Genomic DNA, 487,587 nt, shown 5'->3' with positions numbered 1-487,587 from the left:
ATACAGGCAGTTTTACGGTAGTATGACCTGTGCGGATGCACTGAGTAGTACCCTGGAGGGGCTGCCCAAATGGAGTGTGAGAGGCGGGGAGGGTGGCCTGAATGTTAGCGTCACACAAGGTGCCGGTGAAGCCCAAAGTCTGCCACTGGTTGAATAACCACATTGAAACATTTCCTATGGCTTCCATGTTTCAGCTCAACCTCAGGAGTGAGCCATGAGGGTCAATTAAGATATCATCAACCAAGTCTAAGGATGACGATTTGGCCTTCTCTGAGGTGCTTCTCTGCAAGATATGGTAAAGCGTGTTACACAAGTAAACACTTGGAGGGTATGATAAAGAGAGCATTCCAAGAGAGACTTGGGATGCTATGAAGATGCTGCAAAAGTGGGCAGGTGATTATTGCACGCCTTAAGCTAATGCTGAATACCCAAGAGTGTACAACTGGACTGCTGAATCCTAACTGGGTGTACTGAAAAGATGCTGGATGAGACCCAGACCAATAGTACCTGCAAAAAGCAGGGGGGGGGGAGGTGCGTTATTAAAAGCAGCTTTCCCTTTGAACATCTCTTTGTTCAAAGTGCATCTGAAAGCCACTGGTTCCTAAGGAGTGAGCTTTAATGCAAGGATTTTGATGTTAATCCATGGATCAGATGTGTGTGTGGATAATCGCATTGTTGGACAGTCCTTTCTGCCTGTTGGCCGTTAGCCAACGACCCCCTCCTCCGCCTGACGGAAATGTGCCCCGTGGGAGCGTTGGGACATCAGAACCACGAGTTATAGGCCCGTCCCAGGGCGAAGCAGGTTTGGAGGGAGGGGGTGCCCGAGAAACCATCGACGGGGTTGGCGAGGAGGCGTTCAGACTGGGCTGCAAACAGCAGCTCTGTAGCCTGACCATAGGAAAGGCGTGCGGGCAGGCAGCCCCTTTTATTTCCTCCCTCGCAGCTGATTCCCCTCTCTCCCGCCACCAGACTGTGAAAAGGCTCGGAATTCAGCCTGAGGAAAACCCCAAGTCCCCACATTTCTAATTTCCCGCGCGCTTTAAAGGGCGATACGAGCCCCACGGCAGGCAGGCAGAGCTGGGACGGGGGTTTCCTGGGGACACTGCAGCTCCTCGAAAGGCTTCTCTCGGCTGCGCCCAATCCTCCTCGGAGAGGATTTCCCCCCGGTCCCATGCGCTGGTTTGGGGGAGCCCTCCGGCTGCTCCCTCTCCCGCCGCGCAGGAGCGATGCCTCTCCCTGGCTCTCCCTCCGCGCAGGCTGAGGGAGGGAGGGAGGGGCGCATGTGACCCGTCTCTGCTGGGAGGCCAAACTCGGCGAGGCAGAGTCGCGCGGAGGCGCCCAGGCAGCGCGGCCGGCTGCGAGGAGGGGCGCCAGGCAGCAGCAGCAGCAGGAGGCGCGGCGGCGGCGGCGAGCTCGCTCTCCTTTCCCGGCTCCTGCTGGTCTCTCGTCTTCCTCCGGGGAAGAGCATCGGCCGGGGCAGCTGGCTTCCGGCAGAGGAAGGTGGGGGGAGGAGGGCGAGCGGGGCGGCTGCGGCTGCTGCTGCTGCGCCTTGAGCGGGGCGAGGCGAGCCCCATTGCCCCAGTGCGAGGCACCGGCTGCCTGGCCAAAGGGGAGCCAGCCAGCCAGCCAGCCAGCGAGCAAGCGCGCCGCTCCCGCCTCCCCCGGCGGCCAAGCAGCCAAACTATTTCGCATCCAGCATCTGCCCGGGCGTTGCTTCGCCCTCTCCCTCGGCGTGGCTTCGGAGGCGCTTCCCTCCAGCCCCTCGCCCTTTGGCTTTGCTTTTAATTGGACAGCCGACGAGTCTCCTCTTTTCTTCTTAAAAAGAAAGACTCCAGCCTAATCTCAAGCAATCGCCTTAAGGCAATTGCGGGGAGTGGGGGGGGGGTCGACTGGACCCGGCCTCCTTCGGGCTCCCCTCGTCCCCGCTCCCTCCCGTCCTCGCGCAGGAAGAGCGGCAGGGCTTCTTTTGTCTCCGAAATCATTTTAAGACTCTGCCCCCTGGATTTCTCCACTGGATCGCTCGGCGGGAAGTCCCGGCTCGGAGGAGTTTGCGAGGAAGGGAGGAGGGTCTGCGAGGAGGACGCGTGTGTGGCGGGGACACTCCCAGAGAAAGGGCTCTGGTTTTGTTTTGTTTTGTTTTGTTTTGTTTGGGGAAAGGATCGCCGTCGGCTCTGAAGCCGGCCGCCCCTCCTCCCTTGGAGATCGGCTCAGGCTTAGCAAAGAAAGGGAGAGTTACTCGGTGGGGATCACACACACGCACGCTAAAGCATCCCCCCTCTCTCCCCCCCCCCCGCGCTTTTGGGCGACTTTGGTACTTAGTGGTCGGCTCTGATTTCGGTTTCGCTTGTTCACACTCCCGCCCGCCCGCCCGCCCGCGGGGAAACGCACTCACGCCCTTTTACGCCCTACTTTCCTCGTTATTATGCCGTTGGACTAAGATCGCCTTTTGGCTTCACAGGCTGGAAAAACAAAAAGGCGGCGGCGACAGTCGGGACTGGGATACGTCGGCGCCTCTCCTGCCCGGCTCAATGAAATCGGATCGGAATAAAAAGTGACTTTCCTCCACCCCGGATTTAAAGGGAAGGAAGGGGGAGGGAGGCGCGCGAATCTTTCCTCCTGAGCGCTGCTGCTGCTGCCGCCGCCTCTTTTTTCGTTCCCCGAAGCGGCGCCCCGAGAGTCCGGCGGGAGTTCGGAGCAGCGAGCGCGCAGCCCGCGAGGCGCTATGGCGAAGCTGGGGGGAGCCCAGGTGGCGGCGGCGGCGGGGGTGCTGCTACTTTTGCAGTGCTTGGCGGACCGGCTGCAGCTCATCGGCGCCCTCAAGTCGAGGCAGAGTCACGGTAAGGAAGGGAGAGGAGAGGAGGCTGGCCTGGACGGGCTGGGGGCGCGTGCGTCTGCGCGCGCGCTGGTGGGCAGAATTAAGCAAAGTGGCAAAGTTCACCGTCGCGCTTGAAGTTTTGCACGGACGACCACCTCCTTGCGCTTTGCAGCACTGGGGGGCTGGCTCTTCCTCATCCAGGCGAAGTGATAAATCTAGATTTGCCAGGACTAAGTAGGGTTAAATATCTTTGGCGTGAGAGGATCCCCCTTACTGAGGCGAGCACCCATTTCTCCGAGCCCTAAGATTTAGTTTTAGGAGGCTTTGAAACATGTGCAGAGTTTCTTTTTCTTGCCTTTCTTGCAACCAGTTTCCACCTATTGGGCCAAAATCCCCCCCCCCATGGCTTCTGGAACAAATGATGTTCCAGGCATGACTGAGAGTCTGACTAATTGACATCCATTATCATCAATTGGCAGATCATCAGATTCTTAATCTCAGGGTTGTTGGTTTGAGCCCGATTTTGGATTAGCTGACCCTTGTGGTCCCTTTCAACTTGATGACTCTATGATTCTATCATAGCCCTTCCCAGCCATGTAGGCTGGCATGGTGTGTTTGGATTCAGCTGGATCATTTCACTGCACTTGCCACTGTTTGTACAGCGTACCTTGCTTGCTCCTCCTCCTGGCACATGCTTGCCTGAGTGATGGAATTTAGTATTCTCCCCCAAGGGTGTAATGTGGAGGGCAGACGTTGTGGGTTTGTGTGTCAAGAATCCTTCCCTTAGATGAGGGGTGTGGGATGGTAAGGTCTTCAGGGCACCTTCTCTGTGTGATTTTAATGATGTGTCAGATTAATCCGGTTCCTCCAAACTCTTAATAAAAAGCTGTTTGCCATGCCCGCTAAAAATGTCAGGGCTGGTGCAACTTCTGCCACCGTTCTGGAATGAGGTGAGACATAGACACCTGTTGAATTCCTGTCTGCTTGAGGAGTTCTTAGGCACATAGCTCAGGGTCAGCTGCTGGCAGACTTTGCAGTGAGGTAGAGGAAAATCTCAACGGACTCCAAAGAGGAGTACAGAATCTTCTTCCTTGTGGATTGAGTGGATTCCACCTGTTTCCGTGGGAGCAGGTAACCTGTCCTGGCTGCAGACCTTTGCTTCCTGGTCCAGCAGCAAGTGCCTTGGCATCTTCACCTGTAAACCAGCCTGCCTATCCAGAATGGGCAATCCGATCTCTCCTTGTGCATGGGGTTGCTGAATTCTGTGTGCCTCTAATCTATTCATGAAAGTAGAAGTTCAGCTGATGAAGTTTTGCCCACCTTGTGTGCTTGGGACAGCCACATTCATTCTATCTTCTCCTTGCCATACAGCTACTACAGGCACATGGAAACCTTGCAAAAAAAAAAAAAATCCTTTCATCAAGAATGTAGAATGTGAAGTGTTAACATTTGTGCACTTACAAAGCAGCTTTACCATTTCATTGGGACTCTCCCATCTCCATATGTGATAAAAACAGAGGCCCCAGTAGGCTTCCTTTGCCTTCTTTTATCTGTGCATTGGATGGTGGGGGAGAGTGGATTCCAAAGCCTCTGTTTCTCCCTCCTCTACTAAGCTCCACACTTTTATTTAAGTGCTAATCTGTTCTTTTCTGCCCTTCTTCATGTGAGAAGATGGTTTGTGCTCAAAGCAGCAGCCAGCATCTATTCCTTCCGTTCTGTTTCCTGTTCTTACAAGGGTGCAAACAAAAAATTTATTGGCTGGTGTGAATATGTAATGATGATGGTGTTGCTTTTCCTTAAGGAGTGAACCCAGGTTTCACATTCTTCTCAGATATAGCAATATTGTTTCCTGTCCTTTCATTTCCTGCTGTTAAGCTGGTAGGGAAATGGGGGAGGGGGGAGGTCTGCAAGAGGGCTAGATCAAAGGCTTTGTGCTGTTAAGGTTTGTTCACCCAGTTAGGGGAGGTGGTGTGCATTCTATGGGATAATGCCCCCCCTCAGTATTTTCCACAAATCCAGTGCATGTTTACTCAGCAGCAAATCTCACTGAGTTCAGTGGGACTTACTCTGAAGTGTTTGTAGGTTTGTAGCATTAGTCTGTCACAGGAAAAAAAACCCACAAAGGGCATTGTGGCATATTGAAATATAATAATTTATGGTGGCATAAGTTTTTGTGGAGTTGCACTCAGTGTTAGATGCATTTGGCAGGTTGCACCTATGAGTGTGTGCACACACACACCAGTATGCAGAGAGGAAAAGCACCGTAGAAGCAAAAGGGCATGAAATCCAAAAAGTCCAGAATGCCCGTGGCATATCAGAATAGTGACTATTCATAGCAAGCCTGGGTTTTGGTCAAGACCTGAATGAGAATAGAATCAAATTTTCCAATAAGGTCTTTTCCCACCATATTGCACTGGCATCTCCAACTGGAAGGATTTTTTTGGTGGATGAAGAAGGGTGAGTTTTCTCAACATTGCTGCTTCGGATTTCAAATCTGGGTCCATTTATCTTTAGAGGCTGATCTGTAGACACCAGAAGGCTGTCACTGTTGATGAGTGATGTTGTGTGGAATATTGGAGGGTGTGCAAGTGAATGAGCTCCTGATGGCATGGCGGATGTTGTTGCTGCTATAATTATGTGGCCTTTTTATGTGGCATCTGTTAACATCGACAGCTAGGTGCTCAGGTTGTTTTACCTTAAGAATCATTATGCAGAATTGTTACACTGTGTTCATCCGAACGTACACAGAGTGCATACTGAACCTTAAAATCGGGCCAAACTGTGAGAGTGCACATATCCTACCCCTTTACCTAAGGCTAATCTGAAATAACCACCATATCTCGATTGTACACAATTATTACCGCTGTTTAAGAGTTGCACAGCGCAGCAGCCATAAGTGGGGCTGAGGGGAATCAATCTTGATTGTGAGTACAAAGCAGTGATTAAAGCGTATTAGGGCTTACATAATTTTAAAGTGCTTCTGAATACTGCTTTCCATCAGATTGTCTTAAAGAATCCCTCTTTGCTCCTTCAGAGTGTTTGCCTTCTGCAAGCTAATATTTGCCCGAAGACAGCTTGCTAAGGGCCCAGAGGATGGTCTGTGGGCACATGATGATGCTGTCACATTGTTAAAGCGAAGCTGGTCTCAGCCAGGGCAATATCTGAATGGGGGTTGTCAGGGAGCCTCATGAACTTACACGCACAGAGAGAGTAATGAATGAGTGAGAGGATCTGAGCAATGGAATAAGATGCCTGGTCACTGGTGACAATTTAGAATTTCATCTGCGATCTGAACTGAGGCAGCCTGACCCCTGTTCTTCATGTGCTGGTAACCTCCACATCAGATCACTGCCATGTGCTAGAGCACATGGATGCCCCTGAAGTTGACTGGGAGCTGAAGCCTGTCCAAAAGGCAGCGGCTGGGGTTCTCACTGGGGCAGAATACAGCCATTATGTAGTGCTGGCTGCTTCTGAAACACCTGCAGTGGTTGCCAGTTAGCTACCTAGGTATGTTGAAGGTGCTAGTGCTTGTGTACATAGCTTTATACAGCTCAGGACCATGTACCTAAAAGATCATCTCACCCCTTATATATTCAGTGAGTCATTGCATCAGGCAGGGTCTCCTCCAGATTCCATCTTTTCAGGAAGTCTGTTAAACATCATGTTGGAACAGGAGTTTTAGTGTGGCAGGACCTAAGTGTCGGTACTTCCTGCTGCTGAAGACCTTTCTTTTCCAAGAAGTCTTTGAAGTGGAGATTTGGATCTCACTCTTTATTTGTATTGGCTTAGAAATCATATTTATGTTTGACTATTGATGCTTCATGGGAAGCGATTCATAAATGAAAATTTAAAAACACATGAATACCTATGAAGGATGGTTGCCATTGATATTTCCAGTATGGAGGTTGCGGAGGCTGGAGGTTCATGAGCTGGGCAAGGCCACCTGGTAGATCCATTTCCTGGGATTTAAAGCCATCTCTCCTCTGACCAGTGTCTTGCCACCCGTGGCATCGTCTATGTGTCTTTCACTGTAACCTCTTTCTCTTCTAACGCCACACTGAGTTCACACCAGAAAACCTGTCTCTGTTGGAAAGCAGTTTGAAGAACAGCTGCCAGTCAGAGTAGTCACTAGTCTAGATGGACAGATAGTCTGACATGTATGGCAGCTGCCTTTAAAATCAGTGTCTTTGGCTGGAAGACAATAGAGAATGCAGCCAAATCAATTATAATGAATCAACACGTGTTCCCTGTGTCAGATTCCTTCATCACAGTCTTTCCTGTTACTTCCCTTTTAACAAATTAACATCAGACTAAGCTCTGTGAACTAACAATACATAAGATATAACCAGGCAAGAACTCCCATTTGCTAGGTGAGTAGATGTTATGGAATAATTGACACCTGTAAAAAGCAGACTAATGAGCCTGAAAAACCTTGGTGGCCCTGTGCCAGATCTGGCAGCCCAAAGATACCATAGAAGGCCTGGGGGAGGGAGAAGGAGGTTGACAGGTAAACTTGGGAATTGTTAAATGACAAGTCAATATACTGAGTGCTATACTGAGTACTAGGAGAAAATATAGAAGTCACATGTTGTCTTTATGAAGATATGATAATATGATGAACTGAAGTGGTGGTGATCATTAAGTGGTGCGCTTTAGCACTTAATGGGGCATCTGTGGCGGCATCTATGACGGTACAGATGTTATTGGACTCCAGCTCCCATCAGCCCCAACCAGCATGGCTAATGGTCAGGAATGGTGGGAACTGGAGTCCCAACAACATATGGAGAATCACAGGTTTCCCATCCCAGCTTCAGCACTTGATAATAAAGGTTCTCCTATGATGGCTGATCAGTGATAATAACCAATCAATCAATTTAAGAGAACACAGTTATTCTGCATCAGATATGGTCATTTAGCTTTTATAATTGTAAATGTAATAAGTTTAATAATATCTACCACCATAGCGGCACAGACTGACTTACTAATACCACTGATATTTATTCATTTAAGCGCTATTGATTTCTTCATACTGTGGCCTTAATAGGTTAAGTAAAAAATATTTAAGCAGCAAAGGTTTAGACTGCTTCTTGATTGCCTATCAAGATGGAGCCCCTATTCCCACAGAAATCAATTTCAAATCTTGCATTTTCTCCAGCGGCGCAGGATTGTCTCTCTAGACCCCTGTAGCTCTGAGACTCCAAATGTTGTGCCAGCCAGCATATCACTGCACAACGTAACATTGTGATTCAATAACACCTGAACAGCAGGGCGATGTGCCAGGAGCAAGGCTTTACAGATAGTAGGTTCTGCCTTCCACAGAAGCACATGGGTTTTTCCATCCAGAAAAATTGTAATCTTAAGGGTGGCATGCATATTTATACCTGTGTGTTCACCAAGGAATGAATGGGGGAAAGCCACAGTGGTAAAGTACATGCTTTACATGCAAGTGGTCCCAGGTTCATTTGCTAATACAGGATGCAGAGCCAGGAAGAAAGATCTGTCTATGGCTTTAGATCCGCTGTAACCAATGTGATATATTTCAGATGTTGCTGGACTACAGTTCTGATCTTTGACCCTGTTGCCTGGGATTGATGGGAGATGGTCCCACAACAACTGGAGAGCACCACGTTGCTTTTGAGAAAATCTGGCAGGAGTAGCCAACACCGTGCCCTCCAGGTGTTGTTGGACTCCAGCTCCCATCAACCGTAGGCAGCATGTCTAATGGTCAGGGATGATGGGAATTGTAGTCCAACATTACTCCTGAAGTAGGCAGTACTAGGTCAGGCAGGCCAATGACTTGACTTGCCATAAGGCACGTTCATATGTTCAATATTCAGTTCCCCATTGATTTACTTTTAGTTTGAAATGTATACATTGGCCACAATCCAGCCTAGCATTAGGAGCGCTTAAGCCCATTAAAATGAATGGATTTGAGTGTACCTAACTCGGGGGGGGGGCATTATAAACACAGACTAATCTCTCAAATCTATATCCTGTTTTTGGACCCTTCCCCCATGCCATTTTGGGTATTATTTGGGAGGCTTTCATGTGGCTGTAGAGTTGTGAAGAAGGCGTCAACAGCCTGCAGCATTCAAATTTGGTTTGGAAAGCAAAAGCTTTGTAATTGTGCCAGGAACAAATGAAAGAAATTGGGGGTGGGGTCATGATGGTAGAATGCAACCTGACTGGATGCTGTCAGGCTCTCTGGTAAAATCCTGGAAATTGCAGGGCCAGGACTCTGGCTTCGGCTGGTTGAGATTAACACTCCCCAAACCTTGGGGTATGTTGCTCTGATGTCACAAAATTTTATGCCTGAAATGTCAGAGTCTGTGAAGGTTTTGTGACACCAGGTCAACATCATGACCCTGTCATTTTCTTAATTTGTTTGTGGCTGCATTTCCACGTAACACTAAAGTGAGGTTGAACGCTATGTGGGCAACGCACAACGAACCCAAGCAATGAGTCAGGATGGTGTGCTGCTTCCCTGGTGGAGATTAGGAATGCTAATTTTAAGTGTTGTATGATCCAGAAGTCCTGGCTTGCAATGAATTCCGGTTAGTTAAAGAAGTCAGCTTCATAACCCCTGGTTGTCCAGGATTCTTTGTTCACGTGAAACAAGTCGTCATTCTTTGAAACAGGAAGGGAAGTGTGTGAGCCCAACACTTGGGCTGGGGTTGCTATAGCTTGTCCATGTAGCACGAAACTATGGATTTATGTTACATGATAATTGCTGCTAGCGATTTTGAATAGAACCATAGAATTGTAGAGTTGGAAGGGACCCCAAGAATGATGTAGTCCAATCCCTTGCAATGCAGGAATCTCGACACATGGTCCCCCTTTCAATCTGAAACCATACCGAACCCTGCTCAGCTTTGCAAATGTGCTAACAGTGAGGAACAATGGTTAAGCACCCTCTTTCACCTCTGCTCTCTGCTTTAAATCCCACTCCTTTCAAACCATCTTTTTAACACACACACACCCAAAATTATCGGGGCATTTTTATATGCATTAGTGTATATCATATAATGTAGTTTGTTTCTTATATAACTGTGCCATGGTTTTCTGTAGTTTTTCTTCTTCAGAGAGACAAAAAATTTTGTTCTTCAGCCTTAGCTGTTATTAGCCTTTCTGTGTTGTGTTTGTAATACACAATGAATCTTCCTTGTAGATCAAGCTGTGAACTGTTAGCATTACTAACCAGGATCTGATTGCGAAATCTCTGTGAATAAATTCATCTTGCTAACATTTACCCACTAGAGGGCAGAACTGCTGCCTTTGCTCCGGTTTCAGGAGGCATAAGTAGTCTCAAAGCCACTTTGCGATCCCCTCTGCGCACTAGAACATTATTAGCTTGCTTTGCCAAGCTAATCAGTTCATAAGATTTTCCATGTTAAGGTTTATCATGGATGCTTTTGCCATGGCAGCTGCAGGAACTGAGAGGCAGAAGTTGGGCCACCAAAAGGTTTCGCTTTACCTGCTTTGCACCAGCGAGACTAAACACTGAGCAAGTTAAACTGGATGAAGTGAATGTTTGTTTGGAAGCGAAGCCAGCAATTAAGACTCCCAGTTGTTCTGAGGACTTGGGGAAAATGCTGAAGTTTTTCCAGAAAGAGAGCTTTAAGAATGCTCTAGCTGTGTGTGCAGTGCCTTAACAAACCACACATGTGCCAGGGTGTGAACCATATATCGTGACCCCACCACCACCACACTGAGGTTTTTATCTATTAAAGCTACAGATTTACAATTGTAATTAAATAAGAAAAGGCACAGTCCGTGGTGCCTGGTAACATTTTGACTTGGTAGGGCTGCAACTTTTTCCTTGCTGTTTTCATCACAATAAGATCTGTACATCACTCATTTAGGAAGGGGTGGCATTATGCATGTGCAGAGCGCTACTGTTTCTTCACCAAAGAAAGCCAATTATTTTCTATACATCTATGGACAGGGGAAAAGCTCCCATGTAAGAGGGCCTAACCGTGACTTTCAGACAATATTGACTCTGTACCTCTTGTTTAGCAATTAAGCCATACCACATGACACCTGTTTTTGAATTCTAGTTCTGATTACACCTTCACATCCACTGTAAAAAAACAAACAAACAAACCCCACCACACGGAAACTTTTAAAATGTGACAAATATTTGCTTCCAGTTCTGTGCAGTTTTCTCCCACTTCGTTGTCCAAAACACTTTCCCCCTCTAAATTATAGGAGCAAAGTATTCCAAGCAACAGACAAAAATGATTATTTCATTTGATCCAGGGCACATCAGCACCACTCTGTTTTGAAAATGTGAAGTAATAGCCTCTGTTTCTGCGCAGAGTACACCATACCAGGGGAATCACAATCAGCCTCTTATTGATGAGTTCAGGAAGGATATCTTCCAGGTTTGGGGAAGGATATGGAGTCAGTCAATACGATATCCAGGCAGGCATAGAGCCCAAAAAAGTTCATTGTAGAAATTCACTGACAAGCTCACAAACAAGCATCCAGGAAATAATAGCAACAACATTTCCCTCCATCTTGCATTAAATATGTGCACTGTCTCTCTTCCCCCCTTTGCCCTGCCACAAAACAAATACTAAATTAAACGAAAAAAGCTCCTCAAACAGAAACATTCCCTTAAACGCACAGTGACTTGGAACGTAATCCCTGCATAAATGGAAACACTCTGCTCTGCTCTGTTCTGCTTCACCCTGCCCCTGTTCCACCCTTTTAGGGACATCTTTTATAAAGTTTCTGGGTCACTTACAGGTTCAACAGTGTGTGTGTGTGTGTGTGTGTGTGTTTGATCGCTCACATATTGGTCACACCTAAAATGGGGGTTGCCTGTATGTCATTAACCTTTTTTAAAAAACAACAACAACACCTAAATAAATGTGAAACTTCTCTTTGAATGTGTGAGATTCATGCCATTATATTTATTTTAACTACACTCAATCAGTGGCATTCATTCTTGTATTCCAGACCTTGCGCCTGCTGTTAGGATAATGCTCTTGTCACCCTAGATAAGCTACTGTGTGTGTTTCGTTCCAAAAAAAGGGAAGGTAGCCAATTGTTTTGTCTCAATAATGTATGCTAGAATTGTGCTATAATTTATAGACACTAAAATCAGAATGGTTCCAAGAAAGGCTGTTTTGACAGTGAGCAGAATAATTCAGCCATGAGATAACTGCTAGACAGACTTGAATAATTCCACTGAACGCATTCCTTGCTTGGCTGTGTAGACTCATGTCATTGGAGTTTAGGATGATGTTTGCTGTTTTGAAACTGATGAACAGAAGTCAAAGAAAGAAAAGATTTAACAGCACAATCCCAGACGTGCCTACTCAAAAATAAGTCTCAGTTGGGTTTATTCCCAGGAAACAGTATAGGATTGTACCAAAGCATAGGAATCCAATGTTTACATGAAACAATTTTATTTTAACATTAGATCTGTAGGGATTGGACTTTATTTTGGGAAGGTGTATGCTGTAAAAATATGTGCAGTTTATAATATAAAGCAGGGATGTGGCCAGTTTCTGCATTTTCTGAGTCACTCTACTCCAAGCAAGTGAACTGGAGGTTGGGGCAGAAGTGTATCTTGCCAAATACACCCAGCCCATCATGGATAGCTGTGCTCCTTAATAAAGCTACTGCCATTCAGTATTTAGGGTTTCCCAGCTATAGAGCTCAGAGACACAGTGGCTGCATTCACACACAATGCAAAACCATGGTTTAGTGTTACAAGGATGATGCTCTGTGTGAGCCCTGGGCTCATGTATTTCCTCATCTTCTCCAGTGCAGCTGTGAAGAAACTGAAAATTTCCACTTCTGCTTTTGCTTAACCAGTTTATTGTTAAGTCTAAAACAAGCTAGCTTCATAAACCAGTTTTTGAAGTTGCCTTGTTTTAGAGTAAACCATAGTTAAGACTTATCACAGTTTGGCCGGACATGCTTAGTCAGAACGGAAGCAAAAGCTTCTGAAAGCTCATGAGCCTTAAGGTTTGTATAGGCTTGTCCTTGTAATTCTGAAGAACGATTTAGCATTATGTGCATGTGGAGTTACTGTATCTGAATATATATGCTCTATAGCTGCGAAACCCTGAATACTGAATGGTTACACTTGTGATGAGCTGAGTTTATTTGGTAAGATGTGTCTCTGGTCTAGAGTTCTCTGTGCTCTGTCTGGAGAACAGAATGATCAACAGAATGCAGCCTGTGCTACATATTTTGTGTGTATGTTTTGCATACACAATTCAAAAGAGGTGTAACATTATAGTGTGGAAATACCTGCTTCTAAGAACTTTAATTTCTCTCTCCTTTTACTTATGAACAAAACTGGACACATCTTTTTACCTGCATTAAAATTTGAATAGACCTGCTAGAAGCCAATAAAAATTCTCCAGAACCCAGATCTGGATATGATCCATGCTATGTCAGTTAGTCCTTTCTCGTATATAGTAAGACCCGCTCAGTTTTGTTGTGTTGCCTTTTGAGGTGATACATTATTTTTTGTAAACAAAATATGGTTGCTATGGTTTAATTTAAGCTGGTGCTGATACAGATCTTATACTTTATATCTTTATGTGTGCATAATACACATACACATGAGAAACACCAACACGTTTCTGCTATAGTAATCCCACTTTTTGAAAGCAGTCTTTTAAGTTTGTGAGTAGCAACTTTTTAACCTGAAAGCATTTGTAGTGTGTTGGTGCTTAGGAATCTGAACATCATTTTATGCCTAGAGAGGCCAATTATCAGTGAAAAATGAATATTTTGGTTTGGGTTGAGCAATCACTGTTTTTGAGGGCAGCCTAGATGACAATAATCTGACAGGAATGTTCACACAACTTTGCCATTCTATTTGTACTGCTGCTCGTTCAGTTTATATGTAACTTAAATCTGAACACATAGGTTTCCTCCATTTGGTATTCAGTATGGCAGCTTGGATGCTAATACAGTGGTGCCTCGCAAGACGAAAAGAATCCGTTCCGCGATTCTCTTCGTCTAGCGGTTTTTTCTTGCGAAGCAAGCCCATTGACAGCTTAGCGGATTAGCGCTATTAGCGGTCTAGCGGCTTTTAGCGATCAGCTGAGAGGTGGCTTATCAGCGGATCAGCTGTTAAGCGGCTTAGCGCTTAGGAAAAGGGCAAAAAAAGCGGAAAAAAACCCACGGGAACTCGCAATATTTTTTCGTCTTGCGAAGCAACCCCATACAGAAATTCGTTTAGCGAAGCACCTCCAAAACGGAAAACCCTTTCGTCTAGCGGGTTTTCCGTCTTGCGAGGCGTTCGTCTTGCGGGGCACCACTGTAAAATCCTCTAGTATATAGGTATGTAGTTGCCCAGACATCTGTTCCTTTGTTTCCAGGTAGCCCATTGCCAGGAAACCCTTGCTAATTACTGCTTATATATATCCTTTACTTATAATTCATCACTGTGTAGTACAGGATTCGGTTCACTGATTTCTCAGATCGATAGTATTCTGCTGCCACCTTTATTTTATTCTCTCCTCTAAAAAAATAATTTTTGTTTGTTTGTAACTCTCTTGTAAAATTTACGGTTGAAGCTTTACAATTTGTTTATGAGGCTATCAGTCATGCAGATCTCGAATGGACAAGTTGACATGTAGAACTCTTTTCAATTCTGCCATACCTCAGTCGGGAAATGGTGATTAGGCAGATATTTGTGGCGTCTGTTAACATGCAGGAATTTCAAATTAAACTGGGCCTGCTTCTTGACAGGGTCAAGGTGTTAGCAGTTGAAATAAGTGTGTGTGTGTTTCATGCTTGAATCAAATATTTGTTGATACTTATTAGGCTGGAACCTCTTTGAGGATAGCACTGTTGCTGTGGGTTAAACCACAGAGCCTAGGGCTTGCCGATCAGAAGGTCGGCAGTTCGAATCCCCATGATGGGTGAGCTCCCGTTGCTCGGTCCCTGCTCCTGCCAACCTAGCAGTTTGAAAGCATGTCAAAGTGCAAGTAGATAAATAGGTACCGCTCCGGTGGGAAGGTAAACGGAATTTCTGTGCACTGCTCTGGTTCGCCAGAAGCGGCTTAGTCATTGTAGCCACATGACTCGGAAGCTGTACGCCGGCTCCCTCGGCCAATAAAGCGAGATGAGCACTGCAACCCCAGAGTCGTCTGCTACTGGACCTAATGGTCAGGGGTCCCTTTACCTTTACCTATTGCTGCCCATCCCTTGCTTAACTATGGCTACCTCCACTGTCACGGCAGGATGCTTGGCATCACAAGTGGGGAGACTGTTTGAGGCATTTCCCAGGCGTCTGATTGGCTACTGTGAGAACAGGATGCTAAACTAGATTGGCCTTTGGCTCTTATGCTATTAAATGAAAGACAGCTGCAACCTAGAAGCAGACCTTTTTCTGACTGGAAAAATTAGAGGAGTGTCAAACCAGAAGGTATATAGGGAATGGAAAATATTCAAAGAATATCTAAAATCGTACTGTACGAACAATAAGATACTTGCAGAAATAGAGTGATACTGGTAAGCAAGAAATACATAAAATATTATATTGGATTATATATATATATACACACACAAAACAAAAAAATATGAATCTGTGCAAAGAATATAGATAATATAAGTAGTATAATAAGAATTATTGGAAGTTATATATTTTAATTTGTCATGTAAGTGTAATATATCGTAATTGTTTATGTTTGTTTCTTTAAATTTTCTTTCTTTATTGTTTTTATTCATTTGTAGTGTTTTGTATGTTATTTAATTCATGTTTATTTGTTTATGTGAAAAATTAATAAAGATTTTCTAACAAAAAACAACAACTTAGAAGCAGACCTGGGACAGGGGCAGTCAGGTACACTTGTCCCAGTCCTCAGAGGGTAAGCCAGGAGCCTGCTGGAGTTACACTGTCTTGCCAAGAGTTTATAACTTTATTTTAACAAGACTTCCACCCCAGGCCTCAGACAAGCTCTGGATGGGCCTGCTTAGAAGAGAACTGTTTTCATAAGGGTTGGGGTTTTTTTGGAAGCCATTAATAATATCCCTTTGTCAGATTGATGTTAAAGCATCCCTGCATCACAAAGCACCTTTAATACTGCTGAAGGCAACATGACTGCTTGTGAAGAGCTTTTCAAAACGCTTGTTGGTTTTTATTTTATTTTCCCTTTGAAATGTCGCTGCTTCGTACACATAAGTTTGTCACAAGATGATGGGAGTGAAGAGCTTGTCTCTTTCTAAGCGGCAAAGCCTGGCTCCCTGACACATTTCTTATTCAAGTTTGCTACTTAGTTAATGTGGGATCCATTAGGGAACTAAATTAAGAGAGCAGGCTGCCAGATTGCAGCTGCCATAAACATAATAGATTAATAGTTTGTTTGCAGTTCAAAAATTTATGGACTGGAAGCCCAGCATCCGACTTACTGTAGTATACAGCCTGACCAGGGCAATATATTAGTAGCTCAGACTCAGACATACAGTGGCTGTGTTCAGGTAATTGTGGATTGGCTGAACAAGCTGAGAGATGAATAAGACAACATTTGCACCGTACATTTAAGGCACTTCAACAGTCAAGATTCCTCAAATTATTGTGGGAGCTGCAGTTTTTAAGGATGATCAGAGTTATTCCCCTCACGAAGCTACATTTCCCAGAGTTCCCTGGGAAGGATTGAGTGCTAAACCACTCGGAGAACGGTCACTTTATGCTGGGAATATGGGGCCTCTTAACCTATCTCAGCACTGTTAACAAGTGACAGTTCCTAGGCCTTTTGGCGGGAAACCATGACTGGTAAAGTGGTATAATGATGCTTTAAGTTAAGGGGCTTTTTCCCCAGGTGGGTGCCATTGCCATTACGACAGAACAAGTGAGGCGTTCCTGGGGAGTTCCAGTACTTATTTTTCTAGTAAAATAGCAGTTTAAATGTGTAGTGTGGATGTGCCCTAAGTCTTTTCCACCTGGATGGAGTCCTTTTTCTCTTCCCGCTGCATGAGTCTCGATAATAAGCCATCCATATTTCATCCAACTAGGGTAACTATGGTTACCAGCTTCAGAACAAGCCCAGGATATTAAACCATGGTTTGAAGTTGGTTTAATATCCTGCCTTGTTCCGAAGCTGTGATAACCATAGTTTCCTGGTTTGGCTGAAATATGAAACTCTTAACTAATTAGAGTCTTTCTGGTTTAATCATAGCTTGTTCAAAGGTAGAAGCAAAAGGGGTGTTAACATGGACTAAAGACTAATATGCGTCTTGTCTTATTAAGCAGATACGATAATCTGTTCAGTGTCAGTGTATCAGTCGTAGTATCTTACTGATTTTTTCAAGAAAGAAAAATAAGACCTAGCCATCAAAAGGGAAGGGGGAAATACAAAAACAAAGTTATTCGGATTTAATCACATTTGAGAATAAGAAGACCAACCGAATAATAACCAGGGTTATATTAAAAATATATATAATAATTATTGATAAATTCTTCAGGTTTAAATCCTTTTCTATTACATAATAGATATATTAATACATGATTGTATGCCACCTTTCCACAGTTAAAGCCGTGCTCAATGCAGCTTACAACATTAAAAAAAACATAACTACAAATACAACAAAAGTAGTCATAAACAATAAATAAAACATCCAAAAGTACACAACCAAATTAAAAATTTATACATAAATCATAATAAGGTCTAAAATAAAGATACTAAAAATCAATATCAATACAGTGGTACCTCGGGTTGCATACGCTTCAGGTTACATACACTTCAGGTTACAGACTCCGGTAACCCAGAAATAATGCTTCAGGTTAATAATTTTGCTTCAGGATGAGACCAGAAATCGTGCTCCGGCGGCGCAGCAGCAGCAGGAGGCCCCATTAGCTAAAGTGGTGCTTCAGGTTAAGAACAGTTTCAGGTTAAGAACGGACCTCCGGAACGAATTAAGTACTTAACCCGAGGTACCACTGTAACAGCAACAACCACCCCAGCAAAAATCCCTAAGCAATACCCCAGTCTAAGAGTCTATTCAGCAGCCTCAGCTTTTGTAGCTGGAGTCAATCAGGGCCCCACCCTCCCAGGCCAGGTGGAAAAAAAGCCTGTAAGGCAGGGAGCAGGTCTTCCAGTGTTTCATTACCTGTTATTTCCTGGAACACTTCCCCAATATTTTCTCACCCTTCTATTGTTGAATAATATCTGACTTATAAGAAAAATCTAATAGCTTCATCATGCCGCAGTTCACTTGTCCAAACCCTGCATTCATTGGTTAATCTTAACTGTAGTTTGTAGAAACAAAAAATATGTATATTGCATACTTTGAAGTAACTTGTTTCAAACAACCCCTTTTTAAGATTAACCACAGTTTGCTGGGTTTGGATGAAATGACAATCTCTAGTTAGTTAAAAAAACGGAAACGACAGTTTCTGATCTCCTTCTCGAGGACATGGGAGGGGGAAGTGTGTGAGCCTGAGACTTGATGCCGTTTGTTCCCAACACAATAAACTATGATTCATGGCAATGTCTGAATGAAATAATTAGGACCAGCCATAGATGTATTCCTGCACTTTTCCTTTTCTTAAAGACGGCAGTTCTTTTCAGATCCCCTTTTCATAATTGCTTAGAGTTGATGTCATTTTCATCAAGATTACATATATTTTGGACAGCATGCTCTTGCAGTAATTCAAGTTCCGAACCCTTCTCATAATAGCCTAGATCTGATGTCTCTTGTCTCCATTTTCATCAAGATTACATACATTTTAAACAGCAGGCCCTTGTAATACTTCATGTTCACAACATATTATTCAGATTACGTTAACAACGTATTATTAATACTATGAGATCCTTGAATTTCAGTTTTCAGCTTTCTTATTTGCAGCTGTTGGGAAAAGAGAGAGGTGGTTATGCCTATCTTATCTCTTACCTAATTAAATATATTAAGTTGTTCATCATTTTTAAAATTCTATAAAATAAATGATCTTGCCAGCTATAAAACCATGATTCTTCTAGTCACTTTGAAGTCTTTATCATAAAAGATGGTTATTAGCAGAGATATTAGGGTGAGGAAAATCCCTATATTCATTCCAGACAGATAAAACTGGGCTGGGGGTTTGGCCCTATTCTGGTTTTGCAAACATATCCAGCTAGTTAACAGCCTATCTCCAGTGTCTAACAAGCCTGATCACCGTGCAGTCCCTAGTAATTTACTGCTTCTTCCATTTCCTCCTTCTTTGTACCTCACGACTTTCCCAGACTCCTTCTCAATGGGCCATTGGTCTGTCTTGGTGTCAGGAGGTTTACTATGCTCTCAAGAGCATCATTTGAGATGAAGCCTCTGACATAACCCATAGGTGGGGAAGGTGTGGTCCTCCAGATGTTGTTGGACTCTCAGCCCCAGATGGCATGGCAGTAACCAGGGGTGATAAGAGCTGTGGTCCAGCAACATCTATAGGGCTGCTGGTTCTCCAACCCCGACATGCTGTTATCAAAGACAAAAGGCTCCAGCAAAAATGACTTTTAGTACTAAAGACAAGCCTGAGACTTGTGCCAGCTTATGAGACTAACAGATTCATCGCCACATGAGTCCCACCGGACTAGAGCCCACTTTTGTGTATCTGACAAAGTCCACAGAAACCTTCTCTGTCCCAATAAATCTGTTCTGCTCTTTAAGTTGCCACGGGACTATTGGTTGTTTTTGCCGCACAAGACTTAGCGTGGCTGCTCCTTGGTAATTTTATTAAGGGTTTACTCCATTTGTATTCATAGCCTTCCACTCCACAGGAAACTTAAACATGATTAATTTGAAAGCACAAGGCTATGCTACAGTCTTCAGTAATGGCTGTGTTTAAAAAAGTTCATGGAACACACTTCTAATAAGTACAGTGCCATTACATTTATGCAATATAATGCTAGAATTTATTCTGCCTTTTTTTTTTACAATACTTATTCTTCTTTAGTTGTTCACAATGGGACACATTCAATAAATAAAGTGTAAAGGCACTGTTGTCACATGCCTCAGCTGAGCAGCAAGAAGACTAATTTGAATATTCTTCCTCTGAATAATTATTATTGTAGCTTGTTTCTTCCTTTCAAGTTAAGGCCATAATTTATGGGAGCTGAATTTTCAGGATATTGCCTCTAATTCTGCAAGTTGTAATTTGCCTCTCAGCTTCTAAGATTGCTTTGCCTGTGAAGGCAATAGCAAAGTCAGGGGCACAGGTTGTTCGTTGGTGTAAATCAGCATGGCTTTATAAAGGCCTGACTCATCCTTTGTGGGTCGACTATGGTCTAGATATAACAATTACAGGTGTGTCTTGCATTACTTAGTATTGTTGAACAGGGGCAACAAGCATCAGATGCTATTTTTCTAGATACTCCTCAGGCATAGGTAAAGGTACCCCTGACCGTTAGGTCCAGTTGCGGATGACTCTGGGGTTGCGTGCTCATCTCTCTCTATAGGCCGAGGGAGCCGTTGTTTATCTGCAGACAGCTTCCAGGTCATGTGGCCAGCATGACTAAGCCACTTCTGGTGAACCAGAGCAGCACACGGAAACGGTGTTTACCTTCCCACTGGAGCTGTACCTATTTATCTACTTGCACTTTGACGTGCTTTCGAACTGCTAGGTGGGCAGGAGCAGGGACCGAACAACGGGAGCTCACCCCATCACGGGGATTCGAACCACCGACCTTCTGATTGACAAGCCCTAGGCTCTGTGGTTTAGACCACAGCGCCACCCATACCTGGATGGTAAAACAGCAAATGCAGTTCATTGTAAACAAGTGTAAATTGATGCATCTTGGGGCAAAAACAAGCAAACTTAATTCCATGTATACACTCATAGGGCCTGAGGTGGTGGCGACTTATCAGGAATGAGACCTTGTGGTCATAGTGGATAGGTTAATGAAGATGTTGACCCAGTGTGGGGGCAAATTCCAATGCTAGAGATCCTTAGGAAAGGAAAGGAAAATAAATTGCTGGTATCATAATGTCATTAAACAAATCTTTGGTGTGGGTGCATTTAGAATGTTGGGTATAGTTCTGGGTGCCACACTTCTAAAAGGATACTGTTGAGTTGAAAAAGGTTCAGAAGAGGAATGAAGTAGCTCCCCTATGAGGAAAGGTAACTGTATTTAGTTTAAAGGGGGGAAATTATCTTTCTCTGTTCTAATGCCAGAGCTGTGATGTTTACCTTTGCTTTATCAGCATGCCACACCCCTTATGCCAGTGGTAGAGCCTTGCATGCAGAAGGTCCCAGGTCCAGTCACTAGCATCTCCAGGTAGGAATGGGAATTGTTCCCTTTCTAAAGCCACCACTGGTCCTGCTAGCTAGGGATCTTGGGAGTTGTAGGTCAAAAACATCTGGAGGGCTGAGTTTGAGTAAGCCTGCTATGGAGAGTGTAAGGAGATACAAACAGGAAAGAAAATAGCAAGTACAGTGGTACCTCGGGTTACATACGCTTCAGGTTACACACTCCGCTAACCGAGAAATAGTGCTTCAGGTTAAGAACTTTGCTTCAGGATAAGAACAGAAATCGGGCTCCGGCGGCACGGCAGCAGCAGGAGGCCCCATTAGCTAAAGTGGTGCTTCAAGTTAAGAACAGTTTCAGGTTAAGAACGGCCCTCCGAAAGCAATTAAGTACTTAACTCGAGGCACCAATGTACTTTGTTAGATGAACTAGTTAGATCTGACTACGATTAAGACATTTTCCTATGTTCCCCTTTCCTCGAATCTTCAAGTCTTCCTGCATGCTGTATTGCTAATTAATATAGCAATTAAGGAAGACGGTATAACAACCAGCTTCAGTTTTATGTTTTGGCTCAGCTCAATATTTAACCCTATATTTGACTCCGTTCTTGGAGGAGAATCCCACTTACGGCATTCTAGATCTAAACTCACTGTTCCTGCTTTTGTAAAGCTGCCATCCAAACTTCAGCGGGGGGGGGGGGACGGGACGGGACACACTGCTTCACCTCCAGTTCTGCAGCTTGTGCTGGCTGGGGTGTTATGCCAGGGTAGGCAAATCGCTGCACTAGCTCATGTGATGGTGGTGAGACTGGCCCAGGATCCAGTGGACTCCAGTCCAGCACAGACTCTCCCTTTGAAAGCTGCAATACAGCTACTTGTACATTCGTTTGGTGGAACAGGGAGCTCCATGTGGGGCAGTTGTGATTCTGCAGGCAGGGTCCAGAAGGACACCTCAACTCAACCCCCTTTCCCAGCCCAGAGCAAAAGGGGGGTTTGGATTATTCTGTGTCTGTGTCTGAACAGGGTGATAAGATGCGAAGAAAATAGTCCCCCCCCCCTATTATTCCCTTTGAGTAATTTTTGTTCAGTGCTAGCAAGAAAGGCCCGTTGAAACAATAATTATTAGTCTTTATTATTCATTTCTCAGTAAAGAAGATTTATTGGGAGTTGGCAATTGGGAGTTTCTTTCTCTCTTTCCACTTGAGCATCAAAAGGAAAGTTTATATTTGCTCCTCACTGTATTCCTTTTCTTATCACTGGCTGTTATGTAATATTTGTTGGAAGAAGAATGAAAAGACTCATTGTCTTAAATTATCAGCTGGGATGTCGTCTCAGAATTCTTGAGTCTTTTGTGTCCTTTTTAATTGCCAAGCACCTGCTTCTGCTTGCAAGAAAAGTGGTATCTTGACTTTCCAAGGGGTATAATTTCCTGAGGATACTCATACAATCTTATAAAACCTGTTTTATATTGAAGCAGGAATTGAGAGTGAGAAGGAATAATGATGCATAATAACAGGGCTAGGGTCAGGGCTTTTGTGGCCTCTGGGAGTTTTCTATATGTTTACAGCTCTACTGTGGAAGTAGTGGTTTAGCCTGAAGGTCCAGCAAAGTATCTTATGTCATTCTGGTTTTCTTAAGATTTGCAAGCGGAGGCAGCAGTGGGGAATTGGTTAAAGTTCCATATAACAAGAAATCATATATCTCTTCTGCTGGGGATTGTGAAATGCAAACGGCTCCCTCTGTAAACGTGCATCTGTCTGCAATTGTGGGTACCCTGTTAGATCATTTATCTGTGTTTGCCAAAGCAAATCCTTGACTGTTCTCTTGCTTTCCCATGAAATACGTAGCATTTCTCTCCCTTTTCCTTCCACAGAAACATATGATGTTACTAAGAGCCTTGATGCCCACCTACTAGGGGATGTAGTAGAAAGTGCTGGGACACGGGTGGCACTGTGGGTTAAACCACAGAGCCTAGGGCTTGCTGATCAGAAGGTTGGCGGTTTGAATCCCCGCGGTGGGGTGAGCTCCCATTGCTCAGTCCCTGCTCCTGACAACCTAGCAGTTCGAAAGCACATCAAAGTGCAAGTAGATAAATAGGTACTGCTCCGGTGGGAAGGTAAACGGCGTTTCTGTGTGCTGCTCTGGTTCGCCAGAAGCGGCTTAGTCATGCTGGCCACATGACCCGGAAGCTGTATGCCGGCTCCCTTGGCCAGTAAAGTGAGATGAGTGCCGCAACCCCAGAGTCGGTCACGACTGGACCTAATGGTCAGGGGTCCCTTTACCTTTTACCTTTACTGAACAATGTGTTTTCCTGTGGCTTAAAAAAAAATCTATCTGAAAGGCATTGCCTGAGCAATAATGAGCATTTAGTAGAATAGAATGGACATTTGTTTGTAAAAGAGTTTTTATTTACTCACTCACTTATTTGATTAGTATACTGCCCTCCATCTGAAGATCACATGGTGGTTCACAACATAAAACTTTTAAGACTTTAAAACAATGCAGTTTGTATTGGTTGGGATCCAAAGAGCTACTTAGGCTCCTGTGAGGGCTCTGCTAACCCAGTGAGATTTTGTTTGGCTTGATCTGATGCTCCAAAAACACAACAGCACAAACCTTCAGTCCACCTCACTCAGTATTGTCCACACTGACTAGCAATGTCTCTCAAGGAGTCTTTCCCAGCCCTATCTGGAGATGCCAGGCATTTTTGAACCTAGGCATTTTTGCATGCCAAGAGGATGCTCCACCACTGAACTGCATCCCTTCTTTTAAAAGAAAGAGCAAGATAAGCAGGCGGTGATGTGAGCATTATGCTTTGTATCGCTAGAGCTGTGTGCCAGAAGAGGGATGCCTCTTCCGCTTGCTTGCTGCTTTATGAGTTCAATCACTCTTTGCTTACTCCTTCCTATCCACCAGCTCTTTCAGGAGCTGCTTCTAATCATCATGCCTTGCTTGTTTTGCATGCCGCGGAGGCCTCTGGACATTTCTACGCAGTGCCCAGAGTCTTGCCATGTTGCCTTTGCTTTCACCTTCTATTTGCCTGCCGCCCCTGTCCCGTAATGCATCCTGACAGGTTACACCGCCCTTGTCTATTCCTTGCTCTCTGCGAGATCTTACATGTCTGCACTGCTGGCTGTTGCACAGCGATATTTGCTTCGTGGCGTAACAGCATTTCATCCCCATCCTTTCTCCACACTCTCACCTTTTACAATACCTTGGCTTTGTGGCATTTCTCAGTATTACAGTTTCTGCAGGTATGCAGTCACACACACACATTTCGGCAACTGTTAACAAGACACATTGAAAAAGAGAGGCTTTTTTTTTTGCAGTGAGTGACTTTGGGAAGCTAGTTTTGAGCAGTCTCTGGAAAGGCAGCCGGTAAATGCTGTAAATAAAAGAGATGGTAGCTTTGGTTCCTATCTCTGCTACAGGCTACCCATGTAACAGACAAGCAGATTCTGTAGTTTCTACTCTTAGTCAATAAAAAGTGGCCTTATCTAGCCTCCTTATAATCGGCTGGGGAGCTGCCCCTTCGCCCCAAGTGTTCCGGCTGCTTGCTCTGGTGGAACTGTGTAATTTGCTGTTCATCTAGGGGGTAAGCCACTGAGTGACAAAAGCTTTGCCTGCCTACAACTCCCAATGCTATATGTGCCTTTGCTTGAGACTACAAGCTGCCATAGCTATGAATATGTGATGCTGTTTTGCACTGTCGGGTAGCTGGTTCATCTGGCCCGCTATCTCCAGCTGCCAGTGAATTCCCGGGGTCTTGGCCAGCAAGTCTTTCCCAGCCATACTGCCTGATACCATTTGGCTGGGTTGGATTGGGGCAGCAGGGATCAGGGATTTCACCTGGGAGAACCTGGAGCCTTTCCAAAGCCTTGGATGAAATCCAGCATAGAGCAAATGGCCACTACTCAGATGAAGGGGATTATCTCTCCTTTCTTTCCTGCTGCAGCCCCTGTGCACCCACAAAATCATCTCCAGAGACTTGGGAGAGCTTCTAGAGCAGAGTTTCTCAAACTTGGGTCTCCAGCTGTTGTTGCACAAATCCCTTCATGCCTTGCTAGCAGGACCAGTGGTTGAGGATGATGGGAGATGTAGTCCAACAACAGCTGGAGACCCAAGTTTGATAAACACTGCTCTAGAACATATTTTGGAGGTGTGCAGGGGGAAGGAGTAGGGAGAAGAGAAATCAGAACTCTCATTGTGGAAGCAGATTTCCATGGTATAGCCTTAGCCCCTGAGTTTCCATGAATGGGAGGACTATTCTTCTTTGGTACACTTGTGCTCTATGACGAGGGGAGATGAAAAATATATCCTGGACTAGAAAGCCTCAGTGCTCTTCTCTTTTCCCCTTGGCTGAAGAAACATGGTTGGTGTCCTTTGACTACCGAGTCTCTCCCATCAGCAGAGAGACAGAGAAATCATGCTAGGCGGCTAAAGGTCATTTCCAGGTGACTTTTGACCACCATTCATCCTGATTAGTTTGCACAAACTTTGTGAGGAAGTTATATGATGTCCGCTGTTGAGCATTCATTCTGATTTGTTGGTGGAGAGGTTTTATGGTGCTGCGTCAAACAATTGTTATGTCACATTTTTCAGTGTATTTCTGATCACTTTCCTTTTTGCAAGAAGTTCAATTTTTGTGGGGGAAGTGGGTTTGTTGTGCAAGAGCACCTGTGAAATAGTGACAGTCTGGAAGTGGCCAAAACGAAATACTTGCTCTTGAGAGGGCTGCGACAAACTCTGGTTAAGTAGGAACACCTCTGTTTTTGTAGTAGGAAGAGCTGCTGCTAAACCAAGTCTTGTATAGCCTTGTCCTTTGGGTATACCCACCGTGTTATGTTCTCCAGCTTGACCAGGACTTGGTTATATAATCTTAGTCCCCAAACATAGCCAGTGGGCTGGAACCAGGGATTGGTGAATCTGTCAGTTTCGATTTCTCTCTGTTTCTGATTTTTCTACCCTTAATTTCAGCTCTCCACATTTCCACATTTGTTTGCTCTTCATTTTTTAAAAAATGTCCTAATGAAATCTCATCAGCATTTTAGTGAATTTTCCCTAATACAGTTTGTATGCAATTTTGCCCACTATCACATCTTTGCAAAACAGTTTAATATAATGCATTTTTGCATGTTATTTTCACTAATGTGTGCATTTTTACATACCCTTCACTCTAGTATATGAATTTTTTTGTACAAATTATTCGGTTGGAGAACTACACTGCAAAGTTCAGAGAAGTGCAAATTTTGAGGGATGGCTGCATTCCAGTTTGCATATGGTTTGGGAAAGTGCAAATTACCGTATTTTTCGCCCCATAGGACACACTTTTCCCCCTCCAAAAATGAAGGGGAAATGTGTGTGCGTCCTATGGGGCGAATGCAGGCTTTCGCTGAAGCCTGGAGAGCGAGGGGCATCGGTGCGACCAACCCCTCTCGCTCTCCAGGCTTCAGGAAGCTATCCGCAAGCCTTGCAAGCCCGGCGGAAGTTGCCACGGGCTCACAAGGCTTGCGGGCAGCAGCCTGCAGCCCCGGCGAGTGTCCACAAGCCTTGCGCGCCCGGCGGGAGGTCCTGCCGGGTGCGCGAGGCTTGGGGCGGCAGCCTGCCGCCCCAAGCACGGGCAGCCCTCCGGAGGGCTCCCCGTGCTTCGGGCGAGCGTCCGCAAGCCTTGCATGCCCGGTGGGAGGTCCTGCCGGGCGCGCGAGGCTTGGGGCGGCAGCCTGCTGCCCGAAGCACGGGGAGCCCTCTGGAGGGCTCCCCGTGCATCGGGCGAGTGTCCGCAAACCTTGCGCGCCCGGCGGGAGGTCTCGCCGGGCGCGCGAGGCTTGGGGCGGCAGCCTGCAGCCTGAAGCACGTGGAGCCCTCCGGAGGGTGCCCCGTGCTTTGGGCAGGTGTGCGCAAGGCTTGGGGTGGCAGCCACGGCTGGGGGGGGGAATAAATTTTTTTTATTCATTCCCCCCCCAAAAAAAACGCAAGCTCCGGGGACACCTGGGAGGCGCAGTGCGTCTTCCCGCTGTCCCCGGACCTGGTCTGAAGGCGGGTGGTGGGGAGAAGAGCGCTTCTCCCCGCTGCCGGCCCCACAAGCGCCTGGGGGGGAAATAAAAATTTTTTCCTTTATTTCCCCCCCAAAAAACTTGGTGCGTCCTATGGGGCAAAAAATACGGTAGGTAGGTTTGCCTTTAAATGAGAAGTGAACAGAATTTCTACCCCTTCCCTAGCTATACACCCTAAAGCATTCCTAGTTAGGAATACAAGTTCACAAACAGTGTAATCGTATTCAAGCCTATTCAGTAGTAAGTACCATTGAGTTCAATGCAACTTACTCCTTGGTAAGTGTCTATGCCTAAACTACTTAGTTACAGTTTGACTTCAGTTGAGTCTTTTGATCATCAAGTAGGTCCTATGCACAGCAATGTAGTTTTCCTATATGAGAAAAAGCAGCCAGAAATGCACTGTAGAATCTGAATGGAATCAAAATGCAGTTGGGAGGGGGGGGGCCTGGAAATAAAATGCATCAAACTGAAATAAAGCCAGAAAAGAGAACAGCAAATTGACCCTAACTGCTAATAGTTAAATTAATAACGAGCTGACTACCAATGAAAAGATTGGCTCAGACTTCAAATAAAGTGACCTTCAAACTGAAGATATGGAATAAATAGTAGCTCTGTCACTGTGCCAGGTTGGGGTGATGGGAAGTGTAGATCTCTTATTTATTTATTTTTGAAATTTATCTAGAAGTGGATATGCACTCTTCAGTTAAAAAAAATTCCCAAGATACCAGATGATCATAAAAACAACAGAGGCAGCAGAACGATAAAACCCATACAAATCATGGCAGCAGAACAAAGTACGTAAAGCCAGAGTTTTAAAAGAACTTGGAAAATAAAAAGGGTTTCATCAGATGGTGCTAAAAACTCATAAAAACAGATGGTAGGCAGTCTCCCTGGAGAGGGTATTCCTGTGTTGGGATGCCACAGCTGAGAAGGCTCTTTTGTAGACGCCTGGCTAGCCTCAGATGTGGGGATGCCTAGAAGATAGACTTTGAAGATGTTCTTAATACGGCAGCAGGTTTGTAGAAAAGGAGATTGTCCTTCCAAGTACCTAGGTCCAAAGTCACATTACCAACACATTCAGTTTTGCTTGGAAATGGACTGGCAACCGGTGATGCTGTTTAAGAACCAGTAAGATGTTGTTTGCACTGACTTGGTCCCAGTTTGTAGCAGCTGTAGTTTGGTCTACTTGAGGTTTCTGGGTGTAGTATCCAAAGGCAGCTCCACATATATTACATTGTTGTAGTCTAATCTGCAGTTTCGCATTAGGGAAATGAATAATCCTGCCAATCTCTTTCCAGGAGAGGCTTTAGTTGGTACATGAATGCCTGGTACATGGGTCTGGGCCTCCGGGGTCAGTACTGCCCAGCCTTCTGCGATTCACTTTTCACTGGTTTTTAGAATACAGTGGTACCTCGTGTTACATACTTAATCCATTCTGGAGGTCCGTTCGTAACAGGAAACCGCTCCTAACATTAGGCGCGCTTTCTCTAATGGCGGCTCCCGCTGCTGCCACACCACCGGAGCGCAACTTCCGCTCGCAGCCTGGGACAAAGGTTGCAACAAGGGGCATCTACTTTTGGGTTAGCGGAGCGCATAACCAGCAGCATTCGTAAGGGGGACAGTACATAACACGAGGTACCACTGTATATGCTTTAGTAACTGCTTAAGCTTTTGGAACATGTCCACCTTTATTCCTCCTATATTTTCTGCTGCATCTTGTTAGAAACCTGGGGCTTTAATCCCCCCCCCCCAAAAGAAGACAACGTTAAGACTGTAATTATCTCTGGATGTTGTATCTTTCTTCGTAAGTATGTTTTCATGGTCCTTGATATGAACCTTTTCCAGGGAGATTACAGCTTTATACTAATGGAGAAACCTTGCATTTTTCTACAGATTTTTAAACAAGCTCTTGCTCTTCTGCCTTCTGCATTAGTTTGAGATGAAGGCACTAGGCAATAATGTTCACCTCCAGTCGATGAACGGTCTCACCTGCTGATTTCAGCAACTTGGAATTGCTGTTAATTGCACAGCAGCCGGCCAAGTAGTGTTAGTTGGGTAAGCTGGCAAGCATCACTCCCTGCTCGAGCAAGCAGCCAGGTAGTTTCTCATCTCACTCATGACTCCACCATCACCTGTTTCTGCTGTTACCCTGTAGACATGTTGCTATGAGCCACACAGGGTGGGGAGGGAGGGAGCTGCTGACAAAAGCAAATGAGACCATGTAAAAATGGTGGTTTTTCACTCATCATTAAGCAGATAAATCTTTAAGCTATTCAATCTTAACAGATTAGCTTGTCATGCTTTACAGGTCTGTCTAGGATGCTTTGCTGATTGTTGTATATAATATATTATTGATTTTTATATTCTGTCTTAAATAAGCTGCCTCAAATTCTTGTAAAATGAATTATTGAATGAGGGAAGAAAGGCAGCAGTCCTGCAGATGTTTACCTGAGAGGAAGCCCCATTGAACACATGGGTACCATATGAATAAATGTTCATACATGGCTGCAATCCTGTGTGCACTTACTTTGGAGTAAGCTCCTTGGAACTAAGTAGTGCCTACTTCCAGGTAAACTGTATGGCTGCATTCCTATGCAGTAGGGTGTTCAATGACCATTGAACATGAAGTTGGATACAATAAAGGGATGATTTTGTTTCTATTTTAATAAGACTGGCACTTCTTGGACCAATATGCAAACTGAAACACTATTATTTGTTGAAATTTGCACTCCTCTGAATTTTGTAATGCAGTTTTCCAACTGAATCATAGAGATGTGGAGTTGGAATGGACCCCAAGGGTCATCTAGTCCAAACCCCTGCATTGCAGAAATCTCAACACAAAGTCTCCCATCCAACTTGAAACCATACTGGACTCTGCTTAGCTTTGCAAATATGCTAGCAGTTTTATTGCAGCACCACTTGCAAAACAAAGCTGTAGGCATTAGGGGAAAGTGTGCATAAAGATGCAGCTGTTAGTGAAAATAACAAACACATACTTTTGTATATGAGTGGGAATGGCTTGCAAAAGTGTGCCTATAGTCCGAAATGCATACAAAAATGTGTATATTAGGAGAAACACAATAAATGTTGCATTTTTATGAGGATTTTCTTTTAATTAAGAAGAAATTTGCAAATTGCTGCAGAAACAGGGGGAATTGAGGAAAAAAACAGAGAAATGGAGAGAAACTAAAATGGACAGATTTGTCCATCCTCAATATAGTATCTCAGTACTTCTAACAACTGCTGATATTCTCACCATTTCACAGATGGAGAGCAGAGGCTAAGAGAGAGTGGATTCATGGCCAAAGTGAGACCTGAACACAGAATGTCCCTGTCCAGGATCTCAGCCACTTGCCCAGCTCTCATTATTGTTCCTTCTCCAGTTCTTTGAATGTTGATGAATTCCCTCCTCCCTCACCTGCTATGGTTTGGGGATTCCATTGAAACAAGAGGTGGTGTTAGATTGTTCTAGGGCCTCTGATGCGTCTGACGTCCTTTTTGATCAATGGCCTCTAAGTCCTATCAGCTTTATTTTGACGGCAGCTCTTGAGCCTCTTTAATAAACACCATTGTGCCTTGCTTTCAAAGAGGGAGAGAGAAAAGGTGCAAGCAGGAAACTATTGATTTCACGGCCGGCTTGCATTATTGAGCTCAACAGTGGATGAACAGAAGGAATCTACTAGGGAAAGCTAATCCTCTGTTCTCTGCAAACATTTCCCATAGTTTAGCGAGCAGCAGATATGACAGCGTGCCCGTTTTGAAATGGTGCATTGTCGGTTCACGCATTTCCAGATGCCAAAGCTTTGACATGCGGGCGGTTTTGATCAGATTACTTCTGCTTCTGCAATGCAAAGCTAAAGTCTATTGTACTGGGATTGCAGACAGCACTGCGGTGCCTTGCTGTGTGTAGGGCAGTATATTGCTCGATTTGGAGGATGAAAGTGGCGATTGAGGTGTGTCCCGTTTTTCATCCAGCGAGAGTAAAAAGATTTGACCAACGTCTTTAAACAATGCAAACCTTGCTCTTTTGTTGAAGAATTAAATGCTCTACATCATATGATTAACCTTCCTTTCAAGCAGCATGCAGTTGGCTCCAAAGCCGCCAGCATATGAAATCGCTTGCACTCATTTTATGTGTAAAAATGAAAGAAGGAAGGATCATATTTTAATAATTTATTAGAAGCATTGCAATTTTAGCGAATGCAGACAAGAGCCACAAAAGTTCAGATTGAATGCGTAGATTTGGTCTATTCCTTTTGAATAGGTTATACCCCTCAATTTCTAGATTCCATTCATTAGTCTCATCCCACAAGGTTTCAGTAATGCCTATTAGCTTATATATGTCATCCAGAATTAAGAGGTCAAATTCTTCTTGCTTATTCCCCATACTTTGTGCATTAGTATAAAGGCAACTGAAACCACGAGTCATTCCTCCACTAACAGCTGTCTCCAGCCCCCATTTCTTCCTTCCCTGGGGAGTGACGTGAATTGTTATGTGCACTGTATCTTCCACTGCCACCTGGGTGTGTTCTGAGGTCTGCAACTGCTGTTCTGGCTCCTCTGGCCAAGAATTAGTGTCTGAGGTGAGGACATGGAATCGATTTTGCAGCTCCACAGACACAACATGGCTGCTGACAGTCCTGCTTCTTTGTGTCATGTTCCTTGAGGGGTTCGTCCTACATTGGTCAATCTTCCTCCCTGCTAAGGGGCACCCCACCTGCATCTCTACTCCAGGGCTGTCCACTCTGGTCAAGCAAGAATGTCTTCATCTTGCCCGATGGCACAAAGTGTGGATAGGCAGGCCTCAAGTTGCTATACCTTCTCTTCCAGCAAGGCAGCCAGCTAGCACTGCCTGCAGGTCTTGTTGTCCAGGTTCTCAGTCATGAAGACAAACATGGCATAGGTGTTGCAGGTCACTGCAGAAGCTTCCTCACCTTCCACATCCCTTGGTCCTACGTACATCATAAGACAGCTTTACAGGCAATCCGCCACACTCCTTCCCTAACCAGCCTCACAACGCTGGTGTTTATGGCCCTGAGAGCTTCACCTGCTGGATTTTTTCCTGTAGTCATTTCAGCCTTCATTGTATGGGGGGCGGGGCTGTTGTCCAGGTGGAGCTGCTGCCTTTGCTCCCTATGGCCTGTGTTCAGGTGCCATGTTAAGATGGCAGCACCCATGAGGGGCAGTGCTCTGTTGTTGATTGCAGGAAGGGTTCTCTGACTATGTTAGAAGGCGGCAGAATAAGAAGCTGGTCTGTGGTCATGGCTCTCGGGTAACAGATGCTGATTCTGGCTGGGGCTAGATGCTTGGACTGCCATGTTTTTCTGTTTCCTCAGTTAGGTTCAGCTTCAGCCCGTCTTACTGCAATCCTATATCCAATTTAGCTTACATGGGAGCAAGCCCCATTAATCATAGTCTTATTTCTGAGTAAACACATACGTGATTGTACTGCATGTCAACTGCCTGGGCTTTATCTTTGCAGAGTTTTGCATGTGTGTGTGTGTGTGTGTGTGTGTGTTTTTAACATCCACCCACACGTTATGTAGTGGCATTTAGTAGTTAGTAGAAATATCCTCTGAGACAGGTACTCCCTAGGAGTTGATTTCTCCTGGTTTCTACGGAAAAAATGAAGGGCAACAGAACACAAGAAAGGACGCGCTGGAGCAGGCTTCCTCAAACTCGGTCCTCCAGATGTTTTGAGACTACAGTTCCCACCATCCCTGACCACTGGTCCTGCTAGCTAGGGATCATGGGAGTTGTAGGCCAAAAACATCTGGAGGACTGAGTTTGAGGAAGCCTGCTCTGGAGAGTCTAAGGGGATACAAACAGTCAGGAAAGAAAATAGCAAGTACAGTGGTACCTCGGGTTACATACGCTTCAGGTTACAGACTCCGCTAACCCAGAAATAGTACCTTGGGTTAAGAACTTTGCTTCAGGATGAGAACAGAAATTGTGTAGCGGCAGCGGGAGTCCCCATTAGCTAAAGTGGAACCTCAGGTTAAGAACAGTTTCAGGTTAAGAACAGACCTCCGGAACGAATTAAGTACGTAACTAGAGGTACCACTGTAGTAGCTGTTTATGACTTCAGGGATTCCTGTCACCTGGTGGGACAAGTGACTCACTCATCACAACTCTGACTTCACTTATTGGCTGAAGAGTGGCCAGTTTTGCTGGGCATGGCATGCTTTGCTTTGTTGCTTTTCCCTTGGGAAATTGCTTCTTTTTTTATTTTGAAGGCAAGCTCAGAATCTGGTGGCAGAGATCTGGCCCCTGGCCCTGAGGTCTTGGATCCTTGGCCTAGCCTGCCCTTTGCTGCCAGTCATGACAGTTATAAGCAAAAAAGCTGCCAAAACAAAAAGGTGGAAGTTAATTGCCCAGAGAAGCAGCCACCACTTTCTGCTTCAAATAAAGAACATGTACCGAAAAAGATGGCTTAGTGCAGGCATGTTCAAAGTCCGTTTCAGGGGCCTAATCCGGCCCACCAGTTGGTTTAATCTGGCCCCTGTGGCAGTTTATTTCTTGAGGTAAAATCCTAAAAAAAAAAAAAAAAAAACCCTCAACAACTGCAACCCTTAAAAAAGCTCTTTGGTTGGCCTTCACAGCCCTTCACTTCATTAAATCTGGCCCTCTTTGAAAAAAGCTTCATGCCAATGATTAAATTAGCAGCTCCATGGAGCAAAGACTCTGGCTCCTGCACTCCTCATCTGGTGCTGCTGTGCTACTCACAAGTAAGCCATGCTTTGGCTTACTGTTATGTTATGTTTGGCTTACTGTTATGTTCAGACCTGGACTTGTGATTTGTCTCCCCTAGACAAACCACGAATGGTAAACCAAGAACAATCTTTGGTTACAGCTTGTGTTGTTTTGTGTGCTTTTTTGAAAATGCACACAAAGAAGGGGGGGGGAATGTTCAAACGTGAAGGTACAGAAGGAGAAGAGCTTGGAACTGAAGGCTTGGAACTGAAAGCAGGGTGGCCATTTCATGTTGAGGGCAGTAACGGGGAGTGGAATTCACAGCTGGGTGCAAAAAAAGGCAGTGCCTTTTAATAGCACAGTGATAAAGAATGCCTTTTAAAATTAGTAAATCTCCTTTGAACAGTCATTTAGCTGGGCGAAGATTTGCCAGCTTAAAATACCGTATTTTTCGCATTATAAGGCGCACCAGACCATAAGACGCACCTAGTTTTGGGAGGAGGAAAACAAGAAAAAAAATATTCTGAATCTCAGAAGCCAGAACAGCAAGAGGGATCGCTGTGCGGCGAAAGCAGCGATCCCTCTTGCTGTTCTGGCTTCTGGGATAGCTGCTCAGCCTGCATTCGCTCCATAAGACGCACACACATTTCCCCTTACTTTTTAGGAGGGAAAAAGTGAGTCTTATAGAGCAAAAAATACGGTATTTGTTCAGAATGTTTCATTTCAGATCTAACAGAACTACCTTGCAAGTGACCTTTAGCCAAGGCATAATAAAGCAGGAATTGAAATCACAGTGGCATCTGTACTGAAAAACTCTATTTCAGCCAGTTTTAGAAAAGAGTGGTAATCAGAATAATTTAGGTGTTGGGTACATTTCAGGAAAGCCATTTATATAACTACTATCCTGAGCTGGCCACCTCACTTTGGGGTTGCTGTTTCTCATCATAATTTATTAGGGAAGGGAGGAGAATACACATATAGACTGTTAATAGTTGTTTTTTTAAAACTGCTGTATTGAGAGGCAAGAAGAAAAGCAGAAAAAGTTTAGCTGCGTCTCAAGGGAGAGCTGTGCAAAATATCTTGTGGCCCTTGGAAGCAGGGAATGGCAAACCTGTGGCCCTCCAGATGTTGCTGGACCTCCCATTGGCCCCAGACAGCATGACAGATGGTGAAGGATGATGGGAGCCAGAGTCCCACAACATCTTAGAGTCTAATGAATTTCCAATAGCATAAGCTTTCATGGATTAGAGCTCACTTTGTCAGATAGATATAGATATAGATACTGAATTCAGTCTCCATTGCAATTTTTGTAAATGTCACTCCAGCTGCTTTGACCATTGTTTCAAGCATAATCTTGTCTGTCATTCAGAGGTTTCTGAAATATTAAGCGGTATATGAATGATTTTGAATAAAGTTTTGCTAGAAATAAGTCTCGGGCGTGGCTTACTGCCAGATTGTGACCTTAGTAGTTTGTGTGTGTGTGTGTTTGCAATTTCCTTTTAAACCGCTCTTATAGTCCCTTCGGGGCCCGAAGAGCAGGATATGTAATTAATGAAATAAATAGTTCCAATTCTCATGGGCATCGTGGATAGGTAATGCAAAGCACTGGCAAGCCAAAAGCAATGCATTATGCAAGCTAGAAAATGTTAAGATGATTAATATTTTATTTAAATCAGTGCTTAGTATGAATGGTGGCATACCATAGCTAGCTGTTTTGGCCCTCGACTGCTATCTGGCAAAGAGACAGATATGGATGACTGTGACATCTCTCTCTAGGTCACCTGTCCTCCCCCTCCCCCCCCCCCCGTGCTGAAATTTAATTTCCTATAAAACTAAGGGTTTGTAATTCTGCAGTGCATATAGATTTTTTTGGTTTAATTCTGAAGGACATATTGACTCCCTGTCCTTAAACAGTTCAGTCTCTCATTCATGCAGCTGCAGTGTGTCTTGCTAGAATTTCCCTCATTTTTGGAAAAGCTGTATGCATTTAAAAATAATAATAGTTAATAGTCATCCTAGAGTACAGTGGTACCTCGGGTTAAGTACTTAATTCGTTCCGGAGGTACGTTCTTAACCTGAAACTGTTCTTAACCTGAAGCACTACTTTAGCTAATGGGGCCTCCTGCTGCTGCCGCGCCACCGGAGCACGATTTCTGTTCTTATCCTGAAGCAAAGGTCTTAACCCGCGGTACTATTTCTGGGTTAGCGGAGTCTGTAACCTGAAGCGTATGTAACCTGAAGCATATGTAACCCGAGGTACCACTGTACTTGTAGTTGCATTCCACCTACACCCTCCCTATCCTGCTTGATTCTTTCTTTTTTTTGGCCAAGGAATTTGGCTAACCAAAAAAAAAAAAAAAAAAAAAAAAATCCTGAATACAGGGTTAGAGATTTAGAGGGGGGGGTGTTGCGGGCATTATTTGTGTAAATGTGTTAGTCTGCTTTTAAAAAGCACATGTTTAACAGATGGCTTTATTTAGTGGAATACAAATGTCAAGTAGAAGATGTAAGGGAAATTATTTTAACTGATATAACAATGAAAGGCCAGTAGAGACTGACATCCTAGCAGGATTGAACGCAGTAAATAAAAGGGACATCTTAGTTTCACAGAGGGTCTAACAGTACTTATTTTAATAAGGGAACAGTGCCGGCTCTCCCATTAGGCATAGTGAGGTAGCTGAATTTAGTATCATGAAGGCGCAGCAAATTGTCATTTATTTTAATAATTGCATCTTTACTCCATGGAAGCAGCACTTGCGAGATTATCTGCCTCAGTGCCAAGATAACTTGGCCAGCCTTGGACACTGTGTACCTTGACTTGGCGTGTGTGGGACAGGAGAGGGAAACCATTTGCTGTTTTTCCTCAGGCCAGCCCCAAAGCACTTACTTTTGAGTGGACATGTACAGGATTGTGCTGCATTTAACTATTATGTTTAAATCCTGCTCTTTCTCCAAGTTGCTCAAGGGATCATATGTGGTTCTCACCTTTCAATTCTCAAAACAATTCTGTAAGGTAGGTTAGGCTGAAAGGTCGTAACAGGCCCATGATCATCCAGTGAGCCTGTGTCTGGGTAGGGAATTGGACCTGAGTCTCTCCAGTCCTTGTCAGACAATATGCAAAATATTTAAATATAATTACCTCTTGCTAATGGTCCTAGAAGGCCAGCAAAGGGGAAAGAGTAGAAAAAAATATTTCAAGGAGATTGGGGGGGAGGGGGGCAGATGATTGAATAATAAACCAAAAATTATTGAATGGGTTTTTAGCCATGATAAAAACAGAATGAATTATTTTCCACATCTTTTCCCAGGAACTAGAGATAAGAATTACTAATAAAAGGGTTTTTTGTTTGTTTGTTTGTTTGTTTGTTTGTTTTTGTTTTTTGCCAAGGCAGATATTTGTGCTGAAGCTGTTCTGACAAAAACATCTGCACACATTCCAGTGCGAAACTCTCCTTAGTTTGGGGAATTGTCACTGAAACAGCTGCCACCTGACATTGCAGCGCTGTGGAGCTGGTATCAGTTTTGCCAAAAAAATAAAATAAAAAAAAAATCCCCCTCTTCATGCTGTTGGAATACAGACAGCTGGTCTGCTTAGATGATGACATTTAGTGCTGTTGGGAGATGAAATATCAGGCTGGGCACTATACTTGGGTCTGAACATTGCAGCCCCATCTTAATTGGTCCTCCAGGGCACGGGTGCAAGCAGCATGGCATCAGCAAAATGCTCTGTTGCTATCTTGGCCAGGAAGGTATTGTTAGTAAGATGTGTGCACTGGCTGAACCTTAGAGCTTGACAGCTCAAGGAGATTTTTAAAAAAACCTTTTTATTAGATTTTCTTCTCTTTCCCCCTTTTTCTCTTTAAATACAAAAAAGCTTCATCATTGCTATTCTCTTTTAAAAATGGCACTTTTTCACCTAGAGTAGGCTAAGAACCTGCCTCCTTCCCAGACCTTATATATTAATTGTTCAGTTAATTACAGTGGTACCTCGGGTTATGAACTTAATTCGTTCTGGAGGTCCGTTCTTAACCCGAAACCGTTCTTAACCTGAGGCGCGCTTTCTCTAACGGGGCCTCCTGCTGCCACTGCGTCACCAGCGCGCGATTTCCATTCTCATTCTGGGGCAAAGTTCTCAACCCGAGGTACTACTTCCGGGTTAGCGGAGTTTGTAACCCGAGGTACCACTGTAATTTATTTGTGACTGTTGCCTTGAAAGTCGGTAACTGAGAAGGACTGTTGCTCAGCAGCAGAGCACATGCATTATGTTCAAAAGGTCCCAGATGCAATCATTGGCGAAAGGCAGTAGGGCTAGGAATGCCTTCTCCCTGAAACCCTGGTGAGCTGCCAGCCAGTGTCAACAATACTGAGCCCAGATGGGCCAATGGTCTGCTTCAATATAAGGATTCTGTAACTGGGGCTACTGAAGGATTTGGGCTTCAGCAAAATGGTTGCAATGACTTTTCCAAAACAGCTGTTATATAAGGACAATTCTAGCTGTTTTTCAGAGACAAAATTTTTAAGTATACAGTGGTACCTCGGGTTAAGTACTTATTTCGTTCTGGAGGTCTGTTCTTAACCTGAAACTGTTCTTAACCTGAAGCACCACTTTAGCTAATGGGGCCTCCCAAAGCACCGTCAGAGCATGATTTCTGATCTCACCCTGAAGCAAAGTTCTTAACCCGAGGTACTATTTCTGGGTTAGCGGAGTCTGTAACCTGAAGTGTATGTAACCTGAAGCGTATGTAACCCGAGGTACCACTGTACAGTGTATCATGAGAAACTACAAAACCTTACTTATGAGATGTACACCCAGCTCTTTGACGAATGGGTGTCTTAATGATGGTTTCCTGTAATGAACACTGTTTTTCTGAGGAATAGGGGCATTTGCATGCCTAAGCAGAAAGAAACATCAATAAAGCCATACCTCTTGCTGACATGTGCTGCAGTGCATAGAGCAAAGGTCGCTTGCAGACAACCTGTTTATTGTGTGTCCAAAAGTTTGCAGGCAAGTTAGATGATGTCAGCTATTTATTGAGCAATTGCTCTAATTTGTTCACATGGAAGTTAGACAACATTGTATCAATCAAATGTTATCCCACACTTTCCAGTGCATTTCCTCATCACTTCATCACTTTCCTTATTGCAAAAAGTCAGATTTTTATGGGGGGGGGGAGCGGGTTTGTTTCACAGGAGTGTTAGATCAGCTGTAATTACACAACCAGAAATTGCTGGTATGTGATTGAATCCCACCTGAAAATAGCAATAGTCTGGAGGCACTCAAAGTTTGGATGCTAATGGAGATACTATTTTGTCCCATGATTTGCACAAGCAACAGGTTTACTTGAGGCTGTGATCTTGTTTATGTTTACTTGGGAATAAAACCCATTTAACTTAATAGAACTTAGTTCAGAGTGGGAATGCACTGCACATACATACATAATTTTATTTGTGTGCCACCTTTCAGAACCCTGCTCAAGGCAGCTTACAATATGAAAAAATGCATAATTCAAAACATAACCAAGTAGCCATAAGCAACAAACAAAACATCAAAAAGTATACAGCCAAATCAAACTGTTTCCACATGAATCATGTTGTTGTTGTTTAGTTGTTTAGTCGTGTCTGACTCTTTGTGACCCTATGGACCAGAGTACGCCAGGCACTCCTGTCTTCCACTGCCTCCCGCAGTTTGGTTAAACTCATGCTGGTAGCTTCAAGAACACTGTCCAACCATCTCGTCCTCTGTTGTCCCCTTCTCCTTGTGCCCTCCATCTTTCCAACATTAGGGTCTTTTCCAGGGAGTCTTCTCTTCTCATGAGGTGGCCAAAGTATTGGAGCCTCAGCTTCAGGATCTGTGCTTCCAGTGAGCACTCAGGGCTGATTTCCTTATTGTAACTCGCTCTACGTGGGGCTGCCCTTGAGACTGACTCAGAAACTCCAGCTGGTGCAGAATGCTGCAGCAAGACTCCTTACGGGGTCCTCGCTGCGAGATCACATTCACCCGGTGCTATACCAGCTGCACTGGCTCCCGGTGGAGTACAGGATCAGGTTTAAGGTGCTGGTTTTAACCTTTAAAGCCCTATACGGCCTAGGACCCTCGTACCTACGGGACCGCCTCTCCTGGTATGTCCCACAGAGAAACTTACAGTCTTCAAATAAAAACATATTGAAGGTCCCAGGCCACAGAGAGGTTAGGCTGGCCTCAACTAGAGCCATCGGCTGTGGTTCCGATCTGGTGGAACACTCTGGCACAAGAGACTAGGGCCCTGCGGGACTTGACATCTTTCCGCAGGGCCTGCAGGACAGAGCTGTTCCACCAGGCCTTTGGCCAGGGCACAGCCTGACTCACTCCTTCAGCAATCTTCGCGGAGCTCTGGCCCAATGGTTGCCATTGGTTTGATTTGAATTAATTTTATAATGAATGATTTTAGAGTGTTGTGTTGTACTGTTGTACTGTTTTACTGTTGTTAGCCGCCCTGAGCCCGGCTTCGGCTGGGGAGGGCGGGATATAAATAAAATTTATTATTATTATTATTATTATTATTATTATTATTATTATTAAGAATGGATAGGTTTGATCTTCTTGCAGTCCATGGGACTCTCAAGAGTCTCCTCCAGCACCATAATTCAAAAGCGTCCATTCTTCAGCGATCAGCCTTCTTTATGGTCCAGCTCTCACTTCCACACATCACTACTGGGAAAACATAGCTTTAACTATAAGGACCTTTGTTGGCAAGGTGATGTCTCTGCTTTTTAAGATGCTGTCTAGGTTTGTCATTGCTTTTCTCCCAAGAAGCAGGCGTCTTTTAATTTCATGACTGCTGTCACCATCTGCAGTGATCATGGAGCCCAAGAAAGTAAAATCTCTCACTGCCTCCATTTCTTCCCCTTCTATTTGCCAGGAGGTGATGGGACCAGTGGCCATGATCTTCGTTTTTTTGATGTTGAGCTTCAGACCATATTTTGCGCTCTCCTCTTTCACCCTCATTAGAAGGTTCTTTAATTCCTCCTCACTTTCTGCCATCGAGGTTGTGTCATCTGCATATCTGAGGTTGTTGATATGAATCATAATAAGATCTAAAATAAAGATACAATATATATATATTTAAAGCAACAATTCCCCCCCCTCCAGCTGCCCCAAGCAATACCCCAGCCCAGGAGTCTAGTCAGCTGCCTCTTCTTTTTTAGCTGGAATCAGTCAGGGCTCCATACTCCCAGGCCAGATGGAAAATTACCTGCAAGGCAGGGAGCAAGTTTTCCAGTACTCACATCGCAAGAGGACTTCTAGAATAAATGATGTGTTTGGTTCTGTGAACATTGACTGACATGAGAACAACATGTGGATGTTTCCACACAGTTACCTTAATAAAATACTGGGTTTTCTTGTACATGGCCATGGACTGAATAGCTCAGTTGGTTAGAGAATGGTGCTGATAATGCCAGGGTTGCAGGTTCGATCCCCGGATGGGACAGCTGCCTATTCCTGCATTTCAGGGGGTTGGACCAGATGATCTGCAGGGTCCCTTCCAACTCTACAATTCTGTGATTCTATGTACACCAGAAGGCAGATAATATTGCTAAGTGGTGCGCCTTTTGTCCATCACCACACCCGGCACACTGTAGGATAGACAGCTCAAACTGTGCCTGGGAACAGCTCTGGCATAATCTCATGTTTGATTTTGGATTAAGTTCTTACCTCTCATTTGAAAGGTTCTCAAGTCAGTAATGAAGAGTTAATACCATCTAATTCAAATGTTCAGTGAGTTAGCATGCAAATATACACTTATGTAGTTCAAGTCATTCACTTGAAACGTGAGCATTAATTCTCACCCAGCAGTGTTAAAAACAAGCTTTTCCGACAAGGTTAAACTTTAAAAGGGTTGGGCCCTTGATGAAGCAAACTGACAAGGTGCTGATCACTGTTATTTTTATGAGAAGAGACTGGAATGTACAGACAGACTTTTCAAAGACTGAACAATCCCTCTTTGGGGTATTACTAGAGGATCAGAGTTCTAAATCGCGCAGGAGGCGCTCCCTGCTTCAGAAGCACCAGCCAGGGGAACCACATTTCAAGAGGAAAAGGCATGTTAAAAAGATAAGATCTCTGCTGGATAAGGCCAAACACCCATCTGGTCCAGCATCCTGTTCTCACAGTGGCCAACCAGGTGCTGGAGGGAAGAAGCTGAAAAACAGGACCTGAGTGCAACAGCACTCACCACTCTCAAAGGACCTGTTGATGGCATTTTACCATTGCACTGTGGAGAGTGTATTAACTTATGATCTCTGTGTGTGGTTTGGGAGCTGCATGGCCAGGGAAAAAACAATGCCGTCCAGGGTTGTAAAGACTGCAGAGAGAATAATTGGGTGCACTCTTCCCACCTTAGATCAAATCTATGCTGTCGGGTGCTGTAAGAAAGCTGCAGAGATAGCGCAGGATAGGACACACCCTGGAAACGATCTCTTTTAGCTTCTGCCTTCTGGAAGAAGGTATGGGGTTATAAGGACCAGGACTAGCCACCCGAGAAACAGTTTCTATGCAAATGCAATTCTGGTTCTAAAAGCAGCATAAGGAGTCTCTATAGTATATTGTATTTTAAAATGGGGTTTCAGAGTTTTTAGGGTTTTTTGAATGTTTTTGCAATTTCATTGTTCTGTATGGGACAATGACGATAAAGATATGGTATATCGTATACTTCCCATTTGAAACCCCGATAGCTGCTGCCAGCCAGTGTATATAGTACTAAGTTAGATGGCCCATTGGTCTGACCCACTGGCCCATTCCTGCATTGCAGGGGGCTGGACTCGTGGCCCCGTCCAACTCTACAATTCTATGATTTTACGACTTTGTATAAGGCAGCTACCTATGTTCCAATGCAAGCTGTTCCTCCTGGGAGATCTAAATCTCCAGAGTCAAATCTTGTTACAAATTGACTTTCAGTTGACGCAAGGGCTTCTGTTGTATTAGAGTAGTGCATCCTTTACAGTATAAGCATTTTAGTTTGGTAATGTGTTAGACCATCTTTCAAAGCCTGTTCCCCACCCCCAGTGTTTGTTGAAAGGCTCTTCAAGAAGATGCCTTCTCTTCACCTCAGGATAGGAAACTAATGTAGCATAAATGGTTGTTAACCACAACTTTTTTTGATAGAGAGGAGGCAAAATTATTTTAATTGTGAAACTTTGCTGGTTTCCAAGCTTCTCTCGGAATTCAGATTATTATTATGTGGCATATTTATCAGTCTCCCCCAGCTTTCTGCAGAAATTGCTAAGAACGCCATATGCTAAATTCACTTCTGTTTGCTTACACTGACTGCTAATTGTGGAAGCTAATTTAATATAATTGTTTAGTAATCACTGACAGCTTTAGCACAAACGAGTTGATCACAGTCCAAGATTGCTCGGTGTTGGAGGTTGGACAATCTGTGTTATTTCTTTTTTTGAGGCCCTGATTACATGTAAAATGTGAAGTAGTAAAGAACAGCATTTTGGGGCATGTGCAGATCATGTATAATAGTAGAGAAAAGACTCTGGGCACAGGCATGTGAGATTAGGAAGTAACTCTCCTAAAGAGGTAAAGGCTTCAGCCTTGGCATGTTTCCCTTTAAACACCAGGGTAAATCAGAAGTTTCCAATTTATAATTGGTCTGTTTGTGAGTTAGGATGTGAAACTTACTAGGACTTAGTGGCCTGGGTTGGATGCCATGCTAAACCATAATTTAGTGTGATGAAAATGAGCTGCAGTGTTCCCACTCCCTCTTGCTATGCTGGTGTGGCATAAAGGAATTGGAAGCATTCACTTTCATTTAACTCCTTTAACCATGGTTTGTCATGTTATCCGAACTAGACCAACCGTGGTTAATGTTAAAAGTATTATGTTTTTTATACAAGCCAAATACAAACCTTATTTATTTGTTTATTTCGTTTGTATACTGTCCTTCATCTGAAGACGAAGGGCAGTTCACAACATAAAAATACAAAATGAGAACACAAAATACATAATAAGACAAACCAGTTAAAACCCAATAACCCCCTTCCTACAAACACATTTAAAAAGCTATAGAATGTTAATCAGCCAACGTTATAGAGGAATGTTTTCTCCCGGCACCTAAATATATATGTTATGAAGGTGCCAGATTTAAAGGCGTCAAGATGAGAGGGAAAGGGGGGAGGGTGTTGAGTAATAATCTAGCTCTTTAGTTGTGACAGGATATATTTAAGGTACCACAGACACATTAATTTTTTTAATGAAATTTCAGTATACAAATATCTGACAACATTTTACAAGTGGTTTACAACCATTGTAATGCAGTAAAAGCTACATAATAATTAAAACCGATCACTAGCTAAATATCACAGAAAATGTTTTCCTTAGTTGTCTGCATAAACCTGGAAGCAAATAAAAGTTTTCTGCAAATGTCTAAGGTCGAAATAGTAGTCACCTGATGAATCTCTGTTGGGAGAGCATTCTGCAGGACTGGTCCAATAAGATATAGATGCATTAGAATATCCATTGAAACACAGCTATGCTTGTGCAATTATGGCTGTAGTCCAAGCTGATCTTACTGCTGCCTGCAAGGATCTCAGTTTCTCAGCTGAACTTTGCTCTGAGGTCCAACACTGATCACCTACCGGGGAAAGAGCAGAGGGGTGGTGCTCCGACTTTCCCCCCTCCCCAATAGGAGATCATCACTAGTGGAACTGAGAGCTCAGTCATCTGCCTAGCAGTGCATAGGAGCATCATTACTGTGTTGCTTTAACAGATCCATTCAGGATACAGTGGGACCTCGATTCTCAAACGCCTCCATTGACGAACAATTCAGAACCCGAATGCCGAAAACCCAGAAGTAATTGCTTCCGTTTTTGAACGCGCCTTGGAAGCTGAACTGCTTCCGCTGTGTGTTTTTCCATTTTTTTAATGGATTTTGCCGACCGCCCATTGATCCTGTTTTCAAACATTTTGGAAGTTGAACAGTCTTCCAGAACAGATTACGTTCGAAAACCGAAGTTCCACTGTATTTATATTTTAAAGTTCTACACATTGTAAACAGATTAGAATCCTGTTTTTGCATTAAGGGTTATAGAAAATAACAACAACAAGAGCAGCAATAATAAATGTGATCTCTCGTGTTGGCATGCACCCATGTAGCAGCTTTGCAGGATAGGGTTTTTCTACTGACTTATTTATCATTAATACTTAAAATATTGTTATTTTGATTTGGTATTTCTAGAGCGCATGGGTTGTTGATCACTGAAAATCTGCAAGAAGAAAGCTTTTGGGTGGAGCTCTAGTCAGGAGGCAGGATAGAGAGTTAATTCTAATCAGTGAAAATTCACTCTCCAACTTAAATATGCTGAAGGGGAAGAGTTTAGACAAACAAAATGCTTTCTCGGCATGCCTTGCATAGGTGTGATGTGCCCTCTCTGCTTCTGTATGCAGCACATGGAATCTAATTGAATGAGCAATGTGATGCTGTCGCTAATGTCTTGATCAAGTGTTGCCAAAATCTGAGAAAGAACAAACAACGAGAATGGGATGATTCATGCAGTTTGTGGGTTTTCCTTCATTTTGTAAGACTGTGACTTCAATGAATTAAAGGATCAAGCATTTGTTTTTGTTGTTTTTGTGAGAGACAATGAAGTAATGCAGCTGCTTAATTGGGAGGAAACATCTGTAAGTTTGGGGGAGGGGAAAAGAACCATTGGTTGTTGTTTAGAGTTTACTTAAACCGACACTAGGGAGCCTATTGCATTCCAGGTGCTGTTGTCCAACTCTCATCAGCTCCAGCAAACATGGCCAGTGTTCAGGAAAAGTGGGAGCTGTAATCCTATCTAAAAGCTACAGGTTCTCTCCCCACACACATAGACACTCCCCCAACATATAGTTTGTCAATGCAACTGGAGGTTCTAATCTGTTTCATAACTGGTTTCAAATGGTCTGCACGAGGATTGTCAAAGAAATGGTCAACAGCTGCAATTCTGCTCCAGTTGCTCTCAAAACAATGTGCTCTCTGTGGGGCTGCCCTTAAGGTTTGTCTGGAAGCTTCAGCTGGTGCAAAATGTGGCAGTTTGACTGCTCAGTGGGGCAGGATATTGTCAGCCTGTTACCCCACTGCTGAAAGAATTGCACTGTTCTGCCAAATAGCTACTGGAATAAGTTCAAAGTGCTAATTTTGGTGTATGAAGCCCTATACATTTTGGAACCAGGATATTTGAAAGATCATCTCACCCCTTCTATATGCAATTGATCACTGTGCTCTGCAAGATCCTGATACCATCTTGTTAGGAGGTCATTCCACACCATGTAGGTACTGGGCCTTTAGTGCTGTAGCACCTACCTTTCAAAATTCCCTCCCCATGAATATTAGACAGGTGATGGTTCTGTTGATTTTTCAGCACCTACTGGAGACCTTTGACTTCCAGCAAGACTTTTAAGTGGAGCTCTTTTGTTGTTCTATCACTTGTTGTTTGCCATCCTGGATTCCTTAGGGAGGAATATAAATTTAATGATAAATTAGTAGAAGAAGAGAAAACATCTGGAGGTGAGAAGATGCATTCCTTTCCACCAAGATCAGTGGATTGTCCCCAAGCTATGTAGCAATGCTCCTGTCAGATTATTTCTCCTTTTAGGATGATCTGGCTCCCCAAGAAACATCCCAGACTAAAAGCTGAGGAAAATCTGGGATGCTCCAGGGAGACAGGGAAGGATCCTTTCCCGCAGAAAAGGAGCTGGGCCTCTGATGCAGAACAACCACCAGCAGCTCAAGAGGCAGACTGAGACCCTCACAGTCAGGAGTGCTTGGTGGCAGAAGAGTAAAGGGCTACTCAGGAGTCAGGCTTTCCTCGGGAGGAATACTCTCCACAGAAGCCTCTTAAGTGGCCGCAGCTGGGCTCAGGGTAGGGTTCGGGTAGCTCTAGCTTAAAAGCCTCGAGTAAGGCTGGGTGAGCTTGTTGGAGCAGTGTTTTGCTACCAGCATGTTGTATGGACCTGATCTTAACCTTTTGCTTATCAGGAGCCAAAATTTAGACTGCCCTTTTTGGAGCCACTGCTTGTCTGGAGTGTGACCTTGGAGGTTGCTGCTGTCTGTGTCCACAGTAGCCTTGCTTATCTGGAAGATCCCCTGCTAAGGTAAAAAAAAGGTAAATGACCCCTGGACAGTTAGGTCCAGTCAAAGGTGACTATGGGGTTGCAGCGCTCATCACTTTTCAGGCTGAGGGATCTGTCATTTGTCTGCAGACAGCTTTACAGGTTATGTGGCCAGCATGACTAAACCGCTTCTGGTGCAACAGGACACCGTGAGGAATGCCAAAGTGCATGGAAATGCCGTTTACCTTCCTGCCTCACCCGTACCTATTTATCTACTTGCACTGGTGTGCTTTTGAACTGCTAGGTTGGTAGAAGCTGGGACAGAGCAACGGGAGCTCACACCATCCCATGGATTCAAACCACTGACCTTCTGATTGGCAAACCCAAGAGGCTCAGTGGTTTAGGCCACAGCACCATCCACATTCCTATGGTCCCCTGCTAGGGCAGGTTGGTATATGTTTCTTCATGGTGAGTGCGACTCCATCCAAAATGGGTCATATCCTCAATTTCTGACCTTGAGAACTGCCTATTCATGGTACCTCTGTCTTTTTGGAATACATCTGTAGTTTATTGGCCCTTATCCAGTCCATCACTGCCTCTAGACAGTGGCACAGCACATCTACAAAATGCATTGCTATGGATTGAACCTAGGGCCTTCTGCATGCAAAGCTTCTGTCTCTTCCTATCCCGTTTCTCTCCAGTCTCTAGGTAGCTCCTAATGCTCCCATATTTGTGACGGAATTGCAGGTGTTTACAATACTGCTATTACAGGCTAAATCTTCTAATCCTCATGCTTTATTAGATCCTCTTTGGAATCAATAGATTTTCCTGGCTAAATCTTAAATACTATAGTGTTACACTTAACTCACACATAATTAGAAGCTGCAGTGATTATCTTATTGCCGTAATAAATATTTATATCTTTGTTGTTGTTGTTGAATAGGCTACAGTCTGCTGCTGTAGAACATTTAGCATTTTCCTGGCTCTTCTCATTGACATCTCTGTCTCTTTTTAGCCTTAAGTTTCTTCTTGTCTCCAGTAAGGAAAGTGCTCTGTGTTGAACAATTAAGCCATCAGAGGTTATTGTCTGTTTACAATTGACTCTAAACTCAGCCTTGTGTCAGAGGCATATGCTCAGTAAATGTTTAGGTCACCCATGCATCATGTGTGAAAGTGTGACTTTCCATCTGTAAATCATAATTTGCTAAAATGAATGTGTTGGAAAACAGTCTGTTCTGTTTTCATCTCCATGCCTCCGCGAGACCTTTTCCTGCATATGCATTTCTGTCACTCACCCCCAGTCCTTGGCTCATTGATTTAAATGAGGCATACCTCTTCGAGCAAGGTTTAATTACGTGAGAAAGAAGGATTGCTACCTTGCGCCCTAAATTGAGATCATAAATGGTAGGCATTAAGAACGTACTGCCAAAATGCTCGACGATGCTGTTCACCCCAGCTGCAAAATAACTCCGTTCCAAATTATTGAAGGCTGTGTGATATTTCCTCTCACTTGATTTACCTATATTGGCATAGCGGTTTGCTAGACACTTTACTGAAAGTGATACTCAATCTTCAGTCAAATAGACAGAAGCACTCCCATAAATTGAAGTGATGGCCTAAAAATCCTAATCGATAATGAGAATCCCAAACAGCTCTTGATTTTTACTGGCCACTTCTTTAGTGTCTTGTTACCGCATTCTTCTGCTGTCTCATAGCTGTACAAACAAAACTGGGAGGTTTTAAAAAAGCAAAACATGCAGCCTTAGTGTTGGATATTCTTCAGAAGCTGCTGGAGCTCCTTAAACTCTGGCTATATTCACACCATACATTTAAAGTACTGTGATACCACTTTAGACAGTCATGGTTTCCTCAAAAGAATGTTAAGAACTGTGGTTTAAGAGTACTAAGAGTTGTTAAGAGATCTCCAGTACCCTCACAGAGCTGTAACTTTAAAATGCCCACTTGCCCACAGTGCTTCCATCTCGCCAATATTCAAGCTCCACTTACATTCCCTCATTCGTCCTAACTCTGTGTCTGGGCATCAGTCTGGTGCCCACACAGTCTCACCTGATTCATATGATATGGAAAAAGAGAGCTTGAGTGTCATCAGCATACTGGTGTCACCTAGCCTCAAAACTTGTAATGACCATTCCCAGCAGCTTCATACAGATATTAAGTACAGTTGGGGATAAATTAGTATTCTGCAGCATCCCATAGCATAACTAGACAGCTCAGTCCCATAGCCAGGCCTGAACCAAGACTGGAAAGGATCTAAACAATCTGCCTCAACCAAGAATGCTTGCAGCTTTGTCATCATGACTCCCTCCACCACCTTCATTAAGAAGGGAATATGACTGACTGGTCAGTAGTTATTCCAATCCGATACAGTGGTACCTCAGGTTACATATGCTTCAGGTTACATACGCTTCAGGTTACAGACTCCGCTAACCCAGAAATAGTACCTTGGGTTAAGAACTTTGCTTCAGGATGAGAACAGAAATTGTGCTCTAGTGGTGCGGCGGCAGCAGGAGGCCCCATTAGCTAAAGTGGTGCTTCAGGTTAAGAACAGTTTCAGGTTAAGAACGGACCTCCGGAACGAGGTACCACCTGAGGTACCACTGTACTTGTCTCAAATAGGTTGTGAACCACTGGTTTAAAATATTCTCATTCACACATTTAGCTTTAATAGGTCCCTGCAGTCAAACACTTGGGGTGGTATTCAATTAAGTTATCTCAAAGTAGACCCACTGAAATTAATGATCAGTACTAAATTAGGCTGGTTAATTTCGGTGTGTCCACTGAAACTTAGTTGAATACCATCCTTGGGAAGTTATCTTTCTTTTGATATTTTTTTCTGGCTGTATATTTTATTTCATATTTGCCTGTTTTGCCCTGGCCAGACAGAAAATACTGGAGTTTCTTGAATCCTTTTTGTTATTGATTCCCCACCCCCTCCCCATCTCTCCTCCACATAAGAAAAAGAGAGAGAAACATTTCTCTTTAAAACACTTGAGATAAAAGATGGCTTTGGGAAGCACCGTCTGTCGTGCAGTTTGTGCTAGCTGCGGGAAGTGACCATTTATCACAGTAAAATGGCATTGCTTTGCAGACTGCAGATGGGGGGCCTGTGAGGGCATCAAGGGTCAGGTTAGGTACAATCAATGGCTCAGGTTTTTAAGAGTATCTATTTATGTCTTAGATTATTATAATTTTTTTTTCCATTTTCACATTTGAACTCTGTGCTTTCAAAAAAAAGGCAGTATTGTTCAAAAAAAGAGAGAGTAAATAATGAAGAAGGAAGCACCAGCATTCATTTTACCCTTCTGGGTTTATCTTGGGTTTACCTTAGGTCAGACAATTTATTTTAGAAGTTGCAAGCTGTTGATAGGCTAGTAATCATCTTGTCCTTTTAAACATTTATCTCGTCCAGTAGGTGTTCACATAATGATAGGTAGCTGCAGAAGTGGCTGGGGAAACATTTCCTCCTGGTAGGTCTTCACAATTTTTGGAGCCTTAAGAAAAGGCTGTAAAAATAAATCAGTGCAGAAATACACACTCTTGTATACCAATAACGCTGACCTTTCATAGCTATGGATAATCCTGTGGCCTTAGACAAGAATTCACCTCCGTAGCCATCTCCTATTATTTCACCCGCACAGTGGCATAAAATGGGCCAAGTGCCTGGAAGTAACGCACTGCTTGTCCAATTTCTTTCCCTCGCTCTTTAAAAAATAAAATTAAATTAATGATAGAGAGCAGTGAACTTGCAGAGGTGAAACGGAGTTGAAGAGAATCAGGTACAACGGAGGACTTTTGAAGTGTGGAGCAAAAAACAAAACAAAACCCAACAACAACAGGAAACAACTCAAGTATTAGGCAGTTGTTTTGCAGAGTGAGAGAGTAGAGGATTTAATAAAGAATGCTTTCGTGATAGAGTAAGCTGCAGGCACTGAAGAAGAGTCTGCAATTCTCATGGAAATTGGGTGCACACAGAGGGCTGGCATATAGTAGGGCGTGTGGGTCAGCGTCTAGTTAAGGAGGGATGAGGAAGGGAGATCGGGGCAAAGGCGGTCCAGTTTCCCTCCAGAGAGTCGGGCCAGTTTCCCTCCAACAACTGCAAGACCTCTGGTCTAACCAAACAGGGCATGTGCCATTTTAGGACTATAATAGCTTCTGAGGCGGAAGAAGTTGTGAGAGGAATAAGGCAGCATTAGTTCAACCTGGCGCATGTTGTTTTCATGTTTAATTGCTTAATTAGCCTTTACCGTACATTCTACTGGCAAAGCTCTTGCATCACTCTCTGTACGCGGCAAGTTCTGCCAGGGCTGCACTGTGCCTTTTCCCAGACTAAGCAAAATTCATTAATGTGTCCACCCAAGTAAATAAAACGATCCTTTGTACCGTTTGTTGTTTTGGCTCCGCTCGTAGTTTTCTCTATTGTTTGGTGACCTTTGTGAAGTTAACAGCTTTGCAAATGGGGAGAGGAAAGAGCGGCAGATGATGGATTGGGTTTATTGTGATGCTGTGGGTGCCAAGTACGCTTTAAAAAAAATAAGAGTATTGGAAAATGATACCAATCAATCCAATGTTTAGCAGAGAATAGTAGATTTCCATTTTTCAAGCCCGAGTTCTTGATTTGCTGGTTATTGATCTCTGCCGGGTACTGGAGCATACTCCTTGGCACTTGCCGTATTAACAAGCAATTGAACTGCCAGTTTTTCATGAAGAGCAGCTTTAACACTTTGCTGGGGTTTAAGAAATTATGTAGCCATTTATTAAAACCTTTCTTGGTGAGTCAGCCTAAATCCTTTGTATAGGAACAGTTAATTATGTGCATGTCATGGTGTCATTTATGTTTATATCCAGTCCCTCAAATAACTTTGGCATACAAACTGATTTTTAATTTTTGGCCCTTGCTTTTTTAGGATATCAGGAGTAGATTGGTCTGCTTGTTTCCATCTGCCATTTTTATGGATTATTGCAAATGAGTGACAACCACCAACACATCAGCTGCCATGGTTTTTCCTGTGTCTTGGTGGTCTTAAGAACGAATGCACATGTTCCTGTTCCCAGCAAGACACCAAATTGAAGTTTGGCTGTGATGAGTAAAGAAAATGAGAGCGAGTGAGAAGTTCATTTAAAAAAAAAAAAGGTGTTGCCAACTGGTTTGGGTGAGGCATTTGAGGGAAAGTAAAGCTTGTTAGCTGTGGTGACTCTTGCGTTTTATTCTTTTGGCTCGGATTTCCTCAAGCTGTGTAATGCCAAGTGCACTAAGCCACTGAGCAAAATGGAAACTAGTCTTATTGAACAGAAATGTCTTCTTTGGCTACAAGCTCTGGGATTGTTGCTGGCTATACTAAGCAAGCAGAGTCCCTCTCTTTTTGGCAAGACTTCCTCTTCCCAAACATTAGAGGGCAACTGGATCAGCTGATATTCTAAGGAAAGCCACTGCCTCCTGAAGAAAAAACATCAATGAGATTGAAAAAAAGTCCTGGAGGTTCTTCATTTTTATTATTATTCATATTTAACTCAGGCCCATCCACAGCCTGTTATCCAAGGTTTTCCTACAACAAAGAGCAATGCAGTTGTGCATGTAAACTTACATCACATCAGATCATGGCTTCACCTAGCTCAGAATTGTTTACATTGACTTGCAGCAGCTCTCTAGGAGTTTGGACAGGGTCCTCTTGCAAACCTACCTGGAGATTGAAACCAGGGAAGAAGAAGAAGAAGAGTTTGGATTTGATATCCCGTCTTTCACTCCCTTTAAGGAGTCTCAAAGCGGCTAACATTCTCCTTTCCCTTCCTCCCCCACAACAAACACTCTGTGAGGTGAGTGGGGCTGAGAGACTTCAAAGAAGTGTGACTGGCCCAAGGTCACCCAGCAGCTGCATGTGGAGGAGCGGGGTATTGAACCCGGTTCCCCAGATTACGAGACTACCGCTCTTAACCACTACACCACACTGGCTTTCAAAGGAGACACTCTGCCCCTGAGCCACAGTCCTTCCACATAGAAAAATGCAACAGTTGAGTTCTCCCATTTCTTGCTCACCTGGTGTGGTGTCTGAATGGTGAGCTATAGCATGGAATAGTCTCTACTCCAGGCACAGGCAAACTTGGCCCTCCAGATGTTTTGGGGCTACAACTCCGATCATCCCCAGCTAACAGGACCAGTGGTCAGGGATGATGGGAGTTGTAGTCCCAAAACATCTGGACTACATCTATTCCTCCTCTCTCCAGCAGTGGGTAGTATCTCGTGTGCCCCAGTATTTTGCCTCATCACAGCCGAGAGATGAGGTCAGGGAACAGTCCCATTCGAAAGGGCACATCTCACATGCCCACCTTGGAAGTGACGTTTGGAAAGCCCCCCTCCACCCCCATCCTTTCTGCTCTGGGTTGAGTGTGGTTGGAAGAAGACAGGAGGATGGGCATGCATCACAAGAGGGACACTACTTGTTTATCCTTGTCTTTCTTATACTGATCTCAGGGTGGCGGCCATGATCTCCCCTATTTTATCTTCACAGCAACCTTGCAAGTCAGGTAGGTTCTGAGAGAGTCACAGAAACAGAGAGATAAGCTAGTTAGTTGCCTTTGGCTCACCAATGTTAAAACATTTGTAATTCTTTTGGTGGCACTGATGGTGCCATCCAGTAGTATCTTGTGACCAGGCAGTAGAATACTGATTATGGTAATTCATGTAAATACGGCTGTTTTAAAGGCATAGTGACTGCTCCAGTTATATTTGTACAAGGTTTAATATAATTTGAAAGCGTGGTTAATGTGGAAGGAAACATTGTGTTTGTTTTGTGTATAGAACGCAGCTGCGATCGAGTTGCACTTAGTTCTAATAAATAATGCTTGCATTCAGGGAGTCACTGAAATGACAGACATCTTCTTGCCTTTGCTGTTTCCATCGCTTGAGGTTTGGCTGGTCTGCCCATCGTAGTGAATGCTGTAGTTGAAGCTTGGTTCGTTCCTGTGGTGTTGGAAGACTTGAGTCTGTTTTTATCCCTAACAGATTTTGTGCTGACCTTCATCACTGTGAAACGCAGTAATAATCCAGCTTTTGATGTGACTGACAAACACAATCATATCTCGCCAGTCATGCTTTTTTGATAGGCTTTCATAGAGTTTGGTGTGGAGGATTTACTTTTACTATATAGCCTGTAGAAGCTTTTGCTGTGACAAGCATGATGCCCAGGTGGTTGTGTGATTTAAAAAAAATATAAAAAAATCACAAGGCAGTTCACATTATCCTTAATCCTTGTGCTGTTCTGTATATATAAGGATTATGATTTTTTTTTCTGGGGTGGGAGGCACACACAAAAGTATTTGGTATTGTTAAAACCCAATGCAGCTATAACAAGTAAATGCATTTATAAGCCAGAACAATCAATTCACTTCAGTCGCCAGTGCACACTTGATATTCCCAGCATGAGAGCAAAGGGAAATGGAGCTACATTTTCCATTTTCAGCTCTCTCTTTCTATACGTACATTTTGTAAAAAAAAAAAGAGTTAGCAGGGCTTATTGTGATGACTGGTAATATGCCAGTGGAAATTTGCAGCTATTGTATCTTTTTTCTGTTGTGGCTCAGTTTTTCTTTATACGGCTTCAGCTTCACTGGTTTTCTGAATGGACGGCATGTTTCATGGAAGAGCATCACTGAACACACAACCTCAGCCCAAATTATAGTTTAGAATTCATAAACAGAGCACGACTGGCCCAGGGTCAGCATGGAGTGAATGAATGAAAATCAAAACATGGTCCAAGCATTCCTACCTTACATTGATGGGGCAGGATCTGTTGGCACACAGTGGCGTAGCGTGGGGGGTGCAGGGGGGGCCGGCCGCACTGGGCGCAACATCTGGGGGTTAGGGAAATCCATGGGTTAGGGGGCGCAAATCCACGGGTTAGGGGGCGCAAATCCATGGGTTAGGGGGCGCAAATTACTTGCCTTGCCCCGGGTGCTGATAACCCACGCTACGCCACTGTTGGCACAGCAACTGCCTCATCATCTGCCTGGCTGTCTTACTGTGGGAGGTGATGGGCAGCCGAAATAAATAGATAGATAGATAGATAGATAGATAGATAGATAGATAGAGGAAAGAATAGGAGAGCAACTGTAGATTTGTCTATCAACAGAACCTGGCAAGTAAACTGAACAAGAATGCAAGTTAGCCTGGTCACAGTCTTCCCTAATGTACTGCATTTTTCATATAGGTAATATATATTTATAAATCTATAAATACCTAGACTTTTAGACTATAAAATTTTATAAATACCTCTCTCTCTTTTTTTTAGTGAGGCATGGAGTTTCTCCCAACATCATCAAACTCAAAGCAGACCCATGAAATTAATGAACATACCTCACTTGGGTCTATTCATTTCAATGGATGTACTCCCAGTATAATTTCATTGAGTGCAGCCCATTTCCCTGGTTTTGGTGCCGTGTAACTAGCCACCCTAGATGGATATCAGGATTATTGTTTCTATGCAGTTGCTAACTTACAAACCAGAAACTCTTGTCCAACACTGATTCTGGCTCACAAAGTTATAGCTGCATATATCACCACTGGAAATCTAGCTATTTTCTGGTAGTGTTCTGCCTCCTTGAAAATAGCCTTTTACTGGCACCTGACATTTTCCTCAGGGTGAATTGTGTGCTGCCTTTAATTGAAAGACACATGTTATTTAATGGGTTCATGGTTAATTCTGGGATGGAGGTGTGAGCTGCTTTTGTTGGTGTCAATATTTGACTTATTTAATCATGGACTTCAGCAGGAACATGAATAAACATTAAGTGTTTGTGAGAGCTGAAACAAGCTGTCAGGCTGCAATCAGGGAAGAGCATAGGAAGGCTGTAAAGCTAATACAGTTGAGATATACCTCTGGCTGCTTAGTTCTGAAGACTACACAGACTATATTCTCTGGAATTCCACAGCTAAATTACATACAGGTATTAACATAATTGCAAAATGTGATGGGCAGTGTGACAAACCACCTAGGTTTGCCAGTCTGATCTGAGGGAACATTCTTCCCTAACTCCAAATATGAGTTCTTGGTATGAGCTTTCGTGTGCATGCACACTTCTTAGTTGGTCTTTAAGGTGCTACTGACTTAGTTGGTCTTTAAGGTGCTACTGGAAGGAATTTGTTTTGTTTTGACTATGGCAGACCAACACGGCTACCTATCTGTATCCAAATATGAGGACATGGAAAAAGGGCAGAAGCCACAGATATTTTCCAAACAAAAGCTTAATATGTCTAGATTAATAACCTATATTCATTGTATTTATTTTTCCATTTATGGGTTTTAAGACAGAATACTCAAATCCTCCCGTTTCAAGCATTTTTAAAACCCCTCCCTCCCTCTTTCCACTTCCTCCCCCTCCCAAAATGAAGCAAGAGATACTCCTAACATTAATAATAAGTCCTGCACTGTAGGTTTGGAAGCAACTCTCTCTGTCTTCAGGCTGATTCACATAGGTTTACATCACTACATTGTCCCGGGTCATGGCTAGAAAAAAAACTTCAAGGAGGGAAGGATTGGCAGAGTACACTTCTGGCTACATCTCATTACGCCATGTTGAATCCATCTCTGGTATAGTCTCTGCCTTTCAGGAGGGCCTTTGGGGGGACTATACTGGGGTGGGAAGTTGGAGAAACCCAGTAAGTGTGGTATATGGAAATTTGTACCCTGGCGTATTTTGATGGCTCACACAGAACCACCTGTGAAGTTCATGGGCCTTTGGCAGATCCATGAGACCGTTAGTATCTTTTTATAGGGCTACACATGTGGCCATATTCATGGAATTGTGGGTGTCCTTTTAATCACAAAACCTATTGTTGGCACCTCCCTGTGATTCTTGAGCCAAAATATGCCTGCAGGTGATCTCATGGGAGCTGCAAAATGTACAGAGTGGGCCAGGATCCCTCAGAACTGGGCAGACCAATTGATTTAAAGGTTTGGCTGCCATGCATAATTTCAGCTGTGCAAATTGTAAATTGATGATGCACACCGTTCAGAACTCCTATTGTTCTAGGTGCATTTTGCGACAGGGAATTTCATCAGGGTGAGCAGTTTCGGAGCTCTGGGAGCAGCGCTGTGCCTAAGATTTCAGATTAAAACTGCAGAGTGGAAGGAAAGGAGGATCTTTTCCTGCCTCCCCACTTCCAGCCACTCTCTGAAGACTGGAGAAGAGACCCTCTTAAGAATATTAGGGGGTGGGGTGGGCAGGGGAAGCATGGCTTTGTTTTTTGCAGTCTTCAGATGAGGACTAGACCATGTGAAAAATGAATATAAGATTTTAGCTGCAGTTCATTTATTTTCAGCTTTGTATTCTTGTAATAAAAAAGTGTGCCTAGACATTTCTCTGTTGTTCCTATAACCTAGGTTTAAGGTGCCATTTAGCTCCTGGCTTTCATATCTCAGCTTCTAACACTGATAATGCAGTTACTGAGTGAGTTATGTACATGTTTGTACATGCACACAGATAGTATAACACTGATACAACTGTCTACCAGTGCTGAGTCCTGTTCTCTAGTTACACATTATTTCAAAAAAATTGGAAAATTACCTTTAATTCTGTTAACTTGATGTCTGACTTTGACCTTAAAGATACAAAAGCTTCTTTTTTTAAAAAAATTCACTAGCCAAAGAAATGTATGTAACCTAATTAGCTACATGGATTCTTCAATAACTTGTCTCAACCTTTCTTTCTCCAGAAGCTGTTTCATGGTTGTTGTTTTTTCATAGTGAAAGGGAGGCAGGAGAAATGGTGCTGCTGGTTGTGTTGTTGTTTTTTTGGAGAGCAAGTTCAGCTGTCTTGTACGGACTCTTCAGAACGTTCTGATTGCTGGCCTGATGAGGTCATCAAGTGTTTATATGGTTCTGCTCTGTTTAGAGCATAAAGGCTGTCAACTGCCATTCTTGCCTTGGAGCTATAGAGCTTCCTTTTAGATAATGCACAGCGAAGCTTTGTAGATAAAAGCTAAGACATTGAACATGGCATGCACATCTGTCTGAAGGTAGCTTAGTAACAGATGGGAAGTACTAGAAACAAAGGACTTGAGAATGTATGTTGATAAATTAAGGTAGCCAACATGGCACCCTCCAGATGATGTTGGCCTACAACCCCCATCAGCCCCAGCCAGCTTGGCCAATGATGAGAAATGATGGGAGCCTTTAGTCCAACAACGTCTGGAGGGTGCCACATTGGCTACCCCTGAACTGAGGGATCATTTGAGACTTACTTGTATACAGTGTTATGCATTTGTGATCCAAGAGCTGTCTCCCTTATTGGTTTTCCCCCTGCATGAGCAGTACTAATTATCTTTGGATTTGTGCTATTCTGAAGGCAGCAACAAGGTCATAAGAGGACAGAGTTCTGTGTCCATGTGGCCTGTCCTGCCTAATGTCTTCTGGTGCTGTGGAGGACGCTGTCCTGCTGCCAGTGCTGAAGTTGCCAGTCTGGTTGGCTTCAGTAGATGGAATGAGTCTGGGTGGCATCTTGCTTTTGACGGCAAGCGGCAAAACAAATTGAGCCAGCCCTGTGTGTCTTCTACAGTTCTTTAGTATGTGCTAGATGGTAGGAATGGAGTTGAGTTTTAAGTTAATAATTCTTTCTGCCAACTTAGCAAAAACCCAAGTCGTTTCCATCAACATATGTGGTCCATCAAATATTAATAAGACATGGTCCATCATGGGATACGTACAGGGAAAGAACTCATGTAATAAAATGAGATAGCAACTGTAAAGTTTTAGGAAAGTGGGGGAAACCAAAGTATGAAAGGGTGAACAAAACAGTGTCAACAATGTACTATGTTGCTATAGGTGAAAGAGCAGTGCAGATCCTGTTGGCTAGTCCTTAATATTTAGGAAATTTGAGTTTCAGCACAATTCTGTGCATTCCTTTAATGTTAGAATTGACAAGCTTCACTGGCAAATCTGTTGTGTGACCCACCTTGGATCAGACCGTGATCCACCACTTGAAGATCAGTGGTCTACTGCAACCTGCTACACAGAATAACAGGCTGCAGCAGACAGGAAGGGAAATTGACAAAATTTTCATCTCAGAAGTGCTTTAGACATACTAATGTTCTCTTTGAATCCCAGCCATATTAATAACTTTTGTAAAGATGATCTAGATATATAAGTAGCACAGTGCCATAGTTCCGAATTTCATTATCAGGACATCACTTCTGTGACAGTCTCAGTCTCTTTTTCTGTTCTAAGTTTATAATCCTTTCCATTTTAATCCTTGGCTTTTTATTTCATTCAGCCTGCTTCTTGCTGTCAAATGTTGCTGGACTTAGTCAGAACAAAGCACACTTGAACAGTTCCAGGCAAGTTTGCTTAGCACCCATCATCATCTGTCCCTCGGTACACTCAAATCTCTGCCTGGGTTTTGTATGCTGGCAAAAATCACTGTTTATCTTTTTTGCTGAAGGTTTGTGTTGATTTTGTTTTCAAAAGTAAATGTATGAGAGAGGGAGGGAAAACTAGGTAAAGAAAAGGTAGCGCAGTAAAAGAGGAGATGCTTCAAAAAGAGTGGTGGCTAGGAAATATGTGGACAACATTTTAAAAACTAAATTGCCAGTTGCACAAATGTCAATCTCTGCTTAATGTCCCAATCCAATCAAGAAGGATCACTGCCTTGTTACCCTACATGGATTTATTCAATTATCCTCTAGCAGCTGAAGAGTTAAAGCACTCCTTCAGCTGCTACACCATTTCTTGGCTGTATGAGCAGCTGTAGTAAAATTGCAAAGGGCGTTCTCATACATCATGTCAGAACAGAGTTCCGAGTCTACTGGGCAGCAAGAGGGAATTGGCTGGATCTTTCAACATTTCAATAAATTGGACAAATAGTCTGATCTGGTGTGGGGCATCTTCCTGTGTTCTTAAATACAAATATTTTTGTGGCGTATTTTTGATGGAAAATATGTCCTTTGTCTTTGTGTGATAAGATTTCCTAAAACTATATGTATTTAATGCACCTTCTGAAAAGCCAGTTTGCTAAGAGACTGTGCCTTTTCACTGGTAGAGCTACACAGTGAATTTGGGGAAAATAATTATTAGATCTGTTTCCAAAGTTCTTTCAAGGGGTTGCACTGCTTGACAACAGGCTTTAATGCTAATGGTGCTAATGTTGCCTGCCTAACATGATTTTAAACACACAGTTTTGCATGTAGATGCTTGTTAAAACAAGAATGTGGACTTCTGACAGCAATTATCTCAACCATCCAGCCGCATCAGTAGCCTAATGTAAAAACCACTTCAAATCAGGCAGGTCCAACCAGGGAAGTGACAGCAGTTTTGAAAGCTAATAAATTATTTAAAGAATAAAGCAATTAACAAATTGTACTAATTTGAGGGAATCTACTTAAAGAGGATTCTGGGGGGTTTTCTTGCACCAAACTCTCTTGCATTTTCACTAAAAGCATAAATAAAATGTTAAAAAATACGGTTGACTAAACATGTAATTCTTGAGATGAGAGGCAGTGAGATTTTGAGAGCCTTCCCACAACTCCACACTTTCAACCCTGCCTTCTTAATGTTGGAATGGGGAACCTGTAGCCCTCCAGTTGTTGCTAAAATGTAACTCCCATCACCTCTAACTATTGGCCATTCTGCCTGGGGCTGATTGGAATTGAAATATAATAATATCTGAAGGGAACTCTGCCAGACTCTGCATGCACACACACAGTAACTTCATAAATTGCAGTTGGCTTAATGAAGTATCATTATGCAGCTGGATTTTTTTTCCCTTTAAAAGCTTCCCTTGTCTCCAGCCTTTCAGCTGCAGTGATAAAGTTGCTATCAAGCTTGGTCTGTAAATTTTGAATGTTCTTTTTAGGCTGCAATTCTAAACACTTACAAGCAAGTCAGCTCCTCTGAGCACAGAGGGACTTACTTCTGCATCAGCTTTCACTATGAATGTGAACATCCGTTTTGCCTTTTATACATCTCAACACACGCCATACCTCTTCCAAAAAGGAGCATTAGAACCAGGGCTGGATTTAGGTTTGATGAGGTCCTAAGCTACTGAAGGTAATGGTGTCTTTTAGATGTCCAGCTGTCCTTTGTCAACAACAAATTGTCACTGTTTTTTGTGTTGTGCAATATGGTAATTTATGGACTTAATATGTATCTAAAACCATTTTATTTGTTTTTTATCTTATACTTTGGAAATGTACATCCAATTTCCCCCCCTTTAAATTTTGTTGGGGCCCCCAAGAGAGTGGGGCCCTAAGCTATAGCTTGTTTAGCTTATATGAAAATCTGGCACTGATTAGAACGTATGGAGTCACTACAGCAAACATCATCATCATCATCATCATCATTATTATTATTATATTTATTCATTCATTCATTCATTCATTCAACTAATACACCACCCTATACCCGGAGGTCTCAGGGCAGTTCACAAGAAGACCACAACATAGAAAAACAAACCAAAAGCAATAAACGCCCCCCTCTCAAAAATGCAACATTCAAAAAGGGTGTTGGATGTCAATAAGATCAACCAAAGGCCTGGTTAAAAAGGCACACATGTTATGCAAGGGGTATAGAAAGTTGCACAATCCCGAATCCTTTGAAAGATATCAGGAAGGCATCAGGTTTGGTTTATTGTAGAGGGCTCAAAATATTTGGCAACTTCATAGTTTTGAAACATAAATATATCTGAAGTTATTTCTCCAGAGGGAATATTGGAATCTGAAATGGTTAAGATGGGGGTAGCCTGTGCAGAAGTGTGGAGTCAGCCCTCAGCACTGTTGCACCACGGAGAAGAGAAGAGCAATATAAGAGCGGCTACATCTGGATAGCTGAGAATGCCTGGCTCTTCTGAGACCTAGAGTGGAATTATTTGATATTCCACTGATGGGTAATTTGATGGTTTTATGACCAAGTTGTAAACCTCTTTGATATAGTGGAATAGGCGAATTGGGTCATCTTGAAGAAAAGAATAGTCCAAAATTGAGTAAGACTATGTAAGAATTCATCCCTTGCTCATGCTTAGGTGAAGAAAAGTATTTTTGGGGTGTGTGGAAATTTTTACAATGGTGGTTTTATTAGCTTAAAAGGTTTTTGTGGGGTTGGATTCTTACTGTTTTCCCCCAAACGTTGCCATTGTTGGGATTTCCATGGCAAACGTAATATATCTCATTGTTCAGACACAGTGCACTGTTCTCAGAAACTCCCTTATGAGAAACTCCCTTAGTTTTTCATATATTATCAGGCTCGGGAAGACAGCTAATAGAATTGGTGCAGAAGTATTTGGTATTATTCCCTTTCTGGTATGGGAAGTGGAGTGTGAGGATAGATACACTTGCTGGAGGAAAGCAGAGGCTGGGCTAGGTCTTTGATCGTGATAGGGATTTTGGAAGTAAAAGGGAGATGGTAAAAATGCCATGGTGAGCTCCTGCTCTATCATTCAATCCGAAGACTGTTGGGTCCGGGAGCAGAAACTGCTAATGTGCCAGCAGTTTAGAATCCACAGAAATATAAGGTTTAACATGGTTTCTCCTCGTTGGAAGCTGCACCCCAACTGAGAATTAAGCTCTTGTCTTTATACTACATGGTTATATGCCCATGTTTATTGGAAAAGTTAGGGGGACTTGAGTGGGGTTTTCTGGTCAGCTGAAGCATACAAACATAAGAGTAGCCTGCTGGTCAATGGCCCATCTAATCCAGTATCCTGTTCTCACAGTGGCCAACCAGATGTCTGTGGGAAACAGCACAAGAGTAACTCTCCCTTCCCATGGCTCCTAGTAACTGGTGTTTGGGAGACTTGCTACCTCCAGCTGTGTAGGTAGAGCAATAGTAGTCACTGATAGCCTTCTCCACCACGAAGCATTTTTATTGCACAGATTAGTCTTCATGAGGAAGGAGGTTTTCATATTCCTCATTTTCCTTTTACCTGTTAATTTGCTTTGTGAGGACTATACAACTAGCCGTGGCACTTTATTGTCTGCAGCAATGTATTGACAGTAAATTATATTTTAGGTATGGCAGAAGTGATTTGCTATTTAACAGTAGTGCTGGCAGATGAATTCTTTTTTCTTCTTCTTCTGATGCTGCTTCTGTTGACCTAATGAGCAGCTATTACCAAAGACTGACTAAATTAAGCAATTGCTTTCATGGTTTAAGGTTATGAAAAATAAAAGCTATGTTTGGAGGGGATTCGCAGTACCCATTATATGTCATAATAGGACTTGCTTCGGTTGTATTTTATTACTGAATAATATTCTTGTTGCCAAGGTATGTGTAGCTATTCTCGGTTAAAAAACCACAACATTCAAAAGCATAAAAACTTTAATATTAGAGCCTGATCTAAATGTTTGGTGACAAATATGGGTAAGAGAACCAAGATTTTTTGAGAACCTGCTCTCTCTCTGTGTGTTCATGTGTTTAACCTTTAGCCCTCTTGCAACACCCCCCCTCCAGTGTTTCCCTGTTACTTTCTGACCCAAAGCATAGGACATCTCGTATGGGTCTGGCTGAATGGGAAATCGGCTTAGAGAAAAATGGAAGCGTTAATCAAATTCCTACCTGGCCCTTCTCCTCTCTAAATATCCCACTTACACTGTGTGCAGTAAAACACATGCTGTCTGTCTGGCCAGGGCTCTGTGCCCTGTGTTGGGCACTAAACACAGGTGGCAGGGAAGCTTATCCATGTAGACTTCCCTTGATCACACAGGGCTCCAGGATTCAGAGAAACCTATACATGCAGATGTGTGAGTAGACATGTATAGGATTGCTCTGTCCATCTCCATAAACAATGCATAGTGTTGATACAGGTGTACCTTCCAGACACACCTTTATGAAGCCAATGAATGACCTTCTGCCGGGGCCATTTCATGTGGTTATTAGCCACACGAGGCTAGTCATGAACAATAGCATGTTGCATGCTGCTTTCTCTAGAGCAGGGTTTGGGAATCTCAGGTCCAGAGAGAAATGTGCCTCTGTAAGCCTGTCTGGCTCTCCCTAGGCCATACCCCAGGACCCTGCTCTGTGCCCCACACCAGTCATTTTGCCGGACTGGAATGTGTCCTTGAATTGTAATAATGTCCCTTGCTCGCCCGGATGGAGGGATGTGGGTGAGTGCAGATGTCTCTGACTTTGCATGACTGGTGTGCAGTCTATCCTACAAAGATAAGAACCAACATCCATTGATCTGTCCTTTTTTCACTCTGCCTCCTTCACTACCACCACTGGCGAAGGTTTCTCATGAGAGAATGCAGGGGGGAGGGGCCAAACCTCTATGCAACAGAAATCAGAACCCTCCCCTCTCCAAAATTGAAGGTTTGTTCAAAAAATGCACATCTGAAAAAGGTCTCGGGTCTATGTTTTATATTTATTCCAAGACGGGGGGGGGGGGCAGGGGCGGGGAGGGAATCCTGTAAAATGGGCATTCTGTTTTCAACCTGTTTGCTACTTTCTATTTACTCATGTACTTATATGTCCCAAACTCTAAGAACCTGCATACATTTACAGAAAGCCCCAAGACCATAAATTGAGTAAAATTAGAAGCTTGTGTGCTCTTGCATTCATATCGTTTCAAAACACTTCGAGTGGAGGACCACAGGTGCTACATCAGGATATACAGTTTGACAAAAGTTGCTATGGAAAAAGTTGCCTAGTACATCACAATGACTGACTCTTATCTGCAGGAATATAAATTGCCTATAGCAGTCAGGCTGATATAAAAATATGTTTTTGTTATGAACCAGGCAAGTTTGCAATTTCCCCCCACCTTTTGGCTATGTTATCTTGCCGAAGCACATGCCATTTTCTTTTAAAAGTTATGAAAGGGATGCTTGAGATTTCAGCCTTTTAGAAACTGTAATACATATATTAAAATAACGGGAGAACAGTGGTGTGTACTGTTTTGGAGTTTGTCATTTCCTACAACTTGTGCCTTTGTTGATCATTCTCCCTCCCCACAAAAAGTAACAGTAATTTATTAAGCTCGTATACTTTCAGTTGGAATTGATGTATTGTTTTTACTGCTTAATGTGGAGGCAGTAACCATGGATGACAAGGCTTGCATTTCCCCCCAGCCCCCAACCCTTTTCTCTTCACTCAAAGAACAGTTACTTCCTTTCCTTTGCTCTGCATGGCTGAATACAGGTCATGGTGAAATGCTCCCTTCTTTTTATTAGTCTTTTCTGACAGGCCGTACTATGGGGCGGGCAGGAACAGGTCCTACTACTCTCTATAACTCTCTGACACCTCAGAATGTCTACTTAAGAGTGCCAGAATTTAGATAACCATTCTGAAGCAGTGGGTAAGGATTGGGGTGACAGTAGTTTGTCCTTCCTTCCTTTAGTGCCATTACTATTACTATTACGCTTTTTCTAGAAAAAGAGGTGCCAGAACTCACCATGAACGCCTCCCTTGTTCCCATAGAATGGCAATGGCGCCCATCTGAGAGGTGCAGGAACTGAGTTCCTGTGAGTTCCGAATGAAAAAAAGCCCTGACAATTATGCATAATTTCTTCAGCGTGTTTTCTGTTCCTTGACTGTTTTTGTTTCTTTTTTATTATTTGTCTTAGAATGAAAAACCAGAATTTCTTGCCTGCTTGAAATTCCTGGCAAGTGGGATTGATTGTTAATCCACTCTGGAGCTGTGGCTCTGTCAGCACTTTTAACAAACCACAGTTCCCCAGGTTCTCTGGGGAAGCTGTGGCCATTTAAAGTGGTATGGAACTGCTTGCAGTACAGTGGTACCTCGGGTTACATACTGTCAGGGGTTCAGGGAGAGAGGCGCAGATGAGGGAGGAGACAGAGAGCGAGGGGGAAGGATTCCAGGGTGACGAGGAAGAGGACGACAATGACCCAAGATTGTCCATGAGTCCGTCCAGTGAATCGGAGGAGTCCCAAAAGGGAGCCCCTCTGGTCAAGCCAAGGGGAGCTAGAGGGGGAAGCAGTCAGGAGCAGGGAAACGAAGGGGGAACCCCCAGTGGGAGTTGGAGATCGGGACCGGCTGCTCCGCTGGAACGGAGTGAAGGGGGTGGAGTGACCAGTGTGTCAGAAGGAGCAGAACAGGAAGCAGAGAGGGGAAGGAGATCAGGGCAAGACGTCCTGCCGGAAGGGGAGGAAAGTAGTATCGAGAGCAGTGTAACTGTCGAAGGGAAGGTCAGGAGCAACGTACGCGCACCAAGTTCAAAATGGGAGGCGCGCGGAAGTGAAGAGAGTCCTGGGGAGGAGCCTGGTCCCAAAGCCCGAAGTAGGGGGGAGGAGGCGCCAGAGGATTCAGCCTCTGGGGAGTCCCGAAGGGAGAGAACACAGTGGGGCAGAAAGACCCTGCGGAAAAGGAAAGAGAGGAAGAGGTGGACCAGTACAAGCCTCTTAAACTGGTGTAGAGGCGGGACTGACTCAGAGGAGACTTCAGCGGTCTAAGCGTAACAGACGTAGAGTCACGGAGCTCGGATGTGAAGCTAAGAATGTTCTTCAATAAAAGCTTTTGTACATAAGCCGGACTGGACTTTGGTCTCTTGTGAGCTGGGACCACGGGTGACTCTGACACATACGCTTCAGGTTATAGAGTCTGCTAACCCAGAAATAGTGCTTCAGGTTAAGAACTTTGCTTCAGGATGAGAACAGAAATCATGCTCCGGCGGCACGGCGGCAGCAGGAGGCCCCATTAGCTAAAGTGGTGCTTCAGGTTAAGAACAGTTTCAGGTTAAGTACGGACCTCCGGAACGAATTAAGTACTTAACGCGAGGTACCACTGTATAGTACAGATGGGCCCCTTGTCACAGGTATATTTCTGTTTAAAATATAGTAATTATTTCCAGATTTGTATTTATACATAGAAATTAGCATATGCAAATTTTGTGCTACTATGTATCTCCAGTTGTCCTCTCTTTGCTCATACATTTTTCCTTTGATGATGCCTAAGTGGTCTTCCTGGGAAGATGGTGATTAGAGAGGGGTGAGTAGGGAGACTAAATATGCTACAGCAATTAGTTGTGGATAATGGACATCTTGTGAGTCTTTACACAAGAGGAAGGATGCCGGCCTCTTTATTTCCTGTCTCTTTCCGAAACATTTCCCCAGAAAAATGGAAGTATAAGCCTCCCTTTTGTGGAATTTCCTCCCATTCCAAATAAGCTTGGAGTGGACCATTGTGAGTTTCAGGCATCACTTAAAGACCATTTATTTACACAGGCCTTTACATAATTTATTGCTGTCTTAATCTGCTGTGATGTATCTAGGTTGCATTCGGACAGCACAACATGTGCAATGATGTCTGCTGCTGTGTTACACCACAGCCACTGGTGTGAATTAAATTTAGCATGACATAGAGGTACAATGGTGCCATAACACAACAGATAATGCAGTGTAAAAGGAGCATTAGAATCTGCCACAGAAACACTAGCATTATAACCAGGGAAACCAACACAATAACCCCACATCAGAATGCACTCATGGTGTTGTACAGTACTTAAGAGTGGGATATAAATGTTTTAAATAAATAAATGGAAATTGGGAAGGCGGGGGTGAGAACTACATAAACTGGATTTCCATGTGGAATTTTTACCTTCCGCTTTACTTCAGGCTGAGGTGAGTGAATGCCTTTGCCTCCTCCATCTGCTCCATATGAAGAAAAGGTGGTTGGCCAAATAAGTTTTCCAGGTGTTAAATCTTTCTTAACATTAAAAAGAAGACATAAGTCAATCTAAGGACCTGCACCATTTAAAGAACTAATCAGATAAGCCACATGCTGGAATTGTTTAATTTAATAGAAAATAAATAAATACAAACATACAGAAAATGAGATAAGCAAAATCAGATTTTGGGCTGAGATGTCTTGGAAGCCTTGCCGATTAAGCTTTGTAGATTAAGTTTTGTAGATGTGCAAATGTGAAAAGTAAAAATGTACTCTACAGCAAAGCAGTAGGGAATCAGAAAGCATATAGAGCTGATAGCCTGTATCTCTTTGTGCCCAGACAAGGATCACACATTAGGGCATGCTTTCTTCCAAATGTTGTTTGTTTTAAAACATTTTTGAAAATATGAGGGATGGCAGCATATGTATCAAAGCCATTCCCTGTTTATATTAAATCATCCTGAGTCACATGGGATTTCCTTTGCAGAGGATGGAAGACTATGTAAACTCTCCTGCCAATAGCAAAGCAATTTGCTTGGAATTTCACTTTCATTGATTTTATTGCTTGCAAACTGGATTCTAAAAACTGATCTTGGCAGACAAAAAAGCAGGCACAAATCCATCTGCAAAGGCTGAGTGAAATTTTCAGTTGCATGGTGATTTTTGCCCTGGGTTTTGGGATAACGGCTCAGTGCCATTGGCTTTGCATGCAGGAGGTCCAGGCTCAGTCCCTGGGACCTCCAAGTAGAACTGGGTAATACTCCCGCCTGAAACCCTAGAGAGTGGCTTCCAGTCAGTGTAGACAACAGTGAGCTAGATGGGCCAAGTGTCTTGCTTATTCACAGAAAGCTGCCTTATACTGAGTAAGTTAATCAAATCTTGATGTGTCCCCCAGGGTTGAATGTTGGGACTTGCAGCTACTTTAATGGTTCACCTCTATGCATGTCTACTTATAAGTAAGTTCCATTGTGTGTAGAGGATAGCAGCAACACGCAGCAACACTACCCTGCCTGGGGTGGTGGGAGCCGTGGAGCACCACTGCATCTGAAGCTCTACTGGCTTCCGCTAGACAAGATGGAAAGTGTGTGTATGGGGGCGTAGTTTTACTCCTTCCTCGTTTCCTTCCTTTTTGCTGCACCAGCTCCAGGCTGGCAAAGCAATCTGTGCCACTCACCTGGCAATGGGCCACCATAGAGTTCAGCAGACCTCAGACCAGCTCATCACCTGTTCAGTCAATCCCAGAAACGGCAGTAGATTAACAGTAACTCATTGTCTAAAAGTGACCATGCAACAACTCACTGCTGTAGATTTTACTGTGCTTCAGCTCCTGCAGCTAAGCTGGTGCCAAATGTATTGCTTTCCTTTCCTTTGGACCACATCAGCGAGAGCACATCAGTCTTGTCATCTGGGCAGCCCAGGACCTCTATACATGCTGCCCAGGCTTGCACTCTGTGAAAGTCACTTTGGTGCTGCTAATGCAGAAGTTTGATACACTCCATTGTCTCTTGAGACAGATGGACGCCAACAACAATCCTGGTTCTAGTTTCACTTTCCATGCCAATCCACTGTCTACTCAGCCTCACATCTCCCACTGCACCTGTTTCAGAAAGTGCTGTTTCAGAGCCCTGTGCCAGTTTTGGCTAGTGGGATGAGTGCTGGTGATAGTTCCCCTGCCTGCTTGAGTGGCCTCTGCCACACACCAGGGGCACTGCTCTCCACCAGTGGAGAGGGGCCTACACGTCATCCTAAACTTCACCCCAGCTATTGACATCGGAGGGCTAGGATTGTTTCCATAGGATACTTAAAATGGTTTAAGATATTGAATATACGTGGTCTGCTATTATGTTGACAAGTAGTAATGTCCGCCTGCCTTTTTTGTTAGTACAAGAGGGAAAATGTCTGTGTTTGAAGAATTAAGCAGATGCACACACGGTCACGCTCTGGAGCTCTGTCAGAGGAATTTGTGCATCAGCACAACATGCTGCTTGGGCATAAATGAGAATGAATGGTGTGTGTTTTCCTATACACAGTGAAAATATTTGCTGTAGTCCTGCTGATACTCTTGCTCATTAGTCTGGAGTTTATTTTTAAAGGGTAGACAGCCAAATGTCAGGGCAAAGTGCTTTGACCCAGTCTTCTCCAGAGCATGCTTATTTTCAGTGTGAAGTACCTTTTTGGGAGAGTGAACATTCAATCATACTATAAGGCCAACCTTCCCCATTCTGGCACCCTCCAGATGATTTAGATTCAATTTCCCAGCAGCCCCAGCTAGCAGTCAGAGATGATGGGAGTTTGCAGCCCACCATCAGGAGGGCCATGGATTGAGCAAAGCTGATAAACAGGGGTCAGCAACCTTTTTCACCCGTGGGCCAGCCCACCGTCCCTCAGATCATGTGGTGGGCTGGACTATATTTTTTTTGGGGGGGGGGATGAATGAATTCCTATGCCCCACAAATAACCCAGAGATGCATTTTAAATAAAAGCACACATTCTACTCATGTAAAAACACCATGCTGATTCCCGGACTGACCGTGGGCAAGATTGAGAAGGCGATTGGGCTGTATCTGGCCCACAGGCCTTAGGTTGCCTACCCCTGTGATAAAATATCCCACTTACAGTTTGGTCAAGTACAATCCTGTTCATGTCTGCTTGGAAGAAAATCCCATTAGATGCTTATAGAGGATAGCAGCTTTACCACCCAATCAGCTATTTGTGAAAAGTGGGCCTCAATATTTGCCAGACAATGACAGCAATGGCAGCGTCAGCAAATATAAGTATCGCCTGAGGCTGTGAGAGACAGCTGCACCAGCCACCTAATATCCAATTGCTTCACAATTCCCGGCCAGGAAAGTCAGCTGTAGAATGGCACTTGTTGAAACATTGGAGAATTAGGGGAAGAAATTTCATATACAAATTTTGCCCCACACTGTTAATGATTGTCCTATTGCCTGTTTTATTCTTTTTCAAATATATTGTACAGGCATAGGCAAACTCGGCCCTCCAGATGTTTTGGGACTATAACTCCCATCATCCCTAGCTAACAGGACCACTGGTCAGGGATGATGGGAGTTGTAGTCCCAAAACATCTGGAGGGCCGAGTTTGCCTATGCCTGATTTATTGTATGTAAGCTGCATCAAGAACTTTGGTTGGTAGACAGAGTATAAATGCTTAAAAAGAAATTAAATGAAACCATTCATTGCTGAAACGCATTCGCCTATTAGCGTAAATCATATTTTGTGTCTTAAAGCTGTAATTTATATACTTGTGAACCCCCCAAAACTGGGATGGGGAGCACCCATATTTGTTTGTTGCTCAGTTAAGTGTAGATGTTTAGAAAACATCTTATATGAAATGGGTCTTAAAAGGAGGCCTTTTCACCACACATCTGCAAGACCATGGTGAATGGAGCAGACAGTGTACTCCCCAAAGGGGGAGCATGAAAAAAGTTGAGGGTCAGAGCTGATTCTGAGGAGTGAGATGGAACCATCTGTGGGTAGTAAGATAAGTTAATTTTAAAAATTACCTTTCATTTTGTGAAGCAGGCTTATTTATTGCTTACACTCACCCCTGTGGTTATTTTATGACACAGCTGGGGGAACATCTGCAGAAGTCTCCAAATAACAAAGACAAAATTACCGAAGTCACTTGATGCTTTGAAGTCTCAGTCAGCAAACTTATTTGTTACTATTACCCTAAGACTTGTGCATGGTTCTTAAGAAAAATGTACCCATGCAGCTGGCAGGATTAATTACTGTGGGGATATCTGAAAGCAAAAGGATTGTGTTTTATTAATCAGAAGGTGATTTTTATTCATTTGCTTCAAATTTGGGTTATTGCGTGTTTGTGAGAGGGTGAGCAATAACATGTAAGGTGGTCAGGTTAAAAAGAGGACAGGACTCTTGTACATTTCTTGGTGGTGTGGAGGGGGAATTGTAGCAGGTGCATAGTTTATGGCAAGGTAATAGAGCTGTGATATCTATTAGCCACTGATATCCTTAGCCTCCGTGAATTTGTCTAATCCCCTTTTAAAGATGGTGCCTAACACTGCATCTTGAATTTAGTGAATTCGGTAGTTTTAACTATGCTGTGTATGAAGAAGTACCATATTTTTTGCTCTATAAGACTCACTTTTTCCCTCCTAAAAAGTAAGGGGAAATGTGTGTGCGTCTTATGGAGCGAATGCAGGCTGCGCAGCTATCACAGAAGCCAGAACAGCAAGAGGGATTGCTGCTTTCACTGCGCAGCGATCCCTCTTGCTGTTCTGGCTTCTGAGATTCAGAATATTTTTTTTCTTGTTTTCCTCCTCCAAAAACTAGGTGCATCTTGTGGTCTGGTGCGTCTTATAGAGCGAAAAATACGGTACTTCCTTTAGGCTGCCCTGTATCTCCTGACAATGTAGGTTGCATATCAACGTTGCAATTCAATTCCCTAAAAGTTACACTGTGGTTCTCTTATGTTTAAAGCAGTAATGTGAGAACTGTGCATCTTTTTGTAGAAATCTTTTTTTAATGTGTTCTTGTGTGTATTTGGGGGAGTAGATACACTGGCCAAGATCACTTGCGTGTTCAGACCCACCTCCCCCCTAAATAAAGACACATATGACTCAAATTTTAGTTTTGGTCTTTGGCAGAATTTAGGCCACAACATTATTGATTACAGAAAGTGAGTGGTTGCATAGGCTCTGGTTCGACTAGCTCCCTGCACCCTTGCAGACAGTGATGACCCAGGGCACCAGCATAGGTCAGCCAAGGGTGAATACCTGGGTAGGTGAAAAGCTGGGAACAGACTATGTTCACCCCCCAGATGCTCCCCTGGACTCAGGCACAGGCACAACCCCCTCTCGGGGGTTGACCAAACCAGTTGAGTCCCTGGATTCCTTTAATGGAATACCCTTCACATAGGGATGGCAAGACCATTCTCTCACCCCATCACCTGAACCAGAGCCTATCCGCAACCTTACAAGTTGTGATGATTTGCTACACAGCAGGCGAAACCCAAATGGCAACAGCCAATCAGCCAAGTGGGGAAAATTCCTGCCGTGCCCCTGTCCCAACGACAGACAACACACAACGGCATAGCAAGGTCAAGCGCAAAGCCCTAAAAGTAGGGAGAGGTGGGCGGGTGTTCCGAATGCACGAGCCGAAAGAGGAAGCTTTGGGTCAGAGTAAACCCAACATCACGGGTGCTGTGGCTCTCCAGTCTTACCCACCCACAACACAGGTACCCACAACACAGGAGGTCAGTCTCCAGGTCTCACCGCAACACGTGCCCGCTTTTAGGGAGGACACGATTTATGAAATCATAGTACCTTGAAGAACCCTACTTTAACTCATGAAGTCAAGCAAATCTGTGAACGTGCAACCTTATTCTGGGGCTCTGATCTTAACAGCTTGAATTTAGTACTCAGGATCTATCAGAGCTCAAGTCTATTCTGCTTTGCATGTAATTTATATGCTCTTCATTCCCTATTTCTCCTTAGCTGAAATGGACCATATTTCCCTGCTCCCCGCCCCCAAGGGATTTCAGCTGACAGAGTGACATCTTGAACTACAGTAATGCTTTACTCTTTCATATGTATTTAACTCTATCAAACAGTCTCTCCAGGGAATGAAATTATTTGATGACTGGTTCATTTGGAGGAGAAAGCAGTACTAAAGGTAATTTGTATTCCTGTGGAAGGGAGAGGCTTTTATAATACATCACCCAATTTGAGGTGCTTTTATTTTTGGAACTGAGCCTTTGTATTTTCTACTTGCAACTTGCCGGACTCTCCCCATTTTCTTGCCTTCAAAACTGTCCAGCCACACTCAATATTTGGGTGGCGGTTCTGAGCAGGCAAGTCAAAGGCCACCGTTACAATCAATTTGGTAAGAAAGTGAAGAGGCTGATAGTGTAATCTAAGCAAAGGTTTCAGTGTCATCATTATAGTTGGTTTGGAAAAATAAATAAATTAAAGCTTGCTTGCATTTTCCTGGCAAGCTTACATTTCCCATGGCTGCTTCTATTGTTTTTTTTAAAAAAATAAAGATACCCAATATAAGGGTCTGACCTACATAGAAAAGCCCTTGCTTCAGATTTCAGCAGTCCTTTGATTATAAAATCACACAAAAATGTTTGGATGGACAAAACTGTTCGAATGGAGAAAGCAAGAAACATCTCCCTTGTTCTAATAAATTAATGAATGCCGATGTGAGGTACATTTGCCTTTGAAAAGAGTGCTGGGTTTTGTTGTTTTTATGCTTTTACTTTGCTAAATTAGACTGGAAGAAAGTCAGTGAAAGAAGTAGCTGCAAACAGGCAGTGAACAGTTTGTGACAATGTCAGTTCTCGTATGGGACAGATCACAAAATTACATGCTTGATATATTCCAATAAGTCACTTTGTTTGATCTAGAATAGATTTCCCAATGTGCCATAGTTTAATTACAGTCTTTTAAGCAGCAACCCTTGCAATACCTAAGAATAAGTCTCACTGAACTCAAGGGGACTAACTTGTGAGAAAATATGTTTAGGGCTGCATTATTAGATACCTTTCCCTTCTTAATAAAAGCAAAACACCAACACTCTGAACACAGGACATTTGAATTTTTGGCTCCTGCATCTCCCATACAATGTAGTTGGGATTTTTTTTTTTGTTTCTGCAGATTAGCAAAATAGACGGTATAAAATGAGATATATATTTATGCTGATTTATCAGTAATTGCAGTTGTTGGCTTGACTTGAAAAAGTTTAATCTCAGTTACTAACATTAATCTTGTTATGTTTCTAACCTGTGATCTCTCCAGTATGTTGTATTTAGTGTTCTGTGTTTTTGTGGAAGGTACTTCCATCCGATCTGCTGCTTAACTTTGTAACCATTTCCAAATTATCTCATAATAGCTTCTTAGTTGGTATATTAAATGACATGGCAAGTTTAAATTGCATTCCAGTGATAAAAGTCACTTTTCATTATTTTATGTGGCCCAATCCTGTGTGTAGTGGCAAATGCTCACAATTAACATGTTACAGGTTGGCAGCCAATCTTTTCATACTTTCGTAATGCTTTGTGAATAGACCTTGGGAAACAATTAAAAGAAGAAGAAGAAAAATGATTGACTTCAGAATATGTATTCTGGATCCCACATCCTCACACTAAAATTATAGAGCAGTTTGTTCCCTGCCCTATCCAGTTGTAAAGATATTTTTTCAGATTGTTTACTTTTAGCTACATGACAAATTAACAATTTAGGATCAAAATATTTTAGTTTCTCAATGTCTGCTCCATCAGCTGATGCTCCCAGAAGACACTTCCCACCCATCAGTGTTGAGGTAATGAATACTTTTGACACAGCAGTTGATTTTTATAGCCTAAGAAAGTATTATAGGAAGTCTTTCTGCAAAAATTCAGCTGCAGTGGAAACCCTGTGTATGCCAGAGACGTTAGGAACTTTTACAGGGAGTCCAAGTTGACCCAGGGGGAGTTAGTTGCTCCTGTTAGATTTCACCCTGAGCTGAGAGAGTGACCTAGATTTACACTTTATTTCCATTGCAAATTGTAGGGCAGGGGAACCAAATGTGATTATTTGGATTACCATTCCCATCATCCCTGACCATTGGATGTGCTGGCAATTGTAGTCCAACTGGAGGCTACCACATTGGCTATGCATGCTATTGGGGTGGTAAACAAGATCTGTAAGAGCTTGTTTGCCATTGGTAACCTCATTAACGAATCCCAGGGCTCCCTGGAAAACTACTGGTCTACCCTAAGGACTGACTGCATCACTGATTTTCCTTGCTACTGTGCATACAGTAGAAAGTATAACAAATTCACTCCTCATCTGTTTGGCTATACCAGTCTAAGATGCTTTCAGTTCCTTTGAAAAGGTTTTAAGTTTTGAAGAACTTTTGCTGTGAAGCTTTGTTGTTGCAGACAGAGCGGTTAGATACCTATCAGGGACACATTTCCATTCTTGTCCAGAATTGTAACCATCCAGTGTCATTCTCATCAGTCATTGTGTGACTGTTGATTGGATTTAATTTTTTAAACGAGCGGTTGTGTTTTGCCATGTCAATTAGGAATGTTGGCAATTAGGAATGACACACCAGCTGTTATCCTTGCTGATAGACAGAACCAAATTGTTGGCAGTAATATGATGTTTATGGTTGAATTATCATTTCCGTCTGAATGTGGCCCTCTAGATTATTCCATATTGCTGAGCAGGAATAGTGCAAGCACACTCTTCCTAATATTATGCTCATGCTCATCCCCTAGATCAGCCTTAACCAACAGGGTGCCCTCCAGATGTTTTGGTCTATAGCTCCAGTCATCCCTGACCATTGCCCATGTTGGCTGGGGCTGATGTGCGTTGGAGGGCACAAGGCTGGGAAAGTCTATCCTAGAACATAAGATGGATTTCCATTGCTATCTTATTGCCTTTCCTAAATGCATCTCTCTCTCTCTGGAATTCATGTCCAGTGTATTAATAAGAACACAGAGAAGTGTGTTTCTTGTAGTCTTTTGCTTTTTGATGTAGAATAAAGGGAAATGAAGCCATTATCTTCTCTCTCTCTCTCTCCCCACTTCTTTGAAATGTGACAGCGAATGTTCTGGTATAAAGCGATGTTCATCAAAGGCTTGCCAGTTGTATTCAGATTTCATTTAGCACTGGAAAGAAAGTGAAGATTGATACTCCCTTTTCTTTTTGGCTGCTGAAATGCATGGTCAATTAGTGTTTGACGCCTGACTCAAGCTATCACGGGCAAAGTGACTGGAAGACACGATGACAAGTCCAGACTGAATAAAATTAGATGGAAACATTTTTAAATAAGGGTATTACTAATAAATGATTTTTTTTAGTGTGTGTGTGTGTGCGCGTGTGTGGAGGGATTGTCTTCGGTTTGACTTTCACAGAGGCAACTTCTGTAGATTGCCTTAGGCCAGCAGAAGTGAATCTGGATCAGGAAAGGGAGGGGAAAGAGGATCCTCTTGAAGGGACTCCTTCTTCCCTTAGTTCATCACTGAGCCTGGTCCAGCATCAAAGCTATTATTCACAATTGCTATATCCAGGACTGAGCTACCTCTGACCCATAGGCTTTATTTGCCCCAGCGTGGTTCGCAGTGTGGCCTGCAAGGCTGCTTCCTTCAAATCATGCCTGCCTGCTCCACACCTAATGTCACATCTTAGTTTGGGGCAGGTGGAGCTGCAGCTTCCAACAGACAATTGGGAACCTTCAAGTGCACCCCTGGTTATTTCTTGGCAAGGGAGGCTTGCTGTCAGCGATGGTCAGCAGTGACAGCAGGTCCACTAGAATAGGCTGCAGCATTAAACCTTTTAGGGATAAAGTCATCAGAAATAAAATAAAAATGTCAGAGCACTTTTCATGTACGCAACAACTGCAGCCAGGACTCTGGTAGCACGGAATTGGAAAAGTGAAAAGATTCCTCCAGTAACCGAATGGCAGGTCCAAATGATTGAAAATTCACAGTTGGCTAGGATGATAGAGAGAATTAGAGGAAACCCGACTCAGAAGGTACATAAAGAATGGAAAATATGTAAAGAATATTTGAAAAATTATTGTAATAACAAAAATCTTCTGGTAGATCTCGACTGATTCTTGTAAGAAGTAGGTGATAAACAATTAAGCATTCTGGGTAACAACTAGGAAAACAAAACAATAGTATGACGCTGTGTGTAAAATAATCAAAATAAGCAACGGTACAATGGGTTTAATCAGAAGTCAATTTTATTTCTTCCTAATCTTTTCTTTTTTCCTTTCCCCCCTTTATTCCTTTCCTTTTTGTTCTGTAAATTAGTTAATGGTGATGTATACAATGTATAGTTGTGTATAGTTGTGTTCTGTAGTATACTGTGGAGTGATGTGGTTTATTGTGTAATTAAATGTTGTTTGTCAAATAAAGTTTAATACTAATAAAATAGAATAGGCTGCAGCATTGCCAACCCCTGCCGACAGGGCTGGCCCACCCATGAGGCAAGATGAGGCAACCACTTCGGGTGGCAGGATCCACAGGAGCTGCAGACCTGGCCTCCAAGGAATGAATCGCCTGCTGCTGCTGTCGCGGTGGCAGCAGTAGCTGCGGCGCTCTCCTTGGAGGCTGGATCTGCTTCATCCTCAGCAGCCTCTCCCCCCACCCCCAGTGCCTCTTGGTGAATAGGAGGTGCTGCTGGTCTCCTCTGAGCTCAAGGGAGGAAATGGCAGGGGCTGCCCACTGGGTTGTCCTGGGCACTGTACCCCTCCCGCTGGCAATGGCCTTTGATTCCCACTTCAACTGTTGGGTAAGGTTGATTTGATTCCCTCCCTTGTTCTTGGTGTAGATTTTCACTTTCCCCTTCTTCCCTGGTGGGAGGATGCCATTTTGTCATTTGCCTCAGGTGCCAAAATGTCTTTGACCTGCTGTGCTTGCCAAAAGCAGTGCTTGAAGTCAGTGGCTATCAGCTGACAGGCAATGACTTCAAGCCAGCTGGGATTGGGAACTCTGAGATGCCTGGACACGAGAGCACCGGTCTCTCTCTCTTTCTCTCTCTGTGTGTGAAGATCTGAGCAAAAAGTAGGAATCACACAGAAGGGAGATTACATTGGATATTATTCATCACCATTCCATCGAGTCTAAATATTAAAGTTTTGAACTATTCCCAAGTGAGTGAATAGACCTGCTGATAACTTAGAGAGAACAAAACCTATCTAGAAGGGAGGTAACCCTTGACTTCAAGCCAAGCGCCACCCAGGTTCTGCTGACAGATGTTAATATAATTACTCCCTGTGGTCTGCTGATATGTTACTTCTCATAATTTTGGAGAGTCATATCCCCTCCACCCTATTCTTTTCATGGACTCTCTAGATTTCTAGTGGGAGAGAGAGAGAGAGAGAGAGAGAGAGATACACCACAGGTAAGCCTGTGGTTATGTTTTAGAAGTTGCCCTGCTGTAGCCGATCTGAAATCAAGGACTGAATAATTATAAAGTATTTGGGGTTGCATTGTCACTTGTCGCTATTGATGTCCTTGTGGCGTCAGTTCGAAAGTCCTTGCAGGGCATGTGGAGTTCACATTCTGAGACCTCCAATTCAGGATTTGTTAACTGCTAAGAATGGTTTCATAGTCTTTTGAAGTCAGTGCAAATTTGGTTCCTGCCAGATGGCTTCCCATAGTTGATAGCTTAATTGACATAAAGTCAGGCTTTTGGTTTGCCCATGAAGAAGACAACTGGAAAGACTTTATTTGCCAGTCACCTCCCCCATCCCCCCCGCCCCAGTTTTGGTCAAAAGTTTAGTCTTCAAAAAGTCCTTTATTGCTGTTCTTGTTCAAAATTACACTTGTGGGTGGGAAACAGAGATTTTCTTTGAAAATGTTGTTTATGTTAGTTCTAGCATCCTGGAGTAGAAAACTAGAGCATGCTGTATGACCTTTCGACTTTTCCCTACAAGTCAAACCAATGGAATTTTGTACAGCTAGTTTTTGGGAAAGAAAAAGAATGAGAAAGGGAATAAGAAATGGAACAGATTGTCATGTGATTTACAGAAAACACTGGCAAGCCTTGTCTTTTAATGTCCTCAATGAATCAGTAAACAGCTGTTGATCTTTTATTTATATACTGCTCGCCTGTAGTAACGCCTCTAAGTGGTTTTTCAAGAAATATGCCCCCAGAATGCTCTGAAAAAGAAGAACCCTTCCATGAAGGAGCTGCAGTTTGTAACATCCACAAGTTGTTGTTGTTGTTTTCATAGAGCACATACATTATGCTAATTAATTCTTGTCCATCCATTCTGTTCTGGTGAATGAACATTTCTTTCTCAGTGATGATTGCACTGGATTCATAATAGCGTGGGTCTGTCATCTGCACTTCCAATAAAAATGTTAATGCACTGATTGGAAGCCAGTAGCCTCCATCTTTTGTTTATTAATAGTGTTTGTAGGTTTAGATTAGCTGCTAAGGGTTTAGCAAATTGCTTGCTTTTGGTCAGGACAGTGCTTGTTTTATGAATGTAATGTTATTGATGATTTTATGCTGTTCATTGCCAGTATATTCTTTTCTTACGTTGGTGGTATATATAAATATACCAAATAAATAAAACCACTCTCAATCCTGACCACGTTCCCTTCCAGACAGATATGGTAATTTTCCTGAATTCATGAAGTATGAGGGAAAAATATTCAGTGGGTGGCTGAATACCATTTTATAGATTGTAAGCTCATGCATTTTGGGGCTTACCATCATTCATATACACAGACAGATATATATGGCAGGTGACAGCAAAAACTGCAAAATATTTAGCAGGGACAATTAGAATAAGATCTATTATTTGATTAACTTTCTAACATTACTCGGTTTTGGCTTTTTTAATCAAAAGAAAGGCTATTGGCTCACGTGTTTTATCTGTGGCTATCTATCATCTATATCTATATCTATCTATCTATCTATCTATCATCTATCTATCATTTATCTATGTAGAAATGCAAATTAGTATATGCTGCATATGCCAGAGTAATTGCATTCTGCATTTTTGGATTAGTCTGTATTCTTAGGCCACATTCACACCATATATTTAAACTGCTGTGAAACAACTTTAAACAGTTACATCTTCTCCCAAATAATCTTGGGATCTGTAGGTTGTTAAGGGTGCTGAGAGTTTTTAGGAAACGCCTATTCCCCTCCCAGAGCTACAGCTTCTGGAGTTGTTTAACTACTCAATCTTTCTTTACAGGGAGCTCTTAGAATTGTAGCGAATCAATTAAATGCCACACCTGACCCCCATTGTCCATGGTTTCTACCTTAGTATTAAGTTGGCCATTGTTTGGGAAAGTGCTTCTTTCATAGTGTGGAACCTAAGCATGTAATTCATTCTATACTCTTCCAGAAGAGTATATTAAACACATATTTACAACTCATTAGAGGCAATACATTAAAACACATGCCTAAGGTTAAGTAGGTACCCAATTTAGTATGTGCCATAGTCCATGAAATTTGATTTCAGTTTAATAGTACATAATGGTAAGTTAGTTCCCTTCAGTATAGCACAATTCTGGACCAAAGGTGATGTCATTTTAATATATAGCAAGCCCCCAAGGGGATAGATCCTATTTGCTTGATAATCTAATTATCATTTTTCCCCACAGTTGACTGCTGTGTTTGATGGATGCTATGTAATAATGTTGTTGATTGACAGAGTCAGAATTAGTTTCAAAATTAAGATGCACACTCTCTTCTGGCTGAAATAAATCTGGCAGTACATTTGAGACCTCAACAAATACACTGAAATTATATTCAAAGTATTATTTTCTGTGGACTGAAGTAACATTTTAATCATACGTCTGCCTTAGACTGGTAAGCATAAAGAATATTAAATAGTTTTAGTGTGGATATTCACTGGATATCCTCCTTTGTTTAAGCCAGGGATGGGAAACCTTGGCCCTCTAGGTCAGGCATCCCCAAACTCGGCCCTCCAGATGTTTTGGGGCTACAACTCCCATCATCCCTAGCTAACAGGACCAGTGGTCCGGGATGATGGGAATTGTAGTCCCAAAACATCTGGAGGGCCGAGTTTGGGGATGCCTGCTCTAGGTGTTGTTTGGCTATATAGTGGGGGGGGGGAGAGCTGGGGGGGAATTCACACCTGGTAACCAATATTCCCCTTTGCTTTCAGATAGTAGATTAGTCTAAAAAGCCTGGGACACAGATTTTCACAGCCCTCTGGCAGCAATGGTGGCTCATTTACCTGAAGTAATGTATTTAGCATTAACTCTAGAAGTGTATACTCTATTCTGACCAAACTAAGCCTCCTGATGTATATTGTGCTTGAGGAGGTTTCATTTGGTCAGAATCGAGTGGGGTTTAAATCAACCTTACCCAGTGGTTGAAGTGGGAATCAAAGGCTGTCATGGGAGTGGGGAGCACTCTAAATCACACTGGGTGGGTGGAGACCCCAGGAGACCAGAGGGAAGCCTCCGACATTTCCTCCCCAGGGATAGGAAGAGACCAGAAGCACATCTTTTTCCCAATAAGCCACTATAGAGGTGCAGTTAGGCGATGGCTGCCTAGGAGGTGGCAGATCTGTCCTCCAAGGAGCATGCCATGACTGTCGTTGCCACTGTGGCGGCAGCAGCAGCAGCAGCAGCCGCCGCCGCAGCCGCCGCCGCCAATGCATTCCTTGGAGGCTGGATATGCTGCCTCTGGGGCAGTCTCCTCACCTTGCCTCATAGGTGAGCCGGCCCTGGATAGCACTCCTTGAAAGGAATTGAGTTATGGAGAATGTTCCCCTTCGTTGAGTGGGTGAAGTTGGTCAAGCTAAAGAGGAAAAACTTGTCCTGAAGTTACTTTATTTCATACAATTTATGCACTGCTTGACTGTAAACCAACAACTACCGCAGTTTTCAGAGACACTCAGGGGTAGCAGATGTCCATTCAAACGTAGCAGAAATTGGGGTTTTGACCCACAGTATGCAATTTAGCACACACGTTGGCTCTGTTCCAAGGTTACCTATTCCAAACCTGGTTCTTTTTTCTGGGGAGAAATATATGAGAGAAGGTGTTCAGAGACGGCTCTTTCTGCATGCATCGGTACTGGAAGTGGTGTAGATGTTTGTGTTTCTATGAGTATGGATTGGTTGGTTGAACATGGAAGCTGTGCCAAACAGATGGCACACCCTCACACCATGCCAATAAGCTCTGAAAGCGCAAGACTGCCAGTCCTGAAATTGAAAACAGGTGGTTGCAAAATTTCCTCTTGGAGAACTGGCATCTGTATGTAATCAGTTACTGTAAGAGTCTTGGCCAAGCACAAATTAGCTTCATTACCAACTACAGATTCAGTATCTAAAGGAGATGACAGGGCTGTATTTAATTAGGATTTTATTAGACAGGACTAAAATAACTTATCATTTTTAAACTCTGATTTGTCCTTTTCTATGTTTTAGCAAGATCCATGATCCAGTTTTGTGATCATTTTTTGTCTTAACAAAGCACTTTTCATTATCGTTTTATCACTTTGAGTAGGGCTCCAAAGATAACATAGACATACCCCATGGAATTATTGACTCCCCTCCCTGCCTTTGAACAGCAGACTCCCAGGCTGTATCACAATCTGTTTCCCAAGTATGACTTTCAAAAGTGGTTGAGCATGTGGCATGCTGGGCTATGACTTTAAAAATGCCTGCCTGAGTCACCCTTGGCCATGTAGAATTAGTTGCATGGTTCTGTGGGTCTCAGCCTTGCTTCTGTAGACTGGTGGACTGTAATTCTTTCCAGAGTTTTTACTATTTTCTTCTGACCTGTTGTGCAACACCTTCACTCAAGAACATCAAATGCACTTGCTTTACAGTGGTACCTCGGGTTAAGTACTTAATTCGTTCCGGAGGTCCGTTCTTAACCTGAAACTGTTCTTAACCTGAAGCACCACTTTAGCTAATGGGGCCTCCTGCTGCCGCCGCGCCGCCGGAGCACGATTTCTGTTCTCAGCCTGAAGCAAAGTTCTTAACCCGAGGTACTATTTCTGGGTTAGCGGAGTCTGTAACCTGAAGCGTATGTAACCTGAGGTACTACTGTACTGTCTTGAAAATGAATGCCACAGCATGCAAGTAGTACAGACTAACCAGTAAACAGCCCTTGCTGTGGCATTTTATACAAATAAGATGAGCCTGGTTTATCTCCATTTCTGATCATTCTGCAATATTTGCTGCAAAGTCCGCTGTCCATGGCATTGATTGACAGGGAGCAGGCTGTGCTTAACCTTGGAAGGTTGTTGACTGGTTTTTTCCTGCTGCCCTCCCAGGAGTGGCGTATAGTGTTTTACAAATAATCTCCCTGTGTGTTTTCTGTATCTCATGAACATATTGCCATTCATTTGGCATTTGGTTAATTATTTTTAGAGCACAATCTAAAAACAACTCTGGAGATGAAGTTCTGAAGGAACTCTCTAGTGTATTGTCCATGTTAGTTTAAAACATTTTGTTTTCTAACTTAGTAAGTAAATAAAATGTTTTTTTAGCTAGCCAGTGAGTCATCCAAGTATGGGTGGAGGGGCTCATACGCAGTCTCATGCCTACAGCTAAAGATACTGCCAAAAGATTTGTTCATAACAATAGGAAGAGATGTTTTTGCCTGTTAGGCAGCAGAGCTGTTCTAGTAGCTTCTAGTTCTACTTCTGCATACGAGTTCTTCCTCTCACTTGGAATGCACGCTGGTCCAGACCCAACACCTATCCTATGAGACCCCAGCTCGCTGACTGACATGACACCACAGAAAGATGGTTAGATCCAGACCACAGGACCCCTTCATAAACTTAGTTATTACCACCTCTGTTTCCCCCCTTAAATGTTATTAAAAATATTAAAAACAGTTACCAAACACAAAGTGTTGTCTTCCACCAAAAATACGTGTGAAGTTTTCTATATAGTCAGCCACATGGCATCAAAACAAACTTGGAAAATATTTTGCATTACAAATTCAGCTCACATTCACAGGGAATACTTCAATCTAAATGTCAAAATATCTTTTTCATAGTAGTTACTGTGGCTGAAACTGCTGTACTATTGTTAATAAACGATATAAATCGAGACCATATGGAGTCACACCCATCTCTCTTTGTTATTCATCTAATTGTCCTCCAATTAAGTTAAGTTAAGTGTTCCAGAAGTGCTATATCCCACACATATTGGGTCCATGTTTCTGTGATGAGAGGGGTGGGGGTTTTTCAGTTTGGAAGCAACTATTTGTCTTGCTATTGTCATAAGAAAGAACACCAACTCTTTATGTTTGACATTGGAATTGATAAAAAAAAATGGAAGCAACTATTTGTCTTGCTATTGTCATAAGAAAGAACACCAACTCTTTATGTTTGACATTGGAATTGATAAAAAAAAATCCATTGACAATCTCATATTATAATCTCTTTAAAAGAAAAATACTATACGAGCTCAGGTCTCCCAATCAGATGTACTCATGCTTAGCATTAGCAACACTGATGAAAATGAAGTTGTTTTGTCTGTCTGAATTTATTATTCTCCCTTCACCATCCCAGGGTGGGCCACAACAATTTAAAATTGAAAAGAGTTTGAAACTTATGAGTCATAGGAATAGGGTTGAGTTATTTGCACATTACACTAAGCACAGTTACAAACTGTCTCTACACATGTACAACTGAGCATACAGTTTTGCACATCTCATTTCTTGTGCATTCAGATTATACATTTGTTGAGCATTACATGTTAATGTACAGTACATACAAATGTACACCACAGCTGTTTGTGTACACAGATTGTATACTCATTGAATGTGATGTGTGAACATCCCTTTTAGTATATCTCATGAAATGTATCAGATTTCTAACGTCTCTAAGGTACCAAAACACTATTTGTTGTTTTTGCTTAAATATTGAGTATTCTCAGTTGTTACCACTTTTAGTACTATGCACTATTTAGGGCATCTTCCAACAGCTTAAAATCACAATACCATAATGTCATAAAATACAATAAAAGTATTTGAAATATAATAATAACATGCTGAAGATACAGCAAAGAGAGATAAAAGATGACCTTTTACAACAGATACCTAGGAGGCAAAATGGAATAAAAATGCTAGAATAAAAATGTCTTTACCAGTTGAAGGAAGACAGCCAAAGTGCCTTATATATCAGGATGTTCCCTCTGACCTTTGGTTTATGCAAACAGAAACAATTTATACTTGTATTTTCTCCCAGTCCGTGCACATTTTCTTATGAAATATGCTTTCTCTCTAAGATTTTTTCTCTCCACAGGATTAAATGGGAAGAAGGGTTTATCTGTACATGGAATGAAAAGTAACTAAACAGATGTTTAAAATAGCTCTGGGATATCGCTTAAGCAGCATGTAATAAGAAAGCAGATTGCATATGGAAGCCTGCCCTTGGCGTATACCCTGGTGGGGATGGAATTGTGACAGTGTTGTTTCTAGGCTGCTAATTTCCGAGTGGGAGGAAGTGGCGATCCTTTGGTTGACCACCAATGGAAAGAGAGTGAGTGGGCATTAGCACTCTGGTCAAACCCAGTGTTGTTGGCAGCGTTCATGTCCTTGGAAGTGGTCGGTGGTTTTTGAAGCCATGCACTGTCTTAAGCAGGAAAACCTTGGAGGAGCTGTTATGTGCAGACTCAGAGAAAGAAGGCATTGGAGCAAAACGATCCTGAATTTAATAAAACTGGCAGCTGAAGGGAGATTTATTCCCTTCGTCTATTACTGTCATCAGCTTGACACAGTTCCATGCAGCACCGTTGTGGAAGTTATCAGGTTTTGCCGTACCGAGCTTCTGTATGTCAGTTTAAAAGTATGGCGTGAGTCTACCAGAGAGCAGGCAAGAGACATTTTTGTCAGCCGAGCTCACTCTGCTCCTGGGTCTAAGGGCTGACAGAGCAAAAGAAAAATGCAGTGGCATAGTCAAGTAGGCCAGAGGGCACTAGAAGGAAGTTGCTGTTGCTGCTGCTATTTCTTACCTCCCTCTTACAGACCACACATACATATGTACACTCCCTCCCCCCCTTCACACTGACTACATGTGTACATCTCTCCCTCTCTCACAAACATGCAGGAATTTTCCTAGGGCATTTTTGGGGGACGGGGGTCCTGCCCAGGTGAAACACTAAAAGAGCAGAGCAGGCAAATTTATCACCCCAAAACTGGGAAGAATGGTGCCTGTACGATTTGCCTCATGTCTCAGGTTCTAAAAATGCAATTATTATTTTTTAATGAACGCTTAGAATCTGGGAGTTATGATGTATCCTGGGGGCACTGAAGAAGGTTTTTGTGGGTGCCATGGTGCTCATGGGCACCCGATTGATGATCCATGTTGTAAGGTTTCTCAGAGCAGCAGACTGGATGTCAAAAAAATAAATAAAAACCATTGTGGAAGTGAACAACTTTTTCAAAATTCTGTTTTAGACGGATATTCCCACCTGTGTGGAAGATTTTTATGGTGTTTCCTCAAGTTCATTTTATGGTGTTTCCTCAAGTTCATTGCTTAGTAGCCCAAGCTATATGTGCTGCCTAGAACAGGGATTGTTTAAAGTTGGCAAGAGGAGATTCTAGTGGGAAATCTTAGAACTCCTGAGGGTAGTTCTGCTTGCTTTGGTGTGGGTGTTGTACTTATTCCGTTGGATCAGATTTGGAACTTGGAACCAGATAACCTTAGTAGCCAGAAGTCTCTTTCATCAGCTAAAGTTGTGGTATAGGTCCCAACCCTTTTTGGAACAGACAGGATTCACAGTACTTCTGCCCGCTTCTGTAACCTCAAAGATTGAAGGCTGCAATCAAGCTGGTTCAGAAGGTACCCTAGGGAAGTAACAATATATTCAGCCAGCTCTGTAGCAACTGGGCTTCCTGCGTGCATTTTTCTGGGTGCTGGTGGTCGTCCCACCACCAACCCCCTGGCTCTGACCTTCTTCCCTTGGGGGTTCCCAGCTGGTTCCTTCCACCACTCCCCTGCATCCAACCAGTCCATGGCACTGTTTCTCTCCGTTTCAATGCTTGCGCTGCCATCATTTTTCTGATCTACCCATTGTATGAAATGAACAATGCTTTTGAGCAGGCCCTCTTTTGCCATTTCTCTGAGGTGCTGGAATAATAGTAATTATTATCATTGTCATCTTTGATTTATTAATCTCCTTCTAAACCAGCATCTCAAGGCAATTTACATGTAATTCAAAGCAGTTTAAACAACACACACACATAGCAGATACATTTCAAACAAGACTAAAACCCTAACAGTGGACACCCATGGTAAAGACCTATTAATCCAGCTGGAAAAGCCTGTTGGAACAAAAGTGTATTCATTTTCCCCCCTGGAAAGTGCAGATAGTGGCAGCCTTTCGTTGTTCATCAGGAATGCTGTTCCATAGAACATGGGAATCGTCTTATCGACACCAGATCCTCCACATACCCTTTTGAAAGGTCTGCAACCACTTTATTGTGTCTTACATCAACTGCCTTGAGCCTTAGGAAAGTGGAATGTAAATATTTTACACAGGGCAACAACCATTAACCAATTAATTTGTTATAATTGGTTAAAAACATTTCTGTTTGACCGTAACGTATTGGGCAGCAAAATCTCCACCCCACCCCTTCATTTTTATAAAAACTGTAGATTGTAAGAACCATCTTAAAAGAAGGATTTGCCTTTTATCTCACAGGTTTTAGACTGCAGCTAAAATTATGCACACACATACATCATCTAAAAACTAGTGAATCAGTCAATCAATTGACAAGCAACCATGAGCTCCTATCCTTGGCTGTTGGGTTAGGATGCAGCAGAGGTAGTTCTCCACTACTGACCACAAATGGAGGTGCTCTGCTACCATGGATTCCTCTGGTGCCCCTGTGGGTGGCACTGCTGCTCTTAGTAGCCCACAAACTGGGCATTATGAGAGCAGAATGAGGTTTGTGATGGATCCAAATCCCACCCCATTTCCTTACCCTCCAAGTGTCTCAGAAAAACCGGGACATCCCATTTCCCCCCACCCTGTGGGAGTGCAGCAGCCATTTTGGTAACCATGACCTTGTGCGATTTGACACCAAGTTCTTGCCCCGAAAACAAGTGTCCCTTCAGGGCTGCAATCTCAAACAGCACTCCATAATGCACATTTTTGGGTGCTGTGAGAGCCTGTGTCTTGTGGGGCACATGGTCTCATGTGTCCATGATCTCATGTTGGTGGGAAGACGTGTGTCCCAGTTTTGGGACTCAACATGTTGGAGGATATGTGTTTCCTAAAGAGAAAAATCTGCTTTGAGTTAGCATGCCCCCAAATATAAAACCTGCCCCCCACTACCACCAAGGGCAGTGAAGAATCTGTCACCCTCTGGCCTCTCGCCCCAGTTAGGACCAGTCTCAAACTGACAGGATTAGCATTTATTTAGTCAGGTGACAGTCCTGGGTCAAGTTTGTGACCCATGAATTTAAGTCAGAAGGTTACACGTATCCTTCTAAAATCGATTTTGACCTACCAATTAAATGCAGCCTTGCAAATAAGTTCACAGAAGTTAGTCTTTTAACTAGCCTTCTTACCTACCTACGGGTGTGTTGGTGATAGGCAGAACAAAGATGACTGGGGGAAAAAACCCCTAAAAGAGCCAACCCTCTTTTTGATTCACAAATGCTTATCTGCGGGGGTTGCCTGGAGGCCATTATCTCTCCCCACAATCAATTAGGCGGCTGTCTTGTTTACAGGCCTGAATTAAGTGTGATTTCTAAAGTTGTTCTCCATTCTGCAGTAGGTAGAATGTAATAAGGCTCAGTGTATTTCCACAGCACTCGACAAATCAGATTATTCCAGAATACATTCTTTACCACAAGATGTAAAGGGTTTCTTTCCAAACCTGACGGTGGCTTCTGTGGTTGAAGATGGGCTGTCAGCCAGTCTGTGGGTTGAAGCCTTGGCAAAAAAAGGACTCTGTTAAGCAAAAGATTGCCAGGCTGTTTAAACATTTCTTGGTCTTTATAGCTGGCTGATGTTTTACCTTAACTGAAGCTGGAGGTGATGATGAAAGATGTCTGTTGGCCATGTTCTTGTTTTGGCAGGGATGGAAATTATCTGTTGGGTCAACGTTGCTATATGCTTGTTAGAAATGCAAACTTTGGTGGAAAGAATTAGGGGTAAAACAAACCCCAACAGGCTAATTTTATCCCCCTTCCAAGAAGATGGGCCACTTCCCCTCCGATATGTTTTTCCTCCCAAATTACTATGCATGATGCACAATAATGGCTAATTCACTTTGACTGTGACAAATAAGAAGGAAACTCCAAAGTTTCCTTTCCATCTCACTGTTTAAGGATACCCTGTTTAGGGTGATATCTAATGTTGGTCAGTGGACCCAAGGCCACTGATAACAATCAGTCTACTCTGAGTACGGCTAACATAGCATCCATAGTTTTTAATTCCAGACAACCACTGTTTATGTTTCCTACTGATCTTTCTCCTTTGATTTCAGACTATGGGACAAATATCAAATGAAAAATAATAAGCAGCCATCTTCTGATAGAGGAGATTGCTAGCAGCTTCTTGTGAACCATTTAGATGGTTGTTAATAATATAAAACTGGGCCACTGTTTATATTTGGACAATGTGCATCAAGAAGGAAGGAGCTATAGTGCAGTGGGAGAGAACACAATTTGCATTCGGAATATCCCAAGGTCAATATCTGGAATCACCATGTAGGTTTGACCCACCCCCCCACCCCCCGCAAACAGCCCTACATGATCTGCCATGCCTAACATGAACCACCAGCACGCTCTGGCAACCTACCATGATACTGAAAGCTTCCTGCTCTTAATGCCTGCCTGTTGTTGGAGCAACAACAAAGGAAGGAAGGCCACAGGAGACAGCTAATTTGGATATGTTTGGCTTGATGGACCACATTATTGTGACCATGTGCTGTATCCATTAGTGTTACTAGCTCAGTTGGTACAGCAATGAGACTCTTAATCTCAGGGTTGTGGGTTCAAGCCCTATGTTGAGCAAAAAGATTTTTGCATTGCAGGGGGTTAGACTACTAGATGATCCTTGTGGTCCCTACCAACTCTACAATTCTGAGATTCTGTGAAAGGATAGACATAATTGACTTAGTCCTTTAATTTCAATGGGTCTCCTCTGAGCAGAACTTCGTTGGCTACAACCACACATCATTATCACCTAAAGAAGCAGAAAAAGAATTCCTGGTATAATGACAACGGGAGAAAAATGCATGATAATATGAAGATCTGTTCCATGATGAGAATGAATCTTTGCCTTATATTTCAAGATGTTCCTGCCTAGTTGTGGGGAAATAATCACTGTCATTCCCTTGCTTTTAATTATAGCACCTATGTAAAATGTCTTAATTAACGGCAGCAGGAATTTAAAGTTAGACATCTGTCACTTCACTTAACAAAGTGAAGTGCTCTTGCATATAAAAGACTGCTACTGTTCTAAGACCAAGCCAAAAAATAAAGTTCCCTCTCCTGCTGGGTGGCATGGTTTTGTGACAACCTTGAGAAACCTCAAGTGGGCTGGTTTCCAAGCAGGGGAAGAACCGACACGCCTGTATTATAGATGAGGCTCTCTTAAACATTGGTGCTTGATCTTGCGGAAGTATTTATAATCCAGTAATTGACTGGAAAAAATCCCTCTAAGTGTATGTCCAATGTGTTTAAATAAGGTGGAGTTAGCATTCTCTGGAAACCCCTCAAGAGCAGAATGAGAATTTGCATTTAAATGGAGGATTAGTTGGTTCCACTTTCTCTTAAATGGTAAATGATTCTAAAAACTAAGGTTCGGGAAGCAGTCAGTTGATATTATTTGAGCAGTCAGCTGGCTGGCTGTTAGTTATCTCTTATTTTCTAAAATGTAAACTGCCACTGTGATAAATGTGGATGAAGCAATTTTGTTTTAACAGTTGGAAAGAAGGTTATTAGAAACATTGTTTTTTAAAAGGCTGTGACTCACATGATCATTGTGAAAACACTGAGCTATAGGATAGAGTTCCAGTGCTTTATTGGTAGGCATATTATTTGTAGGAGTGAATGATTCGTACTTGACAAAGTTTGCAGTTCCATTGGACTCTGTAGAACTTAACTTCTGTGTAAACATGCATAGGATTAAGCTCAGGAGCAACTGGATGTGTGTCATACAGATTGACAGTCCTTCCCAAAGGAGACTGATGTGGGACACTAGTCATTGTGGCTCCCTCTCTACATATCCTGTTCTGCCCACTTGATAATGGGTAGACCCTAACCCTTAAGTCCTGTGTGAGTGTCTGGAGGTGGTTGGAGGATGGATGGTGGCTAACAGATTGAGGTTGAATCCTGACAAGACAGAAGTACTGTTTGGGGGGGACAGGGTGCAGGCGGGTGTGGAGGACTCCCTGGTCCTGAATGGGGTAACTGTGCCCCTGAAGGACCAGGTGCATAGCCTGGGACTCGCAGCTGTCCATGCAGGTGCAGGTCAATTCTGTGTCCAGGGCAGCTGTCTACCAGCTCCATCTGGTACACAGGCTGAGACCCTACCTGCCCGCGGACTGTCTCGCCAGAGTGGTGCATGCTCTAGTTATCTCCCACTTGGACTACTGCAATGTACTCTACATGGGGCTACCTTTGAAGGTGACCTGGAAACTACAACTAATCCAGAATGCGGTAGCTAGACTGGTGACTGGGAGGGGCCGCCAAGACCATATAACACCAGTCCTGAAAGACCTACATTGGCTCCCAGTACATTTCCCAGCACAATTCCAAGTGTTAGGGCTGACCTTTAAAGCCCTAAATGGCCTCAGCCCAGTATACCTGAAGGAGTGTCTCCACCCCCATCATTCAGCCCAGACACTGAGGTCCAGTGCGGTGGGCCTTCTGGCAGTTTCTTCATTGCAAGAACTGCAATGATGGGTGGAAGGCCCTCCCATCAGATGTCAAGGAAATAAGCAACTATCTGACTTTTAGAAGACATCTGAAGGCAGCCCTGTTTAAAGAAGTTTTTAATGTTTGATGTTTTATCATGTTTTTAATATTCTGTTGGGAGCTGCCCAGAGTGGCTGGGGAAACCTGGCCAGACGGGCGGGGTATAAATAATAAATTATTATTATTATTATTATTATTATTATTATTATTATTATTAAGCATTATGAGGATCTTCCCCTGTATTTTAAGATAAGATGGGAAGATTTTGGGCAGTGTCTTGTGGTATCTCAGAAGGGTAGCAATGAGGATTTCTAAAGAAAGAGGTCTACCTGTGATTAGTAGAAGTGGAATAATAAATAATTCAAAATTAGAAAACGCATGCAAATTATTATCACTAATAAGAAGTTAGCTTAATTTGTTTGTAGACACACACACACACACACACACATTATTTGCACGGGTGTGTGTTAATGTGCACATGTGGGTCATTTCAGACATAACATCAAACACTGGCTTGCTGCTATATGAATGGATCCCTGAACTTGTACACCCATTCCTCCTTTAGCACACCTGATTTCCTCTCTCATTTCTGCTTTAGCTGCCAGCTATAATTTGCTGTTGCATTCAGATCTTGCAACCTATGGTTTGCATAAGCCATAGCTTGCTGTATTCTGATTTATATGGTTTGCCACTAAAGCTGCAGTCCTAACCTGGGAGTAAGCCCTAGTAAATTAAATAGGACTTCATTGTGGTTAAGATTGCAGCCTTGATCAGAAGTGAGGGGGGAAATTATAATATAATCATAATAATTTATTCTTTATACCCCACCCATCTGGCTGGGTTTCCCCAGCCACTCTGGCCAGCTGTTATTAGAGAGTGAAAAGGGAGGAGCGAAGGGGAGGAGGCTGTGCTCCAGCACAGGGCTAGTTCATGAAATGGCATTTTGTCTGGATCCACCTCTCAGGGGCGCCGACTTATAAAAAATATTGGGGGGGCGGGGGCCCATACCGACTTATAAAAAATATTGGGGGGGCCCAAGACCTCCAAACCGCTGCTGCTGGGGGAACGAAAGGGGCGAGCCCCGGGCTGCCCCGACCTTAAGTGAACCTGTGAGGGCCCGCCCTTTGCGGTGAATATTAATGAGCTAGGGGGAATCTCCGCTTCTCGCGGGGCTAACGCCAGCCCCGCGAGATTGTTGATGGGTCGAGAGCCCGCAACCCCACCCCCTCTCTAGATCGGGAGTGGCTTTGTTTTAACTCATTACTGAATGTATTTTAAAAGGTAACTATCGTCAAACAAGGAAAATAAAAAATACCAACATAATTTTGTGATTTTACAAAGCATAATATAACTAATAATTTTCTTAAATTATTGGGGGGGGCAGAGCCCCCCCCAAACGAATTTTTGAGGGGGCTCGGGCCCCCTCAGGCCCCATGGAGTCGGCGCCTATGCCACCTCTTAAGACTCCATTAAAATTATTTACATGGGTTCTCTTCCCGGCCTCTGCATACATTGGTGGATGCCCTATCCCTGTTTCGCTCCCCCCTTCTGCCCCCATTTGACCTTCCAGATCCTAAAGGACCCATGTGTCGGTGATCACGCATCTATTGTCACTACCTGTGTATCCTTGAGTCTGTCTCTTTTCTAAAGAACAGCTTATTTTGTTTTGTTTTGTTTTTCCACAAGAGGAGCTTAATAGCCCATAAGGAAAAGGCCTGCCAGTTGTCCAGTTTATTCAGGATTTCATTTTGCCATGAGCATTTTCTTTTGTTTAAGAAAACACTTTGCAAAGTTAAAAATCTGCGCTATCCCTTGAAGCTATATGGTAGGTTTCTGTACATTACCAGTTTTATTACACTCTTCCAATGTGTCTCCAAGCACTAGTTGCAAAGGGCAGCCCATTTAAAAACAAGAATAGCTGCCCAAGAGCAAATAGGCAGTTTACACTTCTAGGAATTAAGCAAACAGTCTGCTGATATTTTTTCTTCTGACAGCTAAATGCTTGTATTTGTGTTTTTATTTTTTTCAGTATATCACAGTGACATCCGCCAGTCATTCCTTCAGGCTGTCCTCCTAACCCATGGGTAGGCAAACTAAGGCCCGGGGGCCCAATCCGCCCCAATTGCCTTCTAAATCTGGCCTGAGGATGGTCCGGGAATCAGTGTGTTTTTACATGAGTAGAATGTGCCCTTTTATTTAAAATGCATCTCTGGGTTATTTGTGGGGCGTAGGAATTTGTTCATCCCCCCCAAAAAAATATAGTCCGGCCCCCCACAAGGTCTGAGGGACAGTGGACCGGCCCCCTGCTGAAAACGATTGCTGACACCTAGTGACCACTAGTTGATGCAGGCCCTCAGCGCACCATGCACAGTCCAGTGGAGTTGCATGCATGTTGTAGCTTGCAATAAATGTGTGATTTATTCCTTGCACATTGTAATTCTGCGGCCAGAGTTCAGTGGCAGAACAAATGTTTTGCATGCAAAAGGACGTTTAATCCCCAGAATCTCCAGTGGTAAGAAAGGCTAAGGCCAGAGGTGACAGGAAAGTCTGAGACTCTGGAAAGCTGTTGTCAATCAGACTCGACAGTACCAGGCTGGACTCTCCTAAAAACAGAGAGTCACAAAGATTGGGACTTCTGAGCTTAGAGAAAAGGCAAGCAAGTAATGTGAGGGATGTGGCATATAAAGGTAAAGGGACCCCTGACGATTAGGTCCAGTCGTGACCGACTCTGGGGTTGCGGCACTCATCTCGCTTTATTGGCCGAGGGAGCCGGCGTACAGCTTCAGGGTCATGTGGCCAGCATGACTAAGCCACTTCTGCCGAACCAGAGCAGCGCCTGCAAACGCCGTTTACCTCCCCGCCGGAGCGGTACCTATTTATCTACTTGCGCTGGTGTGCTTTCGAACTGCTAGGTTGGCAGGAGCAGGGACCGATCAGCAGGAGCTCACCCCGTCGCGGGGATTTGAACCGCCGACCTTCTGATCGGCAAGTCCTAGGCTCTGTGGTTTAACCCACAGCACCACCCGCGTCCCTGGGATGTGGCATAGGTGTATATAATCAAGGAAGGTGTGGAGAAAGTAGATAAGGAGAAGCTTCTCCCTCTCTCATAATACAAGAACCCTGGTGAGAGATTCAGACAGATAAAATGAAGTCCTTCCTCATGCAGCATATAGATGTAAATGATGAGATTTGCCACCACAAATTGCAGTGATGAGCTGTTTAAAAAAGGAGATGGTTATGTACTACCTATTAATCATTATTATTAACCTGTGGGATAGCTCAGATTGGAAAGCACAAGACTCTTAGGGTTCTGGGTTTGAGACCCACACCTGCATCACAGGGGGTTGGACTAGATAACCCCTCCAACTCTACAATTCTATGGGTCTAGGATTAATTAATTATCATCTGAATTTTAGTGGATACATCTTTGCATTGTTTCAATCCCATATAGCTTAACTACTTTTTAACGATAACCCTTCGTATGTTCTTAGCTATGTGTGCTTTGTCTGTATTTTTTTTTATTTCTGTGAGCTTATAGAGTCCCGGTGTTGGGGGAAAGGCAGGGTATAAGTACGTATAAGTATAGATAATGTCTGCCGTATCAGAGGCTTCATGGATTTTAATCCCAGCTGCTGGGGAGCATGAGTGGGAAACATATAATCCTGCTTGTGGGCTTCCCATGTTGCACTCCAGTTCCCATCAGCCCCAGACAGGCAGGGTGAGGGTTGAAGCCCAACACCTGGAGGGCACCATGTTGGCTGCCCCTGCCATAGGCAAGTGGTTGGCCACTGTGGACATGGACTGCTGGACTAGATAGGTCTTTGACCTAACCCAGCAGGTGGCTTATTATATGGTTGGGTGGAACAATGGCCCAACTCAGCATTAAGCAACTTCATAGATTTGGATATAGAACACTTTCCTCCCTGTGCCTGGCTTCTATATTCATTTAGGGGAAATGTCACTTGAAAGAGATGGCTTGTGGAATATTATGGACTACATTTGACATAGATGCGGAACCTGCTTGGCATTGATTTAAAATTTTATTGTCCCACACTTGTTTCGTTTGTTACTGTTATTGTTCTATTCATTTTACTTTTATGTGCCTTAAACTTGATGTAAAAACTTAGTAATAATAATAATGAATTATTTTTAAAAAAAGAAAAGGGGCCTCAGGGGGTACATGAATGTGACATTACTGACCAGGAAAGTACTTCTGATAGTAGCAGCATGCAAACTGTAGACTGTGTTATGTAGTGATTGGTTCAATGCGTAGCTGTGCAAAGGAATAAGCTGTTGGCATATGATTCTGAGACATGATTTTCACGATGTTTCCTACGTGGAGTTCCTTTCCACATAAAACCGCCACCACAAGACTGCTTGAGGCAACCATTTCAATTCCCATTGAAAACATCGGTCCACAGACATTTGACTGTTCACAGTTACTGGGATTGACCATGCGGAGAGAGAGATATGCTAGGAAAACAGCCCTTGAGACAATATGCTTTCTAGTGGGAATGAAGTACAGCTTTTCCCCAGCTCTATTCCCCCAAAAGTTCCACTGCTGGTTTTTCTAACATGTACAGCTCCATTTGCATAGTGAGCTCAATCAGTTAAGAGTATACATGAGAAAGCCTGTTTTCTCCACACACATAACCCCTGAAATGGTTTTAAGGGCTTAATTCTATTTGATTCAAAATTTAAGCTGTATGCAGTATTAGGTGCAGGCTCTGGGATGGATAGCCCTGAAAAACAAATTAAGAATCTGTTTTCAGCTTAATTGGTTAAAATAGAATCTGCTTTTCTTCTACTTTCACAGTTGAGCATGTTTTCTATTTTGTTTTTTGGTTTCTCAGGAAGCAACTTAGCACAAATGCCTCTGTATCAGAATAAGGCCTAGTTGGTAGCTATTCTTTTTTCTTTTTTCTAATTGCGATTTCTTCCCACCCTCTCTGCTCAAGTATTCTTTTGAGACCTGCCTGAGTTGAGTGAATTATAAGACACACACATTTCTGGTGTAGTGCTTCTCTCATTGATTGCACTGACTGGAGAGTGCTGGGTTGATCAACAGCAGCCACAAGTGGCCCTGAATGCAGCCAACAAACCATTCATTAATTCTGACTGATCTCAGCGTAGTAAGAGCTTGTCAAGACTGCCAGTTCCCCTTCCCCTCATGCCGCTTTCCTCCGAGGTAGGGCTCCAATCTTAAATTTAAATTCAACATAAGCGGGGAATAAAATTGCCAGCCTAATCACTTTAGCATCTAATTTTATGCAAACCTCAAGGACAACTGCTAAAATCATTAGAGCAAAACGCAGGCTTAATTATGTGTTCATTATAAACCCCCTTGCTGCTAATCTCGCTCCTTCCAAAACAGTGCTGTGAGATCTTTGCTGGGGGAGAGCTTCATGCAAGGTTTCGTCTTGTGTGGCAGTGAGTGAAGGGATTATAAACAACAAAAGCCTTGTGCAGCAGGCACTATGCTTCTCAATCACGAAATACGGAGTGTTATTGCAGCACTGCCTCTGTCCACATAAATTGCAAAGCAAGCTGCTGCTAATCAGTGCTACCTTCTCTTATGATGGAACTATTTGTCAGATGCCCTTACAATATCTGGCTGTTTTCCAGCTGAATTGAATGACATTGCAGTGCTAATTGAGTGCAAACTCTGAGATCTTCGGTGATAACAGTCCAAGTCCCTTATAAAATTTCCTGTGAGTCTAACGTCTTTCTATCCTCAGAGGTCATTAGCTGCATTCAGCTATTGCTCTGAAGAAACAGAGAAAGTTAATACTGTGGCAGGGGGAAGATAGGATGTGCAAAATATTTTCCTTTATTTACATGGCTGTATCCATTTTCCCACAAACCGGCATTATTGTTTGGGACGCCTGCAAACAAAAGCAGATACAGTTGTTTCTACAGGGTAGATCCAAATCACTATGCATCAAACTTGAATATTATTATGTGCAGCAGGCTTATCTGTACAGTGGTACCTCTGGTTACGAACTTAATTCGTTCCAGAGGTCCGTTCTTAACCTGAAACCGTTCTTAACCTGAGGTACCACTTTAGCTAATGGGGCCTCCCGCTTCTGTTGCGCCATCGCCACACGATTTCTGTTCTCATCCTGAGGTAAAGTTCTTGGAGTCTGTAACCCGAAGTGTTTGTAACCCGAGGTACCACTGCACATTGCTTTCTCCATGTTAAGCCACAAACCTCATTCTAAGGGGGCCAGTGCAGATAGAAATCATCACTGTGATTCACATGGGCCCTTGGCTGAACTGTGCATTGCCTTGCACATTCATTTTGCAAGTCCCTCAGTAACAAGTATCTATTTTGTCCTGTTTTTGTTTTGTTTTAGATATACAGTGGTACCTCTGGTTGCGGACACGATCCGTTCCGGGGTGCCATTCGCACCCCAAAAAGTCCATAACCAGAGTGGTGCTTCTGTGCATGTGCAAAGCACGATAGAGTGCTTCTGCACATGCGCAAACCGTGCAGAACGCTTCTGCGCATGTGTGAACCATGCAGAATGTTTCTCTGTGTGTGTGCGCGTGCGTGGCAAAACCCAGAAGTAAACACTTCCAGGTTGGCCGGGTTCTTAACCCGAAAAAACGCAACATGAAGCGTTCTCAAGAAGAGGTATAACTGTATATTATTATTATTATTATTATTATTATCATTATTATTTATATGCCGTCCATCTAACTGGATTGCCCCAGCCACTCTGGGCAGCTTCCAACAAATCAAAAACATTAAGCACATAAAAACATCAAACATAAAAAACTTCCCCATACTTATCCATCTGCTGGGTTTTTTTTAACTACTATTTCCTGTTTTTACTGTACATCGCCTTGAGATGATTGTGTAAAAGGCAATAAATAAATTGATGATGATAATTCCAAACCAGCTACCTGTTCAGTAAAGTTTTAAGGTGCAGTTTTTGCTGCAGGACCAGAGAGATATGGATGCTCATAGAATTCCCAGGCTAAGCTGCACTTAAAATTTTAAAAAATGTTTCAAGCTTTGCCATCCCCCCCCCCACTGCACCACCAAGCCTGCTGGTTGTGCAAATTGATGGTACCATCTGGGCTATGTAGGCAGAAAACACAGGGAATGATGGGGGCGTTTAAAAATGTGGAAGTGGTTGAAGGTGAACTTGAGACCAGAAACAGCTTGGGCACAGTTTCACATAGACTATGAAAAGGTTTTCAAGGAGCTAGAAGAAAACTTAGAAAGTATCTTATCTGGTGATCAAGAATCTTGAAAATTTTAATGCGTGATTCTAAAATGCCACCAGCATCATGAACTAAATAAGTGTTGTGTTTATATGCATCTAAAGACATTTTAGCTATTATAAGTAAAAATCTTTTTTTTTTAATACCCATACCTTCAAATCATTCCTCCCCTAATGTGAATTTATCATAGAGTCATGCTATTAGGACAAAGATTTGGAAAGGCATATGCACTCATCTGATCAAGGTTATCTATCACTGATTTTTTTTAATTAAACTGCTGCTGCCTATAATGAATGTATTCAGAAAACTGACCTCCGAAAGGCAGTGTTCAGTTATGAATTGGCCCAAAGAACAGTTCTTATTAAGGTTTTTACTAGCAAATTAGTGTCAACTGTAGCAGCAGAATAGAGCTATAGATAGGTAACTTCAAAATAAAACATACTGTGCATGTTTGTAAGCAAGAAGGCAAAGTTGGACGTATCAGAAATCTCTCACTGCTTGAAAACTAAAGAAGTATTGCTTTACTTTCTCCTGTTTTTCCCCCAAACTATACAATAGTAAGAATATTGTCTAGTTAACATGCCATATTTCTGCAGCTTGTCATATAAAGAAGCATTGAGGTTTCTGTCTGAAAAGTGTTGTTAATAAAATGCATTTTATATATATTTTAATAAAATGGAACAAGAGTGAGGTATCAGTTGTCTCAGTGAGGCCCCAAAGTTTTCTGAAATTCAAAAAAAACCCCAAAACATTTTGTTGCAAGATCCACTCGTAAATAATACATATCAAAAGAATGTTGCTGTATTATTATTTTTTCTATCTTGCTTTAACTCTTTCCCCCAACAAAAATCTCTTTGTCAATAGGTGCATTTTATGAAATGGTTCCAAGCTTTCCTCGAGTGGAGGAGAACATCCGCGTGGATTCCTACAGATACAGCCACAGATGGAAACGGCATTCAGAGTTCCTCAAGTCAGTTGACACCAACAGAGCCAGTGTGGGGCAGGACTCTTCAGAACCTGGGGGCTTCACAGATCTGCTGCTTGATGACACACACGACAACACTACCCAGATTGAGGTAGGGAGCTATTTATCTCCGTTCTGTTGCCTTAAGATACCTGCATGGTGAGGAGGGGATATGAAAACTTGTCACCATATAGGGATTGTTAGGGGCTAGGGAGCAGGGGCTCCTCAGGTTCAGGGGCTGAATGTGTCTCTCCAGGCCACACTTCTCACCAGAGTGGAATGCGCCCTTGAATACATAGAGAGGAGTGTGTGAGTTTGTAGAAACTGGCCTACTGTCAGAGGTTGTAATGTTTACATTATTTGCACTGTCCACTTTTGCCTCTGGCTCTGTCCAACACTGGCATGTGGCCCCCAGAAGGAAATGTGGCCCTGGGCTGAAAAAGGTTCCCTGCTGTGTAACGATGCTGCACACACACACATACACACGTTAACAAGCTTTGTGCCCAAAGCTTTTTGTGTTAGATCCAGTTTCCTTCCCACTATTGCTTTTTTCTTAAAGGCTTCGCTGCACGATAATGAAACTTGCTAATGCCTCCAATGTCTGGGTGGCTTCTATTCTAAATCCTTATTGTAACAACCATAGTAGTCCACTATTGATATACGAGCAGGTCCTTAATGGATAACCACAGTAGAGGTAGCTGTGTGCTTGTGCCTGTTCTGAATAACCATCATTTCTCCCAATGCTTTATGCTCATCAAAAGCCCCACACAATGGCAATGATCTTAGTTGCTCTTCTTTTTCACATTTTGCTGTTTATGTTTTGGATTATAGTCTCTTATTTATATTGAATGATATTCCTACGAAGTGAGATTACATTTAAAAAAAAATCAGACATTTTTCTCCAGTATAATGCAATGTACTTTGATATAGTGCCAAAATATAGCTAGATTTACATTGTTAGTATCTCCTCACCCATTTCCTTCGGTTACAGTTTTTTTAAAAAAAATGGCGTCCCTCCTTCCTCTGCATGCTCCGATTCCCCCTCTGACAACCCATTTCATTGTGAACTGTCATTTGGTTATACATGCAAACTGAGCAAATAATGGCTTGTGAAATCTATCATTTGTTTCTAAATCAGCTTGGTTTGAAGGCAACCATAGTTTGTCTGGATGTAATGGCACACTATGGTTTACCAGAAATTAGGGCCAGCTCACTGGGCTCTCATGACAGGCCAATATTGATGTTATGCTAAAGCATTGTTTAGCTTTCTGTGGAAGAGTGCAGGGAGCCCTGGGACTCCTCCTTCTCTCTCTCCCACTAGCACATGTGAGAGGAGACCAGAATATTATGTCCTTAACCAGATTTCCCTGGGAATCCCAGTTAGATAAAAACTCTATATAATTTAAACAAGACAGGATCAAACTCTAGTAAGATCCTGAAGTGTTCACCAACTAGAACTTAAACTAACCAAAGTACCCCCCCCTCCAAGTTTTGGGTGTAGTGGGGAAACTCTGGTTAGATTAAAACAAGAAATAGAGGAGTTTGCTCATTTTCTTTGCTGCATGCCGGAGGCATAGATGATATGGGGGAATGCACAAGCCTGATGCTAGCTGCAGCTCATTGATGTGATGCTAAGCCATGGTTTACCATTATGTTCAGACCACTGCCCTGAGTTATAATTGCTGCAAGAATTAAATGACCTACATACTAGGTATAAATTTCAAAGGCAGGGATTTCATTTCTTGAAAAAGGATTTGCTGCTTGAACTGTGCTCATAACACTGCTATAGTTATCATGATGTATATAGAAAAACAACCACAATAAACGCTCTTGATATATCTGACTACGCTTGCTTAGATGTCACACTAAGCCAATTTAGCTCAGCAATGCATAGCGTAGTGATGAAAGGGACAGGGGAAGAGCAAAGCAGCTCCATGCTCTTCTCTTGGGAGTCAACACACAGGAAGTTGCCATATACTGATTCAAGGCTTTGATCTACTTAGCTCAGTATTGTGCACTGACCAGCAGCAGCTCTTCAGGGTTTCAGGAAAAGGACTTCCTGTCCCAGACTCCCAGCCCTACCTGGATTGAACCTGGGAACTTCTGTATGCAAAGCAGATGCTCTGCCACAGACCAGACTGGTCCCACACTTACCATGTCATATGAACCAGGTAATTACTTAGAATGGATTGCCCTTACAGCATCTCTGGAACTGCAAATTTTGTGGTTGGGGAGTTTGGAATGTAATTTCTCTTGTAAGTAGGGATGGACACTGGCGTTCACTGTTCAATTCTTTTCTGTCCTATTTCTGCTGTAATTTGTGGTTTATTTATTTTTTAACCACTTGTGTGAATAGCAAACTGAAACCATTTTTCTTTCTCAAAACACACATTTTAAAATGCATATATATATCAGGAAGTGTGAAGCCAGAGGGTAGCCTTAGTCTGGGATGCGAGGATCCGTTGGTTCATAATGGAATTCTCAAATATCAGATTAATCAACCATCCCTATTAGTTAAGTGTAATCTCAAAATTGACAGCCGGGCTAGAAATATTAAAACAAGAGTGTATGTGTCTGTTTCTCTTTGAAGCAGACACTTCCTCCCATCCATTCCCACCTGGAACACAATTGAGTTAGAGATCACACCTTTGAGGCAATTAAGCCATGTCACTTTACAGTTTAGAAATTAAGCTCTGGAAGGAGCAGACAGCAATCAGTGGGGGGCATCTTCTTTCTTTAAAACTTTGGAGTTAATTGCACATGAAAGCAGCTTCTAATTCCACCCCTTCCAGCCCTCTTCAAAACTGCAAACAGCTCAGATTACCTTCACAGTTCAATTCACACTCAACAATGACTCAGTTACAGGATTCTTTTTTTTAAAAAAAGAGAGAGAGAGATAAAACAGCTGACTTTGCCAACACAGGGGTGTCATTTAGGAGTGATTATGGAGGATACGGACTCAGTGCTGTGCTGAGCAGGGCAGGAGTGAATTAATATTTTCAAAACAAAAAGTTTAAGGCATATGAACAGAAGCTGTTTCATGCATGGATTATTTCTTCTGGCTTCTCCCCCAACCTCTGCAAGTGTGCAGCTGCATGAAATGGCTTCTGCGCATGTGCAGCTATTTGCACGTGGAAGCCGTTAATCACACTTCCATTGAACACTGGGAGGTCCCATTCTCTGCACATCCAATATGCAGTGGTACCTTGGAACTCAAACGGCTTGGCTCCCGAACAAATCGACTCCCGAACACCACAAACCCAGAAGTGAGTGTGAACTTTTTTTGGATGCCGAACATCCAATGCGGCTTCTGCAGCTTCTGATTGAGTGCAGGAAGCTCCTGCAGCCAATCGAAAGCCGTGCCTTGGTTTTCGAACCATTTCAGAGTCAAACGGACTCCCAGAACGGATTAAAATGAGAACCAAGGTACCACTGTACGTACACACAAGCCATTTCAGGCAGCTTCAAGTCACACTTGCTTGGGACATCTGTTAAGGCAAGTAGACGTGACTTAAAGCCCTCTGCAGAGCATGGGAAGGTTGGGGTTGGACTTACACAGGAAAGTTGTGGGGAGGATGCAACTAAGTTACATAGGCAAGTAAGTTGTGAATGAATACAAAAACTCTAATGCCCAGGCTCTACCACCCTCCTATTTACAAGCCAAAAGAGCATACAAACAGACTTTAAAGCTGGCCAAACGCGAGTGGTACCAAAAGCGTTGGCGAGCCTTGATTGCGGCCTCTAGATCCCGCAGACCACAGATATTTTGGGCTCTGATAAACAAAAGAGGAAGGAAGTACCCACTGGCGATTATCCCTGCGCCCACATGGGAACAATTCTTGAGTAAATATTTCTCTTTGGCAGAGGAATCCAACTCACCCACGGAATTCCGAGCCGACCATCTACCTTTGTGGCCCTCTACCGACCCAGAACTGATAATGGACTTGATACTAGATCTGAAAACGGGCAAAGCCCCTGGGCCGGATCTAGTCCCTGCTGAGGCTATTGTTGCGCAACCGAGGTGGTGGGCTGAAATTCTGGCCAAAGTCTTTGATGCAATTAATTCTACGGGGCTTATCCCTAGGTCATGGAAGGAGGCCGTGATCGTACCAGTCCATAAAAAGGGTCCCCCTGCTGACCCAGAGAACTATCGGAACATCAGCCTTTTGTCTATCATCGGGAAAATCTATGCAAAATTTTTGCTGTCTAAGCTGTCCCATTGGGCATACGACTCAAATTTGATTGGCCATGAACAAGCGGGCTTTAGGAACAATTATTCGACCACTGACCATATGGTAATTATGTATCATCTTGCCAGAAAATATTCTGCCCCGAGTCGGGGGCGCCTATGTGTCGCTTTCATAGACTTAAAGGCCGCCTTCGACAGTATCCCAAAAAACTGTCTATGGAAGAAATTAGAGAGATGGGGCATAGATAGAAGGCTGTTATGGCTTATAACCCAATTACACCACGGGTCGTCGGCTAGAGTGAGACTCACCGGCGGGAAACCTATCCAATGAGGTCCCAATAAATAGAGGAGTGCGCCAAGGCTGCATTTTGGCCCCACTCCTCTTTAACTTGTTTATTAGCGACATGAAGCTCTTTCTGAGTGAGTCTCAAGCCAACATTCATGCCCCCCGCCTAGCTGATTTTCGCTGCCCTCTGCTCCTATATGCTGACGATGCAGCGATCCTTTCCTACTCTAGAGTCGGTTTATGCAGAGCTCTAAAGATTTTTGCGGCTTATTGCAAACTCAACCATCTGACAATTAATCATGGAAAATCTAAAGTACTGGTCTTTACCAGGTCTCGGAAAACTTACAGCTGGAAGTTAGATGGAGTCCAATTAGAACAGGTTTTCAAATTTAAATACCTGGGAGTCTTTTTTCACTACAACCTAAGCTGGAAGCCACAGATACAGTATTTACTGAACAAAGGGAAAACAATACTTTACACTCTACTCCAATTTTTTGCGGTCGACGGAGCCTCCCACATCCCTTCTGCATTGAAGGTGTATGTGCTGGACCCGGGGGAAAGGTACCGTGAGCGTAGTCTGAGTCCACACGAAGAGGGGCGAGGTCCGAGGCGGAGAGCCGGGCGGGGAACAGGAACGCTGGAACAGGAGGCCGAGCAGGGAACAGGAACACCGGATGGTCAGGAACAGGAGGCCGAGCAGGGAACAGGAGCACCGGATTGTCAGGAACAGGAGGCCAAGCAGGGATCAGGAACACAGGAAGGTCCAAAGCCAACAACGACGTTGCTCCCGCAACCTGGGACCGGGCTGACTGGGCTTTTATCCTCTTCTAAGGCCAGGGGCGGTCCCGGCCCCCAGGAGCCCCGCCTCCTCTGGCCTTAAGGCGAGCCCTCCTCCTGGGAGCAACCAGTTCCCTTCGCCTCTCTGCCCTAAGCCTCTGCAGATCAGGAGAGGCCAAAGGGTTACTGGGCCCTGGAGGAGGCTCACCTGTAGCCACTGAGTCCTCAAGCCCCTCTGGGGCCTGAAGGGTTTCACCTGGGGCCAGCTCCTGGTGCTCTGCCACAGGTGCAGGCTCTTCAGCATCTAGGCCTTGCCCCAGTTCAGCCAGCCCTGGAGGCGGGGACTCCTGTGCAGGCTGGGATTCCTCTGGTTCATCCTCTGAATCGGAATCCCAGGCCATCACACCATCCCCCCTCCCAGGCCCCCCCCTCAACCGAGGGTCCGGACCCGGCTTGCCGGGGTACGTCGCATGGAACTCTCGGAGGCAGGCAGGTGCGTGGACGTTGGCCGCTGGTTCCCAGGAACGGTCCTCCGGTCCGTACCCCTTCCAGTCAATGAGATACTGCAGCTTTCCCCTGCGGTATCGGGAGTCCCGGATGCGTTCCACCTCGTACTCAGGCTCTCCCTGAACCAACACTGGCTGCGGTCGGGGACGGTTCGGGTGGAACTCGTCGGGTGGGGCCACTGGACTCAGAAGGGACCTGTGGAAGACCGGGTGAACCTTCAGGGTTGCGGGTAACCGGAGACGGAATGCCACAGGAGAGACTTGGTCCACGATAGGGAACGGGCCGGTGAATCGGGCGTCCAACTTCCGTGAAGGTCGAGAGGGGTGGAGGTGGCGAGTGGAGAGCCAAACCAGGTCACCGACGCGAAGTTCCGGCCCCACCTGGCGGTGGCGGTCGGCCTGGGCTTTGTACGCTTCCTTGGCCTGGTGCAGTTGCTCCACCAAAAGCTGTTGCTGGGACTGGAGCTCTTGAAGCCACTCCGTCACCGCCGGGACCGCGGATGCCGGCAGCACATCTGGAAACAGCCGTGGATGATAACCGTAACTGGCCTGGAACGGGGTCTGCTGGGTGGACGCATTCACCGCGTTGTTGTAGGCGAACTCCGCCAATGCCAGGTGGTCGACCCAGTCATCCTGCTGGTAGCTGCAGTAACACCGGAGGTACTGCTCCAGCACCGCGTTCGCCCGTTCCGTCTGGCCATCGGTCTGTGGGTGGTAGGCTGACGAGAGGCAGACCTCTGTCCCGAGGGTCTGGTGTAATGCTCGCCAGAACCGGGATGTGAACTGAACGCCCCGGTCGGACACCACGCGCTCAGGTAGGCCATGCAGGCGGAAGACATGCTGAAGGTACAGCTGAGCGGTTTCCTTGGCTGTGGGTACAGATGGGCAGGGGGCGCAGTGCACCATCTTGGTGAAATGGTCGGAGAAAACTAGGAGGCAGGTACAACCACGAGACAGGGGTAAGTCCACTACAAAGTCCAACGAAACCGTGTGCCAAGGGCGCGGTGGAACTGGCAATGGCTGAAGTAGGCCGGGGGGTCGCCCGGTAGGGCCCTTGGCGCGCCGGCAGACATCACAACCAGCAACGTATCGAGCCACGTCAGCCTTCAGGCGGGGCCACCAAAACTCACCACTGACCAGATGGGTGGTCCGATACCGTCCAAAGTGCCCCGCTGCTGGGGCATCATGGGCCATCCGGAGAACCTCCAGCCGCAGTGGCCCTGGCGGGATGTACAGACGACCGTGGTGCAGCAGAAGGCCCTGATGCAGGACCAGCCCCGGATACTGTGGGCTGGACCCTTCAGCCAGCTCCTGGAGTCGTTCCTGGGCCCAAGCGTCGACCCGCTGCTGTTTCCGCACCCGAGCCTGCAGTGGCTCCGCCTCCTGGGTGGCCAGGAATGCAACTGGAGGTAGGATCGTGGTGGGTTCTGCTTGCTGTACCGTGTCTGAGTTGTCTTCAGGTTTCCGGGACAGGGCATCCGCCTTCTGGTTCTGAGAGCTAGGGATGTAGCGGATCCGGAACTGGAACCGGGAAAAGAACAACGCCCACCGGATCTGTCTTTGGTTCAGCTTGCGGGTGGTCTGGAGGTACTCCAGGTTCCGGTGGTCGGTTCTCACCTCCACCGGATGTCGTGCCCCCTCAAGATGGTGGCGCCAGACCTCAAAGGCCACCTTGATGGCCAGTAGTTCCCGCTCCCACACAGTATAGTTACGCTCCGCTGGTAGGAGCTGGCGGGAATAGAAGGCACAGGGTAAGAGTGGCGCTTCAGGTCCATTCTGTTGAGACAAGACGGCACCGAGAGCCGTACTGGAGGCGTCGGTCTCCACCACAAAGGGTCGAGAGGGGTCAGGATGTTGTAAGATTGGCGCCCTCTGGAAACAGGCCTTCAACCATTGAAACGCCTCCTCTGCCTCCTTGTCCCAGGAAAACGGCGTCTTTGGGCGCAGTAGCCGGGTCAACGGGGTGGTGCGATGAGCATAATCTGCGATGAAGGTCCGGTAGTAGTTGGCGAACCCCAGGAAACGCTGTAGGTCCTTGCGGTTCCGGGGTGCCGCCCATTCTCGAACCGCTGCCACCTTCCCAGGGTCCATCTGCACCCCATCTGGAGAGAGCCGGTGTCCAAGGAAGTCCACAGTCCGCTGATGGAACTCGCACTTGCTGAGCTTTGCGTACAAACGGTGCTCACGCAAGCGCTGCAGCACGGTCCGGACATGTCCCTCATGGTGAGCCAGGTCACGGGAGTAAACCAGTATGTCATCCAAGTACACCACCACGTACTTGTCTAACAAGTCCTGGAACACGTGGTTGATGTAGCGTTGGAACACAGCAGGCGCGTTGCACAAACCGAAAGGCATAACCAAGTATTCGAACTGCCCGTACCGGGTCCCAAATGCTGTCTTCCACTCATCCCCGGCTCGGATCCGAATCAAGTTGTAGGCCCCCCGGAGGTCCAGCTTGGTGAACACCTGTGCCCCTTGCACCCGCTCCAGCAACTCTGAGATAAGGGGCAAGGGGTACCGGTCTGGGATGGTAATTTTGTTCAGGGCTCGGTAATCATGGCAAGGGCGAAGTTCCCCACATTTCTTCTTAACAAAGAGCACTGGTGCCGCGGTAGGCGAGGTGGAAGGCCTAATGAACCCACGCTCCAGGTTCTTGCGCAAGAAGTCCTGCAAAGCCTCGCGCTCTGGCTCTGTTAGAGAATATAAGCGACTCACTGGTAAGGGTGCTCCGGGCTGGAGGTCTATGCCGCAGTCAAAAGGTCGATGCGGCGGCAGCTGGTCTGCCCCCCGTTCCTCGAACACGTCCTGGTAGTCCTGGTACACGGCTGGGAGCGTGGGTGCTGCCTCCTCCGTGGGCGCGGCCGCCAGCGTCTCGGATTGAGCATGGGAACATGGGTCTGGGAAGTGCACAGTCCGTTTGACCCAGTCAATCTGAACGTTGTGAGCTTCCAGCCAGTCCATCCCAAGCACGAGGGGGAACCGGGGCATAGAGGCAATGTCCAAAGTTCGCAACTCCCGGTGCTGCTGGAGACACAGGACCAGGGGCTGGGTCTCCTGAGTAACGGCTCCTGAACGTAGAAGCCGTCCGTCAATTGCTTCCACCTGGACCGGTTCTGGCTTGTTCCGAAGTGGCACCTGATGATGGGCAGCAAAAGCAGCGTCCATATAAGAACGGGTTGCTCCTGAATCCACCAAAGCATGGGTAAGAATCCAGGGCCCACCTGGAGGGTATAAACGTACCGGAACCATAAGATGTTGCAAGTCCATTGGTGCGGGCCCATTCTGCGCTGTTTGGGACCCCCAGTAGCTAGGGCCATCAGCTACTGGGGGTTGGCGGTTTCCCTGCGGCTGGCGTTTCTCAGGGCAGGACCGAGCGTAGTGTCCACTTCCGCCACAGTAGAGACATAGATTCCCCTCCCGACGCCGCACCTTCTCTGCGGGGGAAAGGCGTGGCCGCACTGCCCCGAGCTGCATAGGCTCCTCCGATAACTCAGTTGTGACCATGGGGCTGCCGGAAGAAACTGGTGCCGAGAACTGGAGGTGTTGTCGGCCCCGGGCCTGGCGACGATCCTCCAGCCGGTCGTCTATCTGTAGACTCCGTTGAATGAGAGTGTCTAGCGTGGTGGGGCGTTCCATTGTGGCCAGCTGGTCCAGTATCTCGTCCGAAAGCCCTTCGAGATACTGGTCCCGCAATGCCGAGTCGTTCCAGGTCAAGTCCTGTGCCAACAGCCGAAACTCCGTGGTATATGCGGCCACCGTGGACTCGCCCTGTTTCAACTGCCGAATCGCCCGGTTGGCTTGACTCCCTTTCTGGGGGTTGCCGAACGCGGCCTCCAAAAGATTGCAAAACCCCGTATAGTCTGCCAGCAAGGGGGAGTCTTGCCTGAGTAGCGGCAACGCCCACTTGGCCGCCTGGTCCTTTAACAAACTAATCAAAAAGTGCACCTTGGTGCGGTCGTCAGGGAAGTTCCGGGCTCGCCCCTGAATATACAGCTTGGCTTGGGCGAGGAACATGGGAAAGCTGGCCGGGGCTCCATCAAATTTCTCGGGCAAAGCCACTGGGTACTTGCCAGGAGCCGGGGCGTCGGCCCCAGGAGCCGGTAGGGCTTCCAAGCGCTGCTGAAGTGCCGTAACCGCGTCGCTGAGCTGCTGCACGGTGTGAGTCAAGGCCTGGTTCTTCTGGGCCAAAGCCACCAGCGCAGCCACCTGGTCAGCCATGGCCTCTGGCTCTTCCCGAACGCACCCCAACGAAGGGGGAGTGCGGGTGTGGCGGGAGCAAACTGTGCTGGACCCGGGGGAAAGGTACCGTGAGCGTAGTCTGAGTCCACACGAAGAGGGGCGAGGTCCGAGGCGGAGAGCCGGGCGGGGAACAGGAACGCTGGAACAGGAGGCCGAGCAGGGAACAGGAACACCGGATGGTCAGGAACAGGAGGCCGAGCAGGGAACAGGAGCACCGGATTGTCAGGAACAGGAGGCCAAGCAGGGATCAGGAACACAGGAAGGTCCAAAGCCAACAACGACGTTGCTCCCGCAACCTGGGACCGGGCTGACTGGGCTTTTATCCTCTTCTAAGGCCAGGGGCGGTCCCGGCCCCCAGGAGCCCCGCCTCCTCTGGCCTTAAGGCGAGCACTCCTCCTGGGAGCAACCAGTTCCCTTCGCCTCTCTGCCCTAAGCCTCTGCAGATCAGGAGAGGCCGAAGGGTTACTGGGCCCTGGAGGAGGCTCACCTGTAGCCACTGAGTCCTCAAGCCCCTCTGGGGCCTGAAGGGTTTCACCTGGGGCCAGCTCCTGGTGCTCTGCCACAGGTGCAGGCTCTTCAGCATCTAGGCCTTGCCCCAGTTCAGCCAGCCCTGGAGGCGGGGACTCCTGTGCAGGCTGGGATTCCTCTGGTTCATCCTCTGAATCGGAATCCCAGGCCATCACAGTGTACCACGCAAAAGTGGTTTCCACCCTCTGTTATGCTGCCCCGCTCTGGGCCCCAGGGTCCAATTTAACATTGCTGGGGACATTGCAGAATCAGTTTCTCCGTCGCCTCCTGAAACTCCCTATGTGTGTGAGCAATGCAGCCATACATCTGGAGCTAAGGATTGCATCATTGGAGACTGTCATCTGGAAGCGAGTCTTTGGCTATTGGCTGTCCAGCTGGCATAGGCTTCCCGACCATTACCTCTTTCAGTGCCTCTGGCGGGATGACTTTGTTAATCCGTGGGTAGGGAAAATCCATGCCAAACTTCTGAGCATCGGAATTTCCCCAGCGGACTCCTTAAAGATGAACCTACGCTCGGCCAAAAGCCTTATCGAGCAAAGATTAGCAGACATTGAAAATCAACACAACCTCTCCAGGGGTGGGGGTGTCTGCTCCCCCAGGTATCATGGAATAACCCCACCACTTGGCCTTCCATCATACATGTCATCTCTTTCATCTGTACCACACCGACTTGCATTTATTCGTGCAAGGTTCAATGTTTTTCCATCGAACCTGCTGAGCCACAGATTTTCCAAGGGTTTGGTGTCTCCGCTATGTGAGTGTGACGGGAAAACAGTTGAATCTCTTCCACATATAATGTTCAACTGTCCCTTACATAGCATAGCCAGGACTAAATTCCTGGGTCCTGCTTTACTGCGCTTGGTTGGCAGGCCTGTTGAGTCACATGCCGCACTGCTTTTGCAGGATACAGATCCTTCTGTAACTCTGCAGGTGGCGAGATTCCTGAATGCGGTTATCTCACACACAAAAACCACCAAAAAACAACATCAACAACAAAAACTAATCGGACAGTTATGATGAGAGTGCAGGACGGATCTCGTCTCCAGTTCTCCTTTTTCTGTGAACCGTCCCGTGGATCTTTCCGGGCCCCAAGCTGTTATTTGTCACTGCTCAATGACCCACCCTTGCATCGTGGTGTTCCCCTTCTGTTGTTAGATGTATTGGTTTTTATGTTTCTGTGCTTTTATGTTTGTACATATTTTATGGGCTAATAGCCGTAAATAAATTATTATTATTATACATAGGCAAGTAAGTTGTGCACTTTCAAATATTGCAGAATTTTGGGGGTGGGGGTTGTTCCCTCCGCCAGTACCAAGATTAAGCGTTGGAATTATCTGTGGACAGTATCATTTTCCTTGTGGTAGCTTACTTTTCAATAATTAAAATGGAATGGAAATGGAATCTACTCCAGAGCATAGTATGTTGCTTGCTTTGAATAAAATTTCTACGTGGATGCTGAGACCAGTTGGTAATTGAAAGCAAAGGTTTTTCCTGTTGTTCCTAAGGGACTGCAGAAAAACAAATTTGCCATATTCTTCTTAGGAAACTATTCTGTTATGCTGAAGAGTCCCAGGTGCTGTATTAAATTGTTTTCATTCAAGCTTTTCAAGAGTTTATTCCAGAAAATTACCTTGCCATTAAACAGGGAATACAATTTATTCTATGCATAATCAAATCCTCTGTGTTCAGGCAGCAAGAAGGGGTGTGTGTGTGTGTGTGTGTGTTTGTGTATGTGTATGTAGAAGGAGGAGAACAATTTTTGTCTCCCTAACGCAGAGTTAAAAGAAGAGTTGAAGCTTTTTCAAAGCGTGTTGATTTTTTAATATGTTAATCACAATCAAATGTAAATCACATGCATTTCTGTTATATCCTTCACCTTCCCTTTTCTTTTAAGGTGCTTTTAATAAAGAAAAATGGGAAAGTGAATTTTTTTTACCATTCATAAATCAAAAAAGAAGCTTGGCATTTGGATCTGAAACCAGAATTCTTATGGGATTGTAATTCATTTACATCTATATATACCATCCAGCTGGTTTTTTGTTCACCTCGTGATGTCATATGTTCCTAGGCAGCTGATGAACTAATATATCACTGTCTTATTTTCTTCTAGGCCTCTTCCCCCCTACTTCCCAATTACATTTGTTAAGTTAGTATTGACAAATATGCTTGGTAGGTAGGAGGTCTGGGTTAGCTGGTCTAATTTTCTTTATAGCGAACTTTGCAGCGGATTAAGATAGCAAAAGGTCTAACAGGAACTAGCTTGTAATAATGGTCACAAATATTCTGATCATGAAGGAATTTTTGAAATTAACTAAGGAGTATTTGAGGGGACGCGGGTGGCGCTGTGGGTAAAACCTCAGTGCCTAGGACTTGCCGATCGCATGGTCGGCGGTTCGAATCCCCGCGGCGGGGTGAGCTCCCGTCATTCGGTCCCATTCGGTGCACTCATCTCACTCCCGGCCTATAGAGTGAGATGAGTGCACAACCCTAGAGTCTGGCAAGACTGGCCCGTATGGGCAGGGGTACCTTTACCTTTACCTTTACCTTCAGGAGTATTTGTGCAGTAAGACACACTGATCATTTTAAGGAGTAAGCTCAGCAGCACTCAGTTGGGCATTAGGAAAAACCTCTTGACAGAGCAGTTTGACTGTGATGCAAACTATCTTGGGGTGTGCGTGTACTCATTTATTTCACTTGCTGGAGACCTTCAGGCAGAAGCTGGGCATCTGTTCAGGATGCTCCAACTCTGGATTTCCTGCTATGATTTTAGTAAGGCAAACACCTCCTTGGATGCCTTGCATCAAGCAGTGTTTTAATATTTATTTAAAATATTTATATACCAGTTGATTGTAAAAACACACACGCACAAAAAAACACCCAGAAAAACTTAGCAGCAGTGTACAATGAATATGAAAGCCCAGCTACTCCTGAAAAACTCCATTTCTGCAATCATTCTAGGCCTTCTCTGTCTTCTCTGAGGGAAACGAATCTATTTTCTTGATATGTTGCCTCTCCCTGGGAGAGATGGCTGGGCATTCTTCTTCCTCAGAACTCTTTTGCTCTGTCCCAGCAGATTAGGCCTCTCAGCCTTTCTTGTCCTCCACAGGCTGGGAAGGCCTAGTCCCTGGGTCCAGGGGCGCAGGAAGGGGGCGGGGGGCAGTCTTCCCCAGGTGTCATCCCTGGGGGTATGTGTGACAAAATCCCCTGGGTGGATCGCCGCACTGCCCTGCTGGGTGCCAATTGCCTCAGTGGGACCAATTGCCGCGCTGATCGCCCCCTGGGTGGCTCGCTCCGCCCCCCGGGTGCACGGCATGTGTGCCGCTCCAGATACCTGAGCGGCTAGCTCTGCTGCTGCCTGAGTCTCCTGTCTGGGCACATCTGGGGCAGGGGGCTTCATCAAGCAGACTCTGCTGCACATCCTCCTCCTTTTCCAAGTTCTTCTCTGGTGCTCCCTGCTCCCAGACCCTCCAACACTTCTCCGATGAAAATAGAGGCGTCGCCTCCAACATTTCTCCAATGAGAATAGGGACGTCCTAAGGAAAAGTGGGACATTCCAGAATCAAATCAGAAACCAGGATGGTTTCTGTAAATCTGGGACTGTCCCTGGAAAATAGGGGCACTTGGAGGGTCTGCACTCCTGCTCTGAATCTGAAGGCTCAGGAGGAACCAGGACAGACTCTGAGCCAGACATACAGTAAAGTCTTTTCATCCAGCTCATTGCCCTGACTGTCCAGGTGGCTGGTGGCCTGCTGCTTCCCCCAACTATGCATGTTTCCCTTTTGCCACATGTCCATCCATTTATTCAACCGCATCCTTCCTCACTTCTTCAGGACACCCACCTGTGCTACTGCCCCTGTTCACTTCTGATGCTTAGGGCGGATGGATGTATGAACCGATGTGTGTGTGTGTGTGTGTGTGTGTCTGCACACTACTGGCATGTCCCTGCTTCCCCCTCAAACGTTGCCTTCAAGTGAATGCAGCCCTTGATGGAAAAACCTGCCCCCATGATAAAGTGACAAGAACCCCTTTATAGAATTCCAGTCTCTGTTGTTTTCTTTAATTCCTCCCCCTTCCTAAATAGGTGTCCATGCTCTTCCCCTGTTGCAGCCAGAATTAGAATGAAGCAACTCCTCTTGGAAACAGTAGAATCGCTTGTTAGAGTGCCGAAACTTAGCTTATAGGTGAAATGATGGAGGTGGGTTTCCTTTCTGACTCGCTCAGACCAAGCAGCCTTGTTGCTTTCATGGTACACTGCAGCACCACACAGCTATTTAGGGGGGTGGGACAGATTATAAGGGAAAATCAGAAGTGGTTATCTGGGCAGAAATTAATCCTTCAGGTTCTCGCTTGAAGGTTAAGGAAAGTTCTGAGAGATTCAAAGTTTAAATAGATCCCACTGATAAAAGGAATTGCAAAAGTAGCAGTTTGTACCTCCAGTTTAAAATATTTATTTTTCTGCAAGAGATCTTCAGCCTGCTCATATGAGGTATCTTGCTGACACGCAATTGCATATCATGGGCCGGGACGACCCTTCTTTGTACCTTTTTCAGGCCTCACTAGGGATCTTCTCTTGGTTTCAGGGGCTGAGAGAAGGGTGTGGTCCAAACTGGTAGGCAAGGGGTGCCAAACTTTCTGAGCCAGTGAGCAAATTTGGTATTTTGAGAGAGTTCTGTAGGTGCCAGTCATAAAATGGCTGCCATGCAGACATTGAAGAGCATGAAATGGCTTCATGGGGCACTCAAAGGCTATCAGAGTCTTTAGAATCAGGAAGCCTGGATAGAAACCGGATCTGTCCATAGCTGTCAAGGTTTCCCTTTTTCAAAGGGAAATTCCCTTATTCCGAATAGGATTTCTCACAGCTATGGATCTGTCTAAATCATGTTTTTGCAATGACTTCAGCAAGATGTGTCCATGTTGATCGCTAACTCAAAAAATGGGTCAGCATGGCTTGAGTTTCCTAAGATAAATATGTTTTTCTAAGTTGGATGAATATTTCTACAACTAGTTTGCCAGGTAAATAACAAGCATCATAACCTCCGGAGACTGCTGTGTTAGGTTTGATGCTGCTATCAGTGAATTATGTGGACTCTTTAAGGAAGATAATAAACAGAGACATGGCTGAAAGCCCAGTTTAAGGGGGCGAAAATGGAGAAAATGGAGTCTGAAATATGTGCTTGTCGTGGCTAAACAGAATTAGCTAAATGTTGTGAACAGTTTGAGAAGCACCTCTTGTCAGCTAATGCATTTCATGTGCTGTATGATTGGAAGGGAATGTAAACTCCATTTTTTGGGACCTTTTCAAATCTGACATACTGCACTTCTATCCCTGCACAATACATGAACTTATTTTGAAAGGGTCATGGACTAGTACCTTGTATTTATAAGCAGAGTCCCAGACACAGCTGTGTCACAAAACTGGTGCTGTTAAGACTTTTTCACACTTCATGTTTTTACTGCCTATGTTATTTACTACATTTGTATCCTGCCCTGCCTGCCCCAGTAAATGTGAAATGTGAATAACTATTGGTAAATAATGGCAACGAAACTAAAGCCTGCCATTTATTAAAGGCTCTTAGTGATTCTTGAAATGTACCACTAAATGTCAGAAGGGATTGAGTCACAAGACATATATTTGACATTTACACCCACGCCATGGTAAATATAAGAACAGGGATGTGGTTTGGTCATTTCCCAAGCCTAATGGACTAAATTTGACATTTTTTTGGTAAAGGTCCTCATTCTTTGACTTCTCCTCATCATAACCTGAGAGGTTATGAACAGTTGGTAGAGTTTGGTTGACTGCTCTCCTGCTTGACCCAAAAATGGTTGGGGTTTTAAATGGTTTTAAAATGTTCAATCTGAAGACTGGAAATAGTTCTGAAAACCATCCATCATGACTGTCGCCTCCTCCCCTTTCCTAAGTATTTTGAGGAAGATGTAGGGGCAGAAGTGGTAGGAATTCTCATGAGTGCAATGCTAAAAATTTCTTCTTAGTTTTTTTTAAAATAAAAAAAACACATTCACCATCCATTTATGAGAAAAGAAATTGCATTCAAAAATTAATTCAAAGGGGAGAAAAAGATTCATTGAAATTCTCAGGGATGGAGTGCCTTGCTTTTGTCACACTTAGTTTCCTTTCAGTGTGGCCAAGGGGTATTTGTGAGTATCATACTTCCTTTCATCCTGCAAAACCATCTCCCTGGTGGTCTGAACTTTGCAGTCTTTCTGTGTACTTGCATTTCCTGAAAAGCTCATGCTGGCTTCAGCTCCTGTAAGCATGGGAAGGTGAGGAGGCTGCCTACAGTGTGCCTGAGAGCTGCCCATTGTTCTTGCTGCTTAAGTGAATTCTTTTTTTTACTTTTGAAGAAGTCAGTGCAGAAAGATTTAAGATAAAAGGAAGATTTTACCTTAAAAACAAAATCAGCAACCACAGTGATCTCAAGCACTCAGTAGCTAGACTCCCTGCCTTCCTGTGCTTCAATTAAAAAAGCTTCAAGGAAGCTGTCCTGGGGTAACTTCTCCCTTGGAGCTTTTTCAGATCAGGGAGCACAGGCAGTTGGGGAGCTTGCAATCATTCCAAAAAGATATTTGGACCCCTGGGGGGTTGAAAATGGACGACCTGTTGTTTACCCCTTGTTGCACGTCACCCCAATTTCTAAGTAATGTGAGATTCCAGGTGTTAAGTTGTGGGTGAACATATCAGACGACACAGCGATTCTTCAAACATCTCTTGGTTATTCACAGCCAGAACAGAACTGAACTGAAGGGTTCAGCCAGCCTGCTTATATAGAGCTCCAGAACAATGTAATTGTAACAACTTTCTGTAACTATCCAATCACTGAACGTCACTTTCGATCCCTTATTTGCATATGTGGACCTGAACTATCTACAGTATCCCCCTGCTGGCCCAGGGTGAGAACTTCAGTACATAACACCAGGGGTTTTAGGAGCTTGCCCAGGATTCAGTTTCCTTGATATGTGAGACAGCGGAGAGTGTGGTGTCTTTATGATAGATGGTTTATTTACACATATATACCATCTGAGTCTATGTTAAAGAGGCTCACAACATCAGCACCCCAGAAGGTATTGCTTCTCCCATAGGCACAGCCTGGGATTCCAGCAGAAGTCAAGCATGGCTCTCACTCTCTGGCTTCTGCCTGATCCTTGGCCACTTCTCTAACACACCTCAACTCTTGTCCTTCTCACTACCAGCGAGGTGAGGGAGGAGGGAGTCCACCCATTTGTACTCTGGCACAAAGCAACTTCTTTCAGATCCATACTTAGGGCCATTACCAAAAAGCTGGCCTGGCTACTTCAACAATGGAATCCCCCAAGCTCACAATATATTTGAAATGGCATCCATGTATCCATAAACTGGTTACGGTCATGGGCCTGTGATGTTGGATTAGTTTCTGTCTTACTGTAATTACCCAGTCACTGAGTGTAAAAAGCTTGTTTCCAGTGCTGAGCAGTGCTACCATTTGGGCCACTGCTAGCTGATTAAAACTTTGATTAAACTTGTCTCCAAAGACAATAAGCTAGCGCTTTATCTAATGGGAGCCCTAGCTTTTATCAACTTTCTGTCAGACAAATGCATTCCAAGAAGTGAATGATTCAGAGTTTCCACTGCAAGTCCTGATAAGCCTCTGATACACGTTCAAGGAATTTGGCACAGGGGGGTAGCTGTGAAGGCAGGGTTCCTTGTGCTGGCCTTGAGTAAAGCCTTGATCAATGAAAAGGACTGTTGCTACTAATAATCAGGATTTCTCTTCTGCTTTTCACCCTGCTTCAGAGATTACTGACAGACTGCCATTTATCTAAGGTCACGTGCGAGATCTGACTGCTTGTTCCTTAAATCCACTAGGAGACACTTTGCTTTTTCTCATAACTTGCCAGAGGTGTAGCTGCAAGAGGGCAAAGCAAAGAGTACAGATTCCACCCACGACACTTTATGCAATTGGTTATTAAAAGAAAAACCTTTGTGTGTTAAATTTGGCATGTAAAATCTCCAGTATGCAGGTCAAACTGGATCTGGCAGGGATCCTTATTTAGCCTGCAAAGCAGTTTTTCCTGGACCCACCTCCACTTGCCTCCCATGTCTGCCATTATATATGACGTCAGGTGTGGGGCAGATAAATCAATGGTTGTTACTTGTGCCCCCTATATAACATCATTGCTGAATGTGCATCGCTAAGTAATATTTTATATATTTACTTTGATTGCTTTGTTGTATGCAACTGCTAAAGATACAATATATGAGAATTATGGTAGTGTGTGTGTGTGTGTGTGTGTGTGTGTGTGTGTGTAAAAAAGTAGCTGCAAAGGAACATTTGAGAGCCTTAGAGTGTGCTTTAGTTGGAGCAACCGAGTGGAGCTGCTTCCGCGGAAAGCAGCTTTTGCAGTCAGTGCTGACCAGCTGATCAGCGTTGACTGCAAACCTCATTGGGACCAGTTGCACTTGGGAAACTCTGGACTGCAGCCAAGCACTGTCAAAAACAAAGTCCTCAGTAAGCACTGATCAGCTGATTGGCACTGATTGCAAGCCCCTTTTGCCAGGGATCTTCTTTTGCAAGCTGGTTTGAATTCAAGCTGGGCTGCAGATGAAGAAAAGAAAGAAACAAGTGTGCTCTCCTGATCCTTTCGCTTTGAAGTTGGGTCACCAGGTATCATAGGAAAGTCAGGTGATTGGCAGGTGAGCTGCCTTGCCCACCTGCCAAAGTGGTCAGCGAGAGGTGAGGGAGCTGAGGATCTGCACCCTATTCCCCCACACCTGTGTTAAAATATATTTTTTGTGTGTATTAATTGTTGTATGCCCAAGTCAATTTTTTGAACTTCTCCGTGGATTTCCCAAGACTTTAAATTCTGCCTGGAATGTAGCAGGGAAATGGCCTTTATTTGTGTGGTATTAGGTTAAGAACCAAATCTCATTTATCAGAAGCTTCTTTTTTGTGTTAATGTAGAAAGAAGCCTGTTATTTATCTTAATTAGTCTCAGGCTTGGAAGCCAGGATTAGTGCCGCTTTTCTCTTAAGAAGTGTCATGGGGCACTTTAATTACTGCCTATGCTTTTATGTCCTGTCTGCAGGATATCAAGTTCAGCAATGCAGAGTCTCAGAACACGAGGCTTGTGCACTGGATTAGTATTTACTTATACAAAAAAAGGACACAGCTGAAACACTGCTTGCCATTCTTCAGGGACCACCCTCATTTCACATTGCTTTTTTTAAGGCTAGGTTAGGGCCAGTTTAAGTGCCTGACTTAGATTTAGGCCCAGGTTACCCTGAATTCTGTCCATGATGAAGTAACTGTGTGTGGCTTTTGCCATGTGTTCAGATCACAACTGTGCTCTTCCTTGCAATCTTTCAAGAGCGGATTTGTTGGTGCATTGAGCCACAGTCTGAACCTCTGGTCAAAACCCCCTAATACTACGTTGACAGGGACAAAAGCATTCCACGTCAGAGTGCAACAGAATACACCCTCCATTGTGGGCACACATGGGCCTACAATTTCCCCCTGCTCGGTACAGATAACAAATGATATATGGGACTCAAGTATAAAATCAACAGAAATAGCCTCTATGGATCTAAGACAGACTTCTTCAACAGAAAATATTATTCAGAGTCCACTGGACAGCAGGAAAACTATACCAGAAGAAAATAACAAGCGCAGACAATTGCTGGAGATGTGGAAGTAAGAATGTGAACTTAATACATATGTTGATTAACTGTCCAATGATAAGATCATTTTGGTGCGAGGTGAGGACATTTATAGCAAGAGTAATAAAAAGAAATTGTTACTTAGGGGAACTGAATTTAATTCTAAATTATATTCCGGAAACGTGGGAGATTTCAAGGGGTAAAAAAAAAAAAAAGGTGTACCGTGCTATATTAGAAGCAAAAAGAACTAATATTTAAGCGATAAGGCGGATAGTGGTGGGAAGTAGAGGGAGCAGAGAGAGGTGGGGAAATATTGTTTAAAAATATGTAGTCATAGGCATGTCAGTGTATCCAAATCTGAATTGTCAAATTTTGTTACTACTGTTATTATGGTTTTTGTTGTATGTGTCTTTTGCGGTTGATGTTTGTATCGAAAAATTGATTAAATAAATTAAAAAACAATTTCCCCCTACTTGTTTCAGTCACCTAGATTTGTAAGCCAAGCTTTAGTTCAACTGAAAAGCCGGTAACACATCAGGCTTGCATGCTTATTAGCAAGTGCTTATGCAATATTTCCTCTCTGAATGCCAGCAAATGCTTCTCCCAGTTCTTTTGTTTGTGTGGCTCTTCAGCTTTGCATACTGTAATGTAGGTAAGTGCTGTATTCTTTCCAGAAAGAGGTCAACAGTTTCACTCAGTTGCACAGTTCTTTGCTCTTCAACTCTCCTGCTGGAAACTTATTTAAAATAGCAAGGGCAGCAAAACCTTGGTGCATGAGCTAAACATAGCTGAGCTCTCGGGCAGCTCAAAAAAATGAATAGAAGTTAATAACTAAGTACCTAGTGAGAATGTGCTCTAAGAATACAGTGAAGTCTTTTTCTTTCATCCTTCCAGCTGCAGGTTGCAGGACAGAAAGTGTGTGTGTGTGTGTGTGTGTGTGTGTGTGTGTGTGTGTGTACACACACCAAAATTGTGCAAACATATAAGAAGCTTCATTTCTAATTCCTTTTGGTGAATGTGGTCGCTGACATGAGTCGATAACAAACTGGGCATTGAAGCCAGATTGCTTAGTTTTTCATTTCAAAGAATTTATTTATTCTACTCTCTTGCTGGTGCAGTTTGACAGCAAACATTTTTCACTGTAGTCAGTTGCAAACATTTTTAATACAAAAATTCCGCTTCCTGCTTGGAAAAGATATTTCCTGCAATTAACATTGCTAAGACTAGGTGTTATTATTTGCGGGGAGGGTATAACCAACCCTTTATTAGGATATAAGAAGGAAAAAATGTGGTCTTCATAGGTGGAAGAATGCCTAATAAAAGAGTAAGATATTTCAAGCTGAGATTCACTCTTAGAATATTGTGCCAGTTCTTCAATATGGTGCTTCCAGGTAGCCTGATGTACATGCTAAAGACTTGAGCACCCTAGGTATATTCCATTTTCTAGTACTTCTGTAAAGCCTTTACTGCGGAAGACCAACAGAGCTAGGACTAAAAGGACAAAAAGAGACCAGGCTTTAAAGAGCTAAAATTGTACTTTGTGTTTTTCCCGGAAACCCAACTATGAACCAATGAACCTTCTTGAGCACTGTTAAGGCCTGGTGGGCCTAATTAGACTAAAGACTCAGAGATTCCCCACCCCTGGAGTGGACAGTACTAATGGTCTTCTTTTGTTCCTGTGTTTGCCTGTCTCAACAGTTTATAACAATTTCCATTCTATTTTGCTGAGTACCATTTCATCCATAAACCTCACTTTTCTCTAAATAGACACAGAACAACCCCACTTGTCCACACCTTTTGCGTAATAAATGTACAGAGGTCTCCCCTCAGTAGCGCTGGTGAAGCAAAGGTTGATGGCTGGGGGTCAGAGAGGGAGGCCAGATCTTAGCAGTAAACAATGGCCAAAGCTGTCCACTGCAGCAGCACTATGTTCACATTTAGCTGCTTTAAAAAAGCAGCAAAGGCACATTCCCCCCGCCCACTGTGTTTCAAGCCACATTTACGTGGGGTTGTTCACATCAGAGACGGAGCAGAGATAATCTGCATGACCTTTTTTGTTGCCACGGCAACCCTGACCCTGGAACACCTTTTCATTAAGGTGTTACGTTGCGCATGTGCGCTTCTCTGCCATGTGCATCAGCAGTCTCAAATGTGCACACCATTCTGAAGTACAAAGTGAACACTGTTTTCTAATCAGATTGAAGCTGGCGTGTGAAAAATCTCATCAAACTAACTTTTGTCTAATAACTACAAGAGAGAGATGGATTGTGGCTAATGTTGTGTGAATATGGCTTCAAAAACCAGCCATGGGAGTACAGTCATACCTTGGAAGCACTTTGGCTCCTGAATGAATCGGCTCCAGAACAATCAAAACCTGGAAATGAGTGTTCCGGTTTTCGAACAATTTTCGGAAGCCGAACATCCGGCGTGGCTTCCGATTGGCTGCAGGATGCTCCTGCAGCCAATCGGAAGCCGTGCTTTGGTTTTTGAACTGTTCCAGGAGTTGAATGGACTCCTGGAACACATTCTGTTCAAGAACCAATGTACAACTGTATTCTGGATATGGAGTTAGGTGGTAATGTGGACATACCCTAAGGCTACACTTAGCCCACTGCACAACATTGGACTCTGCAGGGAATGTGTGGCAGCACAGATTGCTGAAGGGTTTTAGCTCAACTCTGTTGTGTAAACACGAAGAGGGCTCCATGTACTTTGAGTTTGCTACTACTTTAGAAGAGTTGCTAATGAGATCCAGGAGGATTATAAATCAAATCCAGATAAAATGAGTTTCTGTTATTTTTATTTTTGCGCAAAATATAACCTATATTCTAAGATGGCAATTCTTCATATGGAGAAAAATCCCTGTTAAACTGGTGTATCCACCAGTGAATGTCAGATAAGGAGCTCTGGACATCATAAAGCTGTCAGAGTTGTTTATAGATTTTACCCCTGATGGAGAACAGATGCTTAGTGATCTCCCCCAAGCTGTTTTCCTCTTTCCCTTGTAACTGCTGGTGATTTAGCTGCCTTGTGATGAGGATGCTTTCTAGGGTCCTGGTTTGGTATTACATAGCGTATAGTTGATTTGTGTGTGAGAGAGACTTCCCTCCCAATTATTGAAGCTTCTCATCCGCCAGTGAAATTCCAGCAAAAACTTCTCCATGCCAGGTAAGGCTGAAATAAAGCTGGTGTTGGATGGGATGTATCTAAGCAAAAGGAGTGATAGGGAGGGAAAGACCTCTGCCAAGACCATGAAGGACCACTGCCAGGCAGAGTAGACTATGGTCCGATTCAGGATGCCAGGCAACTTTGCATGAGAATATGCACTAGGTCAAAGGCAGCATAGTTGTTAGGTCTACCATTGTGTAGCATAGGTGTTGTAGCTGCCTGTTCCTGTGACTGTAATTCATTTTAACTGTTTTTAATTCTGAATTTTACATTCTTACAACCTGCCTTGGGACTTGCTGGTGAAGGCTGGGTAATAAATTTGATGATGATGATGATGATATTTATAGTAAGGTTGGCCAATGAGGTACTGCACAGATGTTGTTGGACTCCTGACTCCTGTTGAGCCCAGCCAGCATAGCCAATGATCAAGGGCTGATGGGAACTGAACACCTCGTTTGATATCCTATATACCAGAAAATAAAAAAATAAAAATGTATTGACATAATAATTTAAAACCTGACATTAAAGGATAAGGTACTTTCTGTAATCCTTTGGTCATCCAGATGTTGCTGAATGAAAACTCCCATATGCCCTAGCAACCGTGAACAATGGGCCAGGGATTATGGGAATTGTAGTTCAGCAAACATTCCTTGCACCTACAGTAGCAGGGGAGCTAAAAATGCTCTAACTGGAGAGCGCCACATTGGCTATTCCTAGTCTATACAGTAATACCTCAGGTTACATACGCTTCAGGTTACACACTCCGCTAGCCCAGAAATAGTGCTTCAGGTTAAGAACTTTGCTTCAGGATGAGAACAGAAATTGTGCTCCGGCGGTGTGGCAGCAGCAGGAGGCCCCATTAGCTAAAGTGGTGCTTCAGGTTAAGAACGGACCTCCAGAAAGAATTAAGTACTTAACCTGAGGTACCACTGTATCAGCCTTTCTGCAGCTTTGGGTCTCCAGATGTTGGCAGGATTAATAAAAGCTGCATGTTGAATGTGTTGCAGGAGTTGCAACTGCGAGCTTACACCAGACCCCTAAATTCAAGGGGTTCTATGGTGCCAGCATCTGCAGACATGTTTGCCTATTTGAAAGCACGTGAACAACACATGCTACCTGTTTGCTGCCTTCCCGTCTTTTTTGGAATAACCGCTTAAGTAAAAAAAATGACTACGTGTTTACCTATTTTCCCCAGGCATCCTTGAAACTTAGGCAATTCTTAAGGAATTCCTTTGTTTCTCTGGAAAGATATCAGTTGTGTCTGTGGCGTTCACAGTTGGCAGAGCTAGGGACTGTGCTCTCATTGCTCTCCCTGTTATCTACTGTCTGGGTATCCCACAATTCAGACTGAGCTATGCACATGGACATAAAGCCCCTGGGGCAGTGCTTCTCACATGTAACTCACCTGAAGTGGAAGAGCTTGCCAAATGGAATGGGACTGCAAAAGTCACTGTGTTTTTAATGTGGGACTGTATGATAGGAGAAGACTTCTGAGACAGGACCTCTGCTACTCTCCAAGGTGTTTCTTTTAAATCTGCTCTCTTCTTGGATTTGATTCTGCTGCTTCTGGAAAAGAGTTGCTCTTTGCCCCATTCCCAAGGCCAAGACAACCAGAACCTGAGTAGACGTTGGTCATGGGGCAAGGGAGGCCACCCCTTTTTTCATGCAGGGTGACGTGCATGAGGATTCGAAAGGGTAGGGCTTGTAGAAGAAGAAGAAGAAGAGTTTGGATTTGATATCCCGCCTTTCACTCCCTTTAAGGAGTCTCAAAGCGGCTAACATTCTCCTTTCCCTTCCTCCCCCACAACAAACACTCTGTGAGGTGAGTGGGGCTGAGAGACTTCAAAGAAGTGTGACTGGCCCAAGGTCACCCAGCAGCTGCATGTGGAGGAGCAGAGACGCGAACCCAGTTCCCCAGATTAGGAGACTACCGCTCTTAACCACTACACCACACTGGCTCTGATCCCTATCCACACAGGTTCAGGGAAGGTGATATGCGAATATGGCTGAATAACATGGTTTGCATTCTCAGAAGGGGCAGGTTTAACATGGAGAGCTTCTGCCCAGGAACCAAGACACAGATTTTCTCTTACCTCATGTCTGAACATAACCTCTTGAAGTTCTAGATGCTGGGAAAACAATAGATCAGTCAAATAAATAGGCAGACTAGGCAGGGTGAATTAGAAAAACAATATTAAATCATTTATTATATTGCCTTTGTGATCTGATTGTGAGGAGCACAGAGAAACAAGAAGCTGTGGTTGCAGCAGTTCTTGCATTTAAAGCCCTGCATGAGTTGCAGTGGTGCAGCTAGGCACTTTGCATGCAATGTGTATTTCTTCAAAATGTGGCAAGCCAACCCTGCTGTGTTTAGGGGCCCTTCAGCTCTTGCTGCTGAGTGGTGTCCTGGACATCTGTCCCAAAGGCCTGACAGGAATGCACCTTTAATGACTTAGGACCAGGATATCAGAGCATCACCTCCACATCGCCCTGCCCATTCATTATCTGAGGCATTTCTCTCATCAGCAGTGAGGCAGGTGGCAACTGAGGAGAGAGCCTTCTCAGTGTTGGCACCCCATTTATGGAGTTCTCTTCCTGAGGAAGCTTACCTGGTGCCTCCTCTGATAAATTTTCAGTACCAGGCAAAAGCAATTTCTTCTTTGTTCAACTGTTTAATAATTATGCTGTGCTTGTTTTTAATGCTCCCTGTTTATTCATGATTTTACATTTTTGTTTAGTATATTATATTTGTTTTAGTTTTACTGTGCGAACCACCCTGAGGGTGTTTATATGGGAAGTATGGCCCAGGGAAGTTGTGCATTGTGCAGCATGCACAGCAATAAGATAAGCATATAGGCTGTAGGAAGGAGCATGTGATGGCAGTGAATGAAGAGGGCAGGAGATACAGGAGAGGGGGCTTGTTATTTGTGCCCAGTGAACCTGGGATGAAAGGCGTGTTGGAACTCTGAGAAAAGTTATTGTATGGTACCAGATAGAGATAGGGAAACAAACTTGTTTATTATGCAAGGGCTCAGCAAACCCTCATCCAAGTTTTTCCCATATACATTCCGAACATTTGACTGACAATCTAATATAACACTTAAATTATATAAGGCACAGTTAAAAGCTGAAATGGCTACTGCATTAAGGATGCTACTCAGTGTCTTCTTGCATGGAAGCTGCATCATGCTCTGATTCCCCCATTTTCACCCCATATACAAAGTGATTTTGAGTGAACTCCCAGCCCTGATTGATATTTTAGAGTAAATGTATTCACAGGCTCTTTGCTTAGGTGCTAAACTTAGCTCCTTGTTTAGGAGGCAGAACTGAACAGGAAGAAGGAAAGGAGGGGAAGCAGACCCACATAGATATCTGCTGTCTCCTCTCCCAAGAGAGCAGTGGATCTCCGCTGCAGCACTCCTTATGATTTCATTCATCTTGACCAAAGCCACCTGGTACTATATTTGTATTTCCTAGCTTTGAGCTCCCCCACCCCTCCTTGAACTGTAAGAAATGGTAGAGAGTGAAGACTATCCCAATGTCATTCTTAGGAGGTTTCTTAGTAGCTGCTTCTTTCAGCAATAACATGAAGCAGAAGTGGGTGGGAAACTATATTACTTAAGAGGGTTGGTGCTCTGTTACAGAAGGTCGGCCCCAAGTGCTGTTCAACCTACTCATTTGAACCAACAGTGATATGCATATGGACCAACACAGTTTCCAGGAACATGGTGCACATCAAGTATTCTGATTCAAGATGCATTGGCTTCTACTGTCAAGACAGTGGGTGAAACTGCCCACACCTCTAACCTTGAGAGCTGAGGCCATTTCACCCAGGCTCACAGGCTGGGTCAATGCAGCTTGTTTGCACCACTCAGCTGGGGGTAGGGAAGCCCCCGCCCAGCTGAAACAGCCCCGGTCCTCTTGCTGCTCGCATTCAGAGCATCAGGACTCCTTTAACTGCTTGCTGCAGGGAGAGGCAACTGCGCTCCCCTCAGCTGAGCAGTTTCACAGAGCCCCCACTGCTGCCAGCTTGCGGGAGCCAGTGCCAGGCTGGGGGCTCCCTTTAACTGCTTGACTAAGGCATGGGCAGCTGCATACTCCTCAGCTGAGCAGTTTAAAGATGCAGAAGGAGGATCAAGCTGTATTGGTGCCTTGCCGACACAGCTTGTTTCTCCCTTTCCATTGTATGAGGGCAGAGTGGGTGGCAGTTTCAGTCAGCAATATATTGCTGGTGAAACCGCCATTGTTCCTGAGTCCCTCTGCTAGCAGTGCCCGCTGGAGGAAGGAACTCTTGTGACTCCCTCCAGCAGAGGCTGCTAGCAGAGGGACTCTGGAACAATGGCGGTTTCACCAGCGATATACCACTGAGTGAAACCGACATCGTGATCTGCTACTTTTACCGGTCCTGGGCGATATACCAATATATCACCCAGGCATAATACACACTGCCTTTTTTGTGTATAAGACACTCTATAAGATAACCCCTATTTTTTAAACCCCAATTAAGAAATCAGGCCAGAGCCTGAGCCACCCGCACCAAAGCCCAGGCCGCCTGAGCCAGAGCCCATACTCAAACCTGAGCCCAGGCCATTCACACCAGAGCCGAAACCCGAACCCCCTTATACCATCTGTGTATAAGATGACCCCCCCCCAATTTTTGACAATTTTTTTAAAGCAAAAAAATCTTATGTATGGAAAAATATGGTGTGTGTGTGTGTGTGTGTGTGTCTAACCCCCTGCACATAGAAGACTAGAATGTCAGCTTCTCTCTGACCTGCTAGTTTCCCCTGTGAGAGGCTGGATGATTTGAATGACAGTTCAGCCTACTATTTGTAGCAGGATTTAAAAAAAAAACCCCATCACCAATGTGTTACAGAGAAGTAAATGCCAGGGGCCAAAGCATGTGCTGTGTCAGAGGCTCCTTCAGCTCATAGGAAAGATTTCATGTAAAATACCTTAGATGGCTAACCAGGCTACATAAAGCAAGGCAAATGTTTTCCTATCTGGTGTGGAGAGGCAGATATTGTTATGTGATTCGCTAATCCTCTGTGGAAGTATGTTCTGCAAGGGAGAATTTGTTGACAAACCAAAATGAGTGTTTTATAAATAAATCTGAGCTTCTTTAATATCTACTTTTGGCTGCCTAGCAGCATCCCAAGGACCACGTGCTTGAACTTACCCCAGGAAATGAGATAAAAGCCAAGGTTAAAAACCAGCACTTTTTTTTACACGAGGCCAAAGCACACAAAGTCACAATGAGCTTGCTCTTACACTTCAAATCTTTCAGAGAAGCTTGGGAGTGGGACAGTTATGGAGAATCAAGACTGGAAAGGGTCAGGGTGCAGACAGGGGTTAGGGAAACAGAGAGTGAATTGGAGAGGCCCTAAACTAGTACTTTTGATTTATTTATTTCCACTATGATTTAGTTGCTTTTCAGGGCTAAACCCTTCAAAGTAATATACTGTACAAAGAGAAATAAAAAAAGAACTGCAGGCAGAGTGTGAAGCACTGAATGGATACAGACATATATGTGCAAAGAGATAATGACTTAAATCACTAGAATTCTCTTTTAGTAAAATAATACATATTTAAGGCCTTCTTGAATGCCAGATGAATCAGCCAAATGGTTGTTAACAGGACAAATCTCCACAACGGTGGGGCCACCACTGAGAAGGCCCTGTCTCACATGCTCACTAATCCTAAACATTTCCATCAGCTATATTATGAGGGAGAAACCTCGTGAATGGTCCAGAATCACTGATTTGTTGCATTCATTCTTGCAATTTGGTTTATGCCTACTTCATATGTGATGGAGATGATGGTGGGGTAGTTGCAGAAAAACCTCCCCTGTGGCTCACTTGGCTCTGGTGCCCTGGCATCATGCAGGATACAACTGTTTTTCTCATGTCCACCTTAGTGGGCCAGTTGTGGGTGGGGAGCCACACTGGGATGGGAAAGAATGATATGATCCATGTCAGCCCATATCACTGGGACTTCATATGATACTGAGGCAACATAGAACTGTATAGCAGGCAAGCAGTTTTGGTGGTTATCACACTACCTGAATACTTTTTGACTTGGAGTTTAAGTTACTGAGAAGTTGCCTCCCCTTCTCTAGACATTCTTCCGATCCTGGCCTCTCTCCAAGTAAGTTGTTCACGTTGCTGACAACGAAGTAGTTTAAAATAGAAAAGTTATGGTAATAGTAGGAAGTCTTAGGCGTCCACTACCCAGGAATTATGAACAAATCAATCCCTGGCATGTCAAGTTAAAAGGATCTTATCAAGCAAGGCTGAGAGGGTAGATGGCACTGAAGCCATATTGGGCATGAGGGAACTGTGGCTATTCATCATCTCTAACCATTGGCCATGCTGCCCACAGCCGATGGGGATTTAAAATCCAACACCTGGAGGGCCACACATTCTCTTTAACTTAGTTCAGCACAAGGCATCTTAATGTGCTCATATGAGCAGGTCTCAAGTGCTGTATTGGCCCGAATATAAGCCGCACCTGAATATAAGCTGCACCTTTAAAATTTGAGGGGGGGAGAAAAATATATAAGCTGCTCCCTTCCTCGCTGCTCCTGGGGCGGGGGGGAGCTGTGCTGCATTGCCGGTGGCCTTTCCCCTTCCTCGCTCTCCCTTCCCAGCCTTGGGAGAGACGACGGGGACTGTGTGCGGGGCAGGCACCCCTTCTGGTGCTGTTTGCCCCATGCTCCTGGCTGCATACTGTAAGGTCACAAATATAAGCCGCACTTTAACTTTTCACGGTTGGAATTTGGGGGGAAAGTGAGGCTTATATTCCAGGCCAGTACGGTATTACTGAAAGCTGGGCTTTAGTTAATTTTGTCTAATAGTTCATGCTGTTATAACCCTGGTTCCAGCAACTGATTCAAATACAGTTTAGATAACTTAATCCAAAGTAACTTTTGAGCTTATCAAGAATTAAGAATTAAGTTCATAGTCCAGATGGAAATAGCCATCCTAGTTTATGCATCAATAAATAAGGAAGTTAATAACAACTTTCTGTTTTGTTTCACTGATTTCTTGGCTGGAGAACTACCAAGCAATTGGATGCATTTGAGAGCAATTAAGCAGTTATTTTGTAATAACTTTGGTGTAGCAGCTTATCTAATACCCTGCCATATGCTGGGCATCTTAAATCTGTCAAGGAAGACCACAGAGTCATCTGGAATTCCTCCCATTACCCTATCAGCTTCTATTCCTGGATGTGTATCCATCCATTTGCCTGACAGTAGGTACCTCTAAATTCAGTGAGACTGACTTGTCAATAGACATGCCTAGGGTTCTGCTATAAGTGGGACTTGCTCCCAGGTAAGTGTGCTTTACAAATCTACTAAGAAGTAAGCCCAGCTGAGTTCCATGAGACTTTCTCCTAGGTAAGTGTGGATGGGACTGCACCCTTAATCTTCACGTATGCCAATTTTCAAGTAAGCCAGTTTTGCTCATTTTAAAATTCTGTTCCAAGCAACGCCGCATTTTCTCACATGGCAAAAGCTTTTGTATGAAAGAAACTATTAGCATCTCAAAAGTTACCTCACTTTCATTCCTCAAACAGCTTTGCAGCTTTCTTACTGCCAAGATGCTTGTAATGGCTTAATTCACTGCAATTCTTTTAAACCTGAGCACATAGCAAATGAACATCTTTGCAATTTCCTTACTGCCAAGATCCTAGCAGGGACTTAATTTTCTGTATATTCAGAGTCTCCGTGATCAAGTGACAGCAAGTGAACTTTCTGGCATAATCAACAATCTGAAGAATGTACAGCATAAAGATTAGCTGAAATCCATCTTTCTCTTGTGCCAGGAACTCATGCTGCAGCTGTCTAAACTGAAGCCAGAGAAAGTGGGAATTTCAGTCTTAGTTTTGGATGGATAGTGCAAATCCTTACAAAGGGATAACAAGGTAGCCAATATGGTACCCTCCAGATGTTGATCTGGATCATACCCGACCATTGGCCCTGATGGTTAAGGCTGAGTCCAGCAACATATCAAGGAGACCACATTGGCTATCCCTGGCATAGACCTCTTATATAAACTATTATTGTCTGTCTTTAGTGTTTTCCTCTTCTGTCTGTGTGTTTGTAGTCTATCTTGAGCTCTTCATGCTAAGGATACTTTTCTGTGGCGCTTTGTGCAGCTTCGATGCTGTGGTCCTACTCTGCTGACAAAGCTGCAAATATTGTCAGCTCTTACCATATTTCCGTCACATTCACTGTTGGGAAAAAGGAATCAGACGTAGAATTCATTTTATGTTTGTGGACCATCACACAGCACTCTTGCTTAAAACAGTGTGAAATTAATTTTAGACGTACAATAGAAGAGAAGCCACCATGAAAAATGAAGCAGAAGTGTTTCATATTCTCTGAAAACCCTGGTGGCACAGCTGTTTATGAAGCATATGTAAAAGTTAGGATTGTCATTACAGTGCAGCTTTTTGCATTGGGAAGAGACCATTCAATAATATCCAACAATTATAAGCATGATGGTTTCATTTTGTGTGGTGGTTGGTTCCTCTATGGCAGTGGTGAGGAACCTTTGGCCCTCCAGATGTTGCTGAACTACAACTGCTATCAGCCCCAGCAAGCATGGCCAATGGCGAGGGATGATGGGGGTTGTAGTTCAGTATCATCTGGAGGGCCAAAGGTTCCCCACCCCTCCTCTATGGCATAGACCAGTGTTTCCCAACCTAGGGCCTCCAGCTGTTTTTGAACTACAATTCCCATCATCCCTGACCACTGGTCTTGCTAGCTAGGGATGATGGGAGTTGTAGTCCAAAAACAGCTGGAGGCCCAAGGTTGGGAAACACTGGCATAGACACTAGGCACTGCAGGCAAAGCAAGCACAGGTTTACATTCTGTATTTAGACAAGACTCCATGCTGGCCACATGACCCGGAAGCTGTACGCCGGCTCTCTCAGCCGATAAAGCGAGATGAGCGCCGCAACCCCAGGGGTCCCTTTACCTTTACCTTTACCTTTACCTTTACCTTTACCTTTACCTTTACCTTTACCTTTACCTTTACTGTTGTAGCTGGGGTGATCAGGGAAGGAGAAAAAAGGCTAATAATTTCTAAAGGGTGGTTCATGGGATGCTTACAAAGTATAGCACTATTCATTTGATTACTTGTGACCTTTGCAGTAAAGACCGAATATTTTGTCCTCTCCCTGCCCTAGTACAGTGGTACCTCGGGTTACATACGCTTCAGGTTACATACGCTTCAGGTTACAGACTCCGCTAACCCAGAAATAGTGCTTCAGGTTAAGAACTTTGCTTCAGGATGAGAACAGAAATCGTGCTCCGGCGACACGGCAGCAGGAGGAGGCCCCATTAGCTAAAATGGTGCTTCAGGTTAAGAACAGTTTCAGGTTAAGAACGGACCTCCGGAACGAATTAAGTACTTAACCCGAGGTACCACTGTATGTTCTGTATGTGTGGGATCAGCAACAAAATGTGGCAGCGTGAAGGGCTTCCTCTTTAGGCTTCGAGCCACTCTGTTCCGCCTCTGCCCTCCCTCAGTTCCCTCCTCACTTAGAAAGCATTTCACGGCCACTGAGCATCTCAGTCCTCATTGGGTACCTGCATATGTATTTTAATAATCTAGCAAAGCGAAACCCAGAGAAGTAATGATGGATACAGTTCAACCATAGAGTACAGGCTTAACTCAACAGACTTCAGTTCTTTAGAGGAAGGCTAGTGGATGATAATGGTTAGATTGATAATCAGTATTAACAGTACAAAGAAGCACTTGATAAGCTGTGGGTTCAGGCTTGCAACTATCTGAACTAAAACTGAGTTCAGAAACCACACCAGCAGAGACTCTCCAAAACAACTTCCCTGTTCGATTAAACCAATTGAATATGTTCCCCCTCAAGCCAGAAATATCTCCTTTCTCTCTGCATGAAGGGGAAGCCCTGTCCTACTGCTTTGACTCAGAGGACTTATCCTGTTTTTCTCCAAACGGGAGCTCAAATGTCCACTAGAAAGCAATTGGCTATTTAAAAAACCCTATTTTGACAGCTTTTTTTATTACTTAAAGTGGAGGTCTCCTCCCACCCCTTCCAAACACAGCGCTATCTTGTAGTACTTCTGAATATTTGATTCTGCTCAAGACCTTTTACCCTGTACTTAGCTGCTTTACAAGATCTGCAGCACTGCATACCTATCTCTCAGAGGGCAATTTGAAATAAATCTTTACAGTATGTCAGCTTCGCTTCTTCAAGATGTCTATAAATCTAGCCATGGCAGACGGTATTACGGTATAGGAATGCCATGCTGAGACATACTAAATCCACCAGTGGAAATGATAAGATTGTTTTCCAACAAAATAGAAACCGGTTTATGGAAACTTTATTATATAAAGTAGCCATTTAAGAGTTGCATGCTTCAGTGGTAGTAGAAATTCACAGCAACGCCTCTCCTACCATTAAATGCTACATTCTGCAAACATTAAAATGAGACCATTTATTACAGTATGATTGATTCATCTTCCCCTTGTCAAGAGATTAGCACCCATGAATAGAAAGATTGGGATTTGGGGTAATTTGAACAGAGATGCGAGAGGGCTCTGGATGAGGACCTGTGATGCATCTATAGACTTCCTCTTTTCTGCAATAACCTAACAGGTGGAAGATGTAAAGGGAATAAGAGTGATGAGCTGAATGAGGGCTTACGATACGATACGGTAATCTTTATTGTCATTGTCCCATACAGAACAACGAAATTGAAAAAATCTACATCAGACATTCAAAAACCCACAAGCCTGCTATCCCAGCTCTCCCAGCCTGGTTAGCCCCTAAAAACTCTGATACCCTATAATTGAATACAATATACTCACATAAAGACTACCTTACACTGTGTTTAAAACGAAAATCGCATTTGGATAGAAACTGTTTCTCAGGCAGCTAGTCCTAGTCTTTATGACCCTGTACCTTCTTCCAGAAGGCAGAAGCTGGAAGAGATCATTTCCGGGGTGTGCACTATCCTGCACTATCTCTGCAGCTTTCTTATGGCACCTAGAAGCATAGATTTGATCCAAGGTGGGAAGAGTGCACCCAATTATTCCCTTCGCAGTCTTTACAACCCTGGACAGCATTGTTTTTTCCCCTGACCGTGCAGTATGTTGAATCCCAATAAGACAGAGGTTCTCATATCCAGGAATTGGGTATATGGCATGTTCTAGATGGGGTTGCAGTCCCCTTGAGACAATGGCATTGTTCCTAAATGCACTGAGGCTCAAGTGGCCTCCGTGGCAAGGAGTACCTTTACCAGCTACAGATGTTCTAGGACAGGAATATTGTTACCATAGTAACTCATGTACTGGTGACATCCTGGCTAGATTATTGTACCGTATTTTTCGCCCCATAGGGCGCACCAGCCCACAGAACGCACCTAGTTTTTTTGGGGGGAAATAAAGGGGGGGAAATTATTTTCCCCCCCAGGCGCGGGGGGGAAAGTGCGTCCTATAGGGCGAAAAATACGGTAATTCTCTGTATGTGGGGCTGCCCTTAAAGATGTTCTGGAAGCATCAAGTAAAGCATCAAGATACACAAACAAAATATTTTAAGAGCCAATGTTCATTCCTCTTTCCTTCATATGGTTCCCCCCCCTTACTTAAAATGTTAGGTGTTCAGAAATTATTTCTTGTGGAAGTGTCAGAAATGAAGCTTCTCCTATTACATTTATTAAGCAGTTCTCATTCCTTTGGCTCTAATGATATATTAATTGGAACTGACTCTGATTGTTATTGAGTAGCTGTTTATCAGCTATTATACACGCAACCTATATTGTTGAGCTAGAGGCTATAATTAAATATTTGATTTGCTGGTTGTTAAAAGAAAAGCATGGATTGAGGTCCCATTTCAAGAGTGCATTTAACTTAATGTCTGCATCCTGCACACTGCAGTTGTGAGTTCTAAAGCTTATATATGGAATAATTTCTGATTCCTTATTATAAATTTTTAAAAGGTAGGTAACAGCTGTACATTTCTTTTACTACAATCCACGGGCACTCAGTATGATTAATTATGATTTATTTATTTTATTTATTAATTAAAATTATATACTGCCCTTCATCATAAGGTCTCAGGGCAGTTCACAGAATAAAATACAAGATAAAAACACAATTAAAGCAGGATTGTGGGTAACCCAATCAAAGGAAGAAGTAGGTGTCTGTTGATTTCCCCCTAGAGTTATTTGTTTGTTTTTATAATAAGGGGTGAAACTAGACTTTATACTGTTAAGTTGTGGGTGAACATATCAGACGACACAGCGATTCTTCAAACAGCTCTTGTTTATTCACAGGCCAGAACAGAACTGAGCTGAAGGGTTCAGCCAACCTACTTATATAGAGCTCAACTACAAGGCAACAGTAACAACTTTCTGTAACTATTCAATCACTGAACGTCACTTTCAATTCCTTATTTGCATATGTGGACCTGAGTGAAAACTATCTAAAGTATCCCCTTGCTGGCCCAGGGTGAGAACTTCAGTACATAACATATATAGACGGACATGAGTTGCTTTAGAGATTAGTTAGCCTTTGTTTGCTTTGCTTCCACCGTTTGAGGAATGCTTGGCGTCATTTTTACAATGCTCAGGTGAGATCTTGCATCTCTTAACAATTCTTAACCATAACTGCAGCTTTTTTTAAAAAAAAAAACAAGGATTCAGAAAGAACATGTTTCGTTTTACAGCTTATGTTCTGCTTCTGTGAAGCTGCTTGGGATGGTGTCACAGCTGTTTGTCTTGGAGGAACAGTCAACCCTGGTGATCATTGAGTAGGCAAGCCAGAAGGTACAGCAGGAGAGACATTAGCATGGAGAGACAAATATGTTGATGAGCAAGAATCTGAAGCAACTTGACCTCCACTCTGTGGGCAAGTTGCTCAGACTCAGGAGTCAGGATAAAGTCTGAGGATATATAGGACCAAATGAAATCCCACTTACCCCTCCTTTTATTTATTTGTTTATAAAAATGTGAACAGGCCATTACCTGGCAACCACTGAACCAGCAAATTGAAGAACTTTGTTCTAGCCAGCTGCATTTGTGGTACCCAATGGATTCCAGGACAATGGCTCCTTTTTCTGGTGGACTGCCATGGCAGCACCAAAGGTAAAATTACCATCTCTGGCATGGGCTGATCTGGACTTCCTGTTATGCTATACTTTCCAGGCACAGATCTGCTCTTCAAAGCTAAATGTCTGAGCAGTTTTTTATTTGTTCCCGTGTTTTCCCTGGGAAAACTCATGGTGTACTGCTGAATCGGAACAAACACGTGATCCACGAAAAACCTGATTGCCATTTGCTCCGATTCAGTAATAAAACATGGGTTTTCCTGGGGAAAGTGCCAGGACAAAAAAAGGAGCTCTTACACAGAGCTTTTGAAACCTGGACCTGTGTTGCAAAACATGGTGCAAAAGAAAGTCTGAATGAGCCTAAGTCTCCTGGTGCTGTCTATTCCTGAGATCCACGATTCCTTACATGTTCCTTGTTTTTATTACTTTGCTGTTTTTTCAAGAAAGCATTTAATGTATTTTTTTAAAAAGTTTCCTCTTAACATTTTTACTAGTTTAGGGATCAAAGCAAGCCTTTGCTAAGTGCCTTTTTCATGTTGCTGTCTGCGTTCTGTCTATGTAACTTCTGAACTGTGTTGGATACATATCTCAAATGTATGTGCAGTAAACTTTGTGGAATTAACCAAACCCATGTGTCCCCTAGGCACATTTCTGACTGTTCCCAAGTAATAACATTGCACATCTTTTGATTGCTCTTCTATAAGCTTCTTAAGCGGAACTATCTGGGAATGTAGTGTGATAATGGCCCCAAGGCTCTTCATCTTAGAAGCAGGAGCACAAGTTGTCTATCAGAGCAATAATGCTAACATCCCTGACATGGATTCAGGCTAGTTGCACTTGCCTGGGACATAGCAGTGTTACAGAATCTGAAGTCACCTGGATGTGCACATATCAAAAAGGAAACAAGTACAAGCATAACAAAACTTTCCCCATATTTTCTGCCCAAGTTTCCCTTCGGACTTTACAGCGGCGATGTGACAATTTTATTTTTTAAAATTTCAAAATGTTTATTCGGCTTTACGCCCATCATATTTTTTTTTAAAAGGGATTGTATCTCCTGCTGGTCATGTTCAAGGGGGGTAAGATTTTTTTAAAAAACAACAACAAACAAACCCAAAATCATTTTAAAACATATGACTTGGTCCAAATTAAATCCACCAACCAAGAACACTTTAGCACACATATTAGCTAGGTCGGGATGGCATGGGGATGAGGGACCAACTCCCTTCTCTTGCGGGGGCCCAATTAGTGCCATTGCCTTCCATTAAGAGTTTGGGTGTAATCCTTGACGCCTCCCTTTCCATGGAGGCGCAGGTTACAGCAACAGCCAAGGCGACATTTTTCCACCTTTGCCGCATCAAGCAGTTGGTCCCTTACCTTTCCCGCCCTGACTTGGCCACAGTGATCCATGCGACGGTCATCTCCAGGCTTGACTACTGTAATTCGCTCTACGCAGGGCTGCCCTTGAAGCTGTCCCAGAAACTCCAGCGGGTACAGAATGCTGCAGCGAGGCTCCTCACGGGGTCTCTGCCATGGGAGCATATTCACCCAGTGCTTTTCAAGCTGCACTGGCTCCCGCTGGAGTACAGGGTCAGATTTAAGGTGCTGCTTTTGACCTTTAAAGCCCTTCACGGCCTAGGACCCTCGTACCTGCGGGACCGCCTCTCCCGGTATGCCCCACGGAGAGCCTCAAGGTCCATAAATAGCAACACCCTAGTGGTCCCAGGCCCTAAGGAAGTTAGATTGGCTTCAACCAGAGCCAGGGCCTTTTCAACTCTGGCTCCGGCCTGGTGGAACACTCTGCCTCATGAGACCAGGGCCCTGCAGGATCTGATTTCTTTCCGCAGGGCCTGTAAGACAGAGTTGTTCCGCCTGGCCTTTGGCTTGGAGCCAATTTGATTCCCTCCCTCCCTCCCCCCCCTCTCTCTCTCTCTCTCTCTCTTTTTTTTCTTTTCCTTCTCCTCCTGCGATGAGGCTACATTTTAATATTTTAATGTTCCATTATTTTAATGTTGTATTTTATTTTTGTTTTTAAGTTGTAATCATTCTTCTTGTTTTTATTATTGTTTGTAAGCCGCTCTGAGCCCGGCCTTGGCTGGGGAGGGCGGGGTATAAATATAAATAAATAAAATAAATAAAAATAAATATTCACAATAGCCCCATGGAGTTGACCTTTGAATTGGATTTGTAAGTGGATCAGCAACCAATCCAAGGAGTTTTGTATCAGAATTTTAAGTTCTGTCTTTCTGGTTTCACTCAGTGTTATGGCAGCTGCATTTTGCACCAGCTGAATTTTCTGAACAATCTTAAAGTGGTCCAATCTGGATGAAGGTAAGGCATGTATGACTGTGGCCAAATCTGATCTATCCAAAAAGAGGTGCACTCTTGGCTGTCTCCTGAGCAGCCAAGAGAACTTCTGCAGATCTGCTCAACTAACAATCTGCTATCCATGTGTAGAGACCCACTTGTGTGGGATTGCAAAGGCAAGGAAGAGACCTCAACTTGATGAGCCACAAGTTGTGCATTCATCTGATGTCTAAGGATGATGTAAGATCAGAAGCTGCTCAGAGTGGGCACACGGTGAACAACGTGTCAGTTGTGCATTAGAGGCCCACGTAGCCCAAGCAAATGACTTTTCAGTGTAAATTTTTTTAAAAGCCATACCTGAAGGGTAAAGCAATATTGATTTTCAAACAGTGGGCACCAATGTTTCATAATGGTCACTAATAAATTACAAGTGTTTTTCCCCAGATAAGCAAAATTTATTATCTGCGTCTCTTGAGATGTGTGTGCTAGAGTTAAGTCCTTGAAAAGCTTCAAAAATCTCATTATCAAGCTATCAAGTTTGCGAATATGAAATACTACATAGGGGAGTTTAGTGCTGTGGATTCGCATAGCTGTGCATGATCTTGCATGAGTCTCCATTGTCATTTCCATTGGCCTCAGATAAAAATGGATTATACTTTCTACCTTTGGTATGAGATGAGTGATGGGATGGGATGCGAAAATCAGAGGCATATCAGTTAGATGGTGCCTGTCAAAAGAGCTAGTAAACAATCTTTTTTACTTGTGATAGTATAAGTCGGAGGAATCACACCAGTTCTGAGAATGTTGGCAATTTGTTCTGCATATAGCATTGCAGTTTTGCATCTATGAAATGATTAACTAATTTTGATGAGATTAAGCGGCTTTGTCCTTTTGGCTCCACATAAACCAGATCTCCATTTTTGCTTTCATTTGCCTCCAGTTTCAGCTTTTAGCAACAAACCACAAAGCTGCTTTTAAAAAATATTTAGAGAATGCAAAAAGAGGAAACTTACTTAAAAGCCATTAATTACTAGAAACTACTGAGCTGTACTGTGACACGGGGGGCGCTGTGGGTTAAACCACAGAGTCTCTTGGGCTTGCTGATCAAAAGGTTGGTGGTTCAAATCCCTGCAATGGGGTGAGTGCCCATTGCTCGGTCCCAGCTCCTGCCAACTAGCAGTTTGAAAGCACGAAGTGCAAGTAGATAAATAGGTGGGAAGGTAAACGGCGTTTCCGTGCGCTGCTCTGGTTCACCAGAAGCGGCTTGGTCATGCTGGCAACATGACCCGGAAGCTGTCTGCGGACAAACACCAGCTCCCTCGGCCTATAGAGCGAGATGAGCGCCGCAACCCCAGAGTCATCTGCAACTGGACCTAATGGTCAGGGTGCCCTTTACCTTTAGCTTACTGTGCTGAATAAATATATGAAAGTACCACATGTGTGTGGCTGTTTTCATACGCTTCAGGTTACAGACTCTGCTAACCCAGAAATAGTACCTCAGGTTAAGAACTTTGCTTCAGGATGACAACAGAAATCATGCAGCGGCAACGGAAGAGGAGACCCCATTTGCTAAAGTGGTGTCTCAGGTTAAGAACAGTTTCAGGTTAAGAATGGACCTTTGAAACGAATTAAGTTCTTAACCTGAGGTACCACTGTACACTTTTGACCCCCCCCTCCAGCCTCTTCTCTTTTCTTGGCATGCAGCAGTTAAACTTGAAAGTCTTCAATTGACCATAGTTCCAAATTTCATCTAAACTAAGAAACGATTGTTATCTGGAACAAACTAGGGGTCAGCTGTACCAGGGGTCTCCCTGGAGGAGAAGCAGGACCCCCCTCAGCAGATCTCCAACTGCCAGTCACCTGAAGAGCCAGTGGAGCTGGACATCCCTGCCCTGGACTGGAGCTCCACATGTAAGTGGTCTGGGTTCCTGGCCAACACTCAGAGCACCACTCCTCCCCAAGGCTTACAGGAGGAGAGGAGATGGCATGTCATACAGGAGCTTCAGGGCCACCACAAAAAAGCTTGGTCACTAACACATGAAGCTACTTGGGGAAGCTGTTGCCAAAACATTTATTGGTCATTGCTGCATCAGAGGGCAGAATTATTTCTGCATTTGCAGCAGTTGCTTGTCTGAGATCTTGGGATGCAAAAATTCCATTTGTAAAATGAAATTTATCACAAGCTGAGTTGATGCTCTGCTTTCCTGTTTTAGTATTCACATAATAAAATGTGCTGGTTTCCCCCCTCTTTTTTTCTTCAGTCACCGTAATTTATGGGACAAGGAAATAAAACTTTACCAGTTTCTGCAGGAAATGAATAAATCTTGCATTTCTAAACAGTTTTTTAAAAAACAACCCTCTGGAAATTGAGTCGTTTTAAATCTGTGTTTGGCTTTTTTCTTCTTCTTCCAGGAGGATATGGATCACAATTATTATACTTCAAGGACATATGGCCCATTTGATTCTACCAGCCGAGATCTGTGGGTGAACATTGACAAAATGGAGAAAGATAAAGTGAAAATTCATGGGATCCTCTCCAACACACACCGACAAGCTGCAGTAAGGCATTTGATATGCATTGCTATTTAATCTTATGTTGTTGTTGACATCTTGGCTTCCTCTGTGATACACAGCAGGCCATTGAAAGAAACGGGAACTCAAACCTGCAATGGCTGGCTGTGTTCTCCCCCTCTACTGTCAGAGGCAGTCTGCTTCTGAATACAGTTACTGGAAACCGCAGGAGGAGAATGTTGTTGTCCTCAGGCCCTGTCTGCAGGCCTCCCATTGGCATCTGGCTGGCAGCTGTGAAAAAGGGAAACTGGGCAGGATGGGCAATTGGCCTAATCTAGCAAACTCTTCTTAGGTCCCTATATTACATTAGAGGTGACAGTATTGCTAGACCATTGCTATACCAGAAGGGATTGAGAGGCTGGGAATTACTTTTCAATATGCGAAATCATAATCGTAACCATAACAGTTGTGATATTGTGCCAGGGAAGAAGGCTAGTTTACAGGCAAAATAGATTTGGTGGCTTGCAAAGGATTTAATGATTGTTAAGCTTTTTGCTTTTAACGCTTGTGGGATTTCTAAAGTTGGAATGGCCTTCTTTTTTTAAAAGATATATCCCCACTTGGTGGTTGGTTATTGGTTTTTTGTTTTACCACTGGCATAAACACAATATAATGTGTGTAGAATAATTGTTAGTCCAGGGTGTTCACCTCTGAACCTATAGCTCAGATCTGTAAGTGGTTCTATGGTGTGTGTTTTTTGTGGGTTTCCCCACATTACTTTAAAATGCCCGGCATATGTGCTTGTAGGATTATATTTCCCTCAGAAAACCTTACCCCAGTGTCAATGAGCATTAAATCTCTCAACAGACCTGCAGCAGTATTATAAAATGCCTTGGGAGGGAAAATATATGTAATCTTGGTGTCATTCAAGTCAGTGGCTGTTTTGCCATCGAGTTCACTTGACAGGCGAATTATCTTACAAATTGACTAGCTTAACTGCCATATTTAGAACTAAAATGTAGCAGCCCTGTATTTACCCTTTAGATTTGTATGAGGAGCCGTGGTACCTGAGTTTCTGAGAACTATTAGATCCTTGTCAAAATATTGTTGTTTTTCAGCTGTTGATTCTTGTCAAATGATAACAGAGGTGGCAGGTATAATTCCATTTCCACATCAAAGATCTGTGTTGGTTAATTCTGATCACGCACTCCTTGTAGCGAGAATGCTAAACTAAGCCGCTACCTTACAAGTATAATTGGATGCTGTAAGACTTCCAAAATGGTATTCCCACAGCTGACCTGAGCACTGGAAGCTCCTGAAAGAAAAGAATCAGTACTGACCTTAAAGGGGATGTAAATTCCGTAGCAAAAATGACAACTCCATTGTCGTGTGATGGAATGGATTTTTGCTCTATTGGTCTGAAGACCAATCGGATGGAATTCTGACAACGGGGGGGGGGGGGAGTCAAAGTAAATAGCTTTAAGGGATAGTTCGTGAAGTCTTAAAAATGCAGAAGAAAGTATTTGCAGTTGAGAGGACGAGCGGAAAAGAAATAAGGGAGTTAGAAGAATTCTGCTCTCCATTGGGTTGTGTCATATCATTTCCCAGGACCAATAAACTCACCAACCAGGTGACAGGCTGAGAGAAGAGCAGTAGATGGAAGAGAATCTCTGTAGGATTCAAGAGGAGAGGGAGGTAATAAACCCTCCAGATTTAGACTGACACAACATAATTTATAGAAGCTCTCTTTTTCCAGCCAAACTGAAAAGAATAGCTAATAAATGGATGGAGCAAAGTGGAAATGCTGGAGTCTGGCAGTTTCCTGAGTTAAGAATGGACCTAATACAGCACAGTATCAGTTATATGAGATTTCTAGACATGGTTGTGTGTTTAATAAAAAGCAAGCTCTGCTACAAATAAGGATGCTTAATGGTATGGCTATTCTGCCAACACATCTTTTCTTGAGCACTCTTGGAAAGCGAATTGGGAAAGAGATGAAGAGCAAGATGAAAAAGCAATGACGTTTTCGTCAAAGGAATTGCAACCATTTTTGCAGGCCTGCCTCTCTTTTCCAAGCCAAAACCATGCAGCCCAGCATACTTGACCCAAAGTTAAATAATACTGAATTCAGATGAGTTGTGGGAACAATTAAGTTGCAAGGATTGTTCCAATGATTTGCATTTTGAAGGCCTTTGTGAGGACTGTAAAGCTAAACATGAGCTAGAGCAGCCTAAAAATAAGAAACCAATGTGATGAGGATGAGGGAGTATGACAAGAACTTGTGAATTAGCAGGCACAATCTGAGAGTGCTGTTGTGACTCATCGGTATATAATACATATGCATAGAGAATTCGTTCTGTTGAAGTGAGAGATTATAGGGACATAAATTATGGCGTATATTATATTGGAGTTTGCTGATGCAGCCAAAAGCTTGTATGAATACAGAGGTGCTGTTCTGACTCACGATCAGAGGATTTGGGCACTCGTGATCTTCTTTACATGAGCCTGCATGTTTGCTTGTTGGCACTAAGCCATGGCTTGGCTTAGCGTTGCGTGCGAATGGTATAAATGTGTTTGTTTTCCTCATTTTAATGAGAAACGTTAGTAATTATATTAACTCTTTACCTGTAAATTAAAAGGCCATTGATTGTTGTAGCTGTCCAATTAAGTTGCTGGGACCCTGCCGGATCAAGCCAGTGACCCATTGAGCTGAGTTTCCTATTCTCACAAGCAGGACCTGAATGTAACAGTGTTCTCTCCACATGTGATTTCCAGCAACTGGTTTTCAGAGGCATACTCCCTTAGACAGTGGAGGTAGAATACGGCCATTGTGGTGTTGACTTGTAGCTTCTGAAGAAACCAGTATATACTCATGAAGAAGCTGTGTGTGTGTGTGTGTGTGTGTGTGTCATCAAGCTCACAGCCACATGTGTTGCTTTAAAAATTCTTGGTGAAAACTTTAAGAGACAGTTGCCCAGGCAGGAATTCAAACTCAGGAGAACGTCTGACATAATTCTGCCTTTTGAGAACCTTGCAAGCAAAAGGCAACACAAGAGTCACTTCCCTCCCCTTTTCAATATTTTCATGGTATGAATTACCAAGAGATTGGTTAGTAATCTATCACATCGATACACTTGATGTGTATAATTCGATCCCCTTTTGCATCTCAGCACCTTTGCATGAATGGTCTTGTAGCTCTATGCATTCTTAGAGTAATAGTTTTATAATGCCAAACTCTCCAAACAGATCCTGGATCCAAGCTTCCTAACACAATTAATGTGACTCTTTCCCAGTAAGAGGCTGTGCAATCAGATATGCGCTTAATGTCACCTTGGCAATCCACTCAGCGTACAAGCATGTCGCTTAGCAAATCCTTCCATTCAAACTAAAAAGAAAAAGAAGAAATTCCAGTATCCTGATTATGGTTAAATCAAGATTTTAATCTTGTACCTGCAGGTGCAAGAAGAAAAATGTGGCTTCTAGTTGGACTTGACACCACTTCACTTTTTTATGCTTTCTTCCAACTTCCCAAGATAATAAATTTGGAGAAAGTGTGTGGGGGGGGGGAGGAAACATAAAACTGTTAGAGTGTTAAAAAATCTAAGGGCTGTCTTGTTCAGAGCTTGCCTGAAATGTCTTCTCTGCCCTTGTAAAGAGATGAATCTCCATCATTAGCCAGTAAATGACAATTTTTGCATCATACAAAGATTAAGTGATAAAAATAAAAACGGCTTCTTAAGGCTTATTCCTTATAGTTTACAAGGAAAAGGGGGTCTAAATTTGTTAAACGCTCATTCATCAGATGCTTTCTAAATTGAGAAGGCTGAATTAATATAGGAAAATGTGAATGATGCTTAATCTCCTAAACCAAACTGAATCTAGGATATTAATGAGTTAGAATATTGTTTTCTGAAATGATGACCAGAAAAAAATCCCTGCAAATTCCACTTTTTAAAAATACATTTGCAATAAGCTATCTATAAATGTTCCATTCTTGCTGAATTCGGGATTTTTAAATATATTTTCCCATGGGAAACTTGGTTATTTTGTATTCTGGTTTCGTTTGTTTGTTTTGCCACCTTGGCTGCCTCAGAGGATGAGAGGTGCAATGAAGGTACTGTAGGATTATCTATTTTATTGGAACAAGTTCAGTTAGTGAGATACAGAGACCTTTATGATTCAGTACACTTGAGGCAGAATTAAAAAGCACAAGACAACAAGGCTTTATAGGCAAAACGTGATCTATGTGTGTGATGTTTAGGAGAGCAAAGCAAGAACTGTCCCTCTTTCTGCTAATAAAGAGTCTGCTTTTTTGTTCAAGGTTGGACAGGGAAGGGGAAGAGAGGGAGTTGCCATAAGAGGATCTAATCTCAAAGAATAGTTGCGGTTACCCAAGTATTTGGATTAGTTCGTGGCCTTGTGAAAATATGCAGGAGGCATATAAATATACAAAAGCACAGGTACTGTAGCACAATGCCTATATTAGGACCAACTGAAATGGCACAAAGGGCTGAGCAAGTTTTCCGTCTTACCAGAACCCTTATTCATACTGGATTGTTAAACTAATCAGCAACAAAATCTGGAGGGGTCAGGGAGAGAGACCCAGTTCAAACAACACCAAACCACAGTTCTAAGTTATTAAAAGAGCCTGCTTGGGCCTTGGGCTACAGCACACCCCCTCTATTCTGGCACAGCTGGCAGAAAGAGATTGGAAGCAGGGGCATAGGAAGGGGGAGCGGTGGGGGCGGATCGCCCCGGGTGCCCTCACTGAGGGTGGTGACATACGGCGCGCTGCCCGCCCGCAACTCCCAAGCCTACCCTGAGCTGTTGGGGTAAGGGGGGAGCTGCGCCACTTTGCCAGCGGCATTCCCCACCTTCCTGCTTTGTTTTGACAGCTTGGGGGAGGCTTGGGAGTTGCGGGCGGGCATCACGCCGAATGTCCGCCATGGGTGGCTCACTCTGCCCCTGGCTACAGGGAGGTGCGCTGTTCCTGTGGCACCTGAGTGGCTATCCCGTGCCTGGGAGGGCACCCTCTGCGCCACGCCCACCCCCTCAGGAGTGCACCCACCCTTGGCAGCGCGGTCATATGCTCCGCCACTGATTGGAAGCATCTGCTATAAGCTAATAATAGGTTGCCATTACATCTGAATTGGACTGAAGTGTTTTTAGTTTGAACTGTGGTTTACTGAAACACGTCAAAAGCAAAACATGGTTTCTGATCCTGGTTTGTTTGAATAAACTGTAGTTTAAACTAACTGCAGTTCCAATGTGGTGATAAACTACAGCTTGCTGAAATGAAGAAGTTGTTGCTTCCAGTCTCTTTGTGGTTGAGCCAGAGAAAGGGGAGGGTGAGTATTTTTCCCCCCAGTAACTATGGCTCATTATAAACTGTGGCTTATTATCATGTTATGTCCAAATGAAGGCATGATGTCGGTGGATATGACGATATAGGTTGCATCTGCAGCTTATAACAGTTTTAAGAAAGAAGGGAAATGTGTTTTGTAGACATAGACTACAATCCTATGCACATTGCTTTGAGAAAACAAAATAACATACATACTTCAAGTAAATAAGCATAGGATTGCACTCACAACTGGTTTAAATTGTGCCTGTGGCAAAAAAAAAAAAGGCATCAGGTTGTAGGAAGGCATGCTGGGGTGAAAGAACAATCCCTACTCTCCTTTTGAAAATAGTTACAGTGCTCATATATCTCTGTAGGACATACTGGAACACACAGGTCCTTGTAAGTCAGAGAGCAGAAGTAAAGAAATGTAGAGTTTAAAGAAGGCCTTGCAGAAGAAGTAAACTTTGAAGGGCAGCTGAAAGATCTAAGAGGTATCAAGAGTGTGTGTTCTGGGACTTCATAGCAGAACAGAATAAGTGGACTATAATAAGGAAGGAAAAAACAGAAAGATAAAGTGAAGAGCATTGAAGTGAAAATATTGGCTTTATTTTTGCTGGTAAGTAAGGAAAGAGATCTGAGGATGTCCATGGAGACTTTTTATAACTGAACTTTAAAAAGAGCAGTTGAGCTTTCCCCAACATTTTGAATTTTGGCCACCCCCACCCCCAAACTGAGGCTATCAAATTAAACCTGAATATGTGAAGAGCGTTTTCCAAGGAACCATGTTACACGCTAATTTAGGCTGTGATCCTGAGTTGGCTTTTTACAAAGTCAACTCAATTTAACTCGGCAAGGCTTACTTCTGAGTAAACATGCTTAGAATTGCAGTGCATATAAGCCCATGTAGTCTTTCTCCCCCAACTGCTATGTGAAAAGTGTGTGGAGTCGTGGCCATTACTTTTTCTAGTAATAGCTCACTTTGAGTATTATTCCCTCTCATTGCTGTATTGTAGGAAAAGTTGTCGGGCTTTATTGTAGGAAAAATTGTCAGCAATCAAGCTGGGAGACGAGCAGATCCATGGTTCTGGATTTTGCACACCAGTGGTAGTGGCTGGTGTTGTGTGGCAATGCCATACAGCTGCTGTTTGACAATGGCATTGCTACAGATTACCAGCAAGGAGCTGGGTGACAGCAAGGTTAGGACTGTGTAGACACACTTGCAGAGTCAGTCTGGCACCTGCACTGCTGTGTCCACACAGTACTGGTCTCACTGTCCTTCCTGCCTCCCTGCCCCAGACCCATCCAGGTAAACTGTAGCAATGGTAGTGTTGGGAACTTTGCCGCACTGCACCAGCTGCTATTGCAAACCACTGGATGAAATAAAACTGGGGAAAGTGTGATTAGTAGGAAAAGGAAATGACTAAAGCAAAATATAAGGGAGCAACTCTGTGATGGGGAGAATAGATTGTAGGCTGTTGGATGCCCTCTCCATGGTCAGAAAAAGTGGCCCGCATTCAGAGGTGGAGGTCAGTAGCTGGAAACCTTCCCAACACCATGGTAGGAAGGGCTTCCGCCCTTGCTGATCCACCTTCAGCAATGAGAGCAGTAAGAGAAAAGGAGTGTGTGCTTCAGGAACAGAAAGAGGGAAACTACAGCAGCCCTGGAGCTGGCATATTTACTGGGACCAGTGGGAGGGAAATTGTTTGTTCAGTTTACATCCCACCTATACTCCAAGGAGCTCAAGGTTTCGTACATAATTCTTTCTCTTCTCCCTGCCATATGAGGTAGGTTTGGCTGAGGAACTGTGACTGGTCCAAGGTCACCTAGTGAGTTTCATGGTGGAGTGGGACTAAAACTCTGGTCTCCCAGGTCCTAGTCTGACACTCTAACTGGAACACACAACACTGGGAAGGAAGGAAGGAAGGAAGGAAGGAAGGAAGGAAGGAAGGAAGGAATCCATCTTTTGTTTGGTTTCTCCACCAGAGGACCCCCCCCCCAAACTCCATAGGATTGTACATTAAATATGGTCAGAATACCTACAGACCAGAAGAATTGCTTGCTAAAGGTGTAAAGGGAACTGCTGTACTGCCAGTAACATGGATTCATGTCTTATTTTCCTTTTTTCTGCCCACTTTGCCACCAATCCTGACATGATTTACATCACTTTTTATTTTGCTTTAATCCTACCAAGACTGCTCTGGGACCAGATAAGCCCTCAAATTGGCTTTTCCAATGGTAATATTCCATGTTACTTGTTAAATACTGATAAGCAGTGAAAAGATATAAAATAACCAGATTGGAGAATATATTTCAATTAGTATAAATCTTGTATCTTGGAAGTTCCTCCTGCAACCCCCTCCTTGGGATGATCTGTTTATAAAATGGAATTAGATCTTCCAGTTCTAAACAAGATATGTGTAAATAAACCCTATCAAATTCTGGCTTCTAATGAAAAAGAAGAAGAAATCTAATTTGAAGCTGCTGTAAATATTCAGTGATTAATTTCATACCAAATAAGTCATTAAAAATACCTGATAGATGGAGAAACTAATCCTTTCTGGAGAGATGGGGAAAACCAATTAAATCTGAGGTAATATGAAAGTTAAAATGAGACAGACATAAGCTTAGTTAGAAAAAAAAATTTTTTGAAAGATTTTTAAACATGGCCAATTGCTTGGAGTGAATGGAATGTGCAACGTTATTTGGAAGAAGCAGAGGAGCTGTCTTATACTGAGTCAGATCATTGGTCCATTGAGCCCTACACTGTGTTGTCTATATTTACTTGCGACAGCTGTCCAGGATTTCAGACCCAGGATCTCCCAACCCTACCTGGAGATGCCAGGGATTGAACCGGGAACTGGGTGCATTCTCTGCCACTGAGCTACAGCCCTTCCGCTCTGTCCTGTTACCCCTTTTTGTGCTATTCCAATGTGATCCGGAAATGAAGATTATTTTTATTTGAAATTTGCAAAACAACATCATCACTTCCCAGATATTTGACAGGTGCTGCCAGTTTTTTTAATTTCATTTTTAACTTTAATGCCACCAATGTGCATGGTGAGCTAACCTAGACTGTTGCCCCCACCACAAGTCTAATGAAGTCAAATTTAGCCAATTGAAGTATAATAAAATCTCTCACCCGCAGCACTCAGGACAGCGGTTCTCAACCTGTGGGTCCCCAGATGTTGTTGGACTACAACTCCCATCATCTCTGAGCTCTGGCCTTGCTAGCAAGGGGTGATTAAAGTTGTAGTTCAACAACATCTGGGGACCCACAGGTTGAGGAAGGCTGACTCAGGAGCTGCTGAACTCCTCCTTCTACCTCTCTTGCTCACCCACCCGTGAGTCTTCAACCATCTATTGGGAGCCATGAGAAAAGTATATTTACCAGTACAACTAATTTGCTGCCATAGGAGGCCCAAGAGAAAGGCTTTCCATGAGAAACTATATTTCCCAGTGCTTCTGGCACCTGACTTGCTATCATAGCAGCACCAATGGGAGAACCTACCTTCCTTCCTTCCTTCCTTCCTTCCTTCCTTCCTTCCTTCCTTCTCCTGCCGCCAGTGTTGCAGCAGTGGCAACAAGGTAAGCAGTGCAGTTGAGCATGAGTTGGAGACTCATAGGAAGGGAAAAGCTTCTGAGTTCTTCTCCCAGTTAGAATCTAGGCCAGTTTGGGAGACATTAATAGCAAATTATGAAGCCTGGCAATATAGTGGCAAAATGCTGCTGCTTCTACAGTGCTACAGTTGAAGAGAATGGCCTCCTTGTGCTCTTTCCCAAGAAGAATATACCATACCAGCAGAAAGAGAGAGCATGGCTGCAAAGTGTGCCTTTGTGCCTGGCATAGGACACTGGCAACAGAAGTGTGTCCAAAGCTCGGCTTCTGAAAAGCTGCCCCCTGCTGCTTTCCTTCCATAAAGCTGTGAGCTATTCCACAGCTGATGCTTCTTCTAGGCAGCCTCTTCACTGCTTTCCTCTGCACAATTCAGCAGCCATGCTGGTGGCAACACACAGGCTATGTAATGACAGTGTCCATTGCAGCCAACTCCTTCCTATGTGTGTCGGTGGGATTTACTGACAAGACAAGCCCTCTTCAGGCATAGTACATGGTCCAAAATGCAGTGAAAGGGGCTATGCATTTAGCCCAACCCCTAAAGCCATTCGGCTTCTCCTGCCCCTCTGTGTTGACCAGGGCTTCTGATGTGGGAGGTTTTCTATATGCGTGATTTAGAACTCTTGGCAATTAGGGTTCCCTACATGCTCCCTATATTAGTTTCCAAGCTTTATCTGGTATGCAGAATTGTTTCCACTTTTGATTCCAAATTGAGGATGGCATAAGGCTACTGTAAAAAAAAAAAAAAAAAACACCCTTACGGCAAAAGCAGCAGTGAATGGGTTTAAAGTGAATGGGGTCTCTACTATTCCTTACATTATTGATTTTCTTTTCTGGTGTTGTTCCTTGCAGAGAGTGAATCTATCGTTCGATTTTCCATTTTATGGCCATTTCCTACGTGAAATTACTGTGGCAACTGGGGGTAAGTGGCTTTCTACCCGTTTCACTTTTGAATAATCTGACAAGAGTTTCAGATGTTTTAAAGCAGGTTTCTTGAGAGAGAGAGAGAGAGAGAGAGAGAGAGAGAATGAGAGAATTACGGTAGAGCTTGAAATATCCAAAATTGGGTAGGCCAGATCACCAGTTCATTCAAATTCACCCTGTCCTCTGTGTCAGCAAACTGGTATAAATAGTGCTTACCATGGATCAAAAATTTTTATTAACATTTTAAATAAATGTCTTCTCTCTACACCTTTCCTGACCCCTCACTATTAGATGCATGGTGGGAGAGAGGGAAAGGGAGTTGCTGACCTATAAAGGCCGTGTGGTCATATCACACACTTCATTTTTCACCATTTCATGATTTGCAACTACTGTATATAGATGATTGTTAACATGTTGAAAACTGCCTTGAGAGGTTTAACCCTAAAAGGCGTATAAATATATTAAAGTGAATAAATTTAATTATAGGAAGACTTTGACCTCTTCATTCACTTTTACATATGAACAACAATCCATCAAGCCACTTAGAAATGCATCAGTTACACTGCTAATTGGCTAAGAGTTTGCTGTGAATGGTTGATCAATTGACAAGTGTTTCAGTTCTGAAATGGCTGCTGCGTAGGGTCAAAGTAGACATGGAACTAAGCACAGAACTTGCATTTATTTATTTATTTTTAAAGAAACTATTAATTGTAGGTGCAGGATGACAGTTTTCATTGGGTTCTATGCATGAGGGAGGAGATTACCCATTTGCTCCCCTGCTGCAGCTAAAGAAAATCCTCCTAGGGCTTAGAGACAGGAGGGAGGTTATGCACTTGCTAGTAAGATTCTTTTAATGACACAGCAGCATGTGATTTGCTTTGAACCATGTCTAGTTTGCCCCATAGAAGACTGTGTTTTGTGTAGGCTGCTACGGCTTTTCTGCCGCTTCTGCAATGAGAATTGCTCTTCTACCATTAAAATAAAAGTTGCACAAACAACTCCTTGTTACCAAAGCAGGACACCCACCTGTACGGAAAGATACGTGGGGTGCCATTATGTATGGCCATCTTTGAAAAGGAATAGGGGAGGGGAGAGGATTTCAAATCTGAGCTTTGTCATTTAGCTCTTTTAAAATGGAGGAGTAGAGAGGGAAAAGAGGTGTTTCTGTAACAGAAAGGGAATGGCTAACAACAGACCTAGGAAGGGATAATGCTGGGGTTGTGTGCTTTTAATTCATGGCAAGGTTAGTAATGGAGGGAAGAGGTTGATGTATGGGGCGGGGGGGGGGGAAGGATGGCATAGATACTTAGGAATGAAAGAGATAAAAGTGTCTGGCACTCCTTCGCTCAACCAGACACGCAAACTCTCGAGATGATGAGATAGGTAGGCATCACCAACCAAATATAGAAAAAGAAATATCCTGTATTATTCTACTGTTTGTCCAAGAAAAAAGAAGAAACCTTTCTCAACCTTTCTCAATGTTCTGAGGGCATCCTATGCAATCCCCAGCATGTGTTCACGGAGATTACTTCCTGCACTTTCTCACTTGTGCAAACCATAGTTTGTTGTTACATCAGAATTGAGTAAATGATGGTTCGCCTCTAAACCAGCATTGGAATCTCTCTTAGAGCATAATTTCCAATTGTGCTCTGGAGGCAAACCATAGCCCTATTAACTAACAAACACACACCCCTCAATGCAATTGCTATCGCATGCAAAGGTAAAGGTAAAAGACCCCTGGATGGTTAAGTCCAATCAAAGACAACTATGGGGTGTAGCGCTCATCTCACCTCAGGCCGAGCGAGCCAGTGTTTTTCCACAGACAGCTTTCCAGGTCATTTGGTCAGCATGACTAAACTACTTCTGGTGCAGCAGAACACTGTGACAGAAGCCAGAGTGCATGGAAACACCATTCACCTTCCTGCGGAAGCGGTACCTATTTATCTACTTGCACTGGTGTGCTTTCTAACTGCTAGGTTGGCAGAAGCTGGGACAGAGCAATGGGAGCTCACTCTGTCGCACGGATTCAAACCGCCAACCTTCTGATCGGCAAGCCCAAGAAGCTCAGTGGTTTAGACCACAGCGTTCCCTATTTGTATGCAGAACAGGAAGAAGGACTGCATGTCCCCATTGCTCTTCCTGCAGACCCCTCATGTTGGAGGTCAAATGTCTGCAGCAGGGAGCCTGCTCTGCTGGAAGATCAGGGTTCTTAATTGTGTGGGGAGCCTACCCACAGAGAGCAGATTCTCCACTGCAGACATTCAGTCTCAGTCATGTGGGAGGCTGTGGGGATATGGGAAAAGGTAGTAATGATGGGCTCTCTCCTCTTTTCCCCTGCTCTCCCATCAGGCAATGGTATTCATTTTGGGGGAGTGGAGGAGAGAACAAGTGACTATGGTTTATGTTTTGTGAAACACACACATAAAGGAAAACTGTGCTTTTAGTGCAGGCATGTCCAAAGTCCGTTTCGGGGGACTAATCCGGCCCACCGGTTGAATTAATCTGGCCCACGTGGCAGTATATGTCCTGGGATAAAATTCCAAAAAAAGCTCAGCAACTTTAATCCTAAAAAAAGGTCAGCAACTTCATGTTCACTTCATCAAATCTGGCCCTCTTTGAAAAAAAGTTTGGGAACCCCTGCTTTAGTGAATCAATAAGGGATGATGATGATTTAGTCACTTTACTCATAAAAATGACCCAAAATGACGTGGCATGCCGGGGAGTAAAAGAGGGAACATTCAAATCTGAGGCATCACAACGGTTTTGTCAGTGGCTATGTGTGACAGTGTGAACCAAGCCATTACTTGTTTTTTGACGACTTCAAATTTTTATTATGTCAACAAAGAGTTTGTTGCTTCTCCTTTAAGGGGCTCAAATGATGCATTCTCCTTAAATATCACAGTGCTAAATTGCAAGGAGCTCCATCATATCTATAACAGATCAAGAAAGCCAAATCTTGTTTTTTACCATCCATACAACATTTGCATTTCACTACCAAGCAGTCTTGAATGATGATTTTTGACCCTCAATTAATATGAGAGAGAGAGAAAAAGAGAGAGAAACTCACATGGGTTGGCTTGAGCAATTAGCATATCCTTTCCCTCAGTCCATGTTTTACCAAGGTTACTTGATTCATGTCTGTGAGGTAAATCAGTTTGCACTGCCATTATTAGTATAATTAATCAAATCCTGTTCTTCTAGAGGTGGATATCTGTCATGGGGGAATTCCTGTGTATGCTAATTCTGGTACCTAGGAAACCACGAGAGGCCTTCCAGCTCTCTGATGATAGAAAGTCTTCCTGACAGAACATTTCAGATGTTTTCATTTAGGAGAGAAGAATATAGCATTGGCAATGGGCTTAGAAGTCAGGTGTGGGATTGGGTTGTCAGAGTAGCGGCAAAGATAATGAAAAGCAGCAAGAATATAGGGCAGTGTATAGCGTGTTCGGGACGTGGGTGGCGCTGTGGGTTAAACCACAGAGCCTAGGACTTGCCGATCAGAAGGTCGGCGGTTCGAATCCCTGCAACAGGGTGAGCTCCCGTTGCTCGGTCCCAGCTTCTGCCAACCTAGCGGTTCGAAAGCACGTCAAAGTGCAAGTAGATAAATAGGTACCACTTCCGCAGGAAGGTGAATGGTGTTTCCGTGCGCTGCTCTGGTTTCCCAGAAGCAGCTTAGTCATGCTGGCCACATGACCCGGAAGCTGTACACCGGCTCCCTCGGCCAATAAAGCAAGATGAGCGCTGCAACCCCAGAGTCGGTCACGACTGGACCTGATGGTCAGGGGTCCCTTTTCCTTTACCTTTATAGCGTGTTCACATGCCCCCCTCTCAATAACACTTTTTAAAGCTAAATTGGACCATCAAATCTAATCTTGCATTAAACAGGAGTAGCACTTTTCAAATGTAAGAGGCTAGTGAACCTAAGCAATTGTTTTGGAGAAGGTGTGTCTGAATATTGTCTTATGACAGGGACCTGTGGTTCTCCAGTAGTTGTAGGACTCCAGTACCCATCAGCCCCAGACATTATGGTAAATGGTCAGGAACGATGGGATCCTTCCCCAAACTGGTACCCTCTGGAAGTTTCGGCCTAAAACTCTCATCAGCTGCATGCTGGTTGGGGCTGAAGGGTATGTAGTTCAAACCATCTGAAGGGTACCAGGTTGGGGAAGTCTGGTTTAAAATGTGTACAGGGCAATTCTTTATCTGAAGATGTGGGGTTTTCACTTATTTTTATTTTTATTCTTGTTCTTTCTATACCTGTAGATCTCAAAGCGGTTCACAACATAAAATTGCAACATAAATGACATAAACTGCACAATAAAAACCAAAAACAAAGGCAACCCAGTAATCCCCCTTCCCACAACACATTTTAAAGGGTGTTAGATGTCATTAAGCCAAAGGCCTGCTTAAAGAAAAGTTTTCTCCTGGCACCTAAAGATATATAATGAAGGCGCCAGACAAACCTCCCTGAGGAGGGCGTTCCACAAACAGGGAGCCATTGCAGAAAAGGCCTGTTCTCATGTTGCCACCCTCTGGACCTCATGTGGAAGAGACACGAAGAAGGCCCTCAGAGAATGATCTCAGGGTCTTGGTAGGTTCATATGGAGGTAAACAGTCCTTGAGCTATTGTGGTCCTGAACCTTTTTAAGGCTACCTCTAAAAATTAATTGATTCACTCTTCTTATGTTTACATATGAGAGGAAAAAACAAAAGAAATGAGCCTAATCTTTCATTTTAGTGTTTGCATGTATATATCACAACAGGGATAATCTTAGAAGATGCTTGTCCTATTTTCTCTCTCACAGGAGGAAATTCTTACAACAATATGGATTTTGCAAGTTGCAGTTTATATTATTATTATTATTATTATTATTATTAAAATGCCAGATTAATTGAGGGCACCTTTTGAGTTGATCAAAATGTTTTAGTCATCTGATTAATCACTTCAGTGTTGTAGTCGTAACTCTTTGATTAGATCCCGCAAATTGTTTTGAAACACCTTGCCTAATGTATTCTCCTGCCTGCCTGATAAAGGAAAGAAGTGTTATGATATTGGCAAACCGTGGGTGGCATTTTTCTGTCATATGGGCTGAGAGTACCTCTTATGGGGGAAAAGCACTAGGATGGCTGGACATAATCAACAAACATTTGCAAGATTGAAATGAACTGTCAGGAAGAATAAAGGGCTTTCCCACTTTCTATTTCATTATTAACCATTTTGCAGTCATCTTAGATCTTAAAGGTCATTTGCACTTAACAGAAACTCTCTTCACTTATTACCTACTTTGGAAACAGAATGAAGGCTGGCCTTTCAGCAAAGGCAGATTTGTCGCCACACACCCCTGCAGCTGCCTCCAAGGATTATATTTAGATGCCTACATTATTGCTGTTTTCTCAACAAACACATCTGCAGCATTATTAGGTTAGGAAAAAGAGGTTGGGGATGGACTGCCAATATCCTGATGCAAAATGTAGCTCGTGACTTTAAGGGGGGGTACTGTATCCTTTCCCCCTTCTCCCTTTGCCAAATAGCTTCTTTTGGTATTCCTGCTCATCGCTTGTTTGTTTGTTTGTTTATAAATTTGTTTATTTATTTGATACTTTTTTTACATTTATATCCCACCTGTCATCCAGGAAACTCAAGGTGACTTGTAATTAAAAACAACCAAAAGCTAGAGCTATTATTATTATTATTATTATTATTATTATTATTATTATTATTAGTTTGAAATCTCTTTACATTATTCAAATTATTTTGACATCACCTCTGGGAGGACAGACTTAACTCCATATTGAGATGGAGAGATGGCTTGCCTTAGCGAGACTGTTGTGCAGTTTGAACTGTGGATTCCTCAAAACCAAGCTGGATATTTCCATAGGACAGTGGTACCTCAGGTTACATACGCTTCAGGTTACAGACTCTGCTAACCCAGAAATAGTGCTTCAGGTTAAGAACTTTGCTTCAGGATGAGAACAGAAATTGTGCTCCGGCGGCACGGCAGCAGTGGGAGGCCCCATTAGCTAAAGTGGTGCTTCAGGTTAAGAACAGTTTCAGGTTAAGAACGGACCTTCGGAACGAATTAAGTACTTACTTTACTTTATCAAACCTTTATTAGGCATTATGCAAATAAAACCATAAAAGAGAGAATAACATATAAAAACCTTGAAATGTATATAAAAAAGGCAGCAGATGGCTACATACATATATATATATATACATATAAAATCGGTGGTTTTCCTTGTTAACCTGCTCCTTGGAGGACTGCTGCCAAAAACTCAGCTACCCCCGCCGTTACCCTTTGGTCAGCGTCGGATAGGTAAAGTCCCACACATTTACCTTGCTGGGGTTCCAGACCACCCGAAAGAGGGGACAGCACGCGTTGACGGATCGTACTGTGCAATGGGCAATGAAAGAGAATATGCTCTACAGTGTCCGGGACATTCATAGAGCATCTGCAGAATCTCTTGTTTCTAGGAACGTTTTGATATCTTCCCCTGACAAATGCTGAGGGAAAAACATTTAAACGGGCCAGCATAAAAGCCCTACGTTGGGCTGGGATTATTAATTTAGTGACGTAATTGGCTCTACTATCTAAGATATTTAAATCATAGAATGTGGGGGAGCAAATTTTGTTTACAGCTGCCATAATATTTTGTCTCTCGACATCCTTTAGTCTAGTTAGGATATTATGAAAAATGTACTGCTCATTAGAATTGTACAGGGGCTCCAGCTCGATGCCTAAAGATTCAATCTTTTTTTCGAGGTGCTGATACCATCTTGATTTATAGGAGTCTTTGAGCAAATCAGCGAGCAGACTTGATGGAGGGCAGCGAAAGTGGCAGCATAACCAGTACTTTATTGAGGTGGACCATGCCCAATATTCCAGTGTGTGTATGCCTATTTCTGCACACATTGTTTCATATTTGATCACAGCTGGGAGTCCAAGAATACGTCTCAAAAAGCTGGAATGAATTTTTTTTAAATCACTGTTATATGCTTGGACCCATAGCGGGATTCCATAAAGTAACTGGGATTGCACTTTTGTTTGAAATATCTGAGTGGCCGCAGGAATAAATTGATTACCTATCTGATAGTAAAAACGGGCAACTGCTGATGAGGTGCACTTTGCCTGTTTTATGGCATTTGTGCGATGGGTTACCCACTCTAGATTGCTCTGGAATAAGATTCCCAGATACCTATGGGTTTTCACTTGTTGGATTTCTTGCCCTCTCATTTTCCATTTCTCTAATTTCCAACCATTCGAGAAGACCAAAATTTTTGTCTTCTCATAATTTATAGAGAGTTTGTTACATTCGCAGTAAAGGATCAGTGAGGATATAAGACGTTTCAGACCCAGGCTCGTTAATGATAGTAGGACAGCATCGTCTGCGTATAATGAGAGAGGAACTGGCTTCTGATTAAGTTTAGGGGCATGTGATTCTATTTTTTGAAGGTAGTCTGGCAAGTCTGATAGGAATAAGTTAAATAGAAAGGGGGCAAGAATACACCCTTGTTTTACCCCTTTCGAGTTTGGGATATCTGATGAAAGGTGACCTTTGGTGTTAAGTTTGACTTGACAGGTATTAGAAGAGTGTAGATTTTGCATTAGAATCAATAAGCGCTGATCAATTTTTAATTCTGCGAGTTTCCTCCACAACTTTGGGCGGTCAATTGAGTCGAATGCACCACGAAAATCTACAAAAGCAGCGTATATCTTAGATTGCCTTTGGGATCTGTATTTTTCAACCAGATGCATGAGTGTAAGACAGTGGTCTAGTGTAGAGCAACCTTTGGAGAAACCTATTTGTTCTTTCCCTGGGAGGTTTAGATTTTTCATCCAGGTAAGGAGTTTAGATAAGAGGTGCTTAGCGTAGATTTTCCCTATCACTGATAGTAGGCTTATCGGTCTATAATTCCTTGGTTCTTTTGGGTCGCCATTTTTAAAGATTGGAATAATTATTGATCTTAACCATATCTCAGGTATGATCCCGTATTTATCTATAAGAGTAAACAGTTGAGCTAAGGGTTCTGCCCACCAATCTATATAGGTCTTAAATAATTCTATTGGTAGACCGTCTGGCCCTGGAGATTTCCCCGATTTAAAATTTTTAACTATCTCTCTAATTTCCTCTTCCTCTACCCTTGGCCACTCCTGGAGTTTATTTATTTAGAATTAAGTACTTAACCCGAGGTACCACTGTAGAGCTGCAGCAAAGCGTTCTTTGAAAATGTTCTCTTCAGCTCTGTTTATAATGCTCAGGCTGTGAGTGCCATGGCTTATGTAGCCTAAACACCACTGTTCACACATAAGAAGGGATGTATTAGCAATGGGGGGTGGGGGGGTAACTGAAAGTATGCAGAAATACCAGACTTTTTTTAAAAAAAAGAAAAGTAATAAAAGGGGAGGGACTCAAAACGAAAAATGTACCAGTGAGCATGGAATGCTGACTGTGAATGGAAATACAGGGAGGGGAAATCAAACCGAGTGGTTGCCATAATGAACAACAGCATTCTGTGCTGCCACATTTTGTTGCAGGAATGCCTCTTATAATTCGTGGATTTCAAGACATCATGCTTTACTGAAATTCAGAAAGGGGTTTCCATTCCAGTTACTGTAAATAATTGTATGCTGACTACAGCTTTAAAAAGCATTGGAGCCTATCCCGGTCATCAGTTCTGAAAAATCCAAAAGATAGTTCATGAAGTCATTCGTCTGTCTCCTGCTCAAGTTTAAGGGCTGAACTGGAAGCACCAGCCTAAATCCCTGTTTTGTGGGAAGACAAAGCAGGCTCTAGATGAGTAGCTTCTCGATAATAAACCCCACGAGGAAGCAAATCAAAGATAGTCCCTTTGTTGGGAAGTGAGCAGAGAGATTCTTAAGGAGATAGTGAGTGGGAGGTTCTCATTATACTGGCTACGAAAGATCCGAAAGATCCGTGGAAAACCCCTTAACCTTTTAAAGCCCTCAAGGAATGTCTTTAGTTTCGGAGGGCAATAAATACAAAAGAGGTTTTGGCACTGCCCTCCCCCAGTCCATTACCCAAATGTGATGGGTCTGTAGCATCGCCTACACTCCATATGTTTTGTGAGGTTTCCATAGTAACGCAGCTGAAAATTGACAAACGAGACCCCGTCTGATCAAAACAGTGTCTTGCCCGGCAGGTAAAGATTAAAGCAGATTTTTTAAGAAAACAAACACCCCTCCCAGCATAACCGTTATCAACGTTCTGCAGATACTTTGTGTAATGCAGCCACTGAACTAACTTTATAAATAACACAAACGGAAACCTCCAGCATGTCTCTATACGCTTCTTCATGCTCTGGTTTCCCCAGCTGTACAATTTAGCTGAAATTGCTGTGCCCTGCAATGATGATAACCTGTGTATAGTCTGTGCTCATAGACTATGAAAACTTTGTACCAATGTAACCCAAATTCCATTGCAAAAAAGGCTGAAGTTTGCAGCTTGCCTAAACCTGGAATCCTATGCACCTGTGTCTGGTCCACTGAACAGGCAATAAGAATTTCTTATGCATAAGCATCTACAGTTCTCAGCCAGCATTTGCTGTAATTAAACAATTCTGCACTGATTTGCTGGCATTTGCATAATTCTGGCCCGGCTAGTCCTGGACAAGAGCTGTGCACTAGTATTATGCAGCCCCCTTGGGAAGTTTGCTAAATACTCCAGCTTTTCAGATGCCACCAGGTGTTTCCCCACATACTTCCGAGGCTGCAATCCTATTTTTTTTAATTAAAAAAAAATGCTGGAAAGTACCCCTCTTTGAGCACAGTGGGACACACTTCTGGGGGAAGAAAGAGGAAGAAAGCTGAGTTTCTCAGGATGGTTGGTTTTGCACCCAGGAGCCATATTCATAGTTGTGGAATTGCAGACTGTTCAAAATTCCTTTCATAGCAGAAGGACAAAAAAAATATGAATGTGGCACAACTAAGTTTATAACTGCTAACCACTACAGTAGGGAAACTGGCGCTCTAGAGGATGTTAGACTACAACTCCCATCATTCTCCCATTAGCCATGCTGGCTGAGGTTGGTGGAAGTTGGAGTCCAGTAACATTCAGAGAGCCACAAGTTCCCTTTCCCTGCCATACAGTGTCCCACAAAGCAAATCCTTCCATGTTTCCACACCTATGCACTTTCCCCTATTGCTTCCCCCATTATAGAGATGTTGGGGAATGGAAGTTTCTTTCTGCTTCTATTCTCCCTTTTTTTAATGCATGCAGCAGTCCTAGGGCATAGACTGATGGCACCTGATTAAGAAATCTTGCCAGACTTAAAGGTAAAGGTACCCCTGCCCGTCAGGGCCAGTCGTGACCGACTCTAGGGTTGCACGCTCATCTCGCTCAAGAGGCTGGGAGCCGGCGCTGTCCAAAGACACTTCCGGGTCACGTGGCCAGCGTGATGAAGCTGCATCTGGCGAGCCAGCACCAGCGCCGCACACGGAAACACCATTTACCTTCCCGCTAGAAAGCAGTCCCTATTTATCTACTTGCACTTAGGGGTGCTTTCGAACTGCTAGGTGGGCAGGAGCTGGGACTGAACGACGGGAGCTCACCCCGTTGTGCGGGGATTTGAACCGCCGATCTTTTGATCAGCAAGTCCTAGGCACTGTGGTTTAACCCACAGCGCCACCCGCGGTCCCGACTTAAGTCCCTTGCCAGACTTAAGCAGGTCTAAATCTTATCAGTGCATGGAGGTGCATGTCTGGGGATCTTGACTATTTTTACACACTAGCAACACATCCTCTAGAATTCTATCCATGATATTTTATCTGCACTATGGGAATGAAATTCAGGAACCAAAAAGTCGAATTGAAAAATACGACTTTCGAGCCATCTGGCCCCAAAATGGCAACTAGACATTCCCTTTTGGCGATTATAACCCTGGGTTAAGAAACCATTTGGCACCTAGCTTACGTATCCAAGTTTCTAACACTGATCCCCAGCCAGTACATGCCCAGCATTAGGCAAAAGGATGCAGGGGATGGCTTGGCCCATTATTTGTGTTAGCATCTGGGGGGTAGGGTTGACCCACACATTCATGCACAGTAAGTTCCATTATGTGAGACCATAGTTCAGTGATGAGAACAGACCTAATTACCTTATATCAAGTCAGACAGCTGTCCCCTTTTGCTCAGAAAGGTAACCATCAGAACACAATCTTCAGTGTGGATATATTGGGCAGTAGCATATATAGACATCTGCCTAATACTGAGTTAAATCATTCATCCATGTAGTTCGGTACTGTCTACACCAAAAGTGGCTAACTCCCAGTTCAGGGGCCTGATCTAGGCTCCCAAACACATTTTTCTGGCCCCAGAAAAATTGCACCAATTTTAGCTGTGGTTGCAATGAAACCTGCATTTGCCTTCGTTACTAAGCCAAACCATGGCTTAACTCCAGGTAGCGTAGCCACAGCAGGACTGGGCAGGAGTGAAGTGGCTGCAATTTTCACTCTGGTTGACCCACCGGATTGCACATTCTTGCTTGGCCAAGGTTTGGCTTTGCGTTACGTACGAATAAGTCCTGTAAATGGATATATGGTAGGCTTTTTTCACTCACTCAGAGGCTTTGCTTCATTCTCTAAAAAAGAGGAAGGAGAAAAGATGGAGCCTGGACCTCGATGACTGTTTGGTTGTAGAAAAACTGACTCCGTAGCTCAAAGCCACGCAGTATCTCTTTTCTGTGGATATTTGCTGGATTTCGTTTTGAAGAAAAACACACTGCTTTATTGAAAAGGCCTGCTTTGTACCTTGTTCTGAATAAAACTGGGAAGCTTCAGGTTTGTTAATTTGTTTTTGTTGTTGTTGTTGTTTTTTCAGAAATGTTCACATCTGGGGTCTTGTTTGCTGAGATACGAGTGCCCACTTGTGTAGAAACAGCAGAGGTTTCTGAACATTAAATTAAAATAACAGAGAAGGTAATATCAGAATAGCACACACATTCCCTAATTAACTTGTGGGCATGACTGAGAAAATAACATGTCACACTGTGTGAAGTTCAGTTTTAAACAAACTAAAGCCACAGGAGAAGCTTAATTAGAAGAGGAACTCCTTTAAATGCCTAGTGAAAGCCAGCAAACACTGAATGAGCGGGAGGAGAGAGAGAAGAAAAGAGAGGAGACCTTTTTAGAAGAGAACGTATTTGTGTATTTATTTATATAAAATGCACAATTTATTTTAGAAGAGAACTAAATTATTTAATTTGTTTATCAAATTTGTATCCCAGCCCTCCTCTATGGAATTCATTTTATCTTGAGATAAAGTTGTCCTTTTTATATGTTTTTCATGCATTCATTCATTGTGCGTAGTTTGGGGCTGCGGCATTGCATTAGCGGTTTCCACCCCTAATCACTGTAAGATCTTAAAAGAGTACTGGGACACGAGTGGCGCTGTGGTCTAAACCACTGAGCCTCTTGGGCTTGCTGGTTGTAAGGTCAGCAGTTCAAATCCCTGCGACGGGGTGAGCTTCCATTGCTCTGTCCCAGCTTCTGTCAACCTAGCAGTTTGAAAGCATACCAGTGCAAGCAGATAAATAGGTACCACTACGGCGGGAAGTGGTGTTTCCGTGCGCTCTGATTTCCGTCATGGTGTCACATTGCCCCAGATGTGGTTTAGTCATGCTGGTCACATGACCTGGAAAGCTTCCTCAGCCTGAAAGCGAGATGAGCGCAGTACCCCATAGTCACCTTTGACTGGACTTTATCATCCGGGGTCCTTTACCTTTACTCTAGTTCTATCATTTGATTGTAGCTGTGGCAGCAGGATCAGAGATTTATTTTTATTTATGTATTAAATTTATATACCGCCCTTCATCAAAAGATCACCAAGTGCTGGTTCACAAGATAAAAACACAAATAAAACATTAAAACAGAAACAATAAAACAACCCCCCCCCCAAAAAAAAACACATTTAAAAGGCTGTAGAATATTAATCAGCCAAAGGCCTGGTTGAAGAGGAACGTTTTTGCCTGGCGCCTAAGCATATATAAGGAAGGTGATTGGATGAGCCTTCCTGGGGAGAGCATTCCACAAACGGGGAGCCACTGCAGAAAAGGCCCATTCTCGTGTTGCCCCCCCTCTGGACCTTACAGGCAGGAGACACATGAAGAAGCGCCTCAGAGGATGAATGCCGAGTCCAGCTTGGTTTATATGGGGAGACATAGGTCTTGAGTGTAAAAATGTGTGACTTCGTAAATGGATACAGTGGTACCTTGGTTTATGAACTTAATCTGTTCCTGAATCCATTCTTAAACTGAGGCGCACTTTCCCTAATGAGGCCTCCTGCCGCCTGTGCCCTTCCACCATTCGGTTTCCGTTCTTAGACCGAGGTAAAGTTCCCAAACTGGAACACTACTTCCAGTTTTACAGAGTTCGTAAACCGAAGTGTTCGTAAACAGGACTGTTCTTAAACTGAGGTACCACTGTATTATTATTTTTAGATAGGAAAATATCAGTATATGACATAAGCAAACAGTATTCCTAAACTAAGTGGTAGAACACGAGACTCTTAATTTGAAGGTTGTGGGTTTGACCCCCACTTTGGGCAAAAACTTCCTGCATTGCAGGGGGGTTGATTGGATGACCTTCAGGGTCCCTTCCAAAGCTGTGTTTCTATTCTATGATTCTATTCTGTCACTCAGTGCTACTCTGGATGCTGCATCTCCAATTCCCTAACTTTGAATGTCATTGGGATTCAAGCTGTTTTATGGTCAAGGACCTGTCAGAACCTTTGTTGCAACATCTGGGAAGAATTTGGAGCATTAATTAAAATGGGCTTTGCTGTGAATACCATTTCCAAATCAGCAGGCATCCCAGTGTCATTTACAGTTAATTCTGCAGCATTTATCCTGTACATTTTTAGAAAGTAGTGGAATAGGTAAATTCTGCAATGTAACCATTTTGTTGTTACTTGCTGGTAGTAGTAGAAGTCTTCTTTTCTCTTCTTCTTCTCTTTGGTGATCACTCATAGCTGAGTAAGATTGTCTTCCATAAACATGGTTTTAACAATGAGTGTAAGTGACTGTGGAGGCCAATTCTGGATCCACATGTCCTTCCACAGTGGAGACATTGGTTTCCAGGCGGGAGTTGATCACGGTGTGGATTTGCCAAGCGTGCCTTCCTCTTAGCATGTTTCTCCCTTGCGTCCTGAGTTCGAGTGTCTTCAAAGTCCATGACACCTTTGGTAAAGGCTGTTCTCCAACTGGAGTGATCGCAGGCCAGTGTTTCTCGGTTGTCAGTGTTTATACTACATTTTTAAAAGATTTGCCTTGAGACAGTCTTTAAACCTCTTTTGTTGACTACCAGCATTACGCTTTCCACTTTTAAGTTTGGAATAGAGCAGTTGCTTTGGAAGAAGATCATCAGGCATCTGCACAACATGACCAGTCCAACAAAGTTGATGTTGTAGAAGTAATAATTGCTGATGTTGATGATGCTTGGTTTGTTGTTGTTTTTTAAAGCCCTAATAGAATCCTTACAAAATACCCATTTACTCAGCAGAAAGTTTCACTGAGTTCAATGGTATTTACTCCTAAGGAGATGCATTGCAGCCAAGAGAGAAGCGGCGCAGGGAGAGGAGCTGGGGCTCGTAAGAGGCAAGAGAAGGAGGGACCAGTCTCGCTCCCTTTCCCAATCAGTAGCGGACCTTGGTGCCTAAAATTTCAGTTGCACCCGGTGATGCCCAAATCTGGTGCATGCCTCTGCTTCTTGCCTTCATAATAATGGTGGCACCTGTTGCGCCGCCCCAGAAACCCTGCACTCAGTGCCACAGCACCAGTCACATTCCCCTTGTCCCTGCTTGCAAAAACCAGGATTTGCGGGACATAGTGAGAAACCACGATTGATTCACAGATTCCATGGCAGTCCCGGTGGAATTGGGGCAGTTGGCGGGAATGGAGTAGACAACAACAACAAAAGTAAATACAGACACCTGAGGTTTAAGATCTTATTTACTTCTGGGTAAACTAGAAAAGGCTTCCATATTAGTAGGAAATCTTCAGGATTAGCATTGGCTCATTGTTGATTGATTTCTTGTGAGTGCATGCTCATATTGTGGAGCTGATGCTCATAACCATTGATTCACTGAAAGAATATAGATGTACACACGTATGTATGTATGTATGTGCAGGTTTTAAAAAAAAGATTTTCCAATCTGACATCTAGTTTTGTTTTCCGCTTTAGTTTTCATATACTTGTTTTGAATTAAGGCTTTTGAATTCATTGATCATTTCCAGCAGATATGTGAAAAGTACTCATCTTACCACTGGCTTCCCTGCTCAGAGTATCTTCTGATTTATGAATGTGATCGATGAATCGATCTATTTATTGTCTGTGTGTCAGTTCTGAATGCGTCCATTCATAAAAACCCATCCTTTTTTATATCAATGAGTGAGCTGAATTTGTACCAAAATTCATAATTAAATGTGTAGTTTATCACAAAACATGTAATTAAATAACATATTTTAACTCAATGTACACATTTCTAAATGTATTTTATCCTATAATTTTGTGATTTATTACAGTACTTTCCTCCCCAGCCATATCTCAATATTCAGAGTGTGTGAAATTCAAAGGATAATTATGTTCCAATCCATGTATTCATTTATAAAATGCAAATTAGATCATTTCCCTTAAAAATGCAGTTTGAACAAAATTCCCTTCCATGCCTGCTTATTAATGTTTTTTTCTGGGTTTAAGTACTGTCCACTAAGGACAGGTACAGCATCTGTAAGTTTTGCCCCTTGTAGACCTAATTGAAGCTTTAGTAAAGTAATTTAAATTGGAGACAAGGCACAAGAGGGCTAAACAATTCCTTCACCACTTCCCAGAGCGGCTTCCTCCATAAAATTAGCAACCCACGCAGCTGCTTTGAAATAAAAATATAAACCCACATAGACTCCCCCTTCCTTGTCACGTCTAGTTGAACCCTAATAACCTTGAAAACTGTCTCCTTAACATTATCATCTAAAAAAGTGAAGTCTCTTATGTCCAAACATTTTTCCATACAGAAAATAGAATGCTTTCACCTGTGGCCTGAAATGTTGTGGTGAGAGGACTTAAGGGTTTGGGAAATCATTGCAGAACAGCCAGGGCATATAAATGTAGGTAGCTTGCCATTTCATTCCTAGTGAGCAATTGGGTACTACAATACCCCCGACACACTTTCCTTTCTATCTCCACAGACAAAAGAGCTAGAGGCTTGATTTCAAAATGAACATTCACTTCCACCATATATGCCCCCCAATACTGTCAAGTAACTTGGGCTATCCTTAGCTTTATACCAGGCAGAATTATCCATCTAACCAAGTATTGTCTACTCTGATAAACAGAGTCTAAGGCAGAGGTTTTTTCCATCACCTGCTACCTGAACTTTTTTGTATGTAGAGATGCTGAGGAATGAACCTGGAACCTTCTGCATACAAATCATGTGCTTTGCTGCTCATCTATCACCTCCCTCAAATCAACAAACTTGTTTATAAATAAATAAACCCAGTAGGTTTCTACATAGTTGAGATTAAATATTTGCTTCTGAATTCCAAGAATGCAACAAGTTCTCAACAGATGTCAAATACCTTATTCGTTTGGACCAAGCAACCCTAATTCAAGGGCCTTCAGGTTTACGGCAGTTGTTAAAGAGAGGGGAGCAGATGCTCCCATATCAGGCATGGCCAAACTTGGCCCTCCTGTTTTGGGACTACAATTCCCATCATCCCTAACCACTGGTCCTATTAGCTAGGGATGATGGGAGTTGTAGTCCCAAAACAGCTGGAGGGCCAAGTTTGGCCATGCCTGCCATAGATGCTTAGGACTGTAAATGTCATCATGACCCACCCTTTAAACCAGGCCAAATATTGATTTAATGGCTTGAAAGGGAGACAGGATACAACAGGCTTCCTCAGCCTCGGCCCTCCAGATGTTTTTGGTCTACAACTCCCATGATCCCTAACTAGCAGGACCAGTGGTCACGGATGATGGGAATTGTAGTCTCAAAACATCTGGAGGGTCAAGTTTGAGGAAGCCTCGGTTAGAATCAGTTAACGGATTAGAGTAGGAGAGAAGAAGCCACAATTCCCAGCTTACCGCATCACCATGTCAGCCAGTTGCTGGTTCTTCAGCTTGGACTGGGCCTCTCCTTTCCTCTCCTCCCTGAAGCCATTAGAAGGAACTGCCTTGTGAGCTGGAGAGGAAGAAGCAGACAGGTGAAGCAATCTGTCATTATCACTACCCCATTAAACAGGCCATTTCAAGATGGCATGCACTTTCTACTGTTCTCTTCTAAGCTATTATTCTTATTAATCTTGTGTGAGCTGCCCTGTGGGGGACTTTGCTGCATAAGGAGTAGTGTAAAAAGGCATTAACTTACTAAAAGAGAAAAAGCAACTTGTCCATACATGAAGGTCTTCGGATGAGGCCTTTTTCCAAGTTCTCTCTGTGGGAGAGGAGCCTTATGCATCCACGATGCAGAATACCTTTTTAGTGGTGGTGCCACAGCTTTGAAATAACCTCTCAAAGGAAGCAAAAGGTAAAGGGACCCCTGACCATTAGGGGTTGCAGCGCTCATCTCGCTTTATTGGCCGAGGGAGCCAGCGTACAGTTTCCAGGTCATGTGGCCAGCATGACTAAGCCGCTTCTGGCGAACCAGAGCAACGCACGGAAACGCCGTTTACCTTCCCGCCGGAGCGGTACCTATTTATCTACTTGCACTTTGATGTGCTTTCGAACTGCTAGGTTGGCAGGAGCAGGGACCAACCAACGGGAGCTCACCCCGTTGCGGGGATTTGAACCACCGACCTTCTGATCTGCAAGTCCTAGGCTCTGTGGTTTAACCCACAGTGCCACCCGCGGCCCCTCAAAGGAAGTAAGGCTGTATTATTTTCAGTACCAGGTTAAAGTGTTTCTTTTTCATGTTTCCATTTTTTTAAAAAAAAACTATTAAACTGTCTTAGTTTATTGAATAGTTTTGGTTTATTATTTCTCCAATATTGTTACTATATTATACATTGAGGGGTGGTTTTTTTGTATTTGAATGAATATTTTCTTGCGTCAGCCATCGGCCATAGCAATAAAACAACAATACAATATACAAAGAATAGAAATAAAAAGTCAATTATATAAAATACATTTTGGGGTTTTGAATCTATAGTCAAATGGTGGATCTTACTCTGATTGCCCCAGCTAAAAACCTTGCAACCTTTGCTGTCACCTGCTCATCTTGCTTGATCTGCCAAGAGAAAGGACACTATGGCAGTGGTTGGGCGACCCAGAATGGACAATAAAAGAGGGGTGATAATCTCATTCCTCAAGTCTTTATAAAGAGTACAAGCCAAAAGGGCATGCGCCACCGATTCGGGACTGCCATCTCCACAGGGACATAAGCGTTTTTCATGTGGAATCTGTTGGAATCGTCCCTCAAGTACAGCCGAGGGCAATACATTCAGTCTTGCGAGAGTAAAAGTGCGTCTATATTTTAGAATGGTATTTGGTATTGTATTGATATTAGATTTTCATGCACACCACCTCGGAACTGATGCTTTGGATGAAGTCTCAGTTTAGAAATTTTCAAAATAACATAATGGCAGTGTTAGGCTGCACCGTGGCAGATCAGTGAATAGATTCTGAGGTGCGCGCTCATCCCTGAAAAGCTTTCTGTGTTCATTAAAGTAAGCCAATCTTAGTGTGTACATTGATTTGTGTTCCCCGTTGAAAAAAAGGGGGCATGAATCTTTGAACTTCCAACTGGGTGCATCGAGTAGCTGTGGCACTGAATATATGTAATGGTGCAAATGTTTTGGGCTGGTGTATAAAGCGCACGCAAGGGATGCGGGTGGCGCTGTGGGTTAAACCACAGAGCCTAGGACTTGCCGATCAGAAGGTCAGTGGTTCGAATCCCTATGACGCGGTGAGCTCCCATTGCTCGGTCCCTGCTCCTGCCAACCTAGCAGTTCGAAAACACGTCAAAGTGCAAGTAGATAAATAGGTACTGCTCCAATGGGAAGGTAAACAGCGTTTCCGTGCACAGCTCTGGTTCGCCAGAAGCGGCTTAGTCATGTTGGCCTTATGACCCGGAAGCTGTATGCCGGTTCCCTCAGCCAATAAAGCGAGATGAGCGCTGCAACCCCAGAGTTGGCCACGACTGGACCTAATGGTCAGGGGTCCCTTTACCTTTTTTATAAAGCCACAGCCAGCCCTACCGAAAGGCATAGTAAGGCAGCCTATTCTGGGCATCATATTGTTTTCTTTTTCTTTTATATCGATGCATTTTAACTCCCAAGGAAGCGGCACTTGTGCGGTTCTCTGCCTCAGGTGCCCAAGTAACTTGGCGAGTCTTGGGTAGTGTGTGCCTTCAAAGTTGGCGAGAGGAGATCCACTTGCTGTTCTGCCTCAGGAGCTACAAAATGTCAGCCCTGATAGAGCAATCTTTTGATACACAGACCAATTCCAATTTCAAAAGGCTGAATGAAGCAGGCTTTAAGGGGGGCGGGGGAAGAAGTGGCAAGAAGCAACAACTAAAGAAAGAGCAATAAACATAAATAGAGAGAAGAAAAATCTCTTATTGAGAGAAATCTGTTGCTGGTGTGCTGTGAGCAGTAAGCAGTTTCTCAGCACTAATAGTGAGCATTAAAGAGAGGCAGTGTGATGGACTAAACATTTTTCTCCTTGATGGTTTTGTGAGGGAAGAGCAAACACCACATATCTTCTGAACGATACCATTCTGTTTATGCCCTCATGTGTCCCTTCTCTCATTTCCCAGCCTGCACTGTCTTTTTCTCTGTTCACTTAGCTAGGTGTCGTCATGTTTTTAAAAAAGACACACTTCCAGTGTCAGTCACACTGTGGGCCAGCCACACACTGACAAACAGGCTAAATGTTGAAGGCTTTTGGTGGCTGACTTTACAAAACGAGAATGGAGAGTTATGGCCTGAACTTTTATTGATTTTCATTTAAGTACAGTGCACAGAAGATTATGTTATGGGCTCTGTAATTCCAAGCAAGAAAGCTTTTTTCTCCTCTTTTTCCACTCTGTGAAAATAGATAAGGAGGAGACCTAGGGAAGATGCATCTTAAGCCATCAGAAATGCTTCATCTCTGCTAAGTTGCTTTGAGAAAAATAAGCCACTGAAAAGTTTGGGGAGGGGGCGGCATGAGTTGTAGTGTCTGTCACTATTGGCAACTGTGTAATTTTGTTTTGTAGGCCATTTGCTAATTTTGATAGAATTATTTTCAAAGATAGAAAGCAACATGGAACGGTCAGGCTCCAGAGTGAGAAATGAGAATACAATAGGAAAGGAGAAAGTGGTTTTAAAATATAAGGGGCCTCTGACAATTTATATTTCCTGACACAAAAATTGTAGATAAGGGGGGTGATGGCTGGGAGGCCTCTTGTACAACAGCAGCCACCAGAATAACATTTTCTGTAAACGGAGGTTTAGAAAAACATGGTGTGTGTAGCTTTTTTTTCTTTCTGGGAGGGAAGCAGTATCATAATAGTTCTAAGGTAGCAGCTTTTCATACTGAGGGCTCCTGTGCTTGAAATGACACATTCTCTCTCTCTCTCTCTCTCTCTCTCTCTCTCTCTCTGTTTTGCATGCTTCATGAGTTTAATTTTCTAGGAATGCTTTGGAAAGGGAAAGAGCGCCACATAAAAAAAGAACTTGACTACTCTGCAGTTTGTACAAAATTGCAGGTAAAGCTGTGTCAGAGACATTTTTAAATCTTCTGGCAGAAGAGTTTTCCCTCTCATAGACCAGTTAAATCCAAAGAATCTTTTTATAGCAAGGCAGCTGTTTCTACATGCTGATTTGCATGCCTCTAAGACACATTGCCATGTATGTTGCATACAGGGACGTGGGTGGTGCTGTGGTCTAAACCACAGAGCCTAGGGCCTGCTGATCAGAAGGTCGGCAGTTCGAATCCCCGTGACACTGTGAGCTCCCGTTGCTCGGTCCCTGCTCCTGCCAACCTAGCAGTTCGAAAGCACGTCAAAGCGCAAGTAGATAAATAGGTACCACTGCGGCGGGAAGGTAAACGGCGTTTCCGTGTGCTGCTCTGGTTCGCCAGAAGAGGCTTAGTCATGCTGGCCACATGACCCGGAAGCTGTATGCCGGCTTCCTTGGCCAGTAAAGCGAGATGAGCACTGCAACCCCAGAGTCATCCGCAACTGGACTTAACGGTCAGGGGTCCCTTTACCTTTACTAAGAGACATTGTCAGGTATGTTGCATACAGGCACTCCAGAAGTGTCTTAAGGTGCGAATGGGGCTCAGAAATGTCCAATGTTAAATATTAAATTGAAAAAGAATCTCAGCTGTACTGAAGACACCATCCATGAGTATCATAGAACAGCAGAAGAACTAGAAACTCGCTGTCGAGGGCTCAGCCTCTTCACTCTCAACCTCAACTTTGTCGCCTCTTTCCTTAGCTCTCAGCTCAGCTTGGCTCCTTCCTCCACTGCTAAGCTCTGCTCCAAAGCCAAGTAACTGCATTCCGTTGCTGCGTCACACAGCTGCATCTCTCCCTCACCTCTATCAATTAGCCTTAATTGTAACAGCAAATGGGTTAGAATCATAGGGCTGGAGGGGACCCCAAAGGACATCAAGTCCACCCCCTGCATTGCAGGAACCCCAGCTAAAGCATCCTTGACAGGTGGCCATCCAAACTCAGCTTAAAAACCTCCAAGGAAGGAGAGTCTAGAACCTTCCGAGGGAGACTGTTCCACTGTCAGTTTGTCTGATTATCATCCCAATGGAAGTCAGTCCCTCCCCCCGCTTCAATCTTAGGCTGACATTAGCCCCCTCTACCCTCTTCATTTTGGGGTCTCTGGTTTCAAAGCATCACAAGGGACACAGAGTGTATGCAAAATGAAAACTCTTTTACTTGAATAGAATCACCACTGTCTGTATTGTTTGCATTTACATTACCTTACTCCCTACAATTCCTCCCACCCTCAATGTGTATATATACCTCCCAAGTACATATTTCATTTCATGCACCTGATGGACTCTACTCAATAAAAGCTTATGCCTTAATAAATGTGTTAGTCTTTAAGGTGCCACAAGACACCTTGCTGCATAGGCCTTGTTTATTTTTGACTGCCATTGATTGCAACTGGGCATGTAAGCAGAGTTGATGTAGTTATGGTCCAGGATATAAATTGCCTCCAGATCACTTTAAAATAGGAATCCCTGCCCCTCACACTTCTACAATAGATTTCCACAGTGAAAAACACTTATGTAATGTGTTTTAGGCAAGTGTAGTTAGATGTTAATCCTAATGGTTGTCCCAGCTTAGAATTTGATGCCCAATATCTTGGATCTCCATATAATGTCCACATGCAGGTGTTGTTTCAAAACTTAAAATGCTCAGTTTTGGAGAGGGTTAAACTGTATAGCTAAAAAGTAGCAACAAAGTTCAATAAATATCACCCTCAAAAAATATAATTCCATCATACCATCATTTTATTTGTATGCCGCTTTTCCATGGTTAGACATGCTCAAGGCGGCTTGCAACATAGAATCATAGAACTGTGGAGCTGGAAGGGATCTGGAGAGTCATCTAGACCAACACCCTGCAATGCAGGACTCTCAGCATGTCGTCTCCCATCCAATTTGAATCCATACCAGACCCTGCTTAGCTTTGCAACTGTGCTAGCAGTTTTATTGCTGCACCACCACATAACAAAAGTAGTCCTAAGCAATAAATAAAACATCAAAACTACACAACCAAACCGAGCCATTTCCACATGAATCATAGTAAGATCTAAAATAAAGTTGCAAAAAAAATTTAATATTAAAAACAGCCAAAAAAAAGCCAAAAAAAATTCCCTAAACAATACCCCATCCCAAGTGTCTGTTCAGCCCCCAGCTTTTGCAGTTAGGTCCCTGCACTCCTAGGCCAGGTGAAAAATGGCCTTGGAAGTCAAGAAAGCAGGTCTTCCAAGACCCACAGCTAATATTTTCCAGTCTATGTACCCATAAGGCTTCAATAAGGTGTGGAATATATATGGTCATAGCAACAGAATAAATGCAAAGTTGTTCCTGCCTTTATTTGAAATGAAAAGCTTAGTAGGTGAAAAGAGGGAAGGCTGGTCTATGTGCAGCCCTCAGCCATGCTCAGCTTCCCTTCCCAGCTCAGCTTAGACTTCTCTGCCAGTATACTCCACTTAACTTCATTAGGGCAACGAATTTGAGTTGGTTGTTATGTGTTGAAGCAATGAGCTCCTCTGTTGCTGAGTCACCATGAGGTCATAGAAGTCTGGGGAACAAGTGAGGAGGGATGGGCATGCCAAAGGTATGGCATCCAGAACGCCTTATGGTGGAACAGTGCACATGTTTCTTAATTGTGGTTAAGTTACTGGAAGCAGCAGTGGAATGAAACATTCCCTTTCCATAGTGAATTCATGCTTCTGCTGCTTCTTCTAAAAAGTTTAGGTTTAACCAGACTTTCCACAAGATTACTGTTAGCTTCAAAATCTGTTGAAAAAATCCTGGTTGGGAAAGAAGGATTTCTGCATCTGAATATAAAGAAGAGCTTTGCAAAATCATATGAAATGTCTAGTACAGCATTTTAATCCTACTATGGTCAACCAGCAAGCAGGACAGGAGTGCAATGGCCTTCTCCCACTTGCCTTTCCCAGAAATACATTAAGAGCACACACTCTCTGATCCTTGAATTCATTTGTAGCTATCATGACCATTCTGGGCCTTGTCCTCCATCAATGGGTGTACAATCGCCTAGCCTGCTGTTGATCTTTTAACTGTGGTTAACTGATCAGCTCTTACGATGTGAGTTCCCAAGCCTAAGAAGGCTCTCGGATTCTTCACGAAACAAATGTTTTCTTTGCATGGAAAGCAAATGGGGTTTTGCGGCAAATGTGCCATAACTACATGCCACAATTACCCTGTGTCAAGTCTAGCCATAAGTACATTGTAACCTGCACTCTGACTGGGGAAGTGGAAACAGCCCTGCACGCACCCTCTAATTTCACAGTGCTCCCTTGGAAGGCAACACGGATGCTTTGCCACTGCTTGTAACTTACCATATGATTACACTGCCCACATTTGGCACGGGAATAAGGAGAGTCACGTGGTACTTGAAGGCCATGAAGCATTGCTGGAACTTCTTCCTCTATCTCTCGTGGAAGGCTTTCCCCAGTCAATTTCTGCTTTTGCTACTAATTGAAGTTTCATCTGTAGAACTAAATGCAATCTCTTTCCAATGTTCCTTCTGGTTATTGCACAATTGCCGTATTTTTTGCACCATAGGGTGCACTGGACCATAGGACGCACCCAGTTTTTAGGTGGGGAAATCAAGAAAAAAAATCTTTCCCCCCCCCCCCCCAGCCCCAAAGAGCAGCGTACAGGCTGCGCACAACCTCTCCCTGCCGGAGGGGTTGCGCGCAGCTATGGAAGAAGCGAAGGCAGCGAGCGGGATGGATCCTGCTCGCTGTTTTGGCTTCCCCTTTAGCCCCATGTGGCCTCTCCTTGCCGGGAGATGCTGCACAGGGCTTTCCTGGCTTTACTGGGAGGTGGGGTGATTCCCTCACCTCTCGCAAAAGCCCGCAGAAGCCGCGCAACCCCTTTAAAGAGATCACGGCTTCTCCTGGCTTTTCTGGGAGGTGGGAGAAGGGACTGATGCGGCCAGTCAGTCCCTTCTCCCTCCTGTGGAAAAGCCCGCAAGAGCGCACGGAGCTTGTGTGCGGATCTTGGGGGCTTTTCCCGCCTGCCTCCTCCCTGCATTCGCTCCATAGGACGCACACACATTTTCCCTTGCTTTTTAGGAGGGAAAAAGTGCGTCCTATGGTGCAAAAAATACGGTACATGTGAAATCCTGCATGCTTACTCAATGGAGCTTGCTCCCGGGTTAGTGTTAGTGCATGGATGACAGTATACAAGTGTGCTCTTAGTTGCATTCTGATCATGGTTGTAGATGGATTAACACCCGTTTGCCATCTGTCCTGCTGTTTGCCCAAAATGGCCTTCAGGTAGCTTAAAGCAGTACACTGAACATGTATGTGATAAACCATCACGATAAACGTCTTGAATGCTTATTAAACCATTTGTTCTTCTATACACTCCTACCATACTGGGTTGTAGACATACAAATCCGGTCTTCCTACTTGCTTCTTAGCCCACAGGGGATTTGACTGATATTTATTCAACCAAGTTGTCTGTCTAGCAGGGCTAACAAGTAGTAATGTTAAAAGCGTCAGGGGATTCACAAACTGCAAACTGACCCCGTCAGATAAATGCCAGAAAAGGGAGGCTGCATGTAAGGTTGCCTAAATTATCAAATAGCACAGGGACCTTGTGACAACTGTGAAGGATTTGAGACACCAACTAGTTCAAATACTGAATCCTGACATTTAACTTACAAGCCAACTTGTCATTGCTAACCACATACCCTTGGCACTCGTTACTGCCTTTGCTGCTATATGGAGAAAATAAAAGATTTATTTATTCCCATAATGGAGAGATGAAAATGACTTTACATATTGTACTTTCTGCATATCATTTTATTTAATAAGAATAAATGGGTTTCCCCTTTCTTTTTAAAGTGTTTTAAACAGCTAGTGAGCTCAATTAGCTCTACGTTAAAGAAGAAAACAAGAAAGTATCTTGTGGCATCTTAATGACTAACGCATTTATTGTGGCATCCGCTTTCATAGACAAGATGCATAGACGAGAAGTGGACATTTAGCTGCCTGAGGCAAAGGGAGGACAGTGCCTTGTCCTCATTATGTACCCTGAAACTTTAATTTTACTTCACTAATGGTAGAAGAACACCGTCCTCCACTGTACCTGAGAGCAACAAACGAACTAAAGGGGCAGGACAGACTATGTAACACATACTGTTCTGTTCTCCTACACAGTGGCACCGTTGGAATATCTGATGATACTTGACAACAATCAAATAATAGGTTGACAATTGATCAGTTGATTGATTTGCTACTGAGCAAGGTACAGGGTTCTTGGGTTAATGACCAAACCCTAAGCAAGTTGGGCCCCAAAGCCCTTCTGGGCTATCTGATCCCTTATACTCCACCTCAGTTACTGAGATCCTCTGTTGGGCCACTTCTGGTGGTTCCCCACCCTCCTGTGGTTTGGTTTGGTTTAGTGTGGTAGGAGCTGTTCCTGCCCTCTTTCAGACATCTTCTGAGAACTGCACTATTTAGACAGTCCTTCACAGTATGATTCCCCTCCCCCCTTGAGCCAACCAGTATTTACTGACATTTTATCAATGTCTTTAATTATGTTCTGTAGATATTTATAGACCATTTTATTGTATGTTATATACTGCAAACAGGGTAGATAAAAATCAATGTGGTTTTTTTAAAAAAAAAACACAGGTTTTTTTCATTTAAATCATATTTTTTATTTAAATTTGATTTTTTTTATTTAAATCGATTTTTCTGATTTAAATTGGATTTTTAAAATAAAATGCTTTTGGAGAAAATGCTTTCTAAGGATAGTTTTATGTTTAAGTTACATTATAGTCCACCAGGAAATAAGGATTTATTTTTAAGTTTTTCATGTGTGCTGAAAATCAGTCTAAGTTGTTTTTTTATTTAAAAAAATGTTTAACCACGTCAGTTAACAAACATGGATACATCTGCTATGATGTTATTGTTTTAGTTAAATAAATAGTTTAAATTGTTATTAAGGAAATGATTATTTTTCTCCTTCCAATAAAGTACAACAGAAAAGTTGTCCAAATATAAACAGTTAACTTATTAAACCTCACAATAATTTCATAATTATCTGTCTATGTATTTCTAATAGTATAACCAAATCATTAATTTTTTATATAACTGTAAAAACTACTCTGAAAAATTATTATTCCAAAAATGAAACCTTCATCTGGTTGGAAATATTAAGATTATACCAGCAAGAATGCCTTTCTGTAAAATAATAAAATGGTTTAAATCAAGTCTTACTTGATTTGATTTAAATCAAATCCACACTGACTGCAATGCACCTTGATATGTTCCATGAAAGTGTGCAAATAAATAAATAACAAATAGGCTGCTAGTTGGCTGGCTGGCATACTGACCCTTTATATCTATGTGGCCTGTGTGTGCTTTTTCCTCAGAGGCATCCTTCTCAAAAGAGGGGGGAAAATGAATATAGACTCTAGTATTATAGCGCAATGCAAAGACTAAGTGCTTAAGGGTTGCTCCATCACAAGTGGTGACTGTATGCTGGCGTTGCAAGGATGTTCTGTGGGCATTGCTCGCCAGGCACAAAGGTTTATAAATGGAGTGCTAGTCAGCTGAAAGAAAGCAAAAGGAATCTCTAGCCTGTCCAGAAATAAAGCAATATAAGAGAGCGTGGGAGACTTTGCTTCACTCCTTCCCCGATCTTGAGTGCGAGGCCCAAGCTCATTATTAGAGTGCGAGGCCCAAGCTCATTATTCTCTTACTTAAACACTCTTATATTGTCTTAGGGGTGTGGAATCATTTCTGTCTTTTTGTTTCCCCAACTCACTAATCTTAGTGTAATTATAACGGCGATGGCACTCCTCCAGGGCTACATTGTCGAGCACAAAATTGCAGTCCTTCCGTAGGAGTGAAGTCAAAATTCCTTACTGAAGCAACAACGAAATAATAAATACACCAACTATATAAAAGTAATAATTACATTGTTTGCTTCTAGCATTACAAAATCTTGATTTTGATCATCTAGAGTAAAGTATGTGAGAATAACATTTTGTCTAAATACTTGTTTTCTGTTCTTGATCGGGAACCCTTCAAACTAAGCACTGGTAAAACGTTTCTTGCCTTTGCTTAATGAATATGTGCAGTGTGATTCCCAGTGAATGTTATTCCCCTGGTGCTCCCTTTTGCTCATTTCCCTATTACTCTTAAAAGTCTCGGCTGAGTTCTTCTGTGATACCCGCTCCAGGACAAAAAAAAAAAAAGCCACATTCTCAGCAGGTTAACTGTGTCTAGTGCTACTGGATGGATGGAGAAGGAATTATTGAAGGGGAAAGGCAATGTGATTTAGGGAGAATAAGAATTAGGCCGAATGAGGCACCCTACTAATGTAACATGGTCTTGCGCTGAACTTGCAGCAAATTCATCAGCGCAGACTCAAGCTGGCAAACCACCCATATGAGTAAGGCTGCTATTGAGTTCTAACCTTTTAAAGAGTTCTGTCCACAAAAACACCATTGTTCTTTAGAATGACTGGGTGAATGTCTGACAATGAATATAACAGGGAAAACTACAGTCTTGCAATGTGACATAAATGGTGCAGATTATTTTAAGGCTCCCATTTATCAACATAGTAGTTAATTTTCAGATTAAAAAGTTTGTGGTGGGCTTTTTTTATACTGTAGTTTGAAATCTCTAGACTGGAAGTTTAATCTAAGTAGTTAAACTTGTGTTACTGTGCCTGTCTGCTCTTAACCACAGACGTTTCACAGGAGATTGAGCATTGTGGTTTAAAACCAAATATATATGTTATCTCGATACCCAGACTTTGTATGCATTCCCTCCTCCTTTGCTACACTGTGTGGATTCCAGTCAGGTTTAGACATAAAATAAGCATGCTGAAATTCAAGCTGTACCATTATTTGGTCATAAATGTCTACTGAACTGTAATTTTAATGATACCATTTTAAATATATTTCATCTGCATCTTCCTTTTAAAAACATTACAATGAGCCTTTCAAAATCCATTTTGAATTCTATGCATCTTACTAATGTTTATGTATTTAAGCTTTGATTTTGTTATGAAGTGCGCATTTGACATTTCAGCTTCAATTTTTATACTTGGCTGTATCCCTAATTGTGGAATTTTATCAGCATTGCTCAAAATACTATTGAACATATAATTTGCATGCTATACATTAATACAGTATTATTGTACGTAATGTGTAGCATTTCAACAAGAATTGCATGATGCCATTGATTCAATACTGTATCAGGATGCTATATAACTTGAATGAAGAAGTAATGTGGGTTTATGCCAGGAGAAGTGTATTAAGCCAATTTAGCTGATAAGTATAAAAAAACATATGAGATCAAAAATGAAATTCTATACAAATTTGTTTTGTGCTTATTCACACATCACAAGGCAGCTTTAAGCTACCTCCTTAGAAATAAATCCTACAGAAGTGAACAGGTGGCTGATTTCATGCCATTAGTCATCAAGAAAACGTCCTCTCGGTATCAGGGAAACCTGTAATCATATACTTGGTTTAAAAACATGGCATAGAAAGTAATCTTCACAGTTTTGTGACATGAGAAGTTCGCTGAAATCAGCAGCAAGTCACCTGGGGCACAACTTGGTTCCTTGGTTTCTGGTAGTTTTTCAGTTGATTTCCACCAAACAGTGCGTTTGTTCTGGATCAGCAGGATCAGTAGTTGGTTTAACTGGCTGGCTGTAATTCTTTGCAAAAAGCAAAATGCAGTTTACTGTGCTGAGAGCTGGTTTAAGCTAAACTTATGTTGCTTTAAGATGAGTGCCTCCTGCCCTATGTATTTGCTTCTGCTGCACACGCAATTCCTGCTAAATCTGAGGGTTGGTAAATAAACAACTCAGAAGGACATAATAAATATTCAAAACTGCTTCAATTCAAAGCATTCCAGAAGGTGGTTTCATCACTTCTTACCACTTCGAAATGGTTGAGTGCAAAACAGTATATTCCATTAGAAAAGATCAACATAATATAATTGCGATGTTAACAGTAGTTGTTGAGACTAAACAGTTCCTTCACCTGCTGCTGTAGGTGGGCACCCATCCTTGGAAAGCAGTCTAGCAACTATAGGAAACAGGAAGCTGCCTTGTATGTAGCCAGGCCATTGGTCTGTTGAGCTCAGTATTAGTTGTACTGAATGACGGCAGCTGTCCAGGGTGACATTCCCAGCCCCACCTGGAGATGCCGAGGACTCAACCTGTGAACTTCTGCATGCAAAGCAGATACTCTAGCACTTTGTTATGGTCCTTCCTCATAAGTTTGATTCTCCTGGGATAGCTCAGTCAGCAGAGCATGAGACTCTTAAATCTCAGGGTCATGGGTTTGAGCCTCACATTGGGCAAAGGATTCATGCATTGCAGGGATTTTGGACTAGATCAGAGGTTTTCAACCTTTTTGAGTCCACAGCTCCCGTGACCAACTACCGTATTTTTCGCTCCAAAAGACGCACCAGACCATAAGGCGCACCTAGTTTTGGGAGGAGGAAAACAAGAAAAAATTATTCTGAATCCCAGAAGCCAGAACAGCAAGAGGGATCTGGCTTCTGGGATACTGTGTGGCTGTTCTGGCTTCTGGCTTTTGTTCCTCCTCCAGCTTCCAGGACAGGCGTGCCGCTGAAGAGGCGCTGCGCAGTTCTCTCTCTCTCTGCGTAGCACCTCTCCTTCCCTTCTGTTCCTCCTCTGGCTTCGCAGGACAGGCGCTGCTCAGAGAGGGAGAGCTGCGCAGCACCCCTTCAGCGAAGTGGGAGGAGGAACAGAAGGGGCTCTGTTCCTCCTCCCGCTTCGCTGAAGGGGCTCTGTGCAGCTCTACCTCTCTGCTCAGCGCCATTCGCTCCATAAGACACACTCACATTTCCCCTTACTTTTTAGGAGGAAAAAAGTGCATCTAATGGAGCGAAAAATACGGTACATTCTTTCTGCAGCACCCCTGTGGGGCTCAGGAGCCCAGTTACGGCACCGCTTGCCTGCAGAGCTGGCAGCCTCTCGCTCTTTTTTGAACACTCCCCCTTGTGGAGTGTTCCCTCAGCCTCTTCTGCCCTCCCCTCTCCTTGGGAGTCCTGCTGCTGCCGTCCCTGCGCTCTGAGCTGCCCCACCCCCCACCCCAAAGAGAGATGCCTCCCAAAGGACCATTTGCCTGTGGAGCTTATAGCTAGGGCTGCTGCAATAAACAGCTGTGCAAGCGTTTGGGAGGCAGAGATGCAAGAGGGCATCAAAGGAGGGAGGGAAGGAAAGAGGGACAGAGGCCAGTGTTAGCCCTAACCATCATTCAAGGCACCCCAGGGTGCCATGGCACACTGGTTGAAAACCACTTAACTAGGTAACTGTTGTGGTCCCTTCCAACTCTACAGTTGTCAGGCAGCTGCAAGCAACTCCCACAGCCAGTTGCCCAGGAACGTACAAAGACAAGGAAAAGTTTCTTACCATCTGTTTTTTATTCAATATTTACAGAGAGGCTTTGGAACACAGCCTCTTGGATAATGCTGTTGTCCTGAATGAATCTCCACCTTGCTTCTCTCCCACTTCATCATTCGTCTTCATCGTCATCACCTCCTTTACGGGTGCCGCTTAATGCCCTCTGTCTTTGAGCTCTTTGCTCTCCTACTTTTAAGGCTCACCGGGTTCTGGGAGATGGTGGGTCTGGAATGCTTTCTAGTGACAACGTGTCAGCCAGCTGCTGCTCCGGCTCTGTCTGTTCCTCCTCTCCCATTATTTCCCAACTTTCCCCCTCATCTTCCTCTGAGCTGTGACCTACCTCAAACCCCTGTTGTAATTATGTACTGCCTTCTTCTTCTCCTCTGCCCAGTCCCTGACAACAGTTCCGTGATTCTAACTATTCTATGATTCCTGTATATTTGTCCTTTGGTGCAGCAGAACAGCATGCTGGCAATAGCAATAGTATACCCTTCATGTGCAGTTTCACCAATAAAGAGGAGGAAGATTTTAAAATTTACACCCCACTGCTCTGCTTTCAAGGCAGCTCCTCTCTATTATGGAAAAATAGTGCAGGAAACGCCTACATAAAATTCCCCCTGTTTTTCTTTCTTTTCAATCCATTTATGTGTTGGTCCTTTAGAGAACATCCTCTGTTATAACTCATCCCTTTTGTGTGGTGACACACATTCTGCTGGTTATCTGATCATGGAGGAGCCAAAACAAAATTACATAGGTTGTGTACCACAACATAAGTGTGCAATCTTGTCATTTTAGTAGGCCCCATTTACCCCTTCCTCTCCCCCAAAAAGGTCAAGCCTTAAATGTAACAAGTTGGGTTATATTTACCAACTTTTAAACTTCATTGAATTTACTTTCCCCCCTTTTTATCCCTAATGCTTATACAAGTATTAGCCAGAAAGTGGTAGTGGAAATGCCAGTTTTGCAAGAATTGGGGGTGGGGGGAGTGAGGGTTTTATAAATCTCTGGCTTGGCTCTGAGATGTTTGTCAATCAGGTACAGGCAGAGCTGATCTCAGACTGCAGTAGTCTCAGGCTATCCTGTACCTGCTTATGGGTTTGACTGCTCCCTTGCTTGGCTATCTGTGTTCTTTACAGTAGAAATGTTAGCATCAGTGGTATCTATTTATTTCCAGACTGCTGGCCCTCACAGACCATGATCTAGGACAAATCCTAGATTGAGGTATTCTGGACTCAAGTTGTTAATGGCCTTATAAAAATCGAACAAGAACCTTGAATCTGGCTGGCCTGATAGAGTGCAAGGCAGTGCACGCTTTTGAGAACTGGAGTTACCGGTATGTGTTCAAATAGTTGTGGAGGTATGAGGGGCAGTAGGACCTCTGATGCACTTCCTAATATGGTAGAGGTCTGTCTTTGGCAAACAGCTTGAGTCAAGCAAACAGCTTGCTCAGCTTCAGCATGTTAGCGGTTGGAGGAGATGGTAGTTTGCTATGCTGAGCCCCTGTGAAAGCAGAAGAAGGTTCTTGTGGACCTCAGCTCCAGAGATGTTGTAGGTCTGGTATCTGATAAAACTAGTAAGATATTCCATTGGCTGTAATTTAGAATTATCTAATTAATAGGCCAGGTCAGAATATTTCAGCCACTTAGTGTCCTGGTGCGATTCATTTTGGATAGAAATGTGCTTGCTTATTTATTTATTTATTTATTTATTTGTTAAAATTTATATCCCTCCTTTCCTCCCAAAGGGCCTTCACACTTTCTTGGTTTAAGTAATAACTGGAAAGATGATAAAATTTGAAGAGACTAGAAGGTTTGAGTGCATCTCTTATATCCTGTTTTTGCTGACTAATGCATTTTCAGAGGAAAGCTGAGAGGAAAGCTGTAAGATTTAGTGATTTTCTAAGCAATATTGTTGTTGTCTCCAAATGCCCTAGGACGAGAGGAGGAAGTGACCTCAAATCTCTTAAAAGGCTCTCTGTGCACTTATCGGCCTACTCTATATGCTGCTGCAACCTGTCCAATAACATCAAATCGGCTTCCATGCTCAAAGAGCCATGCAAGCTTTGCCCAGATGAAGACTCTGTCATACAAAACCTTTCATTGTGCTGTCATCACTGACAGACAATTGCTTTTCCAGCTAATTAAGCACCAACCTTTGTGTTAGCCAGAGCTTTTAACATATGGTTCTACCAAGCACTATCTAAATTATATTAAGTAAATTAGTCTTTTTTTGACAAACATCTGATTTCCCTAGGTAGGCTTGAAATATGACTCTGAGGCTGTGGAGCCTTACCAACTTAGGCTTTCACAGTATTAAGTCAATGCAAAAACTCCTATACATTTTAAATAAGGTCATTTTTTCAACCCAGCAATTCCTAGACAACCTAATCAACCTTGAGCAGAACAAGGAGACCTCACAACTACCTTTTTTTAAAAAAAGTAACAACACCCTGCTTTTCTCTTCACTCAAAAGAAAGCAACTATATAAACATGTCATTATTCTATTTGTTAAAACACAAATTAACAAAACTAAGCAGCAAAGCAAAGAGCAGCCTTTGAAATTGGTACATTAGGCAGCGACAGAATCAAATGCTTGTTCAGAAAAGGAATTTTTGAGTTGCCATTGGAACACAAGTAAAAGGGGAAAGAGAACTTAAATTTCCTAGAGCAGGAAGGCAATGCGCCACCAGAGGAAAAGCCACCAACTCTGCCTCAGAAGGCAATGGCACATGTCAGAGGGCTGCAACAGCCAACCTTACTAGACAGGCAGATTCACAAGAGAGAAGAAAGGTTCTTCAAGCAATGCACTCATGCTTCAGTACACTAGCCCAGAGGTGCAAGGATATTGCTTTTCAGAAACGGACAAAATAAAAACAATGCAGGGAATCCGGGGAGATGGGTAACAGTTTGGTTTTTTTACAGCATAAGCTTTCATTGATTAGAGTCCACTTCATCAAATGCATGCAAGTGAGGAGAGGACAAGTGTGTGAAGGAATGAGCAGGCCCCAAAACTGAGGTTGCTAATGATTTGGCTGGGATACAGAGACCAGGTACACTGAGCAGCTTGGGTACACCAAGTAAGATTTCTAAATGTCCACCACCACCACCATGATTGACTTCCATGCCATTATCACAAACTGCCTCCCCTCAGTTTCAAAAGAAGTTAGGACCATGAGAAGATGCCTTACACCAGGCCACACCATTGGTCCCTCCGGCTCAGTATTGTCAACATGGATTGGAAGCAGCTTTCCAGGGTTGCAGCCAGTAGTCCTTACCAGCACTCTCTGGGTTTACTGGAGATGGATTTTTTTACATTCAAAGCATGTACTCTACCACTGAACTATGGCCCTTCCCTATGACTTCATGTTTTATTTGACATGTATTGTGAGGGGCTGCTGAGATACTTGGATCTGTCTTGGGCAAGCAGAACAACTCATGTGTTATTTGGATCCGAATCATCGAATGTAAGAATTACTATAGAATCCTGTATCATTGGGTGCGTGCATTTTGTTCGGTTTTATTATGTTGCAGAATGAGGGACAGTACTTTATATCATGCTATGTAATAAAAATAAAAGCAGTAGTAGTCGTTATTTATTAGTTAGAATCATCATCATTATTATTTATTGAATATAATTTATTACATTTATAACCTACTCTTCCTCTCAAATGACCCCAGGGCAGCAAACACATGATAAAACAGTAAAAAAACCAAACACAAAAAACAAATGCACTTGTATCAGCAAGTCATCCCTAATCAGTCTGTGCTTTTCATAATTTTTTCTTTCCTGGTCTAAAGGCTTTCTGTAAAGCTATACGATACCATTTTAAATCCCCTCTTTAATAACTTTCCATGCTGTAACTTGATTAATTTACTCAGGCAGTTGAGAAGACAGTGTCTTATGTTTCAAGCTGTAGAGTCTTTCCGGAAATGCCAAACCCCTCCCACAAAGGAAAGATTAAGTAGTTCAGGAAACTGTAGGTTTAGAACATTCTTGCTGGGCCACAATGAATCAACAGAGAGCAAATGTAACCATCAGAAAACTGGGTCATAGACAGTATAAGCCAGCTCTTGCCAAATGTCTGTGCAAGCCTATTCAAAAATATGCTTGGTTTACATTTGCGATTTACTCAGGGTATTAGTGAAAATGATAAAATATCCTGTTCAGCGGGAGACCATTCAAGCTTTGAATCTGTGGGATGCTTTGAACTTACCCAGTGTTTCTTTCCAAGTTGTACTGAAGCATGACTAGAGTTGACGTTTGATCCCAGAAATGCTTCCTGGCTTGCAGTTATCCATCTTGTTACTTTCCCTTTCTTTTTATTTCTTCCTGTAACTTTGGAGCAGGGGTGGCAGCAATCCACAGTGCAACATTTACTGAGAGAGCAGAAAATGTATTACCTAGTGAATCTAGCTGCAGCATTGGTCAGATGCGGCTGTGCTGCTTTAGACCGGGGCAGGGGGACTGATCTTCCCTAGTTGTTGATGAGCTCCAACTCCCATCACTTCCAGCAGCATGGCCAGTGGTCAGTGACGATGGGAGCTGTAGTCCAACAGCATCGGGGAGGTAGGGCTACACATTCCCCATCCCTGCTTTCAATGAAACAGAGAATGCAGTCTTACAACAGGTGTAGATTGCACTATGTATACTTTGTGCCCACCAACTTGAACAGGTGGATGGGACAAGGCACCTGTCAATCGAGTGACATCATTATGATCATAGCTGTCAACTTACAGATTTGAAAATAAGGGAGCAGCAGCCCCGAAATAAGGGATCAGCAGCCAAAATAAGGGATCAACAATTACTTTGATAAAATACATATTTTGTTGCATGCAAATGGCTTTAGATACCCTTTAGGTCCATAAATTTGTTGTTTAGTCATTTAGTCGTGTCCGACTCTTCATGACCCCATGGACCAGAGCACGCCAGGCACTCCTGTCTTCCACCGCCTCCCGCAGTTTGGTCAGGCTCATGTTTGTAGCTTCGAGAACACTGTCCAACCATCTTGTCCTCTGTCGTCCCCTTCTCCTTGTGCCCTCCATCTTTCCCAACATCAGGGTCTTTTCCAGGGAGTCTTCTCTTCTCATGAGGTGGCCAAAGTATTAGAGCCTCAGCTTCAGGATCTGTCCTTCCAGTGAGCACTCAGGGCTGATTTCCTTAAGAATGGAGAGGTTTGATCTTCTTGCAGTCCATGGGACTCTCAAGAGTCTCCTCCAGCACCATAATTCAAAAGCATCAATTCTTCGGCGATCAGCCTTCTTTATGGTCCAGCTCTCACTTCCATACATCACTACTGGGAAAACCATGGCTTTAACTATACAGACCTTTGTTGGCAAGGTGATGCTGTCTAGGTTTGCCATCGCCTTTCTCCCAAGGAGCAGGCGTCTTTTAATTTTGTGACTGCTGTCACCATCGGCAGTGATCATGGAGGTCCATAAATTACCATATAGCATATATTCAACACACAAAAGCAGCAACAATTTGTTGTTGACAAAGGACAGCTGACATAGAAAGGGCCCCATTACCTTCAGTAGCTTATTTAAGGGACATCATCAATAAGGGACTGCAGCGGGACATGGTGCTGGGATAAGGGACTGTCCCGCCAAATAAGGGGTGCTTGACAGCTATGATTATGATATCAAACAGCTGATAGGTGGGTTTTTCCATCCACTTGTGAAAAGTTCTTGCACAGCATTTCAGCCAGCTGGTGCTTAGGAACTGCAACACAAGGGGCTTGCTCAACACCAAGTACACAAAAGCTCTTAAGAGAAATTCTGCATCTCTGCACAATTCAAGATTTGACAGTGAGCTAGAATTTAAAGCAGAAGAGGGCAAATGCTTTATGAGCTTGACGATGGAATAATTAGCAAACATACACACACAAATAAATAAATACTGTGCGCTTTACAGAGTTAAATTAGCCCCATGGAACATCGTGAGCAAGCATGCATGGAATTGCAGTGTAAGAGACAGAACTATAAACCAGAAAGACTCTTCGTCTTCCACATAATGTTAGCAACAGGCTTTATGTTCTCCCCACCTCTCAAAAGTGGCCTGAAGATCCCAGCTGATGAACAATGGCCTGAATTATTTCCCTATCAATATGGCCCCTGACTTTTGTTCCTCATGGGAATCTATTCTTCTCTTGGCCTTTATGGTGTTTTTTTTCTGTATTCTTTTGCCGTTCTTTGATTCATTATTAAAACCTGGTGATGAGATTAATTTTCCTTCAGTAACTCTTTGAAGCTCTGGCAGCACCTAATTAACTCTGGCGTGTATTAACTTTTCAGCTGTGGCTGACATGATTCTGCTCTTTTGTTTCTTTATTATAGGTTTTATATATACAGGGGAAGTTGTGCATCGAATGCTAACAGCTACGCAATACATCGCACCTTTGATGGCCAACTTTGACCCTAGTGTGTCAAGAAACTCGACTGTCAGATACTTTGATAATGGTAAGTATTAATCCTTCTGCCAGATTATCCTTTAGCTCTGCTTTTTTTGTCCTTTGTAGGAAAATAAACACTGAAGACGGTTTGTAATTTTTAGCTCTCAGAAGTTTGATTCATCTGGCTAGCCATCCATCTGAGTCAAATACCATGGTTTAAAATGTTATTGGTAGATTGTGTTGGCAAACATTATCCAATATTATAATCCATCCAAGCTGCTAAAGTCCTAAATCTTACTTTAGTCATGAATCTCAATTAACTTCATCAGCTGGAAAAGACAACCCTCTAGTCTTCCAAAAGTATATGCTCCCTCTGGTACCATCAGTACATTAAATAGGAACCATTTTGCATTCTTAGAGTCGTTTTTCACCCAGAGGTAGAGCATGGCTGAGGTTAATAACCCTCATCAAGATGGTGTGCAAAGTGCTCCTATATAATAATCTAATAAGCCTTACTTTACCTACAGCTCCCAAAGGTCAAATACCTGGTACAGAATTTTATGTGATAGAATGCTGTCCTTAGCTTATTAATCTGGGTTGTTGATGATTTTTCTAACTTTGGGGGCCAGCCTTGCACTGCCCTTTCCCAAGTACCTTCTCAAGCCCTTTAAACCACCTTCTATCCATGGATTAAGATCCTGGCTAATTCCGATCCTGATAACTTGAGTTTCCCAGTTTGGGCATAATGGCGAAACTAGGTTAATTAGCTCAGGAAGGTTGAATCACAGTATACCAGGAAAAGAGGAGCCAAGAGGCAGCACAGTGGTGGAACGCATACATACAAGGTTGGTGAAAATCTTGCCTGAATCACTCCAAAGTTGAAGCCCCACTACCCAAAATGCCCATCTCTACCAAATCCCCCCACAATGAATCCTCATGGGGAACACTGGTCAAGATAAGGATCGAGTTGGCTATTGGAGGAGGCACTTGGGGCCTGAGTCATTTCAGGTTTTATAAGTTATTACCCTAGGCCTCTGTAATTCTTAGCAAGCCAATGCAGTGCTTTTAGGATTGCTGTTATATTCTCCCATCTTGCTGCCCCAGCTAATGACATGCCAACAGCATTCTAAACTTGCTGAAGCTTCCAGATAGTTTTCATGGGCAGCCCCATGTAATCTGAGTGCAAAGTCATCAGAGCATGAATTGCTGATACCTGCTTATCTTGGTCCAACAACAGCCATAGTCAGTGAACCAACTGGAGCTGGAAATAGGCCATCTTCGACAGCGAGGCCTCCTGAGTCTCTAGTGGCAACATCATGTCAAGGAATGTACTCTCAGGTTTCGTTACCAGGAAATGAATATATATCTATCTCTTGTCAAATCACCAAATAGGCTATATAATTTTGTGGACCGATATATGCACATATTGCATATGCATAATAACCAAATATTTGCGAGACGAAATGAATATTTGTATGGAAGAATTGCTTTTAAATAAAATAGAAGCAACCCGATCAATATTCAGAAAGTAAATTGCAAACATGTCTGTCTGTTTCACACCATCCAGTGATGCGCTATGCAGTGAAATAATTTATGCAGCAAGATTGTGAAAGTTCCATTTGAAGATAACATAATGAACATGCTTCAATTTCCCCCCTTAAATGACTTGCTTTTTTTATTTCCGCCAAAGTGCTGGTAAGAAACAAGAATAAATTACAGCGTGTTGTTGTTGAACTATTATTGTGATGCTTTAAGATACTCTCCATGGTGCATTGAGCTTGAATCACACTGACCCATTCTGGGTTGTTGTTGGGTCACTCTGACAAGGAAAACTTGTTGAGATGTGAATCAAAGCATATGCTGTGAGGGAATGAGTCAGTTCAGAGTCCAAAAGGCATTTTTTTGTAAGCAAATGCCTGAAATAAACTTTGAGATATTTACTAAAGAGGAGTTGCATTCAGCTATTCTTTACTCAGAGTAGACCTGTTGAAATTAAATACCTTGGGAATATTTTAGTTTAGAGAAAAAGTGAGTAAGAGGTGACATGATAGAAGATTATAAAATTATGCATGGCACAGAGAAAGTGAATAGAAAGAAGTTTTCTCCCTCTTTCGTAACACTAGAACATGTCGACATCCAACAGTGCTGAATGTTGGAAGTTTGGGTACAGATAAAAGAAAATACTTATTCATATAGCACATCATTAAACTATGGAACTCACTCCTACAGGAGGCACCAACTTGGTTGGCTTTAAAAGAGGGTTGGGTGGCTATCTTCTGCCTCCAGTCAGAGGCAGTAATGCTCCTGAACACCAGTTGCTGGAAACCACAGGAGGGCAGAGTACTCTTGTGCTTCAGTTCTGCTGGCAGGTTTCTCGCAGGTATCAGGGTGGCTACTGTGAGAACAGGATGCTGGACTACATGGGCTACTGGCCTGACCCGACAGGCTTTTCTTACATTTAATGGCCATGACTAACTTAGGTCCAGTAATTTCAAGTGGTCTACTCTGAGTGAGAGTTGATTGAATACAACCCAAAGCCTTTTGTATTCAGGACGATATCAGGATTTGCCCCGCTTTTACTGTATTAAAAGAGGTAATCCATCATGATCAGGCCAGATTCTTGCCAAGGCAACAAATGAAAGACATTATTAGGAATATAATTTATATAATAGAATATTTAAAAGTGAGGAATGAAAAATAAGCAGCCTTAATGTTTTTAGATGCAGAGAAAGCATTTGATAATGTCTCCTGGGATTTTATGTTTAAAGTTTTAGAGTACATGAGCTGTGGAGACACTTTTATAAGAGGAGTCAAGGCAATATATACCGAACAGTCAGCAAAACTGATAGTAAATGATGTGTTGACTGAGAATTGTAAAATAACTAAAGGAACAAGACAAGGCTTCCCATTGTCACCCTTGTTTATATTTTTTTAAAAAGGATTTGCCCCACTTTTGTAGGGCATACTAGTTACCTGGGAATACATTTTCAAGCTGCTGATCCAACAAAAAGACACAACAGGAATTTTATATTCAAGAATGCAAAAACTGGGGCTTTCCAGCACATGGTAAGCCACAATCCCAGGGCTTTGCTCAGCACGGCAAGATGGTTTGACTGACAATTAGCTACGAGCCTAATTCAAAGTGCTGGTTTTGACCTATAAAGCCTGAAGCGGCTCAGGACCACAGTACCTCAAGGAACGCCTCTCCCCATATAAACCAACCTGAATTCTGCAGTCATCACCTGAGGCCCTTCTTTGTGCCTCCTTCATGAGAGGTCCAGAGGGTAGCAACACGAGAACAGGCCTTTTCGGCAGTAGCTCCCTGCTTGTGGAATGCTCTCCCTAGGGAGGTTCAGCTGGTGCCTTCACATTATTTTTAGGCTCCAGGTGAAAAGGTTCCTCTTCAACCAGGCCTTTGTTTTTGTTTTAACTATTTGTTTGTGTTTTATTTTGTATTTTTATCTTGTGAACAACCCTGAGATGAAGGGCAGCCCTGAGATATGAAGGGCAGTGTATAAATCTTAACAACAGGCTGCATCCAGCTTGGTAGGTCAAAAGGATTATAGTTTGGTCCATGGGGATTCAACAAAACAATGTGCGTAAAGAATAGTGGGACATGTGCAACTAAGATGCTCAACACCATTATTAATATGGGCATCATCCATAAATTCATGGTGATTCTATTTAGCCGGTGTAGTTAATGTTTACCACCAATGATGTATATTATTTAATACCCTTCCACTCTGAAATCTTGCAGTAGATAAGAAAAGATAATCTTATGCATAATAAATGGATGGAGTGAAAATGGAATGCTTTAAATATTAACATTTCTGTGTCAGCATTTTGGTAAACATCCTTAAGTTTTATAGGCAGTGAGTTATGAGCTAAATAGCACAATGAAAAACCTATGATGAAAGAAAGCTAGCAGTTTTGATTTAGAGGAAACAATATTTTAAACAATTACACACAGAGAGTTTTAAAAAATAATAAAATATGTAGCATCATTGTTTCACTCAGACCTGACCTGTTGTGGCTTCGAAGTCTGATTTTTTTTTTTCTAAGGACTAGCTTGAATTTTTTGGTAGGCCAGCATCAATGTATAGGTACTAGCCCAGGCAGCCCATAATAAGTATATCATGTTCTTAGGTACCAGAGTATCAATCCTGACCACTTGTGTGCATCTTCATTCATTCTTGTATCACCTTGCTGCCAAAGCTCTCAGGGAGGTTTGCAGTGGAAAACAATGTCTTACAAACTATGATAGAAGAGGAAGAAGGAACAGGGAGGGATGAGAAAAATAAGGAGAGGTGAAGCCAAATGGCAGTTGATCCCAATGGAGGAAGGCTTGGGCTGGCCCATCACCTCTCCTCAGATTCAGGCAGGTGGCACAGCTGTGGATGGAGGCAGTTCTGAATCTGGCATTTATTATCCCAATAGTATAATAGTTCAGCCCTACAAACCCTACAACATTAGTCACAGATCTAAAGGAAATATAATGCCTCTTCACAAAGTTGCAGTATTAATTAAACTCTGTAATTTGCTGTTGCAAGATAAGGGGTAGCCACTGGCTTCAATTGCATTGCACATGCCGCGTGAAAAAGACTGTTTTTTCTTGCTGCTCAGTTCCTGTTTTCACTGTCTTGGGCTCTCTGACATTGAAAACACCCCCTTTTAACATGTTCACATTTCATTGGATGCCAGGATTCTGCACCCACCTTACCTTCTGTTTTCCGCTGAGGCGGTGGCTGATGTTTGGAGGTATATTTGAACACCCCTCAGTCAAATTATCTTCTCTTCTGTAGGCTAAGCATGTCTGAACAATAGATAAAGCTCTATCCACTGTAAGGCCTATTTAGCAATAGTAATAGTTGTGATAATATTGCTATAAAGTTACATTTTGTATGGTATCAGATGCTGTTGAATGGCTACCCTATAATTTACGGTGACATTTTCCTCTCCTCTTCGCGACTTTGGTCTTGACAGGTACTGCATTGGTTGTCCAGTGGGATCACGTACATCTACAGGATAATTACAATCTGGGCAGTTTCACATTTCAAGCAACACTTCTCAACGATGGGCGTATCATATTTGGCTATAAAGAGGTGAGTTCAAGCACCGAAATGATTTACTAAATTTAAAATCCTGCTCCGTTCAAGCAGCTGAAATATTTAAAAAGCGACAGCCCCAATGCTCTGCCATCTTAACACAGAAGACTTTTTTCTGTGCCAAGACTAGATGCTACCGTTCAAAGGATGCTCTTTGCCCATCTAAGAGATTGCTGTCAGGAACAGTCAGGGTCATCCCAGGAGAGAGGGAGGACTAGGCAAAACCACACGGTGCCTCCCTTGCCCCCCAGTAACATTTTTACACAGACCAAATCTGCCTCCAGGACTAATCCAGGAAATGAAGAAGCTATAGCAGAAAACATTGGGAGGTATGGTGCAGTGTTAAGAGGTTTTAGTGAGGAATTATTCTCCCCACAAGAAAGAAAAAGGAACAAAGAGTGTGCAGAAAATTAGTTTGACTGTTAACTGAATATAGAGTGCAGATATAATGCCATTTGTTTAAGATTACTTGCAATGATTTTTTTTAATTTAGAGCAAATAAACATTACTGAGCTAGTTGAATTCAGGATTTGGGTGTCACAAATCCTCCTTTTTGAATGCAGTTGCACCCCCTCCTCCCACACCAGCCCTTTCCTGGAGCTGCAAAGGGGCTTCTGGGTATCTGTGCAGCCTCTGCCCAGGCACCGGGCGAGTTGACATCGCATTAAGGCACCAGGCTGATTTCATGATGAAAGCTTAGAGGAGAGTTTGGATGGTGTTAGAGCAATCTAATGGGTGTAAATAGTACTCAGCTCACAAGGGAGTTCCTTTGTGTGCAATATGGCATCAGAGAAGATTACTGCAGCTTCTTCTAAGATACGGCATGAGGGAAACCGGCAGTCCCATTTTATGGAATAAATATTGCGTACCAACTTGCCCTGATATTTCACTGCTTGCATCCCTAGGCCCTTTAATGTGACAGTTTAGCTATCTTTTTAGTTAAATATACCGTATTGGCCTGAATATAAGCCTCACTTTTTTTCTCAAATTCCAACTGTGAAAAGTTAAAGTGCGGCTTATATTCGCGACCTTAACGGTATGCAGCCAGGAGTGCGGGGCAAACAGTGCCAGGAGCAGCGCCCGCCCCGCGCATAGTCCCCCATCCTCTCCCCCAAGGCTGGGAAGGGAGAGAGCAAGGAAAGGGAAAGGCCGCCTGTGACGCAGCGTGGCTCCCCCCCACCCCCAAGTATGTAGCCAGGAGCAGCGAGGAAGGGAGCGGCTTATATTCAGGTATTTTTTTCTTTTCCTCCCTCCAATTTTAAAGGTGCGGCTTGTATTCAGGTGCGGCTTATATTCGGGCCAATACGGTAATAGCTCTGTGTGCTCTCCCATACGATTTGGATTTGGTTTGGAAGGTTCAAGCCTCTTACAAGCTTAGCACCCATGGAAATAAGAGGTGAGGTCCTGTCTTGCCCAATGCAAGGTGGTACTTTTAATGAGATTCAGAAGCAATACAAACACAAGTGAGTGAAAGGTTAAAGATTTTATTCTAAACAACAAGCATTATATACGTTACCAAGCAAGCACTTGGATCTGCCACTAGGAATTTCTCAAGAAGTGGCGAAGTGACATCTTGGTAGCCTTTGTTTGCACAGCCCTTCGATCAGTCCATGCACAAGCTTCTCAGAACTATGCCAAAAAACCATCCAATTTATAGATAGCTAACTTGTTAGACCACGTGCCTTGCCCGACTAGCTAGTGCAGATTATTAATTAGCTAGACCCCTCTTCCAATACTGCACATTCCTCCAAACAATGTCTACCATCAAAGAAGGTCAGAAGGTTACCTGTTAAGTTGTGGGTGAACATATCAGACGACACAGCGATTCTTCAAACAGCTCTTGTTTATTTACAGGCCAGAACAGAACAGAACAGAACTGAAGGGTTCAGGCAGCCTGCTTATATAGAGCTCCAGTACAACGTAACTGTAACAATTTTCTAAAACTATCCAATCACTGAACATCACTTTCGATCCCTTATTTGCATAACTATCTACAGTATCCCCCTGCTGGCCCAGGGTGAGAACTTCAGTACATAACATTACCCATCACTGTCGCTTCTTCCTTCCACCAGATTATACATTAAAGGCTGCTCTCAGCCATCAAAGAACTTTAACAAGAGATAGAGAAGGGAAGTAAACAGAGGCAGAAAGAGATGACCAAGTTAGATCACTAAACTCCTTAAAATACAAATATCTTCTGGATAGATTGCCCATACAGGTCCTCTTGTGGAAGGGGGAGTTACTGGTTTGCTTTGCTTTTGTTTATTGTATATTTTGTGTCTTCATTTTGTATTTTCATGTTGTGAACCGCCCTGTGATCTTTGAATGAAGGGCGGTATACAAATTTAATAAATATTTTTTAAAAAATCTGATGTGGTTGGATAGAGCTGCCCTCCAGACACCAGTGCTGTGGCAGCTTACCAGGATGGGCCAGGGCGGTGGCCAGGTCAGGATTGTATGGATGCACCAGTTGGAAAAGCCAGGTTGGCTCCGCCTGTGTGTCTGGGCAGCCCTGACCCTGCCACCACCCCACCCCAGGCCTGCCCAGGTAAGCTGCAGTGATGGGAGATCAGTTCTGGCTTGCCCTGTCAGCTGCTACTGATTTGCACCTGCCAGCCAACTCTAGTAATGTCTCAGCTGGCACTGAAAAAACATTCTCCTGGGGATGGTTTCTATGACTCTCTTGTGCAGTAGGAAGTTTTGATTCAACCAATAAATATTAACATGAAAACAAATCATTTCTCTTGTCAGCTTGTCCGTTGCCTATCATCAGATGCTGCCCTAGCCTTTTCATCACAGTGTAATGATTTTCTTGTCAACTGTTCACAGCATCAACATAAATAGTAGATCCAGTTTTTTAAAAGGAAAATTAAGCACTGATTCACCCTTAAAAATACAAGGCACAGTGTCAGGACCTGCTAGAGCTGTTGTTCTCAAACTTTAGTTCTGGGTGCTTCTGCCCCATGTGGTGGGTTATCAAAACCGCAGCTTGGAAATATCTTGCTGATACTCTAGCTAGTGAAGAACATGTTGTTTGTGAAATAATATCAGGCTGTGGATTGGCCCTGCCTACCAAGGCTTGTCATTAAGCTGACCTAGACCAGAAGGACTTCTTGGGATGTCTGGGCAGCAAGGTGTTTTTGGCTCTGGTTTGGCTTTGTGTGGGCCTTAGCTGTGACACCTGGTTTAATCCTTCCAGTTCTGATTCCTCAACTCAGCTCCTGCCTTCTGGGTCCCAGCACTCAGCTGCCCTCTAGCAGTAGTCTCTGGGTCATTCTTGATACCCTTTGTATTTTCCTCACTCCTACTTTACTCATGGGACTTTCCTGCTATCAATTGCACTTCTCAGTCGGCAGCCCTTGCCAAAACAGCAGCATGACCTAATGGTTTGGACAGGGCTCTTTGATCTTTCTTCCTCTGCAACACCTATGGTTCACAGTAAAGTTTCTCAGGAGGCAGACATGAGCACTGTGTATATTCTGGGGAACAAAAATGAGCAGTGAAATGGGGCCAGGCCGTTGCAGGCCAACCAGAGTTTGTAACAAACCATAGTTGGTTTGATCCTGATTTCACTATGGTTTTGACAAACAACATTTTCTTGTTTCTGGATTAAATGGAAACAGTGGCCTGTGGAAATATTGTTAACCATGATTAACTATTGCGCCGCTGGAGGTGAAATTCCTGGACAATGCACAAGGCAAACCACAGTCAAAAGCATTTGCATAGAATGTTTTCATTAATCAAGTATGATCTTGGGCCGACCACTGCCTCTCAGCCTAACCTACCTCACAGGGTTGTTGTGAGAATAAATGGGGAGTGGGAAAACCACATTGAACTTCTTGGAAGAAAGGTGGGATATAAATGTAATGATAAATAAATAAATAAACAAACAAACCAGGTTCAAACCATATCCTAGTTTGTTAACTAGCAAAGTTCTGCATATCCAGATGAAACAAGAAACTGTTTTGTTACAAACTGTGACCAGAAGGTTTAAATCAGGTCCCATTTTGTGCAAAGAAGAGAGGAAGAAGGGGAAGCACATGAGCCCAAAGTTCATGAAAGCATGTTGTGATGCTTGAATGTCACTATTGTCTCTTAGCAGATAAATCATCATGGGATCTAGCCATTTCTGGCTACTTTCCAGCATCACATACCTTTGTTCATATAGCCGAAGAAACTCTTCACATTCTATCCCAGAACTATTTTCTGTTTCCTTCCTCACCCACAATGCATTCTGCAAAGGCAGCAAATGTTACAACTTCTGTAATGGCTCCTTGGTGATTATATGACTGGAGGCTCATTACTGCCTAAATGAGCAGGCAAGAGTTGTCGCCTTAGGAAAATTCAGAAAAAAATACACCAAATAATGTAGAGATATTTCAGTGGTGGTTTATTATGTGTGGAAGACTTTCAGTACTGAACATTAGCACTGCTTACAAGCATTATTTTGTTCCCGCTTATGCAAAGATTAAATGATTGCTTTCTGCAATAGACACCACAGCTCTTTAAAACAAAACTATTCTTAGATTCACTATATTAGTCCACTTCCCTCTCTTAGCCAAAATGGGTTATCACTTTTAGTGCTTACAAAAGTTAACAGAGTTTCTATGAAATATTCAGTAATAGAAACGGATTTCATTTCCCAATGTAATATAGTTTCTGTGTGGCTCTGTGTGCAGAATTGTATTAGGTGTTAGCAAAACAGCATTAAGAGGAGCCTGTTTACACAATAAGCAAGCTAAACTGTTTGAGGAAAAAATATTCATTGTACTTCAAGGTTTTGCGAGTTTCTTCCCTGCAGTGAATTGACAATGAAGCCTATAATTGGCTGGCACAAAGTAAATTTACTTTCTCCTCGTTGATTACTGAAAGGTAGGCTAGAAATTGTAATTGCTAAAGTACTTATGAGGGATTGATTAACAAGTCCATCAAAACTGGAGTACTAAACCAGAGCCAAATCTCATAGTGCACTTCAGTATTATTTTCGTCAGCTCCCATCCAGCTGTCCCTTTCATTAAAAGGAAAAATAAAAGGCCTAAAGGTGCTGTACAGAGAATCTAGATAATGTGAAGACAATTCAAAGCTGTGCTGGTGAGTAGAAATGCCATTACAGGTTGGCATCACTGGGCAACTGCCTATTGGTGGGGGTTCAGATGCAACAGACTGCATTGCTCTGACTCTGTTTAGCATTTCATTCTATCAATTAGATTGTAGGGTACAGGTAGAAGAGAGCATTTTATATATAGGTATGCTATGGCATTTGTCTATTTTTGTCTTGCAGATTCCTGTCTCAGTGACACAGATCAGTTCAACCAACCACCCTGTGAAGGTGGGCCTGTCAGATGCCTTTGTGGTTGTCCACAGGATCCAGCAAATTCCCAGTATGTTTTTAAAATGCATGCCAATGAATGTTACGTAAACCTGTGTGTGTGTTTGAAGGGGAGGGGATGATTGAGTGGAAAAGAAATTTAAAGAGATCGAAAATAGGTTTTAACTAAACAGAAAACAAAATGCTTATGAAGTCTCAGTTTGTTAATTTAAATATAATTTCATTTTGGTTTACAACTCCCACAGTTGTTCATTGCTTTATTGTTTGTCTTGAGCCGATAAAGCCAGATGTGGCTGTTAGCCCAAAGGGGGAGATGGTATAATTCTGTATTCCATGGGATACTCCTTCATCTTTTCCAGAATAGTAATTGTATGGTTGTGGTTTTGTTGTTGTTTCTTATTTTGCTTTGGAAGATGCAAAGAAATTGGACATAAGATGCCTTTCTAAGCTGGCTGAAATAAATTAAACAATATTTATCAGAACAGCGTGCAGTAGCAAGTGTGGTTCCCTCCTGATGTTGTCAGACTACAGTTACCATCATCCTTCATACTAGCTGAGGCTCATGGGGCTGCAAAACCTAGATGGCACCATGCTGGCTACCACTGGAATAGATTTGCTTTGAAGAAAATTCCATACATTGTTTTCACTGTCTTGGAATTTCCTATGGGCAGTTTCTTCATTCTTTGAAGGGAGATTAAGGAGCCTATACCCGGCTGGTCACGTAAATTTGTTGAAATTAACTAATCCCAGCTACTCACGTAATTGTAACTGTTCAGCAGTACAGATTCCCCTTTCATTAAGACAGCACAGTTTAGAGCAAATATAGGATACCTTCATTAAAAACCAAGGAAAACGTCTCACCGTGTGTTAGTAATACTTTGGGCACCATCTTCTTTGCTTTGGCTCTCCGGTTTAGCTTTCAAGGTTAAAATTAGTATTCACTCTTCCTTTTGTTGGCAGACTAATGATTACAGACCATCCCTTTCCAGAGTCCTTGCTGCGTATCACAGCACAGACCATTAGAATCAACACTGTGATGGCACTTCCATGCTTAGCACTATCGTGGCCCTGATGTGTCAACCTGGTGTAGGAGAATATGCCTTACCTAAGGAATAATATCCCTTTCTAGAAAGCTGTTTCTAGAAGGTCTTACGTGTTGCAGAGGGACCTTGAACAGAGGCATAGGAGGCTGGGCAGCCAGGAGCCCCACAGCTTCAGGATTTGGAAACAAAAGTACTGGCAGCTATTTGAGAATTCTTCTTTGTAAAGGGTGGGGACATAGCTGTCAAGCGTCCCTTATTTGGTAGGACAGTCCCTTATCCTAGCGCCATGTCCCGCTGCTGTCCCTTACTGATGATGTCCCTTAAATTTCCTGGGTTCCAAAGGAAGCAGCTCCTTTCCCTCCCTCCCTCCCTCCCTCCCTGCCAGCCTGGGAGGAGGGAGGCTCCAACTGTGTTGCTTGGCCACATTGCTCACCCAATAAGGAGTTTAAGAACAACTGGGGGGTGGAGCTTGCATGCCTGGTGCTGATCAAATCGGCTGTGTTGCTGGGGACTCGCCTTTGCTCAGCGCTTCCCAGCAGAGAGGTGACGGTGGTTTTCCTTGCTGTATCCCCTTTGCCGGGTTGCTGCGCTGTGGGAACCACCACTTGAGGCTTTGTCTGGCTGCTGGCTAGGCTTTCTGCCTTTGGCTCAGAGGGGCTCAGAAGTTGAACATACCTGTGCCCGGAAAATCCCTTATTTTGTTTGCTGATCCTTTATTTTCGAGGCTGCTGGTCCATTATTTTCAAATCTGTAAGTTGACAGCTATGGGTGGGGATCCCACTTTGTATTAAAAAAAGATTGTTTCTTTTGGCTCCTTTGGTATGTAATATTCAAGAAAAGGCTCATTCATCGCCATCCTGCAAAGCAGATACATATTTTTGAAACTGCAGGCAATATACCACTCTCCTGACAAAATAAATCAAGTTGGGCCACAGAGAGCCTATGTCAGCTTTTCCTTAAGTGTGCATGTTCTTGCATTCTTGTCTTTTCAAAGATGCTAAACGGGCCATAAATCAACCCAGTCAATTATTGCAAAAGGGAGATGTGAGAAAGTTTTCCTTAGCCTGTTTGATGGTTCTGTTGGACTATTTGTTTCTTTCAGGAGGCTTAGAGATATATAAGCATTGTTCTATATCTCCTTACACCTAAATACATAAAGGACTGAATCCCAGGGTGGGCAAAAAATAAAATCACAAGCTCTTTACAATCAGATAAAAAGGAATAGATAAAAACACAGGAGAAACCTTAACATTTCAATGTATATAAAAGCCATAGAACCTTACTTCTTCATGTAAACACTACAAGCCTACAGATGCCCAAACAAATGGTGCCAAAATGATAAAAAAGCATAGGCACCATATGTGATTCCAAGGGAGGGCATTCTACAGACAGGGCATCACCACAGAGAATGGGTCTCTCTCTTTATTAGCATGCCTGTGCCCTAAAATTAGCAGGAAAGGCCCTACCCTACTTTTAAAGTAGAGTTGTACTTTTTTTTCTCTTGGTTTTACGATTTTATCTTTTGTATACCACTTTGAGGTTTTTTACATTTGAGTGGTGTGTGGATTTTATGAAATAAATAAATTAACAAACTGAGCATTCTACCACTGGGAGGCACACATTATGCAGTGATGCAGGAAAGGGCCATTTCTCCCAGTCCTCCATTCCTGCATCTGCCATACCCATTTTTTGCCAGTTTCCCCATCCTTTCTTCTTACCCACTTCTAGAAGTCCAACCCTTCCCTCTGGCCCTCTGGGGCAACTTTTTGTGAGCCAAATGCCATGGGGAGAAATCCCAAGACCATTCACACAACTCTCGTATCTTTAATGAAAATAATTATTGGGATGAGGCATAGCAAAACACGTATTGGCACAGAGATTGCTATGATTCTATTGCAGATATAGTATAGAATTGGATGGATGGATGGATGGATGGATGGATGGATGGAAACAGTTGCACAACAGATGTACACAAATCATAAATTAGCAAAATAATTTTTAGACCAGTACATAATTCTGCACAGTCCTGATTAATAATAATTGGCCTGAAGCCCAGATATAGAGTAGATAAAAGACAATTTGCCCTGTGGTAACTTACTGAGCGATGGCAACCATCACAAGAATAAAGCTGCAATTCCATACACACTTGCCTGGGACTAAGTCCCATTGGGCTTATTTGGATATTTCTGAATAGACATGGATGGAATTTCTCTAATATCAAGCCACATGGCAAGGAAATTTTACCATAACTCAGCAACCACTAACACTGGACAGGGGTGGGGTAGGGTGGGACTCTGGGCAACGTGGTCACAGGTACCACCACTGTTTTCGGCATTGGGGATTGAACCATTGGCCTTTAAGTGTCCTTAAATTTGTATTTGTTGCACTCTGTCAAGAACTCACATGGGCTATGATAGATGGGGAATTTTTATAACAGTGATCCTTGGGGCACAGGGCATATTCACACTGGCATATAAATTAACCTGCAGGAAGTTGCCTGATAGCAATCTCTAAAGAAAATCTTCACTGTCAAGACAGTCGTTTTCTGCAGGAGCACAGCCACTGACTAAAGTTAAGTTAGGACCATGGATCCCCACCTGTTAGATTTCACTGTATGCATTCGAGGGCGGAGGGATTTAGCACTTCTCCTGCCTTTAATAGTCCAGATTGTGTGAACAAAGGGGCAGTGAAGGTGTGCTAAGGGGTAATTAATCTGTGTTAAGTGATCTTGAGCATAGACAGTATAAATATTGATCTAGCCTACAGGATTTTTCCATAGATGGCTAAACATTGAGACAGTTTATCGCCTCGGTTGTAAGAAAGAATCAATTCAAATGATTGTCTTAGAAATAAATCATTCACTCGTATAGTTATCCTCTTAAAATTGAGATAGATAAGAATATAACAAACTTTTAATCTCTTTGATAATGACTCACAGAAATCAATGACTTTGGATTCAGTGCAGTCATTGGTTTCTCCTACAAAACTCAAGACATTCAGTGATGAGTGTCACTCAGAAATCTTTAAATGTATGATATAGCCATATAACAAAAAACAGACCCAATGCACTCCCCTGGGCTCTGAGTGAAGAAAACAGATACACTGTGAACACACACTAATATACTTGAGCAGAGCTTTGGAAAACTCAAAGAGGAGTACAGGGAAGGGGGTCCAGTGGGTTGTTCTGGAGGAACAGATCTTTAGGATTGGAGCCTAAAATAGATTAAGTAACTAAAGTCTTCCATCTTGTTCAACCCTCTTCAACTACCTGTAACCTACCCCCTCCAAAAACCTCTGAAGGGTGTGGCGTTTAATGAAAAATGTTGAATGAGGTGGCACAGAAGCTGCTGGGGGTAAGGAGGCAACAGAAAGCTTTCTTCCTATCAACTTCCTTAAGTTAAGCAACTTCCTTGTTTCCTGTCCCATATTGTTCAGGAGGACTGCTGAATCTCCAGAGAGGCTTTCTGGGGGCAGAGGGAAGGAGGGTACAGGAAAGATTTCTTCTGTGAAGTTCAACTTACCTTCAAGACCAACTGGGAGAAGTTCTCTACTCCTCCTACAACCCATCCAACATTGCTCAAGAAGTTTTCTTATGTGAAAAGGGAAGAAGCTGCATAAAACTCTGAACTTCCTTAATGCAGGTCAGATTGGGGGCAGCTCTTCCCTCTCCCTGTAGCCCATTCCACATTGTTCAGGTGGGTCCCCAGACTTCCAGCCTGGGTTTATGGGGATGTGGGGAATAGGAAGGGAGAGCACACTTTCCTTCCATGATCTTCCTTCAGTTAACCTATATATAGATAGGAGAAAGAGGGCTTGGTAGCACATTCCTCATCTGTGCTGTGACCTTGCCTTCTCAATTTAGGTGTCAGGCATTGAAAGCAGTGGCTGTAGTGCAGGTTCAAGTCCTTCAGTCTTGTTCTTCCTGACTCTCTAGCTTCCTGATCCTCCCTCTATGGTTTCTTCTTCTTCATTCACTGACTGGAGAAAGTTGCAGGGTGCCAACTCAGTCAAGATCATCAGACGCGAGCATCGTCTAGCCCAGCATCTAGCTGTGCATTCCCTTTGTTTGGCTTCTCCAGGCAGAGAAGGGGAAGGTAAAAGTATTGGGCAAGTGACAGAGAGGCATAGTGGGGGAGAAGGAAGGTTAAAGGACGTGGGTCTGCTTTGACAGGTCAGTAGGAAATATGAGTTTGTAGTGATGTGCTTGCGCCAGGAGTCCCCTTTTTGCATTACATCTATGTCTCCTGGATCCTGGCCTCTGAGATGATGTTCCAGTAGGATGCTCACAGTAATCACTACACTGTAAGATTTATTGTGCCATATTTGTAATGCTCAGCCTCAAGTCACATCTCCTCCTCCTCAAGTGTTCATCCATTAAAAAGCAGCTTTTAATATTGTGTTTGATGAGGTGTCATGGGGATTTGGTTTAGAATACAAAAGATGGTTCTAGTCAGGCTCATTTTTAGCACCTGGCTTCCTTGAATACTCTGTTTGGGTCTCAGAGCCTCAGCGGGGCCCAGCAGTGCTGACGCCTGCTCTTGAGCCACAGTCATGCCACACATTTAAAATGCTATGATACCACTTCAAACAAAATTCTTCCTCCAAAGAATTCTGGAGGTTGTAGCTTGTTAAGGGCATCGACCTATGTGTCTGTGTTCTCTGTGCCTATGATTCTGAGTTCTCTGTGAAGAGGTTGTTGATGGTTATCAGTGAAACTAACAAGCAAAAATGCATTATATCAGAAAAAAGTGCTTTGGCGGAAAATGTGTGTATTTGGCAAAACTGAATGCAAAACTGTATACAGTGGTACCTCGGGTTACATACGCTTCAGGTTACATACGCTCCAGGTTACACACTCCACTAACCCAGAAATAGTGCTTCAGGTTAAGAACTTTGCTTCAGGATGAGAACATAAATAGCACAGCAGCAGGAGGCCCCATTAGCTAAAGTGGTGCTTCAGGTTATGAACAGTTTCAGGTTAAGAACAGACCTCCAGAACAAATTAAGTTTTTAACCCGAGGTACCACTGTATTAGGAGAAAGTCACAGTAAAATGCTGGTCAATATCCATGAGGCCTTTTTAAAATGCAAACTGATACAGAAATATAGGAAGTGAATTTAAGATTAGAAAAAGGAGAAGCTGAAATGGACACATTCACTCTTCCCAAATTCCTGTATATGTCTACTCGGATTTCAGCCTTACACTATTAGAGCCAGTCACCTTAGCAGTTCAGCTGTGGGCATTTTTCTTTCTTTTCCCTTCTGATGAGAGGTGTTGTCACAAAGGCCTAATAGCTTCCTACAATCCCTTTCTCATACTGTTCCTGAGGAGCACATTCAGAATTTGCCAGCTTATGCCAAGCCAGTGTGCCCTGAGTTAACCTTTGCTAATGACAGAACACTGAAAGGTTCAGCTGAAGTGCCAATACCATCATTTTTATTTAGGTATTCATTGGCTTGCTTTTTTGGACTGAAGGACCCGACTTCTTTGGGGGAAACAAATTAAAGCCGCTGGCGCTGGCAGGAGTTCATTTCAAACACATCCCTGCAATGCTCTGTGTTGGCAGGTGCATCATACGGGCGAGTCACTGTGGGGGAATAAATCTTTCCCGCTTGGCAACAAAGGTTCTCAGATCCAGCCCAAATTAGCTTAGCCTCGACACACATGTTCTAGCCCAGTGCATTTGGAGCGCCAGACAGGTATCAGACCTTCCAGGATAGATATCTAGCCCAGAATCTTCCTAGTAATTCATTCAGACTGGCTGGGTGGCAGTAATTTATTCACTTAATAGGATGTTAGGTTCACATCTGAGGGAAAGAGAGAGAAGCGGGGGGAGAGAAGCCTTTCATCAAGAGGGTTTGAAAGAATTGGCCCTAAACTAAATAACACGCTGATTTAATTGGCAATGATGGTGCTCAGCCATGATAAGAAGTTAAGTAGAATAATTTGTGGATTTGTTTCTGTGCCACATCCTGCCAGTATGTGCCTATGAAACAAGATAAGAACAAAAGCACCCTCCACTGTGCTCTGGGTATAGGGAGCCTTGCCAGTATATAACAGAAATTACTGCTGCTAAACAGACAGTACTGGCTGCTTTGTTGAACTCACTGGGTTGTAGCCACGCTAAGGCAGGGTCCCATCAATGTAAGGATTGCCACTTATGTGACCGGAATACTTCATTTCTCCTCCCCCGATTGACCCTTAAGTCTGTTCTAGAGGTTCCCCCAGCCCTCCAGAGCAGATTTGGGGAGGGCACAAGACAAAGAGAGGGGGGGAATCCCGCTACGCTAACGGCAATCCTTTCATTGACATGACAGATTAGTAGAATACCACTCACTGCTCCATCTTGCTTGCTGGTAAGCGAGGAATCGTATCTGCTGATTGATTTTCATTGTTATCCTCTGAGAAACTCGGAGCAATGGACATGGTTTTGCCACTAACCTCATTTTTATCATTGCAACAACCCTGTGAGGTAGACTAAGCTGAGAGGGGAATGCAGCCAAGGTTAGGTAAAGGTAAAGGGACCCCTGACCATTAGGTCCAGTCGTGTCCGACTCTGGGGTTGCGGTGCTCATCTGGTTTTATTGGCTGAGGGAGCTGGCGTACAGCTTCCGGGTCATGTGGCCAGCATGACTAAGCTGCTTCTGGCGAACCAGAGCAGCACACGGAAACACCGTTTACCTTCCCGCTGGAGCGGTACCTATTAATCTACTTGCAGTTTGACGTGCTTTCAAACTGCTAGGTTGGCACTCGCTGGGACCAAACGACGGGAGCTCGCCCCATCGCAGGGATTCGAACCACTGACCTTCTGATCGGCAAGTCCTAGGCTCTGTGGTTTAACCCACAGCCCCACCTGCGTCCCACAGCCAAGGTTACAGGCCCTTTAAATACTGTGTGGGGAATGTTTTTTCTGCAAATGGTTTCTGTCTGTCTGGGTTTCAGTACCCCAGTGGAAGTAAGGTGGAAGTATGAGACCTCAAGGTGGGGAAAATGGGGTAGGAAGGCTCCTCTTTCATAGCTCTAAAAGAAAAGAAGGTCCCAAATGGTAACATGTCAAGGACCCCCTAATCACTTGGCACCTGCTTCATATGCAGAAGGTCCCAGGTTGACTCTCCAGAAGAGACCCCTGCCTGTAACCCTGGAGAGCTACTGCTGGTCAGTGCAGGCAATTCTGACCTTAATGGACTTAGGGCAGATACATACCATACATTTAAATCACATTTCCACCCCACACAGAGAATACTGGGAACTATAGTTTCCTCATCAACCCCACCAGTGCCATTAAACAAACTACAGTTCCCAGAATTCTTTGGAGGAAAGTCGAGTGCTTTAAATGTGTGTTGGGTATGCTTTACATGTAGGGTGTGGGCCTGCCTTCTATCTGAGGCAGCTGCCTGTACTCCTTACATTCCCTGTTTTTCAGCTGCTCATGCCAAGGTATTGGGAAAGTGAAAAGAAAACGTGGAGAAGCCGGAGGAAGAGGAAGCCTTCCTCTTTGGGAGATGGATTAATCCTTTTCATGATTATAAGGATTCTGCTTACCAGCTCCTTTTGGGATATGAGTGAAGCACTGTCCTTTGATCAAAATCCTTTTCCAGGAGGGTGGGTCTTTGTTTTGATCCCTTTGTCTCCCTCAGTGAGAAAGGGGTCAATGATGTTGATCTGGATTTCTTGATCCTGCAGATTGGTTGATTCTGTCTTTCCGGTTCATTATCCAACTAAGAGTTGCTTCTTCATGCTGGGCTTCTCTGTGAGATCTAATAATCCATATCTGCTCTGATTCTGCTCTCTTCTCCAATTCTGGTTGATGCTCAGTGTGGTGCGGAGGCCCCACCATTAATTACCTTTCTCCTACCTCTTGCATTATAATCACCCATTCGTCTAGTCATAGGCAATTTGTTTCCTGGCCTGCCTATAAATTGTGCCTTCTCTCCCCCACCCCACCCCCATGAATATGAATTTAATTGCATTCAGTAGAAGTTTGTAAGAACTCGGGAGTCCAGAGTAAAAGGTCATCATAGTTTCTCAGTGTTATAGTATGAAAATGCAAGCTTGTCTTGTAGTAATACAGGCCTGAACATGATTATAATAATAAAATAATGAATAGGAAAGCTAGAATTAGATGCTGATTTTTTATCATCTTTTTGCTTATAAATAATATTTGCAGAAGCCTTTCAAAGCAATCAATTCATGGCTTGGAAATTAGCATTCTGCCTTGAGGAGAAGTTCTGGCTTCAGTTCTATACCAGCTGAAACTATAATCCTGTCCAAAATTATTTCTGAGATAATGTGGGATGATACAATGAAAACATGTTGATGCGTGATTCTTTTTCTGGCCTCCATTTACTGTATTTTTCGCTCCACAGGACGCACCTAGTTTTTAGAGGGGGAAATCAAGGGAAAAAATATTATTCCCCCCAGTCCCAAAGAGCAAGGGACAGGCTGCGTGCAGCCTGTCCGCTTCTCCCAGAGCTTCTCGGGGCTGCGGGGGAAGCCTGGGTTCCCCCCCCCCAGCCCCAAAGAGCAAAGAAGCCAAGACAGCGAGCGGGATCCATAGCCGCTCAACCTCTCCAGCCAGGAGCTAAACCTCTCCAGCGCAGCTAAAGAAGAAGACAAGGCAGTGAGCGCGATCCATCCCACTCACTGCCTTGGCTTCATCTTTAGCCTTAAGCAGCATCTTTAGCCTTGCGCAACGGGATGGATCGTGCCCGCTGTCCACCGGGGCTGGACTAGATGACTCTTGGGGTTCCCTTCCAACCCTGCAATTCTATGACCTTGGAAGGTGTTGGGGGTCTCCACCACTGGAGGCTTTTAAGCAGCAGTTGGGGTACCATCTGCCTGGCGTTCTTTAGCTGTAATTCCTACATTGTGAGGGGGCTGGGCTAGATGACCCTCGGGTGGCCCTCTCAACTCTATACAGTCCTACACGTCTGCGGCAGGAGATCCACAGCCACTTCACACAATGCCCACTGCCAATTTTCAGTGGAGAGACATGTGGCTTCAGTGTCTAGGTAGGTACCCCCCTACCTGCCACTCTTCCCCCACCCCACTTAAGCCGAGGGAATTCCTGCCAGAGAAGCTCCCAGGTGAGGCAAGGGTTAAGATCTACCTCTGGTAAATGGCTTTCCCTTTTCTCTTCTTCTTCTGTGCTATTTCCTTCTTTTGTGTTTTGTTTAATCTGTTTTTATTGTATACTAAAATAAAAGCTGCAAAGTTTCCTTTTTTATAATATCCCCCCCCCCAACTAAAATGTTAATCTAGATAAAAACACTGATCCAGAGGAAAAGAAGGGGGTGGAGAAAGGACGAAAAAAGAAAAAGAGGTAGAGATAGAGATATTTTTTAAAAGTTGGCTTCTTTAGCCTTGCTCAGCCTCCCGCGACTGCAGAGGCGCGCAAGGCTAAGGAGGAAGCCCGGGCAGCGAGGGGATGGATCGCGCTCGCTGCCCGGGCTTCCTCTTTAGCCTTGCGCAGCCTCCCCGTGGCTGGAGAGATTGCGCAAGGCTTTTCTAGAGGAGGGAGAAGGGACTGACTGACCCCATCAGTCCCTTCTCCCTCCTGGGGAAAAGCCCGCAAGAGCCGCACGAAGCTTGTGTGTGGCTCTTGGGGGCTTTTCCTGCCTGCCTCCCCCCCTGCATTCGCTCCATAGGACGCACAGACTTTTCCCCTTAGTTTTTAAGACGGAAAAACTGCGTCCTATGGTGCGAAAAATACGGTAAACTTTTCGATGAACTCTCCCAAGTTTCAGAGAAAGTTTTGCATCACAAAGGAGGACATTGTAAACAAAACTGAGTGATAAACTGCTATTATATTTTACCAGTGATACCTAATTATTTTGAGGATATTTTTTTTATCCCACTTGTCTGTCAGCAGTAATCAAATAGGCTTACAAGTTGGCTTACAAATGACATGTCTGAAATAACTGGATGAAATAGCAGCGCACAAACAAAAGAAATGCACCAGGAGCATTGAAATAAATCATATTATACTCAGCAACAAAATGCCTGTGAAAACAATTGAGTCTTGACTGCCCTGCAAAAAAATCATCCAACAATCTTCAAAAATCATCCAGAGCCAGCTGGATAAGACCTGCTGTAGTCTGGGCACCATGACAGAAAAGACTGCTTACCATTTTTGGTGGCAAGGAGCAGTTGTGACCCAGCATGCCCGCAGGCAAGCCGGAACAGGGCAAAAACTTCCTGCACAGCCAGCTGGCAACGTCAACCAGCTCAACCAGCTGCGGGGAGTGGTGGGACACCTTGTCACTTTGAATTTGAATCAGCCAATCATGGCCAGGTTGCTGGGCAGAATTTTGGGGACGGACCTGGGTCAAGCCTGTCTTCACTCAGGTCCACCTCCAAACCATTTAAACCGGCTGAGCTTGCTTCCTGCAGCGCAAGTCAGCAACAAACACGTTCAACTTCTGAATTTAAAGTTGTTGTTTCCTTCCTGGTAGATGTCCGTAGAAGAACGATATATGAGTACCACAGAGTGGAGCTTCAAATGTCAAAGGTTACCAATCTGTCAGCTGTTGAGATGATTCCTCTACCCAGTAAGTACAGACCAACAAGCACATGATATATGTCATTCTTAAAGACAGTCTATTAGTTTTAAAATTCTTTAGAGACATCTTCCCTCTTAGCGTAAGATGGCCTGGTTCACATGTCACTTTAAATGATAGTTAACTATGGCTTAAAGCTGAATGTACAGCACGTTGACGCAGACAGGGAAAATTGCTGCTTCTCTGCTCCTGTTGCTGCCATGCTACTAGGAGCTAAACCTCTTTGATTCTCCATCACTCCTGCTGTGCTGGGAGCTAAGCCATGGCTTGGCTTACTGTTACATCTGCATCCGAGCTCATGGTTTGTCTCCTCAAACAAACCATGAGTGAGTGGTAAGCCCAAAAGAAACCTCATTGCTGTTTGAAGAGCAACAAACCACGAGCCTGACAGTAAGCCAGACTGTGGCTTAGCACCCAGTAGCACAACACAGCAGGAGTGGCAGAAGATGAAGCAGCCATGATTTTCTTCCTGGTCATCCACACACTGCAGTGTTATTGTTTTGTTGCATTTGTACTTTTCAATATTAATTCCTTTGTTTATTGTATATTTACTTTAAATAAGGAAAATATAAATACATGAGAGAGACATCAGGGCACACACCAGAACAAAAGAAAATGTGAAGAACTACATTTCAAAGGCCAGACATACCTAACTGGTTACTCTCTAGATAATACCAGTATATCCCAACATCCAATATCTGGCAATTGTATATTGATCACCGAGTGATCATGGGTGCATAATAAGCCCTGCAAAGGAAGTAGTGACAAATGCTTATTTTGTATCTCATCCACACACACACTTTAAAGAAAGCTTGGAATGTAAATTGCTAGACAAACCATCAGTAGAAACTGGAGTCAGCTCCCATCCCCCTCTTAATCCAATTACAGCTCTTACACAGTTTCCTACCCCAGCTTATTACGTCTATATGACAAAAACATTAGCTATACGCCGCAAAATGTAAGACCTCAAAAGGAAAGAGACATAAAGAAATAATTGAATGCTTTCATGGCAAAAGGCGAATTTAGGAGCTGGGCAAGAAATGAAGATTTGCAGAAATGGTAGTATAGTTACAGACAGGATTAAAATTGAATCTCAGAGATCAATATTTCATAGGTGGTGCCTATTTCCATAGTGTGTCATAGTAGCCTGTTTCTAATGACAGATGGTTAGAACTCACTTATTCACCAATTATTTTAAGGAGAATACATTATTTTAGTCCTTAGAAAACTATTGGTGGTAGGAAATATTTGCAGGGTGAAGTTGTTATCTGCCTGGGTCTTTTCTTGTTGCAGCCTGCCTCCAGTTTAACAGCTGTGGGCCATGTGTCACGGCTCAGATTGGCTTCAACTGCAGCTGGTGCAATAAACTCCAAAGGTAAGAAAAGCTAGTTAATTCTGGCCTTTGATATACAATGGCACTGATAATGAATCCATTTTTCTCTTGCCCTATATAATGCATAGAGATTCTTTTAATTGGGCTGATTTATTTCCTACTGACAACTGAAGTGATGGTTTTGACCTTTCAATTTGCGATATATAAAGTAATAAGGTTCCTTCCTCAGAATCCCTGTAGGACCAGCCAGCATACGCCACACTTGGGGAGAAAGGTTCATTCAGTAAACATTGACCTCCAGGGCAATGTACCCTTTACCATAGGCTTCTAAACTGTGGTTTAGAAGACCAGGAACGTGTTGCTAAGTCAAAAGACAAAATAGACTGGAACAGCCTTAAAGGTCCTTGGACTTTTCTTAATATTCAGGATATTTCCAGATGGGCCACATTTTTGCTTGAGTTAAATTGTTGCATAGTTGTTGCAAGAAATTGAAAATCTTTTGCTAGGTCCTCTCTCTTTGCTGATCTGCCTACATATTTTGTTGCAGGGGGGATGCATTCCTGATTAGTGTGCTTTTTCTGATAGTAACTGTTGTGTGAAATGCAGTTCCTTGAGATCTGTGGCTAACTGACAGGTGTATGCTGGTGAGGAGCACCACAACTCTGGTTTCTGCCCCCTACTCGACATTATCTGCACCATGTTGTGCCTCTATCTCATTTCCATTTTCTTTTCTCAAGGGAGCTTACTCCCAGGAAACTATGCACAGGATTGTATTCATTCATGCTTACCCTAATAAACTGAGCAGTACGCTATGAACTGCTGCTCTTGGGTGGGTGGGTTCATGTGTATATGCATATCTGTGTTAAATAATGGCTCAACACTGTTGCCTGCATATTTAGACTCTCTTTGAGAGTGTTCCTATGCCTATCCTTGGGGGGAAAGGCTGTGGTGATTGTCATGATGAGCTCCTGCACTTCAAAATTTACCACTGGGTGAAACCTTTGAAGAAAGGCTGTCACTGATTCCCCTCCTCAAACAAATGCATCATGTGGGAACAATATATTGTCCCACTGTTACAGAACCAAACACTAGTATACTGTTAACAATAGACTTGTTCATATGTTTTACAGAAGTGGGTACAAATGTTTTTGTAAAAGAGTCTACACTTGGTAGTTTCTACAGCTCAGGTGTGGGTACGCAGACTGTAAATTTTTGAGTGTTACATGTGAGTAACTGCACATGTGCACGCTACAACTATTTCTGTAGACAGGTATACAGATTGTACATTCATTTCGGTCATCGGGAAAGACTGACATTGAATGTTTCACTGTTTCATCCAGTATGGCAGCAGTAGGGACAATTTGTAAGTCACAAAATAGCTGGAATATAAAGAGCACAATCATTCTACACAGTCTTAGCTTTTAAAATGTTCCCCAGCTGCTGACCTTGGTTAGCTTGAATGAATTCAACAGAAACTCCTGTTATGCAAGCCTGGCTGTATTAGTGCTGCGTTTTTGCTTTAGGTTTTGTTGTGCTTTTAGCCCAAGAAATTAGATTCAGAAATTCTTGTCGTTAGTGAAAGGAAAATGTACAAAGAAAACAAGACTTTTAGATTTTCTGGGGCTTGCAGAAACCTAATGAGGGTCTGGGAGAGAACAGATAAAGGGTCACTGACATTGAAAGGTTGCATATGTTCTTTGGAATTCTGAGTGTTTCTTCTTGGGATGAGTTGTTTCATTCAGTTTTCCCCTTTGAGATCAGTTAACTAATTTGTCAATTAGTTTTGGCAACAATATTTGACATATATTATACATATTATACCTAAATAAAACATCTTCATAGAAGAAGATTATGACCCAGAGCCAAACAGACCTGCATGTAACAAAAGCAGCAGTATTGTATTAGGCTTCCCCCATCACTTTTGAAATCTAACTTACCCCATGTTCTGACTGTGTTATAGTGGGTGCTCCTGGTTCCCCCCCCCCCCCATTTTTGCAGCATTCTCACAACTTCATTGACATCAAAATGCCAGGGAATATTCCAATGTAATCCCTATTCATGCTTCATGAAGAAAATCCACTAAATCAAACAAAAGCACAGTTGCCAATGAGCTGTTTTTGGATATCCCAATGGCCTGTTACCAAATTTAGCCCTTGCCTGGAAGCACTCGGTGCATATCTCCCCATAAACCAAACCATTTGCGTTGTGTGTAACAATAGCTTCCTTACAAGCCTAATCCTTGTTACCAGAATCTGAGTGCGCATGATTTGGGTTGGTCAGCAAAGGAAGTTCAAAACGTGCTAAGATTTTGTAAGATGTAGCTATCTTTGTTAATGTTGTAGCTTCTGGTCCATATGCACTCAGGCACACCGTTCTGTCTTTTCCAGCGCAGTTCCCAATATAGCTTCTCCCTCCAGTGCCCAAGACTGCAGATGTCTGAAATAATCTGTGAGCATTTGGGGAAGGAACCAGGTTTCCCTAGGAAGGGTCAACAGCTTGGATCCTGAGTTCCCATGAGCTCTTAGGATGTTTCCTCTAGAGGAGGGGTGAGGAACCTTTTTGGCCCAGCAGGCCAGATCCTTATCTCCCCACCTGGCTATCCCTGGAGCTGTTGATCACTTGTAGACCGAATGGCTGGAGGGCCTCACAAGTAGACCCCTAAAATTCTAGATCCCAACCTCTTCCCCCACATCCCCACAATGCATTATGCAATGGTTTGGTGATTATCATTTCTGATTTGATCTGAAAACTAGCTAGAAAGAATTCACTAGCCACAATGCTTTTCCTACTGCCACTTTGACTGATAAAAGGAAGAACTAGCAGAGATGTTGGGGTGTATGTGTCTCTGTATTTCATGGTGGCAGCGGCGGGTGGGGGAGAAGTTTTGCTTTTTAAAAACAGCTAAAACCCCACAAAATTATCTCCTGTGTTTTTAGAGCATGCTGCGTGTTGTAAATGATTGCCTTTGGTAAAGTATGTCATTGTCCCGTTGCTTCCAATAAAGAAAAGTGTGCCAGGGTGGGGGTGGCCTACTCACAAATCCCTATGGGTAAGAATGGAAATGCCTCTAAATTGATTACTGCTGTTTCATTGCATTTGTCCATTTCCTCATTCACAGTATTACTGCTTTTATGAACTGTAATTTCCATCAAATAACATGGTCTTGGAGTTTTAGCTCCTGTTGTGGAAAAATGGTACCTTTTGCATCAAAATAGAACATTTATTTGAAAACCAAAGAGCCCTTTCCAACATCACAAATTAGTGTTTAGCATCAAACCAGCATGGGGTGGGGGGAGTTTGGCGGCAGTTTGTGATGGTACATTGTATTAGAATAAAATAAAAACCAGCATACCTGCTCATCCGAGTTTAGACCAGGGCCTGAGTTCATTCTGAGAAGATCAGGAGTCTAAGAGAGGTGTAACAGTTGGGTATTGCAATTAAGCAGCATGAGATGAGATTGTAATAAGGCAACAATGTGGTTGCCAGTGTGGTGTAGTGGTTAAGAGCGGTAGTCTCGTAATCTGGGGAACCGGGTTCGCGTCTCCACTCCTCCACATGCAGCTGCTGGGTGACCTTGGGCCAGTCACACTTCTTTGAAGTCTCTCAGCCTCACTCAACTCACAGAGTGTTTGTTGTGGGGGAGGAAGGGAAAGGAGAATGTTAGCTGCTTTGAGACTCCTTAAAGGGAGTGAAAGGCGGGATATCAAATCCAAACTCTTCTTCTTCTTCTTCAACAATCACAGCTAGAAATGTGACCACAAGCAGTGTGTGGTAATGCTCCAGTCCCGTAATCTGCACTGGCATGACACCTCCACACATGCATTTCTTTGTGCATCTAGACTAGCTCTAAGAGTTTAGCTACATGGTTCACAAAGTAGAGTGGAGCAACCACCTTACCCTGCCATCTCTGAGAATTGGATTTTAATTTTTTTTAAAAGATTACAAGGAAGTAGCATTTTTCTTTCTCCCAAGATGCCAGAGAGGCAGTTATCAGAGCAGGTATTCTAACAACTCAGGTTAGAGTAGGGTTCAGGTTAACGTCAACAGCAATGCATATATACTTACCTGCTATCATATAACAGGTTAAATGAGAACAGATGGACATTAGCAGATTACCAAAGAAATGCTACTTGGAACAGCCAAAATGCAGTGACAGAAATAGCCAATGGTCTTCATGGAACCATAAACTACAGCTTTTGGAACTGGATCTGCACCTTTTTAAAAAAAGGTGTATCCAATACATGTGCAGCAAACCATTAAAAAATAAATTAAGTGATTATTATATTGAACAGGACGTAGAACCCATCCAGACATTGGACATGTTTTCAACATCTTAAAGAGAGACACATTTTGAAAAGTCGTTTCCTTGACTTTACCTTCCATGACTTACTGCAAAGTGCCTTTATGGCTTGAAAATCCATAAATTATGAAAAATCTAAAATTTTAGTCTTCGAAAGAAGATTCTCCCAGTCTAAATGGGTGCTGGATGGCCATAACCTTGAACAGGTAAAATACTTCAGTTACCTAGGGCTCACATTCCATCATACAGGATCTTGGAAGCACCATTGGCAAACCTCCCTTCAAATGGCGGAGATTACAAAGCTAGCCATATATAGATTCTTCTTCACAAAGGGTGGCAAATATGTTCCAGCAGCCTTAAGGGTTTTCAACGCAAAGCCTGTTTCCCAACTCCTGTATGCAGCAAATGTCTGGCATAATGGGGACCTGCCAAAGCTAGATGGCTTTCAGGCAAAATTTCTACGATCTCTGCTGCAGGTACCTAACTGCGTCCCCAACTCCGTACTTCTGTTGGAAGCTGGTGAATGCCCAATTTCAGCTAGAGCGTGGTGGGCTTCCCTAAAACATTGGCTCAGGATTTCAGTGTTTAATCTAGGGAAGGGTCTGTACCAAGATTTGACCAATGAGGAATTTGTCAGCAAATGGCAGAAAACCATGGCTAAAAAGGCCACCTCTATTGGTCTCCCCCCCCCCCCCAAACTGTATTACCTGGGTTATGAAGGTGCCCAAAAGGTTTTAAAGCAAAGATTATGGGACAATGCACACAGTGACTTGTGATCTCGATCACACGCAGTCTGTAGTCCACTGGCAGCAGAAGTTCAATATGGGTATGTCTTTGAGTTAACATCTTACATCAAAAACCTGACAGTACCTAACTATCGAAGGCTTTTCACCAAAGCCAGACTAAATGTCTTCCCCTCTGCAGTGCTGGATGGTAGGTTGAGAGGAGTTCCCTACCAGGACAGACTTTGCTCGTGTGCTCAAGACATTGATTCCATAAACCATATTTTGTTGCATTGTGCGAAGTATGAGCAGGCCAGGGCTGAACTGATACTACCCTTGCTGGTGCCTTTCCCGGGAAAATCAGAGGCTCACTATGTCAGGTTCCTACTGGAAGACCGGACAAAAGCTAGAACGTTGGCAGTGGCAAAGTTTTTATCGGTGGTTGCAAGAACAAATGAGCCCTATATTCTAAACAAAATGCTTGATTAACCTGGAGGTAGGCTGTATGAACTGGGTATTGATTTGTAATGTTTTGTTGGGTCTCTGGACCGTAATAAAGATTGCTGCTGCTTGAAAATTTCATCCTGTGCCATTTACTTACCAATAGAACAAAGATGTTTCCAGGTCTGCCATTGTTTCTGTTTCTTCCTCACCCACCTCTAAATTGCACCTCTGTTTGGACTGCAAACTGTGGAAGATTTAGGCATTATCTTTTGCATTGTCCCATATATATGACCTGCTCTTTTCCTATGAATATTTTCTTCAAGTTCCTTACAGCTAAGGAAAGGGCAAAAGAATAAAAATTAAAACTCCCATTTGACCTTTTTTTAAAAAAAAAAAATCAGGAACAGAAGCCCATAACTTATGACGAAAATAAAATTCCCACTGTGCAATAAGGACAAACACTTAACATGTGAAGTATCCAGTTTTGCTGTAGTGGCACAAAACCTGAAATGTGCTTTTGCAGAGGAAAATGAGCTTCCTTGTGAGAGGCACCTCTTATCCTTAGTTGTATAAAACTTTTATTGACTGGATGTCTGCGTGTTTTGTCACGATAATTGTAATGACCTTTAGTAAACTGATTGCCTGATTTTCTAACACAAAAATGTGAAAGCTGTGGCCCTCCAGACAATATTGGACTCCATCACCCCAGCCAGCATCATTAGTGGTCAGGAACAGCCAATGGGCAGGGAGGTGGAGTCCAGCAACATCTGGACGGCCAGAGGTTCCTTATCCCTGTTACAGTGGTACCTCGGGTTAAGTACTTAATTCGTTCTGGAGGTCAGTTCTTAACCTGAAACTGCTCTTAACCTGAAGCACCACTTTAGCTAATGGGGCCTCCCACTGCCGCCGCATCGCCGGAGCACGATTTCTGTTCTCATCCTGAAGCAAAGTTCTTAACCAAAGGTACTATTTCTGAGTTAGCGGAGTCTGTAACCTGAAGCATATGTAACCTGAAGCATATGCAACCCGAGATACCACTGTATAAAACTGCACACAGGATCTTATCATGAAAAAAAAATGCCTTATATTGCTATATGTGAGGATCTGAAGTTGCTAATGGTTCTCTGCCACTTCTATTTTCCTATTTTGGTCTTCATTGTTTCTGTCTACATACAATTTGGAAGGGTTTTGCTTTGACTCTAGATGTCTCATCAAACACTTCTCGTTGATGTGATTGGATGCCCTAATTTGCTGCCCTAATTTTCTTAGGTTTAGCCAAGCATGTATACAGAAGTACTAACTGATATACCATTGCTGAGCATCCATAACAGCAAAAGCGTTTATGGGCAGACTTGATTAAAGGGCAAGCAATGTGTCCCCTGCTTGCTCATACTAATGAAATAATTAGTTTTCTCGAAAATAAAGGTAATTGCCCAAGAAAGAAAGAAATTAAGTTTAAGTTTATAAACAGACACTAAGCTAATGTGGACTTGAATGTAAATGGCAGTAGCACAGGTGATGCTTTGTAAAGTTATTATATTGAAGTTTACTGGGGCATAAAACTGTAGGGTCATAGGTAGATACTTAGGTAGATACTTACCTAATACAAAATCACCTATTATTTGAAAATGCAGTATTGATATTATGACAATTGTGTAGGACAGTGGAGCTAATCTGGATCTGGATCACAGAGATCCATCAGGCATATTTCGTAGGAGCACAATAAACCTTCCTGTGATAAGGAAACTTTTCTGATTGTTTGAGAGAGCTTTCCCTGCCTTCTTTAGAGTGGGTGTGTATGGCTACACATACAGATATGCTGTGTATGGAACTGTTGATACGAGAGAGTGCAAGCTTTCAGTTTACCCTGAACATTATAGTAGGCTCACATGATTGGCATCAGCTGTATTTATGGATTGCTTGCATTTAGATGATACCAAATATCTTTGAAGCAGGGCTGCACTTTTAGCTCAGGTCTTCTTCCTTAATTTTAAATTCATTTATTTTCACTGACTGTTCCCATAGGTACCACAATTTGAAACTGTGATATCAAAAAGTTCCTCTTCCCCCACAAAAAAGTCATTAAAAAGGGGGGAGAGTGACCACACTTATAGGTTTTCTGCTGTGGTTCCGAAGGATTATTGTGGCCCCCACCACAGCAAAATTTCCCCCTTTTTAAATGGCCACACACCAACTTTGACATGCAGCCCCTCAGCTGCTGATCATGGACCTATGCAGTCCTTGGCTTGAAGAGGGTTAGCCAACCCTGGTTTAGGTCTCATAAGGTCCTTATGGCCCGATGCAAAGTTGTAGCAAACACTTTGAAAGCAGGAAATTTTCCAGCTATCTTCTATATATTTAAGTATTTGGAGGTACATGTTTACATACATTCATAAACCTTTCTGTCTATGACTGAATATATTTATGTGTCTCCATGTGGAAGTGCTTCCCAAGTTGGATGCAGCCTGGAGACCAGCATAAACACTGTGTGGGAAACTAGCTATGCGCGGCCTCCCTGATTGTAATAGCACACGACTTCCTCTGAGGGAGACTGGTCCGGTTGCATCTGGTCATTCCCATGGTGCTTCTGCGCTTTTGTTTTGCAGAGTTTCTCCCACGCTGATTTGTACTTGGACAGAGATAGCTAAAGGCACATGTGCTATATTCCTGTGACTGTGATTTGTCTTAACTGTTTTTAATATTGAATTTTAAATTGTTGCAACCCGTCCGGGGACATGCTGCTGAAGGGCGGGTAATAAATTTAACAACAACTGCTACGGATCTGTCATGCAAGGTGGATAGGTGCACTAAGCAGGCAACTTGCCAATGAAATATGCAAACATGCTCCCTCCTACATATTTTTAAATGAAATGGGGAAACATTTACATGCAGGCTAATGGTGGACAGATCAGTCTGTATTTTATCATAATACGTGCATTTCTAAACACGTTTTATCATAAAATACACATCCGTTTACACATTCACCTTTAAGCAGAGAACAGTATCACAAAATTCAGAGAAGTGCATCATCCGAAGGATAATCTTGTTCCAAACCATTTGGAACAAGGTGAGAATTAGGTTGCTTCACTTAATAACACAGAGCAAACGAAATTCTCCTCCAGTGCTAAAATGGGTGCATTTTAGATTCCAGTAACAACACAAACTACGAAAGGTTACATGAAAAGCCACCCTAGATATTTTTTGTTGCTGACTCCTCCAATGCACGCATTATATAATAGCAGTAATTAAACCATTTGCTTCCCACCTCTAGGTGTAATGAGTGCTAATGGGTATTCCTAATGAGAAAACTGATGAGCCCCTACTCTTCTATAATTCATCAGTAATCAGCATTTGACTGTTTTTGCTGTGTGTTCACTTTAATTTGACTTTGCATTCATCTAAAGACAAATGTAACCCAGAGGGGAAGGAAAAAAACTCCAGTATGCCTTAAACTTAGAGCCCACACCATCCAAGCTCAATGAACAAACACCATCTGTCGTAGAACCTTCAAGGCTTTCCTTAGCTTTTTTCTTGTCTGTGTTGATTAAATCAGTCTAAGAGTTTTACTGCGTTCATCTGCCTATGTCAATCGGCCTTTCCGATTTGTCTAGGCTTTCCACATCTGGAATAGGAGGGCAGCCATTCAATATGGATCTGCTAATGCTCTTGCCAGCAGCAAGCATGGGCTTTTTTTATTCTGGTGAGCACCTTTATGGTGCCTGTCCCAGCCCCAAGTAAGTGGTCAGTGGGAGGATCTTCCCTAGTCTCATGATCTCTGAGAACTTCCAAAGCTCAGAGCTTGTTGCAATGGCTATATGTGTCCTCCAAGACCAGGGGCACCACGCTTCTGAATACCAGCCACTATCAATCAATCAATCAATCAATCAAACCTTTATTGCATTAGCATACAGCCATAGCAGGATAAAAAGATAAAATAAAAATAAAAATGCTAGAGACAAACAACCAAACAAAATTCAAAGCGATATTACTGCGAATGTATATAAAGCATATAATGGCCCCAAAATAGGCTCGGGACATTAGGTTTAAAAGGTAATAAAAGAATTAAGACAGGTCCAGGTCTAGGACACAATACCCCGTCAGAGTAGCCCTGAGTTTCAAGGCCTGCACTATAAAGATTGCCACCCCACGTGTAACTTGGGGATTTGCGTCCACAAGAAGCGATTTCAAACAGTCTTCCTTAGATGTGATGGTGGACGGGATCAAGAGGAGGAGCTTAGTTCTTATTAGCTCATAAATAGGGCAGTAGAAAAAGAAATGTATGAAGTCCTCTACTTCATTCATGGTGCATGGACATAGACGCTGAGTAATAGGGGTCTTAGAGTAAATCCCTTGCAGGAAGGCCGTGGGTATAGAATGGAAACGGGCCATGGTAAACGCTCTTCTCAAATTGGGCTCCGTCAGGTCTATCAAGTAGTTGGCAAGTGATCTTACCACTTTCACTTTAGGGAGCCACATGGAGAGGCGAGCTGTGGTGGACTGTGCCCGGTCCATGGCCTCGTCTCTAGTAAGAATCCAGGCCCGGATTTTATGTTGATCCCAAGCTGACAGCGTGTCCAGATCTGGGAGTAGCGTGCAGTAGTAGTCTCCATGGCCTTGGACCATTTATTGCTGTGAGAACAAGTTAAAAAGGCTTGCCTGGCTAAAAGGGAACCTGGGGCATTGATTAATTTACAATAAAAACTAATAATTCTAATGTGGGCTCTCGCAACAATGGAGGGGAGGCCCAGTTCTGTTCTTAACTGTGCAGCAACCGAGCCCTTGGGGAGACCCAGTACCTTTCGTGCAAATGAGTTTTGTAGAATCTCGAGCCCTTGTAGTGTTTTTAAATTCCACCCCCAGATTTCAACCCCATACAGTAGCATCGGGAGGACTTTGCTGATAAATGCTTTTCTGATTGGTGGAACCAACTGGCCGCCTTTTGCATAGAAGAATTTCTCCAAAGCTTTGATGGTTCTACGGGCAGCCAGGATGGACATATTTAGGTGAGCTGACCAGCTAAGCCCATACTGAAAAGTGATACCCAAATACTTGAATGCTGAACAATATTCAATAGAGTGGCCCTCACAATTCCAGAATGGCTTCCGAGTTTTCGTGCCAAAAGTAAGAATTTTGGTTTTGGCGAAATTGATTTTGAGGGAGTTGGTATCACAATATGTCATGAGCCCTCTGAGCATGTTGTTTAAGCCCTGCTTGGTTAAAGACAGTATCACCATGTCGTCCGCGTAGAGTAATATGGGGATCTTGAGCTGTTGTAAAGAGGGGGCAGATTGGTTTAGGGCCTTCATGGTTGTAACGATGTCATTGATGTAGAAATTAAATAGAAAAGGGGCCAAGAGGCAGCCCTGTTTGACCCCTTTATTCAGAGGGAAAGAATCAGAAAGGGCTCCCAGAGGGCCAAATTTTACTCTGGCCGATATATCATTGTGAATTTCCATAAGAAGGTGGAGGAGCCTCTTATCTATGTTGGTGTAACTAAGCTTCTGCCATAGCCTATCTCTAGGGATGGAGTCGAAAGCGGAGGTCAGGTCCACAAAAGCCGTGTGTAGTTTGCAGTTGAACCTGTTTAGGTATTTATCAATCAGGGTAAATAGAACAAGACATTGGCCAGATGTACTATGACCTTTACGGAAGCCAGCCTGTTCCGGGTGGAATAGCTTTGTTTCTTCTGCCCACTCGATTAATTTCTCTAGCAAGAATCTAGAATAAACCTTGTATGAGATATCCAGCAGGCTGATAGGTCGATAGTTACGCGGATCTTGTGGGTCCCCTTTTTTATGTATTGGGATGACTATGCTCTGTTTCCAGTTAGATGGGATCTTAAGAGTAGCATTAATAGTGGTAAAGAGAGATGCTAAAATAGGGGCCCACCACGTCTGGTTCGATAGAAATACCTCCGGTGGTATCATATCCTTCCCCGGGGATTTATCCCCTGAAAGCATGCTGATTAGTTGTAAACATCTCTCTGGGGAAACTGGTTCCCAGGTGGGCAAGGCAGATGCTGGTGGAATAGAGACTACGTTTACTGCTGGATCTGGGGCAGAATACAGCTGAGCAAAGTGAGAGTGCCAACTGGCTGCTGTGATGTTATTAACGATGAATGAGTGGGGTCTTAAACCTGCATTAATTAAGTTCCAGAATTTCTTGTCGTCACGGGTTTTAATGGCCACTGACAGCACCGTCCAGCGTTCTTTCGCAAAGAGCAATTTCTTATGTTGAAGCAGCTTCTTGTAGTATGAACGGAATTGGGCTACCTCCCTGATTTTGCTCTGGGTGCTGTCTGAATTCAAATCAGACTGAAGAGATCTAAGCCAACTTCTGCACTGTTTGCATTCTTGGTCGAACCAAGTTTGATTCTTCCAGGTTGGAATCGCATGGGGAGGTTTCGTGAGAGAAGGAAGCAAGTAGGCTAGAATTTGCTGAAAAGTTGAGAAATGATTCACATTCATTGTTAACAGCTGAGCTTTCAAGGCTAGGATCTCAGGGGAATTTAGGAGGACTTTTATGTCTTTCTCCAGATAGGTATCCCACTTCTTACGTCCGGGGGCTAAGATCAGTGGGTCCTGAAGGTGGAGTGAGCTGGGAAGCCCCAGCTGTGTGTGGAGGAAGGAGATGGCGATTGGGAGGTTCTATTAAACACATTGAAACAATATGCCTTATCATTAAGTGCCGAGGAGGACCAGATGTAGTCTATAACGCTTGCCCCTCTCGGTCCTAGAAAAGTATAGAATCCCCCGGACCAGTCTTTGGGTGTGCCTTGCAAGCTGCGGAGCCCGCAGTTTATGGTAAACTCCAGTAGTATGATGCCAGCCCTATTGATGGTCTTATCATGTGAATTCATGTGAATTCCACGTAGGAAACCACTCCTCTTCAATGAATAATTGCGACTTATGGGTGAATGAGCTTATATCTGCTCCGATTCTGGCATTAAAGTCCCCCATTATAAATACCAGCCACTAAAGAACAGCAGCAAGAGAAGGCTCTTGTACTCATGTCCTTCCCATAGATATCTGGGAAACAAGATGCTAGCCTAGACAGACCTTTGGCCTTATCTAGAAGAATTCGTCTGTTCCAACCCTAAATCTGGTGGCAACTACAAACGTAGCCAGCCCATCAATATAGTGTGTATTCTTATGAATGAGGATTAGATGGATTTATATCCTGAAAGATGGGATATAAATGATTGATGGTCAGAGTCAGACTTGAGGTCGTCATAGAATGTGAACACTCACTAATAATATCCTTTAAACAAAATTAGCAACAGACAATTTTTTCTGGATCCACTTAGTTCCCATGAAAATTAATAGATGTTGAGTTAAATCCTGATGAATTGGTTCCATTGATTTCAGATTTGCAAGGCTTGTTGAGGGCAGTAACTCATATTCACATTGAATTAGACACCGCTGTTGGTAAATGGCCTGGAAGCAATATGCAGATGACACCAAGCTCTTGTTTCTCCAGGTGAAGGTGTGCAAGTGCTGGATTGGTGTCTGGAGACAGTAATGGGCTGGATCAGGGTAAGATAGAGGCTCAGATGGTAGACAGATCCCTGTCGAGGATTTGGAGCTATGGTCTGTGCTAGATGGGTTTGCCCTCACCTGAAGGAACAGATTTGTCGCTTGGTGATACTTCCTGATTCTGCACTATATACCGTATTTTTCGCACCATAGGACGCACCGGACAATAGGACGCACCTTGTTTTAGAGGGGAGAGAACAAGAAAAAAAATCTCCCCCTCTCTGCCCAGCGCCCCCTCAGCGAAGTGGCAGGACGTGCTGCGCAGAGAGGGGGAAAATTTCCCCCCTCTTGTTTTCCCGCTCTAAAACAAGGTGCCGTTTAAGGTGCGTTCAGGCGGCTACCTTGGAAGCCTGGAGAGCGAGAGGGGTCGGTGCGCAACGACCCCTCTCGCTCTCCAGGCTTCAGGTTCCTTTCGACCTGCTCTTTGGGGCTGGCGGGGGGAAGCCCACCACCAGCCCCAAAGAGCAGGTCAGGGAGCAGCGGAAAGGCGCAGCGGAGAGGCTGCTGCCATAGTCATGCGTCACTTCTCCAGCTGGGAGAGAGTAAGCGGGGCTTCTTTAGCCCCATGCAGCTCTCCCGGCTGGAGAGGTGATGCGTGGCTATAGAGGCTCCTGCCATAGCCGCGCGTCACCTCTCCAGCCGGGAGAGGGTCACGGGGCTATGGCGTCTTCGCTCCATAGGACGCACACACATTTCCCCTTCATTTTTGAAGGGGGAAAAGTGCGTCCTATAGAACGAAAAATATGGTACTCAGGTGACCTCAGTAGCAAGGAATGTGCCAGCTACAGCCATTACTGGAATGGAATAGTTTAGCAACAAGTACCATGCCCTGGTAACCTCATGTTCAGATTATTATAATGTGCTGTACATGAGGAAATCTGTAAAGACTGTCTGGAAGCTACACCTAGCTTGGAGCACCGCCACCAGGGGTGCGAGTGGTTGTTTTATTTGGGATCATATAAGACCAATATTGCACACTGTTCACTGCCTATATGCTACCAGGCACAATTCAAAATTTTCTTGTCCAGTTAAAAATCCCTGAATTATTTGGGCTCCATGTACTTGAAGGAGAACCTCTCCCATTATCTGCTGACCTGTGCCTTAAGATCTTCTGAGGAGACCTTCCTTGCAATCCCACTGCCAAGGATACCATATAGGGAGGTGGTGTGGAGACGGGCCTTCTCAGTTGTAGGGCCCCTTCAGCACAACTCTGAAAGGTTGACTCACTCCTTACTGAATTTTAGGTAGGGTGTGAAGACACACCTTTTTAATCTGGCCTACAGGACAGAGTGATGCTATCTACTTTTTAGTGTCTTCACGTTTACAATGTTGAACACTAGCATTTTTAGAAATTATATTTTATTTGATACCCGTTATCATCAGTTCGATTTTGCTAGTATTATCGTTTCAGCTCATTTACCTAGGATTACCTTGAAATCAATGGGACCAGCTTCTGAGCAGACATGCATACTGTCAGGGAACTGCCATCGGAGAGACAGGTGGTGGACAGGCTACAGGAGAATAGGAGAGAATCTGCAGTAGAAGAGGGAACCAGCAGGGGGAGTGCAGGAGTCACAGCGGAGGGGAGGCTCTGGGATGCTTCCAGTGAGAGTAGTGGAGAGGTAACGGGACCCCCGTTGGGAACGCCCACCCTTCGCCGGAAACTGTCACGCAGAGAGTCTCGAAAGCGCATGTCTGTCAAAGAGCTTTTATGTTGGCGTAAATTCCGTAGACGCCCACTGTCAGATTCTACCAGCGACTGACGGAGTCATGCTTTGGGGGCTCCGTTAGTGCATCGGTTTGGATGACCAGCCAAACCCCAGAGGGATCAAGCTTTTACGCACAAGCAGCTCACTATCCCATCACAGCAATCTGACAGTCTTTGAAAGCAGCTTGCGCAAGCAGAAGGCATCATGAGCGAACCATCCGGAACCGGAGGAGCAGGAGCGGGAGCTGGCGCAGATCCAAGCCTGGAACAAAGGTACAGGGCGTTGGAGGTCCAGCTGGCACTGCAAACGGCGAGGCTCGAGGAGAGGAGGGCTCAAGATGCAGATAAGGGGAAGACCACCCCACTTGCCAGACGGGTGCCTGGACTGGTGCAGAAATTTGGGGGGGATCCCCGGAACTATCAAGCCTTTAGGACAGAGATGCAATATGCTCTCAATCTACTGTTTGATGACTTCCCCGACGAGAACTCTAGAGTGGCGTACGTGATTGGCCATCTAGAGGGAGGGGCGAGGGACTGGGTTCGGCCCCTGATGGCAGCCAATAATGAAATCTTAAAGGACACAATGAAGTTTTTCCGCGCCATGGACTTGATGTTTTCCAGCGAGATCGAGCAGGGAGTGGTGCGCAGGCAGTTAATGGCGTGTAAACAGGGGAGCCGATCTGTACGTGAGTACTGGACTGAGTTCACCATGCTGATTCATAGACTTGGGTGGGACCTTGCTAGTGAACCTATTCAAATGCTGTTTGAAGAAGGTCTCTCTCCGGCAGTGAAAGATGAACTTTCCCGGGCGCCTAGGGCGGAGTCTATGGATCAGCTGACTAAATCAGTGCTGTCCATAGGAGCACGCCAGGAGGCTAGAGCTATGGAAAAGCGGGAAGGAAAGGGGGAACGTTGGAAGGACTTCCGCATTCCAGAGATTCCGGAGCAGCCTTTCCCGCCAGCAGAGCCGATGGAACTTGGAACAGCGCGCGCGCGCGCAGTTTCAAACACCAGTGAAGGGCGGAAGAAGGAGGGAAAGAGCGGCAAGAGATGCTATCTCTGCCAACAGCCAGGTCACTTTGCCAGAGTCTGTCCGCAAAGGAAGGAATGGCAAGGGATGGCGGGAACTGTTGGGGGGAAGGAGGAAGAAGAAATCACGGAGCCAGTAAAAGCCAACGCCTGGTTGCCAACATCAGGGCACAGCAGCCAGGCCAGGGAGTAATGAATGTGCCCACGCCGGAACCTCCAAGACCAGCGCTTGTGATAGAGGTGTTGCTGGAACTGGCAAACGGACACCCACTGAAGATAAAGGCGCTATTGGATTCAGGTAGCTCATGTAATTTCATGAGCAAAGAGTTTGCAGCTGCACACCAAATACAGACTATCCCATTGAGTAAGCCTTTGCAGGTTACCACGATTGATGGGAGGGAGCTGTTGGGAGGAGAAGTGAGCCAACAGACTGTACCAATGATAATGAGGGTGGCACGACACACCGAACTGATAGCGTTTAACGTAGCCACCTTGGGAGGAGCTCCTATTATCTTGGGTATGAGCTGGCTGGCGCTACACGATCCGCTAGTAGGCTGGCATCAGAGAGTGGTTTCCTTTGGATCAGCACATTGCCTAGAACACTGCAAGGAGGGAGAGGCTCAGGCAGGCGCCAGGGGCACTCTAGCAGGGATGGAACTGATGGACAAAGGGAGGGTGCCACCACAATACGCTGACTTGCTTGACGTATTCAGCGAAAAAGAAGCAGATAAACTGCCCCCGCACAGACCCTTTGATTGTCAAATTACCTTACTCCCAGGAGCACAATTGCCAGTGGGCAAGCTGTATGCAATGTCAGACAGTGAGATGCAGGAGTTAAGGGAGTTCATTGACAAGAATCTCAAGCGAGGTTTCATCAGAGAGTCACGAGCGGTGGGGGGCAGCCCAGTGTTCTTTGTGGACAAAAAAAACACGGGCAAGCCCAGGCTTGTATGTGATTTCAGGGCCCTAAATGCAGTGTCAGAACCAGTGACTTTCCCTATGCCCAGAATTGATGACATTCTAACACGGGTGAGAAAAGGGAAAATTTTTACCAAGCTGGACCTTAGGGGGGCATATAACTTGATACGTGTGAGAAAGGGGGATGAGTGGAAGACCACTATGTTCACCCCCTTGGGGGCCTTTGAGTACACCGTTATGCCTTTCGGATTACAAGGGGGCTCCGCCTGTTTTCAATCATTCATGAATCACGTCCTGGGGCCACTGCTCTACAAGAACTGCGTAGCGTTCTTAGATGACGTTCTGGTGTACTCAGACAATGAGGAGCAGCATGTGCGAGATGTAAGAGAGGTACTGAGCAAGCTGCGAGAAAACCGGCTGTGGGTGAAACTGGAGAAGTGTCAGTTTCATACCAAGGAGGTGGAATTCCTGGGGTACCGGTTGTCTGACAAGGGATTGGCCATGGATCCCAGCAAGGTTCAAGCGGTACTGGAATGGAAAACACCAAAGACCAAGAAGGACGTGCAAAGGTTCCTGGGCTTCGGAAACTTCTATAGGAAGTTCATCAAAAACTTTGCCCATTTAACAGCGCCCATCACGGATTGTCTTAGTAGCAAAAAGAAATTTGTTTGGACGGGAGAAGCGCAACAAGCGTTCGAACGCTTAAAGCAGGCGTTTGCGTCGGAAGAGCAACTCTTGCACGTGGATCTACAACAACCAATGAGAGTGGAGACTGACGCGTCAGACCGAGCGGTGGGGGCCGTTCTTCTCCAGCCGGGAAAAGATACGTCTGAATGGAGACCGTGTGCATTCTTCTCGCGGAAGTTGAACAAATCAGAGAGGAACTACACAGTGTACGACCGAGAACTGCTCGCCATTCATGAAGCATTCCGGAAATGGCGGCACTTGCTGATTGGGGCGCAGCACAAGGTTCAAGTCCGAACTGACCACAAAAATCTGGAATACTGGAGAACAGCCCGAGTGCTGAACCAGAGACAAGTGAGATGGGCCCAGGAGTTCTCCAAATTCCACTTTGAGATTCGTTACGTGCCCGGCTCCGAGAACGTGAGGGCGGACGCTCTTTCCAGGAAACCTGAGTACTTAGAGGGGGAGGGAGCGCCTGAGGCAAGGCATGTAATCCCTGAAGACCGCTGGGTGTGTGGGGCGGCATTGGTGGGGCAGAGGGAACTGATAGAGGGTACGGAGAACGATGAATACGCCCAAGAGAAACTCAGAGAGCTCCGGAGGACAGAGGAGAACACAGGGGGGTTCGAAGAAAAGAACGGGGCGTTGTATTACAAAGGGGCACTGTACATACCCGACGGGGAACTGAGGGGCAGAGTACTCAAGCAGTTGCATGACAGCCCCACAGCGGGACATTTTGGACAGCACAAAACCATGTGGTTGGTTACCAGGGAGTTTTGGTGGCCCAAGGTGAGGGAGGACGTACGGGAATATGTCAGGGGTTGCGACAGGTGCCAGCGAGCGAAAGGAGAGAGGGTGGCGCCAGCGGGGCTATTACAACCCTTACCCACGCCCGAAAGGCCATGGGAGGCAGTATCCATAGATTTTATGACGGACCTGCCAAAATCCAAAGGCAAAACAGCTGTCATGGTGGTGGTAGATCAATTAACCAAGATGTGTCATTTTATAGCTTGTTCACATGCAGTCACAGCGGAGGAAACCGCCAAGTTGTTTGTAGAACATATTTTCAAGTTGCATGGCGCCCCCTTGAGGGTGGTCAGCGACAGAGGGAAACAATTTACTTCCAGGTTCTGGAGGAAACTTATGAGCTTACTGCACGTAGAACTCAATTTCTCAACTGCCCGGCACCCAGAAACCAATGGGCAAGCGGAAAGGGCAAATGGGGTTTTACAACAATACCTGAGGTGTTATGTAAAAGACAGAGAAAATGATTGGGTGGATAAGTTACCTCTAGCAGAATTTGCCTACAACAACGCGGAGAACGTGTCCACAGGGATGAGTCCCTTCCTGGCAAATTATGGGTGTCACCCCCGGGCATTCCCAGGAGAGGGAGGGGAGAGGTGGAGCGTGCCGGCGGCGGAATATTTTTTTGAAGAGATGGAGGCGATCCACCGTCAGCTTCAACTTAACTTAGAGAAAGCCAAGGAAGAATATAAGAAGCAAGCAGACAGAAATAGGAGGGAAGGTGAAACTATAAGGGTGGGGGACCGGGTGTGGTTGTCCACCCAAGGGCTACCGTTCAAGGGCGGGAGTAAGAAATTGAGGCCCAAAAGATTGGGACCCTTTGAGGTCATACAGCAGGTCAACCCAGTGGCATTCAAACTCAGGCTGCCCAGTCACATGAAATTACACCCAGTATTTCACAGGTCATTACTGTCGCCGTACCGAGAGGGACGCGAGTGGGGGGAGCGTGAGAGAGAGGCCACCCAAACGCCCGTGATAGAAGAGAGAGAGCGCGACATGAACGTGGCAGGAATCATTGATTCCAGGTGGAAGGGGAATCAGGTGGAATATCTGGTAGAATGGGAGGGGGAAGCAGAGTCGGAAAACACTTGGGTACCAGCAGAGGTAGTCAATGACGAGGTTTTAATAGAAACATTTCATCAGCGTTTCCCAAGAAAACCGCAACCCGTGGCTCGATTTAGAAGGGAACACTTTGGGACCACCGATGAGGAAGGAGAGTTTGAAGGGTTCCCAGAGTCAGGGGTGGGTGAAGAAGCCGACTCCGACGAAGAAGAGGAAGACGGGGAGAGAGACGGTACGCCGTGGCTGGAAGTGTTAGAATCCTCGGACGACGAGGAGAGTTCCTTCAGGGGCTTTCCGCCCTCACCGCCAGTGGGAGAGGAGGCGGGAGGGGGTGAAGGGGGCCCTGGGGGGGAGGTGGATGTCAGGGAACTGCCATCGGAGAGACAGGTGGTGGACAGGCTACAGGAGAATAGGAGAGAATCTGCAGTAGAAGAGGGAACCAGCAGGGGGAGTGCAGGAGTCACAGCGGAGGGGAGGCTCTGGGATGCTTCCAGTGAGAGTAGTGGAGAGGTAACGGGACCCCCGTTGGGAACGCCCACCCTTCGCCGGAAACTGTCACGCAGAGAGTCTCGAAAGCGCATGTCTGTCAAAGAGCTTTTATGTTGGCGTAAATTCCGTAGACGCCCACTGTCAGATTCTACCAGCGACTGACGGAGTCATGCTTTGGGGGCTCCGTTAGTGCATCGGTTTGGATGACCAGCCAAACCCCAGAGGGATCAAGCTTTTACGCACAAGCAGCTCACTATCCCATCACACATACCATTGAGAACAGTTCCCAGACTTTTTATTTTTATTTTATTGGAAAACACCGATGTCCTAGATCTGGAAGGGTTTGACAATGCTTTTGGGTGGCATGCATACTTGTGGTATGACAAGGTTAAACAAGGTATGACAATAAAACCGCAAAAATATGTACAGGCCTCAGCATACCCTGAAATCTGTTCACATATTGTTGCAAACTAACAAATTCTGAGACAGTACATGCCACTTATCAGCCTTTAGTCTCTCTCCTGGTCTAAAGTCAACAGTTCTGCTTAGAATCTTTTTGTTTCTCTGTTGCTGACAGAGCATGGCTGTTATAAAGAGATGGCCCTGGGGGTCCAAGCCGTGGGTCTCCTGCCCCACTACTGACCCTTTTTGTAAGTTGTTTCTGGCTGTGTTGTCTAAATGAGGGTTGCCACATTTTTCCTGCCCTTTTGCCCTTGACAGCTCTTTGGTGGGCAGGAAACATTCTCAAATGAAACATGCTGAATCCATCCCATTATGCAGAAACTTCTAGAGATGCTGGTAGTTTTTGACCTCTCTCTTTTCACCATTATAAAAGGAGAATATTTTTATTTAGAAAAACAACTTTCAGGTAGCATAGTAAATAAACACTCAGCCTTATTTTTCAGTGCCAAAAATAGGGACAAATGACCCCCTAGGAGACCTCAAGATGTTTACTGCTTCTTTCTGTCTCTTACATTCACTACCCTGGAATAAATCTGCTCTGTTCCCTGTGGTTCCCTATCAAGAGCCACTAGCCAAATCAAACCATCACCATTATGTCTGTAAACATCTCTTAACGTCCCACTGCAACTCCTAACATCACATTTCTGTGTTCCATATAAACAAGAGAAGCAGAGAATCCTCAGGTTTCCCCCCCCCCCTCCCCTTCAAATAAGGCCCTTGTTCCCCTGTCCTCAAATGTGGTCTGTTAATTGCTTCTCCAGGAGCAGACTTGGGTCATCCTTTGAGAATGAAGTTGTTATAAAACGGCTGTGTTGACAGATGGTACAAATGGCATAACTAATCAAATCTACCATGGTGTTTTCATGGCAATGGGGAATTATCGCTGTGCCAGTAAATGAAAGGCTTATTAAATGTTGTGTTCTAAGCAGGAAATACATTGTAATGATAGCTTACAGAGTCGTAATTTGGGGATGCAACAATGATTATATGCTCTGTGACGGATGAGTCTCTGACATATGCCTTGGAAACATTTTGCAGATAGCTTCACTTGGAGCCAAAACTATCACTTCTGATAATGCAGCTTTTCTGTAAGGCTTTTTAGGTTCACCAGTGCCTCAGCAGAAAGTGTCAAATAAGCAGTGCCCTTAGGTCTTTCAAGTTCCTTAGGGCAGAGTAATCCAGATAACTTGCTTGTTCCACATGTTTTGGTCAAGAATTATTTCAGTTCCTCTCATGCAGTGTAGGCAGGCAGTTAATAGACAGAGATTTCCTGCTTTAGTAGTGCAGAAAGCTGCCTTGATCTGTGCAATGGGACTTAACTTCCTGGTAAGTGTGGATAAGATTGCATGCTAAACCGTGGTCTAACACTGTGTGTACACATCTCTGCGCACCGCCTCTCCCTTCCTCTCTCCTGCCCCTAGTGCAGGACTTCTGCCTAGTTTAGTTTCATATTCATCAAAGACTCTCAAGCTGAGTGTTAAGGTGTGAGCCAGTTTTTGTGGCTTATAACAAGCCATGGTTGATGAAACAAAATAAATGAATGTGTTTTGCTTTTGTTATTTTTTAAAAGATTGCAAGCGTTGAATAATTTCTGTCAATATAGCGCTGGGTTGATTTCTATAGTTGAGCAACATCTCATGTGTAAGTTGAGCTTGATTACGCCACACCTTCTTGCTTAATAAGTTACATAGTTGCAGCACTTTCCTATTCAAGATCTCAAGCCCACCTTAAAACAATTAATGACAATTCTTGCGCTGTTGGATGCTCCCTGGGAATAATTAAAGCATAATTCTACCAGCTGCTTTGAAAATGCACTCCTTGTATATCATACACTATAATTTGGTGTCAACCTCATTAATTTTCAGTTAATTAGGGTAAAAGTTTATGGGCATCCCACGTCTTTGCAATAAAAAAAATGAAAAGTTCAAGGAAAGAATTTCTTCACAAGTTGCTTTTGAGACTGTTTTGGATGGGTTCTTGCCTAAAACCTGGCATGCACTGATCAGACATTTAAGGATTCCTTGATATCTCTGATCGCCTAGTATGAAGAAACAGAGCCGTATTGCTTGGTACAGTGTGTTCTTTGTAGTATGGCTTTATACAAAATGAAGGGAAAATGCTGGACAGAATAAATTAAATTGGCTTAAATTCACAGGCTTGAAATCAAACCTTAATCTCCTGCTGTATAGTAAAATGAAACAATTAACTATCCATAGCAAAAAGACACTGACATGTCAAATTGTCTAATCGTGAAAATTAGTTCCTTATAGGGAGAGTTAATCATTTTGACTTGGAATATCATCCTAAATGAAGTGAATACTCTGTTGATCATAAAGGTTTAACAGTAAAGGACTTACTTTCCCTTGCCTCTCTCCCCCCCCCCCTTCCCTCTTTATCCAACCAATCTATTTTTCATTTGCATCCGGATCGCTTTAATCCCTTACCATCGTTTAAAGATGTTCCAGTGGATTTGATCGTCATCGGCAAGACTGGGTAGATGGTGGATGCCCTGAAGAGGTAATGTTTTGACATCCCATATTTAATAAATATCTTTTGTGAACAGCTGGGGCGGTAAGTAAATAAACAAACAAACCTGAGATTATGGTCCTGATCCAGAGATACAACTTTCCCCTGCTAACCAATGTTGAAAGGAGAATTTGGGGGATCAGCTTCTCCCTGGAGATAATCAAGGTTTACAGCTGAACATCTGCTCCATCGCTATTGCCATGAGCACCTGATGCTGGTTACAAGTGTGCCTCTCCCTCACATTCCCTAACAGCATCTTTTGGGCATGGATTCTGAATCCCAGAGTATTCTCCATGCATAACGACCTTGTCATTTTGGAACACATGCTAGAATAGCTGTTAATGACATTTAAAGATGATGAGTAGGTGTTGGGTTTTTTTTAAGATTTAGCAATGTTTCCTTTTATTAGTTATTCATGGTATGGGAAAAGATGAGATGTGCTATAAATGCTGGACAGTAACAAAATGAGTGGCTTAGTACCAAAGCACTAGCTTGCCAATTGTTTTGTAGATACTGATGGTCTTGTATGTCAGGTCACGCTGGAGACTAGCTCTGGATTATGTTTGGAAGGCCTAGGTCTCAGCTTTAGAGTGTTAAGAAAAATCTAGGTCTGAGGCTGGTCAGTCACCCAGCTCGTCGAGCAGAGCCCGTGGGTCCCTGCGGAATAAAGGAAGGAGTCCAGCCACCAACCGGAGGAAATAGATGTAGCCCAAAGTTTATTGTGCAACAGGTTCAAAGAGGAATTTTGAATCACGAGGATGGGGTGACAAGGACTTTTAAAAGTTTCTATCTTATCCCAGCATACAGTTCATTAAGCATCATAACTACATCATTGCTACATTAGAAAAGGGGAGGGTTATACACGATTAACATAGGAGGGATGTGTTGGGGCAACAGGCGGATACAGGATATGTACAGTCTAAGCACCTACTATAAAGGGACAATAGAACTTCGGTTTGCATAGTCTTCCACCTGGGCGAGTCCTGAGGAGTGCCTTTGCTCAGTGATTGATACCTATGAGTACCTTCCTGTGAGTATGTGACCTCTCGCTTGAGGGATTATGGTGAGGACCGAGTGGCCAATGAAGCAAATTGGCACTGGAATGAAGGAAACTAGCAAAGGAGTTGATTTTATATGATTTTTAAAGCTAGGTAACTTCCCTGAGCTGTCAAGTCAAAAGGATACATTTATGCATAATATTTGTAATCTTTAACAACTTTAAAGATATGCGCCCCCCCCAATTTCCGTAACAAGAGCATGTGAAGTAATGATAAACAAATAGGGGTAGCCAGCATGGGACCCTACTATCAGCCCCAGCCAACAATGTTCAGGGATGAAGGGAATTGTGTAGTGCAACAGCCACTAATGTATGTGGCCCTTCCACGACAAATCAGCATTCCCAGCATAGCAGAGAATCTGAGCATGCCCAGAGATCCTTCCCTCCTCCAACTTGGTCACTGCAATTCATCCTCACCCATCTTACAGATTTCTGCACTTCCCCTCTCCCCCTTTTTTTTTTAATCAAGGCAGAGAGTATTCTGTCTTGATTTTTATTTTATTTTTACGTCTTGATTTAAGGTTTCCATTTTCACTCACTCCAGTCTGACATTTTGTGCTTGCTTTAGATGTCTGTAGATCAGAGACAAATGGCCTTCATTGAGAACCAATTTTCTCCTTTCTTGTTTGTGTTCCCCCCTCCCCCCCTCCCGGCTCTGTAGTCTAAAGATAAGATTTGTGAGAAGAATGTAGACACGACGCAAATGCCTCCTCATACCACTACTGCTATCCAGCAGACAACAATGAGATTCAGAGTTTTAACCACTACCAAAGGAGCCACGACATCCCATCTGCCAACTAGCCTACCCACAGAAGGTAACTTAAACTGGAAGGGGCTTTCTGTTGTGCTAAGCCTCCTAGGGCGGAAACTGTTGTGTTTGCAGAGTCCGGAGCACAGCGGAAGGATGAGGAGTACGTGCCACATACTTTTCTTTTACTTTATTTACACTTCAATGCTGAGAGCTTACAAACAAGCATCTTGCCTCTGCGTGAGCAGAGAGGCATCCTCTCTCCTCTGAAGCACGGAGAGAACTGAGAAAAACAGGAAACCAGTGTACGTCACATCCAGTCTCCTTTCCCGTGGGAAAACCCAACAGCACAGACTGTGGAATGTAAACACCTGTCTCGTGACAAGCACTTCGCTGCACAGTGAAGAAAGCAGAAACCAACATCCTCCCCCTTTCTGTGAACATCACTGGGCAGCGTGTTCGTACAATATCTGTACAAACCCAACTTCTGCACATAGGTACAGTGTTGATCCCTTGATACAATCTTGGACAATACATCAGCAGGAATTTCATTACCTGGCATATAGGACATCGTTACGAGTCCCTTCTGAATACGTTCCCTAGCATGTTGCAACTTCAATTGCAAGTGCTTCGTGCTTTGCTTACAACCTTCAGAATTCAGCAAAGCCAAACATGCTTTGTTGTCCTGGTAAACCTGGATTGGACATTTGACAGGAATTTTCATGTCTTTGCACAATTGTAACAACCATTCACAATCTTTAAGTGAATAAGACAGTGCATTCAGTTCAGCTTCACAAGTACTTAAGCTAACTGTTGTTTGCTTCTTGCATGACCAATCAAATAGACCCTGATTGTACATATAGCAAACTCCAGACGTACTTTTCCTGTCTGTAGTGTCACTTCCAAAACTTGCATCTGCAAATATTTCAAGACCACCAGACTTCTGATTGTTAAATCTCAGTCTATAATGCATAGTGCCTTTCAAATAGCGCGCTATGCATTTCAGAGCTTTCCAATCCTTAACAGTAGGATTGTTGACTTGTCTGCTTAGCAAATTACAGCTAACAGCAATGTCTGGTCTTGAACATCTGGCAATGAAGTTTAGCTTGCCTAGCACACTTCTGTACAGTGTAGTGTCAGAAAATGCTTCTTCAGTGTCATCTACCTGATAACCTGTTGTCATCGGTGTCTACAGGGTTAGCATCCATCAGGTATAGTTTGCCTAACACATCAGCAATTTTCCGTGACTGGTGTACTAGAATGTTACCATCTTGATCTCTCTCTATTTCCAGAGATAGGTAGTTGCTTACCTCACCAAGATCTTTCATGTCAAAGTGCTCTTTCAGTTGAGCTAGGGCGTTATTGTACATTGTGACATCTTTCCAAAAGAATAAAATATCATCAACATAAAACAGACAATACAGTTTCTTTTGCCCCTCCTCTTTGACAAATACACATGGATCAGCTTTCCCTTGCTGAAAACCTAGAGAAAACAATACTTCAGTGAGTTTTGTGTGCCAACACCGTGCACTTTGTTTGAGACCATAAAGGGACTTCTTCAGAGCACAAACAAATCCCTGTTTTACCTGTACGCCATCAGGTGGAAGCATATAAAGTGATTCACCTAGAGATCCGTACAGAAAAGCTGTATTCACATCGTGGTGACTAATGTGTAGATTCTCCTCTGCAGCTAGCTTGAGCATAAGCCTGATGCTCTCATACCTCACTGTGGGTGAGTAGGTCTCGTGATAGTCTTCACCTGGTACCTGCGCAAAACCTCTGGCTACCAATCTGGCTTTGTGTCTGACTATCTTGCCATTTTGATCAGTCTTCGCTTTGAAGACCCATTTGCTTCCAAGCAGTTTCATTCCTGGAACTACTGGAACTAGCTCCCATGTTTTGTTCCTTTCTAAGGAATCAAGCTCAGCCTTCATGGCATTTAACCATGGCTCAGCTTCCTTTGAATCCAAATCCTGGATTTCTTGGAAACTTGAAGGTTCAAATACCTTCTTGGAGCTTTTAACAGCTGTTACTGCTATCTTAGCAAACTCATCAGCAAATCTCTTTGGAGGTCTGCCTTTTGTGGCTCTTTGTGACCTGCGAATTAGCCGTAGGTCTTCAACACTCTCCTCTTCCTTCTTAGGAGAAAAATGACCTATTGTGAACAATGGTTCCTCCAGTTCTTGATCAGAGCTTTCAGAGGGTCGCATAGAGGCTTTCGCACTCTTGAAATCCTCTGAATCACCTGATTCAGCTTCAGACTCAGAATCAGAACCTTCATCAGTGGGTGTGGGTTGTTGCGGCTGCTTTTGACTATCCTCAGTCTCATCACTGTCATCAGGATAACATTGGAAAATTCCCACATTCTCCCCCCACTTGGCATTGTACTCAACACTTCTTGTGAGCTTAATTGTCTTAGAGTCAGTCATCATTCTCCTGTAAGAACCTTTCTGATAACCTAGAAAGATACCATGCAATCCACGCTTGTCTAACTTGGAGCTTTGTGGTGTGTGAACCCACATGTCAGAACCAAAAATTTTCATGTGTTTGATGTATGGCTTCTTGCCAAACATCTTTTCATACGGGGTACAACCAATCGCTGAAGATAACCTGCGATTATAACTGTAAGTGAAACACGAGAGAGCTTCGGCCCAATAACTCTCTGGAAGATTTGCATCATGTAGCAAGGTTTTTAACCCTTGAAGCAATGTTTGATTTGCCCTCCCGCAAAGTCCATTCTGCCATGGCGAGCGAGGACTAGACAAATCGTGTTGAATTCCTTTCTCAGTCAGAAAAGCTTCAAACTGCTGAGAAGTGAATTTCCCCCCGCGATCACTGAAAAGAATCTTTACCTTCTTACCATGCACATTTTCCAACCAAGCACAGAATTCCTTGAACCTTGGAAAAGCCTCTGATTTCTGCTTAAGATTGTACACATAAATATACCTGGAAAATGCATCAATGAGAACCATGAAGTACCTGTTTCCACCCAAAGAGGGCGCTAGTGGTCCAACCAAATCAGCATGAACAATTTGGTATGGTTCTGTAGCTTGCCTACTAGACACCTTACCTTTCGCAGCCATTTTCACCTTGTTTGCTGCGCATGCCTTGCACTTCATATGGTACCTGCAGGGTTTAATAGTCATACCTTCAACCAAAGCAGGCATTTTAGATACTGCCTCAAAATGCAAATGACCAAATTTCCGGTGAAAATCATGAATACATTCTGCATGCAAACTTTTGTTAGAACCTGCAATGCAACAAGTTTCATCCTGCACATCATCATCAAAATACAAAACATACAAACGATCAACATATTCAGCATGCAATACATAATCATTTTTCTTTGTGATGATGCACTTTTTGTTCTTAAAGGAAACGTCAATTTTCCGTTCATTCAGCTGTCCAACACTGAGTAGATTATGTTTGGCATCTGGTACGTAAAGCACATCTTTTATTGATAAGTCCAAACTGTGAAGAACAACAGTTCCGTAGCCTTTACTGGGGATTGTGTGGTCATCCGCCTGGTGAATCGTACCTTCCTGCGGTGTAAAAGACACGAACAGTCGCTTATCGTTGCACATGTGGTGGGTCGCTGCTGAATCAACCACGAAGAAAGATCTAGACGTCTTCTGGACCTTTGCAACCTTTGGAGCGAAGCGTGAGACCATTGCCTTGTGCTGCGTTGTCCTGGACACCGGACCTTTGCCTCTGCTTTGGCCTTTTCCACGCGATGAGCTTTCGCTGCGCTGCTCTGTCTTGGCCCTGGGATATTTGCATTCCCTCTTCATATGGCCTAGACGTCCACACGAGTAGCATTTCACTGCCTTCAAAGCTTTGGCGCCATCTGGTGGTTCCACTGCACTCTGGGATGACGTCTGTGAAGACTCCCCCTTACCCATGCAGCTATCACCCTGGCGGTCTGCTTCATTCTGAATCATGGCAGTATCACAGGCTACTCTGAGCTGAGCATGTGGCTGATTGGCATCAGATTCCCCACTTGCATCAGCCAGCCTTCTGCAGCTAGCCATCATGACTCTGGCATTAGCCTTCTGCGTCATCTCTGCTGCCTTAAATCAAGCTGCTTTATACAAGCTGCGTCTCTGCTGCTTCAAGCCTCATTCTAAAGGCAAATTCAAAAATGCACTTTCGGTTTTCCAGCGTCCCAAGCCTTTGCCTTAGAGCCTGGCAAACGGCCTTTTAAAAGTTCAAAGTCCAGCCATAAAGCCATTAATTAGGAGCTGGCAGGCTGCCCGGAGCATGAGCAACATACCTCTCATCAATCATCCTGACGCGCAGAGATATCCGTCCCTCTGTTCCTCTGCATTCTTTGCCGGCACTCCGAAGTCCATCCGTCACTTTGACTGCGTTGTTCTGGGCCCGATAACCAAAAATGTTGTGTTTGCAGAGTCCGGAGCACAGCGGAAGGATGAGGAGTACGTGCCACATACTTTTCTTTTACTTTATTTACACTTCAATGCTGAGAGCTTACAAACAAGCATCTTGCCTCTGCGTGAGCAGAGAGGCATCCTCTCTCCTCTGAAGCACGGAGAGAACTGAGAAAAACAGGAAACCAGTGTACGTCACATCCAGTCTCCTTTCCCGTGGGAAAACCCAACAGCACAGACTGTGGAATGTAAACACCTGTCTCGTGACAAGCACTTCGCTGCACAGTGAAGAAAGCAGAAACCAACAGAAACCTCACATGACATCAGCACATTGGGGGAAAGCAATCCTTGCGTAATGATTCTGATCCAAAGATACTACAAACCAAGGGAGGGCCAGTGGCTGAATGCAGACCTCCTGGCCTCTCTCTCTGACCCATGGAATGCTTCATGAGCCACACCCTGTACCCACCACGAGGGGTTCTGTACTCAAACTCTGATCAACCCTCATGCTTGCCTGAACAGAGGCTAGACAGAGTTGTGTGAGAGTGGAAGGAAAGCACCCTACTGTACAAAGGTAACATTAACATTCTGGCATCACGCAGGGCATGTCATTTTAGGGGGTCAGGGTGAAAGTTAACTTTTGCACATTTCTTCAGCGAGAGATCTTAAAAATACCTTTTTTGCTGTGAGGAATTCAAAGCTGCTATTATTTTTTGTGATTGGACAACATTTAGCTTTGTAAATATATTTTGATGAAGAAGCACATAAACTACTTTTGGAAAAACAAAAGAATTTTACTTTTACCTTCTGAAAATGACAGGTAATGCTAAAATAACAACAACTTTCCATGCAATTCTGCACACAGTTCACTTACCAGGCAAAACTAAATTACATTAATTTAATCAAAATAACTTTTGAATTCCCAAGTCGTGTTACAAGTTCTTAGCACCCCTCATTTGGGGAATTTGAAACTGGACAGCACAACACCAGCTCCTCTTGATGTTAAGAATCTTTAGTTGCTTCAAAAAACTGGAGAATGCTAAATTACTGTATATTTGTAGTACAGAAATGCTCTTAAATTACTGATGTGCACAGCCTACTGTGAATGTGGGACCGAAAAGAATACCAAAGGTAAACCGGAAATAATAAGAATCACAAGTAAAGCATTATATCAGATTTTTATGCAAAGTTCTGTGTTCTAATAGCTTTGATTTTCTTTTTCTAGATGATACCAAGATAGCGTTACACCTAAAAGATAATGGAGGTAAGAGCAGCTAATCTTTGTGTTCAAATAATGTCAGCTACATTCCATGGAACCACGTTAATCTGTCTCAGAGAAACCTTGTCCTGAACCCACAGGAGAAGTCACTTGCCTTATTATTATTATTATATTTTATTTTTTGGTACCACAATACTATGGAAGACATTCTAGGAGAGTACACAGTACGTTATTATGTTATTGACATTATTAAATGCATAATTCATTTCCCCAATTAGTCAAACATACTTGACACTGGTTTATTGATTTATGGAGTATATGCCCTGCTTTGCCTAACTAGGAAAACAAAGGTAGATGTAGGAAAATACATTCTAATAGAGAAAAGAATAGACTAATTTTGTCAGTCATGCCTCCATGACTTAGTTTTGGTTGAGGCCAGGGATGGGGACTACCATTAATCCCAGGCCGCATAGCCAGTGATCAGGGGTGGTGGGATTTACGAGTCCTTCAACACCTGGATGGTCTCATCCCTGGCCTAAGCTCAGATCTGATGAACTCATAAAGGTTCCAGAATTCTGTCTACCACAGTTACCCTTTCTTCTGTCTGGTTCCTTAAAAGAGCACTATCTCTTAAGAATCTCCTTCCCACCCAAGGTATCTTGTTAATGCATTTCACATCCTTGCACACTCCCAAAAGTTAAGTGCTCATTCCCTGTGTTCATATGGTCACAGAGGTTGCTGTAGCTTCTATTCTCTTCTTACTGTTCAAGCATGTGCCTCTGATGTTCCTAGTGCAAAACACATTTCACTTGCAAACTACTTCTGTGCCCAGGACCTGTCAGCTTAGGCAGGCAAAGAGGACTACATTGCTCAACTCCTGACACTATAGAGGAAATTTGGGACAGAATAATAACATGGATCAGCCAGCAACAACCCTCCCATCCCTATTGATGGACTGTAGCTCTTCATCAGTCAACCACAATTAATTCTGTGTTTCAGAATGTCAAGGATGCTTTAGGAGTCAGTAATTCCCCCCCCCAACTCATTCTTTCATTTCCTTTTCATTTCATTGTTTATTTTTTAAGTCCCGTTGTTTATGTTCTGCTAGTAACCATGCTTCGGAAGCTCCCCCCCCCCTTTCCCTTTTCTGAAGACAGAGCAAATCAGCCCTTAATTGCTTCTCATCTGCGCTTCATTCTAGCACATTTCACAGCAAAGGTCAGAGTGTTCAGCACTCAGTGTGTTCTGATTGTGGCTTTCCAGGTTTAAAGAAGAGTTGCTGCGTGCAATTTATAATACTGGAAATCAGTCATGTGTTGTTGTTGTTGTGTTAACAGAAAACAGCAATAGATCTTTTCCTGTTATGGACTTCCTTTTCCCCAAAGGAAGAAATCAAAGCAAAAGCAAACCAATATATAGTGATGACATATGAGATCAGATTTCTGAGTATTTCCATGGCCTTAGCTTTTGCTAGAAGCGTGTGGGCAAAAGGGCTGGTTTGCTTGCCTCCAGTGACGACCTGTAAAACTCTGCATTATGCAGCATGGAATTTCAAGTCTGTGGATGGCTGACTTCTCGTGATTATTGTAATCATGCAACTCAGCTTAGAAGCGCTTGATTCCCTCCCGCCCCGGTCAGTCTTTACTCAGCTTGTTTACGACCTGAGTTTTCTCTGAATGTCTGTGGGGCACTTCTGCATGGAAAGTCTTGTAAAAGCGGTAGTTATGTAGAGAGCTTTGCTTATGCTGTTGCTTTCTTCCCAGTACTGCTTGAAACAAACAAACAAAATGGGGAGGAAGAACTAAATGCTAACTGCTACCTTTTAAATTGGGGGCTCTGCTCATGGCACATCCTCAATTATGCACTGCTTTTTATCCTAGCTCTCAGATTAGGCTGATAAAACTTCTCTAGCTGTGCTTTGTTAGCCTTTCAGGCAGACAATCTCAAGACAGACAAATAAAAAGCCATCAGCTTTCCCAAAATAAGATCCTCTATTAAACTCTTATCGAATTGGAGAAGCGAGTTATATCTGATCAATGAGGCTGTGTCGTTACTTGGGCTCCGTTGGGGCGCCACGGTCAATACTTGATTAGAAACAACCAAAGGATTCTTAATAATCCTGCCATTCCTTTCACACTGTAACACTTATGGCCATAATTTATCACATGGTGACTTAATTACATTTTAAATCTTACTGCCGGCTTAGGTCAAACTATTCTGACCTTTTTATTTTATTTTATATTTATGGGGAAGTCACCTGTAATTAAAAGCATTAAACCCCCGTGGGAACGCTGAATGGTTTCTCCTTGTAAATTCCCCATTGCTTTTTTTGGCTTCTCCTTTCGAAATACAGTTTATCCAGATGTGTGTTGTCTTTTTAAGGTACAGTCTGTCTCGCTATATGTCCTCCAGCTCAGCTTTTTTGGAATATTGTAAATGTTGATTGGTAGAGGCAGCAAAGCAGTTCTGTCTGGGTCTGCCCTAAGAAGGGGTGAGGGAGAAATTCAGTTTGTCTTTTAATGCAAATCTATTTAGTTTACACTTCCAGAAGCAATACGTGAACTGAGAAACAAGCTATCCTCTGAAATTCACACTTCTCTGAATTTTGCAATGCAGTTCTCCAGCCCCAAAAATATGTGGAACAAAATTGCACATATATGGGGACAATGTGGATTAAGATGCACGTATATGTGAAAACAACATTAGGATACATCACTTTCAGAAATGTGTGTGTTAGGCAAAACTGCATACAAAAATGTGTATGTTAGAAGAGGTGCACTTTTAAAATGCTGTTGAATTTTTGTGAGGACTTATTTTTAATTGCAAAAAAATGTGGAAATCTGGTGAACTGAATTTAAGCTTGGAAGAAGGAGAAACCAAAACTGACAGATTGGTCCACCCCTGCTGAAAATTAAGTCCTATCTTGGAAGATTTTTCAACCTCTTGATCCATTTAGAGCTTCTGTCCCAACTTTTAAAAAGTGAAATTTCAAGCTAGAACAGGTTGTGCTAAAGTTTAGCAATAGTTTCTCTTATCTGCAATACTTTGAAAGCGTCTGTTGCTCCCCCTGAAAATGTAAAGCCTTGAAAATTATTGTCAGAAAAGTAGTGTCAGTAATTCCAGAATGTTGGTTTAGTAACTCTGCTGCACCACATTGCCCACTACTGCTTCCTGGTCTCATTGCTATCTTCTCATGTTGTTCACCCTTCCTTCTGGCATCATCCCAGATCCCTGCTTTTCTTTTTTTTAAAAAAAATAATATAATATTTATTAAGAGTTTAAAAATTACAAAAAGAAAAAAAAAGAATTAAACAAATCAATATAATACAATGCAAAAACAAAAACACTACATAGAACATTGAATTAACAAAACAAAACAAGAACAATTAAAAACACTTCCAATATTTTCAAACTTAGCTTTCATTCACTTGTTTCATTGACTTCCTCATGCCTCCCCTTTTGTATTCCACTTCAATTAACTGTTTCAGCAATTCCTTTTCATCTTCCTCTGTTTTCTGTCCTGTAATTAATCTTAACATATTCTAACCTTGTTTTTTTTCCCTTTTAATACATTAACAATCTATCTGTACCTAGTAACATTTCTGCCAAAGCCATATAACTTCATTCCACCATTTTTCTAAAGCTCATTAATTTTACAATATTTCTGTAAATAATCTTTAAATTTTTTCCAATCTTCTTCCACTGACTCTTCTCCCTGGTCATTTCCGCCAATTCCATATAGTCCATCAGCTTCATCTGCCATTCTTCCCGGGTGGGTAAAGCTTGTGTCTTCCAATACTTCGCGATGAGAATTCTTGCTGCTGTTGTTGCGTACATAAAGAAAGTTCTGTCGTTCTTTAGCACCAATTGGCCGACCATGCCCAGGAGAAAGGCCTCTGGTTTCTTCAGAAAGGTATATTTAAATACCTTTTTCATTTCATTATAAATCATCTCCCAGAATGTCTTAATCCTTGGGCATGTCCACCAAAGGTGAAAGAATGAACCTTCAGTCTCGTTACATTTCCAGCATTTATTATCGGGCAAACGGTAAATTTTTGCAAGCTTGACTGGTGTCATGTACCACCTGTAAATCATTTTCATTAAGTTTTCTCTTAGGGTATTACATGCCATAAATTTCATACCTGTGGTCCATAACTGTTCCCAGTCAGCCATCATAGTGTTATGTCCAACATCTTGTGCCCATTTAATCATATCAGATTTCACCATTTCATCCTGAGTGTTCCATTTCAACAGCAAGTTATACATTCTTGACAAATTCTTAATTTTGGGATCTAACAATTCTGTTTCCAATTTTGATTTTTCCACCTGGAAGCCAACCTTTTTGTCCAAATTATACGCCTCCATTATTTGATAATAATGGAGCCAATCTCGCACTTTGTTTTTTAATTTTTCAAAGCTCTGCAGTTTTACTCTGTCTCCATCTTGTTCCAAAATTTCCCAATATTTCGACCATTTGGCCTCCATATTGAGTTTTTTTCTGTGCCTTCGCTTCCATTGGTGACAACCATCTTGGGGTTTTATTTTCTAACAAATCCTTGTATCTTATCCAAACATTAAACAGTGCTTTTCTAACAATATGGTTTTTAAACGCTTTATGTGCTTTTACCTTATCATACCACAAATATGCATGCCAACCAAATACATTGTTAAAAACTTTTAAATCCAGCACATCAGTGTTTTCAAGAAGCAGCCATTCTTTCAGCCAGCAAAAAGCAGCTGATTCATAGTAAAGTTTAAGGTCTGGCAGGGCAAATCCACCTCTTTCTTTAGCATCAGTTAATATCTTAAATTTTATTCAAGGCTTTTTGCCCTGCCAGACAAATGTAGAAATATCTCTCTGCCACTTCTTGAAACAGTCCATCTTGTCTATAATTTGCAATGTTTGAAACAAGAACAACATCCTTGGCAATACATTCATTTTTATCGCAGCAATTCGACCTAGCAATGATAGCTTCAAATTTGACCATATTTCTAAATCCTTTTTTCACTTCAATACAACATTTTTCATAGTTATCCTTAAACAGATTCACATTCTTGGCAGTCATGTTAACCCCTAAATATTTCACTTTCTTGACCAATGTTAATCCTGTCTCCTCCTGAAACTTCTCTCTCCCAGATCCTCTGCTTTTCCTCCTTTTGTTCATTTCATCAGTCTACGGATTGCTGATTCTTAACTGCACCCGCTTCTGTATTCCAAAACGCTTTTCTGGCACCAGATTCCTTTATCTCAAAGAAGTGTTAATTACTGGACCTATATTCATATGAACAACAAGATTATTTCTTCTGAAAATGCTATATACCCTTTTGAAATCAGACTCCGTAATCAGCTGCATCTGTAGGAGAATTACCAAAACCTTCCGTCGTAATCAGGTCTGTGCACAAGCAACCCATTTGCATGCACTTCTGAACCAAGAGACAATCAAAGCCAAGCACAAGAGGAAAAGGAAGAGGAGAGCCCTCGATAGATAATTGAATGGTTCAAAATCCAGCCCCAACCCTCCTGAAAAGTGTAGTGGTAAATGTTTTTACGTATTATTACATTTGGATGCCACCTTTCCTTCAATGAGCTCAAGGTTCTCCTCCTCACGCTACCCTCACAATTCTGCAAGGTAGGCTAGACCAAGAGATGGAGACTGGCTCAGGGAGCCTCATGGCTGAGTGGGGATTTGAACTAGGCCCTCCCACGTCCTGGTCCAGGAACCTAACCACTATACCATACTGGCTCTCCAGTACATTGCATGACTGTTGAATGAACATCCATCACTTTTTGGCTCATCTCAACCATTTTTCACTGCTAGTGCTATCAGCAGTCTTGGTAACTGCTAAAAATAACATAAACTTGTAAGTCAATATCTCTATGTATACATATGTGTGTGTGCACGCGCACGCGCTGTAAAATTGCTTAGTTTACTCTCGAGCATTTTCTGTTTTGATATGGCTAGGTTTCAGTGCTTTTTCATGGTGAGGTTCTCGGGGAAGTGGTGCTATTTGTTTCAAGGAATGATGAGCTGGGTGTTTACTCCTTCTTTCTCTCTTAACAAAGGGCTTGTTTAAATTCTCTGCCGGAAGAGAAAAGTGCTGAAGTCATTCATCCTGGGAAAGCAGCCTCCCAGATTAATAATCTTTACTTTGAGGAAATTTAATCTAGTCACTCTGATAAATTGCTTTCACTTCAGCTTGTTTCATGGGGTTTTGGACTTTGCTCAAAAGTGTGTTGGTATAAAATGCCTGGATTTGCTCCAGATTTTTCCCAGCCACCCCTCCCCCCCGCGCTTCACTAAGCACCGTTTTTTACTGCAGCCTTTGCTGCTGAAAGTGTTCAGAGTAGTGCAGAAATTAAGCAAAGAGATTATTCAAATCACTACGGTTTGTTTCCTTAAGTGATGGGAATGTAACTTTTTTTCCTCCATGCTGGATGCCAAAATCTTATTTTGCTTTGAAAAGCAGTTATATAAATGGCAAGGTGGGAAATGACTGCCATTGAATTTAAACTTGTTTTTGCATCAGAACAGCCTCCAGGATTGAGAATATGCAGAACGCCAGCAGAAGATCTCTGTTGCATTCAAAAGTCTGCATATGCAGGTCAAATAAAAGATGTCTCCTTGATCAGTTTACTCTTTTAGAATTTGTAATCCCAAAAGGAATTGAGATGTGGTCTGCAAATAACATAGTTCTGCAGCAATTATTTTGATTTCAGAGAGAATTATTCTAGGGTTAAAGATCTGAGGATTGCAATTTAATTTTCATTTGGTTCATAGAAGGAGAATTCTTTGGATAGTACTTTGTTGCTTTTTGATCTTGCCTTGTAGGCTAATGCTCAGTGATATCCATGCAACATTACTGCTGCATTTGGGGGGGCTGGGATCTTATAATGGAGAAGAGAGAGAGAGACTCAGAATGATAGTGGATTCATTTCATTCATTCTACAACTGATTTCAGAATGTCCACAGGATGCAATCTGGGTTATAACTGTGGAGCCTGTTGGTGTTTTCTGCCATCTAAATACAGATAGGTAGCCGTGTTGGTCTGCCATAGTCAAAACAAAACAAATTCCTTCCAGTAGCACCTTAAAGACCAACTAAGTCAGTTCTTGGTATGAGCTTTCGTGTGCATGCACACTTCTTGAAGAAGTGTGCATGCACACGAAAGCTCATACCAAGAACTGACTTAGTTGGTCTTTAAGGTGCTACTGGAAGGAATTTGTTTTGTTCTGCCATCTAAAGTAAGAGCAGGGGACTGAAGTGGTTTTTGAATTACAATTTTCCCGTGCAAATTTGGGTTATTTCCATAAGAAAACACCCTAGTTTGCATCATAAAAAATGTGATGCCCTGGAGAGTGATCTAATTAAGCATGTTTATTTTACTTGTATGAAGTAAACAAATGTCAAAACTTGGAAACTGCCAACCTTGCATCATAATGTGTTTGCAATGGGCATCCATTCATTGTCACTAATAAACTTTTGAAATGGAAAATCTTCCTTGGAAAAATAAAGCACTAGGAAATTTTCAGCCCCACATTACAGGCAGAAGGGAAATCCATTACTGGATACCCTGCTTGTTTGTCTTTTTAAAGTTAAAAGCAGAAGGGGGTAGAAATAGATCCTGATTGCATCACTGAGGGATCCGGTGGGTGGGTGTGGACCTTTTCTCCCAATGCTGTTTTCCTGATCTAACCCTCTCCTCCAAACTGTAATTTCATCCTTAGTGGGGGAAATACAAGTACATAGAAATAGCAGCTTCCAGTGGGGGGACAATTTAGATTGCAAAATAGTACAAAGAAAAAGATTTTATAATTCTTCTCTGGAGTCTCATAACTGCACTGACTCTATTAGCTTTAGCATCCTGTTTACTTTGGTCTTCAGGTAGAATTATTTCATTTTCTTGCTACCGGAGATCCTTCAACTGCAGTTGCTAGTAGCTGAATCTGGAAAGTTGTCCAGACCTTCCTTTCCCTGTGTATGTAATAAAAAGGCAAGTTACCTGTTTATAGAGTTCCTGATCATGTTGTTTTGTATCAGATGTTGCCAATAATGTATATCAACCTTGTGTTGTTATTGTTGTTATTACATATTTATTAATGCCCCATCTATTTCCCTGACATGGACTCAAGGTAGCTTACAAATAAAAATAAGAACAGCTAAAAACATAGAAGATTTTTTTTAAAAAAATGAACATGGAATGAGAGAGAGAGAAAAAAAATCTATTAAAACAATACAAATAATTACAGCAAAAACAGCATAGCATCAGCGCTTTCATCAAAAGCAGTCAGAGACTTAAGTGCACTCTCTTGTGGTCACCTTAATTGGAAATGAACTTTGCAGAGATGGTGAGGAGAGGAGCGTCAAGAAGCCAAGCAGGGTTCCATTGTCCTGGCAACATCAGATAAGCCTTGGTTAACATAATACATTATTTTCACCCGCAAAAGGTTCTGAGGTTGCTTCTTCCTTCCCTTCTTTTCTACTACTTTGTAAGGAAACTTACAAAGGGACGCAGGTGGTGCTGTGGGTTAAACCACAGAGCCTAGGACTTGTCAATCAGAAGGTCAGCGGTTCGAATCCCCATGACGGGGTGAGCTCCCGTTGCTTGGCCCCTGCTCCTGCCAACCTAGCAGTTCGAAAGCACGTCAAAGTGCAAGTAGATAAATAGGTACCGCTCCGGCGGGAAGGTAAACGGCGTTTCCATGCGCTGCTCTGGTTCGCCAGAAGCGACTTAGTCATGCTGGCCAGATGACCCGGAAGCTGTACGCCGGCTCCCTCGGCCAATAAAGCAAGATGAGCGCCGCAACCTCAGAGTCGGCCACGACTGGACCTAATGGTCAGGGGTCCTTTTACCTTTACCTTTTTAAGGAAACTGTCTGGTGCCATCTCTGCCAGCGAAAAGTTTTTCGAAGTTGACAACCTTTTTCATTGTCTGTGCAAACAGAGTAAAAATGATTTCCCTTTTACATTTTAACCTTGAGGTTACAACTTATGGGACTTCAGTTATGCAGATCATTTGTTTGTATACCGTTTGACACTTAAAAATTACACACATACACGTACCTCACGTTCCTTTTGCATTTGGCATGCTGATCCCTTTGTCCAATATACATGGAGCGCTTCATAAGCGGAGGCTGGCAAAAATACTGACAAGATGTTGGCGTATGTATTGTCTGGAAGTGACAGAATTCTCATTTTCAAACCTGGATGCTAAACACTGTATGAATATCAAATGGATAGGATTAGTTTTTATGGTTCTTACTCTCTTAGCTTGTGGTTTTGTTGAAATCCAACATTATCTAAGATGTCTGTGGCCTGAACCTCTTTTTAATAGAGCTTTGCTTGTATCTACTGTGAAGAAGTTTAACTCACACATACTGGTGCCACAGGAAGATTTGGACTGCAAATTGTGAACTCTTCGAAAATACGTCGGTATCCTTGTTGGGGACCATTTAGTAGCTCCTTATTGGTGGGAATCAGAAATATACCACAAATGGACTGCTTCCATACCACATTATTAAGATCTTTATGGTGACAGGCTAGTGTTGCTGCCTCAGGCCCCTCATTTCTGGTGGTGACCTGTCAGTGGATGTTACTCCACTGACAGCAAAAAAATATTACTAACAAAACTTTTAGAGACCATTCTCTTGCAAAAGAATCCCAGAGCATTTCCCAACATACTATAAAACAACATAATAACAACAGCAACAACCCAATTAAATCAATCAATTTATCCATCAGTTATAGAATCATCTAAGAGATTAGCCGTAAGCAGGTGCAGGTAGGCAGGGGCTAGGGTATTGTTGTTGATTATTATTATTTTGTATCTTTATTTTGTATCTAGTGATTTATGTGGAAATCGTTCAGTTTGGTTGTGTACTTTTTGATGTTTAGCTTATTTTTTATGACTACTTTTGTTATGCTTGTAGGTACGTAATTTTTTAATATGTTGTAAGCTGCTTTGAGCTTGTTTTTGACCTTTGAAAGACAGCATGTGAATGAAATGATTGATTCAACAGATCCCAAAACTTCAAATAGCAGAAATTAAATACAGGAGCCCACCATGCTTTTTTGGCAGTTGCCCTTCTAAAACAAGGAAATATGACACTTGTCTTGAGAACTTCATTTGGGAAGCGAAAGTAAAAAAAAATCAGTCCTCCAGTTTGGAAAACCAAAGGCAATTCTGCTGACAAACTCTGCTGTGGTCATGCCTACTGTGTAGCCTATTCTCAAATAAAGCCATGGCCCCAAGCAAGACTCTGGAAAGCAAGTGTCAGTCAAGAGCAGCCAGCATGGAGTGGCATTGTTGTGCATGTGGCCTCCGGGCAGCAACGTCACCGTAGCTTACCAGGTGGGAGAAGAACACCCGGATGGGTGAACCAGATTTGTTCCATTAGTGCAGCACCAACCTCGCTTCCCACTTTCTTCTCAATAATCTGCAACATCATCAATGCCATGAAGCCAGGTGCATGCGACCACCCTTCCCTGCCAGCTCTTCCTGGTGCCAGTGCAATGTTTAAAAATGTTTTAAGGGCATGCTCTGAATGCAATAGACATAAGCTTGAAAACCCATGTATCGTTCATGTATGCTCACCAGGGAGCCACAGTTGCATACAGCTCCCAGCTGAGTAGTGGCCAATATAACCCCTTCCAGGGACCATAGGATTCCACTCCTGGGTTTGAATGATATTCATTCAGAACTCCAGACCCCTTCTGATGACTATTATTTATCTGACAGTGTTGGTCAAATGCCATGCAGTATTTTATTTATGGCAAAACAGGCTATTCTACCCAGTATTAAGCTTTCAGTATCCCATTAGATGTCCAGAGCATCCAAAACCACAATTGTTCTTTGCCACCGGCAGCCAGACGCCGAGAAACTAGCTAAATGTACTAAACTTCATGGCATCAGTTTTAAACAGAGTTCTGGTTGGCTAGCTTTTGGAAGATTGTTTTGCTGTCGATGGTACTTGTTCTGATTTTGTCCCTTTCTCAACTGTCAACGTATTACGTATTACAACATGGAACGTGTTGCCACGTTCAGCAGCATTTTTATATGGTACTTAGGCTCTGTTCCGATCAAAATATTTGAGGACCATTTAATGCCCATCTGCTCCACTGTAGCACAGAAGTTTGGGAGATGATGCTCTGCACTTGCCCAATTTTATTGACTTTTCCTCAGAAAGATTTGCGATAGCTCGTAACTTGGAAGCTTGCAAGATGTGATGATGACCTGCAGCATTCAATTAATTTATGTCTGTAGGCAGTGGTGCATACATTAGTGGGAAAACAAAATGTAGATTCATTATGTGGCTTAATTTGGAAACGCTGGGATGCCTACATTTCGTGTGCAAAGAAGGAAAGCCCTGCTGGACCAGGCCAAAGGCCCCTTTGGTTCAGCATCCTCTTCATACAGGGGCCAACCAGAAGCCTATGGGATGCCCACTAGCAGGACCAAAGGCAGGACCAGATTCCCAGCAACTGGCATTCAGAGGCACACTGCCTCCAGCAGTGAAAATACAACATAGCCATCTGGCTAGTAGCCATTGAATTTGACTTATTCTCCATGAATTTGTCTAATCCTCTTTTAAAGCTATCCAAGTTGGTGACCATTGCTATCTCTTGCAGGACCACTGTGTAAATAAGTGCTTTCGTTTGTCTGCCCTACGCTTTCCATATCTAGCTTCCTTGGAAGGCCCCAAGTTCTACATCTTGATCATGTCCCATTCCTGCCTCCCGCCTTACTCATCTTCTTTCCCTAAACTATATTAATGTTGTTTATTGAGCTAGATATAAAGAGAGCATTTGGAAATTGTCCATTTTCATTGGCAATATATGAGTATGTAGCTCACAGGAAAAGAGGCGCCTCAGTTTCCTAGGGTAAAACCTTGTATTTATGGGAAAGAGGGAAACAAAATGAAATGTTGGGTTGGAGTTTTATGGTGTTCTTTCTTCTTTTTTACAGCCTCAACAGATGACAGTGCAGCAGAGAGAAAAAGCGGGACTCTTCACGCAGGTTTAATTGTTGGGATTTTCATACTGGTCCTGATTGTTGCAGCGGCAATACTTGTGACAGTTTATATGTACCACCATCCAACGTCAGCAGCCAGTCTCTTCTTTATTGAGGTGAGATGTGTTTGTCATACTAGATCACCAAATCTTCCACCTATAACCTGGTCAGAGGCTGGTCTGCTTCCTGTATGCTGAAACTCTGAAGTGTTCTCAGAGTCCTGATAAGCACTGGCTTTTGTCTTTTCCTGTCATGTTGCTATTGTTCTTCTTTGACTTACAATGCTTGGCCTTTAGCTGGGCAGTATGATAACAGGCAGGGAGTGTATCTCAAGCCAGTTTAACTGCAGTGAACTTGAGCATGACCTTTTCCCCAAAACGACGTGTTAAGTGACAGATCTGACTTGTTTGCTGAATAAATTTCTGAGGTCAAGTAGTCTGTCTCCAACCCTGTCTCTGAATCATCTTTGCAATAGTTGACCATATTAATGTGCCTGTGCCATCATGATACACTAGTTAATATCAGTATAACACATGCCATTATCAATAATGGTGGAAATAATTCATCTTAACTCAGTGTTCCTTTGTTGCATATTTTCTGTGTCTTACGAAAAGAAAACCCTGAAGTATCACTGTTTCTATAGGAAAGTAGACAGTAGCCTTGTTCCAGACACAGCTGTGGGCAACAACATGATGTGTATGACTGCTGGTTTCTGTAGGAGGTCAGAGCCGCTTATGTGTGGCTTCCTGGCAGAGTTTCTTGCAGGCAACTCACAGAGTCCAGCCTGCTTAGCTTCAGCAATAGGGCTGTGTCCTGAGTCTTCAGATCGTTGTCTTTTGCAGAGGCACCATCCAGTGTATGTGGAAGCACATCTAGGTATAGAAGGGAAGATTTATCTACTTCATTCCTTTGCTGTTTGAATGCGCATGCGAGTGTCTAAGGCTAAGCAGATGGCCACCTGTGCGGATATGCTATGCAATTCAGTGGATTTGCCAATCCGTATGTTGGTCACTCATTTAATGCTTGCCTATGCAAGCAAAAGTTATGCATCCACCGCACAGCTGCATGCAAGGAACAGGTATGAAGAGAAAAGCCTTTTCATCTGGACAAGCTGCTGAATTGGAGTGAAGATTCTCGTACCACGAAAACTTCCGGCGGAGCGCGGAACCAGGTACAGGCGAGGGTTTTTCCTGCGGAGGAAGCCCAAGCTTTTTCGCCAGATTTTGGGGGGTTTAAGGGCGCAAAAGCCCCCCCTTTAACCCTCTGGTGGGTGTCCAGAGGTCCAGGAACCCGGCAGTGCCAAGCAACGGTTCGCGGCGTCGTCAGGTAGCCTCAACGAGGCGAAGAGAACGACGGTGCGGGCGGTAGGCAGTCGGGCGACCATTACAGCGGCGTTCCCGGGCGATTTAGCAAAGCCCCGAACCTGTTGGGTATAGCGCTCCGCTCTCAAATTGAAGAACCTCGGACTCATTCATGAGTGGACACAATAAATAATTAACAACAAGGAAGTTTCCGAGTCCTAAGAGAGAAAGTTTGAGTTCAGCGGCGTTTTTGACTTCATTGGAAAAGGCACAGAGTTACGAGCAGAGCCTAAAGAGAAAGTAAGTTACCACCAACGGATACTGTTACTGTCTCCTCTGAGTTATAAATAGACAAATTAGAAAGAACCCCCCTAAAGGGGGAACGTTACGAGGAGCAGGAATAACTGTGAATGACTGGAAAACCAGTCAGCGGGGGTTTGTTTAATTGAAGTAAAGATAGAACTGTTGTTAAGATTTCCCGGAAGAGTAAGACAGCGAGAAAAGCTCGGACGCCATCTTCGAGAGGGGAGAAAAGGAGAAGCGCCGCCCAGCTATCAGAAAGAAAGCGACCTAGTGCTTTAGCCGCTTTAAATTATAGTGTTAAAGTAGCTAAAAAGTATCAAAAGAGAAGGACACTGGCGGCTTATTAAAGTGGTTTAAAGTGACATTGTTTTTGGTCCCCGTCGGTAGCTACGCTCTGAGCGCCTACTTTAGATAAATCAGCTTGAGAAAGCAGAAAATAAACGGACCAGACAGCCACCTATTTAGGTGTGCCCCAGCTATCTACAACGATTTATACGACCCCAACTTCAAAGGAAATTACTGCGACCCCCCTGTATAACTCTGCGGGCTACGGACATCATCCGGGCTTTGGACTTTAGGAAACCTCAGTGGCGCCCCCTGGCGGTTGTGGAACTTTTACCACTTATTGTGATCACTGCATTCAGACCGAAGAGACTAAGGTATTAAAAATTTGATTTCTGGATGTTGATTTTCGGTCTGACATAGCTTAAACTGCACAAACAATCCGAAGGAAGGAACATTATAAACTAGTGCTCTGGACAATCAAAGGGTAAACTTCCACTTCCGAGGTTTGGGGGGGGAAGAGATAATAACGAAGTTATTTTGTGGAGAGGAATTGCGGATGAAGTGACGAAAAGTCTCTCTACTGACAGTTAGGAATTGGTGTATCTATCGGTATCCAGGAATTGATGTTTTGTGTTCAATGACTCTATCTTAGTTATAGGTATTGGGTACCTGTTTACTCGAGTTTCTATGTATATTGTTACTACTAAATCTGCATACATTGTTTTATAACTTTGAATAGATTAATCGAATTGTGGTCAGGGCCCCGGAGAATACTGCTGAGTGAGAAAGAAGCATAAAACAAAGAAAGAACTATAAAAGAGAGATAGAAAGGACAGACAGGTACGAGACTGTGGTGTATAAAGAAAACTTATATAAAGAATATTGAAAATGTCATATAACCAGAAAAAAGGGGCGGAGGGAAGTACTCCAATAGAAAGGAAATCTTCAAAACAGGAAACAGAGTTCAGAATAGAAATACTAAGGATGTTTGCAGAAATAAAGCAAAGTGAGAAGAACTTAGAAACGAAACTAGAGCAAGTAGATAATAAAATAGGGAAAATGGACAAAAAGATTGAAGAGACAGTAAGTGAGCTAAAAGGACAGATTAAGGAGGTGTCAAAAAGAGTGGATGAGGGGTTTAAAAAGACAAAGTATGAATTGAAGGAAATGAAACGGGAAGAAGAAAAAATGAAAGATGAGATAGTAGAGCTCCGCAAAACACAAGAAGAGCTAAAAGACTCGATAGCGATGAATGAACTAAAACAAAGAGAAGTGAACCTAAGAATGAGACAGATCCCAGAATTACAAAACGAAAATATAAGAGAAAAAATAATAAAAGAACTAACACAATGGATGGGGCTACCAGAGGAGGAGATAGCAGGAACAATACAAAATGTATACAGATTGAAATCTAAAGCAAGTAGAGTTAAGAAACAACCAGGTGATTGTTTAGTTACATTCAAAGATAAGGAGATGAGGAACCTGATCTTGCAAAGGAATAGAGAGAAGAGACTGTATATAGATGGAAATTATATAATTATATTTAAAGATATACCGATCAGACTTTTGAAACGGAGAGAGACATATAAACCACTGGTGCAGTTGTTAAAGAAAAACAGAATCGATTTTCGTTGGGAATTTCCGGAGGGTGTCTCATTCTTCTATAAAGGAATTAAAAGAAAATTGACAAATCCCGAGGAAATAGGAAAATTTACAAGGAGATACAAAGAACTTCAACAAGGGGAGGAGGAACTGAAAGGTGCCGAAGGAGGAGAAAATCTGAGAGCGGATTTACTGCCGGGTGAAGAAGAGAAACGAAGGGAAAGAAAACAGGAAGAAGAGGAAGAGGAAGAAGACGAAGAAGAAGAAGAACTAGGAAACCCTTAAGTTAAAAAAAAAAAAAAAAAAAAAAAAAAAAAAAACTTAAATTAAATAAAAATGTCATTAAAACTCTGTAGTTGGAACGTAAACGGGATGAATGATAAGAAAAAACGGAATGGAATTGAACGCATTTTAAAGAAAAAGAACTTAGACGTAATATGTTTGCAGGAAACACATATTGCAAAGAAACACAGGAAAATGCTGATTAATAAGAGACTAGGGAATGAATTCATTTCCTCGGATAAAAAGAAAAAAAGAGGCGTGGTACTATACATTAAAAATGGAATTGAGGCACAACAACTATTTAAAGATGAAGAGGGGAGATCAATTGCAGTGCGAATAAACTGGCAGGGAGAAATACTGATTCTAGTAGGGATATATGCCCCTAATGGTAACAAAACAGAATTCTTTAGTTCCCTGGAAGGGAAGCTATTTGACTATATAGACCAGAAAATTATCCTAATGGGAGACCTAAACGATGTCGTTTCAATTGATATGGACAGATTAAGAAAATCAAAGAATAGAGAAGGTAAATTACCCAAGACTTTTTTCACAATGACCAAAAACTGCAATCTTATCGATATCTGGAGACTGAAGCATCCTCTAGAGAAACAATTTACATACCACTCAGAACCGAACCAATCATTCTCAAGAATAGATCAAATCTGGGTATCGAATGAATTATCACCAAGAATTAAAACGATAGAAATCCAGGCTAAAGTTATCTCAGATCATAATCGAATCGAAATGGAAATGAAAGGATTAGATGAACGTACTTTTAGGTGGAGATTAGATGACAGTCTATGGGATGATCAAAATTTTGTCGTAAGAATTAGGAAAAAATTAGAGGAGTACTTCATAGATAATATGGGTAAAGGGGTTAAAACAAGCATGGTCTGGGACGCCAGTAAGGCGGTAATGAGGGGCCTACTTATCCAACAAAATGTCTGGAAAAAAAAGAATAAGGAAAAGAGATTAAATGAGATCATGAGACAGATTACAGAGAACGAGCAGAAATTAATCCAAAAGCCGAATAATGAAAGGGTAAAACAAGAGATAAAATACCTGCAAACACAAGTCGCAATTATAATAAATAAGGAGATTGAATGGAACATCAGAAGGCTAAGACAGAAGAGCTTTGAATTTGCCAACAAGTCAGGTAAATGGCTAGCGTGGCAAGTCAAAAAAAGAAAAGAACAAAACACAATTAACAAAATAGTAGTAAATGGAGAAGAAACAACCAATCCGAAAGAAATCAGAAAAGGCTTTTCAGACTTCTTTGAACATCTGTACAGTCATAAGGAAAAGAATAATAGGAAAAAGATAGAAAGATATTTAAACGAAAAGATGGTAAAGAAAATATCGACAGAGGAAAAAGAACACCTAAATGCCCCAATATCTAGATTAGAAATAGAAGAAGTGATCAAGGACCTGAAAAGAGGGAAAGCTCCAGGCCCAGACGGGTTTACATCGAGTTATTATAAAGAAATGAAAGATATCTTGACTACGCCACTGATGGAAGTAATGAATAACATCTTAAAAGAAAGAGAAATGCCCGGGTCGTGGAAAGAGGCCCTCATTACAATTATTCCCAAACAAGATACGGATTTGACCTCAGTTAAGAATTATAGACCCATTTCCCTACTGAACATAGATTATAAGATCTTCGCCGGAATTCTAGCCAAAAGACTTAAAAAGATATTAATAAGGATGATACACGAAGATCAGTCAGGCTTCCTCCCGGGAAGGTCAATAAGAAACAACACTAGAAACATAATCAATCTTATTGAATTCTTATCTGATAGGTGTGACAAACCTGCGAGTTTAATATTCATAGACGCGGAGAAAGCCTTCGATAATGTAAACTGGGATTTTATGCTTAAAAATTTAGAAAGTATGGATATGGGCCGAGAATTCTTAAATGGTATAGGGGCAATCTACACAGAGCAGAAGGCGAAATTAATAGTTAATGGAGTCATTACGGAAGACATAAAAATTAGTAAAGGAACCCGTCAGGGCTGTCCACTTTCTCCGTTACTCTTTATAACAGTTCTGGAAGTACTACTAAATGTAATAAGAGAAAGTAAAAAAATCAAGGGGGTAACATTAGGTGCAAATGAATATAAAATCAAAGCGTATGCGGATGATGTGGTTATCACGGTGGAAGAACCTTTAGAGAGTATAAAAGCTTTTCTGGTCGAGACAGAGGAATTCGGTAAACTTGCAGGCTTTAAATTGAACAAGAATAAGACAAAAATGATTGTAAAAAACATGGATCAGGATAAGGCTATAATAATACAACAATCAACCGGAATCGAAGTTGTCAAAAAGATAAAATACTTAGGGATTTGGATTACCAACAAAAATATTGACTTATATCAAAATAATTACGTTCCGGTTTGGAACAAAATCAAAAAAGATTTAGAGATTTGGGCCAGACTGAAATTATCGTTTTGGGGTAGAATATCCATGGTGAAGATGATGCTGTTACCTAAACTGCTGTTTCTATTTCAAACAATCCCCATTTTAAAGGGAACAAAGATTTTTAAAGATTGGCAAAGAACTATCTCAAGATATGTCTGGGAAGGGAGGAAGCCCAGAATTAAATATAAGTTGTTAACGGACGCTAAAGAAAGAGGGGGCTTCGCCCTCCCAGACATGAGACTTTACTACGAAGCGACATGCCTTTGTTGGATAAAAGACTGGGTGAGGCTGGAAAATGGAGGGTTGTTAGATTTGGAAGGCTATAACAACAAATTCGGGTGGCATGCGTACCTGTGGAAGGACAAAAAGAGGGTTCATAAGGGGTTTACCAGTCATATTTTTAAGGGTCCACTAATAGAGGTCTGGGACAGATATAAAAACATATTGGAGCCAAAAACACCACACTGGCTCTCCCTACAAGAGTTAATGAGTGTTAAAAAAGTCAATATGGAAGAAAAGTGGGGGAAGCTTGAAGATATGGTTATAAAGGAAGGGGGAAAGTGGAAAGTAAAACCTTACGATCAGATAAAATCATTTACTCAGGGTTGGCTTCACTACTTTCAGATAAACGAACTTTTTAAGTTGGAGATGAAAGAAAGGGGATATGAGGAAAAAGAATCTACATTTCAAAAGGAGATAGTAAGCAGTGAAGTTAAGAATCTTTCCAGAATGTATAAAATACTACTAGAGTGGCATACGAAGGACGAGGAGGTGAAATCAGTGATGGTGGAATGGGCAAGAGATCTTGGGCGCAATATACTAATGGAAGACTGGGAAAGACTCTGGAAAGTTAATATAAAATTCACGGCTTGTATGTTACTTAAGGAAAATGTGATGAAGATGCAATACAGGTGGTACATTACTCCCGTGAAACTGGGTAAGATGTTTAAAGTAGATAACAAATGCTGGAAATGCAAACAAAAGGAGGGGACATTCTACCATCAATGGTGGGAGTGTAAAAAGGTTAAAAATTTCTGGGAAGAAATATATAATGAATTAAAAAAGATGTTAGGCTACACCTTTGTGAAAAAACCAGAGGCCTTCCTACTTTGTATCATTGGAAAGGACATTAGGAAAAAGGATCATAAACTCTTCCAATATGCGGTTACGGCAGCTAGAATTGTGATAGCTCAGAGATGGAAACAGGAAGAAATCCCAACGGTGGTAGATTGGAGAACAAAACTAACAGAATATGCCGAGTTAGATAAATTAACTGGGAAAATAAGATATTTAAAAGATCAGACGTTTATTGAAGATTGGGGAAAATTTGTAAGATACCTGGAAAATAAATGTTTAGTAAACACAACGTTAGTGGGGTTTAAAGAGGCTGTGTGAAAGACCAACAAGTATTGTTTAAGCTCAAATAATATTTAAAGGAGGTACAAATGGCAATATAAAAGAGGAAATGTGATATGAAGATTCAAATGCGAATGAATGTCAATACCGCTGAAGGAAGTTCAAACTGTACAAGAAAGGATAAACTTCGAATACATTGTATATATAACTGAATTTAATAAAGCTTTTTTTTGAAAAAAAAAAAAAAAAAAAAAAAAAAAAAAGAAGATTCTCGTACCACACAGCATTGCTCTCAATGTTGCTATACTCTACTCGTGTGGGTAAAGTGGTTGTGCCTCACTGGGTTCAACTGAAGGTAGAAATAATTCACATAAGCAACACAATCCACCTCCACAGCAACTGGGCCATTCTGCATGCTGATCGTCATCAATGCAATTTCATCATGGGAATGCCAACATCATTGCTAGGCGGATGGATGGATGGATGAATCAACAAATCAAATGCCAAATGATTTCAATATGAGCATTAATCTACAACCCTAGACTCAAATGAGACTACTTTTGAGTAGACATGTCTCGTTGGAATCTTCACAGCTCTTTCACCAGTCTGTAGAGCCCTCTTCCTTTAAAGGGGGGAGTGGCTTCATGACCAGCAACAGTGACAGAACTGTGGGGTTGTTGATGGAGGTGGGGAAAGAAGACTCAGTAGTTCCCAAAAATGAAAATGAAACTTGTTTGCTTGCTTGCTTGATTAGCCCTAATACTATCATTTTCCCTTTAATAAATATTGTAATGTAGCAAGTTACCACAAGGACTTGTTTAGTAAATTGGTAGTAAAATTGCAAGTAATCTAGCGAAGGCACCTCATAATTTACATTTCTCTGCATGCAGCAAATAACAAAAAAAGATGTTTAATGTAATGGAGACACCCCCCATGATAAACTGTTATGTTTCTGGTTTGGTAAGCTCTCAGCATGCAGAATAGTTCCCGGCACCCTTTCTGTGTGCATTGGTGGACAAAACAACATGTTTCTGAAATGATCTCCACCGCAGATATTATGAGCTTACTGTGGAATAAACTCATGGAAGGAAATGCATATAAAGAGATTATTTAGAATCTCAGCAAACTAACACTGAATCAGAGCGCATACACAGCGCTCGTAATTGCTGTAACTGAATTCTCATAGTAGGTAAAATGTACAGCATTATTGGTGTACATAAAAAATTATATAGCTCCTTATAAGGCATAACAATATGCTTCTCAGTTTCATCAGGAGCCATGGGGGAAATAGTCATTAAATGCCAATATACCCATATTCCTTTGCTTGCGCAATATGTGGAAATCATTAAACCCCAGTGAGCACATCTGTTCAGTTATTCTATCACCAATCTTCTCCTTCATCACTTATCCCCTAATCTTTATCTCCCTGTGGCATGTGCATAACAGATCTCTCCCACTACTTACTTGCTCACAGCATCCAGAACTTTCTTTTTTTTTACAGTCCCAGGGGGTTGCTGTGCACGCATACAAAATCACATAACACTCCCCCTCCCATTGCTTTTAGTAACACTTTCACCATAAATAAATAACTTAAATGACTGTTTTCATTGTTTGGAAGACAAGGGTGTTCTGCAGCCATGCTTGCCATGTGCATTCTGTGGCTGCAGTCCTATGTTCACTTACCTGAGAGTCTCATTGCACAAGTCCCCCAAGTACTCAGTGAGGGCTAACGTCTGAATAGACTATGGGATATCTTTGTTAAATGTTAGAAGGCTATCCAGGAGAGCTTCTTAATTAGATTGGTGTTCTCTGCCCAGTTGGTGTGTTTGCTGTTGTGCTTATAGTATTCATTTGAGTACATGGCAAAGAGAGAAGCCGGCTGGTTTGTTTTTCCAAAGGCTAATAACAAATAGCTCATTTCTGTTTTAAGGACATCTGGACACTTAAGCAATAAGCTGATCTCGTTGGAAAATTCAGTTTAGTTCAGTTCAACAAGCTTTGTTTTGTTTTTTTTAAGATTCTGCCCCTCCCAATATTCTTTATTCTTTATCATACCTAGCTAACAGGACCAGTGGTCAGGGATGATGGGAGTTGTAGTCGCAAAACAGCTGGAGACCCAAGTTTGGCCTACACTGATGGTAGAGCTGGGGACAGCTTCTGCTAGAGTCTGACTGCCTTTGTTTTTCTTGTCCACTCTTCTAGCGTCGCCCCAGCAGATGGCCTGCAATGAAATTTCGGAGAGGCTCTGGACACCCTGCTTATGCCGAAGTGGAACCTGTGGGTGAAAAGGAAGGCTTCATTGTGTCAGAGCAGTGCTAGGATTTCTAAGGCAGATCACCAGTACTGGCCTACAGGTGTGAGACATTTACTCTGCCTCTGACGAAAGAAATGGAAATCTAAGCTGCTGTAAACCCAAGAGAGAGACAAAATGGAGTTCTGGATAAACTTTCTCCGAGGAAAAGTGTCTAGGATACCCGATTACCCTTTCAGAGATATTTTTTGCCCCCCTCACAGCAAATCACCATGCCATGTTTCAGTAGCACCCTTCAGAAACACGTACAGTAGGAGAATGATGAACACAATTGCCATGCTCTCTAGATATCGGAGATGTAGAGTGATTCGGGATATAAAGCTTTAGTTCAGAACAGTGCTTCCCTTCTGGATCCAGTGCAGTGACGGTGTTTCTATTCCAGCTGTTACCGGTGGGTTATCCTTTCAGCCCCAGAGGCAATGCTCCTCATTTGACAAGGCTGCTGGTGAGATCAATCTGATGCAGATAACATAGCAAAGCAGTTTTCTGCAGTTCATGAGTAATGTAATTTTCATTTCTAAAAATAAAATTAGAAAAAACCACCCAAGTCCAGAAACATGATATACATCTGAAAACAACAAGAGTCCTTCTTGTATTCTGTAGGCTTATATCCCATGAACTGTGATTATTATTGTTTTGCTCACAACTATATTTCTATAGTTGACAAAGCATTAGAGAGTTGTCAGGGGGGTTTTCTAAAAAAAGCTGTAAGGTTTTTCACTATGGTGAAATTGGGCTGTCCTGCTGGAATATACAGAGAAATTGGACTAATATTCAGTTTTGATCTTCACAAAAGTGAGACGGAGTCAGCACTGCCAGGTACGCTCGCTTGGGAGTAAGTCGATTAGGAGTGGTCACGCCTAGTATTTAGCTGATAGTTTCAGGGATAATGTTTATGCTCCTGAAATGTGGATTGAAACAAAAGTGGTAGATGTGTTTGGCTGATGCCAGAGGGGAAACAGCCTTGAAACACAAAAAGAAATTATTACCATTTTTAACTCTTACCATTCTGTCACAGGTCACTTGAGAACAGTGCTGTTGGTTCCACCGCACCCCTCCCCAAGACAAACATTAAATGTGTTGCAATCCCTGCAGATTCATGTAGAAGTATTGTTTAATGCACATAGTAGCAGCATACATACATACATACATGCATATATATATATAAATACATATATATATATATAAATCTATTTTTTTTATAGCTAACACAAGGCAGGCTCTTGTGACTGTTAAGAGTGCTTTTTTGCCATCCGGACGATGGAAATATATTGCATTGCTGCATATTTCCACTGAGTTGTAAAATAATCCTTAATATTAAAATAAGATTTTATGTTGTATAGGGAAAGTGGTTCATTTATCTGCAGTGCTATAACTTTGCCTGCCTCTGGAAGCCACGGTTTCTTAAACAACAAAACCCTTTCCTTCCCTGACTGGGAAAGATAATATTTTTTTAAAGAAAACTCCCAGTGAAATATTCCTTTGGATGGAAAGGGGGCAATATATATTGAGCTACTAAAATGTCTATTCAAGTTTTGTATGGACATTATTGCATTGTGAAACCCATTCATTAATTTCACCTTCCATATGAACAGCAGCACTTGAATCATAGTAGTTTCAGGTTGTTCAGATACCTTTTCAGGTCGCACCTTTATAACACAGTTCTTTACATTTTCACATCAATACTTGTATGGTTCTGGTTTTTTTAAAGGGGGGGAAACAAAACCTCCATGATTTTTACTTGTTATTTCCTTCAGTAAATAATACAATACTGTATTTTCTGTATTCATTATTTCCTCTGTTGGATTCATTTTGCTGCGTGTCCACTAGTCGTCCAGAAGAAGATGGGACATTTCTGAAAGTAGTGGTTTAACTACAAAACTGTTAAAAAGCCAGTCATTTTCCTTTCCTGGACTTTTCCATTTCCTGGTAACAAACCAGAACTCATTCTGTACAGGGACCAGCGGCGTAGCGTGGGTTATCAGCACCCGGGGCAAGGCAAGTAATTTGCGCCCCCCAACCCGGGGCAAGGCAAATAATTTGCGCCCCCTAACCCGGGGCAAGGCAAGTACAGTAATTTACTCTCCCAAGCAGCAGCAGCAGCGAGGCTTCTCTCCTTAATTGATTCCCCCTCCACACCGCGTCGTTTCCTGGCTGCTCCCCCCCCTTCCCCTCTCTCTCCTCCTCGCTCTGCTTGCCTTGCCCTGCCCTGCCTGAGGGCACCCTGAGGAGACTCCGCTCTCCTTTTTGACCAGGCGAGGTGGGAAAAAGGGGGGAAAGTCTCTTCCCGCCCCCTCGCCAGACTCCCTGCTCCGCTCGGCTCACTACCCAGGCGGCCAGTGGAAAGAGAGACGCAATTACCTCTCCCTCGGCTTCGCCAAGCTGTCAAAGCCCGGCAGCAGCGGCAACGGCAGCAGCAGGCGCAGCCAGACCCCCGCGAGCCAGCCAGCCCGCCCGCCCGCCCGGCTTCCTCTCCTTTTTTTGCCAGCGGCAGAAGGCTTTGCTCTCCCCCTTCTGCGACCTCCTCACCAAGCCGAGCGAGCGCGGGCTCCCTAACCAGTGGATTTTAGTAGGGGCAGAGAGCTGCTAGTGCGAGTGCGCCCCTGCCCAAGTTGCGCCCGGTGCGGCCGGCACCCCTGGCACCCCCCACGCTACGCCACTGACAGGGACCTCCCATTCTTCCCGTGACAGGTCTGGGTGGACGGCTGTATTGTAGAGAAGGAAACAAGAAGTTTATTCACCTGAGGGCCAAGAAGATTACTGGTGAGGAAACTTTTCCAGTCCAAGAGCCGCATTCCCTTCTGAGCAACCTTCCAGGGGCCAGTGATAGACAGGGCATGGGGCAAAGGAGCACAGAGCAAGACATGTAAACACACCTCTCAGTATCCTCCAGTTAAACAAACTAGAGGCATTAGTAGCATTATTATTATTTTATTAAATTTGTATGCCACCCTTCACCTGTAGATCTCAGGGCTCTTCACAACATAAAAATACAAGATAAAAAAAACACAAAATACATAACAAGAAGAAACCAATAGCACACCCCTCCCACAACATATTTAAAAGGGTATTGGATGTGAAGCAGCCCAAGGTCTGGTTGAAGGATGTTTTCACCTGGCACCTAAAGATGAATAATGAAAGTGCCAGGCGAGCCTCTCTGGGGAGAGCATTCCACAAATGGAGCCACTGCAGAAAAGGCCCGTTCTTATGTTGCCACCCTCTGGACCTCTTGTGGAAGTGGCACATGAAGATGGGCCTCAGATGATGAACACAGGGTCCAGGTAGGTTCTTATGTTGTGAGGCAGTCCTTGAGGTATTGCAGTCCTGAGGCATTTAAGGTTTTTTTGGTCAAAACCAGCACTTTGAATTGAGCCCAGATACTGATTGGCAGCCAGTGCAGTCGGGCCAGGATTGGCGTTATATGCTCAAACTGTCTTGCCCTGGTGAGCAACCTGGCCACTGAATTCTGCACCAGCTCAAGTTTCCGAACTGTCTTCAGAGGCAGCCCCATGCATTGCAGTAATCTAACCTAGAGGTTACCAGAGCATAGACAACAGAAGTTAGGCTGTCCCTGTCCAGATAAACCTGCCACAGCTAATGGAAGGCACTTTGCACCACTGAGGCCATGTGAGCCTCAGGCAGCAGCGGTGGATCCAGAAGCGTCCCCAAGCTACGTACCCAGTCCTTCAGAAGGAATGTAACCCCATCAAAAGCAGGCAACCTCCCATTCATCTGGTCTAGGGAACCACCCAGTAACAGTGCCTCAGTCTTATCTGGACTGAGCTTCAGTTTGTTGGTTCTCATCCAGTCAAGTTATCAGATTTCAAGGGCATCTGGTAGACTTCCATCTTGGTATCAGCCATTAGCATCACATTCTCCCATATCCTTTTGGAGAGCCAAACCATTGGTGTAGCTGCCTTGCCAATTTGCTTGTCCTGCTCATTGTTTATGGAGAGGTTGCTGGTTATGATGGAACCCAGGTAGACAAAGTTATCTACCACCTCAAGCGTGTGATCACTAATGCTGATGTGTGGAGTGCTGGTGACATTCTGACCGAAGATGTTGGTCTTTGTCAGGCTGGTGGTGAGTGTGAAGTCCCTGCAGGCGTGTGCAAAATGGTTGATGAATCTGTAGAGCTTCCTCAGAGAGTGCTGTCAAGGCTGCGTCACCTGCAAGCAACATCTCATGGACAAGAACCCGCCATGCTTTTGCCATGGTATGGAGACACATGGTCCAGATGCTGTTGAACTCCCATCAGCTTGGATGAAGATAAATGAGAATAGGAGCTGGAATCCAATCACATCAGGAGGGGCAAAGGTTCTCTCTCTTACACCCACTGAATACCTTCCATCACTGGTATAAGAGAATAGTGATAAAGGAAGTCAGGGAAACACACTCTTGTCGAATGCAGCAATGCAAGGAGTAAATAATATTTCAAATTATGCAATCACACAGCCTGCTCTTTTCAATAGCTGGTAATGTTCTGTAATAACAAATGTACTAATAAGATATGGGGAGATGCATTTTGTCTTTAGTCCCAGAAACTCAGCAGTTGTACTGCTAATTAATGGTGTAGCAAATGAGGCTGACATTCTTCAGCCACCCTATCTTATCTTGTGGAGCCTGCAAAGGCCATGGAGTCATTGCAGCTGCCCAAGGGATTCTGATTTTGCTTCAGGGCATCTTTGATTGCCACAGGCTGTTAATTCAGGTGGCAGGCACCACATGTAGAATCCTGGAAAATGCTCATTCTTACGGATCACAAATACCAGACAGCAAATTATGAATCACCAATAAAAATGGGCCTAGTGTAACAATTACTGAATGTTCGCTTGCTGTTAGTTTCACGCATGAATGGATGCACAGCATATTTTGCTCATGGTGCCAAGCTTGATACTTGTACCACTTACTAAATTCATGTCACTCCAGAGCCCCGTTATGGCCATTGTGGCACAGTGTTAATCCTTCTCAACAGATGCGTTCCACAACGCTGCTCTTAATTCGTCTAGTTTAAGGACCTCTGGTGGTAAGAAAGAGTCACATGAGAGTGAACATCTTGGGCACGGACTATCTTGTGTTGCTTTCAAATGCTTCTATTCCTCTCTGTGGGATGTTCACAGGAGAACTCTGTGGTTTGTGCCTTTGGGCCATAACTGAATAAACCACATGTAGATAATTTTACAATGTTGTATGCCACTGACGTGAATGGGGAAATGCCTGTGTCATTTGGCAGCAGACAGTGGGACGGGGCAGGCAGCCTAGGTACGCTTATCTGCTTGTTAGAAAACCAAAAATCTGAAATAATACAAAAGATATATACAGCAATTTAAATGAAATAAAAATGATGTTGTTATCAGGTTCAATCTTTAGTTATTACTAAAAAAAAAAAAAAGCACCAGTGTCTAGGCTTTATGGTAATAACCAGTATGTGAGAATTGGGGCAATTCATTAATTACATTGCATTGTAGAAAATACATGGAGAGCAGTTTCTGGGTGTCATGAACTGGCAGGACAACAGGGAAGAGGAAGAGGATCCCAGCCAAGAATGTAGCCAGGACTGGGACACACTGGGGCAAGCTGGGGATGGGGAAGGAGAGGTTGGTGTTGGAAGTACTCACAGGGTGACGGAGGATGACAAGGGGATGGGGGTTAATGCACAAGAATCAGAACAGCAGGACCCAGAGGGGCCCCTGTCTCCACAAACACAGTGGGCTCTGAGGGAGCAGCCGAAGGGGAACTCCAGGAGGCTGAGGCAGGCAAGCACCCACAGCCCAGTTCCCTAGCTGGCCAGGTGGGTTCACTAGCTCTGGGAGGAGGCGTGTGATTCCTCAGCTGGAGTTGGCTTGAAACAGGTGAGGGTCACCTGGCTCATCAAGCCCAGGTGCTGCTACCAGCATGCAAACTACTAAAGGGCAGCAGAGCTGAGGTGCTGTTTCTGCCCAACTGCCCATATAGATGGACCTCAGCTTGGGTGCTCCAGGGTCTCTGTGGGACTCTGCTTCCTTTTGACACTCGGATTGACCCTGGACTGGGGACTTGACATACTGGCTTGCCACCAGGTAGGCCAAGGGTTCTTGGATCCATTTACTTTGGCCAATAGGCATATTCATGTGACCATGTAGTACTGATATCTATAGGGAAATGCCATTCATGCCTCCTTTGATTCACTATGACAAATTCTGCCTTTTCCTGTGAAGCAAGAATGGCATGGAGCTAACTGTCATCTATACTTCCCATGTTTTTAATTTGATTGGATTGAAAATGATACAAATATGATTCTTTACTCCAACGTCTGTGGTTAAGTGTCAGTATTGCCAAAGAATCCTGCTACTATAATTGGAAGCACAAATTTGGACTGTGAGACAAATCCAGAATTAAATGTTTCGTAAGTGTTCTCCTTAGTTTTTAATGGTGATCATTCTGATCCAGCAATGATGTTGCACATACTGTTATGGCCCAGCGGCTTGGTTGTTTGGTGTGTGTTTGTGTCTGTTTAACTGGGTATGCTTAGCCTGGAGAAGAGGTCATTATGAGGAAATGTGAGAGAGCCATCTTCAAATATTTAAAAGGCTGTCAGAGAGATGGTGTAACAAATTGGCTTGCTGTTGCTGGGGAGGGTCAAATCCAAACCAACGGATTCAAATGAGAATAAAAAGGAGGTAGACTGAATGTTAGGAATAACTTTCTGATGGTGTGAGCTGTTTGACAGTGGAAAAGACTGCTCAGAGTTACCCACACCTGTTTTAGATGCCATTTTCTCTACATTTGAACCTGTCTTTTCTCTTGGAGTCTCTTGTATATTGCTGGGGTTTTTTGTTTTTTTAATTATTGCATTCGCATGTTGTATGAACAGTTTTAGTCATTCTGTCCTGGGATCATCTGATGATGGGCGGTTAAGAAATATTTCAGTAAATAAAATTTCTGCTTGCACAATCGTAACAGCGGTGAGGTCTGCTGTGCAGAAAGAGCAAGCTACATTCCTTTGGCAACTGTGTAGGGACCAGCTGCTCTTTAGTGAAAGGTTTACATGAAAAGATTAATTTGTACCAAAATATTTATTTGGGTTTCCAGTATCCTTAGATGCTTAGCAGACTGGTGCTTTTAGGATGATGACTATAGTGTTTCTGACATTAGCCAAGTGGTCTTTTAAAATGCTCGGCAGATTGGTGGATGTAATAAGGCACATTAAAATCCAGATGAAGCAAAAAAATCCAAAAAACCTCAGTACGTCAGCAGATAAAATGCGAATGCAGCTTTGTCAGTGGCGTAGATAGGAATCATCTTATGTAACGAGATGACATGCCTTTTTTCCATGGGATAATTGTTCGTGGCGTGATTACGAATTAAACCCTTGACAGGGAGGGATGGAGGGACATTCTTGACATGAAAACATGGCTAGAATAAAACAAACCAGCCAATGAAATCAGCTGTGTAATGCTGTGCAGTTTTACAAGTGATCAATAGCATTAATACAAAAGTTATGAACTTGCAGCCCACAGGTTTGATCAGGCTGAAGAACATAAGATGAGGTTGCTGAATCAGGCCCATGGCACATCTCATTCTCACTGTAGCCACAGAATGATCTGCGAAGAACAAAAGATGGGATCCCCCTGTCTCCAATCACAGTGCAGGGATGGGGAGGAGCATGTGTCTCGCATGACATGTGGCAACTGCATGTAGTCTGTATGTGGTATATGTGTGTGTCCCCCAAGATATGCTTTGTACCTGCTTTTTGTATATAACACCCCCGATATGATTTAAAGCCCTAACGGCCTCGGCCCAGTATACCTGAAGGAGCGTCACCTCCCCCATCGTTCAACCCAGACACTGAGGTCCAGCTCCAAGGTCCTTCTGGTGGTTCCCTCCCTGCGAGAAGCAAAGTTACAGGGAACCAGGCAGAGGGCCTTCTTGATAGTGGCACCCGCCCTGTGGAACGCCCTCCCATCACATGTCAAGGAAACAAACAACTACTTGACTTCTAGAAGACATCTGAAGGCAGCCCTGTTTAGGGAAGTTTTTAATGACTGATGTTTTAATGCAGGCGCCCCCAAACTCAGCCCTCCAGATGTTTTGGAACTACAACTCCCATCATCTCTAGCTAACAGGACCAGTGGTCTGGGATGATGGGAGTTGTAGTCCCAGAACATCTGGAGGGCCGAGTTTGGGGGTGCCTGTTTTAATGTATTTTTAATCTTTTGTAAGAAGCCACCCAGAGTGGCTGGGGAAACCCAGCCAGATGGGCGGGGTATAAATAAAAATTATTAATATTATTTGTCAGTGTTTGGGGGGGGGAGGTTCTGACCTCCTTTTTACTCCTTTGTCTAGTCCTCAGACCTTAGTTGGCACAAAAGAGTCTTTGAGAAAGAGTATTCTTGCAGAGTATTGCTGCTTTTATTCTTAAAAAGTCTTCTTCAACCACGACAACAGCTTTTACACACACCAAACACAACAAGCTTTCTACCATCCAACCATCCCACACCCAACACTAACATTGACCACTCTATATATACAGGTACAATTTGGTGAAAGGTTGCATGAGTCATTGTCGGCCACTGATTCATGCTGACTTAGTTCTTTTAGCATTAAAGAAACAGCGGCCAATTTTTAGCCGTGACATCATCATCGTTATTATTATTATTATTATTATTATTATTATTATTATTATTATTATTATTATTCTGCATAAGCATTCACTCTTACTGGGTAACTAAAAGTGGGTATAACCTTTTTCCATTTTGGCAGAAGCAAATGAAATTCATAGGCACAAAATCCACCGCAGAGGCCTGCCAAATTGTAGGTCCAGGTTTGTTTGTTTTTAATGAGGGAAGTAAAGGGGATTCATTTTCCTGCATAATCCATATACAGGCAATACCTTTTTTATTAGGCCAACTAGAATTCCAGAATCTATTCAGAGGTGGCTGAGTGCTGTATATTCTTGCCTGCTGATTTAAAATATATATTAAAAAATCAGCAGCTTTACCCCATCCAGTTCAGCTTTCATGAGGCTTGTTTGCGTTTTGAGGAGATGTCCTCCAGTAAGCATTAAAAGGTGGGTCTATCTTTAATAATGTCTCTAGTGTGTTGAAGGAGTTTCAGATGATTTTTTTTTTTTTACCCCTCCAAGCAGAGCAGTGGATGACTTCTGTAAAAGTTAAGTGAAGGTTTTTTTAACTCTTAAAAAGTCTCTTCACTGCTCTGCTTTAACAAAATGCTTAAAAGGAAATAATCCAGAGTTCTTCAGTGCTCCACAGGAGCTGTTGGCTAGCCTCACATCATGCAGAGCCCATTAACCTAACATTGAGGAAGAAAGAGGTACAGCAAAGTAGAGAACACAGAAAACAAAATGGCAGAGCAACATGAGGCTTTGTATAGGGTTGCCATATTTCAAAAGGTGAAAATCCGGACACAAAAGCTTTCTTTAACAAAGTTGTTGAGCTTTTTTGGGGGGGGGCAAACTCACCAAAAAGTGAAGTTTTAAAGCTATTTTTAAGGAAATTCACCAAAATCTACACTTCCAACACAGACATTTCAGCAATTTCCATCCGGATACTGTTTCCGACTGCCGTATTCCAGATTCATGGCAGCCCTAGCGTTGTGGGGCCCTGATCTGACTTTGTTGGCATCACAGTTTGACTTGGGGAGGTGTAGAATCACTCTCATTCACCCTATTATTTGGATCCAGCACTGAGTCCTTGGTATATGTGTGCGCTGTTGGGGGGGCACATAGGTATATGTGCCAAAGCCACCACTGATATTATTTAAGGAATTTACATCCTGCCCTTCCTTCCCAAGGAGCCCAGGGCTGCAACCAAATCTACAATTTAAAACAAAAACCATTTAGAAACAGTTAAAAACTAAAAGCAGGTACAGTTTAAAACAATACTCCATCCAGACAGGGTTTTTTCCCCCAGAGGGAACTCACCAGAACTCAGTTCCGGCATCTCTTAGGTGAGTTCTGGCACCTCTCCTGTGGGGGCCATTCTCATTATAACAGAACAAGGGAAGCGTTGCTGGTGAGTTCTGGCACCTCTTTTTCTAGAAAAATAGCACTATATCCAGTAATCTTGGGGTTGAACAGGAATAGTGTTCTTCAGCCACGAAATACCTAGGTAAACAAGAATGTTTTCAAATTCCTCCTGAAACTTAAGGATGGAGACAGATGCACCTCATTAGGGAAATAATTCCACAGCCAGGGAGTCACCACTGAACAGGCCCTGCCGTAGGTCACCCCCCCCCCACATGCCCAACTGGGCAGCCTTCAGTGGTGGCACCAACAACATGACCTCACCTCCCAGTCGGGGCCTGAAGAATGGGTGGCCTTCAGATGGGTGGCTTATCATTAATGCGATTCTTGGGCTAGAAAGGGTTAGCCACACCTGCCCTAATAAATGGAAGAAATTCTACTGAGTATTCACACACTCCATTTCCTTACTGAATATATAAGGTTACTTGTGGGCCAGCCCCATTCATCCTTCTAAAGTCTAGCACAGGCTTCCTCAACCTCGGCCCTCCAGATGTTTTGAGACTACAATTCCCATCACCCCTGACCACTGGTCCTGCTAGACAGAGATCATGGGAGTCGTAGGCCAAAAACATCTGGAGGACCAAGGTTGAGGAAACTTGATCTAGCACTTTTTCAGGGCAAGAGTGCACAAGATCACAGCACCCAAAATGGCCACCAAGATGTCTTGAGGAAAAAATGTGGTGTCCCATTTTTTTCCGGGGCACTTGGAAGGTATGCACCCCACTAGAGTCAGATTTAGGGGTGCTCAACCGGTTGGGTTGCACTGGGTGGATAGCATCAGGAGTGCCACAGCTATGATTTAGAATAAAGTGTGACAGGAGCCAAATTCTGGCATCGCACTGGGCGCTGCTGAAATTTGAGGCCCCAAGATCCACCACTGACTCCACCCTTCAAATGCATTCCAGATGGACAAAAGCTCAATACCACACAGCATGTTATTGTGTGCCACAAAACAAAGTGACAACCACCAGTTCTTAACATTTATTAGACAAATTGGTGGTAGTGATTTCTCTAGAACAAAACCCAGAAGAGTGGTCAAAAATACCGCACCAGTAGTAATAATTAATAATAATAATAATAATAATAATAATAATAATAATAATAATATTATCATTTATACCCCACTCATCTGGCTGGGTTTCCCCAGCCACTCTGGGTGGCTCCCAGCAGAATTAAAAGCACAATAAAACATCAAACATAAAAAAGCCTCCCTAAACAGGGCTGCCTTCAGATGTCTTCTAAAAGTCAGCTGTTTACAGTGGTACCTCGGGTTAAGTACTTAATTTGTTCCAGAGGTCCGTTCTTAACCTGAAGCACCACTTTAGCTAATGGGGCCTCCTGCTGCTGCCACACCGCCGGAGCCCGATTTCTGTTCTTATCCTGAAGCAAAGTTCTTAACCTGAAGCACTATTTCTGTGTTAGTGGAGTTTGTAACCTGAAGCGTATGCAACCCGAGGTACCACTGTATTTCCTTGACATCTGATGGGAGGGCATTCCACAGGGCGGGCGCTACTACCGAGAAGTCCCTCTGCCTCATAACGTGGAGATAGCAAGCACAGTAGCCTTGGATAAATCCTGAAAACGGATGCCAGGACACATCCTAGCATGGACACTAGGGATGTTAGAAGGCATTGTTTTCACTTTTGTCCTATATTCCCCCCCCCCCATGCAACAGTGTTTTCATTCTGCCGTCGTTCCTCTTCTGCCAAAAACCACATTTGTCCTACTCTTTGCTGTGTTGAAATTATGTAACTTACATAATGTAAATAATTATTTTCATTGGGTACATTGTCATGTTATTCAACCCTATTGATTTCAATGCAAAAAAATGCAATGTGGATGTGGGGAGAAGAGGGACAGAATTAATTATGTATTGTTTGTGGGCAGACAGCAGCAACAACCACCACCACCACAACAGCAGTGAATGCCAATTGTATTTGCTGGTTTGATTCCCGTTCTCAACGTGGAATGAATAAACAAATATTGGCAATTTCTGCTCCTATTCCTGTTTTCATCTGAATTATCTCTAGCGGGCACGTGCATCAATAATGCTGAATAATAAAATGAGCTGCGCTATCTAAGATCATTCATTTTCATCTTTCTCTGTTAAGAGCAAATTCAGGTGGTGAACGCAGATAGGATTGGAGCTCAAAATGAGGCCACTGGGAAACAAGAAGGCGATGTGGCAGCATGTTTTGGGGAAAACTCAAGTTTGCAAAGTACACGCCAATTTAGCATTTAATGGGGCCACACACAGCAACAGCAAACATCTTATAAGGACTGAGCATGCTCAGTAAGCATAGACTGTTGAGTGTTGGTTGGGAAAGAAAAACAGGGAGGACTATGAATCTTGAAAGAAACACTCCTGTTAGGGGTGATAATGACAGGAGCCCAGGATTCCTGTAGCCCTGACTGGACAGATCCTTGCTCTGATGTGAGCTGGGAGAACAGGGCTGCCATGGCCTTATCTCTTGTGTTATTGGGGAGACTATCACATTATTGGTCTGTGACTTCAAAGGCAACTCTAAATCATTGTTGGGGGAGCAAATGTCTTTGGAAGCGAAGTTGACGTGCCTGCTTTAAGCTGTGTTTGTGTTTGTAACAAGGGGTGTCAGTTCCATTTGCGATAGCAGAGCTAGCAGACAGATGAGTCATCAGCGGCACTGATTTTTGATGGGCCATCCCAAATGGGCAGAGAAAAGTAACTACACTGGCAGTCAGAGCTCATTATTGAGACAGATGGTGAAAGAGGCACGTCTAAAACTAAATTCAAATACAAAACAAGGGCTTCCAGAACACCAAACATCCTCTCTCTCTCTCGAGAGCCCGAAGACTAAATGAAGAGAAGGAATTCATTCAATCTATTTCAATATGTCGGTGGCCAGTGCACGGTTTCTTTTGGGGGGGTGGAACACAAGAGCAGTTTATTTCAATCAGTAAAGGTGATATTTGTACAGAGATGCTTCGGTTTATGGGTGAGAAGCAGTTTTACTGCACCATCCCAAGCAGCTGAAGAACCACTGAAGTGTGGCATAGGAATATAGGAAGAAGCTTCCTTATAAGAAGCTCAGTATTGTCTACAATGACTTGGATAGGCTCTTCAGGGTTTCAGAGAGAGCCCTACCTGGACATGTCAGGGGTTGAATCTTGGACCTTCAGATGCTCTGCCACTGAGCTATGGCACTCCCCCCCCCCCCCCCGGTAGATGGACTAGTACCATTGAGGGCTCCTTGAATCACATGGAAGCAGAAAGACTGGGAATGGCAACAGCCATTCGATTATAGATCACAAGCAAAATTCCTGGTACCCATTCACTTCCATGGGAGGAAGTAAAGAGACTGCAATCAGGTACTTGGCTGAAGGGAGCAGGGAATCTTCCTGTTGACTCCAGAGATTTGTGGCACTGGTGAAGTAAATATAATTATGGTATACCCCCAATACTACCAAGGCTAAAGGCTCTTAATTGCTTCAATAGAACTGCCTTCAGATTGTCTGGATTTTAACAAATTGGTCTCCGGTTGTTGTTTTAAAAAACTGTTCAGATTGTCTAGATGTTATCAGAGACCAATTTGTTACACACAGGGAGAAACTTCACTTAGGAAATAAGAATGTAAAGATCTAATTCCAGGTATTCTTCTTGTTCCCTATCTACAGAGTTTTAAGTGTATGCGTGTGTGAGTGCATGCGTGCTATCAGTCTTACGCATGGAAGGAGCATAACATTCTGTGCCTTGATGGAGGAGCTACAGTGTCCATTCATCTTTTTAAAAATGCACTCGTTTTATCTAAGAGTGTACATCCATTTCATAATGAATGGAAAGTTGAAATGAATGTGGCCCATTCATTTTATTCAGTATTATTAAAGAAATAAATGCCGGTGTTCTGAAATGGTTCCCAGCATCATTTATTAATTTGTCTCTCATTTAGAACTCGGTGCCATTTTAACATTCATTTCCCCTTGGAACCAGCATAGGTCAAGTTAGAGGTGTGGAGAAAGGGGGCAAGGAGAGATTGCCGCTGTAAGATGTCCAACATATATCTTTCCACATATACTGTAACTGTCCAGTTACAGTGATGGTGGGATGCCCTTGTTATTTTCTGAAAGGGAGACAAATACTTGGTCCTGGGGGTTGCCTGTTTTTTACTATGAGCTATTTCTCCTTGGAGAGTGTGTGTCTGCAGGTCCTTCTGTTGTTATGCCTTTTCTCTTTCTGCAAAAACAGACCCCTTTCCATTACCTCTTGCAGTTCCTTAAAGTATTTTGAATCCATTCGACACTATATTACACTCTATTTCCCATTCACTTATGCTTAGCGAGTCGTTAGTAGTTCTCTTTATGAAGCGTTTAGGCAGTAGTTAGGCTGTCCATCCCTGTGTCTTTGCTGATGAAATGGAAACATTTTCTCTGTACGGCTGAAATTTTGCATGCCAGATTCTTTGGAGCGGGTAGTCAAATGTTATGGCATTTAGGTAGAAAACACAGTTACAGGCAGGGCATCAGAAAAGCAGGTGGGTTTCCTCTTCAAAGCAATGGGAAATGAAAACAAAGTAGAATAACAAAAATATTTGTGATTTTAATTACTGAATATCTAAACTAATGAGCTTTTAATAATGATTATAATAGCTAAACAAGCAAATAATTGCAGGCCCCTAATTTTGCCTAAACCCAGAGTATGCACATTTGCTTAAACAAAACTGCTACAACATCCAAAATAAAATAAATATTTCCCTTTCTAAGGACAAATTAATGAGTTCCTCTATGCACAGTCATTGTGCTCCAAGGAGAGAGGACTGTTAAACTCCCTTGATTCCAGGGTGCTGTAATGGTTTCAGTGTTGGAGTCCAGGGTTCAAATTGCCATTCAGCCATGAAGCTCACTGGGTAACCTTGGGCCAGCCACCAGGTGGTATATAAATAAACAACTGGTTCAGCCCAAGTGGCCAGGAAATTCCACACTGGCCTGATTCACACAGCACCACCTTGGCTTTGGAAGACCACATGAAGCAGGTGATCCTTTCCTAGAGAGGACCTCATAGCTGGTCCTTTTGGCTGCCGTGCTGCACTTTCCTAGCACTCAAGGTTGGTGAGGAGAAAGCTTAACCACGAGTCCTGGTTTACACAACCCATTCAAGCTTAGCTTGGCACAGCAGCTGGGAGCCAACATATCTGTGCAGTCTTCTGAAGCCAAGGTGTGGCTCAGTGTGCTGTGTGAACTTGGTTGTTATTTTCCTTCTAGAAACATCAACCCATGCTAACAGAAAAGCTACATTCTCCTTACATATTACAGAAAGATACACACACCAGAGGCTCTGATGTACATCTGGAGTTCCCATGTGAGCATCAGCTCTTCAATTAATTTTGGGACCGGTTTTGTGCTTGCATCTCTGTTGTGCACTTGGAGCTGCCCAAACACTGCAGCGGACTGGAAGGTCCCTGCAGAAGGCTCTATGCCTGACTTCCACTTATACCTTAGATCTGATCCTGCATTTCTCCCACCAACAAAGGCAATAAATGTATTCAAGCATTAGGGTAAGTTAGCTCTCTTTTCTTCCTGTGGAAAAGAAAAACGCTTGAAGGATTTCGCATCATCGGAAATGGTTATTAATATGTATTGAGACATAAATACACTTTCCGCTTCTCCCATCTTAAAACAAAACTATCTGAGGAGCATTTTGGCACAGAAGGCAGCCAGTGTTTGTCCTGTTGAAAATCCCTCTCTCGACACTGAAGTCATGCTTTTTTGTCACTTTGCCTCTTTTCCCCCTCTTCAATACCCCCGAGTAGCAATTAAGCTACACTGCCACTAAATCTCAAAATATATCTGCTTTAGCAGCAACTCCCTGTGCCTTTGGAAGAGACCAGAATGTGAATCTCTGCACCTGCTGAGTTGTGTCTGGAATCTTGTACTGTAGATATATTGATCTGCAGGCACCTGTGGGATCTTTGATGCTAATTATGTGATTATAATGTTAGCCACAAAATGCCCCATTAGCGAGTGCAAGTCCACAATGGTTCCAAGAAAAGGACAAGGCGACTTGCTAATGTTTTCAGCTGCAGCTCCTAAAACCATGTCATCCTAGGTCCAATGAGTTACCTGCAGCAAGGTCTTAGAGGATGGATCTGGACTGTCTTCATTAATTTGCCACCATCAGGTGTGGAGAAGAGTACTGTCTCGTCACCAGGGTTAAAGTAAGCTTTGGCAGCCAGTCTACTTGGAATAAGAGGAACAATATTTCAGCTAGTCCTGATGAACACCAAAAATCTACTCCATCCTATAAATTTATACAACAGGGCCATCTGCACCAACACTTTGAGACCACTAGTATGCATTAAGTACCTATGTATTATTCCATTATCTAGGGATGTAAAGAGAGTGCTGTGAACTGCTGCACTGAGTCTCATCTGCATGTTGGGGGAGTCAACTCATTATGAAAGTTAGCCCTAGAGTAAGGTTACCAGAAGTCCCCGTTTCCCGGGGACAGTCCCCAGATTTACAAATCAGTCCCCTGACAAAATCCATCTATTTAATAGGAAGTTGAAAAGTGTCCCCGGATTCATTGAAAAAAATCTGGTAACCTTACCCTAGAGGTTTTCAACCTTTTTGAGTCCATGGCTCCCTTAACCAATTACATTCTTTTTGCGGCATCCCTGTGCCCAGTTACCATATTTTTCTGTGTATTGGACGAGGTTTTTTGACTCAAAAATCACGTCAAAAAACTGGGGTCGTCCAATACACGGAAAGTGGCATTGGTTGGTGGGAGCATGGCTTCCCCCGATGTCACAGTGAGCGGGGAGCAATCTGGGGGTGTTTCCTGCCTGCAGCTGCATGGGGGGGGGGAGAAGCTACGCGCTGCCAGCCAGCTTGTTGGTGGGAGCACAACTTCCCCCCGATGCCGCTGTGCGCAGCTGGCACTCCTTGGGTCATTTTCCCCATGTGGCAGCATCGGAAGAGGTTGTGCTCCCAAAAACCAGATGGCTGGCAGGAACGGAAATTCACCCGATGCCGCTGCACATGGGAAATGATCTAGGGAGTGTTTCCTGCCTGCAGCTCCGTGGGGGGAGAGGCTCAACAACTTTGGGCCATCTCCCCTCATTTTCTTAAAATTGAGTCCCCCCAAATAGGGGGGGTCTTATACAAGGGGATGTCTTATAGACTGAAAAGTACGGTATGTCACCCATTGCCTGCAGAGCTGGCAGCCTCTCACCCTTTTTCCAAACATCCTCTTTTGTGGAATGTTCCCTCAGCCTCCTCTCCCCTCTCCTTGGGAGTCCTCCAGGCAGCTGCTGCTGCAGCAGCCCCTGGTATCTGAGCTGCCCCCCACTGTTCCAAAGAGAGGTGCCTCCCAGAAGCACCATTTGCCTGTGGAGCTTATAGCCAGGGCTGCTGCAATAAACAGCTATGCAAGCCTTTGGGAGGCAGACGTGAGAGGGCATCAGAGGAGGGAGGGAAGGAAAGAGACACAGAGGCCAGTGTGACCCCTGACCTCTTGGAACTTTGAAGTGTCAGGCATAGCTCTAATGGCTTTAGCCCAAACGTAGCAGAGTTTTCCTGCACAGCGAAGAAGCTGGTTGAGGTGGAAATGACTAGTCAGCTAGACTCAGAATAACTATTTACAGGATTTATTAAAAGGAAAAAGAAACCAGCAGAGTTTCTGCATACAAAACAAAGTAAAATAAATCCTTTCACACACTCTCTCTCAACCTTACACAGCACTCCTACTCCTAACACACCACACCCCAAACGTACTAGCATTCCTAGATAACAGAGTTGAGTGCTGGTCGTTAACCAATCGGAGTGAGTAGTTTCTAGGTCAAGCAGACCTTGGCTTTCTGCCAAGAGCAAATTGACACTGCCTTGAGTTAATTGTGTGAAGCCAGAATCTGCAAGTTTTCATGAGAATCAATTAACAGAAACTGAACACCCCCTCACAGATTCTGCTGGACAATTAACATCAAATAACACCTATGTAGGAGATTGTTTTTCCAGCAAACCTAAACCCTTGCACATTTGCTTGTTCTTTATCTTTGCCAATGGTTTAGTTAATACATCTGCTACATTTTCTTCACTTGGTACATAAGTACATGTGATTATATTGTCATGTACACAGCAACGTACATTTTGGTATTTTACAGAGATATGTTTGGAACGTGATTTGAAACCCTCTGTTTTACTTAAGGTTATACAAGCCTGATTATCAATGTAAACTCGTACTGGTTCTCCACAATTTACATTTAAATCTGCTAACAAATGCTTGAAATAAATCACCTCGTTGCACAATTCACTCAATGCGGCATACTCAGATTCTGTTGATGACACACTTACAACGTCTTGCTTGCGTGACCGCCAGCTGATTAAAGCTCCACCGACCATTATGACTAGTCCTGTGACAGATTTTCTATCTGGCAAATTTCCCCAGTCACTATCACAGAAGCAACTCAACATTTCATCCTCTGAAGAATTTAATTGTAACATATAGCCAATTGTCTGTTTGAGGTATCTCAGAACTTGTTTTACCCCTTTCCAGGCATTTAGTGTGGGTTTTGAGACCAATCTACTCAATATGCCTACTGCATAGCTAATATCAGGTCTGGACCATTGTGCTAGATACAATAAACTTCCAATTGCAGAATGATATATATCAGGATGTTCAAATTCAGGACTCTCATCTATATGAAGTGTTTTTATGAAACCTGGATCCATAGGCACCACTGCCCCTTTGCAATCCTGCATCCTGTATGTAGTCAGTAGTTGTTTAACTTTGTTCTGCTGACTAATTAGGCAGCTGCCATCTTGGGCCCAGCACACTTCCAACCCTAGATATGTCCTAACCGGGCCTAAGTCCTTCATTTTGAACTTGCTGGACAATTGCTTGGCAAACCTTTTAGTTTGTTTATCTGTTTTGCAAGCATACAATACATCATCTACATAAATCAGACAAAACTCTTGATCACTGCCTGTACCACGTACATAAACACAATTGTCAGCTGTACTCTGCTTGAAACCAAATGACACTAAGGCCTCATGGAAACATTTGTTCCAAGATCTTGCCGCCTGTTTGAGACCATATAAAGCTTTGTTTAATTTCAACACTCTATTGGAACCTGTCTCATAACCAGGCGGTTCGGCTAGATACAGGTCTTCTGATATTGATGCATGTAAATATGCAGTCTGGATATCAAAATGGTTTAACAGGAGTTTTCTCTTTGCTCCAAGCGTTAGAATCAGCCTTACACTGTCCCCCTTAGCAGTAGGGGAAAAAGTCTCGTCATAATCTTTTCCAGGCCTCTGAGAGTATCCTTGAGCCACTAAACGAGCTTTGTATTTGTACTTTCCTGTCACCAGAGGTTTAAGTTTGTACACCCACCTGCAGCCTACAATCTTTGCCCCCTCAGGCGCTGCTACTGGTGTAAAGACCTTGTGCTCATTCAGAGAGGACATCTCTTCTTCCATTGCCTGTTTCCAGAGCTCTGCCTCCTCTTTTGGTAACTTTAACACCTCCTGAAAACTCTTGGGCTCTGCAATTACACTAAACACGTTTGCAGTATCTGGAGAAAAACGCACCGGAGGCACTCCTTTGTTTTGTCTTTTAGATCTTCTGGGAGAAAATTTTTCTTCTGACCCACTTTCCTCCTCAGAACTACGACCTCTCTTTTGTTGCTTAGCAACTGGTCTCTGGCTAATTCCACTTTCTTGAGAGCTCTTATCTGAACTTTCCTCCCCCTCAGACTCTGATTCTCTATGTTTACCTTCAGAGTCATGAAGCTCCTGGGAAGGTTCAAACCAAACCTCAGTATTGGCATGTAGTCTCTCCCAGCCACTATGTTCACAAAAACTGGCATTCCTGGAGATCACAATGCCATTTGTCCCTTCAGCAAAGCGGAAACCTTTTCCCAGCTCCTGGTAACCCACAAACACTAACTGTTTGGTCTTAGGATCTCCCTTCTTTCTCATTTGTTTTGGAATTAGTACCCAGGCTTTTGATCCAAACACATGCAAATGGTCAATTTTGGGTTTTTTCTGAAACAATTTAAAGTACGGGGTTGTACCTATTGTTTGATGAAAGAGCCTATTTTGGAGATAACACGCGGTGAGCATGCTCTCCCCCCAATAAGACATGGGCAAATCAGCATCATCAAGCATGGCAAACATCATATTTTGTAAAGATCTGTGTTTTCGCTCTGCAACGCCATTCTCCTCTGGGGAAAAAGCATTCGTTTTTCTATGCCCAATGCCACGCTTTTGTAACCAATCTCTAAAAGCATTTGACATAAATTCGCCGCCTCTGTCCGTCTGAATCCTTCTGAGTTTAATGGACAGAAATCTTTCCACAGATGCCACCCAGCCTTTAAACTTAGTGAACACGTCAACCTTATTCTTCATGGGAAAAACCCAAGAGTAACGCGTGGCGTCATCCACAATTGTTAATGAAAAACGCGATCCACCCCTGCTTACAGGAAATGGACCAATTACGTCCATGTGAACCAGCTGTAGCGGTGACTCACTAACTCTGTCACTTCTGGGGTAAGAGACTCTGTGGGTTTTAACCTTTTTACAGACATTACAATCAAGGTACTTGTTACAACTCTTTAAATTACCCCCATCAGCCAATTCAGACATTTTTAGTACACTTTTCCAGCAAGCATGCCCCATTTTCCTATGCAATAAGTGCACACAGTTGTCATGTATAGCTTTGTTATTCACTGCAGGCTGAGATTTACTGACTACTGCTGCAACTTGAGATCCTGCTTTAAGCCAAAACAAGCCTCCCTCTGACTTAGCAGTGCCTAAAATCTCACCAGCCTTCTTAATAATGCAACTGTCTCCTTCAAAATACACTTTAAACCCAGCTTTTAGCAAACAATCTACAGACATCAGATTGCTCCTTAATGAAGGCACACAAAGTACATTTTGCAGGCATTCACGAAAACAAGGAACAAAAACTGCACCCCCCGAAATCACTTCGGAAGTACTTCCGTCTGCTAGGGCTACCTGGCTGCGCTGTGCTGAGTTCTTGGAAACAAACAATTCATCTGAATTTACGATGTGCCGAGACGCGCCCGAATCGACCACCCAGACAGTTTGTTTCTCATCAGCAATCTTGACCTCGGCGGTCACCAGCTGAGCCGACTGTTTTCGTTTGAAGAATTTCTTTTTACGCTGCTGCTGCTGCTGATGATGATCTCGTCTCTGCCCTTGCACCGGCCACTGAGACTTGACCAACTCTGGACATTGTCGTTTTAGATGCGCCGAAGACCCACATCGGAAACAACGGCTAACAGCAAACGCTGACTCCTCACCGGTACGCTGCTCTTGCTTCAACTCTGGCACGGCATGAGAACTCCTTTCAAACCGCCCGCCTGTAGAAGCCTCTGCAGCAAACGACCTTTCTTGCCTCTTCTGCCATTCTTCAATCAAACGCCCAGTAACGTAACTGACTGATAAATCATGCTCCTGTATGCCTTCTAGAGACAAAACTAAATTATCCCAGCTTTCCGGGAGAGAACTCAAAATAATAGCCACCTTCTCCTGCTGGTCTAACGCACAGTCTCTTTCCTGTAGAGCAGCAAACTTTAACTGTAAACTGTGTAGGTGTTCCTGCATTGTAACCCCAGGCTGTAACATTGCCTTGTACAATGCCTTGCGAATGAACAGCTTGGAAACTGCTGTCTCACGCACATGGAGTTCTTTAAGTGCTAGCCACACACCTCTAGCTGTCTTGATTCCCCTCACATACGGCAACTGGGAATCTTCCAGCCCCAAAACAATTGTGGCCCTTGCTCTTTGGTCTTTATCGAGGTCTTCATCATCAGGCTTCGCAGGAAACTTACTCACCACTTGCCAGAGACGATCCCTCTGCAGCACTGCCTGCATGCGTTCCGACCACAGCAAGTAATTGGAGTCATTCAGACGCTCAAAAGCCATCTGAACTGGTTGAGAGGCCATCTTGAGAGCGATGTCCCTGGAACCCGGAACCAGCTACTCACGACCACCGAGAGAGAGAACAGGAACCACAGCAACCCAGCACTCACACGCTGCAACTGTTGTCCTTGTGTCCACTGCGTCACCAGCTCACAACAGTCAGGAACCAGCCAGTGTCCATCTGCTGCACCAACAGGAACAACAACTTCTGGAACTACTGGAACCAACACCGTTGACGCTGACACCACCACAACTCAGGCTGGCAGCACAATACCCATAACCTCTTGGAACTTTGAAGTGTCAGGCATAGCTCTAATGGCTTTAGCCCAAACGTAGCAGAGTTTTCCTGCACAGCGAAGAAGCTGGTTGAGGTGGAAATGACTAGTCAGCTAGACTCAGAATAACTATTTACAGGATTTATTAAAAGGAAAAAGAAACCAGCAGAGTTTCTGCATACAAAACAAAGTAAAATAAATCCTTTCACACACTCTCTCTCAACCTTACACAGCACTCCTACTCCTAACACACCACACCCCAAACGTACTAGCATTCCTAGATAACAGAGTTGAGTGCTGGTCGTTAACCAATCGGAGTGAGTAGTTTCTAGGTCAAGCAGACCTTGGCTTTCTGCCAAGAGCAAATTGACACTGCCTTGAGTTAATTGTGTGAAGCCAGAATCTGCAAGTTTTCATGAGAATCAATTAACAGAAACTGAACATGACCACCATTCAAGGCACCCCAGGGTGCTATGGCACACTGGTTGAAAACCTGGAGCTAGTGTGATTCCACTGACTTTGGTGGCTACTTTGTTATTAATCTTATTGAATTGTTGGTTATTATGATCTCTCTCCAAGGACAATCCAAGAGAAGGAAGGCTATTCTAATAAAATCAGGTATGAAGGACTGCCAGGGACCACCTCACTGCCCCCTGAACTTTGCATCCCTCCTGTGTGGATGCAGGATTAGGTCTCTGGTCAGCAGGTCTTCCTGGTGAATGCCTGGGAGATAAGCCAGATGTGGAATATCTGGGGAGAGACTCAACTGTTGGCTGTGAGGCCACAGAGTACTTTACTGGACTTCCAATTGAGCCAAAGTTGAACAAAGAGAAGGTGCTGGAAAGGAATTTGAAGGGCAAGTAGCCTAGCTACAGTAAAGTGTCAGCTTCAGCCTATGCCCAACAGGTATCTTAACAAGGAACTTCTGGAGGATATTCAAGGGGGGATGAGTGTGTGATGTAACACTTTGCCCCTAATAAACGACAGCAAACTGAAGAATCCAATGGTTGTGGTTATTTGTGTGCAGCAAGAGAGGGACCAGGGGTATGAACACTGGGCCTTTTGATGTATCCCTGCCTATGAAAATCCAAGATGGGGGAGGAGGGGGAAAGGCAGCCATGAAGAAATGAGTAATCAAGAGTTCTTCTTAATGCATATTTTGCAGGAAAATAACGATCCTAAAATTAGTTTTGCACCTGTTTTCCAGAGACCTAAAAAAAGAGCACATTTTCTTTCATCACCTTTGAGAAACTGCTTTCGTGCTCTTGATGTATCGCTGAACTTGTTTCTGACTTGTGTTTCATTTTGCACTGCATCCCCAGCTCACCTACTTGGCTTTTAGCAATATTTCCCCCAATACAAATGCATCCGTTTCTAACCTTTCCTTTTCCATGTTTCCCTATTGGGAAATGAGGCCTTGTTAGAAAGATCTGAAAGACTTCTAAGGGGAATAAGGCGCTTGTAAAGAAGATGTGACACAGTGAACGAGAAGATGCTGGAAAAGCTACTGAAATCTGAGGTTACTTGCATTCTTCTTTTTATCATATCAGAAAATGGCTAAAACTGTTCACCACATCAAACGATACTTGCATTCAGGATGTACTAAAAACTCATCCGTATTTCTTAAAAATCCTCCAGCATTTTTTGGCCCACCTTTAAAGCAGCTAGTTAGAATATACTTGTCAGTTTCGCTGCTCTAAGCATCAGCCTTCGATTTTTATGAAACTTCTTGCTGGGAGCATTAAGTACACCTGCACTGACAACACTCATCAAATCTAGTCCTCTGTGTGAAGTTGATATTTGACAGTGGATTGCCTTTCAAGATTGGTTATCTGTCTGTCTCCTATTGTGAACATGACACTACCATATTGGATCAGAACATCGAGTTAGCAAACTCCTATACTTCTGCATCTTTGCTGTGTTAGAGAAAGTATAGAAGAACCAAAGCAATCGGGACATAAATATTTAACATACTTTATTTAAACTTTTACCAAATGCAAAAAAAAATACAAAACAGAAAATAGAAGTTTCAAAGTATCTAGGTATGTTAGTAGGGCTGGGTGGATTCCCAGGTGAGAGCCAGGACCTGGGAAAAGTGGGAAAAGATGTCAAGAGACAGCTACAGGAGAAGCCAGAACCTAGCAAGGAGGGGTGGTGTGTCCCATTTCACTGCTTGAGACAAAACAGGAAGTGTTGCTCTGCCCTGCCAACGCTCCCACCACCTCCTACCTGCTTCTGCTGCCGCATCCACCATTTGTGGAGAAGTGATGCCACCATCAGTTCTGATTTCAGCCAATTTGGGATGAGATCTCCCAAACAGACATGACTGTGCCCCAAATTGGCACCAATGGTGGCACAGCTTCTTCATTGATGGCAGAGGGCAGAGGTGGTGGGACAAGTGGGGCATATGCGGAGTGCCTCCTGTGGGGCTTCTTCCAACTGAGGCAGTGGCCTCACCCTGCTTAAAGGCTGGGCGGGCTCTGCTAGTGAGGCTATAATGGCTACAAGAGCAAGAATGCAGTAGGGACAGGAAGTTTGAAGAGCTTGGAGGTTGAAAAATGGTCTATGCTCCCAGGAGTGGGGCACCTGGAGGAGAAGCACTGAAGACAAAGGAGCAAGCACGGTTAGGGATGGACTAATATGTCAGCTTCAATTTCTCATTTTTCTAGTGTTAGGTTTTCTACATTTCCACATCATATTTGTGATTAGAGGAAAATAAAGTCCTGATGAAAATTCACCAGCATTTTAGGGCCATCGTCTCCTGATATAGACATGTGTGGTTGCAATTTTGCTTAGTGTATTTATTATTATTATTATTATTATTATTATTATTATTATGCAAAGCAATTCCCCCATATTATGCTTTTTAGTTATTTTCACTAATATATGCATTTTTACACATAGTTTAACCTTGTACATGCATTCCATGACTGAAGAATTGTATTGCAAAATTCAGAAACTGCAAATTTAGAAAAATGGCTGTGTTTTAGTTCACATTCTGTTACATAAAGGACAAATTAGATTGGCTTGCCTTTAAATGAAAATTGAATCAAATTTCAGCTCACTCCCACGATGACAGTTTTTGCTTAAGGCATTCCCAATAAGCAAGCTATTTTTAAAACTGCATTTTTAGCATTAAAGGAGCTCAGTCAGTCATTGCATTTTACTCAACATTCATACCTGGAAATATATGAACTGTAGCTGTATAAATAATTAGGAAATAACATCTGACAACAAACATCTTCATTGAGAAGAGTAAGTCCAGAATGCAAAGAAATGCCATTGTTCTTGGCTTCCATATGGGAAACTTGACATTTAACAATAGAAGTAGTTTAGGGTAGTTAAAAGCTACTCTTAAGTAATGGGCACAATCTTAAACCTTAAGACTTTTTTAAAACCTGCATTCAGGTTAAAAATGAAAAGAGCACATTCTAGGCAAAGGTAAGAACTGTAAAATCAGATTATTGTTGAAATGAGTGAGATATTAACATTAGACACATTTACATAGAAGTAAGTTCTATTGAGTTAAAGAAGTCTTACCCCAAGGCAAATACGCATAGGGTTGCAACCTTTAAGTTATTTATTTGGATGGAATATTTCCAGTGTTTTGGAATACTCATTTCCCTTTCTTATACCGTGTCCATCATAGAATTGAAGAGTTGGGAGGGTCATCTAGTCCAACCCCTTGCCAATGCAGGAATCTCAACTACGGTAAATCATATGTGACAGACAGCCATCCAACCAACCAACCAACCAACCTCTGTTTAAAAATCTCCAAGAAAGAATGGTCCACCACGTCATGTGGGGATCTGTTTCACTGTCAAATGTACAAGAATCTCCTTTCTTGTAACTTGAATCCATTGGTTTCAGTCCCAGTTCCTGGAGCAAGAGAAATCAAGCTTGCTCCATCCTCCTGGGACAGTCCTTTAGATACCTGGAGATATTTGAAGGTGGCTATCATATCTCCTCTCAGTCTCTTCTTTACCAGGCTAAAGATACCCAGTTCCCTCAACCGTTCCTCCTAAGGCTTGGTTTCTAGACCTCTGATCATCTTGATTGCCCTTCTCTGCACACATTCCAGCTTGTGCATATCCTTCTTAAATTGTGGTGCCCAGAACTAGACACAGTACTCCAGGTGTGGTCTGACCAATGTATAATAGAGTAGGACTATTACTTCCCTTGATCGGGAAACTATACTTCTGTTGATACAGCCTAGCAATAGCCTTTTTTTGCTGCTGCACCACAATGTTAACTCATGTTAAGCTTGTGGTCTACTAAGACCCCTAGATTAATATCACATGTACTATTGGCAAGTCAGGTGTCCAGTGGCTTCTTTCTGCCTTACATTTGTCCCTATTGAAATTCATTTTCTTAGGTTTGGCCCTGTTCTCCAATCTGTTAAGATAGGGTTGCCATATTTCAAAATAGTAAAAAAAACCAACCCTGTGATTTTTCAATTGACTTCCCTAAGATCAAGGACAAACAGCCACTTTTTGGACACCCCCCCCCCGGACGTCAATTCCACCTTTGAAATCCTGGTAATGTATGGCAGCCCTAGTTAAGATCATTTTGAATTCCAATTCTGTCTTCAGCATTAGCTTCCCCATTCCAGTTTAGTGTCATCTGCAAATTTGATGAGCGTCTACTCAGTACCTTCATCCAAATTGTTTATAAAGATGTTGAACAACAACAAGCCCAGGACAGAATCCTGGGACACATTGTCACTTTTTTCCAGGATGATGAGGAACCGTTAGTAAGCACTCTTTGGGTTTGGTCAGTCAACTAGCTACAAATCCTCCTGCCAGTTATCTCATCCAGTCCACATTTTACCAGCTTCCCTGCAAGAATATCATGGGGGAATTTGTCAAAAGGCTTACTGAAATCAAGATGTACTACATCCACAGCATTCCCCTGATCTACCAAGTTTATAACTATAAAAAGTGATATTCGTCTAGCATGAACTCTTTTTAAGAAACCCATGCTTGGTCTTAGCATCCTTTTCTAAGTGATCACAGACTGATTGTTTAATTATTTGTTCTAGGACCTTTCCTAGTATTGATGTCAAACTCACCAATCAGTAGTTACCTGGACCTTCTTTTTTCCACTTTTTGAAGGTGGGGACAACATTTCTAGATCACTTCTTTAGAGAATTTCTAAGAGTATAATTACTATCTTTTTTTCCTTGTATGACTACCGAAATTCATTCTCTCTCTCTCTCTCTCACACACACCCACCCACACCCACACCCACACCCACACCCACACCCACACCCACACCCACACCCACACCCACACCCACATGAAGGTAATTGAGGATCCTTACAATGGCACTACTCACTGTGTCCTGGGGGGGCAGTGTTGCCTCTTTCTTGCTGGGAAAGGAGCCCAAGCTGTTCAGGGTGGAGTCAGCTACAATGGCTTCATACCACCCAGCCAATGAGAGGGCAGTGTATGATGTAGCTTTAAAGGCCCCACAGCTTCCCCAAGCCATCACTTTGAAAAAGAAGCAACAACGCACTCATCTCCTATCCAGCTCTTTCTGCAACATGGGACTAGCTGGGATTTGGATATATTTTTGCCACCTTTGCTTATTGGTTTCAGGAAAGGTACTATTTCATCTATGGCACTGCCATAAGTTTAGGGTAACAATTTTGGCTTTGGGAGCCAAGTATGTTAGGATACTAATTCATTTTTGCTAAAAAAGCTTTATACTCCTTGCTAAAGTCTTTATTAAACTTTTAGTGAATATTTCACTGATACATTTATTATAAGTTCCCTACTTTGAAAAAGGAACAACTTTTATTCCCAATCACAAATAAAATATTACTGCTTGTTTTGATGTGAGTTGAGCTAAGTTCTTTTCTAGCTATAAAAATGTATAGTTCATTCCTAAGAGTTACAGCCTGCAATTTCACATTTCTGCTCAAGAGTTATTGCTTGCAATCCATACAGATGTGAAAAATGAATTTTCATGCCTCCTATGAATATGGAAATCAGTCAATCAAGAGTGCGTTTCCAACCCTTTTTGAAGTATATTTAGGCACTATAATTACTTGTTTGTATTTGTTTTGAAGTTGATCATTTTCACGGCAACTCCTAAAATTATGCAAGTTATTATGAGATATAATACAAGAGCTGCCTTTTATCAAATGCATATTTATCAGAAGTGTACTGTGATGGTTTGTTGTTTGTTTTTTTTAATAAAAAAGCCTGTTTCCTGTAATACAGACATATTTAACTACGTATTTTCTTTAGATGAGCTTCTGCTTCCAATGGGAAAAACCACACACATTGAGTTTATGTATCTATATTTATCTGTGATCAGATTCTGCCTTATGCATGTACACAGTGCATCATATATTTATCTTTTATGAGATTTTATGCTTTAAAATACTTACATTTCTTCTAGTAGTGCAGTTAGGGCATGTTATAGACACTGAATTTAATGCTTTTAAGGGGCGGCATCTCTCTTTAGATGGTAAGGTATATTACAAACAACAAGTCCACCTCCACCAGCACATCCCAGGGAGAGTTACAGCATTCCAAAATTCAACATTATAAAACAGTTAAAATAAATCACACAGGAACAGGGTGCACCTCAAAAATACTTATCTCAGGTGTCAAAGCCAACGCAAAAAGGTGTTTCTTCAGCATACAATGAAAGCTATATAAAGAAGGTACCAGATGCCCCACTGTGGAAAGGGAATTCCACAACCAAGCAGCTGCCGCAGAGAGTACCCTCTCCTGGTTCACCAGCATCCTGAACCTCTCAGGGTGGTGGAACTGCCAAGAGCAGGCTTCCTCAAACTTGGCCCTCCAGATGTTTTTGGCTTACAACTCCCATGATCCCTAGCTAGCAGGACCAGTGATCAGGGATGATGGGAATTGTAGTCTCAAAACATCTGGAGGGCCGAGTTTGAGGAAGCCTGGCCAAGAGGGTCTCCTTTGTTGATCTTAACACCTGAGAAGAACTGTAAGGAAAGAGGCATTTTATCTGATATTTGAGGCCCAAGTCATTTAGCGTTCTAAACACTAAGGTGAGTACCTTGAATTGAGCCTGGAAACAAACTGATAACTGATGCAGCTGTTTTAAAATAGGGGTCATATGAGTACTAAATGGAACCCAGCCATTAATCTGCCTGTAGCATTTTTGATCCAGTTAAGCTCCCGATTTGTCTCCAAGGGCAGCCCCATGTAGAGTACACTGCAGTAATCCAACCTGGAAGTTACCAGAGCATGGAGTACCATGGCTAAGTCATCTCTGTCCAAAAAAGGGCACTAGCTGGGGAACCAGCTGAAACTGGAGCTGCAAATAAGCATCCCTCGCCACAGAGGCTGCCTGACCCTCCAGCAGTAAGCCATCTCCTCTGTTTTGGGTCCTTCCTGCTAGCTCTGCTGAATTGGGCTGTCAACTTTTGCACCTACGTCCTGCCCTGATAGCACCACTGATTTTCCCAACTATCCACCATGCAATAAACTATAAATATCCTTTGCATCTTTAAAAGACAAAAAATGGAATGCAGTTATCGAATGAACACGGTGCTCTGGTATTTGGCCTCCTGCTCTTGCCAAATTTCTTTGCTGTGTATTTGTAGTACTGGCCAGCTGTTTGTTCACTTCTTGGGTTCTTCAGGTTCTGGCATTTTCTAACAGTAGTGGGGGGTAGACTGGGGTGGAGCCACAGAGCCGCCACCCCAACACACAGGCATCACAGCCACTTTGTTGGGGCTGAGGTAGGATGACAGTGAGTCAGGCCTACATGAGTTCACAAGCAGGACCCTCACTGTTACTAATTCGGTTTTCACACTGGTGCAGCCATGTGGACCCGACTTTATCACTGTCCCATCTCAACCCAGGTAATCAGCAGTGATGTGAATGTTGGGAGGGTGGCACCATTTCTCCCCACCTGTACTGTTTTCTAAAGCAGAGTTGACGAAACTATGGTCTGCCAGCTCTTGTTGGACTACAGTTCTCATCAGCCCTGACCATGATACACATTTGTATCATGCTGGGGCTGATGGGAGTTGAAGCCCAACACATCCAGACTCTTGGAACTTTGAAGTGTCAGGCATAGCTCTAATGGCTTTAGCCCAAACGTAGCAGAGTTTTCCTGCACAGCGAAGAAGCTAGTTGAGGTGGAAATGACTAGTCAGCTAGACTCAGAATAACTATTTACAGGATTTATTAAAAGGAAAAGAAACCAGCAGAGTCTCTGCATACAAAACAAAGTAAAATAAATCCTTTCTCTCTCTCTCTCTCTCTCTCTCTCTCTCTCTCTCTTAACCATACACAGCACTCCTTCTCCTAACACACCTAACACCAAACTGTGCTAGCATTCCTAGATAACAGAGTTGAGTGCTGGTCGTTAACCAATTGGCTTTCTGCCAAGAGTAAATTGACACTGCCTTGAGTTAATTGTGTGAAGCCAGAATCTGCAAGTTTTCATGAGAATCAATTAACAGAAACTGAACACCCCCTCACAGATTCTGCTAGACAATTAACATCAAATAACACCTATGTAGGAGATTATTTTTCCAGCAAACCTAAACCCTTGCACATTTGCTTGTTCTTTATCTTTGCCAATGGTTTAGTTAATACATCTGCTACATTTTCTTCACTTGATACATAAGTACATGTGATTATATTGTATTGTACACAGCAACATACATTTTGGTATTTTACAGAGATATATTTGGAACGTGATTTGAAACCCTCTGTTTTACTTAAGGTTATACAAGCCTGATTATCAATGTAAACTCGTACTGGTTCTCCACAATTTACATTTAAATCTGCTAACAAATGCTTGAAATAAATCACCTCGTTGCACAATTCACTCAATGAGGCGTACTCGGATTCCGTTGATGACACACTTACAACGTCTTGCTTGCGTGACCGCCAGCTGATTAAAGCTCCACCGACCATTATGACTAGTCCTGTGACAGATTTTCTATCTGGCAAATTTCCCCAGTCACTATCACAGTAGCAACTCAACATTTCATCCTCTGAAGAATTTAATTGTAACATATAGCCAATTGTCTGTTTGAGGTATCTCAGAACTTGTTTTACCCCTTTCCAGGCATTTAGTGTGGGTTTTGAGACCAATCTACTCAATATGCCTACTGCATAGCTAATATCAGGTCTGGACCACTGTGCTAGATACAATAAACTTCCAATTACAGAATGATATATATCAGGATGTTCAAATTCAGGACTCTCATCTATATGAAGTGTTTTTATGAAACCTGGATCCATAGGCACCACTGCTCCTTTGCAATCCTGCATCCTGTATGTAGTCAGTAGTTGTTTAACTTTGTTCTGCTGACTAATTAGGCAGCTGCCATCTTGGGCCCAGCACACTTCCAACCCTAGATATGTCCTAACTGGGCCTAAGTCCTTCATTTTGAACTTACTGGACAATTGCTTGGCAAACCTTTTAGTTTGTTTATCTGTTTTGCAAGCATACAATACATCATCTACATAAATCAGACAAAACTCTTGATCACTGCCTGTACCACGTACATAAACACAATTGTCAGCTGTACTCTGCTTGAAACCAAATGACACTAAAGCCTCATGGAAACATTTGTTCCAAGATCTTGCCGCCTGTTTGAGACCATATATAGCTTTGTTTAATTTCAACACTCTATTGCAACCTGTCTCATAACCCGGCGGTTCGGCTAGATACAGGTCTTCTGATATTGATGCATGTAAATAAGCAGTCTGGATATCAAAATGGTTTAACAGGAGTTTTCTCTTTGCTCCAAGCGTTAGAATCAGCCTTACACTGTCCCCCTTAGCAGTAGGGGAAAAAGTCTCGTCATAATCTTTTCCAGGCCTCTGAGAGTATCCTTGAGCCACTAAACGAGCTTTGTATTTGTACTCTCCTGTCACCAGAGGTTTAAGTTTGTACACCCACCTGCAGCCTACAATCTTTGCCCCCTCAGGCGCTGCTACTGGTGTAAAGACCTTGTGCTCATTCAGAGAGGACATCTCTTCTTCCATTGCCTGTTTCCAGAGCTCTGCCTCCTCTTTTGGTAACTTTAACACCTCCTGAAAACTCTTGGGCTCTGCAATTACACTAAACACATTTGCAGTATCTGGAGAAAAACGCACCGGAGGCACTCCTTTGTTTTGTCTTTTAGATCTTCTGGGAGAAAAAATTTCTTCTGACCCACTTTCCTCCTCAGAACTACGACCTCTCTTTTGTTGCTTAGCAACTGGTCTCTGGCTAATTCCACTTTCTTGAGAGCTCTTATCTGAACTTTCCTCCCCCTCAGACTCTGATTCTCTGTGTTTATCTTCAGAGTCATGAAGCTCCTGGGAAGGTTCAAACCAAACCTCAGTATTGGCATGTAGTCTCTCCCAGCCACTATGTTCACAAAAATTGGCATTCCTGGAGATCACAATGCCATTTGTCCCTTCAGCAAAGCGGAAACCTTTTCCCAGCTCCTGGTAACCCACAAACACTAACTGTTTGGTCTTAGGATCTCCCTTCTTTCTCATTTGTTTTGGAATTAATACCCAGGCTTTCGATCCAAACACATGCAAATGGTCAATTTTGGGTTTTTTCTGAAACAATTTAAAGTACGGGGTTGTACCTATTGTTTGATGAAAAAGCCTATTTTGGAGATAACACGCAGTGAGCATGCTCTCCCCCCAATAAGACATGGGCAAATCAGCATCATCAAGCATGGCAAACATCATATTTTGTAAAGATCTGTGTTTTCGCTCTGCAACGCCATTCTCCTCTGGGGAAAAAGCGTTCGTTTTTCTATGCCCAATGCCACGCTTTTGTAACCAATCTCTAAAAGCATTTGACATAAATTCACCACCTCTGTCCGTCTGAATCCTTCCGAGTTTAATGGACAGAAATCTTTCCACAGATGCCACCCAGCCTTTAAACTTAGTGAACACATCACCCTTATTCTTCATGGGAAAAACCCAAGAGTAACGCGTGGCGTCATCCACAATTGTTAATGAAAAACGCGATCCACCCCTGCTTACAGCAAATGGACCAATTACGTCCATGTGAACCAGCTGTAGCGGTGACTCACTAACTCTGTCACTTCTGGAGTAAGAGACTCTGTGGGTTTTAACCTTTTTACAGACATTACAATCAAGGTACTTGTTACAACTCTTTAAATTACCCCCATCAGCCAATTCAGACATTTTTAGTATACTTTTCCAGCCAGCATGCCCCATTTTCCTATGCAATAAGTGCACACAGTTGTCATGTATAGCTTTGTTATTCACTGCAGGCTGAGATTTACTGACTACTGCTGCAACTTGAGATCCTGCTTTAAGCCAAAACAAGCCTCCCTCTGACTTAGCAGTGCCTAAAATCTCACCAGCCTTCTTAATAATGCAACTGTCTCCTTCAAAATACACTTTAAACCCAGCTTTTAGCAAACAATCTACAGACATCAGATTGCTCCTTAATGAAGGCACACAAAGTACATTTTGCAGGCATTCACAAAAACAAGGAACAAAAACTGCACCCCCCAAAATCACTTCGGAAGTACTTCCGTCTGCTAGGGCCACCTGGCTGCGCTGTGCTGAGTTCTTGGAAACAAAGAATTCATCTGAATTTACGATGTGCCGAGATGCTCCCGAATCGACCACCCAGACAGCTTGTTTCTCATCAGCAATCTTGACCTCGGCGGTCACCAGCTGAGCCGACTGTTTTCGTTTGAAGAATTTCTTTTTACACTGCTGCTGCTGATCTCGTCTCTGCTCTTGCCACTGAGACTTGACCAACTCCGGACATTGTTGTTTTAGATGCACTGAAGACCCACATCGGAAACAATGCCTAACAGCAAACACTGACTCCTCACCGGTACGCTGCTTTTGCTTCACCTCTGGCACGGCATGAGAACTCCTTCCAAACCGCCCGCCTGTAGAAGCCTCTGCAGCAAACGACCTTTCTTGCCTCTTCTGCCATTCTTCAATCAAACGCCCAGTAACGTAACTGACTGATAAATCATGCTCCTGTATGCCTTCTAGAGACAAAACTAAATTATCCCAGCTTTCCGGGAGAGAACTCAAAATAATAGCCACCTTCTCCTGCTGGTCTAACACACAGTCTCTTTCCTGTAGCGCAGCAAACTTTAACTGTAAACTGTGTAGGTGTTCCTGCATTGTAACCCCAGGCTGTAACATTGCCTTGTACAATGCCCTGCGAATGAACAGCTTGGAAACCGCTGTCTCACGCACATGAAGTTCTTTAAGTGCTTGCCACACACCTCTAGCTGTCTTGATTCCCCTCACATACGGCAACTGGGAATCTTCCAGCCCCAAAACAATTGTGGCCCTTGCTCTTTGGTCTTTATCGAGGTCTTCATCATCAGGCTTCGCAGGAAACTTACTCACCACTTGCCAGAGACGATCCCTCTGCAGCACTGCCTGCATGCGTTCCGACCACAGCAAGTAATTGGAGTCATTCAGACACTCAAAAGCCATCTGAACTGGTTGAGAGGCCATCTTGAGAGCGATGTCCCTGGAACCTGGAACCAGCTACTCAAGACCACCGAGAGAGAAAACAGGAACCACAGCACCCAGCACTCACACGCTGCAGCTGTTGTCCTTGTGTCCACTGCGTCACCAGCTCACAACAGTCAGGAACCAGCCAGTGTCCATCTGCTGCACCAACAGGAACAACAACTTCCGGAACTACTGGAACCAACACCGTTCATGCTGACACCACCACAACTCAGGCTGGCAGCACAATACCCATAACCTCTTGGAACTTTGAAGTGTCAGGCATAGCTCTAATGGCTTTAGCCCAAACGTAGCAGAGTTTTCCTGCACAGCGAAGAAGCTAGTTGAGGTGGAAATGACTAGTCAGCTAGACTCAGAATAACTATTTACAGGATTTATTAAAAGGAAAAGAAACCAGCAGAGTCTCTGCATACAAAACAAAGTAAAATAAATCCTCTCTCTCTCTCTCTCTCTCTCTCTCTTAACCATACACAGCACTCCTTCTCCTAACACACCTAACACCAAACTGTGCTAGCATTCCTAGATAACAGAGTTGAGTGCTGGTCGTTAACCAATCAGAGTAAGTAGTTTCTAGGTCAAGCAGACCTTGGCTTTCTGCCAAGAGTAAATTGACACTGCCTCGAGTTAATTGTGTGAAGCCAGAATCTGCAAGTTTTCATGAGAATCAATTAACAGAAACTGAACAAGACGCCACAGGTTCCCCCTCTCCGCTTTAGAAGGAAACCATAACCAGCCCTTAATCAAGGGAGCAGTAGATCAACATCTAGGAAGAAAGAACCCAGGCTCTATTTCTCTTACTTTGACCTTGCTTCAGTGGTATTCAGCTAGTGTAGTTAAGTAAAAATGTGCAGTTATGGAAGAGTGAGCTGAAAAAATGAGGAACTGTGTGCCTCTGCGTGGATTAACAGAAGTGTGTTTTTCTACTACAAATAATTTCTTTTAGATTTTCACAACCTTCTCCATATGATGCACTCTGACTGTCTCTCAGACACATTCATGTAATGAAAACACCACATGGCCTGGACCATTCATAAAGGCAGCTTGATCTCCCCCTTAGTGCTGCTTGTCTCCAGGCTGTTGAAAGGAGTGTTATCCTGATAATAGAATTGCTGTCAGGAACGTGTGGCTGCCCCCTTTGGTGTCCCTAATTATACATTACGTTCTCTGCCAACATGCATTCCAAGGACTTTCTTGCAACATTATGTTTGATGCAGCCCTTAATCAACTCGTGATGTATATCCAACTTCATTCTGGCCTAGTGAATAATTCCATATGAGTTAAAACATCTTTCTTGTGCTCAGTCACATTCAGTTAGGTGACTTCAAATGCATAGCTGCCTCCTTTCGTTTTGTACAGATGTACATTTGAATTCTAAAAGGCAACCTTGTTAAAGTGTGGTAGTTTGATTACCGCTTCCGTGTAACTATGATAAATAGGAACTTTCTAGTTTAAGGTGGCAATTCTATTCAAGGTCACTTGTAAGTATATCTCACTGAACTTCCTGGGGCTTGCTTCTGAATAGGCATGAATACAATTGCAAATACAAAGGCAAAGTGGAAGCAACTGTTTATGCAGAGAACCTTTGGCCCTCTGGATGTTGCTAAACTCTATCTCCCACCAACCCCAGTCAGCATGGTCAATAGTCAAGGCTGATGATGGAAGTTGTAGTCCAGCAACATCTGGTGGGCCAAAGGTTCCCCATTGCTGATGTACAGGATGTGCAGAAACTCTTCTTCCTTTCAGCAATGTGTATCATGGACAAAGTCATGCATCTCTCATGAGGTCCTCCGTTGGACAATGGTTAGGTTCCCTATGAGTTCATGAGAAAGCTTCACAAATGCAAGGCATCCACCACTTCTTGTCATTTATTTTATTTAAATATTTCTGAGTAGCTTTTGCAAGCCAATAAACACCACCCAGATAATCAAATGGAGTGGATCTAGAGATGCCCTGATTACCTGGGAGTAGCCCCATCAAATCCAATATGACTTATGTCTGAGAAGGCATGGATGGGATTGCACTGTTGGTGTCATTTTTGCATCTGCCAATTATCTTTTTTTCATTTTCCCAAGTATTTCCAGCTGTCTTTTTCTCTCTCTGTGCCTCTTTTTATGCTGCCTTTGTACTTTAATGGTTGAATTGAATTTTATTATTGAGTTACTGATTTTTTAAAAGTTTTATTTGCCTTTTTGGTGTGAATCCACATGAGAACTTTTTTATAGGGCAACCTAGAAACACTGTAAACAAATAAGAAAGAAAGAAAATGCATACTAACCTGGTAGCAGAAAGCATATAAGAACAGACTGCAGCAGGCTTCAGTGGGAAGCTGGGGGATAGAACGATCAATGCCCTTCAATATAGGGCCACTAAGTCAAGTGAAATTTCCAGGTGAGCATATTTGTGAGATCTTGCAACAGAGGAATTCCTTTAGGTACAGGCAAATGTTTTAGGTTCCTCTACTCCTCATACCATGGCTTTTCTGCTCTCAGAATCAACAACAAAACAGCCATTTGTGTAATATATATATATATACCTTAGCTGAGTGCATATACTGACTTGCTTTATCTGTGGGCACACTGGTATATTAAGGCTATGAAGGGAAAGTACTTAGCCAAGAAGGATAAACAAAAGAGGTCATACGCCGATTATTCCTCTACTTTAAAAGCAATCACTGTGGGGAGATTAAAACTAGCCACTACCGTAGTAAAGGGATTACTTCTATCTTGTTAAGTTTTATAGTGTTGCAACAACATTGGATTTTTCAGAGTGACCCTTTAACTGTTTCTTTCCTGAAGCTAGCATGGGATTTCAGCTTTGCTAGATACACTATATTGACTTTAAAGGTGTGCTGCCTTTTCCAATATTCACACACTGTTGCTAGACTATTTATCCCCTGTGAAAGTAGGAAAGGGATATTCACCTAGATAGGTCTTTTATCTGATCTGTTGCAGAGAGAGGTTTGGAAGAGAGATAATTTATTCTCTTGTAACAGAGTTGGCACAATGACAATTGCTTCAAGCACATTAAAACCTGGTTAGATTTGCATCTGTCCTAATGCACCTTTAAACAAATATTCCCCATGAAAATACTTAGGCTAGAACAAATCACACTTAGCTTTGCGAATTAGTATTTTACTCATCGTTTCCAGAAGTTACATCAAACAAGTCTCCATCTACTGGCAGTAAAAGGAAGATGAAAAGGGTTCAACTGATATAAAAATAAAATTACTTGGTTTCCTTTAAAAAAAAAATCATGGAATCTTTGGTTTAGCAAAGATGCAGACAGTAAAATCTCCCTTTTGGAGAGATTTCATTCACTTGGTTTTTCTTGCAGCTGGGAGCCATTTATCTCATGGCTCCTTGCTTGTTCCAGGAAGCACAAAGAGAGAGAAGAATGGGAGGGAGAAAACAAAAGGCTGCAGCGTTCCTGCTAAGTTCCACACACACACACCCCCTGGCAACCTGCACTCAGGCTAACCCTTTCATGCACACAAATGTGAATCAGCAACTATATATTACAACATGATCCTATCCTATTGTTCTGATGTGGAACATTACTACCTAAGGAGTGCAGACTCCTTCATCCTGTGTAGACCAAGCCTTTAATCTAGTCCAGTGAGGCAGCTCTTGTTCTTCAAGCAGGAAGTTTCATGTGACCTTATGCATGAAGTAGAGTGTATCAATAATTAACTTTGCACCCACTGGGGAAACTTCTATAAATTGTTAGTCATACCGAAGCATAAAATATCACCTAGCACAAATGTGTTAGAAATAGCAGAGACTACTGAAATGCTCTTATTTTATTGAAAAAAGAAAGAAAAATGCATGTGTTGATAAGACATTATAAATATGCAATCACAAGACTGTATCACTAGCCAAGAACAACAATTCATTGCTATTGCTTAACAGTGTAGTACTGCTTAGTTGCCAGGAACTGTTTATGCAGAAAATGTGTAAACACTATAATTTGCTATTGGTTGGTTTAGGAGTTGATAAGGGTGATGATAAGAGAACAAAAACAACAGTTGAGTTCTTGGATGGCAGAGGTCCATGCCACAGAGGCTACCTCATGATTAAATGTAATTAGCATTCAGTGGCTTAGACTACTTAAAGATGAAACTGCAGACCAGACATAGAACTCCAGACAAATCATCATCATCATCATCATCAAACCTTTTATTGGCATCACATACAAACATCCAAAACAAATCAATACAGAATTATCACTTCCCCAGTGGCACAAAACATTTGCTAAAAGAAAGGAGGCAGAGCAGTCTATTGTCACATCCAGACAAATCCCAAGCACTTCCTTCCTAAAGTCAGATTCCTTATGGTATCCTGTTTAGGGTGGTTGGGGGCTCAATATATGAAGAAATTAAGAAGAAAACTCCTCCTCACTACAGCTGGGGTGGTAGACCTGTAGCCCTCAGATGTTGCTGGACCGCAGATGGGGCTTGTCAATCTGGGAAGGTAGCCCATCTAGGAGAAGGAAAACTCTGACCTTAAACTTCTGCTGCCTTGTGGCTATACTCATTCATGAGAAAGGCTTCAAGAGTAAACCCTGAGGAATAATCTATGTCTACTGGCTTGTGGGAGAAGAAAAGGCCAAGGAGTAAACCCTACACAAATCTAGAGTGGTGTCCCTAAGACGGTTGGATGTTGTCTTGCATGTCAGTGACAATTCCTGCAGCCAAACTGGTGCCAAATGTACTGTTTTGCTTTCCTTTGGACTACATCAGTGAGGCTAATCTTGTTATCTGGGCAGCCCAGGACTTTCATATACACTTCCCAGGCTTGCGCCCCAGAGTTTTTCCAATGACACAGTCTTCCACTGTCTCTCGAGACAGACAGGTGCCCACAACAACCCCAACCATCCCTGGTTATTGATACGCTTGCTGGGGCTGATGAGTTGGAGTCCAAGAACGTCTGGATACAGGTAGTCTGAGGTGGAGGTAGTGATGAGGTCAGGGCTGTGCAGGTGCACCAGCAGAGCCAATGCAGCAGTCCCACCAGATTGCCTGACTTCATCATCATTCCACTATTATAGTGGGATAAGCTATAATTATTTTTATATGGTGAAATACCATTTGGAACGATCAAGGGGTCAATAAATTATATTGGTTGTTGGAAGGTCCATATGTAACCACTGATTCATCATTAAAGAAGACCAATAAGTGAGGATCCCGATGAAGCTAAGAACATGTTCGACAGTGGAATTTGCTGCCAAGGAGTGTGGTGGAGTCTCCTTCTTTGGAGGTCTTTAAGCAGAGGCTTGACAACCATATGTCAGGAGTGCTCTGATGGTGTTTCCTGCTTGGCAGGGGGTTGGACTCGATGGCCCTTGTGGTCTCTTCCAACTCTATGATTCTATGATTCTATGATTGGACAAAGGTTCCAGCTAGGGAAGAGCATAATCAATTGGAGACCATTGGTTATCAGTCCTGAACTGCCCTGAGACCCCCGGGTATAGGGCAGTATATAAATTCTTATTCTTATTCCTATTTAATCAGGAAAAAGTAAGATGGGCTGTCAGAGAGAATCCTGCTGAAAAAGGACCTTAAGGGTGGAACTGATGGCTAAGGGGAGAAAGGAACTATTCTATGAGGCTGCAGTGAAACTTCAAGTAAGCAGCAGACTCTCACACCAGAGGGCTTTAGGCAGTGTTCTGATCAGAGGGTGAATATAAACAAGCTGTTCTTGAAACATCTGACCCAACTTTGAAATTGGAAGAAGCAGGAAAAGCTTGAGGCTGAGAGTCGTCTGTATAAGCATCTGTTCTTGGTTGTGAGTTGGGGATAGAGTTTAGGGAAATTTCCCCCTAAAGGTATATATGGAGTGCTTATTTAGCTGGAGAAGACACTCTTTGAAAATAAGTAACTATTTCTAAGCCCAACTCACATAAGGCAACTTCCTGAGTTTCTATCATGTTGGGATGGCATTTTGGGGCACCTGCAAAGGCCCACATCGCAGCAGGTGGTCGGGCAAAGTTAACCCCTGTAGCCACTCTGCATCACCTCTTTGTTGTCACTGCCTGTTTACCTGGGGATTTTTTTCTAAGCAAATGAGCAGTGGCAGAAGTAAGAAGAAGCCTCTTCTCACCTTGCCCTCTCACTTAGGTACCTGTGTATATTGGGAACCCAAGGGCAGTGAATGTTCACTGACATGGCAATGAAGATGAGATTAGGGATCCCCAAAACCCAGTGCCAGCATGGCCTGCTGTGCAGCAGATTGAATCTGGAGCAGTGACTTCATAGGCTGGAATGGTACTGTACCATTTTTGTGTTAGGTTTGGTGATGAAATTACAAGTGGTGGCTGAACCTATGTCCCAAAATGGGTGTAGTCATGCAAAAGTCATATTTTGGTCAGCCATCCTGATTCAAAATGGCAGCCAGCATCTTAACATCAATGAAAACCACGACTTCCACTTGGAACCCTTATGCCAATTTTGGTGACGATATCTCAAGAGGTGTTCAAATCTATAGAGGACAGACAGACAAACCAATTTTCAAAATAGATGGGCGCTCAAGGTGGCATACTCATTTAATCCTCACACTAACCCTGCGAAGTAGGTTAGGCTGAGAGATGGTGATTGACCCAAGGTGAGCTTCATGGCCAAGAGGGGATTTAGACCCTGGTCTCCCAGATCCTAGTCCCCCTTTAAACAGTTATTTACATGCATCAAGCAGCATTGCTTAAACCAGGATTCAAAATATATATGCATATACAACAGTTGTGTTTGCTTTGTTACATGTATAATTGCCCTTACAGCTGATTACAGTGGTACCTCAGGTTAAGTACTTAATTCGTTCCAGAGGTCTGTTCTTAACCTGAAACTGTTCTTAATCTGAAGCACCACTTTAGCTAATGGGGCCTTCCGCTGCTGCCGCGCTGCCGGAGCACGATTTCTGTTCTCATCCTGAAGCAAAGTTCTTAACCCGAGGTACTATTTCTGAGTTAGTGGAGTCTGTAACCTGAAGCGTATGTAACCTGAAGCGTATGTAACCCGAGGTACCACTTTATATGTTTATGCAGTGTTAGGTTGGGGCAACCTCGGTTCCTTTGAATGATAGTACAAATAAATGAGAGATAAGAGTTTATTAGAATAAACAGGGGTGTGGCTTAGTTAACATTATTATAAACTCGATGCGAATGAAGCATAGCTAGGTTCTTTCTACCTAATACAGTCTCTGTTGTTTGTATGCAATGCAGGAAGTTTGACCCCCTCCTTTTTATTCGCTTCCTTCTTCTTTTTTACCATCTCAGGCTTTTCATGAGCTAAGCATTTACTTTGGAGCATAAGCAGATTTAACTAGCAGTTTACTCATTTTTACAGGGTAATTTTAAAAAACAAGTTGTTTGGGTTTTTTTAAATAGAGTTGAGTTTTAAAATGGCTAATTTACTTTGATGGAGTATGGAAATGTTTTATTTATTTATTTGCTGCATTCTCTTCTTCTGTGTAATAAAACCCATTATAACAGAAGACTCTTCGGGCAAATGGAAATCTAAAGGAAAATGTTTTTGTCTGGTTGAAAAGCAAAGTTTGTAACAGGTAAACTCATTTTCACACAGCTTATACATGCAATGTGGAGTAGAATCAGATGGTTCACATTACAGTACGGTAAAAGCTGATGGGACTGATATATTTCAACCAAAATATGATTGCTAATTGTGATCATTACTGGACTGCTGACCAAAACATTGCAATATTCAAATATTTTTCAATATATCTGTTAATTATTTCTTTTTACACCCTATGCCTAAGAATGCTGCCATGGAATAGTAGCTCGCATTAATTTCAGTGGAACTCGCAAATATGTGCAGCTAGAGTTATGCTATTTTGAAGTCTGTTTTTAGAATGTATTTACAATATTCAAATCTACTACTGACATATATGTGGATCTTGTATGTCTAGTAGCATGTTGTCAGGGCCTGGCTGGCTGAAGAGGAGTGGTGAGAGGCACCAGTTGGGGAACCACCAAGGGAAGCCAAGCCTCAGAGGAGGAAGGCTCAGAGCCTGGGAAGTAGTGGGGGAGGATGAAGTGGGGGCAGAATGGCTGGAGGCTGAAGAAGCAACAGGCTTGAGTGAGAGAGAAGAGCCAGGTGCCAGAAAGCAATGCAGACTCAGGACCTGAAGCATAGAAGGAGGGGGCAGAGGCTGAAGAAGAAGAAGAATCCACAGAGCTTCCTTTTCCTACCATGGTAAGCGCCCCTCCCTACTTGTCTCCAAGGACATGGAGGGTTTTGAATAAAGCAGAGGTGGCCCCTCCCCGACATAGTTTAAGGCTGCGAGGGAGACATCCAGCTGGGGAGGAGACAGAGACAGAGACAAAGATCTTCAGTCCTGGTAATTGTTTTATGAGGGCTAGTCCTGTTTTGTAGGCATTGCTGCTTGGTATGCTGGGTTTTTTAAAATAATAATAATTAATGAGCTAACTTTTCTGCTTGTCTCTGCATTTTGAGTGCTGACCTGCATCTGAACCAGCCCTGGCACATGTGGAGCTTCAGTCTTCCACTCCCTCTGAAAATGTTGCTTATCACCATTTGCACTTGTGTGCCAGTGCCAGTGCCAATTACCGTGTGGACAAAATGGCGACCATGGACAAAAGGAGCTGGAAGTCAATAGAGACGAGGCTCCAGATGAGCACCTGAACAGATCTTGACCCCATCTGCACTCTACATTTAAAGCAGTGCCACGCCACTTTAAGCAGACATGGCTCCCCCCAAAGAATCATGGGAAGTGTCGTTTTCTAAGGGTGTTGAGAGTTGTTAAGGGACCCCTATTTCTCTCACAGAGCTCCAGTCCTTGGAGTGGTTTAAAATCAATCCCTCTTTCTAAGGAACTCTGGGAATTGTAGCTCTGTGAGGGGAATAGGTGTCTCCTACAATGGGGACATTTCACTGGAAAGACCTTGTAGGCCTTCCTTGCCTGACCTGGCCACTCAGACACATCATTTCCCACTGGGATGTTTAGGAGATGTAGTTTCTTATTGTTCCTGACAAGGGAAGCAGAAAGGGGAAATGTTTATGCTGGGTTTTAATACTCAATATACTCTCAAAAAACGCAATCATTATTTCATAGGAATTAAAATTGATATAGGATGTGTAAGGCTTTCTCTCAAATAGCTTTTATTAAACATTTAAGTATTATTTTAAATATGCATAGGGCATTGCAGGACTTAACAACCTTGTGAAGTAGAGCATTATTATTGAGATTTATTGCACTGAAATAAATGACAAAAAGGTGATGATGCCATCTAGAAGCTTGCCCATGGCCTTGAAATCGTATCTAGGCCCTTTAGGACTGATCCTCATTCTGTGTTCATGTGGGCTTTCCTATTAATTCCCCCTCCCCAAAATAGAAATATGCAAATATACAACTATACCCTAGTGCTGAAAAGGAATGGACCAGAAGAATATACTAGTTTAAGAAATGTTGTGTTTGATGGTTTTACTTGCTTTTAATATACAGGATAAATTAACATTTGACTAGGTTAATGAGGCACAAGGACATTCAGCATTCATTTGGTACAGTTAGAGAGATGAGACAACCAACTGCTTTTGTTCATAGAACTGTGTCACATGAGTGGCACCCACACCCAAATGTTGCAGTGCCTCACCAGGAGTGCTTCTGTTCAGGGTTCCAGCAGTTACACAGCAACATCCTCCTTCGGATACAATCTTAGCAGCATACCTGATCACGAGGAGGCATGTAAGCATATTCAGTTGAGCACACATGCTACCTTCGGATCTTACCCTCCTCCATGACCAACCTTCTGGTAACTCCCCTACCCCCCAGTTGAAGTCTTCATGTTTCCTTCTGGGCAAAGGGGTTTTTGATGGCTTCTGTATGCTGCCCATATTTGTTTGACTTACAGTGGTACCTCGGGTTACATACGCTTCAGATTACAGACTCCGCTAACCCAGAACTAGTGCTTCAGGTTAAGAACTTTGCTTCAGGATGAGAACAGAAATCGTGCTCCGGCGACACAGCAGCAGCGGGAGGCCCCACTAGCTAAAGTGGTCTTCAGGTTAAGAACAGTTTCAGGTTAAGTACGGACCTCCAGAATGAATTAAGTACTTAACCCGAGGTACCACTGTATTGGCAAGTTGTGACAGGTGGATTTCTACCAATATCTTTTCTTCAAAAACACTGCTACATACACTTCCATTAACTCTTTTGTAAGTATCACAACCAACTACATAATATGAACGAGTTTCACAGGCAGCTCTGGACATGCTTATTGGACTGCCTTGTCCCATATGTCCCAAGTGATTACCAAGATAATCTGGGGAAGCACGATTAGTGGTCCAGAAGAAAAACTCACGTCAAAGAGTCATACCTTCAGCATAGTGGGCCCAACTCTGTGGAACTTCTTCCCAGTGGGCAGACACCATTCTTGCAAAGTTTCAGATATTGGGTCAGAGCAGTTTTATTTCAGGAAGCTTTTGCTCCAAGAACGCAACTCCAATGTTCTTATTTTCTGATGTTTTCATCTCTGTTTTAAATGTTGTACCTTGTATGTTTCATTTTGTTTCTTTGTCAGCTGCTTTGAGACACATGTGAAAAGCAGGGTCTGATTTTAAAAATAAGTTTTGGTCTATGGGATGTAGACCCTGGGAAGTAGTTTTAAGCATTGCCACTGGTTTCTCTCTCTCTTACAGTATAATTTTCTTCCTCTCTTTTAATGTGAAAGATTAACAGAATATGTTTTAGCTGCACCCTCCCTTGATTTGTGAATGAATGTCACATTAATAGCATAGCAGTCTGCAATATTTTCTCATTCAGGAATGAATGCTTCAGGGCCTTCCTTATTTTATCATGCCTTCAGAACTAATCTCCAGAGACTATACATTAAATATGACAGACTTTAACTCTGGGAAATAATGGGAAATAAAGCCTGAACTATTACAGAAGACAAAACATACAATGTACTTCTTGGCTAGATCTGAGATGATTGCAGCTCCTTGAATTGGTCGCAAATTGTTCTCTGTGCAAAATGGCTATTGCTTACAATGCACATGATTTATTCATCTATGGCAACATAATTCTCTCTGTGTGCAGCTGGTCCTCCTTGTGCAATTCTAGCCAATTAAGATCCCACATAACAATGTGCAGCTGGCCTCTACCTTGTATTTCCATGGGCAAGAAGTGTGATCCGGGAAGTGGGTGCAAAATTTTCTTGTCTTCAAGTTTCAGTTGAACTAGTTCAGCTGAGGTGCTCGCTTGAGGTGCATTCACACATTATGCTGCTCACATGATATCTGCAGGTGTAAGAAGTTGCTACAATCAGTTACTGGGAGACAGTGTGCTGGCGATGTGTATGTGTGGGAAAGAAGCTTTGCTGTGGGAGGATACTTTTAAAATTGGGGTGGAGGACGTATGCTCCTGGCCTGGAAAGCAGAGGTGTGAAGCCTCCTAATTTTTTTTTAAAAAAAAGAAATGAAGGGAGGAAATGCACAAATTGGAAAGGCACTTTATCAAGATGAGAGAGTGTTTTGCTGGTTTATGGCTCTTAAAGAACACACAGAAGTATTTCTACATTTTAGTAGCACAGCAGTGGAGAAGTTAGCCTCCGAAGAAGTAAATATTTATATTTTAAGGTCACAAAATGCCACAAGCAGTTCAGAGTTATGTCACCTCTCCTAAGAGCATATGATATCTGGGCATGTTCTGCATTGTGCAAGAGATTAACACAAATTATTCAGCAATGAACCATTTTAGCATGGTTAATTATCTTGCTTTAAATCGCTGTACCCGTTTAGAATGTACCCGTTTAGATTTTTAGAATGCCGTGAATCACTAGAATGCCCATCTGACCAGAAAGGCAGGGTGTAAACAGAATGAAAAACTTCAGTCCTAAGATTTCAGGAGCCTAAGCCACTACCTTTATAGTTTGAAATTTATACAACACTACATCTCCCACTATCTTTTGTACCCCACATCTGCAAACTGAAGAAAGATAGAGGAAGGGGATGCTGGCATGTAAGGCTTTAGGGAACCCATCAACAGTGTTTTGGTGTGCCTTATCCACAGAGGTGGTAGTGCTTTAGTTGTGAGATATGGACTCTTCTAAATTTCTGATTAGGTATAAGAGAAGAATCCATAAGAAGAATCCCTGATGCTTTTTTTTTCTCAGATGCATTTTTCTCAGATGATATGGAGAACCATATAATTGACTAAGAAGGGGTAATCACTTGTAGGACTCTGAAAAGCCAGCCATCATATTCCTGTCCTTGATCCATGGACTCTCGGCAATTTCCCCTTTCCCATAAGACTGGAACAAGGACAACCACACAACATTGCCTGATGTCTCTCTCATTGTCCATAGCCTTTGGGAGCTGGTACAGTGGTACCTCGGGTTACATACGCTTCAGGTTACATACGCTTCAGGTTACAGACTCCGCTAACCCAGAAGTAGTGCTTCATGTTAAGAACTTTGCTTCAGGATGAGAACAGAAATTGTGCTCCGGAGGCGCGGCAGCAGCAGGAGGCCCCATTAGCTAAAGTGGTGCTTCAGGTTAAGAACAGTTTCAGGTTAAGAATGGACATCCGGAATGAATTAAGTACTTAACCCGAGGTACCACTGTACTTGACACCTGTATTTCTTCTTGTGTTTATTTCCAAATCGGACAGGACAGGTCCAATTTTGATCAAGTGTTTCTTCAACTAATGCCAACAAAAATGCTTAAAATGTAGAGGCTATTGAGTTAGCCTCCAGTTCTGAAGATGAAGTTCTCTTGCCAAAACACAATGCACAAGTGCACCTAACTGTTTTTATACACCCGATACCCTGCTCATGTCCACGGGTTCTTTTTTTCGCTCTGGAGATGCACTTGTGTGCTGATGAAACTGATGCATTTCTGAAGAAAAACCAAACAATGAACTTAAGGCCAATAATATAATCTGTTTCATCAATGGTTTCACATTAAATGTTTCTATTGTTAGATTCTGCTTCAAATGCTAAAGCAGTAATAGTATTACATCGATACCTTGAGTTTTAAATGCTTGTTCCAAACTTCATTTTCTATTATTTATGATCACCTAAGCATTGATGTATGTTTTTCATTTCTGCAGAAAGGGAATACATGGCATTAAAAATGAATCTAAACCCAATAAAAGGATTTATTTTTTAAAAACTTCCAGTCAGTCAAAGAATAAATGCCACGATATACTCAGCATTGCAAACATTTTCCTAAGTGTTTTGAATGTTCTTTAATTTCTGAATTTGTGATTTTTGCTGTTTGAAATGTGTAGCTTAATTTAAGTTCTGAAGCAGCCAATTAGTTACTTTATGCTTGATCAACTTTAGCATAATAAAATATAGGCTGGTGTCATATATAGTGGTACCTCGGGTTACAAACACTTCGGGTTACAGACTCCGGTAACCCAGAAGTAGTATCTCGGGTTAAGAACTTTGCCCCAGGATGAGAACAGAAATCGTGCAGTGGCAGCATGGCGGCAGCAGGAGGCCCCATTAGCAAAAGTGGTACCTCAGGTTAAGAACAGTTTCAGGTTAAGAACGGACCTCCGGAACGAATTAAGTCCATAACCAGAGGTACCACTGTACAGTTATGCCCACTTGTTACCAGCAGATGCTACTGGCACACACAGAATCCTGGTATGGGTCTAAGCCTTTACATCAGGAAATGGCAGAAATCAGGCTGACAGGATTTACTCTGTCATTTACTGGAAGCCTAGCATACAATAACAGGAGCCAAGTACAAAATAGTAGCACAGGAGGAAAACATATACTTAGAATTTAGGAACATAGTAATTCTAAGCAGATGCTCATCTCAGGAATTTCTTTCATTTATTATTGCATTGATATTCTGCATTTTCTCTAAGGAGCTCAGAATGGCATATATGCTTTCTCATGCTCACCACTATATCTTTCCTATAACTCTATGAGGTAGGTGAGGCTGAGAGCTTGTTTCCAGGTCACCAAGTGGGCTTCATGGCTGAGTAGAGATTTGAACTCTGGTCTCCCATTTAATTTATTAATTGCTTCCCATGAAACATCCCAAAGTGCCTAACAACAAAACACCAACAATAAAAAACATACAAAAGCAATTTCAAGTCCAATGGATACAGACAACTATTGCAAATGGTGTCGACTCCTGTTCTGTTCAGGTGGCCTGCCAGAACAAATCGGTCTTAAGATGCTGCTTGAATGAACATAATTTAGGAGGCAACTTGATCTCTACAGAGAGGGAGTTTCATAGTTGGGGTGCTGTCAAGGAGAAGGCCCACCCTCTGGTGGTGACCTCCTCTATCAGCATTCGTAGCCTTTTAGATGAAAATCCACTTCTTGATTTCCCCCAAGTTTCCTTTGATCCAGGGCTTTTATTTAGAAGGGAGGGGCAATTGTTGTTGTTACTGCAAAACAACTGGCAGTCAGAAACCCTGTCCAATCCAGAGATTCACCTGTAGATCCTTATCTGTTTTCTGCCTACCCTGAGGGGGAGGGGGGATAAGGGAGAAATTAGATTCAGTTCACATTTAAGGATGAACCTGCCCTGCCTTCTGAAACAATAAGTGAACTAAGATACAACCATCCTTCAAAATTTGTACAGTGCTGTTCTCAAGCCAAGTCAAATAATGTCTACAAAAAAAATGCATCTGCCTTTGAAAGGTATAAATGCGGATCCTCATGAAATTAACATACAAGAATGAGGACCTCAGAAAACAATATCGACTGTGACTGATGTGGAGATCTGAATTTAAGACTGGAAAAATGAGAAACTAGGACACACGGAAACTGACAGACTCACCCATCCCTAAGAGGAAGCAGAAGGCACTGTCTGGAATCTTGAACAGCTGCACTCCTTGCTCCATCTTTTTATTGCACATCCCACATGCCCATTAAGAATATGCCATATGAAAGTCGATAATAATTGATTGATCGAGCTGCACAGACTTGGAAGGAGTCTGTTGCTAATAAATGCCACAAAATACTTCGCCACCCAATGGAATTCTTCTCCAAATGCATTCCCATTGCTTGTTTCAATTAAGGGTGGAACTACACCTTATCCCAGAAAACATGGTTTCCCATATCCATACTTGTTGGCATAACAGGACCATAGGTGCTGGAAGTCATTCACAAAAGAGAAATAATGTGAAAAGCTAGAGGGAGATGTTAAACCAGGCATAGGCAAACTCGGCCCTCCAGATGTTTTTGGGACTACAACTCCCATCATCCCTCGCTAACAGGACCAGTGGTCAGGGATGATGGGAGTTGTAGTCCCAAAACATCTGGAGGGCCGAGTTTGCCTATGCCTGTGTTAAACCTTCCTTTCCCCATCCACTCGTTCTCTGAAGCGACTATCCGGTGACCCTTTTCTTGTCACATGAGCTTATTTCTGTTCTTGGGGTCCCAGCTGGTAAAGATAGTTAAAAGGCAGCTTGGAGTAAGGGTTGTAGAAAATAATCGGCAAGCAATTGAAGAGTTAAGCACTTTCCACTCACCCTTTGAGTCATTCCTGCAGCTGCCCTCACTTTTTCCAGCATTAGGGCTATGATGCAGGCAGAGGATGCCCAAATCCTGCATTTACCTGGCTGTGTGTCTTTCCACTTTCCACTTTAGCTCTGCAGCACATTCAGGTCCCCTTACTCTGCCATCACTTTACATTTTAATTTGATTGGGCACTTTTATGTAGTGCCGCAGGGTGATTGATATGTTCATTTTCTAAGTTACACATTGTTTTTAATATATAAGGTTGCATTCTTGATTGCTGTCACTGACCTTCATAACAGAGGCTCTCTTCTAACTACAAAGCTTTTACTCCAATTTGGCAGGTTAATGTTGTTATAAAGGCGACAAAGTTATATCATGTTAGTTTAGTAGTTAAATTTGAAGAAGAAAAAAATTACAGTCCCAGCCAAACTTGAAAAGGCTTATGAGCTATAGTAAATCATTGTGATTTCCAATGCAAGGAGTTTTTGTTATAAATTTTGTTGCAATTTAGCTTGCTGCAATGGATTTGCATGGGTTTAGACAAAGTAAGGGATCTCTGGCTTGCCAGATTATCCCTGTACAGAGGTACCTCTAGTTACGAACTTAATTTGTTCCGGAGGTCTGTTCTTAACCTGAAACTGTTCTTAACTAGAGGTGTGCTTTTGCTAATGGGGCCTCTTGCTGCTGCTGCGCTACCGGCACACGATTTCCGTTCTCATCCTGGGGCAAAGTTCTCAACTCAAGGTAACTCTTCCAGGTTAGCGGAGTTTGTAACCTGAAGCATTTGTAACCCAAGGCATTTGTAATTCGAGGTACCACTGTCTAAACATTACACAGTGTACTAAGCTGTACTGGCTTATCAGTCTAAACATTACAACTAAAACTAATCCAGAATGCGGCAGCTAGACTGGTGACTGGGGGCGGCCGCCGAGACCACATAACACGGGTCTTGAAAGACCTACATTGGCTCCCAGTACGTTTCCGAGCACAATTCAAAGTGCTGGTGTTGACCTTTAAAGCCCTAAACGGCCTCGGCCCAGTATACCTGAAGGAGTGTCTCCACCCCCATCGTTCTGCCCGGACGCTGAGGTCCAGCGCCGGACCTGAAGCATTTGAAACCCAAGGCATTTGTAATTCGAGGTACCACTGTCTAAACATTACACAGTGTACTAAGCTGTACTGGCTTATCAGTCTAAACATTACAACTAAAACTAATCCAGAATGCGGCAGCTAGACTGGTGACTGGGGGCGGCCGCCGAGACCACATAACACGGGTCTTGAAAGACCTACATTGGCTCCCAGTACGTTTCCGAGCACAATTCAAAGTGCTGGTGTTGACCTTTAAAGCCCTAAACGGCCTCGGCCCAGTATACCTGAAGGAGTGTCTCCACCCCCATCGTTCTGCCCGGACGCTGAGGTCCAGCGCCGAGGGCCTTCTGGCGGTTCCCTCATTGCGAGAAGCAAAGCTACAGGGAACCAGGCAGAGGGCCTTCTCGGTAGTGGCACCTGCCCTGTGGAACGCCCTCCCATCAGATGTCAAAGCGATAAATAACTACCTGACATTCAGAAGACATCTTAAGGCAGCCCTGTTCAGGGAAGTTTTTAATCTGTGATATTTTAGTGTATTTTTGGTTTCTATGGAAGCCGCCCAGAGTGGCTGGGGAAACCCAGCCAGATGGGCGGGGTACAAATAATAAATTATTATTATTATTATTATTATTATTATTATTATTATTAAAGAGAGAAAGAGAGGTCATAGGTTGGGGAAAGCCATGACTGTTGTGTGGTATAAGAGGACTTTATGGTGTGGGTGTTACCTTTCTTAAATGAGATAGAACAGCAAGAAGAAAGCTTTTTCCAACTTGTATTTTGTATACTGAATAATGAAATAATTTCTCCTACTGTACCAACAAAAAAGAAAAGAGAAACAAAATACAGATACTCTTTAATTTTCCTCCTCATCAGAACATTGAAAATCTGTAACTAACTCTTGGAAATTCTCCATGTAACTTGCAATAACCAAAAAAAACATGTTCCAGTTCATAAAAGTATTTTTTATGCAATTATATTCCTTAAACCTTATATAATATGTTAATTTTACCATTACTGCATAATCCCATATTTTATTATACCCTTTTTTCATTGTTGGAACAGTTGTCGCTCTCTGTTTGCCTGTGTGTAAGATCTGTCAGTTGTTAATAGATACTCTACCACCTGCATTTATTTTATAACAATTTCCTCTTATCCCTGAATTCAGGAAAAACTTATGTGCAGTTGTTCATAACTTCTCCCAAACCTCCACTAGTATATTTTTTCCCAATGTTCTGAGCTCATTTAGCATCTAACCTGCTCTGGTTCCATGTTGCAGTTCAACAACAAAAGATATATTTTCACTAATCTGTGTTAATCTGTTTTAGTATTATTTAAAATCTCCCATTTCTCTGATTTGATTGAAATTTTAGAAAGTTCAGAACGAATTTGGAATTATTCAAACCATAAAGAGTTCCTGCTATTTATTGTTGTCTTAACCTCCAAATATTTAATTGAAATTCTCTTTCAAATACAGTGTCAAATCCCTCCTTACAGGTGTTGAAATATTGCCCTGTAGGTCCCCAAGATTGGCTTGCTAGAACTTGCTGATTTAACTCAATTATAAAAGCAATCTTTATATATGAGCAATGGCGTAGCGTGGGGGGTGCAGGGGGGGCCGGCCGCACCGGGCGCAACATCTGGGGGGGGGCACGCTCGCCGCCTCTGGAGTCGCTGAAGAGCCTCGGGCGCAGGCTGTAGCAGAGCCCCATGGCAGCAGCCCAGGCAGCAGCAAGAAGAAGCTGGCAGCGGCGGCAGGTTAGGGGTTAGGGGCGCAAATTACTTGCCTTGCCCCGGGTGCTGACAACCCACGCTACGCCGCTGTATATGAGCATTGTGGGCACCCCTAGAATCTGGATGGGGTTGCTTCAGAGGGAACCCAGTATTGCTGAGTCAGCTCCTTCGACTTCTGTGGGTTGCTACTACTAGGGAGAATGGCTCTGGTGGCAGAAGAGCTGGGATGCCCCAGATGCCCCTGCACTGTCAAATAGTTATTGGTTCAGCATCCCACAATAAAAATGCAGAAGCAGTAGAAAGCAGAACCCCCTTTTTCAGTCAGGTTAGGGATAATCTTTGATTAGATAGGAAACAGGGCATGAGAGGTCATGGAACATAATTGCATCCTGCCTAAAAATAAACCTCAATTTTTATTGCGTGGCAGAAGGCAAATATATTATCTCAAAAATAATCAAGGTAGAGCAGACGGCAGTTAAATAGAAAATAATTTTGCTTCTATGTACACAATTGCTGAACTTAAGAAAGAGGAAAGTAATAGAGAACAGGACACCAACGTGATGTGCATACAAACATTTCCATTCTTCACATCTGCAAAATGTTTCGGCACTCATAGGTAGAAGACACAGAGATTGCACCTCGTCAAGCAGGTACCCTTTTGTTTCTCCTTCATCCTCGTGCATCCACCATTTCCAAAAAGCACAATGGTCATACTCAGACAACCATCTAAGGTTTCATAACATTTATACTGTTTTGGTTGCAGCTGTATAGCTGAGTCCTATGATTCATGAAGCTATGGGTGAGTACACTCATCCCTTGCTTCTTCCCCCTTTTTCTTCCATCAGACATTGACTTAGGCATGACAATCCCAAACTGCATTAAGCTAGAGTTTCCCATTACATCCAAACCAGAGAACTCTATCCTAATATCAGATAAGGAAACAGGGAAATAGGATAAGGTCTCATCAGAGCTGTACCTAGAACATGGTATTCAGTTAGTAATTCATTGTCCCTGAGTAAAACAAAGTTCCCTCAAAGGAGTTAGTTGCCAGGCAGGAACCCTATTAGGAAGAAGGCCGTAGCAATGCCTGATGTATACAATAGAGGCCTAAGAGAATTTAGGGTATGTTGGGGGGGGTACTGGTGTACCTCCAAATGTTACTGGACTCCAATTCCCATCAGCTCCAACCAAAATGACTAAGGGCCAGGGATTATGAACGTTGTAGTCCAGCACAATTTGGAGGGCCACAGGATGCCCACCTCTATCGTAGGGCCTTTAGAACAGCTTTGCGTGATTCTTGGTCTTCTACATTGTTCCATTTTTTATTTTATTTTTTTGTCCAAGGGGCCAGCTGTCATAATAAGCATTCATCTCTTAAACATGAAGAGAATGAAATGGTAAGTGGTCAGTCATGCTGAGATCTGGGAACCAATATTTTTTTGTTAGGATTGCTGTTTTGGAATATTTCAGAGGCAGCTGTATTAAAAATTCATCTGAGAGCAGCTCAAGCTTGTATCTGGGGGGAAAGGTTTTGGCTCCAAGAGTCCCAGTTCTTAGTGCATAGAAACTTGGCTAGAAGTATGGAAAAGCAAAATCAGTAGTACAAAGACATTCTTTTGGATTAATTTCAAATAGTGTTTCTCTTACTTATCTGGGGCACACAGCTGAGAAGTCACTGGATAGGATTTTAGCTAACAAACGGTTGGCCTGGTTGTATCATTTTCCTGGCCATGTTGTGAAATATCTGAGCTGGAATATGTGTGCCTCGACATTTTGCGGGGGTGGGGGGTTGGCTGCTCCACCATATGCACCTGTTGGTGGTTGCAAATCTGCTCATTCTTTCTGTTACCCAATGGATGAATGTTTTGCTGATGTCATGAAAAGCCAACATGTATTTTGTTATACCCCAATGAAGATGACTGTTAAAGCACACACACACACACTTGGCCCTGATGAGTCAAATGAGGAACTGAGCCACAGAGGGACTTGCTTGGACAATTTCTTGCCAGGTCCCATTCCTCCAGTAAAGCAAAGGGAAGCAAGAATGTTCAAAAGAGGACAGGAAGTTTTCTGTATGCTCCACTCCTTGTCTTTCCCATTACTGCAATGACCTGGGGCTGCATTCAATCAGCCAGGCCTCTCTGTCAGGCCCTCAGGGCTCTCCTCAGCCCACACCCCCTCTCCTCAGGCCACATTTCTCATTGGCCCTGCTTTGCCAAATGTTCTTACCTGGCTGTCATGTCTCTTTCAAACCTGATTATAGCCCTTGCTTTTCTAGATAGAAAGCAGTGTGTGAGTGCATAGAAACTGCCCTACTGTACTGAGGCACAATCCATATTCATTGCTCTGCCCACATTTGCCTGTCCAGCACTGTCATGAGACCCTGAAGCAGAAAAACATTCTCCATTTTATGAACCCAGTGAAATGACTGGACTTCTTTTCCTGATCGTATCTTGAGGATACTGGAAGTGGGATCTCGACTGGATCATCAAGACATCAAAGGGAGGCTTACATGAAAAGGATGAAAAGAATCAGTAAGCAAGAAGGCATTTGTTGCTGTGGTAAGTTTATACTTCCACTTACATCACTTTGCAGAGAAATAGTTGAGAGACTCAGGATTGTGCTAATAATTTCTCTTTCACCCTGCAGCTCCATCACTTTGCCCATTGTGGCCCACAGTGCTGGCACAGGCCATTGGTCTAGGAAAGGTCCTTTGTAAGTGGGGTTGGGTCTAAAGTATTGATCCGGTGTATTGGTGCAAATACTTTCCAATGTAATGACATTGCTTTCTTTACTTAGGTTTATCAAAACTTGATGATGTGTAACGAGAAATGTGCAATGGGTCTTGGAAAACATGGTAGTGACATGCCTATTCCATACCTTCCCATTTTTTCTGGTGCAAAACTGGGCTGCATGTCTTCCAGGATGCACTTTTGGGCGAGTAACGTGACCTGTGCCTCTTACTTGCCCCGAAAAAGTGATTTTGGGGTGGGAGATAAGGTCTTGCATGGTGCCCCAAAACTTGCAAGATAATCAGTGATTAAGAGTGGGTGGCTGAGAAAGACTCACACTGGCAATGCATGCAATTCAAAACAAACTTCATGCATTTGAGAAAAATATTTCAGACAACTCACATGGCAGGGATAAAAGTTACCAAGTGAGGGGAAATACTCCTATTCTATGGGATTAGGGTGAGGGGAAATTCCCAGCTGCTTCTCACTTTTGATTGACAGCACCATTATGCAAATTGCCACTTAATGTCACAAATGGAGCCAATAGGTTCAGGATCATTTGATTTATTCACACCTGCCTATGTTCATAAAACAGGTATTAGAAAGCGGCTCAGCCTGGATTGTGAAGCATTTACAGGTGCTTTCTAACTATTGTTATCGCATGGAGGAGAAAGAGAATAACAATGAAGGACTCTGCTCCTTTAGAGATGCTGGTCATGAACTGAAAACATGCCCCCAAGACTGTTGGTCTGGACCTGTAAGGATTACAAAGAGAAATGCATGGTTTTGAGGTCTGAAACAGAGCCAGGGCTATAGTTACATTCCTTTCTATTCACTTTAACTGAAGATTCCATACATTGCTGTGAAAATTTTAACTGTCTGTCTGTCTGTGTCTGTCTGTCTGTCTGTCTGTCTGTCTGTCTGTCTGTCTGTCTGTCTGTCTGTGTCTGTCTGTCTGTCTTCAAGAATGGTGAAGAGGAAATAGCTTCCAGCACTGCTTTGTTCTCTGCCTACTGCAAGAGGCTAAAGGTGAGTTTGCCAGTTTCTCCTGCAATACTGCAAAGTCCCTAATTTCAACACAATGCTCCCAGGCTAACCATAAGTTTGCCAACAGCATTTCCTTTGATGCTGTTGTTGAAACATCCAAGACAGTTTCCTCCAGGGATTTTCCTGAGAGCTCATGCTACTTTTTGTAGATCACAAAAATTCTGCGCTGTATAATGTATAGCATTTCTCAATTCCAGCTAGGGATGTGCAGGGTAGGGGGGTGGGGAGAAATCTGATTTTGTTTGTGTTATAATGCGAAACGGTCTAGCTTGCACTTTTTGAACCAATATGTGAACAGTAACACAATTATCCTTCTGGATTCACACTTCTCCAGATTTTGCGATGCAATTCTCCAACAAAAAAAAGTGTACAAAAGTGCATGTATGAGTGAAATGAGTGAAAATAGCATAATGAAGTGTGTTAATTAAGGGAAATAGTTGGCAAAAAAATGTGTATATTCATCAGAGTTACAGAAAAATGTATATCTCAGGATAAATTTGCAGTAAAATGACAAATTTTCATGAGGATTCTTAAGAAATGTAGAGAATTGAATTTAAGAGTGGAATAATGAGAAACAGAGAAACCAAAATAAATGAGGGCCAAACTGGACATGACATTAAATAAAGTTTTGCATTTAACACACTGTTTTAAAAATGCAAATAACAACAGGAGCGGAGGGGGAGTGTAACCCTTCCTTCTCCTTCTAGGTCCTGACAAAAATTGCTCCTCTCAAACTGCTGCTTGCATGGGGAAGAAAGCTGTCATTGGTGCCAATACAATTTCAACCTGATGTAGATTTGGCATACTCAATATGACTTTAAACTATGTAACAACATATACTGTGCCTTTATTGAGATTCAGATTAACTTGCAGTGTGATTGCTGTTCCTAATGCACATCTTAGAGAAGGCGTGGTAAGATCAAAGTTGTAACCCATAATGCTATGGCTTCATTTTGTTTAACCTAAATTTAAGAGCTCATTTCACTTGTTTGGTTTTATTATTTATCCAGGCGAACAATAAAAAGGCAAGGTCATTTGTTTGGATTCCCATTAAATAAAGGTTCATCCTTTTGTTACAGTCGTGGTGGTGACTGTCCATTGACTTCCTTCCACCTATTTGTTATATTTACTGACATTCCATTAAGTTTGTTCAATAACTGCATCTCTGGTTGGGTGTTTATAGACCCGTTAATTGCTAACTTCATACAGAGACATTGCAAAGGAAACAACAAGAGAACACTTTGTTGGCTTGCTGTCACATCTCATAATAGAAAAGAGCAGGAGAGGCTTGGGGAAAGATGATATGGAAGCCTGCTGCTCAAAAATGGCTGAAATGGAGTCGTAGCAATGCTAAATGTATTGTGCATTTATTTATTACATGCATTCCGTATCAAATCTTAGCTTCTAATTGTATTGTTGTTGTTGTTGTTGTTATTGCTGATTTTAATATTGTATCATCTTATGGTACAGGGTAGGCCAGCAGCAGCAGCAGTATAATCCATGGTCCGAAGTACCGTATTTTTCGCTTACCCTCTTTGCTTTCTCATACTGATGATGTCCAAACCCACACCCAAAGTTCAGATTACGCCCCACACATGCATTGAGAAAACCTGCGAAGAGACCTGTGGGGCTGCATGGGCTTGCGCTGCACCCTGCCACATGCAGAGGGTACACCTCCCTGCTGCCCACATGTTCTGTTGGCATGTGAAAGAAACTCTAGTAGCATGCTAATGTATCTGTGTCTAATGCTAATGTATCTGTCTCTAGTAGCTTGCTCTTCCATATGGGAGGTGTCTCCTCTTGCATGAAGGACATCAGCGCATCAAGGACCGATTGAACTTGTGGGTGGGAGCAGACATAACCAGAGCACATGTCTGCAGCAGAAGGCAGGGCTCGCCTGTGAGGCCCTACAAAAGCCCTCATGGGTTCTTTCCACAAATGGGAGGGTATCATTTGAATCCACTCCCCCCCCCCCATTGCAACAGCACCAGTGATGTAGACTCCTGATGTACAATGCCATGGTGAAGATGAGAAAGGGAAATATAACGGGATGGTGAGCACTTATGAGAAATGGGTTTGCATTTCACCATTCTGTTGGCTTATTGATGCTTGTTATGCAGAGCAAAACAGGCACATAGCTATTTTCATGTTATATCGTGAACATTATTGTACCATTGTTGGTGAAATAAATAAATATGCAAAGTGGCTCAGAAAGGGAAAGCAAATTCTGCCCCGTTGTTGTAACTCTGATCAATCTAAGAAATGCACACATTATTATTATTTCATGAAGGCAAATGTTACATTTTGTCAGCCCTTACTCTGCAGTAACATTTTCGGCAAAACTGTGCCTAAAACCTTGTGATAAATGGCATTTGGAGAGGTCAGGATAAACTGTATTTGTTTTAACACTTGCTGAACTCGCTTTGTTTGGAGACCCATGTTTTGTTGTGCTGTGTCATGACAATATATTGTCCTCAGGGTCATTCTTGGGAGAGAAAACATGGCTGTAGCTCAGTGGCAGAACATCAGCTTTGCATGCGGAAGGATGCTGAACTCCAGGTAGGACTCACAATGTCTTCTATCTGAAACCCAGGAGAGCAGCTGCCAGTCAGTGTAGGCAACACTGAGCTGAATAGACTACTGGTCTGACTCAGTTTAAGGCATCTTACTGTGTTCCTTTGGCTTGCCCCCATTGGGCCCATGTAGATCCAGTTGGAATATCAATAAAACAGTAAGCTGGGTGAAATAATTTGGAATAGAAAGAAATGTCCAGAGATCATGTTGAAACAGAGAAGGAGAAGAGAAGCAAGAAACTGTGGTAAGGATTAGAAGTCACTTCTATCACTAAAAATATGCTAGCTAATGGATCACCAGTAAGAAAAAATAAATAACCCAGTTCCAATTAGAAGATAAGCTACATGCTTTAAGGACGAATGCATAGATATCTGCAATATTGCGGCAAAAAAATATATTGATGGTTTTACTGGATTCATCAGACCATCTTGCCCTTTATCTGCAAGTGAACAGATGTATTCCCTAGTTCCGAATGATCAAACTGGAGCTTCAAAACAGACTTGTCTCTCCAATAAGCAGATTTACAAGTAAAATGAACATTTTCCCCAAGGTGGCATAAACTTGCAGCTAGTTTTTGTAAAGATTTGCAGGGATCTTGCAGAAGAATTGTTGCTTACCATCCGCTGCCAGAGAGTGGTGGTTTGGAGCCTGGTGTGTCCTTGGCTGAGCTGGGGGCCATTGCTCTGCCCTGCACAGCTGTTGCAGGGCAGCCATGTGGGATGCTGGGAGGCTGCCCATTTGAGTGAACCAATCCTGGGCATGCAAGGGGGTGTGGCCACAGTGTTGTATCTGGCTGAAGACTCCTGCCAGGGGTCTTCAGTCAGGTTCACATGACATAGTGCACGGACACCCTCTGAATGGCAAAGTCCATCAACCTTGGGGGACGGCCCTCAAATATTTTATTGGGGGAACCAAAGGGACCTTGGCCTCTAGGAGCTGAATAGGTAAAAAGGTAAAGATAAAGGACCCCTGGACGGTTAAGTCCAGTCAAAGGCAACTATGGGGTTGCGGGGCTCATCTCGCTTTCAGGCCGAGGGAGCCGGCGTTTGTCCACAGACAGCTTTCTGGGTCGTGTGGCCAGTATGACTAAACCGCTTCTGGTGCAACGGTGATGGAAGCCAGAGCACACAGAAATGCCATTTACCTTCCTGCCACATCGGTACCTATTTATCTACTTGCAGGACCAGGCATCAGACTTCCCATCCCCAACCCGTATAATGAGAGACCAAAGAGACTGGTTTTGGTCAAAACAGGTTACAACTTTATTGAATACAGATTAAAGAGGTTTAGCTTCAGCATGGGGCAATCAAAATACTTCCGGCCCGCCCGTGATGCATGGTCAATCCAGGTGGGGGTTCCTAAGACTTACATCTAACAGGGTGACCCCCACAGGGAGCACTGTCTGGGGTCCACCAGGGCACATGGACATGGCCACTCCCCCCGGATCCCTTTAATAGGATATGCAGCGTTTGGAGGGGCAGGCAGAGACTAAAACCTCCCCTCTATCCAAAACAAAGGATTGGCCCAATGCCAAAGCAGGGTGCAGGCATAGGATCTGCATAGGAAGGGCCCAGTCAAGGTTGAATTCCTCCATCGGGGCCCCAGTGAAGCCTCCTCTGTCCCGCAATGCCACCGCACGCAAAAGGGTGAGCGGGCTTAAACTGGCGTGCTTTCGAACTGCTAGGTTGGCAGGAGCTGGGACAGAGCAACGGGAGCTCACCCTGTCACAGGGATTTGAACCTCCGACCTGGTTGGCAAGCCCAAGAGGCTCAGTGGTTTAGACCACAGCACCACCCGCTGAATATTACCTCTTCAACTCTGGTGACAGGACAGTATGGAGCATGACGCATCTTCAGTACCTGATGGCATCAAGCTAGCTCAGGGGACTAATGTAATTGCAATCCTGGCATCTGCCACATGAGGCAGATCCTTCACCCTGTAAATGACAGGACCAGCCCTAAGTAAACATTCAAAGATTTATCTGAAGGTAAATCTTCAAGTGATATGTGAAGCCCATCTCTTGTTTAGAAGCAGCTCTGAGGGAACTTGCAACCAAGCAGAAAAAAAAGCTGATTAAACCTATCACGACCTTCATGGTAAAATGAGTGAGCAGAAGGACAGAAAATGCACATAGCATTAAGGCCTCTCCCCCTCTCCCCCCACTCCCTGAATTATGCTAAATTTCTTCCTGTATATCATTTATATTTGCTACAAAGAAACTGCATGACTTAGAAATGGAAAGATATAGTTAGGGAATGTTTGGTCTCATCACTGCATAACAACAACAACAAAAAATAAGACTTCATTAGACATCTTCAGGCTAATTAAAGACTGTGCAGCTCAAGCAGATGTTACCTTCCTAAGAAAGCCAGTAGACATTAGCTACTACCAAGGGAAATAGAAGGTGTTACACAATTTTTGTTTTGTTTCAGCTATCTGGGAACAGATGCAGTTTTAAAAGAGAGGAAAGCACAACAGACCAATGTAATATAATGAAAGACACAAAGCAGAGAACAGTGGATGGGGGCAGCCACATGTCAAAGCCCTAAACTCACACATGTAATATGTATGCGTGCACCATTATATGCAATGTATGAGCAGCAATGAGAGAGAATAAGGGAAAAGCAGTTCTCAAATTCCTAGCTCTGCCTTGTGGTGTCCAAACTGGTTACTTGACAATCACAGTTCTAAACTTCACCCATTGGTTAAAACCCTCTAAAATGGGGACTACCAACCAGGCTAGCTCATTTCACGGAAATTGGAGTGGGGCGTGTTTCCTATTTCAGCTTATATATTTTGATCTAAAGCATATAGGAACTTACTTTTAATGGAAGCTGGCTATGCCTCCCCCCACCGCAAACCCAACTGTTCCTTCCAATCTATCGGCAGCCCTGCTCACACATGTGGATGTTGTGTAGAAAACCCAGGGATGAGGAACTTGTGGCCCTCAAGATGTTGTACTACAACTCCCATAATCCCTGATCATCAGCCATGCTGGCTGGGACCGGTGGAATCCAGCAACTTCTGGGTGGCCACAGATTCCTCATCCCTTTTCTAGACATATCATGGACTTCCCATGAATACCTAAGAGCGTGGGAGGAAAAACAGAAAGCTCCAATAAATAGGAAAATGTCTGTCATGACCATTCTTTTTTGTTTTAATTAAGGATGCAGAGACTATGGGAAAATGGCATTTCCCAGTTCCTTAGTGCATGGGATTCTGGTGTTGCTGTGTTCCAGTTGCCAGAGAGTGCGGTAGACAAAGATATGTACCTTCACCAAGACCTTGTGTTGTCCCCATCACCACCAACACAAGTTAAGTAAAAGTGGGCACACTTTGTTACTTGGCCTCATTTCTAAATTTGGACCGGATAACAAATTTGGTTCTTCTGATGACATCACCTTGGTTCAAATGCCTCCCCCTCAAGGTGAGTCTCAGAATCTTGTCTTGCTTTCCCCTTCGGCTATTTCAACTTCATAGAATTATATGACAGGAATCCCGGGGGGGGGGGGAGAAGAGAGAGATTGTCCACTGCACATGAGTAGCTGAAGGTGAGGGAGACTTGCTGTGCTGTGACACATTCCCTTTAGTGCTGAAGGCTCTTCCTCCATCACCATGTGGAAGGAATTTCAATAAGGGAGTATGACTTTCCAGTAGGGAAGCAGGGACAGAAAGAGATCTTATCTCTACATAGTTCTAGAGTTAGGAATGCGATGCTTTGAAAGTATGAAAATACACACCATCAATTTGATAAAACAGTAAATAATTAAGAATGGGAAATTGTTACATCCTAATGTTCTTCAGGAAATGAGGAGCCATCTTGGAGATGAAGGGGATTTTTGGAGTGGACTTTCATTTCCCAGTGGGAAATGAACCTGTAAGAAAAAGCAGTACAGTGGTACCTCGGGTTACATACGCTTCAGGTTACAGACTCCGCTAACCCAGAAATAGTACCTCAGGTTAAGAACTTTGCCTCAGGATGAGAACAGAAATTGTGCTCCGGCGGCGCGGCGGCAGCAGGAGGCCCCATTAGCTAAAGTGGTGCTTCAGGTTAAGAACAGTTTCAGGTTAAGAACAGACCTCTGGAACGAATTAAGTACTTAACCTGAGGTACCACTGTATGCAACTCTCAACTGGCCTCCCTTTTAAGCCAAATTCTGGTTTCTAGGAAAGGTACTGCTTCTTTTCTTGCAGTCGCTCCTCCCAGGAAAGAGGAATGCTCTCTAGGTAAGAATCAGTGATGACTCTTCAGCCTCACAAACTGTTCAAGGAAGCGGTGGCAAGCTCCAGTATGAATGGGAGCAGCTGGACATTGTTCACGGGTTGCCTATTGACTGTGCTCATCAAAGGACCCTATGAATCTTTTGATTCATAAACCCTCAGGCAAATCCTGGAAGAAAGTCTGATTGATTGCAGTAACACTTTTAAAATTCTGTGATGAATTCAATTTGCAGAATTGAAGCCTACTGGCTTAAGTGATGTATATTTAAATAGATGCTGGTACTATTGTGTTCCCATAATAGCATGGAAGAAATAATAGAAATAAGGCCACTTTAAAATATGGCTAGTTTCTGAACACTCATTCATATGAATGCCACCGAGCAGACAAAATTCACTTTTCCTTTTGCAGAGCGAAATGTGAAGTGCAAATATCACAAATCTATTTTCCAGACTCTCCAAAACACACCCAGTAATAAACAGAGAGTAGAGGTTCCTATTTTTACAAAAGAGAAAATGTATTTGCTCTCAAATTATTTTCAGCTTTTTCCTATGAAGTGACAAATAGAAAATATATATTTTCAGCCTCTTATCATCCATCATTTCCCCCTCTTTTTTACCCATATAAACACTATAAGAAAATGATTGAAATGCGGAAGGAACAGAACGGAAGATGAGATCTAAAGCTAGTTCACATTTTCTGTCCTCAGTACCAGCTTTTTAAAAGCAGCCAACCATTTAATTTTCTCTGGCTGCTCTGTATGTTTCATTGTTCCAGGGTACGGGGTGGATTGGTAGCAGTTTCCACTGGTGGCAGTGGCGTAGCGTGGGGGGTGCAGGGGGGGCCGGCCGCACCGGGCGCAACATCTGGGGTTAGGGCAAATCCACGGGTTAGGGGGCGCAAATCCACGGGTTAGGGGGCGCAAATCCACGGGTTAGGGGGCACAAATTACTTGCCTTGCCCCGGGTGCTGACAACCCACGCTACGCCACTGACTGGTGGCCATAATTTTTGCCCCAGAATGACTTGGAATGAAGCAATGACGGAGGAATTCTTGGAACATAAAATGGTAAAAACAGAAGTTAATGCCCTTTGCAGCAAAAATCACATTGTCATCAGCATTGTTCTGCTGTTTTGTTACGTACAGTGCTTTTTTCCTGGGGGGTACGCAGGGTTACGCACACCCCTAAACATTTTGTGAATCTAAGTTTGGCCTCATTGAGGGGCAGTATCTCAATATGAGTAGGAAAGTGAGAGTACCCCTAAACATTTTTTTAAAGGAAAAAAGCACTGGTTTTTGTCATTGTATTTTATTGCCATGACTTGTAAGTGTTTGCAGAGTTTGGTGAATCAGAGGAGGAGACAACTGGAAACAGTAAAAGAACAGAGATGAAGCGAAAGTACTCAGCTGCTGCAAAATGTTACTGGTTTCTTTGCCTGAGGAATTCCCAGTTGTTTTATTGCTGGACTTTTATCAGTGAACAAACCTTTTCTTTAAAAAAACCATGATCCTTATCTGGAATGAGCAGGCTTCTTATTTAAAGGCCTGCTTAGTCTAGAAAAGTATCAAAAGTTGCAGAACTATCCCCAACTCAGAAAAGATTATATAAGAGCCTAGAGAAAGGGTGTTTGTATTTTGTACCACCAAAGAGCATTTGTGCGATGCTTGGCTGAATTTCCCTCCCAGTGTTCCGAACAAAGCAGAAGAATGAGGCCAACCCAAAGAGAAATTGATTAGAAAGAAACCAAAGCCTCATGTGGCATGAACACTCTTAGTATTAATTATGGCTGTATTGCTCTGGCTGTTTGTCGTATTTTTAATTTGATGTGAGCTACTTTGGTTTTAACCCTTCATTGGTTAAAAAAATGAATAAATTTAATAACACTAATAAATATCATGGTAATAATGATAACTATAAACTACTGCTACTTATTGTGGTGGTTGTGAAGACTCCATGCAGGGGGACATTTGGGATACAAGGACTAAGGAGGCATAAATATCAAAGAATCACCCCAAATAAGAACCTAAGAAGAGCCTGCCAGATAAGGTCAAAGGTCATTTAGTCCAGCATCCTCTTCTGACAGTGACCAAACAGATGTGTGTGGGAAGCCCACAGAAAAGACCCAAGCAGAACAGCATCCTTAACCATAAAAGGAACATGCAAAATTAATGCTTCTTAAAATGGCATCCCCCCCCACAACCTAATTCATTAATTAAAATCACATTTGTTTCCTTATTCATTTGTTTATGTTGCATTCATTTCATTATTAACTTCATATTTTCTTTTTCTTTCTCTTCTGCTGCTGTCTATGGCAATAGTGTTGGTAGCTGAACTGATGTTGGCAGCATCTGGGAGCCGTCAGCCATTTTATTTTTCTCACAGTGCCATTGCAGGGCATTCTGGGTAGGGAGGATATGGCAGCTCCCACTAGTAGGGGGTTGTGTTTATCACACAGGGTCCCCGGATGTTTCACCATCTATTGATCCCTGTGCCACCAATTTATTTCTCGCTGCCACCACCCAGGCCCTACCTGGGACAATACTGAGTCCAGTCAGCTTTAAATTGGAACATAAACTTCTGTTTATTTATTGCAGTTTAACAATCATGTGGTTTCATAAACGGTATCAGTCAGTTACAATCATAGGGTGCCTATCCAGACCGATAACTTCCGCTACCTGCTCTCACTCACTAAACCACCTCTCAGATATTTACTTATCTTCCTAGCTCCTAACTGTTCCTGACTCAACTTATTTCGCTAAACTAACTCAACCTACCCACAGACTCTATCCCAATTCACTCCCACTCCAACCAACCACCCAACAAATTCTCCTTTCACCCCTCCCAGAGCTGGTTTTATAGTCCCTCTGACTCCACCCCCCTGGGTTCTGATTGGGTAACTTGTTTAACTATTTCGCCTCCAGCACTCTCATATGTTAAAATCACAGGGGCAGCCACAGGAAATGGGCTCACAGCAATCACTTCTCCCCGGGCCAGTAACGAACTCGGTCTATATATGGCTGGCACCATCTATTAACATCAACAGATCCTAATAATTTAACTGTGTGTTTCAGTCCTACACATCTGAATATGAGGCGTGCCTTCTTATGCTGCATTGTCTATTGCAAAGGAAGTGGGTAAATATAAATGCAACCTGCTGGACTGTAGGATTCATGTGTCTTTGCTATATATTCATAATATATCTGATTATTAAAAATCTGTGTGACCTCCCAACTTAGGTGATCTGAGCTTCATCCAAAGCTCAGTGTTTCTATTTGGATTGTTAGAAAAGGTTTACAAGATACTGAAGCCAGAGTTTCTATCTAGCACATCCTGTTTTCTGTGCAAAGTTTACTTTATCTGAGGAGACTGTTTGCTAAAGAGAGAGTCAAATTCTCCATGCAGAAGCTAGCTGATGAGCTTACTGTAGGCCTTGCACTGATCAAAGGTATATTTGGGGGAAAACAGCAGCTTTTCATCCTCCACTGTCTCATAAACATTTGGAGAGCTTGCCTGCACTGTGACACCTGTCCCAGTTATTATAGATATAGTTATAATGTTAGAAATACAACCACACAACAAGCCATTTCATACTGCTCTAATTATTTCTGGCTGTCCATTTTGAGCTAATTGTCCTTTATCAAATGAAGTATTGGGAGAGCTTGCTAGCTTGCTTTTTTTCTGCAAAAGCTGTTCATTTATTTTCCCCTCCCCCATTCTCTGAGAAAGAACCCTCGTAAGACAAGTCCATTCACATTTGTGAACTTTTCATTTGTCTTTCCGGTGATAAGAGAAGAACTATGGTATCTCCAGAGTTTGTTTTACTGCCATTGTTTATTATAGCTGTGTTTCATTCCAAGAGCTGAAACTTAAAACAATATATTTCAAAGATTACTTTGGTAAGGTGACAGTTTTTATAACTTCTGTCCTTAGTGGCAGTGTGAAATTGCCATCTCCCAATAACTTCTTTCTTAAGAAAATGCATGGCACAGAAAGCCTGCTATGGAAGAAGAACTCAACTCATGACAACTTTTCAGGTGAGCGGAATAACCTGCACTACCTGAATTTAAACCAGTGTCACTAAGTGGACATCAGTTCATGGTCAAAGTAGTGGTAACAATGGCAGATTTTTAAATTCAAGTTTCCCCACTCACATCTAAAGCGCAAATGGTGATGGTCTAATTTGTACATCAAATGGTGAACTGGCTATCAATTAGCTGCCGGACCAAGTTAAAGGAGTTGTTATTAACAAATAAAGCCCTGAATAATTCAGGGCAGATTACCTGCATAGACTGGTAGCATCACTTGGGTCATATGGGAAAATTTTACTCATGGCACCACACCCTACAGAATATCTTGGGGTGGTGGCCCCAACATCAGAATTTTCTGCCATCCTTCACTTTGGAATGTACTTTCCTCTGCTGTACATGAAGTAATCATCCATCAGTTGCGTTAGATATCTTGTGAAGACATTTTTTTGCCCACGTGTTCCTTGCTCCAGTAGTGTTTTATTTTTATCTCTGTTTTTAATGATACTGTTTTTTTAATTTAAAAAAGGCCTTAGATTTTTTACATACCTCAAAGCAAAATGTTCCTATTGAAAGTGAATACAAATGTCAAATGTCTCAAAAGTTCCAGCAGCTTCTGATTCAGTCAATCTTCATTTCAATCTTACTTAACTGAAAGAGATAAAATATTCTTGAACGTACTGGAAGGCGGGTTCATGCACACAATTCTCAAAGCAAAATTGTGTGTTCAATCTTTTTTTAAAGTAAAAAAAGTTCTTTAAATGGTGTGCAGTATTTTGCGTATCCCACTCCATACACCTGTTCTCCAGGCAGACATGCCATTAAGAGTCCTTTTTTTTTATATGGACTATCCACTTGGACTGGTCATGGCTATATTAGATATTGCTGGGATCTGGTGGACAAAACTGAGAATCTGAACCCAGAGGAAGGGGGAAACAGACAAGCATGCCATAATAGTTTAATCCCATAAGTACTCTGTGATGAAGCTTCCAGCTGCATTGAACATATGGCCACTTCAACAAGAGAGGATGGCACACTCAAACTTTATAGAAGCTTACGCAAATGTGAAGTGTTATGATCATCAATAAAAACGGCAATGCCTGCTATCATTTTTAGCCAGTGTCTGAAGACTTCTTTGGAATCTGAAAATACAGCAGAAGTCCAGAAGCAATGTGGTTCCACACATCCTGATAGCATCCTGTGATAGCACTAACAAACGACACCGAAAATCAGCTCCTGAAAAAAGATTAAAAATGCCTGGGGAAATTCATCATCAAGGTGCTGTTTTCAGCATTCACATTTCCTGTTTTTGAAGGCCGAGACTTGAAATGAAGGGAATAGTGACAAGAAAGAATGTAACCTGTGGAAAGTCACCAGTTGCCTTGTCTTTCAAAATGAGGCAATAAGAATGAAAATACTTTTCTTCTGCAGTTTATAAAAGTTGAATGATAAAGCACAGGGTGCTCAGCTGTGTCGCATACTGAAGCTCCGGTGGTGGAAATTAGCATTTTTCAGGGACTGTATCTTTGCTGAGCATTGAAATTGATAAAGAATATGCCACTGAAATTGTAAATATGGCATAAGCAGATACACCAAGAGCTGAATGTCATGTGTGCGTGTGTTCGTTCATCCAAAAATTCATTACTATACCATTGTTTCCTGCAAAGTGAACAACCTTAAGGTCAAGTGTGCTTTGTGCAGTTTTTTTTAAAATGGCCATTTTGTAAAGATGCTGATACAGATCTTCTCATTTGAAGTATTTGCAATAATGTGCAACATGGAAGTTTCTACATACATACTATGCGCATGAAGGTGTTCTTATATGAGTACCAGGGAATGGGATCACACTGCTGCCTCTGACCTTAGGGTAGTATAGCTAGGGGAAATGTCCATGCGCTTAGAGCACTTTGTGAGTAGGCTTCCCCAGGATTTGGAATTTTGCAAGCAAGGATTTCAGTTATGGGAAAGGCAATCTGTGTAGGCTTTATGCCTGCAGACATCTGCACCCAGTGCATGGATATCATAGGTGGGGCAAGAGGAAACCACATGGACTTTGGGTGCCGTCCTGTTTCCCAGAAATTGTATATTTCTTCACATGTATAAGGCTTCTAGGAATGGCTAATAACTGAACAAAGTTCTTCAGTGTAGATTCTAATATTGACAACATCAAGGTCTATCCAGTTGAGTTTAACTGAGTAGCAATATTACCTTTGCTGTCCAGTAGGAATAAAATAATTAAATAATATCATTGAGATTTCACATTTCTCTGAAGTAGTGTGATACGGGTTTTCAGTTTAAAAACAACAACCCCAAACCGAATTACATTTTTAAGTGCAACATATATTTAGGGATGTGTTCACTGAGAACACATTGCATATTTAGCAATAAATACATTTATTTAAATGCAAATTTTCGTATGTTTAAAAAAATGCAGATTAATACCAAAAACGGGCATGGGCTTATGAAAATTGGAAAAATGATGTGGACTGGGAATGCTCTGATCCATTCATCCCTGTCAGGGAACTGCCATCAGGGCCAGAGGGAGAGAGCGGGCTCCAGAGGGATTCCAGAGAGCGTCCCGGGATGGGGAGAGGCAGCCCATCTTCTGGGGAAGGTGAAGGAAAGTTTTTGCTTCTGCACATCACCCTAGAATGTTCAGTTCACCATGAGTTCATGAAAACATTGCATTCTGACTTGTTCTTAGTCTGACCTGTTCTTAGTGCTTGGTTGACCACATTTACGGATGAATGTTATATATTAATCACTAGTAATTGTTTAAGTCTTGCTATATTAATCACTAGTTATAATTTAATAAGGAAGCTTTCACGCCTGTCCAATTTGTACTTGCGTTAACCAATCAGCAACAAGCACATATGTGGCAATGCTCTGTATTTGTGTTAACCAATCAGCAATCAGCAAATCAGCGTAGCACCAGTGGAGAAGGGGGGCAGATGGGGGAATCGGCGAGGTGGTCCCATGACTCCTCGCCGGGGACCAGCGGGGAGAGTAAGGGTCCTCAGCTGCCCACACCCTCCTTGCGCAGAAGGCTTCCATGCAGGGAGAGTAGGCGGAGACTAGGCGTCAAAGAGCTTCTTTGCTGGAAGAAATTCAAGAAACGCCCACTGACGGATTCTGCCATCGATTGAGACAGCCACGGGCGAGTGGCTGTCCGGACAGAAAAGGTTCACTCAGGCAACCCAGCCAGGTGTGGCACCGGTTTACGCACGAGCAACCCCTAGAACCATTACAATCCCCTATTGTAAAAGGGGATGCAACACTGGTAACTATATGACACTATCTGGAGAAATGTGAAATATGAAGGATTTTCTTTGTTTGTTTAAAAATTACAGCCTGCTTTTCATCACATCTGGTTCTTGATACATTTAATATACAAAATTTAAAGCAGAAATTAAAACAGCAGTGATAGCATAGATGTCTTCTGAAATAAAACAGTTTTTAACCTTGTGCCTGAATAGAAGCAAGGCCAGAAAGCTTCACACAATGATATTCCAATCCCTGCATTAGTCCAGGTGGCTTGAAATAGGTACCAAGAGTTGGAAAACAATAATGCATTCTCTAGCTGTACACAACTCTGTAGGAAGGAAGGAAGGAAGGAAGGAAGGAAGGAAGGAAGGAAGGAAGGAAGGAGAGAGAGAGAGAGACAGAGAAGGGGGGTACCATTTCATGGGAGGCATTTTGAACACCTTTGCCTGAAGAAGAATTCTGGATCATTTCTACACCACAGGGCCTCCATCGGTCTGTGAAATGCAAATGAAGCACTTAGCTTGAATTACATTGAATTATTGAGTTTGACCAAACTGTGGGAGGCAGTGGAAGACAGGAGTGCCTGGCGTGCTCTGGTCCATGGGGTCATGAAGAGTCGGACACGACTAAACAACAACAGCAACATTGAATTATACACTACCATTCCAGCAGAAGAGCATGTGTTCCTCCACCCCCACCCTCACTACCTTGTAGGTATCTAAAATATTGGAACTGAAATAAGTAATTAACATAAATTTCATGCTTACCCATCAGTTTTATCTAGTGTAAAATTTCTTCCTAGGGTTTCTGTCATCGTTTGTCATTTTAACAGCACGAACAGTGACAAAAATAGGACATGATTTTTGCATGATGCGGCAGTCTTGTTGATAGGGGAGAAGTTCCCAAAGGGCTGAGGTGGGCTCGGAGCAGCTCCACCTTGAGAAACGGTTCATGACTTTTTAGTTTAGAGGAAAAGCAAGCAAGATGTGACATGACAGAGGTTTATAAAATTAAGCAGAGAAAGTGGGTAGAGAAAAGTTTTTCCATGTCTCTTACCACAGTAGACATCAAAGGAAGCTGAATGCTGGGAGGTTCAGGAAGGAATAAAAGAAAGTGCTTCCTCACACAGTGCTATGGAATTTCCTCCCACAGGAGGAAGCGATGGCTGCCATTTTGGATAGCTTCAAAAGAGGACTGGGCAAATTTGTGGAGGATAAGGCTATCAATGGCTACTAGCCATGATGGCTATGGTCTGCCTCCATATTTATTTTTATTTTTTACCCAGAGTCAAAGGCAGTATACTTCCATACATCACAAAGGCCTTTGAAAAATGGGACATCCCATTGTTTTTATATGAGATCTCGGCGGCCATTTTGGAAGCCATGATCTCGCTGTACTCTCCCTCTTGGAAAAAGTGTTGTTTTTTTCCAGGGCAAGAGTGAGGCATGGATCACGTGATTCACCCAGGAGTATTTCCTGCAAGACATGCATCCTGGTTTTGCATCAGAAAAAGTTGGACAGTATGTACTTCTGAATAGCAGTTGCTAGAAAATCCAGGAGGAGTGAGTGCTCTTGTGCTCAGGCCTTACTTGTGGTCTCCCATTGGCATACAATGGTACCTTGCAAGACGAATGCCTCGAAAGACGAAAAACTCGCGAAACGAAAGAGTTTTTCGTTTTTTGAGTTGCTTCACAAGACAAATTTCCCTATGGGCTTGCTTCGCAAGACGGAAATGTCTTGCAAGTTTGTTTCCTTTGTCTTGCAAGTTTGTTTCCTTTTTCTTAAAACCGTGCATTCACTTCGAGGAACAACTTATAGCACGCGGTGTGGTAGCTTTTTTTGAGGTTTTTGAAGACTCTGGTGATTTTTGAAGCTTTTCCAAAGTCCGTGCTTCGCATGACAAAAAATTCGCAAGGCGAAAAAACTCGCGGAACGAATTAATTTCGTCTTGCGAGGCACCACTGTATGTGAGAAGTGTGAGTGAGAACAGGCTGCTGGACTAGTTGAGCCATTGGCCTGATCCAGCAGGCTTTTCTTCCATTCTTGTGAAGAGCTACAGGACTTGAAGGGATCAAAGAGGAAGAGAGAGACAGAAAGGATGGAGGGGGATAGCTAGAGATGACAATTTCTGGCTTTGCTGCCACCCACCACCAGTATGCAGCCCCCTGCCTTCCCTATAGAAAGAAAAGGCCAGGCATATTAGACATTATCATATTGTCAGGCTTGAGGGATCCTCCCCCTCCCCCTGATGGCACCAAGAAGCAAGGAGGAAACAAGAGAGTTCTTACTTATGATTTATTCAGTCATCACAGTGAAAGACAAAGAATCCAAGTTATTCCTACATGATGGAATTGCTCACACTGAGCTCCTCCCCCTTTCCCTGTAGCAACAACATGTGCTTCTATGGCGTCTGTCCGTGGACAACTATCTCTGCGCTCTTTGTTCTTGCACCCTTAATGAATGCTGTGTTTTGGGAGAAGGGGGGTCGGTTATGCTGTCCAGTGACGTATCAGATAGCTGCTCTGTCTCTCCCCCTCCTTCTCCTAGCACAGCATAACTCTGCTGTTCGTCTGTCTCTGAGCTGTTACGTATCTTCCTCAAAGCCCTGCTGTAATTCGAGACTGCCTTCCTCCTCACTGGAAGCTGCAGGAGAAGGGGTGTGTGATCTCCATCACTCCTCCTCCTCCAGTTTGCCCTCTTGAGTCCAGTCCCTGACACATATGCATGTTCAACATAACACCCACCCTCAGCCATGTATCCATGTAGGCTCTGTGCAGGAATTATGTTGAAAGTGCCTAGAGCCAAGACTGGGTCTGGCATATCTGAAAGGTTAATAATAATAATAATAATAATAATAATAATAATAATAATAATATATTTATTATTTATACCCCACCCATCTGGCTGGGCTCCTCCAGCAGAATATTAAAATACAATAGTCTATTAAACATTAATAGCTTCCCTAAAATGGCTGCCTTCAGATGTCTTCTAAAAGTCTGGTAGTTGTTTTTCTCTTTGACATCTGGTGGGAGGGTGATCCACAGGGCAGGTGCCACTACTGAGAAGGCCCTCTGCCTGGTTCCCTGTAACTTGGCTTCTCACAGCGAGGGAACCGCCAGAAGGTCCTCAGTGCTGGACCTCAGTGTCTGAGCAGAATGATGGGGGTGGAGACGCTCTTTCAGGTATACTGGACCGAGGCCGTTTAGGGCTTTAAAGGTCAGCACCAACACTTTGAACTGTGCTCGGAAACGTACTGGGAGCCAGTGTAGGTCTTTCAAGACACGTGTTATGTGGTCTCAGCGGCCGCTCCCAGTAGCCAGTCTAGCTGCCGCATTCTGGATTAGTTGTAGATGGTATCTTCCATCTGTCATTGGATGCTTCAGCCAAGGCTCCTGCATTGCAGGGAGTTGGACTAGGTGGTGTAACTTCCAACTCTAAGATTCTATTATTCCTCCTCCTTCCTGGCTCAGATCAATGTCCTCTCACCCTCTGAAGTGTGTTTGGTTAATATACAGGACAGGATCCAGTAGTGACCAGCAGGACTCAATACAGCACAGGTGCAGGGGGAGGAATGTCAGATTGTCTTCACGATTGTGCCCTCACTGAGCTGTCCACATTGGCCGCATGCTCTTGACACCAGCACACCCTCACAGATGCCTTCAAAACTGTATTTCCGCCTATTGCTTCCAAAGTGAAATCAGCACAAGAATCTCCCCTCTTGCATGGACATTAGTATGTGAGGTGCTTAGCCTGGGTTCCATTCCCTGCATGTTTGTAACCCTGGCTGAAGTGTTTCCCAATGCCTTTCCACATCAATGAAAGTTCCTGTCGAATCCAAAGATTCATGCAGCCCCAGCCTTCAGCTTCAAGCAGTGTAAATGCTTTCTTTTCTAAGCACAGAAGATAAAGGAGACAGCATAGCAGCACACATCCCCCTACTCTTTCTGAAAGGCAGCCTGTAGTTTTCATCCAGCCCCAAAATGTATGGAGAGTAGGAAACACTCACTTTCTTGAAATGAAAAATAAATGCTCACCCCCAAAAAAATGGTTTTTAGAATGACAAAAATGTTCTCCCTCCTCCCCCCCCCCCACCCATCACTCTTTCCCCATTTTACTTCAGTGCAGAATGTATTAAGCCTTTAGATAAAGGTCAATATATGCACAGTCCTCTTTGTTAACTTATTCATATTTGTCAACTGAAAAGACCTTTCAGAGAGCCATGCCATGGTGAGTCTATGACAGTTCTTTGCTTTTGGAAGAAAGGGAGGGAAGGATTTCAAGATTAAATCACAAAAATACTACCCTTTTCAAAAAGCTTGAAGATGGGAGAAATGTGCCATTTTGGACAGTTCTTTGGAAAGTATGTTACTGAGACATAACAAAACTAGGGAACGTTAAGTTTGTTTATATAGGGCCAAGAGGAAAGTGGGGCCTTTCATCTTAGGTAGGGTACCATATTTAAGAGTAGTTTTAGCCATTCCTAGGGCTGAGCCATGAGGCAAGGTGAGGCAGTCACCTGGGGCAGCAGAAGTCCAACATTGGAAAGGACTCCCTTTGAAAGTGGTGGACTCTCCTTGGAGGTTATAAAGCATTAATTCCATAACACAAGAGGTAGAGCAGCGCAAAAAACAAATTTTATAAATTGGGAGAGAAAATCTAACTTTATAACTTCCTGAATACTGCCTAAGTGGCCCAGTTAAGTGCCTCTGCAATGAGTCACTTAATCCGTCAGTTGCCATGGAGGGTGGGGGGGAGGAATCTCATTCAACAAAGGAAAATCTAATCTTCTCATTCCCCCCAAAAAGGGTCCATTCAACAACTGCTTATTACTCCTTTGTCATGCATTTGAAAATGCCTTTCTTTTCAATTCACAGCTCTTAACTGTGATGGATTTCAGCCACTCTCTCCCCGCACATTTAGGGATGCGGGTGGCGCTGTGGGTAAAACCTCAGCACCTAGGACTTGCTGATCGCATGGTCGGTGGTTCGAATCCCCGCGGCGGGGTGCGCTTCCATCGTTCGGTCCCAGCGCCTGCCAACCTAGCAGTTTGAAAGCACCCTCGGGTGCAAGTAGATAAATAGGGACCACTTACTGGCAGGAAGGTAAACGGCGTTTCCGTGTGCTGCGCTGGCTCACCAGATGCAGCTTGTCACGCTGGCCATGTGACTCGGAAGTATCTGCGGACAGCGCTGGCTCCCGGCCTCTAGAGTGAGATGAGCGCACAACCCTAGAGTCTGGCAAGACTGGCACGTACAGGCAGGGGTACCTTTACCTTTACCTCCCCACACATTTACACTTAGCAGCTTTAAATAAACCTTTTATTTCAAGTCAAGAACAACTTAGGTTGCATTGGAGAGGAATGATGTAGCTATTGGCCTGGAAGCAGCACCCTTTTGATTTTCTTGCATCTATAGATATGAATCTTCTTAAAACTTGAATCTTCAGGAGTATTTACAGTTGTGGCACAAACAAACCGATTGTCTGGCCACCCACCAGCTCATAATGCCACACCTTAAGGCCTCTCAGCCAGCCTTCAGGTAAGTATAGGGCTGCTCCCTAAATAAAGAAGCAACTGCGCACAGCAACTTCCATCTGTGTCAATAGGGCTGCATTGGAAGGAACAATTGCAGACTCTGGATTGCTCTATTGGAGGAGTTCCATGCAAAAATGTCTAACATAGAGCAGCTACAATTGCAGTAACATATTCATGAATTTAATGTGTCAAAAGCAAGCACCTGGTGATTTAAATAACAGAAGAGCATCCCCTTGCATGAAAATGTGCATGCATTCCTTCTCCATAACAGGCTGTTACCATTTGCTTGGAAGTAAATACTGCACGTGCTTTATCAGAGTTCAACTTGTTTTCCATAATGATGCATGGGGAAGGAGGGTCCAGATAGCTTAGAGGAGGAAAACAAAGGAAAATTAATTTCTCTTATGACTTTCAACCATCTCCGACTTTCTTCTACTTCTCCAGCAACGCTGTGGGCTCCCACTGTCTTTGCCTTTCATCTCACTGAAGTCTGAATCATTAATGTTCAGCGGCTCCTTATTCTTCTTTCCTTGCACAAAATCATACTGGACTAAAAAAAGCAACCCCCCACTCAGCTGATTTAGCTTATTCTGACCAAATCATCTATCCATTGCTTTGTACAGTATGTGTTCAGTCCACCAAGAATGTCCCCCACCCACTCCAAGCTCATTCATTTTAATGGGCATGGGATCTGGGATTCTTTCACAGAATATTTGACCTCTCTTAACTTAATAAGAGAGGTGACGTTGTGGTCTAAACCACAGGCCTAGGGCTTGCCGATCAGAAGGTCGGCAGTTCAAATCCCCACGCCGGGGTGAGCTCCCATTGCTCGGCCCCTGATCCTGCCAACCTAGCAGTTCTAAAGCACGTCAGTGCAAGTAGATAAATACCTTCTGGCAGGAAGGTAAACGGCGTTTCCATGTGCTGCTCTGGTTCACCAGAAGTGGCTTAGTCATGCTGGCCACATGACCTGGAAGCTGTATGCCAGCTCCCTCGGCCAGTAAAGCGTGATGAGCACCGCAACCCCAGAGTTGTCCGCAACTGGACCTAAGAGTCAGGGGTCCCTTTACCTTTAACTTAATAAAACCCTTCACTCATGCCTGAAATCTAAACACAGCCCCGCAACATGTTCTTCACTCCTGCCTTCTGGATTATGAAGTTGTTTATTGCACCGGTTTTCTGGACAAAGAAATTAGACAACAAATGGTTATTTGGGTTACGTTACTTACAGTACCAAAGTCACACAAGAATAATACCGGTAATAATAATAAAATCACCCTACTGATGTGAGATTTAATGAAACTGCAATGTAACACAAAACTATTTAACTAATGGTTCTTACTTAGTAACACAAAAGTAAAATGTAAAACTTGGACAGGCATTACTAATATCCAAATAGAATCATAGAACCATAAAGTTGTCCGGCTGGAAGGGACCATAAGGGGCAGGAATCCTTTTGCCCAACATGGGATTTAAACCCATTTCTCTGAGATTAAGAGTCTTGTGTTCTACTGACTGAGCTAACCCAATGTATAAGAAGATGCTTTGAAGTGAATATGATGAAGTCAGAATAGAACTTGAAACTAGTCGTTTTTAATTTTAACAATGGGCTCTATAAAGTGGCCTTGATAAGGGGGTGGCCGCTATTTATTTCCATGCAATTAGTGTCACATCTTTGACGCTATAGTTAGTCACATTTCTTGAACTGCTGAAGAGTTGTCTGCCACTGTTGTCAAGGCTTAGGAGCCAGTTTGTTTGAGGTGACATGATTTACTCCCCTGAGTGCATTTTTAAAAGGGGGGGGGGGAATCCACCTTAGACTAAAGATAAACAGACATGCAGTATGGTCTCTTTCTATCAAAATGGTAACCAGCCAGTCACCTACAAATTGCATAATAAATCAGTAAAATTGCAATGGCGTTTTTACATTCATCTGCTTTAAATCTCTTACAGCATGGCTACATTATGAGCGTCCATTAGTTTAACAGCAATGGTTTTCCACGCAGTGAACTCTGGGCAATGTGGTTTTGAGAGAGAGTGACAGGGATTTCTACCTTTTTCAGGATATTTGCAAAACTACAGTCCTTTGCAGATAATCTTAAGGAGCAAAAGAAAATGTCTGGGTTTTGGTATGTGTTCATCTGTGCTAATTTACTGAAAAAGTATGGCAGAGGTAAAGAAAGCATTGCCCTCTGATCCAGATCATGTTGGGCAACTCCCCTCATGCCTGGCAATTGGCCATGATAAATGAGGCTGATGAGAGTTGGCATTCAACAATATCTGGAGGACAAGAGCCAGTGTGGTGTAGTGGTTAAGAGCGGTAGTCTCGTAATCTGGGGAACCGGGTTTGCGTCTCTGCGCCTCCACATGCAGCTGCTGGGTGACCTTGGGCCAGTCACACTTCTCTGAAGTCTCTCAGCCCCACTCACCTCACAGAGTGTTTGTTGTGGGGGAGGAAGGGAAAGGAGAATGTTAGCCGCTTTGAGACTCCTTAGGGTAGTGATAAAGCGGGATCTCAAATCCAAACTCTTCTTCCAGCAGTACAGTTTTAGAAATGTTCTAAACACACTTCTAAACCTACCATTTTCATAAATAGCAAGCTTTCATTTGTAGTGTTGTTGTTGTTGTTGTTGTTTAAAAAGAGTCTAAACTAGAGGGTTTGGTTATGAACATGGATTTTCTTGAGTACAATCTGAATAATCCTGATATAATAGAAACATTTGTAAAACTGAATCCATAATCCATTTAAGCAGAAGCATTTGGATTTCATGTTGTTTCATCTCAGTGAAATAAAATGGGATAATTTGGGTTATATCTTTGCACTTCACAGTGACTGCACCATGGCTCAAGCTTAATGCCAGCCCCCCCCCCCAAAAAAAATACAGCCAACATTTTATTCTGAGAGTGTTCATTCTTTATTACTCTTGTATTAAATATATCCAGCTTTTCCTTGAGCACTAGTTGCTAACATTTCACACCACTTGGGTTTCATTTAACTTCCTCACAAATTAATTATGCTAATTCCAGTTTTTCATAATTTCGTGTGCTTTTTTCATCTCTCAGGAATAGCAGGTTGATTTGTTTCTGTTTTTGTTTTACTATACTGCGAACCCACCTGAATAGAGGGAACGCTGCATTATTCTCTCCAAAGACAGAGGAAAAAATATTTATGTTAATTTCATTGATTTCTATCTATCATTATCTTTGTTTTTACTTATTTCTTTGAGAAGGAACCTTTGATTCTGCACATTAATCACCTCGGGCCAGTTCTTTCTCATCTTTTATACATGCATCCCAAATATTTTTGAAATGTATACTACAACAAATCAATTATATTGTGCTTTGCCCCTACCACCTCTGAAAATATTTTTTGAAAAAGCTTTGCTGGATCCCACTTAAGAGCAGAGATTTCGGTGCTGAGCAGAGGAGATGCAAAATTGAGAAGAGCCATAACTGAGAAGATCCATTTGGGGGCTCCAGATTTTGGCCTCACATAGGGTGCTGTCTGGGATGCAGGTGGCGCTGTGGGTTAAACCACAGAGCCTAGGACCTGCTGATCAGAAGGTTGGCGGTTTGAATCCCCGCGACAAGGTGAGCTCCTGTTGCTCGGTCTCTGCTCTTGCCAACCTAGCAGTTCAAAAGCACGTCAAAGTGCAAGTAGATAAATAGGTACCACTCCGGTGGGAAGGTAAACAGCATTTCCATGCGCTGCTCTAGTTCACCGGAAGCGGCTTAGTCATGCTGGCCACATGACCCGGAAGCTGTACACCAGCTCCCTCGGCCAGTAAAGCGAGATGAGCGCCACAACCCCAGAGTCGGCCATGACTGGACCTAATGGTCAGGGGTCCCTTTACCTTTACCTTTAGGGTGCTGTCTAGCAGTGGATTCGTGACCACTTAGTAGGAGGGAGGGAGCAGAAGTGAAGTTATGGCAGGGTCAGTGTTGCACAAAACCCAAAAGTGGGTGAATCCGTCAGTTTCAGTTTCTCCCTTTTTTCTCATTGAAAATTCACCAGCATTTTCAGTCCTGTGGTCAAAAATCCTGCACTTTGATCTGCCCCAATTAACCCACCATGTAGATTTGTTGACCTAGAGTTCTATTACTGAGAGGGAGAAAAACTTCACTTTCTCTGCACTATGTGTTAATGTTAAACTCAGGATTTGGCAAAATCGGGGTTTTAAAGCACAAGGGGAACCTCCATGAGCGAAGTGACTCCCTGCTTCACGCATTCATGAAGGGCTGAAAAGGGGGTGGGGCTTGGCAAGGCACACACCTCCTCACCTTCATGTGTTTGCTATCAGGAGCACAAACAGAACAGCCAAACAGGACTTTTGAATCAATTTAAGAGGAGCTCTTTACCCTCTTAACTTTTTTTTTTTTTTTTTTTGCTCTGCCATTTAATTATTTAGCAACCAGGCTTGAGTAATTTTCTGCCACTAAATGCATTCTGGGGAGAAGGAAAGAATTGTGACATTTCGGGATCATTATTTTTTTATATTAAAAAAAAAATGCAAATTCCTGCTCAAAGTACAAAATATTAATTAAGCCATTTGCAGCAGCCCACAATAAATATGCCAGACGTTAAAATTACTGTTTGAGTAGGTCTAAAAGTACAAGGAGAATGGGATGTTTTTCTTCTTTCTCCTTTCCTTGTCAGCCCTAGTTGGAACACATTGTACAGTAGCACTCTTAAATCATAAAATGCTTATTAAAATCATTCTAAAAACCTCAGCTGAAAAGTCCCAGCCGGCTTAAATGTTACAGTACTCATGTTTACATAGATGTCATTATGTTTCAATAATGGATGCACTGTAACTATAAAGTATGGCCATAAGCCTAACTATGTCTACTTGGAAGTAAATGGTATTGAATTCAATGGGGATTATTTCCCATTCTACTTTCAACCTATAAAAATTGCTAATAAATATAGAGAGGAGGAAAACCTTTGATTCAGACACAGATTCTCCAAATTAACAATACGTTAATCAGTTACCATGTAATGTATCATCAGAGTTCATCCCTTATAGATACTTTTTTGTAGTGGTGGCCTTTGAATTTAAGCAGGATAGTGTAACTATCTAGGGATAAATGAGACTGCATAGTTTCTACCATTATTTCATTCACAACTTCCCAATACTGTAGCCCTTTGTGCTCTCAAAAATGACCACAACTGATAAAGTTCCACTGGGGTTTAGCACAAAACCAATACAGTCCATTAATATTTGTATATATCTTGGATACTTTGTATGGCATGAGATGCGAATGCAGAGCTACCATGGAGTGATTCTTTTAAATCTAAACACATTTAAAATAGTGAACGAGCTGCATCTTGTACATAATAGTGTGATTCTGCTGGCCATGCACAAGGTTCTATTTAGATGGGATAGGTTGTTGATAATGTCTTTTTATTCCCATTTAAAGGTGTTTTATTTCAAAATTAGTGGGAGGTGTTGTTAATGCTGCATTTCCAGTTTTGAGTAAGCAAACAAACCTGATGGATAAATATTGAAATAAGCATTTTACATATAAACTCCACAAACCCTTTGATGTCAGGCAACATTATCCCTATTTCAAACTTCCCACAGCACCATTTGAAGTTAGTGAGTTCATAATCTAAAACTAATTCGAAGGTGATAATTTTGGAGCTATTTTCTTTCTATATTTGTCTCAGCATTCAGTATAATTATTTATCGTCATACCTATACAGTGGTACCTCAGGTTAAGTACTTAATTTGTTCTGGAGGTCCGTTCTTAACCTGAAACTGTTCTTAACCTGAAGCACCACTTTAACTAATAGGGCCTCCTGCTGCTGCCGTGCTGCCAGAGCACGATTTCTGTTCTCATCCTGAAGCAAAGCTCTTAACCTGAGGTACTATTTCTGGGTTAGTGGAGTCTGTAACCTGAAGTGTATGTAACATGAAGCGTATGTAACCTGAGGTACCACTGTATCTTTATCCATATTAACAGAGCAGTCCTTGCCACCTGGGTGGAAAAATCTGTGCCAGAACCACCCCTGTAGACTAACAGAAGCAAGGGTAGGAGCTGAAGGATGGCTGGTTTATTATTATTATTTTCCCCATTTCCCTATGGGAAAGAACCATAGCTCAGTTGCAGACTATATGCCTTTCATGCTGGAGGTCCCATGGTCAGCCCCTGGTGCCTCCAGGTACATTTGATTTAATTTCCATGATCTATGTAAAAGTTCAAACGAAAGAGAAGGCAAACATATACTGGGAAATGATTTGCATATAAGGAGCTACCTCTCTCTTTGTGATGGTCTTTGCTAATTAACAGCGCAGGAAGCAGAAACATGTCTATCATTGAAAGAAAGGTATAATCCCTTTCATCTGGATATTGAATCCTCCGAAAATCTTTTTAATTGAAAACATTTAATCCCCTTTTAAAACCATCTGACTAATGAGTGCCTGCATTTTGCATTTGTGCCACAGCTACCCATGAAGTTGTTCATTGCAAAATTCATATCTCCTCCCATGACAAGGTCCCCTTCTCCAAAGTTAGTAAGTACATCAGCTAGCTCATTGAAGGTTTCCCCCTCCCTTTGGTTAGAAGTGTAAAAGTAAAATATTGTATGGGTATTTAACTTTTACAAGGCTATAGCTCCCATTTTCTTTTTTTTTTAAAAAAAATAATTTTTATTGGGTTTTTACATTTTATAACAACAGACACACACACAAAGACAAAGACAAACAAACACACAAATACAATTACATACCCTAAGTTTCTTTACCCACTTTCATTGACTTCCCCCCACCCCCTCCTCTTACATCCCAATTCCAAAATTAATTCAGCAAGTTCTTACCTAACCTCTTAAAGATATTCACATTGCTTTTAAAAATTAAAATCTTTTGTTTATCTATATTCAACTATCCAATTCTCTTATAATCATTAATTTCTTTTTTTTTTTAAGGTCGATCTAACTTCCCCTTCACAAATTTTCCCTTTATTATATTAATTATAGGTCACATTGACCAAGTAAAACAAAACATAACATTTTATAATTCTATTCTCTCCCCCCCCTGCCCCGGTTTCTGTCCCTTCCTAGACAAATGTCCAGAAAACAAACAAAAAATATTTCTAGCCCGGATTCCTCACGTCCGAGGCGTCTGATTCTCTGTCAATCCCTCTCTGCCAGCTATATTGGTAGTCCTCTTTGATGGTCCTAAGACCCCGAAGGAGTTCAGTCAGAGTCAGATCATATTTTCTTTCATTCAGAATGTTGAAGAGTGTTTGCTGCGAAAGACCATCTAGTTTTCCATACTCAAGAGAAAAGTCCCAATCATATTGCTTTGTTCTTTCTAGTTTTAATATTCCAAGTACTCCAGGGGCTTCTCTCTTCTTCTTTCTCATCTTTCGCAGGTCTGTAATCCAGAGGTCTTCTTGCTCATACTCTAACGCTGCAGATTCCTGGTTGATATTTTCCACTTGTAGTGTCTGAACTCCTTCTTTTTTCTCTGTCAATTCCAAAGGCATCTCTTCCTGCTCAGCTGCAGAATTTTTATCGTACATCTCCTTTGTGCATTCAGCAGAGTTGTTTGTTTCAGGATTCAAGGTCATAAAAACTTTACTCAGAGCCATACTCTGCTCCTGCAGGATTCCCACGAGAAAGAACATTTTTTCTATCTCCGCCAGTAATTTTCCCTCTGCAGCCATTGTAATGTCACTAATTCCCCCTAGGGGGCTTTCAGTTATTTAGTAGTCCTTTTCCAATAATCTGTTACTTTGTTATTATCAATACTTTGTTTCCAATCGCCTCAGTCCAAATGTATCAGCTTTAATTCCAAGAGTTATTAAATAGCAAAATTCTTTACTTTGTCCGCCCGTTTGACAGCTTCTTTGACAGCTGTCAAACTCCTTTCACTTCTTCCTCCGGGACCCAAATAGGACACTCCCGGGTTTTTTGGGGGGGATACACACAAAGTTCCAAATTCCCTTTCTCTCCAGCACAAAAATCTTGTTCTATCAAATTTGTGAGAAACTTTTAAATCATCAAAACAGTATTCATTCCGCCTTAATTCTCCATTCCTTGCTTTAAATCGTCTATAAGTAGAGGGGGTGCGGACTTCCCTTTAACACATCCCCCGATCGTGCCGAATTCACAGGATAAAATTTTTAAAGTCCAAATTCCACTACTCACGGGTCCTTTGTTATCCAGTCCAAATTTTGGGAAGAAAGTCAGCGCTCTCCGGCCATGGCTTGCGGCTTCGCTCTACTGAGGTAGCGGTCTACTCTCAGCACCACGCCACTCTCCGTACCCTCTCCGCAGCCTTTAAAAAGGCTCTTCGTGGGTCGGGGAGGGCGCTTAAGGTGCCCACCGAGTCACCAAGTCCGCAGGCTTCCGCGCCTGCGGTTTCTGAGGGTCCCCGTGTCGCCGGCACGGCAAGACCCGTCCTCAGCAGAGCCGATTCCCTCCGGAGCTCGGAGGGAATCCGCCATTAGCCGTTCGCGCTAACCCGGAAGTCTCTATAGCTCCCATTTTCACCTGTGTTCCCTCTGTTTTCATCTGGGAGTTGCTCAGACATGTAGCAGTACTCTTATATATTTTTTTAAAAAAACCTATTTTCTAAAAGATTTTCAAATTGCTCTTTTATATGAGGTGGCTGAAAAATAGGAGGTTTTCTTTGTATAGTCTTGAAAACATCATTTTTTGCTTAACCTTATTATTTAACTACTGACTAAAGGGTAGGAAGCTGAATTATACCAGGACAGATTATTTCCCATCTGATCCAATATCCTGAACAAAGGGTGCTCTTCAGGGTCTCAGACCCTAGCATTTCTTAAATCACCCACTACCTGTTCCTTTTTCTAATTTCATTATTTGCACTCTATGTGCATAACTAGGGATTGGGTCTCCTGCATTTTCTGTACTGCCAACTCCCCATTTGCGTGGGTGTTGCGTTCCGGGTCATTGTGAGTGTTGGTGGAGTCCACATAAGCCAGCCCCACCCTGCCCAGTTCTGCCACCATTCCACCTGATTCTGGGGCCAAAAATGGCATGTGTGTTTGTGGTTGTGTTCCAATCAAACACACACAAAATGGTTGCCACCTGTACAGCCATGATGTAATTGGAACCATGGAAGAAGGAACAATTCAGATTGAGACTATGGTTCAGGGAGAATGTAGATTAACCCTTTCCATCTCCATTGTTTGTACAACGTGCCCCCGCCCTGCTGAACTGCTATTTGCCCCCGAGAGGAACATTAAGGTACTGCATTCACCCTTGTAACCAAATACAAGAGATCCAGTCATGGACCTCTCATTTTCTTGACTCTAAAGACAGGGATCCTCTTCACTCACCAGCTAATTGGTTTGCTGGAGACTTTATCCATGCCTAAATGAGAGGGATGTTACGTCAAGTGCTGGGAAGCGGCAGAGTATAGCAGCACTGCCTGTAAAGGGATGCTCCACATTTACTCTTCCCCATGCAAACTGAATCATAGGAACCAACTCCAGGTGCCGTGGGCACCCACAGTAATATAATTGTGGGGCTGGACTCCCACAAAGTCAATTTAAAAAGCCAACAGGCAGCAATGGTACTGCCTCCGAGAAAGAAGCAGTTCAGCTCCGCCTTCCACAGCCAGAGAGCGAAGGATCCGTTTCTGGGGGTTGGGGCACAGATGCAGCAGCAGTCTCTCTTCCTCCGGATCTGAGCCTCTCCCCACAGAAAAGGGTGCCTCACTGGTTGTGGATAGGAGGAGGAAGAGGAATCGCTGCCGGCCGCCGCAGTGCAGACGTGCAACGTTGCACGCGCATGCCTGCATGTCGGTGTTGTGGAGGCAGGCTCCCACAAACCTGAGGACAAGATGGTGCCCCTGAATTAAAACTAATATCATACCAATATGAGGTGCCACCAGGCCAGGAGCCAAAATGGGGAAACTGAGAAAGAAGAGGTAGGTATTCTCAAGGGAACCCCCCGCCCCCACAAAGTTTGCAGACAAAATCTTTAAGGGAAAAAAATCCTAAGGGAGAACCCCTCTAAAGCAACAACAGCCCAGTGAGGACAGCATGCTCAGTGGGCACAGAATACCAGCTGACTGTGAGGGAATGAACAGAAAACCAAGAGAGTAGGAAAAATGGAAGAGGATGATTGTGGAACTCAGTGGGCTGGTACTTTGACCAGGAGCAGCACAACATTTTGTTACAGGTCCCATTAGTCAGCTTCATCCTATATCTAACATAATTGCATTTGGTGAGTCAGCTCAGCTTCAAAGTTTTCAAATTTTGATTTACATTTGCAAATATTATTCATCTTACTGAGCGTTGCCTATCTGATCCCTTGCAGCTGCCTGTTCATTTGTTTAAATACCAGTCTTAACGCATCTCAGATTAATCATGAGAAGTGGAAACAAAGAAGATCCCAGTGTGTTTCTAAACTCTGTGTAATGACATCCCTAGCCTTTGTCTCAAGTCCGTTTAGGTCACAGTATAATTAATTCCTCAGTAAATTCCAGCAACATGTAGAGCTTGGCTGATATTAACACAGCATGTCCGGTGCGCTACAGAGGGAATGGAATAACAAGCGTATGAACAAATGTTGAATAAGGGCATCATCCATCTGGGTGATCTCCTATCTAGGCCCCATTGAAATGAAGGGGTTTTCTGCAATAGCACTGGTCTTGCACCTTTCCTAAGGAAACAGGAAGTATGAAAGTCAATAGAAGTGGATACTCACCCATTCCTCCCCAGTTTTTTTAACTGAAAATTTTCTGTGATGTACAATGTACCGTATTTTTTGCCCCATAGGACGCACTTTTTCCCCTCCAAAAATGAAAGGGGAAATGTGTGTGCCTCCTATGGGGCGAATACAGGCTTTCGCTGAAACCTGAAGAGCGAGAGGCATCGGTGCGCACCAACCCCTCTCGCTCTCCAGGCTTCAGGAAGCTATCCGCAAGCCTTGCAAGCCTGGCAGGAGTTCCCGCGGGCTCACAAGGCTTGTGGGCAGCAGCCTGCAGCCCCGGCGAGTGTCCGCAAGCCTTGCGCGCCCGGCGGGAGGTCCTGCCAGGCGCGCGAGGCTTGGGGCGGCAGCCTGCCGCCCGAAGCACGTGGAGCCCTCCGGAGGGCTCCCCGTGCTTCGGGCGAGTGTCCGCAAGCCTTGCGCGCCTGGCGGGAGGTACTGCCGAGTGCACGAGGCTTGGGGCGGCAGCCTGCCGTCCGAAGCACGGGGAGCCCTCCGGAGGGCTCCCTGTGCTTCGGGCGAGTGTCCGCAAGCCTCACGCGTCCGGCGGGAGGTCCTGCCGGGCGCGCGAGGCTTGGGGCGGCAGCCTGCATCCCGAAGCACGTGGAGCCCTCCAGAGGGTGCCCCGTGCTTCGGGCAGGTGTGCGCAAGGCTTGGGGCGGCAGCCGCGGCTGGGGGGGGGAAATAATTTTTTTTTATTCATTTCCCCCCCCCCCAAAAAAAAAAAACTGAGGTGCGTCCTATGGGCTGGTGCACCCTATAGGACGAAAAATACGGTACAATACAGTATACCCCCTGAATAATTATTCACTTAAATGAAAAATAGCAATTCAAGTTTAATAGTCAGTTGTTATTATTATTTACAGTTTCATCCTGGTGTGACTGAGCTCTCTAAAGTTCCGAGCAAACAAACACAGGTCAATATTATCTTATACTTTGCCATGCTGAGAACTAATAAACAAACTCCACTTCTCAATAAATTGGTTGTTATAGCGTCTTCTTTCTACCAGATTTTCAATTTAAACATATATTATTTAACCAATCATCCAGTGTAGAAGAATACAGGTTTTTCCAGTTGCAGCTTGTTACTGTATGGGCGGCTGTTAACAAATGAACAACTAGACCATAAACAGAACCTTCCCATTATTTCCTTATTACATTTTTATCCTAGCCTTCCTCCAAGGAGTTCAGAGTAGCACATGTTGGAGTTCAGAATATAGACACAATGATTTGCTCCAGAAAATCAGCTTCTCTGATATAAAGATTTGTGTTTCCAGGTTAGGGTGAACAGACCTAATAATCTGTTGGTTGTTTATTTATTTATTAGACTTTCTGGTCACTTGTTACCCAAAGGTCTCCAAGCAACTAGCAACACATTTAAAACATAAACATAGATACATGGGGGGCAGGGCAGGGGGCAGGAAGCTCCAATCATATAAGAATACCTTCCACATAAAAAACACCTCCTACCCTTTTAGACATGAAAATACAGTGGGTTGTAAACTCTACAGTTGCTTTAGGAAAGTGAGAATCACTCACTTATCAGTCCTTGGCTACCCATTGCGTTTAAATGGTATAACCATAATATTTCTGAGGCATGATCATGTCTGACAATGGAATAGAGGTACAATTCTGCACTACAGCACTTCCTAAAGCATGCAGTGTCCAGTTTCAGTATGAGTATTGTAATCATGTGGTAAACGTATATTTTCCTAGCATTTGAGTCATTACGCTTGGAGCTGTGCCATGCTGCTATTAGACACATCCCACAGGCTATAGGAGAATGGTCTCTGGGAAAAACCAGTTGCAAAATAAGGAGGGATACCTGATGAATATTAAGTAATGGACCCACAGTGATAGAGTACAGCAGAATTACTTTGGTGCTTCCCTTATCACTTAAGCATATACCGTATGTCTATAGATACCGTATGTGTATAGACATCTATAGGATTGCACTGTCACATCTGCCTTGACTTTTGCAGCAGTGCATAGAGCAGTTACTTCATCCTTGCTCTCACTGGCATGGGTCCAAGGAACCTGACTCAGAGGAATGCAGCAAACCCATTGCCATATGAAGATTGATGGTTGCTAAGCAAGCCATTGTTGTATTCAAGAAAAAAAGGCTCTTGGTACTTTGCTATGTAGAAAGGGGAAACAAAGCATCTAGGTATGAACCACATTAGAAAATAGAGGATGTGTGACTTACAGGAGTGCAGAACTATGAATGGCTGGGTACCTGAGTCAGTGTTATATCATAGTACAGACATTCAGAAACCTGGTTCTCTTAAGAAATTGCTGTCAGTCCATCACCTGCCTTTCTCTGTGGAATGCCCTGCCTTCAGATGTCGAGGAAATAAACAACTATCTGACTTTTAGAAAACATCTGAAGACAGCCCTGTTTAGGGAAGTTTTTAATGTCTAATGTTTTATTATGTTTTTACTATATAAAATTATTATTATTATTATTATTATTATTATTATTATTATTATTCTGAATTACAAAATTTGTTGAGGCTGCAATCCTATACCCGCTTACCTAAGAGTAAGCCCCATTGAACTTTGTGGGACTTACTTCTGCATGGAGACTTAGGATTGCTCTGTAAAAAGCAGCATATGACCATTTTAAGGAAATGCTGGGTTTTGGTTTTATGAAATCCAAACCATAAAGAAAATGCCAATAATTTTATATGACAGTAAAACCAATAAACTGGAGAGTGCAAAGCAAGCACAGTGTAAAGTTAAATCACTAGTAAAACAAATTTAGAGGTGCTGGGAATACATAGCAGAGGTCTGTGCTGCTCTAGCCTCTACCTTGTGAAATAAATATGTGACATGAATTTTCATTCTATTCATTCCTTCAGTTTTTGTTCAAAGGTTAAACATAAACTAAGGACCTCACATGTAGCATTCAGTCACTTTGAATGGGCAGGAAAGAGCAAGGTATGGCATTGCCCAGGACCCTCATGCCCTTAGATTCCCCATGGGGTTTCAGCGGGAGATGTTGTCAGACAGGAAAATGGCATTGCATGGCACAATAGAAATGATTTCCAGGTGTATTTGTATTAACAGCCATATATTTTGCTTATCATAAAAATGAATCTAATATCTGTGTCCCAGTTGCTCTTTAATAATGCAGGCAGCGGCACACTGGAGATCATATGAACCAATTCCTCAAAGATGATGGATGCACTTGTCCTCTAGAAGATGCTGGTTATAGGACAGCTAATCAGAACTAGGAACTGGACTGTGCGTAAAATCTCTGACACTTACACTATGTACATACCGTACTTTTAAAGCACATTGCTTCCTCTAAAGAATTGTGAGAACTGTCGTTTTCTCCATCACAGAGCCATAATTCCTAGCACCCTTAATAAAATACAGGGGAGGGATTTAAAAATATGCTGAGTATCCAAATATGGCTGGTGCACTTCTGCCCTGAGTCATCAGCTTCTAAAGCAGGCATCAGCAAACTCGACCCTCCAGATGTTTTGGGACTACAACTCCCATCATCCCTAGCTAACAGGGCCAGTGGTCAGGGATGATGGGAGTTGCAGTCCCAAAACATCTGGAGGGCTGAGTTTGCCTATGCCTGTTCTAAAGGTTCTGTGGGTCCAAAATCCTGGAGTTATGAGCTGCTTTTGTGGCAGTTGGGGAAAGGAGCTTCTGGGTTTGACACTTTGCTTTAAGCACTAATAGTCCTATGAAAGCACCACAAATGGCTATTTCAGAGAAGGAATTGATATATCTGTCTATTTCTAGTTCATTTTAGTACATTCATCAGTCCATTCTATCCCATTCTTGCACCAATCTGCATTTTTCTTAAAAAAGCATGAAGATTCGCAATATTTTAACAATCTTTTCATAAAATTCACATTTTTATACACATATTTCCTAATATATGCATTTTGTATGTATTTTCTCCTAAAATGCACAGGTTGTGCTCATTTTTACCCCAAATACACATTTTTATATGCATGTTTGTACTTGTTTTTTAAGCCAAGAACTATATTGAAAAATTCAGAAAAGTGCAAAAATCAACAGAAAACTGTGCTTTGATCTGCTTGTTAGACTGAAAAGTGTGAATCAGTCAGTTTGCTTAAAAATGCAGCTCAATAAAATATTTGAGGGCCCCTGCCTCAGTGTTACAACTCATAGGATTCTGTTGTTAGAGAGCACAGGAAATATTGGTTATTATCAACACTCACAAGGAGAATCATGCAGACATTTGGATACTTTTTCTCTTACTGAACTAAGAAGGAATGGAACTAATTACCAACTATTGTCCCATCTGCAAAGAGGTATCCAAGTTCAATAGTTTACATCCCCATCTGTGACCCTGCAATAGAAACAGAATGTTTTCCCTCAGCAGTTGGGAACTGTATTTCTTCTTTTAAAATGTTGGTCTGGTGGGGATTGAATTTCATTTTATTACTCAAGCTGTCTTTCTTGCTATATTAAAAAAATAACTTGGAAGCAAACAGCATTAAAACTGATCTTTATAATCTACCAACATGTCTCTTTGCAGAATAAAAAAAAGTTCCTTAAATGTTTGTTCTCAGATGGCTATTTGATGTGTGATTGTTTGGTGACCAAGAGATGGGTGAAATCCAAATTAGAGTTTTGGCACTGGCTTGTAACTATAGCATATGATACATATAAACTAAGCATATGATGCTGACAGCTACTCATTGACTTTGCTCTCTGCTGTCTAAGATAAATCAGCGAAGTGAAGTACATTTTATTCTACCACTCAGAGTCTCTCCATACATCCTTTTTATTGTGCATTCATGATTACTTGTGCTCTGGATGGTATTAAAACAGTTCTACACATTTCTAGGTAATGAAAGTAAAGTTAAAGGACCTCTGGACGGTTAAGTCCGGTCAAAGGCGATTATGGGGTTGCGGCGCTCATCTCGCTTTCAGGCCGAGGGAGCCGGCGTTTGTCCACAGACAGCTTTCCAGGTCATGTGGCCAGCATGACTTAACTGCTTCTGGTGCAACGGGACACCGTGACAGAAACCAGAGTGCACAAAAAAACCATTTACCTTCCCTGCCACAGCAGTACCAATTTATCTACTTGCACTGGTGTGCTTTCGAACTGTTAGGTTGGCAGAAGCTAGGACAGAGCAACGGGAGCTCACCCCATCGAGTGGATTTGAACTGCTGACCTTCTGATCGGCAAGCCCAAGAGGCTCAGTGGTTTAGACCACAGCACCACTTGTGTCACCCCATTTTACCTTTTTACACATTTCTATACTTTTTTTGCACCTGCTAATGTTTCAGGGAAGACACATTGCTTTTTTCCCAATCAGTGTATGTCCCATAACTTCCTGCTGAAACTTTTCATATCACAAATGCTTGGGGACACAGGTTGTCCTGCTTTCAATGTCCTATAGTGCGAGAACCATAGAATCCTAGAATTATGGAGCTGGAAGGGACCACAAGAGTCATCTAGCCCAACCCCCTGCAATGCAGGAATCTTTTTGCCCAATTTGAGGCTCGAACCCATAACCTTGAGATTAAGAGTACCCTTCCAGACAATGTGGTAATATTGGGAAAGTATTGTAGAACAGTGGAATGCTGTGTAGACGATCCAGTATAAATCTACCTCTTATGCAGTGTTATTGCATCAATGGCACACTGCAGACTATACCCTGCAAAAAAAAAAAAAAACAGCAATTTGTCATGGCCCTTAATATGCAATGGACAATTAATATAAGGAAAATATTACACACACACACAAAAAAAATCTTAATAACCACTGGTCTTCTAGGAGGAACCAGGATTCTGCTGGCTTTTCTTCAGTCATCCAGTCAAGAAAGGTTCCTTTTCAATGGGTTTTGATCATTGGCTCAGGACAAATTAAAATACAAAAAATGAGTGATTCGTTTGCTATAGGAGGCTTATGCTGTAAAATCATTAAGCAATATATTCATTCCTCCCCCACCCCCCAGGCCAATTCTTATCAATGTAATTAAGGGCTGAAATAAAACATTTAAGGGTTTTACTGAAATGTATGTGAAATTCAATTGAGATCGACATTTGTGCTGCTTCATGGATGCGGCTGGACGATGGCAAAACAACATGGTTTCGTAACATGATGAGGAAAAACAAAAGCAGAGCATTCATTCAGTAGGAAGAGTTATATCTCAAATAGCTCAGCCTGCAGAGGCAGCTTATCTATTTTACATACAGCACTAAAATGAAACAGGCTTTTCTTCCCAATTCCTGATTTGCATTTCAAATATCCAGAGCTTTCACCATTTCAGCCTCTATATTACTGCAGAAAAGAAGGACAAAGTAGCTGCTTATGCCACCCTTTCCTTCATGTTGCCCTGATAGATTTTCAATGCAGATCTTTTCTTTTCTTTTTTTTCCTGGAAATGAAAACGAATGTTGTCACACATTCCTCATGGCTTGTCCCAGCATCTAGGCAATCTGAAGATGAAGTCTTGCTTCCACAGCCATCCACACGATCAGAGAGACTTGATGGGAGATTGGCATGGAAAAGAATCCTAGAGGATTCTAAAAAGTGGGGGACTGAAAGATGCCCAGGAAAGAGGCTTTCTGATGAGGCATTCTAACACAAAGGGCGATCTCATCAAGACAGGGCCTGACATATCAGTTTAATATCAGGATTGGGGTCTGTACGCTGTGAGGGGGAAGGACAGAGGAATAGTAGCAAGGCTGGTCAAGAAAGGGGTTAGGTGACAGTGGGGAACAGTAGGCAGTAGGCATCTATCTATCTGGGATAGCTCAGTTGGTTAAGCGTGACACTCTCAAGCTCAGGGTCGTGGGTTTGAGCCCCATGTTGGGCAAAAGGGGCATGGAACTAGATGACCCTTAAGGTCTCTTCCAACTCTACAATTCTGTGATTCTGTGAAAAGCAGAAACCTGAGAAAGCAAGGTAAAAGAAGCATGCAGTTGAAGCAAGGAGGAACTCCAGAGAAAGGATGAAAACAAAACTGGAAAGTAAAGCTATCGGGAAAGAAGTAAGCAGGAAAGGAGTTTTGCTGGACAAAAGACAGCAGGTCAAAGAGTTGAAGGCCCTAGACCAGTGATGGCCAAACTTGGCCGTCCAGCTATTTGGGGACTACAATTCCCATAATCCCTGACCACTGGTCCTGTTAGCTAGGGATGATGGGAGTTGCAGTCCCAAAACAGCTAGAGAGCCAAGTTTGGCCACCACTGCCCAAGAATGTAGAGCAGTCCTTCCCAACCTGGTGCCCTTCAGATGTTTTGGACTACAACTCCCATCAGCCCCAGTTAGTACAGTGCTGGCTGGAACTGATGGGAAATGTAGTCCAAAACATCTAGTGTTGCCTGACATCCAGGGCTGACCTGAAATCTCCAGGTTTGCCTGTCTCGCTCTAAGCGGCAGAGGAATGGCTTGAGTGTCCAGGTGGGTAAGAATAACTAGACAAAGACAATGTGTGCTTCTTGCAAGCTTCTGTCCAACAGGATCCAGCTGCAAATTACCGGTACAGCCCAGATTCACCCTCCTCCGCTCTCTCCTGTGCTCTCCCAATTTGCCTCTGTTTCCAAGGCTTACTGCTGGGAGGGAGATGAATGACCTGCTCTTGGCATAGGAGCCAACTCCTTGGGGCCAAGAGGTCTTCGCCCCACTAATAAAATAATTGAGGTAGCCGTCTGCCCCCAATATGATGGGCATGCCCTTTCAAATGCTCATGTTTTATTGAACTTGACACCTCTGCTTTATTCAAGCTGGCTTTCAATGGACTATATGGAAATGGCAGAAATGACAGGCAGAATCCGAGATCAGAGAGAAGAGTTGGTGGAAGAGGATTGGAAGAAATTTAAAATCTATCTACAAAAACAATCTAAATTTTTGAATGTTGATGACATTGAAATGAAAGGAAGAGGTTCTAGTAAAAAAGGTAAAATAAGAATATGAGAGAAGGGATAGATATCAGATAAAAATCAGGAGCAAATAATATGTGAAGAAAGGTAATTAAGGATAAAACTAGTAAGAAGGAATTTGCTACTTAATTCTAAACTGGAATACAAGAAAGGGGGGTGTGAGGAAGTCAAAGAAATAAGTTTATGGACGGTAAGAAATTAAAGAGAGGGGTTTTTATTTTTAACTTTTTGAATCTTTTTAGTGTTTTACTCTTTTTCCTTTTTCTTGTTTTTTCTCTGTTCTTCATACATGTTAATTGTTTGGTTCTTGTATTATGCTTGAATGTTTATTTGCTTGAGTGTTTATTTGTTCTGTGTTTTTTTTTTCTTCATGTAATTTCTTTTTTGGATAAAACTTAATAAAATATTATATATATATATATATATATATAAATATTCAAGCTGGCTTTCGGTGACTGTGGTTGATGTTTGATGTGTGATGCTTATCACTGGTGCCTGCCCCATAATATCACCAGGGGCCAACCCTAGGTCTCAGACTTAGGCCCTGAAATCTCAAGGTCTTGGGTGCTCCCGAGCTTGCAAACCCTAGAAGTGTACCAGGTCCAGGCAGGCAGCTTTCCAGTCCAGGTTCTATCTTAGCAATGCTGTGAACTAACAACCCTCTGGAGGAAGAAGAAGTTAAAAAAAAAAAAAAAGCAGCAGGGCAGAGTATACTACAGTGGTACCTTGGGTTAAGAATTCGTTCTGGAGGTCCGTTCTTAACCTGAAACTGTTCTTAACCTGAGGCACCACTTTAGCTAATGGGGCCTCCCACTGCTGCACTGCCACACTATTTCTGTTCTCATCCTGAAGCAAAGTTCTTAACCCGAGATACTATTTCTGGGTTAGCAGAGTCTGTAACCTGAAGCGTCTGTAACCCGAGGTACCACTGTGTTCACTTATTGACCTGAGCTAGCTAGTGCAGGCATGGCTAAACTTGGCCCTCCAGCTGTTTTGGGAGTACAATTCCCATCATCCCTGACCACTGGTCCTGTTAGCTAGGGATGAGGGGAGTTGTAGTCCTAAAACAGCTGGAGGGCCAAGTCTGGCCATGCCTGAGCTAGGGTCTACTGCTGCTGCGGGAATAGATTCTGAAACACACTTTTTAGTGAATGAAGTTTCATAAAGCAGACGGCATACTATAAAGCTTTCTGGTCTATACTATGACATCATCTTATTGGGCAAAGGACCATAGCTCAGTAATAGAGTGCATGCGTTGCATCCAATTGGCTTGGGTCTTATCTTTGAGATCTCCAGCTCAGGCTGGGAAAGTGCTGTTGGTTGAAACCCTGATGAGCCTCTGTCAGAAAAAGCACTGAGCTAACTGTACCAGTGGCCGGAGTTGAAATAAGGCATCTTCCTATGTGCTGCCAACTCTTTCAAATGGTTGTGCAGCATGATTTGTCCTGCTTCCCTGGAAAATGTTTTAGCAATAAAGAAATATCACAGGCGATTTGAAGAATGCAACTAACACAATGTGACACCGTTTCTTTCAAAGGAATCCGTCATTCTGAGATGAATCACATAAGATGAAATGTGTGTGTGTGTGTGTTTTGGTCTTAGAACTTTTTCGTCTTTCTCACTTCATGAAAGTTTTGTTGGCTCCCTCTCTGAATCAAACAAAAAACAGCAGGAAATATCAAAGTATCTTGTTTCTTTATACAAGAAATCTGGCTGTGAAAGGCAGGGAAGGATGTTAAAAAATGATGTTGTTAACAGCAACAAAACCACTTTCCCTTCTCCAAAATGGCTGAGGTAACTCCTTGACAAGAGCTTTATCGGAGTTTTAATTTACTTGGTCTCCAAATGTCATTCTTGGAAAAGAACTTCAAGATTAAAAGGTGGGTGTCACGTTTATTTTTAACATTTCTTTTGGGAAGTGACGGCTTTTGGCTGTTTGTTCTTAATGTTGGCAATGCAGCTGAGTAAAAGTGTTGTTCCGTATCCTGTTTCTTATCAGCTGATGGAAGCCAGCTCTCTCCATGAAAACCGTGTCTCCATTTTTCAATCTCCTCCTCCTGCAGTTTTTGACCAATTTGGTGCTCTTCCTCCACTGAGTGAATTCACTATTTATGTTTTTTAAAAGACAGATGAGAGAACATCAAACAGAAAAAGAAGTAGGTTAGCCTTCCTGGGAGAGTAAGCTGCTGCATTTTATTTGGATTACTGGTGACCTTTATGGGAAAAGCCTATAAACAAGGTGAACATTTCATTGCCCAAACCGGCTCATGTTTTGTGACCAACTCCCCTGTTTATGTCTCTGCAAATGCAATATGAAAGCATAAATCCATCTTATGAATATACCATATTTCTAAGTGCCTTCCTTTATTTTTCACAACGGCGGTATAAAATCCATTTTTCTTTCAAAATTTTATCATCTCCACAGATAAGCAGCATTGGAGTCAAAAGCAATTTGCTGATGCCCTTTCAGCAGTAAGGCAAAATGAAAATACATCAAAACATGCAGTGCACCTTCTTATTTTCTCAGAATCACAGGCCACGTATTTGAACTCCTTAAGCAAAAGTCATAAAGATGTTAGCTTCACACCTGAGACATAGTATATTTCCCATATTAATTATCAGCCAGTTTATACCAGCCTTTGACAATTTGGTGCCTTCCATATGTTTTTGACTACAAGTCCAATCGGCCATCATCCAGTTGGATCTTTGATAGATATAACTTTATCATGCCTGCTCAGAAGTCAGCCTGTTTAAGTTCAGTAGGCCTTGTGCCCATGTAAACGTGTACAAGGTTGAAGCTAAGATAGTATAATAAATAATAATCTGCCTCTTCTTGGTTTTTTTTCCTTTTGTTTTTGAGGTTGATTGCCACCTAGACCACATAACACTGGTCTTGAAAGATCTACACTGGCTCCCAGTACGTTTCCGAGCACAATTCAAAGTGTTGGTGCTGACCTTTAAAGCCCCAAATGACCTCGGTCCAGTATACCTGAAGGAGCGTCTCCACCCCCATCATTCTGCCCGGACACTGAGGTCCAGTGCAGAGAGCCTTCCGGTGGTTCCCTCACTGCAAGAAGCCATGTTACAGGGAACCAGTGTCTTCTCGGTAGTGGCACCCGCCCGTGGAATGCCCTCCCACCAGATGTCAAAGAGAAAACAACTACCAGACTTTTAAAAGACAACTGAAGGCAGCCCTGTTTAGGGAAGTTTTTAATATTTGATGCCCAATGGAAGCCGCCCAGAGTGGCTGGGGAAACCCAGCCAGATGGGCAGGGTATAAATAATAAATTATTATTATTATTATTTAAACATAATGTTTGAGTGAATGTATAATTGTTTTAATAAAAATAATATAAAATGCAATAATGCTGTATTAAGTACTCCATGGCAACATTTGGTATCAGATCCTGAGATTTGGGAATAATGATCCGGAGCCAAACAGACACAAAAAAGTGTTCTTGGTTGGTTGAAGCTCTTTGATGTTAAATCTAGTGATTAGGAGAAGAGTCTAAATCAGAAATTCTGCTGAAATCTTTTTTGTCGATCATGAAAACGAAGCAGAGGACCTTGGTCCAACAAGAGATTACTCCCACATACATAAGGACTAGATAAAATGGTGGTTCGTTCTAGTATCCTCCATGTGTCACACTTATGCAGGGAGGGAACAGCCAATTGGACCTCTCCCCCTGTCTCCAATGTCATGTGGTTTACTAGTGCTGCTGCTGAAGTCACATGGCCCCAATGACTGCATGTTGGGCATCCAACATTTTGCTATTTAGGCAATAGCTAGTGACCAAAAAAAACCCCTGTAAGAAGGCTTTATTCCATATTATGGAATATTACTTGCAAAATGGTTGTTGAAACAGTAATAAAATAAAATTCAAAAGATTAAAAGCAATAAATTAACCTTGGTTTATTACAATTTTGTAAACAAAATAAGAAATAAAATAAAGTGGCCATATGTACAGACAGAGTGACGTGCATAGTAGCTCATCCACATGTTGGCAGTGGTGGCTGTACTATAATGCAAGGCATCCCTTGCAAATCCAGATTTCTAGACAGAATGCAAGTGTCCATTCCCTCTAAAAGAAAAGCCTACTTCTCAGAGACTTGTTATAACTTCATCATAAATCAGTGGCTGCTTTTTCATAGATTTCAACAGGAACAGGAACGCAAACCTTACATGACAGCATTAATTCCACACAATATCATGCCCCCTTTCCAGTATTATGTCCCTTTTGGCATATTTATGAAAAGCATCTCATCCCATTTAGCTCATTAAATGAGCTTATTATTTTCCCAAAAAAACCATTTGCTCCAAACTGTAATACCTCATCATTGGCATTATTATCTGCTTCGGGAGCACAGTATGTTTTCTATTAGCCCTGATTGCTCAATGTGGCTTGAAGGAAAATGTCTTCATGTTTTTAATTTGACTGAATTGCTCTTTATCAATGGAGGAGACAGCTGAAGATGAAACATATTGTCAGTCCTGCACTGCAAGAGGTCTTATTATCCTCACCTATGCAAATCCCTCCTGCACATTTTCTCTGCAAACAGGATCCCCCCCAATAAGGCAACAATGTGGGGGCGGCCCCACACATACAGATGGGCTCAGTCCTGGTTAGAGAATCCAGTCATACACACAATACTGAGCTAACTCAGTATAAGACAACTACATATGTCCACATTACTTCCCTGCAAATGGAAAATAAGCAATGTGAGGAAAAATCTAGGCTAGCTTTTCACCAAGTTCACTGGAAATAAACCCCTGTATTGGGGACGGGTAGTACCGCTGATGGGGTTTAAACCAGATGAGTGTCAAACCCTCAGTGAATTAGGGACTTCCCCTGCATGTGAAGATAGGCTCTGGCAAGTTGAGTGGACAAGGTAAAGGTAAATGACCCCTGGACAGTTATGTTCAGTCAAAGGCGACTATCGGGTTGCGGCACTCATCTCACTTGAGGCCAAGCAAGCTGGCGTTTGTCCACAGACAGCTTTCCAGGTCATGTGGCCAGCATAACTAAACCTCTTCTGGCTCAACGGGAGCTCACCCCATCGTGCAGATTTGAACCGCCAACCTTCTGATTGGCAAGCCCAAGAGGCTCAGTGGTTTAGACCACAGCACCACCTGCGTCCCTTAGTGGACAAGACCAATAGTGGGTCCAACAGTCAAAAAGGTGGCTTCTCCACATGCTTTAGAGCAAAGTGAGAGGCAGATGGGACTCATCAATCTGGGAAGGTAGCCCATCTAGGAGAAGAAAATTCTGGTCCTAAAGCTCCGCTGCCTTGCAGGATATCTTTGGGAGAAGAAAAGGAGTAAACCTTAAGACGACTGGATAGTGCCTTGTATGCCTCCTTCCGGCAACTCCTGCAGCCAAGCTGTTGCCAAATGTATTGCTCTGCTTTCCTTCGTACCACAGCAGTGAGGCCAAGAGGGGTTGGTCTTGTCACCTTGGCAGCCCAGGACCTCCATACACACTGCCCAGGTTTGTGCCCTGGAGAGGTCACTGTGATGCTGCTAACACAGAGGTTTGACTTCACCCACAGAGGCAAACTCCATTGTCACTTGAGACAGACAGATGCCAATAAGCAGGCTCCAACCCTTGGTTGCTGTCATTTCAGACCCCACAGAGAAATCCAACCCAAAAATGAAGGGAAAGTCAAATCGTAACTGAGATGGAAATAGAAGAGGGGTGGAATCTGGGAGCTATGGCATGTCAGGAAGAATAATCTGGTAAGTACAAGTGACTAATAGGCCCCGAATATTAATTAAAAGTAGTAGTGGTAATAATAATAATAATAAGGCCTGCAGGGTTACAATCTAATTAAGAGCAAGAAATGCATGGAATGGGAGAATGAAAGCTTCTATAAAGAATGCATTCCAATGCCAGGTTATGCAGACATATGACAGCATTCAATCTGTGCCTTTCATTCATTTGCCCCAGTTGTGTTGACTTTGCATATGTGTCCATTTGTGCCCCATTTCAGATAACGAAACCATATTTAGGGACCAGAAATCATTTAACCTGCTAAATATGCAGGTGGTGTGCAATCCAAGACACCAAATAGCAGATGTGATAGTTAAGCAACTCAGATCACATCATGATTCATTATTTGGAGGCAGAGTGGTGCTGTGTGGCTTTGTAAATATGGTAATATTCAAAGCAGTTAACTATTAAATAAGTTTAGGCTTTGTACATGCGTGAATGTCCCCCCCCCCATGAAATATTAGAATCGTATCCTTCTGACATGCACTGTTTGTAATTGCTTGCCCTTTTATATAAAAATGTATTGCAGCGAATAATTTTTACAAAGTACACGTAGGAAGACAAAGCACTAACACATCACATTAATGCTCCAGCTGCTATTTCATTAGAAAAAAAACCTCTCACCTGTCAATGGCACAACTGAACTTATCTCTCTGATTTCTATCAACATCACAGTTCTAAATTGTACTGTCAACTGTATTTCTGCTTCCAACAACTCTGAAATGAATAGAAACTATTAACATGTTTCTTCCTTTGTATTTTAATTTTTTTAAAACAACCATGGCACAATCCACCTAAAACTGGGCATATTTGAGATTGATTTCAATGGGGAAGTTAAGCATATGCTTCACTCTTTCTAATTGCAGTGTAATGCTGTACAGATCTATTCAAAGACAAGTCCCAGTGAGTTCAGTGGGGCTTACTCCCAAGTAAGTGTGCATAGGATTTCAGCCTTAAGAACATCTAGTCTGCCATCCCATTTCCTACAGTGGCCAACCAGATATTTCTGGGAAGCCCATAAGCCCAGCATGAAATCAATAGCCCTGCTTCATCAGGGGGTGCCTCGTCCGCCCTCCCCAGTCAGCACAGACATATACTCCGCCACTGTCAGCACTCGCTCTAACCAACTGAGGTTCTATCCATGGTAGACCAAGAAAGGAACCTCTCCAGACTGCTGCCTTTCAAAGATAAAGTGAGCTAGGGTACATGGCTCAACCATGACATGGCTCCAACTGGAAGAGCACATGCTGCACATGCAGAAGATCCCAATCCTCAACATCTCCAGGCAGGGTTGGGAAAGCCTAGTGTCAGAAACCATGGACAACCACTGCCAGTCAGTGCAGACAATATATAAACCAAATACCCTCTGCAATATACATTTAAGGCAATATCCTTGACAGTTAAGTCCAGTCACGAACGACTCTGGGGTTGCGGCGCTCATCTCGTTTTACTGGCTGAGGGAGCCGACGTTTGTCCACAAACAGTTTTTCCAGGTCATGTGGCCAGCATGACTAAGCCGCTTCTAGCGAAACCAGAGCAGTGCACGGAAACGCCGTTTACCTTCCCACTGGAGCAGTACCTATTTATCTACTTGCACTTTGACGTGCTTTCAAACTGCTAGGTTGGCAGGAGCTGGTACCGAGCAACAGGAGCTCACCCCGTCATGGGGATTCAAACCACCGACCTTCCGATCGGCAGCCCAAGAGGCTCAATGGTTTAGACCACAGTGCCACCCGCGTCCCTAAGGCAATATCATACCCCTTTAATTGCCCTGGCTCTCCCCCAATAACCCTGGCAACTGTAGTTTGTTAAGAGAGCAGAGAGTTGTTAGGAGATCCCTATTTCCTTCACAGAGCTACATTTTCCAGAGTGGTTTAACAATCAGTTAGACTTCCCAGGATACTCTGGGAATTATACTTTGGGGGGGGATAGGAATGGAAGTAGAGCTGGGCAGAGGGATACCTTTGCTTCATAAAAAAACAAACAAATCTCCAGATCAGCGGATCAGAGGTTTGGATTGCTCTGTTCATCAAGATTTAACTTTCATTTATTTTAGTGAGCCTTCTCTGTGTAGGAGCTATGGCTGGAGACAACCCATTGTATCAATCTGTTTTAAAAATTGCACCCTGCATTTTCTTTCAGAAGAGATCTCGCAAATCCTTAAACACAACACTTTTCATAGCAGCCAATTCATATGTCCAGCTCTAAGTCATGAAGAGAGGAGCTTATGCAAGAGATGTCTCATACAGGCATACATGAAACAGTTTTGAGGAGGAGTATTCTCTCATATCAATTCTCCTCACTATTCGAGCTTATATATTGTTTACTGCTTCCTAATATATTTGTACAAGGTTCACCACTTCCTCATTTCATTCCATTATTCCAAAGCACGGCCCATTGTTGCACTCTAAATCATTTCTTTCCTTCTGTTGCTTGCTTATCCCTTAAATACTCAAAGAGTTGGGACTCCATCTATCACTGTCACAAATATCTCCCACACAACACTTTTGCAAAATGCTAATTCACTGCTAAACTCTTTCTTTTGTGTCCAAACAATTCAACTAGGCACTCCTGAAAGTCATCCTGCATTTCTCCTACTACTTTTTCAAAATGCTTCAGGAAAAAAGTGCTTTCAGAATCACTTAACAACCCAATTTTACTACAACCTAGTGTAACGTTTAATTTAGTGGTGTACAAAAATATTTGTATGGCTTGATAGCTTTGCACAGAATGTGGTAGTTTGTGTTTTTGTTTGAGTGTGTCTAAGTGGTACTTGTATGGAGGGACACAAAAATAAAGTTTTCAACACGAATGCTAGGCTACTTCTCATATCAATACACTTTGCTTGTATGTAGTACCACCTAGGAGTATCACTTATACTGATCTCAAACAAAACCTTATGAAGGATAGTGAATCTCTTTTAGTTTCTTCCTGTCTGCAAATCTTTTTTAAAGATGCCTAGCACACAAAAATGGACCTGTTTATCTGCAATTTGACACGTTTATTCCATACCGACCCCTCTCTCGTGTCTGGTATTTTCATTTTTTTAAATCTCAGAAAACAATAGGGAAGATTAAGCAATTACTTTAAAAAAACACACATCAAATATGTAAAGGCTGCCCTTGCGAGAAAACCAATGCAGCCATCTTTCTGAAATTTGGCAGTAATCAGTCCCTCAGAAGGTTCTACTGTGCTTGCAAATTTCACCCACTTTGGCTCAAATAAAACTTTAAAAGTTCCTAACACAAAAAAGCTGGTCCTAGTTGCCTACAGTTAGGCAGGTTGCTCATCTCTCTTTTTTCTGCTACATTGATAACAATTGTATATTAAAAAGGGAAACCTTTTAAGTCACCCAAATGGTGAAGATTCCTCTTGCAGGACACCCCCTGCAACTATCTTCTGGCATTTGGCAGGATTCATCCTCTCAGGAGAGTCTATCATACCTGAAATTTCATCCCAATCTGCTAAACTATTAAAAAATGATAGAGGGTTCCTTCTGAAAAATAAGCATATTTTATAGATGCCTAGCACCCACTCACCCAGCCCCTGGACACATTTTCCTATAATTTGATTTTATTCACTATGGAAGTTATTGGGGGTTTGATTTCCCCATAATACTGACTGAGAAGTGAAATAAAGCTTCATTTATTTCTGAAGCAGTTTGTAGTCAAACCCCAAACTAGGCAGCCTCCCAAACACTTCAGGTGGAGGCAGGCTGTTTGTTTGTTTGTTTGTTTGTTTGTTTGTTTGTTTGTTTCCAGTCACCAAACTGAGGTCCAAACCAAATCTACTGAATTGAGACCTGTCAGACCACCTGCAGCTTCCTGGAGATACCAGGGATTGTGCCTGGGACCTTCTGCCAGCGTAGCATCAGGAGTCAGCATGGTTGGGCACTTACTTAGTGCCCAGAAGTTTTGGAGGACTCCAGTGCCACCAGGAACCCCACCTGATGCCAGGAACCAGGTCCACGGTGCAGCATCCCTGTTGATGCTTACTGCCATTCCCAGACTCACGTCATCCCCTCCCAAATATGCCCAGCCACCTTTTGCCACAGCAGTGTACATGCATCATTGCACATTGTGCAGCCCTTCTTCTACCATTGTATGTAGGAAAAGGCACAAGGCAAGCTCTTTGTGCTTTGGATTTCTCTCTGTATGACTTGCTGAAGCTGTGCCCAAAAGGCTTCTGTTCTTCATGCTGCCTTCTAATGCGACTGAGACCAAGAATGAAAACAGAAGGAAAGTGAAAAGGTGGCTGGCAGCAGCTCAGAAGAACACCACGGATCTTTTCTATGTGCTCTACTTAGCACTTCTGCTTTCCAGGTAATATATATATTAAAATCTGTGAATAGAAACTGTTTCCTCTTGCAGAAGGAAGGAAGGAAGGAACTTTTCCAAACTTTGTAGAAAGTGCATAAAAAGATGTATTGCCACTTTATCAAAATCCATACTGTCTGCAATGTGTTCATTCACCACTATGCTTTGGTCCCATTGAGGCAAAGGGAACTTAAGTGGTTACACTGTAGTAAACTAGCATTGTTTTGAAAGTATTCCCCACCTAACTCTAGAAAATGACCATCCTTTAGTCACAGCATATTATGAAACCATGTGAACAAAAAAAACAAAAACAGCAAATTAAAAATAATAATATTGGTGCTTATTCCTAAGATGAGCCATGCTAAGTGAATGTTGCTTTTATTTAAATTATGGTAAGCTTTTAATAAACGTGACAGTTCATCATGTAGCTCTTTTTGGAATCTCTCTCTCTCTCTCTCTCTCTCTCTCTCACACACACACACACACACACACACACACTTCTCTGGGTTGAGTATTCTGCATTGTAAACTGCATGAGGCAGAGAACACCACAGAGAGGCCACTGATCCCTCCCATGGTCCTCTTCTCCTCCACTCTCCCAGCATATGGGCTGCTCACACTATTAGGCAAGCTTGCATTTTGAAGCAGAACAATCCCAAGAAGGCTGCGTGTGCCATGTGCTTTTCCTGCATGCAGTGGCGTAGCGTGGGTTGTCAGCACCCGGGGCAAGGCAAGTAATTTGCGCCCCCTAACCCGTGGATTTGCGCCCCCTAACCCGTGGATTTGCCCTAACCCCAGATGTTGCGCCCGGTGCGGCCGGCCCCCCCTGCACCCCCCACGCTACGCCACTGCCTGCATGTGCGGCTCATCTCATAGAGAGGAGTGGCAGAGCCAATATTGTCAGACTCGTGAAATCCTCGAGATCCCCCTCTGAAGAGAAAATAAATGAGCAAGCCATACCATAGCTCTGCCCTTGTGTCTTTTCCAATACAAAGTTCCCTTTCTGCTCTATCACGTCAGTAAATATACAGTCCAGGGTCTAACAGATACTAGAACATGAGTAGGCAAACTAAGGCCCGGGGGCCAAATCCAGCCCAATCGCCTTCTCAATCCGGCCCGCAGACGGTCCGGCAATCAGCGTGTTTTTACATGAGTAGAATGTGTCCTTTTATTTAAAATGTATCTCTGTGTTGTTCGTAGGGCATAGGCATTCGTTCATTCCCCCCCCAAAAAAAGTCCACCCCCCCACAAGGTCTGAGGGACAGTGGACCGGCCCCCTGCTTAAAAAGCTTGCTGACCCCTGTACTAGAAGAAGAGCCATCCAAAACATGAACTTGTGTTTATTCTTATCAAAGCCACGTGGAGTTTTCTCAGGAGTCAAAGCACAGAGAGGAAGGGGGCCATTTAAGAGCAGTAAAAAACAAAGCAAAACAAGAAGTAGTTGGGAGAATTTTACCACTCCCTTCCAAGACCCACACCCTGGCCACGAGATTTCTTGTGAAGGGGAGGAACCTTCTACACAACTCCAGGGTCATCACAAACAGACATCATTGAGTACTGATTTTTTTTTAACTAAATCCACTGAGATTCCTAAGTACAGTAGTTGATGTCTACATAATCTAAGCATCCTTACTAGGAAGTGAAATCTACTGAAATCAATGGGACTTGATTCTGAGTAAGCCTCCTTAGGATTTGCTGCAAAATTCTCCTTTACTGGTAACATCGCAGAAAACATTACAGTCATGCCGCCATTGTTTTGCAATTTGCATCTTCAAACTTAGCTCTTTAATAATAGCGTTTAGAAGGCATTGCTGTTATGCTATTTTACTTCGCATTTATTATGCCAGTATAAATATACAGAATAGTAGCTTCCAGTACTTTTGGTCCTATCAACTTATTTACAATCTGCCTACACATTATGGCATAATAGCATCATAATGCACTCAGTGAGATAATAATGGTGACAGGAGGGCTTAGTCAACAAGAGTTCTGGATCCATAAATATGCAGGAATGGTTGCCAACACAGAAAAAATGCTTGCACCACCTACTGGTAAGAATGCAAAGGATATATAATACCATACAATATAGTGGGCATTTGTAGTATAATTTTAAGTTACTTTTTTGCAAGGAAACCACTGTAAAAATACAAAGGAGCAGAGTAAAGTTGTTTAATTAAAATCTGTTAAGCATATTGCTTGGATGATGTCTTCTGTTTTCTTGGCAGGTAAAAAAAACTGATGCAAAGTTTAATGCTCATATGAGGGATTATGAAATAGCATATGGGATTATTATATTATTTTATTTTTTAAACTTAGTACCTTAATTTCCCATTTAAATCTGGCCAACTGTGTACTATACAAGATTTACTGGAAAACTACCTTCTGTTTTTTTAAAAATAATATTTATTAACATTTTAAAGACTACAAAAGAAAGGGGGGGAAAATAAACAATACAATACAATACAAAAACAAAAACACTACATAACACTAACACTAAAATATTAAATTAACAAAACAAAACAAACACAATTTAAAACACATCCAATAATTTCAGTATCTTATCTTTCATTCACTTGTTTCAACCTCCTTACACCTCCCTTTTTGTATTCCACTTCAATTAACTGTTTCAGCAATTCCTTTCCATCTTCCTCTGTTTTCTGTCCTGTAATTTATCTTAACATATTCTAACCTTATTTTTCCCCTTTAATACATTAATAATCTATTTGTACTTAATTCCTTGTAACATTTCTGCTAAAGCCATATAACTTCATTCCAACATTTTTCTAACATTCATTAATTTTACAGTATTTCTGTAAATAATCTTTAAAATTTTTCCAGTCTTCTTCCACCGACTCTTCTCCCTGATCTTGGATTCTGCCAGTCATTTCCGCCAATTCCATATAGTCCATCAACTTCATCGGCCATTCTTCCCGGGTGGGTAAAGCTTGTGTCTTCCAATACTTCGCAATGAGTATTCTTGCTGCTGTTGTTGCATACATAAAGAAAGTTCTGTCCTTTTTTGGCACCAATTGGCCGACCATGCCCAGGAGAAAGGCCTCTGGTTTCTTCAAGAAGGTATATTTAAATACCTTTTTCATTTCATTATAAATCATCTCCCAGAATGTCTTAATCCTTGGGCATGTCCACCAAAGGTGAAAGAATGTACCTTCAGTCTCATTACATTTCCAACATTTATTGTCAGGTAAATTATAAATTTTTGCAAGCTTGACTGGTGTCATGTACCACCTGTAAATCATTTTCATTAAATTCTCTCTTAGGGCATTACATGCCGTAAATTTCATACCTGTGGTCCATAACTGTTCCCAGTCAGCCATCATAATGTTATGTCCAACATCTTGTGCCCATTTAATCATAGCAGATTTCACCGTTTCATCCTGAGTGTTCCATTTCAAATGCAAGTTATACATTCTTGTCAAATTCTTAATTTTGGGATCTAACAATTCCAATTTTGATTTTTCCACCTGGAAACCAACTTTTTTGTCCAAGTTGTATGCCTCCATTATTTGGTAATAATGGAGCCAATCTCGCACTCTGTTTTTCAATTTTTCAAAGCTCTGCAGTTTTATTCTGTCTCCATCTTGTTCCAGAATTTCCCAATATTTCGGCCATTTGGCCTCCATATTGAGTTTTTTCTGTGCCTTTGCTTCCATTGGTGACAACCATCTTGGGGTTTTATTTTCTAACAAATCCTTATATCTTATCCAGACATTAAACAGTGCTTTTCTAACAATATGGTTTTTAAACGCTTTATGTGCTTTTACCTTACCATACCACAAATATACATTGTTGAAACCTTCTAAGTCCAGCACATCAGTATTTTCAAGAAGCAGCCATTCTCTCAGCCAGCAAAAAGCAGCTGATTCATAATAAAGTTTAAGGTCTTGCAGGGCAAATCCACCTCTTTCTTTAGCATCAGTTAATATCTTGAATTTTATTCCAGGCTTCTTGCCCTGCCAGACAAATCTAGAAATATCTCTCTGCCACTTCTTGAAACAATCCATCTTGTCCAAAATTTGCAATGTTTGAAACAAAAACAACATCCTTGGCAATACATTCATTTTTATCACAGCAATTCGGCCTAACAATGATAACTTCAAATTTGACCATATTTCTAAGTCCTTTTTCACTTCAATCCAACATTTTTCATAGTTATCCTTAAACAAGTTCACATTCTTGGCAGTCATATTAACCCCTAAATATTTCACTTTCTTAACCAATGTTAATCCTGTCTCCTCCTGAAACTTCTCTCTCTCATTCGCAGTTAAATTTTTCTCTAAACCTTAGTTTTCATCTTATTCAACTTAAAACCTGCTACCTGGCCAAATTCTTGAATCAGTTCCGGTACCCTTTTGGTACTAGATTCTGGCTCCTATAAAGTCAATACTAAATCATCAGCAAATGCTTTCAGTTTGTACAGTTTAGCTCCCACTTGTATACCTTTAACCAACTGGTCCTTTCTAATCATATTTAGCAAAACCTCCAGGACCGATATGAAAAGCAATGGAGAGATTGGGCAACCTTGTCGTGTTCCTTTCTCAATCTTAAACTCTTCTGTCACTACATTGTTCACAATTAATTTTGCCTTTTGTTCTGAATAAATTGCACCTATACCATTTTCAAAACCTTGACCTACCCCCATCCCCTGTAAATTCTTCTTCATAAAACTCCAAGAAATATTATCAAAGGCTTTCTCCGCATCCACAAATATCAGAACTGCCTTAGTATTTATATTCACTTGTAATTTTTCTAAGATATTAATTATGTTCCTCATATTGTCAGACAAATGTCTGCCCGGGAGAAAGCCCGCTTGATCTTTATGAATTTCTTCTACTAACACCTTTTTTAATCTTTTAGCCAAAATGTCTGCAAAAAATTTGTAGTCCACATTAAGCAGCGATATGGGGCAGTAATTCTTAAGCTGTGTCTTTTCAGTCTCCAGAGTGGCTGGAGAAACCCAGCCAGATGGGCGGGGTATAAATAATATATTTACCTCCAATAGTGGAGGTAAAACTTAGCCATGTATGTCAAGATATTTCAGTACTGGCATCAAATAAATGTAATGTGAGCTCCTAAAAGTTGTACACATTTAACTAACAGATCAACGGTGGTGAGTGACTCCAGGTTTCAATATTAGTCCTCTCAAGCCCAGTGCATTTGCTGGAATAATGAGGGCATGTTTTTGAGACCTATTGATCTTGCTGTACAAGAGCAAGGGCCTGGCTTCATTGATGTATTGGCACACTCAAAGGTGAAAAGTGAATTTAACTTATATCATCTTCCATTAGCTAAAAGGGAGAAAATTAAATAACATTCGGTTAAGCCTTGAAGTAATATTATGCCAGGCGCATGCGTCTCCCTCCCCGCTCCCCAATCTATAAAGAGACTTCCCTTCTTTCCTTTTTGCATTAATGAATTCTCTTCCTTCTGATTGACCTAATGGATCTTTAGTTTTCAGCTGATATGTCAACTTAACAAACCTTGCCACTCTAAGACTTCCGTTTCAAAATATGTTCATGTTTGTGTGCATCTCTCTGCAACATCAGCAGAATAATACAATTTGTGAGGTGCTGTATCAGCACTTGATAAACAGCAGGTAGTTAAATCAGCAAGTCTTATAGCAGCTGACTGTCGGGATGCTCTCGTGTCACACCTTTTCCCCAACCATTACAAAAGGTTTCATTCCATATAACGTTTCTTCCACCACCTCCATCAGCACCCCATTCCTCTCATTGCTTAGCAGCTGACATCTCATTAGAAAGATGAAGTGCTTCTTCTCTGCCTAGATGGAGGCTGGTGAGCTCAGACAGAAAGCATGGCTTCACCTTTTGGAGGTTCTGGGCTCCTGGCGGTGCATCCTGGGCTTCCAATGGTGTGTAAAAAGTGGACACACGTCTCTCATAACATCAGATTTTGTCAGATTTCTTCACCCCTGAAGCCATTTCACATACCTCAGATGAGTGCAATATTTGTGAAATTCATTGATTACATTTATTTCACACTCTCTCTCCAGGGACCTTGGGGTCTCAAATTCAAGCAGCGCCCTGTGCAGTGCCAAAATTTACTCCCTAACCCCCTGCCGCCATTCTACCTCATAGTTGTGGCACCTCCAAGGCTTGGCACCCAGTGTGACCAAAATGTCATGCTCCCCTAAATCCACCTCTGCTCCCTCCCTCCCTCCCTCTCAGTGAGCTCAATGGCTGAGTGGGAGGACTTGAACCTCCCAATTTGAACCTCCCAATTTGCCAACACAATTTACCAGGCAGAGCTCCTGGTACCTCAAGAGTTGCCCAGCAGACAGAAATTCGGTGTTTGGCACTTCCCCCGTCATCATTTCTATGCTAGAGGAAAGTACTGGGAAAGCTACACCTGTTGAATTAATGCCTGGCAGCTGCAGAAACCTCTGTTAAAGAGAGGGGGGAATGCATTCTCCCTCAGAAGCATAGCTATCTTTTAAAGGTTTAAAGCTATCCAATGTGTCTCCTGCCACCGAGGTCCCCTTGATACGATTCTTGTTGCAGCAAAATACATTTGACCACATGACTGATTCAAAACCTGTCAACATCCCCCTTGAAAAATGTTTTCCTTTTCATTCGCTGCCTTTGATCGTAAATAAGATGAATGCACCCAAAGTTTTTGAATTTCATTAAGCCTTTCTTCTCCAGCGGCGGCAAACTCCTGGCAGTGCTCGGGAACAGCAGCAAGACGGGAACAAAGCACAGCAGAAGCAGACAGTGAGATAAGAGATGTCCCCCAAGTGAACATGAAAACTGTACTTATTGCAAAAAGGAAGGCAAAATTATTCTGAGAAGGAGGCCGGCACATAAATTATGCCTGCCTATGGAAAGGTGAGTGTGGGCATTCATACATCTCAAGTGTCCATATGCGATTTATAAGTGCCTTGAATCGAAGGGTAAAAGTAGAATCATAGAATCATAGAATCATAGAATCATAGAGTTCGAAGAGACCACAAGGGCCATCGAGTCCAACCCCCTGCCAAGCAGGAAACACCATCAGAGCACTCCTGACATATGGTTGTCAAGCCTCTGCTTAAAGACCTCCAAAGAAGGAGACTCCACCACACTCCTTGGCAGCAAATTCCACTGTCGAACAGCTCTTACTGTCAGGAAGTTCTTCCTAATGTTTAGGTGGAAAGTGTGCTCTTCTGTCCCTTGACCCAAATATTACCTTTGCAATCTGGTGTGTGGCCCAAAAAAAAGGAACACGAATGGCACAAGGCAGCACAAGGAGGTTTGAAAAGCTTTCCATGCCTTTGGATGCTACAGGAAATGGCAATATTAAGGATGGGGCCAACAGAATCATAGTCATTCAAAGATTCTGAGGGCTGAAGGGAATGGGCAAATGAATGACAGTAGTTATGGGGAGAAATGGATAAGTTCATTTGAAGACTACCCTTGTCTTTTGCTGGAGCAATTCCTGGTCTGTTCCAGCTTCTGGATCTGCCTAGATATCAAGAACTTCTGTTCCACTGTATTGCCATCATATGATAGATGGTACCTGGCTGTGATCCCACCGTTAGTTGAGAAAAAATATAATTCCACTGAATGTGCATTCCTACTTACAGCCCTGCTCTCCTGTGAATGCTTCTGTTTAGCACAGACACATTCTATACGAGGGGCGAGGAAACTGTGGCCCGCCAGATGTTGCGAGAACCCCATCATCTCTGACCATTGGGCCACTGGGAGTTGGATTATGGAAGGCAGCTCTGCTTTACATTGTTAGGGATACCTTTAAAGTATCTTAAATGAAGAGGCCTTTTAGTCTAAAACTTCTCTGCTCCCTTGACCACAGACAATCTGAACAGGAAACAAAAGCCTTTAACAGCAATACATCTGAAACAAGTCTAGAAATGGGGTGGTTTGATGCTTCTCTCTCGGCTCATGTGCTGCTGGGTGAGCCATTAAAGAATATATGTACTTCACAGTATAGTATGTGATTTTTCATTCAAGTGTAATATCTGTAAGGCTCCAGCCCTCTTACAATCAATTTAGGGGAAACACAGCAGCTTTACACCCTGTCCAATTGATTTCACACACACACACACACACACACACACACACACACACACACACTGTATCCAGTACAGAAAATGCACATCATGCTGCAGCGTATTTTCCTCCCAGCCCTTCCAGTCCAGTGAGATTTGGACAAGATAGTAAGAGGAAGAGTTGCAGTGTATTTCGCCAGCTTGGAAGCAATCAAATTCCCAAACTTGGGGATGGAGGATGTCATCTGAGGAAGAAGGAAATGATCCCTTAGGAGGGACCTATTTCATAGGGGCTGAGTAGCTATCCTTTCGCACCAAGGGTACTCCTTGGCAGGTGGTGTTGGTGGCTTCTCCTAGTGAGTGATTCAGACATCAGAAACATTGACACTGTGGTTTGTGATGCATGTGTAGACCACATGGTGACTTGCTCCCCTGGTGCAAAGGTTGTAGATGTCACACATCAGCTAGACAACCTGGTAGATTAGACTGGGAAGGAGTCACAGTGCATGTGGTTATTGTGGGGTGCTTTGGGATTCCCCCTTTTATGTTTTCTATTTCTGCAAGTTTCAGGGTTACCCTGAATCTGCCAGTACTTCTCTGCTGTATATTGGTGGTGCAATTTTGAAAAGAAAAGGGGGGGGGGAAACCTCCAATAGGCATTAGCAGATAGTGGATCAGAAATTTGTGGCCTTGCAGATGTTGCTGAACTGCAGCTGATGGGAATTAGAGCCCAACAACAGCTAGAGAGCCACAGGTTCCCCAAGACTGCTATAAATTATTGGTGCTATAAGCCGGTGGGGAGAGTATTTTCTCTGGTTTGCAGACCATCTTTCATTGCTCATGGAATATAATTACACTTGGTTAATTGCAAAAATCATTTGCAAACACCTGAAATACTTTTTATTACAAATTACCATGTTAAATCCATTTGCTGCAGCTAGTCACTGATACATTGATGACAAATAATGAAACCCATAATTCATGCTTCTCCCCAATCTGCTATTCTCTGCCCTGCATGTTGCAGTCGCAACTGCTTTCAGATAGCAGGATTCATTGGCATGCCAGGAAGATGGGCAAGTCTCCCCAGGGACTCATAGAGTTGCATCAAACAAAACAAACCACGGCTGATTGTGCTGTTGCTGCAAAGATAGAATTGTAGTGTAGGGGGGAAATGACAAAGAGAGCCTTGTCATATAGCCCCCATTGCCTTTTGGCAAATTTCGTATTGTCATGCTCAATAGTGTTAGCTAGGATGGTGACTGTTAGATAGAGCAGCAGAGGGCCTTCTCAGTAGTGGCGCCCGCCCTGTGGAACACCTTCCCATCAGATGTCAAAGCGATAAATAACTACCTGACATTCAGAAGACATCTTAAGGCAGCCCTGTTCAGGGAAGTTTTTAATCTGTGATATTTTACTGTATTTTTGGTTTCTTTGGAAGCCGCCCAGAGTGCCTGGGGAAACCCAGCCAGATGGGCGGGGTACAAATAATAAATTATTATTATTATTATTATTATTTATTTCTTGATAGGTCATGCGCTGCTGGTGTGAAATAGAATGGCAACCTATTTTATTTCAAAGGACAAAAGGAGCATGGAAGGTCTGGCAGCAAAACTACCCAAAAAATGAAAAAGGAGACTGAGGCTGCATTCCTATCCTCGTTCACCTGGGAATAAGTCCCATAAATTAAGCAGGGTTACTTTTGAGTAGGCATGCATATGATTGTGACAGCCAAGGCAGAACTGAACCGTGTCCTCCTGTCCATCAGCTGACATCATGAGTGATGGCAGCTGACTAACAAATGCACATTGTTTGTGGGAAATGGCCTCATTGACCAGTCTTGGGCTGGGCATTCCTCACTCCTGCTTCAGAAAGAAAAATGGGCCAACTAGGATAAAATATTGGGGGGGGGAGTAAGCCCCATCTAGATGTGGTGTATGCACACCATTTAAATGGCAACACCTATCAATTTGGGGGGCTGGCCTCTCAAATATTTTATTGGGGTCCCTGAAGTGACCTCAGCGCCTAGAGGCTGGCTCCTATGTGTATGAAGCACACACCCAAAGATCTTCCCTTTCATTTTTAATCTTCTCCTTATCCATTGCATTATGTTTTGCCCATTTGTAGTAGTAATAATAATAATAATAATAATAATAATAATAATAATAATAATTTATTTATATCCTGCCCATCTGGCTGGGTTTCCCCAGCCACTCTGGGTGGCTTCCAACCAAACACTAAAATACAATAACCTATTAAACATTAAAAGCTTCCCTAAACTTTCATCTTTGCGCTTTTCATCTGTGCTTACCAGCGCTGCAATTCACTTAATCTGGAGACTTTTGCGCTGCGCTTCTCTCGCTAAATGCAGAGGCGGCTTGATTTTGCTCCCTTGCGCCGCAGCGCAGGATCTGTGGCACTCCTCTTCCATTGCATTTTAGTCATTTCAGTTTGCTTTGGGCTTTGCCAATATTTGCCTGATCCTGAGAGCATTCGTTGAGCATGCTGGCCCACTGCCTACTAATGCGCTGTGCTGTTTGTTCCATGAATGTCTGTGCTTGCTGAAGCTGCCCTTTGCTTGTGTTTGCAGTACAAATTGCTTTGATGTATAGGCATGGAAAACCAAGACTAATGGCGAACTCATCGGCGGCGGAGCTGCATTTCTTCGTATAACATAGTGCTACGGAAACGCGATAATACCAAGAGAGTGTTTGGTATGGAAACAATATTCCTGCGACAAGATAATCTGAAAGGAGCACTGATTTTCTGGGCCTGCACAAGTGTTAGGAAATCCATCATGGCTTCCACTTAGCATGGCAGTGCATCAAAGATATGCTTGCCCTGGTCAATTTCACATAATTTATTCAGGTAAATGGTGCTAGTAGTTTATACTGTCTAAATCTGGAGTGGCTTGTCTGGTGAGGCAGAGCTGGAACAATAGCCTCCTGGCAGCAGCATTCTGTGCTGCACAGCCCTGACCTCCCTGCTTCTCCCAATCTAAACAGAACACATTTCTCCTGTTCCAATTTGTTGCTGGATATTCTTTTAATAATTCTGCGTATTACACAACAGTGTGGTGGGCCTGTGGAAAAGGTAGCTAAATTTTGGGACACGTTCAATGAAATTCATAAAATAACTGGAAAAGCAGTTAAATCCCCAGAGTTGGCCTTACTAAAGCTGTGTGTGTGTGTGTGTGTGTGTGTGTGTGTGTGTGTGTGTGTGTGTGTGTAAAATACAGATTTGCGCTTTAAGCCGTTGGATACTTACTATTCACAGCATGACTTGTTATAGCTAAGTATTGGGGAAATGTGGAGGGGGAGTCTTTGATAAACTGCTATACCAAAGTCTGGCAATTAGCACTTGCTCAAAAACTCAGTAACAGACTGGCACATGGATTAAAATGTAAGGACTCATTCACATCTGACTGGTACAGCTTTATTATGTGTGCAGCAAAGAATGATTACAAAAGACTCCATACTTCCCACAAGTTCTTTTGACTAGTTTCTTCTTTGTTTCTTCTGGACTTCTGGAACTTGGATACTTATCTAAATCTGGACATAGATTTCAACCTCTTGGGTGGAGGGTAGTAGTTCTTATGGCTTCTAGGTATTCGATCCATACAGATTTACAATTCTGCAATGTAAGAACTAACTTTACTGCAATATCACAAAATTTCCCTGCACATATTGCAGCTACTTTTCAACAGGTTCCTCCCTCAGTGTGACTTTAACACCAACTGGGTTCAACCACATCTTCCATTTTAGTATTTTCACTGAAATTGGTGCCCTCCACTAAGAGGTTCTGGGCAGGTGGTTCTGGGCCTTAATCGTTGCAGCTGTGCTATAAGGTGAACCCATGAAAAGTGGGCCTGACAGTGCAGCTGTAGCGTATATGGAGCCCCTTTGAAGCAGCACCAGTAAGCTGGGCAAATATTTTTTATGATAACTTTTTGTCTTCACTTTAGAACTTCTTTATTTGCTGTGCCAACATCTACCTCTTCACCAGACATCATGCTATCTCTACCATGGCCTATTTTTGAACCTCAGAAGTTCCTTGTCCTATTCGCAAACAGTTCCATTGGCCCCATATTTATATTTCTAGCCAGCTCTAGACTAGCCTCAGTGTTGGCTCCAATGAAATAAGAAGATTTTGCCTCTGTTCAATGGACTGCTGAGTAAAGGATGTTATTAATTGTGGGATGACCTTATCATCCCCACATATGTTAGTCCATCACCTTCCAGTGGTTCCTGAGGCCATTGGCTATAACTTCTGCAGAATATGTTATTCACTAGAGTTATCTCAAAAATTGTTTCCATCCCGGTTTGGGATGGGGAAGCGGCATTCCTCTCAGGCTCACCTCTGCTATATTAGATCACTACATATTGCCAGATCAGATGTTTTTGCTCAATAAATCTTGGAGATTTCGCTTTTTCAGCTGAAGTGGCAGATGTTATGCTGAGTTACACAGAGCTCTGTGATTCAGGGCATGAAACTGCATTAGAGGTCCTGAGCAATAATAGGAAAGTATTTTTATTTTAATTGCTTACTTTGCACTCTGGTGGGGATTTTGCAAGCTGTTCGTTTCTTGTAGGACTCTCGGAAGGCTCACAGCTTGTTTATTTTAAGAATAAACAGTGTTGGAGGGCAAATGATAAACTAGAGATTAAGGCAGAGCTTTTCAAAAGACACAGAGGGCAAGTGAAAGACACAAGAGGCAGCCATTTTACTGCCTATTCACCCCTCCCCTTTAAAACTGGCATCCTATTGCAAACATATTGAAATGATCTCATTCATGTCTGGCATACTGGGTTTTTCAAAAGGTTTAAGTCTTCAGAGCCGCAACAATCCTGCTTAATTTCAATCCATTTCCCTATGGCCCAGAGGTTGCTTCTTTAGTACTGTGGAGGCACTGCTATTCCACAATTAGCTGGAAGCAGAATTGAAATGAAGGTTCCACAAATCACTTTAACGTCATGCCATATTATCCAGAAGTACTCTCCCCACTGGCCAAGATTCTCCTATAATGTTTATGTACAAATAAGTCCTGTTCAGCAAGTATCCCTAGAAACTTCAGAGAGGATATAGCACACTATCAAAACTTACAAAAATGTCAGATGCAGCGTCACACAGAAGAGACTTTTGGGAAACAACATGGCAGCTGCTGTTGGGGGCTGCCATTTCCCCACTGAATCCCTCTTGGTGCAATGCTACATCATGGAGAGGGGGTTTCTGGGAGAAGGTGAATGATGTCACCAACGGAAAGCCACCAAGAGGAACTGCTTTGGCTGCCCCTGCCCCTGTGGCTAGTAAACCCAGACCCCAGCAAAACCTTTTGACCCATTTTATCTTTCTTCTCTTCTCATGATGGGCTTTATTAAAGCAAAAAGGCTAACTGGACAGCGTCTGAAGGACTTAGAGCAACAGAACAATCTGGCCATTATAAAGAAACTCTGTCCTTGGTGTGCCTTTTTCCCCCCTTCTCAGTTTGATTCCCTGGCACCATATTTGTATAAATTAACTATCCCAAAATACAGACGTGCCTTCACACTGGCCAGATTGGATGTGATGCCCTCTGCCGTACTTGAGGGCAGATACCAAAAGATTCCAGCTGAGAAACGACTCTGCCCATGTGGAGATGGCAATCTGGAAACAGTGGCTCATGTTCTCCTGTCCTGTCCCCCTTATAAAGACCTGAGGAATGAGATCATCACCCCACTCTTACTTACCATCCCAAGCTGCCCATCTGCAGACAACAGCAAAGGTTGCTAGGTTTATTGAGGGTGCAATGAGATTAAGGGCCACTATCTGAATGATAATCTTGGTCATCTGTTTGTCCTTTTTACCCATTGTTGTCTTTTTAATTGTATATATTGCTTGGTTTATGTTGCTATGGCCGTTGGCTAATGCGAATAAATTTTATATATCTATCTTATTTTTCTTCTCCCATCATCAAAATGCCTGTCTTCACAGCCTGCAAACAGAGTGTGCTCAGCTCCCTTTTCCCTGTTACCCCAATCTATTGGCATGGCTACCAATTCATCTAATTTCATTCTAACTTTAAAATTGCTTGTTTTTTGTCTTCCCCACGGAGCTAAGTAACAGCAGGTAAACAAACCCTTCCAGTCTAACAACAGAGTAACAGGAAAATGTTTACTCAGAAGTAAGCTCCACTAAACTGAATGGGATTCACTTCCTAATGTGAGTGCTGAGGATTCGAATCTAACAATTGTTCTGGAACTAAATTTAGGCCTATCTGAGGAAGTAGCAAGCAAATTTGCCCCCAGTTGCATCTAAAAACATTCTCAGCCTCTTCACTGAGCTGTAGGCCTGGGCAAAATACTGATATATCGTCCAGGACCGGTATGAGGAGCAGACCGTGTTGTCAGTTTCACTCAGCAGTATATCACTGATGAAACCGCCACCGCTCCTGAGCCCCTCTGCTAGCAGCATCCGTTGGAGGGAGTCAAAAGAGTTCCTTCCTCCAGTGAGCATTGCTAGCAGAGGGACTCAGAAGTGGCAGCGGCTTCATCAGCGATATATCGCTGAGTGAAACCACCATTCCACTCTGCCCTCATATGACGGAGAGGGAGAAACAGCTTGTTCCTCCTCTGCATCTTTAAACTGCTTGACTGAGGAGTGTGTAGCTGTCCTTGCCTCAATCAAGTAGTTAAAGGAGCCCCCAGTCCAGCGCTGGCTCCCACAAGCCAGCGGCAGGGTGGAGGCTCTGGGAAACTGCTCAGCTTAGGGGAGCTCGGTTGTCGCTCCCCGCAGTGAGCAGTTAAAGGAACCCTGATGCTTTGCCCACTCGCAAGCTGGGGAACGTTCCCTCCCCTCAGCTGAGTGGCACAAACAAACTGCATTGTCCCAGCCTGTGAGCCTGGGTGAAACCGCCTCAGCTCTCAAGGTGAGAGCTGGGGCAGTTTCATCTGGTGTCTTGCGGGCAGAGGGCAATGCATCTCATTTTTTCAACATTGTGGTATACAGTGGTACCTCGGGTTAAGTACTTAATTCGTTCCGGAGGTCTGTTCTTAATCTGAAACTGTTCTTAACCTGAAGCACCACTTTAGCTAATGAGGCCTCCTGCTGCTGCCGTGCTGCTGGAGCACAATTTCTGTTCTCATCCTGAAGCAAAGTTCTTAACCCGAGGTACTATTTCTGGGTTAGCAGAGTCTGTAACCTGAAGCGTATGTAACCTGAAGCATATGTAACCCAAGGTACCACTGTATTGTCAAACTGTGATGTTTGGCTGGCGATACACAGCGATGCTGAAAAGCTGATATCGCCCAGCCCTACTGAGCTGAGCAAAATGACTCTTCTTAACATTCACCTGACTTTACCCACAGCCTCTCCATATGGTCCAGCGTCTGTTTAGCAGAAGAGGTTTGTTCCTACAGAGCTTGCAGTTATCCATCACCTTGCAGTTCAGTATTTTAAACGGGCATTTTTAATTGCCTCTTGAAGGTCCTCATTATGTCATTTCAGGATGTCTAGTCAAAAATGGTGCCGAAAGTCCAACTGGAGAGGGCAGGACATTATCTAACTTGTCACACTGGAGTAACAGCACAGGCCTTCTTGTGGAAATGAAGGAACTTGGGGGGGGGAGAGTGGGGGAGGTTGTTCTAAACACCTTCAATTTAAATCTAATTTAATGGATAGAAGAGGGAGGGAGGGAGGGGGGGGAGAGAGAGAGAGAGAGAGAGCTCTGTGCTGAGGATAAATGATGTAGGAATTGTCTGCATTTATTTCATATACATAATTTAGTGCAGCATGTGGAGGAAGCTTAATTGAAGAAGCCACCCACTGTCCCGGTGTGTTTAAGCATGGCAGTGCATGTTTTCACTTCCTCGCATTTGCACAGCTGAAGTCTTCTGCTATGCACCACTTTTTAAGAATACATGGCATAAGGAGGGACAAAGGAGAAATTTGATTTGGTTTGCATTTAAAAGCAAACTTTCCTAATTCACACACTTTCCAAAACAATGTGCAAGCCGAAACACAACCAGCCTTCAAAATTCAAACTTTTCTGAATTTTGCAGCACGGTTCTCCAGCCAAGTAATATATACAAAAATGCATAGGCTGCACTAAAGCATGCATAGAAAATCAACATTAGTGAAAATAAGAAATAAAAACACCTTGTATTAGGGAAAACTGCTGCACTGAGCCAACACTTTCAAAAGTCTTGCTGCGCCATTTAGACACAATTCCTGCCATCTATTCCCCATCTGCTCCCTGCTGCATAGCAGGGTTAGCTCCTGCAGTGAGATTAACATTAACCATACAGCGGAATGAACCTTGGACTGACAGAGAAGAGTTTCACTACTTGCTTTTGGTAACATCACTATCTCTACTGTTTTCATGGGCATACAGAACCATGCTGTAATTCCTGCATTTTAGGGGGTTGGACCAGGTGACTCTACAATGCTATGCTATGCTATGTTATGCTACTTAAATGTGAGGTGCATGAATATTAATATATATGTCCAGGCCCAGAGACAGGTAGGTAGCCGTGTTGGTCTGCCATAGTCAAAACAAAATAAAAGAAAAAAAATTCCTTCCAGTAGCACCTTAAAGACCAACTAAGTTAGTTCTAGGTATGAGCTTTCGTGTGCATGCACACTTCTTCAGATACACTGAAACAGAAGTCACCAGACCCTTCTATATAGTGAGAAGGTGGGGAGGGGTATTACTCAGAAGGGTGGTGGGAATGGGTGATTGGCAGATAGCTGTGATGAGCCTGTTGACGACTCTTAACGACTGCAATAGGTCTTACAGGAAAAAGCAAGGGGTGAGAAGCTACCATCCCAAACATACCAAACAGTCCATTGTATATAGCCAGGCACTACGTTACAGCCGCATCTGTTCCAATTCTACAGACAGAGATTCTCCTGGACAATGACAGTTCTCTTTCTCAAGCTCTGGTAGTAGTATTATTGTGGGTTAGGAGTTGTTTAAGATTGGGTGGCTGTCTGTAGGCAATGAAAGGTCTTCCTCCCAGAGCTTGAGAAAGAGAACTGTCATTGTCCAGGAGAGGTTGTAGATCTCTGATGATGCGTTGTACTGTTTTAACTTGGGAGCTGTATGTGATGACTACAGGTGTTCTGTTATTTTCTTTTTTGGGTCTGTCTTGCAGCAAGTTCTCTCTGGGTATCAGTCTGGCTCTGTTGATCTGTTGTCTAACTTCATCTGCTGGGTATTTTAGTTCTAAAAAGGTTTGCTGTAGATCTCTTAGGTGAGAATCTCTGTCTGTAGAATGCCATCCTGCTGACAATGCTAAGCGCCCCATCACTGAGCACTGCCAGGATGAAATGTGTGCTTCTCTGGGTTCCTTGACAGAATACATGTTAAATACATAAATAAATAGTGGTAGTTGGATTTTGTTTAAGATACCCTTAAATTTTAGGGGACGCAGATGCAAAGGCCTCATAGATATGTAAGTAGTATCAAGAGTAACTTTATGAAACATCATAAAAAAACAAACACAGACATGTTGGTACATTGAAAAGAAAACCCTACAGTCCATTGGAAAGTTTGCCACATATTTTTGTGACTTTCATTGCACTTAATAAGGGTATTATTGTGAAAATTGAAGGGGTTTTTTTGTTTTGTTTTTAAGAATGGGTTAGGTTTTAGCACCCTTTTTCTTATGCATTGAATCTGCATTTGATTTTGTGTTGTTTTGCTAGCTGACCTTAACTTCGGGCCCTAAACAACTTCCCTGAAATGAGGAACCTCAATGTTCCTCCAAATACAAGGTGAGACCTATGGAGAACAAACCAAAGTGAGCAATAATTCTGCATCTCTTTCCATATGTCCACGTCATAGGCCCAAACTCCTGGGTAGCTCCACAGAAATCTTTTCTGGGTTAAAAAGGGCCAGGGTTAAAAGCCTGCACCAGTAGAATTGACTGTGAGAAAAGGTAATAGCCTGGTTTCAACCCAACCCATAATTAAATGCCACTGAGTCAAAGAAGAGAGGGTTTGTTTCTTTGCTGGCCCAGATCTCACATCCAGCCAGTTCTTGCATTGGGATGAAACCCTTTTGGCATTGGTGTTACAATTATCCATCTGCAGAGGTAGCCATTAGAATCTGTGCATGACCAAAATGATTGGTTCTTCAATGTGACATGTAAGAATGAAGTGAGAAATAATGGAGAGAAGTTAAGGAAGAGAAAATCTCACCTGGGTGTCATGTTGAAGCCTCTTGGCATAAAGAGCCATTTTCATTAGAAACCAGAAGCCAATAATTTAGCTGGTAAATGTCAACACTCATAACTCTCCTACCCCACTCAGCACCAGGTGGCTACTAGCTATCTGTAAGCTATGGGAGAAAACTGTCTTATGCAACCATCATTCCCCTGGGGCATGTCTCTTCCTCTTCTCCCCTTCTGCCACCATCCCATATACGTTAATTCATTACCTGCACCCCATTCTCTATGCCTTCTTTATCTGGGTGAGCCTTGGTGGCCTCAAGGTGTGTTATCCATAGGCCAGTCTGCAAGCAGCTGAAGGACATGAGGAGACTTTGAATTGGGGGGGGGGCAGGGCTGAACTGTAGATTTTAAGGTAAATCTTTGGGGGCAAATTGAACTATAGAATGAGGGAAATTTGTTTCCTTCAATTACGAGATGGCTTGTTTATAGAAATGACATTTTGAGAGAACAGAACCATCAGTTTCCTCAAAACGTCAACATATTACAGCTCCAAACATAAATATTGTAGTGTATTATTATTACAGTGGTACCTCGGTTGTCAAACATACGGTAATCCTTTCCGGAAGACCATTCAACTTCCAAAACTTTTGACAACTGAGGTGCAATGGGCGGTTGGCAAATTCCATTGAGAAAATGGAGAAAGGCACCTCAGAAGCCGTTCGACTTCCGAGGTGCGGTCGAAAATGGAAGCATTCGTTTCCAGGTTTTTGGTGTTCGGGTTCCGAATCGTTCAGCTTCTGAGATGCTCAAAAACCAAGGTTCCACTGTATTATTATTTAGACAATTTCTGTATTGCTTACAATGTAAACATATCTGTAAGCAATGTTGCAAAAACACACAATAAAACCATTAGTGCAAATTACTAATGCACAAATACTGATATAAAAGCTTTCCGACTAGTGGCGGAGGAACCCTCTCCGGCACCCGGGGCGTCGCAGCCCATATGGACGGCGCTCGTATGGACGGCCATCTTGTCTCCCCTCCCAGAGTGGCACCTGGGGCGGCCCACCCCCTCCATCCCCCTTCCTATGCCACTGCTTCCAACACACGTCCCCATTGAACACCTCTCAGTCTCCGGGTTCTCATACTGAATGCTGCTCAACCACTCAGGAGCCAAACTCCCAGATCAGCCCCCCAAAATCTCATGGCAAAGCAAGTCCCAGAAGCCTGTTGATATTGCCCTAGTCTATCACTCTAGGCATGTGTTAATGGGGAGAGTGAAGGGAGGGAGGGAAATGAGGTTGGTTTGTGGAGGAGCCTTATGTCACAGAAAATGCCACTCGTCTCCAATGACCTTCATTCCAAGGTATGCTCTGGAGCCCCTGAAATCTCTCACTGCTCAGAGATTGGGCTGCTCTGCTCATAAGCTGCATCTGTTCCTAGTGAATGTCTGATGGTGGCAGAGGGATGCAATCCTGGAGAAAACTCTTCGTGATGCATTTTGGTTGGTACAGCACTCACAAAATATACCAAGTATAAAGGTCAACCAAAGGGCACTTTACTATTGATCCAACAAGGATGAAGGGTATGAGACAAGACTGTAAAGTCTGGATTTATAGCCCGTTCCATTTAGAGGAGATTTAGATTTAGCTACATTAAACTTTAAGTAGTACAGTTGATGCCAAATGCTGTTATCCGTTTTTCTCTCCTCAAAAACAGATAAGAGGACAATGGCAATAACTGCAAAGTAAAGAAAAACAAATCAGAAACAGATGTCATGTGTCCCATTTTCCTCCGCAACGTTTGCGTGGAAGGACTTTCTGAGCAGAGGCGCTGAAGTTTAAACACTGGGGGATCATTTAAGAAACAATTACAGTAAATGGCATCCTGAGGGGATTGGAGTATTAAAAGAAAATGAAACTTAATAGGCTGAATTGACTTCACTTATTCCCTGAAATTTATTACGTTCATAAACCTTGGAACAAATACAGTAGTGGAGAGAGAAACTATAGGCAGGGAGGCTGGCTCTTTGCTGCGCATCCTGCCCTGTCGCAGGCGTCTGCTGCAAAATGGGATCAGAAAGATACAAACGATATAACCTCTTTAGGGACATTTTCAACCATTTCAGAATTTGCCTCTGGGAGAAGTTAACAACAGCAATCACTCTCTAAATTTGGCACAGCTGTTACTAATAAAAGGGCCAGTTTCACAGACGGAGGCATCTGGGAATTATAAAAGCAAAAAATAAATAAAATTAAGGTTTAGTAAAGCAGTCACATGTTGAATGAAATTCCATAAAGCCATATGTGACTTGTATATTCAAGTTCCATGCAGAAATCGTACAAAAGCTGGAACAGGGAGAAAACCAGCCCTTTCCTCTAGAGAGAGGAAACTGAAGCTGGCCTGTTATTCTGAAGTTTGCTTCTGCTTTTGCCTGCTAGGGTTTTAACATATGGTATCATGCAGTCACAGAATCAGTGGATTCTATCTGAAGTACTTATTCATCGAAATCCTAACAGGCCTATGGAATCCAGGGCTGGAGCAAGCTGGGATGCTCAGGAACAGAAATGACTTGCAATTTAAAGCCATAAATGGTTTGCAGAGGGGATTATGTCGTGTCCTTGCACACAATCTGCCTTTGTTTTCCTTTGTATTGAAACGAAGGGCTGGAATACTGAAAACATAAGTGCATACTTTATGTAATTAATTGTGTAAGTTGTGTAAGCAGACAGTGAGACAACTAACATTGGTTTTGTTAGAAGACAAACTGCAGCAAGATGGAAACAGCTCTGCAGTGAATACAGGGCAGAATGGAAAACACCTTCTGTTATCCCTAAGCAGGATGGATCAAAGACAGGAATAATCATGAGGAGAGACCCTCTTTGTGGTGCTTCTTGTTCCTGGGGTCAAATTTAACTATGAAGAGGAAGATCAGCAAAATTATATGGGCCCTGAGATGCTCTCCCTCCTAGCAACCAGAGAATGGAGTCCTTATAATGATTGAGCAAAGTAGTGGCTGGTATTACAGACATGAGAGCGAAAAATAGAAGCCCCATATTCAAAGGCACTATACCAAATGCAAACATTAACAAATGCTAGTAATAAGCCCCAGCAATGGAATTTGTTGACACTGATGATGGGATGCAGATTATTCATTTATTAGATTTCTGTCCGTTACTACATATAACACATGTGTGTTGGGAGCATAGTATTCTCAGAGAAATATTTCCTGATGTTTTATTTTGCTACAGATCCTATAGACTCAACTTTTCCTAATAAACCAAGAAAACTATATATTTATCTTCTCTATATTCAGCACAAGTGTTACTGGTGAAAATTAAAATGTCACAACTAATTTATACCCTTTCCATCCTCCCAGTCTGAATACATCTAAATATCAACAGCCATCCTTCACGCTTCTCCTGTTAAATATAATTTATTAACACCCCAGTTAAACCAAGCATTTTTCATATCCTGGCATCATTAATCATTTTTAAACTTGCTGGGTTTGTTGTTCCTGCAGCATGACAGGCAATAGGGACCCTCCCCCTGTTTCTTTAATCTCTAGCAAATTGTATTATAAGAACCTCCTCTGGGACTTTACAGCTTTGGCCATGTCAGCCTTCATTTTTATAAATCCCCACTTCCATCCTTAAAAATTGCCTGCCGCAGCAGGCTGATGTTGTGCATACAACATTTCAGGCCAGGAAGTTGTTGCTCAAATTATAAGCAATTAGGGTCATGCAGCAGAATTAAACTCAGTGATATAGCAAGTCTAAAATAATGGGCATTTCCGGAATGGAGATTATAGCTATGTTGGAAATGAACATATGAAATCTCTACAACGCCCCACCCACCACCCCAATCACACATGACACTTCCTGCCCTGCACTCTTGGAGCCAATTTAGGTGCTACCTGAGCTGTGGAGATGGGCATCCCTAAATTCCCCACTCTGTTTCATTCAGAAAAGCAGACTGTGTGGATTGGAACCATCAAACAAACCAGCAACTCTGCTTGAACATTGTCCCCACTGACCAGAAATACCTTTCCAGCACTTGGAACTGGCAACGCTGGACTACACAATCCACTCTCCTGCACTTTCAAATATCCCCTTGCCAGCCATTATCCATTTTAATTTTCATCCTGTCCAACTTTATATATATATTTTTTATAATATTTTTATTAAGTTTATGAAATACAGAAAAAAAGAATAAAAGACAGATATAAAAAAATAAAATAAAGAAGTTACGAATTTCCATGATCCTTTTTTTCAGCAAATCTATTGGACTTCCCCACATCTTCCTAACCCTGCGTTCTCTGTGATACAAAACATCAGCAATTTGTTAACTTATTTCAAAACTTATTGTATTTTTCATTTTATCATGTTACCTAGTTTCCAAAGTGTTGTAACCCAAATCTTATACGTTTTAGCTTAAACATAATAAAGTTATTTCATTATTCCACCTCTGACTTCTTGTACCTTAATTTCCATTTCATTAATTTACAATTGCTGAAGCTAGAGTTTCCTAAAAGGTGCATTTTTTAACATTCATACAACTTATAATGTTTTTTCAAATAGTCTTTAAATTTTTCCCAGTCTTCCTCGATTGTTTCTTCTCCCAAGTCTCGGATTCTGCCAGTCATTTCGGCCAGTTCCATATATTCCATCAACTGCGTCTGCCATTCCTCCAGCGTGGGTAAATCTTGTGTCTTCCAATGCTTAGCAATCAGGATCCTTGCTGCTGTGGTAGCATACATAAAAAAAGTTCTATCTTTCTTAAGTACTCTCTGGTCCACAATGCCCAGAAGAAAGGCCTCCGGTTTCTTAGGTAAGGTAAATCTAAGTACCTTTTTTAGTCCATTATGAATCATCTCCCAAAAGGCCTTCACTTTCGGGCAAGTCCACCAGAGGTGAAAGAATGTCCCTTCCGCCTCTTTACATTTCCAACATTTATTGTCAGACAGGTGATATATCTTAGCAAGTTTGACTGGGATCATGTACCACCGGTATATCATTTTCATAATATTTTCCTTCAAGGCACTACATGCCGTAAATTTCATTCCGGTGTTCCATAACCTTTCCCAGTCTTCAAACATAATGTTGTGCCCCAAGTCCTGCACCCATTTTATCATGGCGGATTTGACTGTCTCGTCCTGTGTATTCCATTTAAGCAGCAAGTTATACATTCTCGAAAGTAGTTTATTTTTTGGCTCTAACAGTTCTGTCTCTAATTTCGATTTTTCCACCTGGAATCCAACCTTTTTGTCCACTTTAAAAACCTCCTGGATTTGAGCATAGTGCAACCAATCTCGCACCTTGTTTTTTAATTTTTCCAAGCTCAGCAACCTCCAATTGTCTCCAATTTTTTCAATTATTTCCCAATATTTAGGCCAGTAGGCTTCCATGTTAAGTCTCTTACGTGCCTTGGCCTCCACCGGTGAGAGCCACCTCGGAGTCTTACTCTCCAATAAGTCCTTATATTTTGTCCAGACCATCAAAATTGCTCTTCTGACAATATGGTTTTTAAACAATTTGTGAACTTTAACCTTGTCATACCACAAATATGCATGCCACCCAAAAGCATTATCAAACCCTTCCAGATCTAGGACATCAGTGTTCTCCAATAAGATCCAATCTTTCAACCAGCAGTAGGCTGCAGATTCATAATATAGCCTCAAGTCTGGCAGGGCAAATCCCCCTCTTTCTTTCGCATCAGTTAGTATTTTAAACTTTATTCGGGGCTTTTTGCCCTGCCAAACAAACTTGGAAATATCCTTCTGCCACTTTCCAAAACATTCCACTTTGTCCACGATCTGTAGGGCCTGGAACAGAAATAACATTTTCGGCAATACATTCATCTTTATAGCTGCTATTCGGCCCAACAAGGAAAGTTTCAATCTTGACCATATTTCCAAGTCTCTTTTGATTTCTGACCAACATTTCTCATAATTATCTTTAAACAAATTCAAATTTTTGGAGGTCAGATACACCCCTAGGTATTTTACTTTTTTAACCACATTTAATTCTGTTTCTTTCAGGAACTCATCTGTTTCTGTAGTTGTCAAATTTTTTGCTAGAACCTTAGTTTTTTGCTTGTTCAGCTTAAATCCCGCCACCCGACCAAAGTCAGAAATTAATTCTAACACTCTTTTAGTACTAGAGACTGGCTCCTGTAATGTTAATACCAAGTCGTCTGCAAAAGCTTTCAGTTTATATTGTTTCACTCCGACCTCAATTCCTTGTACAGACCGGTCCTTTCTAATCATGTTCAATAGCACCTCCAGAACTGAAATGAACAATAGGGGGGATAGGGGGCACCCCTGTCGTGTCCCTTTTTCAATTTTAAACCCCTCTGTCACCACATTGTTTACTATCAACTTAGCTTTTTGTTCTGAGTAAATTGCCTCTATTCCATTTTCAAACCCCCGCCCCACTCCCATCCCTTCCAAATTTTTCTTCATGAACATCCAAGAAACGTTATCAAAGGCTTTCTCCGCATCAATAAAGATTAAAACCGCTCTAGTATTGAGATTTGTTTGTAGAAGTTCCAAAATGTCAATAATATTTCTTGTATTATCAAACAAATGCCTACCGGGGAGAAAGCCAGCCTGGTCCTTATGGATCACTTCATTAAGTACTTTTTTAAACCTACTTGCCAAAATATCCGCAAAAATTTTGTAATCCACGTTTAGGAGTGAGATGGGGCGGTAGTTCTTAAGCTGGGTCTTTTCAGTTTCTTGTTTAGGTATCAATGTGATGAAAGCTTCTTTCCACGTCTCCGGTGCCTTCCTCCCCTCCATAATCTGATTGCAGACCTCCAACAGAGGTTGTATCAAATAGTCCTTCAAAACCTTATAGTATTTGGAGGTAAGTCCATCAGGGCCTGGAGATTTGCCTAATTGAAGGTTCTGAATGGCACTTTCAATTTCTTGCTGTGTAATATTACTATTCAGGGTAGTTCTCATTTCCTGAGTTATTTTTTGTAATCCATTAGTTTTAAGGAATTGATCCACCTCAAAGTCTTTCTGTGGCCCTTGTGAATAAAGTTCTTTGAAATATCTCTGGAAACACTTTCTAATTTCCTCGGGTTTCTGAACCATTCTCCCTTCAATCTCTAGATTTGTAACTGTGTTAAGTTTTTGTCTCTTTTTCAACTGCCATGCTAGCAGTTTCCCACACTTGTTTGCTGATTCAAAGGATCTTTGTTTCATTTGTTTAATTTTCCATTCCACCTCTTGATTTATCAATTTCGAATATTATGCCTGGAAAAATTTCACTTCTCTCAGCACTTCCTTCGACTTGGGCCTAGATCTTAATTTTTTCTCTCCTTCTCTTATTTTCTCCAATATATTCTCCTTCTTTTCATTCCAGAACGTTTTCTTAATCGTATTTTGTTGTATTAGAAACCCTCTCATAACTGCTTTACTTGCGGCCCAGATTGTTCTTTTTTCCACAGTGGTGTTTAAATTTATCTCAAAATAGTCCTTTAAAGTTTTTTGGGCCTTCTTAACAATCTCCTGATCCCTTAATAGGGTGTCATTCATTTTCCATCTAAAGGATCCGGTTATGTTTAGTCTCAGTTCCACTTTCAATGCATTATGGTCGGAGCAGGTTTTTGGGCAGATTTCCACTTTTCTAGTCTTAGGTGCCAGTCCTCTAGTTATCCATATTTGGTCGATTCGTGTCCATGTCAGATGAGCTTCAGAAAAGAAAGTTCCTTCTTTTCCTAGGGGGTTCTTAACCCTCCATATGTCAATTAAGTCCATGTTGTCAATCATTTCAAAAAAAGTTTTAGGTAGTCTGCCATCTTTCGTTATGTTAGCACTTTGCGACTTATCCATGTTTACAGATACGACCCCATTCATGTCACCCAACATAATGATGTTGTTATAGTCTAAGTAGTCCAGCATAATCTCATGCAGCTTCCTAAAGAATTCCGATTTTCCTTCATTTGGAGCATATATTCCTAATATCAAAAATTTTTCTCCTTGTGTCTGAATTTCGATCGCCAAAATTCTGCCATGTTCATCTTTAAATAAAAATTTCGGTGACAGGCTCTCCTTTGCATATATCACCACTCCTCTTTTCTTGACTTTATCCGAAGAAATAAATTCTTGGCCTAATCTTTTATTAATTAACACTTTTCTGTGGAGCCTTGTCACATGTGTTTCTTGCAAGCAAATAATGTCCAATTGTTCTTTTTTCAAAATATGAAATACTTTTCTTCTTTTTTCCGGAGAGTTTCCGCCATTTATGTTCCAGCTGAGAAGCTGCAGAGACATCCTGGTTTAATTGGTGGGTCTTACAATGGGGTGTCTAGGTTTTCCTCCGATCCCGGAGGTGGTAGTGCTGGTCCAGATCCAGACGGTATAGGTTTTGGTGGTGGTCCCGGTGGTGGTGGTGGCCAAGAAGCTGCAGCTCCTTTTTGGAGGTCCTCCTCGTGGTCGTGTAGGAACTTCTGCTGATCCTCAGGTGTTTTGATTCTTACTTTCCTTCCTTTATAGGTAAATGATAGTCCTTGTGGGAACTCCCACCTATAAGGAATTGCGTTGTGTCTTAACAATTTGGTCAGGTCTGTGTAGGTGGTCCTAAGATCCAATAAATGTTTGGGTATATCTCTGTAAATTTCAGCCTTTTTACCTTCTATCTCCAAAGATTTTTTAAAATGTAGGCCTAATATCTTATCTCTTTCCTCTCTTGATCTCAAAATAACCAAGCAGTCTCTGGCCTTATCTTTCTTTACCGATCTTCCCAGTCTAAAGGCCGTCACGATTTTGAAATCTTTGTCTTCCTCAATTCCCCAGAATTTGGAAAATAGAAGTGTCAGAAATCCCTCTAAATTACCTACCTCCAATTCTGGGATGGCCCTTAACCTGAGATTATTTTCCTTACTTTTCAATTCAACCAGTGACAGGTAGGCTTGTTGTTCCCCTACCTGTCTTTTCAGAGGCCTTACTTCCCCCTTAATCTCATCAACTTTTTTATTTGCCTGCTCTGCTTTTTGATTGGCTTCCACAGCTAATTTATAATTTTCAGCCGTAGCTCCTTGCAAATTCTCAATTGCCTGAGTATGCTGGGAAACCTGATCAGATAGTTTACTAATAGAGGATGTAGCTTGGTCAATTTTTGATGATTGATTGTCCACCTTTTGGTTTAGAATTGCCAGTTGTTCCAAAATTTGTTTCAGGACTGTTTCAGATCCTCCAGTTGCCATATCTTCTGTAGCAGGCTGCTCAATTTCCACCTCCTGTGCTGTTAGCACAGTTGGGACAGATGATCTACGTTGATGAGTTAAAGTTGTTTGAACAAGCTGCACAGATTTCTTTTCTTTTTCTTTTTCTTTAGCTTTGGCTGCTCTTGTTTTCCCTGAGCCGCTCATTCCACACCTGCCTCAGTTCAAGGTCAAATTGTCTTTTATTCCATGAGAGAGACAAGTCCAAAATATAAACAATTAAACCACAAGAAATCTCAATAAAGTACAGTTCCCAGGCCTCTATGTCTCCACAATCCTCTAGGGGGAGTATTTCAGAGTTTCAAGGAAGGAGAAAACTCTTTTCCGCCATTGAAGTTCCTTATTCCCCGTATTAAGTCTTTGTAATTCCGGAGTACAAAAGGAAGGTTCCCAAGGCTTTCTATTTCTTGAATAAAGGCCACAAGGTGTCAAGAATGGTCCCAGCAACAATGTTTAAACGTTAGTATCTCAGTCTATGTAACAGTTTAAACTTCAGCAACAGTATCAGCAGTTTGACAGTTCTCTATTGCGCTCTGGCAGCCCGACGACTAGGTTGTCCCTTTTAACTCCGTATAGCTCAAAAATAGGAAGAAAGTTCCGAAAATAGAATCCACAGGTTTAACAAAGATTTCCCTTTTGACTTCTAGAAACAAAGTCTATCAATGCGCCTTTGTTCTGCTTTTACGATCCTTTTTGGACGCTACAGCACTCTTCAGAGCCCTTGCTTTGATCTAGTTAGCAGGATCGGAAGACGGACTTCCTGTTACTCGCCTCCCGTTTTCAGTCAAAATCCACAAATTTAGTCCAAAATTTAGTACCCCTTACTCACGGGTATGTAGCTGTCAATTTCGATGTTTTCAAGAAGAAAGGTCAGCGCTCATCGGCAGCAGCAGCGCGGCTTTGCTTCCACGAAAAGAGCGATGAACTCACAGCGCCGCTCCCCCTTTCACGTTCCGGAGCCCCTTACGAGGTTCCTTCTTCGTTTCTGGGGGGGCTTTTGGCACCCGCCGAGTCCCACGGCCACAGGCTCGCTCTGCCTGTGGTTTTTCTTGGTGGGTCTCCGCTTTGCCGCAGCGGACGACCCTTTTTCGCGGAGCCCCTCTTCACAGAGTAAAGAGGACCGCCATTGCCGTTTTGCGCCGCCTCCGGAAGTCCCATCCTGTCCAACTTTATAGAACCATCAATAGCACCCCTCGGGCGTTATTGATCAAGCAGGCCAGTTTGATCAATTGTTACGGAACTGAAGAGAGTTGACATTTTGAGATATGGAGATTTGTGAGCACCGCCGCAACATGTGTGGGGTACAGACATAGCTGAAAGCTTTGGAAGTGCTGGTTGAGCCGTGAGGTGTTGAATCACAAACTTAGCATTTGTCAAGCATCCACATGCCATTCACTAAGAACAGGGCCGGTCCAAGACATTTTGCCATTTGAGGCAAAGAAGAAAATGGCTTTCCAATTATCATCCCTAACATTTGGCCACCCAAGCTCAGGCTGAGTCTGATAACATCTGGATGTCCACAGGTTCTCCACCCCTTTATTACAGAAACAAAGAAGGACAGGTAGCATGTTTGCCCTCAACCTACATTCACAAGCCCAGTGTGGTATTTAAGCAGCGATGACAAGGCAATATCTCTGCTCCATCTCCTCAGAGAGACCACATAATTCACTAAAACAACCAATACTATCGCACGCACCTTCTCTGGTTATATTTCTGTATCAAGGGGACATGCTTCAGACACTGATTGGCACAGATCGAGAAATATAAGCTCTTGGAGCTTTAACCCGATAGCAATATGAAATGTACTCTGTCACTGTTTGTCAAAGTCAGCGTGAACTGTTCTGAGAACATTTCCTCCCCCCCCCCCCCCGTTTTTCAGTCTTACCACAAGTAAATGCTGGCATTTCCTGTCTTTCTGTTGTGCATCATTTTTGCAGAGTAGGCCTGTACCTTTTGTGTGTGTGTGTTTTAAATGAAAAGTGTCTTAGGCCCTCCTCAGATGGGCAGTCTCCTCACCTCATCGACCCTGACAAGCTTCCAGCAGCAGATGCCAACCTCCACCATGCTAACCGCTGCATTGCTCTGAAAGTGGCTGTTTGCAAATAGTATGCAATAGAAGTCAGCATTACATACACCTCTAAGAGCATAAAACATGGCTTATCTTGTGCTACAACATAATGTTGTTCATTCAAAAGAAAGGCAGGGAATTTTATGAAGCCTGTATTTGACAGCTAAGTATCAGCATCTTCCATTAAAAAAAATGTAAGCAATTAAAATGAATTACCATTAAGCAAGAAGGATGGACTTGTCTTATATGGTGTTGCTTATCACAAATTATGAGCCTTGGATACATAAGCAGAGGAAAGGGAGTAGAATCCAGCAGTTGACATTTGCTGCTGAAGGCTAGAACCAACTGACAGGCTGTCAATCCCCCTCCTTTGTGCGAAAACATACAGTGGAAATATTGGCCAGCACTAGGTGCGTTTGAAGCCATCTATTTTTTATAAAACCACATCCATGGATTTAAGCAGAACTTCGTATTTTGACTCTGTCACTTTAAAGAGATTCTAGTTTTTAGTAGCGTTCTGTACTTTTGTGTATATATTGATAACTCACCAAAAGTTTTGCAGGTCACCAAAAGTATAAGGAAGTGAAAATACTCTTTGCAGGACAGCTTTGTTCATTCGTTCATTCATTCACTCATTCACTCATTCGTTCATTCGTTCATTCATTCATTCATTCATTCACTCATTCACACACTTTCTGTGGTGCTTCCCTTTGGGCTGATGCAGAAGCTGCAGCTAGTGCAAACTGCAGTGGATCAGCTGCTCACTGGGACAGAATATTGCCATTCTATGACGCCACTGCTGCAAGAACTGAACTGCCTGCCAGTTAGCTACTGGGCTAGGTTCAAGACGCTGGTATTGGTGTACAAAGTCCTGCACATCTGAGGGCTGGGGTACCTAAAAGATCCTCTCACCAACTGATATACCCAACTGATCACTGCATTCTGCAGAAAAGAGCATTCTACAGACACCTTTCTATCAGAAGGTCCATTCCACACAATGTCGGAATCAGTGTGGTGGCCCCAACCCTTTGCAACTCCTTCCTATCAGCCAGGCACTTTCTCTATTGTCTTTTCAGTGTCCACTGAATAAATTCTTCTTTCATCAAGCCACCTAAATGGAGGCCTTTATCGCAGTTGGCAACTGCACTGGATCTGGATTGATCTCATGTATAGGATGTTGTTGTGAACTGTTTTCATGTGTAAGCTGTTAATTGAGGTTTTTTGGATGTCCACTACCAAGATGAGGGTCCACCAAGCTTGCGTGTTGAGCACACTGCCTTATGGAAGTGAATCTTGGGCAACTTACAACTGTCAGGAGCAATGCCTCAATGCCTTTCATATGTGCTGCGTCAGGAAGATTTTGGGTATCTCGTGGCTGGACAGCATTTCAAACAAAGATGTTCTCTCCCAAGCCTGCATTCCCAGCATGTTCGCACTCCTGTCTCAGCGACATCTACAGAATGAAAGATGGCGAGATCCCCAAGGACATGTTCTATGGGGAGCTGGCTTCCGGTACCAGGCCAATTGGCAGGCCAACTCTGCGTTACAAAGATGCCTGCAAATGTAACATGAGGGCTGTTAACTTCAACCCTGCTGTGTGGGAATCCCTTGCAGACGACCACAGTGCCTGCAGACAGGCAGTCAAGTCATGTGTCCATAGTAGTGACCAAAGGAGAAATGACTGCTGGGAGGAACGTGGAGAGAAGGAACACCGTGGTGCATCTGCAGTAGCACAACCGGACGCCTTCATCTGCCCCAGCTGCAACAGAACATGTCTCTCTCACATCAGTCTCTACAGCCACAGCAGGTGCTGCAACTGTCCAACAGCTTGACCTCACCCCAAAAGGTGCGCCCCGCTATTGTCTCTCGAGACTGACAGATGCCAACAACAATTGCTTTTTTAATACTCAGTTGTTTTAACTGCTTTATATATATTTCTATTATAACGTAATTCATTCTAGGATACCTTATGGGAAGCTATTCCTAGATGGTGGTGATGATGGTGATGATGATGATGATGATGATGATGATGATGATGATAATTCTTTTGAAATGTTGTAGTCTAAGGCTGCCTTTCAGGGCAAAAAGCTCCTCCTGAGATAGCTTACATAAAAATATATAATTGGGGGACTTAATTCCAACAACATAACCTACTGCATAAGGCTTACTATTATTTTGTTCCCTTATCTACTTCAATATATCAACATGTATGGAATGACCATGATCTTGTGGCCAGTTTAATAACAGATCTTTACTTGCCCATTTCAGAATGATAGCTGAATAGTATCTTATAAATCACTCCTTCTTCAACAACAACAAAATAGGCAGTTATATATTCTTGGATGCTTTTTTTAAAAAGAAGAAGAAGAAGAAGAAGCTTGGCAAAGTTTCCCTTTTGCCTGCCTGAAGCTTTCTTCACATCCTATGCCTTAAGTTATCTCTCTGTCTTTCTAGTGTAACTTCTCTCTGGTATCACAAGGCTTCCCTTCTGATTGAAGCTTTTCTCATACTCAGAGCACTTGAACTGCTTCTCTCCAGTGTGTTTTCTCTCCTGTTCTTTGAGTTCCTTTGTTCCTGGCATAAAAGGACGGTCCAGTATTGCTGTGCTCCAGCTGGTAATCATGGACACATTCATTATGTATGGGGAATGTGTGCTTAAAGCACCTTCCTCTCTGCTCTGCTTCCAATCACCCTCTCCTGAATCTGCTTTTCCTAGCAGAAGTAGCTGTCTGTTTTTTTCCCCCTTACATGCACTAGCATGTTATGTGCGGTTTTGCCTCGTGTGTTGCCAGTTAGAACAATATTCTGCTCCAGCAACATGGAGAAGCATCCTAATGGCATTATGTGAGATGAGGCTGTGTTTTAGCTGCTTTGTCCCACTCCAGTGTTGCAAAACCCCAGCGCTGAGTTGAACATGGCTGTAAACTGAGCTATATTCATAGCCAGATCCAGTAACGACATTATACTGTACATGTTGTATAGTGGGAAAGATGGGCAACAGACACAGCTCTTTAAGCAAGAGCTCTTTATTACAGCAGTTAGCACTGCTCTAAGTCTCCCTGAACAACAGTGAAGCTGGCCGCCTTACATAATGCTCAATAACTTGTAACAGTAACAAATTCTAACTAACTACCCAATCGGTGAAAGCAACTTTCAATCCTTCATTTGCATACTGGTGGCCCAGAGTGAGAACTGCAGCCAGTCTGAATACATAGCAATACATATACGTGGATGTGTCTGTGTCTGAAAGTATCTCAATAAAGACAAGTCAACTTAATCCTTGGTTTAGCTTCTAGGAAACTTCTGAACAGAATCTTGTAGGATTATCTGTCTATTTTTTCCTCCCCTTTTCATTTTTGTTCATATTGAATCCTTTAAACTGTGGGTTGCTATTTAGTTCCTGGCTCCTGAACCTCAAGGACAACCTTTTATCTCAAATAAGACACAAGAGAAGGATTTCTGCCTGCTGTATACTTTGAGAGGAGCACTAATAAGGCACCTAGAGCCTGTGAAGGCACATTGGGATCTAAATCAACCCTATCTCCCCCCCCCCCATTTGTAATGTGGTGTTTTAATTTTAACTGTTGTCTCCTATATATTTATCTACAATTGGGAAGGTGTTCTCTGATATATATATTAAATCTTTCCCATACTATTCTGTTTATAATTTATACAAAATTATTGGCTGCATTCCCATTTTAAAAAGTGCGCAGGTCTGAAGATGCTGGAATGATGAGAGTTTGGTACTTGGCGATAGTGAATAAGCTCACACAGCAATGCAAACTCGCCAGTGGTGAAATAACAGAAGACAGAGGGCAGACTTAGGCGATCAGAAGGTCAGCGGTTCGAATCCCCACGGCAGGGTGAGCTCCCATTGCTTGGTCCCTGCTCCTGCCAACCTAGCAGTTCGAAAGCACAACAAAGTGCAAGTAGATAAATAGGTACCGCTCCAGCAGGAAGGTAAACGGCATTTCCGTGCACTGCTCTGGTTCGCCAGAAGTGGCTTAGTCATGCTGGCCACATGACCCAGAAAAACTGTCTGTGGACAAACAGCGGCTCCCTCGGCCTGAAAGCGAAATGAGCCCCGCAACCCCATAGTTGCCTTTGACTGGACTTAACCATCCAGGGGTCCTTTACCTTTACCTTTTTACCAATTTCCCCTTTGCTGAGTCCTGGGGCCTGCCCGCCTGCTTCCCAAACCTCCTATGCCTGCCTTTGGGAAGGCAGTTTTGGGCTGGGGGGGGACATCAAACTTTGGCCTCACACAGGGTACCATATTACAAGGTCTGCTCCTGCAGAATACACTTTTGAAGTTGATTGGTTTCCTTTTCTTTCACTCCAGTACAGGAGAACCTAATATCCATAGATCTTTTCGTAGGGGTTATTTGTCCCGATTCACCTGATTTGCTGCTTCTTTGTAGATTGTTCTTACTACCCTGTACACAGCCTTGTATGTTACAGGCTTGTTACTGGCCTATTGGTTCATTATGGGGCTCACAGAAGGCTAGTGATATTGCTTTCTGGTGTTACTAAACCTGTGTTGTCAGTTATTTTTGTCTTTGGTGGATTGTTATGATATAAATAAAATTTTATTTTATTTTTAAATAGCTCCTCTTTCAGGCTTCCAACAGGCTCCCAACCAAAAACACAATGACAGTGACTCTTACTTGAAAATAGAGATCTCAATTCAGGTTAATAGCAATACAGGCTCAGCAGCCATCACGAATCCCAGGTACAGGCCCAAAAGCAAGAAGTTCATAACCAAACAAAAGCTAGGAAGATGACTTGATGATTGACACATCTTTCCTGCCAACCTCTAAAAATGAGGTGGGGTCAAGTTCACTCGTGGGACTCTTTCATCCTATGCTGCACATGTGCTCCGACAGAAAGGATACATCTGATCCCACCTATAGAAGTGGTACTGAGTTCTTGGTGACAAGTACCATCCTCCCTTGCTCAGCTCCTCCCTCTGCTTGGTCAATGTTTTTCCACATCCATGATGAGGTTCTGGGGAAGGGGAAGGGGAAGGGGAAGGGGAAGGGGAAGGGTTTCCTCCTCTTAGTCATCTAGAGACATAATAGGAGCAACTCTCCCCTCGACCCCAGGGTGGGTGGGTGCCTGCCTTCCATCGTCTTCTCCTCCGCTTGCACCTGGGGCTCCTGCTCCAGCCAGAGCTGGCAGGCCCATCTCCTACCTTCTCATTTTTCACTAATCAGTGGAAACATCCCTGTTTCAGGAAACCTTTCTTTTGCAGGCATATGGTGTCGTATGCGGAGCACCCTATTTAGGGCTTTTACCTTTTGAGTTGGTTTAGATTACTTTGTTTTGGTGTTTCTACTTTATTGTGGTATTGCTGTGTTATAATTACTGAAGGCCTCTCTCAGCAATGCAAATGCATTCGAAGGGCAATAAACCTTTAGGTCATTCATGTATGCAACAACAGCAGCAAGAATACTCATCGCGAAGTATTGGAAGACACAAGATTTACCCACCCGGGAAGAATGGCAGATGAAGTTGATGGACTATATGCAACTGGCGGAAATGACTGGCAGAATCCGAGACCAGGGAGAAGAGTCGGTGGAAGAAGACTGGAAAAAGTTTAAAGATTATTTACGGAAATCTGTAAAATTAATGAATGCTAGAAAAATGTTGGAATGAAGTTATATGGCTTTAAGTAGAAACGTTATAAGGAATTAAGTATAAATAGATTAATAGAGTATTAAAGGAAAAAATAAGGTTAGAATGTGCTAAGATAATTATAGGATAGAAAACAGAGGAAGATGGAAAGGAATTGCTGAAACAATTAACAGAAGTGGAATACAAAAAGGGAGGTGTGAGGAGGTCGCGGAAATAAGTGAATGAAAGATAAGATATTGAAATTATTTGATGTGTTTTAAACTGTTTTTGTTTTGTTTTGTTTTGTTTTGTTAGTTTAATGTTAGTGTTGTGTAGTGTTTTTGTATTGTGTTGTATTGTTCTTCTTTTTTTGTAGTGTTTAAATTGTTGGAAAAGTAATAAATATAATTTTTTTAAAAAAATAAACCTTTAGGTCAGCCTTTCTCAACCTTGGGTCTCCAGATGTTGTTGAACTACAACTCCCATCATCAACTCCCACCATCCCTAGCTAGCAAGGCCAGAGCTCAGGGATGATGGGAGTTGTAGTCCAACAACATCTGAGGACCCAAAGTTGAGAAACACTGCTTTAGGTGGAATCGCTTGAAGTCACCTTGATCTTTCGGTAGTGTAATTCTTGTGTTCTGCTTGACCAGTTTATAATTGGTTACATTTCCAGAATTGGTTATAATTACAAAGAACTTTAATGCTCTCACTTTGATCCACCATGTGTAAGGATAGACAGATCTGACAATTACAGTCTAATTTCCCAGTCTTCAGTTCAGTTTTCCACATTTCTGCCTCAGTCTGCATTTTAAAAAAAAAGTCTTCATCACAATTTGTCAATAGATACACTTATTCTTTCATTATTTTCCTCAGAACCATTTTTGCACCTGTGCTGAGGTTAGTCTCTCCCGCTCTCTGCAGCACTAATTAATATTAGCAACCATGGTGTATGAAATATTACTGTATTAAAATGATATGTAAGGATGCCTTCAAAGGAGCAATCATTCGCAGAGTCATTTTTGTTATCGAAACGTTGGCAACTTTAATATCAAGATTTTAATATCCTGTGGGATAATGAAATGTCTGCCTGATGTAGGGTTGTTCCGGTCTCTACAATATGATAACTGGATATTGCCTCTGAGTGGAATAACATTTTAAAGACTGTGAGTACGACAGGCAACAGTGCTTTCCTATCAGGAATGCTCTTCAGATACAAGTCTAAACTTACAATGTGTGGCAGCAATATACACAGTTAGCCAGAGCTCTTGAAACTTTAGATCTGGACTTCTAGGCTGAGATGCTGCACTTGGGTAGTTCCTGTAGTGATGTAACTGTCCACTAGGAGCAACCTGCCTTGCGTATTGCCAGGGGTGCCCACAATTATACTGAGGACCTCAGCTTTCAGAGACTAATGGTCAGTAGTGACTGGTGCTGCCAAAGGATGGAATGGGCAACAAATTTACCTTAGCACTCCATTTGGAAGGCCCTTGAACCCAAACTACCAGGGAACCTGTCCCAGGTGAAGTGAGGGGAGCTAGAAGCACTCAGGGTTGACCCAAGTGGAGACGACGGATTCTCCCTGAGGATCCTGCCCCCCTAATGTAATTGAGAATGTGGTGTCTGGTCGTGTCCCAAAAGGGTCCTGCAAATCAATGGGGCTAAGAGGGAATGGGCTCCACCAGCCCTTCCAGTTTTACCAAAACTGACTGCCAGCAGCTCTCCAGGGTTTCAGATAGTGGCCTCTTCCCAGCCTTACCTGGGAGATGACGGGGTTTGGATCCGAGACCTTTTGGACACAATGTGCGTGTTCCCTCACTCTTCCAAGTTGGTGGGCATCACATCTCTTGGTAGCAAATTCTGTTGTAGAACTTTGAGCTATAGTAGTAATGAAGTCATCAAAAAGATGGCGGGGGGGAATAAGGATGATATGTTTCTGGATAATATGTTTTGTTTTAATTTTGAATAAAAAAGTTATTAAAAAGAGAGAGAGAGAAATAGAACCACAGATCTACAACACGGTGACTCAAAAGTGTAAAGGAAGCCAATTTAACCAAGGAGAGCATTTTTTTCCAGAGAAGTCACAGTTTCCCGGGAAGTGCTCTGCGGCGAGGATTGAAATTGCTGGAAAAGCAGCACAAGCTCCAGAAGTCGGGCAGCCGAGTCCTGGTTAGCATCTGTCTGAGGAAAAGGTTACTGGAGGGAAAGACGGAACATGGTTGTGTTTCACATCATGCACAATCCAAAGGCTACAATCTACTAATCTCCCTTGCCTTTTCATTTACTAAATGACACTCTTGCAAATCAGCATAACCACAAGTGGAGAAAGCTGAGGGACACTTTCACAAGCAGCCTTTAAGATCATCAGATGGTCCCTAACCATTATGACATGTGTGGAATAGGGACCTGGGAAAGGGGCCTTTTCAGTGGTGGCTCCTCATATGTGGAACTCCCTCCCTACCAAGGTGCATCTGGACCCATCTCATTATACATTTCAGTGGCTGGCTAAGATGCATCTTTTTTGAAAAGCGTTTGGGGGAGGAGAATCCCAATTGCTGTTGCTGCAGCAGCTATTAGGAATTGTTCTTTGCTGATTCGTCATGTGTTTTTGAAGGACTGTTCCTATATAGCTTTTAAAAAAAACTTGCCTGTTGTAGAAAGCCCTGTGGCTTGTACAAAGGGTGGTATATCAATTATCTAAATAAATCAATAAATGTGATTTAGTGCAGAGGGAACTGAATGCTAAAAGTGGTGAAAGAAAGCAAGAAAGGGAGTGTGGTGCAGGGAGATTGAATGACAAGCAACATTCGAGTGGACTGGGCTGCAAAAGAAAACCATCAAATAGCCTTGAAGCCTGAGTTTGGGCAGCTATGTGTGAAGTGTGGGGCTGTTGTCATGTAAAAGTGACTTGACAGGAGGCCATCAGCCTTCACCTTGAAGTGGGAGAATGCAGAATATAAGACTGCAGCAAACTCTTGTGGCTGTAGGTGGAATCTGAATATCTGCATAGTTCTAGTTTCCTCTTCCTCAAGGAGGGCAGCCCAACTTGTACCTGTTGTTCATGTTTAATGACAACTGTTCTAGAGGCATATATCTGCAATTTATGCCAGGAGGGTTTTTTTTTTGTGTGTGTGTGTGTGTGTGTGTGTTATACATTTAGAGATGTATATTTTATTGTTGGGTCACACCCTGAGGCCTTATGGTAAAAGGTGGCTAAGAAATCTAATAGACAAATAATAAAATAAAAATCAGTATTCAAGGCTGGATTCCAGGGGGTCTTCCTCTGCATATTCAAACTTTTCCTTCTGATATCTGGTATGCTGCCCGTTGCGCCATTAGCAATGTCTCCTGCCATGTGACACAGTCCTATTAGCCACTGTTTTAGAGTTGGTACAGCTGAACTTAAATTGAAAAGTCCCGGCTATGATTTTTCTTTAAAAAGAAGAAATATTGGTACATTTTTATCCCACATTTCAGGAAAATTTCTTCACAAACCAGCAGACATACGGTAAATGGATGAACTAAACAGTGTGCAACAGCAACCTAAAAAAAAGAAACAGTTTCAAACTTTAAAACATCCCATAACCCTAAAATAGGCAGCACATTAAAACAAGCCAGTACTATCATGAAGGACAATTTCATCAGATTAGAAACAGCACCAGAGGTTTCCACAGCTAACCTGAAAAGCAGGAGAAAAGACATGTTTTCAAGGTTTGCTTTAAAACGTGTAAGGAAATTTATTGATTTCACTTGGCACTGAGTTCCACAGATGGGGGGCCACTGCAGAAAAAGTCCTCTCCTTTGCACCCGCCAACTTGATTGTGTTCATAAGTATGATGGGTGAATCTGTCAGTTTGGGTTCTTCTCCATATCTCATTTTTCCAATGTTAAATTCAGTTCTCCATATTTCCTCATCAGCTTGTTGTTGTTGTTTTAAGCCCTAAAATACAAAATTTGCCCAATATACACATTTTCCAAAGTGGTTTCCCCTAATATAATGCATTTTAAATGTTAGATTGACTAACACATGCACTTATATGCACATTCAGTGGATGCATTTTGGCCGGAGAACTGCCTCAAAAGAATGAGAGAAGTGTGAATTTCAAAGAATGGCTGGTTTGTGTAAATTAGGTAGGCTTGCCTTTAAATGTGAACCGAATTTCTTCCCTATCCCTGCTTCAGAAATGGAGATACAAACAGGGCCCCAGAAGCAGATTGTAAGGCATGGGCAAATTGGTACAACTCAAAGCCATCCTTCAGGTTACTCTGTCCCAAATTGAGTTTGTATATATAAACATATAGTTTGTAGTTGCTGTTTGAATTTGGAAGTGCCTTCAACTCATGTGCCCCAAAAGTCTTGTGGACAGTTTTATAATATAAAAAGGTAAAGCTTGGGGAGTCGGTGGCACTGTGGTCTAAACCACTGCGCCTCTTGAGGTTGCTGATCGGAAGATGGGCGGCTCAAATCCACTCGAATCCCATTGCTCTGTCCCAGCTTCTGCCAACTAAAGCACGCCAGTGCAAGTGGATAAATAGGTACTGCAGTGGCGGGAAGGTAAACGGTGTTTCCATGCACTCTGGTTCTGTCACAGTGTCCCGTTGTGCCAGAAGTGGTTTAGTCATGCTGGCCACATGACTGGAAAGCTGTCTGTGGACAAATGCTGGCTCCCTTGGCCTGAAAAGCAAGATGAGCACCACAACCCCATAGTCGTCTTTGACTGGACTTAACACTTCAGGGGTCCTTTCCTCTCTTTTTTTTACCTTTTATAATATAGTGCGTGCATCAATTACTTCAACTGTAAGAGGAAGCCAAAGATACAATTTAGCATCATTTATACAAAACCAATTCTTCCCATGGTGCTAGATCCCACAGCAGGACAGTGAAGTCAATTCCTCATATTCCAGATTCAGCAGGGCAAGAGATAAAAGGTCTGCTTTGCCTTGTGTGATAAATATAAATTACTGCATTTTTTTCATGTATAGGACTAGGTTTCCCCCCTAAAAAATGTCAAAAAAGTAGGGGGTGTCTTATGCACAGATACATCTCCCCCATTTTCTTAAATCTTATAGACGGAAAAATACGTTAATTTATGCATTAGCGGAACAATTCAGTCAACAAAGCAAAGGCTCTGCATCAGGAATTAAAATGTTAAAACATTCTGCACGCTGGGTGTCCAATTAAGTGACATGCTAACCGTAACATCTCACTCCTCACCCACCTCTAATGAGGGCATGAGCCAGTTCTAAAAATATGCAATCATTTACATTTCAGAAGTAAAGCCTGATAAAGAATCTTGCTGCTTTCCATTTATTGCAGCACTTCCTCCCCTCTTAGTCAGTCCTTCTCAAAGGTGGCTGGCAAAGGGGGGGGGGCGTTGTTTGAGTCTTGGCATATGCTATGTTAATTTTGTCGTTTCTCTAATGTATTTAAATGCATGCACTTTCTCGAGTTTGGTGGTCACTGCTTCACTGAAAGTAAAATAAATCATTCATGAACACATGGGATTTATTTTCCTGGGGTATAAATAAACAAATAAGTCCAAAGTTATGCAAAATTTGAAGTTGCTTCCTCTTGCTTCCCTCAATACATTTCTCCCCCTAATTGATCACGGCAGTACACCAGACCTAAGGGAGCTGTACAAATACTGTACTGGTTTGTAAGGTCAGCTTGTTTTTGACAGGCTTAGGGGTGGGAGAGGAACTTTTCCAGTTTGTTTTCGGAGTTGCAAAACACAGAGAACAAAGAAAGGTTACAATATCTGAGGCTGGGGGGCAGGGGAAGGTGGGTAAGGAAGGCTGTGCTAGAAGTGTATAAAATTAGGCATGGTGTGAAGAAAGTGGATAGAGAGACTTTTTCTCCAGTGTGGTGAGAGCCAGTGTGGTGTAGTGGTTAAGAGCGGTAGACTCGTAACCTGGTGAACCGGGTTCGCATCTCCGCTCCTCCACATGCAGCTGCTGGGTGACCTTGGGCCAGTCACATTTCTCTGAAGTCTCTCAGCCCCACTGACTTCACAGAGTGTTTGCTGTGGGGGAGGAAGGGAAAGGAGAATGTTAGCCGCTTTGAGACTCCTTAAAGGGAGTGAAAGGCGGGATATCAAATCCAAACTACTACTATTCTTCTTCTTCTTCTTCTTCTTCTTCTTCTTCTTCTTCTTCTTCTTCTCCTCCTCCTCCTCCTCCTCCTCCCCCTCTTCATTATATTAGAGACAGGGACTCAGCTGCATTCATTAAGATAAAGCACTTTATTAGTGTTGAAACATTGTGACACCAGATGATGCTGTGAAGTCCTGTCTTTCGCTAACAGGATTTCCCTTTCGGAAGTTCATAATGCATGTAACTGAAGCGCGTCTTTGATGTGTCTAGACCCAGCCCAGGACTCTTCCAATGAAGCTGAGTGCTGCAAGATTTGGGATAGACAGAAGAAAGCCCTTCTTCACACAGCCTTTAACAGCATAATGGCTTCCAAGACTAAGAACAGATGTGGGGAAACTGTGACCATTCCAGATGTTGACTTCGTGGGATTCATGTGAGTTGGGAGTCCAGCAACATCTGGAGGGGTTCCCCACCCCTGACTTAAATAGTTTTAGTATTGCAATATGATCAGGGGTAGACTTAATGGGCTTTTGAGGTTCCAAGTTTGCAATTTGCTAGCTTTAAGATGCGATTCTGCAGAAAAAGGAGACTGCTGAAATGATCAAGATAGCGACCTTCATTAAGTAAATTGTCAAAGCCAGGTCTGTTAAATATCTGCTTTGTTGTGTAGGCATTGACAAAAGTGTTGCTGTAGAAGTTATGCAACGAGCCCATTGGCAGACCAACTCTGCATTACAAAGATGACTGCAAATGTAATATGAAGGTTATCAACATCAGCCTTGCTATGTGGGAATCCTTTGCAGACAATCACAGTACCTGGAGACAGGCAGTCAAGCAGTACATCCATAGCAGGGACCAGAGGAGGAATGACTGCTGGGAGAAGCACAGGAAGAAGAAATGCCATGGTGCCGATGCAGCAGCACCACCAGACGCCTTCCTCTGCCCCAGCTGCAACAAAACATGTGTCTCCTGTATCAGTCCCTAGAGCCACAGCAGGCGCTGCAACCTTCCAACAGTTTGACTTCACCCCAAAAGGCACACGCCTCTATCATCTCCCAAAACAGGCAGATGCCAACAACTACAGAAGTTACACGGCTGGAGACACTTCTGGAAGTATAGTATTAGTCCTGTCTTTTCCAACTCTGCAACTTTAAGAACGACCTTAAAAGCCTGGCTACCCCTTGTCCTGTCTCCAAAACCTAATTAAAGTTCTACCGGTTGACCAGATGCAAAGCATTTGGTGCTTGCCTTGCATCAGCAAAGGGAATCATTGTTACGTGAGTAGTTTTGGTATGTTAGCGCTGTAATGAATTAAGAGAAGGTTTTCTGTTCCAAGCAGGTTTGAATGCAAAACAGCTTGCTCAGAATGAAGAGCGCTTGGCAGGTCTAGCTTGGTAGAAAGGCTTACCTAATGTATGCAAATGAAAGGGGGGGAACCAGAATGCTAGTCAAAACAGAATGGAATATTTTAAGTTTGCTCTTGGTGCAAGTTGTTGGAAGGAAATAAATGGTGCAGGGGAAAAGAAAATCTGATGCACTGCTTTACTATGTCTTGCTATGCTGCTTTTTGGAATCGTTTCCCTCTTTTACTGGCAGTAGGGTAGGTTTAAGACAGGAGGTTGTGTAACAGTGTCGGCTCCTGTCCAAATTGACAGTCTGCGGCGCTTTGCTTTCAGATGTTCATTCCCTTCATCTGTGACCTTTTTCTTCATCACACCCATTCTCGGCTTGATATGCTACGGGGAAACCAAGACCGGCATGATGGTTACAAATAACCTCCGGTAAGTTAACTGCGACTGGAGCAAAGAAAGGAGTGCAAGAACAGCTCTGACAAGCAGCTACCTCTCACTTTTCCAAAAAGAGAACAGAATGTGAGAGAGACATAAAATGACCTTAGCTGTGAGGTGTTCCCTGTATCTTCCTCTCCACCCATCACTCGTCCGACTCTGTGACTTATTCCTCATCCACTGCAACCATCAATCTGCTACCAGTTCTTTTCTGAAGTCCAGAGGCAGTGTAAGATTTGAGTGTTGAACTAGGACCTAGGAAACTGGGTTCAAACTCCACACAACCACAAAGCACATTGGCTAGTTGTCATCTCACAGTCTGACCTATGACACAGGGCTGTTGTGATAGGAGCAGTGGTGCCTGGTGCAGCTGGTGGGATTGCCACATAATGGGAGTGTGGCCAATGAGCAGACACAGGGGTGTGGCCAAGCTGTCTAGGCTGCATGAGCCCTTCTTTGAACAGACCAAAGGCCCACCTAGCCCAACAGCCTGTTTCTTGCAATGGCCACCTAGATGCTTAGGTGCCCCACAGCACTCTCATCATGTGTGATTCCCCCAGAGGTAGAGGCAGCAGAACATAGCCAACGTGGCCAGCAGTCATGGGTGTAGCAGCCAATGGTGTTCAGATGGAACCCTAAAACAACCAGTGAAAGGAGGGCAACACCCAGCAGCAGAGGGGAAAGGGAATAGCAGGTTTGCACTGATAGTGTGTCTTATTTCCTGATGGACATTGCGTTCTCTCTCAAGACAAAACAAGTCTTTTTATTTTTAAGGAATATAAAACCACTGTGAACATTTCCAGCTCTTCATAATTCAAATCGGCAATAGAACACCTAATCAGAAACACAGCTGGAAGCCGGTACAGTATTTGGGTTAGTCAGACCTGGAGAGAGCTGCTTTTGTTATGGCTCAGTTTGCTCTATAAACATAGACTGGAACAAGATTATCTGTTGGGTAGCATCTTTAGCAGGGAGAGTGGGTTATATTGTAGAGCTGGTTGCAAGTGCTGTTTGTGTGTGTGTGTGAGAGAGAGGGGGGGGACCAATTTGTTAACAAACCATTTAAAAATCACTTGGCTTCAACTCTTTTCTGCTCTTGAGGTGAAATGCAGAGTTGCCCCAACATTTTCAGCACCATTTTAAAAGACAATAACTTAGTAGTGGGAGAGATATAGATGATATAGATGATATAGATGATATAGATGATATAGATGATATAGATGATATAGATGATGATGAAGAAGAAGCAGTGACTAGTGACAGTATGAAGGCAATAACTTCTTCTTTGGCAAACACTTGTAGCCAAGCAAGATTGTCTTCCATGAACACGGTCTTAACATTGAGTCCATAATTGACAGAGGAGGCCAAGTGACTGCGCACACAATAACATGCTAACTATAAATAGTTAGCATTTGATTATGTGTCTGATAAGGTGGTCACCTCTTCAGATTCTCTTGCTGTTCTCTTGCTGTTGTCCTGAATCAATCAGCAATTATTCCTAAAGTTTCACCATTCAGCTTCATTACAAGGATCTGATTAAATAGACAGTATACATCTGCCCCCTTGTGTCAGTTTTGTGCAATTGCCTTTTGTGTTTTGCAAAGGAAACAGACTGAAGGTCTGCATTGGGGGCCAGGGAACGAGGGAAAGAGCAAAACATATTATCATAGAATTTTAGAGTTGAAAGAGACCACAAGGGTCATCTAGTCCAACCCCCTGCAATGTAGGAATCTTTTGCCCAATGTGAGGCTTCAACCTATGACCTTTAGATTAAGAGTCTCATGTTGGAAAACTTTTAAAGACAACATCAACTGTGCTGTATTTTGCTTTCGAAATTGTTTTTGTGGGTCTTTGGGCTGTAATAAAGAATCTGCGTGATTTAATAATAAAAAAATCAACTCATGCTCAAAGTGCCCCAAACGAAAAAGTACAAAATGCAAGTCCATTTTGGGATATATTTTAGAGTTTCTTCTTTAGACTAGAATACAAGGAAGAATAGTGCTTAACTTTACAAGGCCCTCAGAAAGTTGGGTTCAATATATATTAAGGATCATCTGATCCCTTATATATCCCAACCCAATAACTGAGATCTTGCGGGGGGGGGGGGTTCTTCGTTGGTTGTTTCCCATGGCTCAGATTCACAGTTCATAACTACAAAGAACTGTGCATTCAGTGTAGTGGGCCCAAGATTGTGGAACTCCCTCCCATATGAAATTAGACAGGCACCCTCCTTTTTGAACTTTGGGTGCATGACTAAGCCTTTCTTGTTCCCTCAGACACATGCTTGGTTTTAAGATTTTGTTTTGTTGTCCCATTTTCTGTGGATTCTTTGCTTTTCTTGCTTAGTTTAAATTACATTTAAATTACATTAAATTTTTTGCTTAGTTTAAATTACAGTGGTACCTCGGGTTACATACGCTTCAGGTTACATACGCTTCAGGTTACAGACTCCGCAACCCGGAACGAATTAAGTACTTAACCCAAGGTACCGTGTTGGGTTTGCCATCCTTACTTGGGAGAGAAAAAGAAAAGGCTCTACTGGAAATCTTGCTTCCAAGTAGACCCTGGTACGACAGGGCTGCACATCTTTCCTTTCCGAGAAGTGCAATAAAACAGATGGGGAGCTGCACTCAGCTCTTTCACTTTCTCTCCCCCCACACACACACACCACAAACGCTGTACACTTTGTTGTACTGTGTTGCAAAAGTGAAATGCTGTCTCTGAAAATTTCTTAGTGATGGGTATTAGAAATAAGGAAATCTAAAACGTAAAGAAACATTCAAACACATTGTGGTGAATGATGCTTCCTATTTTTGTCCCTCCCACCCTCAATTCAGCTGTTAAACTAAGTTGGCGGTCCTTGATAATTTCAAATTACTTAAGAATCATCAGCCAAATGATTGTTATGAATGTGGGAGCAGGGAGACCCCCCCCCACAAAAAAATCCAAGAAATTAATGAATGTCAGAATCTAGATATTTGGAGTACTGATGTAGAATATGTTGTCCCTCTTTTCATCAGGGGGACGTTGGAGAGTATGATATTATTGTCTGTTCTGCAGTCTGTGGACCACCTGAATGAAGCCCCAGAGGACAGGATCACACTTCAAAACGACCTTGACAGATTAGAGAACTGGGCCAAAACAAACAAGATGAATTTTAACAGGGAGAAATGTAAAGTATTGCACTTGGGCAAAAAAAATTGAGAGGCACAAATACAAGATGGGTGACACCTGGCTTGAGAGCAGTACATGTGAAAAGGATCTAGGAGTCTTGGTTGACCACAAACTTGACAAGAGCCAACAGTGTGACGTGGCAGCTAAAAAAGCCAATGCAATTCTGGGCTACATCAATAGGAGTATAGCATCTAGATCAAGGGAAGTAATAGTGCCACTGTATTCTGCTCTGGTCAGACCTCACCTGGAGTACTGTGTCCAGTTCTGGGCACCACAGTTCAAGAAGGACACTGACAAACTGGAACGTGTCCAGAGGAGGGCAACCAAAATGGTCAAAGGCCTGGAAACGATGCCTTATGAGGAACGGCTAAGGGAGCTGGGCATGTTTAGCCTGGAGAAGAGGAGGTTAAGGGGTGATATGATAGCCATGTTCAAATATATAATAGGATGTCACATAGAGGAGGGAGAAAGGTTGTTTTCTGCTGCTCCAGAGAAGCGAACACGGAGGAATGGTTCCAAACTACAAGAAAGAAGATTCCACCTAAACATTAGGAAGAACTTCCTGACAGTAAGAGCTGTTCAACAGTGGAATTTGCTGCCAAGGAGTGTGGTGGAGTCTCCTTCTTTGGAGGTCTTTAAGCAGAGGCTTGACAACCATATGTCAGGAGTGCTCTGATGGTGTTTCCTGCTTGGCAGGGGGTTGGACTCGATGGCCCTTGTGGTCTCTTCCAACTCTATGATTCTATGATTCTATGATTCTATGATTCTATGATTCTATGATTCTATGATTCTATGATTCTATGATTCTATGATTCTATGATTCTATGATTCTAAGCCTGTGGACCACAAGTACACCACAGTTTGAGAGCCTCTGTTGTTAGGCTAAAGATCCTTACCTGAATCCAGGTGCATAGGCCTAACAGACCATCCACACAAAACATCTTATTCATGAAGGGGTTTGGCTAGAAACCCTTGCTAAAATGAGGGGGAAGGAACCGTCATTCCAGCAGGGGATTCAAATGTGAAGCCTTTCCTCATTCATTTTAGCGGAGACTTCAGGACTTCAATGCACCTTGCACCTGATCTCATTATGATACCAGATGATTGGCAGGTAGGTAGCACTACCCACCTGCCAAATATGATCCACAGAGCTGATCCTGGTAAGGATCTGGCCCAAGGAGCCAAAAGGGCTCCCTACAGTTTATAACTTTATTTATTACAAGCAAATTCAGTTATTTCTAGGCATTTTTAAGTTCAATATTAGTTTTGGACATTCGTACAATGATCTGCAAAAGTATGTGTGCCTTATTCCTGTCTTACATTTGATGAATTAAAGCAGAGATTTATCTTGGTCAAGACTGAAATGCAATGAATATAGTAGAATGGCTATTTTCCCCCCTTCCCTTGGCCTCCCACTTGCACAGTCCAGATGTCTCTCTCCCCAAATGTTTTTCCTAAAAGAATGTATGCGGCTCATGTGCCTCAGCTAAGGAGAATTATTTCATGGGATGGCATGAGAAATGAGGACTTTGTAGTAGCTACTTGTGGATTAAGTTGTTCTCAGATTTTATAAACTATAAGTATTTTCTACGAAAAAAATCACACTCTCATTGCACGTCACTGCATTAGGTGCTTTTGAACAACGGGTGTTTTCCAAAGAAACTGAGGGTGTAGCTTATGATATACGTGCAAGTCTGTTCTGAAAATATCAGTGAACGAAAAAAGGAACTTTGGATGGGATTACACATAATACTGGCTGCCCTATGGTCAAATAGGATAGGAGATCCACAATTCCTTTGTTTTTAAGTGGTTACGGGGGTGGGTGACTGGATGAGGCTGCAGCATAGTTTCAACCCTTCCCCCCAAGCCACACCCTCAATTTATTAGCTTGGTTGGATGGAGTAAAATGAAAATCCATGTGCAATACGGGTACTTGTTTTACCTCTTTGTTGTGGTCAATAGCAGGTTTGGTAGCATTTAAGTCATCGAAAAAGCATATGGGGAGTTAAACTCGCCTCTGTCAGCACAATGACCAAAGTAAGATCCCACCCCACTGCTGCTTTTAACAAAAGAAAGAGAGATGTAACCCTATCATGCCTAGTTTAGCCCCAAGGCTTGTTTGCCAAATTCAGGTTGCTGTTGCCCTTTTTCATCACAAAGTGAAGACAAGAAACTGAGCTCAGCCATGGGTTGGGTTGGCGAAGTGGGGAAGATTAAGTTCATTGCTAAATGACCATCTCACAATCGTTATCACTGCAAGCACCATCAGAAGCCTCCACCAGTATTTCTGAAACTCTTTTGAGGCATCCTGGGCCACACCTTTTCGGTCTGTCCTTGGAAGATACAACTGCTCTAAGGAATGTGAAGAAAGAAGGTGGATAGCTGATCACCCTCCCCATCTCTGAAGAGGCCAAGTACTATATTCTTGTGACTTGTGCACTGACAACTAAGAGCGGTGGGTGGGTCACACAAGTAGAAGATTAGAGCAAGACAACAATGTAGAACCCGAGGGGAAACAAATCATTCCAGTTGAAAACAAAATCTGATTAAGCCGTTAACTTTCAGCTAAAGAAAATCAATGTGTGTCAAGCTGGTTTTCTTGGGCTATATCTATCGTACCACAGGAAAAAAAGAATCACAGATTTTTGTTTCCAGGGACGCATGCATGTGTTATGTTCAGATGTGTGCATGGAAGTGGTTACAAGATCATATAACCTGAAATTCTAAAACATACACTTATGGCATTGCTTCCAAAACCTCCTTATTTTGGCTTTATCATGCAAAAACTAGAGAGGTCCACTTTGCTCCCTGATAATATGTTCCATTTTATTTGGATGGGGTCCATATAGCCTCTACTTTCCTTTGCCTTTTGGAGCAGTCTTCAGCATCCTTTGTTTTGGAAAAGAATGTCTTGTAGAAGCCAGATAATACAAGCACTTTTCTTTAATTTTCTTCTTTGTCTGTGTGTCTCTCATATTAAAAGCCAGACTGAATTTAAACCATCAGGGATTCCCCCCCCCCCTTCTTCTCCTGCAATTGACATTTCAGCTCCCTCTGGAATTAATTCTGAATCCTTTGCCATTAAGAGTCATGAACAAGATTAGCATTCAAATTTGGGCTTTTAAAACAAAATGTTTGAATACATTGAACACTCCTTTCTCTCTGCTGCGTATTTACACATGAACTGGAACAAAAATACCGGTTCTGAAAGAGGCATACTATGTTAGCTCAAAAGACATGTATAAATAGTTGCAGCTGAGTGAGAAAGGTAGGAACCCTATTGTTTCAGCTCCATCAGCCATCTTGGACTATTTCTCTTTATTTTAATAATAATCTACAAAGGATTTTGCAACCTTCTCTGGCAAGATGCCAGGCACTCGATTCTCCTGAATATCATGATGTACTCTCAGTATGCAGATCTTGACCATGATCAACACAGACAGATCAGAGGGTTTAACTGGGGAAAAACTTGTGCCCTAATGCTTTGAAAAAGGGTAACATTACAATGTACTTGCAGCTATTACTTTGGCTCCTTAGTTGCTGGCAGCTCCTCCTGAACAAACTGTACTGAAACAAATAGGAGCTATGCAAAAACACAGCAATGTCCAGGATAAATTCACCCCGGTGGAGCTTGTTTTAGAAATCATACTCCACGATTTTGCCATGGGGAGATCAGGGCAGCAGGAGGGATATATTTCTGTATCATCCAATACCAAGGTCCAGAGGGTGGCAACATGAGAACGGGCCTTTTCTGCAGTGGCTCCCTGTTTGTGGAATGCTCTCCCCAGGAAGGCTCATCCAATCACCTTCCTTATATATACTTATGCCCCGGGCAAATACATTCCTCTTCAACCAAGCCTTTGGCTGATTAATATTCTACAGCCTCTTAAATGTGTGGGGTTTTTTTTGGGGGGGGGTGTTTTATTGTTTCTGTTTTAACATTTTATTTGTGTTTTTATCTTGTGAACTACCACTCTGTGATCTTTTGATGAAGGGCGGTACATAAATCTAATACATAAATAAAAATAAATCTCTGATCCTGCTGCCACAGCTACAATCAAAAGATTGTAAAGGTAAAGGACCCCAGATGATAAAGTCCAGTCAAAGGCAACTATGGGGTTGCGGCGCTCATCTCACTTTCAGGCCAAGGAAGCTGGCGTTTGTCCACGGACAACTTTCCAGGTCATGTGGCCAGCATGACTTAACCGCTTCTGGTGCAATGGGACACCATGATGGAAACAAGAGCGCACAAAAACGCCGTTTACATTCCAGCAGCAGCAGTACCTATTTATCTATTTGCACTGGCATGCTTTCGAACTGCTAGGTTGGCAGAAGCTGGGACAGAGCAACGGGAGCTCACCCCATTGCAGGGATTTGAACTGCTGACCTTCTGATCAGCAAGCCCAAGAGGCTCAGTAGTTTAGACCACAGCGCCACCTGTATCCCAGGGCTAGAATAGACCTTCACTTACCCTGTTCTAGCATGGGCACCCTGAAACTGCCTGTCAAAGTGACACATATTTCACTACTACAAAGGAAATATATTTGCCATGGAGTGTTGTAGCTTTGAAAAGTTTCTGATTAATATCATGCATACATAGTAGCAGCTTTAATATTTTATTTCAGTGCCATTGTATGTTATGCAGAATATGTAAATGTTACAACTACTTGACATCAACCAAAATGTGAACTAGGTTGCATAGGTTAGTACTTCAGGCAGCAGAAGAATGTTGCTCTAGTCCACTGAAGCATTGAGATTCACAGTGTACAGGGGCGGAAACAGGATTTAAAGCATTTCTAATAAAATATATTTTAATAGCTGGTGTTATCCTTTCGCATAACAAAAGCCAAATTATGCCAATGCATCATATGATCTCTTAAAATTACTCCCTTCCCCTGTTGAACTACAAAGTTTCCTTAATAATTTTATACTCCCAAATAAAAGTACAATTTTGCAAATTAACTCAGTATATGCATTTTTAAGCAAACGTACAAACTAAGCAGTTTTGTTATTTGTTTTTTTATAAATTGCAAAAAGTAGATGAGTTCCACATCATGCTAACCAAATACAGTCAGAAAAAAATGATTTCCAGTGGTTTAGAGACATGTACTTTGCAATACAGATTTGTAATGATACAGCAGATAATTTATTATCTCTCTAAATAAAATGTTTCTGTTGCAACTTGATTACATCATAAATACAATATGCAATTTCTATATATTGGACAAAAAAAGCATATGAAATTCATTTGAACATCCTGTAAGTAGTACAGGCAGTTTCAGAAGAAAATATAACTCCAAATATTTATCCCAGGGGGATTCAAAGTTTGAGGTGCTTGGGGGCACATTTGTGCTTCAGAAAGACCCATATACAGAGCTAAAGTTCTGCTTGCTCTTTTTCATATGAAGATGATTTCATGAGTTTGGCTATTATGAATTGTTATGTTTTTGATGGAAGAACAATCGGAGACTTAACAAAAAGGTCTCAGCATTCCTCAGTGACGAATCATCTGACTGTGATTGCCAGATCTTGAAATCACAAACTCTAGCAACTGGGCTGGGTCTCAGATTAGAACTCTCTGGCCAGAGATAGGAAAATAGAGCAGGTCTGGTAATCAAACCTCAAAACTGGCACAGTATTCACTTAAGGTTTACAGCTTTACAAGAGAAAAAGTAATGGACCTTCCTCTCATTGTTCCAGCAACTGGCCCTGAAACAAGCAACCTTGTCAGGCTCGTTTTATGGTGTTTGAACCAAAGTTTGGGGAACAGAGAGACAGCTTGAAACAAGTCTGAATTTGGAAAGAGTTGCAGGCAAACAGGGGCAGAAAACCTGAGGAATTTTAGCTACAGTTAGCTAAAACTGAGCTGCAACAGTTTTTTATCTGGGAATCCGATGCAGAATTTGTAATTGTGCAGTCTGCAATAGAATCTGATTCCTTCCAACGTCTGATGCATGTTCCCTCGTTGGAAAAAAGCATACCTCTGTAAGCTAGAAGTGAAGAATTTGCCGCCCTGCAGATGTTGTTGGCCAATGGTCAGGAGTGATGGGAGTTGGAGTCTAGCAACATCTGGAGGGTGACGGGTTCCCCATCCCTGCTTCCGGACTTACTGTCATTTGGGATAGGGGGAAGCATATTGCAGAATATGAAGCTGCCTGACACCAAGAAAGATACTTGACCCATCTAAACCAGTGCTGTAACTGGAAGCAGTTCTTCAAATTCTCAGGCACAACTTTCATACCTGGAATTCTTTTAATCGTAGTTGCAAACTAGAGAACCTGGACCCTTCATAAAAACCATGTGCTCCATAATGAACAGTTCATTCTTCCAAACAGTATTTTACACTAAAAAGTAGATTCTTGGGCCAACAGCAGCATATGAAGCTCTGACTACATGCATTGGTTTCATCTCCTTGTCTATCTCCTACCTCTGAATCTCAACCTAGAGAAGAATTGGCAAGGCATTGTTAAGAGCTTCATAATTTTAATTCAGAAGTTTGCATTTGTTAGCAGAAAACACTGCTAGGTTGGAAGAGTTCGATGCTACTGATTGGGTTTCAGCTATTTAATTATTAACTAAAGTTTATCCAGTAGTTAACGGTATAATGTCATTTCTAACACCTAAAATCTAACAGCTCTTATTAACTAACTGCTAAACTACATTCTTCCCAACTTCTGTGTTTGCAATTGTTTTAGAAAGAAGAGTAAATTTCAGGTATTGTCCAGTACAAGGTGAAACACCCCAAAAAATTAAAAATGTTTTTCACCTCTCTAGAAAATGTCTTCTTAAGTTGAGCACATTGAATTATAGTTTTCAAAAGGATACTTTTTATGTAGCTTCATTTTGTGGTGGTGGATTTCAGTTATGAATGTGCACCGTGGGAATCATAAGAGCTACATCATGCGTTATTAGACAGCCTTTGCCAAACTGCAGCTGCCTTCCTGACCATTGGCCTTGCTGTCTAGAGTTGATGGGCATTGTAGTCTACAACATCTATAGGACAGCAGGCTGAGGAAGGCTCTTATAGCATAGTTGCCACTGGAATCCATTTCTGCGTGGCAGAGTTTAATCTGAAGGGTTTTCCACAAATCTGAGTCATTTAATAAGTGCCACAACCCTATGAATAATCCACAATAGGTGAGATCCATTGGCAACCACACTGCTTGTGTATGAAACTGTATGAAACTGCATTCATTTATATGCAGCATGGTGCACCAGCTCAAAAACTGCATTAAATATTTGAATAAATGCCATAAACATTTTGCAGTGGGACAGTTCTCTTTGAAAAACAATTACCAGTACCTTGTTTCGGGGGGGGGGGGGGTTTAAATTACAACAGGCAAATAAAGATGGCATTCATCCTTGCAATTTAATATCACATGTAATAATGTCACAGACTGCATATGCATGTTGTTTGCACAAATATGGGTATTGCAAACAATTTCCTTTACTTAATGAGAAACTATTTTGACAGCATTGCTTGCCAACATGCAGTGGCGTAGCGTGGGTTGTCAGCACCCGGGGCAAGGCAAGTAATTTGCGCCCCCTAACCCGTGGATTTGCGCCCCCTAACCCGTGGATTTGCCCTAACCCCAGATGTTGCGCCCGGTGCGGCCGGCCCCCCCTGCACCCCCCACGCTACGCCACTGCCAACATGGAGGTGGTTGAATGAAGGGACTGAAAGTGCAAGTAGATAAATAGGTACCACTGCTCTGGTTCGCCAGAAGCAGCTTAGTCCTGCTGGCCACATGACCCAGAAGCTGTACGCCGGCTCCCTCGGCCAATAAAGCGAGATGAGCACTGCAACCCCAGAGCCGTCCGTGACTGGACCTAATGGTCAGGGGTCTCTTTACCTTTACCTTACAACATTACAATATCAGCATAAGGTAAAGGTAAAGGTTTCCAGGGCAAAGCTCCCCACATATTCCTTCAAAACTCGCCACATATAAACTGAATTGGCATGGTCTCATGAGTAGATTGGTCCATCTCATCTTGTGAACACTTGAATCAGGCATGACAGTCTTTTTATTAACACCAATCTGAAGTCCATGCTCTGGCCCAATGAATAGCTAAATGGCCTGAACTGCCCAGGTCAAACTGAGGCCATTCTATGGCTACCACTCTCACAGAAAAATGGCCAGGAGACAAAACAGCTGCTGGTCTGATGGAAAAAATGGTTTATTTTCCTTCTCTTGGGTAAAACAGAATAATAGAAATGAAGAGCTTTCTATTCTTTAACTTCTGTACTTATGAGTTACTATGTTCGAGATGTTATGCTAGAGACATTGTCCTCTGACATCTGAGAACAAAACTCTCTAAAAGCAGTTTAAATATACTTCCCTTAGACAATTAAAAAAAAATTATGCACAATACAATGGATGCAGCATACCTTTAAAGGTCAACTTCAGTAATTCATACCATTAGCAAAATACATTGTAGCCCTTAGACACCAATCTATGTAAATAACAATCTATTTAAAAAACATCTTACTTGGGGGTTTACATTTCCCTCTCTCTGACCTGGATCTTTTTTTTAAACACACATACACCCACACCAGTCCTGATTTTATTTGTATGGAGGAAAAACAAGAGATAAATGGTCATAAATATCCATACTTTGAGTACCTAGAAAAATATATTCTTCCCATGCCTCCCCTTTTCATAATATGTTGGATACTATGAATGCAGAATGGAAGTAACTTATATTGGTACTGATTTTTATTTTTTATTTTTGCATAAACAATTAGGAATATGTCTCAGCAAATTTGTTTTCATGCACTACATGCTGGGCTTGAAGAAATGCACTGGTTCAGGGGACAAATTCTGACAACTAAACTCATTGTATTTCCCTTTTGCTCTTTCATTTTTTTTACCTTGTGTTAATAATAATTGGCTTGATCCAAACATTCCCTTCAACTGACAGAATGCATCTTTCATCAAATGAGTCTTTCCATCAAAGGAAGGAAACCTTTGGACCCAACCCTATAATACTACAAAGTTATTCACCAGTATTATCTTCAGTATTGGTCTCCCCATTTGCAGATAAGGAACTGAGGTTGAGTGAGAGTGACTTAAGTAAGGCCAGTTGATGAGCTGGTAGGAGAAGTGAGATTTGAATCAAGGGCTTCCCTGTTTCAAAGCTCAGCCTCTAATTCACTGCACCATACCAGCTCTCACCAGCTTCTAAAAAGCTTAGGAACATCTAACAAGTGTTTTGTGATCCAATGAATATTAATTAGAAGTGATAAGGTAAGACAGCAGTGCAACTGATATCATTTTTTAAAAAGAAAACGGGAAATAATGGTTTTGTATTTTTTACCTTGTGGGAAGACAAAGTTTCTCAGGTGGATGCCATGCTTCAATTACTGAGTAAATCCTTGAGTTATATTCACAAAGCTAGAAATTTACTAAATATCTAATAATCTTTTTCTTGAACTAAGCCTCTGGAAAAAATCACATTCTTTGCCAGTCAGGTCCCAAATCCAAGCCCCAATTCATGAAGTAACCCCTACCACCAATCCATTATACCAGAGATGGAAAACCTGTGGCTGTCCAAATGTGGCTGGACTCCAGTTCCCTTCATCCCTGGCCAAAACATCTGGAAGGCTACATATTTGCCATCCCTGCATTGAACCATTACACGTAAAGGGTACAATTATATGTCATTGCAAAGTTCTCAGGACAGACCCTTACAACAACAAAAAATAGATATATGTGTTTTGAAGACAGTGCTTTGAAGACAGTAATTTCTATACAAACAGTGTTAATACAAGGGGAAATAGAAAAGGTTGGAATTAACAAAATAGAAAATGCACTCTAAAATTGTTTCTAACTGTGCAAAAAGGCACAGCTATTGTCATGACTTGGAGATCATTCACAACTGGTAGTTTGGGAGGACTAACATGAATTGGGACTATGGATGAGAGAAATGAAAGATTCAGGGGAAAATACAATAGACAGCTGTGTGTCAGGAAGTTTCCGGCATTAAGTACAAGATACGTTTTGTTTAAGGCTGCCAGGCAGTTGTAAGCAACTTCTGAGCATGTCATTTATCACAACAACAAAAGATTTGTTCTGTTAATTTGGATTTTTAATTACTCGGACCTTAACACCAAGGTATAACCTCTTACAATTTCAAAGTCACACAATAAAAAATACCAGCTGCTTTGTGATTAAAACTTAAGTGGGAAATGCAGCCTACTGTAAAGGCAGAAACCTATCTGGGAGCTAATTAATAGAAACCTTTACATGATTACAAGCACCAGGTTTCCACCAACAAGTTTGTTTTTCTATATCTGTTTAAGCAGCACACTTTGGGAACTCAGTGCTTCTTGGACTTGTTAGAGGAATTGTGTTTGACTTCCAGAAAGGAGCACTGATTGTTACATTAACAGGGAAGTAATGAAGATGTGGTCTTAAAAGTACGTTTGTAAAGCTTAAGTAAATCAAAATAAAGCTCAGAAGTACTAAGGGTGAGTATTAATTAACAAACTCAATGTAATTTGCTGGAAGCATTCCAGTTTTCCCAGTTCTCTGAACAGTACCATACATCCAACCATCATCAATTGGTTGCACATTGATGATGTAGTCACCATCCCTGAATGAAACTTCATCTTCATCTTGGGCACTATAGTCATACATTGCTCTATATGTTCTCTGTGAAAAGAAAGGAGAGGGGAGTCCATTAAAGATAATTCACAGACTTTCCAACAAACCAGTCTCTACAAACCTACATTATATGTCACCACCAATGTGTGTTGTATAGATCAGCAAATTTTCAAATTGCAAAGAAATTAATCTTCATGGAACTAGGGATAGTCTTGAGTATGCAGCCCTGAATGTTAGAAACACTTTTGAAATATGCATTGTCACTTGCCTGGTCGTCATAAAATAAGCTAAGATATCCATATTTGGGGAGAATACCATAGGTATGAACTGGCACTTAAAAAGCACACAATATACCATACCAATTACACGTCACAATGCTCTATATCAGGCAAATTCAACGATCAACTATATTTGAGGAGGATTTTCACCCTTTTCCTGCCATTAATTGTATATAACCACACATATTACACATAGATATCTATACAATTGGAGTGGAGGGTGGGGAGAAAGATAAATTATTGTTGGGGAGTTTTTTAGCTATTCACCATAAAGATGTGGTCACGTTTGCTAGCTAAACTTAGTGATCAGTCAGGGAAGACAGTATTTCAAAATCTATTCTTAAGCGACCACAATTTACTAAACACATTTATGCCAACCTAAGTATGGGAGAATCACCTGTTGGGAGCCACCCAGATTGGCTGGGGCAACCCAGTCACATGGGTGGCATTTTATTTTTGTTTTTGTTTTTGTTTATTATTATTATTATTCCACCCAAGATTCTATGAGCTTGTCCACACTTCTGCTTGTGCAGCTGCTTAAACCTGGTTTTTCTGCAGATATTTGTTCCATTTCAGTAGTAAAGAGTGGGTTTTCCCAGGGAAAATGGCAAGACAAATGAAAAACTGCTCAGATCCATGCCTAAAAAGTATGAGAAAAGTGGACGTATGGATGGGTCCTATGATGCATTTTGCGGTGGAAATGCTTACAGCAATATTTCATTGTTTACAGAAAGCTTTTAACTCAGAGTTTGAAGATCCAAACAATTTTACACATTTATTCACTGCCGTTCAAAGCAGTTTATGGTAGGTTTTTGGTAGTGTTTTAATCCATCATTCTCCATCAAGATGAGGTTGTGTTGTTTTTTTTAAGTGTCAGTTTCCAGCCATATGCCAGAAACATCAAGAGATATTTTGAATATCAAATACTGTATTAGAAGGTGTGGGAATGCGATTCTTTACTGTATCTTATGATTCTGGGACAGCCTTTGCCAACCTAATGCCCTCCAGAAGTTTAGGAATATGACTCCTATCAGCTCCAGACAGCATAGCCATACTGTGAAAAACTTCTAAAACTTTTTAGAAGCTTATTATGATCTGGGTGTAACTGAGAAACAAAGCTCAAAGTTCTATATGTAATTACATAAGGCAGCTGTCAGGGGAAATCTCCAGCATAATTCAATTACAATGTAGTAATTTAGCTACTGGATAGATTGCAATATGTAATTGAGATTTGTACTCCTTTAAGGTCTTAAACAGGTCCGTTACCAAAAAAAAAAAATTAAGTTTGCTCAGGTTAAGTTTAGAGAACATGTTTATAGCCCATGTGAAAAAGTGCAAGATAGAGGGTTTTTTTAAGACAGGCTCAGTTATAGAGGAAAGAGGGAAAATAATTGTGTTTGTAGGAGAGAGGCTGCTGTGAAAAGGATTAATTATTTAACTCAATACTCACCAAGGTAGCTGAATGTGGCTGTGAATGCATTGATCTCATAGACGACACACTAGTCTGGTGCATGTAACCATATCCTTGGGGCTGACTTTGTTGATATGCCCCCGGAAGTACAGGGGCTGCATGGCAAAAGAAACATAAATGAATTACTACAAGGGAACATGCTATGGTCATTCATTAAGTGAAGTGGTGCTTTCTTCTCCCTTTACAACATCTGCAGGAGTTGGTTTCCTCAGTAGGAACTGGAGTAAGCAGAAAGAGCTTCTGTATACACAAAAAAGCTTGTCTTAGATAGAAAAACTAACTTTAAAAATTGGTGGGGGACTCCCCAAGCACACACTGACACCCCAAACCTGGCAGATGCAAGGAAGAGTTAAATGAAAACATTCTATAGTTAATGTCACATAACAATGTTGTGTTGTCTACAATTCCACTTCAAAAGAGCTGCACCCCCTTGACTTTTTTATTCTATGAAGCAGTACTTGTTTACATTCTATGGCTACATACCCCAACATGAAAATCAAAGGTTGGTAGATGTGGTTCTGGCCTCACAACCTTCCTACATCTTGCTGATCAACTACCCAGAGAGTCACAACAGGTGCATTCACACCTCTCTTCGCAGACAGAGTTCACTTCAGCAGTAAAGGAAATTACTTCTGTGCTGTCTACACTACAAACGCAGTGGGCAGCAAACAACTCATATTCACTTTGGGACCAGGGTTCTGCTAAAACAGAAAGACATGCAATCCTTCTACCAAACAAGCAATTTTATTAACCTAGAACACCACAATGGACACAGATACAAGCTGCTATAATATTAGTTGGGGGGGGGGGACAATTGTTATCAAGGGATCTAAAAGCGCATCAAAAGGTCTCCAAATTCTCTGACCAAAGTAGGATATCTGTTCCCAAGTTCTTTGGATGTAGGTTAAACCAGGGGTAGCCAACATAGTTACTTCCAGATTGGCCATATCGGATGGGGCTGGTGGGAGTTTGTTATGTACTGAGTTGAATAGGATCCAAAATGCAGCAGTCTGATTGGTCCTAGAACAATAGGATCAAAAATGCAGCAATCTGATTGGTCCTAGAACAATGCAGCAGTATGATTGGTCTGCAGGAGCCACCCAATCCAGCTCCAGATGGAAGTGAATCCACAACCTGATTGGCCTAAAAGAGAATTCTGGAATTAGCCAATCACGTGCAGCTCATTGTGTAAATAATGTATATAAAGCAGACACTTTGGGGGGACTTTCATTCCTCCTCACCACTATGAGCTGAATAAAGAGCATGAAATCCACTCTCGACTATATTTCAGAGTTGGTGTCCAACAACATCTGGAGAGCACCACATTGGCTACCTCTGGATTAGATATTATGGAGACATGAGGATGCTGTCATTTTGGCACCAGTGGGCCCAGTCCTCCCCATTCCTGCAGAAGGATCTAGGTTGCCCTTCTAAAAGTGGAGTGACATTGTGTTGTGATTTTCTCTTCCTCCATTCATTGATTGGGTACAAACACACACAAAGGTGGCCGGTATGTTGGTCCATATGAAACAAATGTCCTACATCTGCTGTTGGGTTATTGGGACCAACCAAAATGTCACGAAATAGTAGCAAGCTTTTGAGTTGTGGAGAACATTTTATCAGCCAAGATGTTGTCCAAGGCGGGGGGGGGGGGGGAACGATGTGGGGGAAGGATAAAAATTAGCCTGCGTTTTATAGTCACGAGGTCAGGGAGAGAGATATCCCTGGCATATCCCATGCCAAGGATATGTCTCTTTAAGACACAACTTCTCTAGTATCATTTTCCTTTTAAGCATGTCTTCCCAAATACTTTTTTCATCTACAACCTGAGAAACTGATTGGAAGATGTGATCAAGTGGGGAAGCTGAGAAATTTCTGTAGTAATGAACACTTATCTCCATTTCCCATATGCATGCAAATCAGTACGTGCAACTCAGGCCCATATGCAGCTAAACTTACTGGTTGCACTGGACAATTATCACTCTAAAGAACATTTGCACAATTATTTCTTTGTTCCCCACCTGCAATTCTATACAGACCCAACATACTGCTCCTGTACCCAAGTCAACCCTATGACTGTGAGTTATAGACATTCATAGGTTAGCTAGATCTTTCATGTTTGTTTGTTTGTTTGTTTGTTTGCTTGTTTTTGAAGCGTCCTTCTGCCTTTTGCCTATGATCACTGAGACCTAATGAAAACTTTCTTAAACTTAGTATGTCACACACTACATACATGTGCGCACGAATCTTGCAGGTAAGCAAGCAGTCCTGCTCCCAAAGAGATGCAGAGATGCTGGCTGAATGTTCCATTGCCCAGGGCAAATAACAGGCTCAGAATACTCCTACCCGAGGGTGTGCAAGTCACAGGCAGCACTATACCTGGCCCCATCCTAAGGCAGCTCAGCAGGAAGGAACTGCTTGTCAATTCATCACAGTCCACTTTAAACTTAGTTCCAAAGAGGAGTTTGGCACATAAAGTGGCAATGTTGCATCATGTGGTATAAGCTGCAGATAATACTACCCAGGATGCGTAGAGCCTTCCACGTCCCAGTAGACTGCTTAGCGTCTAACCTTGATGCTAGGCAGTCAATGCTGGATTTGGTTCATGAAGAGTCCCTCGTGGTGGACCTTGCCCACCTTGCCCTATAGATATTATTTTATCTATTGCTCAAGACTTTTCTATCCCGCCTGCCTGCAGTCCTATTGACATTCCGATGGTATAAACCTTGTGTAAAAAAAGTAAAAGAAATTTTAAAGATCATTGGTCTTTCCAAGACAGAATGCTTTACCATGCAAAACCTTTTTAATTATATGAGCTCTTTCCCCACGCAGTAAAATCTTTCCCATTTTTCCGAAAAATAACAAAGCCATTACAAATTGCTAGGTTTTTACACATGGTTAAATAAGCAAACAATAACAAAAGACTGCTGTATCATAAAAGCTCCTTGCTCCATTAAGTATGATTAAAAAGTGGTTTGGTTTTAATTATCTACTCAACTAGAAAATCTGATGGAATCTTAACTTTGCTTTTATGACTTACTTTCTTTTCACTATGCATCTCAACAGGAAATGCACTGAAATGAACCATGAAGTATATATAATCTAATTGTATAATAGTTGCAAAATCATAAAGCCTGGAAAGTAACAATTTGAACAAAGAGATCCTTTGATCTACAAAACCATTCATAAAATATTCTAATATTAGAACCTACTAAACAGGCCAGCTAGAAACCCTTTATGTGTCTGAATGGGGGAATGTTTGCTGCTTTATTACATAAATGCACACAGATTCCATTAGGCTGAGAAGTCTTGCCTACCCAACCCCTTTTGCTGATGTATAGGTAGCTCATAAAATATCGTATCCAAGATGCACCATCCATGGGACCACAATGCAGTCACTACATTAATGGAAACACATGTACTATTATATATATTCAAAATCCTGTGGTAGCCCCCTAACTGTGAAACGTTCTCTCAGGATGGTTTTATTTTCCTTAATTTTATTGCATTGTTGGTTTTTGGCACTTATTATAATTTTACATTCCTGTCTTACAACAGAGGGATACTTCTCAGACTGAGTTCACTGGAACTGCAAAACATTTGATAGTGGCTAGATCTCTCTCATATATATTCATATATAGATATAGATATAGATTCAAATATATATATTTGAATCGCAACTTATGTCAACTACAACTGAAGAAAAGTATTCAGGACTTTACAGAAATGTAGTAAGCAAGATAACTCATTATGGGAGAGGACCTTCTTTTCAGATTAACAAATTTCTTTTAACACTGGTGTTTCATAAAAGAAAATACATAGTTTGTCACTAATGGGCTTGAACTTGGCAAATTTCAGAGACCCAAATATTAAATTCCAAATAAGAAACACATAGTTGTCAGATGCTAATGGGAGCGCTAAAGCTATTCAGTTTTAAGACAAAATACCTCCCTGAAATGACAAGGCATAGTTTAAATGGCCTGGAAATATAGTCAAGAAGAATAGAAGATTGCAATGAATATTTCATAGACATATTTAAGTGTAATGCAAAATCCACTTTAAAGCACAGACACAACAACAAGCATGCTTATTAAGCTCTCCATGTATATTCATTTACGGAAATGGTTGGCAACTTCGTTCAGAACACTGGCATGAAGATCGAATGAGCTGGGACTTTGCCAACATATACCAGAATTCCAATAAAAGCATGCAAGAAACACGGGGAAGCCTGAACTATCAGTCCTCAGTCTACAAGTTGCCCTGTGATAATGTGTGTTAAGAATGTAAGAATGTGATTTACAGTGGAGCACAAACCTTTAATTTAAATGATCAGAGGCCCTGCAATTGAACACAATAGCAGAAAGCATAAAATAATTCAAGACTTGGGTACTTGTCCCTCTCAGTGACTTAGATGCTGTGTACTCCTACAAAAATATTTTATTTAATAAGTATGTTAATAGCTAACCAAGAAGAGGCATTAAGACCTGTGAATCAAACACTGCATGCAAAAAAACAAACAAACCAAAATCTTACTGGCTAAGGGCTCTTTGACATTAATAAAAATACATCTCTTACACAGCTGTTTGTTTACTGGGCAAACAAGGGTTGCTGGGTTAACCTGGAGATGTGCAAGGAAACAGGCACACTGTGACTGTTAATCAGAAGGGAACAGAGGACATCTATGGGTACCTCCTTCGTTAGATGGCCTTGTTACCTCACTGGAACAAGAAAACATAGAGCCCTCTGATTTGTCATCTCCAACGCCAGAAGTACTGGTTGAACGGAAATGCTGTTTACTGTAACGTCTTGCTTTTTCTACGAGGGGAAACACAATACTGCAGTAAATAGCTATAGGACAGGTGAGTAAAGTAAGAGAGAGCTTCTTTATTTGTTTGTTTTTATTCAAATAACAGGGCTGACAACTTGGGTACTTCCCATGCCAGCAACATCTTGTGCAAAGCTGCCCCAAGATACTAATAACTGGAATCCATGAGCTCACTAAAATGTGCAAGCAGGGAAAACTGTTCGCACAGGAATGCCGCTATTGGATTCTGGCTAGGGCCACGCACGGACTGTTCCCACAAATACTGGTACAGCTGCGACCAGTGGTGCCAACTTGAATACAGTATTAGGAAGGCCAGGTAAGCCCCACCCCGCATAATCAATCACATGACGTGACTTGTGCACACCATTTGAATGGCAATGTCCGTCAACTTGGTGAGGGAAGCCCCCTCAAATATTTTATTGGTGGGGGTGAAGGGACCTTGGCCTCTAAGATCTGGGCTCCTATGGCTGTGACATAAGACATTTTACTGCTCAAAGGAAATTGTGTTGCTTAGCCTTAAGAGGAACCATGCAGAAACTTGCTGTAATGTGGATTATAACTCCCCTATGATCCTCAGGTGAAGGGCGCTATAGAATTTGTTTGTGTGTGTAAAATTATAGCAGCAAGCAGATTATATTTAGTTATTCAGTTATTTAAGGGATACAATGGATAGCTCATGGAGGCTATGTGCTGTTCTTTTTGAGATGTGGTTTTAAATGGTTTGCATTTAACCACAGAATCTAGGCAGCTGATAGAAAACCCACAAGACCTATCACCAACTTTAAATTGCATTCTGGATCTTTCCATAAGCCAAGCCATGTGATCCATAGCAAAAATTAAACTAACCATTGTCATGATATTAAATAAATTTCATAATTGGAATAAACATCCAGTGCTTAAATTAGACAGTAGTGGGCATTAGATCTGCAGCCTTTAGGCCTGTCCAGACATCAGTAAATTGCCTCAGGAAACGCAAACATGTGGAGTAAATAAAGCCTCACTCTGTGAATTAGTGCACAGGCCAATGACAATTCACATGAATGCGGCCACCCCATTAAAAAAAATGCTTCTGTGCTCACACAAATCAGTTCTGAAAAGCAGCAACTACATCATTAGATGGGCTGGTCAAATATTACTTGACTACAATCAAGCACTGGAGAAAATCATGTTAAACAATACCCGAAAGCATATGTAGACTCCTAGACTGAATATTATCTTCCAAAGGGTCAAGGTCGAAGATGGAGCCAGGATCTGTGCGCCAAACTTTGAGGTCTTTCCCAAAAAGGAACAGTAAGACAGTTGGGGGAAGAAAGTAAAAGCACAAAGATGTTATCAGGGAAGACATAAATAATCCCTGGGGGCCATGGAGATGGGTTTTACCATGGATTTGACCATGGGAAAAATAACATTTGAAAAAGTGTGAGATATGATTTGTGGCTTCATAGTTTCATAAATACTATCCAACATTGCAGAAATAACTTTACGAGATTCTTAGTGTGTTACTGAAGGAAAAGAATAAATGCATCTCATTTTCATTTCAATGCACAGGTCAGCACTTATAGTTTGCAAATAAAAATAATACGACTTTTCCAACAATAAAAATCTCATCATACCAGGTATTAAAATCATGGAGCTGAATTCCTTTTCTGCTAATCTACGTGAAAAAGTCAAATGGCAATTTCTTCTGTGATTACTTTCATTTTTTAAAAAGAAAGTTAAGAATGTTAATAATTGGCTGCTCATATTAACAATTTAAGTACTTTTTATATTGTCTCTCTTTCTTTCTTTACCTTTCAGCCTTTGTAGAGCAAATTAATGTTTGATTAAAATACCTTTCATCTTATCATCTGTTCTGTTAATTACTATACTCATTACTTCAGAGGTGACTGCAATCAGGAATTCTGCAGCAGACAATTATCGCCTGATAACCCAAAACTGACCTATCATTTTAATCTTAAGAAGGAACTGCATATGAAACAAAGGTACAAAACATCAAATACAGATAACACTGCAACTAGACAGAACAAGATAACTAGATAAGTAAATAAATAACAGAGCAAGTTTATTCTGCAGAGCTGGCCCACATAATATATTTGGGTCAGTAAAGCACAGAGTAGAAACTTACCCACAATTATTCCAGGTCTCCTGTCCATTTCAACTATATGTGGGTGGACGCCTTTGTAGGCAGCATCACTAACCACCTGGGTATTTCTTCTCACCCGTTCAGTTACAGGATCGTCCACTATTGGAGTGAAACCTCTGCCTTTCGTCTTCTCAAAATCTTCATGGTATTTGACCTGGAGCAGGGTGGGAAGATTATTATTTTCTAGTCCAATGACAAGGTGTATTGAGAGCTGTAAAAGATAGGTATTGTCACCATTATTTTTCTTGGGCACTGAAATTTTTGCTTATTTCAAGCTGCTAACCACTGTCATGCAATTGTTCCTTGCCGCTACAAGGCCCAATAGATGTGCAATTCCCATTGTCCTCGCTGGTTTGTTTGTTTTTTAAGGTAATTACTGTTTGTATACAGATAAAAAGTCGCATGCAGTCTGTTGCATTTAGTGTTACATTCACATGCAAATGATGGTGCTAAACCCTTCAAAATCATCTTACATTTCATTCAATTTCAGTTGTAGAAAGCACAAGTGCTCCATATCAATACGTTAGGATAAAATTTCAAATTAGTATGGCTTTTCAAGGTATTACAGATATCGATATGCTTTTTAAAAGCCTCCCTCCCCCATTCATCACATACGGTCATATACACAGCACAGCACACTCACACATACACAATCCTTCAGGCAAAGGCAATCAGAGCAACCAAATTCAGAATTCCACTTGCACACACAAATCAAAAACATGCACAGGCACAAGGCAGTGTGTGTGTGTGTGTATCACCCTCTCCAGTTAAAATCTGCAATGCTGAAACAGAGAGGAACCACGTGAAGTGTCTTTAAGAAGCCACACGAGTGAATGGTTAGGGAAGTCGTTTTATTAGTATAACAATATGCAACATTTAAATGCAGTTAGCAAACCCCCACCCCAAGAACCACTGTGTAAGTGGGAAAACTCAGTCCAGATTTTAGCGCATCGTGCTAGTTACCTAGATTAATGAAGGGTTCAATCCAATCCAATCTACAGCTACTGCTCTTCAGAACACACTAGCTATGTGAAAAATGTACCCTACCATTGAAATGTTGTTTTGTGTCTCTTTGACATGCCTCAGCTCAGGTGTGTCTACAATCATACTAGGTCTACCTTTCATCTGTTGCTGATCTCGGCTGTACTTGACCTGCAAAAGACAGCACATGGATTTTTCGAGTGTGCACAACTTGACAGGAAAATCATGCTTAATGTCACGCGCAACTGATATTCTTTTACCATTCTATCCCAAAATGAATAGGCATTGTGGAGATGTGGTAATGCGCATTGCACTGGTCTACCCGTTCAAAGTCATCGACCTTCACTACAATTCGTAACCGACTAGTTAATAATGCATGATACAAAAAATGTAAGATTGTACTTTAGTAAACATTGGCAAAGTCATTAAAAAACAAAGTGGAGAAATAAGAAAAACACACATGAAACCTACTGCTTCATTATTAGCAGTCACTAGGCCAAACGGATAAAGATTCAAAATTAATTTATTAAGAATTGTAGGAATTGTTACGTTCAAAAACAAGTCCAAAAATACAACTGTTACTTCGTAAAGTATTTGGGGTTACTTAAGTCACCATGCTCAGCAAGGTGGGGGGCTGCAGACTAGATATTTAATGAAGTTTAAGTTGGAATAATTATGAGAAATAAATTGCCATGGCTAGGTAACATTGATTGCTTGAGTCCTCTTTCATGTCCTGGTTACTGCTTCAAGACTACTGCAAGATGTATGTGTGTAGAACAGTGAACTAAACTTACTACACACTATTACTCAAAGGAAATTGGCTACAAAATCTTCATTTTTAAAAAGTTATTAAAATTAAGTTATCCCCAGCTGGGGAAAAAAACAAAATTAATTTATTAAGGACATGATTTGTTAAGGGCATGATGCACTCATCACAGAAAGGTTAAATTCTTTATTAATCCAAAACAATAAAAAGAAACAAGGAAAAACAAAGGACTTGCCGAGCTGATAATTTCTTGATTCTTCTTGACTCTTTCCATCTCAGGAGTGACACTGACAGCAGTTGCTTTACCAGGTTGCACTTTATAGTAAGCCTATTAATTTCAGATATATATAAATAACATTGCAACTGAACAATGATAAATAGGGCACCTGGTGTTTAAATTCCAAATGTTCTAATTAGTTTGGTATTTAAAGCTGTATGCTGAAGCATAACGTAATTATTTCTTTGTATTTCATTGGTAAAATATGTGCAAAGAGAAGCATTACTAACTTTAACATAATTTGCTCTAAGGTATATTTAGTGCTACTGCTGCTGTACAGTCTCCATTTGGTTCAACAGGGATTTTTACTGCAGTTACAGGGCTGGTGCACAAAAAGGGAAAGGAAGTTTAAAAACTGACACATATTCCCTAAAATAGATCAAACAATAGATCTATCCTCTTTCGACAATATTAAGTGCAGGTTGGAAATTTGTTTCATTTCAGCGTTTACGATATAAAGAAAAACATTCTGATGATGTCAGAAGGATATCATAAGAAGTTGCAAAACTGGGTGTTAGTCTGAGACTCCTCAAGAAGTACTGCAGAGACAGAAATATACAAGAAAAAGGACACTTCATGCATATATAATCAGGGGATAGAACCGTAGAACTGCAGAGTTGGAAGGTACCACGGTGAGAATCTAGTCCAACCCCTCTGCAATGCAGGAATATTTCACCTAACATGGGGCTCGAACCCACAACCCAGAGATTAAGAGTTACATGCATATATTAAGAGGCTGAGCTTTCCCCCGCTCTTTTGTAGATAGCTCCTGAACTGGGAGAATGAAAGAAAGGGAGAGTGCTTAACTCTTCCTGTGTCCGCTGCTTCTTTGCTCCAAAGGGTTTGCCCCCAGGATTTCAAATGCAGGTGGGCTGGGGAATCTGACTGGTGCTGAATTATGATATATTTCACTTGGAATGTCAGTTTTATAGTTCTATTTTTGTTTGTTGTTTTTTAGTACAGTGCATTTCCACAACAATAGCAACAGCAATAATAAAAATTTGCACAAAGGAGCATCTGTTTTTAAAAAAACTTACTGCGCTAATATTTTGCTGGTTTTTCTTTACTCGTTCAATCTCTGGAGTCTCTGTTACTGCTGTACCAGCTCCTATCACTTTCTTGTACAACACCTTCATTGAACAATAGAAAAATAATTATGAAGGTATGCTTCCTGGCACAAGTTTGCAACAACAGGCAATGTTCCAAATACTAAAGTATACCGCCTCTGTTGTTTTAGCTTCCCATAAACTAAATCACCACAAGAACTAATAAACTCATTTTCTTTACTGGAACCTCATATGAAAAGAGTGCACATTGGGAAAGGCCATAACAGGTAGCATACTTCGCAGTGATATCCACAGATGTTTAAGGTTTAATTGTCCTGGCTCTTAGCATCTGATAAAGGTTGAGCACTTTCCCGTATACCTGTTCTTGTAGCCCTTTAAAAATAGTGCAAGGCTACCCTCACCTCCATCACAGCATCCCACCACTTAAAGACTAATAAATTTATTATAGTATAAACCAACAATGGAGTAGAGTGCACTTCATACTTTCTCTGATCCATAAAAGCTGACGCCATAATAAATTTGGCTCCATTGAATTCAGTGGGGTTTAAGTCCACATAACTCTGTAGAAGACTGCACTGCTCAAAAAAAAAATCGTTGCATTGCTACCTTTTCCCACAGTACTGTGAAAATTATTGTTGCAATTATTATTATTTATTAAACTTCTATACCGCCCTTCATCTGAGGATCACAGGGCAGTTTACAATATTTTTAAAAAATTACATACCATGATAACAAACAATAACAAAACAATAACAATAACCACCCCCCAACAGGAATGGTACAACCTTTACCAACGAGGGTATGCAACAGGCTTGGGGACAATGAATGGTACATTTTTCATTGTGCCCTGGGATACAAGAGAGTTCATTTGATGTTGAACTTTGTTAAGAGTTTCCCTTAAAATTTGGGCCGTTGCTACTTACAGCACTGATATTTCTCTGTGTGTTTTTAATTCTCTCGATTTCAGGAGTGTCTGGAACAGCAGAGTAGAGGCACAGCATCTTCTCTGCTTCATCTTTGTACTTTTTCTACAAAATAGAAAGCCCAGCCAGATGGGTGGGGTATAAATAATAAAATTATTAGTATTAGTGTCAAAATAAGTATGTATGTATTAAGCAATTAAACAACTAAATAGGCTTAAATATGTGTAAGCCTACTTTACTGTCGCTTCACAATTCCTATACAATGGCAAACTGGGCCTTAATATAACTCAGAATTAAAGTCTGTATCTTTTATTATTTTTATTTTAGCATCCACACATTAAAATAAATGCACTGCCATAAGAAGCATGCATACTTATTAAAAAATAAGACTCATATCAGAACAAAACGAACAACCCTGTGCGCAGGAGGACACTTCCGAACTGCAAGCGCCACTTAATTACTCTTCATTCCCTACCCACCTGGCTGGCTATTTCAGAAGCTTTCTTTGCTCGCTGTATCTCTGGGATATCTGAGCCCACCTGCATTCCTTTCCCTTTGATTTCAGTCTCCAGGTCCTTCATATATTCTTTCTGTAAGAAATGGAACGTTAATGAATTCTTAGACATACAATATCTTTAGCCTTTCATACCCATACAGCTGGAATAATTCATGTGTGCTGCTTTCAAAAAGGTATGCTTGCAACACAAACTAGATTTCTGATGCCTGGCTGTGCTTCTGTCAGATTCAGTTTTTATTATTTTTCTATACTTCCTGCTTTCAAAAGGATTTCGTATGAAAAAAAAAAAAGGTTAAAAGCCCATTGTATTTTACTGTAAATGTCATTGAAGCAATGCATTCTGCACTAACCTGGCTTGCAATTTCATAAGCTTTCTTTGCTCGTTGTATATCAGGAGTATCCATGCCCACCTGCATGCCTTTCCCTTTAATTTCCATTTCTAGATGTTTCTTGTATTCTTTCTGTGAAGGACAGATCAGGAAATACTCAGATCTACAGCAGCTGAAGCTTTTATACAGACCTGCTTTAATCTGCATGCTTTTATTAAATAGCACCCATGAAGGTCAAATTGTCCCTTTATACTTTCAGAATACTGACTCCATAGGAGATACTCAGATATATCTGATGTTCCTTAAGGAAGAAAATCATTTAACAAAAATGCTTCTTTTAAATCATCATCATCATCATCATCATCTCTGTAGTATTTTATTGCAGGTTGCTCCTGTTTTCACTGTCCTGAATCAATGGATAAATTCATATAATTGAGCATTATAGATAATAGATGTAATTCAGAAAGGACTAAATTCATCTGTCACAAGATCCACTCACTAGTTTAAGGTTTGAGCATTTATGTCTTATAAATGCTTACCACTGATATTGACATTCAATGCAAATGGGGGATGAAAAGCCCTTCCTCTGTTCTTCTACAGGTAAGGTATCAATGAAAGTTTACTACCACAAGTCCTTGGCTCCCTGTTTAGCCCACGAGCCAATTTTCCCAACACCACACCTAATCATCCCACACCTGACATTGTATGTAGGATCAGGTGGGAAGTAGGTGGACATGCAGCTGAAGACACAGTTCCCTGTAGAAAGCAGGATTGAGCTCCCAGAACATCAGCTAACGTGCAGGTGGTTTAGTCTTGCTGGGTTTGGGTATGTGAGCAATTTCATATGAAGCCCCACAGTACCCTCACCAGAACCTTACAGCCAACAGTACTAAAGCCCTTCCAATAAGAGACCCAACTTGGAATCTAGTCTAATTGGGATTCAGACCTGGTTTGGAATGGAAACTGACTTGGTCACCTTGTACAATGATCTGCATCAGGAGAGAGCTGAGAGTGTAGCTCTGTGAATTCTCCTACATGACTTTTGATACCATCAGCCATGTTATTTTTCTGGGGTCTGAGCTGAGTACAGTGGTGCCTCGCAAGACGAAATTAATTCATTCCGCGAGTCTCTTCGTCTTGCGGTTTTTTCGTCTTGCGAAGCACAGCTATTAGCAGATTAGCGGATTAGCGGCTATTAGCGGCTTAGCGGCTTAGAAAAAGGGGGGAAGGGAAAAAACTTGCAAGAACTCGCCCGATGTTTCGTCTTGCGAAGCACCTCAAAAGATGGAAAACTCTTTCGTCTAGCGAGTTTTTCGTCTTGCGAGGCATTCGTCTTGCGGGGCACCACTGTACTGGGGGAACCACATTGCAGTGATTCCACTCCTGCTTGGGTGGCCAGATCCAGATGGTGGTTCTTGGGGTGCACTGCTCAGCTCTGTGAAGTTCTCCAGTTTGGGGTTTCACATAGATCAGTTCTGTCACCTATGTTGTTTAACATCTACACGAAACCACTGAGTGGGGTCACACAGAGTTTTGGAGTGCATTGTCACCAGTATGCAGATGACACACCACTTTATTTCTCCTTTCTATCTTCTGCAGGTGAGGGAGTGGATGTACTGAATCAGTTCTTGGCTCTGATAATGGGCTGAATGGGTGCCGATAAAGTGACATTTAATCTAGGCAACAATGAGGTGCTGTTAGTGAGTCGTTCCTCTGTTTAGCTGAGTGGTGTGCAATCTGCTCTAGATGGAGAGACACTCCCTCAGAGGACCAAGTTCATAGCTTGACGGTTCTCCTGGACCCACTGCTGTCATTTAAGGCACAGGGGGCCTTAGTGGTATGGTGGTATGCCTTCCACCAGCTTAGGTTGGTGGTCCAACTACAATCCCTATCTGTGACAACTTTTGGAATTCACACTCAGTTTTGCAAGAGTTGAATATTTTGGTCTAAGGTCACAAGCACATCTTACATTTAAAGCACACCACTTCAACAGTCATGGCTTCCCACAAAGAATACCGGGAACTGCAGTTTGTTAAGGGTGCTAGGAATTGTAGCTCTTTGAGGGGTCTCCTTACAATTCTCGGTACCTTTAACTTCAGCTTTAACTTCAGGCAAAGCCACAGATGTTAAAGAGGTATGAGAGTGCTTTAAATGTATGGTGCAGATGGGACACCAGACCAAAATGCTCCACTCTTGCAAAACAGAGTATAAATTCCAAAAGTTGTCATATTACCTTATATCATGCTATAAAGCATACAGTTCCATTTCAAGAAGCATTTTAAACAAACCTGGCTTGCAATTTCAGATGCTCTCTTGGCTCGCTGTATTTCAGGAGTATCTGTGCCAACCTGCATCCCTTTCCCTTTAATTTCAGTCTCCAGGTCTTTTTTATATTCTTTCTGTGCACACAAGAAAATATATATCAGGGTCTATTTGAAACAGAATGGGTGGGAGAGAGCGGAACACCTTTAAATGCTACGCATTGCATATTCAAAACCTTTGCCCTCAAAGACCAATTTAGAATTTAGGCAAATGGTTTCTCTCTGCAGCGGAGTTCTTGCACACCTACAAAATGAATAAATGTGTCAGAGTGTTTAGAAGGCTTGCATATTAAACACATGGTCAAACATTTTAAATGGTGGTTTAAAATTCTGTTGAGGTACTGAGTTACATGGGGAGTTTTCAGCAATGGTTTTTTTTATTAAAAAAAAACAAAACGTTTTTAGTATACAAAGAACGCTTCCTAATTTAAATAGCCTGTGCTATTGACTTGGGGATTACCAAGTGATATAAAATATAAATAATTAATTCAAAATGAACATTTTATTTTCAGCGGGTCCTAACACATCCTAATTCTCTAAATAAGCACATATATTATTAAAAGTGTGTTGGAAGGTGTGTTGAGTTAACTGCTCTAGAATATTTATTTGTACACCGAGGTAGACACATAAGCTGGGGTTGAAGTAGGCCACTTCTATTTAGACATTAAATTAAAATAATCAGGGGAGAATGCCTATGGGGAAGAAACTAATTTAACTGTATAACTATAGCCATATGGTGACCCACCATTGCCTAAGGAATTAGGGCACGACTCCCTAGCCTGTCCTGACTCCTGGCCACCCCCTAAAGGTGAGAAGGAAAGACTTACCCCATCACCACCACCCCAAGACCGCAGAACCACAAGTGGATGAGAGAGTTTGGCCTCAGATGAGGCCCCTCTCCCAGCCCCTGAACCTGAGAGTCCAGGAAATGAGCCTCAGTGCCGACCCATCAGCTGAAACATGCCTAAAGGACGTCACCAGGCTAAACCAAACTATTTGTTTTCCCACACTGAAACTGCCAAAAGTGACCAAATCAAGAATATTAACCTATTTAAACAACACAGCAGACCATATAGCACTCCTTCCCACTATTCAGTGTGAAGTAGGCAAAGAAAACCAATCTGCGATCCAAAATGCAGATTGGGAGATGAGGCACAGTGGGAAACAGGGAGGGAGGGAAGGTGCTGTTGCAAAAAGAAGGCTGGAAGGAAGGCAGCTTGTCCCTTCAATAAGGATCAAGCCCTGACCCATTCCTCAGACCACCTTGGAAATGCAAGGATTTTCCTCCTCTGACTCTCTTGCCCAATGGCTCATAAAGCCACCCAGCCTTCTAGGAACCATCTCGGACTTTTGGCTGAACGTTCTGGCACCCTGATAGTTAAAGCAAGGCCCATTAAGTTCAACGGGACTTACTCCCATGTAACCTGATATGCCTTTGGCAATACAAAGCTACATTGCCAAAGAACTCTATCGTGTTATGCCTTCCACGTCGTTTCAAAAACAGAATGTGCTGCATTAGATTTCTACAATGATTTTCAATAAACAAAATAATTTCTATATATATTTGCTTAAATGAGAACAATACAGAAAGTGTTTCTGAAATTCAGTAGTTCTATTCAGCTTTATTGCTCTTCTTGTGCCAGATGTGCCAATTAATTGCTAATTCCACCAAGCCATAAAAGATGCAAAGGAATAATTTTAAATGTTTTGCTCTACTGACCTCACTAACAATTTTAGATGCTCTCTTTGCTTTTTGAACCTCAGGAGTTTCAGAGATGAGCTTAACTCCTTTCCCCTTTATTTCATTTTCCAGATCTTTTCTGTATTCCTTCTAAAAAAATAAAAAGTTGGAAACAGTTTCAAAGCATGGACTTTTTCATAGACTCTAAAAACTAAGCAGATGTGTCATTGGGTGCTTTGTGAAGGGCTCACTTTCCACGACATTAATAACCTTTACTAACATAACCTACCTCATTTAGTATCTGAGCTGCATTTTTCACTCTAATCAACTCTGGCGTATCTTCAAACACTGTCAGTCCTTTTCCTTTCATCCCTTCTTCCAAATCTTTTCTATACTCTTTCTGAAGGTTTGAAGGAGGGGGGGGGGGAAAGGTTTCTCAGCTTTAAATCGTGAGCAAGATCTTGAAAAGGAAAAGTTCTTATTAAATATTTCAAGGAATACTTTGAAAATCTCTATAAAATATGAATTAGATAGTGCACATTTATCATAGTTAAAATAGAATTGGGAAATCAAAAGATAGGATGCACCAAGAATGAAAAGATTGTAATCTTTACTTGCTCCTGGGAGCAGGGGAACCACATTCTTTTTTTTATACAACTAGTTACTACAGATATTTTATAAAACTGTAAGAGCTTCCGCTATGGATGGTAGGTGTTTTTTTTCAGATTACAGACAAGTAAATGACCCTGTCACTCAAGTTCTGCTAATGCTATCATTATTCACAAAGGTGCACTAAATGCAATGCAAAAGGCACTTATCCACAAATCAGAGTTACATAGCATGATGAGTACTTGTGATTGAAATGAACATGTAGAAAGATATCACACTAATGCTGCAGAAAACATAACCCAGAGTTACATCAGTTTATGACACTGTCTCCAGAAGATATGCGTTCCTCCTTGATTGACAAACCAAGAGGTATTGTTTCAATTTATCTCCAGGTATCTTTGAAGCTTCAAGTCAATTCAGACATCACACCAAACAATCTTTAATGAAGCTTAAGGATGACTTGGCGTGATTATCTGAGAGTGGCAAGTCATCGTTCGTGGTCGGCCAGCAAACAAGAATCAGAAACCATGGTTTTAAGTGAGTTGGCAACCTCACTTAACTGTTGTGCTAATCGGGGCTTCACTCACCCTGTCATGTGTGCAAGCAAGTGGGCAGGCAAGCAAATTAGGAGGGTAGCTGCAGCAACAAGGGAACATGAGAAGGCATGTCTGTGTCACCAGCCTGCCCAATGGCAGGCTTGCTCACTCAGCTGGCATGCTCACCCACAACTCTAGCCTGCATGTTTTGCTCGCTTGCTCCATCCGCTGTTGTCACACTGCAGTACTGTGGCTACGCAAACTGCATCACAACAACTTCTTTCTTACCAAAGTATTACATACGTAGTAAAACAAGAAGTAACTAGAAGTGGTTCTTCCATCTTCTGACTTATTACAGCTTGTGCAGGTGGCGCTGTAGGTTAAACCACAGAGCCTAGGACTTTCCGATCACAAGGTCGGCAGTTTGAATCCCCGCGACAGGGTGAGCTCCCGTTGCTCGGTCCCTGCTCCTGCCAACCTAGCAGTTCAAAAGCACATCAAAGTGCAAGTAGATAAATAGGTACCGCTCCGGCGGGAAGGTAAACGGTGTTTCTGTGCACTGCTCTGGTTCGCCAGAAGCGGCTTAGTCATGCTGGCCACATGACCCGGAAGCTGTACACCGGCTCCCTCGGCCAATAAAGTGAGATGAGCGCCGCAACCCCAGAGTCGGTCACGACTGGACCTAATGGTCAGGGGTCCCTTTACCTTTACCTCTTTGAGCAGGTTGGTAACACGCTTCACATTCAAGAATTCCGGGGTCTTGTCCAAGTCCAGCGCTGCCTTTCCTTTGAGTTTATCTTCAAATTCTTTTCGATAAATTTTCTGCACACGAAATAAAATTTTATATAACTCTAAAATTGCATGCCGTTTCATGTAAGCTGTAGTTATATTGCAGCAAGAGGTAAAACGTTTTCTCTGAACAATCCAAAACATAAAGATACAGAATCTAAACATTTGGAGGATATCAAAGTGCATCTCTAAAACAGCTATTCCAACTTCAAATGGGAGACACAACGGGATCCAAAGATTTGCTCAACTTGTTCCATGTGTTGAAGCCTGTTTTGAACATGTGGTTGTTTCCTGAAGAGCAGCATGTGGTGCTGCAAATGGTTTTGGAAGTGGGAGGACTTCAAAAACCAGTATGCAGTGTGTCAAGTTGGTATGCTGCCCAGTGGGGGGGGGGGCTGGGAATCCAAGATCCAAACTGAGTGAGAACTAGGCTGAATTATCTCCTTAGGCTGTGACCAATGCATTTCATCATAGTGAAAGAACTACCCACAGCCCTTATTCAAATGCCATAGCAGCACAATGTATTGAATACTGCAGTACAGTAATGATTTCCAAAAGCATTCCACCAACCTCACTCTGACACCTCTGAGCCTCCTTTGAAACTTGGTAAGTCGGGGTATCCACAAATTCCATCATGGCCCTGCCTTTTGCTTTTTCATACTTCTCTTTGTACTTCACCTAACAGAACAAAGCGCGGATCAAAACTACAGCAATTTTTAAAACCAACAGTTTGTTCATTCACAGAGGAGGGGCTTCCCATTCCTTGTGTATGAATTCTCTTTTATGCATGAAAAGCATTTCCCTCCTTCTAAACATATATGCTGTGCACAATATACAATCCAAACATGCAGAGCTACTGGACTGTGCACACTGTGTGCATACCTGACTTTGGAGCACTGCGTTTTCTTTGTGGTGCAGCTGTTCAACTGTATCCAGTGCGAAATGATACAGCCCCTTACTTTTCTCAAACAGCTTCTTATATTCATACTGAAATATATATAAAAGACCAAAACTGTCAGTTAATATAAATCCCTTAAAACTATAATGATACCTCATTGTAGTAGTTGTTGTTTAAACCCACAGCTTTGTTTCAAAGTTTGTAAGAACTCATCTTTAAAGCAAAAGTGTAAACTAAACCGTGAAATGGTTTCTATTTAAAAAAAAAAAAACAGATGAAGCTCTGATCCAGTGAGGACAACATGTGCACATGGAAACAACATGCAGAGCGATTCGTGGCAATTCCAGTATTTGAGCTGAACCATTGGAAGATGTTTTCAATATCTGTCTACACCTCTGCACAGCACTGATCACCTCTAAGCAGGGCAGAGTCTAAGGTTTTCCATCCCTCCAAAATTCATAGCTAATGCTTGGTGCTAGATCGTAATCACATGCAGTAGCATGACACATACCTCACACCACTTCAGCACATGTGCAACTTTTGATCAGGACATATAACAGCCTTGGGGCTGTTCGGGATTCATAAACAATCTTCCTGTGCAAAGTGATTCCAGGGAGCGGGGCCACAGCTGGTTTCCTAATCTAGTGGCAGTGGTTATCTTATCATAGCCGATGAAATCCTGCTCCAGAGGGTCCACCTAACGTTCAAGGGCAGCTTTTCAGGGGGTGAAGGTATGCTGTAGAACATGTTTAGCCCTGGATCCCAACTTAATAACCCAAAGAAGCTCAAGTGTTGAAAATTATAGAAATAGTGTGAGCTCAATTTGACAGTCTCTTATTGCCTCCTAGTGGAGCCAAGCAAACATTGTGCAGCCTCTATCTGTTTTAAAAGTGAAATGCAATTAGTCGATTTGCTAATATAAAAATAGAAACTCAGAAAAAGAGTATAAAAGTATGCCTACTACACACCCAGTGCAATTGTATGCACTTTTTACTCAGAAATGGACAGGGAGCCTAGAAAGGCAGTGGAAACCATAGCAAACAAAACAACACACCCCAAAAGCAACTTTCTCTGACCATTGAATTATTCTGCAACTGAACTGAGTACCCAGGAAGGCACAGTTGGGAGAAGCTAACTACCACAGATATTTCAAATAACACAAGACAGGTCATCCTTTTCATCCATCTCCTTAATCATGGATTAAGGAGATTTTATAATGGACAACCTTGTTAAATTGGCAGGGAGGTCAGGACTCAAAATCTGGAAGCATTTTCTCATCTACATACTGTACCTACAGGTCGACAGGTGAACATCAACCAAAAACAAGTCACCTTTAAGAAGAGAGCTTTGCTGCCAAATCGCATGAGCATGCTTCATGATTGCAGCACAAAGCAATTGCTTGTACTGTGAGAGCAAAAACCCATTTCACAGTAAAACAAAACCAGGGTGTGTGGAGGTGTTACTCTGCAGCATGTGAATTACATTCAGCTACCTCAAATCATATCCCCAAAATAAGAGGACTGAGCGGGGGGGGGGGGGCAATCTGAAGTCTTTCCACATCTACCGGTAGTTTATACAAATATTGATGTGCTGATTCCTTTTAACTGTTATAAAGGTTAGAAGTTTATAAAAGTGTTATTTAAAAAGAAGAAGAGGAGCTAAAAAGGTAAAAGAAAACGAAAAAAACTCACAAACTATAGGGCTACTGGTGTAGTGGCAGATTGGGTAGTGCAAGGAGACATTTGTTTCCTCTGTCTACACAGAGTTCTTTTAAAAATCTGCCAGATATTTTAACATTTATCTTCCCTCTTTCTTTTCATGGAAACTACTTCTTCAAGAATTGCAATATGTATATTTAAAATGCATTTTATCCTCAATACATGTCGTAAATGCATCTTAGTTCCTTTTTTTGAGCCAATAAATTTCTCACAGAATTGGAAAAAAGTATGAAATCCAAAAGAAATCCACACTTCTGTTTGAATCAGAATTCATAAAGATTGAATTCCTCAATGGTTAGAATTAGTTATGAAGCGCACACACACACCATTTTGAGACATTGGTGTGTCTCAAGAACTCCTGGTCACAGTATGCTGGTAACTCAGACATTATTAGTATCAGTATCATTAATATTAATTAAATTTCTCTCCTGCCCTTCATCAGAGAATCACAGGACAGTTTACAATATAAAAACACCAAATCTCTTCTATGGTAAGAGATTAATTTAAGACCACAAACCCTTGCTTCCCATTTTTCATCCCATGAATGACATTCCAGATGGCTGCTGCCTACATACAAAGATGGGCTTTGCTTTTTAAGGATATGCAATTATGATTTTTTAAAATTACTTATTAAATTTCTATACCGCCCTTCATCCAAGGTTCACAGGGCAGATTTATAATATTAAAAGATAAAAATACAGAACATATTAGCATATTAATCAGCCAAAGGCCTGGGAGAAGAGGAAAGTTTTCACCTGGCACCTAAAGATATGTAAGGAATGTGCCAGGCGGGCCTCCCTGGAGAAAGCATTCCACAAATGGGGAGCCACCACAGAAAAGGCCCGTTTCTGTGTTGCCACCCTCCAGACCTCTCATGTAGGAGGCATGCAAAGAAGGGCCTCAGATGATGATCACAGGGTCTGGGTCTTTCCTCATATAGGGAGAGGTGGTCCTTGAGATATTGCGACCCTGAGCCATTTAAGGCTTGATAGGTCAAAACAATCAGGTCCACAAACTAATCAGCAGCCAGTGCAATCAGGCAAGGATTGGTGTAATATGCTCAAACCAACCTGCCCCAGTGAGCAACCTGGCCACTGAATTCTGCACCAGCCAAAGTTTCTGAACTGTCTTCGGAGGCAGCCCCATGTATAACGCGTTGAAGTACTCTACCCTAGAGGTTACCAGAGCACAAACAACAAAAGTTAGGCTATTCTTGTCCACATAGGGGCGCAGGTGAGCCACCTGCCAAAGCTGACGGAAGGTACTCTATGCCACTGAGGCCACCTGAACCTCAAGCGACAGCAGTGGACCCAGAAGTAGTACCCCCAACCAATGTACCTGCTCCTTCAGATGAAGGGCTCATTAAGTTTAATGGAACATAACACAACAATTATCTGCTCTGAACCATTTGCATTTTAAAACCCTATTCAAATGAATTAATCACAAGAAAGTCAACTTACCTGGCTACTTATTTTGCTGGCATTCAAGGCATGCTCTAACTGTAACAGGTTCGGAAAGGTAGATGCTGGCTCATGAAGGCTTTCTAGGTCTTTTTTGTATTTCACCTGCAAGGTGAAGAATAGACATTTGGTTAAAAACAAACCAGAGCATGGGACAGAAATGCATGGTTTCATTTTCACTGCAGGAAAAAAAATGTTCTTCTTTTCCATGTTTGCCTGCCATGTTTTCTATCGGCCATTAGGTGGCACTCATTTACTACGGTCTGACAAAAAGATGGCCACAATGCATATTCTATTATAGGGGAAAGTTTAACCCTTTGAAAAGAGACCTTTCCAAATAAATGCTAAGAAAATAAAATGCCCACCAAGCAACTTCCACACAAAAACGTTACAATAAAAAGAGTGCCAAAAACAGCCCTACTTACATCACTTGCCAAGACAGAGGCAAGTTGTGCTTGCTTGAAAGAAGCACTTTCCAGAGGATTGTAGCAGTAATTCTTCATATCCTTATTAAACTGCTCTTTGTATTTTGCCTGAGAAACAAACAAATCACATAGGTTGTAATAGTGCATAAGTGCAGATTTCAGAATAGCTTAGCATCAGCATTTTCTATTCATAGCTTATCCCAAACCCTCAGTTATATAATTACAGGCCAGTTCAATAAACACAGAGGGTATAGTACAGGGCCATAGGCCCGGCCCCAAAGGGCTTATCTAGGTTTCTGGAGCATCTTTGCCTGATCCCTGCTTCATAAAAGGAAAGCGAAGCTGGAACTAGATGACGCAGCAGATAGAAAGCTGCCACGAAAAATAGGAACCCTCCATCTCTCCTCAGTAATATCTGCTGATACAACATCCATAATGTTACATCATGGTGCTGTAAGCTTTTCTGCTCCTACCAACAGCAGCACTGAAGTGCAACAGCATCGTGTCACAGGCCTTGTATCACTTAATATTTCCAATGAAAACATAATGTAAGGTTGCTGCTGTCAATGGCAGATCTCCCTAGTCCCAGCCTTTGGAAAAAGAGGGCAAGTAAGAATAACACGTGTTGGTGGTAAACTTTCAAACTCAAAGTAAAAACAACAAGAGCAAGATCTGAACAAATGACATGGTTTATAGAGTAGAATAAAATTTTGGTTGCAGTGCACAGGAGAAAGGGGAAGCAGTCTGGCGTTAAATGTAGTCAAAAGTTTGTTTCTAACAGAAGACATCTATATCACACTCTCAGGTGCATGTCAGGCTTAAAAAAAAATTTTTGAAGAGCAGAAATCCCAGGAGCTTTTCATTGCCAAACTAGTTTTAGAGAACTGGGAAGGTTCCCCACCCCCACCCCGCCCAGCTCGATTTTAATTATAAAGGCTAACTTTATAAGCTATTTGGATGGGAAGCAAAGGCACGTGTCTCAAAAGAAGTATGTCTTTTCTTTACAAAAATCCTGACCATTTACTGCATTGTCTTCCTTTCCTTTCTTGAGAGCATAGAAAGGAAATTGGACACTGCCTTAGTCTGAGTCAGACCACTGGTCCAACAGTGTCAACACTGTTCATTCCGGTTGGCAGCTGTTCTTCAGAGCTTCAGACGGGGTATTTCCTAGCTCTACCTTACATGCCAAGGATTGAAAACAGGACCTTTTGCATGCAAAGTATATACTCTATCACTGAGCTACAGTCCTTTCCAAAGGAGTCTCTCACAATAATCGCTTTATTTGAGTATCAAGATACTTATTTAATGTGATGATTACACATGAAGCATGTTTTCTTTTAAGGACTGAGATTAATTTAAGACAACATATATCATATATATCATCAAGACATGGCTCAGAAAGAAGCAGGAGGAAAACAAAAACAACCGTGAAGAATGCTAAGCCAAACAAATTTCTTGCTAAACTTGCACAAATCCCATATACAGCTGGGGAAAGTGTATCTTTTGAAGCTATAAGGCAGCTTTCCTAACCGCAAGCACTTTCAATAAGTATTAGGTTTCATAAGTGAACTATAGCACCTGCTGTTCTATTTACCACCCCAAAAGGTTTTTTTTAAAAAAGCCAAGCACTAGGCATTGCACATTAGAAAGCTCTCGTTGTAAATGAAATAGGTTTTTAACACTATAAATCATTTTCTTATCCCTATAACAAACAAAATGTATATACTAAGAAGCTGAGAACAACCAAAGGGTTTCCAGGAGATCAAATAAAGTAGAGCATAAATATGCAGCACCCTGAAATTTGTCTGGAAGCATCAAGTACCTGCTGAGAATATAACCTGAGAGAGGATAATAAATAACATGGTGTCTGAGGCATAAAAGCAAGAGCTGGCCCCACCTACATAACCAAAGCAAGCAAATGATTGCCAGGGATGAAGACAGTCGGCACAAGGTTTAAAAGAAGTGTCCCAGGATCCATCGTAATGTCACGGCAGCTGCTGCAGCACAACACTACTTTGGGTCCTGCAATAGATGCCTCTCAGTGTAGCTGTTCTTGCATGAAATGTCCTGGGCCAAATGTGGCAAAAATTCCCTGTATTTTCTACAGTAATACAATACCTTAGCACATAATCCAAGCTCTAATAGTTACCCCTCAAATAATTAATACCACACTGATTGAGGGTAAGATATAAATTAGTATTTTAAAGGATTATTAACAAAGAGCAAATTCTTTAATAAGATAATGGGATTATTCAAGCAAAACCTTATTACTGGGACTCTAAAAAGAAAGAGGAAATATATAACCTCACTGCTTTCGACCAGCATGTATGATTAAAGTAAATGATATTTTAATTATATGATTTAGCTTACAGGTATCATAAAGATCTTAATTTTTTTCCACTTGGCCTAATTAACTCCTTTTTTTTTTAAGTAGCAGATGTACCGTAGCTTTTACGTCCCAATCATGTTCCCATAAACTGTTCTTTGGGTGGAAAATAGGACCAGGAAGGATGGTTTGTTCCTTTTTGTGTGAAAAAGTAGTGGCTTAAAATCGCCTATGCCTATAAACACTATTCTCTTCTTAATACACCAGTATGCCTTGAAAGATCACTAGACTCCTCTTCGTCCCTAGAATTCCCTTCATATATGAACTATCCATGATCCAAAGAGAACACGAGGACTGCACAGATGCAGCGAGGGGGGAAATTGCTGTTTTCCAGGGCTCTGTGACATTCATTTGCATCAATTGCAATCCTATCTTAGAATTTAGTGATACCTTGACATCGAGCAGAATGACATAATGCCACTCTCTGTTTTATGGCTCCACTAAGTTCATGCAGTTTGCTCTCTGAATGGACTGAAATTATTATTATTATTATTTATAAAACAGGCTTTTGTGTGGCAAAAGAAAAAATCCACTTTCAAAAGACTTTGAAACAAAAATTAAACACCACCGTCCAGCCCCAAAGACTATATATTTGGCCAGTGACATCAAAATGTATTAATCCTACCACCAAACTAACTGTGACCGAAGGCAAATTTACTCGTCCACTTGTGGGTTTTCAGCTACAGATCTCTCAAAATATTTAATGCATACCAATTACAGCAATTCTATGGGAAAGAGTTGTGGAAACCTTATCTTGAAGTTTTCATGCAATTATAGATAGTTTGCAATTAGAAAAGTGAATCATTTGATTGCACTCCTGGGAATCAGATATCTCAATTGAGTCATTGTCTGAAAGCTAAGAAAATCTTACTTGGCTTAAATATTTGGAAACCTCTTTTGCATGGTTGAAGTCTGGTCTTCCGAGGACAGTTGGTTCCTTACTCATTTCTCGCCTTCCTTTCGCATATTCAGCCTTCAAGTAATAAAAAGAAAAGTATGTGCACGCCAGGCATAATTTTATTTTGAGAGTTCCCCCCACCCTTTCAGTTTTGTCAGGGGAAATGTAAGTCTCAAAAGAAACAGTATAGCAAGTATCTTTGGTGACCTTTGTTGACACCACTTTCGCTAACACTCTAATCAGCAATTCCCAGGCTTCTCCTGATTCAACAAATGTACCATTTATTTTATTTGAGAAACAATATGCAGCATTTTTTAAAAATCCTCCAGTTTGATCAAGGGTTGAGCTTAAACATAAGAAATGCTGATTCCCTGTTATTTGGGGGGATTTGCAATTTCCAGCAAAGCTGAACTGAACATGCAGGTGGCTGCCTTTTTTAAAAAATATAATAGGTCAGATTCCACTCTAAATTACAGAAATACAATCCTATTAAAGTCAATAAAGACTGCAATGAGTAAAATATAGTCGAAGTCTGCATACCGGGGGTGGGGAGGGGAGTTTGCATGAAATTCTATAGGAGAGTGAACCCACCAACAGGTGTGCAGGTCAAGGAAGCATGGAAGGGGGAAAGGTCAGAGACTGATAGACAGGATACCTTATATGCTAGAACTGCAGACAGAGAATCTATCCTTTAAACCTTCGGATGCAACTTTGGTACTTCAAGAATGAAAACCAGGTGGATATTTGAGGCTGTATTGTGGCATTCTTTAACTGGCCAATCCAAAATTTTGGAAGAAAGGAACTGGGGGAAGCTTAAAATTGAGTGGAGTGATGAATGCTAGAAAAGTTGAGGCGGCAGGTTAAGGGTTTTTAGAAAGCTTGGCTGCTGATAATAATGAGTGCTAGATGGAAATTTTCTCATGTTTATGCACCTAAGCACATAAGAAGAGGGAGAAAGGATCATTTACTGAAAATTGCCCCCTTTGGGGTACTTAGGTTATTGGTCTGAATGCAATCTAGAATTTATCATAACTTTGTACAACTTTAGTAGCTCTGTCCATAATAAAAATAAATTTTAAGTTATCAACATTTTCTATAAATTACAAAGAAATTTAATTTCATACGTTGCTTATTATCTTTGTCAACTGGGTTGCCATCATTATGTCTGGTCGATTTGAAACTTCAGTATATCTGTGAGTGTCCTGGAGATCTTTTTTATATGAAACCTGTAAAATAAAAGACTCATTAATTATCTATGACTTAGCAGGTCAGCTATAAATGTAGCAATGTTAACGTATTAGCTGTCCTATACATTCAGGAAACACCACCTGGTAGATTGCCAGGATAAAGGCAAAATAATACCTAATAACAGCCTATATCATAAACAAAATGAGAAACTCATTCCTATTTCAAAGACCAAAATGGAAATGCTAGTATATCAGCATGTATATTATGCAATGTGTATTATGAGGGGAAGTCTTTTATTTTTCATTTGTTTTCCCAAACGTATCTAATTGATATCTGAAGTTTATCTTGCCTTGCAGACAAAGCTGGTTGGGATTTACAGGTTGGGACAAAATATTGTCCTGTAACAAAAGCTGATCAGGTTTGATCTAGTAACAGTGATTCAGTCCTGTTAGTCACATCCACACTAGATTACTATTACAAACTCTGCATGCAGTGGCCTTTAAAGGGATCTTGGAAACTTCAGCTCTTCCAGAATGTACCCCACCAAATGTTGATGGAGGCAGGCTACAAGCTGAATATGTGAAGCCCGGAAGCAGGACATAAGGGCATCAAGCTTCTCCCACTCACAATTCCTTTCCTAATATCTCTTCCTTATCTGAAAAACAAATTACTTTGCCTTCAAATTCTAAACTTTCGTGCCAACAAGAACATTGGAAGTACCATATTAGTGGATGTATCTTTTAATTAATTAAAAAAAAAATATCACAATTTTATAACAAATAGTCTTCCCAAAATATTAACATGAATTTTCAGCTTCTGTCCATATCGCTTTAACACCTTTATTCTTTTATATATGTGTGAAATTGTTTTTATATGTTCTTGATTGTATTGTTTTAATCACTGATATGTTTGCCACCCAGGCATAGCTGTCAACGTTTTCCATTTTTAAGGGAAATTCCCTTATTCCAAATAGGATTCCTCGCCAGAAGAGGGAAAAGTTGACCGCTATGAACCCAGGGCTCCTTTAGGAGGAAGGGTGGAACATACATTAAATAAGTAGATAGACAAACAGATTTTTTTAAAAATCTGACTGCTTCTGTATGTTAGTCGCTTGATGATGTTTTCATTTAATACATTACTTTTTACAAAAAAGGTCTAAGTGAAGCTGCTAAAATAATTTCCTAGTATTCTTTGTAAAAAATTAACTCATCTTATTCACTACTGTCATGCAAAGCATTGGAAACATTTTTTTAATGAATAAAACCAGAAGTGCATCCAGGTTCTTGCAATTCAGAGCATTACATAGATTTAGCTAATTATATGCTGTTCACCCTAATGACCACATGAGGTGAAGTGAATACCATAAAGGCAGCAGGAACAGGTTTCTGAAAAGGACCCCATCATCCATGTAAATTGCAAATTAAAGCCCAGCATATGCGCTCAAAACAGCAGCAAGGACTGAACTGTCAGCTCAGACACAGAGAAAAATGCACAGAATCTTGTGGCGAACGCTGCAGCAATTTTGTACCTTATTGTTCCCAAGTGACAGTCACATAGTAAATGAAATAAGGAAGTGTGGTTAATTTCACAGTGAGGAGACAGTAGAAAAATCAGACAGTTATTTCACCAATCAAGTTTGATGTAAGGTCTAGCGCAATACTTTTCCTCTCATAAATTATTACTCTTCTGGCACCCAGTCAAAGATATATTTATGTTGGAGTGAGACAGAGACATCAAACATTTTGCAAATGTCTGCAATATATAGTTTATATGTTGCCATACCCCATTCATATTACTAATGTCATGTAGCAGCAGAACATAGGCTGCAGAAGGCTACGCATTTCCCAGTCTGTGAATTATCGCGACTAGGCCCATGCCAAGACAAATATGTGCTGTTCACAAACGCTGCAGCCCACTGTGAAACTTGCCATTCCTTCTCATGACTTTGCGCAAAGTGCCTGCACACCTGGTGTGGAGGCAGGTGTCAAGAAACTAAACATGTGCCTCTTGCTAAGGCAACTAGGCCAAGGATCCCTGAAATTTCCATTGCCTGCCATCACTTGTCTCACAGTAAGGTCCTACAAGACAGGGAGCACATTGCAGAAGCAGTCCTTCCTGTTAACACCCATTCTGTATGAGGGCAATGCAGCTTCATTTGCCTTCAGTGGCACTGGCTACATGGTCCAGGGACATCACACATAACTACATGATCCCTGATTGGCTGCAATCACTTCTAAAAAATTAGAGGGGGAAATGGCATTGAAACAGCAAGAGATTCTTCATGGTGACATACAGCTGTGATGGACTCAGGGACCTAGTGAATAAGCAATCAATAACTGCAAATAGTCAAGTCAAGTCAAGTTTTATTGCGGCAAAAGCCAGTGACACAGAACACCACAAGATCATACAAAGGGAAATCAACAACAGCATCAAGAAGAAAAAGAAAAAAAGAAAAAAAGAAAATTATTACACAAGGGAGCTTCGCAGTGTGCCGTTCAACAAAAGAGATTTACGCTTCCTGATTGCTAAAGTGCAAAATTTGGCCACCTCATATGATATTGAGCTTGAGGAATCTTCCAGAAGGTATTTTCGTAGAATTTCGGGGGAGGATTCCAAATAATGTTGAAGGGGTATAAATTTTGATAAAAGCAGCAAAATAAGTTGAGCTCGTTCTTCACTATAGAATTCGCAAAATAGAAGGATGTGAGTGACAGATTCTACCTTATTAGACATACAGGGGCAGAGACGCGCATGCATTGGTACCCGCGTAAATTTGCCATACAGCACTGCTGAGGGCATTGTCTCAAAGCGGGCTCTGGAGAAAGCCCATCTATAAGCTTCGTTAGTGATGTTAGTTAAGTAAGGGGCAGCTGAAAAATTAGACCAAGCTTTTAAAGATCTATACGTCTCCGGGAGTAGGGCGTCTTCTTCTTGTAATTCGACATCGTAGAGTCTCTGAGTGATAGTAAATATTTGCAAATAGTAAATAAATACATAGAAGGGTAAGACTAAGGTTTTTCATTTCTAGTTAAGGTTCCCATCGTATTTCACCAGTATGCACAGTCCTGATCTTATTACCGAGTAAGCCTATCTCCTATTTAGTCTATGAACTGGTGGTGGATATATTGTTGCCATTCTGCTCTGGTAAATTTATTTCATTTATTTATTTCAAAAAAAAAAAATTCAGCGCTCGATTGTAAAACAAAACACACACAAAAATGCAAAGCTGTTTACAAACAAGATGAAATCACTAAGAAAAATTAATAAGACATCTGAAAAGTTAAAACAACAAGAGAGTTAAAACCCACATCAACTTTCTAAACATCTAAATGAAATGCAGCCAACATCACATCAGTTTTGATAGGCAGTATCGGTAACAGTTCCACCATGCACCCAAACAAGGTCCTTCCTACGTCCTGCTTCTTCCTCATCCCTTCCCTTGTCCCGTTTTACCTATCTGGAGATGCTCAACTGTGACAATGCAAGACACATTGGCCACCCCTGTTCTGGGCAATGTGCTGTCCTCCAGATATTGCTAGAATGCATTCCTGATCATGTGGCAAGGCAAAGTTCAACAACATCAGGAGGGCTACAGGTTCCACCCCCCTGCTTCTCACATTGCCTAAAGTCCCTAAGAGTGGGACAATTGTTCTTCACTTCCATAATCTGAATGCCATAGTTTTAAGACTGCCTTTGAAAATAATTTCAGGTGGAATCTAGACATATATTTTTTAAATGCTGTGAAAATGCTTTTTTAAAAAATGTTTTTGTAAAAATATATTGAATTTGCCATTAGCTCACCATCGCAATCTAGTGTCATGCTTGTATAATGCACTTAAAATGTTATATTTGCAGCTGTATAGCTGGGTCCTCAGTGATGGTTTGCCATCTACTGATGAAACATAAGGGAAGCCCTTTTGAGGATATGAGGTTAGCTAACCAGATCTCCAGATCCTGCCACAACATTAGCAACGCAATCCTATGCATATCTATTTAGGAGTGAGATTCACTGAGTTCAATGGGATTTGCTCCTAGATGAGTATAAGATGACAGATTTAATATTCTACAACCAGAAAATTAATCACATATTGCAGAACAAGCTTTCAGGTAAACATAGCATGCCAACTAAAATAATTTTGTAACTATATTTCTTGGGGGTCAGAAATGTAATTGCCATAATTTGGGGGATCATTTTGCTTGCTATAGATGTTAAGATCATTAAAATGTCCATCCCCTAAGTTATAAGCCTGGGAAATTTGACAGTATTTATTTTCCTATTATACAACTTCAGCCGACTGTGAAGCTCAGCGTGAATTCTGTTCAAGGTGGCATGAAGTCATGACGTACTAGACGATTTCAAACTGGGAGTGCAATGATATTTTTAGAAGATGACAGCCTTCATCTGTAAAAGGAAATTTCCCATTTCACACACTTAAGTATAAGTCTGAGCAAATAATCTTAAACTCGCCCTAATCCTATTAATTGTAAACTCTATGTGTAAAGGTTGGAATTAATTAGAGCAATGTAGGTAAATAAGGATTCTGCTCCTATACTGACACATAACACTCTGTTGGTAGATAAGAAAGGTTTTGTCCTGCCTACAATATGTCTACAATAGGTTTAATCTTCAAAACGAAGAATGAGTAGAATGTGTCTTTTTATTTAAAATGCATCTCTGGATTATTTGTGGGGCATAGGAATTCGTTCTTTTTTTTCTCTCTTGAAAATATAGCCCGCCCCCCCACCCACCCAAGGTCTGAGGGACAGTGGACTGGCCCCCTGCTGAAAAAGTTTGCTGACCCCTGGTCTATTCCAATGTCCTTGTCTCCCTCCCTTCTTAGCCTCGCTGCCCCTCTCCCATTTCTCTCTTAAGTCAGGGGACGCAGCCTCACATAGTGCGAGCGATCACAATTGATCCCTTTGAATCCTGAATGTGATGAAGGGGCGTGGTGTGGAGTCTCATGTAGAAGAGCAAATCTCATCCTTTCTTCCATGATTCCTATTCCTATGTATCCCCAAAATCTGTACCGGAGGAGAAAAGGGGTGCCCTGCTGCACTAATGAATGCCCTCTTGCACTAGGTTGGATCTTACTCACAGTTTTCATACAAAGTATTATTTCCTAAAACTAGCAAATATTTCCCTTAAATCGTTGTATGATTAAATTCTCAAACCATGATTTCTCCAAAATATCAAAGCTACATTTCATTTCAGGCAAACACAGGAGCATCACAAATTAATAGCAGAGAATACTCACATTACTTTGGTGTTTACTGACTTCCATGGCATGCTTAACATCTGGAGGCTCCTTCATATGCGCATAACTTGATGTACCCTTTTCAGCATCATGTTTTTGCTTATAGAGAACCTGTAAATGGTACATTTTATATCATATGTATCATGCAAGATATGAAGGAAGGTCAATGAAGGGTTTCTTTTCTTACACTATTTTTATTTTTTCCTGCCGTGTCTTTTCATAAACCTAAACTATGAAGATGCAAAGAATCAGACTCTCTCTCTCTCTCTCTCTATTATCAAAAATATCTCATAATGCTCAGGTGCTCATTTGCCTTGACAATTTGTGAAGAAGCAAACTATAATCTACATTTTACAATTAGGTATCAAAATGTGCGACAGAGTGATGTAGTCAAAGACTGCATGCTTATAGATAAAAGTAGACATTTAAACCCAAGTCCACACCCAATATCCTGTCCATTGAACCAAGCTGACTGGTACTCACTGAATAAAAGAGATCAAAATTAGACTATTTAATTTTGCATTGAAAAAATGAAAAGCAAGGCAAAAAGCAATTTAATTGAAATACCAGAATAAACTGTTGGGATACATTCAAGCCAGCTACCCTGTGGGAAGGATCCTGATTAGTTTTTATGTTTGGGTACTGCCCTTTGCTTTTACTTAGAAGTCACCAATGGAAGCATTTGTATCCTTAAGGCAGGATAGAAACCACAAACAAAAACTTCAAACCAAGAAGATACATTCCGAAATCTCTTCAGTCATCTTCACTGAACCCAATGCATGCAAAAGACTGCAGTGGGCTTTGGGAAGGGACCAAAGCATGCAGATTGTTTGTTGCCCCAGGCAGCGTTGTCCCTATGTTGTTTTCTAATATAACACTGAAATACTGTTAATAATTATTGCTAATTACTTTTAAATAGTTGAATTACAGGGTTAGAAAATAAACAAGTTGCTGTACTACTGCTCCCCCTTATCTTTCAGGAAGTGGGGAAGAGGAGAAATTTTCAGCTAATTAATACAGAAGGAAAATGAAACCATCACTAAGTTTTGAATGGCTGTATTTTTATTTTTATTTGAATGGCTGCGTTTTATTTTTATCAGAAGGTTGGCGGTTCGAATCCCCGCAACAGGGTGAGCTCCCATTGCTCGGTCCCTGCTCCTGCCAACCTAGCAGTTCAAAAGCACGTCAAAGTGCAAGTAGATAAATAGGTACCGCTCCGGTGGGAAGGTAAACAGCGTTTCTGTGTGCTGCTCTGATTCACCAGAAGCTGCTTAGTCATGCTAGCCACATGACCTGGAAGCTGTACGCCGGCTCCCTCGGCAAATAAAGCGAGATGAGTGCCGCAACCCCAGAGTCGTCCGCGACTAGACCTAATGGTCATGGGTCCCTTTACCTTTACCTTTATAGATCTTTCATAGAACTGGCTGCATATAAGAGATATCAGATACAGTTAACTGAAATGTTGTGTGTCTGTGTGTGTGTGTGTGTGTGTGTGTGTGTGTGTGTGTAGGCACAAAAACACCACACCAGGTTAGAGCCAAAGTTTTCCTCCTTCTGTTGGAAAAAGGGAAGCTTTGGATTCAAACCAGCTAGGTTTCCATTCTTGGCAATACGGTCCTCAGTCAACAGGCATTTTATAAGGAGCTCTTGGAATACAGGCATTCAAGTGGTGTGTAACCTAATAGCAAAGATTGCAAGAAGATTTGAAAACATATTAGCCAAAGAAGGATTTGCAACTGGTAAAGATCAATGCAGATTAAAGCAAGCAAGTTTACAGCAGATCAGTAAAAGGAGGGTCTGATTTCTCACTTCACTACACAAAGGTAATGCCTGAACAAAACAAATGTGAGATTCTGAGGACCATCATTTTAAATATTGACTTTTTAAAATCTCCATACAGCAAAGGCTGTAGCTGTTTATTTTCAAAATAATGCACATCCGTAAGAGTCCCACAGTTTTGATATCAAAACTGCTGGGTCCACATAATTAATTTCAGACTTGGCCAAGGCCACTGTAAAGAATTTCATGGATGGGTGCAGCAAGATAAACAATACTATTGAGAAATTGCAAACAGAACTTACGATATTGCCAAGGAATGAGCTTTAATAGGATCTTATTCCTGAACTTGAATTTAGCACATAGCTCAAGAACTTCATAAAGTGGTTCAGATTCACCCCAATCTCATTTTGAATCCAAACTGAATGTAAATTGTGTCCAATCAGATTTACTGAGCCAACATTTATAGATGTGAATATGTGCTTTTAATTAGTTGGTATGCCATAATATTTAATACATATTCAAGAAAGTTGAAAGTTCTGTTTATTCCAAAAATGGATTACACAGCTATACCACCACTCTTTCTTCAGTCTTGAACGTAGAACATAGGATTTCCACAATTCATCATTTTCAGAAACATTACTTCAAGCATATTTGCCAAGAGCTTGAAGAAATGTTAGCTATAAAGAAGAAAATTGAACAGTCTGTTGACATGCTCTAATTTTCTATTTTCCTTGGGTCATTTTGTTTCCCCGATAAGGATCAAGCCTTGGAATTTTCTGTCAAAGTGATGGAATGTATGTGAATCAAAACCTTTGTCCTGGTTTTTTCTCCATCATTTCCTCATTCATTTATTTCAAGCAGTTTGTCTTTCATTGTGATATTTTTAAAATACTTTGAGGAGAGCAGGAAACCTGGAAATCCGTTTCCTTGTTTTCCAGAAAAACAAAGGACCTAACTATCTGTTAACTACCATATCACAATGCTCCAAAATATGATGTTATTTATTCTGATACTGTTTTGACAGTATACAGAAATAACAGGCCAAAAAAACCCAAAAAAACATAGAAAATGGGTGCCCAGTAATCCTCTTGAAGGAAGAAATGTTGGTTTGCAAAATCTCTTTTTCATATGCAAGTCAGCTAGAATCCTCTCACAGCTATTTTGGTGCTCAGAAATTTGTTTACTTCTTCTAATGAATAAACAGTAATGCTAGTTAGGCTAATTGCTGATTAATCTCTTCAGTGCCACATTCGATGATCCTGTACATATCCTCATCCTCCTTGACCCCTCTGCTGTTTTGCTACAGCTGATTACCTTTTTCTCTTCCTAATTATTTTTATAGGGAGAAGGTCTTCTGCTTTCTCTCAGCAATCTGTTTTTGGCTCTCTGCTTTTCTCTTTCCACATAGTCTATTAGGGTCAACTGAGTAGTGACTAAGCTGCTAAAATGCTAGCTAGACTCTTGGGAAGATTTGTAGTTAGTTGGCAGGCCATACCGAAATTGTATTTCTCAATCGTTCCTGGAGAAATGTGGCAAGTAGGCTGCAGCAGGGTTCTGTCCTGGGCCCAGTGCTGTGTTAACTTCTTAATAAAAGACTTGGGTAAAGGAAATGGGGTGAGGTGATCATCAAATCTGTAGATGTTGCCAAACTTGAAGGTATAGCTAATGGGTATGCACACTGGCCAAATAACAAGGCAAATTGCGGAGATTCATAAGTTGTTTTTTCCTCCTTCAAAGTGCACTTTAAAAGAGGTACTTCTCTGTACTATTGTTGGTTGCTGTTGCTGGCAACCATCTGACTTGAGAGGCAATGGAGTGCATCTCCAGCGGTGAAGTCAAACAGCTATGTTAGCAGCACCAAAGTAACCCCCCTTGGGCACAAGTCTGGGCAGCGTGTATGAAGGTCGTGGCTTGCCCTGCCCCTGGCTCTTGGTCACAAGCAACATTTTTTAAAAACAAACAAACATCAAATTAGGCACTGAGATGTTCTTTCCATCTTCTGTGACAGCACTGTAAGTCATGGAGGACACTGGAGCCACAATAAATATAGAGGAAAGGCAAGGAAAGCAAGAGGGAGCAGAATATAAATATTATCATTTTATTCCCTCCATCATATGTCAAACTTGTCTGTGCATGAACACTGCACTTTTGGAAGATGCGAGTCTAGATGAGGGTGGTTTGGGAAGGGACAAATCTCAGCTCTGCTGTAAAACCACCATCTCTCCTTTCATTTTCCTTGCAGGCATAGTTTTTGGGAAACCCGACAAGAGGAAATTATTCCACTTTCCCTGGCTTTTGCAGCAGAATGCAGTGATTTATGTTACAAATGGGAAATAAATGTGTCTGCAGGTTTTACATTTTCATGCTACATCTAATATATATTATGTATATCCTCTTTAAAAAAAAAGGATGTGTGTTTCAGAATAAATGTTTTAATAGCAGTTTCATTATTTAATTATTTAGGAATGTGTTTTATACGAGGAACATCAACAAGACAGAGCTGCGCTAACAAACTTTATTTTAATCTTATAGTCAGTTTTTTATTGTATCTGTTCTGTTGTATCACTGAAGCGGGGGGGGGGTGTACTATGTAAAACTGTATGCTATGGTGTTTTGGAACAGGGCCAGAAAAGAAATGCATTGACAGCCAGATAAATTATGTTAATCTCATTTATAAATCAAACTAAGTATGTTATTTAAAAACATTCTGTAATTTACTGCTATCACAATAGAAAGCTCACTTTAAACTCTTAACTCTTTGCAACCAGCAATTTTAAGAGACTGTATTGATTACAGATTTACCTGTTACTGTGCTGATCTAGATTGTTATAAGCTGTTTATTATACATCTGTTTCTCACAACCGTGATTGCAATTTCCTGTTTCCGCCTGCTTGTGGATACTTAAGGTGTACAAATCAAAGTCTATTTTTCGAATGTCTTCAGATTTCAAGCAGTATCGCTAAGAGCGAATGTTTTTCTCCCTTGCAAAAATCATAGCTGCCTTTCTTAAAACAATTTATTCTAGATTGAGATTTTTAAGGTCACTCTTCCTGAATAACATACATATAATAAGGAATGAGTATGAAAAGTCTTGTTTATATTTTTAAAAAGAGTATGGTTGTTCCTTCTTGGCGCCTCAAATGAGACAGCAGTGTGATGGCTCATCTGAAAAATGCATCTTTGAACCCAAACAAACTGTATAATTTCCCTTTTCTGGGTTAGGTGCTCAAATGTGTGGAGTGGCAGCCTAGCTTCAAACATTAATTGTCCAGAATCACTTTGATCTGGCTTATGAAGCAGGTTTGAGGCAGAAACTGCCTTGCTCACCCTGGCTGACTTAAACTCTATACCAGGAGATAGTCAGGAATGTGCAACCTTGCTGATTCTCCTGGATCAGCTTCCAATACCATTGATCGTGGTGGACCTTCTGGGTCTTCTGTCTGGATTGGGAACTGGAAGAATCAAACTGCAATGGTTTTGTTCCCATCTGAGTGGAAGAATCCAGAAAGTGGTGCTGGGAAATGTTTACTCCACCCTGTGGTATGGGTGCAATGGGTGCCACTAAGTTCTATGTTGTGTCCTATGTCATTTTACCATTGTCACAGAACTGCTGGTAGAGGCTGTTCAGAGAATTCCTGAAGTGGGAGTACTAGCCAGTCTTACCAGTTACAGTGGTGCCCCGCAAGACGAACGCCTCGCAAGACGGAAAACCCGCTAGATGAAAGGGTTTTCCGTTTTGGAGGCGCTTCGCAAAACGAATTTCCCTATGGGCTTGCTTCGCAAGACGAAAATGTCTTGCGAGTTCCTGCGGGGTTTTTTCCCTTTTTCCCCCCTTTTCCTAAGCCCTAAGCCGCTTATCAGCTGATCCGCTAAAAGCCGCTAAACCGCTAATAGCGCTAATCCGCTAAGCTGTCAATGGGCTTGCTTCGCAAGACGAAAAAACCGCTATACGAAGAGCCTCATGGAACGGATTAATTTCGTCTTGCGAGGCACCACTGTACTAAAATTGCTGCAGACAGAACACTCCAGGGTGGATCATAGAGTAACTTGTACACTGGGACTCTGGGGAGGAGTAGGACTTCTAGACACGTTTATGGGAGGCATGGAAAGGAATGGATAGAATGACTGACAGCTAACAAGTGGAGGCAGAAGGCCCCAACAAGTACCCTAAAGTGGGGGGGGGGTGCTTTCCTCCATGTGCATAGGCATGTGTACCAGCAGGAAATGGATCAGGCTGCTTAAATATACAGTATACTTATTTTTTTTATAAAAATTACTTTGCTCTGAAGCTGCGTAACTTCTTTTGCGAACACGCTGTCAATTGTGGCTGGCATCTGCTGATAGATTGAGTTGGAGAGGTCTTTCTTTGCACCTGCTTTGTATTGTGCCTAGAAGGAAGAGAAATAATGCAGCAATTATTTCAAACAGATTAAAAAGACATTTAGGACGAAAGGTTCAACATTATGCCTTTTGACAACTGGATATAAAAATAGATTTTGCCCATCTCTGGTGACAAATCTTTATAGACATCTCTTTGAGATTCTGATTGCAGCATTAAAAGTTTTTGTCTATGTTAAGCAGTTATCTTCACAGAATTTGTGGCAGACCCACTTGAAAGAGTTAATGTAATAATATATATTTTTAAATCATATCTGCTCCCCTGGAGAGGCTCCCTTTTGTTTTCCAACTTCCATGACAGCCTCCACTCACCAACCCTGCTTCGTTTCTCTTTACTGACCCTCTACAGACCAACCCAACTGAAGAACTCTATGTGATATATCCTACATGTGTAAGCCCCATGTTGTCCACCAGAGTTTTGTTATCCTTGTTTTTGCTATATTAAATAAACATATTTTAAAAATAAATAAAAAGGGGGATGTAGGGGGATGTAGGTGAAGGCATTTATTTCACAGCCATTCAGAATTCTCAAACATGCACAAAGTCGGGAACATATTTTGATGTAAAACCTTTATGCAAAACCACACACTCTGCCCTGAATATTGCTGAATTTTGCCGTGTGTGTGTGTGTGTTCACTATAGTCCATAAATATTTCTTGCATTTCCAAAACAAATAATGTTGAAGTGTTTGACTTGCATCTGGAATCAGTAAGACCCAAAGAATATACACATAAAAATACAGAATGACACACATATTGAGTATCTATAAATAGATCAAAGCACCTAAGTATTATGAGCTAGCGCCCAACAGATTTATACTTGGTACATCAATAACATGTTAAATAAATTAGAATTGCTAATTTTGTATCCATTTTACAGATTACTCTCTTATACAGTGTAACAATTCCATTTTTCGGCCAAACTTGGATTCTAAAATAATTCTAGCATGTTACTTGAAATCATGCAATATCAATTTACACTAATGTGTTTTTGAATTAAGAGTCCTATAAAAGTGACAGTTTCCAGAGGAACAGCCATGTTAGTCTGTTGCAGCAATTAAAGACTAACTACTTTATTATGGAGTAAACTTTTGTCGACACTGATCCATGTGCCTGGCAGGAGAGGGGGCAGTCTCAGTAATTCTGGGTAAGGGAAGGCATGGTGTGGTAGGTGGGGCAGGCCAGATAACCAGTTAGTGACAGTGCCATGTGCCAGCCCCTCCTCCAACCTGGGGTGCTGTGATTGTCCTATCAGCCAGCCCTTGGGTCTGCGGCTGCTGCTGTTGAATGCGAAGTCAACTCTGAATAAGATCTTCCTCATGCATGATCTGATTGTGGATGAGGGGGCCGATCTGGTCTGTATCTCTGAGACCTGGGCGGATGAGTAGGGTGGCACAGGCTATGTCCACCTGTATAGTCAATGCAGCATCAGGGAAGACTTGAGGGACGGGGGGGGGGGGAGTTGCTGTGGCTCATAGAAATGCCATTGCTTTGTCAAGGCTCTCTGTCCAGTTGAGAGGGATCTAGAATGTGTGTTCCTGGCACAAAGCAATCAGTACAGATTAGGGATTCTGCTCATTTACCTCCCACTTCACTGCCCAGCAGTCTCCCTATCTGAGCTGACAGAGCTGGTCTCAGAAGCAGTGTTGAGGACCCCCAAACTGCCCGTTCTGGGGGACTTCAACATCCATGCCAAGGCAATTGGCTCTGGGGTGGCTCAGGACTTCTCGGCTACCATGACACCATGAGTCTGTCCCAACATGTGATCAGTCCAATGCAAGTGGCAGGCCACACTCTGCAGGCCAGTTGCCAATCTCCCCTTTTGGGGCAAGGTTCTTGAGTGGGTGGTTGCAGACCAGATCCAGGCACTCTTGGAGGAAACTGCCCTGTATGATGACCTCTGTCAGGAGAGAAGCAGGAATATGTATCCTTGTCAATTCTCCTCAGTGGCTTTTGATACCATCAAGCATAGTATCCTTCTAGAGCTTGCTGTCTGAGTTAGGAGTGGGTGGAAGTGCTGGAACTGTAAATATTGCCACTCTCGGACTGTACATATTGCCAAACAATTTCCCAAATATTCTTTGCCTTACCTCAGAAATAAAGGCAGAGATGTTTTTCACATGCTTTAGCTGAGGGGTGTCAGGAACAAATATGCACTGGCCTTTAGATTTTTCATATGCTCCTTTATAATGGACCTGTAAATGAAGAATTGGATTGGAAAGGAGAAGCAGAAAATAATATATTAGCGTGTGCATGTATAAACTGTGTATAAACTGTTGGCCAGTGTTGAACCTTGCTGTAGTGCAAGACAAGCAAGCATGGTCTCACTGGAGGGCCAGGGTGCAGATTCCAACCAAGCAGATACCGAACACACACTTGGGTTTGCTGTGGTCAATCCTCCCCCTCAAGCCCTTTATGGGCGGGGGCTATACTATGTTGATCCTGACCAATGCCATTTCTACCCTCATACAATGTTCTTCCGCCTATGAATTTCACTGAAGAAAGGTGGGGAAAGCCCCAACCAAGTGCTTATCAGGTTGAGAGAGTAAAATTCATTTACGGCCCAAAATTGCTCAGTGAAGGCTCTAACCCGAGGGTGGGCGTGCTGAAACCTCTCAGACAAAATGGCTGTGAGATCCAGGGGAAGCAGCCTTATATAGACTTTCCCCTCCTCTCTTCAGCAAGGGCTCTTAGGAAAGCTTTTTCCCATGAGCCCATCACACAGAGAATATACTGGGTGAAATCTTGCCCCAGTATTTTGCTGCAGTCTTTGGGCCACAGCGCTGCAGGCAAAGGCATCCCATGCTTTTAGCTTATATGTACCTCATTCAGAAAAGGAAACACAAAGCTTGAATCAGTGCTAGGAACTGGACATCAGAGAGATGTAAAGTGGCTAGATGAGGACACTTAAACATTTCAGTTATCATCACTATGCTTATAATGGCAGCAATCCAACAGACTTCCATTAAGCCAGTAAAAAGAGCTTTAGAAATCAATGATCTAGAGAAGAAGGTTCTTCGTGGATATCCACTGTGGATCTGACAAGTTTCAATTTTGTGTATGTGATAAAAGCAGCAACACCACCCAGATTAAGGCACAATCCTGTTAAAGTTAAGCACAATTAAGTCTCGTTGCTTTGAACAGAAGACAGTTAAGCAAGTGACCAACCATGCCACTGAAATTAGTGGGTCTCAAGGAAAAACTAATACTATGGCCATGATACAGCCATAGTTAAGAATTGTCATATGTTCAAGATGGCTTCAGTATATTGTCTCAAGGCAGTTCAATATTGTTATCACCCTTTCACAGATGGTCACGCTGAACCTGAGAGATTATGGTATGGCCAATGCTACCTCAGTGGAATCACAGTTGTGCTGACATTTATTTATTTAGTGAAATATTTTAACTCTGCCTTTCTTTCAAAGAGAAACCCAGAGCAGCTAATAAAATTTAAACACATATACAGTGGTACCTTGGGTTAAGTACTTAATTCGTTCTGGAGGTCCGTTCTTAACCTGAAACTGTTCTTAACCTGAAGCACCACTTTAGCTAATGGGGCCTCCTGCTGCTGCCGTGCCGCCACTGCACAATTTTTGTTCTCATCCTGAAGCAAAGCTCTTAACCTGAAGCACTATTTCTGGGTTAGCGGAGTCTGTAACCTGAAGCGTATGTAACCTGAAGCGTATGTAACCCAAGGTACCACTGTACAGCATCAGAAAAAAAAATTAAAACAATCAAAACCAAAGGTATAAAAAACAGCAACAAGGACCTCCAATAATAATAATAAATGCAACGCCCCAAAGGTCTTCCTAAAGAACCATATACTGTCCAAATGGCACAGACCATGCAATGAAGAAGCCAGTCATGTCTCCCTAGGGAGGTTTTTTGGGGGCTCAAGTGACATGACAAAGATGAGTTCTCTATCTCAAACCCACCAAAAGAATGCCTGAAGCCAAGACTCATTTGCTCTGAAATTCACCAGCTCCATCTGAGCAATGATGTCCCAGAAAACAACATTCAGAGTTGTTGTGAAAAGGAGTCACTTATTGCTCAAATTCAACCTTCGTGATGCCACTTTAAAGCCAACTTCTAAAAAATTTGGGCTCCACATTATTTAAAACCCCATCAGAATTTGTTAATGTATTCTGAATAAGCTTCTACTGACAACTTAGAAACGTTGGAACACTTTGCAAAGAAAAGGGAAAATTGAAAATGGGAAAAGCCAGTTTCACAATGCCGTTTTAAAGGAAAACTGCTAACCCGTTCACAAATATGCATACATATTTTTCAGGAACAAATTGGTCCGTTTCTACTTAGAGCCTTGGATGCGTGCTTTTAAAATCTTGTCTAGCTGAAACATGACCAAAAATTTAATAAGGAATTAACACACTACAAAGAACCTTTACTTACGTCACTTATCATTTCAGTGCACCTTCTGGCAAGCTCCATGTTTCTATCCTCAATAACAGGCTTAAGGAACACCTATAGAAGAAAGAAGGCATGCCAAAAATGAGTACAAATCACATAATGAAATCCCTAGCACTTTACAGAATGTATCAGAACCACCCACCTTTGCCTCAGAGTTCTCATCCTCCTCCTCACTTCCATTCTCCCTAGATTCTTGAAACGGCATTCTCATTTCTTCCGTTCAGTTAGAAAAATGGCAAAGTTCAGTAAGGTAAAATAGCTTGCACTCTACAACTTGTTGAATGCCTATGCTGGTCTGCTTCTACAGCGAGCTTAACGTCCCCATGGTTTTTCCCTTATTTAGGCAGTACTTCAAGGGTCTTATCTGAACAATTCAGCATGAGTGGAGTGAAAGGCGTCACAAATGTCCTTGCTATAGTGACCTAAAAACAACAACGAAACCAAAAAGAGTTAATACTTCCTTGCAACCAGGCTTAAAATATCTAAAACTGCACTTGAGAATATTGAGCTTTAAACAAAAGCCTGCCCCTTAATTTTGTAAAATTGGCAGGATTACAAAATTCTCAGGAGTGTGTATATGAACATACAGGAGTGCTGGTAGTGCACGTGCGAATCCAAGTACACACTTGCAACAACACCTCAAAAATACAATGTTATAGGTTTGAGGGGGGACTGCCCTATACCCTAGAAATTAATAAACTGTATGATTTTTATTATTTGGGGTATTGGAGTATTTGGCGTATAATTTGGAGCCAGTGGCTCATCTGGGATAGTGATGTTAGTATTACAAAAGTATTGATGGCCCAATCTAAGAGGAATCTTGAGCCTGGGCAGACAGAGGTTGCCAAGGTGGGGGAGGTGACAGGAAAGAGTGTCTTTAGCAAGGTGTGATGGGAAGAAGAAGGGAGAACAAAGGGAGGTATCTATCTTGGGCAGTCTGCCTGCATGCAGTCTGGCTGGGAGAGGTACTTTGGGCTCCTGCGCTTCACTGCTGTGAGGAACAAGCCCCTCTTGAGATGACTATGCTGTAAGATCTGGACACCCTCCATCTAAATTCAGGTGTAAATATGTTTTTTTTATAAAAAAAAAAAAATCGTATTTCTTAAAGCTACAACAGCCTCTGCCGCATCTTCAATTTTCCAAAGGAACACAGACCCTGGTTGAGGGCCAAGACCCCTGGAATCCCATGCACAGCTCAGCAGGGATCAGAGACCATTGACCAACTATGTCAAACCCCCACTGCTAATTACAAGACTGTCTTGTATACAAACAGCAAACATAGCTTTCTGCTATTCCTACAGATTTCCCAGAAAGCTGTATAGTTCAAATACTGGGGGGGGGGGGGTTAGTTGTACAGTAAACCTACATTACATTTTGACACATTTACCTGAAAAGACTCCTGTCATTTTCAGTGAAGGGAACCTGGTTGACTTAACAGGTGAAAGTTACAATATGGTAAAAGCATACTAAAAACCTTCTAAAATATACCGTGAAGAATTTTTAAAAAGCGGTTCTACAGAATGACTTTGATCGTACAATAATACTGCATTGGGATACCAGCCAGGGCAGCATTTACAGTACCCTCTGTTGGTGTTGTGGACTAAGTGCCTAAGTGCTGAGCTAGAAATACTCTGTAGCTTGTCCTACATTCCCTGCTCTCCCTTTCCCATACATGAACTTGCTGAAGGTTCATTTTCCTGTGTTTACTTATCTGGGGTTGTTCTTGTTTTCTAGACGCACTGAATATATCATTCCAAGAAGACACAGAGTACTCATCTGTGTGCTCGTGTTCTTGACACACCTTCCCAGAGCCTATCAAGGTGGCAATGTGCCCTACTTTACAGAGGACAGTACTCTATTTGAAGGGCAGACAGAATACAAGGAATACCCTGTTGGAAGAGATGCTTGGGTCCAAGTCCAGCAGAACCAAATGAAGGGAATGCAAAGGCCTTGTGGTATAGTAGTTAAAGTGTTGGCCCAGGACCTAGGAAACATCACTTTCAGGGTTGTTGTTTTTTTGTTTCTCATTATTCCATTCTGAAAGTCTAGAATAATTTCTGCAACAGCTTGTGATTTATTTTTTTAAGTCCTCATAAAAATCTCTTTTAAACATTTTGATATGCATTTTTTCCTAATATTCACACTTTTGCAAAGCAATGTTTTTTAGTATAATGCGTTTTTGCATGTTATTTTCAACTATGCATTTTTAAATGAGCTCTTTACCATACTATTTGCATTTTTAATATACATCACTATGTATTATGGAGAACTGAAGTGGAAATTTTGAATGATGGCTATGGTTAAGTCTGCATATTATTTTGGAAACTGCAAATTAGGTAAGTTTCTCCTCCATTCCCAGGTAGAAGGGCCCAATGGTACCATCACTAGATATGGCTATTCCAGGCTCTGCGAGTACTTGGCTGCCTAGGCAGATGACTACAATTCTACAGCTCATCACATTCGAGCACAGTTCTGACACTAGCAGTTCTTGTCCTAACATCCTTTCTCCACCAGTGCTTCTCCCCCGAAATTGCCTTGCCCAGCTATTACTCTCCTGGTGAGACCTCCAAGGCTACAAGTAAACTTATTGAGAGAAAAATGGCTGGGGGAGGCTGTTTCAAGGACACGTTTGGCACCACACTCTTTCCTACCTTTCACTGTAAATCTCCACATGGCTTTATAGGCTGTCAGCACAATCCACATGCTAACACATAGGCTGACCCTAACCCTGGAGAGAAACGAGGATGTCGTTCCAGAGAACTGACATAAAATGAATTGAAAATGTAATGGCTAGCAATAATTAGGTAAAGGGAAGTTAGGCTCCCTACGAAGAACGCTACCCAGCAAGGAAACATGGTTACCTTGACAACAGGGAGATGGTGATAAATATGGCTCTTTCTTGCAACCTCCTGAAAAACATAATTCTGCCTACACATTGTCAAATATCTATTTTACAGTTGCCATACTACATTCCAACACATGCAGCTGCAGCAGCTCTGTGAGTACAGTTAGCATATTTTAGGATCTAAATGACAATTTAATGCCGGTAAAAAAAAGGTTGTATACTCAGCAATATATATATTCATTTGCTACATAGAATGCTTTGCTTTGCAGGCACTCCTCGATCAAACCATATGAAACTTTAGGTTTCACAATTCATTGGGAGGGGCGGAATTATGAACACTTAAATAGAAACAGGCTTTTGTGCTGCATAGTTCAGGAACACACAGTGTAAGCTCAAGAGATAATATGCATCAAAATTTCCAAATTAAACCTGAAACTAGACAGACCAAGTGGTCTGATGCAGTATAAGGCAGCTTCCTCTGCTCCCGAGTTCCTGTTAGGAACTTGCATCTCTATGAAGTCTTGGGACTATCCGCCCAGTGTCTCATGAAGCATCACACTGTAGATGTCTTACAGTACTTCGGTTTCAAAAATGGAATTGGGGCTACAAAATCCAGACTCCTGCCCTACGGCATTATCCATGCAAGCTGCTGACACAGCCCATTCACTGTCCCACTTCCATGAAGAAGCACACAAGGCTTTGGATTGTCACCCTTCATGGGAGCAGAGCTCCGATTGGCTGGAGGGTTAGCTGTTAGCATGCTTTTTGTCTTCATCCTGAATGGGATCTAAATCATGAGTTTTCATTGATTAAATTGGCTGTTTTGGTCATAAAGGAACTTTGGTAGAAGAGCCAGCACAGATATGGCTTTTCAAAATGGCCTTTAGCTCCTATTTTTTCTAAGGGTAAAACGTTAAAGGGTAAAGGACCCCTGGACGGTTAAGTCCAGTCAAAGGTGACTATGGGGTGCGGCGCTCATCTCGCTTTCAGGCCAAGGGAACCGGCACTTGTCTGGTGCTTGGCTGTGCCTATTTTGTGATAGGCTGCCACAATGCAAAGCGAAGATTATGAATGGTCTGAGGCCAAGAACATCTCTGAACAAGGTAATACGTTTGGTGACCCTCCATCACCTATTTACTACTGCATGAAATTGACATATATCTGGGTACTTAGTAATGAGAGATATAAAATGTAGACATTGAATGCAACAGATCAAAGAGAGAGGGGGGAAGCCTCAAAATGGCACTACCTATCTTTTTTCTCACCCCACCCTCCCTCTGTCTTTCCCATGACAACCTAGTAGCAATCTAAGGACATCTGCCAAGACTGGTACAGTAGGCTACCAAAGCCAGCCAAAGAACCCAATGGTTTTAAGCTATTCTACTATTGCTCTCCATTCTGTTTCAGAGATGCCGCCAGTTTTGAGAGCCCTGGACAAGAAACCCTGTGTGCCACCTCCAGGGCTGTCTTAAGCATATGCGGTGCCGAGGTACAAAGATCTGCCCAGTGCCCCCCCCCAGGTTGCCCAGTCCCAGGCATGGAGGGTGGAGCAGGCCAGCCACCTCAGCATCTAGCTGGCTTAGTAGCCCCTGAACTCGCACCGCAAGCAGAAAAGCCCACTACAGTACTCCGACTGGTGGGCGGGCTCTTCCCCAGACTCAACTCTTGGGCCCCGGACTCTCGGCCTGGTGCCCCTGAGAGCCCGGCGCCCAGGTGCCCCGCACCCCTAGTGCCTATGGGTAAGATGGCCTTGATCACCTTTGTGCTGGTCCACTTCCTTGCCATCTTCACTGTACTGGCCACCCTGCTCTTCTCCATTACTCCTGCCACTGCTACCACCCCTGATGCTTGCTTTTTTGGGTGGCTGAGTGGTTAAGGCCCCTGTATTTTTAATTCTCCAAAATGCTGGTAGGCCAGATGTGAATCCTAAGGCATTTCTGTGGAAACAATGGAGTGTGGGTGGCTGCAGATGGCCCAGCACATAACTTCATTTTCTAGTGCACGTAGTGACTTGCTGGCACCAAATCATTTTGGGCATCATTTCAATTTAGAGTCACTTTTTGCTGTAGACACAGACAACTTTCTCACTTAAAGAAGGCGAGCTTGCACATCTTCAGAGTACTGGACATACATTGTACTGAAGACGTATTGAAGAGACAGCGGGTTGACTTTCTTATGGGGGAAAGCAAGTTTAAAGCTAAATGTGCTTTAGGCAGTTTAGGTGACAGGGGACTCTTTAAATAATTTAGGGATCTGTCATGGTTTGCTCTGGTGTGGATCTGTCATGGTATCTCATGATTGGGCAGCTGTTTGTTTAGTGGAGGGATAAGACAAGTTTATAATAAGGAACTTGTTCTCTGCCAGATAATGTCAAAGTTTCCCCATGGGCATCTTTTTGAATTTTCTGCATCTGTAATGCATATGGAGAACATACATTAACTTTTAATTTCATGGCCCTTTTGGCCCTAGGTGCATGTGTATAGTTTCATAGGTCTGGAAAAGCAAGCTCTAGCCCACAACAGTGATTGCCACAATAAGTCTGTTAATCTTCAAGGTGCCACAAGTTATATTTCCTGCAACAAGTCAATATGGCGACACCTTCAGAAGCTGTCTTGAATATTATCTACCACCATATATTATAACATATTAAGCAATTTAATATGTGCACAAGCAACACAATAACATTTAGTGTAACGTGCAGCTAGTTTAATAATTCAAGCATTTACATTTTACCCCTGGAGGAAAGTGTTTCTATCTCTCTAACAGCAGCTGAGTGTCAGCCTTCACTCTTAAACATGCCAGGAGTTTTTTTAGTTGTTTTAAAAATAAACTGGTGCTGTGGGGAAATCACTAGAGAAAGAGTTTTAATAGGGCAACCTAATCAAGACATATTTGCGGTCTTTGTACATTTTATTAATTGGAGTTCCATACGCTACCGCTGTGGGTTAAACCACAGAGCCTAGGGCTTGCTGATCAGAAGGTCGGCGGTTCGAATCCCCGCGACGGGGTGAGCTCCCGTTGCTCGGTCCCAGCTCCTGCCAACCTAGCAGTTCGAAAGCACGTCAAAGTGCAAGTAGTTAAATAGGTACTGCTCCTGCCAACCTAGCAGTTCGAAAGCACGTCAAAGTGCAAGTAGTTAAATAGGTACTGCTCCGGCAGGGAAGGTAAACGGCGTTTCCATGCGCTGCTCTGGTTTGCCAGAAGCGGCTTAGTCATGCTGGTCGCATGACCCAGAAGCTGTACACCTGCTCTCTTGGCCAATAAAGCGAGATGAGTGCCGCAACCCCAGAGTCAGCCACGACTGGAGCTAATTGTCGGGAGCCCCTTTACCTTTACCTTTACCTTTACCCTACCAGTTACTGTACTGAACTCCAGTGCTCCAGTGCTCAGTAGAACTTGGCAGCTACAAGACAGAGCAGTCAGGACTCAATAAAAACTAGAATTAGCCTTGGAACCCGATTTCTTATCTGGGCACATATAGTGCATAGATAAAGTACCTGGCACCTGCGAGACGTGTGCTCTGCAACTGAGTTATGGGCCTGTGCAGAGAGCTTTTCCTCCTTTCATATAGCAACCATGACATCGGTGGAGGAGAATGTGATTCATTTCTTAATTTTCCTGAGATACTAGCCTATAGGGGCTGCTGTCTTCTGCTCTTGGCACTTGGTCCTTTTTCAGCTGTGAAAGATAGGAAAGTGGACTAGGTATGTCAAAACCAAAGAGACTACAACCATAATCTTAGAGTGGTGGTGATGCACTAGGGGGGCTCTGCATAAATGGTTATTTCATTCAGTCATAACCTGGGTGAACCATCCTATGAAGCAGCGAATTCTGAATGAACCATATGGAAGTACCCTTAGGTGCTATCTAAAATGAACAGCTCAATGAGCGACATTTTCAAAGTGTAATTAGCTAAAGATAGTTTTATGTGATTTTAAAAAATGTGCATTTATTCCAAACCTTTGACCTAATATTTCAAACTACAGGTAAGTTGGTTACTGCATTAAAATACAATGTGTTAACAAGCAAATTACTGAATTTAAAATGTGTAGAAGGTGGCAGATCTATTATTGACCTGCTGCAAGATAAAATACCAGTTATTTTGCTTTTTATAAGCTTTCTTTTGGGGTTGCGACTTTCTTGCTTTAATTTACAGAACGCCCTTTCTGCTTGTGATGCACTGCTGTTTACAGCTGTCGATGCTTTTGAAAGCATCTGGCTTGATAAGTACAAATATGAAGCTATACAATTCTCTGCATATGCTTAATTTCTAGCTTGCGTTTGGTGACATTAGCTGTGGAGTGGTTTAAATTACTAACATAGTGAAGCAGGATTATTGCATGTTAGATTTAAAAGTGTGTTAGGAAATGAAATAAGGCTCCATGTTGGGAAAGGTATGTATAAATAAGATTTGACGTTTCCCTCTTCTGCCTCCTGGCAAAGCCTCATGCCATTTTGATTTACAGATTATTATCTCTGGGGTTTTGATGAGACTTAAAAGTCGCCTCTCATGCTCTAGAAAAATCCACAAAGCTCATTGGTACAGATTCAAACCAGCCCCTGGCGCTAGATAGTATTTTTTTTTTTAACAGAAAGGCAGACTCTGGCTGCCTATGAGATCATCAGAAAGATAAAAGCCTAAAAGCTCATCCAAGTTATGCCCTTGGCCCTCCTGGAAATTAACTTTCTGGTGACAGCCTGAATATGTAAACCTTAATAAATAAGCTATTGGTTTGAAAAAAAGAATCTGTCCTACTTCATCTTGTCACTTGCAGCCTATATTGGATTGCATTTTTGTGTCACCTTATCTGTTCCCCCTTATTCCTTTTCTTACTGCCACAAGTTCATATTCATGCTATGCTTATCTTCGTCCATGCCTGCCATTCTCAGCGACTGGAACAGTCTGGCTTTCACTCAGCGCAGATGCCGTTCCTCCTTCTAAAAACCTTGCTCCAATCTACCACGGGCTCTGGCTGTAGTCAGATCATTCATTTATTTTTAAAAACATAAATTTCTAGTGCATTACTGTACAGAAGTCTCTTAATGTTACAAATAATAGACCAAAAGAAAAAACCAAACACCATAGCCTTAGATGAGACTATAAAATTATTTTATAGTTCACAAAGTTCACAAGGACAGGCAGCCATGAAGTTGCCCAATAATGTAGACCTACTCACAGTGTGCTCAACCCTTGCGGGCAAAGACATGAGGAATGACAGGGGGAGCAAACAAGACACAACAACTTTCTGGGATTAAAATTTGGTCACAACTTTATTGATTAATGGTGTAGATAAGCTTTGGCTTAGGCGTTGGGTGTGTATCCATTATCAGCCTCCAGAGGGAAGGCTGAGGATTGGACAGGGCTATGCCTGCCACCTCAAGATGTAGGTCAACAAAGCTGGGCCTCCCCTTGCCACTACTCGAAGTTCTATGGCCCTATTGCTCCCCACGTGGCTTCAGGACAGAAACTTCCAATCAGACCCCTATACCGGGGAACCCTGAGATCAAACCTGCTTGAGGTCGGGGTAATGCACTAAATCACCCCAGACACAGAACTGGACTAAGGATTCCATCCATTGAAAGTTTTGGTGATTGCTATGAGGAAAAACCCCAAACAGGCCCGGCCCCAAAGACCGTGACTACCTTAAACCACAGCAAGGGTTTTTTTTACTGGTGTCTAAAGAATAACATGTAGGGTGGGCAACTGGGTTGCTCTTCTGTTGACTCAGCTGAGGATCTGCAGCACAGCCATCTTTTATTCCCTGGCAGCGGACCGTAGTGAAGACTTGCTCCCTCCAGTCTGCTGCCAAAGCTCTACCCACCCAAGGCCCTGAATAGGTGAAAATTCAAATTGTTCCCTTGGCAGGCTATCCCAGGAGCCATCGTGGCTGGCCACACAGCAGCTCAATGATTGGCCGTGAGGGCAAAGGGGGGGGGGTGTCCACGATGGGCCACAACCAGAGGCCCCCCAAACTGGATAAGCACCACCTGTCAAACCACTGGTCTATTCATCACAGTACTGACTACTCTGTCAGGGGGAAAGGTGGGATATAAATATTATAGCAACAACACTCTGCAAGTGGCATTCCAACATCTCAAACAAAAAAAGGTCTCTCTCATCACCTGCTACCTGATTTTTTAAACTAGACAAGTCAGGGATTAAACCTTGAATGCAAAGAATGTGCTCTGTGTGCACAAACATGTTTAGGACTTTGTTAGCCGAACATTTTAGAGGAACTTAATATCATTTAAAATGCCTCATGCAACATAAAACTTATAAAAGATGTTATTTCTAAAAGCAAAATAATTATGCGGTACTAGGTAAAGGTAATGGTACCCCTGCCCGTTCGGGCCAGTCTTGCCAGACTCTAGGGTTGTGCGCTCATCTCACTCTATAGGCCAGGAGCCAGTGCTGTCCGCAAACACTTCCGGGTCAGGTGGCCAGCGTGACAAGCTGCATCTGGTGAGCCAGCGCAGCACACGGAACGCTGTTTACCTTCCCGCTGGTAAGCGGTCCCTATTTATCTACTTGCACCCGGAGGTGCTTTTGAACTGCTAGGTTGGCAGGTGCTGGGACCGAACGACGGGAGCGCACCCCGCCGCGGGGATTCGAACCGCCGACCATGCGATCAGCAAGTCCTAGGCGCTGAGGTTTTACCCACAGCGCCACCCGTGTCCCTGTACTATGCGGTACTATCTCTACCCAAAACAGTAGCTATAATATCTGGATAATTATGAGAACTTTCGCCGTCTTATAAAATCCATCATATGAAAACTGGAAACCATAGAATCTAAGTGCATGACATCATGAAAAGGATCAGCAGGGTGAAGGCATGTGTAATGTCTGCTTCAGTATTATTTCATGTCTCATCCTAGCCCTACCACTTACAAATCAGACAGGGTCAGGAAGTAACAGATTAATGCTTTTTTCCATCAAACTGCAAAACACTATGCTTTTCATTAGCTAAATCTAGGGCATTTGTTTAAGTATTAAATTAATGTTCTCAAAATAAAGTTAATACTATGGATTTACAGCTCTGTGTAAATGTACCATCTGCATTCACACATAACTCTTAAGCCGCTGATTGTTTTAACCATGCTTTGTTCACACATAAGCAAACAAGCCAAAGCTTAGTTTTCCAAGGCTTGATTTGTTTTCTAGCTGCTCCTGCCTATAGCTTGGTGAGCATCTAGAATGAGGTGACCAAACAAACCAAGCCTATGGGTTGGGGCATAATGCCAAGCCAGAGTTTAAACAATCCATGGTTCATAAGCCAACAACAAACCCTTCATATTGTGGTTTGTTGCCAGAATAAAACCCATGGCTATTCTGTTCAGTTGGGTTAGACATTGAAACAAATCACAATTTGGTGAAACAATGCATGGCTTTGCATTATAGGTGAACCAGGCCAGACTCTTCATCATGTTCCTTGGAGCACCTCAGGATTCCTCACTCAGACACACAAATCCCATTTCTCAATTACAGAAGCACAATGAACTTGTTGAAATATTAGGAAAACTCTTTCCTCCATCACCAAACTCATTTATGCCACTGATAACATGCATTTTATCTGTCAATGGAAAGACTAAACAGTCCAGTTTGCAAACTATGGCTTAGTGCAAACAAGCAGGTTCCCAAAATAAAATTATGGCCAGCTGCTGCTGTCATACTACCCAGAGTTAAGCCATGGTTTGGTTTAGCATTACCTTTTAATCTTGAATAATCTTTGGCTATATATGATGTCAGGCAATGGACAAGTGGGAAGCCCTTCTCACCAGTCAAATGTGGCCCACAGAGAGTTTATCTGGTCAAAAGGACTTCTCTACCTCTATTCTGTAATCTAGTTTTACACTACTCTAAAACACAAAACCAACTCATTTGGAGGAGCTTATATAAAGCCCTTATTATGGTTGAATAAAATCATTATCATGGTTGGATCAGTCTCTTCTGAGAACACAAATATTTGTCTCACTGGTTGGACTGGAAATGTCTGTTCCTAAATGCTCCTAAGGCAGAAGTAAACATTAGAATTTTCCTGGGGATTTTCCTACTAGTCAACAGTTGCTCTATTGATAGCTTTGCTGATCTGAAGAATGACAGACTAGGCTACTGGCTTCCCCTCAGTTATTGCCACAGATCCTCAAATATTTGATGAACAGTTAAAATACTAGTGACAGCCCTTGAGATATTTGAAGACGGCTTTCATATCTCCTCTAAGTCTCCTCTTACACAGGCAAAACATACCCAACTCCCTCAACCATTCCTCATAAGGCTTGGTTTCCAGACCCTTTATAATCTTGGGCATGTTCTTCTGCATGCCTTCCACTTGTCAATATCCTTCTTAAATTTTGGTGCCCAGAACTGGACACAGTACTCCAGGTGGAGGTCTGACCAAGACGGAATAAAGGTAAAGGTAAAGGGACCCCTGACCATTAGGTCCAGTTGTGGCCAACTCTGGGGTTGCGGCGCTCATCTCGCTTTACTGGCCGAGGAAGCCAGTGTACAGCTTCCGGATCATGTGGCCAGCATGACTAAGCCGCTTCTGGCGAACCAGAGCAGCGCACGGAAACGCTGTTTACCTTCCCGCCGGAGCAGTACCTATTTATTTACTTGCACTTTGACATGCTTTCGAACTGCTAAATTGGCAGGAGCAGGGACCGAACAACGGGAGCTCATCCCGTCGCGGGGATCAGCAAGTCCTAGGCTCTATGATTTAACCCACAGCGCCACCCGCATCCAAGACGGAATAGAGCAGTACTATTACTCCCCTTGAATGCTTTGTCCATTGTTACTGTTGCTTATTCCCTTTTGCTAATACATTTCATAATAGCCCCCAAGTACCCACTCAGAATAGCTTTAATGGAATTATACCCACAGGATTGATGTCAGAAAACTAAATATATGAACAAAAATAGGCTGAAATACACACTAAAGTAGAGAGTCCTTAAATACTTCTCTATTGAAAGAAGAGCCCTGCATAGAAACATCTCCATCTGCCAATCAGACAGAGAGATGTGCTAAAAAATATTTCTCAGCACCACTGGTGCACAGATTGACAGGGCCAAGGACACAAACCACAGGAGGAGTGGTAAATAAAATATTGCAGGTCAATATTTTAACTTCCTGCCCTTTTTGGTCAATCAGTGAACCACATGTGTCCCCCTCCAGATGTGTCTGCTCCTTGGGCCTCACAAATTGCCTCACCGCCAACCAGGCAACAAGCTACTCAAGTAAGCAGACCTTTTGCTACATTGAAGAATACAGCCCACAACAACTCAAGTTTGGATACATTGCATCTGCTGTGTTGGCAAGTCATTAACAATTTCTAGAATTGTAAGAAATGATACATTATATTATATTCTCTCTCATATTCAGTAGCGTTTTCTCTTAAACATTTACAAGATCTACAGTTCAGCCGGGAGGCAATACTACATTCAAAATAAATGCAACAGGCAATAACAGTTTTGTGCAGCAATTTTCTAGTATTCTACAACTTCCATAGGTAACAACATCTCTTAAAATACCCCTATTTAAAATCCTATTTTCATCCTACATATAAAACACAGGTATACAGTGAAGAACCTCAAGCATGCCTATTCACTTAAACAGAGCTAGGGTGAAATGCTAACACCCCAGTGCACTTTTTATGTCAGATTTTACCCAAAGTAGACGTACAACCTATTGTTGGTTTCCCTGCCTTCTGTCCCAATAAGCATCAGTCCCAATAAGCATCAGTCTACACTGGATTTCTCCTTTCCAAAGTACCACCCTCCCCAACTAATATTTGCATACTAATGCTGTAGTAAATCCAACTTATTTATAAGAAAACACCATTATGACCTCTAAAAGTAAAAGCACACCATATTTTGTTTTAAGATTCACAATAGCCCCCCCCCCATTTTTCATCTAAGAAAACTCACTTTTCTCTAACGATGATCTTCCTGTAGTGTAATTTATATTGCATTTTGCTATACCGTATCTTGCAGCAACCTTAAAATCTCATCCCTGTCATACTTTAAAAGGAAGGTGTTCTGGCCATTTAACCCTGCTACAAAGTGTATCAAAGAATCAAGACTAATAAACAAACAAAACAACGCTGGCGCATTCAAAAATCTCCATTCGAAGTAGAAGAATGACTAGGAATCCAGTATTATTCATCTATATTTCAGCATTTTAAACACAACAGAAATGCTTCCCCAGTCACCAGGCAGATGATGAATCATAAAAATGCAATAAATAACACCAAGGCCAAGGCAGGCATAGCAAGCTAGCAGCTGGAGAAAAAAACATTTTGCTTTCTCCACCTTCCTCTTTTGCATGTTCCATTATGCTCCTCATAAGCTCCTTTGCTGACCTTGAGGAGAAAGGTAGGAGGACCGCGGTATGGCACACACAGGCAGGTAAGAGGGCAGCACATTCCAAAGTTGAAGCTTTTTCAGGGCATCCTACCTAATTCATGCTCTCTCTCCCCCTTTAATCCACTTTGAATAGCAGTTCAGGTAGTTCAAAAAGTTCACAAGCATTAGGCAAGTAATACATACAAAAGTTACTATGTCCCTTACTACTACAAGCTTGCCAATTGGCAGAAAGACATTCATATCTGCACTTCAGTCCCTGTTCGTATAAAAACAGCCGACCTTGATGTTAAAGGGAGAGCTGCGTGAGATTCAACCGACTGACTGCTCTGTGCAACAGAATGCCTTCAGAAAAAGTTAAGTTTATAAAATCCCTGGAAGGAGTCAAACAGCCAAAGCAAGCTAACAAGTAAAGATGCAAGCTGTTCACGCTACAAGCAAGATGCAGTACTCAACATATGCAACCGCTCTGGCCAAAGTGAGAATTATCTGAATAATTCAAACACGTTGCCAAAATATTCTGCTCTTACTCTGTGCTAAAGATTAAGGCATGCAATACTATTTTAAGTGAAAACAACTCATCCAAAATTGTAGAATATTTCATACAACTCCCTTAATTCTTTCCTGTTAAAAATGTAAGATGAATCCTGTGCGTTTTATAACTATTAGGCCTTTAAAAGAATTTTATACAGCTATATCCAAAGAGCTCAAGGTAAAACCTCAATAAAAATGCAGAGTCCACTATAATTTAAAATTAAAAATATATTTCTTTTTTTTTTTTATAAATATTTATTAAAGTTTTTAAATATAAATGCACAAATAATAAACAGTCTTACTTCTATCACAGACATAATTTCATCACTTCTTTGGACTTCCTCACGTCTCCCGCTCCCATTTACATCGTTAAAAGTTTTTTCCAAACAAATTATCAACTTGTTTACAATCTCATGTCCACTCATTCAAATATAATCTAGCACTTCTTCCAAAAAATTTTATATTTTCTTTAGTCTCACTTATCATCAAATTTCAAATCTAATTTAGTGGTGGCCAGTTTTTTATAATCTAGCATCCTTCTTAGCATTCAACCAAATTACAATGTTTTTGTAGATACTTCTTGAATTTAAAATTAAAAATATATTTCAACCCATCATAAAACTGTAAAAAGGTAAAGATAAACGACCCCTGACAGTTAAGTCCAGTCGCATACGACTCTGCGGTTGCAGCACTCATCTTGCTTTACTGGCCAAAGGAGCCAGTGTTTGTCCGCTTCCACAGACAGTTTTCCCCGGTTATGTGGCCAGCATGACTAAGCTGGAGAAACCAGAGCAGTGCACAGAAACGCCGTTTACCTTCCCGCCGGAGCAGTACCTATTTATCTACTTGCACTTCGATGTTCTTTTGAACTGCTAGGTTGGCAGGAGCTGGGACCAAGCAATGGGAGCTCACCCCGTTGCGGGGATTCGAACCACCGACCTTCCTAGACTCGGCAAGTCCTAGACTCTGTGGTGTAGACCACAGCGCCTCCTGCATCCCTGAAACTGTAGCCATCACTTAATCTGCTAGTTGCTCCCAAAGGACTAGGTCGATAGCCAAGTTTTAAATGGGCATCTGGATGTAAGCAGCATAGTCACCAGCTATATTTCTGAGGCAGGGAGTTTCATAAGTAGGGCATCATCAAACCATGCTGGGTATGACACCTAATGGCACAACACCAAGAAAGGCCTCTCTGGCAGCTTAACATCTGTGCAGGACTCCTTCAAGTATTCAGGACATTCAGTCATCTGGCTAGATCTGCTTGGCATTCAGTGTCTTCCACACTCTGTTTGATGGTTTTTTTTGCTTGTTCATACCCCATGTCAAGTAGGATCTGTGGGGTGAGACCTAGAGTTGTCATTATGTAGGGATGCCATATGTCCTGATTTTCCTGGACATTACTGGGATTTCAAAGGCAGAATTGACGTCCAGGGTAAATCGCTTTTGGGGGCATTTTTGTAAGACGGGGTTTGAAATATGGCAACCCGACCTATGAGGTAAGGTTGTGGTGTTTAGGACTTTTTAGTTCAGAGAAAAAGCCTATAAGAGGGGACATGATAGAAGTTTGTAAAAGTATACATGGCATGGAGAAAGTGGAGAAAATTTTTCTCCTTCTCTCATATCACTTGTGGGTCCCCAATGAAGCTGCATGTTGGAAGATTCAGAACAGGATAAAAGGATGTATTTCTTCATGTAGCACTTAGTTAAGCAATGGAACTCACTCCCTTGGGAGACAATGATGGCCACCAACTTGGAAGGCTTTGAAAGGGGATTGCAAAAATTCGTTGAGGTTAAGGCTATCAATAAGGGACGCAGATGGCGCTGTGGGTTAAACCACAGAGCCTAGGACTTGCCAATCTGAAGGTCAACGGTTCGAATCCCCACGACGGGGTGAGCTCCCGTTGCTCGGTCCCTGCTCCTTCCCACCTAGCAGTTTGAAAGCACGTCAAAGTGCAAGTAGATAAATAGGTACCGCTCTCACGGGAAGGTAGACAGTGTTTCCGTGTGCTGCTCTGGTTCGCCAGAAGCAGCTCAGTCATGCTGGCCAGTCATGCTGGCCAGAAGCCGGTTCCCTCAGCCAATAAAGCGAGATGAGCGCTGCAACCCCAGAGTTGGTCATGACTGGGCCTAATGGTCAGGGGTGCCTTTACCTTTACCTAAGGCTATCAATGGCTATGCTTTGCCTCCATGGTCAGAGGTAGTAATGCTTCCAAATATCAGCTCCTGGAAACCACAGGAGAGTCCTAATGTGCTCAAATCCTGCTTGCTGTTTTCCCATAGGCATCTGGGTGGCCACTGTGAGAATAAGATGCTGGACTAGATGGGCCACTGGCCTAACCCAGAAGGAACTTATTACGATCTTGTTGCAATGGATATTATTTTTGTTGTGCAATAACAGAACAGGGATTGGAAACCTCCAGGCTACAGATGCAGTCTAAAACCAGATTTGACCAGGCCCTCTTGGTCTCTTCCAAACCTTAGCTGTTCAGCAGGAAACAGCCAAGAGGGAAAGTGGATTTGGTTTTCTGCAAAATGTACAATTGTGATTCCATCTTCAGTAAGAGCAGCTGCAATATCAAGGCAGCAAGGAAATGTCTCAGCAGACTTGCTTTTGCTTCAAATATGCAAAAGATAGTCAATGCATTTTGCAGCTGCATGCATGCAATTTTCCAGATGCAGTTGCTTTCAACAGCCATGATGCAGGGCTTGCAACATAGCTGTCTGCATTGGCTTCAATTACATCATTTTGCAGGTATTACTGAGCACTTTTTGCCTTTTTTGCATAGTCAGGATAACTAAAGTGTGTTGGAGCATAAAAAGTAAAACTTGAACAATGTTTCTAAGAACATTTTTCTAAGAACATATTTCTGTTTTCATGGGAAATAACTCTTTGTTTGCGTGACTATGTGTGGGTCTAGCCCCACCCACTTTTAGAATACAGTTTTCCACTAGAGCAGGCATTACTCTAGTGCAGGCATGGCCAAACTTGGCCCTGCAGCTGCTTTGGGACTACAGTTCACATCATCCCTGACCACTGGTCCTGTTAGCTAAGGATGATGGGAGTTGTAGTCCCAAAACAGCTGGAGGGCCAAGTTTAGCCATGCCTGCACTAGAGTAATGCTGTCCTCAGCAGCGTAGCGTGGGTTGTCAGCACCCGGGGCAAGGCAAGTAATTTGCGCCCCCTAACCCGGGGCAAGGAAAGTAATTTGCGCCCCTAACCCCTAACCTGCCGCCGCTGCCAGCTTCTTCCTGCTGCTGCCTGGGCTGGTCGGGTGTGGTTCTCTCCCGCGCTCAGCGCTGCGCTGGGCGGCCGCTGCACTGTCCCTCCCCCAGATAGTCCCTCCCTCGCTCTCTCTCCGCTCCGCACCGCAACGCACGCCTGGCACCCTCCCCCTCCACAGTGGGTGGCGACCCGGCAGCTCGGATCGGATTCGCACAGCCAGCACTGCAGTGAGAGAGAGTGAGTGAGCCAGGTAGGGGCAGAGAGCTGCGAGTGCGAGCGCCCCCCCCAAATGTTGCGCCCGGTGCGGCTGGCCCCCCCTGCACCCCCCATGCTATGCCACTGGCTGTCCTTGGACCAAAAAAGCAGAAACACACCAACTCCAGAATACAGAATATTCTCAATTCTTAACACCAGCACATTGGGGCCAAAACTGGCTAGAAATGAAGCTGCAAGGAATAATCAATTAACT

The 487,587-nt window shown here is 42.6% G+C and overlaps 2 protein-coding genes and 1 long non-coding RNA gene across 15 annotated transcripts in view; 1 reads left to right on the top strand and 2 right to left on the bottom strand.

Annotated features, from left to right (window-relative positions):
• Positions 1–1,916: 1,916 nt before the first annotated feature.
• Positions 1,917–265,789, top strand: PLXDC2 (plexin domain containing 2). 3 transcript variants are annotated; one of them, XR_014161530.1, is made up of 15 exons: positions 1,917–2,837; positions 99,927–100,138; positions 141,189–141,335; positions 151,097–151,166; positions 188,624–188,746; positions 193,663–193,781; positions 199,066–199,165; positions 210,611–210,706; positions 212,009–212,090; positions 234,662–234,722; positions 236,450–236,603; positions 242,150–242,188; positions 254,108–254,268; positions 263,905–264,404; positions 264,464–265,789. XR_014161530.1 is itself a non-coding variant. In XM_081882173.1 (14 exons), the coding sequence occupies exons 1-14, from the start codon at positions 2,723–2,725 to the stop codon at positions 264,019–264,021; spliced, it is 1,596 nt and encodes a 531-aa protein (XP_081738299.1). In that variant the 5' UTR covers positions 1,917–2,722; the 3' UTR covers positions 264,022–265,789. The 3 variants fall into 3 exon arrangements, 2 of the variants coding, with proteins under 2 accessions (XP_081738299.1, XP_081738300.1); XM_081882173.1 differs by having other exon boundaries at positions 263,905–265,789; XM_081882174.1 differs by lacking the exon at positions 1,917–2,837 and adding an exon at positions 51,916–51,949 and having other exon boundaries at positions 263,905–265,789.
• Positions 265,790–330,136: 64,347 nt separating this feature from the next.
• On the bottom strand, positions 330,137–330,390 carry LOC309326330. Its single transcript, XR_014150281.1, has 2 exons — positions 330,355–330,390; positions 330,137–330,304 (listed from the first exon to the last, which is right to left on the bottom strand). It is a non-coding gene; the product is annotated as an uncharacterized lncRNA (long non-coding RNA).
• A 92,972-nt stretch (positions 330,391–423,362) lies between these two features.
• Positions 423,363–487,587, bottom strand: part of NEBL (nebulette) — a 167,665-nt gene continuing 103,440 nt past the window's right edge. For 2 of the 11 annotated variants that reach the window (XM_081881972.1, XM_081881981.1), the window contains exons 5-9: positions 434,515–434,686; positions 433,569–433,661; positions 432,254–432,379; positions 427,544–427,659; positions 423,363–425,863 (exon numbers count right to left, since the gene is read on the bottom strand). In XM_081881972.1, the coding sequence (XP_081738098.1) occupies positions 425,687–425,863; positions 427,544–427,659; positions 432,254–432,379; positions 433,569–433,661; positions 434,515–434,686 (684 nt within the window). In that variant the 3' untranslated portion in view covers positions 423,363–425,686. Of the gene's footprint in view, positions 425,864–427,543; positions 427,660–432,253; positions 432,380–433,568; positions 433,662–434,514; positions 434,687–435,579; positions 435,685–436,514; positions 436,608–436,646; positions 437,096–437,593; positions 437,687–438,546; positions 438,652–439,025; positions 439,137–439,413; positions 439,525–441,680; positions 441,792–443,433; positions 443,545–443,683; positions 443,855–445,244; positions 445,362–445,898; positions 446,007–446,210; positions 446,316–449,404; positions 449,510–449,829; positions 449,938–453,086; positions 453,189–454,237; positions 454,340–459,556; positions 459,668–465,612; positions 465,724–467,822; positions 467,928–470,142; positions 470,215–470,302; positions 470,583–487,587 lie in introns of those variants that run through there. The other 9 variants (XM_081881971.1, XM_081881974.1, XM_081881975.1 and 6 more) reach the window with 9 other exon arrangements.

The sequence above is a fragment of the Podarcis erhardii genome (assembly GCF_964252035.2).
Source record: "Podarcis erhardii genome assembly, chromosome: 12".
Classification (NCBI taxonomy): Eukaryota; Metazoa; Chordata; class Lepidosauria; order Squamata; family Lacertidae; genus Podarcis; species Podarcis erhardii.
This window is presented reverse-complemented; position numbering and strand designations above follow the sequence as displayed.

Excerpts from the sequence above, each read along its gene's own strand:
- PLXDC2 (XM_081882173.1), top strand. The coding sequence starts at position 2,723 with ATGGCGAAGCTGGGGGGAGCCCAGGTGGCGGCGGCGGCGGGGGTGCTG. Across the intron at positions 141,336-151,096 it reads ACACACACCGACAAGCTGCA|AGAGTGAATCTATCGTTCGA; the intron begins GTAAGGCATTTG and ends TGTTCCTTGCAG. Across the intron at positions 199,166-210,610 it reads CAGGATCCAGCAAATTCCCA|ATGTCCGTAGAAGAACGATA; the intron begins GTATGTTTTTAA and ends CCTTCCTGGTAG.